Source organism: Leuciscus leuciscus (genome assembly GCF_965113295.1).
Source record: "Leuciscus leuciscus genome assembly, chromosome: 5".
Classification (NCBI taxonomy): Eukaryota; Metazoa; Chordata; class Actinopteri; order Cypriniformes; family Leuciscidae; genus Leuciscus; species Leuciscus leuciscus.
Window position 1 is genome coordinate 40915436 of NC_138729.1, and position 576716 is coordinate 41492151.

At 37.9% G+C, this 576716-nt stretch overlaps 33 protein-coding genes and 5 long non-coding RNA genes across 62 annotated transcripts; 15 read left to right on the plus strand and 23 right to left on the minus strand.

The window, feature by feature from the left end:
* Window positions 1-2062: 2062 nt before the first annotated feature.
* Window positions 2063-48692, plus strand: wscd2 (WSC domain containing 2). 5 transcript variants are annotated; one of them, XM_082170316.1, is made up of 11 exons: window positions 2063-2819; window positions 10804-10896; window positions 26765-26879; window positions 28291-29171; window positions 36870-36984; window positions 41343-41527; window positions 42748-42869; window positions 42964-43138; window positions 44819-44983; window positions 45077-45277; window positions 47548-48692. In XM_082170316.1, the coding sequence occupies exons 4-11, from the start codon at window positions 28745-28747 to the stop codon at window positions 47898-47900; spliced, it is 1743 nt and encodes a 580-aa protein (XP_082026442.1). In that variant the 5' UTR covers window positions 2063-2819; window positions 10804-10896; window positions 26765-26879; window positions 28291-28744; the 3' UTR covers window positions 47901-48692. The 5 variants fall into 5 exon arrangements, with proteins under 5 accessions (XP_082026442.1, XP_082026444.1, XP_082026443.1 ...); XM_082170318.1 differs by having other exon boundaries at window positions 26765-26860; XM_082170317.1 differs by lacking the exon at window positions 10804-10896.
* A 2134-nt stretch (window positions 48693-50826) lies between these two features.
* On the minus strand, window positions 50827-53282 carry LOC309499202 (chemerin-like receptor 1). Its single transcript, XM_082170372.1, has 2 exons — window positions 53066-53282; window positions 50827-52320 (listed from the first exon to the last, which is right to left on the minus strand). The coding sequence occupies exon 2, from the start codon at window positions 52283-52285 to the stop codon at window positions 51296-51298; it is 990 nt and encodes a 329-aa protein (XP_082026498.1). The 5' UTR covers window positions 52286-52320; window positions 53066-53282; the 3' UTR covers window positions 50827-51295.
* An 8149-nt stretch (window positions 53283-61431) lies between these two features.
* LOC309499199 (chemerin-like receptor 1) lies at window positions 61432-63969 on the minus strand. The gene is made up of 2 exons (XM_082170369.1): window positions 63764-63969; window positions 61432-62789 (listed from the first exon to the last, which is right to left on the minus strand). The coding sequence occupies exon 2, from the start codon at window positions 62753-62755 to the stop codon at window positions 61715-61717; it is 1041 nt and encodes a 346-aa protein (XP_082026495.1). The 5' UTR covers window positions 62756-62789; window positions 63764-63969; the 3' UTR covers window positions 61432-61714.
* Window positions 63970-64124: 155 nt separating this feature from the next.
* Window positions 64125-68117, minus strand: cmklr1 (chemokine-like receptor 1). 2 transcript variants are annotated; one of them, XM_082170365.1, is made up of 2 exons: window positions 67995-68117; window positions 64125-67581 (listed from the first exon to the last, which is right to left on the minus strand). In XM_082170365.1, the coding sequence occupies exon 2, from the start codon at window positions 67560-67562 to the stop codon at window positions 66510-66512; it is 1053 nt and encodes a 350-aa protein (XP_082026491.1). In that variant the 5' UTR covers window positions 67563-67581; window positions 67995-68117; the 3' UTR covers window positions 64125-66509. The 2 variants fall into 2 exon arrangements, with proteins under 2 accessions (XP_082026491.1, XP_082026492.1); XM_082170366.1 differs by having other exon boundaries at window positions 67905-68050.
* LOC309499272 lies at window positions 67588-70165 on the plus strand. Its single transcript, XR_014206193.1, has 2 exons — window positions 67588-67758; window positions 68319-70165. It is a non-coding gene; the product is annotated as an uncharacterized lncRNA (long non-coding RNA).
* Window positions 70166-74135: 3970 nt separating this feature from the next.
* LOC309499203 (uncharacterized protein) lies at window positions 74136-89247 on the minus strand. The gene is made up of 2 exons (XM_082170373.1): window positions 87052-89247; window positions 74136-74395 (listed from the first exon to the last, which is right to left on the minus strand). The coding sequence occupies exon 1, from the start codon at window positions 88853-88855 to the stop codon at window positions 87872-87874; it is 984 nt and encodes a 327-aa protein (XP_082026499.1). The 5' UTR covers window positions 88856-89247; the 3' UTR covers window positions 74136-74395; window positions 87052-87871.
* On the minus strand, window positions 80220-83512 carry LOC309499201 (chemerin-like receptor 1). Its single transcript, XM_082170371.1, has 3 exons — window positions 83366-83512; window positions 82837-82896; window positions 80220-82207 (listed from the first exon to the last, which is right to left on the minus strand). The coding sequence occupies exon 3, from the start codon at window positions 82195-82197 to the stop codon at window positions 81199-81201; it is 999 nt and encodes a 332-aa protein (XP_082026497.1). The 5' UTR covers window positions 82198-82207; window positions 82837-82896; window positions 83366-83512; the 3' UTR covers window positions 80220-81198.
* Window positions 89248-108773: 19526 nt separating the features above from the next.
* On the plus strand, window positions 108774-116426 carry LOC309499249. The gene is made up of 6 exons (XR_014206170.1): window positions 108774-109828; window positions 111217-113794; window positions 113912-114012; window positions 114178-114304; window positions 114625-114726; window positions 116373-116426. It is a non-coding gene; the product is annotated as an uncharacterized lncRNA (long non-coding RNA).
* An 8911-nt stretch (window positions 116427-125337) lies between these two features.
* On the plus strand, window positions 125338-137322 carry LOC309499129 (uncharacterized protein). 2 transcript variants are annotated; one of them, XM_082170179.1, is made up of 20 exons: window positions 125338-125556; window positions 126968-127133; window positions 127285-128934; window positions 129024-129163; window positions 129429-129633; window positions 129722-129826; window positions 129966-130159; window positions 130267-130408; window positions 130491-131243; window positions 131348-131448; window positions 132741-132860; window positions 132947-132994; window positions 133092-133175; window positions 133259-133324; window positions 135445-135502; window positions 135760-135810; window positions 135886-135930; window positions 136190-136254; window positions 136350-136427; window positions 136506-137322. In XM_082170179.1, exons 1-15 carry the CDS (start codon window positions 125551-125553, stop codon window positions 135445-135447), a joined length of 3783 nt encoding a protein of 1260 aa, XP_082026305.1. In that variant the 5' UTR covers window positions 125338-125550; the 3' UTR covers window positions 135448-135502; window positions 135760-135810; window positions 135886-135930; window positions 136190-136254; window positions 136350-136427; window positions 136506-137322. The 2 variants fall into 2 exon arrangements, with proteins under 2 accessions (XP_082026305.1, XP_082026304.1); XM_082170178.1 differs by lacking the exons at window positions 135445-135502; window positions 135760-135810; window positions 135886-135930; ... (1 more) ...; window positions 136350-136427; window positions 136506-137322 and having other exon boundaries at window positions 133259-133619.
* Window positions 137323-147295: 9973 nt separating this feature from the next.
* Window positions 147296-153063, minus strand: LOC309499200 (chemerin-like receptor 1). The gene is made up of 2 exons (XM_082170370.1): window positions 151954-153063; window positions 147296-150102 (listed from the first exon to the last, which is right to left on the minus strand). Exon 2 carries the CDS (start codon window positions 150090-150092, stop codon window positions 149073-149075), a length of 1020 nt encoding a protein of 339 aa, XP_082026496.1. The 5' UTR covers window positions 150093-150102; window positions 151954-153063; the 3' UTR covers window positions 147296-149072.
* A 15591-nt stretch (window positions 153064-168654) lies between these two features.
* On the plus strand, window positions 168655-173004 carry ficd (FIC domain protein adenylyltransferase). Its single transcript, XM_082170352.1, has 3 exons — window positions 168655-168770; window positions 169346-169694; window positions 171047-173004. The coding sequence occupies exons 2-3, from the start codon at window positions 169424-169426 to the stop codon at window positions 172123-172125; spliced, it is 1350 nt and encodes a 449-aa protein (XP_082026478.1). The 5' UTR covers window positions 168655-168770; window positions 169346-169423; the 3' UTR covers window positions 172126-173004.
* A 573-nt stretch (window positions 173005-173577) lies between these two features.
* Window positions 173578-190742, minus strand: sart3 (spliceosome associated factor 3, U4/U6 recycling protein). The gene is made up of 19 exons (XM_082170218.1): window positions 190509-190742; window positions 187630-187756; window positions 187044-187148; window positions 186607-186791; window positions 186302-186407; window positions 185412-185536; window positions 184209-184364; window positions 182249-182387; window positions 181881-181988; window positions 181664-181741; window positions 181522-181580; window positions 181324-181433; window positions 178954-179066; window positions 178730-178806; window positions 178348-178516; window positions 177729-178195; window positions 177433-177585; window positions 177072-177259; window positions 173578-175136 (listed from the first exon to the last, which is right to left on the minus strand). Exons 1-19 carry the CDS (start codon window positions 190704-190706, stop codon window positions 174926-174928), a joined length of 2874 nt encoding a protein of 957 aa, XP_082026344.1. The 5' UTR covers window positions 190707-190742; the 3' UTR covers window positions 173578-174925.
* An 882-nt stretch (window positions 190743-191624) lies between these two features.
* On the plus strand, window positions 191625-193613 carry iscua (iron-sulfur cluster assembly enzyme a). The gene is made up of 5 exons (XM_082170405.1): window positions 191625-191777; window positions 192334-192447; window positions 192583-192693; window positions 192814-192892; window positions 193004-193613. Exons 1-5 carry the CDS (start codon window positions 191676-191678, stop codon window positions 193093-193095), a joined length of 498 nt encoding a protein of 165 aa, XP_082026531.1. The 5' UTR covers window positions 191625-191675; the 3' UTR covers window positions 193096-193613.
* Window positions 193614-196845: 3232 nt separating this feature from the next.
* On the minus strand, window positions 196846-201090 carry tmem119a (transmembrane protein 119a). Its single transcript, XM_082170386.1, has 2 exons — window positions 200575-201090; window positions 196846-198451 (listed from the first exon to the last, which is right to left on the minus strand). The coding sequence occupies exon 2, from the start codon at window positions 198434-198436 to the stop codon at window positions 197762-197764; it is 675 nt and encodes a 224-aa protein (XP_082026512.1). The 5' UTR covers window positions 198437-198451; window positions 200575-201090; the 3' UTR covers window positions 196846-197761.
* On the plus strand, window positions 198552-199948 carry LOC309499273. The gene is made up of 2 exons (XR_014206194.1): window positions 198552-198599; window positions 198632-199948. It is a non-coding gene; the product is annotated as an uncharacterized lncRNA (long non-coding RNA).
* A 149-nt stretch (window positions 201091-201239) lies between the features above and the next one.
* selplg (selectin P ligand) lies at window positions 201240-203829 on the minus strand. The gene is made up of 2 exons (XM_082170378.1): window positions 203667-203829; window positions 201240-203156 (listed from the first exon to the last, which is right to left on the minus strand). Exon 2 carries the CDS (start codon window positions 203154-203156, stop codon window positions 202242-202244), a length of 915 nt encoding a protein of 304 aa, XP_082026504.1. The 5' UTR covers window positions 203667-203829; the 3' UTR covers window positions 201240-202241.
* A 136-nt stretch (window positions 203830-203965) lies between these two features.
* Window positions 203966-256140, minus strand: coro1ca (coronin, actin binding protein, 1Ca). Of its 4 annotated transcripts, none has more exons than XM_082170174.1 (12): window positions 256019-256140; window positions 250549-253136; window positions 230728-230927; window positions 219014-219136; window positions 215946-216075; window positions 214626-214807; window positions 214287-214406; window positions 213612-213716; window positions 212119-212264; window positions 210559-210616; window positions 209048-209290; window positions 203966-206269 (listed from the first exon to the last, which is right to left on the minus strand). In XM_082170174.1, the coding sequence occupies exons 1-12, from the start codon at window positions 256123-256125 to the stop codon at window positions 206150-206152; spliced, it is 4122 nt and encodes a 1373-aa protein (XP_082026300.1). In that variant the 5' UTR covers window positions 256126-256140; the 3' UTR covers window positions 203966-206149. The 4 variants fall into 4 exon arrangements, with proteins under 4 accessions (XP_082026300.1, XP_082026301.1, XP_082026303.1 ...); XM_082170175.1 differs by lacking the exons at window positions 250549-253136; window positions 256019-256140 and adding exons at window positions 248598-248634; window positions 249739-249859; XM_082170177.1 differs by lacking the exons at window positions 250549-253136; window positions 256019-256140 and adding an exon at window positions 249739-249880.
* LOC309499269 lies at window positions 219280-230682 on the minus strand. The gene is made up of 2 exons (XR_014206190.1): window positions 220483-230682; window positions 219280-220353 (listed from the first exon to the last, which is right to left on the minus strand). It is a non-coding gene; the product is annotated as an uncharacterized lncRNA (long non-coding RNA).
* Window positions 256141-259679: 3539 nt separating the features above from the next.
* On the minus strand, window positions 259680-304189 carry ssh1a (slingshot protein phosphatase 1a). Of its 3 annotated transcripts, XM_082170203.1 has the most exons (15): window positions 303828-304189; window positions 295295-295332; window positions 275218-275318; window positions 270375-270439; window positions 269453-269574; window positions 269293-269361; window positions 268992-269057; window positions 267693-267887; window positions 267070-267163; window positions 266681-266809; window positions 266227-266273; window positions 265748-265894; window positions 265454-265654; window positions 264324-265017; window positions 259680-264223 (listed from the first exon to the last, which is right to left on the minus strand). In XM_082170203.1, the coding sequence occupies exons 1-15, from the start codon at window positions 303906-303908 to the stop codon at window positions 263141-263143; spliced, it is 3132 nt and encodes a 1043-aa protein (XP_082026329.1). In that variant the 5' UTR covers window positions 303909-304189; the 3' UTR covers window positions 259680-263140. The 3 variants fall into 3 exon arrangements, with proteins under 3 accessions (XP_082026329.1, XP_082026330.1, XP_082026331.1); XM_082170204.1 differs by lacking the exons at window positions 295295-295332; window positions 303828-304189 and adding an exon at window positions 280903-281149; XM_082170205.1 differs by lacking the exons at window positions 275218-275318; window positions 295295-295332; window positions 303828-304189 and adding an exon at window positions 280903-281085.
* Window positions 304190-305094: 905 nt separating this feature from the next.
* On the plus strand, window positions 305095-315587 carry dao.3 (D-amino-acid oxidase, tandem duplicate 3). 2 transcript variants are annotated; one of them, XM_082170367.1, is made up of 11 exons: window positions 305095-305284; window positions 306259-306454; window positions 306575-306689; window positions 312075-312151; window positions 312393-312458; window positions 312571-312625; window positions 313143-313247; window positions 313333-313412; window positions 313570-313687; window positions 313763-313861; window positions 313945-315586. In XM_082170367.1, the coding sequence occupies exons 2-11, from the start codon at window positions 306261-306263 to the stop codon at window positions 314074-314076; spliced, it is 1041 nt and encodes a 346-aa protein (XP_082026493.1). In that variant the 5' UTR covers window positions 305095-305284; window positions 306259-306260; the 3' UTR covers window positions 314077-315586. The 2 variants fall into 2 exon arrangements, with proteins under 2 accessions (XP_082026493.1, XP_082026494.1); XM_082170368.1 differs by lacking the exon at window positions 305095-305284 and having other exon boundaries at window positions 313945-315587.
* A 17-nt stretch (window positions 315588-315604) lies between these two features.
* Window positions 315605-320068, plus strand: LOC309499194 (D-amino-acid oxidase-like). Of its 2 annotated transcripts, none has more exons than XM_082170361.1 (11): window positions 315605-315734; window positions 316400-316595; window positions 316691-316805; window positions 317205-317281; window positions 317439-317504; window positions 317972-318026; window positions 318481-318585; window positions 318668-318750; window positions 318937-319054; window positions 319137-319235; window positions 319802-320068. In XM_082170361.1, the coding sequence occupies exons 2-11, from the start codon at window positions 316402-316404 to the stop codon at window positions 319931-319933; spliced, it is 1044 nt and encodes a 347-aa protein (XP_082026487.1). In that variant the 5' UTR covers window positions 315605-315734; window positions 316400-316401; the 3' UTR covers window positions 319934-320068. The 2 variants fall into 2 exon arrangements, with proteins under 2 accessions (XP_082026487.1, XP_082026486.1); XM_082170360.1 differs by having other exon boundaries at window positions 315608-315868; window positions 319802-320066.
* A 188-nt stretch (window positions 320069-320256) lies between these two features.
* svopa (SV2 related protein a) lies at window positions 320257-340076 on the minus strand. The gene is made up of 16 exons (XM_082170336.1): window positions 339760-340076; window positions 335767-335927; window positions 334847-334932; window positions 333364-333462; window positions 333118-333189; window positions 332898-333022; window positions 325538-325601; window positions 325209-325334; window positions 324947-325075; window positions 324138-324211; window positions 323832-323908; window positions 323510-323614; window positions 323298-323409; window positions 323041-323122; window positions 322280-322369; window positions 320257-321532 (listed from the first exon to the last, which is right to left on the minus strand). The coding sequence occupies exons 1-16, from the start codon at window positions 339792-339794 to the stop codon at window positions 321320-321322; spliced, it is 1650 nt and encodes a 549-aa protein (XP_082026462.1). The 5' UTR covers window positions 339795-340076; the 3' UTR covers window positions 320257-321319.
* A 1237-nt stretch (window positions 340077-341313) lies between these two features.
* usp30 (ubiquitin specific peptidase 30) lies at window positions 341314-350970 on the plus strand. The gene is made up of 13 exons (XM_082170344.1): window positions 341314-341451; window positions 342129-342238; window positions 343301-343483; window positions 343575-343678; window positions 346368-346466; window positions 346564-346609; window positions 346723-346817; window positions 346945-347004; window positions 347149-347235; window positions 347318-347398; window positions 347856-348078; window positions 349565-349667; window positions 349779-350970. The coding sequence occupies exons 1-13, from the start codon at window positions 341381-341383 to the stop codon at window positions 350023-350025; spliced, it is 1509 nt and encodes a 502-aa protein (XP_082026470.1). The 5' UTR covers window positions 341314-341380; the 3' UTR covers window positions 350026-350970.
* Window positions 350971-351335: 365 nt separating this feature from the next.
* pxmp2 (peroxisomal membrane protein 2) lies at window positions 351336-360403 on the plus strand. The gene is made up of 5 exons (XM_082170392.1): window positions 351336-351573; window positions 352373-352495; window positions 352652-352814; window positions 359782-359901; window positions 359991-360403. The coding sequence occupies exons 1-5, from the start codon at window positions 351464-351466 to the stop codon at window positions 360057-360059; spliced, it is 585 nt and encodes a 194-aa protein (XP_082026518.1). The 5' UTR covers window positions 351336-351463; the 3' UTR covers window positions 360060-360403.
* A 1494-nt stretch (window positions 360404-361897) lies between these two features.
* LOC309499232 (uncharacterized protein) lies at window positions 361898-369319 on the minus strand. 2 transcript variants are annotated; one of them, XM_082170409.1, is made up of 2 exons: window positions 369158-369319; window positions 361898-362621 (listed from the first exon to the last, which is right to left on the minus strand). In XM_082170409.1, exon 2 carries the CDS (start codon window positions 362616-362618, stop codon window positions 362148-362150), a length of 471 nt encoding a protein of 156 aa, XP_082026535.1. In that variant the 5' UTR covers window positions 362619-362621; window positions 369158-369319; the 3' UTR covers window positions 361898-362147. The 2 variants fall into 2 exon arrangements, with proteins under 2 accessions (XP_082026535.1, XP_082026536.1); XM_082170410.1 differs by lacking the exon at window positions 369158-369319 and adding an exon at window positions 362810-362900.
* On the minus strand, window positions 365013-369388 carry LOC309499234 (uncharacterized protein). 2 transcript variants are annotated; one of them, XM_082170413.1, is made up of 3 exons: window positions 369319-369388; window positions 369158-369223; window positions 365013-365844 (listed from the first exon to the last, which is right to left on the minus strand). In XM_082170413.1, the coding sequence occupies exon 3, from the start codon at window positions 365839-365841 to the stop codon at window positions 365371-365373; it is 471 nt and encodes a 156-aa protein (XP_082026539.1). In that variant the 5' UTR covers window positions 365842-365844; window positions 369158-369223; window positions 369319-369388; the 3' UTR covers window positions 365013-365370. The 2 variants fall into 2 exon arrangements, with proteins under 2 accessions (XP_082026539.1, XP_082026538.1); XM_082170412.1 differs by lacking the exons at window positions 369158-369223; window positions 369319-369388 and adding an exon at window positions 366033-366281.
* Window positions 368205-369217, minus strand: LOC309499233 (uncharacterized protein). The gene is made up of 2 exons (XM_082170411.1): window positions 369158-369217; window positions 368205-369028 (listed from the first exon to the last, which is right to left on the minus strand). Exon 2 carries the CDS (start codon window positions 369023-369025, stop codon window positions 368555-368557), a length of 471 nt encoding a protein of 156 aa, XP_082026537.1. The 5' UTR covers window positions 369026-369028; window positions 369158-369217; the 3' UTR covers window positions 368205-368554.
* Window positions 369389-369875: 487 nt separating the features above from the next.
* Window positions 369876-381005, minus strand: gatc (glutamyl-tRNA amidotransferase subunit C). 3 transcript variants are annotated; one of them, XM_082170395.1, is made up of 5 exons: window positions 380671-381005; window positions 380473-380523; window positions 370539-370708; window positions 370173-370276; window positions 369876-369983 (listed from the first exon to the last, which is right to left on the minus strand). In XM_082170395.1, the coding sequence occupies exons 1-5, from the start codon at window positions 380836-380838 to the stop codon at window positions 369931-369933; spliced, it is 546 nt and encodes a 181-aa protein (XP_082026521.1). In that variant the 5' UTR covers window positions 380839-381005; the 3' UTR covers window positions 369876-369930. The 3 variants fall into 3 exon arrangements, with proteins under 3 accessions (XP_082026521.1, XP_082026519.1, XP_082026520.1); XM_082170394.1 differs by lacking the exons at window positions 369876-369983; window positions 370173-370276; window positions 370539-370708 and adding exons at window positions 376708-378402; window positions 378597-378700; window positions 378963-379132 and having other exon boundaries at window positions 380671-381001; XM_082170393.1 differs by having other exon boundaries at window positions 369876-370276.
* On the minus strand, window positions 373838-374993 carry LOC309499231 (uncharacterized protein). The gene is made up of 2 exons (XM_082170408.1): window positions 374835-374993; window positions 373838-374646 (listed from the first exon to the last, which is right to left on the minus strand). Exon 2 carries the CDS (start codon window positions 374641-374643, stop codon window positions 374173-374175), a length of 471 nt encoding a protein of 156 aa, XP_082026534.1. The 5' UTR covers window positions 374644-374646; window positions 374835-374993; the 3' UTR covers window positions 373838-374172.
* LOC309499226 (ubiquitin-like protein ISG15) lies at window positions 376708-377896 on the minus strand. Its single transcript, XM_082170403.1, has 3 exons — window positions 377760-377896; window positions 377606-377671; window positions 376708-377482 (listed from the first exon to the last, which is right to left on the minus strand). Exons 1-3 carry the CDS (start codon window positions 377778-377780, stop codon window positions 377018-377020), a joined length of 552 nt encoding a protein of 183 aa, XP_082026529.1. The 5' UTR covers window positions 377781-377896; the 3' UTR covers window positions 376708-377017.
* A 1151-nt stretch (window positions 381006-382156) lies between the features above and the next one.
* sgsm1a (small G protein signaling modulator 1a) lies at window positions 382157-428894 on the minus strand. 4 transcript variants are annotated; one of them, XM_082170164.1, is made up of 27 exons: window positions 428763-428894; window positions 428603-428646; window positions 416164-416239; window positions 401660-401822; window positions 401207-401359; window positions 401019-401086; window positions 398144-398289; window positions 396447-396584; window positions 396096-396220; window positions 395619-395686; window positions 394779-394942; window positions 394132-394261; window positions 393733-393897; window positions 393135-393261; window positions 392512-392576; window positions 392242-392387; window positions 391697-391825; window positions 390421-390603; window positions 390202-390273; window positions 389377-390009; window positions 388585-389232; window positions 388372-388496; window positions 387053-387135; window positions 386814-386923; window positions 386600-386696; window positions 385988-386155; window positions 382157-384944 (listed from the first exon to the last, which is right to left on the minus strand). In XM_082170164.1, the coding sequence occupies exons 1-27, from the start codon at window positions 428779-428781 to the stop codon at window positions 384856-384858; spliced, it is 4134 nt and encodes a 1377-aa protein (XP_082026290.1). In that variant the 5' UTR covers window positions 428782-428894; the 3' UTR covers window positions 382157-384855. The 4 variants fall into 4 exon arrangements, with proteins under 4 accessions (XP_082026290.1, XP_082026289.1, XP_082026291.1 ...); XM_082170163.1 differs by having other exon boundaries at window positions 388585-390009; XM_082170165.1 differs by lacking the exon at window positions 393733-393897 and having other exon boundaries at window positions 388585-390009; window positions 428763-428887.
* Window positions 428895-452524: 23630 nt separating this feature from the next.
* slc6a4b (solute carrier family 6 member 4b) lies at window positions 452525-465971 on the plus strand. 2 transcript variants are annotated; one of them, XM_082170313.1, is made up of 14 exons: window positions 452525-452536; window positions 454351-454607; window positions 455691-455825; window positions 455990-456209; window positions 457614-457752; window positions 457832-457966; window positions 458724-458827; window positions 460412-460539; window positions 460681-460793; window positions 461816-461947; window positions 462232-462331; window positions 463034-463134; window positions 464722-464889; window positions 465009-465971. In XM_082170313.1, the coding sequence occupies exons 2-14, from the start codon at window positions 454388-454390 to the stop codon at window positions 465087-465089; spliced, it is 1776 nt and encodes a 591-aa protein (XP_082026439.1). In that variant the 5' UTR covers window positions 452525-452536; window positions 454351-454387; the 3' UTR covers window positions 465090-465971. The 2 variants fall into 2 exon arrangements, with proteins under 2 accessions (XP_082026439.1, XP_082026438.1); XM_082170312.1 differs by lacking the exon at window positions 452525-452536 and having other exon boundaries at window positions 454177-454607.
* Window positions 465972-473176: 7205 nt separating this feature from the next.
* Window positions 473177-486426, minus strand: ankrd13a (ankyrin repeat domain 13A). 2 transcript variants are annotated; one of them, XM_082170307.1, is made up of 15 exons: window positions 485841-486426; window positions 484355-484490; window positions 483879-484003; window positions 482013-482058; window positions 481756-481899; window positions 481358-481547; window positions 480594-480660; window positions 480322-480403; window positions 479612-479673; window positions 478618-478748; window positions 477580-477737; window positions 477038-477178; window positions 476373-476548; window positions 476226-476287; window positions 473177-475071 (listed from the first exon to the last, which is right to left on the minus strand). In XM_082170307.1, exons 1-15 carry the CDS (start codon window positions 485946-485948, stop codon window positions 474876-474878), a joined length of 1824 nt encoding a protein of 607 aa, XP_082026433.1. In that variant the 5' UTR covers window positions 485949-486426; the 3' UTR covers window positions 473177-474875. The 2 variants fall into 2 exon arrangements, with proteins under 2 accessions (XP_082026433.1, XP_082026432.1); XM_082170306.1 differs by having other exon boundaries at window positions 476373-476560; window positions 485841-486425.
* Window positions 486427-486601: 175 nt separating this feature from the next.
* Window positions 486602-511842, plus strand: git2a (G protein-coupled receptor kinase interacting ArfGAP 2a). 2 transcript variants are annotated; one of them, XM_082170420.1, is made up of 20 exons: window positions 486602-487325; window positions 490692-490825; window positions 492414-492526; window positions 493137-493242; window positions 493425-493511; window positions 493597-493727; window positions 494679-494773; window positions 495025-495070; window positions 495459-495510; window positions 496315-496387; window positions 496490-496587; window positions 498040-498151; window positions 498239-498381; window positions 498827-498976; window positions 501226-501498; window positions 506354-506436; window positions 506637-506828; window positions 508226-508381; window positions 509153-509216; window positions 510337-511842. In XM_082170420.1, exons 1-20 carry the CDS (start codon window positions 487244-487246, stop codon window positions 510547-510549), a joined length of 2403 nt encoding a protein of 800 aa, XP_082026546.1. In that variant the 5' UTR covers window positions 486602-487243; the 3' UTR covers window positions 510550-511842. The 2 variants fall into 2 exon arrangements, with proteins under 2 accessions (XP_082026546.1, XP_082026547.1); XM_082170421.1 differs by lacking the exon at window positions 508226-508381 and having other exon boundaries at window positions 486612-487325.
* A 480-nt stretch (window positions 511843-512322) lies between these two features.
* Window positions 512323-522900, minus strand: tchp (trichoplein, keratin filament binding). Its single transcript, XM_082170346.1, has 12 exons — window positions 522479-522900; window positions 520289-520499; window positions 520142-520198; window positions 519131-519199; window positions 518768-518941; window positions 517475-517587; window positions 514674-514740; window positions 514402-514574; window positions 514228-514309; window positions 513002-513187; window positions 512777-512920; window positions 512323-512688 (listed from the first exon to the last, which is right to left on the minus strand). Exons 1-12 carry the CDS (start codon window positions 522667-522669, stop codon window positions 512656-512658), a joined length of 1500 nt encoding a protein of 499 aa, XP_082026472.1. The 5' UTR covers window positions 522670-522900; the 3' UTR covers window positions 512323-512655.
* A 2071-nt stretch (window positions 522901-524971) lies between these two features.
* Window positions 524972-537150, plus strand: gltpa (glycolipid transfer protein a). The gene is made up of 5 exons (XM_082170391.1): window positions 524972-525242; window positions 534372-534430; window positions 534525-534658; window positions 535528-535678; window positions 535864-537150. Exons 1-5 carry the CDS (start codon window positions 525140-525142, stop codon window positions 536044-536046), a joined length of 630 nt encoding a protein of 209 aa, XP_082026517.1. The 5' UTR covers window positions 524972-525139; the 3' UTR covers window positions 536047-537150.
* On the minus strand, window positions 536479-540017 carry LOC309499256. The gene is made up of 2 exons (XR_014206177.1): window positions 539629-540017; window positions 536479-538237 (listed from the first exon to the last, which is right to left on the minus strand). It is a non-coding gene; the product is annotated as an uncharacterized lncRNA (long non-coding RNA).
* A 4384-nt stretch (window positions 540018-544401) lies between these two features.
* On the plus strand, window positions 544402-568610 carry trpv4 (transient receptor potential cation channel, subfamily V, member 4). 2 transcript variants are annotated; one of them, XM_082170230.1, is made up of 17 exons: window positions 544402-544590; window positions 548085-548190; window positions 549920-550359; window positions 551692-551867; window positions 553969-554121; window positions 555970-556110; window positions 559818-560116; window positions 560216-560395; window positions 560695-560853; window positions 561864-561956; window positions 562186-562259; window positions 562755-562920; window positions 563926-563992; window positions 564084-564388; window positions 566175-566302; window positions 566400-566512; window positions 566793-568610. In XM_082170230.1, the coding sequence occupies exons 2-17, from the start codon at window positions 548182-548184 to the stop codon at window positions 566903-566905; spliced, it is 2616 nt and encodes an 871-aa protein (XP_082026356.1). In that variant the 5' UTR covers window positions 544402-544590; window positions 548085-548181; the 3' UTR covers window positions 566906-568610. The 2 variants fall into 2 exon arrangements, with proteins under 2 accessions (XP_082026356.1, XP_082026357.1); XM_082170231.1 differs by having other exon boundaries at window positions 549923-550359.
* The last annotated feature ends 8106 nt before the right edge of the window (window positions 568611-576716 follow it).

Here is a 576716-nt window from a genome sequence, read left to right on the forward strand (position 1 = left end):
AAGGTTTTTTTTCCTCCATTCTGTCACGTAATGCAGTTTGGGTTCCTTGCCACTGTTGCCTCTTGGCTTGTTTGGTTTGAGACACTTAATATTCAACAATATTACTCATTTGACTGCACTGACTCTATTTGATGAAAACTTAACTGAGCTGGGCGATGTCGTCGCTGTTTTCTGCAGAGCTGCTTTATTGCTGAATTGAACTAATTTAATAATTGATGGTCTCACAACGGAACTGAATCAGCAAAACTGAACTGACTTCAGCTGAACGATGACACTTTTTTCTTTTTAGAGATGCTTTACTGCCAAAATTAACTGTACGTACATTGATCTGTAAAGCTGCTTTGAAACAATAGGCCCATTGTATAAAGCGCTATAAAAACTAAAAGGTGACTATTAAGAAAAAATGTATGGATAAAAGTAGAAGGTACATGGTAACATGTCGTCCCATCATTTAAATGTTTGGTTCACTCCAAGGACTATCAGCTGACTTACTGGTTATCAACTCATGACACATCAAAAGGTTCTCAGTTCTGGAGGAGCAATCCTGTTAAAATAATAAGGATTATCATAAACAGGCCTAATTCCACATATTCACGCAATAATAAATAGGCCTAGGCCTATATAAATAATTGTGTGTATAAACAAATAAACAAACTGTTCAGTGACACTGGGAGTAGATGATGCCTGCCACATTTATTCATTGATTTGTAAAAGCATCTGATAAATTAATAAACTTAATTGAGTTGCGGTTTAATGAGTTCCGCTGGAACCGACTCAGATTTTGGCGGAATTTCAAACTGGTTCAAGTGATTCAGCAGTGATACCTTGAAAAGATTCAACTACGAATCTGACATCACAAGGCCGTGCAAGCCTCGTTCACCGCCAGCTCAAACCGTCTGTGCTCATTCATTTTCAATGAACTGGCGACATGAGCGACAGCCACGCTCAGCAAGAACACCTGTGTGTTCAGCAAGTCGACGAAGCTGAGAAAAGTTGAACTTTATGTAAAAGCGGATCGACTTGATGTTTCAGTACCAATGGGAGTGAAGACAGTGGCGAGCACGTACACTATGTGTCAGATCAGCTAATGCTAATGTAGGCTAATGTTTAACGGACTTAATGGTGTTGATGATATTTTTTTCTGATTCTCTTTGTATTTTCATCAATATGGTACTAGATTCTACTATTCAATTGAATATAATAAACAAATTAGGTATGATAATTTTTCTCATTCTCTTTGTATTTTCATCAATATGGTAGGCTACTAGATTCTATTCAATTGAATATTATAAACAAATTAGGTATGATAATTTTTCTCATTCTCTTTGTATTTTCATCAATATGGTACTAGATTCTACTATTCAATTGAATATTATAAACAAATTAGGTATGACAATTTTTCTCATTCTCCTTGTATTTTCATCAATATGGTACTAGATTCTAGCCTACTATTCAATTGAATATAATAAACAAATTAGGTATGACAATTTTTCTCATTCTCCTTGTATTTTCATCAATATGGTACTAGATTCTAGCCTACTATTCAATTGAATATAATAAACAAATTAGGTATGATAATTTTTCTCATTCTCTTTGTATTTTCATCAATATGGTACTAGATTCTATTCAATTGAATATTATAAACAAATTAGGTATGATATTTTTTCTCATTCTCTTTGTATTTTCATCAATATGGTACTAGATTCTACTATTCAATTGAATATTATAAACAAATTAGGCCACAAGTAGCCTAATCTAAAAGTAGCTAATCAAAAAGTAGTCATATTATATTGCCTAAAAGGTGTAATGCTAATAGATTACATAGGCCTATCTAATACAATTTGTATCAGGTTAATTATTTGTATTCAGAAATGGACAACAATAAGTAATCTACTCAGAACTGGCCATATGCACAAAACTACAGCTGGGATAAAGTAGCTATTTTAGAAGATTTCCATATAGGCTACTTTGCATTTGGCTATTATGTTTTTCGCATATATATTATATATAGGCCTATATATACGTATGAAAAACATAATAGCCTAATAAAAATTTTAAGTAAATTTAACATTAAGTTTATAAATCAGTTACTAAAATGATTGCTTCTTCGAGTTCACATAGACTACTGCCATGTGAATTGAATCAGTCAAAAGTAGGCTTTTTTGATTTCCTGTCACAGTGTTTTTACAAAAGAGCAGAATGTCCTGTTCGAGCAGTCGCGTTTTATTCATATCATCTCGATGTATTATTTAATAATGTGTGTCATGCTGTGTCTGTGTGAGAACTCTAGGCAGTGCTGTCGGGCGGCGCGGAGCACAAGCTGACGCGCGGCTGCCGCTGTTGCTGTGAACCGCAGGGATGTGAGAAACGCGCCGTGTTCGAGAGAAGAGACAGACAGGTCTCCTGACAACATCAAAAGGACAGGACTCCTCTCTGACCTGGTTCAGTGAAAAACAGGAGGCGAGAGCAGGTACTATGTGGCCGCGTTGTGGGTGCTTGCGTGCGGCTCTGAGCGCGCGACGATGTAAAAGGCAGCGCGTACGGATTCTGCGGCAGTTGTGATCGGGAATAACTGGGATTGGAAAACTCAGCGGGGCATGGAAAACCACGCTGATCACTGAGCAAATAATCAACCAGACAATCATTTGCAGACGTATTCATTGTGTGCGCCTCCAGGCGCCCCGTTCTTCGATCGATCACTACAGTGGAACAGACACAGTGTATTTGAATGCGAATTTATACTCAAGGGGTTCGGTGCAAGTGATTCCATAGTTTCTACCCTGCTCAATTCAAAGCGGCTGGAAAGACCTTACAGTCAGGTAAGCAGTCAATATACAAGTTTATCAAGCCGCCAGACGACAAGAGTGTAAGGTACTGATTGAGAGTGACGTTTTAGGAGCAAAGTGAATTGGAGTCCGCATCTACAGAGTTCATATGCCAGCTATGTTGCACCGTCAACTTAGTCTTCTGTTTTTTGATTAGTGGAGAAAATCTTAATTATCTTCATTTTAACAGCCCTTTAGGGATATGAAATCTGTATGCACAGAGTGATACAACAATATTAGAAAACGTTGTATAAAATAGTTTTAGATGAATTAGATAAAAGTCACACTGCAGGACACCTCTCTGACTGGCTGACAGATGTGTTATATTCATCTAACATGTTAGACTTTTAGTGCTTGTGATTATTTTAATTTTTTTTACAACGCTAATGGTATGAAATAGCCTATTCCATATAGAAACTTTTTCTAACAGATGCATTAAATACGTACAGTGCATTAAAATAATATTTTTTGTAAAGCATTGTCAAGCCATTAAAACATTTTTGCTGTAAATTAAGTGATTTTTTTTTAGCTGTAGTTCCAAAGAATCGAAATATATAAGGGCATTGCCAAAACATCTGAAAATAATCGCTAAAAGCCCCAGTAGGCTATTACATGATATTATACAAAAAAAATAGTTTGATGATGTAAAAACAGGGTCCCAGTAGATCTAGCATATCAGATTATTTAACTTTAAAATATGGCATATTTGGGTTAATTCCGACCATTTTCACCTTCTATCAGCATATATTGGAGCTTAAACATAGATTTCAGTTGCTTGTATGTTAACTATGTTTCAAAGGACATTTTTTACACATCCTTTGAACTGACACTCTTTATGCAGATGCACCATTGTAGTGACATAAATGTGTTCATTCATAATGATATCATTCATTAATCTTTATAACAGGATCAGTTTTGATATCAGTGCTGATTTGAATGATGCTTGGTGCTTATGTTGAAGAAATGGCTTTATCATCAGGTACTCTAAAGCTGTGGAATGTTCAAAAGGAGTTGATCTCTTTGTGTCTTGTGAACCTAATATTGGTGTTAAATATTCTCAAGAGCCAGTTTTGCACATCAAACAGAACTTCCAAACGAAATACATATCATAGAGAGTTCTCAACAACAAAAGCAAGTGGGCCCTTTCACATTTACAAGCGTCTGGATGTCTTGCGTGTGTCTGTAACTCATTTGGGAGCGGTTGTGTAGAGCTTGACTTGTAACAAGGTTTAATAACTCACTACTGTTTGAAATAATGCTCTGCAAATTAGCAGCACAGTGTGTGTTTTATGATTCTGTTCATTCTTAGTCACTGAGATGCAGTTGCTATAGTGAGTTGCCCTCTTCATAGTCTCTAATCATCCACATATTCCCACAATCTGCTAGAACATTGAGTTTTTTATTTATTTATTTTTCAAATCTTTTACTGAAATGTAAGATGGTTCTCCTCTCTTTCAGCCTCTCTGCCTACCTTCTTACCCTTTGAGTGCTAAACCACATCTATAATTTAATCAATCTCTCCCTGTTAATGTCATTTCTGAAAAGCATTTTCTATTCAGAATATTGTTTAAGATAACTTGTTCATGCTCTAAAGGAGTGCCAAACCAAACCAGCAAAGATAAAACGAAGAGAAGTAATGAAGCCGACATGACCCTTCAAACAGCTGGGGGGTATTTTAGTTTGCATAAGAGAACAAACACGTTGGTGGCGCTTTACATGAGCTTGTTTCCTGTGCATTTCAATACCAATGCTATTCTGGAATTTTAGAATTTCCTTATTAGATAAGTAGATTACAATTTAGTATATGTTTTTTTTAAATAATTTTTTATTTATTTTTTTACATAACTGGCCAGCTGCAAGGCTGCGTCGTGTTAATCGGTTGTGTTCATCATACATTCAGTGCTCTGGGCTGTTATTTTTTATGCGTTCAGTGGTGTGTGAGATTAATTAGTCTGTATATATCTGAGAGTTATGAAACTCCTCTGATCAGAGGCTGGGTTCCATGTGACTTGCTATCGGACACAAAGCGCCAGATTTACCAGAGTCTTTAGGACATATTTGATGCCATGTCAATCACCAGATCAGTGAGACTGTAAAACCTTCTGTCATAAACTGGGTGCTCTATTTTCAAAGTAGAGCACTACGTTTTTATCTAAGATTCCTTGCATTCAGAAACTGCACATTTAAAAGAATGCAAAACAGTTAAAAAATTATCAATACTTCAAACTTTGTTTTTTTCTCTCTCAGGATTTCAGAATTGTATTCCAACATCTAAAGATTTGTCTGTTATCTTTACTTCATACATGGACGTTTAGTTGGTAAAATAGTACATAGAGACATGCAATCTCATGTAATGTTTTAATATTTCAGGTTTTGTCCCAGCATCAGGTACTCTTAATTAATCAAGGGCGCTTAATTAATTTTAAAGCAGTCAATTAATTACTTTAATCACCAGTCATGATGTTAAATATGACACTGCAACATTTTATTTAAATTTTTGATCAACTGCTGTTGCTCGTATAGCAGTTCTTTGCCTAATCAGAACTGAACTGCTATTCAGAAATTTTTTTTTCAGTTCTGCTTTATTACTCGGAAATCAACCGGTAAATCTGTCCTGAAAGTGTCAAATCTCTGCTGTTGCTCAGTTAGATAGGGAACTAAACTAGAATTTAGCAATCCAGTGGAGGAAATCAATCTACTTTTTCCTGGGGGGTTGTAATTGCTGAGTGCACATTGAATGTCATATTGAACTTCATCCATGTGTCTGAACCCAAATGTGGAAAAGACAGGTCTATACCAGCATGATGTGTCTCTGCAAGATTTGAGAGAAACCGAATTTATTTTACATTGTTTACCAACTGGACAGATTATAATAAATATTTTACAGGTAGACATGTCACATCTGAGTTTTCAGTGTTTCGTCTAACATTGGAATTTCAACTAGTTGCCATCCATTAAAAAAAAGTAATTCAAATAATAAATCTTCAGGACTGACAAAGAGTTTTGGAGGCTGTTTACACCTGTAATTTAGTGCTGACCACTAGCTAATCGTGCCATTCGAGACTGATGTTAATAGCAGATATTAACAAGGGCTACACTGCCATTCAGTTCCTAACAGATTTTTTTCCCCCAACAACAGCAAGTCTCTGGACAAAATTAGAAAAGTAATAAAATATCATATACTGTATCTCGTTTTTAACAATTGTCCCCGGAACTCTGTGATTCTTCCAAGTGTTTCTCCTTGATTTATCCTTTATGGCTTTGGTTGTACTGTATTCATCACTTTACTCTTAATTTCCTGTTATCCTGTGTGCTGAGAGTGTACTGTATGAGTTGAAGACTTACTGTCTATCGCTGAACTCTCTTCTTGACCTTGGCAGAGTTGAAGTTGATTGCATTGCTGCAGATGTGTGTCTTGGCCTGCATACAAATGTGCATGTCTTAAAGATGTTTCATCATGAGATTATTGCTTAAGATGGAAAAACAAATGCCCTGCGTCCAAATATGCATACTTCCATATAATAGGTGGAAAAACAGGATCCGAGTATTATGTCAGAATTCACAGTATTAATTAAATAGTAGGTGAAAATTATCGGGTGACCTACTACATCTGGCAAGATTCTGAAGTGTGCTTTCAATGGACACTTTACTATTCCATGAGGCCATAGGAGAGGATTTGTGAAAGGCAGTGAAGTGACACAACTGACGGCGTAGGCCACATGACAATGACAACATGTCGGATATAGTGTGTCATGCTATATGGAACATACTTTTTTAACGGTCGTGAAGCAAGTTTCAATCCAAATGTAGTACATACCTGTACTATACAGTATGCGGTTTCGGACGCAGTGATGGGCTGTTCCAAAACGTTTTGGAAAGTTCAGACTTTTTGGTATTGAATTTGATAGTTTTGGTATTTATTTAATTGTAAGTATATTTACTATATAATTGACAATTCACTAAGCTTGTTGCAATGCATTTTAGAACTGTCTTTACCCATGAAGAAAACTGCCTCAGAATTTGGCCAAAATTTAGATATCTTAGGTGGCACCAACAGCCTTCACTTCAGGATTGTGCATATGATGCTCACTGTGTTTTGGAACAGAGCTTGAATTGTTGGCTACATGGATATTAACTTCAGATATTGCATTTATTGTATCATCAAAGTTCAAGAGAGGGGCGGTGGATGCGTTTAAGTCCTTTTCTTTTCTTTTTTTTTTTTTTGTTGAATGAAAGGTTGTGTGTATTATCTTTCTTTAATCATCCCTGTCCTCTGCTTGACCAATCGCTGAGGCACAGCATCATCCTGAGGAAGATCACTCTAAGCTCTTTGAGTTGAACTCTTGAGTCGCAGTAAGTGATGTTTGCATTTAAGATGCCTGAGCTGTCAGAGGATGTGCAGTCATGCCAGCATAAACATAAATCTGTTGTTAATGCATGGCTCAGAAAACGGTTTCATTTAAAATTCAACAGCTTTAACTTACTGGCACTTTTAGCACTGATTGAGTTTACTGGCCATTCAGAAACTCAAGAAAGTGTTATTTTTCAGATGGTAAAATACTTTTTCCTATTCCAGCTTAATATGCAGAGACAAATCTAAGTAAACCATTAGTGTACACACTGGCTTGCTTTGTTTGTTTGAGAATCCCGACCATCCCAGCATAGCAAAATCGACTCAGCAAATTGTTTGAGTTTGGGGCAGTGCAACGGTTTGCTCATACAGTAGTAGGACAGCAGGAGTTTTTTGGGAAACCTGTTTGAAAACAATCACTTTTTTTGCAGTTGATGCTAGGGATATGAATATGGCTCACTTCACTATTAACAATAGATGTTATTCACCACACTAAACATGCTGTACTCACTCATTTCTGACAGCATTATCAACAAACAATTAGGGCTCAAAATAAGACTTTATGATGGTGTTTCCTCTATTTCTCTTCATCAATGGAGAAAAGATAAACTACTGAGCTTTTTGATCTGTTACAAGGAAAGCCTGAAGAATGGGTTGAGTGCAGAGCAGCCGTATACATCTCATCCAGATTTTAAGATTAGTCCCGGATTATCAGCAACACTGAGCTTTTTCAGTAAATAATACTCAAGTAAATTCTGTTTGGACATGTGGTGGGATACGACGGAACAGAGCAATATTTTCTTTTTTTTTCTTTTTGTTGTGAAGCCCTGATTTTTTTCCTTTCTTTTTTTCTTTTTGGATGTTGGTTTCCTATGCAGCTTTGTAAATTTATAATAATTAATTAAATTAATATATAATTGACAGTTGTCCCTGCTAACCAATTTCTTGCATGGAAATCTTTTATCTTTCATATCTCTCATAGGGCTCATTGGCCACATATTAAATTAAATTATTTTTTGCAATAATGATGGGCTTGACTGTTTGTTACATGTATGTTATGAATGTTATAGCTTACATAATTTACAAATACCTCATGCAAAACGTTTTATGAATCAATCAGTTGGCAGTCTGGCAGGTTGGTCTAATGATTTGCTTCTTAATTAGCTTCTGTTTCAAAAAATGAAATGTAAAAAATGAAAAAGTCTGGCCAGATGTTTTAAATCCTCTGTGACTGATATATACTGTAAGAACTTTCACATGCCCACTGGAATGAGCTGGATGCAGTCTGGAGAGGTTTGTGTGAGTTATTATGAAGGTGTGAGCAGGGGGTGTATGAAAGCTGGCCTCCAGATGCTACTGTTTTGTCAACCTTTTACAGCTCTAAGCCATGACTAATTTATTTACTGCATGGATGATGGACCTTAGGTCGATTTGATTAATGACCATGTTAAAGCAAGAATCTTGCCGTTTTAGATCAAAATAGAGAATGGATTGTCGCACTGGAGGTAGTAGTTTAGAAGTGAGACTAAAAGTAGAAATGCCATATAAAGATATAGGGAATGCATGATACCATATGAGTAAAGTATCTAATCCTTAGTCATTTTTATATAAATCTAAGAGGTGTATCACCATATAGCCTAGTAGGGACTTGCAGAAGACAAAATGAGCTATGTGGTTCATAAAGTTAGAATTAATGGTACCCTGTAAATATCTATCAGTGTGACCAAAACATCCCATTCTCAGTCATTTTATGTTAACGTAATGGTAACATCACAATATAGTTAATATAAGGAATTGCAGAAGTCAAAACAAGCTGTGCATAGTGGTTCATAAAGGTCAAAGGGGAATTAATGGGAACATGGCCAGGCTAATTATAGGCTTTTTGACTTTATCGCACATAACCAAGATAAAGAGGCTGGCTGCTGACAGTTAGAGATTTATAATGGTGAAGTAATGGAGACATTATTCAAGGTCAGTCTGTTGGTCTGCTTTTCATGATGGAGACCTGACTAAGGCAGCTTCCACAGGGGCCTGGCTTGAACATTTGGTAATGATCTTGAATGGTTCATGTGGTTTAGCAAGTGGAGGAGAAAGTGTGATTTTTCCAGCAAAGAGTTTCAAGGACTGTAGGAGAAGGAAATAAAGTACTTATCCAAAGAGACAGTTATAAAGAAGTCTATATGAAGATAGAGGCATTCTGTTTTGTTTGAGAAACTAGTGGCTGATATTAATCAATAACTGAATCATTGTGAATTAATGAATTTGATGAATTGAAATCTGTAGATTCATTAACTAATTCAAACCATTGTTTAATTTCATCAGATATGCTTCACAGCAGTAAGGCAGCCATCTCAGTCTCTTTATTGAAGGGTAGACTGGTTACTGAATGTGACCCGGGATAATGAAGAACTGATTGTGTGTGCGAGAGAGACACAGAGGACCCTGAGAAAGACGCTCCTGAAAGGGAGAGAAAACGAGAATAATAGGGACTTAAAAGTGGTCTTGAGATAACATTCACCTTGTCAGTAGGCTTGCAGCAAGCAATAATTACCCACTGAGAATGGCAGACCTGTGCTTGTTCAACAGTGAACTCTTCAGTCGGCTCAAAGGACGGCCTTTGTGGGTGTGTGTGAACCTGAGAGGGTGGCCGTACACAGGGCCACCACACTCTGGGGTCCTGCCAATGTTCACTCCCACTTTCAATCCAATCAGGATGTTGGATGAAATTACCAACCACAATGGTGGCAATGTGAGATCAACTTTCACCAATGGAATGGAATAGAACATAATGAAAATGAATGGAAGTAAATGGCTAGGAATGGCACTCTGTATAATGGAATGAAATAGAATAGTGTGGAACACATTATGTGTAACAATAGAATGCAATGGATGGAATAGAAGGAAATAAAAGAGACAGGAAGGACTGTGAGATCCGCTTGCTCTGTAATGCACACACAGCTCTCCCGATCCATGGAATTTAGCCATTTATGCTTAATTCCTCGAAATTAATTCCTATTCTGGAGTAATTAATGCACTCTGATGGAGATGATCAGTGAGAGTGAACGGGAAAGAGAAACAGACTGCTGCTGTTTTAGGCTTTCCTCTGTCTTTTTTTCTGTGTTTGTTTTATTAATGCAGTCATTATACACCTGGTAATTACATGCTAATGGTGCAGGATCAAATCCGAACCAAAACAACCAAAAACACTGAAAATAATTAACCCTGTTAACTGAATGTAATTTAGACTGAGAGTAAGAGCATTATTGTGAGGTTGTGGGTCGCTTTAAATGGGGGGCCGGGCAGCACAAAACATTGAGTGATTTGGATAATGTAAACTGTCTTTAAGGGCATTTTTGCTTTTACAAATGTTACAGTAATTTGTATACATAAGCAAGAATGCTTTGACTTGTTTTGTTGACTTGACACAAATAATGCTTTTGTACTGATTCACTTTTGTTTTGAAATAGTGTCAAAAATAGGTTGCAAGACCCTATTTAGTTGGTTTATCATTCATCTCAGCCCTAAAGATCTGTGATTATGTGATCTCTCTGCAGGTTTACTGAAAGCAGTGGCTGTAAGTCATTAATAAACTTTAAAGTTTGTAACAAGCTTTTTCTTTCCCTTTAGTCATTGAAGGAGTCCAATGCACACCTAGCTGTCCCAGACGAGTGCTCCACATCTCTCATGCGAACGCTCTCCAATCCCTTGAAATCAAACAAGGTTTGTGTGCGATTTAGAATAGCTGAAATTGAATTGAGGTTACAGATTTGCAGATAAAATGTACAGATTAAAATTCTTCCTGTCTTTCAAATTCTACTTCCTGTGGATTGTGGCCAATTCAGTTAAAAATGTAACTCATGAATTGAAAGGGAACTAATTCTTAAGGTCTGAATTTTGCCAACCCTGGCAACCAAATACACCACAGTTAATGAGACCATACTGACACCTGTCATTTGATTGGTTTATTTAAAAAGTTGTGCTTCTCACACTTAAGTCAAGTTTGGGGTCGGTAAGATTTTTTTTTAATGTTTTTGAAATATCACAGATGCTGCATTTATTTAATCAAAATACAGTAAAAACTGTAATATTGTGAAATATTATTTCTGTTTAAAATAATGATTACTTAATTTATTACTATGATGACTGCTACATTTTTTACCAGACATTACTTCAGTCTTCTGTGTCACATGATCCTGCAAAAATCATTCTAATATGCTGATTTGGTGCTCAAGTAACAATTCTTTGGACGCTTTGAATAGTTCAAAAGAGAGTTTAAAAGAACAACATTTAATTGACGTTTTGTAAAATGTAAAATGTCTTAACTGTTACTTTTTTGCAACTTTTTTGCAATGTCTTAAGTTTTCACAATTTAATATATCCTTGTTGAATAAAAGTATTAATACAAAATAAAATTTTTTTTTTTTTACTTACTGACCCTACACTTTTGAATGGTACTTGCAATAGTTGTGGGCTTAAAGGGATAGTATTTCTTTCATTAATTACTCCCTAATGTTGTTCCAAATCCGTAAGACTTTTGTTCATCTTTGGAACACAAATGAAGATCTTTTTTATGAAATCATAAACACCTACGCAACTGACAGTTTGACGCTTCAAAACTTTCATTAAACTAATCCGTATGAATTTAGTCTTTTATTCACATATAAACATTGATCAGCAAACATAAACAGAAGCTCAACCTAACATACTTGACACGCCAGAACAAACCTCACTGGTTCTTGCAGAAGCTCAAACGTGCTGCGTAACACATGAGAATGAACCACTGGTTCTCACATGTCAACAAACATGCTTGAGCTTCTGTTTACCAGATCTGATGTGTGAGTTGATGAATGTTAATATGTGAATAAAAGCCTAAATTCAATCTGTTCATCATATAAAGCGATTGTGTCTCTTTAGAAAATTTGGACTAAACCCGCTCAATTCATATCGTTTTATGATCTCTTTTTGTCAAAGTTGCGTAGAACTTTATAAAAAAAAAGATCTTCATTTGTGTTCCAAAGATGAAAGAAAGTCTTACAGGTTTGGAACGACACAAGGATGAGTAAATAATGACAGAATTTTCATTTTTGGGTGAACTATCCCTTTAAGCCCCCCAAATTTGCCCTTGCCATTATCAGTCCTTATTCATAAAGAAAGGCTACGTTAAGATTGAGGGAAAATATTAAACTCATCCTGCACAGCTCATCCTTCAGTCGGGACTGCTTTCATCCCTTGTCACCATGTACAAATAACAGTCAGTAGCACTCTGTTTAACAGCATTAACACAGTGTTTTATAAACAGGATTTTAGATTTACTCTATTGAGACTACAAAAAAAGTAAACCTCTGTGGTGGCAGTGGTGTCTGTGGTCTAATGAGTCAGTCTTCACTTACACTGGCATGAGGCATTTCTCATATCTCTGTAGAATGTGTTTACTTTGGACAAATCATCAAACACTTTGCTCCTGCCAAAGAGGAGAGCTTAAACAATGCTGTCAGGCACATTAGGAATGTCAACATCTATTCCTGCATATCATGGTGGTGGTGGGGGGTCTGACTTTTAGTGACGTAATGGGTACGAACAATTGTGATGTGCAGTTATTCTGTCAACAGAGGAATCTTATCGTTTCACCATTGTTGAATAAACCTGCTGAATAAACACAGCTCAGGATAGAGGCCGTGTAATCAGTCAAAATGGCCAAAGTCTGCTTCACACAGGTCGGATCTGACAACCGGACTTCATGATGATGGAGGTTTTCTTCGCCCCAGCTAATGTATTAATATATTTCTGCAGCAGATTATTATAAACACGCAGTCTTTTCTTTCTCATGCAGGCACCTTTCTTCTTGTTCGCCCCTCCCGTTTGTGTTCTTCCGTTCATCTCGTAGTTCACCCTACTTCTGCAATTTATCTTCCGCCCACCCTCTCAAGACTCGCCAGCTCTTTGTCTTGCTCTCGCTCTCTTTCGTAGTCTCTTTTCCTCTTGCACTCTCAGCTCATTTTTTATTCATATTCAGAATGGTTTCTGAAAGGAAGAACGGAAACTTCAGTGCTGCATGCGGGCGCTCGGCAACAAGGACATTTGCAGCACACACCCACTCACAGGCGCTGACAGGCGTCTTTTTGTGTGCATGTACGCAAGCCACGTGTAGCCTTCCAGCACTGATTTTTTTCCTGTTTTTTTTGTCCCTGACTCTTCATCAATTAAAGGAATAATTGACAAAAGAATTGTATCACCCTCATGTCATTTCAAATCTGTTTGATGCCCTTTTTTCTGTGGAATACAAAAATGGATATTCTAAAGAATGTGCTGGTCCCTCTTTCCCATGCAGTTCAAATGAATTGGGTGCTTTCAAGTTTCAAAATAGGTTGCAATAGCATCATAAAAGTACCATAGAAGTGGATTCTATGTATTCAAATACTTCAAAATGTATATTGTAGTTAATTGATAATCTTGCCCACTGAGACCTCGGACCGTATGTACAAAGCCACTCAGAGTAAAATTTTAGTCTTCAGTCTGTCAAAATTCTAAGAATTACATAATTTTACTCTTATTCATAAGGAGTTGATCATCAAGGTATTTATCTGACAAAATTATTTCAAGTCAAGTCACTTTTTACAATACAGATTGTTTCAAACCAGATTTCCATTGAGTACAGCAACTTTAGAAGAAAATAGTGTCATTGTCCAGCTTGGAATATTTTGCTATGAAATGACGCTATGCCCTGGTAAAATATTGCTGAAAAATCCTGTAAAAAATAATTTTCTCTGATAATATTTAAACAATTATCAGCTTTTTAGAACTAATGATGCCAGATTGTGAATGAATCAAGCTTTTGATCTAATCTGTCAAACGGTTTTAAGGTAAAAAAAATGTTTTTTTGCGATTCAGATTGATTCATCGTTTAGAGCGGTTTCTCACACCATAATAGTAACAGGATGTTTTATAATACAGAAAACAAAAAGAGCACTCAAGGTGGATATTTGTAGAAAAAAGACCGGGCAAATGTCTTCTATCGTTTGTCAGCGATGAAGCAGCTCTTTATTACATGTGCAGCTTGAGAATGACTCAGACACTCAGTAAGTACTGATGAAAGGCTAGAAATGGCTTGTTCAGTCTGATTTGTGAACAAGCCATTTGTGAATCAGACTCAAAGAACAATCAGATCACTCAAAAGAATAATTTGTCCATGAATTGGAAATGGCTACTTCTCTCAATGGTCAAGAAGAGGTAGAGCAATGTCATCTGATTTTCGGTGAACAGTGACACACAAAAATCATATGGTTTTCATATAGACCACTTTTATGATATATTTATAGTGCTTTTGTGTCCTTTTGAAGTTTGACAGCTTCAGTTTCTGTTCATTGTAACTGCATGGAAAAAGACCAGTACAGAATTTATCCTTTTGTATTGCACAAAAGAAAAAGTCATACAGGTTTGGAAAGACATGAAAGTGAGTGAATGATGACATTTTTGGGTGAACTTTCCCCTTAACATGGAAAGACTCAGTAAAACCTTCTTTATTGGTTTCTTGGTTCTCTGTCTCTCTCTCTCCTAGTCTCTCAACTCAGGAAGGATTTGAAAGACAGTGCTCTCCTGACACACATCAAGAGCCGAATTATGTGTTCCTCCTGCTGTTCCATTGCTCTAATGAGACTAACCCAACTAGAGCTCTAGCTGAAATGAACGGTATTGCACTTAAATACTAGCAAGCCAATCCTCTCTTCTCTTCTCTTCTCTTCTCTTCTCTTCTCTTCTCTTCTCTTCTCTTCTCTTCTCTTCTCTTCTCTTCTCTTCTCTTCTCTTCTCTTCTCTTCTCTTCTCTTCTCTTCTCTTCTCTTCTCTTCTCTTCTCTTCTCTTTTCAATGGGCAAGGAAATCATTTGGGTGGGAGGTGAGAAAATAATGACTAATATTGCAAGTTTTTGTGTGAAAATTCAGCTGCATACCTGAAATCAGCAATTGGTGTACCAATGTATTTCCGCCCCTACAATTGTAATGAAATCTTAGAATTTTTATAAGAAAACACTTTGCTATCTTCATCATTTGCTTGAGGGGGAGATTTGGTTATTTATCAGGGTTGAGTCTGGTTTTCTCTCACCTTTTGAGAGGAGTCAGTCTAGACTAAGAGGCTTTAGGAGCAAAAGACAGACAGGATTATAGTGTCTCACAGTCAGTTTACTGTAAAGTTTAGATGTCACATTTTACTTCTTTGTGTCTTAGGCTTATTTACAGTACCATTTAAATAATTAGTTTTTTTTTTGATTAACCAATTACATAATGTAAACATTATTTACATGCTTAGTTGTTATCAGACCTAATGTCTCAACTTTATTTCGTTTTTACTAATGTTAATTTAGTAATTTTTGTATATTATCTATTTATAATATTTTTATATAATTTTAAATAATAATTTATAGATATTTATTATATGCATAGAAAATACTTTTTTATCGGAATCATGTTGACAGCTGTTTTTTTTCTGTTTTTTTTTTTCTGTATTAAATTATGCAGCAGGTATGTGTGGGACATATTGAATATTTTTTTAAAAAAGTATGTAAAAATATAAGTTTGTTTTTGAAGTAATTTAGAACTTAGTTGATCTGAGTTGAATTTGACTTGGGATTTGTTCATTGATTTGTTTTTGTTTAGCAGAAGATTGCACTGGCGTTATGCTGTGAATTGATCTGTATCAAGGCAGAAGGTTCTTGGCTCTGATCTGGTGGTCTGTGTGGGTGGGTGTTTGACTGACATTAGTCAGATAACAAAATCCATCCTGGCCAGGCTCAAAAATATTTTTATATTACTGGCCTGTTGATCCCTCTCCCTCTCCCTCTTTTGCTCAGATATGCTTAGGTCAGCGTGTGGCAGATTGAAGTAGATGGGCAGGCTTGTGTGTTTGTATTTGGTGCTTTGATTTTGTGATATTACTGTGTCCCAAGGGTTTATGATCCCTATATAAGAATATGAGGTCCAAATTACACCCAAGTGAGCTTTTGTTAACCCATTAAAAAAAGAATACAGTCATTTTGTATGTGATGTGTTGTAAATAAAGCGGGAAATCGCCGGGGGTTGGGAACAGCGTCCAGGAAGGGAGAGCCACACTCCTGAGGAAAGATCTGTGAAGCGTTTTTCCGGCTTGGCTATAGTGTGGAAAAACAGACTGTTCCTCTAAGTTAATTAATGATGCTGTTGACCAAAGGTGACACAGGAAACACAGCCATAGTGAACTCTGCTGTGAGTGTGTGCATGTGACTGTTACTGCTTGAGTTGCCTTATTCAGCTTATCTCTTGATGTTTTTCCTGTACATCGAATCAGCTTGCATCAGTCTCTGTAATAAAAACAATGTTTGTTCTAGGAGCTAAATGTGTTGTTTGACTGATATGAATTGCAGTAATAAATATGGTAAAAAAAACAGTCCACGGGCAGTCGTTATAAAATGTTTAAGGCGGCAATACTTTACAATAATGTTTCATTTTGTTAAAATTAGTTAACTACATTAGTTAATGAATTAACAATGAAATTTACAGTATTTAAGAATCTTTGTTAATTTTAATTTCAACATTTAATAATACATTGTGAACACTTTACAATAAGGTCTCATTCGTTAACTGTGAATGAATTAACTAACATCAACTAACACTGAGCAACATTCTTACAGCATTTATTAACCTTTGTTATTACACGGCTCTGTGGAATGCTTGATTCTGATTGGTCAATCGCGCCATGCAGTGGTATGTTATTCCTCGATAACAACCGCTGAAAACAGATAACACAGGCTCATCCGGGTTACTGAAGTCAGCAGCGCTGGCTAGGAACGTTTTTCCTTCGTGGAAGTTTTGCTTTTTGTGAGCTAATAGCATTAAAACTCGAATCAATATTTTGTGTACAGTTATTTAATTATGCCATCCAGTATCATGACCTCGCTCTCTCTTGTATCATAACAAACAGGTGCGATTTTAAAACAGTTTAATCTGAAATCAGTATCTCTTATGCCCATAATTATTTATGTGGCTAAATTCTGAGTAATAAGTGGTATGACTGTATACCGTATCCCTTAAATGTCCGTCTAGTTTAAACTTGGCGCGCTAGCAACTGCTCTCTCTGCGGAAGTTTTGCAAATATTTAGACTTCAATCAGGCTGATGCAAGACCCCTCCGTTTCTCGTCGGGTTCCTCATCACCCTGTCGGGGGTTTATTCTGAGATAACAACCGGCTGGATGTACATTATCCCTTACTTAATGTTAATATTCATGTTCATGTTAATTCACAGTGCATTAACTATTGTTAACAGATACAAGGTTTGATCCTCAACATTAGTATATGTTGAGATGAACAATAACTAAGATTAATAAATGCTGTAGATTTGTTTGTTTGTTAATTAATGTAGTTAACTAACTAATGTTACCAACTGAGACCTGATTGTAATGTGTTACCTTTAAGGCCAGTCCATGCTTATGTGAGGCGTCATTGAATATATGGGGTTTAATGAGAATAACAGCAAAACATCGAATCAGTTCAATGCTCATTATCTTGATTGGAATAGCTTGAAAGTTTCAGGTCAGTAATTTTTGAATTACTTGGATGCATAGCAATCATGCAATGAGTCAGATATTTCTAGATTTATTTGCTTATTTTTCTGCCTGCAGACGTCTAAGAAATAAAAAGCATTAAAAGCTCTATTTGCTAGGCCTTTTAGATAGATTGACAAAGTTCACCTTGTCAAGAGTTCTGTTCTGTTTTGGTCATGTTTCTTTGTGTTTTGGTTCTGTCTTCCTTGTCTGCCTGTTTGACCCAGTTTCTCAGCTTTGATTATTATTCTGGGGTGTGTTTCTCGAAGCCAACTATGGTCGCAAGTTCTGTCGTTACCAACACAATTCAATTAAACTTGCGACCATAGTTGGCTAACAATGCTTTAAGGAAACGCACCCCTGATCAGCTGTTGTTAATTAACTTGTTTGTCCTTGTGTATTTACACCCTGTGTTCGTTCTGTTCTTTGTTCTGTCTACGTCAATGTTGTGGTATTGTTTGTGGTATTATAAGTTCGTTTCCATGAGTGCTTTTGAATTAAATACCTTATTTATTCGTATTTGTGCGCTTACTGGTGTACAACAACTCGCGACAGCATGACGCAGACAGTTTCATACCAATTTTTTTAAGAGAAGTCTCCTATGCTTACCAAGGCTGCATTTGTCTGCTCAAATACGGTAAAAACAGTAATATCGTGAAATATTATTACAATTTAAAATAACTGTTTTTATTTATTTGATCATATTATATGAAAGAAATGTATTCCTGTGATGACAAAGCTCAATTTTCAGCAGCCATTACTCCAGTCTTCAGTGTCATATGATCCTTCAGAAATCATTCTGATATGATGATTTGGTGATCAAGAAACATTAATCAAGAAACATCAATTAAGAAACATAAGGAACATTCTTATTATTAGCAACATTAAAAACAGTTATACTCTTAAATATTTATTTGGAAATTGTGATACATTTTCTTTCAGGATGGATTTTTTTTGTAACATTATAAATGTCTTTTAATGCATCCTTTCTGAATAAAAACAAACATTTGAAAGCTATATGTAGCACAAAAAAAATTAAGCTACAAATGTGATTACATTGTTGATTGTGAAATAATAAACTGATGCAGGTGCAGTAAGTACCTTTTTCATCTGTAAGTATAACCTTAGGTTTACAATTATATATAGCTTTTCACAATGGACATTGTCGCAAACATTTCAGAACAATATTGCAATAAAAATGTCTCAGATTCTTAAAGTCCTCTTCTAGCAGTTCAAAGAAATTGTCTTTTTTTTTTTTTTTTACATAATGCTAGCCAAATGTAGTTACTTTAGCACATTGGCTTGTTCAGTGTATCTTTTTTGTAGATGTGGCTAAACTCTTTTTGTTATTCTTTAGTGCTCAAACTATAGAAATGTGAATCCTTTAAAAAAAGAAGAAAAAAAGCTGTACAGCCTCCCAACAGTTGATGAACTCTACACACGTTTTAATACAAGATGCAGGACTCATAAAGTGAGTGGATCTGAGGAAAAACAAGCATTGCCAAATGCACATACAGTATGGAATATCATGAGCAAGATCAGTGCTATTGTACAGCACATATGTGATGGGATTACTGTTCTTTCAACCTATTTTTGTTGGCTCCGTTTCACTCTGTCCATACCTCCTTCTGTTTCCCCAGATGAATAAAAGCATGAGGATTGAGGGTAATGGACTATGTAATATTATAAAGATTACAATGAGGCACTTCTCTCCAATCCCTCAGTTTAAGCTTCACTGTAAAACCCAATGCTCTTATTGTGCTGGCCATAGAAGCATTACAGTCACTATTAGCTGATGTTAGACATTTTGATTGAAATAGCTTCTCAGTGTCAGCACAATGGAGATACAATTAGACTTAGATATTCCCTTACGTTTGCGGTCTAATACATTATAATATATATTTCCTCTTTTTGTCTAGATGCCTATTTTTAGGGTTAAATCAGCTATATCTCATTTCCTACCATGCAGTTTTAATGCCATGTTTTCATGACATGTACAGTATTTCACTGTTATTTTTAGGTTTTGTTTTGAGCTTTATGTATTTTCAGAAGGCTAAGTGCAATAGAAAAACTGTTTAGATAATTAAAACATTTATAATTTTTTAGTTTTGGTGGAGACCTGACCCAGCAAGCAATAGCCGTCATTTCACCGCCTAGGTTAACTGTTAAAGGTACTGTAACTTTTTCACTCGCATACAAACTTTTTCCAAAGCATACAAATACCATAATATGTTTGCAGATATCTAGGAAACATGCTGAGTTCACATACTCGTTTCTCTGTAAAACACTTCTACAGCCAGTTATTTTACTTTGAAATGTGCGTTCCGTGTTGGAATGTCTGTTTATGTTTTTGTCTGTGTGATCTCGCCCACTGCTAGTTCACCCAATAGTATTTCGACACCCCGGGATGCCAGCTGGCAGGAAACACAGCTTATTGTAGCCAGCAAACAAACTGGGTCAGAGATTGCAGATTCTACCCAACCTTAAAAGCCTCGGTATCCATCTAAAAATCTCTATGAACGAGAGCATATTAAAACGCGAATAAATCAACTCATCAACTTGTTAGTCTCCTCGGCTTTCATTGTCAATTGTGCTCGTTCCTGTTGTGTGTCCTCAAACTGGCAACCCGCGTGAGCGTCGTGTCTGAAGTGGAGGGGGAGAGGGAAACAACGATCTCCAATATTTTGAATTTGGCCTGCAGTACCGATTTCGACCACTAGCTATCATTCTTACGGACTACACCTTTAACTATAGACCCGATATTGTCCGGCTATTAGTAACCCAATTCTAGCCAAAATAACCTTGAATTTGGATACATGTAATTTTTGGCCAAAAATAACTTGCGAGATGTATGATATTCCATCATGTAAGCAAAGTCAACAGTGATTACAAGGTGTTTGGTTTCATTTCTTTGACATATTCTATGCGTAGCCTGTGTGTCTATTCTTGAGCTATGGTTAGACGTCTATTCAATTTTCACTGACAGCCCAAATTTTGCCTTGTTTTAGCCTAGGCCAGTGGTTCTCAAACTTTTTTCATCGCTCCCCCCTTAAACCTTTAAAAAAATCTTTAATAAAAACGGAAAGATAAAAAAAAATGCAATGAAAAATACCTGCAATAGTTTCACTTCATTATTTCATATAACAATAAGAGAGAATAATAATACAGAACTTAACTTTTAATTTAAATAAACAATACAGCGCAAATGTATGACTGCTTTTGACAGCGCCTCACGTCACAAGCTCAGCTTCTTGTTCGTCTTTTCACTGGAACACGCAGAGCAGCGGAGTGGCGAGTTCACAATAGCAGCTTGAGTTTCGGTCCGCTGAAGAGGTTTTGAGAACCACTGGCCTAGACGTCTGGGCTGTGTTTGGACGGCAATTAGACGTCTTTTAAATGCAAAATTGCTTGTTGGGGAGTCTGACATCAGAGTATGAAACCATTTTCTGAACTCAAGTGCACACAAGGAGTTCGTATACGGTATTGGGAAAAGACACACTTGTCAAGATCTCAAAGAGGTTGTCTTGAGCGCTCAGATAACCCACTTCTCTCACCTGCTACACCCAGGAAAATGGCCTTAAGTGGCATGTAAACCCTAGTAGCAGGATCAAACGGAGGAGTGGAAATCCCTGCAGATTCTCACTGAGAAATTGTTTTGTGGCTGCCAGGTCGTTTGAGCAGGCACACCAGTAATTAATTGCAGTTGGGCATAGAGCCAGTAACAGGCACATGCTAAGAGATCAGACATCCCTCTAATTAAAATGACTGGCATGAAAACAGCAGGGTGAGGCTGCCTTTGTGTGCCTAAAACAGGCTTTAGCCATGTAACTTATCCAGTCAAGAGATATGATGTCAAGTGCAGCTCATGGGTGTAGGTTGGGGTCATGTTCCTAACAAAGTAAAGAGACTAGTTAAGTCCTTTCCATTAAAATAAATGTATTTTTAATTAATGAATTAACAGTAACCAGGGAAGCCGTCTTGCACACTACTGCCTCAATGTTTTATATGTGGCATATTCTGCTCGCACCGAGACGCTGCACTCATTTTCTGTGCACTGTTTTCTGTAACCTATGGACACAGTGCAGGGAAAATATCAGCTGAAACAACGAGATAAAAGTAGTTTGCCAAACTTTACTGTTTGCCCTAGTTTTAGTTCTTTGTCCTATTGATAAAATTTACATTTTAAACTATTAATTGTTGAACATATGCATAAAGTAAACTCCTTAAGCCAATATCTAGCCTTATGACTGGAAATGACTTTCACATTTTAAATTACTTGGTGAAATCACTTTATACTATAAATGTATTTATTGTTATGCTGTATAAAATAAACAAGCTGCTCAAGATCCTGGATTCATTTTTATAAAATCATGTTTTATTGTTTGGATGTTTTTATTCTGTGCACAAAATACACGCTATATAAACACTCTTTCTGCTGATGAGCTGACAATTTCACCTGTGTAGGCGAAGGCATGGCGCATCTGTGGTATATCAAATAAAATGACATATAGTAACTTAAATATGGTCTGATATGTTGAAATGTGATAGTAAATACACAAAGGCAATATTAAGTAGATCACTTGGGCATTCATTGCAAATGTAAGTGCTTGTCAAAGTTTGAAAAATGCTGGTCTGTGGCAAGATCTTGCGGCCTGTAGATTCTATTGTAAACATCATTACGGTAGCTGTGGAATTCAGCCTTTAATCTGAAGTGAAAGCCATAGCTGCTGAACAAAGAAAACACGAGGAGGCAGAGTGAGAGAGAGACAGAGAGAAGGGCCCCTGTGGTTCTGGGGTCATGGCACTTTAATGGGGAAATGCTGATGCTGTCATTTTTAACACACTACATGAGGTCCCGCTCTGAACTATTGCCAGGGATTGGGGAATGTCTGCTTTTTACTCAACTAAAGATAGTTTCATGTGTGCTCAGAATAATGTTAATCTCTACTACAAAATAAATCCTAAATAAATACATTTCCCTTCTGTCAGTCAGAAGAATCAGCTTATGTAGTGTGTCATGATGGTTATTTCAGCAATCACAATTTCCTGTTGTCATTTAAAGGTTTAATGGCGAAAATATAATGATTTTAAAATGAATAAAAACGGCTACAACATAAAACTAAATGATGTTTTCTAGTGAATGTAAGTGGTGCATTGCAAAAATCTCATCCATGAGTCTAGTGTTGACTTGATAAGATGTAGTGGACAAATGATATATTGCCAAGGCAGATATATCAGCCGATATATGGCATTTGGCACTAGCCGATACGTTTTTCAGTTTGGCCAATGTGTTGGAAAGGGGACTTTTATTTTGACAGCACTGAGAACACCAGCGCCTTAACTCACAGCACTCCCATTCTCCATCTTCATTAGTTCACCATTTCTGTTTAACAGTTCTGTCTAATACGTTATTAAACAAAGAAAGTAAATGGCATTAAAACAAAAGTATTATAGCATTTGCTTCTATATTGTTAGTAATAGAAAGTCAAACACTATACTTTTTCATTTACTATTAGCATTCAGCAAATACACATTGGTCCTGTCCCAAATGGCACACTGCACTTTCGGTCTTGTGAACTTACATTGGCTGCTGTGTGCATGTGTCCGTTAAGTCCATGAGACCATAGGGTTGTCCCATTTGTCATTTTAGGTTAAAGGAAGGGTGCTCGCGAGTGGTCGATATGCGCCCTTGATGTGCACTTTTGCAGAGTCCGCACTGATGCGAGCTACGCAGCAGACTTCTTCCCGATAGTCAAAGGGACATTACTTCACGAAAGTGCGTATTCGTATGAAGACGCGAGTGCTTAGAGTACCATTTGGGACAGGACCAATTATGTCATTTAAGGGTAGGGTAGGCAATTTTTTTTATAAAAACTTTTTGTTATAATGGTTGAAACTCTTCACTTCCTGATAGCGATCAATAATAGAAGTGGTCTAAATATAAAAAAAATTTACATATATTTTCTGTGAGAGTCTCAGGACCAAACAATGTTCGTCCAATCATTGCATTCTTATGCTGCATTCATGCTATGTCGTAACTGTAATTACGAGATGGAAACCTGTGACGTTCTGCCCGGAGCTGTTCACATCCTTGGACTTGGATTTATGCGTTTCTATGTCAACACTATCAACACCGAAATTAATCTGCAGCAGTCATGTGGTACAAGTAAGAGCTCTGTAAGTTGTTAACGTTCATTATTATTGTAATGTTATGTGGTTTGAGACATGAGGTAATTTAAAGACATCTCTCGTGACGCTTTGCAGAATCTGCTGTGCGCGTCATGTGTTTTGAAGGAGGCGTGGGTTTGGAGACACTCTGAAGGGAGGGTTGGATCGTATGCTTTCGAAGCTAACTTGCTATTGCTAGCCCCTCCGAAATTGCCTACCCTATCTTTAAAGGGGTCATCGGATGCCCATTTTCCACAAGTTGGTATGATTCTTTAGGGTCTTCATGTAAAGTTTGTAACATACTTTGCTTAAAATTCCTCAATGGTTGTGTAAAACAGCATCCTTTCACCTCTTCAAAAACAGCTCTGTTCACAGCGACCCGTTTCGGTGCATGTCTCTTTAAATGATAATGAGCAACTGCTCACCCCACCCCTCTCTTCTGTGGGGGGTGTCGACACTAGATACGTAAAGTGCTGCCTTGGCAACCTACCTGGTGGACAGTATACAAATGGCTGAGGGCGGAAATATGCTAATACGGGACAGTCCATCAGTGGTCGTGGGCGGAGCATGAGCAATATGACATCATATTGCTCAGAAAATCCAAACGGCTTGATTACTGAGAGTGTTTAGGCTTTTTGAGGATAAAAAAAAAAGGAGTGAATGGATTTTTTTCATTGAATGGTGGTTGTGTCCACACACTACAAAGACACATTTATATGCAAACACCATATAAAAGTACATTTTTCCTTCCGATGACGGTCCCTTTAAACAAATATTTGAATATCCAATTAACATTTAATTTCACAAACCTTGCAGACTTCGTGGAATTCAGCTGTGAGATCTTCTGAAGTGTGCATTTATAGTCTGCGTGAACGCTTGTTACTTTGTGTGTGACGGTCGGTCCATGCAAATTTAATGCGGACAGGAGACGCACAATCGACAAACTTTTTAAACTTTTGATTTCAAACTCTGTTGCACAATATCCAGTTGGAAAATCTGTCATATTCATTTTTCTCTGTGCTGTCCCCCCCCCCCTTTATATCGGCCATAGACCACCCTTGACCACCCATCAACAATAAAAAAACCAATATCGGTCGACCACTAATAAGGTGTTTTTGGTGGTTGCTAGATGGTGACTTATTGGTCCAAGTCAAAAGAGTCCACTTAGGCAAGTTTTATTTTCCACCCATTCACCAGGCAAAAACTAAGTCCAGTAATCAGTACATGTGTCCATTAATGTCCACGTAGTATTAAAATTCAGAATATGCAAACCAAAATGTGCCCCACCCACTCTCCTGTAACACTGGTAGATAACCACATCTCTTGACAACTTGCTGACATCCATCTGTATTCTTTACAGAACCTGCCAAACCACAATCACACGTGGAGAGAGTCACTTACATCAATTATGATAGGAAACATTTGTTGTTGCTTTATCAAAAATGTGTTTTCCTCAAGGAAATGTTTCTTTAATTTACTGTAAATGTTGTGATTTTGGGGTAGTTTTTTTATTTTTGACATTTTTTAATTTTCTGACAGTTTAGCATGTGAAAACAAAACCCAAAATACAATTCCTCATTGTGTGAACTGCTTGGGTGCATGGAGAGTGTGAAAACACATCCATGGACTTTCCCCACCTGACCCCAGAGACTTTATTACTTCTATTGCGCAATCAGTCAAATAGGAAAACAAAGAGTTTTGCACTTGTTTAAAGACTTAAGTTAAGCTGAAGGTTTACAGTCTGTATGCGACAGTGACAGCGTGGGTGGTCCCACAGGAGCAGTGGTATTTTTTTATTTACAGTTGGGCATGTGCAGGAAGGGCCTGTAATGGCACTGTGGCGCTCTGTGTGCTGATGCGCAGTGGCTTGCCTCCTCTAGCAGTAATGGAGTGGGTATTTATGGAAAAGCCTGTGGACTGAAACCTGAGGTCATAGCCCTTAACTCAAGCAAGCCAAGATTCATTCTGACATGGTCTGGCCACGAGTCTCTCCTACTGAACCTTTTTCAGCTTATTTGGTGTGAATGTGAAAAATATCCATCAAAGAACGCCAATCCGGTCAAACTTCAAAGAATAGGCCAAACCACTTTTTTCCATTTTTAAATATCCTACTACCCTGAGAAGGTCCTCCAAGTTAATAATGATGTGTGTAGATATCAGTGTTAAGGTTAAATATAAAGAATGAACTATGAACATGTTCCATTAATGTTTAACAGTGAGAAAATCTAATATTTTTGTCTTCATTTTTTATTAGTCTATCTGTTTTGTAATTTACTGTAAAACCTAACAAATTTATTTTTGTGAAATGTTTTGCTTGAAAAGTGTGCCTGCTCTGAATTACAGTATCTTGCTTTAAAATAAAATAAATGGCATTTGTTTTGATATTTTGTTATTGAATGCGATAACATTCATATATTTTAACTGTGACTTTTGTGGGCCAGTGTACTTTATATCGGGGGCCTCAATGCTTTTGATTGTAGATCTAATAATTTATTATTAGTGTCTTTATTTTAATTGATCTGCGCTCTTTACTATGTCACACTAACAGACGCCCATATGTCTCCAAGAAGTCATGAGTTTTACCACAAGAAAACACACACACACACACACACACACACACACACACACACACACACACACACACACACACACACACACACACACACACACACACACACACACACACACACACACATTTACAAGCACTTTTAAAGGACTGGGTCTACAAAGTAAAAAAACATGTGCTTAAGGCAAATAAAAAAAAGAGCTTACACTAAGTGAAATCCTTGACACCCTGGTGTGCAACATGAATTTAAATGAATTTTCCCTCTCTTTCCCTCCCCTCTCTGTAGGAACTGAGCTATATCTACGCTGAATGAAGTCTGTGTGCTGCTGGTTTAGAATGTTGTCACGATAACATCAGCCTGACTCCGCTCTGACTGCAGCAGGTGGGAGCCCAAGGGTCAGGTAACGGTGACATTGGGTCATTGTGTGCCCAAACACACACACACACTCACATGCACATTCACGCAAAGTCTGTAGCGAGATGTTAGCTACGGAAATTTCCGTTACCCTCGGAATGAGGCTGATTATGACTGCTTGTTTAAACACTCTGTCTGAATGTTTTTGCCCACTGTGGACACTGGGGTCTTTGAGAGAACTGGAATGGACTACTTCCATCCTGTTTTGCTCTACAAGTTATTCACTAAAATTATTATTATTATTATTTTATTTTTTTATAGTAAAAAAATCTAAACTAGTTCATTTACTAATGAAGAAAAATTGTGTCAGATAATAAGACTTGTTTTTAGTTAGCAGTTACCTCACTGTGTTTTGACTACATTCAGATTTATGGTACAAAAAATGTCCAAATGGATTTCTAAATACAAAGTCTTTATACCAGTTTTGTTTCTCGAGTACATTTTCAATAAATATCTAAAAATCCTTTAAACAAGATACTGTAGATATTTTATAAAATTCACAAATGTACACAGGAAGTCTTGTTTTTAAATCTAACAGTTTTTGTGAGGTTTATGGTTAAAACAAAATGCCAATTCATTTTCCCTTCATACATTTGGTCAATTTCTCAAAAAAAATTGCCTTTCATTGTTTTAAAAAATGCTTTTAATGTAAATGTTTTCAGGTTTTCTAATGGGTATGAAAAATAGACTTGACTTATTAAAATCTGAATACGCACCATTTGCATTTTTTCTCTTATTAGAAAAATTTGAAAAATATTATTTGGAAAATTGCAGTGTTCGGGAAGCTACTTATTACTTAATATTGTGCTAAGAAACTAGATTGTGACATCATTGTGACACATAATTATTTTCCTCTGTGTGAAACACATTTTTGGTTGTTTCATTCTGTGAAGCAAATTAATGAGTTTTTGGCACTGTGTATCTCTGAGTGATGTGATGTAGTTTTATTACGAGAAAAGAAGAGATCAACAGAAGAACAAATGCATTTTAAACGACTCTTTTAATGTCCTAAAGATGTTCTTTAAATCACAAGATGAACATTTTAATTCTAAATATCAGCCTTGTCGTCTGGAAATATCTGTAAAAAGACAAACATCCTCAAGCCAAACAGCTTTTGGACATAATTAAGACATGACCCGTCTCTGTCTTTTTCAGTGTAGCTGTTGCGTAAATGTGTACAGGCTCTTGTTGGCACATTTCTGCTCACTGCAGAGCCTGGCACTTAAAAGTGTCTCGCTTCTGTGTTTGATGGTTTGGGTGTTCATGAATCTGCTGCATTGTGTTATTGAATTCTAGCTCTATGCCCTTAATCGCTTTCAGATATAGTGCTTTTCTTTGCTCAGAGACCTCATCAGTATTTACTTCTTTTTCAGTATCTGTCATGTTATGTTTTTCAGTCTGTGAGTGAGGACTGAGTCACGAATGAATCAGCGCTGCTTTTGATTGACGGACAGCTTGGTGAGAAACAAGGCCTCTGGAGAGCGAGAGTCCGATAACAGGAGTGAAAGCGTCGCCACGGCAATATCATCTTTCAGTCTTCACCGCCACTCGTCTTTCACAACATGGCCCCTGCTGTAGCACCGTTCTCTTCTATCGCTGTCTCTTTGAGGACATAGAAAGACACCGGACACACGGCATTCCTGGATACTGCCGCAGAGGAAAGCTGGGGAAGTGTCTTCAGGTCCGTAACAGATGGACAAACTGTGTTAAACATCAGTACCGTCACCTTTACAACTACTGTTTCCGAGTTAGGTAATCGTTTTAGTGGTTCAAAGGGACTCGCAGTACAATGAACGTTTTAGGAAGGTGCTGTCTCTGATTTTATATGTTTCTGTGCAACTTCAAAGGCCAATGCGTGTGGCTCGAGAGCCCATCATGGCCAGAACGCTGCTGAAGATCCACCGCTATTTCCGGCGTAAACCGGTACGCTTTTTCACCTTCATCCTCCTCTACCTCACTGCTGGCAGCCTTGTTTTTCTCCACTCCGGCTTCTCCAGCGATACTTCCACCACTAGCGCCTCTGGAAGCGGCCGTGACCCACTTATATCCGAAGGTGGGGGCGGCACAGGTGGTGGGAGCTCTACCTCTGATGGTCTGGTGCTCCTGAGGAGGGTGTTTAAGGAAACACAGAGAGCCCCCCGGAGATTTGGACCACCATGGATGAAGGAAAATAGAGCACAGGATGCACCGGAGTGGGCCGGAAGAGGAGTCGATCATACCAGCAGTTGGAGCCATGGAGCCAAAGGAAGAACCACCAAAGAGATGGATGATGGGAGAGGTAGGAACATTTCCCTCACTATGGCACCAAAAATGTAACATCTGTTTTAACTTCTGAAATAGACAGACCATCCTGACCAGTTTGGTTGACCTGATGTTAACCAAAACTTAGAGAACAATGTATAGAAAGACTTTTGGACAAACCAGTAGCAATGTATTTCTATACTAGTTCAACCTGATTAATTCTACACTACAAAAAAAATAAATTTCACTATCGATATCTTTGTCTTGTTTTCAGTAAAAATATTTCAACATCCTTAATCTTTTGTATACCTAATATAAAAAGGTCTTTGTACCATTAAAACATCCTGCAAGTTTCATAGCTTATAACATCTTCCTTATTTTAAACAAAGTGTTTATTTAATCAAGCTCCAAAAACGGCAAATTTTTATATCTGTGATGTCACACGGGTAAATACATTTGTGTATGACTGCCCCCAGAGCAAGACATTGATGAATAGTTATACATCATCGCACTCTAGGCCCCGCCCAATGTCTGACGTGCCTACACTGGATGTGAGCGTTGTGTCACGTCGCGACAAAAGCTAACAGAGCCCATTATAAACACTGACGCTGTCAAGACTGGATACATTATACAGAAGCGCGTTCACTTTCTGACATACTCCACACGCTTAAGTCTGTCGACAGGAAAAATGGAAGAGTGAAAGAACGTTCGCTTTGACATGTCCAGTTTAAAAAGCTAATTTGCATCTTGTACAGACTTCAGAAGGATCTCGGCGTGAGAAACAAGTTCATGACTCATTTTAATGGTGTCCTGTATCACGTCAGAGGATTATATGTTTGTTCGGAGCATTTTGTTTTGTAAACGAGGCACAGTGTAATGGAGAGTTCGGAAAGAAACTTTTGTAGAAGGATGAAGCAGTCAGCTGTATTGGATCTGACAACATTACATCACAATGTTCATGATCAGACGTACGGCTGTGTCAGTGTCCTTATTAGCACATATATTTCATTTGAAGAAGACTTACTCATACACTGTGCTGCTTCATGTTTAGAGCACTAGAGTATGAAATATGTCCATAAACTTGAAACACTCTTGCTCCGGTCCGTATATGAACTATATTATCCGCGTTGTGGCGTTGTTAAACTCATTGTGGCGTTCCGCGCAGATAACGCTCTCGGCGCTCCGCGAGTTGTTTCAATTCTCCGTTAAAAAGCTCTTTCTCATGAATAAATGCAGAGAAGCGCTCAGGACCGGCTGACATAGAATCGTGCCCTCAGCCAATCATACACTCCGAAAGCACGCTTCTACCTCAGATTCCGTGACGTTGCTTTGACTTTTCTTTTCAACCCAGAAGAACGAAATTGCTCAGAAAAACGCAAAAATAACCATTTTCTACTTGATGATACAATTTATGAGTACTTTTAGTGTTCTCAGTGACGTGTAGCCTGTACATATCATATCTCAAAAAATGTGTTTTTAAGATTCATGACCCTTTAAAAACAGATCATTTCAGACAGAGGGGCAGAACGGGGATTGAAAATAATCCTTTTAACCTCAAGGAACATATTCAAATAATAAACAAAATACATGTCATGACTCCTTTAAAACAAGATACATTTATTTGAGAAGGAAAATTATGTATTGTTTTTAGATTTTACCAAAGCAGTAAAACAAATGGACATTTCTGTTTAAACAAGACTTTATATCTTATATCTATTTTGTAAAAACCTGTAATTAAACATCTGGAAAAAAGTAAATGTATCTTTTTGCTTAAAGGATGTTCAGATATTTATACTTTAAAACAAGACAAAAACACTGATTAATATATATATATATATATATATATATATATATATATTTATTTATTTATTTATTTTTGTGCGCCACCATAGCCAAGACACTCACCTGCCAATGTAGCCAAATGTCTTTCTGCTTAAGCATTTTACACACTGCTGTCAATGCTGGTTTTCTCATACACAGGATTGCTTTATTTAACAGAATACCTTACACGTTCTCACACAGACATGACACATTTGGTGATTAATGTTGCACTTCTGTCGTGACGCAAACCACAAAGCACAGTTCTCATTGCAATGATAGCAACCTCAAACACTCTCAGTGGAGAAATAATTAATTCAGTGTCTTAAAGGAGAAAATGTGTAATATAAAAACACTGAGTACGTTTAAATTGCCCAATGTTGCCCTGCAAAATGACTTTACAGGGAAATCCGCTCATCCTAGGTGAAATTTCTTGTATATCACGTTTAATTTGAAAGGGCACTGCGAATAGCATAGGGAACAGGTGTATATGCCGATATCACTTCACTGGAAATGGAGAGTGAAATTTACCCATCATTTATTGCACACCACCTCAGAACTTCATGAAGAAGTTCAAAAATATGATACATTTTTTTTATTAAGCTAAATTCACCTCAGGTATGCTTTCAGTTTCTATGCTTCTGTTTGCAGTTATAAAGCACAGTGTGATTAATTAAATGTACTTAAATATATTGTAAATTATTTCTTGTATTATAGTATAGTAAATAATTGTATTAATTATTATTTTACACGCTCACACACATACACTTAATGTATATAAAATATGAATTATGATTTATAATTATTTACATGCATATATTATATCATCGTACTAATCTGTGTGACTCAAGTGCTACAGTACATGGCATTTCAGATTAGTTTATTTTTGTCAGATGAAGTGCTCGGGGTGTAGTGAACACTGTGTGCCCTGTGAAGCAGAACGCAGCTATTGATTAGAACGAGCTGATTGGCCCTTCAAGATGCGTGTCACTGGTCAGTTGTCACAGACAGTCATGGAATGAAGGCCATGGTTTAAGCTCAGTGGAGTATGGTAAACCGCCTGTGTCTTTAAAATGCTAAGCTGGAGGAATGAGATGCCCTTTTGGTGACTGTTGAAGTAAATAATGAATGCGTGTGTGTGTTTTTTCTAACGCTAGAGTAACACATTTGAGAGCTGTTGTTAGTTCATAGCCTTTGGCAGATGCTTCATCTCTCCTAAAAATCCTTTTTGCTTAACAGTAGGCACAAGTCTTAAAATCAGAGAGTGTATGATATAATTTCTTCTTCTTTTTTTTTTACTAATGGAATAAGCAGAAATATATATTTTTATAATAAAGACAAAAAAAATTATACATTTAATAAAATCTCATTTGAGTGATCCCAATGAAAGCCTTTATGGTTATCCTAATGAAGTTTAACACTATTCTCATTTATGGGTTAGCCATGTGCAACTGGGAAAGCTCTGACTTTCTCAAGTCCCCAATATTCCTGTAAATAATTGTCAAGTCAGTTCATTAATCTTTGAAATAAAAGCTTCTTCTTTGAGGTGATGTGATTAAATATACATGATGTGACCTCCATCATGGTTTAGTTGGAAAGTGTGTTTGATGGTGTTTGCTGAAGGTCTTAGATGTAGAAAGCTGAAACATGCCAGCTATGTATACATCGCTATGTTTTTTTTTGGTTTTTTTTGACTGCTTGTCAAACAGCTGACTAACAGACTCCAAGTATCACTTTTAAATCAACATTTGATATTATCATTCCTACATGTCCGTTCACATCAAGGACGAAAACTATAACAATAACTATTATGACAACTACACTACTATTCTAAACAAGTTTGGTGTTGGAAACATTTTTTTTTTTTAATGTTTTTGAAAGAAGCCTGAGTAACCCTAGTGAAAAAAAATCTATACCAAAATGTATTTAAAATACATTTATTTCATACTAAGTATACTACAAACCATTAACATATTTACTGACATCGCATGAGAATTGCTGAAATAAATATTATAATTCAACTTTATTTAGAGCACTTCTTTATTGCACAATACACATTTATTAATATTAAGCCTAAATGTATTTTAATATCACTATTAGTAAGGATAGTATGATCTCTGTATAATATCAGTCTTTAAATGCAAGATATTTAAAGTGTACCTAAAGTATAGGCTACTTGCAGTAGTTCCACTTAAGCACAATCAAATATACTTATAAGTATATAAGTATATCTTTAGTTGAACTTCAGCACTGTTTCCGGATAACTAAAGTGCAATAAGTACAAAATAACTAATTTCCAATTTCCAATTTAGCAGACTTTAAGTATATCAATTTAGTATACCAGAAGTGCAAGTGCAGGGTATGTATACTAAGTACATAAGTATGTAAATGTATTTGTAGTATATAATTATAAATTATATAAATAAATGTATTTCAAATACATTTTAATATATTTATTTTTCACTAGGGAAGGCTGAATTAAAATACAATACAAATACAGTAAAAACAATAATATTGGAAAATATTATTACAAATTTAAATAACTATTTTTCTATTTTAGTATATTTTAAAATGAAATGTATTCCTGTGATGGCAAAGCTGAATTTTCAGCAGCCATTACTCAAGCCTTCAGTGACACATGATCCTTCAGAAATCATTATAATATGCTGATTTGGTGCTTAAGAAACATTTCTTATTATCAGTGTTGAAAACATTTGTGCTGCTTAATATTTGTGTGAAACCGTGATACATTGTTTTAAATATTCTTTGATGAATAGAAAAAAACCTGCATATTTTTGAAACAACTTAATGTATCCTTGCTGAATATAAGTATTAATTTCTTTAAAAAAAATCTCAATCTTTTAAATGGTAGCGTATATTAGTGTCCACACCAATGCACAATTAATTCATGTTTATTTTTAATGTTGGGCTTTATGTTCTGTGATCATAATTGCTCTTTGTGCTATATAGTAGGAAGGATTTTGATTGGCTGTCAATTTGTTAAATGTTCATCAGCAGCTGGAAAAATTGCTTTGAAAATGATTCCAACAATTTTGTTCCTTTGTAGCCTTACTGTTATAGTTGTTGCATGGAAATAGCTATTATCTTGAAAATTAAAATGTTATGGTTATAGTTATAGTTCATGCATGGTGTGCTGTGCAGTCCATAGTAAAATCTGAAAGACTTTAGTCATAATTGGTTAAGTTTACAGGATGCATTTAGCAAGTTACTTAAATCATAGTGAACATTACACCAAGAAACAGCTTGACTGAATAGCCAATGTGGGACTCTTTCAAATTAAACCATTTTTCTCTTTGAAATAGTCACCTGTGCTAACTCACTCACACAGAACCCCACAAAAAGGCAAAAGAAAGCCAATTAGTGGATTGTGCAAGTCTCGGGTCATTACCTTTATCCATGCTGAGGTTTGAACAGATGGTTCTCAAGTGGGCCTGTAGTAAAAATGGTAACCCTCTAGTAAAACACTGCACGTTTCACTTTTGACAGTCATATGTGCATGACTTTAGCAATCAACCTCTGATAAGTAAGCCACTTTATTATAATTGTGGAGATTGTGTCTTTGTGGTTGTAAAGGCACACATCCAATTAATTAATCTCAAAGGATGTCAAGGACAGAAACATGAGCTCAGGCCCCCAGCATCCTTCACTGTACTCTACGTCTATGACATCTGTGATATCGGCACCAGATGGGGTGACAGTACAGAACAGAGGAGGAAATGCAAATGTCTTATATCAGCTCAGTTAGTACATCAGTGATCTTGTGGTCTGAACTATATCAGACACTTGCATCATTTTAAAAAGTGAAGTAAATCAACAATTGATTTCCTCTTCTCCTAAGTCTTACAGAGTCACTTTTCCACAAAATGAGAAAAATAAAGGGAAAGGAAGAGTGAGGTTTCCACCAAGTAGTGTTTTTAAAACATGTAACACACGTGGAAGTTAACCTTTACAACCCATTTTACTTTTTGGGTGAAACAGAACTTGATTTAAAGGAACTAGTGATGTAAAAATGTCAGTTATATCTGTTTAATATATAATATATTTATGTAATGTAGTCATTATATTTAGATTTTTTTTATTCACATTCACTGTTGAATCATTGAGACCAGAGACATGTATTATTAAAGCGGAGGGGGGCAATTTTGGTGTCATGTTTCATTTTACTCTTCCATGTGTTGTCCCTGTCTCTACTCTGCCTCCTTCAGGACACTTTTACACTGTTTGTGACTGAAATAAGCTTTCATAATAATAATAATAATAATAATAGAGGAAACTAGGGCAACATTTTAATCCAGTAAATATTTTGACAGCACTAGCACTGGTTTTCTCTTCACAATTAATAATAATTATAATCTAAATTCAAAGATCACTTGTATTAGTAGCTCAAAGCTGTACAAATAAAAAGTTACATTTATACAATAATAATGTCTAATTAATTAGATATTATTAATAATAGACAAATACCAGAGACGCAAAAGCAAAGAAAAAGGCATGTCCTTTCTACATTAAATAGAAAATATTAACGTTTTTAAAATACAGAAGCAAGTACAAGAGTTTAGAAGTGTAAAAACAGAAAACAGTTTTAATTTTATAGGCTATGATATTGAGGTTTATTCAAATATATTGAAGTGAAACTATTATAACTCATCCCCGTTCCCCTCTTCATTATTCTTCATATATCCAGAGCAAACGCTTCATGCAGAGAACTCATCATGTGAGTACAGCAGAGCATCATTAACTCTGTAGTCGTGCTGCTAGTGAGAGTTTCATCCAAGCACTTAGTTGCTTCACAGAATGGCAATACAGTGTTGAGTGAATGGAGCTTAACTTGTAGATAAAGCAGATTACCGAGCTTGCCCTCTGTGCCTGCCAATACGATTAACTCACCATCATGCTCGCTGCTTTTTAGACAATTGCAATTACTATAATGTTGCACTGGTTCGTATGTGTATATGTCAGAACCCCCCTTCGCCAGCTCATATCTGCTATTAGAAAATACATTCAATCCTAATGGGGAGAGATGAGATACAGAGAAAGAACGGATGTCATGCAACAGGGCATTTTCGGTCGTGCGTGTGTGTGTGTGTGTGTGTGTGTGTGTGTGTGTGTGTGTGTGTGTCACAAATGATGAGATTGATGGAGCAGATGATGCATCTGTGCATCAGACTGTAAATGTTTTCAGAACAAAACGTCCACAACAATGTGGCCATATCCAACGTGTAGATGTGTTTTAATGTTTTGTGTCACAAGCTGTTAATATATGGAATGGCATTTTCTATATGGTTGCTAATCACAATATGTGATGGCAGACTGTTAGCACTTGTTAAAATTTATTTTTACATTCAATTTCAGAGGATTTATAATTTAATCTTTTACGCAAATTAAGTCTTTAATCTTTTTAAAAGAATGTTGATTATCCCACTTTGACTTGTCAAAATACACACAAATTAAAGCTACTTAATTATCACAGACTTAAATATTATGCATGTGTTAACTAGTGTGAATAATAAACCATTTAATAACTTATTCACAAAATCTTAATTAATAGGCCTACTAAAGTTTATATTAAGAAACTTATCCAAAATTATTCTCATTTATAAAAATGTGTAATACGATTTCAGCATGTATGAAAATGCCTTGAATTAATATTCAAAATTCCCTAATCCAAAACAGTCATACAGATATGGCTGTGATTTTACTATTTGGCCACTAGATGGTGCTGCGTTTCAACTTTAGTAATTATGAAATGTGCTTTACAACCTTGAATGTTTCTTGAATTCATTTTATGAAGCAACAGGATTTACTGATCAAGAGGATTCAAATCAGCACTATTGTTTTTTATTTTTTTTATTCTTGGTACTGGAATTAATGATGTTTTCAATATATTTCTCTTTAGCAAAGTACACCGGCTGCTATGTTGATGACACACAGAAACGGGCTCTTAGAGGGGTGTCCTTTTTTGACTACAAAAAAATGACCGTCTTCCGTTGCCAGGACAACTGCGCTGAGAGGTACAGTATGCCGACTGAAACTTTGTATCTCCATGTATAAAAGTATGCGCACACATTTGCATCACAATGACACATTTCTTTTGACTTCTACAGTTTTCTCAGGTAATTACATTTTCTGTGCTTTGACCTCAAAATACCATGACAGAATCCTTTCATTAAGACATTATATAGTATGTTTATTAAGCAGTTTTCTTGATGGCCATTAGCAGATATCTGTCCCTCATAATGCAAGTGATTTCAAGTTTTACTATTCTTTTAAGATAAAATTTCCACACCTGCACAGTACACTCCAAACAAAACCCACACAAACAATCATGTTATCATGTACAAGTACACATACATACACATTATGAGTTATCATAAACATGTAATTGCTCTTAGTTAATGCCCCTTCACTGACAAACATGACTCATTTAATACACATTACACTAATCTAATTATCTTGTTACCTTGACTTATAATTAACTAAAGATGAGAGAGAGTTATCAGATATGCTGTTTCCTCTGATGATCCTCTGATAGTCACAAAGATTTGTGTTTTTAACATGTACTCTCATTCATTTTCAGGATGTGTGCTCACCAGTAATTAACATTCACCCTGATATTAACTTTCACCCTAAAATGAAAATAGTCATCATTCACTCATCCAGATATCTTTCCAAACCTGAATTATAATATTTTTCTTTGGAACACAAAAGGGGAAATACTGAAGAACTTTGCCAACCGCTCTATTCTGTGGAAATACAGTGAATCAACAGTGATTCAAAAATAATGAAAAACATCATGAGAGTAAATGTGGTCAGTATGACTCATGCACTTTATTCCAGTTTTTCAGTAGCCATGATAGCTTTATTAGAGGAACAGGTTGAATTTTAAGTCATTATTCACTTACAAATCTGATCTTTTAAATTAATCAATTGATCAGTGGTTCTCAACCTTGACCCCAAGTCCCCCCCACCCCCCACCCCTATCGTCCAGAACAATATTCGAAAGCCCCTAGACCTAGTTTTGCTTTCAAAGCATATTTTAATCTGTGAACACTCCTAGTTCCTGTAAATTAAAAAAAGAACTTAACTCATTATAATTATATCTCATGACTCAAGAAGTTATGAGAGCCGAATGTTTGCAGGGATCCCACTCTTTTTTTAACCCATGCGTTTATTTTATTCAATTTCAGTCGTTTTGTTATACTGGATTTTAAATAATATTTTTTTCTAACAATCTACCTGATAAAATATTTTAGATCTGGCAGAAAAATGTATATTTATATTAAAAATGCCCTTGGCACTTTAATATTGTATTAATTTACATGATTTTTCCAAGTCTAGAAATCTTACTTTTAAAATTAGACTTACTCATATATCCAGGTTTTGTGGAGAGAGAGAAAAAGCAAATTGATTCAAAATTCCTCCAGTTTTGACACAGATTTGGAACAACATTAGGGTGAGCCCATACAGAAAAGAAATATATTTGAAATTGGCCCAATAAATATATTTTAGTTAAATATATGTAAATATATTTTTAATTTTTTGGAAAATATATTTTAGTTAAATATGTGAATATATTGATATGTCAATATATTCACTAACAACATATATGTTCATATATGTTTTAACTTTTGCAAATTGTTTCATTTGAAATATATTTTGAATATATCTATCTATTGTTTAAGTGTACTTCACTGTTGGAGTGTCACTGTTATACTTGCATCATAAATATTGTGCATATTTTCAATATTTAAATGACTTCAGAAAAGATGTCAATAAAACACAACAATAAATCTAATAATTGCACTTAGTGTTAGGTACGTGCCACCTGATATGGCCTAATAGTCCTAGGAAAGCAACTATCTGTCATTTTACATTGCAGTCATTTAAATGTAAGTACAGTATTTATTGTAGCTGTGTGTCATAATACAGTAGTGAAATATGGTAGCCTACTGTTGTGTATAGGGGAAAAGGTAGAGGAATTACTATGATCAAAATACATTTTCGACCCTTCTTTAGCAAGCTAAACATTTTATGACCATATATTTTGTCATATATTTTACATTACATGTTATAAATGTAAATATATTTCACATTTAACATCATATATTTTTGTTATATTTCAGAATATATTTCAAAATGATAAATATAAGTGAACAACAATGCAAATGTATTTCAATTTATTTGGAATGTATGCCACATATATTTTTGACACTTTAAATATATATTTCAATATTTTTTTTTCTGTATGGGAGTAAAAGATGATTAAATTAAATTAATTTTCATTTTTGGTTGAACTGGTAATGTTGCTTTTTTTTTTTTACTTTCCATCTTGTTAGCACTCTTGCTTCCTTCCTCTTTCCTCGGTTCCTCTACTCAGCCTGCTTCCCAATGTTTCTTAAAACTGCATACCCATTAATATCACATCAGTCTGTGCCTTGGAAAGCCACAGAAAGAGAGAAAGGGAGAAAAAAGGCTAAGGAATTTTGGCATCAGGACTGCTTTACAGGAAGGAGTGAGAGTCAGCATAAACAGCACGTGGTCTCAATGCTCCAGACTCTGGAGAAAGACGATCCTTTATTTTATCTCCTCAGATCAAAATAGGGGCTATAAAACTGACATCATGCACAAACATCACCCTCAAAAGAGCAAATGAATGGATGGACTTTGTTTTTAAGTTTATTAAGCCAGTTTTGCATGTATTTTTGTTGGAAATAAATTTCAAGAGAAGCTTTAACATTGATGAAAGTGATTGTTGATTGATCACGAGTCAAGAGAAAGTTTACTGCTGTCTCGTGGACTGAAGTTTTACCATTGTTTAAAAGGAAGGGCTCTGTTGACAATGATTCTTTTATGTTTTTAAACTGGGGGCTCAGCTTAGGGTAGTTCTTACATTTTTTTTAAATCATTTTTGAAAGAACAGCTGCATAGAGGAGGGGTCTGAAGGGTGTAGAGCACATTAAAGCGATTGTTCAAATAAAAGAGCTTTTGAACCCCAGAATTTCATGTTCACAATCAATGCTTCTGTTCAGCTTGCTTTTTATCTCAGCCTTTTGATAAAGTTCTCCACTCCACACAGTGCATCAGCTGTATCGAAACCTATTACTTTTGCAAAACAGTATGATCTGAATTTAAGGGAGGGGAACATTGCTGGGAGTTGGTCAAAGTGTCAGAACAATAGACCACATTCTTTCTGTTGTTTTCAAAAGCTACATGTACATGCATGCCCGTGTGCATCACTGAATGTATCAGTATAAAGGAAACTGTGGTGCACGTCTTACACTTCCCCTTGAAAAGCCTGTTTTTAAGTGAACTGCTCAAAGGCACAAATGTGATTCTGTAGTTCATGAAACAACCACCCCTTTTTGAACTTTTCAGTTAACTCCTGAGATATTTATCTACTAAACGACATCATAAAGCAGTGAAGATATATGCAGCATTTGTACAGAGTGTATTGTTTACGGTGAAATAATAAAACAATTCTCTGTTTTAAGTGTTAAAAGTCAGCATAAAATTAATATTCATTAAAAATTCATTTTCTAAATACTTTTTATAGATCTTATTTTAAACAATTCATCCGTGCATAGGGTTTAATTTAATATTAAATTTTTTGACCTATTATTAAATATTATTATGATTAAAGGTATAGCGGAGGATGTTTTACTTCCTGGTGGGTAACCTATACTATTGGTCTTCCTAATTGTCAATCATTCTGGTGAATCAATCAAACTTTTCTAAAAGTGGAGAGGGCGGGTCTTATCTAAAATTTGGAAAGATCCTCCGCTATACCTTTAAATATGATGAAATATGATGTAATATTTAATCACAATCTCATAATTGGATCTTCTGGAGAAAAACAACAGACTTCTCTCTGGTGACATATGCAGTACTTCTCCGATTATTTAGTCATTTAAACCCGGCCCTCAAGTTCATGTTCATCTGCCTCCAGATTTGAGTTCAACAGCCACATCTCAAAATCCAGTAAACAACCGATGCATAAGTCAATAAAATGTTAACACAATAGTACATATTTGACCATTACTTTTTAGACATTATAGGGGAAGCCGAGCTTCCCTTGCAGTCTTAAAGAAATCCCCACTGATATATATATATATATATGTGTGTATGTGTGTATATATATATATATATATATATATATATATATATATATATATATATATATGCATATATATGTAACAACAGCAATAATCAATAGCAGCAGCAGCAATAATCTACAACAACAGCAATAATATACAGCAGCCGCAGCAATAATCTACAACAACAGCAATAATATACAGCAGCCGCAGCAATAATGCATAATAGCAACTAAATACATAATAAAGATGTTTTTTTCTTCATCCTGTGTTATTAGGGGTTATCTCTATGCGGGTCTGGAGTTTGGAGCTGAGTGCTACTGTGGCCATAAGATCCAGGCGCCCAACGTGTCAGAGAGTGAATGTAATATGGAGTGTAAAGGGGAGAAGAGTAACCTCTGTGGAGGACCTAATCGACTGTCCATATACAGACTGGAGCTGAGCCAGGAGTCGGCCCGCCGATGTGAGCACTCTGACACATGAATACTTTTACACATGTGCATCAGCAAGCTTACATTCACACATTTGGACAGGCGCACAGATGTGACAGATATGGCTCGACACGCACACATAACAGCTTTTATTGATAAGACCAACTAAATCTTTGCAAAAATGTTTCATTTGTTAACATTCATTTACTACATTAGTTGACATGAAGTAACAATGAACGATACCTTACTGTATTTATTCACCTTAATATTAATTTCAACACTTACTAATGCATTTTTAAAATCAAGTTGTTAACATTGGTTATTGCCGAGTGAATTATAAACAATCATTGAAGAATTTTATTTTTAATAAATACAAGTAACATTAACAAAGGTTAATAAATGCTGTCAAAATATATGGCTCTAATGTTAGCAAATGATACCTTACTGTCCTGGACATTGTCTGTATTGTTAATCTTCAAGCTGTTTTAATAATGAGAGCAGGTTAGCACAGGGCAAATGACTCCCCACCATTGCTGTCTCAGTGGACTGATTTTCGTAAATTATTTCTACTCTTTGTCCTTCAGGGATCGAGGAAAGATTATATCTCTCTGGTGTATATTTGAGGTTTTCCCATTCTCATTCATTTGCATGTGTGTTTATTACAGCTTTGAAAACTAGGCTTTTCCCAGTATTGTTTAGCTGTTTCTCATGGCATTCAAATTAATTTCATATCTATTTTCAGATCTCTATGGCATGATCCCCTCCCTTTCCTTTATGCATCATGTTTCATAAAAAAATAACACTGGCAGAAACTTGTGACATTCCATCCTGTGTGTCCTGATTAAGCACTTTTCTCATGTGACAGGATGTGTGTGCGTAGGGGAGGTTATGTGATAAACAAATACAATGGTTGTGCAGGAACTTTGATCTATTAAGTTAAGAATTTCTTGGGACCACAGTGGTTTAATTAAAGGCAAAGACTATTTCTAGTGCAAATAGTGTTAGATGGTATTTATACTATAATGGCAGAAAGTATTTGTTCCTCGTTGTATTAAAGTGCATTGCTATAAAACCTCATCAACAACCACATAGCATTGCTCTAAAAATCACCCAGAACACCCTAGCATCTTGCAGGGGTGAGATTTTCTCGAACAAGCGACACTCATATTTCCTTGAGAAAATATTAAAATGTTGTTGTTTTTGTTGTTTTTACATAAAAAAAAATTTATTTACTTGTTTATTTTGCTCTTAGATGGAAGTGCCATCTTCAAGGGATGTTTCAAGAGGCCAGATAACGTGACCCTGGCGCTTCCTGCTAGTGCTGTTATTCAAAACATGTCAGTGGACAAGTGCGTTGACTTGTGCACAGAGAAAGTGAGTATGTATGTATGATGTGCATCTGGTGTCTCTCATACTACTGTGTTTATGCGAGTCTATCTTAAATGATCGCTTCCTTTGTCTGGTATAGGAATTCTCTCTGGCTGCCCTGGGGGGCGAAAAATGTTACTGTGGGTTTCCCACTCCTCTCTTCACTCTGCATGAGCGTGAGGATGAGGAACTGTGTCTCCAGCGATGTGTAGGGGAAGACTTTGAGAGCTGCGGGAACAATGACTTCTTTGTAGTGTACCAGACCCAAGTGCAAGGTAACATGACCTAGTTTGGACTAAAACAGTGGGCTCAAGTCAATGCACAGGGTTCACATAAAGTAATCACATAAAGATTTGATAACCATACAGGTTTGACTGTTTAGGACAAGAACAAACATGTCAGGTCACAGAAGCACAAACATTACCCTTCCTGTACTGCTTTTGAGGCTGCTTATCTCTTATAAAGAAGCTGACCCTCATGTTTGCAAAATTCACACTTCTTTTTCACTTCCCCCAAGTTCGCTGTCACAGTGAGCACAACAAATTTGACTCCTTTATTACAGTTTGCTTTTTTTTCAAGAGTGGTCAAAGATGACGATCCCACATGTAAATATGACATTAAATAGATTGCAGATATCTCTGAATGCATGATATATATATATATATATATATATATATATATATATATATATATATATATATATATATATATATATATATATATATATATATATATATATATATATGGAATATCTAATATTACAAGGACCATATTTCTTGACATTTTGCCTTCATGGTTATAAACTTACACAGATAAAGTTTATCAACATCATGTTCCAAATGCTTAACTTGTATTGAACCAGGAACATCTCATTAAAAACTGGCATTTCCCCTCCCTCAAAGTCAACTTTGACAAAGCGTGTGTGTTTTGTTTTTTTTTGGCCGAGTGCATGTTTGTGTTTCGGTAGAAGGCTCTGCTTGCCAGTTTTTAAAGAGATGTTCCTGGTTCAATAAAAGTTAAGCATTTGGAGCATAATGTTGATCAACTTTATCTGTGTAAGTTTATAACCACGAAGGCAAAATGGCAACAAATATTTTCCTTGTAATATTAGATATTCCATAACTTTACACAGATAAGGTTAGTAACTTATATTATCACACTAAAATCATGTTACCACACATAATGTTTGCATTTTGTAGCTATACTTTTGAAACTGTATTTTGACATTTATAGACTGGCCCTTTTCTATAAATATTTTCTAAAAATTACTATAAATATTTTCCTTCTGTAAACATAATGCAAATGATATGAAGTTTTAAACTACATTTTAAATATTATATAATATTATTTATAATGTTAAAGGAACACAAGCACATTATTTTAGTATGAGGGATTTGGCTTAAAATACATTAAATACTAAATTAAATACTACAATCATTTTGGGCCCCTAGAATCATTCCCACCTTTCACCCCATTATCTCTGTCCCTGCTTACCACTCAAAGTAAAACTCATCTCATTTCCTCCTCAGTCTGACTGTCATCTGCTCTGTGGTTCAAACTCTGAATGGTCATCACGAACTGGTCCAAACCGAAATTGAAATCTAAGCAAGAAAACATTTGAAAAGACTGAATCAGATTGTTTTCTAGAGCAGTATCTAAGATCAACTTGTCTCACTTCATCAGAATAACAGCATATATGTTTATGGTGATGTGTGCATTATAAGCCCACTGTTTATCAAACCACTCAAACCTGATTGAGACATTTTTACCTGTCTTTTACAGAATGATTCTGTGATTAAAGACAATATTTTTTGTGGTTCTAATCCATATATGTTAGTTTTAAGACCATATATATGCTAATATACTTGCTTGTCGAGCAATTTTAAGGAAACTTTAATGAGATTAAGTATATTTCTCACTACAATATCTCATGTTTGGTTTCTTTATCTCTACAGATAATCGCTGTATGGACCGGCGCTTTTTACCCACTCGTTCCAAGCACCTAATTGCACTAGCTAGTTTCCCAGGAGCGGGGAATACCTGGGCCCGTCACCTTATTGAACTGGCCACGGGACACTACACAGGGAGCTACTACTTTGATGGCTCACTGTACAACAAAGGTTAATTTATCTTTTAGTTCTCCATAAAGCCATTTTATTTCTCTCTTGCTTGCTCATGGTCTTTCTCTCTTGTTGAACTCTTTGAATATGCAGGATTCAAAGGGGAGAGAGATCACTGGCGCAGCGGTAGAACCATATGTATCAAGACCCATGAGAGTGGCAGGAAGGAGATTGACACCTTTGACGCTAGCATCCTTATGATCCGGAACCCTTATAAAGCGCTCATGGCTGAATTTAACCGAAAGTATGGCGGCCATATTGGATTTGCCTCTCAAGCTCACTGGAGGGGGAAAGGTGAGACATGAAAGCTAGTGATAGCTCTATTTAGTGCGCAACACAGACATCGCTACTCACATGAAGCACATAACCATGTTAACTGGCGTTATTAACTTTCTTTCCTTCTGCCGCCATATTGATAATTTTCCCATTTACAGTATGTCCATGTCCTCTGTGGTTTGACGTAAACATATTTGTGCGAATGGTGCAAATCTCTGAAAAGCATACAAAATACACCACATTCACAAATATTAGGTAAAATAGAACATCTTAATTAGATGGAACTGTTTTATAGATATTTTTCCACACTGAATGAAACTACAAACATATTTTAGTCAACATTTCTCTCAAATTATCGCTGAGCTCATTACTATATGATGTTTTATTAACAAAGTTCGGGAGGAGCACGTCCAGATAATTAACCTAATTAACAAAAGAGGAGCAAATTCAGTAATCAGTTGACCTATCGGTAAGCCCCTCCCCTCGAACGCAGATGAGCCAATGGCAGTTGAGTATCAGTTGCACGGGAACCGGAACTCTAAGGATTCAACCCCAATCCAAATGGGGTTTTCTGGTTGTCATACTCTCATTAAGTTACAATTAAAGTTAGTGAGTCCATGCTAATGTACAAACCTAAATAGCTAACTGTTGTCACGTCATGAACAGTAGGTCAAAAACACCCGAGGGCTCAAAAACAGCCATCTGCGATCGTGACGACCGTAACATGAGGCTTCTCCCGCTTGCATTGCGATCTGTAAACCCTCGCTTCCAAATGAATCTTTTTACCTATCATATTTATTTTCAAATATTTTATATATCCTCCATGGCATATTTAAGTCCCACTTGAATTATCCTCGACGAGAGGTGGTCCTTCTGTGTCCAAAATTGATCAAAAACATCTTGGGACAAGGTTTTCATACTGACAGCTGTCATTGTAAGACAGTTAGCAACTCTGTTTGTTTGTTTGAGATAGCAACAGTAACTAAGGGGGGCGGGGCTTAGCGATTGGTCAATTCAATGAACAAGATAAGAGTTATATACACAGCAGACTTACTTCTGTTCCTTGACAGTTTTCCAGCATCCCTCCACCACCCATCTCCTCACTTCTATCTATTCCTATCCCAACCTGGGATGGGGGAGCACTCTGGGTTCGGTTGAATTCCGAGCTTGGAGCCCTCCCCTTAAGACAGCACGTCAAATACGCATAACCTTTACTCTATTTATTATATGTAAGTGTGAACCCGTGAAATGATCTGTGTCTCAGTTTAGTTTGGAAGATTATCATAGGGGTAAATGACCAAAATAACTTCTATCTTTGTTCTTGTCAGAAGCATGCACTCATCAGACACAAAAGGCCATAACTGAGTTGAGAATCTTTTCTGAAAACTGATGCTTATTTTTAGGTACATGAGTCTTTTACTAGGCACCAAATACATTACTGGTGTTTACTTTTTTAATGGTTAATCGTTATAACTATTTAACCAAGAAGACACATTTTTCTTGCATTAAAATTATTTTACAAAAAGGATGTTGCATTTGTTTGTGAACAGTGGTACAGTGAATAGATTGTGCAAAGTTTCCTTTACCCGATCAAAGTCCATTTTTAAGCAACGTTTGCTTCTTGTTCTGCTTCTTTACAATATTTTTTTTTTCCCAGGAGAGAAGCTTGTGACATTTTGGTGTCTTGTTTTTTCGAAATGTGGACTTTGTCATTCTGTTTTTGTTTCATTTTTGAAATTTTAATGACAGGTGTTTTTTTTAACTCCTTAGTGTTCCTCAGTTGTTGTTTCACTGTTCTTGTTGACGTGCCTTTCTGATGCGTCACACTAACCGAAACGCAGAAGCATAAAAAAAAAAAAAAAGTGCATTTTTTTCCTTCCTTCCTTTTTGTTTTATATCCTCTCTCCTCATGATTATGATCATTTTAGTCACTTTGTGAAAAAAAGACATTAGCTATTGCTTCTCTTTCTCTCCACTGAAGATAATCAGCAGAAAATGACTATTACTTGAAAACGAATAAGTTCAGAGTATGATTGACTTTTGCTTAATGTTTCAGAAAAGTGCTATCAGTGATTAAAACTATAATTATGCCGCTCCACTATTCCAGCCATCACAAAACCATCAAGTTGGGTTTGTTGATGTCTGTTACATTTGTGTGGTGCTGTCACTTGTCTACAAATGTATGAAGGTATTCTAATGCACAAAATCTAGGCGCCATGGGACAACAACATGTTACTGTAAGATGTTATATTTCAAGAAGTTAAACTCTCCCTCTCTCTCTCTATCAGAGTGGCCAGAGTTTGTGAAGAACTACGCTCCATGGTGGGCATCCCACACACTAGACTGGCTGAAACATGGGAAGAAAGTTCAAGTAGTGCACTTTGAGGATTTAAAACGGGACCTTTTCTCTCACTTAAAAGCCATGGTCATCTTTCTTGGCCTGGAAGTGTCAGAGGACCGCCTGCTGTGTGTGGAAGGACAGAAAGATGGGAACTTTAAACGCTCTGGGCTCAGAAAGCTGGATTATGACCCTTACACGCCTGAAATGCGTGCCACCATTGACGGGCTTATTAAGACTGTGGACACGGCACTCAGAAAGAGAAACCTGTCTGGTGTACCTGAGGAGTACATGCCCAGATGATACTCATCTTTTTTTCACGCACATTTTTTCCTTTTTTTCCAGCTATACACTTTTTTTCCCTAGAATATAAAATTGTTTATTGTCATCCTCCATTCAGTTTGCACAAAAGTACTGCTGAAAAACTGTTCGTCCTATCATGAAGAATCTAAAGATACACTAGTAAGACATGGGCTTGTGCAACAATTTGGCTCCAGTTAACTTGGCTTGAAGTTTAACCACCATGGATCTATCTTCTTTAGTCCAATTTAAGTGTGCCGCAACCACACATTCAGTCATCACGGGAAATGACTTTTCATGCTTTTGATGAAAGTGTCTGTTGCCACCAAGACATCCGGGTCAACCATTTAGATGGACACTTCACATCTGTGTTTCATTGAATTTGATTTTCCTGCCACTACTGGACTATGATACATTAAGCACTCCAGTCTCATTGGGAATATATGGACAGCAATTTAATGTTTAACATCGGAAGCCCTGCTCCCTGTTCCCAAAAATATGTGGACATTGCCTTCAGATTATGATGCTTCTTAAAACCGATCAGTAGAATTGATATATGGACAACAAAAATCCTCAAGCTATACCACGTGTATTAGATAAATGCATGGACAACTCAAAAAACATGTTGTCTGGTACCTGCCTTCAGTGATTTGCAGGCAAATTGCAGATATAGTCATTTATAGGGCTTTTGAATTAGATCCAAGCAACCAAGTTCTTCTGTTTCTGCTGTGTGTTTAGAGCACTTTTATGTTGAGATCATTTCTTCAAATGAAATGATTTACCTTTCGATTTTCACAGAGGTTTTAAAATATATTTGCAGTGGGATATCAAAAAAAAACAATTCATCTTGTGGTCACAAAGTAAAAGAAATGGTGTCTTCTTGTAAATTGCTTAAAATAACACATTGACTGACCCTTTACTCCTTTTCTCCAACACAATTATAGTAATCTATTAAAGGGATGCTGTTGTTCAACCAAAGATGAAAATTCTGTTATTTTTTTGACAGACATTGTCACTGTGGACACAGCTCTTATATGAGAAGAGTTGTGTATTGATTCTTAAAACATTTGAAACAACATGAAGGAGAGTAAATGAAGACAAATTTTTCATTTTTGGATGATCTATCCCTTTAAGCAAAACCCCTTTCTTCACCAGTTTATGTTCCGGTTTAGACTATGAGTATAGTTGCAGTACAGTATGTACCGTGCATTGAATAGCTTCCCATTTTCTTTGACACACCTGAGAAGACTCAAAAACCAAATAATTCCCAAATTAAGGACGGTTTTGGATGCAATTGTAAACTTGTTCCCTGTAGAAATGTTCAGAATTGTTCTTTGTTTTCAGTGTTTTAATTGCAGCAGTTTTTTTAATTCAAAACAGAAAATCAACATTATAATCTATAAAATAATCTAGAATTCAGGGGTGAAAGCGAGTATGAAGCGATGTGCTAAAAAGAGATAAAGAGCCCTAACAAATAACATTCAATATATGTAAATACACATATATATTTTTGTAATGCTCACATGGAGAATTACTTTAAAAGACAGAAAAGTATCACCTCTATTTTTGAAAAGGCTTTTAAATTTGAGCATTACATACTTTTCATTTAAAAAAGGAACAAACCTGAAGTGTCTTTCTGAATGTATTTTGTATGGAATGAATGTAAGGAATGTCTACCAAATAAGAAAACCGAGGGTGATTGCCAGCAGTGCAAAGGAAATGAACGATTTTATTATAATTGTAAGTTGAGAGAACTGTTGAAATGAGGAAAGACTTTGCTCTTGTTTAGTGCTTGATGCATATGTCCTGGTCAATAAATTGTAAAGCCCCAAATTCTCAGAAGCCCAACATTCATTTATAGATTTATTTAGTTCATATAAATTGTATGGAACTTCTGGAAAACGAACCCCAAAACATACTTTTTGGAATTCTGTTGGTTGCTAATGGTGCAAAAATTGCGTGCTTCACCTTTAAATATCTCTTTGCAGCTCAGTTTACATAATATTTTAAATGCTGGTTGTTTTGCAACTTCATAGAGTTAGCATTCACTCTTTCAGGAAATTGCAAAAAAAAAAAAGTTTCCTTAGTCACTTTCAAACTTAATTTATGAAAAAAAATGCATTTCATCTGTATCTTTCATCAATGTACCACAAATCTGTCAGGAGATCTTCTACTTATCTCGTGTTTACAGGGGAAGTGTGATATGAACAGCACTTGATTGGTCAATGCTCAAAGCTCATTCAGTGGTAAACTGTGTCTTTGTGATAAGGTTACTGCGGTCTTTACAACTGAGATCTGACACAGCATACAGTATGACTCACTAACATACATGTACTGTCTCATATGTGGTAGGATTTCATTTCTAGACACTAGTCATATATTTGTACTCAGCACTTGTAACCGCTGCTATACTAAATGATCAGAAGTGCAGGGCTGAGGACTGCAACTAAATGACTGAGTGATCTGAACCAAGCTCAACACTCAACAGTGAATTTTTTTTAATCGTTTTGTCTGGTCATTTTGAATAATGATGATGAATCAGAATATGGACCCCATGACAGCTTGATTTTTAATTAGTGTCATAAATTTGTATATTTTGTTACATTATGGTAATTTGAGTTGCAGTCAGCAGCCCTGTCTAATTTAGTGTTAGGAAAAGTGCTTTTGAATGAAAACTGCAAATCAGCTCTATAATACAAAATGTAACAATAATAAGGGTAAATGTAGCAACATGTTAAAGATTTTCCAAAAAAAACATTTTACATGCATTTTTGTAAAGCTTATAAGCAGGAAGTATTAAAAGTATTGAAAGTATCACACATACTTACCATATAAAAATGGAATAAAGCTAAAGTGTCTTTCTGAATTTATTGAGTATGTATTACTTAGGACTCTCATATAATTAAGAAAATTACAAACACTCAAGGGAAATTGTTAGAACAAGATTTTTATTGTAAATTTTAAGTATATTTTAGCAAAACAGAGAGAGAGAAAGACATGTGGAGCATGACAAGATTTGTTAAATGATGCTCAATGCATTCAATCATCAATAAATTTGATTTTTTTTATGCCCCACTCCATATATGAATGTATATGTGTTGATTAGTAACATGCACAAATAAGAAGATAACAAAGATTTAATAGTAATCATATAATTCTGCAAAATCATTAAGCAAAATGGCATTTTATTGTACAAAACTTTTGTAGAAAGTTGCCTTTATTGAACCTGTTTGCATTCATTTATTCTTGACTTTTCAGACTTTTTGCATTACTGCATTTCTGAACTCCAACATGCAACAGACTAACAACTGTAAAACGTGTTAATGTTCAGTCTTTTCTATAGGCCAGCAACATTCAACATTGTTTTTATTTTATTTCAGATAGCAGTGGAAAGTCTGTTATCCACTAGCGCTTCGGGTCTCCTCATCAATGGCGCTCTCGATCTTTGACAGAAAGGAATAGCATTTCTTCACATCCTTGGCCATGAATGCATAGAGGAATGGGTTTATAAAGCTGTTTGCAGTGGCAAGACTAGCAGATAATTGTTGGGCCGTGTGAAAGATGGGATCGTGTGGAGAATCTTTAGATTTTCCCAACTCTATAATAGAAACAATGTGAAATGGCAACCAACAGAAAAAAAAAGTTGTAATCAGTAATGTCATGATCTTGTAATGCTTGGTGAATTTAGAAACTTGGTTTGCTCTAAGTTTACAGATCAGGATGGAGTAACAGGTGGAAATGGTCAGGAACGGAATTAAAACCCCCAAAGTAAAGCGCGTGAACATGACGGCTCTGTGGTGATGCTCATAGTTGCTATAACATTTGACTGTTGATGATTCATTTGCAATATCTCTGAATTTGGCAGATGGAATGCTAAGCAAAGCAGACACGAACCAAGCCATCACAACAACTAAAGAAGCTTTCTTTGCAGTGCGTTGATTCTGGGCCCAGACAGGAAACTTGACTGTGATGCAGCGATCCACACTAATGATGACCAGGATGAAAATGCTGCTGTACATATTGAGGGTCATAACAAAAGAGGTGAACTTGCACATGAAGAGCCCAAAAATCCAGTTGGCATTAGCGATATATACAATGAGGAAAGGGAGAGTAGTGCAGAAAATGAAGTCAGACAAAGCCAGGCTCAGGTACCAGGTGGTGTTCACAGACTTCTTCATCTTAAAACCAGCAATCCAGATCACAGCACCATTTCCAGTGATGCCAAGCAGGAATATGATCACATTAAAAATAACTGTGATTACACATGCGGCTTCCCTGCAGTATCCAGCATGTAAATCCACACCCCTTTCTTTTGAGTGATTTTTCAAATCTTCTAAAAATCCACTGGTGTCATAGTCAGGGTAATCTGTTCCTGAATTTGAAGTCATTATGTCTCCTTAGATCTAAAATAGGAAGTTTAGTTCTGTAATGAAAACAATAGGCAATTTATTGAAATATATTTAAAGTAAAGCCATTTTGAATATTTCAAAAAATGAATGCAGTTGCTGAGCAAAAACATCACGACACTAGTACCACACAAGGGACGCAGAAGTCTAATATCAAAAACAAAATAATGTGCAATTAACTACAACTGCCTTTCCCATCATTTCATCAGGTTACTCTGAAAATGAGATAAAATTCGTTTTAACTGGCTTATTTTTTTAGCACATTGCTGAGATTACTTCTGTCAAGTCCTTTTCTGACAGGCAGAACTGGAAGGCCCATATAAAGCACAACACTACCATAATTCTCCCATCTCTTCCCTTATTTTTTCAATATAAACTTTTCGCTCTTTTCTGATTATTATCCTTGTTACTATTTCTTATTTCAGTGTTTAACCCACGCAGAACCAACATTTGTGACTTTCTATTCGCGTTTGAATTTTAAAAGCAACTCACTTTGAAACTTCGACATGAAAACATTATAGCCTATTAAGTGAAGATTATGTAAAGTTTCTTATTTTGCGATATTTCCTATATCTACAGTAAAGGTTACAATGCTAATTTTATACATAGAACTGCAACATAGAATTGTTAATCGCATGCATCTTAATTCCTTTAGCCTACATACTCTCTGTTTTTAAAATGGTAGTCTACAGAAAACAAATGTTCACAGCGTAATCTGATCTGATGCACTGGCTCTGAAGACTTCTTATTAGAATAACTTACCTCACAAAGTAAGCCTCAATGCCGTTTCCCAAAGTATACTTTTTTTACGTCTTTTACGCGTACGCACAAGCGGTTCTCAAGTTTGGGGAGCGTCCGCTAGGAAAAAAAGAGAAAAAAAAGAGAAAAAAACAGGTTGGCTCTCTGACAGTGCCTCCATAAAGCGAGATCATTTTTCTCCAGACCTTTTTAATTCGCACCATCGGAACAAGCCCGACATAAATTCATCACCAAAATGCACCTATTCAGCGGACGGCTTCACAATCCGGTCGAAAGAGCTCACTGTTGATAACCTATATTGTTCATACAAAGCAGGATCACTGAAATATTTTTTTTTATAATGTAGGCTGAATTAAATGTTATGTTCTGATCTGATCTATTATTCTCTCTTATTTTGGGGTAAAAAATAAATAAAGTGCCTTTGGTGTCCTCATCAGAAGCTATGTTTCCATCAACACGTTTTTATCCGAATTACGTGATATCGAATGAAAAATGCCTTATGGAAACAGTAAAATTCGATTGAATTTCTTGAATATCGACTAAAATGAAATACGGTCGGGCTCATCGGATTTTATCTTGATCGATGTACGGTTTATGCGATAAACGCTGATGGAAACGTTATTTGCCGAATAAATAATGGATTGCGATTAAGTTTTAGGTCATTTTATGGGTAGGTACAACCCGCCACAAAAGAAGAAGTTTTAGTTAATTTCCGCCCAGTTTGTACCCATTATATACTGTCTGGTTTGCACACATGGCCGGTGTCAACAAAGTGGACAAACGAGGAGACGAGATAGGCTACTTTTTGAATTTAATTTAACAGAAAAATAAAACGGCTATTATAGCAAAAATCGAAGAAATGCCATAATAGTCAAATAATGTCGCTATCAGCTGTCACATAAGCACCTAGAGTCCTGCAATGGGTTGGGTACCCGCATAAAAGTGGCTAAGACGGGTGGATTGTTTGTGACATTCCTAAACTTGCGGGCGGATAATGAACTCCTTGCGGGCGGGTAGCGGATGAAAAATATGTGCAATATATTTGTATGTCTAAATTGCCATTACACACTCGCAAATATGTGTTTTGGGCATCCTTAAAAATATTCTTGTTTGCCGTTACCCGACCGATCCTGTCAATTTAGGACCGACCCAATTATTTTTTTCCCCCTTTTAGTCCGACCGACTGGCCGGTTGTAAACTTGCGTTAAGATCGACCGAATTATTTTTATTTTTTTTACTCTTCAAACAACTAATACAAATGCAATCAAATAATATTAATTATATTTTAGTAGGCCTAAGTATTGTGTAGGCTACGCTCTTTCTTTTAAATAAAAACCCGTCAATCAAGCAAAATAATATTCAATGATTGTAGGGCAGGCTAATAAGCCTATGTGTTGTAGCCCAGTCATTAAAAAACGATTTAGTTTCATATTCATGTTTAAATAAAATAATATATATATATATATATATATATATATTTGTTTAAAATTTCATGTTGCTTATATGAAAAGTGAAAAAAGCATGAATAAGATAAGATGATCCCGAATATCGGGAGACAAATGGAGTGGGCAGACATGATTTTGACCACTTTATTAAGTTTGTTTTTGTAGAAAGACTTTCTTTAAAGTGAATTTCGTTTTGTATTAATTGTATCTTAATTTTAACCAATGTTTAATCAACCATTTTCCTGGATTTAATAAATAAGAGCTTAATATAGCAGGCAATAATCAGGACACGGAGAGGCGCCCGCGCGTGAACTGGAGGTAGCCTAGGCTACTTGAATGGCCCAAAACAAAGCGCACTTTAGCGCTCACTAGTCCATTCATGAGGCTATTGTGATGTTGAGAGAGGTGCGAGATAAAAAATAAAGCACTTTAAATGGAATGATTTTAGCTTGTGTGCGATTTATCGCGGGTCAGATCTGGGCCGGGTTTCCCGATAACGATGTATCTTAGCTCTTAAGAGCGCTTTCTACGTGCAAGGTTACGAACGCTCGCAGCAATTCCACGAGCGTTTCCCAAAAATGCACTTAACATGAACGCGCGAGAATGCGCTCTACGTGCTACTTAAGAGTCGCTGTCCATTCGTGAAGTGCTGAAACATAACCTTATATGGAACGTTTAACCTAATAATTGTCATCTGTTGTGGATTAGCAATCAAGACAAGTCTATATAAAGCACCTACAGGCGGAGGCACTGACAAAATAGCTAAAAAAATAAATAAAAAAAGATTCCTTTCAAAAAGATGAAATTAATGTCCTTTTAGAGGAGATAGAGTGAAACAAAGATGTAATTTTTAACAGATTAAAAGGATTTCTTTTATTTATTTTTTGTTCTTTCATTTAATTTTGATTAAAATTATTAGATTAAATTATTTCTATTTTTTGTTTTGTTTTCTGACCTTTTTAATTATTTAATTTATACATTAATTTAACCAACAACAAAAAAAGAACAATAAAGTACAATCAAACCTTATATTATAATCACATTGCATTTGAATAAAGTTAAAGGTTTAATCTGCCGGTTGTCCTGCAGGTGTCCTCATAAATCTGTCTTCTTACGATGAACTTGGTGATGTACGATTACTCCAGAGCACTCGTAGATCTACGAAGATTTTCAAGTGCTACTTAAGCTACGATGCTTTTGGGAAACAGACCGTAATATTAAGATCAGTCGTACGATCGTTTTTACGATCAACTTAGGCTTACGATGCTTTTGGGAAACGCAGCCCTGGTGCTGAACTTACGGGCGGGGGCGGGTCTCCAAAAATGGACCCGTGCAGGACTCTGCACTATTACAACTTGTGCAATATTGAACATTTGTTGGTAGATGGCGCGATCCATTTTGTCTAGCAAAACTTTGTTCGCAAATGTTTGCTTGAATGTTATGCGATTCAGTGCGAAAATGAATGGAAACACCTTAAAATGTCTCAAATCAATTCGATATACCAATTTGATCGCAAAACAGCATGTGACGTCATTACGCACAGGTTTTCATTCGTTTTAAAGCCGTTTGATGGAAACACACTTTCACCAGCTTTATTCGCATGATTTTTTTTTACCGAACTTCAGATAATTCGATTGACAAGTTGATGGAAACATAGCTAGAATAGAATCACTCATAATGATCATAAAGAACATTATGCAAAATAATGAAATTCTGAGGTTTTCTGATAAATAACCAAACACTTAAACACATTGTGGTAGATTTTTCCCTAAACCTAACTAACTGGGTCGTCTCCAATCGACGTTCCCTTTCTATTCCAAGTCTACCTGGGTCGTCTCCAATCGACGTTCCCTGGGTTGTCTCCAATCGACGTTCCCTATAGTCTACCTGGGTCATCTCCAATCGACGTTCCCTTTCTATTAAGTCTACCTGGGTCGTCTCCAATCGACGTTCCCTGGGTCGTCTCCAATCGACGTTCCCTAACGTCTCCAAACGACGTTAAATATATAGTCTACCCAGTGGCGTAACTTTGTTTTAAAAAGTGGGTGGGAGATGTGGGGTGGGGGTTGCTAATAAAATGCTAAATCAGATATATGTACAATAATATGATGTCCAGCAATCGATTTAAATAGTAGGCTACATGGGGTTTAATTTGTCGTTTAATGAGATGTAGCCTAATATATGTTGTCAGTGCCGAGAATCTTCGTGTGAATAAATACATAGAGCCGCCTATTTGAACAACGTGAATCTTAATGGTCCAGTGGTAGAACTTACGCCAACCGTGTCAGAGGTTCTTGGTTCTAATCTGCTCTCGTATCGTTTTTTACTCTTATCAAAACCGATTATGTTCAGCGATAGATCGTCTCTTATTTCAAAAACGAACGAAATGAATGCTCTGCCAGTTAACTGGAGATGTTTTATTTATTTGTAGAATTGATACATTCGTGCCGCGAGATGTTTTAAAAAGTGGTGGGGACAATATCGACCCTGGCAAAAAGTGGGGGGAACATGTCCCACCCGTCCCACCTGCAAATTATGCCTATGAGTCTACCTAACTAACTTGCTTCCCTAACTAGCTTTCTTCCTGCGCATGAATAATCGACAAACAGACTTTAGCAAATGTCCTTTAAATGCTTTAATCACGAACGGACAGTTCTCAGAGAATCTCCCCCAAGAAGAAGCAAGGCCGGAGGATCTCAGACAAATTCCATTGAGAATCCCACCAGCTAACTCGAATACAACAGTTTTTATAGAATAGAGATGTATGGCAAAATGATATGATTTTGATTGGTTCTTCATATGCAAACCCTTCTGTTACTAGGTAAAGCAAACTTTGTTTTAATGATTACTTCATTGTTAATCACAAGGTTCAAATTTAGTCACCTGTCTAGTTTAATTTCCCAAATGTGTTATTTTTACACTCACACAACCAAAGTAAAAGAGGTATGGCAACACAACATACAACATACAACATACAAACACAGGACAGAACGTTTGTATTATCATGTTATCATTTTGATTTCATGGGGACTTTAAGCAGGAGCCTATACCTTGAAACCGGTTTAGCTGAATAGCCAGGTATGTTTCAGTGTAATTTGCGCCAACCCCAGGTTTTAGGCACCATGACAGTGGCTCAGCTTTTAGCGGTGGTTATCGCCATAGTAACTTACACTCAACGGCTAACCTGCTCTGGGGCAGGTTATGTTCTAGGTAAGAGATTTCAAACCGAAATTGGACCAAAGTGACATAATGTCTGACACAAAAAAAGCTCCCCAATTTCTCTTGCTGCAAATTAAAAGTCATTCATACTTCTGATGTAATATACAAAAATGCAAAGGTCTCTGGAAAGAGGTTTGGTAAAGTGATATTTACGTTTCACGTGGTTTAGTGAGCAGTCCGATGGGGGTGACATCTTCTACTGGTTGTGCTGGGTAACAATGCAGTGGGGAAGGAGCCTAAATCTGTTTAAACAGCCTTGAATACGAAGCTCTGTGGGATGCTGATTTCCTGGAGCACCAAAAGGGTCCTAAAATGTGGAACACTCAGATGAGGCCCTGAAGTAGGTGCAGAAGACCCTAACAATCTGGAACATGTAGACGAAGGTACCTTGAAATGAAGCTTTGCTCTCCTGAGCTTAACCTTGTTGCAAATGTGTCTGTAGGCTATGTCTTCAGCCTCTAGGCCAGGCACTCAGAACTTGATCAATCCGTTTTTGTCACTCTGGCATGGAGATTCGGGACGTGTTGTAATTGTCTCACTGGACGAAGACTCTGAAAGTAGTGTTTGTTAATGTCTCTTTCCTCATTTCCTCTGGCATCAGAGGGGGCACACAGTGTGGCCCACCCTTCTTTCTCCTGTGGAACTCATTTGCACATTCTAAAGCGCTAATACAGTGCATTTAAAGTTGAATCAACCCTTATGAAAAATAAGTGAAGACTTCAGATGCAAAAGCCTCTAAGTGCCATCTGAAATTTTCTTCTAAAATGAGCATTTTTATCAAGCTCGTACATTTAGGTTCAGTAATTTCATTTTCATGACAATTATTAGGTAATTTGTATTGCAATTAAAGTGAAATAACTGAACATAAACATACAAGCTTGATAAAAATGATCATTCTAGAAGAAAATTTCAGATGGCACTTAGAGGCTTTTGCATCTGAAGTCTTCAAGTATACTTTCAAAGTTCAAGTGTATTTTTAAGTATTATGTAGTAGCCTTTTTACATTGTAGAGGGCTTTACCTGGGATGCGTCTTGGGACGCATAACTGGGATGTCATCCTTACCGCCCCTTTTTGCGGGAGTTCGTCATTTATGAATGGAATAGTTTGGTGTGCTGTTTCCGCGTCATGCTGCTGTGTGCAGGCTTCCCCAAGTTTCAGTTTGTTGCCGAACAACTAGCTGCACGTTATAGTCAGCGACCACGCATGTACCGTGCTGTGAACATCTCCTGGTTGATTGCATGACCAAGGGGTTCTTCGCCGTGTTACGGGGTGGAACGCACGTCTAGTGATGTAACGCAATGCTGCCTTGCCTGGGTCTCATTTCCGTCAAATTCGTTTTGTTTTTAACTTTGGAGTGGGGGTTCAATCATCAGCTGGCTGGCAGGAGCCGCCACTGGCATGTCACGTGACCTGTCAGTGGCTGGCTGGCAGCTGCCAGTCGTGATCACGGCCATTTGATGAGTTTAATTGGGATAACCGGTCCCAAAACATCAATCATACAAAATAATAGATGCACAAGATTATATTCATAATAAGAAAACGATTTATTTCCTTACAGCGAGAGTGTCAGGCAACGTGTTATACTCGCAGTTCAGCCGCGGCTGACTGGATTGAGCGTCCAGCAAAGCGTCAGTAAGCTGCCAGTCTGATCACGGCCATTTGACTGCTTTAATTGGGATAAAATTCTCTAAAACGCCAATCATGCAAAAGAACATAATCATTTCAACAGATGCATAATAAATGAGCTAGAGAGGGAGGAACACAAAACACAAAAACTGCCAAAAATCAATGGTTTCTGAAACTTGCCAAAGGCAGACAGCCAGACAACTAGCCAGCCACTGACAGGTCACGTGACATGCCAGTGGCGGCTCCTGCCAGCCAGCTGAATATTGAACCCCTACTGGAGTTTTGTGTTACTTTGTTCGCCGAGAAGTGTGAAAACAAGTGTTAAGCGAGGCCATTCTTTGGCCGTCTGTTCCTCCAGCATGTGGCGATTTGTGGCCTTGTGTTAATTTTCCTTGGTTTGTTCTTTGTTTGTCTTTGATTTGTAATCATTATTGAATAAGTTTGCTTCTCAGTTTGTGTGTTTTATGTATTGAATGTAATGTAATTTATTTTTGGGTTAAATGTGTTTTGTTTTTAAGTTACAACGTGTGACTGTTTCGATTATTTTTCTTTGTTTTGGAAATTGTTGATTTATTTGAGGCTGGTTGGTACCGTACCAGCTAACTAATTATGTACAGCTGGTTAGTATCAGCAAACTGATTACTTGAGGCTGGTTAGAGCAGCTAATTTTTGCTGTTGTTTGTTTTCTACTTTGTATCTAGAGGAGTGGGGGAAACAGGGGAGGAGTGGGCCAGTGGGTGAAACAGGGGAGGAGTGGGGGAAACAGGGGAAGAGTTTGGCTGCTGTCATTTAATGGTGTCCAGATTGTGTGCTCATAGGTTGGACTGATTCTCACCTGTGTGTGTGATTTAAGTGTGGGGTGGCAGTTGAGGACTACAACAGTCTATCTCTCTCTTTTAAACTTTCTTTTGTATTTACATATTTTTGTATATTGTAGTTTAAGGTTCTTTTCTTTTTTCTTGTTACATGTGAATATTGAGTCCTGGCAATATTAATGTATTGATAGTTTTTAACCTTTTGTATGGTTTAATAAAGTTGCCCCACACTCCCTTGTCTATGTCTCTCTACTCACCCACACCTTGGTAACAAACCTGTGTAGGGCTGATATTTCCCGGTGTATTCTCGGTGGTGCGTTACCTGACCACTCTTGCCACATAACAATAATAAGGGTATGTATAGCAACATGTTAAAGAGTTTCCAAGAAAATCATCTTATTAGATACATGCAAATACATTTTTGTATAAGCAGGAAGTATTAAAAGACAGGAAGTATCCCATAGTGCTTACCATAATTTTTTTTTATAAAGCTGGTGTCTTTCTGAATGTGTTGCGTATGTATTGAATTACTTATCGGGCTATCATATCATCTAGAAATTTACCAGCACTTAAATTAAACAGAATGGTTAGAACAGGATTTTTATGTAGGCCTATATTTTAGCAAAAAATAGAGTGAGATGCAGGTCATGAAAAGATTTGTTGATTTTGCCCAAATGATGCTCAATGCTCAATCATCAATAAATTCAAAACAAGAACTCTATATGTAGCCTATTTATGTGCATTGATCAGTAACATGCTGTTACATTTGTTTTGTTTCATTGTGTTTTGGTTCCTTTTTGACTGTCCTAGCTGGCATTGTAAGCTGAGCTAGTTTTAGTGTGTGTCAGTTTGTTCCCTTATTTAGGGGCTGTGAACACAACACCCTTTTCAACTAAATGGGTTTTTTAATGTGTTTTGGCCATTCATTTAACAGCGTTTTGGGAGCCTGAAAACGCAAACTTTTGAAAAATGGTTTCAAAGTGCAAGCTTTTGATAACGATACAGTTGTTCTCTGTGTAAATAACAAAAACATGAATTTGTGAAGACGGTGACGTCATGTGCATGCTTATTACATGTTCAGTCTATAGGCACATAGTGTTTCGCAAACTACTGGCCTGGCAGCAGAATTGTTGTTAATATATGGTTTGGTTTGCGTTTATCCTGTGTGTTCATGTGATCTTCTGAGTCTTCTAGATAGTTAATAAAGCCTTTTATTTAAATTTTCGTGAGTGCTACCTGCATACGTGACACATGCACAAATAATAAGATAAAAACAGTAAAGATTTAATAGTTATCATGAATTCTGCAAAATCATTAAGCAAAATGGCATTTTAATATACAAAACTTTTATAGAACCCATTTGCAGTCATTTATTTTTTACTTTTCAGCTGCGTTACTTATACATTTCTGAACTCCAATATGCAACGGACAAACAATAGTACAACTTGTTAATGTTCAGTCTTTTCTATTGGCCAGCATTTAACAGTCAGACTTGGAAGAGAATAAAGAGAAATATCTTTTGTCCAGTAATTTTTTTCTTTACATTTCAGACAGCAGTGGAAAGTCTGTGATCCACAGAATTGGTAATGGAAGTTCTTTGGAAAGTGCTTCGGGTCTCCTCATCAATGGCGCTCTCGATCTTTGACAGAAAGGAATAGCATTTCTTCTTCAAATCCTTGGCCATGAATGCATAGAGGAATGGGTTTATAAAGCTGTTTGCAGTGGCAAGACTAGCAGATAATTGTTGGGCCGTGTGAAAGATGGGATCGTGTGGAGAATCTTTAGATTTGCCCAACTCTATAATAGAAACAATGTGAAATGGCAACCAACAGAAAAAAAAAGTTGTAATCAGTAATGTCATGATCTTGAATGGCTTGCTGGATTTGGACATATGGTTTGCTCTAAGTTTACAGATCAGGATGGAGTAACAGGTGGAAATGGTCAGGAACGGAATTAAAAACCCAAAAGTAAAGCGCGTGAACATGACGGCTCTGTGGTGATGCTCATAGTTGCTATAACATTTGACTGTTGATGATTCATTTGCAATATCTCTGAATTTGGCAGATGGAATGCTAAGCAAAGCAGACACGAACCAAGCCATCACAACAACTAAAGAAGCTTTCTTTGCAGTGCGTTGATTCTGGGCCCAGACAGGAAACTTGACTGTGATGCAGCGATCCACACTAATGATGACCAGGATGAAAATGCTGCTGTACATATTGAGGGTCATAACAAAAGAGGTGAACTTGCACATGAAGAACCCAAAAATCCAGTTGGCATTAGCGATATATACAATGAGGAAAGGGAGAGTAGTGCAGAAAATGAAGTCAGACAAAGCCAGGCTCAGGTACCAGGTGGTGTTCACAGACTTCTTCATCTTAAAACCAGCAATCCAGATCACAGCACCATTTCCAGTGATGCCAAGCAGGAATATGATCACATTAAAAATAACTGTGATTACACATGCGGCTTCCCTGCAGTATCCAGCATGTAAATCCACACCCCTTTCTTTTGAGTGATTTTTCAAATCTTCTAAAAATCCACTGGTGTCATAGTCAGGGTAATCTGTTCCTGAATTTGAAGTCATTATGTCTCCTTAGATCTGAATAGGAAGTTTAGTTCTGTAATGAAAACAATAAGCAATTTGTTCAAATATATTTAAAGTAAAACCATTTTGAATATTTCTAAAAATTAATGCAGTTGCTGAGCAAAAACTGCAGTGTCACTTTTTTTTTTGTTGCAATTAACTGCCTTTCCCATAATTTCCATCAGGTTACTTGGTGGTTATTACAGAGACTGGTTTATTTTTGATCAGACCTTTTCTGACAGGCAAAACTGGCGAGCCAATAATAAGCACACACTGTAAAAAAAAAATTACATCCCCAAGTCAAAAATTTCTAGTGACTGATAACATAAAAAAATTTCAATTAGTCTGACGTATTATTTCTCATTGAGCCAATGTTAACAGACTATTGCAACAAGAATTGCACTTGGGCCAATTAAAAAATTTAGATGTGACCAGTCACTAGAATATTTTGACTTGGAGAGGTTAGACATTTTTTACAGTGCAGTGCCTCCAGAATTCTACTATCACTTCCCATATTTTTTTTTTCATGTAAACTTATCCTTGTGACTTTAAATTACCTCTGAAGGGTTTTTTGAATGAAGGAAATTGCCTAATTTGTTACTTAAAAAGCTTGTTCTGCGTTTAAACCACATAGAACTAATTTATTCAACAGGCATGCTATTTGCATTTGAATTTTAAATGCAACTGACTCACTTTGAAAATTCAACATGTAAAAAGTATGACTGACAAGTAACTTTGTTAAGTGAGGAGAATGTAATGTTTTTTTTTTTTTTTTTTGTATCATATCTGATATCAACCTGTAAAGGTGTTTTCAATCCTGCATTTTTAAAGTAGCCCATCTTAGTTGATTCTGCTGCAGAATTAGTCACATACATCTTTATTCCTTTACGGCTCTCTGTCTTCAGAATGGTACAGAAAACAAGTGTTCATCGCATTATCAAATACAGATAGGGAAGTGTATCTTATTTATCTTTTATGCACTGGCTCATATGACAAAGAATAACTTACCTCACAAAGAATGCCTCAAAATGCCGTTTGCAATGCTTTAGATATGTACTTCTGCTGCTGGGTTGTTTTCTCATCTGATAAGTGCAGACTGAGCTTCTGGCCAAATATCTTAACACCTAGTTCCTCTGTAAGATGCAAAAAAATTTCTGAGAACTGAGACTGTTGACGGTCACACCAGTACCCTATTCGAAGCGACTCTGTTCATCTGATAGTTATAGAGATAGGCTGGTTTGAGGTTAAAACCCGGAATCTTACACCATTTCAGTGAACAGGCCAACACGAGACAAACTCTGCCGCCTTTAACATTGTGGGAGGATGCTGAAGTGGGGTATGTTGTGAAGCTCACATGCAGCACAATAACTGAGGTCAAACAAGGGTGTTTATTAGTCACAGAAAAGTTCAGTTAAGTCATTATACAAGTGGTTATAAAGATTAAAGAATACTTGTTTACATCAGGAATCCATTTGCATTCTGCATGATGATGGTTTGATTTACTATAATTCTCTGAAAATTAGGACTGTAAATCACTTAAAAAATTAACTGCAAAGCCTCAAATGAAGCTAATTCAAAGACATTACATTATTGTAGAAAACATGTAAATCATTGAATATATATATATATAAATATATATATATGAAGAGTTCAGATGCAAAAGCCTCTAAGTACCATCTGAAATTTTCTTCTAGAATGATCATTTTTATCAAGCTCGTATATTTAAGTTCAGTAATTTCACTTAAATGACAATTAATAGGTAATTTTCATTCCCATTTAAGTGAAATTACTGAACTTAAATATACGAGCTTGATAAAAATGATCATTCTAGAAGAAAATTTCAGATGGCACTTAGAGGCTTTTGCATCTGAACTCTTCATATATATATATATATATATATATATATATATAAGTGGTGTCAGAAGTCAGTATATTGTTTATTTCCATGTAATGTACAATAGGCATATGACTGGCCTAAAATCATGTTGGTCTGTCCTTATGCTTCTTCACATAGGAAGGGTTATTACTTTCCGTCTATACACATGAGTTTGGTCAGATATTTTTTGTTGTTGCAGCACATTATAAGATGAAGTGTCAAGTTAAAAGCAGTTGGTAAAAACGCATCTTGAAATCCTTGTGTACTGTTTCATTTCCCATGGTGATTTTTCACAGATGTTTTAGCTGTATTCAAAATTGCATTATGTTTTGTTTTTAGGGTTAAACCAACTCTTAAGGTGATGATACACAGGGCAACTTTTTTAGCAATGTTGCTGGGCAATCTTGCCGAGCGATTGTTGCTTGGGCACTTTCCCATTGAAAATGGGCAATCAATTTATATCTGGATAATTTAGATCAGTTGTGGGCCCTGTGTCTCATCTGGTTCCCGGTTGATGGCAACATTGCCCGGCAACATTGCCCAGCAACATTGCTCAAAAAGTTGCCCTGTGTATCATCACCTTCAGGGCCTGAAGTGTGACAATCACATAGACTCCATAGTGAGAAAAAAAAGAAGCCCAGTAGAGGTTGTACTTGCCAGCTCAGGAAGTTCAACTTGCCCACAGGCACTGCTGATGCAGTTCTACTCAGCTGTTATTGTGTCTGTCCTCTTCACTTCATTAACTGTCTGGTTTAGCTCAGCTACAAAATCCAACATAAGAAGACAACAGAGGACGGTTCGGACTGCTGAGAGGATTATTGGTGCTCCCCTGCCCACCCTCCAAAAACTGTATACATGCAGAGTGATGAAAAGGGTCAGAAAATCACCCTGGATCCCTCACATCCAAGCCACATTCTCTTTGAACCTTTGCCTTCTGGCCAGCGCTACAGAGCACCGAGCACCAGAACAACCAGGCAAGAGAAAAGTTTTTTCCCCCAGGGAAGAAAAGTTTCTTCTACCTCATGGACAGTTAAATGTTCTCCTCACTGTGCAATGATAACTATGTGCAATATCGCTTATATCTATTTCTTATTCCAAGTATTTACATCTTCTTATTCCATTCCCTGTTAATTCTATTACATTTGTATATAGCACATACAAATATCTTTATTTTTTATTTTACTATCTGTATATCTATATGTTGTTGTCTCTGTTTACTGGAAGCTTCTTCTGTCACCAAAACAAAGTCCTTGTGTGTGCAAACATACTTGGCAACAAAGCTCTTTCTGATTCTGATTAAAGGAAATATCCATAAACTTAACGGATAATGTCATGGCAGAAAATTACGATAAATTTTTTTGTACAGTGCACAACTAAATACAGTATATATTTGACCAGATTTTCTAAACATGGTAAATTAGCATGAAACTGGCAATTTTTGCAAATTGACTACCACAAACCTTAGTAAATCATGTTGCATTATTCATTCAAAAAACTCTCCTTCCATAAATTTTGCATCTGAAGGGGAAATTCCTACAAATGCATATGCAATAAGGTCAGCAGCAAAAATAACTGTGTCCATGCCTTTTCAACGCTAAAGTAGTTAAGCTGTTAGAAAATCTGGCCCTTCGTTTTCTTTTTGTTTTGTTTTTACAATTAATCAAACTAAACAAATGCATTAAATCAAATGTGTCAAGCTCCAAAACACCTGACTAAAAGTTTCTAGTAATCCTAAAGACCATGATTAGTTGGTTCAGGTGTGTTTAATTATGGTTGGAACTAAACTCTGCATGACAGTGGCCCTCCAGGAACTAAGTTTGACACCCCTGCATTAAATTTACATCCCTAATGCAAAATAATGTACTTCCCGTTTATTCTTTAAATATGAGTAGATGCCCTGGCATCCACTGAGCTAGAGCGAGACAGGTAGCGACTGATCGTTCGGCCATCTTCTCCAATAGCATTCTCGATCTTTGATAAGATGGAGCTCCTGAACTTCTTCCTGAAGTCATTGCCCATGAAGACGTACAAAACAGGGTTTAGGAAGCTGTTAGCGGCAGCAACAGTGGTGCCAATGTTCAGTCCGAGAGCAATGACTTCAGTGTTGAAGGTTTCGTTTTGTTCAATTAGCACAAACGTGTGGTATGGCAGCCAGCACAGGAAGAAGGTCAGAATGAGAGCCGTCATAATCTTAAACGGTTTGTTGGACTTAGCCATCTGGGTGGCTCTCAGTCTCAGGATGATGACAGTATAACAAACGATAATGAGGATGAATGGCATCACGAATCCAAAAACAAAGCGGCTTGTTGCAATGATTTTGTGGCTATACTGGCTGGACGTGTAGTTGTTCATGCATCGGTTTGTGCCTAGGTGATTCTGGACATCACGGAATACAATAGATGGGATACTTAAAGCTGCAGAGATGATCCATGCGAGTACAATTAATACAGATGCTTTTCTGACAGTGCGATGATTCTGTGCCCAAACAGGAAACATGACGGCGATGCAGCGATCCATGCTGATGATGACGAGGAGGAAGATGCTGCTGAACATGTTGAGGAACATGACAAAGGACGTGAACTTGCACATGAAGAGGCCAAAAATCCAGTCCGCGGTGACACTGTAGGCAATGTTAAAAGGCAAACAGGCACAGAATATGAAGTCAGATAGAGCCAGGCTCAAGTACCAGGTAGTATTGACTGACTTCTTCATGCCAAACCCTGCAATCCAGATAACCACTGCATTTCCTCCAAGGCCCAGCAAACAGATGATCACATTGATCACCAGCAACACCAGGCAAAGAACTTGAGTGAAACATTTGGTGTGGACTGTCATGTGGGAAGAAACTCCATCGTAAGTTATATTACTGGAGTTATAATCAATGTAATTTTCATAATCATCATAGCTAAATTGAAAATCTGTTGAATCCATTGTAATTTACGTTGATTCCCTGAAAGCAGACAACAAAAAGACCTTTAATTAGTTAAATTGTTCTTCAAGTATTAATATCAGTAATATCACAGTCACTGTTCCCATATTACTATTGATCAGCAATGCCATTTCAACCTAAAAGTTCAATGTAATTTAATGAAAATTCATTTTGTGAACTTTAAAAAAATGAATATAAGTTAGATTAGCAACAAATAATTCGAGAGAAAATTATAACTAAATAAATAAAGTAAAATATTAGTTTTTTTGAAAAGCTTGTCATTATGTAAATCAAAATAGATTCAATATTACATAATATATAAATATTATAATAATTATAAGTACCGTTGTGGACAGAAACGTTCAAAGGTAAACACTTCAGTGTGGTTTGGAGTAAATGTTCACAAGTCTTATAAATAACCAGCAGTCTCTCACCTTAGCCAAGTAACAGTGTCTCCAGCATCACCTCACCAGCACCCACTCGACATCTGACAAATGTGTCGCTTTTGCATTTATAAAGTCCTATCCTTCTCTTGAGCAATATTGTGCATGACTGCACATGCTGTACTTCCACAAAACACTTCCCAAACTGTTTTTGTTTACCTCATCAACAAGATCCCCTACTTTCACTTCTTGATTTTCTTCTTCTAGTTTTGGAGAAACAGATTCATAAAATAAAATAAAATAAAAACTCAAAGCTTTGGCCATCTACAGTGATCTGACGTAATTCAGTGATGAGATCAGCCTGGGTAAGATAAGGTCACAGCCCGTAAATACATAAATAATCATTTAATTTAAATAGCCTCATGCCTCCATTGCCATAATAGAAGTTTTCTTTTATCTCAATAAAATAATCATTTTCAAGGATCATTTAAAGTAATTTACATAGAAAAATTCCAGGTTTTTCACTTTAATTTTTCAAATCATTCTTGTTTTCTTTTGAGTATTGTTTAATAGGCAATTATTTTATAGGGTTTTCTTGAATTCAATATCACTTATAAAATGTAAAGCTTAATTTTTTTTTAATAAAAACTTAACTATCGATTAACTATTTAACTATTAACTATTTAACTATTTAAAAGCGAATTCCTCAGTGGAATTTGACCATCCTCCAGGAAGTGGCATCATTTTGGTGGGAAAACAACAGCACATATTGGAATCAGTAAGAATGGATTTAATGAATTCTGTGATGCTTTGTGTATAGGTTGATTGATTTGTCTTATTAATTTCACCATGTACAACTATCAGAAAATGATAGGAACTGTATTACAAAAATCCAAGTTCAAAGATGTTTAAAATGGCCAAAGATTCCTGTTGACACCATCATGTAAGATACCTTTCAATCTCTCCCTGAGGATTGGCTAACTTTAGCTCTTTAATTACATCATGTTAGGCTTCAACTTGTTTGGCATCCTGTTCATTTACATGCCTACATGTTTCTGAGCTTAACCAGAGCATATTTATGACCATTCTTTATAGATATCCTTCCATAAATTATGGCAAAACCATACTATTCAATATTCCTTGTTGTTGTTTTTTTATATTTTTTTTTATGTATTCAGTTCATGCAATATCTTGCTCTGAATATGCAAAACAGGTCTAAGGAGCCATTTCTCTGACCACAAACTCAGATACATACCTTCAAATTTATAAAAACTCAATTTGTAAATTTCTCCAAAAACACAGAATACTAAAATGTAAATTATTTGACAAACCTAGTCATTAGACAATTTACACAAGAGGCATGCTATTCGCATTTGAATTTTAAATGCAACTGACTCACTTTGAAAATTCAACATGTAAAAAGTATGACTGACAAGTATCTTTGTTAAGTTTGTAATGAATTTTATTTTTTATTTTATTTTTTATCATATCTGATATCTACAACCTGTAAAGGTGTTTGCAATCCTGCATTTTTAAAGTAGCCTATCTTAGTTGATTCTGCTGCAGAATTAGTCACATGCATCTTTATTCCTTTACGGCTCTCTGTCTTCAGAATGGTACAGAAAACAAGTGTTCATCGCATTATCAAATACAGATAGGGAAGTGTATCTTATTTATCTTTTATGCAGAGCCGATCCGCCCTATACGCACACTACGCAAGCTGCGTAGGGCCCCGCAAATTACTCAAGGCCCCGCCTCCCCCTCGTGTCAAAGCGCGTCAATCAAAGATTACAACATCGTTGAGACGTGAGAAAATGAAGCGGAACTATCCTTCTGGTCACGAAGAAAGAGGAAAAAACACTATGCGAGTGAATTGTGGGAACAGCAATCAGGTAGACTGAGTTTGCTTGTTTATAAACTGCAGCTGGGAAAAGATAACCGCGTCGCACGTTAACATGCGTTCATATGCGCGTGCACGAAATGAAACGCGCACTTTCCAAAATAAACTACAATAGCGGGATGACAATCCTCATTGTAGGCGTAGGCACACATACTTTTAAAACAAGACAATGATCATCTACTCTCCAAGTCAAGGTTAAGTTACAACTCTGCCATGCCAGATGGAAAACAATGTATTGGCTTTATAGTCTATATTGCAATTAAGATGCTGATTGACTGGACATACTGGTCAATATGGATGCACATCCCTCAGTAAATAATAACCTTCAAGTATTAAGTATTGCTGTTATCATTTAAAACACAGTGACATGCTGTGGCAATTTTAGCTACTTTTATTCATTCACAGCACAGGATGCATTTGTGATTTCAAGAATTCAATTTGTTCTATTTGAAGTGTGAATACTTAATATTTTACTAGTAACACTGTCTATTTCTGATATCAGGAATTACCTTTATTATATTACCTTTATAATATTATTACTCAGCAAGTAAACAAAAGCGTAAATATCTACGTAATAAAATACAAATTCTGATATTGGGGTTCCAATCATGCACTGAACCTTGATTAATTAACAAGGTTAATTCTTCACTGTTTTCCAGCTGTATTTACAGTTTTATCTTTGCTTTTGTTGTCAGGATTAGTAACTTGCCATTTTGTGACATTTGGAGTTAATTTTCTATCAAATGTTATTGGCATTGTGTATTGTCTACAAGTATTGAGGTCTCTGCATTCACATTATGCTTAACATCTGACATGTAGATATGGTGTCTCGCAAAAATATCTGTAGTATAAAGTACATGGATTTCCCAAGTAAAGCACATACCATAAATGTGTGGTATAATTTAATATTATATTGTTTGAGTGAAATGTAATGCAAAGGAAATTTCAACTAAATTGATACTACCCAACCTTTTACTAGCCAAGTTAAAATACTTTCACCTAACTTAGTTAAGTAACGTATACTTAATTCCATATGTGAAATTAACTTAAAAAATATGCGTGTGAAATAAAAAAAAAGAAGTAAATTTTACTTATTGTTTATTTAGTGTGAGTCAGGTAGGAGGGCCCCTTAATTTTTTTTTGCTTAGGGCCCCAGGGAGGTCAGGATCGGCTCTGCTTTTATGCACTGGCTCATATGACAAAGTCATACCAGATGCTTCCATATGTCATAGATCCTCTTCTTAATATCATTAATTCGTCTTTGTCTCTAGGATACGTACCAAAAACCTTTCAGCTGTCTATGATTAAACCGCTTGTTAAAAAAACGCAACTTGATCATACAAAATTAGTCAATTACAGGCCGATCTCGAATCTGCCTTTTCTGTCAAAGATACTAGAAAAGGCAGTATCCTCACAACTGTGTTCCTTTCTAGAAAGAAATGATATCTGCGAGGATTTTCAGTCCGGATTTAGATCGTACCATAGTACCGAGACAGCTCTCATTAGAGTCACAAATGATTTGCTCTTATCATCCGATCGTGGATGTATCTCTCTATTGGTGTTACTCGATCTTAGTGCTGCATTTGACACTATTGACCACAACATTCTTTTAAATAGACTCGAACATTATGTTGGCATTAGTGGAATTGCACTAGTATGGTTTAAATCATACTTATCTGACCGTTATCAATTTGTAGCAGTAAATTAAGAAATGTCTTATTGATCAGAAGTTCAGTATGGCGTACCACAAGGCTCAGTACTAGGACCACTGCTGTTCACTCTGTACATGCTACCATTAGGAGATATCATTAGGAAACATGGAATTAGCTTTCACTGTTATGCCGACGATACTCAGCTGTATATTTCTTCAAAACCTAACGAACCCTACCAATTCACAAAATTAACGGAATGCATAGCTGATATAAAAAACTGGATGACTAGTAATTTCCTACTACTAAATTCAGAAAAAACAGAGATTCTAATTATTGGACAAAAAACGTCCACATGTAATAACCTAGAATACTGTCTAACACTTGATGGCTGCTCTGTTAAGTCTTCGTCGTCAGTTAGGAACCTGGGTGTGATCTTTGATACCAATCTTTCATTTGAAAGTCACATGTCTAGCATCTGTAAATCCAAATTTTTCCATCTTAAAAATATATCTAAATTACGTCATATGCTCTCATTGACAAATGCGGAACAATTAGTTCATGCGTTCATGACCTCAAGGCTAGATTATTGTAATGCTCTACTGGGTGGTTGCCCTGCACGCTTAATAAACAAACTACAGCTGGTTCAAAACGCAGCAGCTAGAGTTCTTACCAGAACCAGGAAGTATGACTATATTAGCCCTGTTCTGTCAACACTGCATTGGCTCTCTATTAAACATCGTATACATTTTAAAATATTGCTGATTACTTACAAAGCACTAAATGGTTTAGCTCCGCAGTACTTGAGCGAGCTCTTAACGCATTATAGTCCTTCACGTCTATTGCGATCTCAAAATTCCGGCCAGTTAATAAAATATCAAAATCGACTGCTGGCGGTAGATCCTTTTTCTATTTAGCACCAAAACTTTGTAACAGTCTTCCTACCATTCCTACCGACAACGCAGTGCTGAAGTGCCAACTAGTCTCTCCCCTGTGAAGGATCCCTTTCCCACTCTACAGATAAAGCGTTGTCGGGATAATTTCGGTTTCGCGTATCTACCCCGAAGTGATACAATTCTGTATCAAAATGTTAAGGCCAGACAAGTAGTTTAAGGCTTGGTTTGTGGGGAATTACAAACCTGTGCACATATATTCAAATACGTATAACTATAGAATTAATTCTTGATGTGCATGCGCGCGCCATCAGTGTTTCTCAGAGGTTCGCGTTTAAAGTCTGTGTAGAGAGAACGATGTCGTCTCAGCAGCCTCTAATTTAATAACTAATGATCCTTGCGACGGAAGTGAATCAATCAAAACTAACTTTAGCTGGAAAATATCTTTATTCAAGAACCGCTATAAAGCCAAAACAATCTCTGTTACCTTAAATTTTCCGTTTGTTACTGTAAAGCCACTTTGAAACAATCTACATTGTTAAAAGTGCTATATAAATGAAGATGACATGATTTGACTTGACAAAGAATAACTTACCTCACAAAGAAAGCCTCACAATGCCATTTGCAATGCTTTAGATATGTACTTCTGCTGCTGGGTTGTTTTCTTATCTGGTAAGTGCAGACTGAGCTACTGGCCAAATATTTTAACACCTAGTTCCTCTGTAATGATGTTAGATGCAAAAAAAAATTCTGAGAACTGCGGCCACACCAATACCCTATTTGAAGCGGCTCTGTTCATCTGGTAGTGGCTGGTTTTAGGTTAAAACCAGGAATCTATTTCAGTGAACAGGCCATCTATTTCAGTGAACTATTTCAGTTTACTGGCCAACACGAGACAAACTCTGCCGCCTTTAACATTTTGGGAGGATGCTGAAGTGGGGTATGTTGTGAAGCTCACATGCGGCACAATAACTAAGAGATAATGTAAAGCGAGGCGGTTATTATAGCGAATACAACCCCGACAGGCTGATGAGGAATCAGGAGTCTTGAATCAGCCTGAAGGGGTTTTATTCGTTATAACAACTGCCTCACTCTAAATTATCCCGCTTATTACATGGCTACCTACCAAATAAATCAATAATTTGACCCCAAATATTGATTTAAAAAGGAGTTTATTGATTTAAAAACGATTGTATTGCTTCCGCTAAAGAAAAAAGTCCGTTCCGTCTCTGCGGTTAGAATCCTGCGTGTCCATGGCAACGCTCTGCATTGCATGGCAACCGTGTGTTATACTTAGCAGCGGTCTGTTATCAAGAAATAACAGACCGCATTCTACATTAGAATTCAACCAAGCCATGTAATAATTGCAGTCAAACAAGGGTGTTTATTAGTCACAGAAAAGTTCAGTTAAGTCATTATACAAGTGGTTATAAAGATTAAAGAATACTTGTTTGCATCAGGAATCCATTTGCATTGTGCATGATGATGGTTTGATTTACAATTAATACAGATGCTTTTCTGACAGTGCGATGATTCTGTGCCCAAACAGGAAACATGACGGCGATGCAGCGATCCATGCTGATGATGACGAGGAGGAAGATGCTGCTGAACATGTTGAGGAACATGACAAAGGACGTGAACTTGCACATGAAGAGGCCAAAAATCCAGTCCGCGGTGACACTGTAGGCAATGTTAAAAGGCAAACAGGCACAGAATATGAAGTCAGATAGAGCCAGGCTCAAGTACCAGGTAGTATTGACTGACTTCTTCATGCCAAACCCAGCAATCCAGATAACCACTGCATTTCCTCCAAGGCCCAGCAAACAGATGATCACATTGATCACCAGCAACACCAGGCAAAGAACTTGAGTGAAACATTTGGTGTGGACTGTCATGTGGGAAGAAACTTCTATATTAATTATATAGAAACTACAATCAATGTAATTTTCATAATCAATATCATAGTTAAATTGAAAATCTGTTGAATCCATTGTAATTTACGTTGATTCCCTGAAATAAATTTGAGCAAGTACATAACCAGCCAGTGTTCAAAACTATCTGATTGCCTTAGCTCGATTCAAAATGGTAAGCTTGTAATAATATTTTTAATTCTAGTGGTACTGGTGGATTTCCGTGGGAAATTCGAGCATGTCTTTGCGTCATTACGTCACATCTGTACACATAAAGAAGGTGTCTCGGCTAGTAGGCTATGTTGCGTGTGAGGATGTTGGAGTTGGAGATTTATAGCCTTTTCTCGCAGCACTTGATATAATTAAACTGATCAAGGTTAAAACGACAATCACCGGTGACAACTGGAGATTCACCAGTTGTAAAACTCGAAAGACATAAAAAAAAGAGACTGCAACCGGCCCATGCGAATACAAGGAGAAATATAGGAAGGGCATTAAATTTAGTCACCCAATGCTGATGTTGTTAACATTAACAATTTGAGAACAAAGTATAATTTGCACAATTTGACGTGATATAAGTGATCGTTAGATTTAATCAGCGCAATTTACTACAATGCTTTTTTCCCCTTAGTTGGTCAGAACAAAAGTGGATGTTACTTACTTGTTCAGATTATATTTTCCGGTGAAAATTCTTATGTTGGTCATACTTCCAAAAAGTATAATCTGTGATTGCGAATGACAGTATCCACACCGGCGTTGTGATTGACAGCCGCACATTCTCCTCAAAACATTGGATTCATCTGCGCTGTGCCATGCCGAGGCACAACGCACGTAAAGTTGATAATTCCGCGAATAACTGCAATTGCAGATTTCGAACAGAGATGGTGACAAAGAGGAAAAACTGCAGACTGCAGCTTTAAAGTAATTTACATAGAAAAATTACAGGTGTTTCACTTTTATTTTTCAAATCATTCTTGTTTTCTTTTGATTATTGTTTAATAGGCAATTCTTTTATAGGGTTTTCTTGAATTCAATATCACTTATAAAATGTAAAGCTTAACATTTTTATAAAAACTTAACTATCCCCTTAAATTTCACTAAAAGCGAATTCCTCAGTGACATCATCCTCCAGGAAGTGGCATCATTTTGGTGGGAAAACAACAGCACATATTGGAATCAGTAAGAATGGATTTAATGAATTCTGTGATGCTTTGTGTATAGGTTGATTGATTTGTCTTATTCATTTCATCATGTACAACTATCAGAAAATTATAGGAACTGTATTACAAAAATCCAATTTTTGATTGGCGTGATTGATGATGAGCACCACCTGCGCGCTTCACCGGTCTCGTATGACAGTGAAGGACAAGAGACGACCAGGCCTGGACATTATGTTGTTTTGTTTGTGTGTACGGCAGTCATCTGTGGAGCTGCCACTTTTACTTTCCTTTTTATGTTTATTTATTAAAGTTTGTGAAACGCTCACTGGTTCCTGCCTCCTTCTTCTCACAAATAACTTCGTTACACAGACCAGTCAGCATTTATTTGCACCTTGCATTTGCAGAGTTTAGTTCCAACCCTGCTCCAGCACACATACCTGTAGTTTTCAAATAATATGAAAGGACTTGGTTAGCTTGATTGCGTGCATTTAATTGTTGCAGCGAAACTCTGCAGGGCTGTGCCCCTCCCGGAACTGAGTTTTGCACCCCTGGTCTATGTTCTGTGGAATCTTTCATAACTTTTGAGACTTTTTTGGGCACTCTAAAGTCTGGTTACACTCACGATGTGGAAGAATTGATGAGACTCAGGCAATTGAAGACAATTTTTGCCACACATAAACTCTTACAAACCAAAAACAAAATCAACACGTGCAACGTTGACATAATGACACTTTTAAACCCAGAACACAAAAAGCTCAAAATTAACCAGTTTTCTCTTTTCTCTAATAAAATGAATTTATGCTAAGATAGCCTAGTTTTCTGTTAAAATCTCTGAAATTATAGTTTAGCATTTCATGACCCTTTAAGAGTAATTTGTTCATATCAGACTACACAGGTCATGCTGTATGTTTGTTTTGGGGTTAAGTAAGTGAGGAACACCAAAAAGCGCTGCTGGAAACACTGCTGTCTGCTTCATGTAAGGAATATGTAAATACATGTAAGGTGTTTTTGTTTATGGTTGGTGCTAAACTGGATTTGATGGATTTCTCTTCACACGTGAGTGACCACATGCTGAATATATATGCAGCTATACTCACCTATGTTCCTCTACAGCTTTCTGCATTCCTCCGCCACCCCGACTCCTCACTCTTGGCTGTTTACCAGCCAGAGGGACTGGGGAAGTACTCTGGGTTGGGACCAAAACACAGAGCTCGGTGCCCTCTCATCGGACAGCACGTCAAATACGCATACTTTTTACGCTGTCCGATTACTTAGTGTAAACTTGTGAAATTCAGTTTTATTTTACATAACATTCCAAAGCAGAGAAATTGTGTTTTAATGCTTTCTGTAAACCAGCCAAATGCAACCCCACTTAAAAAAATCAGAAGCAGGAAGAAAGCTTGGGTGGAACTAAAATCCCATCCTCCTCAGACTGTTCTGTAAATAACCCTATTTCCCTTAGGAAATATTTTCCTTATTGTGACGTATTTATGAGCATGTCAAACAATAAATAGATGGGGATAGTTGTATTGATGTTTCATTAAACCCTAAAACAGGCAAGAGTGAAAAATGATCAGCAAAAAATAAAAGAAAAAAAGAATTTCATTTCACTTGAAGTCATCTGGACTTAAATAAAACAAATCCAAATTTTTTTTTGATATATTTAATATAGTTTGGATTTTATGAGTTGTAGGTACACTGTAAAAAAAGATTTTTTGGTGAAGTAAATACTACTGAAAAAAAACAATGTAATTTACATGAAAAAGTTAGTCCAGGCAAGAATTTAAAAAACTAAGTAAATTCCATATCAGTACTTATTTCAAGCGAGTAGAAATGAAAGCGTAAATATCAACTCAATAAAATTAAGTAAAAATTACTCAACTTTTCTGATACTGGGGTTCCCATCATGCACTGGACCTTGAATAATTAATGAGGTTCATTTTTCACTGTTTTCCAGCTGTATTTACACTGTTTTATCATTGCTTTTGTTGTCAGGATTAGTAACTTGCCATTTTGTGACATTTTGAGTAAATTTTCTGCTCAAAATGACACATTCAAACACAAAAATGATCCATCAAATGTTACCGTCATTGTGTATTGTCTACGAAGTATTGAGGTACTGTATTTGCATTCACATGAGACTTAACATCTGACATGATGTCTTATAAATTACTTAGATAATCTAAGTAAAGCACATACTATAAATGATTGGTATAATTCAATATAATTGTTTGAGTGAAATGTAATGCAAAGGAATATTCAACTAAATCGATATCAATCAACCTTTTACTAGCCAAGTTAAAATTACTTATTATCTTTGTTACTTTCACTTAACTAGGTTAAGTAAAGTTTACTTAATTCCATATTCCAAGTAAATTTAACTTAAAGATTTCTAATTAAAGCTACTAATAAATGTTTAGGTTTTTACTTGGCAAACTTTGTAAATTTACTAGCATTTTCAGAGTGAAAAAAATTAGCAAGCTTTTTTCAAGTAAATCCTACTCCAAATTTTTTACAGTGTAATCTCCCAGTATACGTTACCCTATTAGCATTTTATAACATGTTGTTAACGAGAATTAGCATGTTGCTAGCATGATTTAGCATGTTGCTAGCATGATTTAGCATTTTATCACGCTGCTAGCATCAATTTGCATGTTGTTAGTATGTTTCAACACATTTCTAGAACAAATTAGCATGTTGCTATCATGAATTAACATGTTTCTAGCATGTTTTAACATGAATTAGCATGTTGCTAGCGTTATTTTACATTTTGCTGGCATGAATTAACATTTTGCTAACATGACTTAACATGTTACTAACATGTTCTAGCATGAATTAGCATGTTTAACATGTTTTGACACATTGCTAACATGATTTAGCATGTTGCTAGCATGTTTTAACATTTTGTTAGCATTAATTAACATGTCGCTAGCATGATTTAATGTTTTGACACATTGCTAACATGAATTAACATGTTGCTTGCATGAATTAACAGGTTTTAGCATGTTGCTAGCATGTTTAACATGTTATTAGTATAAATTAGCATATTGCTAGCATTATGTAGCATGTTTGTAGTGTGAATTAGCATGTTGCTAACATGTTCTAAACTAGTTTCTAAGCTTTGCCAGTGATAGATATGTAGTGGATGGAGCTAAAATACTCTATTAGAGTTATTGTATTAAAGTTTTGACCCCCTCAATGTAAGTCTATGGGCTTTTTATCTTTTATCTTCATTTTTAGGAAAACCATAAGTCGGATCAGTTTGAAGAGACATAGCACACAGAGTCAGAACAGTCTGAAGTTCTGACTGAGTTTGGTGGTTGTAGCTTTAATATATCTTAAATTATACCCTTTGATGCGTACGATCACACCCATCACATACAGCACTACTGTGGCTGCGGTGTGAAGCATGATGCGTCACTATGGAAATGATTTTGTCTAGCCAACATAAATATCCTGGCTCTTCCAAGCTTATAATAGGAGTGAATGGTATCATAGATTTTGTAGCCCAAAAAGTGCATCCATCCATCATAAAAGTAATCCATATGGGTCCAAGCTAAATTTCCATATTTTTAACTTTATAAACTATATTCACTGGCTTCCGGCAATGGCCGTACGCAATTCTAGTTCCGGCAGAAGAGTGACCTCTGACCCGACGCATGACGACGAACGCGGAAGCGCAGAGGATAGAGCAAAACAAAACTCGGTCACAAAGTCCAAAATGAGAATTTTTAAAGAGAATTTTCGGAGGATTTCGATATAAGAGAGGAGTTGTTAAGCTTGAGTTTGTTGCCCAGCCCTATTTGTTTAAACCGTGAGAGGTGTCTACTCTCATGGTCTTAGCTAAGCTAACGCTGCTCCTACATTCTACATCATACGTCGGATCAGAGGTCACTATTCCGCCGGAACCAGACTTGCATATGGCCGTTACCGTATATAAAATTATAAATATGGATATTTTTACAAAACGCATTGCTTTGCTTCAGAAGGCCTTTATTAACCCCCATGAACTGAATGGATTACTTTTATGATGGATGGATGCGGTTTTTTGGGCTTCAAAATCTATGGTAAAATTCACTCCCATTATAAAGCTTGGAAGAGCCAGGATATTGTTTTTAATAAAACTCTGATTGTGTTTGGCTGATCAGAGAAAGTCAGAGTAAATTCTGGAATAATTTTCATTCTTGGGTGAACTAACCCTTTAAAATACAAATTCAGCTTTGTATTCTACACTTTGCACAAACCACAAGCTAATAATAGCAGTGAAAAAGTTCAGCCTTGACAGGAAATTTTGTGCTCACCACAGAACACATGCATGGTGAAGGTGAAATGCACTTTTTGCAATTACTTTACTCATATGCAATTATTCAGCATATTCAATGTTATTTAATGCCAGCTATAATGTAAATGTTACATAATAGATTTGTAATAAATATATATTTTAAAGAATCTAGCACTCTGAAGTGCTCTGATGATTGACAGATGAATTGTCACCATCTATTGAATGCTTTGAAATACTTTTTCCATGCATGTTTAGAGCTACTGAATGGTGGCAGTTGCTCTGTCTGCATCTTGCATCATGGACCTCATTCATGTAATGCTTGCAGAATGAAATCCTCTGTAAATAATATTTAAATCTACTCTTACATAAAATCAGTCTGCACATGTTTCATAAATAAGGCCCAATGCACACAGACATATTCTCATTATTACTTTGGATCACCGTATATTCTTTCTGTCTAATTTGAAAAAACAAACAAACATATAATATTTTCATTTGTATTATATTCATTACACCATAAAACAGGTTTATACAATGGTTAAATTTATACTGTATTTATAAGATACATTAAAGGGGTGGTATAATGCCCTTTTCACAAGAAGTAAAATAAGTCTCTGATGTCCCCAGAGTGTGTATGGGAAGTTTTAGCTCAAAATACCCCACAGATATTTTTATATAGCATGTTAAAATTGTCACTTTTTGAGGGTGAGCAAAAGCGCACCGTTTTTTGTCTGTTCCTTTAAATGCAAATGAGCTGCTGCTCTCAGCACAGAGGGCGGAGCTTCAAGAGCTTGTGTCCTTTTACCTCACACAGACATGCACTGGAAATGTAAATGTTTATGTTTACCGGAGTCAGACAATGATGGAGAGACTCAAGAAGTGACAACATGTAGAAGCAACAGGACATTTCTGAATGGTTAGTTGATGAATTTATGTAGCTTATGTGTAGTTATCTTCTAGTCATTGATTAGCATATTCTGTCATGATAATCTAGAAATCTCATTCCTGGGGGCGGGTTTATGTAAATTATTGGGTTAGTGATGTCACTAACCCGGGAGGAATGTTGTGTAGTCTCTACCAGCCGTTTGTTGTAGTCCTTAAAAAGCGATTTCTTTAAAAGCAAATATCTCCCTTTGCTTTGAACTTTGAGCGTTGTAACTTTGCAGATGTTGTTTATGCTCAAACAGCAACATTACACACTAACTAAAGTTAGAAAAGTGAAATCATAATCAACCACCCCTTTAAAGTATTATGACAATGACAACACAGCAACAATATTATAATACAGCACCAATATAAGAAAAACAATGGCAAAAAGGTTGCTATATAAACTTGTTTCATATATACAATAGGAAATATATATTGGGTTAATAGCAATTCTTATTGCATGAATGAGACCAGTAAGAGAATGGTTATGTAATAGAGAATCTTGGTTTTGATTTAATTTTCTACTGCCGAAAATTATCTAAGGGGAACCATATTCCTGTCATCAATGTAATTATCATAGTGATCTTGGTCATGCACCATCCACTTCATTTTAAAACTGCGTCCCAGTAACAAATAGATGAGTGGGCTGGTAAAGAGGTGGGTTGCGGCCAGTGCGGTAGCAGCTGGAAGTCCATATTTTGGCACATTTTCACCCAGGCTGCCGCTTACGGTGGCCTGAAGCATAGTTAAGATGATTTGAGGGCCCCAGCACACAAAGTAGGCAATCTTTATAGCACAGATGATTTGTGCCTGTTTCCTGCAAGATTTACGTTTTTTGTGAGATGATGTCACACAGCAGCTGAGAAACATTACCAAAGCTGGCACCACTAACCCGAGGAGAAATCGCATGACAACGACAGTCTTCAGCCTTGCAGTGCCGTCTGGAGTTGTTTTGGATTTGTCCAAGTCATAGTCATCAATGCACTGAAAATATTGGACCTCTCTGGAAAACAGCGAAGGACATGCCAAGACTGCTGCAATAGTCCAGGAGAATGAGATCAGAATGATGTTACAATTCTTTATCTTTTTTATGCACATGCTCTTTAAAAGAGTAGATTTAATGCTCCAGAGACTCAGCATGGTTGCCGTGAAGAACATACTGCCATAGGTGATATAGGATGACAGCTTGCAGCTTGCATTTCCGTAATTCCATTCAAAGTTATTGTAAGCATACAGGAGCTGAAACACCACAGATGTACAGGAGACTAAATGTGTTACAGCCAACGCCATAATCCAAATGGCAACCTCCTGAAAACTCTTGTATTTCCGGCAGCTGATGACAATGACGGTGAAGTTGAGGATGACACCAAGGATGAGAACAATACAATATGTAATGAAGTAGGTCATCCTGATCTCATGTTGATGCTGCTTACTGCTTGTATTTTCTATGCTTCGAAATAGCGAGATAATTTTAAGTTCACTAATTATTTCATCATAATCTAGATTGGTCAGGTTACTGTGATTTGCAGACATCTTGTAAATCCTGAAACAAAATGAAATGGATTATTTCACTGTGTGAAAACAAAAACACGGTTTCTGTTTGTGTTTTGTTGTGATCTTAAAAGAATAGTGCAGACAAAAAATCTTTACAGAAGTGGTGACTATGAACTGACAGAAGTTTTAATTTTGAGTGAACTGTTCCTTTAAGGAGAAGTAAAACATGTTTCTCTGTCCAAATGACACCAATGAAAGCATGGAATGCTCTTCTGTTCATACTATCTTCAAGGATAAAATATCATCTAATATTATTTAATTACAGTATCTTATGTCATAGCAATGACACTGAAATCCTTACACTTTGATCAGTGATGAACACATTTAAATGCCTTATATTGTAATCAGGGAAAAGACATTAGATACTTCTTAGTAAGTGAACAGAAAAACTGTAAAACCGTAGTAATTCAAATATCACACACACACAAAAAATGCAAAATGTAACATTATGAATAAAAACATTTACGAAGCAAAACATCTTATTGTGCATTATTGCAAACCACTTTTGAAATCAAATTACATCTGCATGTAATTTATAATTTTTTAAATATATATATATATAATTTATTTGGTTTGAATGCATTGCTTTCTGCATACTTTTCTGGAAAATATTCTTACCTTTGGCAGCAATAGTGCAGAATGAAGAAAATCAGAAGAGTGTATCCATCTGAGAGAACTCTGAAAATGAGAGTGCAAAAACAGCGCACTGAATATTTAAGTTTCTTTTTGACTGCTGCAGCACACGCTTGTTTTCGTCAGCTGCAATTTGAGCTGCAGGAATTCTCTGGTTTTTGGACAAAGTCCAGAAATCCAAACAAGTCAGTTCTTGTTGGAATCATGTTATTACACAACCACATAAGAAGTTTTATTCTTCCTAAATGTAATCATATTTAAAATGTCATGCCATTTATGTTAAAAGTTGACATCTGAGTTTGTGGTTCTAAGTTTAAAAGAGAGACTTGCACTTTACACATAACAAGTTGCCACATGTTGTTTACAGCAACAGCACCACCAGATTACATGTTGAAAAAAAATCATTTGTTAAACCTTTCTAGTAACTTCACTCAGTTACATTTTCAAGAGCACTTTACCAAAGGCTGAAGTCTTAAAAGTCCAGCTCAAAGATAATGAATTAAAAGCAACCTACCTTTATGTTTTGCTCTGTCCCCTTCCAGTTCACGTGAGAACTACTGTACTGCCTGGGGTCTTGTCAAAAAAACTAAATAGTTTAGGTTTTGTGGGAGCTGCTTAAGAATGAAGGATGTACAAATATGACACTGAGTTAACTGGTGTGCAGTTAATGACTAACTGTTTGTTTTGTACAAATTACTTCATCACCTTGGGAACTATTCTATGCTGGTGGTCCTATGCGTGGGAAATGGCTTTATTGGTTTCATAAATAGTTAACTCTTTCCCTGCCATTATTTTTAAAAAGGTTGCCAGCCACCACCAGCATTTTTGTTCATTTTCACAAAATGACCCCCAGCATATTTTATTGTATGAATATCAGAACATGCAATATAGGCCCATAAAAAAAAATAAAAAAGAACTGAGCCTCTTCAATTAAACAAAACCTGTTTTATTCTAGCTTCATGCCTTTTTTATCAACACTTGAATGTGTCAACACTTGAAGGTTCATAAAAAAGGCATAAAACAAACATTGCGTTTAAAAAAGAAAAAGAAAAAGACTACAACGTGAATAAGCAATGCTTTTATCGCTTGTTTCTGCTTCTTCTTCTCTTTTTTTTTTTTTTTTTTTTTTTTTTTTTTGCCTGGGTTTTGATCCGGAGATTCACTCTTTCAGAAGATGCGTAATAGCGCCTCCTACATATAACAGTGAAATCATGCAAAGCCGTAAAATCAATGGCAGAGAACGAGATAAAATAAGACAAAAATTTTAACTAAAATTAAGCATCATGATAATATTCACAAACTAACATCTTAATGCTGTATACCCTGAACAGTCTTGATGTAGTGTAATGATTTGATAGAGGTATTGCAAAACTTTGCTCCTAATAAAGCCTACACTGAAGAGGGTGCAGTAAACCAGCGTCATTTATTATGCATATATTAACCCTTTCACGCTTAATTTTATTTATACATTTTATACCATTTTATAAAATATTCTAACTGACTCCCCAGAGTGAGTTTTTTCAAGGTGACTGTTATATTAGGACATTCCCCCTTAACGTTTCCATGGCAACGCGTCATATTTGTCACGTGACACACCGCAGCTACAATAACACTGTATGACAGATCGCTTTTATTTCCTTTTTTATTTCAAAATATTCACAAACTTGCTTACCATGTCATCTACTATCTGATATCCCGATTCTCAAAAATGTGTAAGTGAGTGTGTGGTCGTTCAAAAACCTTTATACATAATCTTGATCGATAACGTGAGATGGGCGCCACCATGTTTCTTTGCGTCGCAGTTTAGAGAGTCCTGTCTGTCTGTCATCAGTTTCTCCCGAAATACATGCAAGAAAGTGGCCGGTGAACTCCGAGAAGAATAGAGTAAACTCTATAGTTACTTCCACTATGTTTGTCTGATTTGAATAACACACGTCGGCAAATTATATTTGAATGGATTGTTATTGCTGCTTCCAAAGACATCAGTGTGTATTTTACAAACTCCAAATGTATTGTTTTACTAGTGCTTATGTGTATTTAAATGTCTGAAACCTAAAATAAACATTATTAGGTTGAAAACACTGCGTAGTTGTGATATATGACAGCGCTGAGCTCGTCCGTCTCTGGCTCAGCGCCAACCAACGCGCGAAAGCACAGTTTGAAATATACATCTACCAATCAGTAGCTACTTTGAATGAGGGATAGAGAGCGCTCACTCAGACCATTTTTCTTGAAATATTTTTTAAATTTGGGATCTTTGCATGCCATCACGTTTGGGGGGGCAGTCACGGCATTTGGGGGGGCATTGCCCCTCCTTGCCCATGCCTATATCCGGCCCTGTCCACAATGCTAAATTATTTTGCTCACAACACGCGTACACACACACACATATAGAGGAATACATTTTTGAGACTATAAAAACTGTTCTCTTATCATTTGTCAAATAAAATCATCCAAAATGCAGTACCACCACAAAAATAAATTGGTGACACTGACACATTGAAAATGTGCACACACACACACGCACACGCACACACACACACACACACACACATGCACACACAGGAACATTTGTAGGGCTATAATTTGTCAAAATTATGGGATGGGGGGGGGTTCAGTACAAAAAAATGCTAAACTTTGACAAAAATATTTTATTTTTGTTATAATTGTGATTTTATAATATTTAGATATGAATCCAACTGAATCCAACTTGTGAAAAGATATCTTTCAGGTAGTCAAATAGCAAATAGCATATAGTGGAGCTCTATGGCCATCTAGTGGTTAAAGTGATTTTTTTTTTTTTTTTTAAACTGCATTTTCCAAAAAATGGGCATAAATGTTACATTAAACCATTTAAAATGATCCATGTTATCCCCATGAATGAAAGTTAGAAATCTGGGTCTTTTATAAAGTGAATTTTACATCAAATGCTGTTTTTTTGTAAAAAGCTTATTTAAATAAATATTTATTTATTTATTTATAGAAATTTAAAAGATATCATAAATTCTCCAAAAACTGCACAAATGTTGAGTAAAAACATTAACAAACAGAATAAAATTACATTTGTAAAAAAAAACTATTATATGTTACAAAATTAAATGTTATTGTCTGGGGTCTCTGGAGACCCCAAAAAACACGAGTGTAGACATAAATAAAGACCATCAGAGGGTTAAAAGACTTTTCAGTTTCTTCAATTCTTGAAAACATTTCTCAATATTATCTTCAAGGCAACATGTTGTATTACTCACCGTTTGAGTCATGCTGAGTCTTGTACAGTAAACTCGGTCTCAAGTGTCAGAAGAAAAGTTTGATGATAAGTTTAATAGGCCCTTTTGTCAGCAGGAATAAAATGGTTCACTTCACCTTAACAAATATCTTTATCATAGACATAAAATATTTTTAAAATCATTTATGCCTCAGAGTACAAATAAAATGCCATTTGTGTGCAACTTTTAATAGAATCATTATGGAATGAATAATATTTAGGCCTACATATCGATAGATATACAGTTGATTGAACAAAATAAGGACACAGAACCATCCCTTTTGTTACTTTGTTATTTTGATTATCGTGGTTATGCACTGGCTTTGCTATTTCCTTTGTTTTCCTTAGGGATGCTGTCCTATTTAAGTGCGTGTGGGTAATTCTGTCCAGTTTGTAGGAATGTTTGCATGAGAGCCATTATCCATTGTCAGACTAATAAGGTCTGACGTTGTTTGGGTAGAGTGAACTTTGTCTATGAACTTGAATCCCTTTTCCCTCTATATAGTTCATTGGCTTGGTTAAATAATATTATATTTTCACTCTTTATATAGTTAATATTGGCCTGGTTTTGCAGACAGTCCTTAGATTAAGCCATGATTATTAGTCCTTGTAGTTCAATTAGGACATTTAAGCAGCATTTTTTTAAACGTGCCTTAGAAAAAACATTACTGATGTGCATATTGAGACAAAACAATGACACTGACATATTTTAAGATAGGTCAGTGCAAATTGCTTTCAATTAAGACAGCTCAAACATGCATTTTAGTCTGGGACTAGGCTTAATTTTTTTTATCAAACACTTTTTGCTTGTCAATCATTATGCATCAATGTCAGACTGAATAAATGCTTCAGGGCAAATTAACAGACGGCATAGTTCAATCACACGAAGAAGATAAAATTTCAATAATTAATCTTTAATAAATCAAAACACTTACACTAAATGCAATCAGGCCGAAAAACAGAAAATGTCTCAGGTTACAACTGTAACCTGTTGGAAACTTTATTCCTTCATCAAAGCAAGACCAGGAGGCTTGGGTTGTATCTTTTAAGCAGAAGAGATTTATTCTTCCAAGTCTGTAGTTCATCAAGTCTAATCTAAAGTAACTTTACATGGTATCTTATAGGCATTTTAGGAGGAGGGACTTTTGGGGGTGGAGACCTTCCCTTTACAAAGTATGCAAATACAATATAGGCGTCAGCTCGTTACCAGAATTTCCGCCGCTCTGATCTCATCAGCATAACAGTGATCCAATCAGCCTGACTAGATCGTCCATACATTAACATTATCATAGAGACAAAAGCACAGCTGTACATTGAGCTTAATGGTCAGGGAATGCATAAAGACAAAGGGTGAGGGTGAGAGTCTCAGCAATTGACTAATTTAGAGAACAGGACTGTCAGGAATCTCTTGATATAATCATCATAACAGCTGCTAAACTTTCTCAGTTTATATTGGAATCTAAATTAAAACCTCAAATGCTAAAATCAGTATTCTTCACCGTGATGTTTATGTAAGGAAGCATATCTGAAATAGATTCTTAAATTTGTAATCCTTCAAACCCTAGTTCCCTGAGTAGGGAACGAGACGATGCGTCGATGACGCCAGTTTGCAGAGTGGACACGAACGCAGAGCTCCCTGACGATTTATGTAAGAGACCACCGATGTGTTGTCTGTACGGACAAGCACATGATGGCCCCTCAGATCTGGGAGGAAATGTTTCAACGCATTGAAGACTGCCATCATCTCCAGGCAGTTTATGTGCCAAGAAAGATAATGACTCCTCCACAGCCTGTGAGGGAAGCATCTGTCGAGATCACAACTCGATGGCAAAGAGCTCCCAACACCGGACCTTGGGATAGGAACCAGTTTTTCCTCCATATAACCAAGGTGCGGAGACACCGCTGCGTAATCTTGATTGTACGAAGTGGGTTTCCCCTCAGGGAAAATCCTCTGGTTCTGAGCCACCACTGCAAGGGTCTCATGTACAGTAGGCCAAAGGGTATCACATTGGACGCTGCTGCCATGACCAACAGTTTCTCGAACTGTTTCACAGTGCGTGCCTGGCCTAGCTTCAACTCTTTTGTGGCTGTGAGGATAGCAGCTGGCCTAGCTTCGACTCTTTTGTGGCTGTGAGGATAGCAGCTACACGAACGGGCAATAGTGTGGCTCGCATCGTGACTGAAACCCATACCACACCAAGGAAAGTGGTTCTCTGTAGTGGAGAAAGCACACTTTTCTTGGCATTGAGTCTTAACCCCAATTTCTTCATGTGAGCGAGGACGACATCTCGATGCCGAACCGGTAACTGCAGAATCAGCCAGTCGTCGATGTAGTTCAGAATGCGTATGCCCTGCAGCCTGAGCGGGGCCAGAGCTGCATCTACACACTTCTAGACCGTATGGAAGCACCTGAAATTGGTATTCTTTGCCCCCAAAAGAAAACCTCAGGAACTTTCTGTGTTGAGGAAGGATGGAAACATGAAAGTAAGCGTCTTTCAAATCTATCGTGACAAACCAGTCCTCAGATCTGATTTGGGTCACAATCTGTTTGAGTGTGAGCATCTTGACCTTGAGTTTCATGACTGCACAATTCAACAGACGAAGATCTAAAATGGGACGCAACCCCCCATCCTTTTTTGGAACAATAAAGTAGCGGCTGTAAAACCCTGATTCTCTGTCGGGCGAGTACACCTGCTCTATAGCCCCCTTCACTAATAGAGACTCTATTTCTTGCTCCATTATCAGAGCCTGCTCGGGATGAACTATCGTGAGTAACACTCCGTTGTAGCGAGGAGGAGGAGAACCAAACTGGATTCAGTAACCATTCTCTATTATCTGCAGGACCCATGGAGATATATTCGGCAGATTCTTCCACTCTGTCAGAAAATCTACCAAGGGTACCAGTCTCTCGAGACTGGCCTCTGGTGTTATTTTAACAGCCTTCTCGGTGACCTGAAGCATCTTGGCAGGAAACAACCGAGCTAACTGTATTTGAACCCCCCCTCAGAGGGCGCGAGTCTGACGCAACGTCGAGTTGATGCTGAGCCAAAAAATCACTGGAGACCGCTGCACCCCGAGGCACCAAGGGTGGCGGGGTTGGCAGAACGGTCCCCTGAGGACCCTGAAGTGGAATGGGCACCGTATACTGAGGTGAACACCGCTTCACCCTGGCTGGGGCTGTACTCAGTGGTCTGACGCACGTGGCGTCAGGAGATCTTTTGAGCTCACTCCCTCAGTCCTATCCAAATCCCCCAACAGATCTGCCTGATAGGCTTGAAGCACTGCCATGGTATGCAAATAGGCTCCAGCTTGACCTTCTGCCGTATAAGCTTTGCCCACTAAATTAGAAGTTGTTTTTAGAGGTTTAGTGAGCAACACGGGAGCATTCAAGGACGATGCTGACCCTGGGGACAGATAGCTGGCTAGCGTCTGTTCCGCCGGGGGCATCGATCCATAACCATATTCCTTCAGTCCTCTTATATCAGAATATGTGTGCACTTGAGGACTGAAGAGACATGACGAATATGGTTTATTCTACAATCTACACAGCTCACTATGTAGTTCGGGAAAAAATGGTAGGGCCCGTGATGGAGATGATAAACTGGAAGTTAAAAAGCGCTCGTCTAGCTTGCTTTTAGGACGAGCACCTTTTCTCTCTGCTGGCCAATCAATTTTTAATTTATCTACAGCTCGTGTTATCACCTCCACAAGCTCCTCATGTGCGGGGGAAAGAGATGGTGAATCCTCTTCCCTATTTATGTTTGTGTCACTGTCAACAATACTCAATACATCTAACTCCTCAGAGCTAGAGCACTGAAGCATTGGGCTCTCTCCCCGGGCGGAAGAAGCCTCAGGGCGGGCTTCCGACACCGGGAAGAGAGCACTGGATCCCTCAGTTAAGGGAGGAGATAAGGAAGAGCCCGTTTCCAACCCTGCCGAGAGATCCATTTGCGGACCCCAGGAATGCATTCCCCGAGCTGCCTCGGCAGCCACGGGTCCTGCACCCCGAGGTTCACGAACCTGACCACTCTGATCAAACATGGTGTTGGAAACTTTTATTCCTTCATCGAAGCAGAAAACAGGAGACTTGAGATGGATTTTATAAGTAGAAGAGATTTATTCTTCCATGTCTGTAGTTCATCAAGTCTGTAGTTCATCATCATCAAGTCTGTAGTTCATTATCATCAAGTCTAACTCATAATACAGTACTCATTGTAATTATACTCTCAAAGAGGGGAGGGATTACATAGAGGTGGAGACTCTGAATAAAGCATGTAAATGAGTATACAGGTTAAGGAACCCGCCCCAGACTCCAGCGTGTTACCAGTCTCAATCCAATCAGCATAACCATTCAAACGCATATGTGCTAATCCAATTAGCCTAACGATTCAACGTCTGGACTGTGGCTTTGGCTCCAAGAGCCATTAAAGACAATAGGTTAGCGTCTCCATGATCTGACTCATTTAACTTACAAAGGAAAAACAAGTCTGGCAGGAATATCTTGCTGTAAACTCAATAATCACTTTCTCAGTTTATATACTATTGTAGTGGAAACCTAAATTAAACATTTAATACATTTGTAATACAACAATGGACAGGCGGGAGCGGAGTATGCGGAGCGGGAGACGCTCACAATGCTGACAGTCAGTCCCCTAGAAGGCTTACATAGCATGCTCCACTCCCAAACAAACTACACAAAGATTGTGTGTATCCCTACCCGTAAGGGAACAAGGGCAGGGAGGAACACACTTCTTGATAATTATATATAAGGAATGTGACAGACAAACAATAAATATAACAGACAGTTTGAAACAGAGCGCTTTGCTGAGGCACAAAAGCTAGCGAACGGTTGCACCGGATGTGCTTTTATCCTTTCCTGGTTATGACGTCACCCGCCCGTGACGCTCATTCTTTCCATTGGACTAGTTGACATACGTGCTTCAGACGTAATCACACGGAGGCGTTCCCAAAGCGTCATCGACGCATCGCGAGTTCCCTCGAAAGGGAACCATACTTGTCGTTTACATGACATCGTTCTCAACTAAAAACTTTTAACTTTTTATGTGTGTTGGCCATATATTTACATGACAATGGCGTTTTGGTAGCCTGAAAACGTCTCTGGTTACTTACGTAACCTATGTTCTCTGAATAGGGAACGAGACGCTGCGGATAGCGCAGTGGGATATTCTCTGAATGTGCCGATTGTCTGAAGCCCTATAGAATCACGCCAATTCATTGGCTGATGGCGCCCGCGCAGTCTGGCTCCACCCCGACGCTCTTACGTCGCATCATTACATATTCACGCGCGCGCCATCTGCTCCTCAGATTTCTCTGCCGAAAAGAAAACTGTCAGCAGCGCGAGGAGCTTGGCAGCTAACGCAACGTCTCGTTCCCTATTCAGAGAACATAGGTTACGTAAGTAACCAGAGACGTTCTCTTTCATAGGTTCACTCAACGCTGCGGAACGGACTACCAAACTCGCCAAGCTAGAGCGCTTTCCATGACTGGTACATAAATGAGACAACGACCAAGATGAGTTCAAACAGAAAGAACCTGGGAACCCGGGGTCATGTCAAGATCCAAATTATAGAACCTTACAAAAGTGTCCGGAGAGGACCAGCCTGCCGCAACACAAATGTCCTCCAAAAGTGCTCCTCTAAAAAGAGCTTGAGAAGATGCCACACTTCTGGTGGAATGTGCTCTAATGCTAAGAGGTGAAGGCAAGCCACGCACCTCGTAAGCCAACGAGATAGCTTCTGTGACCCAGTGAGAAATCCTCTGCTTTGATGCAGCAAGCCCACGGCAGCCAGCACCGAAGCAAACCAGAAGCTGGTTAGATTTCCTCCAACCGCCTGAGCGGTCTACATATATCTTAAGAGAACGAACTGGGCAGAGCAAGTTAAGCTTCCTATCTTCCTCAGAAGAAAATGGAGGAGGGTGGAAAGCGTTAAGGTTAACCACCTGCGAGCGGAAAGTTGTGGAAAGAACTTTGGGGACATACCCTGGTCTCGGCCTCAAGGAAACCTTGACCAAGCCAGGAGCAAAGTCCAAGCAAGACTCGCTAACAGAAAGAGCTTGTAAGTCTCCTACCCGCTTTAATGAGGACAAGGCCAACAAAAGAGAAACCTTGAGAGTCAGAATCCGCTCCGGAACTGACTCCAAGGGCTCAAAGGGGGCCTTCGTCAAACCCTCTAGGACAATAGAAAGGTCCCATGAGGGAACTCTAGGGGAGCGAGCCGGTTTCAGGCGCTTAACCCCACGCATGAAGGCCGAAACTAACCTTAGTTTCCCCAGGGGAATCTCGTCCGATTCCCTATGTGCTGCAATAGCTGCGACATAAACTCTGAGAGTGGTAGCAGCTGCTCCAGAAGCAATCTTCTCCTGCAGGAATTCCAGTACTGAACCAACAGGGCAGTTAACCGGGCTCCTATCATGTGCTAAGCACCATGTCTCAAAAACCTTCCATTTGGAAGAATATAGACTCCTTGTAGAAGGGGCTCTAGCACTCGCAATGGTCTCCTGAACGTCAGTTGGGAGATCAGAACCTAATGCTAACGGCCTCTGATCGGCCAAACATACAGCTTCCATATGTCTGGGCGAGGATGCCATATCCTGCCCTGCAGTTGGGACAGCAGGTCTTCCCTGACCGGGATCTTCCAGGGGGAAGATTCCAGCAGAGGAATTAGCTCCGAAAACCATGGCTGAGACGGCCAGAACGGAGCTACCAGGAGGAGGCGGACTCCGCTCTCTCTCACTCTGGCCAAGACCGCCTGGATCAGTTTGATGGGCGGAAGGCATAGAGTTTCTGCGTTGGCCAAGGGTGAGCAAACGCATCTATCCCTAATGGAGCCGGGGGACTCAGGGAGAACCAAAGCGGGCATTGGGACGACTCTTGACATGCAAAGAGGTCCACTTCCGCTTCTCCGAAAACCTCCCATATCAGGGCCACCGTCTGGCGGTTCAACATCCATTCTCCCAATCTGAGTTTCTGCCTCGACAGAAAATCTGCTGCGAGGTTCAGAACCCCTGGGACATGAACTGCTCTCAGAGATAGGAATCTGCTCTGAGACCACAGGAGAAGGTGACGCGCATGCCTGTCTAGGGTGCGCGACCGAGAACCCCCCTGCCGGTTCACATGAGACACCACTGCCATGTTGTCTGTTCTGACAATTACATGGTGTCCTTCCAGAAGAGGGAGAAAATGATGCAGAGCCAGAAAAACGGCTCTTAACTCCAGGCAGTTTATGTGCCAAGAGAGAGTCTCGCCAGTCCAGACCCCACACGCTGGTCTGCCCTCGAAAACTGCTCCCCAGCCGGTGAGAGAGGCATCCGTCGTAATCATTTGGCTACGAAATACCGTACCCATGCTGACCCCTTTCCGAAGAAAAAGAGGGTCCCGCCAAACTGACAGGGCTCGAAAGCAACTGCGCGATACCTTCAGTAGGCGAAGGGTTGGCCCGGAGGGCCGAACCCCTGAGAGCTTCATCCACCACATGAAGGGTCTCATGTGGAGCAGGCCCAGCGGTAGCACGGAGGAGGCCGCGGCCATTAGGCCCAGCATCCTGCGGCAAGTGCCCACAGACACATGATGGCCTAGCGAAAAACGGGCCAAGCATGTCGTCAGACTGGAAATCCGTGCAGGAGCCAAGTGGGCCTGCATGAGAACGGAATCCATGTTCACCCCCAAGAAAACGGTGCTTTGAGCCGGAGCAAGAACACTCTCCTCCGAGTTCAACCTCAAACCGAGAGACTGGATATGACTCAGGACGATGTCTCTGTGGTGGGTCACCAGTTCCCTGGACTGGGCTAAAATAAAAAATATCTTAGATTTATTTCTCATTCAAATAGATATGCACCCTCGGCACCCCTTTATAATAAATTTAAAGTTCTCCCTATTGATAAGGTAAATATTTATCAAACATGTTTACTTATCCATAAGTTTATATATAGGAAACAAGATCTATCAGACTCTTTTCAGAGTTTTTTTATCCTTACCTCAAATGTACATTCATTTCAAACTAGACATAGTAATAATACTTTACTCTTACCATACACACGAACTTCAAGACATCAATTTAATATTTCTTTTAGAGGTCCTAAGCTCTGGAGTGATTTAAGTCCAACGTTGCAATCAATGTCCTCTTATTCTGCTTTTAAAAAGCATTTGAAGAGACTACTATTGTTAGCTTGACGCCTTTATGTAGTCCTTTCTAGGTATTGCTTGCTTTTTCTGCATTCTTTCTAGATTGATAATTTTTTATGTTAGTGAATTGTTGTTTTGTATTGTTTTTTTTAAGTTCTTCTGCTTATGCTCTTGCTTTGTTTCGTTTGTTGTTTGTGTTTTTTTGTGTGTTTTTTGTTTTTTTGAGTGTTTAGTCTGCATGTCATACAGTATGAGTTAATATGAGCAGGAGTGGAGCTCTGTACAAGCCTAGAGTGGCTTCGTTCCCTCCTTGCATAGTTTTGTACTTGTACTAAACGTGCTAAACAAATAAACCTAAACCTAAACCTAAAATGAGCCAATCGTCCAGGTAATTTAAAATACGGATGCCCTGGAGCCGCAATGGGGCCAGAGCTGCATCCATACACTTCGTGAATGTCCTCGGGGCCAGAGCGAGGCCGAAGGGAAGGACCCTGTACTGGAACGCTCTTTCTCCAAAGGCGAACCTGAGGAACTGCCTGTGTCGCCGTACAACCTGGATGTGAAAGTAAGCATCCTTTAGGTCTACTGTCACGAACCAATCCCCTGGCCGAATCTGAGATATGATAGCTTTCAGCGTCAACATCTTGAATTTCCCTTTGTAAAGGGCGAAGTTCAGTCGGCGGAGGTCCAGTATGGGACGAAAACCGCCGCCCTTCTTCGGGACCAGGAAATAACGGCTGTAAAAGCCCCGTTCGGTTTTCCCTGAAGGAACCTCCTCTATTGCTCCTTTGAGAAGGAGGGATGAAATTTCCTGCTGAAGTACAGAAGCCTGAGTGGCGCTGTCCACTACAGTAGGAAAGACCCCGTTGAAACAGGGGGGATTGCGGCAAAACTGAAGAGTGTAGCCGAACCGAACTGTGCGAAGAACCCAAGACGATACCCCTGGTAAGCGCTCCCATTCTTGAAAGAAATGTGAAAGAGGAAGAGGGATGTTGTAATGCAGACGACATACCTGAGTGAGGGTGCCGTGTTGACGTTCGTGGGGTAGAGAAGTTGACTGTGCAGGAGAGCCCTTGGCGTCCTGGCACGTGATGGGAGGTATCGATGCTGGGGTCATGGTGACCAGGTCTGCCTGCTCCGGAGGAAAACGAAAAGTGCCTCCGAGGATGCGACCAGCAGTTATAGAGAGTGTCGGGGGTGAGGGGAGAAAGCAAAAAGCGTCTCCTTCCTCCCGCACCGGGCTGAGTAGAGATGGTGAAAAATGGCCTGCACTTCGAGACACTCTGAGTGGCGAAGGTGACAGGGCAAGGAAAGGAGAGCTGGGAGGTGGGCAGAAACGCTTGCGCGGTCTGTCCCAACCTTGAGGAAGCAGAGGAGCTCTCCTTTTTCCGACCGGAGGGTCAGGAACGGCTCTGGGCCGCCGGAGCGGTCGGTTTGTCAGACCGCTTCAACTCGAGGCGCTTGTGAGGCCGTTGACGGGGAAATGGGCGACCGCGGGCTCCCCAAACCTGTGTAGGTGGGGGATGCACCGGTTCGCTCCTCCTGGAAGAGAACTCCAGTCTATGAGAGGGACGTTCCCTGGGTCGAACAGGGGAGGGAGCAGAAGGTTCCCTAACCCTCCTGGGCATGAACTGTCTGAACGCGGCCGATTGGGATTTGGAGGAGCGGAATTTCTCAACCACTGTGTTGACCGCCTCACCAAACAACCCCATTTGAGAAATGGGGGCGTCCAAGAGGAAAATCTCCGTGAGATTAAGCCACAAGTGGTGTTCCACCGCAACGGAACCAGCCATAGAGTTTTCGACCTATGGCACGTGCGGTATGTTTGGTGGCTCTTAAGGCTAAATCCGTAGCCTTACGAAGCTCCTTGACCGCTTCAGGGGTCACGCCGTCACCCTCGTCCATTTCCTTCAGGACGTCCGCTTGGTAGGCCTGAAGAATGGCCATAGTGTGCAGGGTCATGCCTGCCTGCCCAGCCGCCATGTAGGATTTCCCAATGAGAGAGGAAGTAGTCCTACATGCTTTAGAGGGGAGGAGGGGGCGCGACTTCCAGGACGGCGCAGACGACGGAGCAAGATGGTCGGCTAAAGTCTCCTCAATCACCGGAATGGCGGAATAGCCCTGTTCCACAGAACCTACTAGGTTGGTGAAATTAGCAGCTGCCGCATTAGTGAGGCGCGCAGAGAAAGGCTGCTTCCAGGATCTGGAAATCTCGTGATGCAGATCACTGAAAAATGGCAGCTTTCTCCGTTGAGGCCTAGAATTAGGGCCACTGAGAAGTCTCTCATCGAGTTTCGACGACTGAGATTCGCGGGGCTCGTCGGGCCAATCAATAGCGAGCTTCTCCGTAGCGCGCGAAAGTACGTCAACGAGCTCCGCGTAGGCCGCAGTAGGCCGCGCTTCCTGGCCGCTCGGCGGGATAACCTCGTCGGTGAGAGAAGGCCCGAAATCCTCGGAGTCGGAAGCCTCTGTAAAAAGTACATCCTCCAGCCCGAAAGAAACCGTGTTGCGTGCTCCCGGGCTGGGGCGCAAATAATCGAGCGAAAATTCGACTGGCATGCTTCGCGCGTGCCGAGCGGAGGGAGAGAAAGAGCGGGGCTCGTCTGCTCGAACTCCACATCCTCAAGCTCTACATCCGAACCCCAAGTCGCGGATCCTCGAGCGGCCTCGGGAGCGCGACAGGGGGAGACGAATGATTCCCTCTCAAAAACCGCGAGCCGCGATTTTAGGGTTCTGAGCAACAAATTTTCACAGAATTTGCATTTAGACGATCCTATGACTGCCTCGCGCTCATGTGAAAAGCCCAAACATTTAACTCACTTACTGTGTGGGTCGTCGTTAGCGATGTAACGAGCACATGGCGGAGTACAGCGTCGGTATTCCATGGCAACTTCACCGTAAGGAGAAACAGAGTTCCGCTTGAACAGTCGCAGAAGCGCCGAGAATAATCCAGAAGTATTTTTTGAGCTCAGAAAAATCACGAGCGAAGGGCAAACGTGACCGCTTCGTTCTGAAGGCAGAGAAATCTGAGGAGCAGATGGCGCGCGCGCGAATATGTAATGATGCGACGTAAGAGCGTCGGGGCGATGAATTGGCGTGATTCTATAGGGCTTCAGACAATCGGCACATTCAGAGAATATGAGAGTGAACCTATGAAAGAGAACACAAGCTTTTGAAAACGGGTTTCAAAGTGCAAGTTTTTGAAAACAATACCATAATCGTCTCCATGTAAACAGCAAAATGCGAATTTGTGAAAACGGTGACGTCATGTACATTCGTATTACGTGTTCAAACTAAAGGCGCATAATGTTTCTTTACAAAGTGACATCATCAACTACTGGCCTGGCATGAATAATACAGCATTTTTAATCGTTTAAGGATCCGTGTGAACGTGGATCGTTCTGACAACGTTGTCGTGTCGCTGCTGTTTTTAGTACATTGTTGTCGTGTAAACGTACCCTTAATGTTAACAAGAGCTGACAAGAGACTGAACTAAACAGGAGGTATATATACAGTACACAGGAGTAAATGAGTTAGTTAACAATGGGTGGGTTGACACAATAGGTTACTATGGTAACCAGGGCTTAATTTGAGCCGGAACATGTTCCGTCACCTCCGACGTTGGATCCGGAACCTTTTTTATTGGATCCGGCACCTCCTGGAAACCAGGAGGCACCATTATGGAAAATGAATTGCCTAAATGAAAAAAAATAAAATACTGTTTGTGTAGTGTTCAATGTTGTTATTTGTCTGGTTAGTCTTTATTCCCCATTGAAGTTCTACAAAAATCTTGTGTTTGCATTTTCAATGCGTTTTGAGGTGAATTTTCAGGGTAAGACAGAGGGGGGAGACACTAAGTGACACATGACTTGCGCGCTTGTTGTGCTAGTTGAGATTGCTGTTAGCCTCGATCGTTTCACTCAGGGGAAAAATGTCAAAAAGACAGCAAAGTTTGCTTAACTTTTTCAAATACGCTGGCCAGTCAGATCCCAACTGAGCCGGGGGCTCTATCAATGCTGTATGGGCCGTTTTGGACAAATAGGCTAATGTCAATGACGGTAGAAAGAAATCACAATTATTCCATGCTGTGTTTGTGTAATATATAGATGGTTTAATTTCTATATTTACTTCCCACAAGTAGCCTGTTGCTGTTTATGTGGTCACATGATGGAGTGTTTGTCTCATCCAGTGTTTTTTTTTTTTTGGTTAATTTAATAGTCCGATGGATAATTGCTGCTTGTGAAAACTATTGTTGCAGTGTATTTTTTTATTTATTTTTTATTTCGCACCCATGCAGTGCATGTTCTGAAATTAAAATAAACATTGCCCTGATGTAAACACAGCGTTGTTTAGTTGTTTTTTGTCAGAGTGAGAGAAGCTACGTAGGCAGTGTAATATATATATTTTTTTTTTCACAAACGCCAAAAATTGTGTCGATATGCACTATGTAAACAGTCATTAAAGCTGGAGACCGTAGTTTTTCTTCTTTGTCGTCATCTCAAATCTGTAATTGCAGTTATTCACGGAATTATCAACTTTACGTGGGTTGTGCCTCGGCACGGCACAGCGCGGATGAATCCAATGTTTTGAGGAGAATGTGCGACTGTCAGTCACCGCGCTGGTGTGGATACTGTCATTCAGAATCACAGATTCTACTTTTGGAAGTATGACCAGCATAAGAATTTTCACTGGAAAATGTAATTTGAACAGGTAACATCCACTTTTGTTCTGACCAACTTAGGAGGGAAAAGCATTGCAGTAAATCGTGATGATTAAATCTAACGATCGCTAATATCACATCAGACAATGCAAATTATACTTTGTTCTCAAATTGTTAATGTTAACAACACTAGCATTGTGTGACTACATTTAATGCCCTTCCGATATTTATCCTTGTTTTCGCATGGGCCCGGTTGCAGTTTCTTTTTTTCTGTAGCCAGTCCGAAGTCCGAAGTCTTTTGCATTTTACAACGGATGAATCTCCAGTTGTCAACTGTGATTGTCGTTTGAACCTTTCTGGATCCGCTATCAAATTGATAAGTTTATATCAAGTGCTGTGAGAAAAGGCTATAAATCTCCACCTCCAACATCCTCACACGCAACATCGCCTACTAGCCGGGACACCTTCTTTATGTGTGCAGATGTGATGTAATGACGCAATGACATGCTCGAATTTCCCGCGGAAATCCACCAGTATTACTGGAATTGAAAACAAGCAATTACAAGCTTACCTTTTGAATCGAGCTAATAATTTTTAACCCAAAAAAGTTACGGACTGCAGCTTTAAACAAAAGAAGAAGAAAGAAGCAGTAGCCTATGGCACGCTTTTTCTTAGCGTCCATTTTCATGGTGACTCGTTGAGTCCTCGCTCTGTTTTGAATGTCTTGTGTGTTAACTGTGAACATACTCTGGATTGGCTGATTTTACTCCCGGACATGTTTTTGGAACCAGCGAGTAAGCAAGGTTTGGGTTTATCAACCAAGAGTTCAGTGTGTGTTTGACAGTAAGATAACCAAGCTTTCTGGAATACCTCACTGGGCTGGGCTTGCTTGTTTGTTTTTTTAATAACAAAAACACAGCAAAAAAAAAATAATGAAACACAAATATGATATCTAAAAGTAATTTTTCTTATCCGTACGGTTGAATTGGATCATCTAAGGACAGCAGCAAAGACATTGGTTAATAAAATGAGATTAAATGCATAAAGTAGCCTATATATGTGTTATTTAGCATATTTGCATAATATTCTGAGTTTGCATTCCACTGTTTTTCTATTTTTATTTCTTTTGAGGCATATTGAATCTGTTTTAGTGCCAGCGAGATGAGTAAAAGTTCACATTAGTCCAGATCTACAATAAGCATCATGTTCACACAGCACTCTGCACTTACTCCCGATTTCTCTCAACATGAGGACACGAGAGCTGTCAATAAATAAGAAAACAAACGCAAATAAAAACTTTTTTGAAAAAGTAACTCAAAAATGTTGTTGTACATTTAAAAGTTACTTGTAATGTGATATCCCCACATCGACACTGATCAAAACACTAGTTGCTGAGATACATCCGTTGTGACAACTTCCCCATGTGACTCCCCTATATACACTTCCTTAAACATTTTGTAAAACCTTTGGTATACTAGTTTTGTTTTAAAGGGATACTCCACTTCTTTTGGAAATAGGCTCATTTTACAACTCCCCCAGAGTCCCCGTAATAATCAAGAAACTTTGCTGCTGTACCATGGGTCCAGCAGGCGTAATGATATGACGCAGCGCCTGAAAATAGTCCCCAGCTCGGTAGTCTATAGGGTCGACTATTTTCAGGCGCCATATCATTACTCCTGCTGGACCCGTGGTACGGCAGCAAAGTTTCTTGATTATTACGCAGTAATGAGAGTATATTTCCTAGCCATATCAGCCTAGAAAATCGCAACTTTTCATTTTCCGTCGGTCTTAGTACACGATGTAACTACAGAAGAGTCAAGTTTTAAATAGGGAAAATATCGAAAATATTTGGTCATTTTTTTGAGAGAGATGCTAATGGTCTTGTCCGATTCAATGATCTATGCTAAGCTATGCTAAAAGTGGTACTGCCAGACCCGGAGATCGGCTGAATGGATTCGAAAACGGTAAAACTCAACTGTTTAACTCTGGGGGAGTTGTAAAATGAGCCTATTTCCAAAAAAAGTGGAGTATCCTTTTAAAGTGTATTTTCTAGACAAAACAGACTATAACCCAACACTCCCTGCAAAGATACAGATACATCTTTGTTTGATGCATCTGAAAACACTTAAAGGGATAGTTCACTTTGAAATTACATTTTGGTATGTTTTAGCTTACCTCAAGGGCATCCAAGATGTAGGTGTCTTTTAGGTGTCCAAGTGATCTGAGAGCGCGGGCGGGTATAGATATATACACTAGATGTTGCCTTGGCTACTGCAGTTCATTGGAAACCGTACACTGTTAGAAAAAACTGTAGAAATTACAGTATTACTGGCAGCTACTTGCCAGTAACTTACTGTAGATTTAAATTGATGTTATTTACTGGCAACAATTTGTTCAAAATTAAATGAACATTAAACATTAACAAGTCTTTATCTTTACATAATAAAACTAAAATAACAGCCTCATGCAAAGCATTCTGGGAACCAAAACCTGAAGGAAAAAAACAGAAAAAGGTTGATGAAGATTTCTGGTTCCCAGAATGCTTTGCATTAGATTGTTATTTTATAATTTTATTCTGTAAAGACAAAGACTTGTTAATGTTTAATGTTCATTTAACTTTGAACAAACTGTTGCCAGTAAATAACATAAATTTAAATCTACAGTAAGTTACTGGCAAGCAGCTGCATAACTACAGCAAATTTTTTACAGTGTAGCCAAGGCGACATCTAGTGTATATATCTATACCCGCCCGCGCTCTCAGATCACTTGGACGTGGCTGTGTTCAAGAGGTAAAAACGATATAAATACTGTTCGTTTTCTCACACAAACCGCTCGTTTCATGTCTTAGGCCATCAATGTGTACTTACGATGGGGAATTGTTTTAATTTGGACTCTGTGCATGCTCTTTCAGATGGTGACCACAGACCTGCATAATATGACTGACAGACAAGAATGGTTTGACCTAAAAATATCAAAATTGACACTACTGCGGAAAAAAATACACCTACATCTTGGATGCCCTTGAGGTAAGCTAAAACATACCAAAATTTAATTTCAAAGTGAACTATCCCTTTCAGTAGGTCTTTGTTATTGTGTGTGGTCTCAGATGAACGGCAACATTCCAACTCCAGCCGCTCCTGCTTCTACCCTTTCATTGAGCACAGATTGAGAATTAAAACTCTAGATTAGATTAGATTGGGTGGATGGCCCCCTTAGTCTATCATATGTGCAAAGAAGGGAAAAACAGACACGTTCCAGGTCACAACTGGCAAAAAAACAACAACAAAAAAACAGGCAATTTATGATTTAACCATTTAGCAATGGTTTAAAGTTTTAAAATCTTGTTCACACATTGTTTTGCTTCAGACGCCATTGAGTCATCCACTGGGGTCATCTGAATTACAGTTGTGTTCGCTTCGTGTTAAAGAGAAGGATTTTTTTCTGATAATCTTTGTTTGTGTTCAACTGAAGAAAGAAAGTCATACATCTGGGACAGCATGCGGGTGAGGGCAAGGAATGATGCTTCAACTTTAAGAGTTACAGTTTACATTCCTGTTCTGAATACTGAAAAATGTTATCAGGAGCGTTATGTTATCTAAAGATATGGTTATGCCTGTGCCAAAACTCACAATCATAATATACCTCACAACACTGGTTTTTCAGCACCTGTTTGAGACAAAAGGAAAGGCATGGACGTTCAACACTCTTCTAATAATATGTTTCATTACCACATTGATCAAATTACAGTTTTTTTATTCGTTATGGTATATTTTCACAAGTAAAGTGTACATTTTCAAAACTCTCACATAAATCCAAACTGATCACACTTGTAACACAGCTAGTTCTTCTTTCAAAACCTTCTCATTCTTTCATTACAGTTATACAAATTTTCAGTCAGCATAAACATTGTTTCAAAACACAAGATTAATGTAATATGTAAGGAGAACATTTGGTTCACAGAAATCATAGCATTATAGGTTCTACAAAGACTCTAATGCCACGTAATTCATTCATAACTATTAGGTCTGGTCAATCACTTGACACACTTAGAGTATATAAGTATTGAACTTTCTCTTTTACGTTCACAGTTGATGATGCTGATGTTCCCTTCCCAGTCTGGGAAATAGCTTTCTTATAATAAATTAACTATATATTTTTATTTAAAATTAAGCTTCTGTGAACATGTGTAAACTATGTCCCTTTCGCGATGCACGCTATATTATTGTGATTATGTAATTAACACAGGAAATGTTAGCAGTAATTTGATTGTCCTACTTTAGTGTAAAAATGTTAATAATTTTAACAATGAAAAACGTAAAATGCTACAGCGGTGATTTTAAGTCCATGTCAGCCTATCATTCCGTCGTGTTAAAGACCCACTGAAGTGCCTTGAAACGTGCAGCATTATTCAGTGTATTGAAGAAATTTCCACTGATTCAGGAAAACAGGGCGGGACATATCGATCAGCTCCTCCCCTTTTTTTTAAATAGCCAATAGCATTTTGTTTATATCACAGCTCGGCCAGAGCTGCTGATCTCGGTAAAGCTGCAGTTTCCTCCTAATCTCTAACCGTTTCTCCTCATCTCCTCCATATCGCTTTAAAATATAGCATTCTGTGCAGAGTTTTTGTGTTATGCATTAGTGTCTCTGGACTGGAGCAGACTGTGTGCGCGCTGCGGCAGTTCGCATGACACTTACGTGAAACAAGACTTCATTCGCCCCAATTGAAATCATATTTACACTGTCTGAATCATTCCCTGTCCCCTATAGTGCACTATGAGCCATTCACCATATAGAAAATAGTAAAATAGTATGTGTGATTTACCCGCAGCATCAGTGTCTATTTATAATGTATGGGGCGGGATGCTTTAGATTCTAGAGAGCATTTGATTGGACATAAATCTGAGTGCAGAGTGATGTCATCAAAATCAGTGATCCAAATTGGCGGAAGTGAGAGATTTTAAGTTTTGAATGCTTATATCTTCTAAACGTGAATTTTGTCATTGTTTTGGAGCACACTATAACAATAATGCTAACATATTCATATAGGCCTACTAAAAACTAAAATGCTAAAAAATAGCCTTTAACTAGCCTACTCTCTTTTAATCATCAGATGCGAGTTTATTTTATTTATATTCTGCAACAGTGAATTAGAGAATTCCTAGAATGCCATAGGTTTTATGACTTGAGTCTCAATTATGTACTTTCTGCGCGATGGCGCCCTCTGGCTATGATTATGAATGAAACAGGTGTACTCTTGCTAATGCTCACAACACCACATTTTGGGTATATATATATATATATAGTTTTTTTTTTTGTATATACTCTAAAGAACTTTGAAGTAAACATATGCTAATCCAAACATTTCTCTGGTTCAAGTAATATACTAGGCTGCAGTTTTATTTTTTTCTTGCAGTGGGTGCGTAAGATTCTTGACTAAAATTACAAAATCATCACAGATTTTATCATAATAATTCAATGTTGAATAATTAAACTTTAGACCTTTCCTGTGATCTTAGGATAATGAAGTATTTTCAAGTGCTCAACCAAAACAGATCAGAGTCCTGAAGGGGTCCTGTTTGGTAAACACGCCTCTGCCCCTGCTACCCGTTATCCGACAGAAGCACTAATTTAATTCCATACTCGAGCCAAACCAGTTTAACAAAGACTGCACCCTGAACTGCACCCAAAATTGCCGCTAGAAAACATAACATTTATTCAAATTGTGAATGGATACAGAAAGCGAGCAAAGTGCACCCTTACGGAACAAAAATATATGGGAAAATAATTCATGTGGAGGGCGTTCCCTTAGATATCATATAATAAAGGCTAGATGTCTCGTGCGCGCTGCTTGCCAATGGAGGTCGACGTCCGCACACGGCGGCCATCTTACCACAGGGAGCTCGCTCACTCGTAACATGTTGCATGTACTTTTAAATAACCATAACTTGCTCAATTTTCTACCGATTTTCAAATGGTTTGGTTTGTTATAAACGTCAGACTCGTAGTTATGACACTGCATACATATGAATAATTATAACAATGGACTTCCATATGAAATAATTATAGCCACGTTAATAACGTTTGTAAGAAACCAAACCGTTTGTAAATCCGTCAAGATTTTAGCGAGATAAGAGGATTTGTGTGCGTGCTGATCACTCACCTTAATTCCCAGCTTCCCTGTGGTAAGATGGCCGCCGGTGATGCCGGAAGTGACTCCGTCGTAAGACATCTAGCCTTTATTATATGATATCTATGGGCGTTCCCCCATAGCGTCATCTACGCAGTGCGAGTTCCCTTTTGAAGGGGAACATCTGTTATTGTTTAACCTAACTGCACTGCACCATGAATCTCTTACATGTTCTACACTTTGTTGGTTATAATGAGTGGAGTGGTTATAACAAGCGGCGAACCATTTTGATCTTGATTAAGTGGACTGCACTTACTTAAATACCTCCGACTGGCCATTGCATTCATGCACTCAACAGACATGTCTGTGATTGGCTATGCTCAACACTGCGAAACTGCGTTGTAAATGCAAACATTTGACGCTCTTTAGAGTGTAAACACAAATATGCAGGGGAGCATTTGAAAGCAACTGCCTATCAGCAGTACCGAATATAGCATTGGCTATTTGACCTGCAGTCCACCAGTGCTTATTGATTACAGACCCGCACCACAAATGACAAGGTAAATATTTTCCACCCATTTCATTAAATATTAGCGGCCCACTCATTGGGTACTTGTCCACGTGCAGGACTCTAAGATGTTATTTGAATTGCGATTAGTTATTTTGGGCTATGTAAACGAACATATTGACAATGTTATGCTGGGTACACACTAAAAGATTTTTATAATCTTAAAATAAAAAAAGTGAGAGACCACAAACATAAGGAGAAAAAATCCTAGATTTACCTGTTTTGCTCCTATAACATGGTGCCATGATGCCATTATGTGACATAGACAGCACACCACACACAAACAAATTTTCAACTAGAGTCATCTTGTAAAAAAAATAAAAAATTAACTACAGTATTTCTTTGGTCATACAAATCTTCAATATGCATATAATAAACCCATGGTTAATTTTCGGTCTCTCTCTCTCTCGGTCACACACATACACATACTAGTACACCTATCCTTATGTGGACATCCCATATTAGGCGTAATGGTTTTTATACTGAGCTAATTAAATTTTCTAGCTCCTTTCCCTAACCTGCCCAACACAAAAAACTTTCTGCATTTTTACATTTGAATAAATATGGGTCATCATAATGTAGGTCAAACAAGATACATACACACACACACACACACACACACACACACACACACACACACACACACACACACACAAATCTATTCTGTTGCTATTTGGTAAGCTCTTCTCCTTGTAAAGTCTATTGTGGTATGTTTTTCTTATAACAAGTTGTATAAACACTCATACTGTTGCCACAAATCGACCAGCTGATCCTTAATCTCTGCTGTCCAAATCCATTTAACTTTATGCTGCGCCGTTTGTTATGCTTCTGTCTTCTCTCAGTTTGCTCTCTGATTGGATATTGTTTCGTTTCACATAATAATCTCCAGAGCGTGCGCGTGTTTGTCCTCTGGGTTCCCCCCACACATCAGGATTTCTGATCGTAAATATTCAACATGTTGATTTGTGATCGGGGCGGCTCCGATGTTCTTCCGAGCAGATTCAGTCACTCTTAACACACCTCACACCAAGGGAAAATCTGATAAGATAATCTGTAGAACCATCAAGATAATCGGGACATTACCTAGGATTGTCGGAAGGGGAGAAATCGGCCCAAAATCAGCCCGATTATCTTGTGGTGTGTACCCAGCATTAAGCAAGAGGTGTTATGTTCCTGCAGTCTGCCATATTGGCACATAAAGGAAATGTTTGTCTGAAAACATTTCTTGTTAAAATTTAGATTTTGTGTTCTGTCGTAGAAATTTTAGACTGTATATTAAACTAACCATGTTTCTAACATCTAACCTTATTTGAACAGGATATAGGCTACTGTACGAAATCAATGGAAAACTTGTGACTTTGACTGTGTGCGTATGTATGTATGTAAAAATAACATAGTTTGGGAAATGAAACTAGACAGTCTGTTAGAATCTTGTGATTAACAAATTAAGTCATCATTAAAACAGTTTGCTTGTGCCAGTGACAGAGGAAAAAGGTTGGGGCTTTTGAACCAGTTGAACCAATCATATTAAAGGTGACATGTTAGTCTTATTTGTTTTCTCGATTCTATAAAAACTGTTGTATCTGTGTTTTACGGGGGGATTTCTCAGTGGAATTTGTCTGAGATCCTCCGGCCTTGCTTCTTGGGAGAGATTCCCTGAGAACTGCTCGGGAAGATCTCCTGGCCGTTAATAAAGGCATTTGAGGGACATTTGCTGAAGTCTGTGTGTTATTACTGCTGCGCAGCAGGTCAGTTTAGGGAAACAAGCAAGTTAGTTAGAAACTCGGCCAGTTGTCGACTGAAGACGCAAGAGCTAGAGTATAAAGGTTATTTCATGAGTTCACATCAGTGCCGGCCCGAGCCTTTTGGGGGCCCTAAGCAGAATTTGATTTGGGGGCCCCCTCCCACCACGTAGAGTCACCTGTGCTTGACGATTATTGACACAATGTCACGCTATAATGTTACATTATAAATTAATACCTTGTCTATCTGGGAATTTAGTCCTTGTTTCGTTCTTTTTATTTGTGTTTTTATCTGTTTTATTTTATTTGTATTTTTTTGTATGCCCCCTTTCTTCATTGTCCTCAATGTTGTTAGTCCATGTACTGTTACTCATCTTCCATCTTAAGGACCACAATGGAAACAAGCCTTTGGACTTTTTTGTGTTTTTATCCTTTTCAACACTTCGTGTTGATTGTTGTTGTTCAATAAAGTTTTCAATCAATCAATCAATACAATGAGGTTATGTATTAATACAAAATAAATACTTAATAAAAAATAGCTACTTAAAAAAGTTTTAACTTTTTCTTTACTCTTTTACTAACTCTTGGAAACTTCTGAAAACAAACTGTCACAAAACATATTAAAACAATTATTTGCAAAATATCCTCCAACGTTTTGCAACACTTTGCAGTTTGAATGATGTCTTGTATGAACATGACGGAGTATGTTTTTGTTTCCACTGTTCGATCGCCCCCGCGACTCACACACACACACACACACACACAACATGTTCCAGCTTTGTAATCTTCCACTGTGATGTTTCCAAGCACATTTTTGCGCGTGTGAAGAGGATGATTTTTTCCGTCGATATTGGATCGTGAGTGAAGTACAAAGCCTATGATAAAGAATAGTTTACCATCCAAATCCATCGCGAATGTTGAAACATTTTGATTCTAATGAGAGAGATACGTGAGCCCAACGCCGCTTACTTTCGCTTTCGCTCTAAATTATTTCGTTTTGGCTTGTTTACAGTTATTTCTATAGTTTATAGATTTTTTTATTCTTGTTCTGTTCTGAATATCATTACATTTAAAGGATAAATCATTGATCAAATCAAATTTTTGTGACATGGCTTAACATTATCGTGACTTTGCGCACAAATTGTCTATGCACGCGAGGTTATGCGCATGACTCAAACACTGGCAGACACAACAGCAGTTGTAGGCAGGTATATTGATCATGAAATCAGAATTTTCTTGTCTTGAATTATTAATCCTTTCATTCATTTATGTCACTTGTTTAAGTTAATTAATATGTAAAAAAAATATAATAATAATAATAAATAAAAAAAACTCGATTGGGGGCCCCCTGGTGGCGAGGGGGCCCCAAGCAGCCGCTTAGTTCGCTTATGCCTCGGGCCGGCCCTGGTTCACATCTACATATAATTAGTACAATAGTTTATGCGTATTTGGCGTGCTGTCCGGGGGGAGGGCTCCGAGCTCGGAGTTAGGCCCGAACCCAGAGTACTCCCCCCAGTTGGTAAGTGTAGATGGAACTGGAAGTGAGGAGATGGGGTGGAGGAGGGATGCTGACAAACTTTCAATGAACAGAGATAGGTCTGCTGTGAATTTATACTCTGTCATTGAGTTGATTACTGATTAATCTCCAGCTGTGCATAATTTGGTTAATTATCTGAACCTGCTCCTCCCGAACTTTGTTAATAAAACATCATTAAGTGTCAATTTGTAGACGCTCTGTGTCGATCAGTAGACGCAACAGTTTTATTTATTAAGTGTCGATTTGTAGACACTAGATAGTCGGGTTTAGGGGAAAAATCCACAACAGTACGAAGCCTCTGTGAAAACCACCATGATAAAAACAGTCTTGTTATCATTATTAACTTATCGAAGTTCAAAACAAGAAGGCTATAGCCTCATGAAAAAAGAAAACACGCAAATATCTTGGTTGCTGCGGTTACTTGCATTCCTCTGCGGTTGGCATGTCAGTAGCGCGGTACTACAATATTGCGGTTATTGCAACAGCCCTACTGGAAGCAAGTACACGGGAGGACACTGGCTCCACTCGGAGATTGTAGAATCTCGCGAATGTGTTAGGTGTCGCCCAGCCTGCAGCTCTAGATGTCTGTTAGCGAGGCAGGCCTTGAACCTGGTATGCCAAGACAATAGCGTCCACTATCTAGTGAGACAACCTCTGCTTGGGGAGAGCCTTTCCCTTCTTCTGCCCGCCGTAACAGACTGTTACGAACTCCTATGAGGTAACATTGAGGTTGTGATAAAATTTGATGTGATTAGGGTGGCAAGAGACAACACAACAAATTAGTGCGAAAGAAAAATTATTTATTATACAGAAGTGAAATTATAATACAACAAATAGTAATAATAATAATGGTGAATATAAGCAAGGAAAAAAATAAGCAAATATTTACAGATCAAGAAAAATATCTGATAAAAGGGATGCAATTAGCAGTGGTGGACAGTAACAAAGTACATTTACTTGAGTAATGTACTTAAGTACACTTTTTGAGTATCTGCACTTTACTTGAGTATTATCTTTTCTGGAAACTTTTTACTTTAACTTCACTACATTTGAAAGACAAATATCATACTTTTACTCCACTACATTTCTGTCAAGGTCCTTGAGTAGAAAGTAGTAACATCAGTCAGGGGATGATTTTGGTTTGGAAATGAAAGTCGGGTTGACGTCAAAGCCAAAAAACTAAGCCAAGGGCACTATGTGAGGGAACAGCCATTTGGGTGTCCGAAACCATTGTAGATGTTATTGAGTGCACTTATTCAATCTCATATTCAATCCCACTACTGGAACTGTGTTCTAGAAATAAATGTGATATTGATATGAGGGTAGGCATAGATTCAGAGGCATAAGGTAATATAAAACAATGCATTGACATTTACTTTTTACTTTTGAATCAGAATTAGAATCAGAATCAGAGAGAGCTTTATTGCCAAGTATGCTTGCGCATACGAGGAATTTGTCTTGGTGACAGTAGCTTCCAGTACACATACAATATAAAGTGACAAGACAAGTGACAAGTAACATAGGTATAAATAAAAAAATTGAAAAAAAAATTAAAAGATTATAAATTATAAATATATATAGAGTTATAAGGTGCTATAATGAAATGTCTGAGGGAAGTATTGCACATGTTTGTTCCACAGTAGGGGAACATTTAAGTGTTCCTGAGGTAGATGGCCTGGGGAAAGAAACTTTTCCTGTGTCTGGTTGTTTTTGTGCTCGGTGCTCTGTAGCGTCGACCAGACGGTAACAGTTCAAACAGAAAGTGTGCTGGGTGTGACGGGTCCAGAGTGATTTTGCGAGCCCTTTTACTCACTCTGGATGAGTGCAGTACTTTGAGTGTGGGAAGGGTAGTGCCAGTGATTCGCTCAGCAGTCCGAACTATCCGCTGTAGTCTACGGAGGTCGGTTTTGGTAGCAGAGCCGAACCAGACGGTGATGGAAGTGCAGAGGATGGACTGGATGACAGCTGAGTAGAACTGTACGAGCAGCTCCTGTGGCAGGTTGAATTTCCTCAGCTGACGCAGGAAGTACAGTCTCTGTTGGGCTTTCTTCACAATAGAGTCTATGTGAGTGTCCCACTTCAGATCCTGAGAGATGGTGGTGCCCAGGAACCTGAATGACTCTACTGCAGTCACAGTGCTGTCCATGATGGTTTTGATACTTAAGTACTTTTAAAAACGAGTACTTCTGTACTTTTACTTAAGTAAGAATTGGTCTTTACAACTTTTACTTGTAACGGAGTAATATTTGACCAGTAGTATCTGTACTTTCACTCAAGTAAGGAAGTTGTGTACTTTGTCCACCTCTGGCAATTAGTGAAGCCAAAGAAAAGAAAAGAACAAAACAAAACTCATTCTAACTTGTAATTAAATCTCTATTCTAACTAATAAAAGAAAGAAAAGAAAAGACATCAACTCTTTAGCGTCAGCGTTTTGCTACGACAGTAACAAAAAGAATAAGCGTACAAAGCAAAAAAAAAAAAGTTGCTTCCTCGCGTTCCGCGTCTCTTATTGCTGCTGGCGGGAAACTTGATTGGCCGCAGGGGAAGTGATGTCACGTGATTTGATAAAAACTGACATCTCCCCAAGCCAACAGCATACCAGAGGTGGAGCGAACCTAAGAATATATCAGAGAGAGAGATAGAGAGAGATAGAGAGATACAGCCACGCACAAGCACAGGGACGTAACACAGACAAAGAGCTGGTCTGAGGTCCTGAAACACTGCGTTCTGCCTACGTAAGCGCGAAGGGCGCGTACTGGACAGAGCAGTGCCAAGGCTGGGTCTGCCTCCTCCAGGGGCAGCGCTTGCAGGTTCACCACCTGATCTCTAAAAGGAGTGGTGGGAACCTTGGGCACATATCCAGGCCGGGGTCTCAAGATCACGTGAGGGTGAGGTCCCCTACCTTCTTGATGGAGGCCAAAGCAACCAGGAGCGCCACCTTCATAGAAAGGTACTTAAGCTCTACTGATTTACAATGGCTCGAAGGGAGCTCTCTGCAGCGCAGATAGTACCACTGCGAGGCCCCAAGAGGGCATGAGTAGGGGGCAAGGAGGATTTAACCTCCTCGCCCCGTCCTTCGGATGAGATGTAAAACCGAGGTCCTGACTCTCTGTGGTCATTCAAAATCCCAGGATGTCTTTCGAAAGAGTAGGGGTGTAACCCCGGCATCCTGGCCAAATTTGCCCAGTGGCCCTTCATGGCCCATCATGGCCTTCTAATCATCCCCATATACTGATTGGCTTCATCACTGTCTCCTCTCCACCAGTTAGCTGGTGTGTGGTGGGTGTTCTGGCGCAATATGGCTGCCGTCGCATCATCCAAGTGGATGCTGCACATTGGTGGTGGTTGAGGAGATTCCCCCTTTCTATGTAAAGCGCTTTGAGTGCCGAGAAAAGCGCTATATAAATGTAATGAATTATTATTATTATTATTATTATAAGGAACCTGACGACCAGGTTATGCTGTCCTACCATTTTTGACTCCACAAGGTTGTGGTGTGCACAGATAGCAGCCACATAAACCTTAAGGGTGGAAGGAGACAGCCTTCGTTCCAGCCCTTCCTGGAGGAAGGAGAGCACAGACCCGATCAGGCATTTTCTGGGATCTTCTCGGCGAAAAGAACACCAGGTGACGAAGAGGTTCCACATCAGAGCGTAGGCGTGTCTCGTGGACAAGGGTCTAGCTGAAGTGATGGTAGCCACCACCTGAGGTGGTAGGGTACTCAAACCTTCCGCGTCCCGTCCAGAACCCACACATGCAGGTTCCACAGATCGGGACATATCTACCTGTGCGTTGCCGAACTGTTCCCAAATCAGCTGAACCGTCTGGGGATGGAGTCTCCACTCCCCGGGACATGAGCGTTGTCGTGAGAGCTCATCAGCTACACGATTGAGCTCGCCCGGAATGTAAATGGCACGAAGCGACCTCAGACACTTGTGACTCCATAACAAGAGATGGCGGGCGAGTTGCGACATACGGCGCACCCTGATGGTTGATGTACGCTACTGTCGCCGTGTTGTCTGAACGGACTAGTACGTGCTTACCCTTTAGCAACGTCCTAAAATGGCTAAGCGTACTGCCAGCAACTCGAGGCAATTGACATGCCAAAGGCGCTGGGGTCCTGTCCAGGAGCCCACGGCAGCATGTCCATTGCACATGGCACCCCAAACCGTGGCTAAGGCATCTGTTGATACAACAACATGCCTGGGCACTCGTTCTAAGGGCACTCCTGTGCTCTGTTGCCATGCCCATCCCAGGACTCGATCGCGAAGCCAGTGCTGAAGCGGGTCTCATATGAAGCAGTCCGAGCGGCGTGACTGCCGCTGCTGATGCCATATGCCCCAGGAGCCTCTGAAATAACTTAAGTGGGACCGCACTCTTGCCCTCAAATTGACTCAGGCAATTCAGCAGTGACTGCACGCGCTCGCTCATGCCCGTCTGCCCGTCAATGACAGAACATTTTCGGTTAATTTTCGCACCTCTGCAAAGGACACAGCCGTGATGTTTTGTGCTAAAAGAGTATGCTGCCAATTGGTGGTTTGCAGTCACGTGATTGTGATGACGCGCAAAATTCAGATGGAGGGCAGGAAGTGAAGAGCGGAATGGACGAGATGGAGGAAAGTCCATACTGTACTACTTTAGAAGCTATTACAAGAGAAAGATATAAACAAAAAATCAAAACATATGTTGGACGTGATCCTTACGTTATGAAGAGGAGCAATTTTTCAACTGAATTGAAAGATTTGCCTGCCTACCTTGTCCTACAGACATCCTTCTACTCAAGACAACAAATGAAAGCATACAAAAGTATGGAGGCATACAACTTTTTTGTAAATGGTTGGGTCCACGATCTCGGTACCACGATGCTCCACAATGAGTGTCGTTTGGTTTTCGCCCGGGTGAGTGACATTTCTTGTTTGTCCTGTGGATTAATCCGTAATGTTAACCCTAACAACCATTCAACGCTGCGGCGCTTCTCGACGTTACTTTTACGGCTGTTTACTTTACGTTATTAGGTTAACCACTCTCAAAGGTCCGCCGAAACACCAGTAAAGACGTGGATCATTGCGAAAGAAAGCGGAGAAGTCATTACAGCTCATTGCAATTGCATGGCAGGGTAAGTTATTTTCGCCTGTATTTTGTATAACTGTTAGCTGTTAGTCTTGCTTGTTCTATTTATTGTTTTAAACATATCGCCAGTGCACACCCATAGATTAACCATGCAAAATACAATGTTCAATTTGTGGTTAATTAAGAAATGTCTATTCTATTCTTTTCTCAGATTGTCAGAGTCCTGTTCACATGTAGGGGCAGTTATTTTTTCCATTGAAGCTGGTGTTAAGATACGAGATACAGCCTCCTGCACAATGGAAAAGTGCAAATGGCTGATGCCATCACATGTAAAAAAGGTATTCAAATGTACTGTACATAACATTACTTTTGTTTTGTACCCTACTTTACTAAGGGAAATGACAGCGACTGTCAATTCCTAAAACACGCTTGTGCAGGTAACACAGGGAAAGTATGATCTAACACTGCAACCAAAATTCATATGGTTTGACTTAGATTAATACAAACAACACAAATTGCAGTTGCAATGTCATATTTTAAATCTTAATCTTCGATGTTATGGACCACAGAAGTCTGTGTTAAAAATTGTCAGTTATTTTTTGTCATTTCCAGTAATAGGGCAGTACTTTATGTTCTTCATGCTTTTAAATTTTTCCAGATTCCTGCTTCTCCTGTAGCTCTTATAGACTTCTCCTCAGCAAAATCCAAAAAACAAAAACTGGATGATGCCATCGCTGGGAAATCAACTGAACAACCTAAGGTTGTGAACCCACTTCAATGTCCAAGAGTGAAGAAAGGGTCAGAAACATATGCTAGGTTTTTTGAGTCCTTAAGCAGAAACTGTCCAAGGAGTGCTGCACTGATGGCTAGGGAGAATTACCATAAAGAATTTGTCCCCATCTTATTTGCTGCCTAAAACTGTTCTTGAATACAGAACACCAGAGACTCTGCAGCTACCCCCCAAAGAGCTTGGAGAGCTATGCCAGGATTTCCAGCTAGAAGAGTTAACCCCCTCTTAGGTCCATGCTGTAGAGAAGGCAACTCAAAGCCAGGGTTCATCCAGGATCTGGTTTCGACAAAGAGCTGGACGCATAACTGCCTCTAAGCTGAACAAGTTCTTAAAACTAACCCTCTGAATCCATCCAAGAGCTTGATTAAGGCCATATGCTACCCAGAGGCACACAAATTCACCACAGTTGCGACAAGGTATTTAGGAATTGAATTAGGATAAGACGAAGGTGAGATTTTGGGTAAGACTACCAGAGTCCTGCAACGGGTACCCGCATAAAAGTGGCTAAAACGGGTGGATTGTGACATTCCTAAAATTCACGGGCGGGGACGCGGGCGGATAATGAACTCCTTGAGGGCGGGTAGCGGATGAAAAATATGTGCAATATTTGTATGTCTAAATTACCAGCATTACACATACGCAAATATGTGTTTTAGTCAGGCCATCCTTAAAAATATTCTTGTTTGCCGTAACCCGAACGACCCTGTCAATTTAGGACCGACCCAATTTTATTTTTTTCTCCCCTTTTAGTCCGACCAAGTTGCGACATTAAATGTCTCTGTACTGTAGGCTAATAGGCCTATGTGTTGTAGCCCAGTCATTAAAAAACGATTTAGTTTCATATTCATGTTTAAATAAAATAATATAATTTGTTTTATATATTTCATGTTGATTATAAATGGAGTGGGCAGACATGATTTTGACCACTTCATTAAGTTTGTTCAGCCTTTCTTTAAAGTGAATTTCGTTTTGTATTAATTGTATCTTAATTTTAATCAATGTTTCATCTACCAAATTCCTGGATTTAATAAATAAGAAGTAGGCTAAATATAGCAGGCAGGCAATATAATCAGGACACGGCCAGGCACCCGCGTGTGAACTGATGAACTTAAATGAACCGAAACTTAACGTATAAGCTACTTGCCTCACAGACCTGAGAAATAGAAAGCATGAAATGTGTACTTTTAAACAAAACAATTCAAAACGAAAGAAAACAGACTGTTCTCTGCTTATAATCCGTATGAAATGTGCATTTCTCTCTGGCGCGTTCACTACTGCGAAGATCGCGAGTCAGCATCATCATCTTTGACACAGAAAACACTTGCTTATTAATAAACAATTGAAATGTCTCATTGATATATTTGACATAGGCCTATTAATAATCATTACTTTTCCAAGTTCTTTGTGACAGCTTTTAGGTGCGTTATTGGCAGCGCACCCTTACATGTTGTTACATGAACGCGTCACCTGTGTGGTTTATCGCGGGCACGGGTCGGGTAACGGGCCAAATATTAACGGGTCTGGGCGGGTGCGGATTTAATTTTGATATTATCACGGATATTATCACATTATTACCATTTCATTTTTGGCTGATTGTTTTTGTGTACTGTTTACAGGTACGGATGTAAACATGAGGCACAAGCCAGAGGAGAGTATGAGAGGCTGATGGGCAGTGTTGGGCAAGTTACTTAAAAAAAGTAATTAGTTATAGTTACTAGTTACTTCTCACAAAAAGTAACTGCGTTAGTAACTGAATTACATCATTACAAAAGTAACTAATTACCAGGGAAAGTAACTATTGCGTTACTTAATTTTTTTTTTTTAAAGTTTAAATATAAGAAATTTCTTGGATACCCCCAATATGAAATGTTAAATGAATGAAATTGACACTAAATAGAACATCTTATTATTATAAAACATTGTACACTAATCTACACTATTTTAATGTTGCTGTGGGACAATGTGAGAGACACCTATTAATTTAAATATTAAAATAGTATCATTACTATAGTGCAACAATAAAACAATAGATGGTTTAGAACTTTTAATATTTATTGCACAGACCACAACTGGCCAACAAATAAGTCTAAAAATAAATTATGCTTCTTAAGAAATGTACCAAAAATAAATAAATAGTAGCCTAATAAAAATATACATACACATACACTAGTGCATATAATTAAAATGATAAAACTCACACACCTTTACAACTGGTAGACATTCTGTATAGCCTACTTGAAGTATTTTCTTCCTCACAATAGTAAGTTTAACAAAAAGAGCTTTCAATATAATACTGAACAATGTATCAACATAAATAATAATAATACAATATAATCTTTTGGGGGTTTATTTTTATAACCTACAGAGAACGTCATTATCAGAGGTTATTTTAGCCAAATTCTAGTCGTGTTTGCCGCACGTGCTCACAACCTTCAAACAAATAGGCCTATGTTTGAACGTTCCCTGCAGGTTATTTTGGAGTTTATGTTATATAAACTAATTAAAGCATTGCATATGATACCAATATGCTACAGAGATTATTCAAATGCTGATATGTGTAATTTATTTATAAATAAAGTATTTATGCTCGGACACATTCGGTCTCTGTCGCGCACTGTCGAGCGCGTTCTCGGACACACTCGGTCTCTCTCGCGCACTGTCGAGCGCGTTCTCGGACACACTCGGTCTCTCTCGTGCACTGTCGAGCACGCTCGCGGCATTCGCCTCGCTTTTGTCGAGTCCCGCGCCTCATAAACACTCACACACCAGAGAAAAAACTTTGCAGCTCCCATGGCTGAGAGAGAGCCTACTCGGATGAAAACCGCTTCAGTGAGCTCAATTAAAGTAACGCCGCATTTTTATTGACAGTAACGGTAACGGCGTTGTAATGGAGGAAGCAGTAATTAGTTAGATTACTCGTTACTGAAAAAAATAACGCCGTTAGTAACGCCGTTTATTTATAACGCCGTTATTCCCATCACTGCTGATGGGTCTGGAGCAGGAGGGCTTCTCCTGTATGGAAAGTGGTATCTGGCTGAATTCCAAGTGGCCATACATGGGAGCCTCGCCTGATGGGACTGTCACATGCGACTGTCATGGAACTGGGATTTGTGAGATAAAAGTAATATGGCGATTCATTAAAAACGTGCTAAAAAGATGTTTGACATGTTAAATCATAATTTCACTTAACTATTCTCACAGCCTGACTCAATACTAAGTGACAAGATCGGGAAACCACACAGTCTGCAAATAATATTCAATGTTTTAATTAGTGAAATAAGCAAAAATATTAAAAAAATTACATGTTGTTTTCACTGTGAATTTTAGTGCCCACACTGCAAGGAAGATGAAGGAAATTTACGCCTGTGTGCTGGAGACAAGGGATTCTGCCTCATTAAAGACGGGGATGATGTTACACTGGACAGGAGCCATGCTTACTACTTCCAAGTCCAGGCACAGCTTCACATAGTGGATGCTGAGTATTGTGACTTTGTGGTGTGGAACTCTAATGACATTTTTATTGAAAGAATTGTACCTGATATGGACTTTTGGGATGATGTGATTCCCAAAGCTGAGAATTTTTTTCAGAAACTGTATCCTTCCAGAAGTGTTGGGACAGCAAGTTACAAAATAACTAATAGCTAACTAAGTAATAAAAATAACTAAGTAATAAAATCTAACCCTAGCCAACACAGTTCAGGTCCTTCATTCAGTCTTTTTGCCAATGAAAAACACTGATTAGCATGAATGTGTATTTTTTTGACAATCAGATGTTTATTGACAATTATTATTAACAATGAAAAGATTAAGATTAAATTATACAACGAAAGGTATTACTGGTGTTATTTACAAGACCTAAAACAGTGTACACTTTTTTAAAAAATTTATTAAATGTCATTAAAATCTGAACTTTGAAGTTCCAAATTCAAACAAAGCTACTGCAGCTAATCTTGTATTTATTTCTACATGGGAATATTTGCAGGACTCCACGGTACTTTTAGATTGGATTGAACTCCTAGGTTACACAAAAAATTCACTAAAAACACAATGTATTGTTATGCTGCTATTCTGTTAGTATACCAACATTTAATATATAATTTATCATTAACGTCCAAAGTTTTCATTTAAACAGTTGTCAATTCATTTATAAATATCATAGGAAAAAATGTCAAACGCTCAGCTGAGCATGTTTTGCTAGAAAGAAAAAGTAATATCATTGCTAATGATCAGAAGTTTACTTCATAGTTTGTCAATTATTGCATTAGTGTGCACTACTACTACTGGCTTTGTTCCTTTTTACACTGAAATGACAAATTAACCACAGGTATTACTTTTACCAACCATGACCCATTTATATGCCATGCATGTTCTGGTAGTTTTTGTAATTTTTTACTCCAGTGGGACCACAGACTATTTGACAAGGCACAGCAAATAACTCCAGTCTTATCAATCAATGTCAGTGACTCGCCTGGTTTTGTTGCCATGTGTTCGATGGGCATTGCCCTACTTTGCTAAATCTGATATTTCCTTCTAACCAATCCAATAACCCTTTCCACATGAATACGCACATTAGCTATTTTTCTAGTTTCTTCCACCTTGTATGCTGACAGCTGTCTTTTCCTCTTTGTGAATGCAGGTGTAAGGACCACCCATTGGCCCAATGATGGAGTCCAACGGCCTGGGCGAAGGAATAATGCGTGTATGTCTTTTCAGCGCTCCAGTGAAGTTCACTTAATTTATTGGAATTTAGTTTAAATATTACTTTAGCCTTATGCTTAATCTGACTCCAATTTCAAATGATAATCAAATTTAGATTGTGTTTCTTATTAGAAAAGATACATAAATATTGATTATTAATTAATTTAGATCTTTGATTATTCTGAGTATCCCATACTTTCAATTATTCATTCATTAAGGGACCCGATGTCGCACAGAGTCACACGCCCCGGGTTTACGTGGATTTCACGGACACAGCCTCACCAGTCTGATCTTGGTCAGAGGGTGCAGGGTTTGCTAATACCTCTTAAGTCAGTTGCCTACTGCTCACTCATTCAAAAAAGTGTAGTTTATTTAGCCACTTCCTTACAACTTGCCAAGTCAGTGATAGACAGAAATCAAAATGTCTTCAGATGACGTGCCTACTGCTCCATTCATATGCGCCTTTAGTTTGACCTATCCTGGACACAGAGCTGTGGTAGCACCAGCTAAATAATCTACTAAACATAGACATATTTTAGACATAATCTACTAAAATAATGATTTCAGAAAACTTCAGAATAAATCAAGATGTAACATTTATTTGTTAGGTAAAAATGTACCATGCCAATTACACAAGTAAATGATTAAAAGCCAATTCTGAAATAATAAATACATAACATCAGTTACTCAAAGATGACTCTAAAAGTAAGCAATGCATTCCTGACAGAGAAACACAGTGGTGTGTGAGTGTTTTCCAACAGGAAAACACTGAAACAGCACTGTATGGGGGATGTTCTTGGTTAAAGGGTCCCAAAGACTGCTCTGTCACCTACCCTCAAATACCCAGACCAGAACAAAAGGGTTGTACCAATATTTGGGTTGTACCCCGCCGTGCAGGGTTTTTGTCTGCCCGACCCCGCCGTGCAGAACTAGCATATGGATTTGGGCCGTCAGAATAGGCTCCACTCACCTCGCTGAGCTACTGCTCGAGCATCGGGCTGTAGTCGGTTGGCTTAAAAGTCAGCCCCACTCCCCTAGGCTGGGTGCAGATAAAATTATGTCACCTCTAGAGCCACTGGCGGGCCCGCACCCTGTTAAATCTCAGGGTTAGGTGGTAGTATTCCCCTGTGATACTGGGTAGGTCTGAGTACTTCACTCTCAGTTCTGTATTATCCTACCTCGCACCATTATGGCTCGGGTCGAGCGGAAAGTTCTAACCTTCACTTCTTTTTGGTTTTCGAAGTACATTCCCGTGAAGCCAGACCATTGCCATGAGCTGACGCCCATGCATACAGATGGTAGGCCCCTGACTCTGGGGCCTCCGTTGAGGCAAAGTGGTGTATGTTGTACTCCCCTTGCTTAAATGGTGCTGTGTTTTTTGCTGAGTACACTGCCATGGGCAATATGATTAGGGACCAGGATGCTGTAGGCGCTGTGTAAACAGCCTATCTGCCAACGAAGGCTGCGCTGTTAGGTAGTGGGCCTCAGCAGGCCTCCTTGACTGGGCAGCCCCAGAGGGTGCTGTAGGCCAGCTTACCTCAGGTGGTTGGCCGTAGTAATTCAGGCAGTAGACTCACTTTTGGGTAGTAGGCCTTAAACAGGCCTCCTCAGAAGGGAGTCCTAACGTTGTGGGACATACATTATAGCTGCGACCAGGTAGCTAGCCTTACTAGGCCTCCTGTGGGTGGCCTCAATATTTGTGTTGGTGTAGTATGTTTCCCAACGGTATTTGTTTGTAGCAGAATAGACTGGCTATCAGCTAGTAGGCCCAACCAGGCCTCCCTGATGGCGAGACCCCGGCAGTATGAATTTGGCTGACAGCACTGACTTGCTTCAGGCCTAGTAGGCCTTTCAAATCTTCTAAGTGAGTCTTGAGTGACGGGGTACACAAACAGTGGTGTTGATGGTTAGGCGTTGACCATAGCAAGGCCTCCCTGACCCTGAGCCCCATCATGGGGTGCTCGACTGTTAATTTACTGTCCAATCACGCAATTGGCTTCAGTGGGCCTGCCCCGATTATGATCAGCCAAATTGGATTGACCACTGTCAGGTGGTTGGCCTTATCAGGCCACCATGGCCATGGCAGTCATTTTCTTACCTAAATAAAACTTTCAGACGACTGGCTTTACAGGCCGCTCTGAGACTGAGCCCCAAGACTGGCAGGCCTTAGCAGGCCACCCTGGGACTGACACCCAGAATCAGGGTTCATAGCAATAACCAGTTTTTAGCTAGCTATCAGGTAGTAGGCCTCTCCAGGCCTCCCTGAAGGCAGGTAGTAGGCCTCATCAAGCCTGTCTGAAGGTGAAGTCCCAAGGATGGGCAGCTGCACAGCTAGCTTTACTGAGGAGGTAGTAGGCCTCACTAGTCCTCCCTAAAGACATGTTCCCAAATACAAGCCTCCTTGTTAGTGGTCTTCCAGCGACGCTGGGTTCTGGCAGCTAGTGGCCGCTTGCTATCAGTTCAGCTGGCCTTAGCAGGCAGCTTCTGAAGGCGAGCTTGCGCCTTAGCATGACTAAATAGTCATTTTTCATTTTATCTAGCCTACAGCCTGGTTTGCCTACCAGGCAGACCAAATAGACAAAATAGTTTTGTTGAGGTCATTTTTAAAAGGGATACAATGAAATAAGTAAATTAATTTGGGCAATATATTAATTTTCATTGTATTGAATTCGCCAATTAATGACAGCGACAAGTCCATCCATTGGTTATGATCCATTTTAATTTGGTTCAAAAGCTTCACATAGTTTTCCTGGTTGACTTTATCAATGGAGCCACCAATACTGATACCCAAATACTTAAAACCACTGGGACACCATTTTAAGGATCCAGAAATAGTTCTAATATCATTGTGTAATGTAGGGGTTTCCGACAGGTCAATTTAGCTCAAAAGGAATTATTAATACATTTATAGGGAATTCGAAAGAATCACTTATTACGGCCATGCAAATTACTTGTCCAGCGTTCATTTGAACTCGGCCGTAACTATCAGCTCTGCAGCGGATATAAATATCCAAACTATAGTGAAACACTATTTATTAGCAAGGTAACTTAGATCAGCAGTTTAAGACATTAAATTCGTAAGCACATAACACAAGTAACACTTCTCTTTAAAATACAAACAAGATTTTATTGACAATTCTAACACATAAAACTAATATCTAACACAAACACACGCACACATACGAGTTGCAGAAAGAATGAGTTTTAAGAGTGAGATGATGAAATCCCAAGTTTCTATATGCACTTATAAGGCATGACCTGAACGAACCATCAATCATTAATTTAACCCTTCTATCGTTTCTTAGGTGGGTTATTAAATCTATATCAATGCACCAGTTCAGCTTAAGAGTCTGGAGGCTACTTGCCTTTGTCGGTGTAAAAGGGGTTTCCCGGGTTCATTGGCTGGCGTCTCCTCGTGCCTGGATAGATGTCTGGGGCGGCCAATCACGTGGTGTGCTGGCGGATGGATGGAAAGTCTTTGAAGTTGGAAGCGGGCTTTGCAGTCGAATCGTGGACCGAAACTTTGCCACAAAACTTAACTTAGAACCGAGACTTACAACGGAAAAGAAAAGAAAACTAAGAAAAAAAAGAAAATTGAGACGAGAGTTGTTAGACGGCTTGAATGAAGCTGTTTAACCCATGTTCTTCTGATCTTGATTTGGGTTCTTTCGTCTGCTCGTCTACATGGTTACTCGTCTGTCTGGTTACTCCGTCATGGCTTCTCCATGATCGTTTTTGAATCGACTCTTCTCCAAGCTTTGTTCGGGTCCTAAGATTTTAAACTCAAATGTTTGTCCAGCCTCCTGGATGAGTTCTGACCAATTAGGCACTGTCTTTATTTGAGAGGTGGCATTTTCTTCACTTCTCATTGTAAATCATGCGTTATCTGTGATCTCTTTACTCTCCAGCTCTAGCAGAGAGTACAGAGGCCACAGTTTAGACATCATTACTATTATAAAAATACGAAACATTTTACACAGATTTCAATCAAGCCATCTTTTGAATTAAGAAAATACGATCGTACTGATAGGAAACGAGACACACTTTCATAACAATTACTTTTACTTTTTTTAACAATTACATGACTTATATGGGATCTAAGCATATTAGACACACATATAGGTTGTAGACACAATATAGAATTATGTAGTTGCACGATGTTTGATTATAAGTCCATCGAGAATTGTTTTGGGATGATTGTATGTATTTTTATAGGTAAAGTCTCAGTCTCTGTGGTTTGAGGTCTGTTTTGTATATCTGTCGTGGGATCAAGCAACCTCTGCCGTTATCTTGGTCGGGCCCTGAGCTTTGCCATCTTTGAACCAATCAGTCTTTTCCAAACTATCTAACATTGACAAAGTTCTTCCTTTAGTTGGATTCATCTCTTTGAAGCTTGCATGGCTATAAAGTTCTTAGCTGGGGGTTTTGTTGGTTAGCGTAGACTGGCTGGAGCCTGGATTTTATGGTTCTGGATTGGTGATTTGGGGTCTGGAGTGTTGAGTTCTGTGTGGAATTATGTTTGAACGAATCACCTGTAAGATTCATTTTTGTTTGGTTCGCCCTCAAACCCTACAATTGTCTAATTCACTGACTGGAAAGGCTTCACTTTTTGAGTAATTTAACTTCAGTGGCATACCGTGGGGTTTCAGCCAGGGCCTTCAGTAACGATAACGAATTCTGGACATTGTAATGTTATTTTTTTCCGAAAATTGTTATTGTACACATGTATTGTATCTGATTTAGCATTGTACTGTATAGCAACCTCCTCTCCCCAATGTTGAGGACATCAGCGCGGGCAAGCGTCGACACATCGCTGGCCCCCTGGGGCATTCTGTCACTACGCATCAAAATTTGATTGGCTGATAACACGTCAGTCAAAGTTATGATCAAATGGAAAATGGCTGCTTAAACGGAAGGCTAGCTATACTACTAGTGCTGGTCCACGGAGCTGCGTTTAGATGACATATGGAAAATCCAGCTCAGCCTCACAAAAAATAACCATATTCTTTATGCAAATATAATCGTAACGTACTGAAATAGACAGTACGAATTTAGACAAGTGCTTTTAACCCGATACTGCATTGTATTCATTGAGACATAGAGGGGGAAAATAATTAGCTGGATTAGTTGGAAATAATGAGAGATCATCTGCATACAGAGATAGTCTGTGCTCATCCTTGCCAAATGTTATGCCAGTAATTGATGGGTTTGAACGAATGGCAATAGCCGGTGGCTCTATGGCAATAGAAAATAATACAGGTGAGCTTGGGCATCCCTGCCTACATCCCCCGAAGAGCGAGAGGTCATCAGACAAAACACTGGTAAACATTAGTAAAAATCTGAGCCTAAGGTATATTAAAGAGCGTTTTGATGCATTGAATAAATGTATCCCCAAAGTTCATAGCTCTTAGGGGATATAAAAGAAAACTTGGCTCCATTCTGTCGAATGCCTTCTCAGCATCCATTGATACAACTGCCATGGGATGCTCTCGTTTCTGTGCGGCATTTATTATGGGAAACAAATGCACCGCGGTATAGAATTCGGGGCCCTTGGGGCCCTTCTGAAAAAAGAAGGCTTTTGGCTTTTTTGCCTTTTATTATTACAGTCAAATATATAGACAGGAAGCAAAGTGTCAGAGAGAGAGGATGACGGAATCAGCAAAAGCCTATGAGTCGGGACTCTAACTCAGGTCCCCGGAGTGCATTGGGACTATATGTCGGTGCACTGCCCACCATGCTATCAGGACAAGATAATTCAAATCCGTTTTTTAAATATTAGAACCTCATTGTGTAAGAATCATGGGGGGAACAGAATCCGACGGCAAACAATCCAGCTATAGGAATCCGTTCCACCACCCCCATGATGAGAGATGTTGATGTAGTGGCTTAAAAGACGAGGAGGGTCCAGCTGCGGCTTGGGCGTTCCCGTAATGACACAAGAATGCCCTTCGGGCGTTCCTGGTAGCGTTTCATCGACCAATCGCGAAGCGTTTCGCAAGGCACACTGGGTATGATGTCATTTCCCCTTCCATATTTGCAATTTTACCTCGTAAGTTTCGCGGGAGAAGAAGTCAAGCGGTCATTCGATGAGAGATTATGTCAGTAAGTAGGCTATTGTTTATTTCTACAACATTGACTGGGACGTATTCTCTTTTATATCAGTGATATAGCTGTCGTGTCTTCTTAATCTTGTATGGTATCCGAATCCGATATTAATAATCGCGGCAAGCATGGTTCGGTAGCCGCTAATGTCATGCTATCTCATTTTAGCCATAGCTAATAGCCAGAAAAAAGCAATGTATAAGAATGTTTGTTGCTAGAAGCTAGAGTTTGTAGCGAAGACTAAGTTAACATAACGTTACATTGTTAAGTTGGATGTTAACGTGTTAGCTAGATGGTAAGAGGCAATAAGTAGCGGCCAAGCTGCTTCGATATGGTGACACAGATAACTTTGGTGGGCGCGTTGCCTCGTTTTGGTGGTAACTTAGTAAATTTGTCTAAAATAGTCTTCTACAGAATTTGGTTTGACGTTGGAAGTTTCACATGTCAGAGATTCAGCTCCGAAACACTTAAATACATCAGTACGATTTGGCATAAGAATGAAAAACAGGTTGTGTTCGAACTGTTTTAAAATATAGACGATAACAGTGTTTGTTTTAATCGCCTTTACTGTATCGCAACCTATACATTTTGTAATGTAAAACAGCAGATAGGGATCGTCTACAAAGTAAAAAACGAAGAGGAAAAATCTCAATCTCACCCGGCTAAACACCATTTATTTTCGATCCCAAAATTCAAATAGTGTGTTATATTGTTAAAATAACTAAATAACTGCTTTGTTTAAGTGTCAAAAGTGATGCAAAAACAATGCTGATTCAGATGTGCAAATACATTTGTGTAAAAACTTTTTTTTTCTGAATATTGAGTTGCATGGACCTAAAAGATTTCCACGTAGGTATTTTTCTCATTTGTAATCCAGGATAAAGGCTAATTAATTAAATTCAAACCTGATAATAAATTTATTTAAAAATCATAGTTTGTCATCTCAACTTCAAAGGGTGTGTGTTACTGGATTCTAGAATATATTTTATCTGGATATTGGTTTTAGTAACAGAATATATATATATATATATATTCAGATGCAAAAGCCTTTAAGTGCCATCATAATTTATTTTCTAGAATTATCATTTTTATCAAGCTTGAATTTAATATTGTTAACGTGTTAGCAAAGAGGCATGATGTAGCGTCCACGCTGATTCTTTATGGTGACAGATAACATTGGTGGGCGCATTGCTTTTTGGGAGAATTTTGGTGGTGGTAGGTAACTTTGTGTAACAGTCTTCTACAGGTACAGGTACTAACTTCATTTTCACGTAGTTAGTTTTTTAACAGAGTTTTAGCTTTCTCACCTGAAGATTCCTTGGATTCAACTCAGCACTAGTAGCTAGTGCTAGGAGGGGGAGAAAAGTAAGTTGAGCTTGGTTAATGTGCTCCATATATCTCTTATCTACAGCTACATCTGTCAATTTTGCCGAGCGGTCACAAGCCCCAGCCCACAAGATGTTTTGAGCAAGGATGCCAATTTCTCCACTGCCCCTTTTGCCCACTTTATAAGGGTGACTACTCAAAAGTGGAAACACATTTACAGTCCCATCTGAAAACAGTGGTACAGCATGGAGGTATGTTTAAGGATTCTTTGGCTGATTCATTGGTTTAGATTAATAACCTTTGTGTTGATATGAATAAGTTGAGGACACTAGCCGTGGTCAAGAAGGCACTTGTGTTTGGACCAGTTATTAAAGCCTGCTTTGTTTTTTACCTTCCTTTCAGAGGTTGTGATGTATACCTGCAAATGGGGCTGCAGAAAGGAGTCCCACTACCACTGCTGTGCTTGTATTCTAATGTTTCAAAGAAAAAAACAACTGCTTCGACACCTCAGCACATGCCACCGTCAGCCAGCAGAAGGCCAACCCCACCCTCAGCCAGCAGAAGGCCAACCCCACCCTCAGCCAGCAGAAGGCCAACCCCACCCTCAGCCAGCAGAAGGCCAACCCCACCCTCAGCCAGCAGAAGGCCAACCCCACCCTCAGCCGGCAGAAGGCCAACCCCACCGCCAGCCGGCAGAAGGCCAACCCCACCCTCAGCCAGCAGAAGGTCAACCCCACCCTCAGCCGGCAGAAGGTCAACCCCACCCTCAGCCGGCAGAAGGCCAACCCCACCGCCAGCCGGCAGAAGGCCAACCCCACCGCCAGCCGGCAGAAGGCCAACCCCACCGCCAGCCGGCAGAAGGCCAACCCCACCCTCAGCCGGCAGAAGGCCAACCCCACCCTCAGCCAGCAGAAGGCCCACTGCACTCTTTTTCACCTCAAGCCTTAGAAGGCCCACTAAACCCTATGGAGGCCATGGTAGAAGCCCGGCTACACCCTGTGGAGGCTATGGTAGAGCTTCATCAACCAAAAAAAACTGTTGGCTTACGTTCGAGGGTCAGAAAGGTTAAGTGCACAAAGTGTGAATTAGTGCTAAATAAAAAAAATGTAAAGCAGCATATGAGACGACGCCACTCAACTGTCAAGGAGGACATTACAGCCGACCATCATCTGGCATGTCAGCCAATAGAGATTGAAAGGGGAATATTTGCTGTTGTAAAGTCCTTCAGCAGCAATAGCGCACCCATCCATGTACAGAAGCGGACATCGGGGCCAAGCCATCAAATTCGTTGTGAGCAGGATGCCTGTGTGCGCAACACTGAGGTGATGCATAGGAGTGGGTTTATATCCTTTGATTGTGCCCATCTGCAGTCCCTGCAATACTGCCCACCACCCCTCAGCCCTCAGATTGAACTAAGGGAGGATGTTCTGAGGGACATTGTCAGTAGCAGGTGGTTCAGCGAGGAGCGGAAGAGGGCATGTCTTCTGAAAAAAACGGCGGCAAACGCTGAAGGGATCCCCTTCAGTGTTGATGTTGTGGTGGGAAGCTCTTCCTCAAGAAGATATGTTTCCATTTATGAGGCAAATCTGTCTTATTATAACAAGTTTGGCAGAGTGATGGTCATGTTTGACACAGCAAATAACACGTGGCATTGCCATTGTGTTAAAGCCAAACAGGCCTGTGTCCACAAGGCCATTGCAAAATGGCACTTTTTCCAGACAAGAAAGGAGCTCTTCACGGGAGATGAGAGCGAGGATACTCAAGATAGTCAGGGCTCTGAAGACAAGGTGGAAACTGTCACCTCAAGTGATTTTCAGTATCCCCCTCGAGGTCAGGATTTGGGGAGAATTGTTAGGTACATTCACAACAAGAAAAGGCTTCCTGCAGACTTGCCAGCAAAGGTGTATGGGTTGACAAGTGAGACAGAAGTGCCTAAACATCTGATGCCCAAAGAGTGTGTTTGTCCTGAGTGTCCTGGTGATCTTCCCGTTGGTGAACCCCTGATCATCAGCAAATCAGCAAAAATCATTACTGTCAAGGGAATCATCGAGGGTCTGTATCATGTTTAAACTAAAATTGACAGTTATTCTTCCTTTTCCAAGTTGTATATACCACTAAATGCTCCAATGATCTCATTTCAGGTGTGACAACTTATGGGAAAAAATGCAGTAGATGTGGAATGATGGTGCGATACCAGGAATGGGAGGATGGCTTACATAACTTTAATGACAAAGTCATTCTAACCCTCCATTTTTGCCTGTATCTTCGGAACTGCCTCCAGGTCAAATGTTCAAAAATTCAATACGTGTGATTTTTGTGATTTATGAATATGATGTGACCATACTGCATGTTAAATGCGTAAATCTCATATTCCATATCTTTATGCAAAGTAGGCCATTAATTAAGTAATTAGAACTAAGGTGCAGGATGAGGCTTCTTAGCTGACAGTCATGACATTAGGCCATTAAATACATAATTGGAACTTTCCCAGTTGCACACTTTTATGGAATTACATTTTCTAATTTATTATTGATGTTTTATTCCAGACTCACACAGCTCTGGGTCGAGCCATCGAGACATGGGAGCTGACGTCGGGACAGCAGTACCCAAACAAAAATAGCCTAATACATGGATACCTACATTTTGAAGCATTGACAGACCATGATTATAACTTCTCCTGTGTCCGCTGTGGACATCACCCTCCTGTGGTGGTCATGGATCTCCACAAGAGCTGTGTCTTCAGCTTGGCAGGTACAATACAGGTTTTATTTGTATGGTGAACCCCTCCACCCCTCCAGGTGGTCTAACTACAGTATATTGATATTTCTTTTTATTTTAGTCAGTGAACTAGAGGATCCACCAGATGGATTTGATGGGGAGGTGGATATTGATGAGTTCTGGGACTCTCTATGTTTAGAGAGGATTGCACGTGGTTTTGTTCCAAGTAAGTGACTTTTTAAATATAATGTTTCCCAGAGATATATAATTCCTTTGTTACCTTTTTTCCCCCCTGTCTTTCTCACTCCACTTTAAGAATTACAAAGTTAATTTCGAGCCATCAATGCAGACTATTTTTCTTTCAGGTGATAAACAAAATCCTTTTGCCGTTAAACCTACGTACCACCACTGGGCCCCGTGGATTGGACCTTACACCCGCAAATCCAACAAGGTGCTCAATACAGAGCATGAAAAGGTCCACACAACAAGGCACCCAAAAGAACAGACAGAGACTGACGTAACAGAGGACAGGCTATTGGATGAAGTATCCAATTTGAAGGTAAACAGGTCTATGTGTTTTTTTTGTTGTTGTTTATTCTATATAATCAATATAGCTAGTATAAATGTGTTTACAGTGTACACCTTTATTTTGGTAATCTATTACAGGTCCATGCCATCCGAAAGCTCTGCAGGGAGTGCGGAATTGATTCCCAAGGTTCCAAAATGGAATTAGTTCTAAGGCTGAGAGAAGAAATGAAAACCCGAAGCAAATTTGATAAAATTTTTCAAAAGGTTTGGGGAGCATCTGGTAAGTAAAAAAAATGTCCCATTTCTCATTTGGCTACTGCTGGTAATTTAGTTTGACTTCCTTGAACACTTGTTCTCCTCAGGTGGCTGGGCTGTTGTTATGTGCCCCTGTGGGCAGGTTGTCTCGCTGAAATTTAACATTAGGGCAGAAAGTCCAAGGGACTTCACTGATTTATTGTTATCTTGGAAACACATGCCCAACATATGCATATATGATTTTGCAAGAGGTCTGGCAGTGCATGCTAACCTTAGAGAGCCCGAGACGATGCCTTTCAGCCCTCATGAGGGTAGGCTGTTGGACCCCAGCCACGAAAACTTGCAGTACGCATCCAATGGTGGTATGGTCAATTTACCATGGCTTAACACTAAGAAAACTGTGCCGGACCCGGGTGGCCATCCATTGACTGGGTCAGCAGACCACTATTGTCTCTACGACAGATTCCATGAGGGAAACACTAAAGACCCGAAAGATATCCTCCGGAGGATAAAGATGGTGCCTGAACTGGCAGGGAGAATTAACAGCCAGGTTGCAGAACAACTCTTCTCAACCATGAAAAAAAACAATTATTACATGAACATGCTCTCGCCATCTGCTCATGTTTTCATGATGCGTAATGTTATTCACAATTACAATCAGCGGAAGAACAAGAAGATCAAGGAGGAATTAAAGAAGCTTGTGACTCCTGAAATTCAGCTGTGTCTCAATGAGCATGGTCAGGCAGAATTCTGTGCCTCTCAGCCAACAGGACTTAGCCCAGACCCAGTTGTTGCCGCCTCCTCTCAGCCAGCAGAAACGGGGTTCAGCTCAGACCCAGATCTTTCACCACCCTCTAAACGTAAGGAAATCTTCTATATTTTATGCATTGTATTAGTGATTGTGTATATTTATTCAATAACACATTTCCTCTCATTTTTGTCTCATCTTTTTATTTTGAATTAGGTTCAAGGTTACAGTCGCTCTCCTCAGCTGTTGACCGTACTAATCCCAACTTTACAGTTGCTGATTGGAAACAAGAACCAAACGCAAGACTCTGTGAATTAGTAAGTTTGAGATTAGTTTTTGTGAATTAGACATTTTAAATATACATGCATTTAGGGCTGGGCGATATGGCCAAAAAAAATATCACAATATTTTTTTTTATATCAGTCGATATCGATAATTATCGATAAATGTCAAATCTTTATTTATTTCAAGTTTAAAGACAGATTTTTACTCCTAAGTGAAAGCTGTAGAAACCAGAGCGTTGGGTTTTTAAACTACTCTTTATTGTCAGAACATATGACAAACACAAATCCGAGGTAGAACATTCAAACATTTGTCATTTTTCCTTAACAAAATAAATATCTTTATTTCAGTAGTATTAGCTTGAGTTAGGATGCAGATTTAACTAGGCTATATACAATTTATGTTCATTAACAAAAACAGTAACATCTGTTAAAAAAAAGTAACAACATTATTTTTATTTGGTAAAATGTAATATTCTTTAGTTTTATTTAAATTAACCATTGGTCATCCAGCGTCATGCATTTAGATCATGATAACCACAGATAAAATGTAAGTTTATGGTTTCTATGGCATTTATGAAACCCAGTAGCCTAAATACATTATTAAAAACTGTAATTATATTCCATTAGTCCTTTAATACATTGTCTACATTAATAATATTATACAATTCAATAACTTATATATATATATATATATATATATATATATATATGTGATTCTATTATATATTGAATTATATATATATTATTATATATTGAATGCAGTGATAAGTTATATATATATATATATATATATATATATATATATATATATATATATATATATATATATATATATATCCCACGCACATTTCATGGTGGAGTTAATATTACTAGGCTAACGTTACAGTAACGTTAAATCCGTGGTAAATGATGGGAATGTGCAGACGGAGAAGCTTCTGACTATCGTTGCGCACAGTGTTTCTCCTGTTTGTTAGCGCTGTTTCATCTGCCTTTAAACTGGTTTAAATCACTGAGACATTTGTGTTCTTCGCTGAATTCAAGCGCTTCTCACTGGATCGTGACTGAGACCGATCAGAGTAAACGCGTCTGCTCTAGTGAACTCGCGCTGCGCTGCCGTTTGGACTTTGAGCCGAGCGGATAAACGGTCCGTGTGGCGCGCGCGGTTCAAATGAGATTCGTTCCGCTTTTGGCGCAAAAACATTATCGAACATTTATCGAACTCTTGATATCGTTTTATCGAGAAAAATTATATCGCGATAATTATCGTTATCGTTTTATCGCCCAGCCCTACATGCATTCATAATGTTCTGTATATTTCCCGATAGCTGGACTATGTACTGGATAGTAAGGGTGACCCTAAGGAGGAAATTGTTCAAGCCAACAACTCGATCCTCACAAGGTCTGACTTTTGGACTCTGGGCCTAGAACGAGATGTTGAAGCAACGGTAAATCTGATCCAAGTGTTTAACTGTATTTCCTATGGTGTGAGATTTATTAATTGTCTTACTAATTAATCATTGTTTTTTTTTAGATTGCAAATTGTTGTTTCAACATTATCGTCAAGACTGCAATTGCACATGTAAGTTACATTTAACATAATCTGTGCATTCAAGTTTCCTGACTGTATACTTTTGTTGCCTACACAAAGTGTGTTATGCGTCTGTTTTTAAATAAAGGGCATTGCAACCGCGACTGTGGATGCCTATGTGGTGGTCACCTGGCTTCCTCCATATGAGGCTTCTCCCATTGCTAAAATGATTGTGAGTAGTAATGTAACAGAACTTGTACCTCAGCTTTAACCTCATGGTCAAGTTCCTCTTTGAACTCTTTTTATTTTCCTCAGTGTGACTTTGCATCCAAAGACGTGGTGCTTCTCCCTGCCTGGCAGCCTGGGCACTGGACATTGTGTGTGAGTAAACCCACTTTGAAGTGGCTTTTTTATCTGAAATACTGTGCTGTTATTATTGAATCATCATTCATGCTTTGTTGGTACATTTCATGCAGTACATAATAGGGCTGCACGATATTGGAAAAAAATTACATTGCAATATTTTTTCCCCAACGATATATATTGCGATATTGAGAGCCATAACTCCAGGCTAAAGACAATAATTACCATTCCATGATATTAATAATTTCACTAATAAGCAAGCTTCATTACAAGTGACAAAAAGGTCACTTAATTTTTTATTCCAAAATTAGAACATTTCTGTAAACACTAAAGCAGAACACAATTTTAAATAAAACAGCAGCTTTACACCAACCCCCTGATTGGTTTACAACAATATAACTTAAAATAAATATATTTTTTATAAATTTTGGTTCACAATCTTTTAAGTCAACTTTTCTTAGCCAAAGTGCCGAAGTAAAACAGTGTTGGTGTTGGTCTTCGTAATCATATGAAATAAACAAAATGATATAAAACTTTAATATATTTTGTATTAAATCTTCTAAACAGATTAGAGAACATGTTTCTGTAAACAGAAAAGCCGAACACATTTAAACAGCAGCTTTTTAAACCTCTGTCAGCGTCGCCGCTCCCACCATGCGCATCAAGAGCTGAGGGAGCACCAAAAAAATAGCCTAATGAAAAATCAATAATTCTAATGCCGATATTATTATAGATACAGACATCCCAAGTTCCGGGAGTCTCCCGCATATTGATAGCGGCTCACTGATGCCCGCGAATTAGTTAAAATTTCCGGAATCTAGAGCGAGCGTGCCCGCGAGACAGAGACTGTGCTCCAAACCGCGCAGCGCGTGCACGGCAGAGAGGGAGAGCGAGCAAGAGACCAGGGCGTTTATTTATTGTCTATGAAGAGACCGCGCGCGTGCCTCATGAAGCGCGTAATATCTCCCGCTGGTGCTACTGTGCTACTACCCTTCACATCGCATGTTCCGGCGATGTGACTATCGCTCACTCGCACATCGCGATGTTAAAATCGAATATCGTTCAGCCCTAGTACATAACATTTTTGATATGCATAACGATTTCAGGTCTAAGAATCTAACCCGACCTTTTCTGGATCAATTCCAACTTCTCTATGCCCCCTATTTTGGATTGTGTGTTGAAGACTCTTACCATACACTCCCACCTCCCAATGAAATTAACGTTTTTGGCCATGCTGAACATAAATTTGAATGATATTTTGTTTCAGCCTCAAAGAATGGATGAATGAGAGCAATCACTTGTAAAGCACTTTGTATAAAATTATATTCATTTAATTTATATATATAAATATATATATATATATATATATATATATATATATATATATATATATATACACACATATACATATACGGTACATACATATATGCACTATTTACTATAACTGTAATTTTGTTTGAAGTAAGATTTGGGTCTTTAACCAACCCTTATCTTGCCATTCCATGAAATAAAACTCTTAACAGGTTCTCAAACCAAGACAGAGGATTATGCAGTATTTTGATTCAAGACACCCTAGTGGCTTTGGAGATGGCCGCTACCTAGAAATCTTCAGGTTTTTCATAGAAAGCTGAATACTGGTTCCCTATGTTCATATCTAACTCTGGGTCTTGCAGCAGTAACTATATTTTTCTATTCAAAGCAATTTCCATGTTTACACCCCAAAGTAGTTATTCATTGGTTCACTAGAAACCTCATCTGCATCTTGACTTTAATTGTTTTTTATTTAGACCACCCAAATACTGCTTTGAGAACCCAAAAACTTAGATATGATCATGTTTTATGTTTTTTTGGAAGTATGGTAGTTCTGTTTTGGACTATACTTCCTTTTTGTTTAGTTCTCCATTTATGGTTTTGGTTCATATGTTCCATACGTTCTAAGTCCCTACTAGGAATTGCTGCTACTCCCAGGTCACTTTTTAGCATGGGAAGGTGTAGTTCAACCCCATTTTTAAACCATGCTCTTAGGGCTCAAGGTGGGTATGTGTAGTCATGGTAGAGATTCAGCAATTCCTAAAGGGGTTCAATGTTAAATTTGAAAGGCATGAATTGCAATTAACACGTCTTTCAAACCTTTTCAGTAACCTGGCACATGCGGTGTCCAATGGACCATGGAAGTCATTTTACTTGGCTGATGAGGTAAAACGTGTGGCTGTAGCACGATTCATTGCATTTAGTGGAGTACCGCACATAGGCAGGTCTCTTGATTTTTATTTATTTATTATGATTTGATAAAGTGACGCTGATGGACCCTAGTTGCTGCTAAATGCAAGTTCAAAGCACATTGTGTTGCACTTTTTGTATGATTTAAGGCTACAAAATGAGTGTGGATATCAGTAGGCATCATATAATAAGAATCATTGATAATAAATCACACACCCCTTTTACCACCACAGGGCGCATCTCCCCAGCATCAGAGCAACAGCTGTGGTGTGTTTATGCTGATGGTGAGATGCAATAATTTACTAGTTACTAAATTACTAGTTTGCAGAACAACTAACACGTTTGTATGTTTATTTCAGTATGCAATGTATTCTACCCTCCAAAAGCCATATGATTTCAGTGAGGTGAGTTCGTTCAAATCTCAATCAGATTTGTAGTGTGAAATATAAGGCTTTTAATCATTTTGTCCTATCTGGAGGCTACAGTTAACATGCACCAATAGACCTTACACTTAACCTTGTCTGCAGGTACTGTACTTGCTGAAGGAGATGGCAACATCTGTAAAAATTTACACTGCCATAGTTCCCATCAATGAGTAAACGGTACTGTAACATGGATTTGTATCAGGCTATGAAGACATTTAAAGCATAACTTTATTTTCAGGTGGACATGCCCTCTATCAGGAGGTGGTGGTGTGGGCAGCTGCTGGAGACCTTTACGTTAGAAAGGTGTTACATGCTGCGTCCATATTTTGCTATTTAATTATATTTGGTGTTCATGAAGATGGAAGCCAATATACTGATATCTCTCTCTCTCGCTCTAGCCCTGCAGGACTAGCTGGCACACCCATCTCACCCTCTCCCCATCTCAGCCACACCTTACAATCTCCAAGCAGTGAAAGGTATTATATACTGTGTTCATATATTGCTATTTACTTATATTGGTAGCCAATATACTGATCTCTCTTTTCTTTCTCTAGCCCTGCAGGACTAGCTGACACACCCATCTCACCTTCTCCATCTCCCCATCTCAGCCACACCTTCCAATCTCGAAGCTGTCCATCAGGCACACCCATTACAACAGAGGACAGTCCATTCTTACCACCTGTAGTCCTTCAGTGTATTATTGAAGAGACACTGAGTATGGACATGGCTATGCTTGGCGTGTTCAACAGAGTTTCGAAAACTTTCCAGGAACTCGCAAAGCCATTCCACCCCTCTGTTTATATTAATGATAGTTTGGCAAGGGACCTCAAACTTAAGAAAGACAGTCTGATGCATATAACTGTTAGACAAATTTATAAGACTGCAGGCCGTGGCAGTGGCCTTGCACTACGCCTCAAAGGCTTTTCCAAAAGAAGGAATTGGCCGAGCGCACGCCTGGGGCTGAGGCACATGGCTTATGGCAGGTATCTGATTGAAGATGTCTGCCTACCATAGTGTTGTTCTCTGAGTCTGTGTGGTTAGAACAACGTCAACTCTTTTATTTGTGACATGTTTTATTTTGTCATCCCTTTCATTTTTGCATGCCAATAAATCTGTTTGTTTTATACTGTATGTACTACAATGTTCAAAAGTAAATTGTTCAAGAGAAATTACTGTATTTTGTGTCTTTATTGAAAACATCAAAAGTGCCTGTGGGAAGAGTAAGTGAATCCTTGGAGTCAAATATCCTACTGTTTGAGCCTTCATTAAGTGCATCTGGTAACTGGACTGCAACAGCAGTCCCAAGTGTTAATTTAATCTATTTATTATCCAATTCAGACATTTTAAGACGACTGTATTGGTTTCGGACTGGATCTCAAAGGGTTCCTTTATTTGAAGCCATGACATGCGGAGTCCCTCAAGGCTCAATTCTTGCGCCACTCCTGTTCAACCTGTATATGCTCCCAATGAGCCAAATAATGAGAAATAACCAAATTGCTTACCACAGCTATGCAGACGACACACAGCTGTACTTAGCCCTATCGCCTAACGATTACAGCCCCATTGACTCCCTGTGCCGATGCATTGACGAAGTCAACAGTTGGATGTGTCAAAACTTTCTTCAATTAAACAAAGACAAAACTGAAGTTATTGCGTTTGGAAACAAAGATGAAGTTCTCAAAGTGAACGCATACCTTCACTCTAGGGGTAAAACAACTAAACATCAAGTCAGGAATCTTGGTGTGACACTAGAGTCAGACCTTAGTTTCAGTAGTCATGTCAAAGCAATAACTAAATCAGCATACTATCATCTGAAAAATATTGCAAGAATTAGATGCTTTGTTTCCAGACAAGACTTAGAGAAACTTGTGCATGCTTTCATCACCAGCAGGGTGGATTATTGTAATGGACTCCTCACTGGCCTTCCCAAAAAGACCATAAGACAGTTGCAGCTCATACAGAACGCTGCCGCCAGGATTCTGAGCAGAACCAGAAAATATGAACATATCACACCAGTCCTCAGGTCTTTACACTGGCTCCCAGTTAGATTTAGGATTGATTTCAAAGTATTATTACTGGTATATAAATCATTCAATGGCCTAGGACCTCAATACATTGCAGATATGCTCACTGAATATAAACCCAACAGATCACTCAGATCATTAGGATCATATCAGCTAGAAATACCAAGGGTTCACTCTAAGCATGGTGAGTCTGCTTTTAGCTATTATGCCAGCCACAGCTGGAACCAGCTTCCAGAAGAGATCAGATGTGCTCCTACAGTGGTCACATTCAAATCCAGACTCAAAACACTTCTGTTTAGCTGTGCATTTACTGAATGAGCACTGTGCCGCTGTTCGTCCGACTGTTTGTACTGTACTGTATTTTACTCTATTTTTCTAAACTGTTTTAATTATTCTTATTTCTTTTAATTATTTTAATTTCTCCTATGTCAGCAGGGCATTTAGCCCGAAACTGTAAATGCCCACTCAGAAGGTGATAATGTGAAAGTGATTAATGTGGGTTTGAAAGTAGAACAGTATTTAAATGACGATATTAAAGTTTTCGTCTGAGAAAGAATGTGAACGCAGTGCTAAAGTGCTAAAGAAAGTGAAAAGAACGTGTGAGTAAATGAGGGAGAAAAGAAAGTTAAAGGAAAGTTGATAGATGGAAGTCGTAAGAAGATTGAAGGTTAAAAGAAGGTTGAAAGATTTAAGTCTTAAGGGAATCCTTTGAAAGAAAGATCTATAATAAATATTCTTTTTTATTTTTTAAAAGTACTGTATTTTATTTTATTTTTCTAAACTGTTTTAATTATTCTTATTTCTTTTCATTATTTTAATTTCTTCTATGTAAAGCACTTTGAATTGCCATTGTGTATGAAATGTGCTATATAAATAAACTTGCCTTGCCTTGCCTTGAAGCAACTAACTTATATCTAGGGCAGGGCCATAGAGAGAGCTGTGTCCTCAACTCGTAGAATATAATGAACGTAACGTTACTGCACAACCACAACATTCTCATTATATTTAGCTACCATGGAGCCTCCCTAAAATGATTGTGTTGTAATATCAGTAAATTAAACCTAATCAAGCCGCTCGAAAGCTGGCTTAGTCATCTAGTTCGATGCTAGCTGACGTCTTCCTATGCTTAAAGATAGGACTGAGGTAACTTGTCCTACACGTAAATGTAATTTTATTAAGATGTAATTGGACTAACGTTAACGTTCTGTAGATGGCTTAGCTTGCTAACGTTAGTTTTATGCTAACCGTAACGTTACAGACTACTGATCTTATTTTGAAACTTCTGTTTGAGAAAAACTAACTAGCGAATGTTGTTATATTAACCCGGATGTTGACAGTTAGCAGTTCAGCAGAAGAGGCGAAGAAGATGAGGCCGGATGTTGACAGTCACGGGGCGTTTCAGTCTGCGAAAACGGGAACCCCCACCAGCACGAGAACACCCATTTGTGGCTGCAGTTGGATGATATTGTAAAAGACGCTGATTCTATTCTGTGTGTGAATTGAGTTAACCAGCATCAGTTTAAAGATTTTTTTTTTGCCGGTTTTACCTTTTATTATTACAGTCGAGTATTTAGACAGGAATAAATACTCGAAAAATAAAACTTAAAATACTTTTAAGTTTTAAGCCCAATTTATACTTCTGCGTCGAACTCACGCCGTAGCTACGTCGTAGGCTGTGTGTAGCGCGCGTACCCTTCGGCGTACCCTGACGTGCACCTCTCCAAAAATGTAACAACGCGGCAACTCTACGCGGACGCAAGCGCTGTGATTGGTCTGCTAGGACCGCTCCCTCGGGTTTCACATGCTCCCTCTGCAAGTGTAATTGCGCGTCAACGCGGACAACGACGCAGAAGTATAAATGAAAACCAACGCGTTGCCTACAGCGTAGAGGCTCCGGCGTAGGTCCGACGCAGAAGTATAAATCAGCCTTTAGAGTGTGAGAATGAGAGGGGGACGCGATAAGCAAAAGCGTATCAGTCGGGACTCAAACTCAGGCCGCAAAACGCAATGTTATAATATATAAACGACTATATATCTGTGCGCTGCCCACCTAGCCTGACAAGCCAGACCCACATCAAGATGTTCGGTCTGGGAACACACCATTGGCAGGGCTCAATCAGAGGGGTGGGATAAACGGTTGTCTTTCAAATAGGATAGCGCTACAACCAACTAGAGTGTTTTCCCACCAGTGGATCTAGTATATAGATTAAACCCAGTGGATCTAGTATATAGATTAAACTTTTGCCGTATCCGGTCGGCATTATTAGGGTATAGGATTAGACTCAGCCGACATCAATGTGTAGACGTACTAGAGTATAGGATTAGCACCCAGCCGACGTCGATGTGTAGATGCGCTAGAGTATAGGATTAGACTTAGCCGACGTTGATGTGTAGACGCGCTAGTATAGGATTAGCAGCACCCAGCTGACGTCGATGTGTAGACGTGCTATACTCAGCCTAGAGTATAAATATTATACTGCCATGCAAAGGCAAAAGACCGTAACTTCGTTTTTGGTCGAAAATGAGTTATTTCTATTTTTGGCACATTCAAGACCTCCTTTATCATGTGGATGTGTATCTTGAATCAGTTCCGTTGTTTTTTCGAGAAAAAAATTAGTTGTCTTAACAGTTACTTCCAAAAGCCCATGAGAAACCAAGGCAGAACACCATAACCCCAGTTACCGCTCTTTGGCATGTTTTGGAACGCTCAAATTGAGTTACGGTACTCTGCCTTTGTTTAGCCGCGCGTCAATATGAAGTTACTGTGCCGGTGTTCTATCAAATAATGCTACCTATCAGATTGTACGGTTATCTGCCTTTGTTTTACTGTTCATTAAAATTAAAATTACGCTGTAGCCTGTGTACTTTGTACAGCTGCCATTAGTCCCTGTAACTTCTGATGTCCTCAGAGCTTTGTCCTGCACAAATGCGGTCGGAAAATTCAGTATGGTCTGAAACCGCTCCATCGACAAACGTGCGATATCGATCGTGAAGGATTATGCAGAGTTGACAGAAAAATGTTACACATGCCATAGCAGATTAATACAACAAAGAACTAAAGCCCCGCCTCACCCAGTTCGGGTACCGGACCTGGTTGAAACACTCATGCATCTAGTTGGCAGAGTGCCAAAACTTCACCGGCGCCTTCAGCACCGCCCTAAACACGGTCGAACCAGCGCTGGACTAATATATCTATGGAGGTATTTTGTCATGTCAAATGTATTAATAATGCCATCAGAATGTAACCAAAGCACAGGATAGCAATACGAATATGGCTATAAATAATTGTAAATCATACAAAATAAATGCCATGATCACTAGATTTTATACAGGTGTTACTATGATTTTGTTAATGGTGATCAGCAACCAAATATTGATAATGTGGAAGTTACTGCCTTTTGCCTTAGCATGACTTCTCACTTTTTGCTGACAATACAAAGGCAGAGTACAGTAACTTTAAAATAGTGGTCAAAAGTCAAGTTTGAGCTCAAGATTTTTTTATGTATATAATTTTCATTACTAAAACATCTATTTGCCAGATTTCCAGTGTCCTAGGTTAGATGAGATAGGACTTAGTTAGGTTTAGGGAAAAATCTACCACAACCCTTATACTACTTTAGAATAGGGATTCCATTCGAGCACAGAGGTCCACATAATGAAGATCAGATGTTGCCAGAACAAAGAAATCCTTTTCTATGATATACTGCATACAAGAATTTCTAACGGACGCCAAACAATCCATCTGTCGGGATCCGTTCCCCCACCCACATGATGAGAGATATTGATGTGATATCAGATGCTTGTTCTATTCTGTGTGTGGATCGAGCTTATACCAACATCCTTTTAAAGATTTATTTTTTGGGCATTTTGCCTTTTATTATGATAGGACAGTACGTATATACAATATATAGGGTATGATTTTTACCCTAAAATTCAACATATGTGACCTGATCCAGCTAAATGAGTCACAGTGACCCAAATTTCAAAATTGAGAATTTGGAAAGAGGAGACCATAAGCTTTCAAATTATATCCTAGTCAAAAGTCTGTAGGAAGGAATGGTTGTAAAGATATACACATTTGAATTATGGTCGTCTGCCCTCTTTTTCAAATTGAAAACCTGAGAAAATCGTGTGTGTGTGTGTGTGTGTGTGTGTGTGTGTGTGTGTGTGTGTGTGTGTGTGAGAGAGAGAGAGAGAGAGAGAGAGAGAGAGAGAGAAAGTGAGAGAGGCAGAGATACAAGGAAACAGAGAACAAATAATGTTAGCCTATGCAATCATATCTTTGTGTAGGCTAGTTGACAATAACAGTGTAACAAATTCATAACGGAGATAACAGTTAAATATTGGGTTAAAATAAATCAAACACATTGTAATGGATTCTCCTTGCAGATAAATACACTCACACAATAATTGCACTCACTCACATCCATAAACAAAGAATTCCACAGGGCTTGTCGTGCCAAGGTACTTACCCCTGAAAGGAAATGTATCCCCGGTCGCGGGAGCGCGCACGCATTTAGCAGTAAAGGTAAATGAAACTATAACACGTGAATTGTTTAAGTTATCGTTTTACTAATGTTGTTTTATCAACGAGGTTCAGCAAAGACAGCTATCACGTGGCACATCTATCAAAATAAATGCTTTTATTCTTCTATAGGCTAAAGATCGAACTTCATTGCACTGAATTGAGAATATCTAAAGTTACTGAAAAACTAAGACGACCATACCGTTTCGCAGCCTTTGGATATTAAATTGTACTGAATCCCCCCTCCTCCTTCCACGGTGAATTATTATCAAAATCATTTAATAATGCAATTTAAGAAATGTCATACACAAAAAGCGATTGTACAGATGATGGCCTATCATCAAGCGTTGTGTGAATACTGTAGCCTACTACATCATGTCTAATAACAGCAGTGAATATGGACACGTTTCTTGTTTCCTTACAAAAGTTATTGTGGGATACAGATTTTTTCAGACCGTATTTTCGAACCTGCCAAAATACGCGGCATTAACCCTGAAAACCAATACTGCGACTCAGACTTTTTGCCACTCAGTGGGCGTAACCGCAGTACTCAGACCACCTGCGACGTCACATGCATCCCCTCTATATGGAGAAGACATAATTGGTAAACGTATGAGGATTTTTATTATTAATATGGGGGTAATTCGACAAATACACACTGCTGTGATTGTTCTGTCATTTCTTAATTGCTTGCTCAGTTGGTAAATAAGTTCTTAATAAAAGGTGCTGTATGTAACTTTTTCACTCTACTAAAGCATAAAAATACCATGTATTGAGGAAACATGCTAAGTTTACATACTCGTTTCTCTGAAAAACACTTCTACAGCCAGTTATTTTACTTTGAAGTGTGCGTTTCCAGGCTGGAATGTTTGTTATTGTTTTGGTCTGTGATACTGCACATTGCCAATTTTCATTGTCCATTTTGCGTGTGCTCAAACTGGCAACCCGTGTGAGCACTGTCCAGTCTGAGGAGCAGGAGAAACAGTGATCTCCGATATTTTTAATTAGACTGCAGTACCTATTTCGACCACTAGTTGTCATTCTTACATACTGCACCTTTAAAGGGGTCATATAATGGTACATGCACTTTTACAAGTTGATTGTACTGAAATGTGTGTTGGCAGTGCCTGTACACAACCATCATAAAATGATAAAAATCCATCCAGTGTTTTTTTTTTAATCTTCTTATATGTTTTCTCCCATCTCGAATCAAGCCGTCACAAAATCGACGCCCCTCCCATGATTGTTGATTGACAGCAGCGTTTCAACACTGACCCGCCCTCGCTCGTGAGCGAGCTGTCAATCATGCGCCGCGGTCATTGTTGAAACGTTGGAGCACTGTCTATGAGCAGAATGACGTCTAGCGATTGTGGTGTTCTGTTCTTGGGTGTCATAACGAAATCAGCAGTAATTTTGATGTTTCTAAATCCGAACCGCTGAAGACGCAGTGGCTGAGTTTGTTTTCGGAGGGAATATTCCCCACGATCAACAGCAATGCTTTCATGTTTGCGCGAATCATTTCACCAGACTGCTTTATAAATGAGGGTCAGTAACGTTATAAAGCTGGTTTTGCTAAGAAGCTTCTCCTGAAAAAAGGATCGGTACCAACTATTCGTGTTCCTGCTGCACCTCCAGAATAACTGAAGTGAGTGTACCGTTTTATTAACCTTTATATTAATATTTATATTAATCTTTGCAGATCGCTTACACGCTTCATGATGAATGCGGCTAAGGTTTACACTCAGGGTACATTACGGCATGTTTTCTATGTACGACATTCTCAATATAATTCATAATCCCACGTTTATAATGAACAACGTATTATGGTTATTGTGTTATTAAAACGGTGTCCGCACAGAACAGAGGGCCGGGGTGAGCAAAGCTCATTATCATTTAAAGACACATGCACTTAAACGGCGTGCTGAAAACAGAGCTGTTTTTGACCAGGTAAAATGAATGTTTTCTTACAATACTAATGAGAATTTTTAATTAAAGTATATTACAAACTTTTAATTTAGACCCTAAAGAATCATAATAGCTTGTACAAAAATGGCATTATATGACCCCTTTAAATCTTTATAATTTATTTATTAAGAGTCTTTATTAAACCCTAAAGTGGTGTTATTATTTTCATATTATCGGGAAACATTCCCAATCCTTTTCCCCAAAAAACATTTCTATTCTACAAGCTTTCCATAACAAGCTAAATGTTTACATATAATGACATTTATTTAGCGGCTAATATAATTGACCATGTAGTAATTTACATATTTACTGTAAATATCAAAGATAAAAGTAAATCATGAGAGTAGTTTCATTTTGAATAAAAGCAACTGATTCTGTGTAAGTTTGATTCACAAATGAGAAGTCATGACATGACATATGAGCAAAAACACTTTTATTTAAACACACACATTAACACACTTTACACAGGGTCTTGGGATCCCAGACAAATGAAAGTTTCGTCTGCTTATGCAATCCCAGTGATACCAGCCTTTGATAAAATATAATAAAATGATATTTACAAGAAATTATTAGGGCCCGAGCACCGATGGTGTGAGGACCCTCTTGGAATTGCTCTGTTTATTATTATTATTATTCTCCGCATTTAATCGCATTTTTGAGGGCCTAAACATGCTCGAAAACTCACGAAACTTTGCAGACGTGTCAGAACTGGCGAAAATTTACATCTGATATAGGTTTCAGAATTGGGCGGGGCAAAATGGCTCGATAGCGCCACCTATAAAAGTTCAACGGAGTGCGCCTCCCGCTATGTTCCACGTACGTTTACGAAATTCGGTACATACATGTAAGGACCTAATACCTACAAAAAAGTCTCTTGGAGCGTAGCCCTAAACACAACAGGAAGTCAGCCATTTTCAACTTCCTCTCAGATTTTTGTGCAGTTTTTGCCATTTTCATGCCTCGTACTTTAACGAACTCCTCCTACAGTTTTAATCTGATCATCTTCAAATTTGGTGAGTGTAATCTTAAAGGGATAGTTCACTTTGAAATTAAATTTTGGTATGTTTTAGCTTACCTCAAGGGCATCCAAGATGTAGGTGTCTTTTTTTCCGCAGTAGTTTCAATTTTGATATTTTTAGGTCAAACCGTTCTTGTCTGTCAGTCATATAATGCAGGTCGATGGTCACTTGTCTCAAACAGCATGCACAGAGTCCAAATTAAAACAATTCCCCGTCGTCCAAATTAAACAATTCCCCATCGTAAGTACACATTGATGGCCTAAGACACGAAACGAGCGGTTTGTGTGAGAAAACGAACAGTTTTTATATCGTTTTTACCTCTTGAACTGCATGCAAGTTCGGGGTATAGATATATACAATAGATGTCGCCTTGGCTACGGTTTCGCAGTAGCCAAGGCGACATCTAGTGTATATATCTATACCCGCCCGCGCTCTCAGATCACTTGCATGCTGTTTGAGACAAGTGACCATCGACCTGCATTATATGACTGACAGACAAGAACGGTTTGACCTAAAAATATCAAAATTGAAACTACTGCGGAAAAAAAGACACCTACATCTTGGATGCCCTTGAGGTAAGCTAAAACATACCAAAATTTAATTTCAAAGTGAACTATCCCTTTAAGGCCTTTGCGACGTTAAATTGCGAAGATCTTGAGTTTTCGTCGAAGGGCGGATCCTCGGCGGCCTGACAAATTTCGATGTTTCGCCATGAAAGAGGAAGTTGCTGAAACTCAGGCATGGAATGTCCAATCTGCCCCAAACTTCACACGTTTGATAAGCGTTCTGTCCTGAACACATGACCATGCTCATATTCAGTTACAGTCATAGCGCCACCTGCTGGCAACAGGAAGTGACATGTTTAACACTGTTGTGAACTCCTGATAACATATAAAAAAGTGCCAGCAAGTGCTAAGCATGCTAACAACATACTAGACACATGCTAAAACATGCTAGCAAACACTTAGCTAATTGCTAAAGCATGCTATTACTGCAATTAAATAGGAATTTGCTGTAACTCAGGCACGGAATGTCCAGTCTGCCCCAAACGTCACACGTTTGATAAGAGTCATGGCCTGAACACATCTACATGAGAATATTCAGTTATAGTAATAGCGCCACCTACTGGTAACAGGAAGTGTCATGTTTAACACGTTGATGCCGTTCTAGCAACATGTTAAAAATGCCATTGACTTCTAAACATGCTAGAAACATGTTAAAACATGCTAGCAAAACTTAGCTAAGTGCTAAAGCATGTTAATTCAATGAAACAGGATGTTGTTGTTACTCAAGAAGGCAATGTCCAATCTGCGCCAAACTTCACACTTTTGATAAGCGTTCTGTCCTGAACACATGACCATGCTCATATTCAGTTACAGTCATAGCGCCACCTGCTGGCAACAGGAAGTGACATGTTAAACACTGTTGTGGACTCCTAATAACATATAAAAAAGTTCCAGCATGTGCTAAACATGCTAACAACATACTAGAAACATGTTAAAACATGCTAGCAAACACTTAGCTTAGTGCTAAAGCATGCTAATACTGCAATTAAATAGGAATTTGCTGTAACACAGGCACGGAATGTCCAGTCTGCCCCAAACTTCACACGTTTGATAAGAGTCATGGCCTGAACACATCTACATGAGAATATTCAGTTATAGTAATAGCGCCACCTACTGGTAACAGGAAGTGTCATGTTTAACACGTTGATGCCGTTCTAGCAACATGTTAAAAATACCATTGACTTCTAAACATGCTAGAAACATGTTAAAACATGCTAGCAATACTAAGCTAAGTGCTAAAGCATGCTAATATAATGAAACAGGATGTTGTTGTTACTCAAGAAGGCAATGTCCAATCTGCGCCAAACTTCACACTTTTGATAAGCGTTCTGTCTTGAACACATGACAATGCTCATATTCAGTTACAGTCAAAGCGCCACCTGCTGGCAACAGGAAGTGACATGTTAAACACTGTTGTGGACTCCTAATAACATATAAAAATGCCAGTTGGTGCTTAACATCCTACCAACATACTAGAAACATGCTAAAACATACTAGTAAACACTATAAGTACTAAACCATACTATTACTACAATTAAATATGGGGTGGTGGTGGCGCAATGGATAAGACACATGCCTTTGGTGTGAGAGACCCGGGTTCGAATCCACTGTGAGACACCAATGTGTCCCTGAGCAAGACACTTAACCCCTAGTTGCTCCAGAGGCGTGCGACCTCTGACATATATAGCAATTGTAAGTCGCTTTGTATAAAAGCGTCAGCTAAATGAATAAATGTAAAATGTAAATGTAAATATGAATTTGCTGTAACTCAGGCATGCAATGTCCAATCTACCCCCAAATTAATATGTAATATGCTAGAAACATCATAAAACATGCTAGAAATGCTAAAGGAAGTTGTTGTAACTCAAACATACAACATCCAATCTGCCCCAAACTTCACATACTTGATAAAAGTCCTGCACTGAACACATCTACAAAGCAATATTCAGATATATAACCCCACCTACTGCCAACAGAAACTGAACTGGTTAACACAGTAATGCAGTACTAACCACATACCTATTGTGTACTAAGCATGCTAAAAACATACTAAACATGCTAGCAACTACTATATACTGTATACCTCCTTAAATGCACATTGCCCAACCATGCTCTGTCTTCCTAAAGCCAACGAATGACGATGGCACGGGTGCGAGGGCCCTTTCATCGCTGCTTGCAGCTTTAATTAAAAATGTTATTATTAAAATTTGTTCAAATCAAAGTGAAAAATAAATGTGCCTGCTTTGTCTTATGTACAGGGAAATTTATTGGCAAAATGAATCTTCTTTGGAAAATAATCAAGGTTGTATTAGCTATTTACATTATATTGGTATATATTTATCACATACATAATTCATCATGGTCTATTTAGATAATAATAAAAAATATTTTTAAAGTTCGTTAACATGTTTTCATGCATTTGTGCAATTTAAAAACATATATAACTAACACAAGAAATTATTAATAGTTTATTAATAGTTTATTAATAATACAGATTAATAGTGCTTCTGCAAACTAGGAAAGTTTACTGCTGCCTTCACCACAGGAGTTTATAATTCATATTATTATGCTACCATACATTTCGTAGGAAAAATTGGCTACTGAAATGCTATTGGATCGTTTAGCAATCCTAACGACACCTCTGGCAAATCATTGGCTGTAATCATATCAAACGTAGCTAACACATGACACGACATAACACACAGGGCCCTATCATACACCCGACGCAATTCGGCAAGTGTTTTTTGCTAGTTTCAGCCTGACGCAGTTATCATTTTTACGTCCTGCGCCACGTTGCGTAAATAGCAAATGCATTTGCACCCATTGGCGTGCTGGCCCGTTGCTATTTTGTGGCAGCTGAAATACACTGTGCCTTTGACCAACAAAAACCTGGTCTAAAGTCAAGGGTAGGTTTACACAACAATGATGTACTAAATAACAATAACGGTATCGTTTTCAAAAACTTGCACTTTGAAACCTGTTTTCAAAAGCTTAGTTAAAAATGGTGTTGTGTAAACAGCCCCTAAAACGTATTACTAGCGATTTCTACCAAGGGAGTCCCCCTTCCCTCTGAACTGCGATCATGACACATCCTCTTATCATTGTGATCTGGGTCATGCCCCATCCACCTCATTTTAAAACTGCATCCCAGTAACCAATAGATGAGTGGGCTGGTAAAGAGGTGGGTTGCGGCCAGTGCGGTAGCAGCTGGAAGTCCATATTTTGACATTTTTTCACCCAGGCTGCCGCTTACGGTGGCCTGAAGCATAGTTACGATGATTTGAGGGCCCCAGCACACAAAGTAGGCAATCTTTATAGCACAGATGATTTGTGCCTGCTTCCTACATAATTTACATAATTTATGAGATGATGTCACACAGCAGCTGAGAAACATTACCAAAGCTGGCACCACTAACCCGAGGAGAAATCGCATGACAACGACAGTCTTCAGCCTTGCAGTGCCGTCTGGAGTTGTTTTGGATTTGTCCAAGTCATAGTCATCAATGCACTGAAAATATCTGATCTCTCTGGAAAACAGGGAAGGACATGCCAAGACTGCTGCAATAGCCCAGGAGAATGAGATCAGAATGATGTTACAATCCTTTATCTTTTTTGTGCACACGCTCTTTAAAAGAGTAGATTTAATGCTCCAGAGACTCAGCATGGTTGCCGTGAAGAACATACTGCCATAGGTGATATAGGATGACAGCTTGCAGCTTGCATTTCCGTAATTCCATTCAAATTCATTGTAAGCATACAGGAGCTGAAACACCACAGATGTACAGGAGACTAAATGTGTTACAGCCAACGCCATAATCCAAATGGCAACCTCCTGAAAACTCTTGTATTTCCGGCAGCTGATGACAATGACGGTGAAGTTGAGGATGACACCAAGGATGAGAACAATACAATATGTAATGAAGTAGGTCATCCTGATCTCATTTTTGTACTGATTACTGCTTGTATTTGTTTCTACTTTTTTAAGTTCTTCAATGGTAGAATCATAGTCAGTATTGGTCCAGTTACTGTGATCTGCAGACATCTTGGAAATCCTGTAAAAATAAATTAATTAAAAAAATAATTATATATATATATATAAATAAATATATATATGAAGAGTTCAGATGCAAAAGCCTCTAAGTGCCATCTGAAATTTTCTTCTAGAATGATCATTTTTATCAAGCTCGTATATTTAAGTTCAGTAATTTCACTTAAATGACAATTAATAGGTAATTTTCATTGCCATTTAAGTGAAATTACTGAACTTAAATATACGAGCTTGATAAAAATTATCATTCTAGAAGAAAATTTGGTAACACTTTAGAATAATGGTCCATAGTTAACAAGTAGCTATGCAGGAAGTAATAGGTAGTACTGCATTAACACCGAACTTATACTATTAACTAATATGGAAGCAATATTAACTAAGCAGTAAGTAATAGCTAATTTAGTACAAAGGTAGTTCCTTGGTAGGTATTTGATTATTAATAAAGAAATATATCCTCATTGAGAACTACTTGTGAACTAAGAAAGAATAACCAATTAATTACTAATCACAAAAGTAACATGTCTAAAAAGTGAACAATTGTGGGGTTTTTTTTTACTCTTAACATGGTCATAACATTTCAGAAGCTTGTGCCTCAAATGGGTTCTTTGTGGAAACCAGTTTATGAATGTTATATTCCCCCAAATACATTAGCTACAGGTTGAGATTGTGACTACTACTCTTGCCAAAGGATGGCTGTATGTTCTCTGTTTATTTCAAACTTAAACATAGAATAATGATAATAATGATAATTTGTTTAAAATTTTAAATAATTAGGAAGTGATGCCGACACTCATGATTGGATTAGTTCACTATTATGAGCTCTATTGAGTGTCAGTTCAATATGTCTCAGACTCAAAAGACCTACCTTTATGTTACACTAGCCGCCTGAGGAGGACTTCTCTTTAGGATTTCTCTTTAGGAAAAAACTTTTTAGACATGTTACTTTTGTGATTAGTAATTAATTGGTTATTCTTTCTTAGTGAGGATATATTTCTTTAGTAATAATCAAATACCTACCAAGGAACTACCTTTGTACTAAATTAGCTATTACTTACTGCTTAGTTAATATTGCTTCCATATTAGTTAATAGTATTAAGTTCGGTGTTAATGCAGTACTACCTATTACTTCCTGCATAGCTACTTGTTAACTACGGACCATTATTCTAAAGTGTTACCGAAGATTTCAGATGGCACTTAGAGGCTTTTGCATCTGAACTCTTCATATATAAAATATATAACCACAATGGTTCTGTTCATGTTTTGTTGTGTTCATAAAAGAATAGTGAAGACAAAAAGCTTTACAGAAGTGGTGACTATGAACTGTTTTTATGGAAAAGAGCTGTGTAATTATTTTATTTTCATGTCCAACAGAAATATTAACATCATACAGGTTCATGGCTGAGCAATGAAGAAATGTTATTTTTTAGTAAACTGTTCCTTTAAGGAGAAGTAAAAAAAAATTCTCTTTCCAAATGACCCACCAATGAAAGCATGGAATGCTCTTCTGTTCATACTATCTTCAATGATAAAATCTCATCTTATATTTTAGAAATATCTTATGTTATAGTCAGTGACACTGAAATTTGATTTCAGTGATGAATGCATTTAAATATCAAAGACAAAAAAAACTGCATAATTTAATATATTATGAATGAAAGCATAGCATCTCCATTACAAAAAGAAAACGATTAGAGTGCAAAAACAGCAATTTCTGCACACATACACACAAAAAAACAAAACAATGCATGCATGTTAAATCTTATTTTTCATATCATATGTATGTAGCCAGCCTATATGTATATTTATTTGGTTTTAATGCTTTGCTTCCTGCATACTTTCTGCAAAATATTCTTACCTTTGTCAGCAACAGTGCAGAATGAAGAAAATCAGAAGAGTGTATCCATCTGAGAGAATTTTGAAAATGAGAGTAAAAACAGTGCACTGAATATTTAGGTTTCTTTTTGACTGCTGCAGCCCCCGCTTGTTTTCGTCGGCTGCAATTTGAGCTGCAGGATTTCTCTGGTTTTTGGACAAAGTAAATGCAGATGTAGGTTATGCAACGTTTTCGCATACTACAAAATGTTACGTATGACACTGAAGCTTCAATGTGCTTATCACACATGCGACACAATTTCTAGTAAAGCCCCGTATCGGGGTGTGTATTGGTCACGTGATTGACGACAAATGGAGCCTCACTTTCTGTCCAATCACGTGCGCGTTTCGCTTTGGGTGTCAGAAGGCTCGAACCCCAGATCTTATCGATAGACCCCTTTTCAGTTAGTAAACATGGTGACGTTTTTTGTGGGCGGGGCTTAGGTGGAGGCAGAACGATCCCTCTTGCCGCTTCACTAACGTTAGTTTGCCAGTTTTGTTAGCTTGTTTTTTTTTTAACAATGACTGGAGATTTTATCTTAATGTTCAAGGTCACTCACTGTCCAGGACCGCGATTGTTATTTACAAAAGTTCATTTTAACGGACGGAACCAGATTGGCTGACCCGTACACGCTCGTCGCTCAGTCAATGGATGAACGATCTGACAGGATTAACGTTAACGCTATCTCCGGTTGAGTAGCCTGACTTACACACCTAAGTTACCCGATAGAGAAACTGAGCGTAAAGAAAAACTGAGGGCATAACGTTATAGCAGCTAAATCTTTAGATGATAACTATGTGCTGAATGGTCACGTACAAGACTTGTGTTGTACGATCCGCAGTTCTGCCTAGCCAGCACCAAGAAGACGACAATGTAAAGAGCGACATATTACGGTGCAATTTTAATGATGTGCATTACAAAACATTAAGCGATACAATTTCAAATTGGAGCCTGTACTCCGTCGATTCTTGCACCCAACAACACAACAATGTTGCGAAACTGTAACTCACACTAACTGTGCGTCACATAATAAGGAGCTTAAATTATTATTATTATTAGTCAGGCTACTCAACCGGAGATAGCGTTAACGTTGTCAGATCGTTCATCCATTGACTGAGCGACGAGCGTGTACGGGTCAGCCAATCTGGTTCTGTCCGTTAAAATGAACTTTTGTAAATAACAATCGCGGTCCTGGACAGTGAGTGACCTTGGCTTGAACATTAAGATAAAATCTCCAGTCATTGTTAAAAAAACAAAAAACAAGCTAACAAAACTGGCAAACTAACGTTAGTGAAGCGGCCAGAGGGATCGTTCTGCCTCCACCTAAGCCCCGCCCACAAAAAAAAAAAAACGTCACCATGTTTACTAACTGAAAAGGGGTCTATTTAACGAGTCAATGTTGGCTCAGTTTGGTTGATGGGTTTGTGAGGAGAGAAAATACATTTATTTAATGAACAAATAAAACACAAACATGTAAAGCTTTTATTTGTACACATAACATTGAAACTATGGAGTGTGGTTGCTTCATCTGCCAGAGCTTCTAACACAGGCTTCTGGCTGCTTTGTTTTAAATAAGCACCAGATGGCGCTGTTCTCGACACTCTGGAAGCTTTGAATCTATGGAGTCAATATAGGGCCATATATATCTGCAAAATAAAACAATGTTTTGCAAAAAAAAAAATGTTTTGCAAAAAAAAAAATGTTTTGCAAATAAAAATAAGAGTATTGAGAATTTTTTTTGCTTTTTTGCAAGTAAAAAAAAAATTATTGCAAAAGAAAAGTTAACCACTGAGAGAAAAAATAAAGTTTAGCAAAGTAAAACTTCAGCAGCATTGACTTTGCAACACATATTTCCCTTTGCGCCGCTCCTTTAAATCCGCGTTTCAGTCATCCGTGCCTCTGCGGCGCAAGCTTTCCTTTGCGCTTCATTTTTCTTTGCGCCTCGCTTTGTGTCCCTGATTTGACGTGGGGGGAGGGGTCAAGAGGTTGGGGTGTGTACAAGGGACGAAGGCGCGTCCCTCTCGTAACGTCATCAGCGCGAGCCCCAGACTATTATTGTCAATAATACATACCTGTGATCCATCACCCGGGCTGCGTTCCAGTCCAAAATTGTCATGCCCTTCACTCGCTAACTTCCCTCCGTCTCGTTCACTCGGATGTACGTCATTGCGAGTGCTCACTACTGGCGGAAACTGCAATGGGCTGAATTGGAACTTCCTAAGCCCTTGATCACTTGGAATCAGCTGTGGAGTTGATTTATTATTTAAATTTTTTTTCCCTTTAAGAATTTGTTTAATGCAGCATCCAAATGTTTATAGGTGTGTTTGGGTTGTTTTAAATTAAAAATATATATTATTAATATATCATAGAGTTGTCTGTTGTGGTGGTGATTAGATGAGATATGTGGTGACGTCACAATCGTACTGCATTGTGGGACATATAGGTGCCTGAAGTATACATTTGAAGCAGACTCGCTCCCTCGGTCAAAATCGAGGGAACGAGGGTCTGTCCATATAAACTTCCCTCGTCCACTTCACGAAGTGGAACGCACTTCAAAATGGCGGCAGGGATTCCCCCAAGGGGAAGTGCTTAGGGAAGTTCGCAAGTGCGTGTCTAAAAGTGGACTGGAACGCAGCCCCAGTCGGTCTGGGGCTCGCGCTGATGACGTTACGAGAGGGACGCGCCTTCGTCCCTTATACACACCCCAACCTCTTGACCCCTCCCCCCACGTCAAATCAGGGACACAAAGCGAGGCGCAAATAAAAATGAAGCGCAAAGGAAAGCTTGCGCCGCAGAGGCACAGATGACTGAAACGAGGATTTAAAGGAGCGGCGCAAAGGGAAAAATGTGTTGCAAAGTCAATGCTGCTGAAGTTTTACTTTGCTAAACTTTATTTTTTCTCTCAGTGGTTAACTTTTCTTTTGCAATAATTTTTTTTTTACTTGCAAAAAAGCAAAAAAAAATTCTCAATACTCTTATTTTTATTTGCAAAAAAATTTTTTTTTTGCAAAACATATTTTTTGTTTGCAAAACATTGTTTTATTTTGCAGATATATATGGCCCTTTATTGACTCCATATGAATCTTTTCCCGGAACAGTCAGTGATTCATGAGGCTTCATTTCCCCATCCCTACCATAGACATGTATAGAAAGGCTAGATGGCTCAAGGCGGAGTCAGCTGTGTCGTCACTTGGCGGCCATCTTAGGTCAGGAGACTGCGCTGCTGCTCCCTGCTGCTGTGGACGGAAGGTGAGTGACATACGCCAACTAAAATGCTCGTAACTTGCTGAATTCTTGACGGATTTACAAACGGTTTGGTTTATTACAAACCTTATTAACGTGGCTATGATTTGTGCTGATGCCGTTTGTGGCTATAATTTTTCACAAGTATGCAGTTAAATAGCCGCATCCCTGACGTTTATGACACACCAAGCCGTTTGAAAATCGGTTGAAAATTGAGCAAAATATAGTTATTTCAGCACTACATGCACAATAGACTTTAATGTTATAACTGGACGAGCGGTCCTGTCCTAAGATGGCCGCCGTGTGACGTCGTCGGGTCCCATTGGCTCTCAGCGCCGGTAAGCTATCTAGCCTTTCTATACATGTCTATGATCCCTACCACCTAGGTCGGGAAGTTCGGTCTGGACTTGATCCGTTGCTCGAACCATAGCTGTTCGGACCAATCAAATGATCAGGGTGGACTTTATACGGTGATGGACAGATGATTAACAGTAACGTCAGAGCCAAGCGGCTGAATTCGTTTCTGAATCTGTAGCAACAGTAACTAAGGAGGGCGAGGCATTTTCTTTTTCTGGTTCGGTTGCCCCTTAATCACAGCCCAATGGAGCAGTATCAGACTCATATTCTGACTAGAATCTGAGTATGACGACGTCAGGCTAGTAAAGTTAATAGTAGGCCTATACATGATAGTATAGTACACAGAAGTACAGCCTACATGAAAACCAACGCGTAGTCTATAGGTAGAGGCTCCGGCGTAGGTCCAACGTATAAGTATAAATAAGCCTTTAAGTTGATGTGCATCTCTCTCTAGTCTCTCTTTCTAGCCTTGCTGGGCAGTGCATCTTTTGGTCTTTCTGTGTCTTGCTTGCTAATGCCGGCCACTTCCAGGGCTGTGTTCTGTGACTTTGTGCCAAAAAAAATAAAAATAATTGAGAGTGAAATACAACTATTTAGTAGGTTTGATAGACGACAAAGGGCAAAGGTGTTTGTTTTTAAACTGCAGCTCTGAAAAGATAACCTCTGGGTTCGGCCAAATACCGAGCCCGGATCCCTCTCCCCGGACAGCACGCCAAATACGCATTTATTCTATCTGACTTATTTGTAAGTGTGAACTCGTGAATTATAGGCTTAAAATGTGAATTCTTGATATTAAAGGATTAGTTCCCTTTAAAATAAAAAGTGAGCCCAGAAAAATACGGGCCCAGGGCCACTCAGTGTAAACTTTTTGTCTTAAGTATGTCAAAATCCTAAGAATGACATCATTTTACTCTTATTCCTAAACTTAAGAATAAGAGTGATTCATAAAGGTTCCTAAGTGTTAAGACTAACTCCTAAATTATCCTACATTATTTAAGAGTGCTGAGAGGTATCCTAACCTAGTTAGGAATAACAAGATGGCAGCAGAGAGGAAAACACACACTTTCCAATGAACAAGTAGCCTAATGTATTGAGTTGATCAAACAATAAAAGTTTGGTCATTAAGGTATTCTTTTTGAAACTGATATTTTAATAGCTTCTCCCACTCTACAAATCAAAACTCTAAATGCAGAAATGAAAGTAATAATTACATTTTTGGCGACTGGAAAAAATGCAGCTGTGCACCAGTGATGAGCTCATCAGTCCCATAGCACTATGGCACTAACCACACCAAACATACAGTAGTGGAGGAACGAATGCGCACCGCTCTGAAGGGAAGGAAGTTGCGCAAGATGGAAAGCGGCTAGTTTTTAATAGTTTTACCTCATATCTTCTCTTTATAATCATTGGAAGCCAAAATCGAAATTAAAAATAAATTTAGATTAATATCACAGCCCTGAAGTGTAACCAGACGAAATTTTTGTTTAGTTCTCTCAGCCATCGTCACTCATTAAGCGGGGCCTTTCATGTTGTGCACACTGTTGTTCTGTGAGAGAGATTTGTCTCTTTTGGATTACGAATAGCAAAAATGCATCGCAGACAAATGGTTTAATATTATAGCAGAAATGGCTGGCAAGATAGAATTTGCAAGATAACGTCTATATAGCAATAATAAATAGTTAAGTGCATTTTCTTAATTTCTCCAGCACCAACAGCAGAACCGATAGCGTCGAAGGTCTTTCATAATTTAGCACCGGGGCTCATTTAATACCGGGTTTCGGTAAGTAAGTATATAGTCGGGTGGTGGTGGCGCAATGGATAAGACACATGCCTTTGGTGTGAGAGACCCGGGTTCGAATCCACTGTGAGACACCAATGTGTCCCTGAGCAAGACACTTAACCCCTAGTTGCTCCAGAGGCGTGCGACCTCTGACATATATAGCAATTGTAAGTCGCTTTGTATAAAAGCGTCAGCTAAAATGAATAAATGTAAAAATGTAAATGTAGTCGCACATCAGTAAATTTATGGCTCCATTTTTTAAAAACTCTACACACAAAACGACAAAACACGCACACAAGATGCAAAACATCAGACATCTCTTGCAAAAGCAAACGCTTAATTCAAACTATTTTACGTAACATCCTAGTAGAGGGGATATGGAGACACTTGCAGGCTATGATCGAGAGTAAGAAATGTGTGATGTCAGCCATTTTCTTGTCAGTTCCAGCCAAACTGTCGAATGGCAAGTAAAATTTCTCTCTGGTCATATGGTCATAGAATGTTGGTAGATATAACTTTATTTCCCTTTAAAGTTAAACATATCTCTCTAGAAATGTGTTTAAGACTCTTTTATTTCATATTGGAGTGATAAAGAATATAACAAGTGATGATAAAATTGGATTTCAGGTGTTCTACAAGTGGCAGAGCACATTACATGTATATGGAATCTGCTGTATTTCTTTTCTTTCTGTATATTCGTTTTGATTGTTCTTATATGTATTTTCAACAGTTTTGTGACAGTATGACCAACAATTCATGTCCTTTTTGGTGTTTTCTCATTTATTTCCAGGTATGATGTATTATTGTTTGTATTATGTTATGTTTTTGTCTTCACGAAAGCATATTTAAAAAAAGACATAGTTCATAATCATGTGAAGTCTTTTAGAGTTCCTGTCAAGGTAAATGGCAGTTTTGTGACCGGATGACCAACAATCCGATGTCTGTTTGGTGTTTTCTCATGTATTTCCAGTAAATGCGCTGCATGAGTGAGCTCAGCATTCTGTCTTCGTGTGGTCTTTTCTGGGGGAATCGAGTGAAAGAATCAGAGGGGTTACATTAGCAATTATTGTTAACACTGTAATATCAATGTAATATCAATGTTTCACAAGCAGACACTCAACTGAGACTGCTCTGCTCTCGGTAATTGAAGCTCTGAAACTGGCAAGAGCAGCTTCCAAATTCTCAATTCTCATCCTGCTGGATCTGTCTGCTACCTTTGACACACTTGACCACCAGATTCAATTTTAAAGATGAAGGGCATCTCGGGAACCGCACTACAATGGTTCACGTCTTCTCAGGTAGGTCCTTCAGGACGTTGTGGAGGGGTGAGGTGTCCAAGACCCAACATCTAGCTACTGGGGTGCCTCAGGGCTCAGTGCTTGGACCACTTCTCTTCTACATCTACATGACATCACTAGGAGCTGTGATTCAGAAACATGTCTTTTCCTATCACTTCTACGCTGATGACACACAGTTCTACCTCTCATTCCAGCCTAATGATCCGACAGTTACTGCTCGCATCTCAGCCTGCCTGACAGACATTTCTGGATGGATGAAGGACCACCACCTTCAACTAAACCTTGAGAAGACAGAGTTGCTTGTGGTCCCGGTCAACACAACACTACACCACAACTTCTCCATTCAGCTAGGTTCGTCATCCATAACTTCATCAAGGTCAGCCAGGAACCTTGGAGTTGTGATTGATGATCAATTGAACTTTACAGACCACATTGCTAGAACTACCCGGCCCTGCAGATTTGCCTTATACAACATTAGGAGAATCAGGCCCTTCCTATCAGAGCAGGCTACACAACTCCTTGTCCAAGCACTTATTCTATCCAGACTGGACTAATGTAATGCTCTCCTAGCAGCTTGCACTGTCAAACCTCTGCAACTGATCCAAAATGCAGCAGCTAGAGTGGACTTTAACGAGCCGAAGAGAGCACACGTCACTCCTCTCCTCACAAAATTGCACTGGTTGCCAGTTTTACATGCCATCCAGAAACGTGCACTCTGCAAGTGAACGCTGTCTTGTGGTGCCATCTCAAAGAGGCACAAAATCTCTTTTTCTGATCTTTTTCTGGTCTGTTCCATGCTGGTGGCCATTTTCAAGAAACGGCTGAAGATGCATCTTTTTCGGCAACACTTGATCCATTAATACTAACACTTTATCTTCTATTCTGTATCTATATAATCTAAAAAAAACGTACTGCATTAGATTAAACTGGGAAGGGTCATAGCACTTTGCACATAGCATAGCATAGCATAGCACACAGCACATGGAATATTGTTGTCCTATTGTTAGTTTAACTGCTTCTATTGTTTTCATTTGTAAGTTGCTTTGGATAAAAGCGTCTGCTAAATGAATAAATGTAAATGTACTAGATTAGGGTGACCATACGTCCTGTTTAACCAGGACATGTCTGGCCAGGATTTCGAGATCGCCCAAAATGCCCGGGATTCGGCTTTTGCTTTCTACAGTCACCATTCATTATGTTTACATTATTACATTATTTGACACTGACGCATACGTGCCAGCTTTGCAGGTCATGGATTCTGCTTCACACGGATCCCGATCGAGACGAAAACACAGGAATTTTCTTAGCAATGCTAAAACGCACAACCGATCACTTGTTTAGCGTTCATGTAAACACTACATTCAGATTCACCAATCAGAATTAATTCAGTCCTACTGAATCAAAAGGTGTGCATGTAAACAAAATGAATGGCGACGAGAAAGCAAAAGCCGTATCCCGGATATTTTGGGCGATCTCGAAATCCCGGCCGGACATGTCCTGGAATATGGTCACCCTATACTAGATGTAAAGCCTACTTGTAAGTGTACTGTTTCAATTCTACTTGGGACTAAATTGGCCCACTTTTAGTGTGTAAAAGTATACTTTTAAGTATACTTTATGTGTAACAGTACACTTTGAGTACACAACTACTATACAACTAAGTTTTTGTACTGCAACTATAAGTGAACTTATAGTTCCCTTTCAAGGGAACTCCCGTTGCGTCGAAACTGACGCTATGGGAACGCTTTGTGTGATGACGTCTTGAAGCACATGTAAAATCAGTCCAATGGTGTGGCGGAACGTCAGAGGCGGGTGACGTCACGTACCAGGAAGCTATAAAAGCCGGCCCGAAACAGAAAACGAAAGCTTTCTGAGTCTTCAGTTGCGCTCTGTGTTGAATCTGTCCTTGTTATTTGGTGTTGTCTGTCTATATTATATATATATATATTCAGTATGGCGAGCAAGCAGCAGTTTAGAGTGTGTGTCCATCCCTGCCCGCGTTATTTAACGGGAGGTGATACTCACACTCTTTGTGTTGTTTGTTTGGGTGAGGAGCATGCCCAGTCAGCACTCGAGGGTGGTGACTGTGTGCATTGCGAGGCGCTTCCATTGCGTACGCTCCGATCCCGCTTGGCTCGGTTCAATCCCGATCACGTTCCCCAGGGCTTGGGTCCCGCCGCTGCGGAGGCACGGCGTCGATCTCAGACCTGGGGTTCACAAATGGATTTATCAGTGGATGTTGAGACGGGCTCTGCCTTATCTCAACATCCTTCTGATAGATCCAGTGCCTCTCATCAGGGTGTGGAAGCACGCGCTGCGATTTCTTCCCCCCCGATGGAGGCACCAATACTGCAATTGTCCAGCTCTGAGGAGTTGGACGTTGTTAGTATTGAAGCTGAGTCTGAGGATTCGCCACCTCAGTCTCACGCTTTTGAGGAATTGCTCGATGTTGTCACGAGAGCAGTTCACAGATTATCTATTGAGTGGCCAGAGGATAGGCAGGACGTTCGTTCGAAAAGTAAGCTCGACGAACGCTTCCTGCCATCTCGTACACAGCCTCAGCGAAGAAGCCTTCCGTTTTTCCCCGATCTCCACACCGAGGTGTCGAAATCGTGGGGAAAACCGGTTTCATACAGAGTGTATGCACCACAAACATCCCACTATTCTTCCATTCACAAATATAAAGAATATGGTTATGGGGAGATGCCGAAGGTGGAGGAGACGCTTGCGAGCTATCTCTCTCCAGCAACGGCATCTTCCCTGAAAGCTCCTTCACTTCCCTCTAAGCCAGTAAAATTCACATCATCTCTGGTTCATAAATCGTATGCAGCCGCTGGTCAAGCTGCAGCGTGTCTGCATACGATGTCTATTATGCAAGCCTATCAGGCAGAATTATTGGGGGATTTAGAGGAGGGCGGGGGAATTGGTCCTGACACAGTGGCTGAACTACGCAGAGCCACAGATCTGTCTCTCAGGGCCACCAAGGAGACCGCTAAATCAATCGGGCGGTCTATGGCAGCCCTGGTGGCCACTGAGAGGCATCTGTGGCTCAATTTGAGCGATATAAAAGAGAAAGAAAAGCACGTTCTCTTAGATGCTCCGGTTTCCACTGTTGGTTTATTTGGTGATGCAGTAAACAGTGCGGTAGCTAAATCTCAGGAAGCTGCTAAACAGGCAGCTGCATTACAAAAACTTCTCCCCCGCCGTTCTTTCATTGAGGCTGCTGAGCAGGAGCAGCCTCACTCCTCTAAAAAGAGCGCTGAACATCGTGCCACTCAAAAACAGAGTGTGTCCTCTCGTGCTCCTCCACAAAAATCTCGGGGACACGGAGGGCGCTCTCAAACCCAGCAGTCTTCGAGGGGTAAAACGGATCTGCGGACCGTTATTACCGCCAAGAAGGCTGCTGGGAAAAAGTCCTGATGTCTGAGGGCTCAGGACAAATGAGGGTAGTCCCCCCGAAGCAGAGCGGTTAACACCTCTTTTCACGGTACCCGTCTCTCTTCGGTGCCCTCAGGGGACCGTTCTGCCAACCCTGCCACCTCTGGTGTTACAGGGCGCAGCGGTCTCCGGCGAGCACATATCTCAAGGTCCACCCGGAAACGTAGTGGCCTCGGGATGCCCGCCCCCTCTGAGGAGGGTGCTAGAGCAGTCTGTTTGGTCGTTCCCTGCCGGTGCGCCGCTACAGGGCGACGAACCGACTACTCAACAGCAGGAGAAAAATACGGTGCCGTCTCTCTTCGGTGCCCTCAGGGGACCGTTCTGCCAACCCTGCCGCCTCCGGTGTTACAGGGCGCAGCGGTCTCCGGCGAGCACATATCTCAAGGTCCACCCGGAAACGTAGTGGCCTCGGGATGCCCGCCCCCTCTGAGGAGGGTGCTGGAGCAGTCTGTTTGGTCGTTCCCTGCCGGTGCGCCGTTACAGGGCGACGAACCGACTACTCAACAGCAACAAAATCCAGAAACCAGTCTCGAGAGACTGGTACCTCTAGTAGAATCTTTGACAGCGTGGAAGCTACTGTCAAATGTTTCTCGTTGGGTCCTGCAGACCGTGGAAAAAGGGTATTAGATACAATTCTATTAACGCCCACCGCGGTTTATGGGGGTCCTGCCCACAGTGGTGGGCCCCGAGCAGGTTCTGGTTATGGAACAGGAAGTAAACACTCTGTTAGAGAAAGGGGCCATAGAATATGTACCCCCCTCCAACAGGGAAACCGGGTTTTACAGCCGGTACTTCATAGTTCCAAAAAAGGACGGGGGATTGCGTCCCATTTTAGATCTTCGAGTTCTGTACGAGTCAGCCATGCAGCTCAAGTTCAAAATGTTAACCTTGAGACAAATCGTGCCACAGATCAGGTCCGAGGACTGGTTTGTCACGATAGACCTCAAGGACGCATATTTCCATCCGTCCGCGTCATTGGAAGTTCCTGAGGTTTGCTTTCGGGGGCAAAGCATACCAATATCGAGTTCTTCCATTCGGCCTGGCTCTATCACCCCGCACTTTCACCAAATGCGTGGATGCAGCTCTGGCGCCTCTGCGCCTCCGGGGTATTCGCATCACGAACTACATCGACGATTGGTTGATTTTAGCTCAGTCGCATTAGATGGCGGTTCAACATCGAGATGTTGTTCTCGCCCATATGAAAGAGTTGGGGTTACGGCTGAACGCCAAGAAGAGTGTGCTTTCTCCATTTTAGAGGACCACTTTTTTAGGCGTGGTTTGGGATTCAGTGTCGATGCAGGCGCGCCTGTCATCGCCACGCTTCGATTCCATCCTGGCAGCTGTGAGAAGTGTAAAGCTAGGCCAGCTACTCACTGTCAAACAGTTCCAGAGACTGTTGGGTCTCATGGCAGCAGCTTCCAACGGGATACCTTTTGGACTGCTGCACATGAGGCCCCTGCAGTGGTGGCTCAGGACCAGAGGGTTTTTCCCCGAGGGGCAACCCATTTCGCACAATCAAGGTCACGCGGTGATGCCTACGTGCCTTGGTTATGTGGAAGAAACCTTGGTTCCTGTCCCAGGGCCCAGTGCTGGGAGCTCCTTGTCGTCGCAAACTGCTAACGACGGATGCTTCCCTCACGGGTTGGGGAGCGATCCTGAGGGTCGCTCATCTCAAGGTCTGTGGGAAGACCATCATCGTTCCTGGCATTCTATAGCCTAGAGATGTTAGCTGTCTTCCGGGCTCTGAGGAGCTTTATCACAGGTCTCAGGGGACACCATGTGTAGTACATACGGACAACACGTCGGTAGTCGCCTATATCAAGGGGGTTTGCGCTGGCATGCCATATCCTCTTGTGGTCCCAGGGGAAGTTGCTGTCACTCAAGGCAGCCTACATCCCCGGGGTCCAGAATATAGGAGCAGACACTCTGTCGAGACAGGGGCCGAGGCCCGGGGAATGGTGGCTCCACCCCCGAGGTGGTGGAGCTGATATGGAAATTATAAGTGGATCTGTTTGCGTCTCGAGAGACGTCTCACTGTCCACTTTGGTTCTCCTTCACGCATCCAGCTCCTCTGGGACTGGATGCTATGGTACAGACGTGGCTATATTGTGGAAATGTAACTATATTTCTGAGAAGTACATAAAGTATATTTCTGAGAAGTACATAAAGAAGTAGACTGAAAGTATACTTTCTTATTTTTTGTTTAAAAGAAGTATACAAATGGCACACTTTAATAAACTTATTTTTCATAAGAGTACCCATAATGAACTAATAATTCCATAACTTAACCGATTTATTTCTCTCTTGGACAAATAATTCCATATCTCAACCAATTTATTTCTCTCTTGGTTCTCTCACACACCCAACACAAACTATGCTCATACTCCCTTTCTACTGTTTTCTCTGAACTTGCAGGGAAGCACTCCAATTTTGTCAGAGTGGAACATCCAAAGTCTATATATATCCTGTTAGACATTGTTTTATTTATATTTAATGGATCCTTCTGAATAATAAGAATAACAATTATTAAAAATAATATTCTTATAAACCAGAGTGAAAAAATTCCCATGCAAAACATCCAGAGCATTTAGTAAAATCAGTGTCATATTTTCCTCTGAACAGTTAAGAAATGAATAAGTCTCCATGCATCTGTACAGACACAAAAACATGATTTATTCTTTGTTTGTTTCATAGAAGGTATGTTGGTGAATTATTAAAGGAGGAATTTTCTTTCCTCTCTGGCTCTCTGTCAACTCTCTAGACATACAGTATTTTCCCAACCTCTGCATTTCCATGGTAACCCCTCGCCTCATCTATCACTAAAAGCTTTGATTATGCGCTCTTATGAACTGCACAAAACACAAAGCAAGCTGATCACACACACATAAACCAATTTCTGTATAATTATAAAGGGGGAAATAACGGGAGAGGCTTGGGTAAGGTTTTTAATATTATCAATTAACTACAATATGTATTAGAGATTTCCCATTGCTCCCTTGATGCTTATGGTTTTATAGAGGAATGAGGCACATTGCTCTCATTATGCTGTGATTCATATACTTAATTTCTGCTGGTGGCCTGAGCCGCCCCATGAACATCTGGTGTGAAATCATGATTGAGATCATTCCAAATGCAATTTTAGTGAAAACATCATTATAGAGTCTCTAGATGTCACGTTTTTCAGGTTCTCGTTCTCTCTCTCTCTCTCTCTCTCTCTCTCTCTCTCTCTCTCTCTCTCTCTCTCTCTCTCTCTCTCTCTCTCTGTGCTCGTGAGTGCTGATTCATTGAGTCATCTGTATCACCTGGTCCTCATTAGCACGACTCTACTTATCCTGTGCCTTTTCTATTCTGTGTTGTCAGGAGTTTGGTGTTTCTTGTGTTCCAGCTCTCGGTCGTTCCTCTTACAAGTTAGGATCGTGTTTATGTTAGGTTAAGTTAGGATTCTGTTTGCGGCTCTGATTGTTGCCTGGATACCCACGACTCTCCTTACCAGTGTTTAACTGGCTTTGCCTGCTGTTCCCAGTTGTGTTTGGCTAATAAATTCACCTTACTGCATGATTGGGAAATTGCATCTGTCTCGTTCATCCCTGACACTAGATGCCTCTCTACAGGTTTTTTTTATGCAGATATGCATCAAAGTCTATAAAGAACACATTTATTGGGTTTAGTGACTCAGTGAAGGGTCTGGTGAGATATGTTTAACACATATGGAGTCTGTCTCTCTCCTCTTGGTGTGTATGAAATTGTGTGTGTGTATTTAGTATCAGCATCTGGCTAGCTTTAGGGCTGAAATCGAGTCATAAATCACTGCACAGTTATTGTCTCCTTGGCAACATGTCAAATGTAGGCTATATTCTATTCCCTTACACTAACCCTTACCCATCACAGAAAACTTTCTGCTTTTTTAGATTTTCAAAAAAATATAATTATGTATGATTTATAAAATTGTTTCCTCGTGGGAACCAAAACAAATGTCCCCACAAAGACGAAGTCAAAAAAAAAAAAGTCATTAACTAGAAGTAATTTATTTTTTAAATGAGCATATGTTTAAAAGTGCTAACTTAACAGTAGTTTTTGTCCCCACAGCAATCTCTGAATGAAGTTTAATAGGCAGCAGATTAGATGATTTTGCTGTACGATTTAAGAAGGCCTTGGACTTTCTATCACTTATTGATATCTGGGGGCTCGCAGCAATAGATGAGAGAGCTTGGTTCCGGACACCATTTCTTGCCCGATCTCACGAAAGTGAGTATCTATAGCACGAATTGTATTTATCGTCCAATTTATACGCAAAAAAGAGTTACGCACGTACTCCACACCACAAATTCTACGCAATGAGTTTACAGTGCGTATATGCACGTAAAAACTCTTTTTTTGCATATAAATTGCACGATAAATACAATTCGTGCTATAGAAACACATTTTCATGAGATCGTGTTGCCATTTCCTCCATTTTCTCTGAGAAGCACAGAAGTGGAAATGCTGGAGAGAGGGATATAGTGTTTGGTGAGAGGGGCTGTGACACTGGTGTAATCCCTCAATTTTTTCCAGGTGGCCGTCCTTGGTTGCCAAATATTGGAGTAGATCCAGTTTGTCACAGTATCTCTCTTTGTGGGAACTGAAGGGCTCAGCTCTTCTCTGTGAGCAGTGGTTGTTGTGGCTGCTTGGGGTTATCATGGTCCTTGTGGGATATGTCAACCACATTCCCATTCAGGTGCTGATGAGAAGTCTTCTGGTAATTCAGACACTCACCAGGTGTGTGTGTGTGTGTGTGTGTGTGTGTGTGTGTGTGTGTGTGTGTGTGTGTGTGTGTGCACCATTTTGGTTGAGTGCAGTGGCACACATTACTGAAGGATGATTGAGGGTGAAGTGGATATTGTCCTTTAGCACTCATGCACTAAGTTTGTTTGGGTGGAGGCCATCTGATTTAAACAGTTGTCTTTGACTCTAGAAAAGATTGAAGTTGTCAATAAAGTTCAGTCCTTTCATGTTGCATGTTTTGCAGCAGCCATGTAGGCCTATTTACACCTTGAACACATATTAGTTCCTTTTGTTGGGAGTGGTCCGCTGATGAGTGTTTCAAAGAGTTCACTGAAATCCTCCTTAAAGGGATAGTTCCCCCAAAACTGAAAATTCCTATGTTGTTATAAACACATATGAGTTTTAAAAAAAAAAAAAATTTTTACTCAAAAGAAGCTACTTTGAAGAATGTTGGTAACCAGACAGCTGATGGTAGCCTCTGACCTCCTAGTGAGAGAAACAATTACTATGGAAGTCAATGGCTACCGTCAACTGTCTGGTTACCAACATTCTTCAAAGTAGCTTCTTTTGTGTTCAACAGAAGAAAGACACCCATAAATGTTTGGAATAACATAAAGGTGAGTAAATGATGACAGAATTTGGGGATTTTTGGGTGAACTCTCCCTTTAAGGAGTTCTGACTGCTCTTTCTGTTATGTCAGGATAAAGCTTTCCTGTGTGCTCTGGCAGGACTGCAAGTAACTTTGCTCAAGAACTGCAATCAGAAGCATGTGGTAGTTTGTGGAGCAAGTAAATTCTGAACCAGATGGAGGCATTTTCGTCTAAATAAAGGGAGCTGTGTTGTTCCATCTCAGGAATGGAAACTGCTGGTATAGAGGGAAGGATGGTTGGATAAAAATTCCTGTCCCGAAAGTTTCTAATATAGGTTTGGCACCAAGCTTTATGGTTTGAGCACTGTGCTGATTTGCTGAAGTTAGGAGATAAAATACAAGAGTGAGAGAGCAAAGCACAGAGCAGTAAGCAAGTAAAACAATAACTAGGCTATAATAACTTTTTTAGATGTATTGATATGCCAGCACAAGTTAGACCAGAATAAATCATTTTGAAGTTATTGTATGAATGTATACATGGCATCTGCACTGAAGTAATTTAATTCTGAAAGAAGAAATTGATTAATGTACAGGAGCTAACAACATCCACATCATTTTAGACGATAATATGTTGTATGGATTAGCCTACTAAGGTATTGGATTTCTGAAAACACAGAACTTATTTGTGAGATAAGAGCCGTGTCTTTCTTTCTGCAACGTAATCATATCCTAACGCAAAAACAAGGAATAAATAATAAAAAAGAGCTGTCATTTATTTTCTTTGTGATTTAGGCAATACTGACCTCTAGTGTTTACACTGTCAGGCAGAAGCCAGGATAGTAGGATAAATATTTGAAATAAAAGAAATTAGCAATACCTTTTTTTTTTCTTTTTTTTTTTACATTGTATAACTTACATTTGATTTACAACAACGACAATAAAATCTTTCCTAAAAAAAATAAAATAATAATTTCCTCATAGTGTATCATTAATTTAACTAATATAATATACTTAAATACATATCTTTGTTTAAATAATATTGTAACTGGCAAAAAATGCTTATTAGATTAACAGTAAATAACATTACATACCAACCGATCCATCTTGTCCAATCATGTAGTTTCACGATCTGAAAAATGTGTTGCTGCACGAGGGTGTGTGGCAAATATCTGACCAATCACTGAACGCATACTTGGTAAAACCAACCAATCAATTTTAACTTTACAAGCATGCGATACTCTTTTCGCGGAAGTTGACGTTGCTAACAGCAGGGCAAACATTTCTGATCATATCCATGATTTATATTGACGATGACACGTCTATAACCAAGAAGGTATGTCTGAACATTTGCGTCTTGTTTTACATTTTATAAAGGACGTAACTAGCCGCTGCTTTTAGGTTTGGGATAAAGTCTTTCTTTAGAAATTAAATGCATGAATGATGTAATGACTTGTCATGAACTGCTAATAGTCATGGACTGTTTATTTTAATGTGTCTACCATCGGGTGATCTTTCAGGTGTCAGATGTGGAAATATCTTGTTCTACAATATTATAAGTAACGTTATTTAACTATCGTGTTATTTAAAAAGAAAAAACGCCAGTGTGTTTAAAACAGCATACAAGACGGGTGTACATTTCAATTACTGGTTAGGTGGTTTAAAATATGTAAATTACTGTATTTGTGGCCACTCCTGACCATAAGTACATTTTCCTCTGATCATCGGACTACCAAAGAGCATGATTGTAAGTGTGGTAAAAAAAAATCACTGAACATAAGAAGGAAGCATTCAGACTATTTCATAAACTGTCAGAATTCCCAAGATCCACCAGACTCACATTTGACTGTAAGGGGATTTTCTTTAAATCTTGATTTAACATCTTTTGTCTTAACCTTCTCTCTCTCCCAGGTTTTCTATTCTCCCAGGTTTTCAGTTTCATGCTAGAATGTCGGACATGTGGCCTGGGGAATCTGGATTCCTCGACTGATGGCAGCTCTGGCAGTATTTCGCCATGCCAGCAGCAGTCCTCTGCTCTGGAGTTGGGGGCCCGTTCTGTTTGCCCTCCTGGGATCAGTATGTGTTCTGTGGCTGCCTTTAGTGGGCATAGAGGAGCAATGCTGTGCCACACTGAAGGGTATTGCTCTTTTGCGCTGCCAGCTGTGGGGGGGTGTCCAGCGGCCTGTAGTCCACACAACCAGCCTGACGGTCCCCTTCACAGCGCTGGACCTCCTGCCACAAAAACTCAAGCCCAGCAAAGGTACAGTTGAAGATTCTGCTGACTCTATTTACGTTCTTAATGCACGTCCCTGGACTTATTGTGCATAATGTATTGATTAATTATTTATGTTATTCCAAATAAAAAATCTTAATAATCTTAAATAGGTTTTTCCTCTGAAATTAGTCCTTCTGCTTGTCTCTAAATACATTATTAATCATTTAAATTATATATATTTCAGATGCCCTGGTTCAGTGTCTTATAATTGCAATGTCTTTTTCCAGTCTGAAACTCTGAAACTGTAAAAAAAAAAATATATATATACACACACACACACACACACACACACACACACACACACACTGCCATTCAAAAGTTTCGGATTGGTAAGATTTTTTTATGTTTTTAAAAGAAGTTTATTATGCTCACCAAGGCTGCATTTATTTGATAAAAAAAAAAAAAATTGTGAAATATTATTACAATTTAAAATAACCGTTTTCTATTTAAATATATTTTAAAATGTAACTTATTCCTGTGATGCAAAGCTGAATCTTCAGATTCACATGATTCTTCAGAATTCATTCTAATGTGCTGATTTGATGCTCAAGAAACGTTTAGTAGTAGTAGTAGTAGTAGTATCAACGTTGAAAAAAGTTATGTACACTTTTTTTTTTTTGGATTCTTTGATGAATAGAAAGTTCAAAAGAACAGCATAAATGGAAAGCTTTTGTAACATTATACACTGCCGTTCAAAAGTAAATTGTCCACAACTGTTTTCAACATTGATAATAATAATTAATGTTTTTTTGAGCATCCAATTAGCATTTTAGAATGATTTCTGAAGAATCATGTGACAGGAATACATTATATTTTAAAATATATTCAAATAGAAATATTTTAAATTGTCATAATATTTCACAGTATTACTGTTTTCTTTGTATTTTTAATCAAAAAAAATATATATATATAATAAATGGTTTTACTAATTTTATTATGCTTTTTATTTGTTTGTTTTTTATCAGTATTTTAGTTTATATGTTTTAAATTTGTTAGTTTTAGTTAACAATAACACTGTTCTGGTAACACCCACTTTTTCATGACTTTTTTTTCTTGTTGAATTTCCAATTTCTTAGATATTACGTAAAAAGGTTTGTTTGTGAATGACATTTTATTTTTTGACAGTTTCTTATTCTAACGTGCTTTTGTCTCATCTAGCTTTTGAATGTTTGTCAGGTTTAAAAGCAATTAACTGTGTAATAAAATCAGATCAAGTATATACGACAAAAAAAAAAAAAAAAAAACGTACTTTCAATATAAGTGATAGTGCCTTTTGATTATGCGTCTCTCAGCTGGAATGTCATATTGTGTAACGCTCACCATCTGCTTGTTTACAGAGACTCGGTTGGAGGCAAAGGCGGCTCTCCAGCAGGCTTTGGAGATGAAGAAAAATGGAAAAAGAGAGAAAGCTCATAAACTGCTTGTCCACGCACTCAACATGAACCCTGAGTTTGTGGATGCGCTCACTGAACTGGGAACCATTCTGGAGGAGGAAAAAGATGTTGTCCAAGCTGACCACCTCTACACCAAGGCCCTCGCCATCTCGCCCTGTAACGAGAAGGCTCTGGTAAGCAGGGATCGCACTCTCCCTTTAGTAGAGGAAATAGATCAACGCCACTTTGGAATCATCGATGGAAAGGTGCGACGTCTCATGTCCATCCCCAAGGGCAACTCTGCCTTGCGTCGGGTCATGGAGGAGACCTACTACCATCATATTTACCACACCGTTGCTATCGAAGGCAACACGCTCACTCTATCGGAGATTCGCCATATTATTGAGACCAGATATGCTGTACCAGGTAAGAGTCTTCAAGAACAGAATGAGGCAATTGGTGTAGATGTAGCCATGAAGTACATCAACACCACCTTGCTGTCCCGTGCTGGAGCGATCACTGTAAATGACATCCTAGAGATCCACCGGCGGGTTCTAGGCTACGCCGATCCCGTGGAAGCCGGGCGATTCCGAGCTAGCCAGGTGTTCGTGGGACATCACATCCCACCGCACCCGCAGGACTTAGACAGGCACATGCAGGAGCTGGTGCAGTGGTTGAACTCTGAGGAAACGCTGCATCTACACCCGGTGGAGTTTGCAGCTCTCGCGCACTATAAACTGGTTTACGTGCATCCGTTTGTGGACGGGAACGGACGGACGTCCCGCCTGCTCATGAATTTAATTCTAATGCAAGCTAGTTATCCACCGATCACCATTCGGAAAGAGCAGAGGGTAGAGTATTACAACGCCCTGGATACAGCCAACGAGGGTGACGTTAGGCCCTTTATTCGGTTTATTGCGAAATGCACAGAAATTACACTTGACACGCTACTGATAGCCACAACCGAGCATGCAGTTGGGCTGCCTGGGTCAAGTAATCACGCCTGTCCTGACTGTAAACGCACCATACCTGTGCATAGCTGAAAGATGTGTTGGTAGATGGGAAAAGATTGCACATGCATGTAAATTGAAGTGCCATATGGTCCATATCAGCCTCTGAAATAAATCATTGTCCAACCTTTACTGCTAGCTTGGGTCCTACAGTACGTGGACAAATTGTGGATCCAATTTGAGTTTTTTTTGTTGTTGTTGTGCATTTAATGTGTAGCTATATTCGTTACAAATCCTATGTTTATTTGTTTTTTGACCATTTAAAATGTCCATATTTTACCCCTACAACTTTGTAGCCAGTTTTAAATTAGAAATGAAGGAAAAGCTTTTCTTTTCTTGGAAAGAGAACAGGTCTGTGAAATGCTGAAAGATTTAATGTGGTTTATGATTTTCAGATGCTTTCCCAGCTGAAGTACATTTATTGTGAACTCTACAACTTGTTTTCTATAACACATTTCTCTCTTTGCATAAGACTAGCAGAAATGTCATGTTCAAAAATGAAACCTTTGCCATTACCTAGAGCATAATCCCTGAATTAGTTTTACATCACAAGTTTCTTAAGGTTTATTTTAAAAGGTCATTCATTTTTAAATGTAACTGAAGTACATTTTCTTCTTTTGCAATATGAAAATGATTATTCAGTGATGTATGATGCAAGGGATATTATAATTGATTACAGCTGTTCAAAATGTTATTTCGGAAGATTATTGATTACAGGAATATTGTTGAAATGTTTTATTCACAATGTGAACTTTTTTTAATAAGTATCTTAAAAGATAACTTGATTATTTTGGGGTTTGCCACTATTTTCAAGCACTTTAGTTTGATCTATTTAAACAGGTTTAATTTATATTACTACTTATAAAAAGCTATTTTATTATTGTGTGTAATAAATTATTTTGCAACTTCTCATTTCTTTTTAGCATTTAGTGGATTTATGTCTTAATTTCCTTTTGACTTTTCATATACAGGTTAATAATATCCACTGTAGTGAAATATGACCTGCTGATAAACAGAAACATGTCAGATGTACCCTTGACAAAAGATCAAACCGGTCCACTTATGAATTTGTTTTTAAACAAGGCTAAAAATCAATGTGAGCATAAATATCACACAAGTCATATGTTTGACAACCACATACATTTAATTGCTTCATTAAACAATGTAGGCCTTAAAACAAAAAGGATCAAATTAAATGAAACCATATGACTACATACAACTTGAGCAACACAGAAAATACAAGAAGAGCATTATTAGAAATTATTGAGTGCCTAAAGATGACACTGACCTGGTAAATAAAAATGACCAATCTATAATCAAATAATTGAGTTTTAACCAAATCAAGAAAGTGCACAATTTATTACATGTATTCTATGTTTTTATTATTTTTAGTGTGGAACAAGACATTGCAACAGCACTTTTTTTTTTTTTCTCAATCACTACTTTAGGCCACTGTGGTGATCAAACGCAAATATATAGAGCTACTTTTTTTTATTCTTTTTTTTTTTACTTCGTTCAAAATATACAAATGTTTTACAAAACTATGGCCAACCATTGAGGGGTTGAACAAGAATCAAACACAATCAAAAGAACAATGCAGGAGGGAACTGTCTAGTGTAGAACACTGCAGTTTAAAGAAATACATCAGCTTAACGTTTAATAGTGGATGAAATACACAAGTCCATCATTTTCATCAAAACCAGTAAATAATACTAATATCCAGGACATTTTAGATGATATATATGTTGTGTATATATATACAATACAGTATATGATGGGTTCACAATCAGGTGAACTCGTAGTGGAAGGTTCTAGCGATATACAGCTGCATAGATTCAACTTCAGGAAAGGTCCAAATAGGTTGTAAAACTATCGTGCTCAGCCAGCCTTTTGAATATGACCACGTACGCATGTGAAATCTAAGATTCTACACTGAATGTTGACTTGAATCTGGCTGTGGAGCGCAAGCTTTAACCTTCAGACCATTATTGAGTACACAAGGTAAGGCAGGTTTACAAGCCGTGTCAGCAGTTAAACAAGATTCTAGGGCAGCGCTTGGAGAAAATACAAAAATGCGTGATAAAACTCGGCAAATAGAATCTACTAATTTCCAGGACAGGACACAGCTTTTAAATCAAGCGCTGCAGAGTCTAATAAACACCAAAGTTGAACCTCTTGGACACAAATGTGTTGTTGGCAAGGTGCTGGATTTTATTTGCTGACAAGATCATCTATTACCCTATTAAATCTTCATTTAGAGCTTTTATGAAGACATTACAGAAGTATGTTGTAAATCTACACATGCAAAATAGTTGTTTCAAATGGTCGTGGTACTGCAAATAAATTATTTATACAACATGCAGTTCAGATATTATATAAAATAAAGGTTTTGATCTTTATATTTTTGTTTGCTTTGACAAGGCAGAGGGGTGCAGGACGCATCTACAGATCAGCTGCCCCAAAGGGACCTATTGAGAAATTAAGCTGTGTTGAAACTTATGATGCATCATGTATTTTCATATTAAATGTTCTTGCATATACCTTTTTAAACAATGGTTCACATCATCCATTTTAACATCCTGTTAAAAAAATACTTGCTGACAAAATCTGAAATCTGCCCCCTTTCTTTATTACTAAGAATTTAAAGAAAACAATACAGCTCACATCTCCATTGATTAGGTGTTAAAATAGTTTAATTATATATCTAGGGTGGTCACGTATTTACAGAAAGTTGGCTAAATTAAAACGCTGTTTCTCCGCCGGACTTGGTAAGGACACAGCATGGCTTTCTGTCAGAAGGCAGGTATTCCTCTTGTGTTATCTGCATACAATTTCACTTTTTGAGCAGCATCCTGGCAAAGTCCTCATTGGACAGAGACTTGGTTTGCGTGTCCAGGCTTGTGGTTCCAGGTCCTCCGTGCACTCCATCTGTCACTGTGGCATGTGGTACAGAAACGGTCCCGTTCTCCGCTTTGGCATCTGGAGCACTCTGTCGGTACAGAGAGCGTGGCAGCAGAGAGATCTGAGTGCGTCCTTTTCCCCTTCTGAAAAGAAATGATAATGTTTAAAGTAGGGATGTCAATTTTCATAAATTCCCATGATCGATCGTCGTTTAAATTAACAATCAATTAATCGATTAATCGTTAGCCTTAATACTGTGATATGCGTCTACTGCAGTGGCTATGACAGCATGACAGGGTCAGCAAATGCTGCTCAAAACGCTATATGTTCCTCACCAAATCAATTAGAATGGTTTTAAATATAAATAAAGGGCTAGTAGGATTGTAAAATGTTTCGATGTGATTGATAATTAAATTAATATAACTACTAATACAACGTGTCACCAACGCCGCCTCATATGCGCTTAGAATGTGTGACTGTTGTGGACGCGCTCTTCCTGAACAACTGCACGCGCTGAATGAATCTGCTACCGTTAAACTGGAGCACTTTGCTAGCACGTTATTTATCTAAAAGAAACGCGTCCTATATGAGATTAATCAGATATATTCAAAATAAACATAATATTACAAATTATATCTGCACAAAATGACGCAAATTCATGCACAAGTGAACTTGAACTAAGTTGTGTGCCATTCATTCAGAACTACTCATGTTGTGGACGCGGTCTTCCTGGAGCAACGTGATACGGCAACTAAACCCAAATAATTCACAATGTTTTATTACAATATTGTTCTCTTTATAATGTTATGTGATATTACAGTCCCAATAGTCATTATTAGTCGTGCACTGCCGTTTGAGCTGTGCGCGCTGAAGCTGATCTTAACCAAATGCATCCAATATGAGATCAATCAGATATAGATAGGCCTACAGAAAATAAACAGTATTACAACTTACATTTGCACAAAACAAAAGGCTGCGAATGCACACGCAAACTTATAGTCATGATGAAGGTGTAAAATGGTCCCAAACATAACTCCGGCGCGCTCGCTTTACATGTTTCGCGGTTGAGCAGCGCGCACGCGCATGAAGACCTGCTTAATCGATGATCGATAAGTTGTATCGATTAAATGTATTATCGACAATTAATCGATCGTCGATTAATCGTTGACATCCCTAGTTTAAAGAGAAAGAAATGATGTTTTCAGTAAATCAGGACTGTGAAAAGAAAATTGGAAAACTGTAGGATGTTAAACACAGAGACTTTGTCACATGATGTTTGGGCTGAACAATTTGGGAGGGGAAAATTGAATTGTGGGTTTTCTGATTAAAAACAAAAAAGTGATTAAGATTTAAATTTGATTAAAAAAACAACAACAACACAACACTTGCTGTGCTATTTTGTGAGTCTGAAAAATCTGCCCAATTTTTTAAATATATACATTTAATAAATAATAATAATTTTTATTTTTATTATGATCAATATAATGATTAAATACAAATATATTAAACAAAATAAATATGTATTGTAATATTTCACTGTAACAGAGTATTTAAGAACATTTTATTTTAGGGGGAGCTTACAGCAACAGGTTTATAAGCGCTTCTCTTTACAAATCTGGTAAAATGGTTGGCATATGTTGTTCCTAAATGCATGTTATAAGCGACCCAAACTCAGAGCAACTCAGTTCGCAGTAAATGTTGCTCCACATAAATTCATCTCTGCAAGCGCTGTGAGAAAACGAAAATGCCACTTCACTCTGAAACACACAGCGCATACATTTATTTAATTAAATTGCATCCTTTGTGATTTGATAATCACTATGTCATATCACAATTTTGTTTTAATGTGATTATTCGCTCAGCCCTACAAGATAGTTACAGTTTATAGTTAAACAGGCAGCTGAAACCTCTTTTTCTTTCCCAGATCAAATATTACAAAACAACAACAACAACAACAACAACAACAGTATTCTGGAGACATGGGGCTTTGTGAATGTTAGTAATTATGTTGAGAAAAACTGTGGTCTTGGCTACAAGCAGAAATCCAACACATGTGACCAGCCGCATCAAGTACTTACGCTCCCTGAGGTTGCCTTTGCATTGTTGCCCCCAGGATTCGACTAGGTGCTGCTTTCTCCTCCATATTCCTTCTTGGGGGGTTGCTAATAGCAACAGAGAGTGTGAAGTTCTCCAACATGGTGCCGTCCATCTTCAGCACAGCCTGTGAAGCCTGTGCCTCATTCTCATATTCCACATATGCCAAACCCTACAGAGCACACACATAAATTACTGTGGAGAGAAAACAACCTATTCCTGTAAGTTTTAGTAACTTTTGGACATGAGTAATATATTCTGGTAACATCAGCTTGGAGATTCTTCTTTCAGGTATACTGGGACAGTCGTGTTTTGTATTCATGTTGATGACAGAGACCTACACACCTTGGGTTTGCCTGAACGGTTGGTGACAAGCCGGATGGCTTTGATTGTGCCGTGTTCTTTAAAGAGGTCCTCCAGTGTCTCTTTAGTGCAGGTGTAGGGCAGGCCCGAGATAAAGATCTTGTGCTTCTCCATTGACGTGTTGTACTTAAAAACCTGCCGGGAAGACATTGTTATAAAAATTATTAACATTTTAAAAAAGCCAACCAATACTCGCCAAAGGGAATGTACTAATTGTTTACTTGAACATAGGGATGACATGGAAACACCAAAAATTCAGAAGTATACAGTCTACATACCTTGAAATCAGGATTCTTGTTCTTGTCCACACAAGGAGACACATACATGGGCCGCCCATCCACCTCCTGCCTGTCTAGTTTCAGTGCCTCAGGTACAGCTAGCCGGTCCTCAAATTGCACGTAGCAATAGCCTCTAAACACACCTTTTGGTGTATACACGAGCCGCACCTGCTCTACTGTCCCACAACCCTTAAACAATGTTCGCAGCTTGCCCTCGGGGTCTTCCAGATTAAAGGCCAAGTTACTGACAAACACACTATTTTCATCTTTGCGCTGCTCCTTTGACACGTCCTGGGGTTCTCGCTGTGCTTCGGACGCTCTCTGCTGGTTCTTACGGAAACCAGGAGGCTCAGTTTTACGTGGTGGTGGAGCTCGTCGGCCGAAAAGCCCGCTTTCTGTCTCCATGAGCTCCTCTGTGGCCGTGCTGCCAAAGTCCTCCTCCCCTCTGAGCCTCTTGGATGGCAGCTCTGCACATATTTGATATGTCACTACAGCTAAAGTCTGAACCACACTGTTACCTTTTACAAATGGAAATAACCTCAAATTTCTCTGAAAACTGATTTTTTTATTTTTTTATATACTTAACAGAATTATAGAACCTAAAGCTCTCCATCCATACCTGCTTCCTCTCCCCATTCCTCCTCGCCATCGTCTTCAGCTTTCCGTTTATCCCCCGTTCTGTTTGCTTTCTGGTTCTTCTTTTGGCCTTTTTTATCTGCCTTGGCTTTCCTCCTTTGCTCAGCTTTCTCCTCCTCTTGTCTGGCTAGGTTAGCCTCTTTTATAGCCACCTGCAGAAACAGCATATAGATGGCTCATTTCTAAACAATAAAAATTACATTTCTACATGGTGAGCTTCCTGCCAGATGCCTCAAACATGATGCATGCATATATCTGAATGCTTAAATATTTCTGTTATTTTTAACAGGAAAAAGGGCATAAATGAAATTGAAATGTATGCCAAGTTTGGAGAAAATTCCAAAAAGGCTAGTTATAGGACTGACTCTTGCTCTCTGCTCATTGACTCTGTTGAGTTTGGTCCCTGTTTTTTGGACTGCAGCATCCCAGTCTTCCAGAGAGCCTGTGAGAGACAAAACCCACATAAACACTCAAAGCTGGACACCCACATTAACAGCAGTATATATATATATATATATATATATATATATATATATATATATATATATATATATATATATATATATATATATGCATGAATTAAACTCACCCTCCACTCTTTCAAAGTTGAGCAGGACATCACACACATGCTCAGGGTAGTCTGATGTACACTGTACAGCTCTGTGAAGAGCCTTCCTGCAGTGAAGAGTATCTCCATAGGACCTGATCAACAAGCACACAAGCAATTAAAATAAATTAAAATAACCTCAACAACTTATTAGCTAGGGCTAAGTCAGGGGCAGCCCTGTTAGCACTAGTGTTGTCAAAAGACCCGGTACTTCGGTACTAATTTTTTTTTAACGTCACGGTACCAGGTTTTCTCAAACCCGGTACTTGATGCGCGTGCATGCCCGAAGCGCGTGCAGTTGCGTCCTCTTCATAAAAGCGCTGATGGCGATCGGCGGTGCTGCTGCTGATGTGGTGCTGATGTTTTTGCGCGTGCAGATACGTTATTTCTTATACTGTCTATGGTTATTTCAAATGGCGCGCGGCAAGCGCGCTCATAATAGAAGCGGCGCGCTTTTCCATGTGCGTTCATGGATGAATAGCAACGACAGACGCCACGGGAGTACAAACGCTTGTGCGAACTGCGCTCTCCATGACGACGAGGAAGTGTGACATAGGCCTATTAATTGATTTCTAGCCCTTGCATTAGCTTTACTACTAGATATATTTATGGAGATGAGAAATAAAAAGCCGTCATTAATATCAGTCCGTCAGAAAAGCAGTTCTAGTCTTATTCTTGGCTGGATAACTCTTAGCAGGTTTAAAAAGCCCTTTTAAAGTTAAATATGAATACAGTTTTGGATTAAATAAAAGTATAGTCAAGTCAAATAAAACATATTTTATCTCCTGTATAGTTTGGTAATGCTACAATAAGATACCATTCATTAACATCACTTAATGCGTTATCTAACATAACACATTGAGTGAACAATATATTTTTACAACATTAATTAACGTTTGTGAATGTTATTTAATACAAAACACTTGATTGGTCATGTTTGTTCACTTCATTCATTGTGCATTAATTAATGTTAACAGAAATAATGTTAACTTTTGATTTAAAAAATGTATTTTTAAATTAACCCCTAAAGGAGAATAATTGCGACAGTATATAACTATTGTTTTTTTTTGTTAGGTCATTTTATCTACTGTTATCTAACAAATGGAATCTTATTGTAAAGTGTTTTTAATACTACAGTTTCCATCTTTGTGATATACACTTTAATATAATTATGTAAATTTAATCTAAATTAAGCTTTGGTACCGAAATTGGTACCGAGAACCGTGGATTTTCACTGGTATCGGTACCGAATACTGAAATTTTGGTACCGTGACAACACTAGTTAGCACACGATAAAACAAACAAATGTTTGTTTTCATAAAATGTAATCAAGTCATGTAGTCCGTGAGGGACAGATCCTGAACATCGGTTATTTGTGGTAACTACAGTATGCCAGGCCGGAAATCCAAAACGTTCATCCCTATTATCCATCGACCTCAAATATGACTTATTTGAAACATTAAAGGGATAGTTCACCCAAAAATGAAAATTAGCCCATGATTTAGTCACCCTCAAGTCATCCTAGGTGTATATAACACCGGGCCTCATCCACTCAAGTGTTTGAGTGGAGTATGGAAGCTAAACAATAGCTAAATACATAATCGAAACTCTACTTTTATTTTTGTAAACTCACAATAACAAGAACACATTGGGTGCCTTTGTAAAATAAAGAAAACTAACAGGATGCGCTTTATGCCATCTCGGTCTCCGTGAACTGAAGCGCGTCACAAAAATGAACAAAAACTCTGCTTGAGCGTGGAATAGGTTATATTCCTATAATAGCCTATAGCTATATATTAAACGCTCATGGTTTAGTATTCTCCTCAGTAAATATTTAAGTAATTCAGTTAATATAAACGTGATTAATAGAGTCGAATAGAAAAAGATTTTATCTATTAGCACACATTATTCTGATAGAGCAAATGTTTGTTTGCATAAAATGTAATAACTTGCTCAATCTTTAAAACTGAACTGATTTTTCTGTTGATATAACCAAGGTCACACAGCCAGTGAAAAATGATATTAACCAATAATATTATTGCACACCCCACTTGGAAGTTTGCCAAGACCCTGGGTAAAAACCACTACTTTAACAGCTTCCAGAAATACTGTGGGGTCCAAAAGTCTAGACTGTACACATTTTTTCCCCTCAAATGAACGTGAATTTCAGAATATTTTAGTATTTGGGTTGACACCCTTTTGCCACAACAAGCTGCATAAACTCCACAAGTTTGTGTAAAACCTGCTGATCACATTATCCAGCATGATTTGAGAATTATTCAAAGAGAATCTTGTTCTTCAACAGAAGCAAAAACATATGACTTTTTGCACAAACGGATGAAAATGACTGACCTTTCCAGGTTGTAATATTCCAACCACATGTTGGCATATTTTGCATTCCCTTTTGTCATTATGCTGTCCCACAGTTCACGGGCCTTCTGCATGTTCTTACAGTGTAAGGCCTGTTTGGAACAAACAGACACAAGCAGTCAGCAGAATGACATTACTTAATGGAGGATGGACAGATGCAATGGTATAGTGTTTCCTCACCTCTATCTTTGCCCAGATCTGCATTATTGTGCAGGACAGATCTCCACTTTCACTGAACCCTGAGAAGAAGTGAGACAGTAGTTAAATATTTCTTTCTACTAAGTCTGCTCTCATACCTCATAAAATCAGACACGATACTTACTCTCTTCTACATCCTGTTTCAGGTAATCAAGGGAGCGTGCAAAAGCTGCCCGCAGCTCATCCAACTCCCTGCTCCACTCTGCAATGATCAACAAATCCATCAATAGTAAAATCACCGGATTCACTCATCTGATATCAGCTGTGACTGTGGACCAAAACTTGAGAATGTAAGAATACATCAGAAAAAAAGGGCAGAAAAGAAAAGCATATGGTCTTGCCTTTGCTGAAATCAACACGTCTCCTCAAGTAGTCCAAATAAGATTGCCAGATTTCTACATAATCAGTCGCCTGGATGAATCCTGCATTCAGGGCCTTTTCAAACACATCTAAGAACATATAAAAATGTTAAAAATTGTTCTATTCCTGCAAAAGGTTTTTGTCATTCATAAATGGATTCAACATTACAGTGTTCCCACACCTTTTGTCATTATTTAATAGAGATTGCACACAAATATATATAATTTTATATTTAGAACTGAGCATAATCTAAGAAAGTTAAATTCACTATATAGATTTTTTCCATGACAATAGGAACCCTGTTCTAAATCACAACATTTGATGACACAGAAATGACTGAAACGAGTACCTGTCACTGTCTGATGGTCTGTCCCATGCCGCTCTAAAGCCAAAAGATAGCTCTTCCACAGGCTCATGGTCCAGGGACAGTTCCTGACGGCTCGCTCATGAGCAGATAACACTACATCTTTTATTTTCAACTGATGATCCTGAGGTAGAACAAAAAAAACAAAAACAATTATGAGCAAATGAATCTTTTTCTTTTTTTTGCAGTAGGTGTAGAGAGTAGGTGTGAGTGACCAAGCAACATCCACCAAGAGCAGCTATTTGACTCACACACAAAAAGGATAGTTTATCACCTAAACCTTTTGCCTGTGAATTTAGAAAATTTTCCAACTGAACATTTTAAAAATTATATATCCAAAGGGAAAGTTCAAAATCCTGTTTCAAAGCTGTCCTATTTATTAACATATCATGGATGTAACGGGTAAAAATACCAGAAATGAGGCTTGTTTCAAACAAATGCAGAGGAAATGAGAAAAACTATACTTTTGTTCTACAAACATGACTGCAACTTTAGGTTGTGTCTGATTTTTCCAACTTAACAGAATTGCAGAGACTGAAACAAATATACATCAGGATGAATGACCTGAATATTCTGTTTCACTCAGAAACATGTTACACAACTGAAGTCAAAATACAACCAAAATTCAGATTTATAGATATGTAAAATCAAGATATTAATACAGCATTGCTTGTTTAAATGTACAGAAAAGGTCTTCAGCCTTTTTGTCTTCCACACCAAAGCCACTGAACATGCTTCAGGAAGAGCAGGTGGTGTGTGTGATGAGCAGTCTGTAATGACCATAATTCCCCGTCCAATCCAGCACTGCTGTTTTCCTGCCAACCCATTTACAAGCACGTCTGCTGCACAAAAATTACATGTAGCATCAGGCTAAAGGAGACATTCAGCAGGGAATCACTCCTCCATTGTAAAAGAGGTTTAATCTACAGCCAAGACAAATCAGTCTGTGGGAAATTGCCTTACATCAATAACCATTCAGTAAAATGCAATAATGGCTTTACAAACGGGAGAGATGAATAAAATCCCTGCTTTGCACACCCTACGCCAACTCAACATCTGCTCACTGCTCTTCTGTTTTTGTTTCATCAAAGACTGAATGGGGATATCTGTTGAAGTATCAATCATGGTAGCAACGTTCTTTGAAGCATACAAGACTACTCCACAGATAAAACTATAGCCGAATACTCTGAATAGATGGCGCATGGATATTAGTAAGAAAGAAATGAAGATTCCATTTCACTATGGAAACGGATCTAACACTCGTTCCTGAAGTGGTGCAGGTCATTGGTTACGTAGAAGGCTTTAGATACAATACAGCACTTTGTAAAACCAAGTAATAACCCCCTATATCCATTAGGCAAAGCAGCTCTGTGACTCACAGTGTGGGGTGCATATAATTTAGTTAAATAGCATCTCAATTTAATCACCTAAGAGAGTACAAGTATGGAGGCTTGATTTAATTACTTCACACATCCATAGCTGCCAGGAATTCAACCGCCTGAATGAGTTCCACTAACACACTCCAGCCCATAGCCCTTAATGCAGAAGTTCATTAATTTCAGTCGTTGAATCAGAAAGCCCAAATGGATAGAAGCTTTGGCTGCTAATATGGGGAGGTGTCATTCTCTCCCCTTCTCTGTCTTCTTTTTCTCCCCCTACGTGCCTTCCACCATCTCTCATTCTATCTCGTTAACTCACTGTTTTCCCCCTCTCCCTCCCTCCATCTGGTGAGGTGCTGGCTCTCTAATGTGTTCTCAGCTGCAACTGCGCTGTTACGCGTTTGTGGCTTGTGCATCTCATTACCATCCCATTAAAGCAATTAATATGTTCCTGAATAAACGGAGGGAGGTGTGGGGCAGGCACACGTGCAGATGCACATTCATTTTGTGAGCTGTGCGAAGGGCTGCTGGGTAAAGGGGGACGTGTGCTTATGCAAGTCACTCACCAGATACGTGTTGTATTTGATCCACAGGTCTGGCACAAGGCAGTTCTCCGCCAGTGCTCGCTCAAATATAATCTGGACACGGGCCGGATCCCCTTCCTTCATCTCAAAATCTATGTACGCTTGATATTCCGCCAGCTTTGGAGTTTCAGAGACCAGCTAGAACATCAAAAAGAACAGCATTAGAAAGCACAAAAGAGAAACAACAGTTTGAATTTAACAGAAAAAAGAGCCATACTGGGAAATTACATCTGTTCTAATTAAAAGAGTGCAAGAGCACTGAACTGATTATTGTAGAGTTTAATTATAATTAGTGACTGGGTGCTTTAATTTAAAATAAGTGCAGTGCAATTCTGTTCACTATTAAAAATTACTTATACTTTCTGGGAGCATGGCACATTCTCCACTTTCTATGGCAACAGCCCAAGTTAGGTTGAATTTGTTTTCTGATTTCAGTTCCTCTTGTGACTTGAGTGAATTATTTTTTGAATATGAAAATCTGCATAGTATAAATAATAGCATCTACATGTTAATGCTGCACTGCTACACAAATAGGGTCACTGATTAGTTTATGTATTTGTCAGGTTGAGGTCTACAAGCTTTAAAGTCAGCCTAAGCTACCCATAGCCATTTTCTTTCTCTAATGTGCTAAATGTCCAAGAAAAACTGGATATTCAAAGTAGGAAAAAAAAGGTAGAGCATGACTTGATTGTGTCCTCTGGGAATCAATTAAATAGTGAAAAGTGTTCAGGTTTTGCAGTCAATTATGGAGGACTGCCGCCAATACCAATTTGGTTAAGCAGCCTTAGTGATGTCAGCCAAAAAGGAAGTTGTTTCAGGGATGGTTTAAGCCTTTAATGTTTGATGAAAGACTAGGAATAAAAAGAAGAAAAAAAGACAAAAAAGACCAGAAATGTGCAATAAAGTAAATAATAAGATTAAATTGAGATTTCATGTTGACTTCTCCTGAATGGGTGAAAGTATAGTGTTGATTAGCATACGTTTGTGGACAAAGAGCTTTCATAACCACAGATGGTTTATTCATTCAGAATCTCTAATTGACACTTGTGAAGACTGATTTTGGCTGTAAGCAGGTTACTACTATAAAAGATTTTAAAATCATAACCAATCATTTTGCATAAAATTATGATGGAAAAATCTGAAAACCAAAGGGTCTCCACAGCAATAAGACAAGGGCATAGTTACCAAAGCCTCCTCGTAAGGTTTGCATTTCTCCATCTGTTTCAGGGCACGTCTGTACTGGTGTGTGACCGTCTCAGGTACGCCATCATCAGCCCAGTCAGAGTACTCCGCATACGTTCCCTCCATATCTACACAACACAATGTTAACACATAAACAAAGCATCCAGATATTTCAGCTTTCAAAACCTTTTCACTGTTACTGGAACACCGTGTCTGTTCTGTTTCAAAGATGCTTTGAAATAGTCTTTCTGTTACTATTGCATTTCTCACCTATGTCACCACTACAAGGCAATTTTATGACACAGAAATAGGGCAATAGAAACATGAGCCGTGCTGTACGAAAGCCCAATCTGTAATCTGGCTCTCTTAGCTGAGTGGGATGTGATCATCCCTTTCTCCACCGCATCTCCGGTGCCAAAAGCAGCCGGCAAGAAAAAAAAAAAAAAACCTGCTCACAAAACCAGACCATCTGGCTATCTGCAGGCTGCTCCTGGCTCTCCTGTCTCTAGCCTGTGTTACAGTGTCTGGCAGCACTGGTGTCTTCTTGACAGAACCTATACTACTTGGCAGAACCTAAACGTACATGAAAGGAAACCACATGCAATGGTCAATTTTATTTGTAACTCAAGTCTTAATCAATACCATCTGACCAGATTTCACTTCAGTCTAGACATGTTGTTCTCAGTTTATTTTATTTCTGCCAAATTGCGCAATCTTATATTCATAGTCTAAATTCTTTCAGCATCCGTTCTCCCGAACCTTTCGCCTGTGGATACGTTTTTCCGATAATTCATTCCAACACTGGAAAGAGAAAGAGACAAGGAAAGAGACAAGAAAGAATGGGAAAGTGGAGGACTGAAGGAGTGAGAGGAGAGAAACAGAGCAGCTCTCACCCATCAGAGGTACAGCTAGCTGCCGCCTGAAGAGTGTGTGTATGCGGTCAAGCTGGGCGTTCAACAGCTCCTGCTGCTCCTGTGATGGAACGCTGCCAGGAGGAGGCTGATCAAGAAAGAAAGGGTTAAAACACCAATACAATACAAAACACTGCAATCGTTTAAGATATTTATACAAATTCATACTTCTCATTACTATTCACGTGATATTTAATAACAAGCCTTTCAGTTTGGCTATTTTGACAGCCACTTAATGCCACGCTGATATTCTGTAATAAATCCAAGTAGGAACCCCGAGTACATACCTGTACTGTTGAGAGAATAACAATCTCAAACTCCCTGTAGGCCTCCCAGATTGAAGCTCCTTTAGTCACGTGTACACCCACTGCAGTCAGTGCCCTCTCAAAGATGGACCGAACACGCTCAATCCCTCCCTGAGCTCCCATTCCCCCGATGGAGTACTGCACATATTCCAACCAGATCTCTGGACCTGTGAATGGGTTCAACTTTAACAGCAGCTTTTTTAAATCCCCCAGCACAGGTTTATCTCAAAACAATCCATCTTACAATTCAGAAATAATTACATGTTCTTTATCAGATTATTGGTGGTAACTGAATGTGTTTTACAGTCAGCTCAAACACTTCAACAAAAATATTACACTTAGAAAACACTACAAAATTTGACCAAATTAAACCCGTTTCTAAGAACTGAAGATTATGAACATAATTAAGCCACACTTACACACATAATCGTTGACAGCCCTCTCAAACAGCTCGTAGACTTTCTCGCGTTCCGATTCGTCTTCTGTTAGGCGAATTTCATCCTTAAGCCAGTCCAGCCAAATCTCTGTTCCACCAAACATATTCAGTCAAACATAGCACGCAATAGCCATATCATCACTTGTTTGTAATACATACACATGTATTTACAGACTGTAAATGCATACACATGTTTAGACTTCATATTTTGGTCAAAATATTCCTTATATACACCATCTCATTTTCTAACTGCACTTTCAAAGGTTTCCCCCCTTTTCTCCCATATTGCTGCCCAGCGCTTTTAACACACTCTCATTATCATGTTCATTAAATCAATATGAATCACTATCACAATTCAAATGAATTGATATCTTGCAAGGTTGCTCAGTCCTGTTTCTGGAAAGCAACTTTCCTGGAGAGTGATGTGTTTTCAAACCTCAAGAACAAATTCACAAAAAAGCCAGGACTATAAAAGCACTAGTTGTCCTTTCACTAAAACTCTGGCTACCGTACAAGACACACAAAGAGAACAAAAAACAGAAGAGGGAAACAAAAGAAGGATGTCCAACCTTCAGTGAGAGGAAAGAGTTCACTCATCTTCTGCCTGGCCTTGCGCAGTCTGTGAAGCTTCCCTTCTTGCCGCAGAAGTTTGATCAGGTCCACATGGCAGTTGTAATCAAATGCGTTGATTGACAGCTGTAGAAATGGGACACAGGTTGTTGACTTTTGCTTTCTGAAATTCACATGGCATTTACAAAATATTATACAACTGCAATCTTGATTCACAAAAGGAGCTTTCGCACCAGGTGAACATTTTCATTGTTTCTATAACTACTGGCAGAAGTACTCGCTTTTTGGTGCGTTTGCACCGCAGGAACTGCCAATGATTTTAGCTATAGAAACGCCTTTTGGGGGGACTGAATTAGCTCCAACTTCAGACCCCAGCACAATGGGAACTACCAGTGACGTAAGTGAATATCGATTGGACAAACAAATGCAAAACAATGGCAGCCGGCATTTTTTTTTAAATCCATGCAAAGAGTTTACATCAGCGGTTTGGTTCTCAATTTTTATTGGTCACACTCGCCCCCTTTAAAAAATATGCCACCCCCACCACCAACTTTGAATACCAAATAATTTCACAAAAAATATATATAAAAACAGTAAAAAAAAAATTTTACTGAACAACTTGCAATGAAAAACACCTGCAAAAGATTTCACTTTGTAACACCTTTGGCCTATTGAAAAATATAACAGTAAGTTAGAATAATAGATCAGAACATAACTTTTAATTTAAATAAAAAAATGTCAATTTTAAGTGATGCTTTTTATGAACAATATATAATCAGTGGCTGCAATGAGCTCTTTTGACGGCGCCTCACAAGCTTATACGTCTTTTTGCCGGAACACGGCAGCACAGCTTGTGACGCCGTCCGTTGAAGAGGTGCTTTTCTATGGCGAGGAACATATAAGACGGGCTTGTTCAGACGGTGCAAAGTCAACAGTCTGAAGAGAGAAAGATACAGTGGAATTGGGGTTCATGTTGCTTTAAAAAGGCAGAGCACCAATCGCTATTCACACACTTGAATGACGTTTTTTTCTTCTGCTGAGCAGGAAAACGGCCCTAAGGGAAAATTTTGTTCTGGGGGACCACTCTGGTGGCTAGTTCTTATAACTACCCGGTGCAAAAGCCCCTAAAAAGTATCCTGTAGAAGTTGACCTACAAAAGTTTAATATCAGTAAACATGTTAAAATCCTTCAGAATAAATGCTTGAATATGAAATTGCATTGCTCAAAGAAAATGCTTAAATGGGAAGCATATACACAAAATATCACATGATTGCAACGCTTAAAGGAGTATGCAAGGTATGATGAACTAAATAATGTCTTCTAAACTGCATTGCTTCATCAGCACAGATTCTTGCTTGATTTTTTCCAAACATTTAACCAATACATTTGGTTGGGTGGGATGGCTAAAGATTCATCTGGACAAGGCAGGCATTCACTGTAGTCTATCACGCAAGAGTGGGAGACACTGGAACAGTTCCACTTCCCACGGAGAGCAAATATCTGTAGGACTTAAAAACATAAATCAGATAATGTGACTGATTTTTGATCCACTATATTTTGCAGGGAACAAGCTAAACTTTGATCTCGGCTTTCTTATGCATTATAACAAAACAGAAACTGGCTGATTGGTGTGGAGATCAGAAACACTTGGCAAATTTGGCATTACAGCTGTTGCATGGTTGTTGTTGAACAAGGACTTGACTACTGTTCCATGCAAATCACTGTCTTTCATCCATTTATGATGGTCAGAAATGAATTCAGAATGGGACAATTCAATGCAAGGCCATCGCGACTCAACCAAACCTGTGCATTTATCATGGAAACAAAGGTAAACCAAATCTAACAGAATCACACAGAAAGCTGACACTCATGCTGAAAGAAAACCCATCTTAAACGAGTCTAAGCTATTTTTCTGATCTTCTAGCCTGGTCAGTCGGAATATTTTAGAGGGCATTTGATACTTTCTAGATGGAAAACCAGCTGAATACCAGTTTATATAAATTTTATGCAATTGGCATAACATGCATTTTGAAGATGCTTTTATAAGCGACTTGCACTGCATCAAAGGTATACATTTGATCAGGTCATACTTTCCCTGGAAATAAAACCCATGACCTTGCTAGACAGTTTGCTAGAAAGCCCCTCTATTGTGCCACACTGGTGTTTTCATCTGCTGTACACAGTTCATCAAATCAGAATCATCATCCACTCCAAAACAGAAGTCAAACCCCCAAGAGACCAGAGCAACACAAAGAATCTCAAAGCAAACACGTGGACATGAAAACTGTGCAACATTATCTTCACCCCCTGAAAGCCTCCTGCTACAGCATGTGGTCTGCAACCCTAAACTAATGTGTAATAATCATGATTCAAGTCTAAAATCACCACAGCATCTTATAGGCGTCTCTCTTGACAACTCCGTTGCATACAGCTCCCTCTATATGAGCTCTATGGCGCGTGTTTGAACTCCGTGTCGTCATCAAAACACTCCAACAGTAAACTTTATTCTTATAAATTGTACATAAAGTCTTTAGACATGCAAGGACACAAAGCTCCATAGACACATTTGGTACTGCATATGGGTGGAAAACAAGTAAAGAGGCGAAATGAAGGGGCAGTTTGGAGGGATTAAATATCATGGCACAAGTGTTCGCTAGCTCACTAAAGCCTTTGCTAGCCACATTCCTCTGGAACAGTTAAGCATTTCTGTATTTTTATTACTCCTGGCCATGTATTTGGTATGTTAAGCATGTATGACCTCTCTAATAAACGGGTTCTGGTAAATATATGTACAGAAACTCCCCAGGAGAGTCGTTCGTGCCGTGTTCTGAGAGCTGCGTATGTGAGGAGAGTCGTTAGCCTCATTCATTCCTCTCACCTGCTCCTCCAGCCGCTGAATCTCTGCTTCATTCTCCCGCTCGTCCTCAGACGTGTTCTCTTCATCTTCCTCCTCGGAATGCTCAACTCCCATCCCTTCTTCTTCTTCCTCCTCCGACTCCATCTCTCGCTCCATGCCCTCAGCCTCCTCTTCGATATCTGGCAACAACGTCTGTTCTTCGTTACCCGTCGCCGCCATGTTGAGTCTTATCTGCCTGGAAACAGGCAGGGCTCGCGCGAAAAACAAGGGGGCTCGTTCAACCAGAAGGCGGGGCTCGAGGGAAAAAACAGGGGGGCGTGTCCCGACTACAGGCATTGCTGTCAGTTTGGCGTTTGTTACTGTAGTTCCAACTTTCCAACTAAATTCTTTGTGGTGGATTGAGAAACGCTCTTCGTTTGTCAACATTAAATGTTTTTCACGCCTTTGCCCAATGCAGAATAACACATGCACATTGACATTCCTAAATATTCACATTTGATATGCATGCTAAATGTCAAATATTTAATATTACTACTCATTTAAACATGCTAAACATTATATTTATAAATTCTATGATTAAGTGCAGGGTGAAATCGCTCCCCCTGCTGGTTGAGTTCCGTGATAGCTCCAACTGTCGGAGACTCGGAGCTCCACCTTTCTAGACCTCATGGGTTGAGCTTGACCTAGTCCAGCTCCTCCTCTCTGGATTTAATGGGTGTGGTTGGACCTTCTAGCTCCACGTATTATGCCCAAATTACATCCAGAGAGGGGGAGTTGGGATCTGTTTTTGAGCAAAACAGTAGTAACATGAAATCTAGTATGTAGAAAATAACTGCATACAATATAAAGGTGGGTTGTATATTACTTATAATAAAAGATAATTACAATATGAGCAATGCAGTGAACTATGGTTGTTGTGCTGTGCAAAACAACAGTGAAGTTAATTAAAAGGCATATACAATATATAATATTATATACACAATATTTTATAAAGGCGAAATGTATAATATATCGAGATTTAGCCTCATAGCATAATTGCCTACGTCCTATTTAAAATACATGACTTATAGGCAATTATGCTATGAGGCTGTTATGTAACATATCTCACAATTGTATAATGAGTTGTTCGGTAAAGCGCGCCCCCTGCCAGTTGAGCCCGTGTGCAGCATCAGTAATCAGTCAGTCATCATGGCGTTAGCAGCGGCAGCAAAGCGCTCTGCAACCTCTGCACTTTTCTCTAGATCATTGTCATTACCAGAGCTCAAATCCGCCTACTCTTATCATAAAAAGGTAAGTATCACTTCTTGTCTTACGGCTGACCATCCATTGATACTTGAACTAGGATTTATTCAGTTATGTTTTAGGATAACAACTTTGTTTCAGCGTGGTTGCTAGCTAGGCTAACGTCAGATAACTGCGCATGTAAACAAACCAGCTGAACATTGAATGTTAAAGGTATTCGGCAGTATGCTTGAGTATAAGAGTCATGTCATTAGCTGGTTTATGTATTTTTGACTGAGTTAAAATGACATTCATCCATATTTATTTACAGTTAAGTTAGTTTCATAATCCACTTGTATAACGTTAACTCTCCTACAAACTAATCGGTGGTGTCTTTCAGTATCTTAACTGTGCCACAGTTGAATACGCCTTATTCGTTTTCTAAGTACACAAAATAATTACCAATAAATATCAATCATCTGTAATGTTATGTTGTGAAGGTCACTGTCATTATCTGCCAAGGGGACTTTTTCATTTGGTGTACATTTTCATTCTCACCAGTCCTCCGATGAATTGTCTTTGATTGTTAAATATGACCAGGATGTGGTCATGTATTTTTCTGAAGGTGGTGGACCACTATGAAAACCCTAGAAATGTTGGTTCCCTGGACAAGAATGCCAAGAACGTGGGCACTGGTTTGGTAGGCGCTCCTGCATGTGGGGATGTAATGAAACTACAGGTAAGACCTTTTTTTTTCATTTTTTTTTTTTTTTTTCATATTTAATATAACTTAATTTAATTCAATAATACAAAAATATTGAATTATATAAATATATATAATTTACATCATTGACTTGACTCTTTTGTTTTACAGGTTCAGGTGGATGAGAATGGAAAGATAACGGATGCCAGATTCAAAACATTTGGCTGTGGCTCAGCCATTGCTTCTAGCTCACTGGCGACAGAGTGGATGAAGGGGAAATCGGTGAGTCATTGTGACTCAGACCATCACGTGCATTCACAGTGTGATCAGATTATCTCATTGTGCTCCATATTTGTTTTCTCAAATGTTCCTACAATTGTAATGACCACTTTCCTTGTACAGATTGATGAAGCCCTGAAAATCAAAAACACGGAGATTGCCAAAGAACTTTGTCTACCACCAGTCAAACTACATTGCTCCAGTAAGTGTATTTAAATGGTTGTTTCAGATTGCAAACACATTAATGTTATCAAAATAAAGACATGGACTCAAATGCTGTTTTAATAATTTCATTATTTTTATTTTCTGGCAGTGCTTGCAGAAGATGCTATTAAGGCTGCATTAGCAGACTACAGGCTCAAACAGAAGGACAACAAGGAGACGTTGGCAGAGGCTCGAAATTAATGTCCTAATTCACCAATAAGTCACTGTTACCCACTCTTGTCGTGACTTAGAAAAATGGTGCAGTTTATTTCCTGACTGAGGTTGTAATGAACATAATAGCCAGTGTCTATCATTACTACTATATGTGCGCTGCCTTAGCATTTCTGGTTTGAAGTGGTTTGCGTTGACAGATTTTGGGGATCTCTGGATTAAAGTTTGTTTTCTGTATCTATCTGAATCACGCACATTTGCAATAAACTTTATTTCCGGAAGATCGCATACTCTGACATGAAATGCCCTCAATATTATATGTATACTACTAAAATGCTTGTAAATGTATTCTCATACACTTTATAAAAAGTGTATGTATGGGTTTGGAAAAAAAATTACATTTCTTAAAATTTGCAGGAGGGTCATTATAGTTTTGGCAGTGATTTGTAAGCAAAAAAAAAAGTGACACCAAAAACCAAAAGATACCTGGGCTTTGATGCTGTATTATTTCTTGTAAAAACTTAATAAAGCTCTAGATGTTAATGTTGCATCATCCATTGTTTTGTATTATTCTCTACATATTTTTCTACACAAAAAAAGTTGTCTGTAATACGGGTTATCAATTTGTGCGAATGTCTTCTTGAACCTGTGGAAACGGTGCAACTCTCAAGTTTCGGAGCAGGATGTTCTTCAGTACCAAAAGCACTGTGAGCATCAGCAGTCCTGTAAGCACACAAAGAACAGCCAGGACCGCAATAAGCGCTGGGTCACTGGACTGTAGTATTGTCCGAGGAGTGAATTCGATGTCTCTAGTTGTGGTCATTGAACCAATAGTTGTAGATGCTCCTGATTGCTGACCTGTCGAATTCTCCACACACCCAGGTTCTATTTCTGTGGCTGGACTGTTGGGTATTTGGGTGTGCTGAGGTATAAAATATGTCAAATTTAGCAAAAGGCAGTCTTCGTAGCTCAGTCTCTCTATAGTGGGCTGGTCTGACCCAAAGAAGGACCTTGGTATTGTGCTCTCAGGTAGTTGTAAAGATTTTTGACATCTAAATGAACTTGTGTTGCATGCAATATCAGATCTAACCAACATCAGTACACTTGAGGTCTGATCTATATGACTTTCAACCACCTTTCCAGATTCTGTGGTTGTATTCACAGATGACATTCTCTCAACTGGCTTAAAAAGTTTTGGACAGATGGCCATGACCGACAGAGTTAATAGCAACTTGTGTGCAAGGTGCAAAGGAGCTGTACATACTAGATCTGATGCCATCCGTAACCTGTCCATCAGAAGCCACCTATAAAGATACATGATGTCACACTCACAAACCCACAGGTTATTGGCTAGTTCCACTGACCGGAGACGGGACAATCCATCAAAAGCCTGCTCGGGTATAGAGCGTAAACAGTTACTGTTAATCTTTAACACTTGTAAGTTCACCAATGCACCCAACGAGGACAGATCTAAGGTAGATATGCAGTTCGCCGACACGTCGAGGTGTGTCAGCGAAGAAGGTAAGTTAAGTGGCAGACGAGACAATCTGTTCCCCTTAAGAGTCAACGTCCTCAGTTTGGTCAGACCTAGCAGCGCCCCTGGCTGAATCGCTCGTATCCGGTTATCCTTTAGGTCCAGGCGTGTGAGGTTCCCAAGCTGCCTTAGGGATCCAGCAGTGATGTAGGTGATCTGATTCTCTTGAAGCTGAAGGGTCTCAAGACTTGACGGCAGCCCCCGAGGGAAACGGACCAGTTGGTTGTGGCTGAGGCTCAGTTCCTGTAGGCCCAAGTACGGCTGGAACACGTTATCCACATTGCAGAGCTGATTCCGGGCTACAGAGAGGACGGCGGTGCTTAGGGGGACAGAGCGAGGCAGAGTACGTAGACCAAGAGACTCACACAGAACCAGAGCACCAGAATGGGGACAGCAGCAGCCGTTGGGACAGGGTGACACAACCAGGCCGGCAAAGAGAGATGAACAGAGATACAACAAGAGACAGTAGAGAAGACTAGGATGCATGGCTCACTTGAGGGAAGAAGATTAAGAGGGATGGATAAGGGAAAAAGAAAGGAGAAGTTAGTAACTGCTATTCTTTTACCGCAAATGAATCTGTTGAACAAACTTAATTACCATGATGGACTCTGCGACTCCTCCAGGTTGTATTTCCTTTCATGTGCGTCTTGAGCTTGATTCCAAACGCATTATCAAATGTGTTACTTAGACATGGGGATGTGGTACTCACCATTATTGCCCTGTTTCAGCTGACCCCTCGCTTTCACTTTATCTGCTTCACGTCCTTAACCTCTTTCCTCTTTCCTCTTGTCCCTTCCAGAGAACGGTCCGTGCTCACCCTGAAAATTCTGGGTAGCGGCCCATCAAACTTTAATGGCAGCCTTAAGGTTTTGAGTTACCGGTTTTGTATCTTCTTCACAATGTAAATTAACTGGGCACTCCAGTTGCTTTTCCCATGACACAGCTGCACTGGGTTAGTAGAGTAGGTTTCTCTTAGGAAACACGTTTAATAACCATTCTGTGCACGTAATATGTTATTTGATCGTCTGAAGAACAAAACTAGTTTAATCACATGTAAATTGTATTTACTTGTGTTAACCATGGCTGGCCAAAATCATATTTAAGTTTCAATTAAATCATTCAGGAGTGATGAGAGCACATATCACTAAAGTGAGAGAAGTGTGTATTTCAGAATTATTTAGCACCTCGTGGACAAAAAAGTGGAGAAATTGACCTTGAGCTACGGCTCTTTTTCGTGGCTCAAGTTTCTGGCTCGTTAAGGCTTCACTCATATCTTTGGTGACAACACGCTACTAACACTTGGCCTTGCGCCATGGCAATGGGGTTTTAATTTCAGGTATGTGGCTAATTTGCATTTAGATGGCTACTAATCAATGATAGGCTGATAGCATCACTGTAACAAAATCTGCATATATTTTAAGAGGTGTGAGCATTGTTTTTACTGAAAAATAACTTGCATGGAGGAATTCAACTGTTATTCAGCTTGGATAATCTATATTGGGTAAATCTTGGGATTTATGCATCCGGTTTCACAGCTCAAGCTTAAGCCTAGTCTTAGAATAAAATGCATGTTTGAGCTGTTTTAACTGAAAGCAACTTGCACTGACATATCTTAGAATACTTAAATGTCCGAATTGAACATAGGCTTAATCCTGGCTTAATCAAAGCCCTGTCTGTGAAACCAGGATATGGAGTTATCCTCAAAAAGTTTAATACAGCATAATATAAAAATGATTGTCTGCTTCTGTCACAACCAGTATATTTCCATTAAGGCCAGATATTTCCAGATCTGTCTGACAAGCCTATTGGAATAAGCTTCTGAAATATTGATTGGATGTTGTATGGATGTGACAAAAGCTCTGTAGCTGCCGCCGTTATGCTCTGCTGGGCTCTGTTGCTGAGGTTCTTGAGTTTCATATGCTTCAGCCAAGCCAACACAATTCTTTTGACAAACCACACCATTCAAGACCAACAGACAGGACAGGATAAGGCTGTTTGTTTGATATATCTAATAATCTATTAAAATCAAATTAATTAAATTTTATTAAATTATATATATATATATATATATATATATATATATATATACCTCTGGCCTCTCTATTGAACTAGTAAGAACTGTTTTTGTTTGTTTGTTTGTTTGTTTGTTTGTTTGTTTGTTTTGAAAGAAATTAATACTTTTATTCAGCAAGGACACAAAAGTCACAGTAAAGACATTTATAATGTTTAAAAAAAATTATCACCGTTTCCACAAAACTATTAAGCAGCACAACGGTTTTCAACATTGATAAAAATAAATGTTTCTTGAGCACCAAATCATAATATTAGAATGATTTCTGAAGGATCATGTGACTGTGACCAATAAGACCAACTCCAATAAGACTGGAGTAATGATGCTAAAAATGTAGCTTTGCCATCACAGAAAAAACAACCAAATATATAAAAATTTAGTTGTTTTAGTTGTTTTAAATTGTAATAATATTTCATAATATTATTATTTTTTACTGTATTTGTGCTCAAATAAATGCAGCTTTGGTGAGCATAATGGATTTTTCAAAAACATTAAAAAAATCTTACTGACCCCAAACATTTGAACAATATTGTATCTGTATCAGAAACTATTTATTTATTTGGAGCAGAGCAGAAGAGTACGTGTTTGGATAGTTTATTTTCCTTATGAAAAAAACATTTAAACATATACCTGAAAAAAATCTAAGTACTTAAATTCAATACTGAGGAACTGAGGAAAGTTTAGATAAAATTACAGTCATGTACAAAACCTGACAACATCTTCAGAAAATACAGCATAAATTATGAGTTACCATGCATATAGATATTTCATTTGTAAAATATAAATCAAAATGAAAAAGAAAAAAGGTTTGAAAAGACATTTTCTCGAGTCTCTCAAAACTAGTGATTCACAAAATAATTTCAAGTTTGTTTTTCATATGAATAGTAAAACTGTTAATTAGTTTTTAAGCAAAATCATTTTTAAAGAAACAAAATAAGTTGAACAAACATTTCTTTTCCACTCTTCCTCTGATGGTACATACAGAGAACATACAAACCAAACAGAATGAGGGCATCATATATACCAAAAGATTCATAACAGTAAAAAAAGTTTGAAATAAAGGTCATTCCTGCCCATTAAAGAAAAAGCTCTCACGCTGGGGTGTGATTGGCCTTTCTGAGGTGGCACGTACAGACCATTGGCTGACTGGAAGTGGCGTTTGAGGTGGTTGGCTGAGGTTCCTCTTTCTTCTTTGGCTCATCTTTCTGCATCTCCACCTCTTCAACATCCTCCACCTTTTGGACCTCTTTCGGCTTGGGCCGGGGGTCTTTTCCTTCCTTCTCCCCCACCAATGCTTTAGTAGGTTCTCGTAGGTTCTTCGCAGTGGTCGTCTTGCCATCCTGGATCTGATTATGAGGTTTCTCCATTGCTTTACTAGGTTGGCTCATGTATTTCCTGGGTAAGTAAGTCTTCGGAGGATAGTAGGCCTCGAGCTTGCGTTTGTGGCTCATCGCTGAAGCACAGCAGACAATGAAAATGATAACTACCAACAGAGAGGTCACAACAATGATGAGAAGCAAGTTCTCCTTCAGGAAGTCCACCACCTGGTTGAAGATAAAGTCTTTGATGCGAATGAAAGTGGCTGTTATGTTGGGAGATGGCGAAGGAGATGGGGGTACGTGGGTGGTACGAGCAATGGGGAAGATGAGTTCGGGTTCGTCCCCACTGCCCTCCATGGAAACGTTGAACGGGGCAGGCTTGGCGAAGCAAACGTTTCCCCAGAGAGCAGTCAGGAGCAGACAGACAAAGCGCAAAGAGAGTGACATGCTTCCTCTAAAGACCTGTAAGAAAATGGACACAAATGTGGCCTTAGTTATTCCCCATAGAAAAAGGATCTGAGCATTTTTATGTTTCATCAAGGTGGTTACAGCAGTTATACAAAGTTAAACTTTGCAAAAACATTTTAGTAAAAACAAAAATATTAAAATAGTTTAAAGTAAACATTTTAAGTATCCAAAAAGCACTACAGTATAGTGCATATATATATATATATATATATATATGGTATTACCATGGTATTTTTTTTAAATACCTTGTATCATGTAAATATTAATATTCAGTACCATGGTAGATACCATAAGTATTATTGTTATTTTATTACATCACAGTACACAATGGTGTATTTTTGTCACATTTTTATGTAGCCTACAATCTGCACTCTATAAAAAATAATGGTTCTTCATTGGCATCTTGATAACCTTTAACATCCAAAGAACTTGCATTCCACAAAAGGTTCTTTATAGTGGAAAAGTTTCTTTAGATTTAAAAAAAAAGTTTTTCACACAAATGAATTTTTTTTTTTTTTTTTTTTTTTTTTTTACAAACGTTCACTGAAAAGTTCATTAAGGAGCCAAAAGTGGTTCTCCTTAAGGCAGACATCGCTGCAAAAACTCCCTTTGGAACCTTTTTCTAAAGAGTGTAATGAACATTTTTCCACCTTCAGTAAATGTAAAGAGACATCTAGATGGTCAGCAGTCTAGTTCACAGAGAGCTACTATCGGTATTATCTTTATACTGGGTTTTCTCTGAGTCACAGGAAGGAAGCTGCATGTATCAATGTTGTACAATCACTACACAGAGCACATTTTCGTGTTTCTGTTGCCTCGCAGGAGAGGAGCTATTCCTGTTACATCCAGTCATTACTTATTTGGGGTGGAGGCAGAGGGAGTCCAGGCCTAGTTTGTAATTTCCCTGCCTGGCTGATGCCACCCACTCACCACAGAAAAGCAAAAGCAAGGCCAGATATACATTTGTGAGGGTGCAGCAAGGCGTGGGAGAGCCGCAGTTCACAGGCCTGTATTTACAGCCCAGCTGCAATGAGACAGGCCAGAGACCAGTGAGACTATTTCTGCTCTGCGCAAGAACATATAATGTTCATACATGCATTAGGTTTCAAAAACACTGCATTATGGGCAGACTTTATTAAATTGTTCATGCTAGTATTAGTTTGTCAGAAAGAAGATGAGCCATTTTAACCATTACACTCTTAACTTGCTCTTCGCTGAAAAGGGAATAGGGAAATTCCCAAATGAACACCTCCAGAAATGGCAGTGAAAAAACACATATTGAGTACTATCCAATAGTCATCTATTCAGAAGTTTTTACTTCTTTAAAACTTAAAATAAAAACATTTCCTCCTCAGTGCCGACCGCACCGACTAACTCTCTGACCACATTTTTTGTTCTGCAATAAGAAGGTATTACACACTTTGTGTATTAGTAATCTGCGAGATAAGGTAATAATCTCAGCAATGTGTTAAAATAATGTTATTGTAAGAAGACCACAGCAAAAATAAAAGAAAAAATCAATATAAGAATGATAAAAATAAAATAAAATAAAAAGATTATTTCAGATTTAAAAAAATCTGTATTGATTTTTAGGCGTATACAATTAACTATCCTGAAAATCTGATTGTTTAAATAGTTTGGCCTTTGCTATAGCACAGCATTAGACCACATAATAAACTTTATTTTATGTAAAGGCAAGAATGAAGGTCAATAGAAAATATAACAAAGAGGTAGAAAAGTAAACACTCAAGCCACATTTAAAATGAATATCACAACAAAACAAAACAAATCATCAAACCATGGGTTTTTAAATGTACAGTATATATAGTTAATGTGATGAATTAAGTTAGTTAAAACAGCACTGGGTTAGAATTAGCAAAAAGCTGGTTCTAATAAAAGGTCTTGCATCATTTTCTTGCAGATTTTATATTTTGTACCAAAGACATATGCATTCTTAAACACTTTTTGATGCTACGATATTAGGAAAATATTAAGCTCATAATGAAACTGCATTTTTGAATGACACTGACGTTGTATAACGTGCCAACGAATGAATTATGAATAATGTGCAAGTGAAACATATATCCTCTCAATGAAGGAAATATAAAAATACTCACTGCTCGTCTTACTTCCGTTCTCTGGTGCACTTTTACAGCGACTTGAAGTTAGGCACTTCAAGGTAGGCAAAATAAATAAAGGCAACAGTTGTAAAGGAAAATAGCTTTCTCTGTGCTGTCCTCAAAGGCTTATGGAAGCTCCTGGCCATGTGGGTTTTCCTAAAAAATCTGGATAATTGCACAAGGACATTCCCCTCCTCTCTTCTCCATCTCCTCCCTTTTTCTGTCCTTCTCTTTCTCTCCTCTTGAACACATGGATGCATAGGACACGGAAAATCCAATATTAACCAAACAAGAAAGCAGTAAGAGGTTACAAAATAATATATTAGGCTGCAAAAACCTCTTAAAATTCAATAACTGTATTCTGTCACAGTTTTCTTTTTTCCACTGCAGACTGAACAGCCTTTGATTGGTCATGTTTTCCAAAATATTATAATTTTTTAAATTTAAAGTTGTCTCAACTTATTATTATTTAGTAACTAGTTCCACAGAAATTAAAAAAAAAAAAGTATTGGATAATGTTAACCTGGTATTGGTCTGGCTCAAATCTGGTATGTATAGTAATGCCCACTTTTCACGGCCCAATCTATTCCCAATGGATAAAATCAAGAAATTACTGTATATCACATTGTGGAAGTAAAATGGGTTGGACACAACAACTTACATTGACTTTAAAGTTGATTGAACATTTATTAAATTAATTGGGTATAACACTGCACAATGACTTTCATGTAATTTTGCACAACATTCATCAGTGCTTTAACGCATTCATACTAGAGTCGACAAACGCATAGAATGTACATAGAAAATATAATTATACAGCATAAAATTAAATATATACAAAAGTACTACAATATAAACCCAAAGAAACTAAATGTGAAAAACAGAAAAAACAAACTAACTGTTGCTTTTCTCAGTGCTAATCTTGTTGACTGGACATTTTTTAATTCATACAATGGAAAGTGTGTAACTTCGGCACAAAAGCAAAACATTTTTGGGAACTTGTGAAAGCATATATTTTATGTAAATTTGCAATGATAACATGTTATATTCAGACTGTGATAATCTCCAACATCACTCTGTTCGAGTAAATTATACAGCGCTGGTTGAACCACAGGCAGGAATAGAACACATTCAGCAATATGTTCTGCCAAACCTCACTAATGCCTGAGCTCCTCGGAGAAAGTAGTATAGTATTTCAACACTGGAATGATTACATTAAAAGATTAAAACATGCAAAAACAATTAAAATATAAATGTTCCACTGATTAAATAAAAGATTACTTTAGATATGCATTCATTTATATAGACCCATAGAATTTAAAACATTCCCTTTTTTAAAATCCATACAAATACAGTATGAAAGACGGCTATAGTTAATCCCAGAATATAAAAAAAGAACAACCAATCCAGATCAATAACATGCTTTATATATACTAAAATGGTTGTTTTTGAAAGGCACAAAGCCAGTGAAGACAGTGAGACACTGGCAACCCTGTAGCACAGATATGCTGTGAATTGTACCTTTTGATTTTTTGACAGTGCAAACCATTCTAGAGCTGGGTGTCTGTCAAACCCGAGCACTGACTTAAAAAAATAAACCCACAGTGTTAAGAGTAAACATTTCCGTGCATACATTGCACACAGCAGGTGAAAGGCTTAAACTTCTAAAGAGGGCCCTCGGTATCAGGAAGAAAGCTGTTTAGAGTAAGATTATCTCCGTCAGGATCTCCATCCTCAGTATTTGGGATCAGTGCTCCATTACTTTTAGGGTGTCGTCTTGGCTTTGGAACAGGGTGATCGGTATCATTCATAAGGGCAGAAATGCAGACCATCTCAGTCTCCTGGAGAAGATGCGCCTTGTGCCTGTATCTGTATCCCGAAAGTTTTGTAGCCAGACAGATGGTGCTAACGATAAAGACGGTCGTCAACGCAGCCATCGAGGCAATGGCGATGAGGCAGCGCCTCACAAGCCTGTCATTTTGGGAAGAGGCGGTGGAACATGAGTGGGTTGTTCCCGTGGTTGATTTTCTAGAGGCCGTTGAGATTACTGCTGTGGTACGTCTATCCGTATCTGTGGATATTCTCGTAGTCGGTGCTGTCGTTTGCTTCTCTGTTACCTTGCCGGGCGCAAACGATGCAGGAAATGTGGGGGTAGAACTTCCTGCTTGTGAAATGTGTCCAGTACCATTACTTATTGTGGGAAGTTGGGTGTGCAAAGTACTCTCATTATCTGTTGGCTGGTGGACTGTCAGGTTCTCAGTTCCTGCAGAGTATTTCTGTTGGGTGTGGTTCAAATCTGGAGAACCAGGGTAATCTGTAGTTGCACTGACATTTAAAGCCGGTGTTATCTCTGTCGTCTGTAATGCACCTGAAGCTTTTAAAGTTTCCAGAGTCGTGCTACTTGTATTCTCAGCTTCAGCTACACCTGTTGTACTGTGTGTGTCGCTGCTGTTTACCGATGTTGTGTTGTGATCAATTTCCCTTTTCATCCTAAGATATCTTGAAGTAACCAAACTACTCAAAGTCAGCAGCAAAACAAGAACTGGTAAACACCCAAGTCTGTTAGTCACCATCGTCATCTGCACAAAAAAGACAGAATGTTGCAATAATTCTTTGGACACAAAATATCACCAATAAAACAATTCACAAGCATATTCATATACTGTCTGGTTATTCCTCTTCAGATTTTAAGCATATTCAGTGGAGAGGAACCTTCAGACAATGAGAGCAAAACAATAAATGGGAGAGCAAACACGTTTTCGTAACATTTAAACGTGTTGCTCATACTTTTGCAAGCTCATGTGGCTGTTTGTGACTACAGCATGTGGTTGGACCATTTGGGTGAAATACTTCCTTTTAACTGAAAAAGTGTCATTGTTGTACTGTTAACAACACTTCACTACTCAACTTTAAATATTTTACAATTACTGTCATGGTAAAACTTATGAAATTCAGATCTTTAACAATTTTCTTGCAGATATTCAACCACGTACTCTCCACAGTTGAAGGATTTCAACAACAAAAAAAATTCACAGATTCAGTAGCATCTTATTTTAAAGACAATTCAAATTGACAACAAAACTACGTACCGTCGGTTTCTACCACCGAAAGGATCTTGATCTGGAGGTCGATTGAAAAATTAGTTCCCCTCACACACTCCCAACGCAAGGTCTCAAACCTACTCAATGCACAAATACAGGAAGTCAAACCTCATGAAGCGTTAGGCTAAAGCTGAGGTTCACAAACTCTGACGCAAACACGAATGAGCAAGAGATACTTAAATATCACATCTTAGTTCCTCTAAAACAGTGAGCTAGAACTTTTAACCAACCAACCTTGCTTCCACAAAGAGAGGTTTTATAATTAGAGAAAAAAAAAGAGAGACAAATGCCAAAATTTCTGTTTATTTTTTATTTTTTTCCTGGTAATCAGTAAGACTCTTTATACTTGAAGCAGATGAATGAACAAAAATGTAAGAGTTATGCACAGAATTGAATTTCTAGATATCCTTCCTTTCGATTTTTATCATTGGACACATAAAAGGCTCACAGTGTGCATAAGGATGGGGGAAAATAGGGAATTTCCTTAAAATCATCAAACTCCAAATGATGGACGAACACCCTCCTATAGCCAAAGAAAAAAAGGAAAAGGAAAACTAAAAACATCTATTTACAAAGCATTGAAATCAATCACTACCATCCAGCCTTCTTCCTGCATTCTATTTTTTTTTCAACCTACCTAAATCCCTTTTCACTTTATTCATTCACTCTTTAGAAACCACACACTCGAGGGTGCATCACAGATGCCTCCTGAGGCCACTTAAACGCTCAATATGGATCCATCACACATCCTGAAGTTGATCAAGCTTGGCACATCTGTACCCACACAGTCCCTACGTTTTCAAACCCTTCACTTTAAAACCTCACCCAAAAGAGAGAGCAAAAGCAAATGCAAATGACAGAGGTATTGAGTTGTTGCTGTGAGATCTGAAGACTCGTTTGAAATGAAGTACTTGTAGGTCGGGTTGGTTCTGAGGAGAGGTGGAAGCTATTTTAAACTAAAAAGCATGTGGAGGAGAAAAGGTGCTTTTCAGAACCTATGAAAGAGGCACTAGGCAGTGATGCAAACAGAAATGAGATATATGTCGAAGTGTCAAGATGAAAACCACAAGAAAACATTCTGATGTAGGATGTAGCCGAAGCAGTCTGATAAACAGAATCACAGTTTCCTCTCTTGGCATGAAAAAATACATAACCAAACTGGGGGGAAAAAAATCCAGTTGTCATCACCTCAAGCTTGTGGCACACGCAATTCAGCCGTAAAAGGACAATCTAGACGTGAACCCTTGAGAGAATTGGTTCTGCTTGGCTAGGAGAGCACTGTAGACACAGCGTGTCGCAAGATGACATATTAGGAAAAGGAAGTCAGTCATGACGCATTATTTTGCTGGTAGTCACGGTCTACAATGCACAGCAAAAACATGTACAGACGAAGCTGTTGAATTGAAAGTTTGGTTTCTGAGATGGTATGGACGACACAACTCAAGATGAGATTTGAAGGAATTAATTAGAAAGCAAAGCAAACCTAACAGTGTTTCTTAGACCTGAACAATGTCTGACTGGAACAAAGTCAGAGTAAAAGCTATCAAGCTGGAAAAGCAATGAACAAGTTTTGCTGCTAAAGCGAATGCTGTTCTGAGCTTATATCCTCATGTTTTGCGTTGCATTTACCATTATGATGAGCAACTGCTGCCATCAAGAAAGTGTTTGGAGTTGTGAGAGGAGTACACATTAACTGTGTTCATAGCAACCACCAGAACCAGAATTATTTTCCTAATTACTATCTTAATACATACATGGGTACCTGAATAACAAAGAAACATCTTTAGTGGAATATTTTAGAGCACCTGTATTGTTTTCCAGTAATGTTTTGTAAACTTTTTCAACTTTACATGTTTGCCAGGTTGATTAAAATCTTTATTTTTTATTCTTTAGAAAGACACCTATAACATTGACAAATGGTTCCAATGATTTCCCCTCCTTGCATTACTAGCATATTGCTTTGTCCCTTATAAGTACAAAATGAAAAGCTAGTCAAATACTGTCAGGGAGGTGAATAACTCCTCTATAAATTTGGCAACTCAGAAGGGCGAGAGTGGAACTGCAATACTGATGGCTACTTCTAACTTTGAGCTCATCAAGTTTATGTAACTGCTTCATAATGCAATTTTCTTGGTCATAATTTTTAATAAGAAAAACAAAACAAAAACGTAAGACCATTCAAGAACACCAGATAAAACACAGCCATTGCAGAAAGAATTGGAGTGAGATTTGGAGTAAAAGCTAAACGGGTCAAATTTTGAAATAACGTTTGTAGTTTTCCAAATGGCTATGAGGTGTAAACAGGTTTTTGGGAATGCAAAAGGAATAATTGATCATCTTGGAATGTTGGTTGGAGTCTTTTCAAGGCAGGCTTCAGACGGAACACTGTCATGATGATTGGCAGTGACGGGTCCCGCCCACCTGGCCAATGGGATATCCTGAATAGAAGGGGAGGGGATTACAGGGTCCCTTTAGATGTCCATCTTAGACAACTGCTCCTCAAGTTTGGCAATTCTTTTTTCCTGACTGCTGACAAGCTCTCTGAGAGATTTCATTTCTTTCAAAACCTCGTCCAGCTTAGCTTCACTTTTCTGTTGAGGAAGAAAAAAAGTGAAAGACAAAATGTTAAGAACAATTGTCTCAGTAATTTCAACAAAAAAAAAAAATTTCAAATAATAATAAAACCATATTGTTTTGTGCCAATATACACTGCCCTGTCCACTATATTCATTTTAGAGCTACACAATGTTGCTGAACCTAGGCCTGACCAGGTGAAGCAACCCCAGATCATAACACTGCCTCCACAAGCTTGAACAGTAGGGACTAAGCATGATGGGTGCATCACTTCATTCGCCCATCTTCTTACCCTGATGCGCCCATCACTATGGAACAGGGTAAATCTGGACTCAGACCACATGACCTTTTTCCATTGCTCCAGAGTCCAATATTTATTCTTTCTAGCAAACTGAAGACTTTTCCCCCCCGATTAGCCTTACTAACAAGTGGCTTTCTTGAGGCCACACAGCTGTTCAATCTCAATCTCTAAAGGTTCTCATTGCATAGTGCATGTAGAATGCTCTTACCTTCACAATTAAACATAGCTGTGAGTTCTACTGTCTTTTTTTTATGATTTGACTTCAAACGTTTAAGTGAACACGGCCATTCAAGATTGTTTTCTGACCACATTTTTCCGCTGTGATGGTTCACCACTATCCTTCCAGGTTTTAATAACGCACTGGACATTTCTCAGTCCAATTTGAGTAATTTCAGAAATCTCCCTAGTTGTTTAATTTGCTTGGTGCAGGCCAATCATTTGACACTTCTGAAACGTTGTGAAATGTTGCCAGCTGAAACATGAATTATCCAATCAAAGGCTCTAACCCATTTGCTCATTTAAAATCCAGGAGGAAACTTTTTTTGGCAGGGCAGTGTTTATGAGTTATGACTTTAATAACAAATGGGTAACACAATGACAACCACCCAAGTTTTCCAATTCTGGTATCTAAAATAAGTTCTTATTAAAATCCTTTAAGCTTGAACTCAGCTGCCATATAAACTTATTTTGTATTCACCATCAGTTTTCATTAAAAAATAAATCTAAAAAATAACAAAAAATTGCAGTAGCTGAATACGGTTTAGTTGTTCACTGTTTTTCATAAATCATTGGAATATCACTTAAATTAAAACAAATCAATGGCCTATATGCCGTTCCCACACAACTTCAAAATTCAAGGATCTTTCAAGGACTTTCCAGGTCCAATTTCCTCAAATTCAAGGACTTAATGTGGGGACACATTTATTGTGTTCAACAACAAACGTTGAGGTACCACTGTAGTAGTTTTGTGCGCGCGTGAACGTCATGGCAACGTACAACACAAAAGTACCTCACGCGGGAAACACTCAACATAACGCGTAAATGCACGTAACTAACGTAAATCAAGCAAACTAGTGTGCATAGGCCACGAAGTGTTTGCGAAATAACACATTAGCGGACTGGGGGGGATAATATGGATTTTTTTTCCAGAAAACTTGTTGCACAAAATAAATTCAAGCACTTTCAAGGACCTGTATGTTTATTTTCAAAAACTTTCCAGGGCCTTGATTTTTTTTCTTCAGATTCACAAACTTTCAAGGATTTCAAGGACCCGTGGGAACCCTGTGTTATTTTCGTATGATTTATTTACCATTATAGGATATATCCAAGGGGTCATATTCATTATTTTGATTCTTGGCTGAAAGGGAATAGATTAACATGCTTTAATGCTAAAAAAAAAAACATTATTTTTTTACATACTGTAAATTATTGCAGTTTCTCTATTCCCAGTCTGACTGAAATGCACTGATTTCTGCATAGCCCCTTCTTTCGGAAAAGCTCAAGAGCGCTCTAATCAGCCAGCTGACCCAGTGCGTTGTGATTGGCCAGATACCTCAAGCGGGTTGGAAATGTAATGCATCTTACCATAATCGCAAGCTTCAGCTTCCAAAGCTTCGAAAGCATTTATATAAACAGTTAATAATATTCTCGTCGGTTTTACCATATCAGTTTGAGCCCAATATCGGAACTTCGTACGAGGCGTTTTAGGCAGGTCTGGATCAGTGTTCTCCAGTAGATAAAATAAATGCCTTCGTGGGAGACTATGTAACTCTGTTTATGCTTGTATAAGATCTGCAGATACATTACACACTAAAGGAAAAGGAAAACATTATAAATCATCTTATGACCCCTTTAATATTTTGAATTAGCATTTAATTAGATATTTTCCTCTTGTCGTTTTAATTTTAGTATTTTTTGTAATTTTGTTATGTGATTGTCATTTTTATAAAAAAAATTATATTTCTATTCAGCTTTATTTCAATTAACAAATACTATTTTTAATAGTTAACAATATCAACGCTGCCATAAGCAAATAATTAAAACGCATATGTAGTCATATTGTAGGATAATCATTAGGTGTGATGAATAGCAGCTAACATTGGTGAGTTTGAAGGGCAGCGCACTGGCTCCTATGATTACAGCCCTGAGCACAGAGAGCTGGGTTTACAGGGCAGGACACACATGTGGTGATGCTGTCATGTGGTTAAACAGGCATTTGGTTGGGGGTTGGTTCTGCTGTAGAACATCCTTAAAACTATAAAAACACTATATGCAAGCCAAAAAGAGAAGTTGGCCTTGAACAATACAATAATTTAGCTGCATGTAGGTCACAACTGCAGCATAGTGCAAATTACAGTCCAACTAAAGAAATTGTGTTTATTATATATTTTTCAATGAATTCAGTGCAGAGAATGAGAACTGTGTGTAAGATAAAAATGCTGGTGGATGATAAACTGAACAGGAATAAGTAAATCAGTAAATGAGTCCCACTCACGATAGACGGCGTGGAGGTGGCAGTCTTGATGGCAGGGGCGGTATTCTCTGTATTCTTGCTCATCTTGTTGTCTAAGATGTTCTTCTTGACCACTTTGAGATCGCGGTTCTTGCCTGGCACGTATCCATGTTTCAGGGATATCGGGATAGGGTCTCCATTCTTCCCTTCAAACCAATCCTCGGCCTCCAGGGCGGCCTCTGGACCTGCCGTGTCAGGGTATAGGTCATCCTGGAACAAGTCCGACTGATGGAAGGAAGAGTGTTATTAGATGTTAGGATATGCAGGATATGAATCATGCAAACTATTGGGATATAAACAACTGGGATGCAGATACAGAGTTCAGTTGCTTGGTTGGTGAAGAAAGCTGTTTTCTGAATTTATGGCTCTTGATCAATCAACACTGAAAATGTTGGCCATGTATTTTTTAGATTTTTTTGAGAAAACACTTTATGCAATATATAGACCACCATTCAAAAGTTTAGGGTCAGTAAGAATTTTATTTGTGTGTTTCTATTTATAAAAGGATTAATGGCTGCTGAAAATTCAGCTTTTCCATCACCGGAATAAATTATATTGTAAAATATTAAAATGGAAACCGTCATATATTTTTTCTTTTTACACAATGTAAATCATAAAAATTATTTCCAGTGAATATTAAAATACATTGCTAAAAGATTTATTGTATGAAAACACTGGTCCAAAACTCATGTTGGCCCAGCGGGTCATTCTTATTGTTGAATCCTTATTAAAAGCAAAGGGACTCAACCATCAACAAAAAAGTTGAAGTGAAAAACACTTTCTATTTTTGACCCTGACTCCTCCAACATTGTTGCCTAGGTGCAGTGGTAAACAGCTGTCATCATAACTCATGAGCTGTGTTCGAAATTGCCCCCTATACCCTCATTCACTATTTCCTACATTAGTCCACTAATATAGTCCAGTTGAAGGAGTGAATGAAAACAAATGAGTGAATTTGGACAGAGTGCGCCAATGTCCTATATAATATTACGCTGTACCCACATTGGACCAGCGGTTTGGAAAATGGATGGATGGATTCAGCTACGGGCGCCATCTTCTGGCGAGACGCAGGAATTCATTCAGCACAACCCTCACAGTGCAAATGGGTATACCCTGGGTATTCTCTAGCCGTTGAGTGTACATTCATTGTACACTCGTTATTGTGATGTATTATGGGATTGAATGAGTGCACTCGATAACGTCCACTATGGTTTCGGACACCACTGCAAATGTCCCTTCAGATTGTCCCCTATTTAAGGGTAAAGGAGGCGATTTTGGACACAGCCAAGGTAGTACATGTAGATGGTGCAAACATACTGCGGTTTAAAGCTAAATAATAACATGCAAAGGAAGACTTACAGTGGTGGAGTGCTACTAAATAAATCAAACCCAGTGTGAAAACGGGTGTTGATACAGGAGGAAGTTGTAGTTTAGCACTAGCAGTGTTGCTGTACTCTTAAAAACAAAATAGTAAAACAAATCAAAAGGCTCACTTTTCTTGGCACGGTCATGATGATAGGCTCACACTTTCTCTCATGCAGTTTGTAAAACCTGAGAACACACAAGCACACAAGTCTGTTATAACATGTTCAGAAGGGTAGCAGATGTTAGTGCATGACTCGTTTGGCAAGTCAAAACAGAGATAAAAGAGTGAGACAAAAATAACACACCATTCAATTAAGAGCATTAGATACCACCAAACCTGTACCTCTATTCATTAATCACTCCCCCTAAATCTTAATCTGAAGGATCCAGCAGGCTTTTGTTAACCAGGTCTAGTGCTGCCCTCTTTTGGGTGGATTGGGTCAGCAGTTTATGAAAAACTAGTAAAACCTTGTCCTAGACTAAATAAACAACATAAATCCAAAAAGATGTAATAAATAAAAATCTAATAAGGATCTAATAAAGAAACATTCAGGTCCTATTTCACCATAAAACAAAAAGGAATTCAAGATATATATGAATATATACCAGTTTTCTTTGTCCATTTTGCATCACATCAAGACATTATGACATTTAAAGGGATACTCCACTTTAAAATGAAAATTCTGTCATCATATACTCACCCTCATGTTGTTTCAAACCTGTATGAATTTCTTTCTTCTGCTGAACAGAAAGGAAGATATTTAGAAGAATGTCAGAAACCAGACAGTTTCTGGTCCCATTGACTTCCATAGTAGGAAAAAAAAAATACTATGGAAGTCAATGAGACCAGAAACTGTCTGGTTTCTGACATTCTTCTAAATATCTTCCTTTCTGTTCAGCAGAAGAAAGAAATTCATACAGGTTTGAAACAACATGAGGGTGATGACAGAATTTTCATTTTAAAGTGGAGTATACCTTTAAGCCGATTTTCCTCTCAATTTGTCATTACCACTATTAATAATCAAAGTGCCCCTATTATGCTATTTTAAATGTTCATAATTTTGTTTTGGAGGTCTCCTACAACAGGTTTACATGCACCCAAGGTCAATAAACACTTTAATTTTCTCATAACACACATTACACACCACCTAATTTCTCAAAGAGTCTGAAAGCAGTTTGTTCAAAGATTCAATCTGATTGGTCAGATGTCCCAGTCTGTTGTGATTGGTCTACCGCTAATAGCGCATGTCTGAAACAAAACGCCTATTATCTGAATTTCAGTCTGGCATTATGCACATTTGTTACATTGTTACGCAAGTTTGTAACAGGAAGTGAGACTGGAATTATCGATGACTCTTTCAGCAGTTCAGAATCGATTCTTTCTCTTAGGAGACAACCTTTTTTGTTGTGCAGTTTGATCTTCAAAACTTTGCAAAACTTTTACTTTTACAAAAAGGTATATTACAGACGGCATGAAAAGTATAATGGGGCACTTTATTTATTTATCAGTAAAACAAATGCAATGTGGAAATCTTATATGGTTATAAAATTAGGATAAAATACAAATATATTTTATTCCTTTAAGTTTTCATTTTGGGGTGAAATATGACATGGCCATATTCCTGACGTGTTTCATGTGATTTCCCATATACTTCCATTAGCTTGTGTGATAATTGTTGTTGCTATACCTTGCGATCTCACACTTGTTGACGTCCAGCCCTCTCTTGGGCATGTATCCCATACCCCTCTGAGGCTCCTTAGTGGTAAAGGTGCTGAGGTAATGGACAAAGGGAGCTTCATCCGTGATCTCAAAGTAACGGATACTGCTGTCACCCTATTAGAAACAAATCCTCAGTCAGACACTAAAAACTAGGGATGCACCAAAATCAAAATTCTGGGCTGAAACCAAAAATTCTTGATGCACTTAGCTGAAAACCAAAACTGACTTTTAAAAAAAAGAATTATTTATTTTTTGGGGGCGGGGATAATTGTATTAATATTAGGCTTTTTTGAATAATATAAATAATTGTATTGAATCTGAATTTAAAAAATGCAAGCCAATAAAATTAAATAACCACACTTTTATTGAAATTAACACCAAAATTGGACAGAAAATATATTAAAATAACATTACATTAAAGCCACACTAAGTAGAAATTGTGTTTTTGTCAAACAGCGACCCCTAGAGTCGCTGTGGGATACTTGCACTGTGGTAAATTATATTATAACATTTTTACATGATTGCAGCTAAATCACAAGTAAATAGTCTATAGTCTAGGCCTACTGTATAATTTAATTTGTGTTGTTTTTATTGGAATGTAAACATTACAAAATGCCAGATAACATCAATTATGTACGTCGCATTATTTCATAACATTGGCCGTTATGATGTCACTAGACATGATTATTGCAATTTATCATAATAGTTTGCAAATTGTGCTCGTTTACACTATTTACAACCTCTACGTTAGGCTTATTTATGATAATTATGTGAGATATTGAAAGCTGTTCTCATGATAATCGGAATCAACGTGATAAATACACCTCATAACACCTGAGTTCAGCTGGCAAACTAATTCGTGAGGCATAGCTATCTGATTTATCAAAACGATTCCATTTACACCTGGTCACATAAATGTATTTTTGCGAAACGGATTTAAATTCGATCTTCAATTCTCGCGCAATATGCAGATTTAATGGAGTGCACGTCACCGAGATATGAGCTGCATTTTATAGATCATCAGCTAAAATTTCAAAATCAAAGACCGCAATAAGAGAGAGCAGTAACAGCCCTGGTAAGATCATTTCGTTTCTTTACTTTTAATGATGAAGATTGTGTGATAAGCGTCTGCGACTTACTTTCACTTTGATTTGCGATAGTTTGCACGTTGGCTTTATGCAGTTGCTCATCTGCGGTGATGAGCGATACAGACCCTGTCAGGCTATGGCAGACGTGTCATTCAACCTATTGTAAGTCGATGTACCATCACAAGGATCTTGGAAATATATTATGAAGGTTGAAAAGTTACATAGTGTCGCTTTAACTTGTAAAATTATAAATATCTATGTTGTCACTTTTGATCAATTTAATGCATCCTTGCTGAACAAAAGTATTTCTTTTGAAAAATAAAAATAGTACATTCCCCAAACTTTTAAACTGTACTGTATGTGCTGCGTTTACCTTTCCACACAGGTAGACCACATTAGTATCGGGATCATAGAAGGGCAGGAGGACTCCGTTACTGGTGTCCATCTCATGGACAGAGATCGGCTCCTCAATATTGTCCTGAAAGAGAAACAGAGACAATTTATAGTCTATAATTACATTAAAAAGGAACAGTATATGTCACTTGTGTCAGGAACTGCAACTAAAATAAATTTTCTTTGTTCGGAAAGCATAATCGGAATAAGTTAAGGCTGGAATACACTGGAATAGACTTTTGCAGAGATTGCTGCCCTGATTTACAGTCTGGACAAGTTGTAGCCGCAAGTCAGAGCCAGTCTGCAGATTTGAGTTGACAGATGTCACAGAAAATCCTGTAGTGTATGATGATCACAGACTCTGAATTTTTTTAAGCTTCAAAGTTTGATATTTTGAACACACTGTTTTAATGGGTCACACGTCTTCTAGCAAAAAGGCACGCGTTTCTGTGTGAGTTTGTTTAGTTTGTGATGACTTGAAAGTCTGGTGGTGTGTGATCCTCAGTCGCTTAGTGTACGATGCCCAGTTTTTATCAGTAACCATTTACAAAGTCGGCAAGCGTATGATGCCTGTTTAGATGGTAAAAGTTGTGTAGTGTATTCCAGCCAGCCATAGTTAGATTGAAATTTGTCTGCGGTTTCCATGGCAACTTACCGGATCCCAGAGGGCGAGCTGTCTCTCGCTCATGCGGCTAAAACCAGTGGTGAACACTTTTCCGTCAGATAGGAAAATAGCTCTCATGGGCCTGGCACCCTCATGGGCCTTGTCCTTCTCCTGTCAGCGAAACACACCATAATACATCACAACACTGCTCACATTCTTTCAAACCTGAGCAGCCAAATACTTTTTGGATCAAGTAAACGCATGAATATGCAGCTCTTCAACTGAGAAAAACTGCCGCCAGAGAAACCTTTCAGTCCTTTAATTCAAAAACTTTTATACCCACAAACTTTTATCTGCCTATTCACTTCAGAAAAGTGAATAGCCACTTACCGCAATGATCTCCTCCTTGCGCGGGTCGATGACACGGATTTTCTTGTCCTTGCAGGCAGTGCAGATGAGACTGCCATTGCGGTTCCAGCAGGCGCTGAAGATGATGTCAGGGTGCATATCCTCCAGGGTGATCATGGACTCTCCCGTGCCCACATTCCAGATGAAAATCACATTATCACAGCCTGCAGACAAACACGGGAGAAAAATCATGCGATGGGGGAAAGAACCATGTTTGAATGCAGAAGAATCTATTTATTAGAAAGCAGCTGGATTGTTTTTTTCCATTTAAAGGCAGGGTAGGTGATTTGTTTTTGTTATGCTGGTTGAAAGTCTCTTCACATCCTGCAAATCACTAAGTTAAGTGATCTAAATGTTAGGGGTGTTGAAATTAATTGTTTCTACAATGCATTCTGCATCGATGCAGTAGTAGACCATAATCGATTATAGCCGTTATAGCCTACAGATGTTTCTCTGATGTCATTCGTCGCATATGCGCTCGTCTCGCTAGCGTAAAATGACGGGGGCTATTTTCACCATATCTGACTGCTTGTATTCACTGACGAAAATGTAGCCATGTGCAGTAATATTGCAATGCATCGTTATATCGAATCGTTGAAATGATAATCGTAATCGAATTAAATAGTGAGACCAGTGACAATTCACACCCCTGTTAAACTTATTTATATGCATGTATGTATATCATCTGTGGAAGGTGTAGAACCATAAAATGTTCGTCCAATCATTGCATTCGGTCCGAGCTTATAATGCGTAACACAATAACTACTGTAATTTGGAAGAGATGGAAACCTGTGACATTATACTCGGAACAGTTCGTGACTCAAATGTATGCGTTTCAATGACAACACTATCAACGCCAAAATGAATCTGCAGCAGTCAAGTGATACAGGTCAGTGCTCTTTAAGTTGTTCATGTTCATTATCACTGTAATGTTATGTGCTTTGAGACATGAGGTTAACACCATCTCTCATGATGCTTTTGTTTGCTCCCTGCTGTGCGCGTTCATGCGTTTTGAAGGAGGCGTGGCTTTGAAGACGCTTTGAAGGGAGGGTGGGATCTTATGCTTTCAAAGTTAGTTTGCTTTTGCTAGCCTCTCCTAAAATTGCCTACCCGACCTTTAAGTGTTTTGATACTGAACTGTATACAGTACATTAGTGTATACATACAGTACATTAAAAAGATAAACATGAGGGGCATAACTTCCTAAACCACTCTTCTCCCCCATTATTCCCTGTCTCCTCTGTTACAGTTTCTAATCGATAGAGTTTGCTTTTCCTTGCTGGATCAGGTGACGCTTCTCACCTGCGCTGAGGAGGATGTTGCGAGCGGTTGGATGCCAGGTAATGATTCCCACTCTTTTAGAATGACCCTCCAGCACCACCACTGGCTCGGACATGGAGGTCACCAAACCATTCTCTGGGATCTGCCACACCTGAGAATAAAAAAAGAAAGAAAAATATTCTCACAAATGCAAAGATACTTGACAGTGAAGTAAATCAAACCAGTTATCGTTAACTAAAACTATTACAAAAATCGCTTTTGGTTATTGAAATAAAAAATAAAAAAAATCAATAAATAGTAGACGATAAATTGAAATGAAAATTAGAAATACTGCCTTGGCAACTAACTGATATAAAAAAAAAGGTTTAAGTTGAAGTACTAAATTGCTAAAACAAAAATAACTGAACAGAAATATATAAAAAATAAATAGAAACTGAAATTCAAAATATTCATTAACACCAAATAGTATAAAAATAACTCTAAAATAACACCAAATCAAACATAGCTGTTAAAATGAATTCCATTATGATCCAAAATTTGATTAAGCCATTTTGTATAACTTCTACAATTACATTCATTTGTCTGAAGATGGCAGCAGAGGGCAAATAAAGGAGTCCAGCAGAGTTTTATCAATTTAAACAAGGATTAAAAGTATAATGACCTAACTTTATTATGACAGAAATAGTAATATGTGATTTTGATTTTTATCTCCCTCTACATATTGCTTATTCTCAGCATTTATTAAACAGCTATCTTTTTTTTTTTTTTTGATGATTAGAAAAAAAACTGCAACATTTTACAGTTAAATATTTCTGTGTATCGACCTCTTAACTGTGTAATAATAGACTGGATGTATTATTACACTGGATGCAGTATACATTATTCCTTTACATAGACATGAGACACTGCTAAGGAAACAGGTCAATGTCATTATCATCAACATTGTCGTCCCCTAAAAACATAGTCACTAATAAAATACCCATCCAGCATGTCTATACCTAAATATTAGGGCTGGGTAAAAAAATATATGCATATTGATTTCTCGATTTTAATCGATTCTCATTTTGAAGAACCGATATAACTAATTAGAATCACAAGAATTGATCTTTCAGTTTATGCTGTTCTCAATTGAATGAACAAAACGCATGTCCAACAAATCTCAATAAGCTTTGTGCCTCGTTACTTCTGATATGAAAAAGTCTCACCTTTCAGATTCTGTCAGTTTTAGTATGAAATACAAACAATAAATACTGTTTTTGCGCTCTTTAATGTGGGGTGACAGACTGCTGTTGCCGTTCAATAGAAAGAGCAGCGCGAAGCGCACGTGAACCAATCATCTCTTCTGATACTAGTTAAGCACGGAATAAACATGAATGAACATCAAATGGTATGTTAAAAGATACATTACTATTAACAGAAATCCGTATCATGTCTCATGTAATGGCTCAATCAGTGTTTCAACCGCGGAACGACGTCAATAAAAAGCTTGTAAACTGTCACATTTACCTTAGAAAAGCCAGTCAATGTCCAAAAACTCGTTAGTCAGCTAGATAAATAAACTATATTGCATATTCGTTGTATTTTTACTTAACTTATTTTGTTTGAATAAATCCTTCATGTTTTTTTATGGCAGCCACCATTTAAATGTTTAAATATATTTTGTTAAAATGTGTAAAAACTAACTCATGTAATTGAAAATGTATATAAAAACTGAATGTGTAATTTAAATGCAAGTAGCCTACAAACCTTTAATATTATGATGTACCAACTGGGGTTCCCTGTATGGTTTACAACATTGAGAGAGATTTTTTTCCTTAAGGAAATTTGCCATGTACTGATAGGCCACAATCAATCGATATCGAATCGAAAGCTTGTGAATCGAATCATGAAATTCGTGTCAATGCCCAGCCGTAATCAATATATTTCCGATGTTATGGATCTAGGAAGATAGGACAGAGCAAAACAGCAGGAATCATCAACTTCCCGGCCTCAGTATTCCCCAAGAGAGCGGACGAGAGACAGTGTCCAAATAAACGTAACACTTGCACACTCATTACATGTACACGAGCACTGGAGTTGCGTTTTTTTCCTCACACTGGCCAAATAAGGGCTAGTAGAGTGATAAATAGACCCAGAGCCAGCCAGACTGACCTCAGAACTATAAAATGGTAGCTGCTGATTCAATGACTTCAGGCTGGGCTTAAACTAATCTAAAACAGTCCAGAGAAGCAAGCCTTCAGTTATGCTATGATCCGATCTACTGCAGTTCGCATGAGTCATGGGGCAAACTTTGCCAGCCACACATGGACTCAATGGGTGGGGTGAGATGTGATGCTGGCTATTTATGGAAATGTATCTAGAAATGGTCAAATCCACCCATCAATAAACAAGCTTTAAAATGACTGCAGCGGTTTACTTTGAGTTGAATTCTGTAATCAATGCAATGTGATCTGTTAATTGTCAGAATGATACATATCAATGCATTGATTATAGAATTAAATTTAGATTTATCCATACAATACCATTCAAAAGCTTGTGATCAGTTTTTTTTATTTTTCAGAAATTATTTTTTATTTATTTAGTAAAGCCCTATTCGGACGGTACTAGTTTTCCAGGGGGACGTTCGAGAAATTCGTGTTTCACCTACATACTTTACGATTTCAATCCCATACAAATCTCCCATGTCTGTTTTTTTCTCTCATTCAACCTCAGTAAAAATTCCGGGGCAAATTTCCTAGTGTTTTCCGGCAAACTCAGCGGCCCTCTGAGGAATCTAATCTCATCCAAATGCGAATGTCTGTGATTGTCTATATTTTATTATACAAACGCTTCACATCATGTGTGTTTTTACCTACCTGAGCTTGAACTACTGTTTGCGCAACAATTTTCAACATACTTTCATTTAATAATTTTTTTTATATACAAACACACCCTCTCATTACATATGCAAATGTATTACACATTTCTCACCTAGCGTCTGTGTTAGTTAGCATCAAGTCTGACACGATGTTAAAATGCCATCAGTTTTCTAAGGCCGTTTAAATGATGACAGTGGATGTGTGGAAGTGAAGAGAGAAAGGGTGACATACCATCACGGTGCAGTCTTCAGATCCACTAGCGATGACCTGGTCATTGTGAGGGCACCAATCAATGTCCAGAACAGGGCCAGTGTGGCCACATACTGTAGGGTAGGCCTTATCTATACGGCCCGACTGCAGAGAGAAAACAGACACAAAGACAAAAATTAGATTATGAAAGCATTTGGCCCATTGGGTAAATGAAATGAGCTCTGACAGCCAAGCTCTACGTAACACCAAAACAAACACTTGAGGCCTGGTCTGCATTCATGAAATGGGGGGGGGGGTTGAGAAGAAGCCATTCTTCTCCAAATTGTCAAACAATAGCTCATCCGGTCATTCAAGCGAACAGCAGAAACATTTACACACGACAGCTGATATGTAATAAAACAGATTGCGAGGCTTTTGTTCTTGCAGCTCTGTTTCAAAATGCAGATAGAAATACGTGTGCAACAGGCCATTGACCCTTGGAGTGAAAGGTCACACGGAGGTTTGGGTAGTGTGAGAAAGCTAAAATGAGATGATTTTACCCAGTCAAAAAAAACATCTATGATAGTGAAAATTATAAACCACAACAGTTAAATATTGAGTAAAAAATAAATACTAATTATATTTTGCTGAAAATATACATTTAAACAATATTGGGAATAGAAACAATGACTATTGCACATTTTTTTGGTAAATAATAGGCCTAATTATTTTAAATCACTCATTTCAAATGGTCTGTTTAAATGAATCATTTCAGAGATTTGAGAGTCAAAATAATAAATTATAATTTTTTTAATGTGGGTAAATAATGCTGCTTATTACTATCTATTAGTGCATTTAAAGAAACAACAAGCCTTACTTTTGTTTTGTACTTATAATTTTCCAAAACATATTAAAATGTTATATTTAAAGATATGTACAGGTCTGCAAAAGTCCAATTCGATTGTTTGTATATGAAAAACAGTATTATTCTTCATTCTAAGCACCTTATGTAATATCATTATACAATGCACAGGCCTGAAGACTAGAGAGAAAATTCAACAGAAGATTTCCCTCCTCTCCCTTGTACACAGCAAACAAAGAAGCCAAATAAAGGCACGGCTGCGGTCCCATGCCCAGTCAGCTGACTTCCTGATGTCATCAGTGCCCTCTGCTCAAAGGTCATGACCTTTGATCTCTCGCGAGAGCACAATCTCTACACAGGGCTGTGTGATCAGGTGTCATCTGATCACATTGTTCAGTGTAGAGAGATGTCCACACCCGCTCTTTTGTTCATGCTGGTGCTTTGCCTATGGTGCGATGACATCACAGCAGAGAGCCCAGCCCGATAGACCACAACAGCTTGGACTATTTTCAAGCCCAGCCTGTACAAAAAAAAAAAAAAAAAAAGAGACACTACCCACCTGTGCAGAAAACCACTCGGTGTACACATTCCTTCTCAAGTCTGGGCATGGTTAGAACACGGCCTTACGTAAGAGAAAGAGAAACCATACCTTTTCGTAGCTATTTGTGAGCTAACCGCCCCTCGTGTTTCTTGTGCGTGTGGATGGTTTCAAATGAGAGCAGTGGAAAAAAATGTCAAGACGACAAAACCAGTTCACAAGAAATGTTCAAAGGTAACTGGAAAGAAAAGGAGAAACTGAGAAAATAATCCAAGACTCACACAGAACACAAAGAAATGCCGCCCTATTATCAGAAATACAGATTACCAATCAGTCCATGAACAGCTAAACAATGATACACACACACTGATACGGCTGCTTGCCAAAAAAAACTAAATTCCTAATTCAAAGTCCAGCTGTGGGCAGCGGTCTGTCAACCATCACATGCACCATAAGATAACAAGCTACGAATCACTTACTGATATTGTCTGTGTAAAGTTATGACGAATCTGTAAAGCTGGTAAAGACAATACATGCAAAAAGCGATATGACGCCACTACCCGTATAGCTCTGTTGACAAGAAACTTTACCTAAAGAAAACAAACATCACCTAACCAGAAGATAATACACCTAGCAAACTATTAATACATTTAAAAAAATGTACAGCTCCGATACGGTTTAACTTGTATTGAACCCAGAACATTACTTAAAGGGTTAGTTCACCCCAAACAATTTTTATTTCTGTCATTAATAACTCATGTCGTTCCAAACCTGTAAGACCTTCGTTCATCTTCGGAACACAAATTAAGATCTTTTTGATGAAATCCGAGAGCTTTTTCAAATATCAATGAATAAATCAGTAACACTTTATTTCGATAGTCCACTTTATTTGGATAGTCCAACGGTCATTAGAGGATTAGTAGACTGTCTGCTTAATATCGGCTAACGCTTTCTTTTGTTGGTCCTCCAGACAGACATTCAACTAACTAGAAGTAACTTTGCAGCTACATGTCAACTAACTGTCATTAGAGGATTAGTAGACGGTCTGCTTAATATCTGCTAACTCTTTAATTTTGTTGGTCCCCCAACAGACATTCTACTGACAATAAGTAACTTGGCAACTACAAGTCAACTTATTCTACTAACCCGAACCCTAATACCTAACCATAACCTAACAGTCTACTGACAGTCTACTACAGCCTACTAATACTCTAATGAGAGTTAGTTGACTTGTAGTTGAAAAGTTACTTATCGTAGAATTTCTAAAGTGGATGATCAAAATAAAGTGGAACCAATAAAGTAATGTTACTTTACTCGTTACATCAAAAAAGTAATCCGATTACATAATGCACTTTACCTGTAATGCATAACACCAACACTTTTGGTTATCCTATGATCATTTGCACTTGTTTAGTCGTAGACATGAGGAAGGAGGCGATGGCGGAAAAAAGGGGGAAGTTGATAAAAGGGCACAAGTTCTCTCAAGAGAACCTTCCAGTGAAAACCCGTAACTCAAAGCCTCTAACCGATGAGGATCAGGATGATGCACTAGCATTAGCCGCTATATTTATTTACTGACATTATTGCCAGTTGGATTTTATGGATCACTGACATTTGAGAAGAAGGTTAGCAGCAATCATCTGCCTATGGATTGGTTTGCTTTATCAGTTAACACACTCAGAGACAGTATATAAAGCTTGCCTATATGTGTGCTTATGCAAGCTTGTGATCATCACAAGACATTTTTTAGGGGATGAGCAAATTTTGAAAGCAAAAGTCAAAGAAAGAAGCTTAAAGAAACAAAAATGCAGATATCAACTGATTACCAGGATTTCAAATGATCCATCATGTCATGATCACTGATAGCATATTACTGAATATTACTTCAGCACCAAAATTAGCATATTAGAATGATTTCTGAAGGATCATGTGACACCTGTAATGCCTGTTGAAAAATCAGCTGTCATCACATTAATAAAAAAAAAAATATATATAGAATAGCTACTTTAAATTGTAATAAATAATATTTCACAATATTACTGTGAATTATCATTAAATTAAGCATGCAATGTGGTAAATAAAACTTACAGGGAAGCTCTGCTAAACTTACATCATGAATATTTATGTAACTTAATTATAGCTTACTAAAACCAGAGCTGTCCAAAACCATCATTGCAGTGCAGCGAGTCTAACCTGTTGCATAGCAACAGCACTACTGCAGATCCCTCACCTCAACTAACACGGGTTTCAACCCATTCAATCAATAAACCATATTTAAATAAGGATTCCTCGCCTCAACAAAACCACGCCAGAGAGCAAGAGAGAGATGCCAGTGAAGAGAGACATGAAAACCATGGAAAAAAGGAAATGAGCGCGACAGAAAGACTGGACACACTGTGGAAGAGGCCAGCAGAAAGTATTACAGAGCCACAGATGCTTCCTGCAGTAGCTGAAGCATGTCTGTCTTATCTAGTCAGCATGGAAATTTCCATTTCCTCTGCGAGTTCACGAGGACCCAGAGGCAGCAGACTACAGCCGACCTGACTGAAGCACCCCAGCTGCTGTCCAACCACAATTCATGATCCACGTAAACAGCTAATCAGGGCAGAGGGGGCGGTGCCAAGGGTGTGTCAGAATGAGAGCAGGTGTACACTACGCAGTTGGCTAATGCATATGACCTGAAAGAGGAGGAGGGGGGAAGAATAGGGTAAAGATATGAGGAAGAAAGATCACTAGATAAGAGAGATCCTGAGGTTTGACACTCAAATATTTTTAAAAAACACAAATACATTTATTATTCCAAATACAAAAATGTAATTAAATAAAATTATATATTTATAATTATTATAGTTATGATATTGCATTTATCATATTATTTAATTATTCAGATAATTAAATTCATGCAAGAAATGACGGTGAGTTATGTACTGTAGTGACATCCCATCTGGATTTAATTTATGGATAAATGACAAAATTGACAAAAAATGTCAAATTCTGTAAATCCTTTAAAATAACTTCTGGATGATTAACTTAAAAAAAATTACAAAGTCAAATGAAATGTTATACATTTATAATAATAATAATAGTATATAAATATTATAAATAATAACAATTAAAAAAAACATAATAAATGGCCACAATGGACTTTACACACTAACCAAAAAATTCCCTTCACACTGCCCGCTTTTCTTCTATGTGTCTATCAAAGACTCTATTGGGCGCAAGCACTGTGCTTCAGCCAATGGAGAGGAAAGAGGAAATGGGTCTGGAAGGTTGACAGGCGGGGAGCTGAGGATGACCATATAAGGTAAAATCTGCAGTCAGTAGCTGCCAGAGCTCAGTCAGTGCAGCAGGAACAGTAGGGGGCTCCTGGAATACAGACTGGGAATCAGAATGACACATCAATGGCCACACACACAATTTAAGTTACATCTGTCCATGTGGCTGCACAGAATATATGGAGGTGGACTTTGAAGTATAGCCACTGAACTCTCACTTCCCTTGTGTGTGCCCCCTTTTTCCTGTTTCTCTCTTTCCTCATCTTTGGTGCTCTCATTCTCCTGCTTTTCCTCTTTTCTGGGAAGTGACGCATGCGCATGGGCCCAGTTCAGAGGCAGGAATCCCAGCAAATGTGTCCAACATATGGCTGGATCAATACGAAACATTTTGGCTTCAACATGATACAAAATCAATACCTTAAGTAACAAATAAACAGCATCGGGTGACTGATGATATAAAACTATTGCAGTATAGATTCAATATTACCCTCTTGGTGAGTATACTAGTAAACATATTCGTTAAGTGAACGTAAACAGTCGAGAAATAAAACACGTGTACAGAATCAGTGTATTGGACCCGTGAATTATATCTTAAAGTGACAGCAGGAATATTATTCCTGCAGCTGTTTTTAATATTAGTGTTAATCAAACAACAGACTTACTTATTAAAGTTACAAAGTTATTCAGTCAAGACAATTGAGTGATTTTTATAAGGATTCATCTATACTTGTGCAGTGAATACTATGCAGTGTTATTTCACATTTGATTACTTTAGTTAGATACAGATTAGATAGATTATGTACAGAAAGTGAATACTGTTAGATCTACCTGAAACCCTGAAAAGCTATGTTCATTTCAGTTGCATCTTTGTTCTGTTGTTTATTTGTGCTACTGCTTCTAGTTTGATCATTTGTTCTCATTTTATTACAGACTGTTTAATTGATTTTAATAGTGCTTGAAATGTATATTTTATATTTATGTAGTTTTTTTATATTTGCAATGTTCTTGCATTCCATGTAAAATTCTGGCGAGTAAAATAAAATTAAAAACGTACTGGCCAATGGCGACTCAAGCTTCAGTGTCCATAGAGGGTTGCCATTGGTCATTTTATTAAATTAAAAAAACTCCACAAACGCTGAACTCGAAACATTTCTACAAGCAGAAATGACAGAAGACTCAAATGACCAGGTATTAAGTTTCAAAGTGAAAACTAGTCACTAAATACACCCTATAAAAGTCTGCTTCCTTGTCACTTCAGGATTTGAGCTCTAAAGGGAAATTGTTGCTAATATCATGAAGGCTGGCGGCATAAGGGTAAACGGCAGTTTCCTGCAGGATGGTTCATATTTCGTGCTATAAACTATTAGAGGTGGTCAGAGAGAAGGGATGAATGGAAAGTAGGAATGCAAGGCCTGCAGAAGGCCACAGCCATCCGTTTCCTAGCACTTCCTTCATATGTTAATGAGAGTATACAGCTGAGTGAAGGGGGAGGGTGCTGAGAGAGAGACAGACAGCATGTGAGTAGTTAGACACCTGATGGTCTCTTGAAGGGGAAGACAATAAGAGTCTGAGTCATGCTGCTCTGCCTCCCACACAAAGAATCTAGCCACAACCCAGCTGAAACTCCCCTAGACTCAAAAGACATTACTACAGAACATCACTTCTCCTTACGGCAAAACGTACTCGAACACACACAAATGCCTTCACTTAGGAGCAGGGCATCTAGTCATGACATGCCACGTTCAGGTAAATATAGAAGGCAGCTCAGCCTCAAGGAGTAAATCAAAAAGGAGTATCTGAGCACAGAGCAGGCAAGCAATGTCTAAGATTAAACGAACACTTAAAAATGTACTTATTAAAATTAACAAAGTTACAATATATTAGTAAACAAATACAAAAATCCACAATTAAAAATTATAAATAAATAAATACATTTTCTTTTTGGTTAGAAAATAACAAATGGCCAGTATTAAAATTAATCATTTTTATTACTTTAAGTGAATTAAGGTATCACAACATCATAATGTAAAGTATGAAAATTTTATTTACTAAAGGTTATGAAATGATTAGTGTTTTAAAGGTTACATTTAAATGAGTGTCAGATGACGGCAAAGATAATCTAAATGTTAAGAGGAGAGACATGACCAATATCGAGCGTTACCAATATAAAAAAACAAATCTAATATTGAGGAGGACGACAGGAATACGGTTTAATGTTCCCTGATGAAAGCAGGCCAACTCAATAAGTCAGCCCACCCTCATTTTGTCACGGGACCTGCTGATATACAAGTCTATCACTACCCTTATCGTCACTCACCCTTCCTGTCTTCCCAAACCTGTATTACTTGAAAACACTGAGACATTTCTCAAAATATCTTCTTTTATGTTCCTCAGAAGGAGGAAGAAAGTCATTCAGGTTTGTAAAGACATGAGGCGGAGTAAATGATCAATTTAGATAAGCATACTGAAACTCCATCAGCCTTGCCACTTACACATCAAGAGCTTCGAACACTCAACCAAACAGCTACCATTGCTCCTTACTGGGAAACAGAAGAATAGTTCTGAGGATTTTAGGGAATCAAGTGAGGATGAAGAGTTCCCATACAGATTTTTTTGGGAAACAAAGAGCTGTGCAGGACCTGGCATACACACAAGAACAATAGCTCCCCCAGAGCCAGCTGTCTGATTGCAAGGGGCTGCTGGGAAAGGGGTGTCCCGGGAAGACGGACCATAGACAGATGCAGTGCTGAATCCCAGTGGATACTTAGGGAGGGGTGCAAAGCAGAAGGACAGCAGGCAGAACACAACACAGATACAAAAAAATGCACACAAACTGAAGTGAGAAATTTTTTTGGAGGCTAAATGTATATTTAAAACAAAAAACGTACAAAAAGTACGTTATTACAAGCCGCACTCACTCACAAAACCCACTGATGCCACATACTGCAAGTTTGGCAGTCTGAACTTGTCTAAAAATACTTTGCTGACAATATCTAAGCAAAACTATGTAAACATTTAGACTATAAAAGCACTGACATTCAGATTCCTTCACAAAAACCTTAAAGTTTCAGCAAAAATGTTTGATCCCAGCTCATTTGAGTCCTATGTCAAAGAAACAGACAGATGGATCAAGCAATCTGCTCAGAGAAAACACACAACAGTGAGAATATATATATTTTTCCACAGATTAATACATTTCCCACACACTTGCATTGTGAGTCTGACTCTGAACATTATGGTCGGAATGACAAAGGATTTATACTGGTGTAATCCATCACTTTTTAAGCTGACCTGAAACCTGGGCTTTATAAAGGCTCCAGGAAAGCAGCCTGCAGGAACCGACAGTGAAACTAATGATGTAAATAACACAAGATAATTATAAGAGTTGGTTGTAACTGAGCTCGTCTGGCCAGGCAGCCGAGCGCTTGAGTGTGACATCATTTACGAGCGGGCGCGAGTGTTCGTGTGTGACGCTGATGACAGACGAGAGCCCGAAGAGGTTTGGATGTCACAGTCGTGTCTGAGCGCTCTCTAATTACAGAACGCTGTTCCGCTTGTCAACACCACTGCTCTGGGATGTCGTGTTAATCTTGCCAGTATTACCACAGTAATCTGAGATGTGGCAAATTACACCATCAGTTATACAAATACAACACTTTCTACAGATGGCTATCTACAAAATACAAAACTAATAATGAAGTCTGAAAGGATTCAACCAAAAATGATTTTTTTAAATTTTTTATTACACATCTGCCTTATGTGGAACATAAAAATATTGTTTTTTTGAAATGGCAGTCAATGGTAAAAAACAAAAAACTGTTTGGTTACAAAGTTTTTAAAATATCTTCTTCTGTGAAATATTTCTGTGAAAAATTCCATTATAGAAGCAAGATTTTCTTTGTGTACAGAAAAATTAACTAAATGATTGTAGAGAAAACAACTTATCATATTACAATAAAAACAATAACAATAATAATAATCATTATTGTTAATATTATTATTCATATCATTATATTTTGCTTATTGTTTTCACAATCTAAATGGCCATCAAATGTATCTTTGTTTTGGTCTGTCTAAAAATGCAGCTTTACATTTCTCACTTGAAAATGAATGGCTATGTTGAGTAAAAATCAAAACAATATATAAAATAAGTTACATTAACTGTACTATTGTTGGGTATCGTTCTTTGGAGACCCACCACCTGGTGCCATTATCAGTAGACCCGATAAAAAGGTTGAACCATTTGTTTGTCTTTCTCTACATAGAACTGAAAACCAGTACAAAAAGAAAGAAATGGGGAAATGAAGGCCACTCCTTCAAACTATCTGGAAAAATCTGAGTCAACCACACACTTCAACATGCACAAACATGCAGACGCACTACTAAACCCACAAATGCTAAACCACTAAACCAAGAACATAACAGACTAGGTGACAAGCTTCATCTCAAGCAAAATCTCTGGCTTTGTAACACAAGCAGACCTTGTTAGAAGGTTAGAGAGGATAGTGCATTAAGTTCAGAGGTAACAAAATCCCTACAGGCCCAAGATTTTCATCACACATATCAAATGACAGACGGCTGCAGATTCAGCTCACAAATTCGACTTTTCTCATCACATTTGAACTCAGAAAGCCATTAGAAAAGAAGATATCTTACCATCATTGGGTAGCAAATACCTTTGAGGGCAACGGTAAAATCTTAGTTGCAATTATCAATACTGTTGCAGCAATGTTGGCACTTTTTGTGTTATTGATGAAAATGACAACAAAAGAAACGATAAAAGTGTGCCATTTAGGTTTTTTATCATTAGCACAGTAAAGTGGGGGAACAGCTTTATGTGGTCTAGATAATTTGTGATTTTAAACATCTAAAGTGTTGTTGCAAGTACGTAAAACAAGTACGTTTCAGAATAACATGGGCAGAACATGCTCACCAACAGCTTAAAGTATGGAATCTCATAACTAACTGGTTAACCATTAACCGACAGTAAGAATTTTTTACCGAATAATCGGTTAAAGGTGGGGTATGTGATTCTCTTTTTTGTCCATTTTTTCTAAATCACTTGAAATCCTATTCCTAACCCACTTACAGCTACTGAGTTAGAAACACTGAAATGAAAATTAAGCAATTTAATCATCTGTGGAACGGGCAGGACTCGAAAAACTCCAGCCAATCATTTCCAAGACCACCTAGAATCATTGGACAGTAAGTTCGTCAATCAAACGGTCGTACCATACCCCCCCTCCCCACATCCCCCTCGTGCATGATTGCGCGTCCATGTTCTTCGAATGGGTGGAGTCAGGGCCAGCGTTGGAGGAAAGAAGGTAGGACCATTTGAGTTGTGTATTTGGCGGCCGGCCATTTTGCAAATCCCATACCCTACCTTTAAACGATTTTTTTTCGTAACTAAAGACGTCAAGCCAAAATTAATTCATTTAAAGCGAAACTGAAACAGAAACAAGCGTTGGGCTCACATAGACAGCCTCTGTAGAGGTAAAGACAACAACTTTAGTTTCCACTAAATCACGGCATCATCAAGCTACGCCTTTGTTTTGAATAAGCGACCTCTAGCGGCGAAAATTACATATTGTGCCTTTAATCTGTTAATTATTTAAATTAAACATTTATTTCATATTATATATATATATATATATATATATATATATATATATAATTTAATTCTAATTTAACAATCTTGTCGGTTAAGGGTTAATGATCGGTTAACAAGGTTGGTTGTCGTTTAGGGAAAACCCTCGAAATTATCATCCCCATCTCAAAGACATCCAGCAGAGTATCCTCCACTCCTAACAGCTCTGACTGAAACAGAACAAGGCAGATGTCTAATGAATCATACTTTTCATAATCGTATCCGTTTGTAGAGACGCAAGGTTGTAATTAAGTGTGTGTACATTCAAACATGGACAAAGACCATGAGCGTGACACAGCTGTAGTTCAAGCAGGCTTAAGTGGAGGGAGCAACTCCACACTCTCACCTTAGATCAAATTTTCAGACCGCAAAACCATTTTGTCACTTGGCTCTTTCTCCATAGTTAGGACATAATCTCCTCAGCTTCTTATAGGTCTAAGACTTCTCTGATGATTCAATGTTCTTCTCAAACTTTAAAGAAATAGTTCACCTGAAATATTTACTTGTCTTCATGTAGTTTCAAATCTGGATGCTGCTTTTAATCCCTTAATACAAATAAAGAAGAAATTGATGAATCTTCTCACAAATTTTTTCCATAAAACAACAATTCAAAGTGAGTATAAAAGAACCATAAAAGTGTATCGTTCTGTGAGAAACAGAACGATAAACAGAATTTTAGTTATTATTATTCGCTGGTAACCTCTTTCAAGTGAAAACCAAATCAGTCAGATTTGTGAACAAATCAGTATGAATTTTAGACTGAATCAAATGGTTCACTGAAAATTACAGACTCACAAGATGTGTTCACAATCCGATACTCAAGTTTTTGCCTTTTTTGTGTCCTTTTTGGAGCTTGACAAGCTTCTTGATCATTATGAACTATCATTATATGGAAGAGAGAAGTCTAAAGTGTAAAGTAAAGCACAGTGACAAAACATATCAGCATTCAGGTTTGGAATGGCATGAGTAAATAGTAAATATTTTGAATACAACAAGTTAAACTATCCCTTTAAAAAGCTTCAGATGTAGAAGTCAAAATCTAATATCTCCATACAGAATCTGAACTCCATACAGATCAAAGCAACACATTAAAATGTACAGATTTGGTCATTAAATATTCAAACTAAACTAAACATCCTTCCTGGGATACTTCCAATAACCAACTTTTCCTATAAACCATTCAAGGCTTACACAAAATATGTCACGTACATTTTGTGTCCTCACAAAATGCAAACTAAAAACATCACAGCCAAACAGAAAATATTTGATGATTATAATACAGCTATGTAGAGTGAGATATCACAGCAGTGGTGTGGAAATTGAAAATGTACACTACAGTTCAAAAGTTGTGGGTCAGTAAGATTTTTGAAAGAAATGGATATAGAATCAAGAATTCCATTTAAGCACAGTGTAGTTTTACAGATCTCTCACCTTATGAAGAGGCAAGACCATAAATGCACCACCTCCGCTGGCTTCCACGATTATGGCAACAAATTTGGGGTTAACCGCGCAGAAGGCGCTGTCCCACGTGACCCGGGACACCCTGATGTCATCGTAGCACTGGTCATTCTTCACCGCCTGGCCGAACACATGCCGGAACTTACTCTGTCGTACAACCCGTCTGAACATATCTGCAGAGAAGAACATGACAAGAATGATGAATAAAGCAATCACATGACCTGAACGCTTCCGTGCTTTCACTGAACAGATATGAGCCACGTACTAACATTTGTTAATGACAAGTAGTTGTCAGTGTAAATGTCAGTCTTACACTGTTTAAAGAGTCTCAAATCCACTGGCTAGTTTAAATATAATCCTAAAACATGACAAGCGCTGCAGCGTTTGCACTAAAAGTTAATAATTACCTGAGCAGAACAGTGGCACTCCAAAATGACATAGCTAAAACTGCCATATTAAAATGATTTAAAAGTGTTTGGCATAAAGAATAATGATGAAATCCATCTCAACAATTGCTGCTGAAAAATCAAAGCGAGTTTAAAGTGGGACAAGCTCGATTTGACATCACACATGCCAGATGGGTTCACTATCCCGAATGTGGAAAAAGCTAGGATAAATCCCCACTCAGAGTACATTACTCACCCTATTTCTCAGGGAAACTCCACATAAGCGTCAACACATCACGTTGGTTTCTATACTATGTTTCGGCTTGTCTTGCTTTAATTCTCAAACAAACCTGAATAACAAGAACATTCTGTCTTCATGCCATTTCCCAACAAAAACAAAAGAGGCCCAACTAAAACAGGAGAAACACTAGGGCTGGATTGAGACAAACTGTCAATGAAAAAGATAAGGAAAAAAGCTAAATACAAACCTCATTGCTCAGGGGATCAATAACAATGTGATTAAGTCTGTAATGTAGTTCACACCCAAATAAGCACATTTAGACCTACATTTTAAATAAATAGCTTCATAATCTCGGTGCAAAAGGTTTTGGCAGGAGTTAAGACTGTGCTTGATTCTAGTAGCATCTTACATGGTAGACTTAATTTATTTCTAAAATCATGTTATAGATCTTTGATAGATTATGAACAGTTCATCCAGGCATACATTTCCCTTTTAAAAATATGTTTTGACCTTGTAATGTTTAATCAATTTTTAGATCCGAACTTTCATCTAAAAACAGCACTTCTCTCTGGACTTGAGTTCAACGGTCACATCTCAAAATCCAATCCTTATGTATAGAAGCATAAGTGTAGTTCCAGTAGCAGTCAATCGTGAAGTGTGGAGGACGAGGTGCCCTGAGGCTGGTGTAACAGCAGTGGGGAATGAGGTCAGGAAGCAGTTCATGTTGGTGGGTGTGGATGTTTGACTAAAGAAGAAATTTGAACTGTGTTGCATGATAGAGCGTAAAGCATAAAAGGTTTTACACTAATGACGTGCTACAAATTCTCTCTCTCAACACCCCTCACCTAACACCAGTATCTTAAGACACAAATGGCCAAACCCGATTGAAATTTCTTTCGGATTGTAAGGGGTGGTTTAAACCTTTTCTAATCCATTCGAAAGGACATGTAAATACTTGATCGGATTGAAAACCGAAAAAGGAAATTTCTGTACATGTACCGGATGACGCACAGAACAAGCTGTTGTTGTTGAAGTGTCATAAATGACTGTCGTGTCATTCTAAAATTCTCGTTCCACTTATCGCCTGTAAAGTGCTGCAGGACAGTGTCATCCCAGCAGTCCTTGCTTCGGACTCTCATCCACAGATGCCTAGTTTTGGGAGCGGAAGGGGGGGGTTTTACTGCTTGATAAATATAACCTGCACGGCGCATTTTCATGTGCTCGTTGTGACCTGATCAGGGCCTGATAAATATTAAAGGGATAGTTTACCAATTTTTTTTAAGTCTATCATCATTTACAAGTTGTTCCAAATCCATATAAATTTCTTTGTTCTGCTGAACACAAAGGAAGAGATTTTGTAGAATATAGGTAACCAAACTGTTGATGGACCCCATTGACTTCCATCCAATTTTCTTTCCATACTATGGAAATCAATGGGACCCCACAACTGTTTGGTTACCCATATTCTTTAAAATATCTTCCTTTGTGTTCAACAGACCAGAGACATTTATACGGGTTTGGATGGAACAACCTTAGGGCGAGTAAATGATGACAGAATTAAGAAAATTTGGGTGAATTACCCCTTCAAGTTTGCTTTTTAAAACCAAGAAAAGAAACGATGGCAGGATGATGGCTAGTATATTCGTGCAGTGCACGTCAAAAGATCAAATCCGATTTTAAGGACATCTTTTCCCCTGCTAATGTGTTTACCAGCACAAGGGCGGGACAACCTAAATCAAGTCTCGCCTTATATTTTTTCTTATTTGAGAAGCGGTTTCACTCATGCGTCAGGATAAGGAACAAAAGACTATCACAACTTCCATTTCAAGCCAACTTTAACTTCCTTACAGCATTGCTAATATATGTTAATATATAAATATTCTTATTCCTTATCTGATAGAGCCACTGTTCGAATAACTGACATTAATCTGCTGCACTGCATGTCAAAACTTTACCACAGCTTCCTAAAAACATGCTATCAATCACTAGAGGAAAAAAGACGCATCATGACTTTCTTGTTATAACCACATAGACCAGTAAGAATGAATCCAATGTAAAAGGACACAGAAGATGCCGTTTCAAAGTCATGAAATGGAAGTATCGAGAGATCTTTTTTGTGACGTACATCCGAGTGCATTATGGAAAAAGAAAAAATGACTTGCACTGAAAAGTGGAGGCAGACGAACATGAGCTTGAGGGGTTTAAGCAGACTAAATGATTAGAGTCCAGCATTTATTATTGGATTTTAAAAAAAAATACATGTGGATGGATAAATCGTTCGCAATAAGATAAATAACATGTATTTCAAAAATAGATCGGGTTAATTTTTTTTTTTGTCAACTCCACCTGTAACCAACCATTCTTAATGCTTGAACATATTCATTTAAAAAAAGAAGAAAAATATACACCCCATTTCTACATAATTTTTTAACTTTGTGCAATTTTTTTTATACACTGGGACAGTGAGAGATGAGACAGGAAATGATAAGACAAGGGGGTTGGGATCAGGAAATGACACGAGCCAAGCTCGAACTCAGGTGACCCGTATGTATGCGGCCATGCTTGCAATACCAGAAAATGTTTCCTAAACCGCTTTAGAAGAACAAACACATTAGTCAGAGACTACCTTATATCAGTAATCATGATGCTACATCTCACACCACAGAAGGCCTCACACAGGGCACTGCAGCAGGTTCATTCGGCTGGAGGACTCGAAATACCACACTTACACCAAACAAACTCAACTGCTGCCGTTTCCTCATTCCCACCCCTTTCATTGCCTCATTTCCCATGAGCTGCCAAGGTCGCTCGTCCACCAGACATAAGTTGTCTGCAATGTCTCAAGGAGCAAAAGTGGAACTGAAAAGGTTTGTTTGGGCAGGAGAGATGGCTCTTCACATCAAACTTCTCTAAAAGCAGCTTTAGATTCAACAAACTGTCTTTTGTGCAAATAAGGATGTACAGAAACAATCTGAGAAACAGAAAGTCACGGTTAGATCACTTCTCTTCTTGGTTACTGCTTAGTTGATTAAAGCAGCTAATGAAATGAATCATCAGAGAGCTACAAGAAAACAAACCACAAATCACCAAGAACAAGCTTTATCTTGTAACTTGTATTGTAGGGTTGTGTGGACAGACGAGAGTATCGATGGCTGATGCCTTTGACAATAGTTTTTGCCAGTTTTCCCATTAATGCATTAAATTATTAATAATAATAATATTATTATAAAACAGAATACAAAACTACATCCCACATCAAAACTGAATTGCAAGGTGATCTATTCACAAATTGTCAAGAGTACTTGTTATATAAATATCTTCAAATATTATTTAAATATTTTTAATATTATTTAAAAATATTAAGCCAATAAATTAGATACCGTTATCAGCACTGAGGTAGATTCCACTCTCGTTGTGAGAGATTTAATGTGCTGTGTAGCGTCAGATGCCAAAAGCTTCACCTTCAGGGAATAATTGACTGTGGTCTGAGACTCCTTTACCTGCGTAACTCTCGTGCAAAGTTTGCAAATTGCATGATATCCACGGGATCGCCTCTAGGGTGAAATCTAACTCTGTCACCAACTCCACCATGCTCGCAAAATAATACAAAAAGATTCTCATTTCCCGCGATAATAAAACCAAGTAAATAATTAAATAAATGAGTAAATAAACAAGTAAATAAGTAATGATCAAATCTCAATAGATCAAATACTCATGTTGTTCCAACCCTGTAAGGCTTTCGTTCATCTTCGGAACACAAATTAAGATATTTTTGATGAAATCTGAGAGCTGGCAAGTTTCGATCCCATAGAAGCCTATGGGGGAGTGAGCCAGCTCTCAGATTTAATCAAAAATATCTTAATTTGGGTTCCGAAGATGAACGAAAGTCTTACGGGGTTGGAACAACATGAGGGTGAGTAATTACTGATAGAATTTTCATTTTTGGCTGAATTATCCCTTTAAAGAAGGGGGGGTATCATGCATGCCTCATCTGGCTCAGTACACTTTTCATTTTCAAGCCTCTGCAAAGGATCAGTCAAACATTAGGCTTTCTTGAGCATTCAGAGGCACTGCTTGCATTCTCTTGTCTGTTTTAATCAATCACTACATCGGATATAAAACAATCCCAATATACAATCCAAACAGAAAGGTATAATTCAGAGCATATGTAATGCAATACCTCACCATTGTGAAATTCATAAATCACCACACCTTAAAATCCAGATAAAATCAAAGCTTACACAAACGTGAATCACAGTTTTACACTCAATCTATACCAGAAGCAAGTGGCAAAAATGACAATCGCTGCCATTATAAATCATTTCAAGCATCCAACATTGCTATGCTTGCAGTGTAGATCGTGTGTGAGGAGAGAAGTGCTTGTATATTCATAGTCATATACTCTGCCCCATAAAGTGATAATCAGATGGTCTTACCGTGCCAGAAGGACAACCTCGCACAAACAGCTCCGGAAAAGATCTTGTCTATAATGGTGTTCTCAAACGATTAAAACACAGTAAAGACTGGAGTGAACTTAAAGTGAACCTTTGTAAAGTGCATTCAAATTCTAAAGACCCATGGGCTTTTTACAGTGACCCAAACCGATCATGTTCAACACGGCTAACTCAGTGGGTAATGAGATGAGATTCTCTCAGTTAGAACAGCAAGGTGTTCAACCATTAAATCCAATCTAATCGGACAATGTAGCCTGGCTCAATGCCACCTTTAACCGATTCATTTGGTAATGTACTTGCTTATGCAAACAAACAGTATGTAATACAATAGGGTAAATCCAGAAACAGTTAAAGATAGGGATGAACTGATATTAAAATTCTGGTCGATACAAGCTGATTGTTATTTTCACGTTATGGCTGATAACTGGCCATTATGTCTAAATAAATTAAATTAAACATTCACCAATGCACACATCAGATATGGTAAACGGAAGCTCAAGCATGTTTGCTTGACCTGCGAGAACCAATGAGGTTCATTCTCGTGTTAAGCAGCACGTTTGAGCTTCCGCAAGAACCAATGAGGTTTGCTCCATAAATTAGCAGAGCTGCACTTGATTTGACATCTGCACCGCTCTGAAGACCCAACGTGGCATGTGGCCGTGAATCCAGATGAAACGCACTGACCTTGTGCTCAATCTGCTCACCAATATCCTGTAGCTGGTGTTTAGTCTCTACAACACACTGGCACAACGGAATGTCACAAGACAACTCTTCCGTGAACGCAATACACAGATACTCCGCCTCACATTTGCATCTGCTGTGTGAGAGGTTAGCATGGGGTCACAACTGTGGCTCTCTTGGCAGGCATGCTGCAAGCCAGGTGGAGCAAGAGAAAAAACGAGTAGTAGCATGAGGGAAAAAGAGAGAGGGGCGTTGCACTTTGCGTAGATTTGAATCAGCAGGTTCATGTAGTCGAACTGCGGTTGGCTGTCTGAAGGCAGAGTCTTGCTGTTGTCAGAGTAGAGCAAAGTACTGCCAAGTAACACATGGTGAAATCCAGCCTGTACTATTTACAAACACTCATGAATCGCCTAGCAACACCAGCAAAATACCACACCAGGAAAGAATGGAAAAAAAGGTAGAACCAAGTAGAGAAGTAAATTTGGCCTTTTAAGTACAAAACGTACCCAGTTGACTCGGAGACTCTCAAAGCAGAGCTCTCTGATGTGTAACTGAATCACATTGAGATAATTTTCAGCCAAAAAAGGCTATAATACAAGGGTCTATTTTAGCAGACAGGCCCACCAATATCACTCCGAGGCAAGCCATAGAATAAGTCAAATAACCTGCCAAATGATTAATAATTTGAGGGTTTTAGTTTACTTTAACCAAGAACACACACACTACAAAACTGAAGCTCACCACCATTAGATGTATTAAAGGGAGGATAGTTCAACTTCGTGTCATTTTAAAACTTTGAGACTTTGGTTTATTTCATCTGAAGAAAATATATTTTGAGAAAGTTTTTTTTTTTTTGTATATACAATAGAAGTCACCCAAACTGTATTTTTAACAACATTCTTGAAAATTTCTTCTTTTGTGTTCCAAAGAAGAAAGTCATGCAGGTTTCGAGCAACCAGACATAAATGAACCCGAAAGTAAAAAAAAAAAAAAAAAAAAAAAAAAGATATTAAATTTGCAGCTTGCACACTATACTTAGGCCTATACTAACGTGTTGTTTGTTGACATGGTAGGAAATTTAAGATTGTAACTACAGTGAATGGTTGTGACTGATCAAAGTGCAACATGACAGACAACAATAAATGGAGTATATTAAATGCACACAGGGCTTTAGTCTTTTAGTGTAAGCTTGGCATCGGACGTATATTAACTCCAAATCTCCAAGATGTGATCGGTTTCACAAAGGAAAGGCTAACAAACAATGACTTCACTCAACGGCCCATGTTCCTCCGACTAGCACAAAACACGACATGCTGCATCACTCCAGCACACAATAGCTGTCTTGACACTTCCATGAGTCATAAAAAAAAAAAAAATTCCACATAGACCATCCAAGACAGTTACATAATGACATAAAACATCCATTTATACAAATAAAAGTCCCCTGTATAATTTCACCACATAATCTGGCCATAATCACCAGCTGAAAGGTTCAACATTGTTGTCAGCACATATGTTGAAGAATCTTATTCAGTAAGACACTGACTGGAATGAAAATGTCCCCTAAAAAGGAAACAATGGGAGTCTCAGAGCGCTGGAGAAAGGGAAAGTATAATTGTGTGAATTCATTGCCAAGCAACACAATATCAATTTACAGCAGGATGATAGAACTCCATTCTGAACTGAATCTCAAAATATAATGCGTGAGAAATGTTCCAGGGGACAAAGCGAGGGATAAAAGAATTAGTACGAAAACAGATCCGTGATTATCTGACCTTTAGTCCGCTGAACATGGATTTGTTGGGAAAACAAACAGCAAATGTTTCAAACATACAGTTAGAGTAAAAAGTGACCGTTTCTGCAAAGTTCATCCAACATTTTTTTTAGCTGAATGCACGATTTTTCAAAAAAAAATAAAAAAAATAACATTTTAAACATTTCATAATGATGCTCTAATCGCAGGGCGCAAAAATAAGATGGAAACACTGACAGAAAACTCTGCAAAATGTCAAGCACAGTTCAAGTAAAGTGTCATAACGGTCTCATAGGTTCATAACTGTCTTAACTGCAAAATGAGTGTCATTTATCAATTCAATTTGGTCCGATGTCAAAGAATCAGCCTTGTTAAACCTCTCCAGCCTCCCCTGCACAAACCACACTGCATTTGCTAAGGGAACTGACATTGATGCAGCCTGTGAAAACACACTTACACAATACAGCACAATTCCAACAAACAAACAAACCAAGACGCAGCTGTGATTTCTTTGAAGGGCACTAGAAAAAGTCGATGTTTACCTCAGTTTGTGCTTTTGTCAGCAAAATAAGAAAAGACCTTTACGAAAGTTACAGGACGTTCTAATAAACACTGTTCTTAAACATTTCACAAATCGGATGAAAAACATTGACAGATCATATTCTTAATGTCTACAATATTATATTTTATAGGCTATTATAGACATGGAGTATACTATTAATCAACAATACAAAATGAAAAATGTTAATGGCCCTTTATGGTGAAAAAAATTGTATATGGTTGGTTTTTGAAAGAACAAACTATGAATCGCCATATAATTAATGGTGGAAAAACAGTAAAGGGACATTGCAAGAAGTCCTATTCTTATTTTTGTTATCTGTGATGTACATAGGATGTTTTGTGTTACATTTAGTTTTGGTGGATATCATTACATTTTAATTCAGGTAAAAATCTGATTTTTGGTAGTGCAAGTAGATTGCTATATTAACATTATAGCACTATGAAATAAGTTGTAAAATATACAGTCACCAATTATGCCATCCTGTAATACTGAAAACATTGTTGGGGTATAATTTACAGTAAATGTCTAGAACCAGAGCTGCAATTTTTTTACTATAAATATAACAGTTTTACAGAGTAGAACAAACCTATAACCAAAAGTAATAAATATAAATGGATAACACATTCTGCTCCATTTGTGGTGCAATGGATATAAGACACATGATTTGAGGTATAATTTAGTGTCTGAAGAGTTGTGCTATCACTTTAAGCAATAAAGCGATCAGACTCAACAAATCCAATTACTCATTATTTCCTGGCAGGTTAATAAGGATTGCAAGCCAACTTACTGCCAAATCAATACAGACCATAAACTGATCTTTGTGTCCATGTACATTCCAAGTGCATCCAGCAATGCTTTTCCTCAACTGTGTGCAACTGCATCCTTGTGTGGGTCACCATTAGCACGGGAATGCAAAAAAGATCTATCAGAAGTAGCCAAGCAACCCTGGCAAAGACACTGAGAATTTATAGCAAAGTGAACACAAAATGCAGATAACATCTAATAAACATACTGGCATAGAGTAAAAGAAGTGCAAAACTACTTCACTTTGCCATGCTTGTGTTCTGGGTTATACGGTTTAAGGCTGGGAATTTTACCCTGGGCACTAAAGCATAAAACTCCAGATAATGTCCAGAAAGATGCTGGACAGTTTTCCAAGGAATGTGGAACAATGAGAACAATAAGGCAGGGAGGCATGCTCTCACACTCCTCACCCATTAAAATCTGCACAAATAATACCACAAAGAACCGAGGATGGAATTTACACGGTCACACCAGCCATGTTAGTAGGCTGCCTACATGAACAAAAGTGGTTACAGATGGCCAGAATTGTTGTCATCCAAAACAAGCTGCGGTAAAAAACAAGTTTGTTGGTCTAGGATTCTCAGCCACACAGTATTAAGAAAACAAGGGTCCGTCAGACGAAAATGTTTGATCGTAACCTTCTTCAAGATGGATCCAGGTTTGCAAGGTGGATTACTGCTTATGAGGAGTGAGACAAAATAATTACTTTGTCAAAATCCTGACCTGGATACCAACTAAGTACCGTGAGCAAGACACTTAATGATGCACAGATCCCTGACCACAAACTCAATCCAGCTACCGTCTCCCTGTGAACAGATGCTGAGACGCTTGAATGAAAACGAATCCATGTTATGCTGCTATTATATCGCCTAAAGATGATCTTGATCACACTTTCATTAAACCATCAAGAGGAAGAGCTAACATCTCTCTTTTTTTATTGAGGCTGACTCTCACTTCACAATGAGTTCTGGGCAATGAATCAGAGTGATACCGCCTCCACAACCATCTGAGGCGATTCCTTCACTTCCTGAACTCGGCAGTGGACAAAGAAAGCCTTGTAACGCAGCACTGTGGCATCACTGGTCTACCGGATTCATGGTGAAACCAAGAGCGTAAAGGCTGGGGAAGCCTTATCCAAAAGCTGATCAGAGAATACACGTGCCCTTCCTTTTACATAGAAAAGTATGATCTTGATCGGTATGAAATGGGGATGTTAATTTACATAAACTCCCATAATCGATGGTTGTTTAAATTAACGATCAAATGCTTAGAAGCTTAACTTTACAGTGAATATAGGGAATATGGCCATCACTTAAGTGCTTTTAAATTTGCTGACATAGAAGTGCTCCATTTTCGTAGTTGTGAATATGTGAAAAAAAGAACTGCTTTAAATGAAAATGTGATCTGTAAAATCCTCACAGATAGACTTATGTAGTATTCCAAGGATCCTTCAAATAGAGACAGACTTCAGCTGTGCTTGATGACGTGGAAGCCGGGATATGCAGCCTTACTAGGACACAGCCTTCCATCTGAGTGTTGATCACAGAGTGACATGACATGCTGCTTGGCTAAAGCTATAGGACCTCCGGGATCCGATCACGTTGCAATCACGACGCAGTGTTTTCCAACGTCATTTGAAAGTTCAACCACTGAAAACTGGATCTCAGGTGTGGTGGGTGGGTATAGTGGGTAGGAACAATGTGTTGAGAGACCAATCGGACACTGTTTTATGCCTGGAGCAAACTTGGATCGGTTTAAAATTACATTTTAAAATATAATAGCTATTATATATAGTTACATTTGTAATAATATTATACAATATTACTATTTTAACTGTATCTTGAGATCATATAAATGCATCCTTAGAGAGTTCTTTTGAAAAAGATTTATATTTATATATATATATATAATATATATATATATATATATATATATATATATATATATATATATATATAAAATTATAATAATAATAATAAATATAAATATATATTCCAGACCACAAACTTTTATACAGTTTGTGTTTGAGGAAATATAAATAATAATAATAATAAATAAATAGTGTTATCAATCATATATAATTTTATATAAAAAGTGGAAAATTGATGCACAAACAATTTTACCTATATAGACCCATCCCTACTGCATATAACTCTTTTTTTATTTATTTTTTTATAAAATCAGACACATTTCTGGACTCCGACACAGAACGCTGTGGCAGAAAAAAGGCAAAAGACAGAGCGTGTGACAGCTCCAAATGAAGGAGTGTAAGAAAGTGCGTTCAAGATAAGGAGAGTGTTTTTGCATGTAGTCAGACAGAGCCATTTTACACCATACATGGCTCTGTTTAAAAAATGTATTTAAATATTCTCAACACAAGCACACCCTTCCCTCCTGCCAGCCACAGCCCTGTATATCTAGAATTCATTTGACACTTCTGGGTTCATTATGGCACCCAGATGTATACGACTACAAGGATAAAAGAATATTGTTAAGGACGTTCAGTGTTGCCATATCCTGTTTGTCTCTGGCATGAAGACTAAACCCAGAGGGAAGGTTAACAATATCAAAAGTCAACATAAGTATTAGGTGGCACCAACCCAATCTGCCCTGATGTCATCACAGGAGAGGTTGACATGATGTTTCTAATCCAGATCAATGCGCTCTCTAACTAGAAAGGCATTTGAATACATTGAGATGATTTATCTGCAGGCCTGAACTTCACTGAACTTGAAAAGCCCATCATTCATAAAATTTGACACATCCCTTGGCCTTGTGAGACTATAAAATATTCTGGCTATTTTAATCATGCTTTCAAAACTCAGAGCAATATTTATAATTTTGCCTGAATTTATTTCACCAAAATCACTTTGACTATATACTCAGCTATATCGAGCAGCCCCGTAAGGGTCTATACACTAGCATTGAAAATGTTGGGGTCTGTTCAGCTTTTTTTGGTGAAAAATGTATACTATACTATACTATACTATACTATACTATACTATACTAAAATAATACAGTTCTATTTCAGATAGATACTGTTCTTTTGAAAGTTAAGAATCCTGGGGAAAAAAATAGTTTTTCACAAAACAAAAAACAGTAAGAAATGTTTTGAGCAGCAATTCAGCATATTAGATTATTTCAGAAGGACCATATGACACTGAAGACTGGAGTAACTGTTAAAAATATAGCTGACAGGATTAAATGACATTTTAAAATATATTAAAATAGAAAAGTTATTTCACTTCATTTTAATAATATTTGACCATTTTATTGTATTTCAGATCTCAATAAATGCAACCTTGGTGAGCCAAAGAGACTTCTTTCAAAAACATTAAAAAAAAATCTTACAAACCCCAAACTTTTGATTGGCAGAGTACCTGTGTTATTAAAAGCGCTTTCATGCTCTGATTTGTGATGAATTGTACATTCTCACTCCTTAAGCCATAAGTCAATTACACAAATTATGAATGTATTCTCCTTGTGGAAGTTTAGCTAGTTTCACAAAAACTTGACTGAATTGACAGACTTGTCTGAGGTTTATTAGCTTGTACTGAACGATCTTACGCTGACAGATAATTCTGCTTCCTTCCTCGTCAGACAGGGTGTGGTTCATCGCATGGTAAAACGGGTGACAGCAAGTTTCTGTTCCCTTAGGCAAGAGTTAATTTTGCAGTCCTCTTGAGTCTTGGAATGCTTTGGGTAGCCGTGCCTGGCTGTAATATAAATCCCACACCTTTCTGACAACTCATTTAAATCAGTTTTTTTCCATATTGCATTCGCCAATCAGTGGTTCAGATATAAAAATAGAAGGCAAAGCATCAGCCATGCAAATTAGTCAGTACAAATGAATGGGGAAGAAGATTTCAAGTTTTTAAAAAAGACACAGAAGCACAATTCAAATGCAATAAAGGTGGAGATTATATTATAATTATACTGAGAATATAGAATTAGTCTTTTTGGGCCACTTTTATGATACTTTCATGTTGTTTTGTGTCTTTTTACAGGCTTGAAAATATCGGTGAACATTGATTGCAATTGTATGAAAACATTCGTCAAAAATGTGTGTTGTTCAGTGGTAGAAAAAGTCTACGGGTTTTGGTCAACATTAGAGCAAGTAAATGATGAATGCATTCTAACAGCCTGATGAGTCACGAGCCACTCTGAATGATCCTGCCATTTGCCATTGGGAATACAGAAGGGGGTTGACACCTCCTAAATCCTATTCCTGCTCCCGGGCAAATGTAATGGAATTTCAGCTAAGATACTGCTGCCTTTCACAAGCTCAAGCTATTTGAATCTCTGCCACTGCGATCATCTACATTGTTTAAACAACAGCCAACTATTCAACTAGTAATTCAACTAACATTAGAGAAAGCGTTTCACCATGTCCTAACTACCCTCGACGTGACACGCGATATCTTTTCCATGTTGATCAGAGTTTTTGTCCTAACCAGCCGCGACGACGACGATTCTATTTTAGAAAAGGTTTCTTTTTTTCTGCGACGTCGCGCTGGAACAACAAACACAAAGTGTGGCAATGATAATCTCAGGTACTGTTTATGTGCTTTATTTAATGTTAAAAGCATGCAATGTGACTTTGAATACCATTCAGTGCTCCCAGCTTTGTAACGTTAGCTGTAAAAGCAACAATGGATAATTCACCTCAGATCTTGAAATTAAACAAATGGAAACAAGAACGTTCTTCAAACTGTGAACAAACAAGTGTATTATTTGACAAAGATTGTTTTAGTAACTCAGTAGCCTATGTATTTGAATAATATTTAAATGGTGTAATATTTGTGAATTTGATTATGTAGCCTATTTATCCATTTTCTTGCGATTGCCATCAAGATTTCTCTCTGGTGCTGTGCGCTTGCCACGAGACTCCGCCCACACGCTGTTCTGATTGGCTGTGGGTTTTGATTGATTTTTACGCATCTCACAGTCGCGTCACGTCCATAGACTGTAAAAAATATGGACAAAGCGTCTGTGACGTCACCCATAGACTTTCTGAAGAACGGGTTTGAAGCCGTTTATGGGGGGTATGGGCGGCGCCATCTTGGAAAATCTTGGGAAACCCTAACCCCGCCCACCTTCTGACGCAGCGCGCGTCACTCAGCTCGCTCTGCTACTCCGGTTATCTCTGTGTATATTTTAGGCAACGAAATATGTTATAAAACACCATACTAACTCTTTTCGTTTTCATTTAAAGAAATCTTAAACATTATAGCCACACAAATGTGGTTCAGGCAACGCGTATTGATTATATTCACTGCACATAACGTTTGCCTATTTATAACAAAACGAAATATAAAACACAAACCTGCCTCTTTTCGTTTTAAATATAATATAAAAATATTAAACATTTTAATATGGTCCAGGCAATATGTGCATTTGTACTAAACAACAGATGTTGCAGTAAACAACATTACAGATCATCTTCGTTGTATTAAAATTTAAAATGACAAAACTCAACCCAGTCTCTTTTTGTTAAATTTCAGTTTTATCAATATTAGCTATTATAAAAGTATAAGTAAAAGGTAAAGTTACAAGAAGCTATACAAATAAAGCAAACAATTCAGTCAAACATAAAAAGTCATGCGCTCGATCTAGTCTAACCATACAACGGTACAAGTTAAATATAGCTTATAAAGTTATGAAACTTCCCCTCAGCCAAAACGATTGCCCAGGGAACAAATTATAGATTCACGAGACCAAAAATCGCCCGTTAGATATAGACAAGACGAATTATATCTCATGTTTAACCACTACAGAGACGCCAGAGTCCGCGGCAAACCTCAAAACGTCTAGCCGATGAAAGGCTGCTCCAGGCGGGGTACATCGCGCCGAGCGCCCGGTCATCACTGGATCTCACAACTGGATACAATTTTCATAAATCTTTATAAATAAACCACAGATTTGAGCTTAAAACAACTACATTCTCGCCTGAAAAACTCTTAAAACTACGTTTCATGATACAGAAACAGTAGTATTATATGTCAACTGTATTAAAAAATGGCGCTTCTTATGTTGTCATTCTCCGTGGCGCTGCCTTTCAGCTGTCAATCAAGCTGTCAATCAAAGTTAACCACGCCCTTATTGTCATACATTTTATATCTAAATACTATCTAAACTAACGAGTTAGAAAAAAAATTCACTATACCCTCGCCGTTGTCAGGCACTCGGAACCTATCGAAAAATCCAATAAAAGTCCATGGGACCAACCTGTAAAAACATGATTTTATGCTGTGAAAACGGACATGTTAACATGGGGGCTATGGACATTTGCTCCCTTTTGGGACCTTCCCCTAGCGGATTTTCGATGTATTGCAGTTTTTCGCACTTCCGGGTAGGCTTCATTTTTCAGATCAGAATGTTGCCCCTTGGTCACGTCTAGTGTGGACAGACAAATTATCTGTCGCTGGAATCTTATCGAATCGCATCTGGTTAGGACAAGGTTTTAGGTGTTTTCGACTTGAAGCGGTGCTGCGCAGACGGTTCCATGCCTTCGAATTTTACTAAAGCGCAAGAAACTTTAAATATGACTATTTAAATTTGAAATATGCATGTTCTACCTGACTGAGTGAGTGTCGATTAACTGTTAGCATCCCTAATAAGTACATCAAATCAAATTCATAAATATAACACAATTTTAACATTAAAACTACAAGAGAGTTTAGAAAAACAATCTAGAGAGACGGAAACAATCTTTGTCATAGAATGCACTTGTTTGTTCACACTGAGTTGACAGTTTGAAAGTTCTTGTTTCCTTTAATTTCTTTACAAGATCTGAAGTGAATTATCCATTGTCACTTTCAATAATACAGCTATATAGGTCATGCAAAGCTCATGCAAAGCCATAAATAAAACACAAACATTACCTGAGATACTTTGCGTGTTGCTGTTATGAGCTTAAATGCATAAATAATAAGCTTCTACACATGAAACTCACAACTCGGATGACCAACACCAGCTTAAAGTTTATAACAAATAAAGTACCATGAAAGGTAGCATGAAAGGTAGCATTCAGAATAGAGCTAGATCTGTTGTTTAGCCACTGAAGATCCATAGTCGCATAATCAACCAAAAAAAGTACGTCTTGTTGACACGATCACTTTTGAACGTGCTTTCACGGCTTGTAAAAGGTGACATTTGACTTACTATGCAGCTAATTGCTATGCAGGAAACAATGAACAGAAGTGAATAAAAAAAAGGTTGAGATGTCAAAACCTCCATAGCAACTCTTCTAACCCGTTAATTGCCGTAAAAAAAAATGTATCAATGTGACATAGGGCAAATCTTCCTCAACAGAAATTAAATGAGTGCAAAGAAAATGCTTTATAACGACAGCTGAAGCACGTCTTGAAAAAGGGTTGAATTTTACCCTGCATACCTGCTGATGATGAGATATCCATCGCAAAGCTCAACTCTGACGCATGCAGCCTAAAGGACGTGCACCAAACACAAAAACCTTATCTGGTAAATGTGAAATGCAACCTGAAACTGTCTGTATTTAGAGGAAACAAGACTTCCTTAAAAGTCTCAACAGATTCCCTCTGCCTATACATGTCCAGTTGTTCTTCTCTATCTCTCTTACACACACACGCTGCCGAAGCTGCATCCTCTCCAGCCTTGCGGCAACTTCCTGCATCTCCTGACTAATTTTACCCAGCATCCTGACCCATTTCCCAAGGAGCACAAGGAAACAGGCACAGAGTAGCCGATGCAATGACGTCCACACGCATAAACAGCCTGATGCATTCTGACGGCCAGCCCAAACATTACCATGTCAAGATTTCAGCGTGGCCTCAAGCTATCATGCACCAGCAATGGCTAAGCAAGAACAAAGACTGGTCTAAAGGGCTATAACTAAACCAGAATGTACTTTTATCCATGTACAATGTACTTTTATCCTCCTCATTCTATAAAAAAATTATTTGATATTTGAAATCCATGAAATGGAATTGTAAACGCAGTCAAAACAACCAGTATATAAATACTGAAAACAGACAGCATCAATCCAAATATATCTGGTATTTCTTAGAAGTCTCAACAAACTTTTTTTTATGCCTTAAAATATGTCACAGTTTTTGTGGTTTCATTATTTTTATATTCTTTCCTGCTGCCCTGGCAAGTTAGTGAGTCAAACTGAAACAAGCCAGACAATATTACAGTGTGGTCGACACATGGGTAACCACAGAAAACCCTGCACGCTACATAATATTCACTAAAACACTAACCGGGTGTAGCAGCCCAAACACTTGTTCTCCGCCTCTGAGATGACTGAAGGTTAATTCGAGAAGTAAAAAGTACAGTAAAATTATTACAGGGACAGAGAGTAACCTGAGGTTGAGTCATGCTGAATGGAACAATATTAACCAAACAACTAAAGGCTATTGTATTTCTAACTGAAATTAAAGAAACATTTTGCCATTTCAACATTCTTGCAATCATAGAAAAAAGAAAGTGCTTCTAAAGAAAATGGAAGGCTATAAAATTTCTTAAAAAAATAAAAAACTTTAACCTGAAACCACATAGCATGAAAGGCACACTCAGCAAATTTCTGCTCACTTTTATCTTGTTTTTATTCAGATTTTTAAAAAAATGCCCCACTTCTATTCTCAATCTCAGCTCCGTTTTACGTTAAACGCATTATTATTAGAGACTCTGTCACGACAAGACCAATCGTGTGATGTCAACATGGCAGCACCTATAAAGGGGCGACCTACTCCATGTAGAATAAAACTGCTTTTTCTAGAAGACTGATATTGACTTGAGTCTTCATACCACGTGTATCATCATACCAGTGACATTTCTTAATAGTTCTGTTCATTTCTTTATGTAAAACTTTAAAAAGTTAAATTACTGAGTGCACCTTTAAGAAACCCTCCACACAGACATCACATTGTATTAAGGGTTAGTTCACCCAAAAATGAAAATTCTGTCATCATTTACTCACCCTCTTGTCGTTCCGAGCCCGTAAGACTTTCACTCATCTTTGGAAAACAAATGAAGATCTTTTTGTTGAAATCTGAGAGCTTTCTGTCCCTCCATTGACAGCTACGCAACTACCACTTTGACGGTTCAAAAAGTTCATAAAGAGGTCGTAAAACTAATCCATATGAATTGAGCGGTTTAGTCCAAATTTTCTGAAGAGACCTGATCGCTTTATTTGATGAATAGATCTAATTTAGGCTTTTATCTTATCTTTGGGTGAACTATCCCTTTAAATTTCAAAAATAGTTTATAATGCATCCGCCCTCTCAGATATGACAAGATAATCCAAACCTACAAGATAATAAACCAACTGATTTAAACAAGTCCTGGCCACTGACATAAGTTACCTTATATTTCTCTACATTTCCCTCTGCATACTCACTGATTTATTAAAATAATTTGATGACTCTGCATATCTGCTGGAGATCACTTGTCCCTAGGCTTGACACTTCAGTGATACTGACATAAACTTTCATTATTGCTCTGAGCAGTGAATACAGGACAAACCAGACTAGACTGACAGTTCCAACAACTTAACCAAGATAGGCGTTGCCAAAAAATTAAGCTATATCACATTGGCTTGTGTGGCAAATTAAAGTGGCTAAACTTTTGCTTTATTTGTTTAGTGATCACTCGCTCTCTGTTCCTCTAATGTAATCAGCAAACAAATATTCGAACATTTCACACTTAGTGATTTCAAATCAAAGACTATAACATTATACACTAACAAATTAAAAACAGAAAAGTTAAGGTTCCAACATTCTATATTATTATTACCATTATTATTAATTCAAATATTCTAAACTTATAAAAGAGAGAGCCAGATGCAGCAGCGGTTTGCTTCCCACAAACACAGAGGCAAATGGTTTATTTAATTCATCCACACAAATCAAAGCATTACATGTCAGTTCAGTTCAGATATGAAACATAAATTTGTTAAAGCAATCCCCCGTTTTGAGCATTGCAGATCAGCCCATCTGGCCTGATCCACGCTGCCATGATCCCTTTCGCATGGACAGATTCTTAAACTTACGCACACCAATACATTATTTGCCTCATGTTATAAAAATTACGTGACAGATTGAGTTTGCGCCTATTCTTACCTTCTCAGCTGTCGTAGAAAAAAATATTTCCAAGCCCGACTTTAATTTTGCTTTCTACAGCAGCACTCCCTGATCGCGCGAATGTTCCCTATGCCTCTGCCTCACTCAACTTGTCCGAGACTCGCCGGAAGCCACGCCCTGTTTTGTTTTCTCCGCCCCACAAAGAACGTGATTAGATAAATGGCCAATGAGTGGCGTCAAAGATCACCAATCACAGAACATTCTCATCTTAGCCCTGCCCACACAGAGCGTAAACAGGTATGAACTTGAGTGTGTGGAGTCAGTGGACGACAGTGTCGACGTGACTGCGTTTACTAGTAGAACCAGTTTAGTGTTGAGGACGTCATACATTTAGTCAAGTCAGTGAACACTGAAGTAAGTTACATCGATTGGTAAGTTGATAGCATTATAGTGATAACACAATGAGCTCTAAACACAATTCATTTTGGATAGTTATTTGGCTTTTTCCCCCCAACTGTTATACAACCTATATGTTGAGGTTGATTTTTCCTGTACTGAAATTGCCACAAGATGGCACCATTAAGCTGAAATTAACTATTTCATTATTTCCTGCATAACGATAGATAGATAGATAGATAGATAGATAGATAGATAGATAGATAGATAGATAGATAGATAGATAGATAGATAGATAGATAGATAGATAGATAGATACTGCAAGCATATCAGATAGGTCTGGTTTAATATGAAACACATTGCAACTCAGGGAGTTTCTGCTCCATCTCTCTATCTGCCAAGCAAGGGGTCCTTGCATTACATAAACAACTTCCTTCTGAGAAATGTTCCTACCTTTTCTCACTGAAGGTTTTCTCTCTAGTGCTTTGTCAGGTGATTTCTTTGGTTGATCAAATGCTGCTTTCATCTGTGATACTTTCACAGACTGTGTTGGATCTAAGGTCAGATCAACCCGGGCATCAGCTGGCTTGGTCCATTCCTTCATCTTCTTCTGCAACTCAATAGTCTCCTTTATCATATCTAAAACATGTCTTTTCTGTGCACCCTGCGGTGGTTCCATGATGGTGGTCAGGCCGCTTTCCATTGCGTGCTTGATGTCAAGCTGGCTTAAATGTTTCTCCTCTAACACATGAAAATGTGCATGTGTCGACAGCTTGTTCTGCTCTTTATCTTGTTTCTCGTTAGCTTGCATACTTATTAGGTTGCACATGGAGGAGGAATGTTGCACATCTTGTGCAGCAGATGTGTTTGCTGCACTGTCTGCTAATGCAGATCCTGCAATGCAACCATCCTGGACCTGATCGGAAATATCTGTCTGGCTTACAATGGAAGAGGTTGATGCATTTGTTAAAATATTCAAAAAACAATGCTCTTGTTGAGAAGAACCAGACAGAGTGACTTCTGTTTTGTTGTCCATGCCCAGCCTGTCATCTATGGGATTTGAAGCTGTCTCAGGACCAGCAATGAGCTCAGAGATGAAAGTATTTGCAGATGTTTCCTTACGCACGTCCGTTTTTGAGCTGATGGTATTCTGATTAGACTTGCTGACCTTGTCTCTCTCTGATGTTGTCATGTCACCCGAGTTAGCGTTAGCATCTCTCTCTAATCTCTGCTGTTTAGTAGCATCTTCTACATCAATCACTGCACTTAAAGAAGAGGTATTTTCTGGATCCATCCTATGTTTAGTATCCTTCACTGTCTCTGGAAGGGTTCGTATCACTGTATGTGGACTCATTTCTGCCAGAAACCACTCTAGACTTATCTCTGTGTGTACTTTGGCCTTTGCTGAAAGAGGGGAATCCTCTTTTTCATCTTTTTGCATAACTTGAACATCAGATTTAGAAGGGGGGTATGAATCCGTAATGGCTTCAGAGAATGTAATACATTTCTCATCTTCATAGCTTTGTAGCCAGGGTTTGTTTTCACCCAGCATACTTACACTGGCAATATTAGATGTCACAAAACAACCCTCTTCCGTTTCTGTTCCACGCAGAGAAAGATCTTTTATCTCGGATTTCTTTGCATGGGAACGATGGAGACCCTTTGAAGCAGATTCCAGATTTTCTCTTTCTTCAGTCTCTCTTATGCCATCTTTATTTTTATGACCTCCAGCGGGTGATCTCTCAAGTGAAGGTTCCTTTGTCCTAGGGCTCTCCAAGTCTGACACATTAAATTGCCTTTCTTTCTGAAGCTCATCCTGTGTGAATTCGCCTGCAGATATTTGTCGATGGCTCTCAGCGCGACCCTGAGGTGACTTGGATGCCACTTCTAAGGGGCTGAGGTCCTCTGGGCTCTGTGCTCGTTCTAGGCTCACAGCTTTGTTTTGTAAATCCACACCTGCCAGTGATGAACTAGTAAATCTGGTCTTCATGACATCATCTGTTGGCTGACACCAAGTAACGTTTTCTCTGGCTCCGCAGACATCCTTCATAGACCGCCCCTGGGTTTCGACGTTCTTCGGGGAAGAATGTTCGGCTTTTGGGGTTTCTGTTACAACCTTATCTGGATTCTCTGGCGACTTCTCCCGTATTCCTTCTTTGACTTGCTGAATTGCCTCAGTAATGTCCTTTGATGTCTCCATTTGTGAGTTCATCACGAGGTTTGATGTGCTGGGCTTGTTAAACGGCCTCTTGTTTTGTGATTCAGTCATGCTGGTCTTCAACTCTACATTTTCGGTAATGACCAAAGCTTTGTCTTGAACCGGAACGTTGGTGTTGGCGTCCCCACCACATGGTTTTGAAATGTCCTTCCATTCCAGAATCTCCCAAGTAGGCCCTGCATTTGTCACCACAGCATCAGAATCAAGTTTTCTGTCCCCTTCCTGGCACGTTAGCTTGTCGTCATCTCCACAAACAGATTCCATTTCGTCCTTTACATAGGAAGCACACTTCTTACTCCTGTTTTCTCCTTCGTGAGTACTTTCAGCTTTGTCTTTACCAGGAAAGTCACACCCAAGGTTTTCCTGATGTTCTAGATAGTCTTCCAGCATACTCTCTGAGTCTTTTCTCTCGTGATCAGGTTCACCAGCCTTCCATGTGCCTTGCAGGCAGCTGTCAGACTGTGTGATTCCATTCAGCTGCTGTGGAGCCAGCGGTTCAGCCCTGCCTTCCTCACTACTCTTTCTTCCTCCCACTTTCTCACCATCCCCTCCCTCCACAACCCCCGCATCCGTGGGAGCACACACCTTATCATGAGAATCCAAACTGTGCTCTGGTGTAGGTGATGGTGACTCCCTGCCTGGGCCTCCATCCAACCTTCCAGCGGCTGCTTTCTCCTCATCTGTCCCGACATCGTGAGTCTCAATGGTTGGATTTCCTTCCTCTGTTGCCCCCCCAGGGTCTGGGCTTGGTCCCTTTTCCTCTGGTCCTGCAGAGCTGTTGTCCTGCACTGGCTCCCCCTCCTTGCCCTGGTTTTGTCCCATTCTGTGGAAAATAGAGAGAGAGAGATGTTATTGGCAGTGTGGCGGACCACAAGATGTTGATGATGGCATGACTCTGGCATGCAGGTTATGCCAGTGTTTATCTGAAATTCTCCCACACTTTCACTCCCCTGTACACAGTTGTACCCTCACTAACTATCTCTTTCACCTTTCTTGACTACTGACAATCACAGGCAAACATGACTTGTTCTGTTTGTTTTAACTGATTTTTTTTTTTTTTGGCAATGAAAGACTCTTTGTCTCAGGTATTAAATGCTCATTCCCTGTGGAAATAGTGCCAGTAAAAGTAAAAGCACACCTTTTAAATTTTCACTTGAGTAGAAGTACAAGTCCCACTTGGAGCGGTTCGAGTAAGACCGGTTACACATACAAATTCATAATTATTAGATACAAAATCTAAAAATGATATAATTGACTTAATATGACATAAAAAGATCATAATTTATTACCTTTTTTTCAGAATTATGATTTACCAAAGCACTGAGCTTAAGTAGATTAGAGCTCAGTATGGCATTGTTATGAATTATGAGGGGTCAGCACACTCAAGCTTTGAGGATCTTTTTTTTTCATGATGTTAACTTGTTTTTTATTGCTTTGAGAGAAAGGGGTCATATGTTCTTTGCTGATTTTGAATGAGACCACACCAATTCGGTTGCTTGTTAACGAGACTTGCTCCAACCAGATCACTGAATCAGTGATTTGTTAATTGCTGCAATCGGATCAGTTGAATTCACAACAGAATCGTTAAGTGCAATTTGTGAATCGCATCAAAAAGAAGCGTCTCAAAAGAATGATTCATTCACAAATTGGATATCATGTCTTTCTTTATTTTTCTTTTCTTTTTTCTTTTCTTTTTTTCACTTCAAAATAAAAGTTTCCAAACATTAAAATGTTTTTTTTTTTTAAAACAATGAAACACTTTGGCATAGTAACTGAGTAAAATGATCATTTCTATTCACCATTGTGCAAAACTAACCAAATGAAATAGCTGAGTGTATTTTACTTGAACCTTGACTTTGGTGGGAACAGTGTTTCTTTCCTCAGTGTCTTGTGACTACAGCATATCTGAGCAGCCATTGACTGTTCATGCTTGTCTCGTTACATGAACTGTACTGTCAGCAGGAACACCAATTAGAGTCACAAGACTTTGTAGGAGCTCTCCTGTAAAACACTGTCAATCACAGTCCTCTTAGAAAGTACTGTACATTTTCACACCTAGACATTACATCAATTAATCAAACAATCAATCAGCCAACCTATCCGTCCATTCTGAAAGTATTTGGGGATAAATATGATGCTATGTCCAGTATAAACATTTAAAGCAGTATACTGTAGAGTTAAAAGGGATCTGAAAGTTTTCACAAAAATAGGCATTTGGCTTCTCGCTGCTGACAGCAATGTTGAGGAAGATGAGTGCGACAGGCAATTCAATCCCGAGACACATTGGTTCATAAGCCTGCGCTCTGTCACACATCATTTAAAGGGCTTACAGGCTCATGAAAGCCACTGATGAAATCTTACTTTGGGTCACAGTTCCTATCTATTTCCTGTCTGCACATCTCCCAAAAAAAATCTCTGATTCCTCTTCTCATTTGTCAATGCCTCCTCTCTCCCTGGCCCAAAAGCAGCGTGAACATAATAGAGAATTCTTTTTTAATTTGTTCAGCAAGGACACAATAATATTCGCATTCATATATTTTCTGTTCATCAATGAATCCTGAAAAAAATGCATGGCTCTATGCAGCACAACTGTTTAAAAAAATAACTGTTTTAAAAAACTTTAACATAAAATCAGTTATTTTAAAGTGTAAGAATAGTTCACAGCTATTGCTGTTTTTACTGTATTTTGATCAAATAAATGCAGCCTTGGTGAGCAGAAGAGACTTCTTTCAAAAACATTACAAAAAATCTTACAAACCTTACAAACCAAAACTTTTGAACAGTAGTGTATGTTTTAGGGCTGAAGTTCAGTGAAGGTATTATTTAAAAAATTGGTCTTGCATTTCATATCAGACAGTTAATTCTATCAAATAATATGACTAACTTATGCATCCATTTTAATATTCATTAAGACACACACGGCACACAAATGCAACAATTTTTTTGAGAATTATCTACTTAAATTTTAAGTGCATAGAATTTTTCTACATTTGTGAATGTAGAAAACGTACAAAATAAAGGAGTCACTACAGTGACAATGTGTTTCGTGTTCATCTGCTTCACTCTCCAGTTCTTGAGAGCCCTCAACAAACACATTTACAGGAACTCACACGCAGAACTAGAGGCGTTCTTGTCATAGCAAAGTTGAAACGTGGCTACACAGTGATGTTTTCAATTCTATCCTGCAGACTAGAATAGACAATTGATTTGCTCACAAAGCCATTGCATTGTCTCATTGCTCAATATTAAAAGCTCTTTATAACTTCTTCGAAGTTTTATCTTTGTTAGACCTTTGGTTTATAAATCAGAGAGTTATTGTTTAATGATAAGCATTAATCATTTATCAAACTTTTACCAGTCCATTTTCCTCATTTACTTCTCTGTAAAGCGCTTGCGGTCACCGACAGGATTCCCTAGAAGGCCATCTCCACAACTGCTCCTTTGTGCTGCATCCGCCACCCTGACACTTAAGGCAAGTCACTTGATTTCCTTGTGGCTCGCTGCCTCTCCCATGCATGCAGAATCGAAAAGGACTGAACAACAACTATATGAAACATCTCTTCACTGTCTTAGAAAGTTTTATTGTCTCACTAAACAAGTGTTTAAATCAAAATCCAAGCTACTTGTCCAACCCAATGGACGGCACACTACGGAATCAACTTCTATGGTAACAATTTTATCTCAAGTATAGAAGTGGATACTCACCGATACTCCCGTGACTGCACCGTAACTCCAGGACAAGACCACTCTTTGTTGGATGGATGGATGTTCTGGCTGAGTTCTGCTGGCAAATGGGCTTTTATTACTCTCATGATGTCACAGATACATTTGCCTAATGCAGTAAGTCAGTCCTGTCCAAGTGTAGAAGCACAACAACTTTCAGATTCAGGAAGATATTCAAAGAACAGTTCGCCCAAAAATTACATTTTTGTCATCATTTACTTACCCTGTATGATCTCCTTTCTACTGTGCAACACAAAAGGAGATGTTTAGCAGAATGTTCACACTGCTATTTTCCATACCATGAAAATGGATGGAGACCAGGGAGGCGAAAAATTAGGAAAAGCACCATAAGACATGACTTGAAAATAAGAAATGAGAGTCATTCCAACACTGTAAGAAATTCTTTTTCGAAGATGTAAATAAAACAGATACTAGTTTTTCTACTTCGAAATTTCTTTGTAATTGTGAAATTTGTAATTTGGCAATGTGACTTTACTTTACTTTTCATTTATTACTTATAGCCCACTTTAAGTTCTTTGATACCACAGAAAAAAATTCTTGCTTTTAATAATTAAACATTATTAAAATCAAGTGAACAGTCAGTAATAACATAATAACAAATACACAAATTACAAGCATAGATAAATACAACATAAAGTTACAAAAAGGTCTAACAGTAGTAATCAGGTACAGAAATGTAAGATATAAAATAACTCTTAAGTGTTCACTGTATAAATTAAATATAGATTAGTCTTTGTTAAATATGTTTTGTTGTTTGATTAACATTAATGACAGCAGCAGATATTTATAGGCTGCTGTCACTTTAAGATCTAAAGAACGGATCCAATAAAATGATATACATCCGATTTCTTTCTCAGTTGTTTACGTTCACTTAAGACATTATCGACTGTGTTTACGTGAATACTTGCCGAGATGACTATTTATTTTAACATAATTTTGTGTGTTGGAGGAGACGCAAACGAGGGATCAATTCGGTGTTCGTGTGCTATCTGAAACGCGCCTCTGTGTTTGCGCGTGCTTCGGGACGTGCGGCTGTACTCTCAGATAACAGTGCACGAATTTAGTTCTCTTTCGCCTCTTTTTGCGCTTGAATGGTTTAAAATCGCTTGAATGTGTAAACTGCCAAGAAAAAAACATGTGCAAATGATAAACTTTCACTCTATGATGGTTAAACTAATTAAGCATTTAAACATAGGCTACTTAAGCAATTAATCTGCGAATCACATGCGTGCTGAACCCAACCTGGTCCATATCATCATGCGATCCGTTACACTCCTAGTTTGAAATGACATGAGGGTGAGTAAATTATGACAGAATTTTAAGTTTTAGGTAAACTGTGCCTTTAAAGAAATGCATAACTTATTATTACTATTTTTAACAACAGATCTGCCACCGTCCTAAGGGCTTCATTTTATTTTTTCTCAAAGCAAAGGCCTTTATTCCGCACCAAAACATGACATCACCATACTCCTCTTTTATCCCACAGCAGGTTAACTGAGCTGTTATCTGTACAGTTTATATCCTTTAACAGTTAATGTGTCAACTTCATAGGAATTCTCAGTTTTATGTCTTTAAGAATCGCTCCCTCTGTGTTTAATTTAGTTCTTTGTATTTACAGATTAAATCGTTCAGGGAGCTTTTTTAAGCTACGCTCCTTTGATCAAAACCTACACACATTCCACCAAGGGTGCAATGATACAAAGTAATAGTGTGACTGTCTAGCGGCTCTGTGCTTTTCTCAAAATAGCAGTAAACGTAAAGACAACTACACTGGACCTCTAGTGTAAACTGAGACACTGATAGTCATGGTAACAGAGATACAGGACGTGAGGAGAGCATGGTATCAGTATGGTACCACTTTATCAGTATTACTGCCGTGTACCAGTCTCCATGGCCAAAGTTTAGAAGTTTCCTGATATAATTCACAGAAGGGGAGTAGAAACTGTGATCGCATAGAGAGATACACGAAAAGAAGCTGCAAATACAAGGGAACAAAGCCTTATAAATCTTCCTGTTATGCGACTGGTCACTATGGCAATGATCATAACAGGATGCTCTCGTTTTCTCTTAGATAATAAAGGAGAAATGACTTCAGCACACAGTTCACCAGACATTGAGACTGAAGAGAGAAAACAGGCCACACAGAGGTGGAATCGGAGGCTTCTGTGGAAGAACTTGGTGACTCCTTCTGAAAGACCATCAGGAGGACATATTTATTTCACAGGTCCCAAAAAATATTTGGGCATTTCAGCCACACTTATAAATGTATGATGTCACTCAGGGCCGTACGCAGAGTTTTATAAATACTGAGTTTTTTTTCTTTTTCTTTCTTTACTCTTTATATTGTTTCCTTTGTTATGAATGTAATAGATAATAATACACTGTGATACTCTGTATGTGTATGTTGTATATTGTTCTTGTTATGCAATAAATAAATAAAATAAATAAATAAATACAGAAGTCAAATGTGATCTTGCTAGGGAGGTTTCGGGGGTTCAAAACATTTGATTTTCCTGATCTACACATATGCATTTTAAGGTGTTTGAAGGCCAATAAAATGGATAACAGTAGCTTCAAAAGTATGTCAGTGGCCTGATCACAAAAATATAGAGCACCAAATCAGCATAATTATAATGATTTCTGAAGGATATGTGACACTGAAGACTGGAGTAATGATGCTGAAAATTCAGCTTTGCCAACACAAAGTACATTTTAAAATATATTCAAATAGAAAACATTTAAATTTGCAATAATATTTTACAATATTACTTTAAAAAAATTAAAAAATTTAACCAAAACAACTTATTTTAATTTACAATATTACTATATATATATATATATATATATATATATATATATATATATATATATATATATATATATATGTATGTATGTATGTATGTATGTATATATATTTTTATTTATTTATTTATTTTACTGTATTTTTGGTCAAATAAATGCAGCCTTGGTGAGCACAAGCAAACATTTGAATCAAAATAGGTTTTGTTACTGTAGGTTTTAAAAGATAAAAAAACACATACATTATTGTTGGATATTTTCTGTGTCATCAGACATTTTTTAATTGTGAAAAAAGTGTCCATGTACTTGTTAGGGACACTTACTTACCTTATCAATAACTAAAGCATCAATACAAAATAAAATCATGATCATTTATCTCCATCCTTTGATCATAAAGGACAATGATCATGCATTTTCTGCTTCGTCACTGATATGTCCACTAGCATAACTTTATTTCTTTACAAAAGACCAGTAATAAAGTACCAGCTGCATTTCACCCCTATATAAGCAAGAAAATGAAATTCACAGACCGATCATATGCACTTATTCTGAGAAGACTTGAAGGCCATTAACAACTTACAACCTCAAAGCCTGCCATAAAACCTCTGACGTCATGCGAGCAAGGAGGTCTAGCCTGTAGTTGCATAAGCTGGCTGACCTAACTGCACAACCATGCCAGAATATACCGAGCACAGATGGCACACTATGATGTAATAATACTATACTAGAGTGCGTTAACCAATCAAAAAAGAGTCTAAAATGGCCTAGATTAAAGTATTTTGCCAGTAAATGTAGCAAACATGACAAGAAAAACAAACAAAGATTGCATGAAAAAGTTTATTCCCATAATAAACACATACAGTACATCAACAAAATGTACAAAGTGCAATATGCATTGAAACTACAGCAAATCTGCAGTACAAAAAAGAAGAAAAAATTACTGCATACTTAATAATGAAAACAATGGTGACCTGGTGAGGAGAAGCGAGCGCTCCTATTTTGTGAGCATCGCAATTAATCAGCATCGCTAATTCACAAAATGACGCTCAATATCCAACTAGAGGAAAGTCTATGGATGATTTGGGAACAGAACCAATGTAACATTCTCAACAACAAAAAAAGCCACTGTCTCTCCCATGCAAATAGCTTGAATCTATGGTGGTTCCATAAGCAACAGCATCAACAAATGTGGCATTTTATATTGATTCTCAACACAAAACTTTGGTTATCACTTCATACTTGAAAAGCATAAAATCCTTCCTTGCTCCTTTGGAAAGGAAAACCTCCCCAAACTTGACAACTCTAACAGCTTTCATGAGTTTGCAGTGTCTTCATCTTTAATTAAAATGAAATAATGCCAAATGTCAATGATCTGTTTCTATTTTCTCTTATACAACAATACAAGTTAGGAGTGTATAGTAGGAAAATGTCTGCCAGCTTTAAAATGTGCCCATGTAACCCATTGGCCTCTGCCTTAACTGGCAACATTATCAAATGGGAGTCAACACAGAACAATGCCTCTAGTGCTTCTGGGTAAGGCACTTGATGTTGATGACACAAGACAATGCAGGCAACCAATAACATTTAATCTGTAATCTCTGACTTACATTTGACCTCAATATGGCATCAGACACAAAATGGCAAAGACTCCGGCGAGAAGAGGAGGGTTCAGGGCACATTCAAGAAGGATGCATGTAACGGTTCATGACAGAAAACTGCTTTCTAGCTTATTTTTCCTTTTAGATTTTATATTCAGGCCCCAGAAGGAATATTAAGTAGTGTTGATACTTGTCCAATCAAACAAAAATCATTCAGGCAACCATCTACAGGATAGAGGAACTGATTCAAGTTGACTTTCAGATGGAAGTACCATGAGCAATTCTGTTATATGACCAACATACATATTTACATACAGTGTACTGCTGTGTATATGTGAGGAAGCGGAGATGTGTGTATGTACTATGAGCCTGCTCATGTTTTTAACATTAAAATACACACATTCTCTGAAAGGGTTTTGTGTTCATAAATAGTTCACAGTAATGGTGTAGCCGCTGTTCAAGGCACCGCTCACACGCACACACTCGCAAACTTCACATTTGTGTTGCTCAAACTCAATGTGATAGCATAGATACATGTACAAAATCAGTTTAAAAAATATTGGAAAAGTATGCTGCATAATAATGAACCTCAAGTACTTTAACTCGAGCTGTAATCAGCCGACTGATTGGTAAATAAAGGGCTGTTGACACCAGGATATGAACAAACAGTTGGATTGATGCATTGGTGGGTTTGTTATCAAAGCTTGTGTGATCACAACAGCTGGTATGGCAAGTGTCCTCAGACACAGAGGTGGGTTATTCACTGTCAAAAACATGTCTGGTACTTTTATTTTTTCACCCCAAATATCACATAAAATCTATAAAATCAAAAACAAGGAATTATATTTTGCTTGAATGCTTCAAATGAATCCTATTTTTTAAATTACCTTTACTGTAATGCTTAAAATAAATATATATTTACATATATTTTGTTACTTTATTGCAAAGCAATATATTCTTGATGTATTATTTAGATTTTAAAGTATTTATAAATCATTGTAATATTGGTTGCATGTATTTTTATTTATTTTTTGGCCAATTCAAGAAGTAGTAGTAGTATAAGCAGTATTTTTATTACACTGCATTAGTATGAATTTAAAGGGAATTTCCATTGAGAGCACTGAGAATAAAAAAAGACAAGTCTTCATATATATGTTCATAGTCATAAAAATGGGGTTCAGTTCCTAAAGGCTAAATATAATTGAATATAGTTTAAAATGTATTTTTTCTCTTCTAATTTTTTGGGGCGAAATGTGACCTGGACATGCTTTTGTGAGATTCACCCACACAGACACACACTCACAGTTTAACAGTTATTGAAACCATGCCACACCTTTGCCTTGTAATTGTTGTCTGATCTTGTTTCAGAGCGACCATCTTCAGTTCTACCTCTGTATAGATCTGGTTCAAAAGGCCAATCTACCTTACTTTGATTTCATAATGGAAAACTGACAGCGAGTATACAAACAGGAAAAAGAGTAAGAACAGTAAAGCCATAACATGGTGGGAATCAACAGCAAACTCCAAAAGCTTCAGTTCAGGTTGGCATAAACAAGCCACTGCCTCAGGAACAAGTCCTTAAAAATAACAGTCACTCTTTACATGGGTAAATGATTAATTTGTATCACATTTGGAAACATGGAGCAGCTCTTCTGCTAGAGAAACTACTATGGAGGAGTTTGCAATGATATAAAATCTCTACAAGAACAAGTATGTGCTATTAGAGACTGTAACAGTAATAGTGACCCAAACATTTCCCCAAAACCCTACCGCTATTTTGACAGCAACATGGACAGTCACATTCGTAAGAAGAGAAACTGCATCTATGAGCGTTTCAGTGGATTGAAAACAGCAGCTTGAAGTTGCCTCCGATTTTCTGATTGTCTTTCAACACCATCATCAAGTATTAAAAAGATGGAAGAATCCCAAACAAATCTCCTTTTGGTGGTCCTCCATCAGCTTTCCCAATGAGCCTTCACACACACTGCGATGTGTGTGAACACTGAAGTGTTTACGAACAGTACTGTACTGGAATGAGGTACTACTTTGAAACCTGTGAGTGAATCATCAGTGCTCTGTGAATGATAAAAAGAGTCCATCAACATACAAAAAAAAAAAAAAAAAACTTTCCTAATCACGGCAAAAAGTCCATTTCCTTTCACCATCCAGCCAGGAAGCATGAGCACAGCAGGGTGTTCGATTTTTTTAAAACCCTTTTCAAATGTGTGACCATGTCCGAAGGAATCTGTGACTCATACCGGGCGACAATTAAGTGATTTATGGTGCGATAAATGGGTGGGCTGATGGAAACATTACACAATAGTCTATTTTGACGCTTTCAAGTAATGGCCTCTGGGATGGCGAGTGCTTATTTTGCTTCAGAACAGCAGAGAGGAAGAGCAGTGAAAACCTCATGAACTGTTCGTCACTCAGTGCAATACACATCTATTGAGCCTGTCCAGAAGGTTTTGGATTCATTGAATATTATTTTTATATTCATAACAGAAAGCAATTCTTTTGTAGAAGACACTGTTTACCCAACTTGTTAGATCTGTTCACCTCAAGAACTTCTGTGAATGGCCAATTTTCCCCATGTGGCTGAAATGTTTAAAAAATATATAAATATAAATATCTCAGTAACATCGCTGCAGAACTGGTACTGTTGCTCTAAAACTGTTGCCCGCTGTCAGCTCTTGGACTCTTCAGGTCCAGCTTCGCCTTGGTTGAAGACCTCCATGTTGGTGGAGGACGAGGAAGAGGGCCACGGTCTGGCCCACTCTGGGCTGAGTGAGTGCTCAGGTTCTGGGGACAATGATAGCATGAGAAGGGTCCCTGCATCAGAGGAGCATGCGGAGCACAAGTCCTCAGATGAGAAGGTGAGGCTGCCTAGTTTGGCGAGAGAGTTGGAACGCTTTAGTCGAGAAGGTACAGTAAGTCCTGCAAGTCGCATTCGGGCTTCAATTTCTTGGGTACGTTGACGCACAAGGCCTGGTTTGCCGCGTACGCTGCGGAGGCTGTCGCTGCTGGAGCTGCGGGTGAGCGTGGAACCATGCGGGGAGGAGACCGGTGTCTGGCCACCTGACCCGAGGACCGCCAACAACACTTCATTCGTCAGTGGCACTTCTGCTTCGGTAGCGAACTCTGCCCGTGTTCCAAAAGGCCTGTGGAAAGGGTCGGTTGGATCACTGGAATTGTTTGTTGCATCCTCGGTTTTGCTTGAACCTGCTCCCCGTTGCTCATTTGCACGTGCACGCTCCTGGAAGAGACCGGAGAGTTTTTCCAAGCGCTCTTTTCGGCGACGAACAAGGCCAGAGCGTTGCAGCTGCATCAGAGTCTCTTGTTGTTGTGGAGAACAAGCGGCCTCCGCCTTCTCCAAGCCCTTCATCTCTCTCTCGTTCCTGGGTAGAGCAGAGGAACCTTGTGCATCAGTCTCTTTCTGTCTGAAATCTCCTTCCCCTTTGGCCTCAAGCATCGGAGTCCGGTTCTCAGTTTCTTTGTCAAGAGATTTGCCATCTGGCTTATCTTTATGCCCCGAGGGCATTGCATTGGCATCAAGGCACAGATCTGAGGAAAGCTTACCACACTTGGCTGTCATGGGCAAGTTGGCACAGGGTGGCGTCTGAATAGAGATATTGGGCACACTATTGAGGGGTAAAGGAGCAAGGCCTTGTCTGTTAGTCTCCAACAGAGCACTCTGGGTGGGCTTGGAAGCGAACAACAAACCAGGAGCAAGCCTCGGCTTAGCATGCTGCTTCAGATGGGCACTTTCCTGAACAAGAAAAGACAAGAAAAAACGATGTAAAGCAAATAATATGAGATGCAAATGGTGCAAGGTGCTAATACTTGGTGCGATCATGCGATAAACTTACAGTGAGCTTTTGTTGTGTTCTGAGGTGGTTATTGTTGTTGGAGTTCTCATTGCACAGATGATTTAGGCTTGCAAGATCAATCCCCTTTTCATTTGACAACTCCTCACTATCCTTCCTTCCTCCCTCATTTCCATCTCCTCTCTTCGCTCCTTCTGCTAATGCCTCCATTTCTGCTTGCTCTTTCTGAGCCTCCTCTTCATCCTCCTCCTCAACCGTGCTGAACTCCAAACGTAGACGTAGTTCCTCCAAAGGCTCCGCCCCTCGAGAACAGGTTCGAGCGGTCGTACCCTCTTCTGGGACACCGAAATGGGGTAAATGAAGGCCGTCGCGCCCCTCGATGGTTTCATCATCAAGAAGCGCATCTTTCTCCACATCGGCAACCTCGATGAAGACACGATCTACATCCACCAGAGGCGGTGCATGGACAGGCGTGGAAGGGTTGCTGTCGAGGGCTGAGTCAGACAGGCGGCGGAAGTAGTAGTGGTAGTTTTGTGGGTGGCCGGGGTCAAGATCTAGGCTAATTGGAGAGGAGTGGGCGGTAGGCTCACAGCATACGGTGACCCTGGGGTTTGTGGGGTCAGGGGTGACGTGATCCACAGTCTCAGCATCCACACAGCAAGGGGAAGCAGCTTGCTCACAGTCAGGGTGATCGCAATCTGAATCAGGACGCCACAGGCGGTTATGACGCTGCTTACTGAAAGGAAAAAAGACAAAGCTTTAAAACCTGTCGTTTCAAACCTGTGTGACTTACTTTATTCTCCAAAACTGAAAAAAGAATATAGTTTCAGGAATGAATGTTTCTTTGATTAATCGATTCGATTTTTTTGGGATAAATTATATAATTAATATAATTAATTAATATAATATAATATAATATAATATATGTAATAATATAATATAATTATTCTTTCTTTATAATTTATGTTTCTTGTCTATACAATGAAAGTCAATGTGGTCCAAAAGCAACACTGGGCCCTAACTTATATTGTAAAAAAACAACAGACCAGACATCTTTAATATCTGGTACACACACAGAAGAAAGAAATGTGTACAAAAAAATATTTTTTGGGGGGTGAACCATTAACAAGAAATACATCAGATTACAATAAAAAAGGAAATTTCTCTTGTACCTGGCATCCAGTATGCCCTCATACTCCGCCAGCTGTCTCATGAAGCTGGCATTGGGACGGGTGATACTGCGCTTCTGTTTGACGAAGTTATATGCTTTCTCCAGAGTCCAGCCGTTCTCTTTCATTGCATATGCTATTACAGTAGAGGCCGAGCGGCTTACACCCATCTTACAGTGAACCAAGCATTTTGATTGATTCTTTCTGTAGAGTACAGAACAAAACAGCAAGGAGGGTGTGAAAACTCATAAGGAATGAGAAAAGTATGTTGCTTATTTTTTAAGATAAGTGGCTTACTTTGCTTTGACAATAAAGTTGTAGGTTTCGTTCCAATGAGCCAGTAAGTCTGTGGCCTCGTCGTCGTACACTCGGATGTTGTGGTAGCAGAATGTTCCTGGGAAAAAGTTGTCTATTTCCCTTGTAACATTTAAGATGTAGCCCACCCTAAAAATAGCAATGAATTTAAATGAGGAGATGCCATAAATTACATCTGGACAACAATAGAAATCCATATTGCATGCAAGTTTATTCTTGTTCCTTACATAAGGTACTAAAAATACACCCTGCTTCTTGCTGTGCAAGAAACAGCTTTGATGGCTTTACTCTGAACTTTAGCTGAAACGGGAGAAAATGTTGCCCTTTAAGAGGTGATATGATACATACTCACCTTAAACTTTCACATTTACCAAACATTAACCCATTTACAGAAGAAGTCTCTTGAAAAAACAGTATGGGAGGAAAACAAACTGTGGATGCCAGTAAAAGGTAAAACTCACCCAGTTTCCTGAAGTTCCTCTAGATTAGAAGCATTCCATTCAGAACCCTGAAAAATGAACGATGCAAATCACTGGATTTTTAGGGAAATTGGCATCTAGTGCCCCATATATGACAAATATCATCTACTCTTCTACAGAACTAACAAGCTTTACATGAATAAATTAATACTAACTTCCGTGTCAAACTTCTTATCAAACAAGTGCTTCAAAATCTCAGCTTTTATTTGCATTTTATTTTGTATGTATTTAACCAATTGGTTATTTGATTTAATTTGTTATCATTTTTATATTTTGGATAATTAATTACCTTATTTTTAAGGATTATTTTAAATTTTGGGGTACGGTCTGCTGGGGGTGATGCGATTTGCTCATCATTATATGATAAAACCAAAAAAAGAGGGGGAAACGGTGGTGGTAGGGTTATTAGTCGCTTTCTGATAAAAGCAGCACTAACCAGATAAAGGTGATCAAAGATAAGAGTGGCTTTATCCATCTGCCCGAGGATAAGCAGCATCTCATTGTCTATGAACTCTTTGTACTCTTTCAGGTTGCGGTTCATCTGTTGTTCCAGCTCACTACGAATCTAAGGAAAAACACACATCATTGTTGACTTGCAGACTCAACAATTCTTATGTCATAGATCCTATTTACAACTGTAGTTAAGATCAGTCTCCTGAAATCTGATCACAGGAGTTCAGCCGAGACACATTGCTGGATCCTGGTGGCAACGTGTCTCAAATGTTTCTCCTGTGACCACTTATGATTTTGAGTCTGTCGTGAAATATATCACTCAGTATGTCAGTGTGTAGCTGCGTTTTTATGCACTCTGCATTTCCCGCTGACCTCTTTGGATGTGACATTTTCAAAGTCCTGGTACATCATGATACTCCTGAGTCTGGATTTGATTAAACATTCTGTCCTCTCCCTCTCTGTTGGCCTGAGAAACAGAAACAGAACACAATGTAGATCAAGGGTTCAAGAAAGAGCATCATTTCAAGGTGAAGATCGTTGTTTTATTTGTTTTATTTTTTTAATTCATATTATTACTATTACTGTTTGGGAAAATTCATCATCTAAAAAATTCTAAACGAAAATATATAAAAAGCATATACAAGAAAACATACAAAAAACTACCCACACAATATATTTGTAATTTTACAAAGAAATTAAGTATAATTTTTTTTGATGTTCACATGTTTGTTTGACCATCATGATTAGCTCAACACAGCAACACTAGCTCAACCAATTGCATTACACCCTTCTCTTTTAAAACTTTACTTAAAGTGCATCTCCTCAGTTCCTACAGATACATTAAATTGTGACAACGCTCAACAAACATGTCTGGTTTTGCTCATGGTCTCAGTTGGTCACAAAAGGACAATGCTCCGTCACTTCCAAAAAACAAATCAAAATGTAGAATTAAATCTGCCTGTGGTTTCCACAAGTGCCAAGGACTCTGCACTCACTTGTCCACAAAGACTGCAGGAGAGTCTGGTCGCAGTGTTTCCAGGTCCTGCATGGCATTCCACTCGTTGATGCAGCTCTGTTCAGAGCCGATACAGCTCTCATAGTACCCAGTCCACGTGAGCGCCATGCCGCCGGGGAAGTAGTTGTACCTTCGTGACACCTCACATGCCTTGTGTAAAATCTGCAGTGCAGACCTGAAGGAAGAGCAGGTTAAAGGTGAGCAAGATGGAGAGACCTGTGCAAATGATCACGATGAGAGTTTCTCTTTTTGGGGACTTTTTGGTAATATGCTATGGCTCCACAATAAAAGAAAGTATAATCTTAAAAAGGATCAAACGGTGTCTCAAATTGAGTTCAAAATGACACTGGTGAAACAAAACACTAATCTCAGTTGATTAAGGGCATTTTCCAGGGCATTTTCCCACCAGGCTCATTTGTTTCGGGACCTTGTGAGTTTTCTCCCTTAGATTCAGTTTGCTTAGGGATATATGAACAGCAATTGCGCTCAGATCTGCACCAAAATAATTGCAACATTGTATTCCCAGCTTCAGAACAAGCAAAAGATCTACAGGTCTAAATGCTATAAAATTGCATTGGAATCTGCACTCATAACTTCTGTTCACTAAAAAGTACCATGGTATTACTGTGTTTTTTTGGACAGTATGTTGGAGATCCATGCAGTGCGTGGTGGATATGGTAATAGTTCAGTAATCATTGTTATAGTTTAATTTATTGGTATATCAAGGTGTCATGTTAAACATGGCTTATCTGATGATCTGATATTCACTACCATGGTACTACTACCACAGTACTTGTTTGAAAGAGTCACCAGATGGCAGTGTGGCGCTCTATTATATATTATATATATTTAAAGATGTCAAACTCCCAAAGCGCCTGTGGTCCATTTGAAAAACAGTCCACTCATGTCATCTTCAACCCCCTGAGGAGCTGTTTTTCTACCCCAGTAACAAACAAGTGCATAAATTCACCCAGCAAACTAGGTGAAAAAAACTATTTAACTTCACCTGATTAAGAGTTGATTGTAAGATAAATAATAACATGAAAGATTGGAAATAACAATTTTGAATGATTTTTTATTTTTATTTTATGAGTGCTTTAGGGTGAATGAAGCACTCAAATGACCTCTTACAGTTTTAAGTCAAACTGGTAAAAAGAGACCCATTGTTGAACATGACCACAAAATCCTTCTAATAAGTCAGCATGTACTACAGACTGAAATTTCTAAAATGTGAATTTAAATTGCTCTAGTACATTAATTATTGACTTTATTTTCTCACCACATGGCCTGGACTGACACCGGCTTGAAGATGTGCGTGCGCCCGACTGTAGTCATACTGAAGCCTCTGGAGACAGAAGAAGAGAGGTTAACTAAGGCCATCACACATCATAAAAGAACTACAACATTTCTAAATAACAATGTAAATAATGAATGCTTGTTAATATTGTCATAGTCATCATTTTCAGTGGGCAAATCAAATCAAAATTGTTTTTAATTAATGCCATCTAGATCTGTGCATTAAATGCTGAAGTGGCTAGCAGCAGCATTTCCTCTCCATTCCCAGAGGGGGCAGTACTCACCCATCACCATCTAAATGAATCTTAGTGTCACTCCACAGTGGCAGCACCATCCCAATAGAGCAGTTCTTACTGTGAATGAAAGAAAAACACCCTTATTTTATGTCCTGTAATGCCCCTGCAGGAGGAAACAAAACTCCTAAACGGGTCTGATTGAAGTCACCTGTCTTTGTTGCTAAAGTCCATCCCCAGCAAGATGTTTTCCTCAGTGTCTTGACGGCCATTTGTGTAGACTACCACCATGTACCGCACGCGGTCTGACCACGCACTCTCTAACCGCACCGCCTGCACATTACAGTTGACATAAGTTTTGTTTAGTGCAAAAACAGAGCCCACAAACACAATATATTAAAATATATTAAACATCTTAACGAACTGAATTGTCTTACAAAAATAGATCACCTGAAAATGAAAACTCAGTCTTTATTCACTCAACCTCATGTCTTTCCAAACCCGTATGGTTTTATTTCTCTGAGTAACACACCTTGTGAAGAATCTTCACGCAGCTTTTTTCCCCATACGACTGTCAAGCTCGTAAAGAGCTATAAAACTATATTTAATTCTTCTAAAGCAGTGGTTCTCAACCTTTTTAATGACGTACAGACTGTAAAAATGACATAATTTGACACCAAACGCCATAGGTTTTTGTGATCAAAATCATTGAAGGGAAAATGTTCAATATAGAATTATGATATAACTGTCACGCAAAGCTATTTTATGGTTTCAGAAAACTTCTTGAACCATTTTTATGGTGCCACCACAGATCGCAGATATTTGAAAATGATTCTTTTGTGTTGGGTTTGGAATGTCATGAGGTTTAGTTAACAATGACAGAACTTTCATTTTAAAGACAAATGCAGATGCATGCACAGAAATCGACATGTCACACTTGATTGACACTTGTATTAGTATATTTCACCATTGAACCCTCAGTAACAGCTAGTAAGACATTTAAACGTGCCTTTATACACACAGCAAAAGAAAACAAGCTTCAGGCAACCCGTTGACAATAAAACCCATTCAGCCTGACTGCACGTAGCTCACTGCCAAAGTGTTAGTCATTGACAGCGTGTGTGTTCTCTCACCAGTTTGATGCGGTCTTCAGATCGAAGAATGTTGATCATCACCTGTAGATGTTGAGGTAAGTCACCTGTTGAGTGAAACCATCGTTACAATCCAAACAAAACCATGATGACTATTTTGTTCACATTGACAGTTGACACCAGTGGCGTCTCAAACCCATATCGGAAATCTATTGAAGAAAAACAACCATAACAGTAAACGAGTTGACTTAAAAGTGATGTCATGAAAGTTAGAAGTGAACTAAGGTTTATAAGAGCAAGCGTGCCAAGAAGAACGCCTGCTGAGTGATGCGAATCAGTCTTTAAGCGTTGGGTGGGAAGACAACGGTATGCTTTTGATTAACGTTCTTATAGCGCTGCTGATTTGACGAGAATCCAGAGTTCAAGTGTCCAAATGCACAAAGGTAATGCGGAGAAAATGTGCTTTGTAATAAGAAAAATGTGTTGCTTCTTGCGTTTACATGTCTCATATAATCCTATTTCATTAAACGATAAACTTTGACATGAATAAGCAACTTTCGGCTGCATTGTGACCAGGTATGTGTAAATAAGTTCCACCCTATGTGCCAAAGGTATCAATAATTATAAATCTGACAACCTGAAAGTCATCTTATTCTAGCCCCGCCCCTTTTGATGCAAGTCAATAAGAGATTCCAAGTCTTGAATACACACGATCTGTTTACATTTCATTCTCCTCAACACAGACAGACTAACTCCTCTGACCTCTGACTGTGGTGTGTTCCTACCCAAACAAACCTCCTCCTACTCTTGTAGGCTTTGGCAGAATCAATGAAGCTATGATGTAACTGCTGTGGGACATGTGGGAGGCCAATCAAAGTGTACGAGGAGGTTAAGAACAAAGCCAGAAATGTGAAAACCAAATAAACTCAGATGAAAAGACAAATCTTGTCATAACAAAACAGATGATGTTCTCTATGGTTTATTGGCTGCTTTGCATTTGGGACATGTATGAAAAGAAGGGGTATGTTTTCTCCTCCAACCGAACAAGCCTCTTGGTCTTCTGGGTCTCTGTGACAATAATTTACATAACTTTACATATCAGTTTTTATCAGATAAGCATGTAAAGGAATCACTAAGGCAGAACAGGATCCCAGGGCACAGCTTTGATAAAGAAGCATGCAAGACTGAGAATCATCGTTAAAGGAATAGTTTACTCAAAAAATTATATTTCATCATCTTTTACTCACATTCATGTCGTTACAAACATGTTTGAGTTCCAAGAAACACAAAACAAGAAATTCTGTAGAATGTACAGGTCTTTTCCCCTCCATGCAATTATAATGAATAGGGATTTAAGCTTCAAAAGTACCATAAAGGTCATATTAAAATTATCCATATGATGTGTGTGTTATAATGAAAGTCTTCTGAAATCATATGCAGCACAAACAGAGGGATATCTTCCCCACCAGCACACTGTTAACTGAACAATCATTGTGATCAAATCATTGAGTCAGGATTCAAGAGCCAGATCAGTCCAAATCATGAACAAACAGACTGCTTTTGTGAAGCAACTCAAGTTTGATTCATTAACAAATTGTTGACATTGCAAGTCATATTGATCACTTTTGTTGCATTCTTTTTCAAGCTTAAAAAGTCCAGTCCCAATTCACATTACATGCACGGAAAAAAGCGACCAGTACATAATTTACAAAAAGAATCGCTTCTTTTTCTTTACTGAAGAAAGTCGTGCAGGTTTGGAGCAACATTATGATGAGTAAATCTGGACAGAATTTGCATTTCTGCATGAGCCATTAGTTAAATAATTATTCTGACTGATTGAGCACAGTTTGACACACAGCTTTCTCCAACAGTTATGATTTTGACAGTGATTCATCGTTTTAATTTCACGTTTTTTGTCATGATCTGTCAATATGACCGAAACTGAAAAAGGATGTGTTTGAAATGAAAGTAGCCAAGACCTTATACTAAAACCAATCTGCTCACAACAATGACTTAAACAAGAGGCCAAACAGACACAACACTTATATCTTTGTTTAATAATGCACAGTCATTTTAAACAGTATAAACTCTTGGTAAAAGGGGTTTGAGTACTGAAATTTATAGTATACACTACCATTCAAAATTTGAAGTCATGAAGATTTTAAAAAAGAAGAAATTACTACTTTTTTTCAGCAAGGATGCTTTAAATTGATCAAAAGTGACAATAAAGACTTTGATACAAAATGTTCTATTTCAAATAAATGCTGTTCATTTGAGCTTTCTATTCACCAAAGAATCCTGAAAAAGAATGTATCTTGGTTTACTCAAACATATTAGCAGCACAACTGTTTTCAACACTGATAATAATAAGAAATATTGGTAACACTTTAGTATGGGGAACACATATTCACTATTAACCACGACTTTTGCCTCAATAAACTCCTAATTTATTGCTTTTTAATAGTTAGTAAGCTAGATTTTGTAGCATTTAAGTTTACGTATTGGGTAGGATTAAGAGATGTAGAATAAGGTCATGCAGAATAAGGCATTAATATAAGTACTAATAAACAGCCAATGTATAAAATGTTTCTTAAGCACCAAATCAGCATATTAGAATGATCATGACCCCAACCTTTTGAACAGTAGTGTCTTTAAGCACATTGAACTATTTCATCTCAAAATATTAGGAGAAATCTAATTCCTCATAATATGACCCCTTTAAATTTGCCTTTGTGCTTTACTTGGACCTCTAAAGAACCTTTCCTTTATCTCATTATTTCACTCTGCATTTATGGCACAGTTGCAAATATTTATGGTGTATCTTGCTTTAGGAAGTTGGACAGTGTTTAATACATCACAACTGATACTATTTTAGACTGTCTGTCTCCTGGCACCATGAGAATGCAAATAGAGGTGACTGATGACGTCAAATAAAATAAAAAACCTGACAGGACCTAACATCTAAAAGCAAGGATATTTAAAGAGAAGATATTTTAGAGCTTAATTTACCTTCAGAATGAGTACCAAGGATTTGCCTCATGAATAAATGATAAACTGTGACAAGGTCTTACTGAGAAAAAAGCAGAGCTATTCTTACTGTCAGAGAACATTTTGTACCCAGACTGCAACAGAGGAAAAGAAACCATGCATCGTCTAGTCTAACACAGACATCCGCTGTTTCTCAATGGAGACAGCTGACTTCTCTACCTTTGAGTGCTGTGATGCAATTGTATTTTTTCAAATGATCTAATTTCTTGTAATCTAATTCCAGATCTTCTAGACTGTCTGCATAAGTGACTTTATAGGAAGTGTTTGTCATGTTCATCTTGTGATTGATGGGCAGTTAATTATTCGTGCATTTCACAAAAAGCTCATGACTCAAGCGAAGCTCAAACCCTACGTGCCCCGAGACAATGTAAAAACAAAACCACTCGTCAAACCTGTGTTAGCGCACCTGTGGATTAGCACTATACTGTACCTGACACATCAAATCGAAACCTCACATCCCAACAAGACGACAGCATAATAGTAGCCAACTGACAAAACAGATGCTTGATAATATCAGATGATATGAGGGGCCATTAAAAAAAATCAGTCTAAACCTGCTGTGATATGAAAAGCTGTCTGAAAGCGCGGCGAGATAGTCAGCGCATAAAGCCTGGGGTTTTTTGTGTCTGCATGGTGTTTAGTTTCTCTCATAACAGATTCAATTCACCCGAAGCAACACCCTTCTGTTTAGCAGTAAACATGTTTAATAAATTCAACGTGTCACACGTGTTAGAAGGTGCTGGACGGATGGCGGCTGGGACATCTGTTGTCATAAATTTGTGTCGGTGTTGTTGCTGAGGAGATACAGTCTTTAATCGACTGATTAAATGTGTCAGATGAACTGCACAAATGCTTGTTTTTCTACCAGTGGTTTTGTATTGTAGTTTTAAACTACTGTAAATAAAAAAGTTTGTGAGTTCTGTCTTCCAAAATAAAATCCCAAATATCATTAGATTTTTTATAACTGTATTTACTGTTTGTTGACATTTACCCACAATGGGTTGTTTAACAGGCAGATTGTGACTTACCACCATAGATAATGAGAAAACAAGCTCCACTTTTGGTATGCATATCTAAAATATTTAATGTAAATTTTTATTTATGTGCCTATACAGACAGCCTCTCTACAAATGCGTTCCTTTCTGGTGTCAACTGTCCCATAAATTAGATTAAGTGTATGAACATACATTTATGCAGAGTTAACAGTTAACTGTGCATCATAAACCACATAAAACAGAGATGCCCCATTCTGTGTGCCCTGTCAATAAGAAGTGATGTTCTCACAGTCCCAACTGCTAATCTGGCTAATCCACATACAAACAAACACACTTGTCTGGGACACGCTTAGCCAGACAGCATCTGCTGCAGAATTTCGGAATTTCTCTCTCAGGACAGACTTCGTCAAAGGTTTAAAAGACATAGCCGAATCGTTGTCATTTAGGAATAAGAGTGTGTGGGTTTTTGAATCGAGAACTTTTAACGATTAATCGTGCCGCTTTAAAAGTCACCCTTACAAAAATTACTACAGTAACCATTATTTCCACCAAAACATCATAATTCAAACTGTTATTGTCTGTAATGTAAAATGACATAAACTTCCTATCTTAATTATTGACTTAAGATTCATTCCTAAGTGAAATTACCACAGTAATACAGGCCGTAAAGTACAGTTAATACAGGATGGTTAATACACTGTTGACTCAAATAACAGTGAGGATTCAAAAACTGTACTTTGGCTGCTTATATAAATTGAGGAACACACTGACGTGTGATGCAAGGGAGGAGACAGATTGTATACAAACCCCTCAATCCCATTCAAGTGCATGCATGGACTGACCTGCATGCTTGTGGTGAGGATGACCTCTCGGACCCTGTGGACAACTGCCCTGCTGCAAAAACAGAGCGGCCCCCTTGACCATGAAGAAGCTCTCACTTAAACTGTAAAAGATGGAGGGAAAGAAAGGGTAGAGAGGAGACCATGTGAGAAACGACAGCAACAATTGACCAAAACATGCCTCCACGACAGTTTAGACAACAAAACCCCAGGAACTAAAAGTTGTGGAGTTGGATTTAGCGCAAGCATGTAGGTTTTTCTTTCTCCACTCATATTCTTCTTGTTTTTTTAATATATATATATATTTTTTTTTTAAACAAAAAAACATTGAGTCCTGTTCACTGGTTCATATATTCATATACTCTCATTCAGCTCTTTGCTGAAGAGAAGGTTGAAAAGAATAGCATTTAAATGAAATAGAAATATTATGTAACATTATAAATGTCTTTACTGTCACTTTTGATCAATTTAATGCATCCTTGCTGGATAAAAGTATTAATTTATTTTAAATAAATCTCACTGACTCCAAACTTTTCAACGGTGGTCTACAAATATACATACATTTCATTATGCGTGCATAAATGTAGGATGATGTCAATAATCTAAGAAGTTGTCAGTGGGTTTATGATAAATACATATGGCCGTGTGTCCATTCTTTCCATATGAAAACAAAAAACTTTGTGAATGACCTATGACGGTCCATCTTTAATCCTCTGGGATTGAATTTTGCATGTTATACTACCCATCTCACCATCAGTCACCCGACCCGTATGCTCACGACATGTGCTTTAGGTCTGTGATTTTAGGTGGGGCTAGAATTAGCCTTACATGCAGTTAAACACACTTATAGAAATGTGAACCACCTGAGGCTTATTATTATTCTAATGCACTGTGGCAAAAGTAAGTCTTAAATGGAAACTCAGTGCTGGGAAAACCAGGACTATAGCTGGTAAGGTGAGAAATGTGCTCAATATCTTGCAGAGAAGCCACTGAGCTGTAATGAAAACACTCTCGTCTGTTATCCTACTGTCATAACAGGGTAAGGATGGTTCACATGAATTAGTCTGAACATGGTGTTGTACATGACTTTGGTTGACAGTTTAATGAACTGTGTGTGTGTGTTTGTGTTTGTGTTTGTGTGCTCTTGTTTATGTGATTTGTGAGGACACATTTGTATAATGACATGGGTATTACACTGGTATTACAACTTGAACGTGATTTATGAGGACATTTCCTGAGTCCTCGTATTTCAAATGGCTTTAAAAACATACTAAGCAGTGTTTTATTAAAAATGTAAAAATGCAGAATGTTTCCTGTGATGGGTAGGTTTAGGGATGGGGTATAGATAAGGGGATAGAATATACAGTTTGTCCAGTATAAAAACCATTACGCCTATGGAATGTCCTCACAAATCACATAAACAAAGCTCTGTGTGTGTGTGTGTGAGAGAGAGAGAGAGAGAGAGAGAGAGAGAGAGAGAGAGAGAATGGCCTCTTCCTTGCCTGTGGATTTATTATGTCTATATATACTTACAAACAATACATCAGAGACAGAAAGAGTGAGCAAAAAACATTTTGTGACGAATGCAATACTCGTATACTACTATATTGTAAACTACTGTACAACTGGGCACTTGAAAGCAGTTGTAGAAACTACTACTAACAAAAATAACTAACCCATAGAACCAGTTTAAATAACACCAAGGCTGCAATTATTTGATAAATAATACAGTAAAACAGTAATTTTGTGAAAGATTATTTCAATTTAAAATAACTTTTCTATTTTAATATATTTTAAAATGTAATTTATTACTAATTTTCAGTCTTCAGAGTCACATGATCATTCAAAAATCATTCTAACATGGTGATTTGGTGCTCAAGATACATTTTTCTTTAACTGTTGAAGACAGTTCTGCTGATTAATAGTTTTTGTGGAAACTGTGAGATCTTTTTCATGATTCTTTGATGATTAAAAAGTTTAAATAGAATTGTAACATTATAAATGCCTTTACAGAATCATTTTAAAGCGCACTTGCTGAATAAAATCATTATTTTTCTTTAAAAAAAATTGCATTTCATAACCTGAGATTGATGAGCGTAACATTAGTGCTTGACAAGAACAACGAGAACAAGAACAAGAACACATATGCATGATGTCATACGACTTGTCAGGCAACTAGTTGTTGACTGTGGCTTCATTCATGCAGCACACTTCATCTAAACATAGGCCTACTCTCTAAATCACTCTCACTGTCTTGAAAATGAGAACATTACAGAATGAGGTTGTCAATCTCTTGTATAAGTGAACTGTTTGTGAACAGAACTGTAATCAACTGACAACTGTATTCTGCTTTTGTGTGAATACAGCCCAATTACATTGCAGTATGTAGGCCACTGGCCATTGTTCTCTCTAGTTACCATTATTGAACCTTTAAAAAGATATCAGTGGACCACTACGGAGAACACAGAATTCATGTTAAATAGGCAATAAGACCATCATTTTTCTGAGCTTCCTTAAGACTAACTAGTTGACTAATGCAGACAACCCAAAGGGTTTGACAATTTTGAAAATATGTAGTTGTTCACAACTCTACACTAATCTGTAATCTCATTTCAATTAAATGGTTCATGCTAAAAAAACAAAAACTGTGTCAAACTTAATAAAAGTAAAGTAAAATAATCCCTTTCTCAAACCCACAGATGCAACACAAAGTATGAAATGCACAGCATAGACTGGCTATTTAGGAGAGGCTCCTCAAAAAAAACATCATGCTCTAGTCAGGAAAAATATTTCGGGGTCAGATTGTTTTCTTGCCCTGCTATGGCTGTGACCCTCTGCTGACTCATCCCTCTCATTTTCCCTGACTGGACTTCCAGTGTCTCAGCATTCAGAGAAACAACCATCACATGATTAGCAACCAGCAACAAAACTCGCATTGTGCCCCCACCCAACCCTTCTCTTTATTTCTCTCCTACTTCCTCCTCCTCCCTTTCTCTTATTCCCCTCTTCAACTTTCGCACCCTCCCTTCCAAAGGCCTCGAGGGTGTCAGCGGATCACAGCGCCTTTTGTTTCCATCCTCCTCTCTTTTGTTTCTCCTCTCCCTGCTGCGCTCTCTCTCTGTCCGCCCCTCTGAGCGATTTATGTGAAGGCTGGAAGCAGCTCAGCACCGTTGGGCTGATGGATTGAGTCATGACAGTGAGACAGACAGCTGAAAATGACGATACACAAGCCCTGAGCAGAATACGCTCATCTCCAAGGGTGTAATTATGATGTGAGTAAGAGTTTTGAGAAGAAACCGCTCTAAAACGTCTCTGTCCACGTTTCAATTGTATGTTTAGAGTCGGCCCCAGATGGATACTTGGCACCTGGTGTTGGATGAACAGCCCTTTGGTAGAAATTCTGGAACCAAAACTACAGCAAAAATATAAACTTGTCAACTTATTTTCCTGATGAATGTCACAGAAATTAACTTAGGTATACACTTTTCTGTAAAAAATTATATATATTTTTTAACAGAAAAAGAGTAAAAACCTGTTAATTGGTTAGCTATAAAAGTTACATGGTTTAATATTGCATTGCATGCCATTTGCATTTCTGTAAAATAATGGATGGATAATGGATTTTGGAAGTAAAAACTTAATTTACAGTGAAAAACGGTAAAAGGACATTCCCAGAATTGCCTGCATGGCACAATATATGATTATATTTACATCTTTAATGAACATGTTGCATTTTATGTTATTTAGTTAATGTTCATTGCATCATTTAGTGTCATGGACACTTAATTAATAAACATAAAGAGAGCACGCAACATATGTTTGGCAAAGACTGAATAAATCACAACTGAATAATATAGCCAAAAAGAGACAGCAAAAACTAATATTTTTTCAGCTTTCTGATATTCAAGATACATCCAGTATAAATCAATCAATATGTATGCATTTGCTCTTAATAGCTTATTTCCAATAAGAGGATCAATCACTTCGACCAAAAAAACTTGCAGTAAAGTACATTCAAATTGTACAAAAGCAAGAAGTAGGCTAAACATTTAAAAAGTGAAAAAAATTAAAAGGGGAAGAAAAAAAAAAATCAAGAAATGTATTGCATTGTTTTTAACAATTTTGCAATGCTATATAAAAAATATGAGGTAATAACAGGCAATACGTGAGAGATGATGCTAAAAATATAATATATGAATTGAATTCGAATGATTCTTGGATTCAAAGAGACGGTTTGAACTGAATAATACAATTAAATTAATTTATTGACTCTAATACCGTTTTAAAGTTTAAACTATACATTTTAATGCTCACATACTCCTGAGTCAGAAGACAAGGAATGATCTACAAATTAGTATACCAATAATGGCAATTGTGACCAAATAAAGTGCATTTAAAAGTTGCAATATATGCCCACCCTATAGAGGGACAACTTTTGAATAAACTCTTACTTATTTTCTCCAAAAATACTTTTCATATCACAGCAAAGCACAGTATCAACCACACAGGCCGAACAACTCCACATGACAGTCAGTAAATTCATCTGAAGGTCATAATTCATTTGGCACAGCATCATCTCCATCTGATAGTATTTTGATAATGGCCATCTGCAGGAGTGGTATGTCCACACTTATATAATGCACAAAACCTAAGGCAAATACAAAACACAAAATTGGACAACCGCATGCCTTTCATTCAAATATGCAAACATCACTACCTCTCAGGTAACACTAAGAGCAATAATAAAAAAAGTTTCTGATGTGGCAAGACCAGATTTTACAGGTCAAAGCAAATCTACAGTATGTGACCAACATAAAGAGCAAACACACACATGTAAGCTGAAAACTGCACTCATCTTCAGGCCTCAGATAATTATGAGGCATGAATGTTGCCAGTAGCTATAACTGGGTCAAACATCACCTGTAGTCCAGTGTATCATGAAAAGAAAATGTGTATCATTGTTTCCACAAGCAGTACAACTGGTTTCAACAATTATAACAATAAGAAATGTTTCTTGGGCACCAAATCTGCACAATGATTTCTGAAGGATCATGTGACACTGATGTAATGATGCTGAAAATTCAGCCTTGCCATCACAGGAATACATTACATTTTAAAATGCATTAAAAAAACTGCATGTTTATACTGTATATTTGATCACAGACCCCAAACTGTATATTATTAGCAACAATGTGAGTGAAAAGTTAAACTGGAAAACTGACCATTTTCAGATTAATTAGCAATTAACAATGCCTTAGTAGTTGGTTTGTCTCCTTTTTTACTTTAATGACAGCAACACACAAGATGTAAATTCAATTTACACAATGAATCCCATTAGTTTGTGTAAAATCTGATGATCATGTTTTCCAGATCGGTTTAAGAATGACCCATGTGACCTGGACCATGTGTCTGTCCAAAGAATTGATTATCAAAGTCACAAATATGCTTAATTATTGACTAGAAACAGTACAGAAAATTAAATATTTCATATTCACTTCACATCAAAACCCTAAAATAATCTGTTCATTTCCAGACCGCAAACTAGAATCGCAACCTGTGATTTTCAGACTTCTGGATCTTACTGTACAAGCCATGCGTCACAATCAATCAAAGATATAAACGGCACTGCAATCCACATCAGCTCTGATTTGACTTAAGACTCCTGCACCAATTCATTGGTTCACTCACATGTGGTAGATCTGGCTCTGCGTGACGAAGGCATTATCCACAAAGTACGGTAGCATCTTCAGCACAACTTCCTGACAGGAGTCTAAGACCAGATGCATCCTGCTGCTGGCTACAGGGAGCTCTCCCTCGCCCGGTCTGCAGGACGCTTCGGGCAGATCGGGAGAAAAACAGCATGCAGAGGAGAGGAGGAGAGTCTGCAGCCCCTACCTCAGTCTGACGCTGTCCGCGAGTGTGTGAGCGAGTTCCTACTGACGCACTCCCTCCCTCTCTGTGTGTGTGTGTGTGTGTGTGTGTGTGTGTGGGTAAATAGAAAGAGGAGGAAAAACCTGTTCCCTTCTCTTGCAGTTACAGGGAGGGACGAGGCGCTCTGTGTGTGCGCATGATGAGATCTCGCCTCAGAAATTACACTGAAAAAAGCTTATTGGAGTACGTTTCACAAGAAAATACTATTTCAGTTTTTCTACTAAATTCACTTTTAATTCATTGTGTTACTTGCTGTTTCTTTGTAATTGTTTTTGAATGTACTTGCAATTAAAAATGTAGTGCACTCCAAACTGCTATGACACTGCAAAAAGCCCGGCAGGCCAGAGATCCTGGTGGCTCTCTTGGAGAAACAAAAGCGCTTTACACCAGCAAATCTGACAGAAAAAAATAGAAAGGATTCCAGCAGTAAAAAGAGAATCTTGTTCTGGTTCAGTACTACAAAAACTACTGGCTACTAACAGCTGGAACAAATGTGTTGATCTTAGTTGGGGATCCTGAATGCTTGCCACACCCTAAAATGATCTGTCCCAGAATCCTCTATGTGCCATCCTCACATCACTGTCCGACGAATCAGGGAAGCTTCTATAAAATCTCATTATATATGGGGGATGAGTAGAATGCAGTAAGCGTAGGGACTGGATGACCGTCTGTTGCCTGTCAACACCTTGACTGAGGAGGGCCGACTCTTTCAGTCTAAAAGCTGATAAAACAGGACAAAGAGAAAACTGAGACACCAAGGAACAGAAATAGCTGGGGGGAATCTGCAAAAAAGGGGGAGGGGGAGATATTTAAGAAGGAAGGAAGGATGAACAGAAAGGGAGATGAAGAGAGCCGTCTTAAATAGCTAAAGAAGCCAAGTGAACGGGACTTACTAAAGGGCATTTGGAATTTTTACTTTCTGGATTAGCGAGACCCATGGAAAAACAAAAACAGGAAACAAACAAAATGCTGCCAGGTTACACTCTTTAAAGGAATTTTCTGGGTTCAATACAAATGGAATGCTGTCAATTACCACTAAAATAACTTTGACTTGTCCCTCAGTTCATACAAATAAGCAGAAACCATGTCTACAGTAATGAACTTACAATGGAAGCAATATATGGGACAAGGAATTGCAGAGGGTTTCCTCAGAAATGAGAGCAGAAGAATATTTTTGTTTATTATTATTAAAACTATAAGCTATACTGCAAATCATATTGGTGGGACAATTGTACAAGGCAGATAAACATATTAAAAAATATATTTTACTAGTACATATTTTTCTCCTGTTTTTCAGTAAAATTATCTAAACATCTCTAAATAGTTTGGGACTTGTTTTCGGAGAACATCTCTTGAATTAAGTTTAAAAAAAATTAAAAATGTTGAAGCATAAATCAAATACATTTGATTGAGGTTTAGGTTTAAAACGGGTTAAAAAAAAAACCACCATGGGGTGGTAAAAAAAATTAATTGAAGACATACACTATCGTTCAAAAGTTTGGGGTGAGTAAGATTTATTAAAGAAATTAATACTTTTTTTTAGAGAGAATTCATTAAATTGATCAAAAGGGACAGTCAAGACTTGAGCTGCTGAAAATTCTGCTTTGCCATAAAGGGATAAATACAATTTTAAAATATATTAAAGAACAGTTATTTTAAATTGTAATAATATTGCAATATTACGGTTTTACTGTTTTTTGATTTTATGTTGATGAACATAAGTTTCTAAATCTTACCTCAAACATTAGTGTTATTGTACAGTATTCTTTGAAACAAGTCCCAAGCAACAATTTACTTTGTGAGTAAATTTAACTTGTTATAAGTATTTTTAAAGGTGCAGTGTGTGATTTTTCACGGCATCTATTGGTGAGGTTACGTATTGCAACTAACAGAAGTTACGGTGGCCGACAGGAAAAGATGTCGTCGTCTGAGACATCAGAGAGTGGCCAGTTAAACAATGAGGTTTCTTTACAAAGATAAATTAAGAAATGATGTTTACTTAATTATTCAGTAAAAACGATATGTTATTGCGAATATTATTGTTACTTGTTCATCATTGTGTCAGTGTTTTATTCGCTGACTTTAGCTAGCTTCTTTGAACGAAAAACAACATAGTGACAAAACGCGCTCTGTAGTAGTTTGTCCGTTCAGGGCTGCTGTAGAAACATGGCGGCGCAAAGTGGCTATTTCGAAGTAAGTGGACCAGCGGTGTATGTAGATAATAAAAACATAACGGTTCATTATGTAAGGTCTTTATACACCACTGAAAACATAGTTATGTATATGATATTGCATTTCTGTCAACAGATCCTCCTAAATATTACACACTGCACCTTTAATTGGAAAAATTGATTGAGGAAAAAAAACTGATTAAGGAAATTATTTTTGATGTCTAGTAATGCATTGCCAACAGAATTCCTGTGGGAACTTCAAGGGTTTAATTTGTTTGTTCTTACAAATTGAGGGAAAAGTAAAAAACCAGCATGTCACAGACATTGAACCTGAGGCATTCCTCAACTATTCATTGGTTCGATCAAATGATCTTCTCACAGATCTTTCTCAATCTGGAACAATTTACCATAAAACATTAAATTGAATGCTAATGACTTCCTTTGAAAAAAATCAAACAGTTTTTCAGAAGATCACTCTTGCTTTTTTTCTTATCACAAATGTACATAATCCTTTAAAGTTTACTGAACAGCAGTTCTGTTAAGCAAAAATATCCCCTAATTCTTTACAAAATCCTCTTGTAGATCACCACAGATGGGCCTGTGCTACTCAAACAGACCTCCTTTCTTGGGCATATGTGCTACTGCAATATATATATGACAGGTGTGTGAACATTTAAACGCATTCATGATGTATATCCTAGACAGATCAGCCTTACGTGCACACGCTTTGAGAAGCCAAGTCATGGAGCACATTACTACACTTACAGAGCTTCCCATGTGACTCAGCATAACCATGGCAATGCTATCAGGCAACCTCCAGAACACCTGACAGGTGTCCCGATTCAGGACGCCTGCATGTGGAGCTCTAAGCAGATCAGGCGTGTGTGTGTGTGTGTGTGTGTAATGTAAGGCGTGCGTTTACTGGATTATTCCAGTGTGCTGAGACTGCACTGGTACACAATAGTGTTACGGTTGTTTTTTGCACGCACAGGCACAAAAAGATTAAAAGCTTCTTTTCTGGGAGCAAATGTTACATAACATTTCCATTATATCTTCGCCGAGCAACGAAGGAAAAAAGAGGGACAAAAGGAGGGAGGGGGGCAAACAGCGCACCAATCTTTTCTCGGGTGTCGAGGCGAGAATGATGAATCGCAGATTACATCAGTGTTCTTCAATCTATTGGCCACATGCCTGTATTTGCTCCGCCTCTCTATTAATCATATGAATTGCCACATGTACCGGTCTTGGTCGGAATGATGTTGAACGTACTCTCAAGAATACATACATGTTCATGCATCTTGTGCACTTGTAATAGAACTTGTGATTCTAAGAAAAGAGTTATTGTTATCCAAACTAAAACAGACAGCAAAAGACTTGAGAATGGTTGTTTTGTGACAGGTGAAATGAAATTAAAGGCACACTATGCAAGATTTGTACCTTAATATAACAGCTTCGAAATCATTTTGATGGTAAAGGAACTCATAGTAGGGCGAATTATCCCGATAGCAAAGCGGGGGGTGGGGGTGGGAATGGGGGGGCGCCGCTGGCAAAACCAGCAATACAAGTTTGAGAGGTGGCGCCCCGACAAATTTCGTGAGAATCAAGACTTGCTTTACAGGCACAACGCTACATACATCAACAACATATGAAGCAGCCTCTATGGAAGACACTAGCACGCATTTCAGACGTGAATCATGGCAGAGTCGACAAAGACTCTGCGTGAGTGGTATTTACGACAGTAACGTTAAATACAAGCACTCCACAGCGACTCTAGGGGTCGCTGTTTGAGAAAGACGGAAACTGCGTAGTGTGCCTTTAAAAAGTCAGCAGCCATATCACCCTTTAGCCCAAGACTGGTTGTCCACTGAAGCTAAGCAGGGTTGAGCCTGGTCAGTACCTGGATGGGAGACCTCCTGAGAAAACTAGGTTCCTGCTGGAAGAGGTGTTAGTGAGGCCAGCAGGGGGCGCTCACCCTGTGGTCTGTGTGGGTCCTAATGGGGACACTATACGGTCAAAGAGCACCGTCCTTTGGATAAGACGTTAAACCGAGGTCCTGACTCTCTGTGGTCATATAAATGGCACTTCTCGTAAAGAGTAGGGGTGTAACCCCGGTGTCCTGGCCAAATTCCCTCCATTGGCCCTTGCCAATCATTGCCTCCTAATAATCCCCTTCCACTGAATTGGCTCTATTGTGATATCTGTGATATCTATGAAAAGTTTCAGTCTGGATTCAGACCGCATCATAGCACTGAAACTGCGCTCGTTAAAATCACAAATGATTTACTTTTAGCTTCTGACCAAGGCTGTATGTCAATACTAGTTTTACTTGATCTTAATGCTGCGTTCGATACTATAGATCACACAATACTCTTAGATCAACTACAAAATTATACTGGTGTTCAAGGACAAGCACTAAGCTGGTTCAAATCATACCTATCTGACCGCTACCATTTTGTCTATTTAAATGGAGAAAAATCGATCATAACTCCAGTAAACTATGGAGTGCCGCAGGGATCTGTGTTAGGCCCTCTGTTATTTTCAATATATATGATGCCACTTGGAAATATTATAAGGAAACATGGAATTAGTTTCCATTGTTATGCTGATGACACTCAAATATATATTTCATCAAGGCCGGATGAAAACGCTAAATTTTCCAAATTGACAGAGTGTGTTAAAGATATAAAAGACTGGATGACGCGTAATTTTCTTTTATTAAATCCAGACAAGACAGAGGTAATACTTATCGGTTCAAAAAACCGCCCACAAAACCTCGCACAATACAACATCATAGGATGTCCTGTTACTTTATCCGCTACAGTAAAAGACCTGGGTGTTATACTCGATTGCAACCTGTCTTTTGAAAATCATATTTCATATGTTACAAAAACAGCCTTTTTCCACCTTAGAAACATTGCTAAGCTACGTAATATGCTATCAGTTTCTGATGCAGAAAAGTTAGTTCATGCATTCATGACCTCGAGACTGGATTACTGTAATGCCTTATTAGCTGGTTGTCCTGCATCCTCAATAAACAAGCTACAGTTAGTCCAAAATGCCGCCGCTAGAGTTCTTACGAGATCAAGAAAATATGATCATATAACACCGATTTTATCATCACTGCATTGGTTACCTATAAAGTTCCGTATTAATTACAAGGTATTGTTACTGACTTATAAAGCCCTAAACGGCTTAGCTCCAGTCTATTTAACGGATCTTCTATCGCCCTATAATCCATCGCGCTCTTTAAGATCACTAAATTCAAGGCTTTTGGTCATACCAAGGATATTCAGAACCACCAAAGGAGGGAGAGCATTTTCACATTTGGCTCCAAAACTCTGGAATAGTCTTCCTGATACTGTTCGTTGCTCAGACTCGCTCTCCCAGTTTAAAACTAGATTAAAGTCGCATCTCTTCAGCCAGGTATTCATATAATCCCACAGTTCAAACTACAATCCGGCCTCTAGCTCATAAATGCCAGAGGAGAACTGGCCCCCGACTGAGCCTGGGTTCTCCCAAGGTTTTTTTTTTCTCCATTAGGTCACCTGATGGAGTTTTAGGACACCATTAGGTCACTTGATGGAGTTTTTCGGTTCCTTGCCACTGTTGCCTTTGGCTTGCTCAGTTGGGGATATTTTGGGGATATTTAATTTTATTTTATCAATCAATAAATTCCTCTTGAAACAAACTTTGTTGTATTATTTAAATTTAATACTGTGAAGCTGCTTTGATACAATCTGTATTGTGAAAAGCGCTATACAAATAAACTTGACTTGACTTGACTCTATCACTCTCTCTCCTCTCTCCACCTTCAAAAAGAATTTGGTTCTAAATCTCAGGTGAAAATTGGTATTTTGACACCCCTCCACTATCTAATGGATACATTTTTTGGGGGGCTTTAATCACTATTAATGTTTGTCTTTCTTCAGAATAAAATATTAACGAAATCAAAAAATGTATCCAAGGAAGTTTCCAAATTTTGGTTGATTTGATACGGAATGACCCGCATGATCATTTCATCTTTGCTCAATTATGCAGATGCAACTGGAAATATGATGTAGTATCAAGTTCTTCCTGCTAAAAAACAGCCTAAGCTGGTTTGCTGGTTTCAAGTCAACATGAAATAAACATTCACTCTATTTTCTAAATGCATGTTAGAGATCTTGTTGTGACAAATCATCCATGCATAGGTTTTAAAAACGTTTGACCTCATAATTTTTCATCAAAATAATGTCATAAAAGGACCTTCTGGTGAAAATGACTTCTCTCTGTCTGGTGACGAATGCAGGACTTCTCCAATCATTTAATCCACTACAAGACAATTTTATTCTTTTTTTGTTACACTCGAATATACGTCACAATACAGAAAGATCTGCTGCTACTTCCGTTTCATTGCAACTTTAAAGAATGTCTTCCGGACTGACCTGCTAAAAAGTGTCCAAAACCAGAAATGTTTCTTTCAGCAGGGTTGGTAGTCAGTTATAAACCTTATCGTTGGCTGAAAGAACACTTGAATATATTTTATGTGATCCATCCCTTTAAACTTTATGTTTAAACTAAAGCACCAATATAGACTAAATTATGCTTTTTTATTCAGGACAATATTGCATAATTTTAACTTGTGTGTTCTCTAACGGATCCGAGATGTTCACACACACCCAAATACTCAACCCTGATATGCACTACCACTACAGCTAAACATAAACACAGATTGCTGTGCTTGGCTGCTCCTGCCTCTGTTTCTATTTGGTGAAACCACCAACTGGCTCACCGCTGTGCCACCTGGTTGATTTCACGGGGAAACATTTTGGCCGGTTTAGCAGGCATTCCAGAGTGCATCTCGAAAAAGGCTAAGATTATGGTTACAGTTATTAGAGGGGTCCTGTCATGTCTATGATAAGGCAACAATTTGCGGGGTTAAAACTCCTCTAAACTAGCGTGTTTATTCCTGCAGATTGCACAAATGGCATTCTTATCCAGCTATGCGTGTTTCAAAATTCTTAAAGAGATAGTTCACAGTAGGGCTGCACAATTTGGGGGGGGGGGGGGGGGGGGGGGGGGGATCTAATTGTGATTTTTCTTATAAAATTGTGGTTGTGAATTCAAATTTGAGGTAAAAGAAAAAAAAGAAAAAAGAAGAAAAGGTGCAGCAAGGTTTGCTGTGCTTGTTTGTATAAAGGCACAATTTGGCCAACTATTTTGTGATTATATTTCAATGTGACTAAATAATAATATTGTCATGGCCTAGAGGTTAGGGAGTTGAACTGGTAACCCGAAGGTTGCTGGTTCGATTCCAGAACCGGTGGGAAATGACTGAGGTGCCCTTGAGCAAGGCACCTAACCCCTAATCGCTCCCCGGGCGCCACACAAAGGCTGCCCGCTGCTCTGGGTGTGTGTATCCACGTTTGCAGTGTGTGTGTGTTAACTACTCACTACTCTGCTCCTAATGTGTGTGCATTAACTTGGATGGGTTAAATGCAGAGGTCAAATTCCAAGTATGGGTTACCATACTTGGCCGTCACGTGTCACACACTCACTTTATAATAAAAATGTAAAAAGAACAATTACTATTGTAATATTTCATTCAAAAAAATTATAATAACAATTCTAATATTTCACAGTAAAACTACAACAATACTAATATTTATTAAAGGAACACTCCACCGTTTTTTGAAATAGGGCTTATTCACCTTCTTTCCTACATTTAGATAGGTGGGCAAATGCATTTTTGTCTCAGTGCATGCATTGTTTTAGTTTGACAGGGTTGGCGCTAGCTTAGCTTAGCATAATGAATGGAATCCTTTGTTGCCAGCTAGCATGTCCTGAGTAAAAGTGATATAAAAAATAAAAAAAAACCACCTACTTACTTCTTGTGGCCTGCGTATTCACAACAAGTACAAATAGCGATGCAGATTAACACTAGGCGATTTCCTATGCAGATTTTGACTTGGGACTATATTAGGGGGAAGCACAGGCGAAGCACTGCTACTTGGGCGCAGAGATATCACGCCCAAGTAGCAGTGCTTCGCCTGTGCTTCCCCCTAATATAGTCCTTAATATATAAGTCAATATCTGCCTAGGAAATCGCCTAGTATTAATCTGCATCGCTATTTGTGCTTGTTGTGAATACGCAGGCCACAAGAAGTAATTAGGTAGGGTTTTTTTTAATTTTTATATCACTTTTATTCAGGACATGCTAGCTGGCAACAAAGGATTCCATTCATTATGCTAAGCTAAGCTCACGCCGACCCTGTCAAACTAAAACAATGCATGCACTGAGACAAAAATGCATTTGCCCACCTATCTAAATGTGGGAAAGAAGGTGAAAAAGCCCTATTTCAAAAAACGGTGGAGTGTTCCTTTAAATATATATCCAATTTCAACAAATATTGTAAAATATTTTTTTTTATCTAACAATGGACACTAATTCATGTGATATGCATCCCTAAAAGTAAAAAAATACTTTCATGTACAAACTGGGCTATTTAAGTTAAACAAGCCTGAGTAACAGTTTGAATATAAAATCGCAATAAATACAAAGAAACTGTACTCTCTTTTGTATGAACATGCTATAAACTTACAAATCAAACAAAAACATTCAACATTCATAAAACATTCAAAGCTATGGCATTCATTAGCACTTTCCACACAAAACCAAGACCTGCACGTAACAGTACTGCAGATTCTGCAATAGCACATATTTCAACATGATTTCAGGAAAATGCATGACAACAAGTCAGCCTTAGGTAAGAGAAAAGGAATCTGTCAGGTTCAAACAGTTTCTAGCAACAGGTGTTACTTCACGAATCAATGAGCTCAGGCAAAAGGACAGGTCTTTACATGGGTGCATAAACAAATTACATCAAATACTGGGAGTCTAAACATGACATATCACATTCTGATAATTGCACAACGACAGACAGAACAAGCTGGAATGCTCAGTCCAGGATTTCTTTAACAACTAGTAGTTCATATCTTTAAAACAGTAGCTAGCTTAGATGATCCCACTTTATCTAAGGAGTCTTAACTACTATGTCCTAACATTAAAATTAATCGTTTGATACAATGTTTTTATATTGTGATTATATTTTTAAAAATACCTGCATGTAATTACAGCCGTAATTAATTTTTGTAAATACATCTAAAATTACACTGTTGACCTTCCCTTCCCTTTTATTCCACCCTTACACATAACCATACCAGCAAACCTGTCCCTAACCTGACCCGTATCCCACCAAGTGTTTTGCAATACAATATGAACACAATAAGTACATACCCATTTTTTTATGCAAGTACATAGTAGTTAAGGAGACCTATAAAGTGTGGCCGCTTAGACTCTTAACTTACCTACTCCAAAAACTACAAGTGTTTTGGTTCATTCTCTCTTTCACCCTCGTCTAAAATGTCTGTTTGTGAGGAAGTAGTATTCTGTTTCGCTGATGTTGCTGTTCTGATTGTGTTTAGCTCCGTGCATCTATTGCACTAGTGACTTTATCCTAACCTTGTTTTTCCTCATTAAAAGAGGATTTGTTTCACATGAGCCTCTAGGACATCCTGTTCCCAACACACACAACTTTTCTGTCAGTTTTCTGCAGTCAGTCTTTAGAATAAGGGTCAAACATAACATGTACATTCAATTGTAATTGCTGACTTGTAGGATACAGTGGCCTCAAGATGTATTTGGGCAATTAAGCAACATAAAAATGTTTGAATGTCATTGAATTAGATCAGGGATTCCTCAACTTTTTTTGTCAGCTGAACCCCTTTGACATAATAATTTAACAAGATATTTACATGTTGGTTATGGTCACATGACATGCAGGTAAACAAGTAAAATAGTTCATCTTTTTTAGTACACATTTATTTTGTTTTGTTTTTATGATTTAATTCATTATTAGAACCCACAGCAGTTCCCTTGCAAACATCCAGGGGTTTTCAAATCCCAGTTTGGGAGATCCTGCATTAGATAAAATGATCAAACCAAGCATGCATTTTTCAGAACAAACTTTTCTCAGTAACTTTTGCAATAACTTTTAACCAACTGATCTCCTTTTTAAGTGTGGCTGAAGTGCACAAATACTTTTTGGGGCCACTGTATGTTCTTTCTAATTGGTATTTGAAGGAAACTGTTTGGTGCTGAGGGACAAGAATCTTATCTATGAGTCACAGGAAGATACAAAAATCAGACACAGCCTCCATTGTGTTTGCAATCGCTGAAGCTGGAATCTCAGACTCCTTTTCTCATATCCTGTTTTTACAGAAACACTGAGCACTGCCTTCTGAAGCGATCACAGGGACAGCAGAGCGGGATAGAGACGGAGATGGACAGAAAATACTAAAAGCACTTTAAATGAGCTGAGGGAACAACCGCTCTTTCCCTTATCAGATGACCTTATGTAGGTCACACACGCCACATGTGCTTACATCCAGCAGAAAACAGACAGACGGCCTTATTGGGTTCATTCGGGTAACTGGAACAGTAGTTCTTCCACACCCTATTCTAAGCTTGATCTGAAAAAAATAAACAACCCGTTTCCTTTTACTCTTTAACAAAGTACTCATTATCGCGGCGTTCACACGTTCTAGGGATTAGTTTGTTTGAATGTGCTTATTGGAAGCCATTCATTTGGAGATACTTTTACCAAAAGCCCAAAACAAACACTTCATTATAATAATCTACTGTCATTTAGAGAGAAAATTCTAAATTAAAACATAAAATGCTGTTGATTCAACTTGTGTTGAGTTATAGTCAACACAAGAGCGATTTCCTGAGAAATGTGACCTTTGAGGATGTCATGTGACCTTTGCGATGACAAATATTCCTCTGTACACATCCCCTTCCTTTAGCTCCTCAATCTGTAGCGTACATAATATTTCCGACTGTCCTCACGAGTTGTTATTCGACCATGTTTGGCCATTACCTAGATGGCAACACTGAAATACACAGCAAAAGTTTGAATCAGCGAACAACTTGTCTCTTAAGAACTTTTATTTTGCTCTTACTGGTGACCTAGATTCAAAGTTTGAAAAGGACTGGGACATGAGTCCAATCCCAGTAGACACAAGCCCTAGTTTGATACGTCCTCTAAAAGACTGAATGAAAAAGTGCTGAATCTAAAAACAGTCTGGACAAATGTCCTCTCTACTTGAAAAGCATTTGGCCTTACTAGTAAATACTAGGGCTGGGTATCGATTCAGATGTTACAATTCGATTCGATTTCGATTCGCAAGCTCTAATTCGATTCGATTTCGATTCTCGATTCGATTTTCGATTTCGATTCTCGATTCGATTTTTCCAATTTCGATTCTAAATTAATTTCGATTCGACTCACTCAATGAATATTAAATACAAATCCTATATTTATTAAAAAAAGAAAAAGAAAAGAAAAAAAAGTGAACAAGTTTTCAAGTGTTTCATTAATAAAAAGAAATTAAGAGCTACAAACCTGTATATTAAACTCTTTTTATTTTAGGTACACTTGGGTACATTAAAACAGAACCCAACTCTATATTTCAAATGCATACAATGAATAGACAGGATTTTGATGCAAGATGAAAAATTTATGCTGAAAATTGGACAAGTCAGAACAGTCGCATGTCTTGATCAAACAGGTTAACAATCCTCACATAAACCCACATATAAAAACGTTGCATATAATATAATATAATATGTGCCCTTCCTGTCTAACAGCTAGGCCATACAGAAATTGAATAAAATTATCAAACAGTCTGTGTTGCATTAATTATAAATTATATATTGACTAATCAAAGTTACAAAAGTTCTTTATTCAAGAGCAGTGAGTGTTTTTCTCTGTTCTCTTTGTTCTTTGATTAACTTAAATGACAGAGATAATTTGTGGCTACAGTGTACTGTCCCTTTAAGACCAGCCGCTGTTGACAGAGACGCGGATCTCACACGCGGACTCATTCTCTCACGAGGCACAACTCTTCACGTTCGTCATAAGACTGCTCTTATGTTATAAAGATACTCGACAAAAATACATTTTGGCATAATTGTGTGTGTTCTTCGTTCAAGCGCGAAAGATAATTCTATTCTGTGCTGTCTTGTGCGCACGCATGATATCATCGCAAGTTTTTCTGTCACAGTCACGACAGCATTTTGGCAGCATTTTGGTCATATAGCCTAATTGCGTATAGGCTTGTCATAGCGATTGCGATATGATTAAACGTGCAGCACTAATTGAGGTTATTTGATGATTTAGATAAAACTACCATAAAATCTCACAGCATTAGCTATAAAATTGAGTTTGCAAGCCTATGAACAGTGGAGGAAAACTAATACATAAAGATGGAAAAAAATCGATTCTTGGCGTTTGAGAATCGATTTTGAATCGACCACATTTTAAAAAACGATTAATCGAAAAATCGATTTTTTTGCCCAGCCCTAGTAAATACTAAGGCTTACTGATTGATGAAGGTACAATTATATATATATACAGATGGTAACACTTTAGTTTAGGGCCCAATTCTCACTATTAACTAGTTGTGTATTAGCATGCATATTACTATGATATTGGGTGTTTATTAGTACTTATAAAGCAAATATTAATGCCTTATTCTGCACGACTTTAGTCTACATCGTTTAACTCTACCCAATACCTAAATTTAACAACTACCTTACTAAGTATTTTTAAGCAGTAATTAGGAGTTCATTGAGGCAAAAGTCATAGTTAATAGTGAGAATTGGACCCTAATCTAAAGTATGACCATATACATTGATATTGCATTGATACTTTAAATACTTGCATCAATACATTTAGTGGTCAATTATAGCTGAAGTGTGTCATTTCTCCAGAGATTTAAAACGATTTCCTCTCTTTTATGTGTTTGCTGCAGTTTTAGTCATGATCCAAGTATGATATCCTGATGAATCACAAAGTACTGAATCGACATGATTCATGTCATAACATATCAGGGCTTCAGAGTGTGAGTGAAATGGTTGCAAATGCGGAAAAAAAGAAGAAAAAAAAATTGGCAAAAAATCTAGTCGCCATTAATGACAGACAGGATTCACAAACAAATGAACCGGTTGTCAGTCAAAAAGATTCACAAAGCATCCACATACTTCCTTGCAATTTCACAAACAAGGTTGACAACATTTCTGCAAAAATGGTATTGCGTTGCTTCTTGCATGTGTTCAGTTTTATCTGAAACTACCACCTGAACTAAGCCCTACCCTAAACCTAATCGATAGCGTTAACAAAAGTAAAGTGAGATGACAATGCATTTGCTGATTTAACTTTGCCATTTTAGCTTACATACAAGTCTTTGAGCTCTGTTTGTTATAGTCAAAGTGTCTTACTTTTCAAATAATACACTATGCTAAAAGCGTTTTGAGGTCACAGCATTGTGCAAGGAACCATGTGAAAATAAATCAATCTGGCAATGTAATCATAATTTGTGGGAAAAAGAATAAAAGTTGTTGGTGTTTTACTGCCACTAATGTTCATTTCAGTTGGAAATTACAGTGAATTGTATGTATAGGTAAGCTTTACAAATATGTAGGTAGAGGCACATAAGATAGCTCTACTAAACACCACTTCATCCATCTGTCTTCTAGAATCTACATTCATTGAATTACAAGGAACCAGATAACGCTAATAAGAATATTCATTAGGAGCGATACAGTGTCCAATAGGTGAAAGCCAGCGAGATGTTTGCATCAAATGAAACCCACTTGACCTCACTTCAGTCGAGGAGGAACTGGAACTGTAATAAAAAGCCACTCTGGTGTTAAAGCTGCCGTGAAGGTAGTGATCAGACGCCTGGCCTCAGATTATATGTGTTAGAACAGTGGAGAAGAACCATCTCTCTCAAACTACAGGGTGCGATGAAGACTCCTCCCATCATGGAACTGACACACTCTTCATCATCTGCTTCTGACAGATTGGACCTTGAGAACACACTCACACACACCAACAATATGCAAAAACTTGCATTCAAAAGCCAGTTGTTACCTCTGATTTAGCCGGCGCTCATCGTCACTTCCAAAGTCCTGGGAAAATAAAAAGAAATGAAACAGAAGTTAGTTACCTAAAACAAAAGAGCACTAAGACATGTCCACACTATTCTATTTTAAATTGTATTGCTTTGAGTCTTAAGATAAAGAACAGAGCAGGGTGCATCTTTTCTGATGTGATAAATCAAATTACATCTTCACACATCTTCTACCAAACCAAATTATAAGTTATAAATTCAGCATCTGTTTGAAAAAGTCAGCACAATACCGGAATAAATAACGGAGAGGCCAAAATCCCTCAGGCCTCGGAACTTTTCCAAATTCCACAACCTCACCCGACTCAAACCCGGCGCAACGCACAACAATCTGGCCTAAACATGTTTCTTTTTTCCCTCCACATGATCTCTCGCTCTCTCTTTCTCTGCTTAATGTGTAACATTTAAATACAATACAATACCTATGTGTCCTAAATAACAAAAAAAGCTTTGATATTTCACTATTCACAGCAGCGTAATATGACAAAGGAGAAATGTTCTCTCAAAGCTGAAACGTGAACAACGGGGCCTCTCCTTGAGATAATGTTTCATCATAACAAAGAGTGTTTTTTAAATAGTTCCTCACTGTATGTGAAAGTGACGGCCCTGGTTATTAGGTTACTGATAGTGGTATGTAGCACTTAATGGAGGCAGGGCAGTGTGCCATGGTCAGATGTGACAGATGCCTGCAGGGGAAGAAACCGTGACAGGGGAATTGGTTGTGCAAGGGTTTCAGTCACGTACCAAACTCTGTCCCTTCATGCAGAAGCTGGGCTTGTAAAACTTTATAAGCAGGGCAGAATGAGGAGAGGAAATACTGGGATTTGTGAACAGAAACAGACTTTATGGAGGCATGAGGGTTTTCTGTGATTTACTAAGTGGAAGAACAGACAGCGTGGGGCGAACGGTGAAAAATAAGAAGGTAGAAATCAATATTGTGCTCCTGAAGATTCGCAAACCCATTTTAATTCTGTAATTTCGGAGTGAAATTCAAATCAAATATGCACAATAAGAACGTGAATTAAAGGACTAGTTCGAATGTTGTTCCAAATCTGTAAGAGTTTAAGAAGTTCGTGGTCTTTCCAATATACTGAAAGTAAATGAAGACTGGGGCAGTCAAACTTCACCTAAAGCCCCATAAAATATAGGGGTGTAACTAAAGATCTAATTATGACTAATGATGTGATGTATTGAGAGAGCGTTTAAAAAAATGAATAATTCAATATACCTTTTTAAGATGCACCTACATTTTGACACACTTATGTAAGCCACATCTGCATTGTCACTGAGCTCAATATTTGATGAGTTTTAACAACTTTGTTTCGTAACATTTCTTTTTTGTATATATTTTTCTGTATAAACTTTTTTCCACAACTGGAATACCAAATTTTTTGGTGCATGTCCCAATGTGGATACTGGATTTGCACATTTTAGAGAGCACAGAAGACTATTTTCTTGACTGTTGTCATTGTTTAAGCCAATTCACAATGTTCAGAGAGTTCAAATTAATGTTCATGTAGTACTATGTACATAATTTATTATGCTTGCATTTGCTAATTAGTTAATACAAATGTAATTAGTTGCAAGGGTGTAGAATTTAGTAGGGACGCTAGGGGCATGCCCCTACCAATAACCAGCGAATACTGAATTTTTACTAGCAATATTTTTAACCAATTAAAATATATTAATATAACTCTTGTTGTTGTAATTATCTGAAATGGGTCACACCATTGCCATTACTCGAGAGTTCAAATTAAATACAACTACGCTCTTTCAAGGATGTGCATTTGGTGCATTTGTGCACAGCTCTGTTGAATGATAAAGTTTACCCTTTTTGTTTTTAACTTAATGTTTTTAAACTGAATGTACGAAGGAAACTGAATTATCCACAGAATTAAAAAACAACACTGAAACAAGTGTGTGCGACGGTTTCTGCGGCATCAGAAGACTGCAACAATACCATCACAATACTTAGGTTCCGATACGATATGTATTGTGATTTTTAATAATTACGATTCTACAAGTATTGTGATTTTTGTTTGCTTTTTTAACTCTACACCATGGGGAAAATTTGAATGATACACTTATACATGATGGTAGTGGTACAGTGCAGGTCACATACTGTATATCCGTAGATGTCTCTCCGTCCGGCCCTTTTCACTTTTTTATTACAGAAAATATACAAAATGTATACAAACATAAACAACTCACAACAAATATGGAAACAAATATACATACATGATGAGTGTATAATAAGGGCAAAACAATTTATGCCAGGGGTAAAATATTACAAGAAGTTAAAGTGTTGAAATGCTTTATAAGTCTTTTTTGCTTTTAATATTATCTAATATTAAAGTAGTGTTGTTTAATTTCTTTTATAAAATGTTCACAATTTGGCTTAGCTTTATCCCATTTCTTCACATGAATGTGATATTTTCCAAGTAAAATAAAAAATTGTATGCGAAAAGAGATTGTTCTTTCGGAATCATTGGTATCCTGTACAAAAAAAAAAAAAAGAATATAAAATCATACAGATCCATTTGTATTAATGTTCCAAACAGCCTAGAAATGACGTTAGAGACATCCAACCAAAACATTCTTGAATATACACATTCAAAGAAAAGATGGATCACCGATTCTTTGACAACACCACAAAATTCACACGGGTCTTCTATGGAAGTAAAATAATGTCAAATGTTTTTGAAATAAAAAGCCTGTTGAATTGCACTACTTGAAAAAAATAGGCATTGCATTAACCATGCTTGCATTTTAATGCATTGTATTTTTAGGGCTTGCATTTTTATGGGCTGAAATTCAACATGGTTGAATATTTAAGCTGTGAATATTTCAATTAAAAACATTTCAAACACCTTTTCATTATTAAAAATTCAATAATCCATATTCACCTTTCATATTTCACTTCCAAAATATTCAAACTTTTTAAAAATACAACCAATAATATTCAATAGGCAATTTTCGGTCCATTTTATTTCGCTTTGCAAATTCGCTTCCACAAATTCAGTGGTTCAAATTCGACAGTAAATTCAACATTGACGTCCAGGAACTGCAGGAAAAGCAGTAGATTGCCGAGCATACTCTCCATCTGCTGTTAGTCGACCTCACCAGCAGGGGGTGCAAAAGCGCGTGTTGTTGACGAAGACCAGCAAAATTAGAGCAAGTCATTCATTCATAAAACTCATTTACAGCAATGTAAGTGTATTTGTGATTATTATGACGGCTGTTTTATGTTAAATTCTGTGCCTTCACGGTTACTTTTCCTGTGTAGCCTAACTTACATGCATCTTTCTCTACCGTGAACGAGATTATAATGTTATTCCCCGATGCGGATATACAGATCCAATGTTACATTTTTGAGGTTGACATATATTTCTCTTGGTTGTTTAGTTGCCTTAACTTTATATTGTGGCGATGTGCTGCATGCAGGCTATTAGGGTTTCCCTCAATACTTCAGGATTCCCCTGCTGGACATATACAACGCTTAACGTAACTTAATGGACTACAGTGATGTAAAAGACTAAACTCGCAGGCAAGCAGATGGACTCAGAATAACGCGCAAAGCTTAATGCTGAGCGTTTCCCAGTGATAGACTGGCATACAGATGGCTTGATGTTGGACATTCGCACATTTAGGGACCGTCTCTAAAGTGTATACGACTTTGATATACACGTTTCTAACTCCGATAGCATTTGAATAGAACGACTTACAGTCATAAAACCAACTGTAAAGTGTTCATGTAGTGTCAGGCATAATGCGCACCCTTTGGATTTTTCAATATATGTTTGCTATTGAAGTTAGAAACATGTATATGCCAATGTTGTATGCAACTTTAGAGACGGTCCCTAAATGTGTGAATGTCCAACGTCAAGCCAAATTTACATTTAGTAATTTAGCAGACGCTTTTATCCAAAGCGATTTACAGTTAAACTAACAATAGGACAACAATATGCAAGTGGAAGTGCTATGACAGTTAAAGCTAATGCAATACACGTAGGCATACTATATATGGGGTTAAATATATATATATATATATATATATATATATATATATATATATATATATATATAGAGAGAGAGAGAGAGAGAGAGAGAGAGAGAGAGAGAGAGAGAGAATAGAATAGAATAGAAAGTGTTAGTATTAATTGATCAAGTGTTGATTTTATGCCAGTAGCCTATATCACGAAACGTTCAGCATGAAACTTTGCGCGTTAAGTTCATATTCTGAGTCCATCTTCTTGCCTGTAGCCTATATAGTAGCCTACAGCCTACTTCCCTAATAAGGTGCAAGATTGGTCTTTCATATCACTGTATTAGTCCATTAAGCTACGTTAAGCGTTTTGTCCCGACGGAAGGGGAATCCTTGAGTATGAGGTTTTGAGGGAAACCGATTATAATCCTGTTCATGGTAGAGAAAGCTGATGACATGTAGGCTACACAGGAAAAGTAACAATTAAGTTATTGAATGAAACATAAACACAGCTTTTGTGTGTTTATCATCTTTTCCGCATATACTGTCACAGATAATCATTTTCATTTTATGAATGAATGACTTGCTCTAATTTTGCTGGTCTTCTTCAACAACAAGCGCTTTTGCACCCCCTGCTGGTGAGGTCGACTAACAGCAGATGGAGAGTATGCTCGGCAATCTACTGCTTTTCCTGCAGTTCCTGGACGTCAATGTTGAATTTACTGTCGAATTTGAACCACTGAATTTGTGGAAGCGAATTTGCAAAGCGAAATAAAATGGAACGAAAATTGCCTGTTGAATATTATTGGTTGTATTTTTAAACAGTTTGAATATTTTGGAAGTGAAATATGAAAGGTGAATATGGATTATTGAATTTTTAATAATGAAAAGGTGTTTGAAATGTTTTTAATTGAAATATTCACAGCTTAAATATTCAACCATGCTGAATTTCAGCCCATAAAAATGCAAGCCCTAAAAATACAATGCATTAAAATGCAAGCATGGTTAATGCAATGCCTATTTTTTTTTCAAGTAGTGCAATTCAACAGGCTTTTTATTTCAAAAACATTTGACATTATTTTACTTCCATAGTCTTCCATGTTCAAATTGAAACGTTCAAGTAACTCCTCAACAGGGTAAATTCTGTGTAGAATTTTAAAGGATACGTTTTTTGTACAAGATATCTCTATTATTCCATACCGATGTGGTGAAAAGTTATGTTTATAGATTAATTGTCAAGCCAGCAGTGGTCTGCTTATGGAAATTTGCCAGTTTATTTGGGATTTCTTCAATATAGCCAAATTAAATTTTTAAAAGAACATTGATGCCATCCCCATTTTTCACTTTCTCTTGCCAACTAGTAAGAGACATGACGTCATTACCGATACAACACATATCACCCTGCTGAAATAAAAGAGGTAACTTTCCTCCACCTTGACTATAAGCAAGGACTAAAATAAAGCAAATTAATATGAATTAATAGATTCTGGAATAAAATGAGATATATTTTTTAATCTTTTTTTTTTTTTATCATGAGTTAGGTGAATCGATTTCCCCCTCTCCCCAGCCCAAGTAGACTAGTTTTCTTTTAGAATCATCATTAGTTCAGTTCATTTTTGCTATTAAAATAAAGTAATGTACAGCGTCATCAAGAGCACTCTAAACCACCCAAAACCCTGTGTAATTTTCAGTAAGTTTCAGAAAATCATTCGCTGCCCCTGACTGAATAACTTTTGCAACTTTAATTGTAAGCATTAATGTGTTTGCAATGAGAACTACCCGGTGTTATTTAACATTTGATTACTTTCATTTCTGTAGTATTTGTTACCTGAAAACTACTGACCCGCCTAAAAGAATTAAAGCCATGTTTATTTCATGTTTATTGTCTCTTTGTTCTATTGTATTTTTTTCTTAAAAATTCATCAGAAATTTGCCTTAAGTGTTTTCGTGAAAAAAGAAGCTCATACAGGTCTGGACTCTGGAACGACATAAAGAATGTTTTGATTTCATGTTGCTGAATACCACACAAAGCTTGCACAGATTTTTACCCTTGGAACGTTAAAACCAAACTAACATCACCGTAATTATTCCTCAAAAAATGTGTTCTCTACACCTTCTTTCTATCAGCCCATCTATCTATCTATCTATCTATCTATCTATCTCTCTCTCTCTCTCTCTCTATCTATCTCTCTCTCTCTCTCTCTCTCTCTCTATCTGCATGAGATGACATCACTGCAGCTGCATGTTCCCAGTCCTCATGTTTGAGGTTGTGCTGTGAATTCTAAATAGTGTGAGTCCTCATAGCGTAGCGCATTATGCAATCATTCTTAGATTTAAGTACTATATATATCTAAAGATTAAAGATAGGAACAATCGGGGGGGGGGAAACGAAGGTCTGGTCCAACTAAGAAGAAAAAGACCACATTTCCTAAGAGGTTCAAGAATGTTGTTAATCTGACCCTGGTACTGCGACAGAAACCGAATTAAAGTGTGATTTATGCCCTGAACTGTGTGTATATAATAAAAATAGTACAGAATTATCTATAATTCATAAAGCAAGAGTTAGTACTCTCATAATACAGTATCTGATGGACGTGTTTTGTGCTCTATCATTCAAATGTGTACAGTTAGCGCCTCCTACTGGTTGTAACTAGTACAATGGTTTTCTAAGACAACTGTGATGTCAGAGAAACTATTACATTTATGAAGGTGGGGTGCTCATGTAGGAAAGACCATTTAAAACCTACAAGACCATTCCTAAAAAAAGCAGGGTTTTCCTGACACTTTTCAGAACCACCTCCTGAAAAGCACTAACTAATAAAGGCCATTCAGCTCTCCTAGTGAGACCGGCTAAAAGGGTCCCGCTCCTAATGAAAAGGTAAAAACAGGAGGCCTTTCATTGCATGAGAGGAGCTTAGCTGTGCCACGACACAATGACTTAGATTTCAATTTCTGTTGAGAAGAAATGCAGTCATCGGGGAGGGGAGACCTTTAACTTTCACACAAAGAACAGCAGCTCATGAAGGGCTAGTGTAACAAAAATTGACCGCCTGCAGATTTGCACCACACAGATACGGTAGCAAACTATAACAATAATTTGTGGAAGCACAAATTAGGAACTATGGGGAACAGGGAAGGCAGTGTTCAGTATTTCTGTTGTTGGACAGTTTCATTGTATGAAGGAGAGACCATGACCAAAAAGCTCCCCCCTTTTTGACAGTTCCCCTGTTAAAATGGCTTGACCAAATGAATGGAAGCACACGGTCCAACACAATACCATGAGATAAAACAAACTCCTCCATTTACTACTACATACAATGACAAGAGCAACAAGGCATTATATTTTCAATAAAAATATAACCACAGAATGCAGTGGCATAATCTGTGTGCTTATTTTTGTATCTTGCCATTTAACGGTGCACTAAGTTTTTGTTTAGTTTTAGCTGGTCCCTAATCTGTCCCATTAATACCAACTGTTATGACATGTCTGTATATAGTGTGTTTTGTTAAGATGTGCTGATTTTATTAAGATGTGCACAAAAAGCAACACCATCTGGAACATGGTACATGAAATATCTCATCATAGCCCAAAATTAAAAAGACATACATTTTTAATTAGGAAGTATAATCAAAGAACATAGCTTATAGGCTATTACTTTTATGTTTACGTTGCAAAGCACTTTGCACGCTGACTCACTCAATAGCATGACAAGGCCGGTCATGTGATGTCAACAGCGGCACCCATAAAGTGACGACCCGCTTCATAACAGCTTTTTATAGGATGATATGTCTGAAATCTACATATTTTGTGGGTGTACATAGTTTCAATTATTTATTCCCAAAAGTGTCATTCATTTGTATAAAGTTGTAGTAAAACATACTGCGTGCACCTTTAAGACTTGGCATGGTCTCCAAGATTAATCCTTAGTTAAACCAGTCTGTACCAAACAAAACACAGTGTTTTGTGGTTCGTTTACTAAAATTAGACGTATTCTTTCACAATCGTTGAACAACAAATCGCAGGACAGCCTGGAAACAAGCCATTAGCTCAATAACGTACAACAGCCCTGTCAAACTCTCTCTCCTGGTGACAGAATTGATCAGGATCCAGATCAAGAGCATCACACCTCATCTAACCACAACCATAACACCAGCAGAGATTAAGCAAAACCACAAAACACACACGATGAGGTGATTGATCAAGAACAACTCAACAACTTAGGCCAAAAATTATATGTATGTATGTATGTATGTGTGACTAGTTTATGTATATAAATACATAAGTATGTAGGCTATAGTGCATAAAAAGCCCAAGGCGAATCGTGTCATCTCACAACAGAGTGACACAGCGTTCAATCCTCCATCAACCCTGATGGCATCCTGCTAGTTAGCTCTACAGCCTGAGCTGTATTAGCATTGGGCCTAACTGACGTGACTAAATTATATGCGTCCCTTTATGGATTTTATAAAACATTACATCATCTCTTCTCAGCGTGTTTATTTCCGCTTACCTCCCCCGCGTTGGTGGTGGCGGTGCTGGAAGTGGACGCCGCGCTGGGAGTGGGCGAGCGCTGCAGGGTTACCAGAGCCATGGATGGAAATCTCCCAGCACAACGGCCAGTCTAACTGTCACAAGCTAAACCGACTAGCGGATTTTCCCCTAGCAGCAGCAGCGCCAGATACACGGGGACTGTGCTGCAACTCCACGCGCTCGGTGGGGCCACTGACTGTTAAAAGGCCATATGGCTGAGCCGCTGATCGGCGTTGTTTGTGTCGCTGAATCCGCTTTGACATGAGCTGGATGATGTTTGGTGCCTGCCTCTCTCTCTCTCTCTCTCTCTCTCTCTCTATTACTCACTGCCGCATGTGGCTGAAACACGGACTACTACTGCTGCTGCCTGTAGTGGAGTGTGCTTGCGATTCAATGTTTTTGAATGAATCTTTTATGTGAACGAATCGTTCTCGTTCACCAAATCTATCTCCCTTCAAAGACTGACTTCAACATGGACCAATAGCATTCGAGTATGGGCTGAGTGTGGAGCATATCATTGGTTGGACTTTATATCATTGGTTGGACTGAACGAACACGCCCTTTAATGAACGAGTCAGTGTTTTGAATCTGAATCTCTTTGGATATATTGAATTATCTGGGTGCACCTCTTGTTTGTGGGAATGTAAGGGCAAGGAGGAGGTTACTGAAACTCAGTTTATTTAGGCGATCTTTGTTTTGTGTTTTGCTTGATAAAAGCCATGCCAGATAAAAGCCATGCCAGAAGGACAGATAGGCATAATCTATCGGCCCAACCCTAATGCACTGTTTCATGTATGTAAAGGAGTGTTGCAGTCGTAAATCACTCGTCCAATTACAAATCGGTTGAATGGGTGATTCAATGACGTTTTGTTACCCTGGCAACTTATTTGTGTGTGTGTATCTTTTTGTCTTTTTTCCCCATTTTTTTTTTTTTTTTCATGTTTATCTGTATTGCTTTAATGCTTTGTAATGTTTAATAAAAAGTAAAAGATTCAAAATATTGGAGCCCCTGAACTGAATTAAAACACTCACTATTAAGCATAAAATCCACTCAAGCCAAACATCCGGGTGGTATGGGGGAGGAAATAAATTTTTGTTTACAATAATATGTTGTATATGTTTGGTATATGTGCATCATACCAAGTTTTACCAAAGTTGACCTATGAATTGAATTAATTTTAAAAAAATTATTTGCTCAAGTGTAATAATTAACAGACATCAAGAGGTGGCCACTAGAGGCTGGTTCTTATAACCAAGTGGACTTTACCCCGTCATCCAAGATTTGTGCAAAGTCTTAACGAATTAATGCAGTTAAAATTCTGGTTTCAGTGTAAATCGATCTGTCATAAGGCAGTGCATGTGAGAGAGAGGCAATAAGAGCATTTGGGACTTTTCCTTATAGTTTTTTTGAGAAAACTTCTGGCCAACTTAATTCAGGTGAGTGAAACTTTGTTTCTGTGCAATGGATTCTTACATAAGGTGACCAATAAGCAAAAGAGTTTGCATACATTTGCATGTGCAGATTTCTTCAAGATTAGTCACATGGCAGAATTGGTGATTGGTGATAATGTTTCAAATGGAAAGGTATGTATTTTATGTGCACATAAGATACAAAGATAAAGCAGAAATGAATTGTAGAAATAATAAGAACTGTTGTACAAAGAACTTTCCAACATTTGTAATCGAAATTATTCAACCCCCATTGCAAATCAGGTTTATCTGCAAAATGTATAGACTTTCAGCTGTTTGCAATATACAAATCAAACAAAAGTAATTTAAATAGCTTAACACAACAAATGGTTCATCAAGTGGTTTCCAAAATTTCAACTGAAATGCAACTTTTAAAGGTGTCCGCAGTCTCAAAATTATTCAACCCACTAAATGGAATCCCTCACAACTGCACAAATCTGCAAAATAAGTGTTGTCTCTAGCACACCTGATGCAACTAATCAAGGTCTTCATTAGTTGCACCAAGTGTGCTTGAGCTAGAACACATGAAAAATCTAAACTGGCTAGGTTTGTTGAGTGTCACGTTTGACTGTATGTTAGAAATATGGCAAATAAGTCAAAAGAATGGTCCAAAAAGTTAAGAGAAGATATTATCACCCTTCACAAACAAGGAACAAGATGCAAAAAGCTAGCGAAGGCACTAAATGTTCCTAGAGAAACTGCTGGAAGCATAGTTCGTAATTTCAAAGTTAAAGGAACAGTGGTTACACTGCCTGGACGGGGCAGAAAAAGGAAGCTATCAATGGCTGCAACCAGATTTCTGAGAAGGCAGGATAAATAAATAAAAACGAGTGACTGCAAAAGACCTGCAGCAAGAAAAAAAGAAAAGAATTAAGTGTTCAAAGCAGCACTAAGAGTTACAAAAGAGGTATTCGCCTGTTACAGCATTTTTTTTTCTGCAGACATGAAGGTGTGCATCATTGGAGCGGGGGTCATCGGCCTCTCCACGGCTCAGAGCATCTACCAGCACTTCCACGGCCGGGTCACCCCCCTCACCATAGAGGTGTATGCTGATGTCTTCACTCCACTCACCACCAGTGACGGGGCTGCTGGACTCTGGCAGCCGTATCTATATGACAAGGGGAACGTGCAAGAAACGTGAGGTTTCATTTGAGTGAATCCAAAAGTGCATATGAAACAGTTGAAGCACACCCTCATGTTTTCAGAGATGCTGTATAATCTAGTAGAGAATAAAATGTTATTATTTTATTTTCACAGTAAATGGAACAAAGAGACATTTGATTATCTACAAAGTTTCCTCAGCTCTCCCGATTCAGTGAAAATGGGAATCTTCCTCCAGTCTGGCTACGAACTGTGCACTGAAACTTTACCAGTGAGAAGCTGCTCATTTCCCTCCTTAAAATGCTTTATATATAAAATGTGTGATGCAGAGTCAGAGACGTTCGGATCCATTTGCAGTATTTATTAAGGATAGTCACAACAGGCAGTGGTCAGAGTACAGCGTAAACAATAGCGAAGGTAATCCAAGAACATAAACAATACCAGGCAGAGGTCGGGGCAGGCGGCAGTAAACAGAGTAAACGGTAACAGGCAGAAGATCAGGACAGGCAGCAGGCAAGGAATCGGGAGTCGAAGAACAGTCACAAATCAGTACACGGGGAATCAATAACAGAGAGTAAATGCTTGGAAATGTTAGCCGGGGCAAAACAAGACTTCGCAATGTGTGAGAGTCAGAATGCAGTTTATATGGAGAGGAGAATTGGGAACACCTGTGTGGGTGATTAGTCCTAGGTACGGGGTTTATGGGAAATGAAGTTCAATACTCTGGTGAAGGTGTTCTTTGATGAATGGAGAGAGCCACAGAGGCGCGATCTATGACAGAGCCCCCCCCCCTGCGAGCGGCTCCTGAAGCGAGGGCCAGTGCGACGCCGAGGTCTTCCACGGGGTCTGGGGGCAGGTCTCGTAGGGTGGTTCTGATGAAACTCAGTGGTAAGCGCGGGATCCAGTATGTCCTGTGATCTCACCCAGGATATTTCCTCTGGACCATACCCCTCCCAGTCGATCAGGTATTGTAACTCCCTGCCTCGGCGTCTGGAGTCGAGAATCTCCTTTACTCGGTAAGCCTCCTCGCCCTCGATGATGATTGGAGGGGAGCCCTCCTCCGCAGCCTCGTCCTGGTCCCTCTCTCCACTCGGAACACCGGCAGGTTTGAGCAGTGAAACATGAAAAGTGGGAGATATGCGATAAGTAGGAGGTAAGGCTAGACGGTATGACACTGGTGTTATTTGTCTAATAATCTTAAAGGGACCCACGTACCTAGGACTTAGTTTCTTGCTGGGAAGTCGAAGACGGAGGTCTCGGGATGACAGCCACACCCACTGTCCTGGAACGTATTCAGGTCCCCCTCTCCGGTGACGATCCGCCTGTTCTCGGACTCTGCGGACCGCTCTTTGCAGGTGCACGTGAGCATTATTCCAGGTCTCCTCACTTCTTTGAAGCCAAGTGTTAACAGCTGGAAGATCGGTGGGCTCCCCGGACCAGGGAAACAGAGGAGGTTGATACCCAAGCACACATTGGAAGGGAGTGAGGCCAGTAGATGGTTTGCGCAGCGAATTCTGGGCGTACTCGGCCCACATGAGAAAACGGCTCCAGTCCTGCTGGTTCTGATGGCAATAAGTGCGTAGAAAGCGTGTGAGTTCTTGATTCAGCCTCTCTACCTGCCCGTTGGACTGTGGATGATAGCCAGACGTCAAACTGACGTTGATGTTAAGCTGACCACATAATGCCTGCCACACACGAGAGGTGAATTGAGGACCCCGATCGGAGACTATATCCTCAGGTAATCCGTACAGTCTGAAAACTTGTTGCACCAAAGCCTCTGCTGTTTGTAATGCTGTGGGTAGTTTGGTCAGGGGAATGAATCTGCAAGCCTTCGAGAAGCGATCCACCACGGTCAGAATGGTTGTGTAGGTCTGGGAGGGAGGTAGATCGGTTACAAAGTCAATAGCAATGTGAGACCAAGGACGTTGTGGTATAGGTAGTGGCTGGAGTAAACCGGCCGGTCTCTGATGGGATGATTTGACAATGTTGCAAGTTCTGCACTGATGCACAAAGGTGATCACATCGGCTTGAAGCGTAGGCCACCAGAAACGATTCGTAGTTAAATGGGTAGTGGCTGTGATCCCGGGATGTCCAGCACTGGGGTTATTGTGAATCCACTGTAACACTCGTGTGCGGAGACAGGTAGGCACGTAGGTAAGATCTGGAGGGCATTCAGGCGGTGATTGTTCCTCCCCTTGTGCTGAAGAGATCTCAGTCATTATGTCCCACTGGACAGGGGCGAGAATCAGCGTTGCGGGAAGTATGGGATCAGATGTGGGAGGACTGGAGGAGCTATCAAACTGACGTGACAGTGCATCGGCCTTGACGTTCTTAGAGCCTGGGCGATATGTTACCTTGAAGTTGAATCTGGTGAAGAAGAGGGACCACCTTGCCTGTCTGGGGTTCAGTCTCTTGGCAGCCTGGATGTACTCCAAATTACGGTGGTCAGTAAGCACCGTAAAAGGCAGATGAGCTCCCTCCAACCAATGCCGCCATTCCTCGAATGCTGTCTTCATCGCCAAGAGTTCTCTGTCACCCACGTCGTAGTTTCGCTCTGCTGGGGTAAGTTTGCGGGAATAGTAGGCACATGGGAATAACTTTGCTGGATTACCTTGTCGTTGTGACAGTATAGCCCCGACTCCTGTATTGGACGCATCCACCTCCACAATAAACTCCCGCTCGGGATCTGGATGGTGTAAAATGGGAGCTGTGGTGAACCTCTCCCTGAGTCGTTGAAATGCTGTGATACACTCAGATGACCATTTTAACTGCCGACCTCCGCCCTGAAGTAGAGAGGTGAGGGGTGCTGCCGTGATGCTGAAGTTTCTGATGAATCGACGATAGAAGTTGGCGAAACCCAGGAAACGTTGTAACTCCTTCACAGTGGTAGGCTGAGGCCAATTTACAACTGCCCGTACCTTGCCGTTATCCATGGTCACCCCCTCAGCACTGATGATGTAACCCAAGAAAGCGACCTGCGTTTGATGAAACTCACATTTCTGTATTTTGGCATACAACTGGTTCTCAATGAGACGTTGCAGAACTGCTCTGACATCTTTCACGTGCTTCTCGAAAGTCTCTGAATAAATGAGGATATCATCAATGTAGACAATAACGTTCTGATTGAGCATGTCTCGGAAGACCTCGTTGACAAAGGATTGGAATACCGAAGGACTGTTGGCGAGCCCGAACGGCATAACGTGATATTCATAGTGCCCGGTTGTGGTTGAGAAAGCTGTTTTCCACTCATCTCCCTCTCTGATTCGAATGAGATTGTAGGCGTTTCGTAAATCCAACTTAGTGAAGTACCTCGCGGTACGGAGCTGTTCGAGGGCTGCTGGAACTAAAGGTAGTGGATAGCGAAACTTAACTGTGATCTCGTTGAGACTGCGGTAATCGATACAAGGACGCAGCCCTCCATCCTTTTTCTTCACGAAGAAGAATCCAGCTGAAGCAGGGGAAGTGGATGGCTTTATGAATCCCCTAGAGAGCTGTTCCTCAATGTAAGCTTTCATGGCTTCGGATTCCGGTTGGGAGAGAGGAAAAATTCTTCCTCGTGTGGGCATGGTTCCTGGAATGAGATCAATGGCACAGTCCCCAGACCGATGAGGAGGGAGTTGATTGGCGCGGTTCTCACTGAATGCCAGAGAGAGATCGTGATATTGAACCGGAATCTTCTGAAGATCAGAATTCTCAGAGGGGATGGTGATGGGAGTAAACTTGGTTAGTGTGTGCAAACAGTTCTCTTGACAGGCTGTGGACCACTGGGTTATCTGCCTCTCGGACCATGAAATCGTGGGATTGTGCTTCTCCAACCAAGGTAAACCGAGAATGATGGGATGTCGTGGAGAATCAATGGTGAACAGTTGAATGAGTTCAGAATGAAGAGTGCTTGTACATAAGGTGATTTCTTGAGAGATGTAATGAATCTTGCCGGTACCCAAAGGGCGTCCGTCTAATGCTGCCACTGCCATCCGAGATTCACATGGAAGAAGAGAAAGGCAATGAGTCTTAGCAAAAGTCAGATCAATGAAATTTCCAGCGGCTCCAGAGTCTATTAAAGCGGTGGTATTAACTATTTCTTTGTTAAAACGCAGAGTAACCGCTAGTTCAAAGGGCTTAGAAGAGCAGAGATGAGAACTCACCGCAGCAGAATCTCGGGGAATTGGGCGGTTAGGACAGGTCGCCCTCATGTGGCCGGATTGTCCACAGTACAAGCAGAGATGATTGCGCATTCTTCTCTCTCTCTCCGCTGGCGTAAGACGAGTGTAGCCCACCTGCATGGGTTCAGATTCCTGGTTGGTGGATAGCTGTTCGTGAAATCGAGGCATTTGTGGCACTCGCCGAGCTCGCATCAGATTGTCAAGACGAATGGCCAGATCCATGAGCTGACTAAGTGATTTCCCCTCATCCCGACATGCCAGTTCCCCCTGCAGGTTAGAATTGAGACCCTTGCGATACAGTAACTTCAGCGGGTCATCCTTCCATCCAGTTTGTGCGGCTAGGGTGCGGAACGAGAGGGTGTAATCGGCGGCCGATGATCCGCCCTGACGCAGGGACAGTAGGAGTTCACCCGGATCTTCTCCTCCAGCGGGATGCTCGAATACCTCTCTAAACTGTTGAAGGAAACTGTCATACGAAGGGAATGACAGTTGACCACCCTGCCAAAGCGCCGTCGCCCACTCAAGAGCCCTTCCGGTCAGCAAAGAACAGATAAACGAAACTCGACTGTCATCAGTCTGATAAAACTGTGGTTGCTGATTGATGAATAACGAGCATTGCAACAGAAATCCCTTACATAGCGCAGGAGAGCCATCAAACTTATCAGGAAGGGACAATCGAGGATTACTGGATGGGGTACTCACAGACTGGGGTGGCTGAGCAGGAGCGGCCGCTGCCGGGGCTGATGCGGCGGCTTGTGTGGTGAGTGTTTGCATGGATCTGACCAGCTGTTCTGTAAGTGCGGTTAGCTTGACAAGTTGTTGCTGATGGGCAGCCAGCATGGATGCTTGAGATGTTACCTCTGTGGTCAGACGATACATAGCTGCTGGATCCTGTGTTGGCGAAGTCTTCTGTGATGCAGAGTCAGAGACGTTCGGATCCATTTGCAGTATTTATTAAGGATAGTCACAACAGGCAGTGGTCAGAGTACAGCGTAAACAATAGCGAAGGTAATCCAAGAACATAAACAATACCAGGCAGAGGTCGGGGCAGGCGGCAGTAAACAGAGTAAACGGTAACAGGCAGAAGATCAGGACAGGCAGCAGGCAAGGAATCGGGAGTCGAAGAACAGTCACAAATCAGTACACGGGGAATCAATAACAGAGAGTAAATGCTTGGAAATGTTAGCCGGGGCAAAACAAGACTTCGCAATGTGTGAGAGTCAGAATGCAGTTTATATGGAGAGGAGAATTGGGAACACCTGTGTGGGTGATTAGTCCTAGGTACGGGGTTTATGGGAAATGAAGTTCAATACTCTGGTGAAGGTGTTCTTTGATGAATGGAGAGAGCCACAGAGGCGCGATCTATGACAAAATGTATAGTAGTGTGAAATTTAATGTAGCTCATGAAGCATGCAGATGGCATGTCATTGAACGGAAACAATGCTAAATTTTCAGGTTTATTTTGTAGCTGTCTCTCTGCTCCTCTCAAACAGAACCCCTCATATAAAGACGCTGTGTTGGGCTTTCGCCAGCTAAATAAACGTGAACTTGATATGTTCCCGGGATACAGGTATATATCACCTGCATCTAATCACAAGTTTAATAACTGATATTGCTGACATTGTTTTAAGTGTCAAAGTCTCGTACAAGACATGGAGTAATATTCAGCTTAATTGGACATTCAAATTGAGTCAGGGCAGACCTACTGTATATACATTTTTAAGTGCTGATGTTTTAATTGGTTTGATTGATTTAAGTTCAGTTCATCTGAAATGTAATTGATCTCACTGTCGTGTATGTCCATTTCCTAGCTATGGATGGTTCAACACCACCATCATGATTGAAGGAAAGACATACCTGCCATGGCTTATGGATTGGTGAGAGATCTTAACAGTAACCTGAAGTTGGATGAAGTTGCATACTGTATGCATATACATTATAGATGTCTAACATATACATTTTAATAATTTTCTGGTGTTCTCTATACAGGTTAAAACAAAGAAATGTCAAGTTTCATCAGAGAAAGATTGGTTCATTTAAAGAGGTTTGCGCATGTTTTTTGACTACTTTCAATCATTTCAATTAATTGAAAAGCTTTAATATAGATGTTCAATTCAAGAAATTATAAATCAGTATTAAATCCACAAAAAAAGCAAAATTTTATTTATTTTAAATAAATCATATTATACTACTGGGCTGTTGAATGCTTGAATCTGATTGGTTGACGAATTGTTCTAAGGTGTGCAATCATTTTAATGGAAACACACGGCTAAAGTAGTTCCAGGCAAGTCTTAACCGCATTACCACCTCGGGTGTGCATTATTTTCTAATAATTCAACGGCCCGTTGTCAATTATTCCTTACTTAAACAGTTATAATCATAATGTGTAGCTCTGTAGTTTTCTGTATCATTCATACTTATACTAGATGCAGTGGAACTTCATAGTTTAGTAAGACAAGTATAGCAACCAGTTTTTGAGCTACTTATTTCTGAGAACCTCATCCTGTTGTAAAGTGATTGTGCTCAATGTTTGCAATTACCCCCCAAAACATGGTCTCCAGTTGGCAGATAGTGGTGCTGATGTTATCATCAACTGCTCTGGTGTCCGATCAGGAGACCTACAGCCTGATCCTGAGCTCAAACCAGGAAGAGGACAGATCATTAAGGTGAGGTTTAGTGGATAAAATTCAATCAGGGTTTGAGTTTTAGACAAAACAGTGTCATCTCAGATTCTGTGCTATCTGCCAACAGGTAGATGCTCCCTGGATAAAACACTGGATCTGCACACATAATTTCTCATCTGGAGGTAATGCGTCGTACATCATACCTGGGTGAGTTTCTTTATGGTCACAGTCAATGTATATTTGTATTAAGACATACATAGATAAAGGCAAACGTGTTTGTTTACCTAATCTCTGAGTTATTTTTATTATGAAATGCAAAATGTAGTCTTGTCCTAGGTCCGATTCACTCAGTTTGTTTCTGCAGGAGTCGTTTAGTCACTGTGGGTGGAGTTTTCCAAGTAGGAAACTGGAATCTGCAGAACAGTTCTGTTGACCATAAAAGAATCTGGGAAGATGCCTGCAAGCTTGACCCCAGTCTACAGGTAGGAGAGTTGTCTAGATTTGTTATCTAAAGAGTGTTTTTTTTTATACAGATCTGCTAAATATTTTCTCTCTAGCATGCCCGGATAGTAGATGACTGGACTGGTCTCAGGCCCGCACGCAGTAAAGTTAGACTGGAGACAGAGACCATGCGATCTGGACCACGCACATTTGAGGTGAGCTTGTAGTGAAGAGAGCACTATTTTATTGGCTTAACTCTTCCTCTTTTCACACACCATGCTGTTTTCATTCACCTCAGGTCATCCATAACTACGGACATGGAGGTTTTGGACTGACCATCCATCGTGGATGTGCTGAGGAAGCTGCTCGGCTCTTTGGACAGATCCTGGAGCAGAAAGGCTTGCTAGCACACTCTAAATCACGCCTGTAATAGATCTGGGCTTCTGGACAGTGTAATCCATAATCTCATCAGACATCAGCAAAGCTATTCTTAATCTCAACTTTGTCATACTGATTCCAAAAAGTTTAAGAATCATAAACTACAGTGAAATAAATGTTCATATATAAAAAAAAAATATTTTTTATAAAAAAAAAATTTGATTGTTTTAAAAATATGACACATCATAACAGAAGCGAATTGTCAAAAAATGCATCAATATGTTTCGCGGATAGTTCACCCACAAATAAAAATTACTGTGTGTGAAAAAATTCAAGTTTTCAGAGTTTTAGTGTCAGTCCTACAAGAAACTGCTATATATAATGTTGAATATAATGTACAATAATGCAATGGGGGAATATTTGTGGGTCCTGATGATGCCAAATGACAACATTGTTTTGTTATACATCTAGTCAGACAAAATGATTTAGACAACATTATTTATACATCTAGTCAGTGACAGAGTGCAAGAATATTTGTCTAAAATGATTCTGTTTTTTCAGCTTTAGAATCATGAATATTTTTATTCTTGTGTCACTATTGGGTTTCCAGCACCAAGTCCAAGCATATTCATTTACACCCACAATGTCAAACCAAATGTAACATTTTGATCAACAGTACATTTTTTGTTAACCTTTTACCATGTCTTGGAGTATAGCAATAATATTGTATTGTGAGTTCAGTATTGTGATATGTATCGAATCATGACGTGGGAATCGTTACTCCCCTACTGCTAATGTATAACAAAGAATCAGATGCAAGCATGATTTATTTAAGGCTTTTATTTGAATGCTTTTTCAAATTTATTTGAAGCATTATTGTTTACATATTTAAATTACCTGTAGTGGCAAGGGCTCTCAGGGTTCCCACTTTGAACATACTTTTTTTTTGCTCAAAAGAAATCTGCACAACATTTGAATCAACTACCTATGAATGAATTTAAATGTGTGCTCACACCTTTTTAATTAGTCAAATAAATTAGCAGTTTTATAAATTCATAAATATTACACAAAGGCATGAAAGGAGATACATGCATGTACAACCTGTGGGCAAGACTGATTCAATATAATGTATTAATTTTTTAAAAGCATGGTTTCTTTCCTGTGGATTAGCATTTAAGGATATAGAATTTAGCCATCAAAATAAAAAGTTAATCAAATATGATAAATAAAGATGCCAGTAAAAAAGTAAAGTAAATAATAATAATAGGCTAAGACAGTAAAAAAGTTATTTTATTTTTTTCACCAACAATATCATAGCTACCTCCAGACAACTGCTCACTTTACAACTAACTAAGCAGAGCTGGTATCTGTGTGAAAGTGTCGTGTTTTGATAATAGTTTTATTTTTTTAATTTAATTTTTCACCACAATTACTTACAGTACTTAATGCAATGCAAACCAGAAACTTTATGTTTCAGCGTACTCGGAGTGAATCAGTAGACTTGTCGCCATCTAATGGAGTAACGATCGAGGTCTGAACAAATCATTGAACGAATATGAACAAATCTTTTTACTCAGCAGAACTATGGCTGACTTGGCAAAAGCATGATACTATTTCTTCCATGTAAGACTATTTCAAATGCAGCCCATACTGAGCATTTCCTGAAGGCGAACACTAATAGCGCCAGCTCAACGTGACTGTTGACGTTAGGTAATGTGAGATAAAGTTAATTTTTAAATTTTGCGGCATGTCATTACGTTGCTTAAGACTTGTGCATACAAGAAAGAAGATAAGGACCTGTTTAGAACAACGTCGACTTCTTTTTGGAAGTAACAATAAGTTTGGTGAGTGAAGCTGTTCTTTTTATAAAATAAACGAATAAAGTGCAGTATAGGCCTATACCGCGAATGCAATGTAAATCCGTCTTCCAAATGCACATGTAAATGTAGCTATTTCCAGCTTGACATTACATGCAATGCATTACTTTTTTAAGCTATAGAAAGCCCACAAGAAAGCAACCAATAAGAACAACTCAAGCTCTCTAACTGTGTTAGTTACAGTAGTTGTCGTTGTCCATGTTTAATCTTGTCTTTGCTCCTTGTGTCCATATGGGTTTTTATAGACATACAGTAAGACTTAATAATCAAATAAAAGAAGCCCTTCACATTACACTATAAACATATGGCAGCATTGGACACATGTTTGCATTGAAATTGTTTTCAAATCAAATTGCAACATTTTATGAAACCGTGCATACACTTGAATTTAGAGGGGTTTTTTTTTTTGCATAGAACATACAGACATCAAATAGCTTAAGAGCATACAGCATATCATTATTAAAATAGAAAAAAAGTTATTTATGCATTTTTCTGCAGACATGAAGGTGTGCATCATTGGAGCGGGGGTCATCGGCCTCTCCACGGCTCAGAGCATCTACCAGCACTTCCACGGCCGGGTCACCCCCCTCACCATAGAGGTGTATGCTGATGTCTTAACTCCACTCACCACCAGTGACGGGGCTGCTGGACTCTGGCAGCCGTATCTATATGACAAGGGGAACGTGCAAGAAACGTGAGGTTTCATTTGTTTCGATTCAATTCTGTGGCATAAAAATGGGAACTATATATATCAGTTGAAGCACATCTTTGTTCTTTATTCATTCACAGTAAATGGAACAAAGAAACATTTGACTATCTACTAAGCTTCCTCAGCTCTCCAGATTCAGTTCAAATGGGAATATTTCTTCAATCTGGCTACAACCTGTGCACTGAACCTATGGCGGTGAGAAAATTATCTTTCGATTGAATATAATGGGTTTTTTTTTTTTTAGTGTACAGAATGTTATATAAACTGCAAGTATTAATAGATTGAACATACTGTATTATATTGTCAGGTAATTGATTTCACATTTAGGTCTCTGCCTGTGGGCCCATAACTACTGCAGGGCATGATCAAAATGGCAGAACAGAACATAATGAACATTATTGTATAGCTGTACAAAAGAAGAAGTGGTCAGAATCAAATAACCTTAAACATCCACTTGATCCAACTGCTGAGCCCCCTCTCTCTGGCATGGGTTAAAACCAGCATGAAATTAGAGTGAAAATAACTAACAGATCTCACTTATCCATGAGAGATCATTTTGAAAATTACTGCAATCTCTCTGCCCCCCTCAAACAGGACCCCTCATTTAAAGACGCTGTGTTGGGCTTTCGCCAGCTGACTAAACGTGAACTAGATATGTTCCCGGGATATAGGTACAGTACTTGTTAGCTGTATCTAATCATAAGTTATTTCTATAATTTGATGCTGCTGACTTGTTTTCAAAATCAGTTTGGTTGTTCTACCCCTTAAATTGGATTTGTGAATGTAGTGTGTTGTGTCGCCTTTCCTTTTTTCCACAATCCTTTTCAGTTTTGGGTGGTTCAACACTGCTCTCATGATTGAAGGAAAGACATACCTGCCCTGGCTTATGGACTGGTGAGAGACTCCTGTTATCTTATCAGGAACCCAAATTAGAATGGGAATGAAATGGAATAAAGTAGGGTTCAAAAGTCCACAATAAAATATGAGATTCAAATTCAAGTTTAACTCAGAAATAAATGCAAACAGTTTTTGCATTTTGAAACATTTAAAACAAATAAACATTATGACGTAAAATGAATAATTAGTATTTCAGATTTCTAGATTTTCTCTGTAAGTTAGAGTTGTATAAGTTAGAGTATATTTTGTATCTACACATCTAATACATGCATATGTGTGTGTTTAATTTTTATATGAATGTACTTTTTCTTCTATTTTATATGCATCAGAATAACTGTTATGCATTTATATAATTATGTAAAATCTGTAGTGGATGTGTTACTCATTTACAGCATAAACTTTTTCAGGTCTAACAATGATTAACAGACTTTGGCAAGTTGGTCATGTTTCTTTGTTTTACACAGGTTAGGACAAAGAAAGGTTCAATTTTATCAGAGGAAGATTGGTTCATTTCAAGAGGTTTGAAAAATTCCATTATCATTCTCACACTTTATAAATGAAAATCTCAAGATCTTAAAATGTACACTACCAAATAATAAAAAGAAAAAAAGAAATTAATACTTTTAGTCAGAAATTATGCATTAAATTGATCAAAAGTGACAGTAAAACAGTTTCCACAAAAATACTAAACAGCACAGTATTTTTAACATTGATAATATAAAGACATTTCTTGAGCAGCAAATCAGCATATCAGAATGATTTCTGAAGGATCATGTGACACTGAAGACTGGAGTAATGATGCTGAAAATTCAGCTTTGACATCACAGGAATAAATTAGATTTTAAAATATGTGAAAACAGAAAACCCTAATTTTCCTGCTAAATTCATGCTGAGAGTCTGTCTCTGTACTGTTGCAAAATGGTTTCGGTCATAGAATGTGTGCATTTGCAATGACCTCAAAATTGTCCTCCAGTTGGCAGATAGTGGTGCTGATGTTATCATCAACTGCTCTGGTGTCCGATCAGGAGACCTACAGCCTGATCCTGAGCTCAAACCAGGAAGAGGACAGATCATTAAGGTGAGGTTTAGTGGATAAAAGTCAATCATACTTAGAGTTTTTGCATAGAACTATGTTGATCTCATGCCTTTTATATCAACAGGTAGACGCTCCATGGTTAAAGCACTGGATCCTCACACATGATTCCTCATCAGGAGTCTACAACTCACCATACATCATTCCTGGGTAAGACTCACTGAAATAAAAGTTGAAGTACAAAAACTTAAACTGAAGTAAAAATTAATTAATAATATAATAATTAATAATAATAAAAATGACAAACCTAAAAAGAGTCTAAATGACTTCATGACTAAAATGAAGTCTTGTCTTAGCAGTTGCACATGACCTCAGGTCCTCTGTTTGTTTCTGCAGGAGTCGTTTAGTCACTGTGGGTGGAGTTTTCCAATTAGGAAACTGGAATCTGCATAACAGTTCTGTTGACCATAGAGAAATTTGGGAAGCCGCTTGCAAGCTTGAGCCCAGTCTACAGGTAGCTTTCAGGCATTCTAGCCTTGCTAAATTATTGTTTGCTTGACTTGCATGAGGGGATTGAATCTTATTTTTCTCTCTAGCATGCCCGGATAGTAGAGGACTGGACTGGTCTCAGGCCCGCACGCAGTAAAGTTAGACTGGAGAGAGAGACCTTGCGATCTGGACCACGCGCATTTGAGGTGAGCTCGTAGTGATCCTTAAACTGAAGATCTTATGGCATCTTCCAATGAAGAGGGGTCGCTATAAACAGCTAGATGATGTATGAGTTCATGCGGAGCCCCTAATGGGACATGGTAATAGAAAAAAAAGTTATATGAGATGGGAGAAAAAAATTATATTGCAATGCTTTTTGTGTTTCCCCAAGAACCATTGCATTCGCTTGCAAAACATTTTCTCACAAAACTGGTGATGGAAATAATATGAAATAGGAGGGAAAACTATTTTTATGCTTTTGCTAGTTTCTTGGGAGAACAGAATGCAAAAGTTTTGCAAGCGAATGCAAAGTTTCTTAGAGCAACGCAAAAGTTTGCAAGTGAACACAAAAGATTTCTAAGCACACCGTAAAGTCTCGCATTAGAACGCAAAAGATTTCTAAGCACACGGTAAAGTTTCGCAAAAGTTTTATGCAAAAGAAACTGCTAATGTTTTGCGAGTGTTTTCTTCCGATCTTATATATTTTTTCCATCACCCTTTAGGGGTCTGTAGATTCTCCTCTTTTCACACATGCTGTTTTCATTCACCTCAGGTCATCCATAACTACGGACATGGAGGTTTTGGACTGACCATCCATCGTGGATGTGCTGAGGAAGCTGCTCGGCTCTTTGGACAGATCCTGGAGCAGAAAGGCTTGCTGGCACACTCTAAATCACGCCTGTAATAATAGATTTGGGCTTCTGGACAGTGTTATCCATCTCTTAAATTGTCGCTAATCTAATAACCATTGTCAAATTGAGATGCATTATACATTTGACTACATTTATCTGCACTAATCTACAATAAAGACATACTATTTTTCTTTTTTTGAATCATAATTTATTGTTATCATACATGTACATCCAGTGCAGTGGCAAGAGATCTGTGCACAGAGACACAAAACGCGGCACTAAATCGCAAAAGGCAGGCATAGGAGACAACTCTCTGGATTCACAGGAACAACTGCACACTTCCCATCATGCCACACACATACCCACTGTACGGTTGAAAAGGCATAAATACAAATGACCGAATATATAATTGAGAAGTCGAGCTGAAGAAACAAAGACAGTATGACAGTAATAAAAAATATACTTGATCTACAGACCTTTTTTTAGATGAAAGCCACTTGCTATTGTTTTATTGTTACTGAGCTGTATCTTAGGATTCAGTAACCTTTGATATGCCAGATTATAAGGGAACAACTGGAGTTTTGTACATGAATGAGAATTTTACATGAGTGATTGCAGTTGGCAGCCAGTGAGAGGACAAAGAGAGGTGCTGAGTGGTACGAAATGAAGACTTTGATGCCCACTAGATAACGTCACTGGGTGTCAGCGAAAGTCTAACACTATCAATGGCTAACATTTAACCAACTTAAAGTATGGTAAATGGTCCTTTGAGAGAAACAAAAACAAGATAACAGAGATCACAAACTGGTGCAATGTCTGATTTATAGCAGCATCCGGTCTCTGCTTCGATGAATAGATAAAAGTTGTCATGACCGCCCCAATGGAATGCTGGGAGTGGAGTGTAAGGCCCTCTTAAAGAAATAAAAAATTAAATAAATATTTCTACTCGCTCTCATACTAAACCTGTCACAAACACACAAACCCTTGTGCTATCTTTCAACTACAAGACTTCAGGACTTTGAAAGTTCAAATATTTCGTTCTTCTCCTAAACACCCCCAAATGCTCTTCAAATCCTTTGAACATATGAGAGCGATGATGGTTTTCATGTGTTAAACTGCATAATGCAATTATAGATATATTTTCAACCCATTTACTGTTGTATTACCTGAAAATGAGGCAAACGGGGAGTATTATGTGATGGAAATCTATTCCCCTTTATTTTTCTGGTCTGGAGGTTCATAAAGAGAAACCTTGCAACCTTTGGTGGGGGAACGTGTCATTAATGGACTGATTTAAATAAAAACCAAGCAGTCCTTAAAACAATTAAAACTGCGATTCCTTTGTGGACACACATTTTATTTTACAGATAATATTCCCATCTTCCATCTAAGACCAATTTCTTCTACAAAGTCTTTCCAAACCCCTCCGCGGTGTTCCCTCAGTCCTGTGATCCAGAGCTTGAATGTGGAATCCCTCCCGGGCTGTGGTCTGAGGCCCGTCCCATCATCTCCTGACCCCACTCTCTGTGACTGGACTCCTGGAGGCCCCGTCCTGTGGTCTCTATGGGCAGTGCACAGGAAGCAATAGCAGCCAGCAAACAGCAGCAACAGTACACTGACAGAGTCAGATACACTGATGATTCCAGCATCACCTTCAGGAAGGAAGCAGAGATGGATAGAATATGTCAAAGAATCTCACATTCACATTGGGGTTAGTAAGATTTTTTTTACTGTTTTGAAGGACGTTTCTTATGCTCACCAAGCCTGCATTTACTTGATACAGTGTAAAAACAGTAATACTGAAATATTATTACAATTAAAAATTCCTGTGATGGCAAAGCTGGTGTCACATGATCCTTCAGAAATCATTATAATAAGCTGATTTGCTGCTCAAGAAACATTTTTTATTATTATCGCAGTATTTTGTGGAAACTACTTTTCTCTTTTTTTCAGGATTCCTTGATGAATAGAAAGTTTAAAAAAGATAACAGTATCTAATAGTTCTGTATAGACAAAAATGTGAACTAAAACTTGTGGTTTAAGTTGGCTATAGTTTTCTTCATTCACTTAATAATATTAAGTAAACATTTACACACATACTGTATGCACACTTAGGGAATGAGACTCATTGTTTTTTCTTCTCTCTTTTTTTAAGTCAAATTTCTGGTGAGAATCTCTTTGAACTGTTGTTGTTCGTAGAGTTAGTTTTTGCTAGTTGGACTCCTAATCATGTTGCCCACATGAGCAGCACAGATCAACATATCAGAGCAGGTGCCCTAACTGATTTCAAATAAATTAAGACAAAGTAAAGAAAGTAAGTATATTGGATCTCCAACATTAGGGTTAGTGTATTCTGTATTTTTAAGTCTTTTATCATTTTCTAGATAGTGTTTCCACACCTGTGCCACAAATGGTGTGATGAGAGCTCCAACTCGGGCCATCCCACTACTGGTGCCTAAACCCAGTGCCCTCGTCGCTGTGGGATACACCTGTAAAAGACACAAAGAGAGATAACCATTATCTTCCCATTTAAAATTTAACTATTACTTAACCACTGAGTGAATGGACTTACATGATCTATATGGATTCATTATTTCCCTAAAGTTTCTTCAGCATGATTTTATGCTATAAACACTTTCAAACCCAGTTAAATATCCCAGACATACTGTAGATTAATGTAGTTAAGAAAAATGCCTCTCTCCTTTAGGTAATATACAGTCAAGTTACTATGTAACTACGCAATAAAATGACCTCAATGACAGTAATGTCAAAGTCAACATACAGACACTGTGTGTAATATTCAACCATCCAATCATTTATCTGGAGATGAACTCCAGTAGTTTATGAAAAAACGTAGGATGACAAAGTGGCCTGTTTTATTTCAGGTGAGTTGTTGCAATTGCTGCCAAGTGGTGGGAGTGAGACAGGAATTGGACGTTTCCCAAGGTCAAAATCCTTCTCTAGCGCAGCTGTTGCCTTGAGAGAAACATTTAACACCACATTGACAGTCTACAGGCTTTACTCTCCTTACAATTTAAGTGTCACATTTTGCTGTGTTTCTATTTCACATTCTTTTGACATGGCAAAGAAGGATAGAGCTTTGCCTTTGAAGCCTCAGTTCTTCCAAGAAATAGAAATGATATATTAACTGAGTTCTCACCTCAGGAGTATACACATATGCAGCCTGGAAACCTCCAGCGATGAAGGCCCTCGCAATGAATATAAATACTGTCAAAGAAGTCCTGCAATAAAGGGAATAGTTAGGCTATATGGCATAATGTATCAAAGATGTCACATTAGAAAGAAATACTAGTCTGATTTTCCATGACATGTAGATTGTAGATGTATGTTCACATTTGAGATTAACACAGGCTCGAGTGCTCTAAAAAAATGTCCATAATGGATATGCTTTCTGACCTTCCCACACAGCCGTAGAGCGGCACAATGCAGAGGGAGAAGACAAAGAAACACAGTGCCATAGTCTTCCTCCTTCCTAAGCGATCAATTGCCCAGAGGGTCACCAGCAGGCCTGTGATGCATCAATCAATACGTTCATCACATTTTCTTTTTTGCCTGCCATACGTTACTTAAAAATGAGATGTTAATGGTGTTATAATTCAAAGATGTACCTGGAAACTCAGAAAGTGTGGTCCACAGAAGGTCTTTGTAATCATCTGAATTCAGATATTTGCACTCCAAACTACATCCTGGGTCCCTTTTTCTGCCCTTCCCCCCTAGGGAGTGATACAGGACCAATATATGCATACAGAATACATTGGTTGTATTGAGTTAGTTTTCTACCACACTATAGTTTGAAATGTATTACACATACTGATTTATACTGATATAGTATATACAGTATATTAAATATGGTATTCTATTCCATACTTGGCCTTTACATTCTCACTATGCTGCTCCAGTCTGTTTTTAAACACAATATCTGTCACTCACCACCACAGGCGCCTCCCTCCTGGAAAAGCTCGGTGGTCAGCAAAACCACACCATAATATGAGAATGCGTTAGAGAACCTGCAACAGGAAGCGCATAATAATGTAATAAAATAAACAGAATATGAATGCAAGCAGCAAGAACTAAACATTGTGAAATATTTGAGTAAAATTGTGAAATAAAAGAGTGAGATCAGACAAATCTCAAGGAACAAAAAGTCCTTTTAAGGATTAGTGGACATCTACATTCGTGATTTAATGGCTGTTTACACAGTAATTTATAGGAATCAGTATTGTAGGACTCTTTTACCATATGAACCAGAGCAGAACAGTAGTCCAGCGCAAGGGTGGAGAGAAAAGATCCCGAAGTTTTCCCCTGTCCTCCTAAACACAGAAAACAACAATTATACTCAAAATAAGGAGAGATGACATATAAATAACAATATTTATCACTATAAATTGTGTAAACATTTTTTGTATAGATTTTTTAAATGTAACTTATTTCTGTGATGGCAATGCTGAATTTTTAGCATCATTATTCCAGTCTTCAGTGTCATATGATACTTGATTTGCTGCTCAAGAAAAATTTCTTATAATTATCATTTTTGAAAATAGTTAATATTTTTGTGGAAACAATGATGCGTTTTTTTTTTTTTCAGGATTCTTTGAAGTATAGATAGTGGTAAATATATATAAAATAGTTCTGTATAGACAAAAACATGAACACGTGTGGTTTAAGGTGGCTCTAGTTTATTTATTTAATTTTTTTTATTTTATGTACAAACATGTTAATGAATCATAATTTATGCATGAAAACATTTAAACACATATGCAGTTGTCTATTCCTTCTCTTTTTTTTATCATATTTTTGGTAGGAAATTATTGTTTTATTATTGTCAATTATTGTTGTTTGTAGAGATAGTTTTTGCGAGCTGGACTCAAAATCATATTGCCCACCTGAGCACATGGGCAATCATATCATAGCAGTAGCTCCCAACTGCTACAGATTCAACAGCATTGTATTATAGGAAGTGTTTAACTGTTTTCCATTAAAGAAAGCCATATTGATATACATAAAGTAATATACAAATATATAAGTATATTTAACTAGTACCTTACCTGTCTGGCCACTATGAGTTTTCCCAGTGGCATTGGGACATTATTCTCTGTAGCAATGCGTTTGAGTGTGTTCAAAGCCTTCTCCTGATTTCCTGTCAGGACGTCGTAACGAGCACTTTCTGGCAGCCACTGATGATGTGCATTTGACATTTAGTTTACACTATTGTTCAGACAATATATTGCTCACACCACAAACAAATGTACTTTTCATATCTAGCTCTAAGAGAGAGAACTAACTGATATTTGAGAACTTCATACTTACAAAGCAAAAAAAAGCAAAAATGAAGAGTGGAATAGTGGAGAGGGCCAGCAGCCAGCGCCAGCCCAAAGTTGGCATCACCAAAATAGCCAGCAGCACTTCAAATACTGTACCCAAAGCCCAGAATATCTACAGCGGATCAGAGGGAAAGAGATTTTTAGACTAAATCCACAAGTTATCCTGGTTATGATGACTTCATGTTTTGGTTCAACTTATAACTGAAACGTTTAATATAATATAATAGATTAGAATAGAATAGAATAGAATAGAATAGAATAGAATAGAATAGAATAGAATAGAATAGAATAGAATAGAATAGAATAGAATATTACCTCTATCAACAGAATGCAAGTGGCTCGGGACCGCATAGGGAGAAACTCAGCATACAATGTTACTCTTAGAGGAGAGAGCAAAGGTTTAAGTCTCTAAATATTTAATGATGTTGTTAGATGAAAGTGGCACATTCAGATTAATCACAGTAAAAAAAAAAAAAAAAAAATCACAGTTTTTCTTGATTGCTTAAACACTATAACCAGGCTTTTGAACTAAAATATCGAAACCATAACGCCATTTATCAAAAAGCACACCCATTTCACTAAACTATAAACACTATTTCCCAGTTTTGACACATGAGTCATGTGAGTCATCCCATTTTCAATGGGAAAGTGCCCAAGCAACAATCGCTCGGCAAGATTGTGCAGCAACATTACTCAAAAAGTTGCCCTGTGTATCATCACCTTAAGAGTCAAAATTGATCACACACCAATCAGAACCTTCAATAGATGGATAAAAGGGCCAGAGTCAGTTCATTCAGTTTTGGAACAATGGATCCAGAAAGACATGAAGGAAGAGGTCGAGAACACTGGAGTGGAGGAGGTGGAGGAGGAGGAGGAGGGCAAGGGCAAGGGCAAGGGCAAAGAGACAAGTCTCGGATGAAATTCGTGCCACTCTAGTTGCCCATGTCTTTGTCCATGGTATGACTATGAGTCGAGGCTGGGCTACGAGGAAGTTGAAGTTGAAATTTGAGTCTCTTCGCCTCGATCATAAGAACCTTCAGGGAGAAAAACAGCTAGCTTTACTTCAGACTGCTCTATACTGTAACTTTAGAGAGCTGTACTATGTGCTGTTACAACACATACATGTACTGTAGCTGTTGCACTATACTACTGTAATAAAAAGAAATGCATCCAATTGCCTCACATACAGATAGAGTTTTCTGAATGCTTCCATTTTGTAAAAAGGATGTGTTACAGTTACAGTAATCAGTACTTAAATTTTTCTAGGACACGAGACGATGAAATGGAAGAAGCCTGCCAAATATTTCAGTTGATGCGTGCCAGCGGGGAACAGGCCTGCAAGAGGATTTTACCCCCTCTGCCTGGCTAGGGCCAATATAGCCTGTGATGTGGACGAGATTCTCTGGCTGACCCAGACCAAAGACGGGATGCTGAGGCGGAATCATTTTTGGTTTTTTTTGTGTGTGTTGTACTGTGTAGTACATGAATGAATAAAAATGTTCCAGTGTATCCATTGGTTGTGTCTTTTGTGTTCATCATGTGAAAAGGTTTGTGAGTGGGGGAACCACAAGCAACATAACTTCCAGTTTTGGAAATGTTGTTGAATTTATTGCACCAGTGTGTAAGACTATGTTGTAGTGTGTTTGTTTGTGAGGGCTTGTGTGTGATGTCTGAGGGCAAAGGTTGTTTTTTTTTAACAAAAAAAATAAGGGAACTGGGTGAGACGTTATGGGTTTGTGTTTACTGTTTTGAGAATAAGAAGCATACTTTCAAGAAATGTGTTTAAGCAATCGAGAAAAACTGTAAATGAAGCTTAAATGTTAGGTTAACATCTTGCAAATCTCCTTATCATAATTCACTAAATGTTTGTACACTACCATTTAAAAGTTTGGGGTCAGTAGAATTGATAGAATGTAGATAGAAATGTATACTTTTTAGTAATGAAGCATTAAATTAATCAAAAGTGAAAGTAAAGACTGTGGTTCTTTCTATTCATCAAAAAAATCCTTAAAGAAAACGTATCATGGTTTCCACAGAAATATTAAGCAGTTAAAACAGTTTTTAATATTGATAATAATAATAAATGCTTCTTGAGCATCAAATCTGCATATTAGAATGATTTCTGAAGGATCATGTGACACTGAAGACTGGAGTAATGATGCTGAAAATCAGCTTTGCCATCACAGGAATACATTTTAAATACATATAAATAGAAAACAGTTATTTTAAATTGTAATAATATTTCACAATATTACTGTTTTTGTAAGATACTGGAGACAATAAAGACAGCGAGTGTGACTGCACGATAACTGCTTTACTGAAGAACACGGAACCTTGACCTGTTGCTGGTGTCCACACAAAGGAACTGGCCCAGCCAACGTAACAGCGCGCTCTAGCGGCAAAACAATACATTACATCTTCCCTTCTTCAGCTTATTTATGGGGATACCATAGATAGCAGACTAAATAACTGAAGGTTTCTTAAGCAAATTTAAAGGTGCTCTAAGCGATGTCACATGTTTTTTAGGCCAATTTTTTTTTTGTCACATCCAGCAAACATCTCCTCACTATCCGCTAGCTGCCTGTCCCCTGAACACACTGTAAAAAAAACACGGTCTCTGTAGACAGCCCAGGCTCCACAAACGGCAAGAAAAACAAATTGGCCCAGCCTTGGCCACAAAACATAACAAACAGTGTTTAAGCCAATAACCAACAAGAATGATTTGGGGGTGGGGGTTGGGGGGTTAGTGCGCGTGCACATGAAGGGGGGTGTGTGGGGAGTGGAGGAGAGAGAAGCATGAAGAGGGAAGTTAGCTAGAGGAGAGATGTCCTAACAACGACTAACGTTAAAATTGTATATTCTTGAGAATTTTTATATGGCCGACACACGACCAAAGAGACGACGTTCCGATGAACAAATAACAAAGAATAGGGAAAAGGAGAAGGAACGCAAAGTCCCGAATTTACATCGGAAAAGCTTTCAAAAGGTGGCGAGAACTCCGCCGACAGAAGGGCTTCCAATCCGACATTCAGGTGGCTCTGTTTTTGCTGGACAGGTGGGTAAATCCAGTTTGTTTTTTCGAAATGGTTCATGACTGTTTCAGGAATCACGGAAGGGAGGGGGAGGGGACGGGATGAGGAGGAAGGAGGGTCGAGCTAGCCTCTGTTTTGTTTGACAATACTTCGAACGTCAACAAGAAGTGATGTCACCCAACATCGCTTAGCCTTAGAGCACCTTTAAAGGCAAAAATAAACAATCCTCAAGGTACCTTCCAACTTATTAATGACATTATACAAAGGCACCATACTTGACAAATTTCTTTAACTATTCAGGAACAACTTGAGATCATTACCAACTATTGAAAGCTATCAACAAACAGTTAGGCCAACTGGACTGTTTCACTACTGGACTCATCTGACTCCTGACAGGTAGCAACTACAAATTCAGTCTTTCAGGGGGTTTAACCACTCTGCCATGCTTAGTGGTGTAGGGCAGAGAGGGCTGTGGTTGATCCACATTCAGGGGTTCCTTGGCAGGTGAAGCTGAAGTCCCAACTAGGGGAAGAATCAGTTCCTCTTGTTCTGGAAGGACATCAGGCAACTCCTCCCAAGGCTCATCTTGCAGGAGGTGACGGGACTGATTCGCTCTTGCAGTGCTTTTGCGAAGGTGCTAACAGTTCCGGCAGAACTCCATGCCACCAGAGTTGACGATGTAAGACCTGGATGTGCTGCTATGTTGCTGGATGACAACAGTTGGAGACAACTTGGAGTGGCCGGGGTAGGATTGCATTCTGACTTCTTCACCTGGCACCAGCGCAGGGCGAGTGTGCATTGCCCTGCCTTTGTCGTAGTAGTACTTCTGGGAAGCTTTGATCCTATTGAGCAGGTGTCTGTCTTTCAAAGAGTTGTAGGCCTTTTGGACAAGCAGTTGTTGAGCTGCAGGGAGTTTGTTTCTGGGTCTTCTGCCCATGAGCAGCTGCGCTGGGGACAACTCTACTGTCTCTAGCGGGGTTGTTCTGTAGTCCAGCAATGCCAAATGTCTGTCTGGAGCTTTGTTCCAAAGTCTTTTCACTTTTTGTACTACATGCTCGGCCTCTCCATTTGAGTGAGGTGATGATGTGAGATGTGATATGCCATAGCTCTCACAAAAGTCTCAGAACTCCTCTGACGCATACTGGGGCCCATTGTCTGTTCATAGGACAGTAGGAATCCCATGACGACTGAACTGTGATTTCAGTATTTCAATGGCAGTACGGCTTCGCTGATCTTTAAGCTCGTCCACTTCAATGTATTTTGAAAAGTAATCCACGAGAAGAATGAAGTGCTTGCAATCAAATTCAAAGATATCAGAGGCCACTTGCTCAAATGGCAGTTCTGGGGTTTCAGTTGGCTTTAGAGGCAATCTTGGTAGTTTGTTTAGGAACTTGGCACATTTGCTGCAATTCTTCACTACCTCTATCTCTGCACTCATGCCCGGCCAATAGAGCACTTCACGCGCTCTCTGCTTGCTTTTCACAATTCCTAAATGAGACCGGTGTATGAGTTTTAACATGTGCTGTTTCATAGTGGGTGGTATTACTATACGCAGCCCTTTGTACACAACTCCATCACATATGGCCAGTTGACTTTTTGAGTCCCAATATGGCTGAACAGTAGTTGGGGCATCTCTCCTGTGCTCCGGCCAACCTTGCTGGATGATGTGTTGTAAGGAACTCAGTTCTTTTTTTGTGCATTCCTGTAGCTCAGCGTACTTCTCTTCACTTACAGCCACATAGTTCAGCATGGATACACATTCCAAATGTTCCAATTCTGAGGTATTGTGTGACAGTTGCGCCCTGGATAGTGTGTCAGGCACCTCCATATCCTTTCCTTTCCTGTACCTGACAGTCAAATCATACCATTGGATGCGCAGGCGCATTCACTGTATGTGCATGGGGGTGGAAAGCAGTGATTTCTTAAAAATGTCCTCCAGTGGTTTGTGGTCATTATACACAGTGACTGACTTTCCAAAGATATAGTGATGACATTTTGTGCATGCATGGACGATAGAAAGCACCTCCTTTTCTATCTGAGCATAGCGGGTCTCAGCGTCGGTCAGAGACCTGGAGGAGAACGCAACAGGGTGATTGTCCTGCAAGAGCACAGCACCTAATCCACTGCTGCTTGCATCACAGAAAATTTCAACTGGCTCTGATGGGTCGTAGTACTTCAGTACAGGGGGGTGTGAACACAGTTCTTTGAGCCTTGCAAAGGCTCTTTTCTGAGCCGGTTGACACACAAACTCCACATTGCTTTTCAGGAGCTGACGCAGCATTGCATCTTCCTCGCTGAGATTCGGTATGAATTTTTACAAATAAGTCACAAACCCCCAAAAACGGCGAACTCCAGGTTCCGGCATGCCCCTGACTGCTTGGACCTTGGCTGGGTCAGGCTTCAGGCCGTCTGCAGTCAGTAAATGGCCAATATATGGGACTTGGCTCTGCTGAATGTGACACTTATTGAAATTAAGCTTTAAGTTGTAGCTTGTTGGTCTCTCGATGACTTTGTGTAGGATTTCATCGTGCATCTTTCACAGTAGGGGCCGCAATCAAGATGTCATCCATAATGGCCACTGCAGCATACCATCCATGATCCGCTGATAGATCTCGGGGGCACATTTTATTCCAAACGGTAGCCTCAACCACCTAAACCTACCAATGGGTGTGTTGAAGGTTGTAAGGAATGATGATTCTTCATCTAACTCAATCTGGAGGAATCCCGACTTGGCATTGGGGACTGAGAATATTTGTGCTCGAGGCATAGATGACACGACTTCTTCAACGGTGCGCATGGGGTAATGTTTTCTCTTGATTACTTTATTTAAATCGCTGGGGTCTAGACAAATTCTTAACTTGTCTCCCCAAGAGACCGCCACCATTGAACTGACCCACTCAGTGGGCTGCTCGACCTTTTTTACATAGCCATTTTCCTCCATTTCATGCAGTTTCTGGACAATCTGTCCCTTTTGTGCAGCTGGCTGTCTGCGCACGGGGTGGACAACACCTTTAGCATTGGGCTATTTTGATTGTGTACCAACCTGGTAGAGTCCCTGTGGTGCGTATTAGCTCAGGAAAGTCACAAAGGCCTTGAGGAACAATGTCTTGTTCGAGAATGCTCTCCACAGGCGAGTCAGCCTCAGCTTCAGCAGCATTTTGTACGGAGTTCAGCCTTGCAATCAAACCTAAAGCTTCAGCCGTGGCTCCGCTTAGCACACTTTCCAGTGCAATATCCACAATTTCAAACTCTGCATCGGTGGCACACTGTTTGTAGTGCACTGATAAATCTACGGCAGCGACTGGTTTGAGCTTATGATTAGAGTAGGAGCGCAACAGCTTGTTAGAACGCTTCAATTCACCAGTGTGCACGAGTTGCTGGTAGCTGTCAAGAGTCAAAGTGTTACACTTGGCACCAGTATCTATCTTGAACTGGACTCTCTGCGAAAGTATCATCAAATGCACAGACCATTTGTTCACAGTTAATGCATCTGCTGGAAGCACAACGTCTGTTAGGCTAATGTTCAGTATTTCATCATCAGTCTCCTCCAGAGCCTCTACATTCAGTGTGTGGACAGCACGTTTATGGCACACTGCCATCCAGTGGTTGGGTCAGTGGCAGTAAGAGTACGTTGAGCCCTTGACTGGGCACTTGCCCTCATTCCATTTGTGATCGGAATGTTTACCGCAGCTAGCACAGAAAGCTGGGGGCTTTGACTGAGTGAACTTGCGATCTGGATAGCGAGTTTTCCTGCTTTGGCCAGAAGGCTTAGGTTGAACACTTGCTGCTACAGTGGACACCTGAGAGCATGTAACATCATCTCGGACTATTTTCAATTGTTTCTGAGACATCTCATATTGCTGAGGGATTTCAATGGCCTTGGCTAGCGTTAATTCCTCTCCTTTGTCTAGTAGTCTTTCTTGCACTCGTTTTTCACGCACGTCCACGATAATTGCGTCAATCAACATGTCTTCACGGTCGGCATATGCGCAATCCATTAACAGTATCCGTAAATCTTTAACGAAATGGTCAAAGCTCTCACTTACGTCTTGTTTCCTCTGCTTGAAACGATGGCGAGCTATCCTCTTGTTCTTCCTTGGTCTGATATATTTCTCAAACTTTTCTAGCACTTTTTCAGGATCCTCTTTCTCACCTTCAGCCCAGGTGAGCGTTTTGTACATTTATCTGCCTTGACTGCCTATCCACGTACCCAGCCAGCCGGCTTGCTGCTTTGCAGTTAGTTCAGATAGTGGTCCATCAAAAACGAACGTAACGTGGCTCAGAAAACGGTCGAATTCCTGATATAAATCCGCAGCCTCCCAGTCAATCTTCGGGTGCTCAAACTGCGGGGTAGCCATGCTACACTTCTGACACCATGTAAGATACTGGAGACAATAAAGACAGCGAGTGTGACTGCACGATAACTGCTTTACTGAAGAACATGGAACCTCGACCTGTTGCTGGTGTCCACACAAAGGAACTGGCCCAGCCAACGTAACAGCGCGCTCTAGCGGCAACACAATACATTACAGTTTTTCAAAATAAATGCAGCCTTGGTGAGCATAAATGGCTTTCAAAAACTTTAAAAAGTATTTCTGACTTTTGAACAGTTGTGTATGTATTTAAATTTGTGTCACACTTACGATTGCGGAGCCCCTCCAATACCGAAGCCCACCAGAGCTCTGAGGAACAGGATCCATCCATATATAGGTGCAAATGCACTGAGGAGGCCATAGAACAGGGTCCACAATACACTCATCTTCAAACCCTACCACAAACACACACAGGGTTATATAATTAACATTTGTCCAGCTATATCGTTGAACATGCACATACTGCTCTTTCATTTATGAACAAACTCACTGTTTTTCTCCCGTATTTATCAGATATGTTCCCCCATAATGAAGAACTGATCATCATTCCAATAAATACAACCTGTTTCAGAGAAGGGGAGAAACACAGTTATTCATAACAATGTGGTTAATCAAGAAAACACATTCAGGAGCAGCTGATGCAAAGCCTAACAGAATAAGAAAACCAGTCCTACTGCCAAACTATCTAAAAAGCAAGAGAGGATTCATTATTGACTAAAGGAGTAGTGTACAGTACCGAAGTTAGCAGTGCCACCTGCCAGCTGGGCAGTGCCCACTCACAGTGCAGTTGAGGGGCCAATATACTGAGAATCATCATCTCCATGGCGTCGGCCATCTGCACATAAATAAAATCATCGGAAATAAGGAAATAAATATAGCAACAACTAATTCTGACAACACAATTGGTAGGTAAGCTGAAAATGTACAGCTCATAAAAATGACACAGTCTTTCTAGAATCCAAGGTCAATAGAGTGCAACAGTCAGGTTCCGGAAGTAAAAACTCCATTCATTTTCTCCATAGTGAAATAGATTTTTAACAATAACTTACAAACCTTTAAAGGCAGACCTACTGTTGACTACAAAGTTGTTAACCCAAGGTATTTGCTTCTGCTGTAGCCGCCAGCCAGCATTATTTCAACTTATTCTTTAAACAAACGCGTTTAACAGCAGAATTTGTGGTGAAAACTACCTTACCTGTGAAGCTGTACAGAAAATTACACCATTCTGAGAGTAGCCAAATTCAAACCGCACCAAAATAGCTCTTTAGCTCCGCCTACTCCCATGAAGCACTGCGAATGACCTAATCGAGTCGATCTCCCTATGCTCACAAAATACTTGAATATTTATATATATGTGCATATATTGCAATAAACTTAAAATATATTGTTTTTATATATATAATTAACATTTGTTAATAAGTAGTTTTATATTTCTCCATTGTTTTTAATCCAATTAGTGTTCGCAATGCCTCATGGGATTGTAGTTCTTTCAGTCACTAAAGCAGTTAAGTACACAGTCTTTTGCCTTTGTATTTTTGTCTGATTTTCAATTGTTTGCTTCAAATCAAAGTTTGTTGTTGATTAGCTTGGTTCATGGTAGTCTCGCGTAGCCAGACCTTCAACGGACGGCAGGAGGACCCCCCAAGAGGATGTTTGACAATATAATGTCGATGTCCATACAATAACAGACCAGCTGTATCTAATAAATTATTCATTCATGGACGTTGAGCAAGTTTACTGCAACAATGGACCTGCGAACTTCATGTACTTTTGAAAATCCAGCGTTTAGTTGATCCTGGTAAGCGCTCATTGTCACAGTATTAAACACAACGGCTTTCTTCTTCCACAAGGGGTTTTGGCGTCACGGCATTTGTTTCCAGGCGGACCGATAAAGAACGCGACACACGCGTCTCCCGGCCGGATATCCTGTAGAATTCAACCAATCAGATTGCGACTTCGAAACTCCTGAAGTGTTTCCAGAAAAGTGTGCCATATGCATCAGACGTTCAGACAACGGTTCGTAGACGTGACGTCTGAGGCTGAGATTAGGTTCATGGCTATTACGCTTTAACAAAAACTTCAAAAAAATCTTAAATGGAAAAAATACTTCCGGAACCAGTGCCTCTGAAGAATTGGACGAGCCCTGTTGCACTATATTATACAGTGTTGTGAGGGTACAACAGTTATTCCCTCTCTACATTTCGTTTAAGTATTGTTACCCATGAAAGTCCAGTCAGGATGGACAGTTTCCACTGAAATGTCCCAAAGCCAATGGCTTCCACTGCATCCTCAACCATGAAGGTATCTGTTGAAAGAGTAACATATGGAGAGTAGTTTAGCCTTAAAGATGTTCAGTGAGCTGTCTGATAATGCAAATCCACTATGCTTTGTAGGAGGCATTAACATGCTCACAACAGTGTTATTTCAGTATTATTTATTATTAATATTGTGAATCGACTTTTATTTTTGTATATAAAATATTAATTTAGTTTTAGCATTTCCTATGTGCATTTGTCATTTATTAGTTTAGTTTTCTATTTAGATTTAGTTTATTTTTATTTCAGTTTTAATCATTTTAGTACTTCAATTTAAACTTATTTTTATTTCAGATCAAGGAAAACATCTTGGAGCGCTGCTTGCTGGAAGGACCTTTGTTAAGTAGTCTCAGAAGGTGCTCTTTCTTTAGTTGGGGGTTCAAACTTGTATTTATAGAAAAAGAGATCCAAGGCACTTCTTCTGGTTCAAAAAAAGTTTAAAAGCCTTTATTCAAATCATGGCTCACTCTAGAAACATTAAAAATAACTAAAACACTGCACACTGATGCATTTCGGCCATTCAGCCTTCTTCAGAGTGTTTCCATTTTTGTTTATTTCAGTTAGTTGCCAAGGCAATGTTTCTCATTTACATTTAAACTTTTTCATCTAATATTAATATTTCATTTCAGCTTTATTTCATTGACAAAAACGATTTTTAATAGTTTTAATTTACAATAACAAACCCAGATCAAAATCTCCAATAAATATATATATAAAAAATTTAAAAACATATTTAGAAAGAAAAGATGTGCTTTTTCTTACAAAAATGTTACAAAAAAAACATAGCTAGTGATCAAAAAGCTGTATTAATTGGCTAATCATACCATCAGTGGGGTTGGCAAATTCCCGAGGCACCGGAGCACCATCGGCCAAGGAAACAGACTCCATATCCGTCCGTCCTCCCTCCACCTGCAAAGCCTCTTCCCTGCTGCCATACTCATCCTCTGAGCGAGCGCTTTCACCTGTACGCCGAAATTTCACCACTCTGTCAGAGAGACGAACAGGCAAGCAGAAAATCAGGTACAGTATCAATCAGGAAATTCTGTAGTATTTGCATTCAGCTGCGACTAAAACAACCGGTAAGGGGAGGATTGATATATGAAATATTTATATAATAAAATATCCTTTATATTTTTGCAGTGGCTGTTTTCAAAAAATATGAAGAAAGATCACATAATGATGCCTGGCATCTTAATCACAGGTCTAGCGATGCCTATGCATGATATAGCAGCAGCCCACACACCATGCAGCATATATACGCTATTTATTGTAAAGTGGCCGGGCAAAATAAATCATTTGACAGAACAAGCATCTTTATATGGAATACAGATGCAATGTGTAGGACAGAATGATGCACATAACAAGAGACTGTTGCCAAGGAACTTCCTGCTTGTGCAATCCCTCTTCTGGTGTTCTAGAAAAAAAAGCTTGAGAAAAAGCCAGCATGATGTGTGAAGAGACAGTGGAGTGATGTTTGAAACTGTGACTCACAACCGTCAGCCTTTATAGGGCACCTGGATGACAGGCATTTTCTCACTGAATGAAAACTGCTGTTTAAAAACAAGAGTGACAGACACTCTAGCGACAGTCGGGGGATTTTACTTTACAAATATCTCCGCGGTTAGACAGATTGGACCAGGGAACAGTAAGTAAGAGGAGCACACAGATATCCCATGGTCTGATAACTGTAATTGCAGGGCTCACAGCGACACTATGAGCAATAAAGCCTTCATGAGCAGACAGGCAGTGTAATTAAACAGACGACCTCTCCATGCTCAGCAGAGATAAAAAGTACATCGAGACTCGAGAGCATTCAAAAAACACAAAACTAGGATGAAGATATAAATCATCAATGACAGAACAGACCTGAGCTCCATTAATGACTGCAAGCATAAAGAAAATGCTAAGAATGAAGGATGATTGTTACGATTATTTCCATAAAGCATGGAAAAAGCCAAGCTGAAACAAGCTCTATATCAGCAATTAAGAGCGCTGCCATCATGATTCCTGCACACCATCAGATGGCGACCGGGCCTACAGCCAAGCATCAGAAGCACAGGAATAACATCAGCTTTAGCAGGCAGAATATTCAAAACTCTTATGAATCAGTGGAGAGATATTTACTGCAACACAGATGAATGAAAGAATGAATGACATTGGCATTTATATAGTGCTTTACTATGTGCTACTGTACACCCAAAGCACTTTACAATCATATCAGGGGGTCTCCCCTCAACCACCACCAGTGTGCAGCGTCCACATGGATGAAGCGACGGCAGCCACAGAGCAACGGCTCACCACACGCCAGCTAAAGGTGGAGAGGAGAGAGAGTGGTAGAGCCAGTTCAAAGGATGGGGATTATAGGAGGCTGTGATTGATAAAGAGGGAATTTAATTTGGCCAGGACACCGGGGTTCCACCCCTACTCTTTACGAGAAGTGCCATGGGATTTTTAATGACCACAGAGAGTCAGGATCCAGGTTTAACGTCTCATCCGAAGGATGATCATAAAAAGGTTAAAGCCCAATGACACACAAGGGCAAATTTCTATTTATTTGTAACGTGTACTGTCTTGTTAAGATGCCACTGATGCATTGGGTGATCATCAAGACCAAGATATGTTGTTGTTCAGGATTGACCTCATTCCATTTCAAAACAGTCATAGACTTTATGCTATGCTGTATATGTTTTGAAAATTCAACAGAAAAATTTTACAATAAAAAAACTGATTACATAAAATATGAAAATTAGATTAGATTTAACACTCCTAGGAGTTGTTAGGACATTTTAGACAGATTTTTTTTTTAAATCACTACTTCATCTGAATGGTATGAAAAAAATGGGGACTCCATTCAAATTCTATGGTGATAAAAAAAAAAAAAATCACACTTGTGTTGTTCGCAGTCAGAGATTACCACCATAGGAAATTAATGGGAAATACAAAAAAATATTAAAAAAGAGAGCAATTTTTTAGGGGAGGGTACAATCTACAAATCAGCCACATTGCAGAAAAAAGCATACATCAGTTAGGGGGTGACACTAAAATATCAAGACTTAAAAATAGGCACACTCCACCAAAACCCCACCCTCAAACATAATATGAACTGGTTTGACTGCAACACAATACAAGTATTGGAAAAACTGACACTTCAAATCAACATATCAAACAGAAAAGATCTAAACCTCGACAAAAAGCAGTCTTTGAGAATGTCTAAATATATATCCAAATCCACAGCCTAATAAAAGTAAGTTTTTATGTCTAAAAACAACTATAGAATATATAAGCCTCTTTATATAGAGCTAAATAGGAATCTAGTGGTTACACCATGGCATTAAAGATGTTTTCCTTATTTTACTCCCATCAGATGGCACTAATCTGCCTTCAAAAATTGGATTTTAAATGCCTTGTCTCTATTTTAACATAAAATTCAGCTTTAATTTAAGGGTTTTCTGTTAGAACTGTGTTCTGTAAGCGGCCCCTAAGTTAATAACTAATGATCTTTGCAACGGAAGTGAATCAATCAAAACTAACTTTAGCTGGACAATAACTTTATTCTAGAGCTGCTGTAAAGCCAAAACAATCTCTATTATTTTAATTTCCTATTATCACTGTAAAGCTGCTTTGAAACAATCTATATTGTTAAAAGCGCTATATAAATGAAGGTGACTTGAATTGACTTGACTTGACTTTAATTGAAAAATAAATAAATAAATAGATTTTTTTTCAAATGGAAAATGATCATAATTATTGCATTAATATTAATTTGTAACATAAAATTCTCTCAAAATACACAATAAAAAATATTATTGAACAAAAATATATTACATTGATTTTACTGAAAATAAAAAAAGTTACATTTTAGGTGTTCGGTCACTTTTGACTGAAACAACACAAGTGTGACTCCCAAATAAACAATACCAGAGGGTTTACAGACAATAAATGTAATTTTAGTGTAAATACTGTAATACAAAATACAAAAAATAAATACAAAAAAAGATGGGGTTTGGAAGGAAAAAGAATGTATTACCATATATGTAATTTATAATAAAAAAATTAAATAGGATGAAAATAACATTACATTTAACAGGACAATACAGTATAGTTAAAATATTAATAATGTATTTTATAATACCTTTTCATATATTTTTATTGTAAAATTAAGAAGGGTTTTTCTTCAGTGTATACTTAACCTTGGGTTAAGATGTTTTTTTTAACCCTGCCACATTTGTAAAGGGCTAAGCACTGTATTTAACCCTGGGTTAAGACGCCCTGTCCCAGAAATGATTTAAATCTGAAAAGTCGCAGACAGGATTTTCATTTTCTAAAAAGCCAATCAAATTAATCTGAATAGCTCTCAAAGTGATATTGGCATAAATTGAGATCTGTGAGCAGAATGAGTGTATATATCAATAAAACACATGTATACACAAATAACCATTGTGTTATTCAATGGAAGGAGTCATGACATGTAAAAATGCAAATGAACCAAAAGACGAGGAAAATGGTCTTTGCAACACAAGGTTACTGCTTTAACATGCACAAATAAGCTGTTTAATCTACTTGAGCTGTTTACCGAACATGCACCTCTGCCAATTCATAAATCCCAAATGTGCGTATCCATATTCTACATCAAACAGCATTATGTAAGCATTGATTTTTTTTTTTTTTTTTAAGTTGCATAAATATCAATGTCACGTTGTTTACGGCAGATTCTAGTCGCTGTAGGTCACTAAAAGGGCTTAAATGAACGGAAGAGTGTTTGCATGATGGCTCAGGTCGCGTGCGGATGAAAGAAAAAGGATGAAAAGAACACTCACGGGAGCTGCCTTAACTGAAACAAATCATCGTCCATTATCGGTCTGTTCGTCGGGCTGACGGAGTCTTTGTCTCGTCGCCGTTACATTGCTGTCGAGTCGAGTCGAGTCTGATTTCAGCACCACAGGCGTGAGGACCGTGAAGAGCTCAGAGAGGGGCGGTGTTGTGCGGAGCTGCCATGATTCCTGCGCCTGTCGTGTCGCTCCTGCTGGATCTCTGCAAAGGCTGGAACGCCAGTGTCATACCAAAGCACCAGCAGGGAACTGTGAATATGTTCTGGAGATGATGAATCAATACACTTTGCCATCCATGTATATCATTGATCATAATAGCCTATCATTCCCCCCATTCATGTTCTTTTTTATTTTATTATTATTTATATAGATTATTACACTGGCCTACATGTTTCCAAAATGTGAAGTAAATTCTATTCATATTTTAAATATTCAATGAGACAAAAATGTCTGTAGGCTAATGGTTAACAAATTGCATTGAAGCATTTAAAACTATATAAATACAATTTTAGGCTTGCTAGTGCACAAGGTCATGGCACTGTTTGAAAGATAAATGAAAGCTGATAATTACTCACATATCCAGTTTTCCATAATTAGCTGTACAACATTAAGGTAACAGATTTGATTACTGAAGAACTACTGACAAATCGAACAAAATATTAGATAAAGTGACAAAAGGTACTCACTTGTCCTTGAAAGGATGATGTAATTTTAACAAGGGATATGATGGTAAGACTTGATGCATAACAAAGATTAGATTTAACAGACAATAAATGTAATTTTGCTGTAAATACTGTAATAAAAAAAGGGGGGAAAATGAATAAAGAGATGGGTTTTGGAAGCAAAAATAATAATAATTAAAAAATAAAATATTATGATGAAAATAATATTACTATTATTATTTTCATGATTTATCCATTTTTTTTCTTTTGTCAAATCAACTAAGATAATTTATGTGGTTCAGATAAAACTATTTTGAGTTTCTGTTGATTAAACAAACCTTCATTGTATCAACTAAATGTTTTAATTAACCTAAAATTGTAAGGCAACCAGGTTACTTATTTTTTAAGTTAAACCAACAATATTTTTTACACTGAGGACAATACATATAGTTTTACAGTATAGTCAAAATATTAAGATTGTATATTTATAATAGCTTTTTATATATTTTATTGTAAAATTAAGAGTCTTCAGTGAAGTTAACAGATTTGAATATTGAAGAACTATCGACAAATCTAAATAAATCTCAGATAAAGTGATCAAAATGTACTCTTTTCTTCTAATAAAGCCTTTATATCTGTTTTTAAATCTCGAGTCTCTTCTGTCAGTTTATTACCTGATTTCACTCATTAAGACCATCATTTGGGAATTCTATCCAGCTAATTTGTTAACCCAAGAAGTGCATTTTGGCAAACAGTAAAGGTGGATATTGAACACTGAATGTTTTTTTCAATGGATTTTTGTACTTTACAAACAAACTCTCATTATAAATACAGCTATCCCAGCCTTCCATCATTTCCGCTTACGGCAGGCTCGGTCCTACTTCGCGGAAGGTCCGTCGAACAACAATGCGCAATGTTTAGTTCCGCACATGCGGGCGCAGTGAAATATGCCTTGGTGCAAACAGGGAGCTACAGACAAGCTTGTTCGAGAGTTTTTACGCACTGGATCTGCTGCAAGGTTTGAGTTTGTATGGAAACGTGTGATATGACGGCTAAATAGTGAATCTGTGTAGCTCAACTAGACGCAGGAAAGGACAGTAAAGTTGGTCCCAGCTGTTGCACTGGAGGCCAGCAGACATTCGCTTTTATTACTGTGTTTGTATTTCATTGATCATCACAGATGAATAAACATGCGAATCTGTCTTTATTTTGCTTTTTGCTGGTCTAGACCCAGTAAACATAAGTGCTGTAATGAACGTGTTCGGATGGTTCTCTTCCTAGCTTGATAGCCAGCAGTAGCTTATTCAAATTACTCCATCTGTCTTAACAATAGATGTGAAATGAACACTTATAGGTATTTAATGATTCAGAAAGCTTTAATTCAGTATGCAGCATGAATCTGAGCACGAAGTATGGCTTTAAATGTTTTACTTTCCCCCAAAAAAGTATGTTGTACGACGTACTGATGGCTTATGGGATTTTGCTAGAGAGCCAGACTTAATGCAAACACAGCTGTCAAGGTCAGAGGTAGTCTGCTGTCTGCCACAGGTGTCCCTCTGACATGTTTGTTTGTGATCAGTCTACATGAAAGGATCTGTAAATCTGCTCTTTAACTTTGTCACTTCATTTCAATCCAGTTGTCTGTGCTGGATGCAACCAAATTTGAAAACACTTATTTTTTTCTTTATGTTTTAGGAACAAGATGATGAAAAACTGGGGTGTGATTGGTGGGATAGCTGCTGCCATGGCCGCTGGAGTTTATGTACTATGGGGGCCAATTTCAGACAGGAAGAAGAAGAGAAAAGGTTTGTTTTGTCTTGGTAGTTAAAAGTCTTCAAGGAAGTTAAAGTCACTCTGAATTGAAAATTGACAATTTTTATGGAATATTGCTGTGTTTATTACAAATGATTTATCCATGCAAATCATATTTGTACATTCATGTGCTTTAATAAATAAAAAATAAAAAAACATTAACTTCAAACAACATCTCTTCACTGATGACGTGTACACAACCTTCCACTCACATGAGATTACAGCAAACAGCAAAAGACATGATCCAATCAATTCCTGATGGACAAAATTATGTCCCGTCCTAAATATTGGTTCTTGTTTATGTAGCTGTTTCACAGCAATAGCAAACCACAACAATCCAATCTAATCCCATTGGATAAAATCAAGTCTCGCCCTTGCGTCTTGAACAAGAAAAAAATGTAGGGCGGGACTTGATTTTTATTCAATGGGATTTGATTGGATTGTTGCGATTTGCTATTGCTGTGATCTCATGTGAGTGACAGGTTGTCCCGCCCTCGCACCAGTGAACATGTCATCAGAGAAGAGATGTCTCTGCAAGAGGGATGGGAAATTATTTTGATTAAAAATTACGAGGGCACATGAATTCAATAAAAAAATTATTTATACCATACAGCAATATTTCTTAAAAAAAACAAACAAGAATTGATTTCATGGTCACTTTAACCTTTATTATATAATAGACCGTTCTGCTGCTGGATGTGTAGGGCAATACAGTGCCTCAAAAAAAGGCAAACTAGTACATTTAAGCCGGGACTATATCTTGCAGCATAAGGATGCCACTTCATGAATTTGCTTTTCACAAATGAAAATGTTTAGAAGTATAAAACATAAAGTAGTAACCATTTTATGAAAGCAATGAGGCTCTAGGCTCTGTTATATTATGAATATATTAATAGCTATAAGGGTTGCAGGCACTGCAGTGTGTTGTGACTGTATGCACTGCTTAAATGAATCATGTCTCTCACAGGAATGGTTCTTTGCTTATTTAATTAAAATAAGAATAAGATGTATTTTTATTAATATTATTGTTATGAAATGTATAATTTCTCTTACAGGTATGGTTCCTGGTCTGCTTAATCTGGGGAACACATGCTTTATGAACTCACTTCTCCAGGGCCTGGCCGCGTGTCCTTCCTTCATCAGATGGCTTGAAGACTTTACAAGTGAAAGCAGTGTCCATCCAGAGAGAACAGAGAGAGAGACTCAGCTGTCCAGATCTCTGATGCAGTTACTTAAAGGTTCTTTACCATTCACTTCAGCGCACACAAATGCACAAAATGTTAATGCACACTAAAAGGGTGCTCTCTCCATTTTCCTTCCTTTATAAAGCCCTTTCAAGTCATGATCCTGGAGAAGATAATGTTTTAGATGCGGGAAGCCTTTTAGAAGCTCTCAGACTTTACAGATGGCACATCAGCTCCTTTGAGGAACAGGTAGGATGTTCTCAAAGAAAATGCTGTTGCATATTTTACAGGAATAGTTCCCCTAAAAATGGAGGAATTCATTAAAGACCCCCTGTGGTGAAAATCAAGTCTTTAATGTGTATATGTGGAAATTCATCAGTCAACACCATTGCTGAGTATTTTCTCCTTAAAAATGCAGTGTACAAAAGACAGTCTCAAAAACATGGTTTGAAACCGCCCCTGTTTCCTACCGTCACAAACATGTAACTTCGGCTGCGTCCAAAATTGCATACTCTTTTGAGTAATTACTTCACGACCGCTAAAAAAGTATGTTCTATATAATATGAGTGTGTGTAGGATAAATGTAATCTGGGATGTGCTACATTTGACATGCTGTCGTTATCATGTGACCTACGGTGTCAGTTGCGTCGCTTCACTGCCATTCACAAATTCTCTCCCGTGGCCTCATAGGATAGTAAAATCTCCTTCGTATGCACACTTCAGAATCTCGCCGGAAGAAGTAGGTAATCCGGGTACTTATTGGCTACTCTTTTATGAGTACTGTGAATTCGGACATACTTTTGTCACTCACTGTTTTCGCCTACTATGTACAGTGCCCTCCACAATTATTGAACCCCCTGGTAAATATGATCAAAATTGGCTGTAAAAAATAAATCTGCATCGATTATCCTTGTGATCTTTCATTCAAAAAATGTGCAAAATTCTAACCTTTCATTGAAGTAAAAGAATTGAAAGTGGGGGGAAAATCACATTATGAAATAAATGTTTTTCTCCAAAACATGTTGGCCACAATTATTGAAACCCCTAGAATTTTTTACGAGTAAAATATCTCTGAAGTATATTCCCATTAATATTTACCTTTTTTAGTACACCAGGGTGACTAGGAACATGAAACTGTCCAGCTATGACTTCGTGTTTCACAGGAGTTTAAATATGAGGAAACACAAAGGCCAAATCCCCTTAATCATCCATCACAATGAGTAAAACCACAGAATACAGTTCTGATGCGTAGCAAAAGATTGTTGAGCATCACAAACTAGAAAGTGGCTGTAAGACAATAGCTAAAGAATTGAAAATCCCCATTTTGACCATCAGGGCAATAATTAAGAAGTTATAACCAACTAAAGATGTTATGAATCTGCCAGGAAAAGGACGTGTGTCTATACTGTCTTAATGCACGGCGAGTATGAAAGTTTGAGTGGCCAAAGACTCTCCAAGGATCACAGATGGAGAATTGCAGAGATTAGTTGAGTCTTAGGGTCAGAAAGCCTAAAAAAAAAATTATCAAACAACCCCTACATCCCCACATGTTGTTTGGGAGGCTTTAAAAAAAAAACCTCCTCGCTCATCCAAAAACAAATTCCAGCAAATTTAATTGTCAGACACGACTGGATCTTCAAACAACACAGGGTTCTGTGGTCAGATGAGACTAAAACAGAGCTTTTTGGCAGCAAACACACTAGATGGGTTTTGTGAACACAAGGATAAAAAGTACCCCATGTGTACAATTTAATATACCATTGGATCTTTAATGTTGTGGGCATATTTTTCTGCTGGAGGTCCTGGACTTCTTGTTCAGATACATGGCATTGTGGATTCTATCAAATATCAACAGATAAAAAATCAAAACCTGACGCCTTCTGCTAGAAATCTTATAATGGGCCGTGGTTGGATCTTCCATCAGGACAACGATCCAAAACAAACATCAAAATCAAAACAAAAATTTGTTGTGGAGCACAAAATGAAGCTTCTGCCATGACCGTCTCAGTCCCCTGACCTGATGAGTGGGCTGAACTGAAGAGAAGAAGCACCAACATGGATCTGGGAATCTGAAGGATCTGGAGAGATTCTGTGTGGAGGAATGGTCTCTGATCTCTTGTCAGTTATTCTCCAAACTCATCAGGCATTATAGGAGAAGACTCAGAGCTGTTATCTTGGCAAAAGGAGATTGCAAAAAGTATTTAATAAAAGGGTTTCAATAATTGTGGCCAACGTGTTTTGGAGAAAAACATTTATTTCATAATGTGATTTTCCCCCCACTTTCAATTCTTTTACTTCAATGAAAGGTTAGAATTTTGCAAATTTTTTGAATGAAAGATCACAAGGATAATCGATGCAGATTTATTTTTTACAGCCCATTTTGATCATATTTACCAGGGGGTTCAATAATTGTGGAGGGCACTGTACTAGGGAAGTATGCGATACCAATGTCAACGAATGGGGCGGGGCTTTTCTCCACTGTCTTTCTATGCTTTTCAAAGTGTTCAGATGCTGATTTTTAGAAAGCACCTGTCTGACTCTGTTCTGGCGAACAGGAACATGGTTTGTGTAACATTAGCAACACATTATAAGCTGATAACATAATCAAACCAAAGGCTAATCATTTTAAGACATTGTGTAGTGTTTACAACAGTAAAGTTGACAGAGTGGATCAGGTAGTCCGAGCTTGTGCGATTGAGTGGAGGCGGGGGCTAATTTGCATATTCATGGTTCCGCGTATACTAAATGAAGCAAGGGCGTAGAGTTACATTTCAAGCTATTTTAAGGCTTGAAGAATTTTTTTTCAGAGGACCAAAAGTTTAAATATGCCATTTTGATTATCAAAGATAAGTTTTGAGGGAAATTTTTTTTAGACTGCAGTGGAACTTTAACTTAAAAATGACAATATAAATGAGCATTTCTTGCCTGATCTCCACAGGATGCTCATGAGCTGTTTCATGTTCTCACATCATCATTAGAGGAGGAACGGGAACGCCAACCCAGAGTTGCTCACCTGTTCGACATGCAAACACTGGAGGTAAACAAGAGCAGTCACCATTATTGCAATATTAGGACTCAAAAATAAATAGATATTCCATAGACATTTCTTACCACCCTACTGTTAATGCTTTCAGAAATCTGTGGAGTCCAAAGAAAAAAACATCAGCTGCAGAAGTGGAGGTAAATGAAGACTTTCTTCTTTAAACATTTAGACTTTCTTTTTTATTGCCTGAAATATATATATATATATATATATTTTTTAGCATTTAGTAATTTATCTTTTTCATCTCCAGGCCCATTACATCCGATTCCAAGTTTATGGAGGACTCGGCACCCTTTTCATGGGCGGTTAACAAGTTATATGGCTTGCAAGCGCTGTGAGCAGCAGGTGATCTTTTTCAGACTTTTTTTTTGTATTCAATTTTAAATACATTTTTTAGATTTAAAAAATATTTATGTCTACGCCATCTTATTGAAGCAATGGAATTGTTAACCCTCTCTATTTTTGTTTTCAGAGTCCTGTGCACTATGATTCTTTCGATAGCTTGTCTCTTTCAATCCCTTCAGTACAGTGGGTAATGCAAACTTATTCAGTATTTCACAATTACATGTGCAGAATAGCTTCCTCAAAAATTTTGTCATCACTATGACAGTTGAATTTGTATTACTCTGCAAACATCTTACAGACAAAAAGTATAGCCGGTGTATCATTCTTTCAGGGCCGACCTGTTACTTTGGACCAGTGTCTAAAGCATTTCATCTCCTCTGAAACCATCAAAGAAGTGGAGTGTGAAAACTGTACCAAGGTATCATATATGTTCAATTTAGCAATTTACCATTGTACCTCATCATTAATTTGCTGAACTGATTATCTCTGTTTCTTTGTAGCAACAGGCTGGAGAGCTTGTAAATGGAGAAGTCCTTGAGAGTCAGAGGACGACATTTGTCAAACAGCTGAAACTTGGGAAGGTACACAGTACATGTTTGAAATTCTCACATTTAGACCAACAGCCTTTCCTGAACTCTGACAGTTGGCTTATAAAAGATTAAAGGCCCGTTCACGCCAAAAATGATAAATATAACGATAATGTCCACACTGACTCACAATATCATTCTGTTTATTCTAAGTGCACACTAGAGTTTTGTCGTTTGCCACTTTAAATGCTTGATGAATGGATTCTGATTGGCTGTCAATGTTTTTATCGTTCATCTGCTGAAAAAATATTGCTGTGAAAGTGATTCCAACTATATCGTTCCTCTGTGCTGTTATTGCTGTGGTGTGGATTCTGCTATTCTTTTAAGTTCAGAACCATTTTAAAAATGATATATTTATCATTATAGTTACTGTCCTTGGTGTGAACAGGCCTTAACAGCGCTCTTAAGTAATACCCTGTTGGTTTGTGTGTGTATTTCTTTTCACGTTTAGTTGCCTCAGTGCCTCTGCATCCACTTGCAGAGACTGACGTGGTCTAAAGAGGGCACTCCCATAAAGAGGCAAGAGCATGTTCAGTTTACTGAGTATTTGTCTCTGGATCGATACAAACATTGCACTGCTGGTCAAAACCTGCAGAGGACCAGCAGAACAAACAAACCCATATCTGTCAAAGCTGCCGGAGAACAAAAAGACAAAACCATTGCCAATGGTGTTGGTAAGAGATGTGAACTTTTCCGTTGGTTATCAACGTGATGTGATGCTGTCGTTTAGATCTGTAAATATGGGTTTACTCCAGATAAAGGTTTATTTATCTGTGAAACCAATTAAATCTCATTGCAATCCTTTTGCTATTTATAATAATAATAATAACTATTATTATTGCATTATTATTATTATTATTAATACTACTAATACTATTATTATTATTCTATAGAATGTATACAAAATAAAATGTCTTAAGATGAATTTTAAAGTTCTCTTTAGATTTGTCAATATGGATTTACTAATATAGATAGATATATTAAAGCCATTTTGCTTTTTTTATAATAACAAATAATGATGATAATTATTCTTATTATTTATATTTTGTATTATTAATACTAATACTATTCTATAGTATGTATACAAAATCTTTAGTGTCTTAACCCTCTGATGGTTTACGGGGTCTTTTTGACCCCAAATGACAAAAAAAAATGTTCCCTTTGTCCAAATGGTATGAAACCTTCTACGGCTCTCCACACTTTCTAGATCTACAAAAAAAAAAATTTATTGGAATGATATCTGTTTTTATGTTAGCGTGACAAAAATTGTGACACTCGTGGTCTTCAATCAAAATAGACAAAATTCATCATCAAAATCAGAAACAACGCAGAACACATCGACAGAAATGGCACAAATAAAGTGGCACACTTCCACCAATGCAAAAAAAGTACAAAAAAATGCTAAACTTTGACAAAAATATTTTATTTTTGTTATAATTGTGATTTTATAATATTTAGATCTGAATCCAACTTGTGAAAAGATATCTTTCAGGTAGTCAAATAGAAAAATAGCATATAGTGGAGCTCTATGGCCATCTAGTGGTTAAAGTGATTTTATTTTTATTTTAAAACTGCATTTTCCAAATAATGGGCATAAATGTTACATTAAACCATTTAAAATGATCCATGTTATCCCCATGAATGAAAGTTAGAAATCTGGGTCTTTTATAAAGTGAATTTTACATCAAATGCAGTTTTTTTGTAAAAAGCTTATTTAAATAAATATTTATTTATTTATAGAAATTTAAAAGATATCATAAATTCTCCAAAAACTGCACAAATGTTGAGTAAAAACATTAACAAACAGAGTAAAATTACATTTGTAAAAAAAACAACTATTATCTTGTTACAAAATTAAATGTTATTGTCTGGGGTCTCTGGAGACCCCAAAAAACACGAGTGTAGACATAAATAAAGACCATCAGAGGGTTAAGATTAATTTCAATGCTGATGTTGTCATTTAGATCAGTGAATATGGATTTACTCTAGATAAAAAGCAATCAAATATCCGTGCAATTTCTTTGCTATTTTTATAATAATAATAGTTGTTGTTACTATTATTATGAATTGTTATTATATATTTTTCCTATAGAATACATATATAAATATATTTTTGAGTGTCTTCATTAAGATTAATTTCAATTTCTTTTGCTGATTCAGAACATTGCAACAACAATAAGCCACTGTCCAATGGAACCTTTCCCTCTGTCTTTCTACACTCACCAGGACTGAGCTCACAACTCAACCTCACTTACGACTACAGGTAGATGCATGCATGCTATTATAAAGAGAACTAGAAAATACTGTATACTTAGATTTTTTTTAAACTGCTTCTAAGCTGAACTTTTCATACTACCTTAACTTTTTTCCCCAGCCCCTCAGAGTACCTCTTCCGCTTAACAGCTGTGCTGGTTCACCATGGTGACATGCACTCGGGACATTTTATCACTTACCGCCGCTGTCCTGCTGCTCCCCGTGGAACTTCTCCTTTTAGCTCCCAGTGGCTCTGGGTTTCTGATGATTCTGTGAGGAAAGCCAGCCTTCAGGAGGCGCTCTCCTCCAGCGCATACCTGCTGTTTTACGAACGAGTGCGAAGGCACAGTCTGAGGGTAGAAGAGTAACATGTCAGCTGACCCGGGTTACTTATTCTTAGTTTAAATCTAGAATGTTAACCCTTGTTCCTCTCCATTTCAGGCCTTGCTACTCTGGCCAAGTGCAATCGTGCATCTCTGTGCATGCAGTTTGCATGCATGTTGTTTCTGATCTCTCTTTGTGAGAAAGAGAGAGTGAAGACAAGGGTTCTGTATATCATAGTTTCCACGTTAATCTTGCTCAGTGTCAACGGCGGTTGTTTTTTTTAGTAAACTCTTAATTCTTTATCTGAGCATAGGAATGATGCCAGTCATGATTATTAGTTGCCACTGAAATGGGATTCACATTGAGACTTGAACAGGAAAACTCATGATAATGTTTTGTTGCAAATTGACCCAGAATTGTTGCCTTCCTCATTAAGCTAATGATTTGTTAGACAGAAAATATTTTTACATGGTTTCTCATGCAGTTTTTTTTATGTAATTAGCGATAATTTGTCTTTGTCAATGAATTACCCATTGTTAATAATGTGTTTATGCAATTCACATATAACGGTCTTTTGTAACATGTAAACCCCAAGCAGTTTTTGTTTCACATTTTGGAGTTAAAGAACACAAAACCATAGGATAGATCCTCATCAGGTGTTGTGTCTACATGTAGATCAGTTTTTCTATAAATCCAAATTTTTTGGTTTGTTGTACGATTAACATATGCTATCATTTCAACTTTAGTGAATGCATAGAAGGAAAATTTAGCAGGAATATTCCAGATCCTGAGTATTTAATACCACAGATTTTCAGAAGACATTAATATTAGTCTACGTCCATTTCCAGTGTTATGTAAGCTCCTTGTTATATGTTGATTGTAAATTATGCTATTTGCACAAACAATTGTATATTTTTATGGTATTGGTGTGTATGATTGTGTGGGTGAACTTTTTTCACATATAAATTAAATTAATTCCGCAACAGTAATATATTTCCTTTAACCGTTTTCCACTTCTTCACAAAGTTTTTTTGGTCTTGAAATTGTCTCCGAATCTTTGCAAATGAAAGCTATGCTAGAGGGGAAGACTTGGGATGTGGTGCACAAGTCATTTAAAAAATTGTTTTGCTTTGTGTTTTTTTTTTACAGCCCCTGTCATCATTCATATTCATTATTTAAAAATGTAATTAATATTCTGCCTAATATCTTCGCTTGTGAGAACAATAGTCATGCAGGTTTGACCGCATGTTCTATCCCTTTAAAAAGAATTGATGTATCTCAGCACGTGGACTTTAGGGCGTGGTCATGTGGAAGTAAACGAATAGGATTTGCACAGAGCCGTTCTGTTCTATGACGTACACGAACACGTCCACGCACGTTCGACCCTCCTCAGTCCTCGTCAAGGATTTGCACTTTGTTAAGAAAACGTTGGTCCCTGATGACCCAAGTGCACACACGTTGTACTAGTAAAGTAAACTGACGATGCCAACGCAAAGTGTACTTGTCCGAGATCCCTCTTTTCCGGCGAGGGTACTGCAGCAATACCTGAGTTTGTTAAAGCAATATCCAATCATCACCAAATCGGTTACGAGGTCAGTTTACATCTTTGTTAAAGCTAGTTGGCTAGCTGTATTTCGGGGACTAGTTACTAATATTACGTTACCATGCTGACAGCCAAGTTTGCATTATCGTTTCGTTATCTTAGTTAAACCACTAACAAATCACTATGCATTCAAACATTACACACTGATCATATAATATCAATACTCGATCTAACATTGACGAATTCTGCTTGCAGTGACAAGTACAATTTATTTATTTATTTTACTATTTTGCTCAAAACAGTACAACATATAGGCCTATTACCAGTCGTTTACTTTTTGTTATTTCACAAAAATCGCGGAATTTCTTTTAAGTATTGATAATGATAGTCACTGTAACTGTTAGTTACAATTTCTTCTGGTTGGTAAATTCACACCTGTATGAAGATGAAATGTCCCTATACGATAATGATACTTAATAATTTATAATTTTTTTTATAGTTATTATTAATATAACAACAGGGAAATGTGAGGTCAGTTTTATTTTATATAAAATATTTTTAAAACAAGTTAATCACTAAAAATGATAAATAAATAAAAACTTAATAAAATAAAATAAAGCGTTATAGCAAAATATCTGTTTACTTTATCCATTACTTTTTTTTTATGTAAGCTTAAGCCATGAGGGACTTTGCAATAAGTCTTTTTTCATTGGTTGTTTGCACTTTGGAGGGTGGGGCAATCAAGTCCTATCAAAAGTAACCAAACACAAAAAGACAAGTGTCTTCTTCATTAGATGCAAGACCATTTGGGTACAGTGACACAATGGTTGTTTTGTCCTTTCTTACAGTGGCATTCTATCTGCTTTGGGGAATCTTCTGTCTCAAGCATTGGAGTACAGGAAGCACAGCAAAGAAAATAGCCCAAAAAAGAAAATCAACGTTCTGGGACCTGTACACTTTGCAATTTATGGGTAGAATGATTTGTTGAATGAGTTAAATAATTCAATTTGATTGCATATACATTGCAGGACACATTAAGTCGTTTTACAAAAGGATTAAATATTTAATATCAGAACTGTTATACGATGAGTTATAAATGTTTAAAATGTCTCTTTGATTTTTTTCAGACTTTTTATCACAGGTCCACTCAGTCATTACTTCTACCAGCTCCTGGAGGTGCTTTTGCCAACCACTGTCCCATACTGCCTGATCAAGCGCCTTCTGCTGGAACGGCTCATATTCGCCCCGGCTTTCCTCTTGCTCTTCTATGTGGTTATGAATGCTTTGGAGGTAATGTTTCATAACTGAACTTCTTTGTGACATTAATCAAAGTTACTACTTAATTGGACTGAAAATATGTTTTCTTAGAGTGCTTTTTCTGATATTACCTTTCATGTAGTGTGTAATATAGCTGTTTGTGAATGTAAAAGGTCTGCAAAGTTCAAAGTCCAAAGTGCATGACAAATGGAGTTATTGTCTCTGAAAAGAAAGACCCGATTCTGGACTGCCTATATGTAGTTTTGTAACAAATTTGCCTAATTCCAGCCTCGGTCTTCATCGGCTCTGCAAACAACGTCTACTTTGACCCTCAAACACTGTAGTTGTAGCTGAGGCCTGGAAGAGTTTGGTTTGTGTTGTCGAGAAGACGCTGTTTTCTGCGCTGCGGAAGCAAATCCACTTTGCGTGCACTTCCAAAGGATGAGGATGTGAAGAGTCAGTAAAACCAACAACATTGTTACTGTTTGCTTCACTATAAGTGCTGAGGAAGCCTCCAAAGTAGAGCTGTAATCGGGCCTTAAAAGTTCGGCCCGAAAAGGCCCGAGCCCGACAGAGTTTGGCCCGAGCCCGACAAGTACATTTTGATTGACAGCTTTTTAAAAGCCGAACCCGTTTACAGCCCGACTGTCCAAAAGGCCGTCTATCAGCAGTGATAAGAGTGTCGGAGAATAGCGCGGACACGCGCTTCACACCGCGAGCCGGCACACGCACCACTCGGCGGAAAAGGGAGAGAAAGGAAAAAAGAGACTGCGCCGCACGCACACAGCTTTGTCTTTCGTAAAAAAAAGGAGTAATTTATACATTTTTTAACATCATTTATTCATGACTAACGGAGGCTAGAGGCCACTTGGAAGTTGGAACAAAGAAATAAAATAAGTCCTCCAGAGACCAGCCTCCATTTCACCTCCTCAAGATCCATTTTCACGCTAATCTAAACACATCACCTGACCGCTCATTTACCACGCAACCCGAAGCGCGAGCCCGAGCCCGGCCCGAGCCCGTGTAAAATAATAGAAATTAAGACCGAACCCGACCAAACCCGTCGGGTCCCGTCGGGTCCCGTCGGGTTCGGGCAAAGATCTTCAGCTCTACTCCAAAGATGTAATGTTAATGAAAGTTTAGTTTCTGACACACACTCTAAGCGGTGGACCTATCACAACAGACTGGGCCATCTGACCAATCAGAGCAGAGTAGGCTTTCTGAAAGGAGGGGTTTAGAGAGATCGAATCTTTTATGAACCATTTCAGAAAAAAGTTTTTGACCTTGAATGCATGTTAAACTATTGTAGCATAATAGGGGCACTTTAAATACAGCACAACAATGCGTTTTAGGACATATTTCTGCATTTGTTTACACTTACTTCATTTTCTGGACATACCTCTATATGCAACTTTGTTGTTGTTACTGTTGTTGACACATTGTTTTACCATTTAATGAGAAGTTGGTAGTAATTGTGGTGGAGGATGGATGAAGCAAGCATGTGATTTTCGTAATCTTGTGGAGTGTAAGGCAACAGGACTGGTTGTCACTCATAGATCACGCAGCAATCATTTCATTAAAAGCAGATCTTATGTGAGCCATCCTTCATGATACTCAACTTTGACCAGAATATAGAGTATAGCTGCTGGTCAATGAACTTCATCTGTTTGCTGATCCAGTGTTCAGTCTCAGCTCACGAGGTGGTTCTGATTAGTGTTGTTGACAGAGGCTTTGATTTCTCTGTGAATCTACATACTGTAAGGCCAAAAGTCAACAAAGTACAACATTGATTCAGTTTTTTTTCTTTTTAGTTTAAAGGGATTTAATTTTTCGAAAGAGCTGCCAGTGTCACACCACCTGATATGTCTGCCCTAATTACAAATGACATCTAACTAATATTGTAACTGTAACAGGGCGAACAAGACGTGAGGCGTGCGGATCCATGTGCAAGCTTTTATTTATAAACATGGTAAACAGGCAAGGGTCAGACAACGGTAAACAGGTATGGTACGGGCAAGACACAAGAGAGATCCTAGGGCAAGCGTGGGTCTACGATCGGTGAACAATATCCAACAGGGCAAGGCAGAGAGATAATCCAGGTACACAAGCAATGATCCAAACGAGGGGCAAACAGAGTCCGAAGGGCAAGGCAAAGGGTTAATCCAGGAAACACAGGCAGATATCAAAACAGGCAAGGCAAGATTTAAAACAACTGAGTGGGCTTCGTAGAGTAGCTGTCGCTAGGATATGCGCTATACAATACTCGACGATCACAGAGAGAATGTCCAAGGCTTATAAAGAGTGTGTGATTGGGTGATAGTGATTGTGAGATAGTTCTCAGCTGGGAGCGTGATTAGTGTAATCAGCTGTGTGTGTTGTCCGTGTAATGGATGATGGGAAATGCAGTCCAGTGTGCTGTGTGGTGTGAGATTCAATATGATGGAGAAGCGACCTCTGGTGGCTATCGGGCGGAAGGCCACAGACCAGATTCGTGACAGCGCCCCCCCCACAAGGAGCGGCTTCCAGACGCTCCAATACAATCCAGGAGGGCGGTGGAGCGGAGGCGGACCCGGGGGCGGGCTGGAGATGGCCACCGCCGAGCCCTCTGAGTGGAGCAGAAGAGGGCCTGGAGATTGCGACAGGATGGCAGGCCAGGACGGAGCAGGCTGTGAAGGCGACCAGGGAGGAGACGACCCTTCAGGCGGCCAGGGAGGAGCAGACGGTTCAGGAGGCCAGGGAGGAGACGACGGTCCATCGGGTGACCAGGGCGAAGCAGACTTTCCAGGAGGTCGTGCAGGTGGCCAGGGCTGAAACGACAGTCCATCGGGCGGCCAGGGCGGAGACTTTCCCTCGGGCGACCAGGGTGGAGACGACCCCTCGGGCGGCCATGGCACAGGAACAGACACCGGCTCAGGAACTGGAACAGACACCACCGGCACAGGAACTGGAACAGACACCACCGGCTCAGGAACCGACAACACCGGCTCGGCGGTGGCCATCTTGTCCGAAGACACAGGCTCGGCAGGCGTGACGTGAACAGGCTCGGCGGCAGCCATCTTGTCCGAAGACCCAGGCTCGGCAGGCGTGACGTGAACAGGCTCGGCGGCAACCATCTTGTCCACAGACACTGGATCCGGCACGGCAGCGGCCATCTTGTCCGAAGACACAGGCGTGGAGTCGGCCATCATGTCCGAAGACACAGGTGTGGAGTCGGCCATCTTGTCCGAAGACACTGGCGTGGAAGACGTGGCGTACACAGTATCTGGCTCTGGCTGGACAGGACTGACGTGAAGCTCTGGCTCGGCAGGACTGACGTGAAGCTCTGGCTCTGGCTCGGCAGGACTGACGTGAAGCTCTGGCTCTGGATCAGCGCGCTCTGAGCTTGACGGGACCAGCGGCGGCGAGGGCTTTGAGCTGGGTAGGGCCAGTGGCGAAGAGGACTCTGAGCTGGTTAGGACCAGCGATGACGAGGGCTCTGAACTGGACGGAACCAGCGGCGAAGAGGGCTCTGAGCTGGGCAGGACCAGCGGCGAAGAGGGCTCTGAGCTGGACGGAACCAGCGATGAAGAAGGCTCTGTGCTGGGCGGAACCAGCGGTGAAGAGGGCTCTGAGCTGGGCGGAACCAGCAGCGAAGAGGGCTCTGAGTTGGGCGGAACCAGCGGCGAGGAGGGCTCTGAGCTGGGCGGAACCAGCGGCGAGGGTTTTGTGCTGGACGGGACCAGCGACAAAGGCTTTGAAAACTCTGGCTCGGGGAGGACGGCGCTCACAGGCGACTGGCTCTGGCTCTGGCGGGCAGACGACTGGCTCTGGTTCGGCAGGGACTTCGACGGAAAGAGACTCTGGAACGGTGGTTTTGGCAGGATGAGACCCCATTCGGCCGATCTTCTTGGCCCTCCGTGCTGACATGAGCGGTGGGTCCATCACGCTGGACATTAATCTAGGACGTCCAGAGACCAATCCGGTGATGGGCCTGATGGGTGGCATGACGTGATCCTCATCCGCGACACACACAGTGAATAGTGAGCCAACAGTCAAAGCAAAATCAAAAAAAGCACTCAGTGATGAACGTGGACCCTCATGTCTAAAATGAGATTGCAATGGTTGATTAATGCCATCACAAAAAAATCTCAATCAAGATAATGTCCGGTAAATCAGAATAATGAGCGAAGGCTAAAAACTCTCTAATATGGTTCTCTAGTGATCGTGAGCCTTGTTTGAGGGCAAACAATAGTCTTGTAGTGTCCATACCTGACAAATGTCCATCTGAAAAGTTGCTGGATCCTTGTGTGGTCGAGTATTCTGTAACAGGGCGAACAAGACGTGAGGCGTGCGGATCCATGTGCAAGCTTTTATTTATAAACATGGTAAACAGGCAAGGGTCAGACAACGGTAAACAGGTATGGTACGGGCAAGACACAAGAGAGATCCTAGGGCAAGAGTGGGTCTACGATCGGTGAACAATATCCAACAGGGCAAGGCAGAGAGATAATCCAGGTACACAAGCAATGATCCAAACGAGGGGCAAACAGAGTCCGAAGGGCAAGGCAAAGGGTTAATCCAGGAAACACAGGCAGATATCAAAACAGGCAAGGCAAGATTTAAAACAACTGAGTGGGCTTCGTAGAGTAGCTGTCGCTAGGATATGCGCTATACAATACTCGACGATCACAGAGAGAATGTCCAAGGCTTATAAAGAGTGTGTGATTGGGTGATAGTGATTGTGAGATAGTTCTCAGCTGGGAGCGTGATTAGTGTAATCAGCTGTGTGTGTTGTCCGTGTAATGGATGATGGGAAATGCAGTCCAGTGTGCTGCAGGGCTGGACTGGGACAGAAAATCGGCCCTGGCATTTTGGCCCAGACTGGCCCACTACATATGATCATAAACACCACCCATCTTTGCATGCCCTTGAATATGTTTTTGTTCAACTCCTATTCATTAAAACCACTAATGCCATGTAATGAGTGAGTATAAACGAGTGAGAGTTAACAGATGAAATAAGTACAACATTTTAATTTATTAATACAATTGAACTATACTCCACAGTGATGCATCCAAAAAACAAGCTATAAGCTGCATTGGCATAGCAATACCAGTGTTTCTCACAGGATTTTTGGTAAAACTGTGGTGGGTGGACCTCAGTCCTTCTAGGGGGGTTTGGGGGCAGGCTCCCCCTAAGAAAATTTTGTGAATTTTAATGTTATATTCATCAATCTGGTGCAGTTTGAGGGTTCGAAATTAAAAGCTCCAACCCATATTCAGTGTGCAAATTAAACAAAGAAAAAATCAAACTTCTATATTACACTACTACATAATAATAATTATAATATGAATCTCATGACAGTAGCCTAATAGCCATATATTGTAAAACAAATGCACTGAAAACTAAAGAAAACTTTCATAATTAGTTTTGTACTAATTTCTAAACTTGAAAGAGATAAGCACATGATCTTTTATTTTGACGGAAACTGCATCAAGCTTTTATTTTGGCGGAAAACATGGATAAAAACGCGTCTCTTTAAACTTCTAGTAAATTTCTGTAATCGTCAACTATGCAGATGTGGAAATAATGCGTAACTGGGTAATGGGTTCCTACACTCATAGCCAAAGTGTTTTGAACGTAGTTCTGCTTACCGCAGACTCTACCCTTTCTCATCTCTCTCCTGATCCTCCTCACGATCCTCCTCATCAGCCACTGGAGCTGATGAAGGTCCTGCTTCTGCAGAAAACATATATTTTGACACATTTTACAGCGTCTGCTTGAAGTATCTATTTTTCACGCTATTTCTCTGCACATTCCTTGCGTTTCTTCTCCATGTCTCAGACTATTTTGACAGATACACACTGACATTGCACGCTCACTCAAAGCCCAAAGGGGGAGGTGTTTAAAGATGTGATTGGGCCAGCCCAGTGTCAATCAAGAAAACAACCAATGGGCCGCTGATCTACGCGTTTCATTGGCCGGTCTGTCAGTGGAAAAAAAACTAACGCTTACTTTTTTTTGACCAATGCATTACACCGGCACTAACCCAGCGCCGTCAATTAAACAAAACAAAACGAATGGGCCACCAATGTATGAGTTTTATGGGCCGTAAAAAAAAAAAAAAAGTATGAGATGTATCGGCCCAAAAAGCACGTCGGCCCACCGGGCATTTTCCCGGTATGCCAGATTACCAGTCCAGCCCTGGTGTGCTGTGTGGTGTGAGATTCAATATGATGGAGAAGCGACCTCTGGTGGCTATCGGGCGGAAGGCCACAGACCAGATTCGTGACAGTAATACTGAACTTTTTTCCCTGTTTCACCTTGTGCTTGGAGACACACACACACACACACACACACACACACACACACACACACACACACACACACACACATCCGGAGACATGCACAAGGAAGAGAACACAGAGAACAGAAGTTATTATAAAGCATATGCAGATAAACACAAGTTAAAATAAATCTAAAAGTTAGGGTTAGGGTGATTACGTTTACTACGGAAGCTTGTTTCCGCCACAGAATAAAAAATATAATAAGTAATTGTGACTTTTTATCTCACAATTCTGACTTTTTTTCTTGTAGTTGGGAGTTTATATCTTACCATTCTAATAAAAAAGTCAGAATTGAGATATAAATTTGCAATTCTGACTTTTTTCCTGTAATCGCAAGTTTATATCTTGCAGTTCTGATGTTATTTCTCACAATTTTGAGTTTATATCTTGTAATTCTGAGTTTAAAAAAGTCAGAATTGCGAGTTTATATCTAAAAAAAAAAAAGCTTTTCTCAGAATTGCGAGATATAAATATTTTTATATCTCTGAGAAAGAATTGTGAGATAAAAAGTGTTTGTTTTTTTTATTCTGTGGCGGAAACAAGCTTTCGTTTTACAGCTACTATAATGTGCACTAAACTTATTTTATCTTATATTTCTAATTCATGAGATATTCTGTTTATGGTGGCACAACATCCTTGTGATCCTGAAAATAATGAAAATGAGATCTTTGCAGGGCAAGACAATCACAGATGTTCAAAAGAAAATAAAAGCAAGTTACTGGCCTGCAATGAAGATGAACTGGAAGGTTTGGACCCCGTTTCAGTTTATCAACATCAACTATATACCTGTACAGGTAAGCACAAGAGCATGACACCATTTCCTCTCCTTCATATTGATCTCTGATTCATTATCTCACTTTCGTTTCCTTTAATCTTTTCACAGTTTCGAGTGCTGTTTGCCAACCTGGTTGCCCTGTTCTGGTATGCCTATCTAGCCTCTGTTAGGAAATGAAACCACAAAACCAGTTAAAGTGAGCCTAGGTTGGTTTAAGATGAGTCCAGTTTGTGCCTTTAAAGGACTAATGTGTAGCACTGTTTTTAATATCTTCCAGAACAACTGACAGGGAATATTGGTCGTCTTCTGTAAAATAACTGTAATGTAGATCAATATTGAGATTTTACTGCTACTTCCATTGACTGTTATTGAATTATTACCCTGAATTGAATATTTTTAGAAAAGATCTGTCGTGAGATTTATTATGCTCATACTGTGTCTTTCTGCTTGTGGAGGCACTGACAATGATGTCAGCATTTTGATTGTGTTGTATTTGATTAATAAAAATAAAATAAAAACAATTTACTAATACTATTATTATCTTTACTCTTTAACAGAGTTTATTCTAAGATTTACATAAATAGCAGTGACCTTGCTAATATGTTTTGTATACTTGTATAGCCCTGCAAACAAAGTTGCCTCACTCTCAAACACACTATCAGTTTGTGATTGTTTTGAAACTCGCCCCCACACCGAGTTTCCTTTTCAGTTATTATTCAGCGACTTTCTGTTTCCATACTTCAGAAAACCTGTGAGCATGACAGGCCATAAACATGACGTAGGGCACAAACATCTGGGTGTGTTCAAGGCTTTATAAACATGCACGAGAATTACGTCATAGTGGAATTTTTGTAGATTGAACCAATTTCAAATAGTGTACAGTATGGACAGATCTTTGTTCCTTAATGCTTTTATTATTATATAACATTTGTGTAATATGCATTAGCCTAACTATGCAATTATACGATGTAATTTCCTTGATCAAATAATGCTCATGTTGACTTTGTTTGTTGCCACAAAGTGCTATAAAGTGCAGCAGTTTACTTGTGGATATTCAACATCACGAAAATGTGTTTCGTTGACAGCTATTTACACAACCTTAATTTTCCATTCTGCTCATTATGAGTGATTCATTGGAAAGATATGGTATTTCCCATTGTCATGTGACGAGGGAAACCCAGGTGAGCCGAAACATGCCATATAAAGCAACCCCGCCCAGTCCCAATGTGCACAACAGCGTGCCGATCTGTTTTAATCACTTTCCATTCATCATTTATCTTATAATTGTTATGTATGGTTTCTGGAGAAATGTGATCAGTTTGTATTAAAAAGAAAGGCAATGATATGACAAAGAAAAATATACTTTAACTGTTCAGATGTAACTTTGTTCTTTTATGCAATTCCAAGAATGTCTTCCTTAATATTCTACATTCTTGGGCCAGAGAGTAAACATCTTATGATGTGCCTGGCATTGTAATCTAGGTGCAGGATTTGTTTTTTTATATAGGGTTATTTAAGTGCACTCAGCCGGGGGCTCAGCAAACTTACAATGTAGCCTCAAGATGACTTCTAATCATTTAAAATAAAGAACAAGAATTATTAAAACTGGCTAAATATCAGTATATTTCTTATTTTAGTTCACCCCCTCAGCATTAGATTTTCTTTTCTTTGAGGAACGAGGGCTCCGATCTTGGAAAACCTGGATAGGTCGCCTACCCTAATTGTAAAAGCGTGCTTTTAGACCTGGAAAAGTCCTGTAAAATAATAAAACTTTAAAACTTATCAGACATTTAAAAAATAAAATAAAGAATAGGCTATAGTCCACATTTTTGTAGCTGTGCCAATCTTTAAAATATTTTATTGGGTAATTTTTTTTTTTTTTTTTTTACTTTTCCAGTAAACCACAAACTTATTGGGGATGGGGGACTATGAATGATGATGTGGACAATGAGAAGCCTTTGGAGTGAAAGAGTTAGAAAACCAATAAGTCGATAAAAACTGAAACTCTGATTGGAAATGTTTAGAGCACTTATTATTTTACTTACGATTCAAAATACAATGAAATATCATTCATTCTACAAAATATACAGTAATAATGCAGATAAACACTCTGGAATTACATGAGTTCTTAAGACATAGTGACGTTTATCACACAATCAAAGTTGCATCGTCAATTAGGCGATGTCGTATTTACAGCATTTAAATAATTTAACACATAATGACAACGGCGCTGTTTTTGTTCCTTTTTGCACACATTCTAACCGATTAACCTCCTCGGAGACGGAGAGTCATGTGAATGGTGCTTCCAGATGTGATGTCATAGTCTTGCAACTTCATGGCAGCCTCCAGTTGTCTGCCGTTGTAAATCAGTCGCTGCTGATCCTTGGGGACACTGTCTTTGCGATAGATCTTAGTCTGGAGCTGATCTACGGTCTCATTAACATCAACTTCATAGGTTTTGGTCTGGCCCTTCTCGTTCTTGACGAACACTTGGAAAGGTGCAGGGTTCGTGATGAGCAGATTCACCACTGAGCCTGAGTGTAACCCGTAACTGCTGAGGGTTCTGGAATCATCCTCAAGGTTGATACGGTGACCGTTGACGATAGAAAGCTTCTGTTTGTGAGGAGGTTCATTGAAGTTTTGAGAAATGAGCTTCTTGAGTTCACCAACTGTGGTATCACCGTTCACCACCAGCCGCTTCACATCTCCGTTCAACAGTTTTACTGTCAGTTCCATTATCTGCCAGGATGAGATCAAATATAAAAGCATTAGAACTAGCCTACTACAACATCATAATAGCACTTATTTAAAAATTCGTTTACAATTTTAATAAATAGTTAAATAGTAGCCTAACATTAAAATATATATATTTTAAAGATTAGCGTTAAAATGAATGTGCAATATTTGTAGGCAATAATGCGACTTACCGAGGTGGGTTCTGCAAATAGGCTGCTACGGCTTTCGCTGAATTTTTTTTCCTGAATAAGTATTGTAAGTCACACTCAAACTATGTGTCTCTGGTCACAGTGAGCAGAGGCATGAATATTTATACAAAGCGTCAACTCATGCTCCGCCTCCGCCTCAATGTTTCGTTTCCGAAAACTTGCTCAGTCACTTTCTGTTTCCATTCACCACTAATCGCTGACGTAATAAGTCCTGAGAAAACATTGATCAACACGATGTTCAGTGCTAATAAACAATAGGCTACATACATATATATATATATATTAAAACATGTATTCCGTTAAATTAAAAAATAACGATTTGGCTATAAAAAATATATATATATAAAAAAAATCGCGTTTGCTTTAGTCTATCTAACATTGTTTGGATCTTAGAAGAACTTTCTGGAAAGGTAATGTTTATGTTATAAAAATAAAACCTCTATAGCCTAGCCTAATTATTAGAGAACGTTCTGTGTATGCTAAAGGTTCTTTTTAGGTTATTACAAAAACGTATGCAACCTCAGCATTTAGACCTATGGAAACGGTAGGGGAACGTTCTGTAGGCTATTTGCTGCATGGGAATAGCAGGACTATTTGTTTAATGTGATCTACATAAACAAGAGTGCATTGTTTATCAACATAGATGTTTCATAAACATAAAATATATATAAAAAAATATATCAACATAAAAAAAGTCACCCTTTTGAGTTTCATTTAGACATAACAGGAAAACTGTTCATTGGAATGAGATGGCATTCCTCATGATCACGTGATTGGGGGAAATCCAGGTAAGTAGAGCATACAGCATGCGAAACACCTGTGGTGCACAATAGGCCCACCTAAGAATTTAAGTTGTACTTAAATACAATTTCAACGTCTGCAAATAAGAAAGCTATAAAACAATCTAGAATTTGTACCATGTTTAATATTCTTTCATAATATGCTTTTCTTTTTTTGAGCCCCCACTTTTCTCTTTTCTTTTTTTTCTTTTCTTTCTCTTGGCAAATAATTTTCAATAGATAAATCAGGCTTTTCCATATTATTTTTCTTGTTGACTATTGAACTATAACTTGTTATTGTCTTAAAGTTTGTCTGTCTTTGTATCTTACATTTGTTAAAATTTGCACAAAAAATAAATAAAAATAAAATTAGGCCCACCTGATAGGTAACAATCTTGTTTATGTGCTTAACAGTCTATTTATAGTGCAGTTTTGTGTTTATTTCCTGGGATAAGCTTTTCTCTAAATGTTCTTAAGATGCTTTTGATTTCAAAACAGGTACATGCTACAAAACTGAAGTATTAAAGTTTATTTATAAATTATTTTGGTTGGATTATTCAATTTGTATGTGCAGTACATTCAAATTTCCTGATTTTAGAAGTGTTTTCATTAGGCGAATTGTTCCAGAAACTATTTTTGTTATGCTGGTTGGAAGTCTCTTCACATCCTGAAAGCAATCACTAAGTTACGTGATCTAAATTTATATGTAGGCTATATCGTCTGTGGAAGGTGTAGGACCATAAAATGTTCATCCAGTCATTGCATTCGGTCCGAATGCAATGGTACGATGTCCTACCTGCCTGTCAGTGTATATATGTATTTCCATTCCTCCACACACTCGCGCAGACATGACACGTCATCAGCGTGATCCATGTTATGCAGAGTTAGACAGACGTCAGTCACAGAGGGCCGTAAACAAACAGCAGCCTCCTTTTACAGTTCCTTCTGAACCAAACAACAAGCTGATGCTGCGTTCTCACCATAACTACTGTAATTTGGAAGAGATGGAAACCTGTGACATTACTCAGAGCCAATTGTGACTCAAATGTATGCGTGTCAATGGCAACACTATCAACACCAAATAAAACACCAAAGCTAATGCTATTTTTCTTACATTTAAAATAGGTTTTACTCTATATGAAGTGTTGAGTGGTCTGAGGACAGATGGTTTTATGGGAAGCAAATGATAATCTAGTCATAATTTTTATCAAATAAAAAGAAAATGAATGTACATTTGTGATCAACTCCTATTCATTTCAAAATGTAAATACATAGACAACTGTATTAATACAATATATTTCACATCCAGTGATCCATAATATGAAAAATATTATTAGTAGGCCTACTGCTGTTCTGTGTTTACCAGTTACTCCATAAGTCGATAAAACATGCACAATGCACAGGACTGGTATTAACATTTTATTTACAACATAAAAATATAATGCATATCGTTCATAACAACAAGGGTAGCCTATAGGCCAGCACATATGGCCTTAAACTGACACTGAATAAATAAAATATGGAATAAGAATAATCCTCTCATATACAATCACATGAATAGGTTACTTTAAATCACAATTTAAACTAATTATTCTAATATCAGTCATGTTAGGCATATGTACATTTATAGGCTACAGATAGGCTAATCTTATCTAGAGGATAATTAAAAATGTCTTTCAGTAGGATTTTTATATTTTGGCATGTTTAATCTAGTCAATAAAACGTTGGATCAGTAATGAATCCTGGTCGCGCGGATCTTCTTCATTAACCTCCTCGGAGACGGAGAGTCATGTGAATGGTGCTTCCAGATGTGATGTCATAGTCTTGCAACTTCATGGCAGCCTCCAGTTGTCTGCCGTTGTAAATCAGTCGCTGCTGATCATTGGGGACACTGTCTTTGTGATAGATCTTAGTCTGGAGCTGATCTACGGTCTCATTAACATCAACTTCATAGGTTTTGGTCTGGCCCTTCTCGTTCTTGACGAACACTTGGAAAGGTGCAGGGTTCGTGATGAGCAGATTCACCACTGAGCCTGAGTGTAACCCGTAACTGCTGAGGGTTCTGGAATCATCCTCAAGGTTGATACGGTGACCGTTGACGATAGAAAGCTTCTGTTTGTGAGGAGGTTCATTGAAGTTTTGAGAAATGAGCTTCTTGAGTTCACCAACTGTGGTATCACCGTTCACCACCAGTCGCTTCACATCTCCGTTCAACAGTTTTACTGTCAGTTCCATTATCTGCCAGGATGAGATCAAATATAAAAGCATTAGAACTAGCCTACTACAACATCATAATAGCACTTATTTAAAAATTCGTTTACAATTTTAATAAATAGTTAAATAGTAGCCTAACATTAATATATATATTTTTTAAAGATTAGCGTTAAAATTAATGTGCAATATTTGTAGGCAATAATGCGACTTACCGAGTTGGGTTCTGCAAATAGGCTGCTACGGCTTTCGCTGAATTGCTTTCTTGAATAAGTATTGTAAGTCACACTCAAACTATGTGTCTCTGGTCACAGTGAGCAGAGGCATCAATATTTATACAAAGCGTCAACTCATGCTCCGCCTCAATGTTTTGTTTCCGAAAACCTGTAGTCACTTTCTGTTTCCATTCTCACTTAATCGCTGACGTGCCACAATAGTACGATAGGCATAAAACACATATAAAAAAAAATCGCGTTTGCTTCAGGCTATTCAACATTGTTTGGATCCTAGAAGAACTTTCTGGAAAGGAAATGTTTGTGGTTATAAAAATAAAACATAATTATTAAAGAACGTTCTGTGCATGCTATAGGCTCTTTTTAGGTTATTACAAAAATGTATGCAACGTTCTGTAGGCTATTTGCAGCATATAGCAGGACTATTTGTTTAATGTGATCTACATTAACAAGTGGATTTTTTATCAACATAGATGTTTCATAAACATATATTTTTTTTAATTTAATTTTTCTATTTTTTATATCAACATAAAAACAGCCGTCTGCTTGAGTTTCATTTAGGCATTAGGGAAAACAGATCACTGGAATGAGAAGGCATTCCACATGATCACGTGATTGGGGGAAATCCAGGTAAGTGGAGCACGTCATACATGCTGTATGACGTGCTCCACAGGCTAAACACCTGTGGTGCACAATAGGCCCAGGTGACAATCTTGTTTATTTGCTTAACAGTCTATTTATAGTGCAGTTTTGTGTTTATTTCCTGGGATAAGCTTTTCTCTAAATGTTCTTAAGAGGCGTTTGATGTCAAAAAAGCTACATGCTACAAAACTGAAGTATTAAAGTTTATTTATTTATAAATTATTTTGGTTGGATTATTCAATTTGTAGAGGTAGCCATGACATTGAAATCTCCTGATTTCAGAAGTGTTTTCATTAGGCGATTTGTTCCAGAATTATTATATTTTTTTTGTTATGCTGGTTGGAAGTCTCTTCACATCCTGATAGCAATCACTAAGTTAAGTGATCTAAATTCATATGTATATATATATATATATATATATATATATATATATATATATATATATATATATATATATATATATATATATATATATATATATATATATATATATATATCGTCTGTGGAAGGTGTAGGACCATAAAATGTTCGTCTAATCGTTGCATTTGGTCCGAACGCAATGGTACGATGTCCTACCTGCATGTCGTCAACGTATGTTTTTTCATACCTCCACACACCCTACATCACACGTCATCAGCGTGTTTCATGAGCCTGAAGAGTTAGACAGACGTCCGAGGCCGAGCACCGCAACCGAAACAGCAGCCACCTTTTACAGTTCCTCCTGAACCAAAACAACCAGCTTATGCTGCGTTCACGCCATAACTATTGCAATATGAAAGAAATATAGCCTACTCGGAGCGCTTTGTGACTCTTATTTATGATTTAGCAGCAACACTATCAATGTCGAAATGAATCTGCAGCAGTCAGGTGAGACAGGTCAGTGCTCTTTAAGTTGTCTGTTCATTATTATTGTAATGTTATGTGCTTTGAGACATAAGGTAGTTTAACGCCATCTTTCATCTCGTGGCACTTTGCAAACTTTGTTGTGCGTGATCGTGTGTTTCGAAGTGTGGCTTTGGAGAGTTCTGAAGGGAAGGGACTTGCTATTGCTAGCCGCTCCGAAAATTGCCTATACCCTACCTTTAATACCTGACACAGAAGGGACACACCTGTGACACCCCATAAAAACAATCTTTTTGTTTTTAACTACATCTTTCTGTCATGACAAAGTAGTGATACTTTAAACTATAATTATGTATAATGCTGTTTTTCTTACATTTAAAATAGGTTTTACTCTATATGAAGTACAGAGTTATGGTCTAAGGACAGGAAGTGATAATCTAGTCATATTTTTGTTTATATAAAAAGAAAATGAATGAACATACATTTGTGATCAGCTCCTATTCATTTCAAAATGGAAATACATAGACTACTGTATTAATACAATTATTATATTTTACATCCATAATATGAAAATGTTTGTTTGAAATTATTAGAAGTAGCCTACTGCTGTTCTGTGTTTACCAGTTACTCCATACTAAGTCAATAAAACATGCATAATGCACAGGACTTGTATTTACATTTTATTTACAACATAGAAATATAATGCATAACATTCATATAACAACAAAGGGTAGGCCAGCACATATGGCCTTAAACTAAAACTGTATGAGAAAGGATTATTCTTATTCCATATTTTAGCAATTTATTCAATCACATAAATACTTTAAATATTAATTTAAACTAAATATTCTAATATCAGACATGTGAGGCCTATACATTTATAAGCTATATATAATCTTATAGAGAGTGACTAAAAAGTGTCTTTCAGTAGTTTTTTTTATTTATATTTTGCCATGTTTAATCTATAGTCAATAAAACGTTGGATCAGTAATGAATCCTGGTCGCGCGGATCTCCTTCATTAACCTCCTCGGAGACGGAGAGTCATGTGAATGGTGCTTTCAGATGTGATGTCATAGTCTTGCAGCCTCTTTCCAGCCTCCAGTTGTCTGCCGTTGTAAATCAGTCGCTGCTGATCCTTGGGGACACTGTCTTTGCGATAGATCTTAGTCTGGAGCTGATCTACGGTCTCATTAACATCAACATCATAGGTTTTGGTCTGGTCCTTCTCGTTCTTGACGAACACTTGGAAAGGTCGAGGTTTCGTGATGATAAGTCTCACCACTGAGCCTGAGTGTAACCCGTAACTGCTGAGGGTTCTGGAATCATCCTCAAGGTTGATACGGTGACCGTTGTCGATAGAAAGCTTCTGTTTGTGAGGAGGTTCATTGAAGTTCTGAGAAATGAGATTCTTGAGTTCACCAACTGTGGTATCACCGTTCACCACCAGCCGCTTCTCCTCTCCGCCCATCAGTTGTATTATGAGTTCCATTACCTGTCAACATGAGATAAAATATAAAAGGATTAGAACTACTACAACATCGTATACTTATTCAAAGCGGGAGATTAGCGTTAATATAAATGTGCAGTACATTTCATAAGTAGGCTAGGCTATGCAACTTACCGAGCTGGGTTGTTGAATACGGCTTTTCGCTGAATAGTCAGGTAAATTACACCGAATAATGTGTCTCTGGTCACAGTGAGCAGAGGCATGTCATGAACAGCCTATATATTGCATCAACTCAAGCCCCGCCTCAAAATAATGTTTTGTTTCCAAAAACTTACTCAGTCACTTTCTGTTTCCATTCTCAACTAATCGCTGAAGTATCGACAGGACGTTCAGCGCAGCTTTCTGAATGATCAACAATACATTCTTGTTCAGAAACATCAAATCAAATCCTGAAAATTTCATCACATATTTTTCATATATGTATGTAAAAAAATCCCTTTGTCATTTATAGGCTATATTAGGCAAACAATAAAAGTAGTTCAACATCAGGGATCATTGGAATGAAGGAATTCCCCACGAACACGTGATGTAAAGGCAAATAAAGCAAACCAAACTCAACATTCTCTGTTCTGTCTTCTAGTTTTATTGCATTGACATTTTTGTTATGTAAATTTATTATTTTAGTAAATTATGATTATTTTATTATCTCTGTAATATGACATTGTTGTTGGTATCTTAGTTAGTTTATATAAACAATTTATATTTGTATTTGATTTTTAATTTGTTTTTGTTTTGTTCTGTCTCTATAAAGGGAATGTTAATAAATTCAATAAAAAAAAAAAAAATAAAATAAAAAAAAGTGGAACATTACCACTCTCTAGACACAGCACAATTGATATATTAAATAAATATTTATTATAACGCAAAGTCAGAGCCAGTGTTACATTTCAGTGTTTAAGCATAGCAGATCTCTCTTCTCTCTTTGGTAGTGGGATGTTTCCTACATTAAAAAAGAAAGATTTATTATTCATGAGTGTTACACAGATTCGGTTACTTAGAAAAAAAAAGTACAGCGCAATAAAGTTAACCAAAACACCTTTGGTTTAATCAGATGGACAAACAGTTAGAAAATTAAACGATGAATATAAGTGTCTTCCATCTCTGGTTAATTCTTTTTTTCTTTTTTTACCTGGAGGTGCAACAAAGTACTCCTCTACTGTGTTTTTGGCCAGCTGGAGCAGCTCCTCCGCACATTCACCCTCTGTTACAGTATCAGCTCTCAAATACAAGTCTCTGTACACAACATGGAGTTCAAGGAAAAGTTTAGCTTCTATAAAATGGTGACATGTTGACACTGTACTATGAGCAAACATACTTGGAGTGGTTGGGCAGATCAGGGCTGTAACCATCATTTTGCATTGACAATATTATCAGAAAACCAAAGAAAACACCATCAAAAAAAGTCTTGAGTAATTTCCCCCGTCTAAACTGACTGGAAGTCGTATCGGGAACAACTAGTAAACTGTTATGAATTGATCTGAGCTTCGTTGAATACCTGTCCTCTAGAACTGAATCCATTGGATCTACACCTTCAGTATTGATGACATGAAGTTGATCAGCAAATCGAATGGCTTTCTCCAGACAGTCCACCCCTTCTTTACTGCCGAAGTCAACAAGGGCTAATCTCTCCAACTTGTCCACAAGGTCTGGTGAGACTCTTGTTGCCTGCAAAGAAAAGTTAAACATGGTTACTAATTTTGGGAAAAGAAACTAAATTCTCAACAAATAAAGAAAATCCTTCAAATGCAATGGAGGATTATTTTTATTACTAATAAGGCAAAATTGTGTCACACTATGAATGCTCTCATAATTAAGAAATAATATTCTTACTATATTAATACGTTTTTGTTTTGCCTATTTTGGCTAAGTACATTTACCATTTAATATTAAATGGACTCAACATTATTTTCTAGTAATTGTAGCAAAATCATTCACATAAAAAAACAGGCAAAATGCATACATTTGGATTTAAATAAATGTATAACACAGCTACAAATTATAAATTACATTTTACTCCATTTAGAATATACTTTGCACATGAAGAAATCAACAAGATGCAACTGATTAACACCTGCTCGTATCATATCAGATAAAGTATGGACATTAAATGCTAATTATCAATAGATAAATCAGGCTTTTTCATATTATTTTTCTTGTTAAAGCCACACTAAGTAGAAATTGTGTTTTTGTCAAACAGTGACCCCTAGAGTCGCTGTGGGATACTTGCACTGTCGTAAATTATATTATAACATTTTTACATGATTGCAGCTAAATCACAAGTAAATAGTCTATAGTCTAGGCCTACTGTATAATTTAATTTGTGTTGTTTTTATTGGAATGTAAACATTACAAAATGCCAGATAACATCAATTAAGTATGTACGTCGCATTATTTCATAACATTGGCCGTTATGATGTCACTAGACATGATTATTGCAATTTATCATAATAGTTTGCAAATTGTGCTCGTTTACACTATTTACAACCTCTACGTTAGGCTTATTTATGATAATTATGTGAGATATTGAAAGCTGTTCTCATGATAATCGGAATCAACGTGATAAATACACCTCACAACACCTGAGTTCAGCTGGCAAACTAATTCGTGAGGCATAGCTATCTGATTTATCAAAACGATTCCATTTACACCTGGTCACATAAATGTATTTTTGCGAAACGGATTTAAATTCGATCTTCAATTCTCGCGCTATATGCAGATTTAATGGAGTGCACGTCACCGAGATATGAGCTGCATTTTATAGATCATCAGCTAAAATTTCAAAATCAAAGACCGCAATAAGAGAGAGCAGTAACAGCCCTGGTAAGATCATTTCGTTTCTTTACTTTTAATGATGAAGATTGTGTGATAAGCGTCTGCGACTTACTTTCACTTTGATTTGCGATAGTTTGCACGTTGGCTTTATGCAGTTGCTCATCTGCGGTGATGCGTGTTCCAGCGCGTCGTCATATCTGGATATAACATAATAGCCTGTATCGCTCTCACACGTTTTTTTTTTAGTTTTTTTTTTTAGCATTTTTGGGAGGAGTACAATTTACATATGTGGTTCAACAACCATATGCATTTACACTTGTCCAGTTTCGTCTGGAATGCGTCTCAGATCTCCTCCTGAAGTGATTTGAGGGATCGGATTCAAATCCGTCTCAAATGCGTTTCGGAGGGCATTTAAACCTGGACTTTTCACGATCGGATAGCTATCCGATCTGAGAAAATGCATGAAGTGGCCAGGTGTAAACAACCCCCATGACAAAAACATACGCACGAAAGCCGAAAACAAACGCTGGTTGGCCTCTCACGTCCAAATTTGACGAAGTGGTGGGGGAAGTGACGTATGCCGTAAAGCAGTCGAATTTTGTAGTTCTTTTTGTGCTCTTGTTACTACCCGAACACCGAAGTTACATAGTGCCAGTAAAAGCGATACACAGGCTATGGCAGACGTGTCATTCAACCTATTGTAAGTCGATGTACCATCACAAGGATCTTGGAAATATATTATGAAGGTTGAAAAGTTACATAGTGTCGCTTTAACTATTGAACTAACTTGTTTATTGTCTGAAAGTTTGTCTGTCTTTGTATCTTACATTTGTTAAAATTTGCACACACACACACACACACACACACACACACACACACACACACACACACACACACACACACACACACACACACACACACACACACACACACACACACACACGCACACAAATAAAATTTCACTAGTTCACACTTACAAATAAGTTAGATAGAATAAATGCGTATTTGGCGTGCTGTCCGAGGAGAGGGCTCCGGGCTCGGTATTCGGCCCGAACCCAGAGTACTCCCCCCGTATTCCTGGCTGTAAAAGATTAAGCCAAGAGTGAGGAGTCGGGGTGGTGGAGGGATGCTGGAAAACTGTCAAGGAATATTAGGTGAGTTGACAGTGTGGATATATATACTTCTTGTCATGCTGATTAGGGTAGACATAATTGTTTGATGACGAGTAGATTGGATTGATTATTTGAACGTGCTCCTCCCGAACTTTGTTTATAAAACATCATAAAAAGTAGGCCCACCTGATAGGTGACAATCTTGTTTATGTGCTTAACAGTCTACTTATAGTGCAATAAAATGGTATTGCACCATCGGTACAATCGGTACAAATGCAATGGTACGATGTCCTACCTGCCTGTCAGTGTATATATGTATTTCCATTCCTCCACACACTCGCGCAGACATGACACGTCATCAGCGTATTCCATGTTATGCAGAGTTAGACAGACGTCAGTCACAGAGGGCCGTAAACAAACAGCAGCCTCCTTTTACAGTTCCTTCTGAACCAAACAACAAGCTTATGCTGCGTTCTCACCATAACTACTGTAATTTGGAAGAGATGGAAACCTGTGACATTACTCAGAGCCAATTGTGACTCAAATGTATGCGTGTCAATGGCAACACTATCAACACCAAATTAAACACCAAAGCTAATGCTATTTTTCTTACATTTAAAATAGGTTTTACTCTATATGAAGTGTTGAGTTATGGTCTGAGGACAGATGGTTTTATGGGAAGCAAATGATAATCTAGTCATAATTTTGATCAAATAAAAAGAAAATGAATGTACATTTGTGATCAACTCCTATTCATTTCAAAATGTAAATACATAGACAACTGTATTAATACAATATATTTTACATCCAGTGATCCATAATATGAAAATGATTATTAGTAGGCCTACTGCTGTTCTGTGTTTACCAGTTACTCCATAAGTTGATAAAACATGCACAATGCACAGGACTTGTATTAACATTTTATTTACAACATAAAAATATAATGCATATCATTCATAACAACAAATGGTATAGGCCAGCACATATGGCCTTAAACTGACACTGAATAAATAAAATATGGAATAAGAATAATCCTCTCATATACAATCACATGAATAGGGTACTTTAAATCACAATTTAAACTAATTATTCTAATATCAGACATGTTAGGCATATACATGTATAGACTATAGATAGAGGATGATTAAAAGTGTCTTTCAGTAGGATTTTTATATTTTGGCATGTTTAATCTAGTCAATAAAACGTTGGATCAGTAATGAATCCTGGTCGCGCGGATCTCCTTCATTAACCTCCTCGGAGACGGAGAGTCATGTGAATGGTGCTTCCAGATGTGATGTCATAGTCTTGCAGCCTCTTTCCAGCCTCCAGTTGTCTGCCGTTGTAAATCAGTCGCTGCTGATCATTGGGGACACTGTCTTTGCGATAGATCTTAGTCTGGAGCTGATCTACGGTCTCATCAACATCAACTTCATAGGTTTTGGTCTGGCCCTTCTCGTTCTTGACGAACACTTGGAAAGGTGCAGGGTTCGTGATGAGCAGATTCACCACTGAGCCTGAGTGTAACCCGTAACTGCTGAGGGTTCTGGAATCATCCTCAAGGTTGATACGGTGACCGTTGACGATAGAAAGCTTCTGTTTGTGAGGAGGTTCATTGAAGTTTTGAGAAATGAGCTTCTTGAGTTCACCAACTGTGGTATCACCGTTCACCACCAGCCGCTTCACATCTCCGTTCAACAGTTTTACTGTCAGTTCCATTATCTGCCAGGATGAGATCAAATATAAAAGCATTAGAACTAGCCTACTACAACACCATATAGCACTTATTAAAAAAATTCGTTTACAATTTTAATAAATAGTTAAATAGTAGCCTAACATTAAAATATATATTTTTTAAAGATTAGCGTTAAAATTAATGTGCAATATTTGTAGCCAATAATGCGACTTACCGAGTTGGGTTCTGCAAATAGGCTGCTACGGCTTTCGCTGAATTGCTTTCTTGAATAAGTATTGTAAGTCACACTCAAACTATGTGTCTCTGGTCACAGTGAGCAGAGGCATCAATATTTATACAAAGCGTCAACTCATGCTCCGCCTCAATGTTTTGTTTCCGAAAACCTGTAGTCACTTTCTGTTTCCATTCTCACTTAATCGCTGACGTATAAGTCCTGAGAAATAATTGACCAACACGATGTTCAGTGCCAATAAACAATATTAGCCCACTATAGGTCTATATAAAACACATTTATTCTGTTAAATTTAAAAATAACTTTATTTATTAGTCTATTAAAAAAAATCGCGTTTGCTTTAGGCTATCCAACATTGTTTGGATCCTAGAAGAACTTTCTAAGGAAATGTATATGGTTATAAAAATAAAATCTATGATTATTAAAGAACGTTCTGTATGCTATAGGTTATTTTTAGGTCATTACAAAAACGTATGCAACCCCAGCATTTAGACATAGCCTATGGAAACGGTAGGGGAACGTTCTGTAGACTCTTTGCTGCATGTTTAATGTGATCTACATCAACAAGTGCATTGTTTATCAACATAGATGTTTCATAAACTTATATATATTTAAATATATCAACATAAAAACAGTCGTCTGCTTGAGTTTCATTTAGACATAACATGAAAACAGATCATTGGAATAAGAAGGCCTTCCACATGATCACGTGATTGGGGGAAATCCAGGAAAGTGGAGCACGTCATACAGCATGCGAAACACCTGTGGTGCACAATAGGCCCAGCTGATAGGTGACAATCATGTGCTTAACAGTCTATTTATAGTGCAGTTTTGTGTTTATTTCCTGGGATAAGCTTTTCTCTAAATGTTCTTATGCTTTTGATGTCAAAATAGCTTGACAAAACAAAAGTGTTAAAGTTTATTTATAAATTATTTTGGTTGGATTATTCAATTTGTAGAGGTTTGACATTGAAATTTCCTGATTTTAGAAGGGTTTTTAAAGGCAGTGTAGGCAGTTTGTCCCAGAAACATTTTTTGTTTTGCTGGTTGAAAGTCTCTTCGCATCCTGATAGCAATCGCTAAGTTCAGTGGTCTAAATGTATATGTATATCGTCTGTGGAAGGTGTGGGACCATAAAATGTTCATCCAGTCATTGCAGTCTGAACCTGCCTGTCAACATATGTATTTTCATACCTCCACACACCTTACACTGATAAAAAATATTTTGTGGTGAAGTACATAAAAAACAATGTAACTTCTACATGAAAAAGTTAGTTCAAGCAAGAATAAAAAAAAACTAAATTCTATATTAGTACTCAATTCAAGCGTGTAGAAACTAAAGCGTAAATATCAACGTTATAAAATTAAGTAAAATTACTCAACTTTTCTGATACTGGTGTTCCCATCATGCACTGGGCCTTGATTAATTAATGAGGTTGATTTTTCACTGTTTTATCATTGCTTTTGTTGTTTTGATTAGTAACTTGCCATTTTGTGACATGAGTTCATTTTCTACACAAAATGACACATTGAAACACAAAAACTATCCCTCAAATGTTACCGTCATTGTGTATTGTCTACCAAGTATTGAGTTCTCTGCATTCACATGATGCCCTTTTGATATATAGATATGGTGTCTCACACAATGTCTATTGTATTGATTATTTAAATGTTTCTAAAGCATATACTTTTAAAGTGTGGTTTAATTCAATGTTATATTATTTGAGTGAAATCACCTTTATATATAGCCCTTTTTACAATACAGATTGTTTCAAAACAGCTTTACAGTGATAACAGGAAAATAATGCAACAAAAGTCGATATCGTAAGTCGATAAAACATGTACACTGCAGGACTGGTATTAACATTTTATTTACAACATAAAAATATAATGCATAACATTCATAACAACAAAGGCCAGCACCTTAAACTGGAACAGTGAGAAAGGATTATTCTTATTCCACATTTTATCAATTAGGCTACATTAATAAATTAAATCACAATTTAAACTAAATAATATTCTAATATCAGACATGTTAGGCATTGGTACATTTATAGGCTGTAGATAATCTTATCTAGAGAGCGACTAAAAAGTGTCTTTCAGTAAGACTTCTATGTTTTGGCAGTCTTTAGTCATTAATAAATAGGTCGCGCGGATCTCCTTCATTAACCTCCTCGGAGACGGAGAGTCATGTAAACAGTGCTTCCAGGTTTGATTTTGTAGTCTTGCAGCATCTTTCCAGCCTCCAGTGTTGTGCCATTGTAAATCAGTCGCTGCTGATCATTGGGGACTCTCGCTTTGCGGAAGATCTTATTCTGGAGCTGATCAACGGTCTCATTGACATCAACTTCATAATTATGAATCTGGCCATCGTCGTTCTTGACGAGCACCTCATCAGGTGTGATGAGCAGCATCACCACTGTGTCTGAGTGCAACCCGTAACTGCTGAGGCTTCTGGAATCATCCTCAAGGTTGATACGGTGACCGTTATTTATAGAAAGCTTCTGTTTGTGAGGAGGTTCATTGAAGTTTTGAGAAATGAGCTTCTTGAGTTCACCAACTGTGGTATCACCGTTCACCTCCAGCCGCTTCAAATCTCCGTTCAACAGTTTTACTGTCAGTTCCATTATCTGCCAGGATGAGATCAAATATAAAAGCATTAGAACTACTACAACATCATATACTTATTTAAACCTGGAGATTAGCGTTAATATGAATGTGCAATATTTTCATAAATAAGCTATGCAACTTACCGAGCTGGGTTGTTGAATACGGCTTTTCGCTGAATAGTCAGGTAAATTACGCCGAATAATGTGTCTCTGGTCACAGTGAGCAGAGGCATGTCATGAATATATATAAAGCATCAACTCAAGCCCCGCCTCAAAATAATGTTTTGTTTCCAAAAACATAGTCACTTTCTGTTTCCATTCTCAACTAATCGCTGAAGTATCGACAGGACGTTCAGCACAGATTTCTGAATCATCAACAATACATTCCTGTTCAGAAACATCAAATCAAATCCTGAAAATTTCATTAGGCTACATATTTTTAATATATTTACCTTAAAAAGGTACCTTTGTAATTTATATAGGCTCTAGAGTAGACAAACATTAAAAGTAGCTTCTCAACATCAGGGATCATTGGAGTGACGGAATTCCCCACGATCACGTGATGCAAAGGTAAATAAAGCAAACTAAACTCAACATTCTCTGTTCTGTCTTATAGTTTTATTGCATTGACATTTTTGTTAATCAAATTATGATCATTTCTGTAATATGCCCTTCTTGTTGGTGCCATAGTTTATTTAAATAATTTCTATTTGTGTTTGATTTGAAATTTGTTTTTGTTTTGTTTTATCTCCATAAAGGGAATGTTAATCATTTCCATAAAACTTGTTTGGAACATTACCACACTCTAGATACAGCACAATTGATATACTAAATAAATATTTATTATAACGTAAAGTCAGAGCCAGTGTTACATTTCAGTCAGAATTCAGAGTGTTTAAGCATAGCAGATCTCTCTTCTCTCTTTGGTAGTGGGATGTTTCCTACATTAAAAAAGAAAGATTGATTATTCATGAGTGTTACACAGATTCGGTTACTTCAAAAAAAAAAAGTACAGCGCAATAAAGTTAACCAAAACACCTTTGGTCTAATCAGATGGACAAACAGTTAGAAAATTAAACGATGAATATAAGTGTCTTCCATCTCTGGTTAATTCCTTTTTTCTTTTTCTTTTTACCTGGAGGTGCAACAAAGTACTCCTCTACTGTGTTTTTGGCCAGCTGGAGCAGCTCCTCCGCACATTCACCCTCTGTTACAGTATCAGCTCTCAAATACAAGTCTCTGTACACAACATGGAGTTCAAGGAAAAGTTTAGCTTCTATAAAATGGTGACATGTTGACACTGTACTATGAGCAAACATACTTGGAGTGGTTGGGCAGATCAGGGCTGTAACCATCATTTTGCATTGACAATATTATCAGAAAACCAAAGAAAACACCATCAAAAAAAGTATTGCGTAATTTCCCCCGTTTAAACTGACTGGAAGTCGTATCGGGAACAACTAGTAAACTGTTATGAATTGATCTGAGCTTCGTTGAATACCTGTCCTCTAGAACTGAATCCATTGGATCTACACCTTCAGTATTGATGACATGAAGTTGATCAGCAAATCGAATGGCTTTCTCCAGACAGTCCACCCCTTCTTCACTGCCGAAGTCAACAAGGGCTAATCTCTCCAACTTGTCCACAAGGTCTGGTGAGACTCTTGTTGCCTGCAAAGAAAAGTTAAACATGGTTACTAATTTTGGGAAAAGAAACTAAATTCTCAACAAATAAAGAAAATCCTTCAAATGCAATGGAGGATTATTTTTATTACTAACAAGGCAAAATTGTTACTGTAAATGCTCTCATAATTAAGAAATAATATTCCTACTATATTAATACATTTTTGTTTTGCCTATTTTGGATAAGTACATTTACCATTTAATATATCATTAGAACTGAACATTATTTTCTAGTAATTGTAGCAAAACATTCACATAAAAAAACAGACAAAATGCATACATTTGGATTTAAATAAATGTATAACACAGCTACAAATGATAAATTACTTTTTACTCCTTTTAGAATATATTTTGCACATGAAGAAATCAACAAGATGCAACTGATTAACACCTGCTCGTATCATATCAGATAAAGTATGGACATTAAATGCTAATTCATAGTCGTAGTAGTCTTGAATACACTCTTGTATTTGATTTGCCTTAATATTCTTGCCTAAATTGTCATTTTTAGCCATATGTTACAGATCATATATGTGAAATATTGTAATGTACCTGATCAACCCCAGGTTTCAGACCCCCAGGCCTGGTTTCACAGACAGGTCTTAGATTAAGCCAGGATTAGGCCATAGTTCAACTAGGACATTTAAAAAGCTTTTATATATGTGCCTTAGGAAAAAAACATTACTGATGTGCATTTTGAGACAAAACAATGGCACTGACAGTGTCAATGCAAATGTCAGTGCAAATTGCTTTCAGTTAAAACAGCTTAAACATGAATTTTAGTCTGGGACTATGCTTAAGCCTTGTCTGTGAAACCGGGGGATAGAGTGCCTTGCATATGACTTTGACTTTAAAAAAAATCAATGTTGGCACAAGGAATCTACTTTTTAATTACAGTTTGTTCATATGGTTTGAAACTGGGGGCCAATGAGCTGGTTTGATATAGGATTAATATTTCACTGTTACAACATGTAACATACAACATGTTACTAGGTGAGAACAATAACAAGCAAATTTTTTTCTTTTTTTCTCTTTATATTAAAATGTTGATTTAAATGTGACGTTGAGTGCTGCTCGGATTCTGAACAGGTATTCTGCTGCCCTCTACTGTGAAGTTCAAAGAACGTTGTACAGAATACGTCAAAGTAAAGCTAGATAATAGATTTATTTCTCCTGCGCCAGTCGTGCTACATTTTTGTTAAGTTTGTAGGATAAATATTTGGCCATGATGAGGCAAAAATTGTCGAGGTTGCACATCTTCTTTCCACACTGCCCGCTCGCCTACTGTAAGTGTACAGAAAAAACGTGTGTGCAAAAAGAGGCATTACCGGTGGAAGTTGATTTTCATCTATGGGCTCCCATGAGGGTTTCTGAGGAACCTGAAGATTGGAACACGGTGCAAAATGTTTATAAGCATTGCTTAATATGTTAAAAAGCAAATATTTGTTAACGTATCGATGGGTTCATTTATTTCTTAAACATTTATTCATCCCAACACAACAGTCTGCAAATAAATCACGTTTTACCTTGGAATCACAGGCAGAGTTACTTGATTCCCGTTTTAATGTCAATCGGGACCAGGACGTTCTGCTGGCCGATACAGTGGCGCTTAGAGCGGACAGCTTCAATACTCCACACCGAGGATGCGCAGGCCGCAGCGCCCTTGAAGCTCGTGCCGCACATTTACAGAACATGTTTAAATCACGTTCCTAAAACCGTCACGTTGCTGTGTGAAGTCAGTTAAAACGCGATTATATGGATATTAGTACTGCTAAGGACCCCTAACTACAGACGTCCTCCCCCTAACAACCACAAAAACTACATTTCTATAGTCATTTCCGGAAGTTGTAGTTTTCAAAGTTCATGACGTATATGTTTTGACAGGAGATGTGTTTGCACGTATGCAAGAGCCCGGATAGCTCAGTCGGTAGAGCATCAGACTTTTAATCTGAGGGTCCAGGGTTCAAGTCCCTGTTCGGGCGAATGATTTTTAATTTGCCATTTTTGAAAAGCAAGAACACACAATTCAAGATGTTTATGAATGGATGACTATTGTATTATATTTGTCGAGAATATGGGAACTTGTTTCCACCACAAAAAAGAAAAAGAAAAAAGGTAGCCTAACAGTTCAGACTTTTTTCCCCTTGCAATTGCTAGTTTATATCTCGCAATTCTGACTTTATGTATCGCAATTGTGACAAAAAGTCAGAATTGTGCGATAAAAAAAAATCACATTTATCTTTTAAATTGTTTTATTTCATGGTCATAATCATTTTAAACTTAATCATTTAAAAAAAACAACCCATTATAACACATAATAAATAATATATATATATATATTTATATTAAAATAAATTAAATTCTAATAACATTTTTATTAACATAAAATAGCACACACACACACACACGTCTGGTTCATTATCTTTGTGGGGACTCTCCATAGACGTAAAGGTTTTTATTCTGTACCATCTGTATATTCTAAACCCTTATACTAACCCTAAAACCTACCCATCACAGAAAAATTTCAGCATTTTTACATTTTCAAAAAAACACACACACACACACAGAGGCAGAAATACGACGATTAGATTTGTTGGAAAAATAAGAACAATTCCATTTTATTTCATTTTTTAAACAAGTACATTTACCATTTAATATATATGTAGAATGTAACACTTTGTAGTAATTGACCACAGTGTAGCAAGAACATTCACATAAAAAACAGACAAAATGCATACATTCAGATTTAAATCAATGGATAACAACAAATTATATATTACTTTTTACTCCTTTTAGAATATATTTTGCACATGAAGAAATCAACAATATGCAATGCAGGACAATGATTAACACCTGCTCATATTAGATCACAAATTATGTAGAGTAGATGCTAATTCATAGTGTTCAAGTAATCTGAAATACACTTTTGATTCTGATTTGCTTCTTGCCTAAATAGTAATTTTTAGCGTGATCACATTATATTCAGATCATATAAGTGAAAAATAGCCTATATACTTGTGATTTGATACACATTGTGATTGCACCTCATTGTGGATATACCCGATTAACCACAGCTTTCAGACCCGTAGCTGTACTGGTTTGATCACAGAATCAATACTTCATTGTGATTACAAGATTTTATAAGGTACTGAGATATACGAGCTATAACAGAGGATAGTGTGTTTGGAGGATGAAGAAGCAACAAATGTACATTTTATACAACAATCAATTCCAAAAATGCAAAAATAAATAAGAGCACTGATGATATTCATTTCTTTGTGTGGATATTAGTGTCCATTCTGAAAACCATGTAGCCAACGACACCAAAGTTAATAATATAGATTTTCTCTATATAATAAATATAGCATGTATTTGTCTGTACAGTCCACAAATAACAAGAATACATAAAGCAGACAAGGCCTTGCGGTAGTGATTGTGAGTTGTCCTGGTCCACACACACACACACACACACACACACACACACACACACACACAAAATGGAAGCCCATTTCTGCCACGTAAGAAAATTAAAATCATGCTTTTGAAAATCATAATTATGACAAAGTCATGAAATTGACATACTAAATCGAGATTATGACATGTAAAGTCTTAATTATGATGTTGAATCACATAATTATGACTATGTAATAACTATGACTTTTAATGTCGTAAGTATGATTTTTTTTTTTCTTAGGTGGTGGAAATGGGCTTCCACAGACAAACATCAAATCTGAAAAATAAATCCTAATGTCAGATTTTCATAAGGTGACTGACAGCAACGCACTGAAACACAAGACTGACTCGAACATTACATAAACCGAATGAAAAACACAAATCATTAATCAGTTCCATAACACAAAGAGAAGGAATACACTAACTATTAACGAACATGTTTTTTTTTTTTTTCTGTACTAAATCTAATACCTAGAGGCATTCCTTGGTATTGTCCAATAATATACTGTGTGATACAATAACCTGATCTGATTTAGTGAAACAACTCACAGTAAAGACACTGACTTGGAAATAAGCAGGTTACAGAAACACATGCGAAAGGTCAGCCGACTGAAAGCACAGCGCCCCCTACTGCTACATTTGTACACAGGAAAATCTGGATAACCTTTTCAAAGTGGCACATCAGAATACAGAACAATAATTAAGTGTGCAGGTCATACAGGAGCATTAAGAGGGCGGTCACACTGGATTTTAAGCATGCGGAATGATCCTGAATTATTTCAGATGCCACAACAAATATCTGAATATATAACTCTTTAGGTCTTCTGTGTTTAATAAATAATACATAACATTTAAATATACCATCTACTCTATAAATATCTATTACAGTTTCCCACGGCATTACAAACAAAGCAGCTTATCTTTTTCATTTCAGCGCAGGATGGAATTTTTATGAATGTACACTACCGTTCAAATTTTGGAGCAGGTACGATTTTTTTTCAAGAAATAAATTATTTTATTCAGCAAGGACGCATTAAACTGATCAAATGTGACAGAAATCTTTTGTAACGTTTTTTAAATGTCGTTACTATTTCAAATAAATGCTGTTCTTTTGAACTTTCTGTTCATCAAAGAATCCTGAAAAAAAAAACATCACGTTTTACACAAAAATATCAAGCAAAATCTGCATATTAGAATGATTTCCGAAGGATCATGTGACACTGAAGACTGGAATCATGGCTCCTAAAAATTCAGCTTTGCCATCACAGGATTAAATTACATTTTTAAATATAATTAAATAGAAAATTATTTTATTTCACAATATTATGGTTTCTACTGTATTTTTGATCAAATAAATGCAGCTTTGGTAAGCATGAGTCTTCTTTTAAAAAAATAAATTAATTCAGAGAGACTCCAAACCTTTGAACGATAGTTTGTGTGCATCCGCTCTGTCACCTTCGTATGCGCAAAAAAGGAAGTGAATGGATGACGGCATCTAGTGTGACCGCCTCTTAGCAGTAAAACGCACCCGACCTGAACTTCTATTGCTCCGTTTCCAAACCTAGTGAGCTGCCTACATAGGCAGCATTTTAAGGCATCATAGGCACATCTCTGCAACATTATGCTGCCTTCTAAGATACGTTCTATTGGTCAAATTCTAAGGCAGCATCGCATGCATGGAGAAGGCAATCCCAGAATGCACTGCAACAATACAGTAAAAAGAAAACGGTGGACAATACATGTGGACAATTATGAATACTTATTTTCTCTTAAAAGTATCAATAAAAAGTAAAATATGATTAAAACTGACTATTTTACCCAGTATTTTTGTGCGCTATGTGATGTTAGCTTAGCATCATACAACACCAACATTTTTTGGAATCAAGTCACTTATGAGATTGAATTTCAGTTTATGTAGGCAGTAGAGAGCAAGGCAGCACACTAGGTTGTGGAATAGAGCTCACGAGTCACCAGTGACTGGTAATCCTGTCATACAGTGAATGACCACTCATTAGCAGCATCTACTTATGAAATTTGATGTACTATGATGTTCAGTAAAACCTGATTAAAGAGCCAGATGACTCCAATTAAAAAATTGCACACTGACTGATTTCAGGTAGATCAAGATGTTTGGCATTAGAAATGTTATGCTAAACTTGAAGCTCATTAAGCTTTGGCCAATGTTCTCTGTTGTTTAGTAGCAAGGGCTGATGGGATACTTTGTGAACATGAGATGGTTTCCTCGAGAGGTTTCAGAATTACTTGTTTTCTATGAGTGTCTGCACTTTGCACACCAGGTCTCTAGCTAGAGTCAGAATCTGCTTGATATTGTGGTGCTCAGCCATTTCTAAAAAAAAAAAAAAGAAAAAAAAGAGACAACATTAAGGGATATGAGGGTGCAATAATTCAAATTATTTTATAACATCTATATTATTCAGTTTGTTATATGTGTATGTATCCTGACCGGTTACTCTTTTCCTTTGTAATGATTTGTCTGCCCTCTAGAGGTCAGAAATGTTTGTTACCTGTGCCTTATTATGAGCAGATTCCCTACACCTCTGGACCGTACCAGCGTGGATATAAGAAGCCTCGTTGCAACATCTGGGCGGCGGGATATTTGCGGTGGTCCAGTTGCGCTCCCCTTAGTTTTTTTTCTTCTTCATTTTCTCCCACATTTTATGATTATTGTCCTAGTATAAATTCCCCTAATGGGCTGAGCCTTTTGTGTTGACCCTCTTTATCTTATGGCTGTGACCTTAACACAGTTGCCTATTCAACTGAATAATATCGATGTCATAAAATAATCAAAGAAATAACCATTATGCAATTTCTCCAATTGTGTGTTTATCCAAAAGTAGCTAAAAATAAAACTAAATATAAATAAATTACTTTATAATTGAGAAATAAATATTAGATTTAGAAAAACATTTATTTTATTTAATGTTTAAAAATGTAGTTACGTGTAACAATAGATTCATACATCATTTTGAATACAACTGGAAATAAAGAAAGCCAATTTGTACATTATCAAAATGCAATTTAAATGTGGTATTTAAAATGATTGATAAATGTATTATATGATTTCTACATTTAACATGAATAAAATTGTTTAAAATTAATTTAAATGTCAATTTACTTGTCAGTTTGAGATATATATATATATATGTATATGTGTATATATATATATATATATATATATATATGTATATGTATATGTATATATATGTATATGTATATATATATATATATATATATATACATATATATACACACACATACATACACACACACACACACACACACACACACACACACACACACACACACACACACACACACACACACACACACACACACACACATATATGTAAAAAATGAATACATATTTACCATTGAAAAACTTGATGATGTCTGTAAAGTCCATATTGTTCTCTAGGATGATGTCTCTGTAGATCTCCACCAATGCAAGAGCAATGAAGAGCACAAAATGGCTGGAGGAAACACACTTAGCAGCCCAGATGGCCTCCCAAACAGCAAACACATCATCATACACCAACTCTGAGGATTTGAAACACATATGTTATGCAGTACCTGTAGTATTTAATAGGCATATTACTCATGTTTCAGTATAACTTAAACAGTCTCCATGGACAGCAGGGGGAGCTGTCATTTCTGAATTGGTTTAAACCTTAGCCCTGAGCAGAATCTCATATTCTAGTTTTTAATATAACGGGGCTTTAATACAATTAAATGTTTCTTACATAAAGCACATGGTAATGTGAGTAGAGCCGTGTGCTTAGTAATTTAAAACATATTACAGTAATATTAGGCTGAGTCACAGTCAACAAGATGGCATTGCAATTGCTTATTAGGAGCAAAAAATGGCTTCATCTCACTGCAGATGAGAACTAATAGAAGAGATTTCGACTTTTACTTTTATATTCATTGTATGCAAGTTTTCAAAGACGTTTCTTTTCTCTTTTATGTGAAAGACATCATTACCTCTTTTGAAGTCAAGAAGAAACCAGCGATAACAGAAGTAGAAGTGGGTGTAATCTCCATTCTGATGCATTAGCTCAAACAGCTCTGCGTCTAGAATCTAATTACACACAGTGAGGAAAAGAGCATAGAAATTTTAAATAAAATAAAAATCACATCCACATTTTACATTTAAAGGCATGTTGTTGAACAAACGGGTCTTTAGCAGATGTTTGACCTGGATCAGAGATCTCATGTTGGCAAAGTGGGTGTCCATCGCACCTCCATGAGGAAAATTTTGATTCATCCTTTTCATTAGTTCGGTGAAACAACTGAAAGCCATGGCCTCTGAAAGATTCAGAGAAAACGAATATGAGAAAAGCAAAACACTTGTTAATCATTTGTTCTTTTTAACCAGTGGCATGAACTCAAAAACACATGGATAACTAGGAGCAGGTTTCACAAAGACAGACTCACCATCATCTAGAATAACTAGCAAGGGAGCGAGCAGGTCACACATGCCCTGGACATATCCGATTTCAAGGTGCTGCCAGATATAACTGCAGAAACAGTCAATACAGGGATATTTGAGCTACATCACAACACCAGATGTTCTGAGTGCTTTGCCATGCAGTTGCTGAGGTCTTTTGGGTGGTTACTAGGGAGTTCCCTAGATGGTTTCTAGGGTCTTCTGGGTGGCTGCTCAATGGCCAAAGTCAAACAGCCCATCTTCAAGTGTCTATAATATTCTGGCCCCTAGATATGACTTAATTTAAGTCTGTCTGTGTTTTTACATCGCATTTTTTACCATCCGCCAGGTAAAAATGATGAGTCCGATTACAAAAAAGAAGCACTGATATAAAAAAATCTGGCCAATACGATAAACTAAAATTTGATTCTTTTCAGAAGTCCTATTTTATCTACATTAAAAATATGTGAACTGCAAGTGGATATTATGATATTCAGTACGAAAATGGATATTCATTTTGAGAAATGCTAAGGATCACATTTAATTATTTATTAAATTATTATTGTTATTAAAGATTAACCTAAATTGAGCATTAGGTGACTGCAAAGGCTATCTAATTTAAAAAAATTAATGGAAATTAGCATGTACAATTAAATATCCACCATCGGCCAATACACTAACCCTGAAGACTGAGGTCAGTAAGATTTTTTTGTACAAAAAAATATAAATAAAAAACCTATACTTTTATTCACCAAGGATGCATTAAATTGATCAAATTCGTATATTTTGTTCTTTTGAACTTTCTATTCATAAAAGAATCATGAAAAAAATTCAGCATATTAGCATATTACGCCCGTTTCACACATGATCCGTTTGTAGTACATATGTCTGTATGCGGTACATATTTTTTTTAGTGCCATGTTAACAGGTTAGAGCATTCACACTGCACATAGATGCAGTCTGGCAAGAATTACAAGAATAAATTACATCTTAAAATATGTTTAAAACAGTCATTTTAAATTGTAATATTTCACAATATTACGATATTTTTGATCAAATCCTTGGTAAGAAGAGACTTCTTTCAAAAGCATTAAAAACTCTTACTGACCCCAAATTTTGAACAGTAGCATATTCTATATTCAATGATATTGATCAACTGAAAACATTTTTTTTTTTATAAAAAAATAATAATATTGGCCAACAACTATTACTGTACTGATATATTGTGCATCACTTCTTAGAAAAGTAATAGCAGACACATGATTTGAGGTATCATTCATGTCCAGAGCACAAGCAGTGAAGGCCAATGAAGTAATGGTTTTGTTACCTGCACATGATGTTGCGCAGTTTCTCCAAGTTAGCAGGTGTGAAGAACCAGTAATTTCGGTCACAGCGCTGAACGTCTTTATCTATGCGATGCAGATTTAAAGTGTACATGTCCAAGAGCTCTTGCTGCAATTACAAAGGTGAACTGATTTAGATCATCATGAGTGTCTCAATTCACCTTATAAAATATAAAAACTCTCTAAAACATGCTTACAGAATAAGTGGTCCCTATAGAAGACACTGGAGAGGCAGCTTCATTCTTCTCAGTGTTCACAGCCAGTGAATCAAGCTGTGGGCAGAGACTCTCCATCTCTGGCTCTTCAGAGTCCTTTCCTTCAGAGCTGGGCTTTCCATGAGCTTCCTCAAGCCTGAGCTCTAACACAGGTAAAGATGCCTGCTCACTTATCTTGCTTTTGGGTGAACTCTTCCTTTCCCAAACCAATGACACTTTAGCTATAGGAATTTCTTCCATTTCAATGGCAGAGGGAGACTCGTCTGACTCCGTTTCATCTTGGGCCTCGCTCATCTTTCTTGTGCTAAAAGCTTCATGCACCAACGGCACCACCATCTCTTCAACTACTGGAGCATTCCTCTTATGCATGGTCTTCTTTGTGACAACTTTCCCTTCTGTTTGCTCTGCGCCAATGGATATTGGGAGATCTGAAGCTGTTTTCCTCTTTCCTGTTGTTTCAGCTTCATTGGGTAAATCATTGGTCTTCATAGTCTTCTTTTCATTCTCATTATCTGATCTTAACACTCTTTGTGTGGCACTTACATTGTTGGCATCATCCATCCATGTCTCAGAGTCTTTATCTTTGCTTGTTTCATTGGTTTTCACTGTTTCTTTCTCTGTACCATCATCCTTTGAAACAGACACCACCATGTCAGCGACAATCATCTGCTCAAGTGCATCTGATTCCTTGTGATCTTTTGTTACCAAAGGTTCCTTTTGAATTACTCTAATATCTTTAATTCCCACTTGGGACCTTTCAATGTCCACTCTTACCTGATTCTCGTTCATCTTTGGCTCTGGAGGAGTCGATTCCATGACCTCTGTTGCTTTGGGAATATCTGGCTCAGTTCGCAGTGTCAGTGCTTCATTTTCCGATGTCAAAGTTTTCTCTGGAGATTCACCCACTTCCATTTTGGTCATGTGGCTGTGAGCTACTTCAGGAGTCTCAAAGGCATCTCGAGCTGTTTTTAACCCCTCTGTCTTAACCACTGCCCTTTCATCAGAGCTCTCCGTGGCCTTCTTGCTTCCCTCTGATAATGTCACCACTGCACCCAAAGACTCTCTGTTAACCTCAATTTTGTTATCTTCACACTGTTTCTCCACCTCTTTGGTCTCACCTTCCTCCATCAGCTTTCGTTCCTCTCCAGATGAATTCGCAACTCTTTCCTTTGATACTACTAGCTGTGGTTGGGCTTTGAGGTTTGGCTCATGTATCCCACTGTCCTCTGTACTCAAGGAGTCCGACTGACCAGAAGTAACAGAGAAATTTCTGGAAGAGGGGTGACCAGAGTCTGGAGAACTGGTGCCAATTTGTGGTGTTCCATTTGAGATTTTGGAAAGATGTTTGACGTCGTCACTCTTGAGCTCAGACTCAATCTGGTCGACCTCTTCAATGGATTCAAACACCTGGAAAAACAAACCAAAGGGAAGTAGGCAACTCCAGAGGAAGGGGTTTTGGGAAGTGAAGAACTTCCAGGAAAGAGTGTGAGGGTGAGGAAGATCAGTCAAGTCGGGCACCATTTGTACTCACATTTTGTAGGAAAATGTCAATTTATTCAACTTTTCATGAACTGGCAGCAACATTAGTCTGAGGTTTACCTGAGTGCTGCTGCTGGAGTCACTCTGCAGCCTGGAATCTCTTTGCCTGCCTGAACTACAGCTCTGCGACGACTGAAAGACAAACACAACACATCCTTAAGTAAATATTGCATCAAATCAAAAGCAAACCTTTCAGTGTGGACCAAAAAAAGTCTCCAATGCCTGCCAAAGAAGCATTTAGGTCTAAGAAAGTCTTGTGTTTTATGGATCTGCGCTCACCTCATTGCTGATGGTGGAGTCACGGTGCATAATTCTCTGCGTGGTGCTGTCCATACTCGTCCCAGACGAACACTTGGCTAATGCCACTGCATGCTGTTCTTTCTCTCTCTGCCTAACAATGGCCTCACACCCCAGCCATTCGCTCATGTTCTGTTCGTAGCACGCTCGCATCTGCTCATCTACCTGCAGAGTTCAGAGTTTCAAAGATGGCAAATATGAGATGATCTTAAAACGAAAGTCCCTCGATAACAATGGAACAAGTGCTTTAATTCACAAACCATCTGAAATCCAATTAACCTAGGTTTGGAAAGAAGCTGACTAAAAAAATTATATCTTTTGTCAGAGGAAAAGCAACTGGGGGATGCCATGTTTCCCATATTCAAGGACATTCACTGGAAATCTTACAGAGAACAAATACTAAATTTGCGTTCACATTAGCATAATTTTTAGCAAAAGTTTGCTGCCAAAAAAAAGTCCACGGCCAATAGCATAGTGATGCACAGAGCACCAAAGTAATTCTCCTATAAAAGTAATTTGTGTTGTTGTTGGCCAATGCATGAAAAACTTAACTCAAAACTTGAATGCAAAATCTGCATGGGAAAGTGTTTCGCCCTTACGTGAAATTCCCAATCGTGCCAATTCCTATTGAAATGACTGGATTTTCCGCAGTGTAAGAAAAAAAAAAAATGTATGTGGACGTCGAAGATCTCAAAAATGAAGTTTATTATGGCATAGCAGTGGCAAAATACACAAAGCACCTTGGGTTCATCGGCGTCAGAATGAACGCCGAATAATCTCTGCTTAAACATTTTATACTGTAATACATCCGTCTTCCCTTTCAGCATGTAAATGAAGCTTAAATGTAAATTGATAACAATGAAAGTAATAGCCTTCTGTTCCCACATCTTCGATATTCTTTCAAATAAGAACAGCCAAATGTTAAGGAGATAAGAGTGTTTGAAATCCCTGTATTCAGGATGGTTCTTGATTGCCCTATATAGATGGTTCTATAGCGATCCCACGCTATAAGTGATAACATATCACTCCGGTGATACCATTTACATATTACTGAGATCGGAAGGAATTGTCTCTATGATAAATAATCTCTTTTTAGGGACAGAGCATATTTAAATGTATATATTGGAGTGGAAGTTGGATCGGAGCAGACTATAATTCCTTACAGCAGAGTTAATCTCACAGAGCAATGATAAATGTGACAGCACCTTAAAACTGTTTGGGAGGACAGTTTTAACCAAAAAACAAAACAAACACCAACCTCTTTTCTCTCAGCCTCAGACATCCCAAATCGGTAATGACCCAGCAGGAAGGGCCAGACCTCCTTGCGCAAAGAGGGCTCAACTCCACCAAAATAAACTAGTCGCAATAACTCATTTTCTTCATAGGCCTGCAAGAGAGCAGGCACACACTGAAAGCAGATAAACTGACTTCAAAGAAAAAGAAAGGTATTTGAATGTGCTATTCAATTTTTTCCCCATTATTTTACTATGTTAACCAGTCAAATCAACATCCAATATACACTGGTTTGCCTGTTTAGAGCATAAAATAGTCTGCCAGTATAAGCACACTAACGATCACAGCCACAAGGGTACTTCTGTATGGATTTATCATTGATTTTCACCCTTTAGTGCCACCACTCTGGCACTCGGGCTCTCAGCATTAGTCATCCAAACATATTGTTTGTGTGATAAGAATGAGAGAACTGCGATTAGGGACAAATGAATATTAATGAGTGTCTGGTAAAGACGCTCATTTGAATGTGGCTGCTTTGGACTCCAGGCAGGGTTGAGTATGTGCACTTACGCTACAGTCTTGAAGAAACTTCTGCCACACTTCTGTCGTGAGGCCAACATACGCATCACCAGGCACATCTGGTTCCACAATAGTATGATTAACAAGGCCAGACAGGTGAGTGCGTACTGTGGACAGGTGACGGCAGTACGCCAACCCTGAGGGAGCAAAATATGTGTGTGGTTGAATAAATAAGAGAGACATTTGAGTATGTAAAGGTCACATTTGATGAAAAAAGATGGTGTTGTGAGACTATAAAATGGATGAGTAATGAATACGAACATCCGTAGAAAGCCCGGGAGATGATTTGGTTCTTCATATTGTCACATAGTAACTTCAGAGGGGCCCTGCCAATGAGATTATGGTATTTCCTTAAATATATTTTTAACATTTTCTCATTTACATTTGTTATTATTAACATTTATTATTTGATTCATTTAAAAGTTATACATTTATACTTTAGTACAGAATATGTATAGGTTTTGCAAATAAGGTATGCAAAGAGTGGTCACTTGGGTAAAAAACAACAACCTATTGGTGCTTTTGGGTAAGGGATGTTCAATTGAATGCTGAAATAGCAGTCCAAGGTACTCAAAGTACATTTGGTGATGAATGTAGCTTTAAATCTCTAGGAGTTAAAGTCAAAAATTTTTAGAAAGCCAACATAATAATAATAATAATAATAATAATATTTACATTTGTACTCAAATTTAGAATATTAATTAGATTAAAATTTATAAATAATAATTAATTAAAAAAGTAAAAAATGTATTCTACTTTGAGTGCCTTTGACCACTAATCGTGTTTAAATGTAGGTTTACTTTTCAATTTCTGATTAAAATAAATCACTTCTATTTTTCCATTTACTTCTATAACTTGGACAATATTATATTCTGTCATTGTACCTTTCATGGTTGCATCCATTGGGAGGTGCTCCATCAGAGAAACTACTCTGTGAGCAGGAAGAGCAAGATGATTTCCTTGGTGTTGGGTGCCACATGTTTGCTCCCTGATCAATCAATTCCGGAGCCACTACCACACAAACACACACAGAGAAATCTGATTATGCATTGAACATCTGGTTACAAAAAGGAGCTTATGCAAGCAGAGCAACAAGAACCCACAATTACACCCAACCTTAAAAAAAGAAGAAAAAAATACCAGTCTGCATGGATTTAACAAAGTAATACTGGCTGCTGTGACTCTAAATTAACAGGATCATATTGCGGGTCAGATTTAAAAGCCACTATTACGATTACAAACACTTATGATCATTATATAGTATACATACATTTCAAGGCTCCCTGAAAACAACCATTAGCCCACAATTAACCAAGGGTCAAGAAATTTCACAGGAGAATGACTCCTGAACAAAACAGAAGACTCACACTGGCGACTACGTGATTGCTTGCAGACGCAGAGGCCATAAAAGCAATAAACCAGAAAGTTGGCGCATCAGACAGATACATGAACACATAAATGAGACGTGACAGGGAGAATTACAGCCGGGCTCAGGGGAGGATGGGGGCTCTCCCCGGCAGCTGCAGTGGCGCATTGGCATCAACAGGGTCTGGCGTTTAGGAGGCCATAGCCCCCTCGAGTTCAGGGACAGAGATCGGGCCAGGAAGACAGTACCCAGGGAGAGATGGGAGGTGTGGGTAACAGTCACTGTAATGAGTCAAAACAGCTCAGTAAAACCAAAAGAATGTTTATGATGGATGGTACACATAAACAGAAGAAAAAAAAAGAAGAAAAAAAGTGACATAAAATACCTTGATGGATACGAGAGGGACTATTTTCTATTATCCCTTTCTAAAAGCTGACATCTATAATAGCTGTACCATGATGGGAAAACATTTATTGGCTCAAGACCTTGTCTGACACTATTATTCAGTCTCTTACCAAATTCTGATTGTCTGTTCGGGAAAATAATGCGGAAGACATAATCTGTTGCTTCTTCCTCTTCTTTGTCTGAGACAGAACCTGAGGATCCCTGTGAACATCTATTTTTTAGCTTAGGAAATACTTTACCCTGAAAAAGAAAATTGAAGCATCAGTTCAGGATACAATGACCGCGACAGACAAGACAAGCACAGCCTCGAAATCAAGACATACAAATTACAGCACAGCGAGAGATAAAGCAGTTGTGCTGCTTTATATTTTTGTGAAAGAAAAAACTAAAAAACTAAAAAAAAACATTGTATAAAGAATGTAAACAAATTGATCTAAGGCTAATATCAAACAGAGTTATCTTAGACTAAAACAAGGGAAACGTTTTGTGTATTACTGTCTGACCTTTGTATACATTTGATGAAGGACTATAGCAGGGGTTTCCAATTCTGTTCTTGGAGGGCCAATATCCATGAGAGTTTAGCTCTAGCCCAAGTTAAACACCTGAATCAGCTAATCAGGGTATATAGTTAGGATCACTAGAAACTTCCAGGAAGGTGTGTTGGAGTTAAAGTCTGTAGGAGTGTAGCCCTCCATGAGTAGGATTGGACACCCCTAGTCTATACTAACATTACATATTGTACAGAACAATTCCTTACCTTTCCTCTCTGGGACCAAAGTGGTGGGTCTAACTGGCCGTGAGGCAGAAGACCATTTTCCAGACAGGAAAGGAACTGAAGGAGGTGACCACCACGGGGAAAACGAATCGGAGGCCTCTGAATCCCATCCTGACTAACCAGAACCACTGTTCCACCGCAGTCCACTGCAGACAAAAATATATACACAATTAAATTATTATTATTAAATAATGTGATCCATATATGTTCATTGACTATTAAATGAATGTCTTGCCATCACATATTACTAGGTTAAATACTTAATGTTTTGTACATATGTACAGTTAAAAGAGGAAATGTTTTGAGTAGTGCAGAGGAGTTAGCTAAGATCTAAACTGTTTTGATAGTCTTAATATTGAAACCATGACACAGCCTGTACAATAAGGAATTATTCATTGCCATTATTAGCAGAATTACATTGCTTTATAATCGTACAGCCTCACTTTAAATTCTCATCTCTCTCTAGAAGCAATTATGTTCTGATTGATTCTACTTTCTCTATTCGGTTCACTGATCTTGTGCATGGATGAATATGAAAAGGGCAAGTACAACTGAGGATATGGGCTGAAATTTGAGTATTCCCAAGTGGATTTACTTCATCAAAAGAGACTAGATACTGATTAATGTTAATGTTAGATATGCTTTTAACCTTTAGCAACTCAGTAGAATTTACTACTTACATTATTAAGGTCATATTATGTGTGTATGACTTATTCATACTGATCTGTCAAAATGATGGACAAATAAGATATATCAGGATGTGTGTCATTCCAGTTGTGGGTTCCAGTTGACTGTTTCTCAAACTGGCACAATGTCACCTACCCTGCTGATGACAGTGCAAGTACACAATCTCCTCCAGGCGGATTGTCATGGCGTAGTCCCAGTAAACACTGCAGGAAAACAGGTTAGATTAAGTGGCTTATGACCAACATAACTGAATAATATAAACCAATAAAGAATAGAAATGCTGCAGTTTAAATAAACATTTTGAAACATTCACAAGACCTTAAAGCTTCTCTTTTGTTGCCACCAGATTTATAAACGATTCTCATTTGAAATTTAGGAAGATTCAAAACAGCGATTAAAAATGGGGAAATGAACAATCCTGTAATATTACATCTTATCATATCAAGTTAAAACTCCCATTCAAAGAGATAATTCAAAATACTACATATATAATTAAAAATTCAACCATATTGTCATTGGTTTAGACATCTTTTTAATAAAATATGAACCAACCTTCTTTCCTTTTTAAAAAGTGTTTATTCTGTTTATCTTATAAACTGAACAGAGTCCCACCTCTTCTCATAGTCAAGATCCCCCATGGAGCCGTTCATTAGCTGATTTGGCGTCCATTTCAGAGTCATGCAGTAAGCCGTCTGGTGCAGAGAGAGGTATCCTGGGATTGCTTCCATATCATCCCTCTGAAATTACCACAACAGAAGCCCATGTTACAAAGCAAATCTTTAATCAATAATAAATTCTGTTCATATTGGTTTCGGCGACTAGGTTTGTTTTGCACTTTTTATTTATTATCCATTTAAATCACAATAAAAAAAAGTAATTTAATGTTTACATAAAATAAGCAATTTACAGAAAGAACCCCCTAAAGATCTGTGATAATCCATAGCCGTGTCATGTATTATTTACCGGCTGCACCAGTACGTTGTTCTTGCCGAACAGGAGGGTCGCTCTGGAATTCTGATGAAGAGACTCTACGTAGTCTCTGGCAGAGGGGGAAGGAGATGGCCTTTCATCCATACTACTACTGGAGTGCCTTTTCTGAATCTGAACACACACGCAAAATATGACATCAGCAACCTAGCAAACAAAGAGTTATGGTAACTATTCATCTTGTTTTCCTAATATTATGCCTCCACATCTATCCGTTCAAGGTGGAAAAATGTTTGCCCGCAGGCGAGTCATTAGATGAATACTTAAGTCTCCTCTTTCATATATCAAAAAGCCACTCCGGAGCAAAAACCGGGCTTTTACATCTCTCTAGCAGATATTTGTTATACATCAGAAAACAAGCCTGAAGTGTAATGTACTCAGATCTATCGGAGACGAAAAACAAGCACTGTGTGTCCTGCTGTTGTGTGGGTGTTGGCTATGGCCAGAGAGGGTGATCAGTCAGGAATCTGACGGCTGGGTTGGTAATGGAGCTGGGTAATGATGTGAAGCATTTCTCTTGAGTAGAGGTTCATATTCTCCTCAGAAACAGCAGTCACACTCAAATACACTGACCACAGCATGACTCTTATGGACCACAACCCGCTTCACAGGTCTTTGATGGAGGAACCACACTGATTTCAAAGGCTAAAACATCACTGAACACATCCACAACTAAACTGGCTTGCTCTGAAATGTTGAGATTTTGTTTCTTTTGATTTTGCTTTATCATAAAAAAATGAGTTTAGATGTAGAAAATACCCTTACTGACACTGACAAACAATACTGAACAATTAAACAAAAGATCATTACCATTAAATGGATCTTACGAGTCCAGCATCCTAAAGCTCAATTGTTGTGCATTCAAAACTGCTAACCAACATACACAGTGTTGAAAGTACTGTAGCATAATACTGAAAAACAAGCCTTATTGGTTGTCACTATGTATTATGACTTTAATGTGACATGCAAGTGACTGACTATAAACTGCTCTTGACTCCTGACATTTTCTGGGGGCACGGTTTGAAACGTCAGGTGAATTTTAAATGGCCTGAACGGCATGTCCACCTTGTTCAAATGCACAAGAGCTTTAAAGGGTTGATTTACCCAAAAATGTCGTTCCAAACCCGTAAGACCTCCGTTCATCTTCTAACACAAATTAAGATATTTTTTATTAAATCCGAAAGCTTTCTGACATCCCCCATAGACAGCAACGTAACGGTCACTTTCAAGGCCCAGAAAGGTAGTAAAGACATTGTTAAAATAGTCAATGTACTACAGTGGTTCAACCAACCACTTGAGGGTGAGTTATTAATGACAGAAGTGTCCTTTTTGGGTGAACTAACCCTTTAACTCTTGCATATTTTTATAAGTGCAAACAGACAGAAAATATCAATATTTGTATAAGTTACAAGATTAGCTTTAATTCTTGACCCTTTTTAAGAACATACCATTTTAAATATTGCAGCATTTATGAATTATTGGTGTCCAACACCATAACCCAGAACGCTAAGATCAATTTCTCATCCTGCACATAATCATTTTAAAGGTGATGCGTGTAATTTCTGCACCAATAACAGCATCAAACAGAACTGCACATTTACTCAGTCGTCTCGTTAAAGTATTTGAACACACAAAAAAATTCCACACAATTCATTTAGTCACAGGTTACTCACGCAGAGGGCAGGTCTCTTTGTAGGTGAGTCTTGTCGACAGTGTCCACTGTGAATACGATGCCTTTGCACCAACTCATCAGCTGAAGGATCCGTCCAGAAATGATCTGCTGTCTTCATTTTTGTGTACTCTAATGCACAGGGGCCCACTAAATAAGAAATAAAGTTGAAAACAGATTATCTGCACAATACCAACCACATAAAGGAAAGAAAAAGACAAATATCTCTGTTCCAAAACCTAGTGAAGTGCCTCCCTAAATAGGAAGCTGATTTGAAAAGTTCCATATACTGTAGGCAGCAACTCCATGTGCTACTCAATTAGCACTCTAAATGGGAAACTCAAAACTGACTTCAATATAATTCAGTGTTATATTGTTGCTAAGCTAATGGCCTGATACTCATAAGCATAAATTATGTAGCTTAAACAAATATTGTGTAAAATAATAAACTTAACTAGTGGATAATACATTCAAATTAGATAACTTTATCAACTTTTTTATGCTATACTTTTCAGTATGAAATATTTCTCTCATCCACCAGCTTCTTGGATTTATGTTTTCCATTGAGCTTGTGAAAAAAAATGATCCGATTACCGACCTCACTAGGATTTAAAACAGAGTAAATGCCATTATGTCACCAGATGACCTGTGGCCTTAAAGTGCCCCTATTATGCTTTTTCTGATATTACATTTGTGTAATATAGCTGTTTGTGAATGTTAAAGTTCTGCAGTTTCAAAGATCAATGTGCATGATAAATTGAGTTATTGTCTCCCAAAAGAAAGAACAGATTCTGAACTTTTCTGCACAGGAAAGCAAATCCACTTTGCATGAACTTCAAAAGGATGAGGAGTTGGGCTCAAATTGATACGTTGAAACCAATGCCATTGTTACTGTTTGTATCACTGTATGTAGAAGTGTTGAGAAAGCCTCTGGAGCTGAAATTCAGATATTTTAAAGGTATAGTGGAGGATTTTCTTTTTCCGGGTGGATCATCAAGACTATTGGTCCTCCTAATTGTCAATCATTCTGGTGATATGTTTACGTAAGGCCGTCGTACGTGCTCGTCCTTTCTGCGCATGCGCACTTTCAGGTGTATATGTGTGGTGAGCTATGGTTTCAGCATTGAAGCTCGCCGTTCTCACCGGGTTTTTTCAAAATGTCTGAGGGTCGCAAGAGAAAAGTGTCTACGAATTGTATGACAAGAAGAGAAAGGCCTCTGAAGAAAGAAACAAACAAGACCAGAGTGTTTTTGGGAGAATATTTCACACGCTGGCGTGCGCTAAAAGCACAGGTTGGGCTTCCCACTGATGCCTCAGTCGCGAAGTTTCTACTTGACAGGTAAAGTTTGGCATGCTATTTGGAGAAATCCATTTAAAATCACTGCTAGTAAAAGTTAATGTAAGCTACAGTATGATTAGCGATGCTAGCGTTTAAAGGACAATTCCGGTATTTAACACTTTGAGTCTATTTTGTAGTTTGTTTTGGATGAACAAGAGTGGTGGACAAAGAAATTTTGACAATGGTTCCTGTCTCGACTTTTTGACTATTTTAGATTTGCCCATGACCGCTTTAGAATGGGAGTCTATGGCCATACACAAACATGCCCTTAAAACAACCCTTAAAGGACAAGTTCGGTATTTTACACTTAAAGCCCTGTTTACAGATCGTATCTGATGAAATAGAACGGTTAAGATTAAAATTTGCTCCTGTCCCGAGAATTTGAGGTTTATTTCGCTTTTGTGGACCTATTTTGCCAAACGCGTCACACCCGTGATTCTTCCGTTGAGAGCTTGAATAATAGACACTCCAGCCCAGTTGGTGGCGATAATGCACCTTTGCCAATTGCAAGCAAACCACGGGCATTTCATTGAATACACAGAAGAAGCAGAAGAAGAAGCGGCGGAGTAATACCGTAAAGGTGCTGCGGTCTCACAGCGCGTCCTATACAAGTCAATGGAGTTGGACAAAAACTACGATAAAACCTGTTGGAATGCATCTTTTTCAGCGATTTTTGATGGAACATATCAGTGAACACCCCCTGACCACTCGGTGAGTTTCACGTCTTTGTAAACTAAAGTTTAATGTGTTTTTAGGACGGAATCTTCCAGTGCATATAGACAACCATTGTGGGGGTGGTGGGGGGGAAGCGAAATAAACCTAAAATTCTCGGGACAGCAGCATGTGTCCAAATTTTAATCTTAACCGTTCTATTTCATCAGATACGATCTGTAAACAGGGCTTTAAGTGTAAAATACCGAACTTGTCCTTTAAGGGTTGTTTTAAGGGCATGTTTGTGCATGGCCATAGACTCCCATTCTAAAGCGGTCATGGGCAAATCTAAAATAGTCAAAAAGTCGAGACAGGAACCATTGTCAAAATTTCTTTGTCCACCACTCTTGTTCATTCAAAACAAACTTCAAAATAGACTCAAAGTGTTAAATACCGGAATTGTCCTTTAATAGGCGTTCCCTCTCGGGAGCAGGTAGAGTGTTGCGCATGTGCATTTTTTCAAAAAGTGGAGAGGGCGGTTCTTTTCTAAAATTCGGGAAAATCCTCCGCTATACCTTTAATGGAAGAATAATTTGTGACACATGTGGTAAATGGTGGACCAATCACAACAGACTGGGCCATCTGACCAATCAGAGCAGAGTAGGCTCTTGGAAAGGAGGGGTTTAGAGAGAACGAATACTTTATCGAACCATTTCTGACACAGTAAGAAAAGAGGTGATGCTGCAATGTATATTATGAGAAAATGAAAGTGTTTTTTTTTATCTTGGAAGCATGTAAACCTACTGTAGTAGACCTCCAAAAAAGGAACCTTTAAAATAGCATAATATGAGCACTTTAAGAATAAGAAAGATTTAAAAAGCAGGTCTACCTAACAAAGAGGCGAGGATAGGGCCATCCACCGGGTCCATTAGGATAGCCTCTTTCTCATAAAACTTACTGAAACAACATTAAAAGCAACTTTAATTTAACATAATGCAATGTGGAAAATTTTGTTGTACCTGAAAGAAAACTGGTCAAGCTTGGTTTCTCTTAATATCTCTATCCCACCTCTCTCACCTGCTGTTTTCCACCAGGTACAGCACGATCTTGTCCAGCACTTTCTCAATGAGTGCGGTGTGGATCCACACGTGTCTGACGGCCTGAGGCGAGAAGTTTGGGACCTTGGGCATCTTACGGGTGCTCTCGCTGTATGAGAGAGACTGACTTCGTCTGAAGAAAAAAAAACAGTCAAAGTCAGCAAAAGTCAAAATCTAATTCTATGTAGATACTTGTGCATTGAAAGGAGCTTTTGTTAACAAGGTGGTAACTATAGCATATCATAAACGCTTTCCCAGAATGATATTTACTGGTACTTTGCCTGTAGTGGACGCATGTGTGCGATGCAGAAATCTAAAAACATGCTAAAGAAAGCAAATACATTGCAGGTTTTAGGTTCCGTACACAATTTATGTATTGTATATATTTTGAGTTGTGTGTTGTATTGGAGGAGATCACAAAGTCTTGTCTCACTTGCTCTCAAAGACCATCTCCAGCTCCTGGGCTTTTCTGCACAGCTCTTCAGCTGGAGGGAAGCTTTTGCCCACTTTGGTGAAGAGCGCAGCTATTTTGTTGCTTCGTAGGAAACCGGCAGCTCTCCGCTTCAACCCATGAAGCACACAGGCTTCAACAGCAGCTACACACACACACCCACACCCACAGAGAGAGAGAAAATGGACAATAGCACATTAATGGATCCCAATCCATGAAAGGCTTTTTCCGTATCTGAGCAACAAGAAAATAGGGCAATAATACTTTTGTGTACTCTTTCAAATTATTTTTTTTTAAATATAATACTTTTATTCAGCAAGGATGCATTAAATTGATCAAAAGTGACAGTGAATACTTTTATAAATGTTACAAAAGATTACTATTTCAAACAAATTCTGTTCTTATGAACGTTCTATTCAAAGAATCCTTAAAAAAAAAAGGTAATAATAATGTACATTTCCTGAAGAAAATGTGAAGTGGTGCTTGCAGTGGCAAAACTCGCCACTGGGCAGATGCTAATACAATTAAAATGTTGTGATACCATGATATACCACGTTTTAGCATTATTTACCACGATTTACCATGTTTCTAAGACGATTTACTACGATTTACCACATTCCAGTATGATTTACTATGATTAACATGTTGTTTGAATGATGCTAGCATGATTAGCATGTTGGTAGCATGATGCTAGCATAATTAGCATGTTGGTAGAATGCTTTTAACAATATGCTAACATGATTAGCATTTTGCTAGCATGTTTTTAGCTAGACGCTAACATGATTACACGTGGTGGTGGTAGCGCAATGGATAAGACACATGCCTTTGGTGTGAGAGACCCGGGTTCGAATCCACTGTGAGACACCAATGTGTCCCTGAGCAAGACACTTAACCCCTAGTTGCTCCAGAGGCGTGCGACCTCTGACATATATAGCAATTGTAAGTCGCTTTGTATAAAAGCGTCAGCTAAATGAATAAATGTAAATGTAAATGATTAGCATGTTGCTAGCATGATGCTAGCTTGAGTAGCATGTTGCTAGCATGTTTTTAGCAAGACGTTGTTGCTAGGTGGTTGCTAGGGTGTTCTGGGTGGTTGCTATGGTGTTAGGCAGTTCTGGGTGGTTTCTATGCGGTTGCTCGGGTGTTGCTAGGCGGTTGCTAAGGTATTCTGGGTGGTTGCTAGGGCGTTGCTAGGCAGTTGCTAGGGTGTTTTGGGTGGTTGCTAGGCGGTTGCTAGGGTGTTCTGGGTGGTTTCTAGGTGGTTGCTAGGCAGTTGCTAAGGTGTTCTGGGTGGTTGCTAGGCGGTTGCTAGGGTATTCTAGGTGGTTGCTAGGGTGTTCTGGGTGGTTGCTATGGTGTTGCTAGGCAGTTGCTATGGTATTCTGGGTGGATGCTAGGGCGTTGCTAGGCAGTTGCTAGGGTGTTCTGGGTGGTTGCTAGGCAGTTGCTAAGTGTTCTGGGTGGTTGCTAGGCAGTTGCTAGGGTGTTCTAGATGTTGCTGTGGTGTTCAGGGTGGTTGCTAAGGTATTTTTGTTAGTTGCTATGGTGTTACTAGGTGGTTGGTAGTTGTCAAAGATGATTACTATGGAGTTTTTATTGAGTTCTTAAAATCTTTAATAACGAGTGCCTTCAGTACGGCACTCGTCCTGCGGCATCGTGCCTATGGCCGAATAAGCACAAGCATGGAGCAATATCACAAGGCTACGAGTGTGATATTGCTTTAAAAATCCCCAAAATTTTTTATAACATTATTTATTGGTTTAAGGTGGTTGCTAGGGAGCTCTTAGTGGTTGCTAGGGTGCTGTAACTGGTTGTCAGGGTGCTGTAACTGGTTGCTAGGGTGTGGCTATGAAGATTTTAGGCCATTACTTATTGGTTGCTTGATAATATAAATCCTCTGAGGGAGAGAGAGAGGGAGAGATGCAGGGGTGTCAGTGCCCGGTTGCATAAAGCACCTTAAGTTTTTCCCTTAAGTGTGATACTTAAGGGGCGATTTCCCCTTACCTAAGAGAATAACTTAAGGGTGTTGCATATAATCTCTTAAACGGTTCTCTTAGGTAAGGGAAACATTTAAGTGTTTCACGACAGCGATCCTGGATTCACGTTATAAAAGTCTGTTGTTGCCATAGATACGCAAAACACTAACACTACACTTTCGCAGTTTCATCAAATAAAGTAGGCTAGGATATCGGAATGGATAAAGAAAACAAAAAAGAAAGAAAAATTGGACAGAGGAGGAGAAATGCATTCTTCAAGACGAATATGGTAAAAGAAAAACTATTTTTGACCGTTGCGTTTAAATGACGGGAAAGAGCCCCCGCAATTTTTCATCGCTAAGATGGTCCAAAGGGTTCTCCCTATCCATAAAAATGATTCTTGGCATATAATGATCTTCAGCTGGTTCCATAAATTCAGCCATGTCGTCTTATTTTTGTCCGCGTTACTCTTAAGGTTATGATTTCCAAACCTTAAGTTATACTTAGGGAAATGACCGTTAAGGGGTTTTATGCAACACTTAACGCTTTTTAAGGGATTACTTAAGTGAAAAAACAGCGTTTAAGGGAAATTCTAAGAATTTATGACGTTTCACTTAAAGAAACCCTTAAATAACACTTAAGGGTTTTTTTCTGCAACACCCTTAGGTTTAAGGGAAACATAAGGGAGAACTTAAGGGAAAATTACACTTGAGGTGCTTTATGCAACCGGGCACAGGCCCTTTGGAGTCTGTGTGTGTGAAAACGTCGGTTTGGATTTGAATTTTTTAGAATGCCCAATGTTAAGTCAATGGGACTTTTTTGGCCGATTTTTCGCCCGCTGTGCGGACATCGTACACCCGATCGCTTAGAAAAGTCATAGCACACCTCTCCTCAATGAGCCGGTCGATTTGACACCTCACTCAGGGGTCTGAGACAAACGGTGCGGGGCGAGTTACACGCCAAACTTTGTGTGGAATAATAAGTATGAGCAATAACAATAGTGTTGCTTTGAAAAGCACCACTAATTAAATAAAAATGTAGCACGGTTTCAACAAAGATATTAGGCAGTATTTTTTTCAACATTGATAATAATAAGAAATGCTCCTTGAGCACCAAATCAGCATATTAGAATGATTTCTGAAGGATCATGTGACACTGAAGACTGGAGCAATGATGCTAAAAATTCAGCCTTGCCATCACAGGAATAAATTACATAAAAAAATATATAAAATAATTAAAAAAATATTTTAATTTGTAATAATATTTCAAAATATGACTGCATTTTTATTAAATAAGTGCAGCTTTGGTGAGCATAGGAGACTACTTTCTAAGAATTTTTTTAAAAATCTACTGAACATACTGTATTAGTAAATGATAATGTACAGTCAGCTGGTAATTATCGCAAAACAATCCCTGAGACCCAGATGCAAAACGGAGGGATTCTGTAGAACCCCAAACGGGTTTATTTTGCGATAAAGACTGGCTGACTGTACATTATAGCTCTTATACGTCCAAATAAATAAATAAAAATACATTAAAAAATCAAGTAATTATTTCATGTATGAAGAGCTATACCACAGAATGATTCTGACCAATCAAAACAGGAAAAACAGACGGTTTTGAAATAGTTTGTGAAAACATGTAAATATGTAATTGAAAATGTGAATATGTTATCAAACTAAAACACCCAGACAGAGAGGGACAATGAGATGGAATACAAATATGTGGACAGAGATGCACAGGCGAGACACACTGCACTACGTGGCAGTGCCTGCAGACCTGATACGGAGGCTCTCTCAGGACTAATCTTGTGGATCTGCTCGGATGGGGTCGGGGGAAAGCCTGCGTAGCCATGGAAACCCTCACTGATGGAGCACTTGTGCTCAGTGAGAACTGGGCATGGCTCAGAAACAACATCAGCTGTTTTATCTCTCTGCCTCTTTCCTCATCCAGTCATTTTCTGTCTTTTCTTGTCTCCAATGTGTCACTTTTTGTTCTCTGTGACGTCTCGATATTTGGTCTTACTCATCTGACTCCAGCACTTTATGACATTCCCCTGTTTATAATCTCTACAATCTCCTTCTCTGCTTGCATCAGAGTGCCACTTGTTTATCTCGTTCTCTTAACCATTATTCGTCTCCTAGTATCTGGTGTGGCAGACTGAAATGCATGAGAGATAAACGTGATAAAAAACAGGTCTAAAGATCTCTTAACAATTCAGAAGGATGCACATCGATACAAACACAGTAGCTGCTTTCATCTGATGCTGTATTCATCGCTTCTCTTTGACCACCCTAAATGGATTCATGCCGAAGAGAGAAGGACAGATAAAAATGAGCAGATGAAATGAATGAGCAGTGGACGCACGGACCATCAAACAGGTTCAAAGGTCCCAAATGATGCTACAGACACACTGTCTAAAGGCAGGATCTTTAGTTGAATCACAATAGCTGAATATTCAGTTTACTTCCCATCATGCCATTCAGAACTATATGACTGTTTCTAGTAAAATAAGTTGTTTAGATTCCTTAATTTACCAAAAAGGACAAAAAGCTCCATTAAAGCCACAATACAATAGGTTTGTGTATGTAACAAACTAAAATGTAAAGTAAATCACTGAAAATCGTGCCCTCAGATCTCTTATGTCTTATGACTGACTGCATCAAAAACTAATCATTCAAATGTTGGGGTTGGTAAAAAAAAATATTATGCAAACCAAAACTGTATCTACTTGATATAAAAAATAAAGTAAAAACAGTAATACTGTAAAATATTACCACAATTTAAAATAACTGTTTTCTGTTTTAAAATGTAGTTTATTCCTGCGATGGAAAAGTTGAATTTTCAGCATCATTACTCCGGTTTTCAGTGTCACATGATCCTTCAGAAATTATTCTAATATGCTGATTTGGTGCTCAAGAAACATTTATTATCATCATCAATGTTGAAAACAGTTGTGCAGCTTAATTTTGTCTGGAAATCTTGATACAATTCTTTACAGGATCCTCTGATGGAGAGAAAATAGAAAAAGAACAACATTTATTTGAAATACAATTAGTTTGTAACAACGTAAATGTCTTTACTGACACTTTTGATCCATTTAATGCATTCTTGCTGAATAAAAGTATTAATTTTCCAAATAAATATTCAATCTTACCGACCCCAATGCAAAATATATGACAAATAATGATATTTTAAAATAAGACATAGCCTTCAGGTGAATATAAACTTAAATGACATTCAATTTCACTCATAAAGTTGTACAATCTACTTATAAAAACAAAAAGAGCAAGCTGAAAAATCAGCTTTTTTGTTTTGCGTTCCTTCCCATCAATGAAAGAAATATGGGTTTGGAAAGACATGAGCGTGAGTGAATGACAGAATATTCATTTTTAGCTGAACCATTCCTTTACACTTGCTTTCATTTCACTCTAGATGCATGACGGCCTGGATGCAAAGTAGGCCTAAATTCTTTTTATTACGACTGATTCTCAATTCAGTCGTTTTACTGTGAGAGTGAAATGACAAAGCAAGGAAATGAAAGAAGCTTTATCCCAAAGTAAAATGAAAGGGAACATGGAGAGGGAGAGGGGGAGAGGGAGAGAGAGAGAGAGAGAGAGAGAGAGAGAGAGAGAGAGAGAGAGAGAGAGAGAGAGAGAGAGAGATTGGACGAGGAAGAAAATTATTTCCAGTCAAATAAGTTTCCAAAGCAATATTCAAGCAACAATAAAGCAGCACAACTCATTCTGTGTCATAGGAAATGGCACAGGAAGCAGGCAGCCACCCCGACACTGATCTCAAATGCTCATTAAAAATATAATCATACCGCCTGCGCTAATGGTTTCTAATCACACTGTCACCGTGTGAACGGAGTGAAACCTGGATATATATATGATCCCCTCCACTCACACTGACCAGCAATTTACACTGCAACATAATGATGTAAAAGCACCTGAGTGACTAAGAGCCTGCTTTTAAAGCCACACGTAGATTAGAGATAAAATTAAGAGATGTCTTACAGAATCAATGTGCACGTTTGATAATTGTATCCTATATCTGTGATGATGAGAAATGTCATGTTTCCACCCAAAGTTGCAAATTTAACGTATGCGCAAAATTGAAATATCGCATAAAACATTTGTGAATAAAGCACCGTTTCCATCCAGTTAGCCAAAAAATAAAATAAAATAAAAAGTCACCTCCTGATAAACTGCCACTACACATCAAGTAGGAGAAGAATCATTTTGTATATAATAAATTACTTTTGTATATAATAAATTACTGCTGTTTGGGAACACAGTCGTGTAAGACAGTTCAGGGAGGAAATTTCAGAACAACCAAAACAGCATTTCAGATGCTGTGCAATGAGATTGGTCCGCTGGTTAGTCCAGTTATGCCGCCCCATCACAAAGTCACATGACTTTGATGCGCATCGAGGAATTTATTCAGTGAATGGGTTTCCATCGCAGTTTATGCACATGTTTTCTTATCGGATAAAAAGTTTATCCGACTCATTTGAGCACATATGTTTTTTTTATGTGCATTTTGCCATTTCCATTCAGCGCTTTTATGCTATATCCCAAAATACTCATAAAAATAGGAGGATGGAAACATGTTGACATTTCCATCTGCAGTGTGTAAACATCACTATAATCATGATGGCTAATTACTCCCCCATGGGCAGCCAGCAAAATCTGGCTACCCTCCATCCATCTCCTATTATCTGCCAGTACCACACTAGAAGAAGCAGCAATATTACATCATTACAGTAATAGCATACACACTTGTAATGGAATTCATCCATTATGGCATAATGATTAGACAATCTTTCCTTTCTCTTCTAGTATTTCATATTTTTTTTCTGATTCTGTTCAAAAGTGCCCAGAGGAAAATTTGCTCAGAGGTTGCCCTTTCTTAGACCAGGGCATTTATTGAAGTTCATGAAGATTATTTTCATAATTTACTCATCCTCATGTTGTTTCTAAGCTTGCTTTCTTCTGTACAGAATACAATTTAAAAAAAAGAATATTTTCAAGAATATTTGAACTGTTCTGGTCTATATAATGAAAGTCAATAGGACCCAAACAACATTGGACCATATTAACTTTCATGGACAAAATCCAAAGAAGTGAAATGACAGAATTAAAATTGTGTCAACTATTCCTTAATCAATTCTGTCTCAGATTCCTTAGAAGAAATATAAAGACACAAATTAGACAATTGTTGATCCACCAACAGATTTCTTTTTTTTTTTTGCTTGAGGAATTTTATGAGAAATGTTTGAGTTTATATTGAAATCGTGCATACGTTGGTACCTTGGCACATCTGAGGACAGTCTGAGACGTTGTTGAGACCTCATCTAAAACTCTGGATGATACACATGTGAAACTACTGGAGTATTTTGGAGTCAGCAAAGAGCTATCAATTTAATCTCATTGCTGTTGCAATATTAAAAAAGATCTCATTTGGGATGTTTTTCCTATACTTGCCTTCAATGACCTCTAGTATTTCAAGCAGCAGAGGTTCAGTGATGTGGCAGGAGACAGTTGAGTGGACTTGAGATGGAGACAGAGCAGGGCAGAAAAAAGTCACGATGAATCAGAACTCAGTGAATTACAGGAACAACCGGCTGAAACCAGAAACCAGCAATGCGCACGTGCCCTATAATCACCTACCGAATCCCACTGCCACTACACAGGCACGTAATAAAACGAGTTAGAGGCCATTTATCAAAAGGCATTTTTAAAGCTACTTTGATTGGTGTTATTCAGAAACAAAAAGTGCTGTTTCTGTGAGCTTTAACTGCAAGGTTTTGTTGTATTTCTACCCCAACAAGACACTTTTGAGAACAATAATTGCATGGATGCAGAGAGAGAAAAACAGTGTAATTTACAAACATTTCAAACCTGCCAACAGCATTTGACCCCTCACAGAGTTGTGCTGATTAAATTCCACGGAAAGTAATATTGCTGTCAGCAGGGCAGTGCGCAGACATATTTAGGGGCAGTGGCCCAAATCAAGAGAAAAGGGCACTAATAACAATACATCATAACTGTACATATACACACTAGTCCTCTAAAATTCTTATATACTTGAGGGTGTCAAGGAAGTAACTGGATGATGATCTTGTTATTTCCTGTTACAAATATTTAATAAAAGAAGACTGCACATTCTTACAGTCTACACTTTATTCTAGATAACGTTATGATAAACACCATTTAAACATCAAGATATTCAATTTGTAAAAAATGTGTCATATAATTGAAATATGTAATTCTTAAAAACAGACTGATTTTCTTGTAAACCGCAGAATATAAATGGCTTACGCTTTCAGATAGAGTCAACTATACTGTATAGATACTGTTTGTGTACCCGTACTGCTTGTTTAATCTGCATCAAGCCTAATAGACATCTAAGCAGTGTGTGATTATTTCACTTCAGTATTTTGAGCTGCAAAAGATCCGGTTGATAAAGGGGTTTAGCACATTTTTGCATCGCAGTCTGCTGAGTTCAGCTCGGGCCGTGCGGCAAAAATTACCGTTGCCCGAGTTTAGACAAATCATGAATTGAACCGAAGACAACTATTTAAAGGTGAAAAGAAGAAATCGTGACTGGGCTGTGACGGTGGCAGTTTTTACCACCGCGGTGGTAATGGACCAACTACCGGCGGTGGTGCGGTGGTTGGGCGGTTGTTTTGGAAAAAATAAAAGGAAAAAAAGATTAGTGTTTATTTGAGCAAAAAAGTGTTTATTTGAGCAATTCTGTCAAAGAAACAACTGTAAAGCATTTAAATAAATATCAGTAAATAATGGTAACTTAAATAATATAATTAAGTTAAATCTATAAAAAAAAAAAAAACACTTTCGTTTTATATTTCCACACAAAGACGCGTCATATAGCCTATTGCTCTGCGCTCTGAGAGGGATGTGGGACACGAGCAGGAAAGAGACCTTTCTAATTTCTAGGCCTAATTAAAAGCGAACCAAGGGAGAAACGTTTATAATCCCTTTCGAAAATGGCAAATAAGACAATAATAGGCTACCATATAATAATTAGTTTTTGCCTCCAATGGAAATTTTTGAAGTAAGCTACTGTTATATTGCACAGATTTACAGCAGTAATTTTTTTTAAATAGTTAGGCTACAGCTGTATCCGAGTGTTAATATTTGAAACTGTTTATCACGTAAACGCAGATTATAACATGAACACACAATGCGGGGGAGGATAAATCCAAAATGTGGAACTCTCTCCCCCGTTTAATCTGTTCTGTTAACACTATCTCTGAATTCAAATCCATGCTCAAAACTCACCTTTTTTCTGAATGTTATAATTCGTAATTATTTTTTATTATTATTATTATTTTTATTTTTATTTTTCAAAGTTATATTTGTTTGTTTTCTGCTGGTTGCCGCCCCATCTACCTATTCTCATTTACCGTACTTGCACTCTCAACTGCCTACTGTTGTTCTGTCTGCTGTCTTTGTCAACTGCATTTATTGTTGTTTGTTTATTGTAAAGTGTCCTTGAGCTCTGGAAAGGCGCTATATAAATAAAACGTATTATTATAAATAAATAACTAGATTTTAGATTTTAGTCACAGTCACAGATAGTCGTAGCCGGCCTACATGTTAACCGACTGACAGCCTATAAGAAAACAGGAACCTTTAAAAACTATAACATAGGCCTATACAGAGCCAATATAGGCCCTGGCTGGCCTATATTTTATTAAAAGGTAAACAAGGAAAATTAGTTTGCCATTAAACATTTTATTTACACTTTGTGCCAAAAAATGCAAGCATTGGAGAACAAATCTCGTTAAAAAAACAACAACAAAAAACGGTTGTGCTTTAAAATTTTAAATCAGCTGCTTGCGTTCGGGTTTGTCCGATGTCTTCATTTAATACAGTGAATTATCATAATTTGCGTAAAATTCAGAGTTTGAGCTGATCCACCAATCCTGATGGAAATATGAAAAAGCCAAGTGAATGACGCGCTAGTGTAAAACAGCTCTATTAGCCTGAAGTACACTGAGGTGCTGTCACCAAGCGTTCGTTTTTTTAAACAATAGCTTCATCTATTCTGTGTCAAGTACAATAAAACATTAGCCAATAGATCTCAACAAAAATTACCATTGTAAACCGATAACAAGATACGATTAGAGTTAACAGTTCTTTAATACGGCAAAATCATTCACAAAATAGTACATAAAGGAATGCGCATGCTCCTTTATCGTCTAGGCCAATAAGATTGCTGTAAAATAAACCAATTAATGTGTCACCCCACCCCAATGTGTCGCCCTGCCTAGAGCCTGCCCTGCCCCAATGTGTCGCCCCACCCCATCGTCCAGACTGCACTCAGGGGTACTACGGACCACCGCCGGTGCTACTCAGCCACCGCGGTGGCGCTTTACAACCGCGGTGGTGCGGTTGCCAAGTTTACCGGCACAGCAGGTCACTCTGCTATTCAAGTTCAATAATCAGCAGAAAAGGATTAAAACACTACCAACAAAACAAAACCAGCGGAGTTTACTGGAATGTAAAATGAAATTTGACACGCTAGAATTACGGGAGAGCACGGATTCACTAGATGCCTGGTGAGAGTGAGAAATTGAAACCCCGGGGTGGATCTGGAGCAGCAGAATAATTACAAAATGTTTCAGCACGGACTCAGCACGGCATCGTTGTCCGCCAGCGAACATTTGGTTGTGTTTCCATAACACATTAACAAAACATTTTAATGACACTAATAACAATACAATTACAAATTATCATTATTAATAACATTATAATATAGGCCTAATAACAGTCTTAAGGTCCGAACACAGCACAATAATACACATCGATGAAAGTCAAATGCAGCTTTAAATAGGCCTAAATCTTTTTTTAACATTTAACAAGAAACATTCTTCTAATTTTTTTCACTGTCATTACTGTATGGTCCACAAAAGAAATATTAAGCTAATAAATTAAGATAGCCTAATTGATATAGCTACAGTTATCAGCACTGAGGTAGATTCCGCTCTCGTTGTCTATGAAATAAATAATGCGTCGTGCAGCGTCAAATGCCAAAAGCTCGTCAGTTTTTGCTTTCACCTTCAGGGAATAACTGACTGTGGTTTGAGACTCCTTTACCTGTGTAACTCTTGTGCAAAGTTTGCAATTGCATGCCTGTTATCGACGGGAAAATCGCATTTTGGGTGAAATATTTCTATGCAACGTGACATTTTTCTTCATCACTGGAGTTGGTGATGTTTGCTCGCAAAATGATAGAAAAAGTGCGCCACCTCCCTGCGCACGGGAAATAAAAGCTGTTTAGAAAATGTAAAATGCAAATGTGAATATAAAGCTGGACAGGACAATAAAGCCTTCACCCAACACGGTGAATATGACCAGAAACTGCATTATTAATGACTACTCATTTATTTTGTTTACGCACTGCTCGATCATTAAACATCATGTTATGGTACCTTGATGTGAATTTGCAGAGCAACGGAGAAGGTGTGTGTCAGTGTGTGTGGAAGAGTGATAACTTTATTATTTGGACAGATTTATTGCTCACAAACAGTGGGTAGCACTTACTGCAGCATGCTCGATCACACATTCACTTATGCTGGAATTATCACTCTATGTTAATCTACACTCAATAAACATAACACTTCTCCTTTTACTCCCACTCTGACATTAATGCACTTTGGCGCTTTCCACGGCCAGTTAAATGTCGAATGTTCTACCTGGGAATTAGCCAAACCATCATGCTGCCCATCATTTGGCGAGTACTGAAACACTACTGATCCCCAGAGTCTCCCATGAAAATAAAAAATTACATCTCTTTAAAGTGTTCATGAACATCATTTTGTTATCACTTATAATATTAGTATGATTTGATCATAAAAATGGTCATAATTTAGAAATAAAAGGCCATTTTCTACCCTGATTTTAGTCTTCTGATTTGAATGCTGTGTTAGACGTGTCTGCTGTGAGAATGGAAACGCCCACTGGTTTGATGGCTAATATCTTTGCATATGAAATATGTATTACATGTGGAACTCTCTTGAAGTCTTTTACTATTGGAGTAAAACTATACTATACTACTATACTTAAGTTTTTACTATTACAGCTGTCAAAATTAACTAATCATGAAAAGTGTTGATTGTAGCACTATATTTAGTATTTACATTTACTCCCGTTGCATGAAATCAGTGACAAGCATTGTAGCCGATGATAGACATGTCTGTTGTGCGCACGAATACAGTGATCTCGTCATTGCAACTCGATTTCTGCACTCTCACGAACGCTTCCATCATAACTGAAAACACAATGCAAATAAAAGATTCATTGTGTAGTGTAGACAAAGTCATTGATTATAACGGGAGTTTTGGTGAGAGTCCAGAACTCAGTCACTGATAAACTTGAGCTGTGTGATTGACAGCTCCAGCGATTATAAACGGAGCCTTTGATTGCTTTCTGTATATAATTGAATCAATTTAAATAACAGATTATTTTCATGCTACTAAGAGAAACAATGTGAAGTTGATCGTTTAGTCACTGGCTTAATTTACTGACACATAAACTGCAATAAACAATTATGAGACAAAGAACGTATGACTTCATTAATCATTACATATCAGAATCACTGAACACAGATTCTGCATTAGAATGAACACCTTTACTTACATGTTGTGGGATTACTGTACGGTTCATATCTTACAGTAAGAAAGAAAGGCTGCGCTGAAATTGTGGCTGATTTGCCAAAGAATTCACAGTGAAATGTACCGAATAAACAAATAATGCTCTACTGAGACATTCACATAGTTGAAAATAAATAAACACTTTCCTAGCGGGAAATTAGGATCATTTGATCAAAATCCGATATACGAGTTATTTTCAGAGCTTGGATTAAATAAAAGCTGTTGTTGGACTAACAAGCAAGATTTGAGTTCTGAAACTAATAGGACGTTTTTATAGTACCTCTTACATGTCAAAAGATCAAGGAAAAGTTTATTTCTCAATTCATGACATGACCCCTTTAACATCTCAACTGTTTCTCCTTGAAATGATTAAACACGTAAGATTAAATGGAGAGTAAATGAATAGACATTTTTGGAGAAAACCCCAATAATCTAACATGCATCTTAGTCTCATAAAACATCTCAACAATGTTACAAACTTCTCAGATTTGTAAAGACACCAGAGTCTGCAAACACACAGAAAAACTGATATTTCACAGGTTCACAGACAAAAAAAAACAAAATGAAATGAAATAATAAAATTCAGCCATTCTTTCATTTAGCAAGGATCAAATTTATCAAAAGTGACAGTAAAACATTTATAATGTTACAAACCAATTCTATTTCAAATAAATGATTTTATTTTGAACTTTCAAGGCAATAATAAATGTTTCCTAAGCACCAAATCAGCATATTAGTAGGATTTCTGAAGGATCATGTGACACTGAAGACTGGAAAATTCAGCTTTTTCCATCACAGGAATAAATTGCATTTTAAAATAGAAAACAGTTATTTGAAATTGTAATAATCTTTCACAATATTAATGTCTTTATTGTATTTTTTTTTATTCCATAAATGCAGCCTTCTTTAAAAAACACAAAAGAAAGTTTTCAACTGTAGAGTAATTCAATGAACTCAAACATTACTTATCAAGTTTTTCAAGGACCAAATTATCTTATGCTATCCACATTAATATTATAGCTCTATTAATGGAGGTAAAGAATATAGATTTCTTTTTTTTTTTAGACCAAGTTGACATGTAAATTGACCATAACTAAGAACTGCATTACGTTTTCTAATAACCAAGAACCAGTAACTAAAGCATAGTTTATACTTTCACTTAGTACTGTCAACCCTATGTTTGAAAACATATAGGTTTATAAAAATATGGAGAAAAAAACTGATTTTGTGGTCAAAAAGTAACATTTTTGACCAAGACTATATTTTGTGTAATATCTGTACTATAACAGATAAAACTGTATGACTTATATTAGATTAAACAGTAGTTTCTTAGGCAATATGTGATGCATTTCCCCCCTGCTAATTTCAAACCACTATGCTAATACAGCTAGCTAAACATTGGCTGACAGGGGTGGGAAGGGTTGTAACACTTATTTTAAAAGTGTTACAACCATCCCCTTACTAAGAATATAACTAAGAATTTTCTTGATTTTAATGTTTTTAAAGAATAACTAGGGCATGGAAAAAAAGAAAGACTAACAGAGGTGTCTCTGCCAGTGTTTTATATAAAGTGGTTTGCATGTAGGTTTGCCAACTATCCAGAATTAGCCAGGACGTTCCATATTTTGGGTCTAATTTATTTGTCCCGTACGCGTACGGGACCTCCCTTGTCTCGATTAAATAGACTGCTACGCTGATCTAACCACTGACTGTAACAACAGCAACACGACACTTTAGTGATCACAAGACCCCATCATCCACAGCCCACACTCACGCGCATCAGACCATACGAATGCTAAATGGTTCAATGATATTTGACTTACCACAGAATGAGACAATATGGCTGCTATCTTCATGAACAAACTTCCTTGTGACTGCTTCCTCCATGATCTGCTTGACCTGTGTTGGACATGGAGACACAGCAGAGACTGACTGAGTCAGCTGAATGGATACAGCATGAGGAATTATTGCAAACATTGTACAGCTTATTTAACACATTGTGGATGTTCCCATTATTGGTGAATCTGTGTATTTTTACGGGCTTGCATTTTTATGGGCTGAAATTCAACATGGTCGTATATTTAAGCTGTGAATATTTCAATAAAAAAAAAGTCACACATATTTTCATTATAAAATATTCTGAGGTAATTTTCGGTCAATTTTATTTCACTTTACAAATTCGAGCAACAACGTTTTTAAATCCAAACAGTTAATGCAATGGATATTTTTTTCAATTAATGCAATTCAATAAGCTTTGAAAAATTCTCTTCCATAGCTTATGAATATATTTTCTCTAACAAGTATCCTCATTAGTGCCATCAAACACTCAAAGCTAAAAAAAAATAATAAAAAAAACCTCTGCAATAAATGACAGGAAGGAGAGAGTGTATACGTGGTGAGTAGGAAGAATGCATGACTCATCTCCCCTGACTATAAAGAGGAAAAGGAGAAATTGAGAGTCGGCATACGTGATTTATGTATAAAGCACTTTCTCATCGTGACTGTGGATGGTGCTTTAACAGTAGAAATCATTCAAATAAAATGTCAGTTTTTATAATGTCCTGGATAGACTGCACACACACACACACACACACGTATATACAAAGAAACACACATTCAATAGATGATCACGTCAGATTTTGTGGGTGTTTAAGTAACTTTAAGAGAAGGTAAACTGCATTTGCGTGCGTTCAGAATGTATTATTGGCCTAGTTTCCATGAGAGATAAAATGACACTAAAACACACGTGTGCTTTTCTGAACATTGTCCAGTATGGAAGGGTCTGGCTGAAAGAAATTAGCCTGCTGATTGGCTTCAGGAAGTGGCTAATGGAAATTTCCTGTTGTGGGTTTCTTCCGTTGATACATTGGACATGACATGAAAGTGCGGGCAGGAGATGTGAAAGTAACCCTGGGTTAAGCAATGTTTTACACTTGTAATTTTGAAAGGGGTTAAGTTCCCTCCTGTTTCACCTCAAGGCTTGCCTCATGAAATATTTATACGCTTCTCACAGTTGTAGAAACTGTGATGCACTTTTCAGTGTTAACATCTGAAAGAAAGAGTCAAAAGGGCCAAAATGCCAGATTCTACCAGATAACAACCAGGATGGCTTTACGTGGTAACATTTCAAGCCCAAAGGAAAAATGTATTCCTCAAAAGGATATCCTTTCTTAGATCAGGAGACTTCAATTGATTTCTCAGTTACATTTCAGCTTTTTCTCAGATTCTTCTACTGAAATCCCTTGCATATTGCGGTGTATGGCTGACACCGCCGTCGGTGTATGAATGAGTGAGTGAATGGGTGAATGTGAGGCTATATGTAAAGCGCTTTGGTGGCCATAGGTCTGTGAAAGCGCTATATAAATGCAGTCCATTTACCATATTATAGAAACTACCATTCAAAGGTTTGGGGTCAGTTTGATTTTTTTTTTTTTTTTTTTTAAGAAATTAAATATTTTATTCAAAAAAGAAACAAAATTGATATATAAAAACTTTATTTCAAGTAAATGCTCTTATTTTGAACTTTCTATTCATGAAAAACATGGTTTTCACAAAAATATTACGCAGCAAATCAGCATATTAGAATGATTTTAGAAGCATAATGTGATGACGATGAAATTCAGCTTAGCCATCACAGGAATAAATTAGCCTACATTTTAAAATATATTAAAAAAGAACAGTTATTTTACAGTGTAATAATATTTCAGAGTATTATTGTTTTTCCTATATTTTTAATCAAATAAATGCAGCCTTGGTGAGCTAAAGAGGCAAAAAAAAAAAAATCAGCCTGAAAATTAAGGAAAAGTCGCCATTTGCATTGCAGTCTAATCTAGATATAAAAGAGATCCAATTTTTCCTTGGAACAGCTATTAAAATTGATCACATTTTGTTTGTCAAATGCTGCGCTTGTGAAATCAAATTAACTTAACTTGTAAGTATGCAAATCAGAACAATAACCTAAGGTTTACAAATATGCAGTTTGAAAACTTAAAACCTGATGACCCAGAATCAATTACTATTGTAAGGTCTAAAGCATTAACAGCGTTAAAACGAGCGAGAAAATCCCATTACTGTGCTCATATATTACATTTAGTCATTTAGCAGACGCCTTTGTCCAAAGCAACTTACAAATGAGGACTAAATTAAGAGAGTCATCGCGAAGAGGCAAAAACAACGCAAGAAGTGCTCAAAATACAAAGTTCAGGCATTGCTCAGAGTAGCATAAGCCAGACAAGGGAGGATTCTTGTCATAGCATCCTGCTTCAGCATTCAGTCTGTGGGTGTACTCCGATTCTGATATTTACTCCCTGACCTTCTCTTCCATTTCCCCATAACTAATGCAGCAGGACAACACAAGCTCTTCAGAGCAAAACTTGTTGATTTGGTGTGACCCCACTGTCCTGAGAACGAGTCATGGTCTTTCTGGCATTTTATTTCCCAAAATCTGGCATTTAAAAATCCCAGATCAAACTATAAAAAACCTAAAAAATATATTTCTAACAAACTACTTAATCTCAAACCACCTGTCAAAACAAGAGATTAACGTTGACTATTCTGACTACGATTTTTGAAAGTGCTTTACTTATTGAAAAAGACTTCCTACATCCACATGCTTGACACCGATGGTGAAATCTAATTTCATTTATTCACACGTTCCATTTCATTTTCAAAACATAGCAGCTTAACTCTGTTCCAATCAACTTAACCTCAAGAGTTTAAACACCATGTATGACTCACCTGAGCGCTATACATAACACTGGAGGTAAATGTTTCTCCTCTTCCATACTATTGAATCACACCTATCCATACCTCCAGAGAGGGAGAAAAAAGTATGCAAAGGAAACACTTTTGCTGAGAGACCAAATGACTTGCACTCAACAGATCACGACAGTGTGATTCACAAAGGTGCAGATCAGAAGCACAACCACAGAACAAAAGCCTGTTATTTTTAGAAACAGGCATACGTTTTGTGACACCAAGAAGATTATGATGCTGCCAAAGCACAAATTCTACTGAAAAGTTTAAGGCTGGTTTGAAATTTTAACATCTGTGTCCGATGCACTGACTAGTTTTTTCTCTCCCTTGTAAGACACGAAAATACTGTAAAGCAACATCTGAAAGACAATTTAAGAGAGAAATTTCAAAATGTGCAGCTTCAGTGGAGGTGGAAGAATGGTATAGGGTACCCTCATGCTTCATGCATATTTAACCAATACAGCCAATTGGGAGTCTGCATACACTAGAAAGAGGAGAGAGAGGAAAAATTTGCTGGACTGATGAGTTGAGCTGGAGGACAGCATGCCAGGCAGTCTTGTTGATGAACCCTTCAGTGCATCTTTCAGGAGGTTAGAAGTTCATGAAAGCTCTTACTCTGTGGCTGACTCGATACAAAGATAAACAAATGAGAAGTTTAGCTCTCCATTACAGGGATACACAAATCCGATACCTGGACTGATACGAGCACCAAAACTGACCTTTTTTAATGGATCTAGTGACTCTAATGTAACCAATTCAAAATAGTATGTCAGTCATAAAAACCATTAAATCGGATACAACTTGCACACTATTCCACGTTTTCTTTTCCATTAAAGGGATACTTCACCTCTGGAAAGATGAATGTGTATTTAAAATAGGTCATTTATGTAGAAGAAATGTGAAATTATTTTTGAATTTGGAGCTTTCTAGACTGAGAAAAGCCAGAAAATGTATGTTTGGCTTATGTGGATGAAAGACAACAACTCCCAGAATGCACTTGCTTCGCTGCCCTAGGAGGCCACGCCTACCGGTTAGAGAGCGCAGTTGAAAACAAGAAGGCTAGGCTACTAGTGAGACTCCGTGACGAGTTTGCCCGGTATTTCGAGATCGCCCAAAATGTCCGGGATTCGGCTTTTGCGTTCTACAGTCGCCATTCATCATGTTTACTGTGGCGAGCAGGACGAGGCTGAGGGGCGCGGGAGAACGGCGCGAGGCCGGTGCCGTGATTACTGAGACGCACTAGTCTCGTATCTCTCACGGAGGAGCGGGAATTTTCTTAGCAATGTTAAAACGCACATCAACCGATCACTTGTTTAGCGTTCATGTAAACACTACATTCAGATTCACCAATCGGAATGAATTCAGTTAGATTGAAACAAAAGGTGTGCATGTAAACAATAAATGGCGACTGCAGAAAGCAAAAGCAGAATCCCAGACATTTTGGACGATCTCGACGGCCGGACATGTCCGGGAAAAAGAGGATTGTAACCCCTGCTACTCAGCTTTCTCCTACTACTCAGCTTTCTCCACAGAACAAGAGCCTGCTAACTTAGCTTCCAAAGAAAGACGGCTGATACTATGTGTACATTCTGTGAGTGAGATCCCACCCTCTATGGGCGGGTTGAACACATGCGGATCTAGCTCCTCCTACTGGCTGTAGTCTTTAGCCTCTGGCCAAAAAATCCTCCAATGACGCAAAATGATGATTTTTGCGTCATCGGAGGATTTTTTCCAGACAAAAAATACATAAAATCTCTCGTCTCAGGGGGATATGAGTGTAGAAAGCACGGTAATTCGAAAATACTACAGGTTTTCTACTAATACAAAGCTTAATGCTAAATCCTGATGTATCCCTTTAAATCAAAGAATAACTTTTTTTTTTTTTTGTCACCAAATCAGCATATTATGATTTCAGAAGGATCATGTGACACTGACGACTGGAGTTATGATGCTGAAAATTCAGCTTAGCCATCACAGGAATAATAAAAAATACAAAAAAAAAAATATATATATATATATATATATATATATATATTTTTTTTTTTTTTAACAATTTTTTACAATACTATTAAATGCAGTCTTGGTAAGCACAAAAGACTTCTTTCAAAAACAATAATTCTTACCACGCCCAAACTATAAATAAACAGATCTATAAATATTCTAAATTTATCAAGAAAAAAAAATCTGTTCTGATATCAGATTTGTACTTGACTAGAGTCACTAGGCTGATACTCGGACTTCTGTTACCAGAGATGGACAGTAACAAAGTACATTTACTTGAGTACTGTACTTAAGTACACTTTTTGAGTATCTGTACTTTACTTGAGTATTATTTTTTCTGGAAACTTTTTACTTTAACTTCACTACATTTGAAAGACAAATATCGTACTTTTTACTCCACTACAATTCTGTCAAGGTCCTTGAGTAGAAAGTAACATCAGTCAGTGGATGATTTTGGTTGCAGGGGTTGCATTTTGGTTGGAAATGAAAGTCGGGTTTACGTCAGAACCCTGCATCTGATTGACATCAGAACCCGACGTCAGATTGACGTTGGATATTGATTGAAAATAAAAGTAGGGTTGACGTCAGAACCCGACTGATGTTGGTTTCTGACGTCAACCCGATTTTCATTTTCAACCACAATACAACGTCTGTCCAATGTTGGAGATCAACGTCAATCTGACATTGGATTCTGACATAAACCTGATTTTCATTTTCAACGTTGGGTTTGGTTTTCTAAATGCGAATTTTGTCACTTTTTTGCACACTAGCTTATAGATAACAGTAAGTCTAACATATTCATACTAAAAGCCCAAAAACTTTAAATAGGGAACTATTTGAGGGAACAGCCATTTGGGTGTCCGAAACCATTGTGGACATTATTGAGTGCACTTATTCAATCTCACATTCAATCCCACTACTGGAACTGTGTTCTAGAAATAAATTTGATATTGATATGAGGGCAGGCATGTAGGCATAGATTCAGAGGCATACGGTACTTTAAGTATTACATACAACAATGCAACAATAATAAAACAATGCATTGACCTTTACTTTTTACTTTTGATACTTAAGTATTTTTAAAAACGAGTACTTCTGTACTTTTACTTAAGTAAAAATAGGTCTTTACAACTTTTACTTGTAACGGAGTAATATTTGACCAGTAGTATCTGTACTTTCACTCAAGTAAGGAAGTTGTGTACTTCGTCCACCTCTGTCTGTTACCGCAATCAGTATAAGAAAATAAATTATTGTTTGGACCATCCCTACTCTCTTGGGCCTTTTGATAATGTATTCAACAGAGATAATATTTTAAGGATACCAAAAAACTAAAAGACAACAACATTCATACATCAGTGAGTGCATTGCCATGGCTGAATTAAAGATCACTGATGCGATAAGAGCAAATAAATTCAGCAATAAATGTTTACTAATGGTGTCTAAACTCTTATCAATCAGTGTGCATTGTAGAGACTCTGTCATGCTGTGTGTGTGTGTGTGTGTGTGTGTGTGTGTGTGTGTGTGTGTGTGTGTGTGTGTGTGTGTGTGTGTGTGTGTGTGTGTGTGTGTGTGTGTGTGTGTGTGTGTGTGTGTGTGTGTGTGTGTGTGTGTGTGTGTGTGTGTGAGAGAGACTGTAGGGGTCTATTTGGAGCTCAGCTGTCCCTGATGTCTCAGCAGCATGACAAAGGTTTCCATGGAGATAGCATGGAAAGTCTCACAGCTTGGGTTGCCAAGTTACTTCCCAAATGTGTTGGCACCACATTAAACTGTTGCTTAAACTCTACGCAGACCCCGATGAACAATTCCGACTATGAATAGGAATGGCATTTGCCACTATTTATTCCACCAGCACAAAAATGATTTGCCACATATTACCATGCTTCATCACCCTGAGAGAGCGAATGTGTGAATTGAAAGGCTAAGAGGTTGAGTGGATTATTACACTACTCCGTAAGAACAGGCAAATTCATACAATGAAAGCAATTACAGTCCCAATCATACTTCAAAGCTGTCAATGGACAACAAATCCACAGGACTCTCATTTGGTGTTATGTAATATTAGCATTATCTGACATTTACTGCTGCCACGGTTTATAAAACACAAAAATGTAATACTTTAGAACCGAAAGCCATCCTTTAAAAGGGATAGTTAAATGAAAATTAGCCCACGAGTACAATCAGAGTTATTTAAAAAAAAATAATAATCCTGGCTCTTCCCAGCTTTATAATGGCATCGAAGGCCTGTTTCTGTTTTTAAGTCCATAATAGTGCATCTATCCATCATCAAAGTGCTCCACACGGCTCAGGAGGGTTAATAAAGGCCTTCTGAAGCGAAGCAATGCGTTTGTGTAAGAAAAATATTCATATTTAACAAGTTACAAAGTAAAATTCTAGCTTCCGGCCAAACGCAGTCTACTTGCGTCTAAAGCACAAATGATACAACTTGTGACGCCAGAAGTAGCGTAGTGTGTCATGGCATAGTGTAAATATCAGCAGTACGTCACTTTACTCGCATAAGTTACGCTTTAGACTTGTTCGTTTGGCCGGAAGCTAGTTATTTTACTTTATAAAGTTTTAAATATGGATATTTTTCTTACACAAACGCATTGCGTCGCTTCAGAATGCCTTTATTAACCCCCCGAAGCCATGTGGAGAGCTTTTATGATGGATAGTTTCACTTTTATGGACTTCAAAACAGAAACAGCCATTCACTGCCATTATAAAGCTTGGAAGAGCAAGGACATTTTTTAATATAACTTTGATTGTATTCGTCTGAAAGAAGAATGTCATATACACCTAGGATGACTTGAGGCTGAGTAAATCATTGGCTAATTAAAAATTTTGGGTGAACTATCCCTTTAAGGCCTGTTCACACCAAGGACAACAAAGATAACTATAACGAGAACTACATTAGCGTCCAGACCAGCTGACCATATCTTTCTGTTTATTCTAAGCGCACTGCAGTTCTGTCGACTGTCGCTTTAAATGCTCGAGCTCTTTAAAAAAGGATGGATTCTGATTGGATGTCAATGTTGGTGGTATTCATCAGCTGAAAAAAATACAAAAAGTGATTCCAATGATATTCTTTCTCTGTGCCGTTATTGTTATAGTTGTGGTGTAGACTCTGCTATTCTTTTACATCACAATTTTTATATATAACGATTTTTAGAACTTTATCTTTATTGTTATAGTTATATACCTGGTCACTTGGTGTGAACATGCCAATGTGCTTGATGCTACAAACTGCTACTTCACCCTCAGCCTGACCTAGAAAGACTCCCAGCGCTCTGGAAAGCATCCTCCCCGGTGCCAGTACCCAAACCTCCTTTTTTATTGATATTATATTTATCATCATGTGCCATCTAGGTCTAGATGCTGTACACCACAACAACCTCCTGGGAGCAATAAAATATCATTAAAAAAAAATGCCACATGCTGCGTTATTAAATCATATTAAGCGTGCAAATCAATTGTGTACATAGCAAAATGCATTATACAGTATCACATAGCTGCTAATTATTTAGTAATGCTGAAGAGAGACCAAAACATTGAAATGACGCCAAAGTGAGCTTTGAAAAAAGAAATGCACAATGAAAAGTTAGCATTTGCATGGTATATATAAAATATATAGTTGAAGTTTCACACCATTAGAGATGCTCTGTGGGTGGTGTTGATCTAAATCAGTCCACGATCCATATGGCTCTACAGGAAAAGGTTTCATGTTTCTTGGAGAAACATTTCCCATGACACATACATGCATGGTGTTAATGCACAGCAGGACCAATCACAAATATCTTGAAGCAATGTCTAAAATTGGAGTACTTTACTACTACAAGGGGATACATGTATATTTTAGATCTGATTATTGATGGAACTGTTCCATCACTAAACATTAAATGCTGTTCTCTACTGATCTATTTGTTTATCTGCTACACTAAAAACAGCTTTTCCCTTGTAATGCCTTATTATACGGCTCTGATTACTCATTTGTGACATACTGCAGCCAAATATATATTTGCATAACAACCACAAAACCGTATAATTGACTGTTGTCCAAGGCAACCCGATTTCCTTTGCAGCTTTGCTAGTATCATTTCTCTTGTTGCACTCTGCGGTTCACTTCTTCTTACAAATAAATTCAACTCACCCCATCGTTATCTTTGTGGGTTAAATTAGCAGAAAAGCAGTTAATCAGTTATTACCCCTTACCAAAATTCCCTCCTTTCCTTTCTCCGTAAACAAAAAAAATAAATGTTTTCGATCCTGGTCCTGAATGGGCTTCTCAGCACTGAAAATTGTGTATGTCTTTCTTATCTGACACACTGGGCTCAGTTAATAGACCTCTCTCCTAATGGGCCGATGATCTGGATCAGGTGCAGAGCTTTGCTCTGAATTTTCCTTTATTGCCCCCTGTGTTTTAAGAAAAAAGCAAGTCATTTGCTGCATCCGAATATGCCCACTTTCACACTTGAAACTTTTGTTGTGTTGAGCCATTTCAATTACTTTTGATTGATTTGTATATTTCAAACAGCTGAAAGTCTGTAAAGTTTGCCAATAAACCTGATTTGCAATGGGGGTTGAATAACTTTGATTGCAACTGTAAATTAATAGAATCTGAAACAAAACATTGCATATCTATTTGTAAACCAATGTTTGATTCAACTGGAGTTGGTATTCAGAGATGCTAGACCTGTCCAAATACAGCACATTTATTAATAGTTCTTCTCAACCACATCAGCAATAAGGCTTTTGTTTAATCACTTACATATTCATTAGGTATAATGATTCCCAGTGTCTCAACACTTTAAGCTTTTTTGGTTTGCTGATATTTGGCATGAGGTTTAAGTGTTTCTTGCACACACTGAAATAACATCTTGCGGAGTTGTTTTGTAACAACATCTCTGCTCACAGAGATTAATTGGCTGATGGACTCTAACAGATGTTTGTTTGTTTTTGTTTTTTTTCATAGAAATATATAACCAGGAGGAAAAGCAGTATGATTTGATCTTCTTTGCTATGTTTTACCGAAAAACTGTCTGTTTTGGTTCCTGAAAACAATGAGGCATGTTCCTTTTTTTAATTAAGGCTGAATATTTTGTGACCCCTTAAAAATTACACTATCTGTTTAATCTTGGATTGTGAAAATCTCTAGAATCACTTAAGAAATATTATTTAGACTCCGACTCTGGCTATTCAATCTATTGTTTAATAAATGCTAATCAAGCACAAAAACAATATTGACACGATGTAGGGTTTCAGTGCTGCCATGAACATTGAGAAAGTCTTAGAAACGCTTATCAAACACAATTTTTTTTTACTTTACTGTAGAACCTGTCATTTTCAACACATTTACCATCTGTCCAATACATACATCCCACAGAATTCCTCAAACCAGTGCATAAAATACAAAAAAGGTTGCAGATATCATGTTATGTCTGCACAAAGTGATCTATCAAAGCTCACGATTTGCCACAACATCTAGTCTTCACTACTGTATATCTAAAGTCTATCTATACAGTCTAAGTCTAAAGTCTAAAGTCTTTCAACACCAGATTTCATAGTATTAAAATAACTTGGCATAAAAATAAAGTAGAAAAAATAGCTATAATTCAGTTCAAGATGGATAAAGAGGTTCTTTGAGGATACTGATAAGCAATGGATTAAACTAGCATTGTTAAAGGAAGCTGAGAGAGAAAGGTAAACAAATGGTGGGCTGCTGGGTAGTGTGGAAAGGCTTTCTGCACATGACCCTCTGCTTGTGTCAACACAGGTGTGAGAGAGAGAGAGAGAGAGAGAGAGAGAGAGAGAGAGAGAGAGAGAGAGAGAGAGAGAGAGAGAGAGAACAGACAGATAGTGACAAGACACAGGATGAGCCTTTTTGTTGCTTTGCCTATGCTCATCATATCAGCAATGTAATATCTGTAATAATGGTCTGCCGTAATTTTAGTTAACAGCTGCAAAAGGGTAAACACGCACTGCAAATGCCAAGCGACTCTCGAAGTGGCAGGTTTCAGGAAGCTTTGCTGTAAACACAGTGTGGTGGATCAAGAAAACATTTTCATTATGAGCACCATACGGCGCAGGGTGAGGGTTCACCTCCCTCCACTCTTCTTGATTGGCTGTTTCAGTCATCATAATAATGTGTTTCAAGAGCCAAAATGTCATTTTATGCATCTACTGGGATACACTGAGACACAATGCAATGACAGATATGGACCAGGCTCTGACTGCCAAGAACCTCATGTTGAGATGCCCAACCTTTGCAAAAAAAGCCACCACAGATGTAAAATTCACATTGATAGACGGACAGCAAATGCTCAGTCTTGTAACTGGATTTTTTTCTCATAACTACATTATAGTTTCACATCGTTTGGGCATCACATGATGAGAACAAGGCTGGTGCATGGATAGATCATAATCTGTCATTTGGCACAAAGATAAGAGTTTTACATTTAAAAACAGAAATTTACCACAGTATCAGTGAGTGAGTCGCTGCCACACAGGACTGATAAGTACACCAGTGACTGCAATCACAACATAATAATTAACCATAAATCAAATTAGAATCCGTACAGGGCATGTGCAAATACTAGGAAATCATCTACAAATTCACACCCAAATTCATATACAAAACCTCATCCATTGAGCAAATGCTTAACCATAGACTTACATACATGCTGCATGAATGCCTGCTTAACCCAAAAGGATTATTGAAACCTATTAATCAAGTGAAAGGACTGAAAGGCAAAGACAATACAATGCAATTTGTGGACTGGCCTAAAATCAATAGCACAAATCAATCAAAAGATGCCGTGAGCCTTAAGCTGAATTTTACATTTCCAAAAGAAGATAATCTATGAACAAACTCAGCTATTTTTCAGTCAGTCTGAGGAGTAGAAAGTGCTTATCGAATGTTTGTTAAATGGAGATGTGGACGATAATAAATAGTAGCTACACCTGAACTGTAATAATAGCTGTATGTCTGTTTATTAAAGGCACATTAAGCCATTACGAAATGTGTTATTTAAAAACAAGATATAAATATAATAATGTAGCCTAGCCTAATTATTGCAAATCTACTCATCCTCACTATTTTATGAAAACAGACATGAGTATGCTTTGCAAAGAAATACATAGTATGATAAAAGCTGGTATTAAGTTTGACAGGTGCTTGATGGGAAAAAAAAATAAACAGCTGTAGCATATTCATGAAAAAATAGACATGTAAAAACAAATAAATAATTCACTATAGGCTATAGGCTACTCTAGACTGGGGAGCGCCGATTTTTGTACAGTACAACAACAACTATACAAACAATTAAATCGAATAAAGATAACGTTATGCTTATTTTGCTTTCGCAGGTTCCTTTTAGATATAAGGTTACTCCGGTGTTTGATTAACTATCACACATTTTGTAGACATGTCTGAAATATGAGTCACATTTTAAAAGGGCGTTTCAGCCTAATGTTCGCTTGGCTTTATTTGTTTTTACTATCACTTCTTACCTCCTTCTTCACGTTTCGCAGCAATCTCTGACGGGTTTCGACTTCTAAACGGAACAGAAGAATGGTAGAAAATTAATTATTAAATGTGAATAAGTAAAGAAAACGTGTGATATTGTGGTTTACAAGTGTTTGGGGGAAAATGAAAGCAGAATATTCTCACCTGCTGTTGCGGTTGCCATGATTCTGGTGTTGAGCTCTCACGCGCTTCACTCCCCTGACGCTCGACACTCGACTGGATGAAGGCAAAGCTGTTCAATCTTTCTGACTGGCGGTGAGCGCTTCTGCGAGATCACGTGACCTGCCAGAGATGTTCCATAGAGGTGGAGATGACGAACTCGTTGAATCAAAGATTTATAATAAACCTAGAGTGAGTTATACGTTCGAATTCATATTCATCTGCTCGAATCAAGTGTGTAAAGTGTTTCGTTTGTAAACGAATCGGTGTTTTAAACAAAAATTACAGGAATAACGGGACCTTATTGTAAAGAATTACTATAAAATAGGTGTCAACAGAAATCCAAACTATCCAACCACGTCTTGACCAGAACATTTCTAGCCAATCAGAGAAGCAGGATTTCAGGTTTACAGACATGTCTCCAAAGAGCAACGTTCTGAAGAAGGGATGAGAAACAAACTAGGAATAAATGGCAGATCAAAACGGCTAAAGCACCATAAATGTAAACTGTAAAGATATTAAATGGTGAATTGTGTAGCCTATGCAATGTAAGTCTAAACCAGTTTTTATGGTGAGGTTCCAATCTCCTATTGACATGCTACTGACATTATTAACAAGAGCAGCAAGCTATTGACATTGGTCTATACTGCATAAATGATGGAAAAACAAAAGGAGTGTTTGCAATTTAAATCCCCATTGAAAGTGCATCCTGCTCCCTAGTATTAGTCTGTTTTCTCTGTCTCTCCTAAGACAATATGTTCTCACTTCGGAATGAAATTGAACTGAGAAACAGTTAATTGAAAAAATTGGAAAAAGCTTCCAGGACCAAACCTTCATCAGCTACATGTGTTGCTAAGCAACACTGTAGGGCACCATTAAAAGCGCTACCTTAAATTGACCGTTCGCAAAGACCCGCCCCCTTTAGTTACTGTTGCTATGTCCGACAAGCCATGCCGCCCTACACCATCCCTGCGTCCCAATGTGCATACTATCCGCCCTATCTGCCCTAAATAGTATTGACAATTACTAATGTCACATACTATTTAGGATGGATAGTATGCACATTGGGACGCAGGCCATGTTCTCACACAGTGAAAAACACATCACGTTGGCGGAGCAAGGAGGACACTGACAACACGCTGACAGACAGGACAGACCAGGTTACCTTTGGGTAACTTTTGATAGGAAACAAAGTCTCAACTTTCAAATTTGGTCATTTTTTTAAAGAAATGTAAACAATAAATACCGTTTTGTGGCTCTTTAATGCTCTTTAATGTGTCGTGACCATATCGCTGTGGCGCCTCACTTAAAGGAGCTGTATGTAAGAAATGTATTTCAATTAATCATAAAATGGCCCTGATATGTCACTAGACATTAAGAAATCATGTTCATTGCAAATACTTATATCACTGACAACAGTAGTCCGGCCAGGATATTGTCATTTAAAAAGTGAAGTTGCAGCCCTCAACTGATGTTGATGTTGTCATCTTGTGTTTTGGCCTGAAGCTCCACCCGCCACCTATCTACCAATCACGAAGTCAGTAGTGTTTCGGCATCGGGGTTGCCAGCTCTGCTCTAGTTACCACAGCTACGTAGCAGCCTACGTTCCTGCTGGATCCTGCAGCCTATCTGGCAACCTCGAGTCAGGGGTGAGGGGGAGGGGATACACCGCTCTACAGTAATTTGAAAGTGATTGCAGTACCAGTTTTGGCCACAATCTTACATACGGCTCCTTTAAAGCTTCTCGTTCTCGTGAACCGATCATCTCTTCCTTCTAGTTAATTTATAGCATCAAATAAACATGAATGAACATAAGAAGGAATGTTGTTTTAGCCGCAGAAAGACGTCTGTGCACTGCACTCCGTTTTTCAAGTTCAAATCCTCTAACCTTAATCTAACTCTCCTGAGTCCTGACTGATTTGTCGGACAAAAATGGCGGATTATGATTGGTCAGATCCAGGTCAGATCGCCTATCAATCAAACTCCTGCGGAAAAAGTTAAATCTGGGGAAACTGTGTGATCTTGTCACCATGTCACCTCGGGAAATGCCACCTCATTGTTTGTATAATTACATTTTATTGACACAACCAAGTTACAGTTAAAGGGTAAAAATAGAGAAGATGGTGTGAAAACAGTTTCACACTAAATTCACAAGAGCTTCATTTAAATATCGGTGCTCAATTTAGAGTTCTGGGAATATTACATTTTGATTAGCCTATATAGAGACTGTAGTATAAAACAAATAAAAAAGTGAGGTAAAAAGTGGCACCAAACGTAGGCTTACCTACATTAAGTTTCTCAGTTAACCCTTATCCTTCCCTCGCACTTTGTAACATATCTTTCCCTCGCGGGTCAAAATGACCTGAAGACATAAAATTATACTTTTTTTCCAGAAAGCTTATTTTATTTCCTTTTGATAATATTTTTTTTTGTCATTTTTTATTTTATTTACCTTTAAATTACTAGATTTGATCAATAAATAATAAATAAATAATTTAAGCACATTCCTCACATTCTTTCAACTTAAATTCGAAATAACTCACAATTTAATGCATAACCCTTTTAATTTAGCTCAAATATCTTAAACTGGGTGTCTTTGCCCACCTTTATGGTGGATGGAACACAATCCAGTGCTAAAACACACACACACACACACACACACACACACACACACACACACACACACACACACACACACGCACGCACGCACGCACGCACACACTCCTACAGCCAATTTGGCATGTCCAATCCACTTCACCTGCATGTCTTAGTTTGGACTGTGTGGGGGAAACCGGAGCATCCGTAGGAAACCGCACACTGACACAGGGAGAACATGCAAACTCCACACAGAAAGGACTCCTGGATCAAACTGTGGACCTTCTTGCTGTGAGGCGACAGTGATACCCAGTGTTCATGTTCGAGACACGAATTAGCAACAGGCCTGTTATTAGTCATCATTCAAATACTGAGTCCTTGAATGCCTAATTAATTAATTCAAGGCTCTTGTGCTTGACAGCACTTAAGCTAATTGTGTGGGCTTTTTGAGGGAAGCCTTTTTTTTTTTTTTTTTACTTTGCTCTACTAGGGAATGGAAACCATTTTAATAGCAGTGAGTAAACAAATACCGGTCCCCAGCTTCTATATGATGAATAGCCTAACATGACTCTCAGGTAGTGTCTTGGCAAATATGAAATTGAATATGTCAGTTGAGTTATTCTACACTTGTTAGCTTGTGGTGAGATGGGAAAATTAGGGGTACTTCACTGCTGGCGAAATAGGTTTTCAGTAAAACTTTACTGTAAAAAGGCGATTTTTTTTTGATTTTTTTTAATCAGTGCTACCTGAAAAAAACTGTTGTCTTCCCTTTTGCCAAATAGCTAGGAAAACGTCTCAAGTTACAACAGTAACCATGGTTCCCTGAGAAGGGAATAAGACGCTGCATCTGATGACGATGCTATGGGGAACACCTCAGTATGATTGCGTCTGAAGCATGTGTGCAACTAATCCAAACTGGGTGGATACTGAGATGTGAGTTCTCTGGAATTTGCTGCGCCCTGAAAGGCCAGTGGCTGTTGTGTTACCTTGTGAGTCTTGAAGCTGACTTCTGCTGATGAAACTGCAAACTATCTTCAGTACAAAATGTCTTCAATTTATTATAATCCTGACTCTTGTCTTAAATTGACTGCACTTCTGACTCCAGGTCTTCATTCATCATATCTGGTTCTGGGTCTTTGACTGTAAATCCCCTTGTAGTAGCGTAGTTGGAGATTGGGAGGCTGGAGATACAAGAGGCGAACGGCTTATTCCAGGACCCTTGACACCTTGGTACAGAGGTCCGGAAAGAATGGTAGGCCCAGACGTGGAGGTTGTGTTTTACGGCAGGAAGTGCTCATCTAGCTTGCTTTTACGACGTGCCTCCTTTTTCTCGGCCGGCCAATACAATTGAATTGTAAATTGTAAATTGAATCTCTATTTACTATCTACAGTATCTACTACTATATAACTTACTCATCAACATATATTAGATATAGTCTAATATTACCTATCATTCTCCTGTTATTGTCACTTGCACTTTGTGTGACATGTATAGCATAGCCTTCTCTGTCAGCACAGAGGGCTTTTCATGTGATAAATGCAGGGAGATAGTTAGGTTGACGGAGAAGATTTCAGAACTAGAGACACGCATCCAAACTTGAATCAAGGATAGTAAGAATGCAAGGGCTTTAGATACTGCTTTGGGTGCGACTAGCTTTGTGAAATCTGTACATTGTTCGGTTCCAGCTGTAGAGCCCATGCAGCAGGGCAACTGGGTGACGGTGAGACGCTGTAAGTCGCGGGACAAAACACAGCTCTTCCGTTCCGATTACCATAACAAATAGATTCTCCCCACTCAGTGAAACACCCACTGAGAATCCTGTTGAAAGTGCCCTAGTTATTGGCGATTCTATTACACGTAACGGGAAAATAGAGACACCAGCCACCATAGTCACATGTTTGCCGGGAGCCAGAGCGCCTGACATCAAAGCAAATGTAAAAGTGCTAATTCGGACTAATGCTAATCATAAATTCTCTAAGATTATTATTATTCACGTCGGCACTAATGATGTTCGACTTCGCCAGTTGGAGGTCACTAAAATTAACGTTAAAGGGGTGTGTGAACTCGCAAGTACGATGTCAGGCACTGTAATTTGCTCTGGCCCCTTTCCTATTCGCAGGAGTGATGAGATACTTAGTAGATTGTCCTCACTCAATGGCTGGCTGTCTAAGTGGTGTCCGAAAAATAATATAGAATTCATAGACAATTGGAAAAGTTTTTGGTGCAGACCTGACCTGTTGAAAAGAGATGGTATTCATCCCGCCTGGGATGGTGATGCTCTTCTCTCTAGTAATATGGCACATAGTCGTAGAGCTCAAACATGAATTGGGGCTCAGGTCAGGAAGCAGACAGACTGGCTAAACCGACCGTTCAACAAATAAAAAACAGATATAATACAAATGAACAAATGATAAAGCTTGGGTTGCTGAATATTCGATCCCTTACTTCAAAAGCACTTATTGTTAATGATATGATCACAGCTTACAACCTAGATGTGCTGTGTTTGACAGAAACCTGGCTAAAACCAGACGATTACATTACTTTGCAGTGTTTCCCACACATAGACTAATTGTGGCGGTGCACCACAGAATCAACACCGGCCGCCACATAATGTGTTTCGTTATTCATTCTTTTTTTTTAACACTATTTAAAACACGCAGCCTATTCATTCAGCTGCATTTCCTTTCCATGCTCTCCCTCCGTCTCTCTGTCACTCACGCGTCTCTCTTACATACACACACACACACAGCCCCTCCCCTCCGTGCACACCGCGTCTGTCTCTATGAAAACGAGATCATCCGAGATCAAAAAATATTTTATATTCTGAATACAATGTTAATGTTGGAGTACCGACCCGACCCGACCCTAAGCAAACAATCGATTGCGCCTTCTTTAGTAAGTTAACTAACATGAGTCGCAAGTTTGCGGTAAAATGCAGTTGAGTTGTCGAGGTCAGAACACTATATAAGCTGTGAATTAAATAAACTTATTATAAATAATATTATGTCATTTTTAGGGTGTTAAATGTGTTTTGGGTTGGGTGTGTGGATTTTGTGAAGCATTTTTGATTAATATTTAATATAATAAAGTTCTGTGTAGCGAATTATTAACGAAGGAATTATTTTGAACCACAACTGGCTACTGTATACAGGCCACCAGGGCACCATATAGACTTTATCAAAGAATTTTCAAATTTTCTATCAGAGTTAGTACTGGCTGCAGTCCTAATTGTTGGTGATTTTAATATACATGTAGATAACGAAAAAGAGGCATTGGGATTGGCATTTAAAGACATTGGAGTTAGACAACACGTGTCAAGACCTACTCATTGTCGTAAAGAGAGCTGACCGCGCATGCTCCACTTCCATGCAGCTCACACACGATCTGAACCGCTTATTTGCCATATCTAAAGTATATAAGGCCCTACAGGTCAAACAAACACCAAATAGGATGAACAGTAACACAGAGTGCTTGCTGAGGACACAGAAGCTATGCTTTGGGTATCCTTTTTAGCTTCCGCGGTACACCGTCACATGTCACTGGGTGACGTTGCGGCATTCAGGATTGGAATAGCTGCACATGTGCTTCAGACTAGGGATGTCCCGATACCACTTTTTCACTTCCGATACCGATACCGATGCCGCAGCTTTGGCTATTTGCAGATACCGATATCAATCCGATATTTTTATTTTATTCTTGAACTAATACTACTAATATATGGAAAATATATGGAAGCACTTTGCACAATTAGCCACATAAAAACATCTCACTCAAATGGAGAACAAATACTTCTCCATATAGTCCACAACAACAGTTGATAATGAAAGACTGCCACCCTTTATTCAAAAGACCTTGAGATAGGTTTGGTAACCTGAATGAATTTAAAATTAATTTGCTATATTTCAGATCAATATATTTGTTTCCTTAAAATTTTAATTAACTTTAACTTTATTCTCATCTGAATTATAAATAATTTATTTCTGTATAAAATAATACTACCATTAAAAACATTATTTGATTTTCTGTTTTATTCAATGTAGAATGTGTAACTTAAAAATAAACAGATTTGTGCTGTTTTAGGACAAGAAATGAAAACCAATGCAATATGATGAATGTCCAAAAGATGAGATCATTTTTGCTTTTAAACTGTGTGTGTGTGTGTGTGTGTGTGTGTGTGTGTGTGTGTGTGTGTGTGTGTGTGTGTGTGTGTGTGTGTGTGTGTGTGATTTTGGGTGACAGTCAGTTTGACAAGAGTTTACAGTTTGACAAAAGCACAATGTTGTGTTTTACACAAATATAAGTAGGCTAAACACTTTTTGCAGTTTTAATGATGTCCTGTATGAAAATGACGGAGTATGTTTTTATGTTTCCACTGTTCGATCGCGCCCGTGCCTCTCTCTCTCTGACACACACACACACACACACACACACACACACACCAGCATTGCAATCTTGACATCGCAGCCTGTTCATTTTGCTGCGTTCACACCAAACGCGAATAGAACGTCAAATTCGTGTCTATCGCGTCTAGTTCGATGCTTGAACAGTTTGAATCCATTCGCGCGTCCAAAGCGAATAGGACGCGCCGCGCGCGCATAATGATAAAGTGAACGTTTGAAGCGATATATAGACGCGCGTTCAGAGCTAAGGCGGGGCTACAGATTAGGTGTCCCTATAAGAAACCGCATATGCGCGTATCTAACAGTTAGTTCCGTATTACATTAATTAATGTGCACGCGAGTTTTATTTATTTTTATACCGTGTATTCTCTGTGTAAATCCATGCACCGAACGTACGTTCAGTACGAATACGTACCGTTCCACCCCTAATGGGTATCGGATCATAGGTATCGGATAATTTTTTTTTCTCCCCTCCGATATCCGATCTAGCGTTTTGGGCCAGTATCGGCACGATACCGATGCCGTGGATCGGATCGGGACATCCCTACTTCAGACACAATCACGCTGAGGCATTCCCATAGTGTCGTCATCAGACGCAGCGTGAAGTTCCCTCGAAAGAGAACTTCAACACCTATAATGCACTAGGCATATTGACATCCAAGGCCACTCCCACCAGTCTGCTATGGATACACTTGTCAGAATCAAATACTGCCTTGCTTTAGAAGGAAATGGTTCTAAGTAGCGGTGTAACAATATATCGTGTCACAATATATCGCAATACAAAAATCCGACAATATGTATCATGGATAGTCACAATCTGTATTGTGTAAAGTTCACCCAAAATGAAAATTACTGAGTGAGAAAAATTCAGGTTTACAGTTTTAGTGTCAGAACTACATTAAACCACTATATCAATGTTGAATATAATATATAATAATGCAATGGGGGAATATTTGTGGGTCCTGATAATGCCAAATGTCTTTTGTTACCAGTAAAAATTATATTTAAAAGTACATTATTTTAAATATATCTAGTCAGTGACTGAGCAAACATATTTGTCTAAAATAATTCTGTATTTTCAGCTTCAGAATCATGAATATTTTTATTCTGGTGTCACCATTGTCCTGTGCATTGCGTTTAAGTCCAATAAGTCCAAGCCTATTCGTTTCCACCCCCAATACATTTTAGCATTTTAATCAACAGTACGTTTTTTTGTTAACCTTTTACCATATGTCTTGGAGTATCGCAATAATATCGTATCTATTTCAGTATTGTGATATGTATCGAATCATGACATGAGGGTATCGTTAAATCCCTACTTCTTAAACTTTTAGTCAACTTATTGTTACCGGGTGCAAGAATTCAAAGAGTAAACATTTAACGGGAGTGGGTTACTTTTGGTTTGCCAGTGAAGGATCCAGCGCGTTGTAGGCAGTGGCTAAAGGCTGCAAAGTATCGTAAATATGAAGAGAACACCGTGACGATTAGTCTGAAAAACCTCAGTGTTTGTAGTCAACATTTCAAACTGGGTGACCACGAAAAAAGTATTTTAGGCCAAAAGGAGGGGAAAACTGAAAGGAACTGCCATTCTTGTCAGTTTCGTCCAATCCCTTGAAGCAAAACGTCGTTGCCATCACGTACAGGTAAGAAAGCTGTTGCAAAAGTATTAAATTTTTACAATAATGCTGTTTAAAGAGTCGACATAGGCCTAGTCAGGGCTGGACTGGGACAGAAAATCGGCCCTGGCATTTTGGCCCAGACTGGCCCACTACATATGATCATAAACACCACCCATCTTTGCATGCCCTTGAATATGTTTTTGTTCAACTCCTATTCATTAAAACCACTAATGCCATGTAATGAGTGAGTATAAACGAGTGAGAGTTAACAGATGAAATAAGTACAACATTTTAATTTATTAATACAATTGAACTATACTCCACAGTGATGCATCCAAAAAACAAGCTATAAGCTGCATTGGCATAGCAATACCAGTGTTTCTCACAGGATTTTTGGTAAAACTGTGGTGGGTGGACCTCAGTCCTTCTAGGGGGGTTTGGGGGCAGGCTCCCCCTAAGAAAATTTTGTGAATTTTAATGTTATATTCATCAATCTGGTGCAGTTTGAGGGTTCGAAATTAAAAGCTCCAACCCATATTCTGTGTGCAAATTAAACAAAGAAAAAATCAAACTTCTATATTACACTACTACATAATAATAATTATAATATGAATCTCATGACAGTAGCCTAATAGCCATATATTGTAAAACAAATGCACTGAAAACTAAAGAAAACTTTCATAATTAGTTTTGTACTAATTTCTAAACTTGAAAGAGATAAGCACATGATCTTTTATTTTGACGGAAACTGCATCAAGCTTTTATTTTGGCGGAAAACATGGATAAAAACGCGTCTCTTTAAACTTCTAGTAAATTTCTGTAATCGTCAACTATGCAGATGTGGAAATAATGCGTAACTGGGTAATGGGTTCCTACACTCATAGCCAAAGTGTTTTGAACGTAGTTCTGCTTACCGCAGACTCTACCCTTTCTCATCTCTCTCCTGATCCTCCTCACGATCCTCCTCATCAGCCACTGGAGCTGATGAAGGTCCTGCTTCTGCAGAAAACATATATTTTGACACATTTTACAGCGTCTGCTTGAAGTATCTATTTTTCACGCTATTTCTCTGCACATTCCTTGCGTTTCTTCTCCATGTCTCAGACTATTTTGACAGATACACACTGACATTGCACGCTCACTCAAAGCCCAAAGGGGGAGGTGTTTAAAGATGTGATTGGGCCAGCCCAGTGTCAATCAAGAAAACAACCAATGGGCCGCTGATCTACGCGTTTCATTGGCCGGTCTGTCAGTGGAAAAAAAACTAACGCTTACTTTTTTTTGACCAATGCATTACACCGGCACCAGAGTCATAGAGAGAGAGAGTTGCGACACTCCCATAGACCTCCGTTGTAAATAATGGCGGCGCTTTTAACCGCCTACTTCCGGGATATGAAGATCGGAATAGTTCCAAACACTGTCATTTGGGCGTTGGACACCATTCACTTACATTGCTGCGCGTCGAGTTGTTCCAGAGTTAAGTTGCCGAAATATCGACCTCTTTTGAATTGTCAACTGTCTATATTGTATCAGAGGCCCTTTGCGATGCTTATACTGGTCTTCATTTGTACATGCACAGCGTAATTATTTATATTTTATGTTGGTTGTTTCAACCAATTTTCAAGCACTGCCTGCTAGCTAACGTTAGTTAGCTAGCGCGACTTCGTCAGCTAAGAGTTCGGTAATGAATCGCTACCACCTTTATAGCAACTTTTATTTAATTTAATTTTTTGGGATATACTAACTTTTCATTATGTTATTATTGTCTTGAGTGAAGCGGCTTGTGAGAACAATGCTGGACCTTTAGGATTGTTATGGCCATCACCAGTCCTGTCTGTTTCATGGATCACCTGCCCCTGGTTTTTGTTTTTCTTGTTCACACACACAAGCACACATTTTTGTTGTCTGTCATTGTTTAATAAAAAATATTTTATTTGAAAACCTTCATTTGTATCAGCCATGCTTAAATTCGTTTTTAATCTGTTATAGTTTTGATAATGTGTATGGCTTAATCTTAAAATAATATTCTTAATCTTAACATGATCATGTTTCACGTTGTGGTCCTGGGGGTGGCCACTTTCATCAGATGAAGTGAGCTAGCTTCTAAGCGAATTCTGAACGGACCGCCACGGCAGACCTCTTTGCGTGATCACGAAGGTAGGCTAATGGCTGAATCAAAATTTATAAGCAAAATCACGGGAATCAATAGCCTAATACAGCCCAGTTGTGCTAAAATAAATATCATGAGACGTCCATCATCAGATGAATGATATGGAAAAGTTAAGTTAGAGCCGCTAAAGCCAGTGCTACTACCCATGCGAACATGAACACTAAGCTTTTCCCTCCAAAAATATAGCTTAAAACTTATCTCCAAATGCAAAACTGACATTAACAAAATGCAATAATGCAATAACAGCTGAAAAAGTACTTGGGTGTGTGTTTTATTTTATATTTACCGTTCAATAATGCAATCGCTGCTGTCTGTCCCATAGAAGAACATGACAGCCAGCGTACGTTTTGGAACTATTGGGGCTTACATGAACCACGTGACAGCCATAGCGGCGACATCAAAGAGTGTCGCAACTCTCTCTCTCTATGGCTCTGACCGGCACTAACCCAGCGCCGTCAATTAAACAAAACAAAACGAATGGGCCACCGATGTATGAGTTTTATGGGCCGTAAAAAAAAAAAAGTATGAGATGTATCGGCCCAAAAAGCACGTCGGCCCACCGGGCATTTTCCCGGTATGCCAGATTACCAGTCCAGCCCTGGGCCTGATAAACATACCCTTACAATAACTGTTCTGTTAATAATAACCCTCTGTCGATCCGACTGTCTGTGGTCGGGGATATGAATGCTTTCCATGAAGGCAATGGAGAATTCAAAAGTCTGCCGGATGATGTGTTTTGCATAATCCATGGACTTTTGGTGACAAATAAATGTGAATTTCTTGGTCCAGGTAGCATGGAGAATGAGCAAACATTGTTCATTTACATATATACCGACATTGTAACAATATAAAGGGGCCCAGATAACATTTGTACATGGGGCCCATATGGGTATGAAATGGGCTGAAAAATGGGCCCCATGTAGGATTGTCCGCGGGTTCCATAATGGCTCCATGTTAATTGCCCAGATGGATTTCATGTAGGATTGCTCTTGGTACTAGGTGGGACTAGAGGTGGGCGATATATCGTTTAGACGATAATATCCAAATTGTTGTCTGGACGATATGCAAAATTGGGATATCGAATATTTCATAATTTGTACAATCCGACCCCCAAAACATGAAAAGAGCTGAAAGAAGTTAAAGAGAAAACAAATAGCGCACACTATAACCGTCTAAACAATTATATGTAGCGATTTTAAATACTAGGGCAGTACTATTCCCGGAAGCACCCTCCGAGTGGCCTGGCGCGGGACGTCAAAAACGCACATTCATAGGCTACGTAAATTCGAAATAGTGCGCGCAGAAGCACATGCGCAAAACCGTTTTGTTAAATGATATATTAATTATTTTTATTTTTATCATATGTCATTTTACAAAAGGACATTTTACAGACCTAGCTACGTTTTGCGCATGTGTTCCTGCACGCACTTTTTCAGTCACAAGTTCACAACACAGCAATCAGAGGAGGACGCGTTGAAAACTCTAATGCTCTTCCTTCATAACTCGTACTGAGAAGGTTTGAGTTGCAGAGGAATTTGTGATTCTTTCACCTGTTCAACCACATAAAAGTTTCGTAATTAGTAAGTCAGCGCTTTTTCTCTTGTTGTTCTTATGTGCTGAAGGGTGAAACGGTGTTTGTAGCCACGTGAAGAGCTCTTTTCCAAAACGCCAAAAACCTAAAAAGCTGCCTCAAAGAACCAGCAAAAGTAATGATTATGAATATGTAAAATATTGCAATAAGACATTTTAATTGTTTATTAATTTGTGTGTCGGCTGCAAAGATGATGTTGACGATAGGCTATTGACTCGCGATCTTCGCAGTAAGCTAGCTAGTGAACGCAGGAGAAATGCACATTTATTAGGCTACATAGTTTTATTATGTTTTGGATGGTTTTGTTTAGAACCAGCTTTCTGTAAATATATTTCACATTTTTTAGGCCTGTGAGGCGATCGTAGGCCACGGTTCGGTTCATGCTGATATAATCTCCAGTTCAAGCACCTTATGTTGTGCTAGCCTCCTGTATTTACTTTTTATGTATTTATGTTTTAAATCCAGGAAATTGGTAAAATTAAGATACAATTAATACAAAACGAAATTCGTTTTAAAGAAAGGCTTTGTGCTTTCTGTTTTGAGGTCTCTGTGAAAGTTTGAAAGTCAGAGCGCTCGCGTCCATAATGGAGAACTGTCACGTAATATTGTTTTTTCCTCATAAATGCAAACACGAAAAATAAAAGACAAAATACTTTTTTTTTTAAAAAGACAAACTATCAATTTTTGGGGGGAAAATGATGGCTTTATAGCGTTTTGGGGAAAAAATGGATGGATTTATAGCGTTTTGAAAAGATTTTTTTTACTTTGAATTTATCATCAACAATATTGTTGTTTGATTTAATAATCACTGTTGCAAAAGGTGCCTAATTCCGTTTTTTTATTAATTTTTTTGTAAGTGGAAAAAGTAGGGGCTACCTCAGATTCTGTTCAGTTAGCTCCTTTATTGTTTTTTCTATAGCCTACAAAGGTCAAATGGTCAAATGCAGCAAGTCAAAAGTCCAACTTCTTTGCCAGTTTGCACACATTTCTTTGAAGGATGGCAAAAATATCGTCTGAATATCGATATCGAGATATTGGAAAAAAATATCGAGATATTCATTTTTGTCAATATCTCCCACCCCTAGGTGGGACTGAGTCGTGGGACCCAAGTGTAGGGATGTGTCGTTCGCGAACGAGCCGATTCTTTGTAGCGATTAGCGAACGAGAGAGCCGAATCTTCAGCCGCAAGCAGGGGCGGGAATTTATTTATTTATTTATTTATTTTTTAATGGGCACACCATGCGGCCAATCACATGGGTGGACAGACTAGGATCATACCATTATGTGAAAGAAGGAAGGGGGACACACACTCCGAAGATAGCGAGTGTAGTGGTACAGGCCAGGTACAGGTAGGCTACATAGAGCGACAGAGAGAGGTGGGGTGGGGGAGCTGGATTTAAATGCAAGCGCGTAGGGAGAAAGTGAAGAAATGAGCGAAAAACGAAAAAGAAGCAGCATCTGGCTGCATTTCAATGATATCGGAGACTTCTCAAAAACAGGACAAATAATCACAGAAAGGAGAAATCGCATCAGCCTATCCAAACTGAGGCTATTATTATTTTATTTTTTTCAGTTTTATTGAAATATTAAATAATAGTAGGCCTAACTGTATTTTTACTGTACGAAAAAAATCATAAAAATAAGGCTTTTATGAAAAATAAAAAATTGGTTACCAACACACAAATCATTCCCAATTGCTAAATTAGGCTAAAATAGAAGTCCGAGTGATACTAAATGAAGAGCCATTTGGGAGCCGTAAGAGCCGGCTCTTCTAAGGGAGCCGAGCCGAAAGAGCCGAATATTTGAAAAGAGCCGGACTTCCCAAAGTACCCAAGTGGGCAACATGCCCACTTGGCCCATCTCGGTCCCAGCTTGGGTTGAAAATCGACGAAGTTTGATAAGTCTGATAACCACACTGAAAATCAGTTGCATTCTGATCAGTCTGCATTTGTGTTTCAAAATTTAGGACTTTCCAAATGGTTTGGTAAAGAGTAATATACGACTTCAAATAGATTTTGACAGAGATAAATTGAAGAGATTAATGATGAAATCCTGTACTGCACACAAGCTTAAACAGACTTTACAGGTATCCAACAGGGATTACAGTTTTTCTCAGTCGCTTTGGTGCATTTCTCACATCACTATTTACAATTGCACAACAGTTAGTTCAACCTCCACAACATTTATTCATTTGTGCACATCATAGTAGCAGTTTCTCAAATTGCAAATGCTTTTGGACATGCATCAATTGCTTTCATACAACTCTCTGCTGTTTTATAACATTATCATTTGCTTATGTCATGTCAGTCAAAATTAACTATACTTGTGAATGCTGAATAGTCATTCCATATAAAACTAATAGTCCTCATTTCATTGCTTGAGTCATTACATACAAAAATGTTGAACTAGTTGTCAAAATCTGTCAAGCAAATTTTACAATTTTTTTAAAATCTTTTTTTCCCCTGAAAATGTCTCCTAAATTGAACAATTTCTCTCAGGTGAATCTCAGCTTTCACTGATGAGGAACGTCTGGATGTGCATGAATGATAACAGTACTATGTATGTTGTATGTTCAGTTCCAATATGTACTGCAATATTGTTTCCAGTTGTGCACAGCTCTACCCAAAGGGAGTTTATGTTTGTTGTAAATAAGGGTATATGTTTTTCTTTTGCACAATGCTGTGAACAAATTAGAATTGCAAAGAGCATATGCAGTAAAAATGTGAAACATACATATTCAGTGTCTTGTACTCAGTTACCTCACTAAATACAGTAATGTGTAACTTTACTGTATTTTTCAAATGGCTGTGCAAAATAAATAGTATATAGTGCTGTCTTGAGCATTTTCAGGTAGTGTCACCAAGATCTGACTTTTTTGCATTGGAAAACATTTACAGAGTAAACTGTCATAATGAAAACATGACAAAGCCATTTGACTATCTTGTTCATAAACAATGGTGTCAGGACTTTTCATCTTGATGACACTGACACTTTCATAGACATGAATACTTGCTTTTGAGGAATGAGCTATCCATTTTGAGCAAGTGACACGCTTTTGCAGGTTATAGGTTTTGCAGTTTGTACTAATTGTTTTGAGAACTGCATTAACTGTTGTGCAAATGTAAATAGTGATGTGAGAAATGCACCAAAGCGACAGAAAAACTGTAACATACATAATCCATATTCTTTTTACCCCTTTGAAAATCTTGCAATTAAAATGACAAAATCAGCAGAGATGGAAAGTGGAAATCACTTGTGCCACATACTGCAGTATATAATCATACATAATAGTATGATTCTAAAGAACATTGCATGTCAAGTGAATAATGCATAACGTTACATTTTACTACAGTTTTGTGTGTGTGTGTGTGTGTGTGTGTGTGTGTGTGTGTGTGTGTGTGTGTGTGTGTGTGTGTGTGTGTGTGTGTGTGTGTGTGTGTGTGTGTGTGTGTGTGTGTGTGTGTGTGTGTGTGTGTGAAAATAAAAAGCACAGTTAATTTACACAGTTATCATAATTCTATTTTTCCAACGGCAGGAAAATACATTTTGCTGGACTTTATAGCCTATATCACAGATGGTTAAACGGTTATGAGAACAGAACATTATTTGATCCTTTAAAAGAGTTATTTCAAACAGAAAAAACAAACACCCTAGCCAAATCCATGACGTATTTCAGAGGAATTCAATAAAATTAAAGTTAGAACAGAGGACATAAAACAATTTCATGAAAACTTGCAATATATGGTAGTGTCCACTAGGTGGAGACCTTAAAACACCAATGAGCAAATATAACAGTGTGTCTTATGCCTCAAAATATTAAAACTGCTGAATAAATCTAAGTAATCACAAAATAGACAAATAAATGAACATTTAAAAAAGAGAATATTACTCAATAATGTGAAAATATAAAAATAAAATAAAAAGATAAAACAGAGATCCATATTTCCCATGACAACACAATAAAAGATTCTAGAAAGAGCAGGAAGTTAGATCATGCTGCTGTGTTCCCACAGGCTGATATTGTATATCAGAAAGATTGATTGACACAGTGATGATGATCGTACAGGTGAGGGCAGACCTAAAGGAGAAAGCTGTCATGTAGATTGAGCTGGCAAGAGAAGATAGGGTCAATTTAGGTGGACAGGAGGCCAGACAAATCCAGTTTTCACCTCGGTGCACATGACTTATGGACTGGAAGAGCAAAATCAACAGGCAAAAAGTTGAATACATGCAAGATAGATAGATAGATAGATAGATAGACAGACAGACAGACAGACAGACAGACAGACAGATAGATAGATAGATAGATAGATAGATAGATGATAGATAGATAGATAGATAGATAGATAGATAGATAGATAGATAGATAGATAGATAGATAGATAGATAGATAGATAGATAGATATTAATAAAACATTATTAAATTAATTAAACAACACCTCTACACAAAAGATTCAAAAAGGATTTTACAGCCTTGATTTGATAGGAGAACCTTTTTAATTTCCTATGATGCTGAGAGCTCCATTAAGTTTCTCAAACTATAAAAATAACATTGTATCACACATTGATCCTTTGATTCAATACCTTAATAAGTATTCCAGGTTCGTTCAGTCAAGCTTAGGAGCCTCTTTACCATGCAAGTCTGAATGAAGACACCACACCTCACTTGGCAACCCAAGACTGTCGATATGTTCTGCCAGTAGTGTGTATTTCCTTCTCCAGGGGCCTTCACAGTCTCCTATTAAAAACATAATTGAATTGTCTGACAAATTCAACTGCAGAGAAGAGCTATACATATCCTAACTCTAATATCTCTTACATACAGTGAGGAAAATAAGTATTTGAACACCCTGCTATTTTGCAAGTTCTCCCACTTGGAAATCATGGAGGGGTCTGAAATTGTCATCGTAGGTGCATGTCCACTGTGAGAGACATAATCTAAAAAAAAAAATCCAGAAATCACAATATATGATTTTTTAACTATTTATTTGTATGATACAGCTGCAAATAAGTATTTGAACACCTGTCTATCAGCTAGAATTCTGACCCTCAAAGACCTGTTAGTCTGCCTTTAAAATGTCCACCTCCACTCCATTTATTATCCTAAATTAGATGCACCTGTTTGAGGTCGTTAGCTGCATAAAGACACCTGTCCACCCCATACAATCAGTAAGAATCCAACTACTAACATGGCCAAGACCAAAGAGCTGTCCAAAGACACTAGAGACAAAATTGTACACCTCCACAAGGCTGGAAAGGGCTACGGAGAAATTGCCAAGCAGCTTGGTGAAAAAAGGTCCACTGTTGGAGCAATCATTAGAAAATGGAAGAAGCTAAACATGACTGTCAATCTCCCTCGGACTGGGGCTCCATGCAAGATCTCACCTCGTGGGGTCTCAATGATCCTAAGAAAGGTGAGAAATCAGCCCAGAACTACACGGGAGGAGCTGGTCAATGACCTGAAAAGAGCTGGGACCACCGTTTCCAAGGTTACTGTTGGTAATACACTAAGACGTCATGGTTTGAAATCATGCATGGCACGGAAGGTTCCCCTGCTTAAACCAGCACATGTCAAGGCCCGTCTTAAGTTTGCCAATGACCATTTGGATGATCCAGAGGAGTCATGGGAGAAAGTCATGTGGTCAGATGAGACCAAAATAGAACTTTTTGGTCAAAATTCCACTAAACGTGTTTGGAGGAAGAAGAATGATGAGTACCATCCCAAGAACACCATCCCTACTGTGAAGCATGGGGGTGGTAGCATCATGCTTTGGGGGTGTTTTTCTGCACATGGGACTGCACTGTATTAAGGAGAGGATGACCGGGGCCATGTATTGCGAGATTTTGGGGAACAACCTCCTTCCCTCAGTTAGAGCATTGAAGATGGGTCGAGGCTGGGTCTTCCAACATGACAATGACCCGAAGCACACAGCCAGGATAACCAATGAGTTGCTCTGTAAGAAGCATATCAAGGTTCTGGCGTGGCCTAGCCAGTCTCCAGACCTAAACCTAATAGAGAATCTTTGGAGGGAGCTCAAACCTGACTGATCTAGAGAAGATCTGTGTGGAGGAGTGGGCCAAAATCCCTCCTGCAGTGTGTGCAAACCTGGTGAAAAACTACAGGAAACGTTTGACCTCTGTAATTGCAAACAAAGGCTACTGTACCAAATATTAACATTGATTTTCTCAGGTGTTCAAATACTTATTTGCAGCTGTATCATACAAATAAATAGTTAAAAAGTCATATATTGTGATTCCTGGATTTTTTTTTTTAGATTATGTCTCTCACAGTGGACATGCACCTACGATGACAATTTCAGACCCCTCCATGATTTCCAAGTGGGAGAACTTGCAAAATAGCAGGGTGTTCAAATACTTATTTTCCTCAATGTAACTCTTATACCTCTAAATAAAACCCTTCTGCCTAAAAATGACACATTATGATGTTATAGGCCTATAGGCTAGGCAAAACGGACTGCATTTTTTATAATTGTTTGTGGCTTTATTTTATAGAAGAGTGGAAAGTAAGGTTGAGAAAGAGACCAAGGGATCTATCGGGATATGACCCAGGTCAGACTCGAATATGGGTCCCCAGTAGTTTTTTTTCCTGCGCGTGAGCACTGCACCAAAGCTCTGATATGGACCTTGTTTCAAAAAGGACAATATTTCATAAGTCAAATAGCTTTTTACAGTATTCCAAGTAAATTGTGTTTTCTTATTGCGAAAGATGGCAATCAATTACACTAACATGCTAATTGTAAATGGCAATGCTACACTTACTGGCAACTTGGCTTTGTGTATGGACTAGTGTATTTTCCAAGCGAGTGCACTATATCACACACACACACACACACACACACACACACACACACACACACACACACACACACACACACACACACACACACACACACACACACACACACACACACACATCACTTATGTCAACAATTCTGAAATATACAATAATAAATCACAGTTATGTCTACTCTATCATACACACTACTCACGTTTCCATGACAAAAGGAGTTCATCAGGAAATGGCTTATTTCAGTAATGCTGAGCTGCTTCTTTGTTGGCTGATGAAAATATATCATGCTTTCCTTCTCTATATCCAATGTATAAATTAAAGGATCAACAGATGAGTCTTATAATTGTTTTACGCAAGTTAGTTAATTAATATCAATTTCATAAAAATGTGTTTACATGTGTTGACAATTATTTTATTTTTTTTGGAATATTGCAGTATTATAAATGATTTATCCATGCACATCATTTTTTAAAATATATGTGCCCTCATAATCTTTTTTATCTAAATAACTTCTCTGATGATGTGTTTACTGGTGTGAGTGCGGGACAATCTGTCACTCACATGACATCACAGCAATAGCAAACCACAACGATCCAATCAATTCCTGATGGAAATCAAATCCGGCCCTACATTTTTTTCTTGTTTGAGAAGCCATTTCACTTGGATATACTTCACACAATAGGGAAGAAAAGGCTATCACAACTTCCACTTTATGCCGACGTAAAGAATAATGGTTCTAAACAAGTAAGTTTGTAACAACAGAAGAACCAAATCCAAAAAGGATGCTGAATAGAATACTAAATTATAAGTTTACATGAAGAACCATGCTTTGAAAGTGCTAGACAGAACCTTAATGGTGTTATGAAGAACCTTTTTAAACACACACATCTAGAAATAGACAAGTTTACAGTTACATTTTGTCTGTTCCACTTATTTATGAAGGTAGCCATTGTGAATGGACAGTATGTGAGCTCTTCAAAATGGAAAAAGAAATGTCATGCATAGCTTTAATGTTTTTGTGACTGGACGTGTTTATGCATAAACCCAAGTAATAATTGAAAACTATAACAAAATGGATCGTAAATTTAATTTCTCTTTTACTTACTAAACGGAGAACTATCCTCAACTGACCAGAGCTGGTCCCAATGTTCTGTATAAAAACTAAAAAGAAAAAAAGGACAGTGTGATTAGGAAACCATGTTACAATTCCAAAGTTGAAATTTATAAACAATTTAAGAAGGATATCAAGTACGTGTTAAAAGTATGTTGACCGTCTGTGGATCATGGATGGTTGAGCTCCAGAAAATCAATAAAGAAGTGGCTTTGAATTTTTTTTTACACTTACAGATTTAAACAACAAAAAGGCGGGAATTAAGAACCCTAAACTCTAACACAAACCATTCTATCATAAAAGGGTTATTTAGTGTGATATTGTTCTAAATAGAACTAAAGGGAACCTTTAAAGAACCATCTTTTTCAATGTTGTTGTTCATTTTTATTTTTACTGAAGTAAAAAAAAAGAAATCTTATATTTGAGTTCCTGATACATTCACTTCAATTGCAGTTATGTCACATTATGGAGTCAGGCTTATTTTCTGAAGATAATGGGTCACATTATTTCAGAGGTGGCTGTGAACAATCCCCCTTGGGGCAGTGCACAAAATGCAGATGAAAAGCTTGATGAGAAGGTGAAAGGCCTGTGCTCTTTTGAATGTATTGAGTTATCAGCAGCTTCTCTGTGTGTAAGTGTGCTAAGAATGGATTGCTCTCTCACGAAGGGCTTAAAGCAGCGGGAGGACAGTGCTTCAGTATGATGATGCTTTTTTTCTGAGAGCAGTAAAGCTAATGACAAGATCCTGCCTGAATGACTTCACAAGGCTTACGGCATGACTTCCCAGACAGGCCTAGATCCACATGTACCAGATGTGGCCCGGATCTGGGCCGACACTATTGCTGTCTGGGTAAGCATCTCACGATCGCTTGCTTATTAAATGAGTGAGAGAAAGCCTTGTTACCTCATCAGGCGAATCCTCATTTGCTTTGAGCAGAGATTATTGGGAGAATTAAAGCATCAAAACTTGTTTGTTTATCAGGAAAATTATCATAAATCATATGATATGGCTAATAAAATGGATTTATTTACTTACACACGCATTTACCTAGCCATCTAAATGAGATAACAGAGATAACATATTGTTTTTAAATGAGATAACAGAGATAACATTGTTTTTAAATGAGATAACAGAGATAACATATTGTTTTTAAAAGAACTAATAACAATTAAGTTTTTAAAAACAATTCAATTAAAAATATATTCTTTAAATAAATAAAAAATATTGTTTCTCTTATTGTAGATGACCCCCCCCCCCCCCCCCCCCACACACACACACACAAACACAAACAAACAAAATGCTTGTGACATGCACACTGAAAGTTGCAAAAAAAAATAAAAAATAATTTTGTTTTGCAGCAATGCCACAAAAGAACAATTTTTGGTTCTCCAAAGAACCTTTCAGTGAAACATTTTTTTCTTAGAGTGAAGAACATTTACAAAATCTGAAGAACCTTTTCCCACTATGAAGAGTGTAGGTAAAAGGGAGAAAAAAGTACATACGAACAGTAAAAAATAAATAAAAAATGATATATTGATGGTTGTGAATGCCAATGATTTCCATAGTATCAAAAGTAAGAAAGATATGATGCTCATCATCATGCTAGTGCAAAAGACACGAACTAATGAATAACATGCTGCAACAACAAGCAACAGCTGGTTCTGGACTTCATCCTTGTGTTGACACGATAAAGCAGCTGTCAGTCTGCCGTTCAGAAGCACTCTGCTTACGGCCCTGTGTGATCCAAGTAGACATTCACTGATGGGCAGCAAGGCATGTTGAGGGAGTCCCTGTCAGCCTGATGTTCTTTTAACCGCACACATAAACTCCCCCTGACAGCAGCACCCAGCGAACTTGCCTAGGCTTCATCGTAGGGGGTCTGTTACGCTCCGGGACTGAGCTGCCCTTTTAACCTGATCTCAGCTCCCCGTTCTTACATTTTACCCTTAGTAATCACAGGAGAAACATCTAAACTATCCATGAAACATATGAAAGGTTGAGTGTTATGTCACATTTGACATCAAAGCATGTGTGAATATATTGTGAATATATCAGCTTATGCTTGGCAAGAATCAACCTTGACTGTAAGAAGTATCAGGGTCAGATCAGGTTCTGATGATCCATAATACTTTAAATCATTGCTTTGATGTTCCTCTAACACAACAGCAAGAGATCAATTCATATATTAAACTTGACTTCATTTGAATGACTCTGGAGTAAGTACTTATATATTGACTATGAATAAATCTTAGCAAACTGGCAAGCCACCCAAAGGTTCTGGTTTATTTTAGCTATGGGAGATGTAGTTTGCACTGTAAAAGCCTGTGTACAGTGCCAAAATAACTTCCTATTACATTGGCCTAATGCAGTTAGCTGCCTTTTAGCAGATACTTTTTATCCAAAGCAGCTTCAATCATGCAATCCATTACTAGAATGCAGCTTTCAGGTATTGTTTCATTTTGAACACGACCCAATAAGAACTCAAATTATCCATGCTTGGTTTATAAGTCATGTTTATCCATTACACAACTAGGCCAAGACCTACATGGCCAATGAATAAACTCAATTGGTTGAAAAATCTTGCATGTATAGGTTGCAGATATGTGCCTCGTGTAAATAATATATAAAAAGGGGTGGTCTTGGTTTAAGGAGGGGCATCAGTACCGGGCAATGACATATAAGGCTTTAAATAGCAAAGCAAGGTTGAAAATAATGTCATTGTCGGATTTTGTTACAGAACTGCAGACAAATAGGGTCTTTTTTTCCCAATGACAAGTTCAAGTTACGGTTAAATAACCTCTCAGGTGGGAGAAGATATTTAATTGTCAAAGATTACAGGAAATGGTTTCAAACTAGTTCCTGTAAGAATTATTCTCGAACTAAAAGCTGTAGTTAATTGTGAGTTTGCTTTCATATTAGGTGGTAATGGTGTCTTAATGTAAATTTAAATGATATAAATATAAAAATGGCTGGGTGATTGTATTTCATCCCTCTTATTTCACAGCTACTCGACATTTTAAAGCTTCCTCTAATAAAAAATTGTCTGTTAAAACAATCGGACTAGCAGCAAGATGAACACAGCTGCAGTATTACAGTAATATTACAGTAGTCGACATTTGAAGTGGATCAAAACCTTTCATCAAAGTTATACATGAATTTTGAACAATATCCGTTCTTGTCTTAGTACAACTTTGATGAACTTTTCTGATCCACTTCAGATGTTGACTACTGTATATTAATACTGAAGTCGTCTGAGGTCATTTTCACTACAAACTGAGACGCAAGATTAAAAACCTATACAGACATGATTATTTCTCCTGCAACTGTAAATTTTTTAAATCAAGCGATTCCCCCATATTTGCAGGATGGCTGCGTTATGGAGGCGAACCAAGGGGAATGCCGAACCACTTATATCCCAGAAATCAACATGTACCTACAATAATGCATCACTAAATTTAAAGTAGGTATTAATTATTTTCTGCTGTTACAACTTATGAAGCTGCAATTAACTGCAGTATATTTGCAATATATATGTTATATATTACCATTAATATCTGGTAATCAGAATGAATAGCAATAAATGTGCATATGTAGTCGCACTTGTCTTATGAATCTATGTGGACTTCAGTTATCTTTTTCACTTGGTCCAAGCCTCATGGAGGCTTCAATTCTGAGAGTCTAACTTTATTTGCTGCACTCTCTGGCCACTGGCCTACACTATTACTGCAGTCTCTATATTTAGTTAGGATTTTTTCGATTAGCCCATGCTAAAAGCTGTGGATTTGATTTCAAACTCTTTTTATTAGGTTTACCTAACGAGGACAGTTAGACCACAGAGCAGATACACTCTCCTGGATCTCCTGTAAATAATATTACATCTGCCTGCTCAGGAAGCCAGAGAAACTCAGAATGTTATTCACACTGCTCTGCTGTCAAAATAACATGGGTCTGAAGCATCACAATCCATTCTTCATCCAATACAGTGGCCTAATGCAAGGTATACAAGATAGGTGAAGACAATGAACAACTTGAGTAAACAAAAACAAACTCCAGTTTTTAACACTTAAAAACACCCTGAAATTTGAATATCATATATTTTTTTACTTTGCTTGTCAGGAACCTGATTTCGATTAAAGTAACAATCTACCAAGTATCTTGTTAGATAAAAAAAAAATATATAGGCTATATATTTTTACTTTAAACTGGAAAAAACTATCCGCTATGTAAAGGAGACTTATTTCCCAAATATTAATGTCTAATTCCCATACATAAATGTGGATTATTGATTGTACTGTGGGTGCTTTAATTACGCTTTTTTATTTTATTTGTTCCTAGCCCTTTTGGTTATTGTCATCTATATGTCGCAAGTCATTTTATTTTGTGACTATCTGATTCTGTAACCAAATCGTGACACAGGTTCTGTAAAAATGTATAAACAGAATGAAGGTTCTGTTGTAAAATTCTTTCCCACTTTGTTTAACTTTCTAATAATTTCTGTCAGTTCTACTTGATAAGTTATTATAGTTTTCTTCATCAGTAATTAAATTAAAACTTATCACTAAAGTTTAAAACTTTGACATCATCATGAATTATGCCTTAGACATTTTTAAGACAAAAATAAATGTTTAATGTGTTTATATGTAGGCTATTTACAGTGCATGCTAACTGGTTTCTGGCTAATATTGTAATCATTAACTGATGGGCACATCTACTATGATCATTTTTTATAATCTTAAGTGTGTACAGTAGGCTACCGGGTTTGTCACTAGTCAAGTTCTATCACCTTAAATTCCAGCAGGGGTCATTAAGAAAGTATTAGGCTAAATTAATAAATTTATAAAACATAAATGGTATTTCTGAAACAATAATATTTCCATTAAAATTACACACATTATTTCCTCGTCTTCATAATATTGTCATTATTACGTTGACAAATAGAGCAATTTTTGTCGAGGACTCAAGCGCGCTCTTGGAAAAGTCCACTTGAATGATATCAGTGCTGTGCGCGCGGGATGTCAGGGGTGAGTGATGGTGTCGCGCGCAGCTCGCGTGTGTAATCTCATTCGATCACAGCTCTCGCGCTCAGGTGGGGGACTCTTAGTTAATCCTGAAGCTCTTACTCCCACCAGGAGGGAAATCAACCACAGCAGCATGCTGCGGTCCCCCGCACACACTCTTTTGACCGCACGTCGAGCATAATAATAAAACAACTATTCTTACTACTTTTTACCTTTGGAAAAACTCGCAAAAGCCATTTCTTACTTAGTCTATTAGTACTTCTGCAGTTTGCCAAGTCACCGGACCACCGAAGATGCCGCACCAAGAGCAAGTGATCGCTCACGGGAACCTCTGCGCCCCGGGTCCTCCAAACAACGCCGGGTACAACAGCAACCCGGTGCCCGTTATCATTCAGACAGAATCCCGCGATAAATGGAGCAAAAAAATGGATTTTCTTTTATCGGTAATTGGGTTTGCGGTAGACCTCGGAAATGTTTGGAGATTTCCATATATCTGTTATCAAAACGGCGGAGGTAAGGTTTTTACTTTTATGAAAAGTTTGTATTTATACTTTAATTAAATGTCAGTTACATTATGCATTAGGCTACTAATCAGTCACAAAAATATTAAATTGTGTCTTATGACAAGTAAAACATTGATTAAGTGCAGGTGTCAGTCTTATTGGGTGGGTGAACTGTCCACGGTGCTGAAATTAATATTTTTTTTTTGTGTGTTCATTTTAAGCATTTTACAAAACCTCTTAGCTTCCAAATAAGCAACAGAAACTGTTTTCTGAACATTTCTTACACTAAACATTTTCAGCCTACTAAAATTGAAAAGTTAGGTGTCTAAAATTTAAGCAAAATTAAAGTTGTCAACGCCACAACCTGCAGCCCCCCACAAAAATTAAAATCGTGTAGAAATTAAATTTGTTAAAAGTGTTGTTTCCATCCATCATCATCATAACATTTATTTTACAGTGTAGGGGAAAACAAACCCAATATTTTTTATAAGCTATCTGAAAGCAAGTTAAGACATAATATTTTATATAATAGCCTTTATTTATAAAAAAATTATGTAACAAACTTATAGTAGAAAGTTACTCAAATCTGGGGGTTAAAATGTTGTTTTTTATTCACTTTCACACATGGTTTCCAAACCCTGTTTCTACCAGATATCCATTCATTCTATATGATACAGACTGACCAGATTCAATAAAGATGTTTTTTTAGTTTCTATTCTCAATATGCAGTGCTTATTATAATTCTGTTTATTTAAACTTCTAGTACACCTGTGAAGCAGATACTGCCAGCTGCAGTCATCAATCATGCAAAAGTTATTCATGATTTAATCTGTGCAGAAACTGAGATAAATAAATGTCAGACCATAAGTGTACCGGTATAAACATATATTTCCTCTACACATTTTTATTTTTAAAAGTAGCCTATTATATGAAATGGAACAGGCTTTATCAACATACAGAACAACATTTAGTTAAAGGAATGTTTTAAGTATACTTGTTTTTAATACGCTTATTTAAAGTCTGCAAATCCCCCCTTGTTGATCTCACGTATTGTTGTGAAGGAAAAAAGACCTGTTCTAATTCTGTTCTTCAGGTGCATTTCTCATTCCTTATGTCCTGATGGCTATATTCGGTGGGGTGCCACTTTTCTACATGGAGTTAGCTCTGGGACAGTTCCACAGAACAGGTGCCATATCCATATGGAAACATATTTGCCCTATTTTTAAAGGTAAGATAAATATAATCTAATTCTGTCTCATCTACGATATTGCAATTTTTTGCCAGTCTGGATGGATATGAAATTAAATGGCGAATGGAAAGAGGCAAAATGAGTATATTAGACTGAGAGATTTCATTAACAAAACACTGAGATAATTTCCCCTTCCTTTTCAGGTATTGGTTTCGCCATCTGCATCATTGCACTGTATGTGTCCTTCTACTATAACACCATCATCGCCTGGGCTCTGTTCTACTTCTACTCCTCCTTCAGCAGCACTCTGCCCTGGACCAGCTGTGATAATGAATGGAACACAGAAAACTGCACGAACTACTTTGGAAAAGACAATGTGACCTGGACAAACTATTCACGCTCACCTGCCGAGGAGTTTTACACGTAAGTGCACGTAAGTGTCTGCACTGAAAGGGAGCAAAAATGACAGAGAAAGAAAAACAGAAGCAGGAGAGGGAAAGAAAATGAGGGATAGATATAGCAAAAAGAAATGACAAAGGGGGGGAGGGGAGAAACAGCATTATAGATGAATATGTTGCAAATGTGGACTACTACATACAAATCATAGTGGAAAAGGTGGAACAGCATATATATATATATATATATATATATATATATATATATATATATATATATATATATATATATATATATGAATGAAGAGTTCAGATGCAAAAGCCTCTAAGTGCCATCTGAATTTTTCTTTTAGAATGATCATTTTTATAAAGCTCGTATATTTAGGTTCAGTAATTTCACGTAAACGGTAAATGGCAATGAAAATGACCTATGAATTGTCATTTAAGTGAAATTACTGAACTTAAATATACAAGCTTGATAAAAATGATCATTCTAGAAGAAAAATTCAGATGGCACTTAGAGGCTTTTGCATCTGAACTCTTCATATACACACACACACACACACACACAGTGCTGAGTAGATTACTTACAAATCGAAGCCCATTACTGAATACAAATTACATGATGAAAATGTAAGTTAGTAATGTAATCTACTACATTACACATTTTAGGTAATATAATCAGCCTTTGATTACTTTTAGATTACTTTCGGCCTTAACTTGTTTATTACATAGATTTTGATTGGATAATCTTGTACTATAGTGATATAAAATACAAAGAGAACAAAAAAGTATGTTGAACATTGTTATCAACAAAAGTGCATTAAACATTACATTATGTCAAGGGTTTGTGAAAGAACTGTAGGGGGGTTGCAAGTTGCTGAAAATGTAATTATTAATTAAACCATAAAAATGTAAACTTTAAAAATAATCAAAATAAAACACAAAAAGATTAAATATTTTATTTGTTATGCTGTGTGGACTCCCTGGATATACATCCAGATTACATATTATCAGTTACTACCCAGCACTGTCACCAGAGTGAATCTCAAGAGTTTTGCAACATTTTTTTCATCTTTTCCTCATTTGGTTTAACACGTCCGCTGCTCTGCAAACATAGATTTTTTTTTGAGTCGAGTGTATAAGGGTTGATTTAGCATAATGAACTCAATTAAATCTTTACAGTTTACGTGCCACAAAAAAACAAACCTACAAAATAATTGATAAACTATTCTATTTGTGGAGAACTGCTTTCATATTTTATATTGTGCCAACATTTCTTTCTTATATTTCAGAACCTTTTTTATAGTGCAGTGTATATTTGAGTAAACTGTACTGAAGTATTGAATGCGTCTGCTTTGTGGTCCAGGTCTCTGAGAGCATAATAATGAATATTTTCAGACTGCACCTTTGTAAATCCATCTTAAAACAGGAGGAATGTCCTGGCAGTTCATGAATCATCTGGGATTGGGAATGTGGGATACATTCGCTGGCAGCTCATGCTCTGCCTTTTCCTTATCTTCACCATTGTCTACTTCAGCCTGTGGAAAGGAGTGAAGACTTCAGGAAAGGTCCTTCCGGAGTCCTTAAAAACTAAATGAATCGTGTTTTATTGCAGATTCCACATCCTCTCATCCATGTCTCTCTCAGGTAGTATGGGTGACTGCCACCCTCCCGTATGTAGTGCTGTTGATTCTTATGATCCGTGGTGCCACTTTGCCCGGAGCGTGGAAAGGAGTGGTGTTCTACCTCAATCCCAAATGGGAGAAACTGCAGGAGACCAGTGTGAGTGCTTTCTCTCTTTTCCCTTTGTGTCTAACACTGATTTATTGTTATATTCGTGTGTGTTGTTTCTAGACATCCTTCACTTATATGTTCCCTTTTAAATCTGCTGCTATAATCTTTTGAAGGCAAAATGCATGTTTTTATGTAATGCAGTAATAAAAAAGGACCTCAGGCATTTGGTCATGAAACTCATGAATCACTAGTAGCTGAGCTGACTTCATAAAGGGCATATTTCTTCATAAATTTCATAAATAAAATAAATAAAATAAATGATAGATAAATGAATATTTTATATATACATAAAGTGTCAATGGAGGCAAAATGTAAACTGCATCTCCATATTTCTATCCCTGTGATGTTGCTGTATAAGCCCACTCTTTGCAAGGTGATGCAGCGCTGCAGAGAACCGTGATGAGAAGCAAAAATAAAGCACTAGGGGCTAATGAGATGCGTAATTGGTTTAGAATTTTTTTTCCATCATGAAAGGCTCTCATACTCATTGAGACACGTTCATGCACACACACACATTTCTCTTCACACAAATCTTCAGATGTGAACAAGCACCGCCTATTCCCTATATACTGTTATGTCAATGTCCTAAATTGCATCCTAAATTGAAACATAGGGAATTTTCTAAATTATTAGTATAAGATTATTAAAATTTTTACTCACATACTGTGATCCATTTATTGAGCTATTTTCCTATTTTTGTTTATACGGTAGCAACATCTGATTTACTGTGTCTAATGTTTTGTAGGTATGGGTGGATGCAGCTGCGCAGATCTTCTTCTCTCTTGGTCCTGGTTTTGGCGTGCTGCTTGCCCTGTCCAGCTACAATCCCTTCAACAATAACTGCTACAGGTACAGACAAAACCTTCATTCTCATTACGTTGATCTACTGGAATTTTCAACCTCTTCTATTCATCAGCATTTTCAACGAGTTCTTAATGTTTGTTTTCAAGATATTACGAATAATATCTACTCTTTGTTTGAGTTAATACGTGAATCGTGAATTAATTCTTTGTAATTCTTAAAACACACACTATCGTTCAAAAATGTGGGGTGGGTGAGATTTCTTTTATGTTTTTGAAAGAATGATGCTAATGCTCACCAAGACTGTTTATTTGATAAAAAAAAAAACTGTTTACAAAAGTGATTATTACATTTTAAATGAATTTTTGTTTCTATTTTAATATATTTTAAAATGTCATTTATTTCTGTGATGGCAAAGCTACATTTTCAGCATCATTACTCCAGTCTTCAGAGTCACATGATCCTTCAGAAATCATTCTAATATGCTGATTTGCTGCATTTCTTCTTATTATCAATGTTGAAAACAGTTGTGCAGCTTAAAATTTTGGGGAAACATTGATACAAACATTCAAAGTTATTTGATGAATAGAAAGTTCAAAAGAACAGCATTAATTTGAAATAGAAATCTTTTGTAACATTATAAATCTTTACTGTCACTTTTGATCAGTTAAATGCATCATTGCTGTATAAAAGTATTAATTTCTTTAAAAACATTGGTAGCCTGTCCTTGTTACACATTACATGTAGTTACTGTAGTAATAACTATAAATTATGCATAATTTCATGCAACTAACCCTAAACCAAACCCCAATCCTAACCCTATTGTAAGTGTAGTTAAATATTATTACACAGTACTTAAATGCATAATTACACTGTAACACAGACAAAAAAATCTTACTGACCCCAAACATTTGGTTCAGTGATACACTGTTGTGTATTAGTAACAAAACAGACCTGCCAATTCTGGCCAATGTGATTCCCGCTCACTCTTAATTCTGATTCTATCTATAGCTTAACCATTCATTTGCATTTGGCTCTGTGTCCACTAACTGAGGAGAAATGCCATCAAAATGAACTGGGTTCTGATGAATCACATGATGAACTGAAACAAATACCTTGCCTCATGGCTAAATGATATAAAAACAAGATTAGACCTGAGAATTAAGGCCAGTTTGAAAAGATGAATGTGCAGCATAGTTGAGTCAGGGGAAATTGAATTGTGTACTACTGTAAGACTGTGAGGAGGCAGGTGGGCAATCTAAAGGGCTCAAGTCATATAAGGACAAGAATATCACATTGGGCCAATAAGCAACCACCCAGAGCAACTGCATAGCAACTCCATAGAAACCACCCATAACAAGTTTTGCACAGTCATTTACATTTATTCATTTAGCTGACGCTTTTATCCAAAGCGACTTACAATTGCTATATATGTCAGAGGTCGCACGCATCTGGAGCAATTAGGGGTTAAGTGTCTTGCTCAGGGACACATTGGTGTCTCACAGTGGATTCGAACCCGGGTCTCTCACACCAAAGGCATGTGTCTTATCCATTGCGCCACTCCCACCCCAGTCAAGCAAGAAAATGTAAAAATCTAGTTTGTAAGTTACTTTTTGTATGTGTTTTGTACAGAGATGCTATTGTAACCAGTCTGGTGAACTGCCTGACAAGTTTTGTGTCAGGATTTGTTATTTTCACTGTCCTGGGATATATGGCTGAACAGAGAAATGTAAACGTTGAGGACGTAGCCAGGGACAAAGGTGAGCTTCCCCTTTTGCTTATCATATTACTGTAGTTAAATTATTGTGGCTTTCAAATTTGTAAGTGGCTTTCAGCCCTACAAATAAAGCTTCTCTAATTTTACTTCAAGTCTATCTCTCGACTTTCTCCACCTCCTCTAGGACCGAGTCTCCTCTTCATTACATATCCAGAAGCCATTGCGAACATGGTTGGGTCGACTTTCTTTGCCATCATCTTCTTTGTGATGATGATTACTCTTGGATTAGACAGCACTGTATGTATATACACCTATACCTGTAAATGTGCACAAAATATGCATGTGCAGTCAGCAGAAGTATATAATTGATAAATTATATAGATAAATATAGATATAAAAAAAAGAAAGACAGACAGAAATACCAGTGCTTCCGAGGTCGCAACAGAATAGCGTTAAAGTTTTAGGTAAAACGCTCAATTAAATATGCAATTACGACATTAGTCGCGTCCCTATTCAGAGGCTGCATCCTTCGAAGGCCGATTGCGTCACCGCGGCGCGAAGGCTCCTTCACACGCGGCCTCCAAATGCGGCCATCGTTTCCAATGAAATGAAGGATACAACAGATGGATCCTTTGCAGCCTTGCCTACACCAGAATTCACTGTGCGCTAGTGACCACAAGATTTTTTTTTAGAGAAATTCCCGAATTACACTTTTAAACATAAGTAGCGGGTTTCAACTTACTCAAATATCTAATGATACAAATGTAAAAATAAATAAAAAGCAGTTTAAATGTTGACTTTTATCTTACTAATATGCGATTATATATAGTTTATACTATTTATTATATACAGAAATGGACCATGGTGTTCATATTTAGACAGTTTGTGAACCCTGTCCAGTCCAGTACAAACGTTACTGTTCCTCATCAACGGCAGCTGTCACAGTTGACTAGAAGAACAGTCCTCTATTGGCTAGACCGTCCCATTTCACGACACCTGATCCGCCCTTCGAAGGCTGCAGCCTCTGAATTGGGACACAACTAGTGACATCATTGCTGATGTAAGCCAGTGTGAGACTTTCAATTTGTATAGTTTTTATAAAACAATAGTAAATGGCACATCAAAGTCTGAAATTATCTACAAAACTGTTTGAATGGTGTCTGTACAACAATTCCAGCTGAACTGAACATTGTGAAGAGGTAGAATAAAAATGAAAAAGGCATTTTAATACAGTTCTGCATTGTAAGCTGTAAACATAAATGTAAATATATTGTGTTGTTGTTTTTTCTTCTTCTGTCAATATGTGTATTTTACCTCAGTTTGGTGGGCTAGAGGCCATTATCACAGCTGTAATGGATGAGTACCCAGATGTCCTGTCCAATCGGAGAGAGCTGTTTGTTCTTGGACTGGTGGTTGTTTGCTTTCTGGGCTCTCTCAGCACCCTAACTAAAGTGAGTTTCAATGAACCTCTGGATTTCAGTTTGCCTACATTCAGTGAAGTTTACCAATACAATAAGAATATTTCAGCATCTTAACACAAAATGATAATAATAGATATAGAGTATAGAGTATAGAATATAGAATTTGATTACATATCTTGCAGGACAGTTGAGATATAATAAACATCTATATGTTTTAGCCCAAAAAAAAATTGTGATTTCTAATTGGGGTGTGCTGAGTTCGAATTAGCACTTTATTTATTCATTTATTATGTAACTTTTTTTTTTCTTGCAAGGGTGGTGCATATGTGGTAAAGTTACTGGAAGAATTTGGAGTTGGTTCTTCAATTATAGCTGTAGTTTTTCTAGAGGCCACGGCAGTATCCTGGTTTTATGGTAAGATTTGTTATTTTAAAAACTCTCTTTTAAATAAATGCTGTTCTTTTGAATTTTCTATTCATCAAAGAAAAGTATGTTAGTTTCCTAAAAAATATTACATCAAGCTGCTTTCAGACAAATTACATTTTAAAATATATTAACATAGAAAACACTATTTTAAAACTGTAATAATTTTTTACAATATGTATATATACCTAGCTAACAAAAAATATGTTCTGAGAAACTTTTGCTAACATTCCCATTCAGTTCTAAAAGTTCTCTTGACGTTCAAAACGTCCAGTTTTTTAAATGTTATAAAAATGTTTTTTCTTGGTTATGCGAATGTTAAGGCAACAATCTATTTTGGAAACATTATGGGAACATTCTGTAAAAATATTCTCTGAAAAAAGTAGTAACATTTAAAAAAATTAAAATGAACATCACACCAAAATGTTTCTGAGAAACTTGACATTGACATTGACATATAGATAATGTTTTTGGGCTAAAGTTTTAAGAACATTATTAAAGACCAGATAACTCTGAACGAACATCATATTAACATTACGTTTGTTCATAACTTTGAAAGAACCTCGCCAGAATGTTAGGAAAGTTCTGAGAATGTTTCATGTTAGCTGGATATATAAACATCATGTCTAAGTGTGCATGAACAAAATGTTCAATATATAAAATAAACAAACTCATTTATTTAATTTTCTCCAGGTATTAACAGATTCAGCAATGATATCAAGTCAATGTTGGGATATACTCCAGGATTGTTCTGGAAAGTATGTTGGGTTGCCATCAGCCCAGCATTTCTTGCTGTAAGTTTAAACAAAGATGTTCTGATTTATCATCCAGTACAGTATGTGCAAAGTGTCACCGCTGTTTAGAGTGCGACGACCGGTGAAATGTTAAAGTCATCGTTCATGCGCTCAAAACTATTTAAGCACCCACAACCTCCTTTCCACCCTTATTACCATTATAATCTCATTCTCTCACCTGTCCACACGCTCACAATTCCCAGTCTGCAAATGTCAAACTGCATGCACTCTTATAGCCTAGTATTCTTTAGATACTTCTGCATGCATTATAGCTAATCCCAACAGGCCTGAGCTGGCACACACAAATCATAGTTTTCCTGTTTTGCTTTTTTCATTCTTTAAAAAAAACATGATAAACGGCTGCCTGTCTCATCTTCTGAGACATTATTTGAAATGCTGGAGAGAAGACATTTGTCTCTGTTCCTTCAAGACACAAAGGCCACCACTCTACAATTTTCTAGTCTCCATAGACCACATAGGAACGTGTAAGGCCTACAGGATAATATGGACCTTTTGAAAATAAAATAATCAGATTAGAGCCTTCTCAAACATATCAATCCACCTGAACTCACACAGAGACTGCAGTGACCTATAGAGTATTCTAAACTGAATTCATTGTTAAAGACTCTTAAAATAACATATGACATATTTCGAAGAAACACTTTAAAATACTTTAAAGTCAGCGTGAAATAGAAGCAGCGATAGTCTTTTCTTCTCTATTGTGACCTAGAGTCAAACCAAAATTTATTCAGACACCTTCAACATTTCTCACATTATCACAGTTTATTCGCTATAGTTTAGAATATGGTAATAAAATAGGACAAGAACTCCGAGTTATCAAATCAGTTGGTATTTCACTGGTTTTGGCCATGCTTCTGTTAGACTGTCTATTTAATTAATTGGGTTGAATAGCTGTCAGCTGTTAAATTAAAGTACACAATTAGATAATAGCAATTTAGGTCAACCAATTACCAAGCAATGTTTAATTTTGTTCAGTCTGTGGTGTAAAAAGGTCGCATTAACAATGAAAGAAAAAAACACTTATGCAAAACTTGGTCAGGTCAAAGTGTCTGAATCATTTTTGGTCCCAAAGTTTTATACATTTTACTGGTAGTCCACTGTATGAAGATTGTTTGGGTATAAAATGTCACAGTTTACTTTATTTTGCCATCCTCACTTACATAAATGAACTATAGTGTCCTGCACCCACTAGTAAAAAAAATATAAAAAATTATATATGGTGTCTGAATCATTTTTGGTTTGACTCAGAGGGAAACAGCTTCACGGACAAGAAAAAATGTAGGGACTTGTTTTTTTCCCTCAGGAATTGATTGGATCGTTGTGGTTTGGTATTGATGTGATGTCATGTGAGTGACAGGTTGTCCAGCCCTCATGCCAGTAAACACATCATCAGAGAAGAGATGTTGCTGCAATAGGAAGAGGAAATTATTTTAATTCAATATTATGAGGGCAAAAACATAATGATGTGCATGGATAAATAATTTATAACAAATACTGCAATATTCCATAAAAATAAGAATTGTCCATTTTGATTTCATGGTGACTTTTTCCTGTTCATTTCTTCAGTACATTATTATCAGCTCACTGCTGAACCCTCAACCCCTCACGCTATTCGACTACAAGTTCCCAGACTGGAGCATCACGGTTGGTTTTGTCATCGGAGCTTCCTCCTTCATATGGATCCCCATATACATGGTGTACAAGCTCGTGTGGACCCCGGGCTCTCTTAAACAGGTGAGACATGCATTACACCCACTCCACTTGAAAAACATTCTTATAGATCTCAGGAGGAGTCTATTTAAATGACAAAATGGGTAAAAGTTGTTCACGTGTTGTTTTCAATCCGATTTCAGCGCCTTGCTGTATGTCTGCGACCGGAGAGAACCCTGCCAGATATCCACGCTGACAGTATGGGGTTGAGTCCGGTACGTTAGACCACTGAGAGAAAAACACAACTCGCATAAAAAGGCCTCATATATTGGGTGACGTGTCCACAGCAAACTAAGAATTTATTATAAGGGTAAAGAGCAACTTTTGCATAGTTTCAGGGATTTATCCATTTGAAATTACCATCAAAGATGATCTATTTGAAAGTGATGTACCATTCGATTTAATACGGAAAATGAAAACTGGCGTTCAATTTAAGTTATAGACCCTAATTTTAACATGCTGTGCAATTTACAAAGGTTAATGTTTTGTTTTTAATTTAAGGATTACCTATAAAATGAAGAGTTCAGTTTTTTTTCAGTTTTTTTTTCGTTGTAAGTCATACACGTAAGTTTTCTGAGATACATGCAAGTGAGATTACCTCATTGTGAGAAATTCAGCCAATGAGAAAATGAGAACAGAGAACTTCATACACATTTCTCTCTCATTTTTTTTTCCCCTCCAGAAATAACTGTTGTCAAGATTTAATCATTATGGTGTTTTCTGCCTTAACTCTGCCTAAATATTGTAGCTACTTTATGTCAAAACTTTGTTAAACCTGTATTGATATTGTGCCTCACCAAGAAAAGGAAAAATTACAAAAATAAGGGTTTCTTCTGTTCCTCATCTGGAACTAAGACTACATGACTGTTTGAAATTTTCATTCTCTAACAGAACTTGAGCCCAAATCCTAGCTATGTGTAACGTGTTCATTTTCTTCCCACGTTTTTTTCCAAATAAAGAACTGAGGATGTTACTGAACTCTGGATGTGACCAAATACTAAATTGCTATGAATGTCTTATTATGGATAGTTGAAAATGTGGTTCATATACTATGTCTGCACTGTAGGTTGTGGCAGAGAGTTTTGCTTATATGTCTGGAAAATTAATAAAGCTGTACTGAATATTCGTATCTATCCATCCATCCATCCAGTGCTATGGATTTGTATGTTATTCCCACCTTCGTTCTCTTAGTGTGAACAGCCTTGCACTGTTGCGCCTTAATTAACATGTTGATTTGCATTGAGCTGCAGTATCCAGCATCTGCAAACACACAAGGGGTAAGAGAACAGCATTGTGTCAGGCATTTAAATGAGATGTTTTATTAAAGACTAGATCTTCAATCGCCACCAATCGCAGCTCTGGGAAACGCGGCTCAGTTGTGCCAGTTTCAGGTATGGGGTGAGAGAATAGAGAAAAGATAATGCTATTCCACATTCAGGCACTTCTAGCAGAGGCCGCAGAATGGATCAAAGGCTTCAGTGCAGGCGACTGGAGTAGAGGTGGACCTCAGATTCAACTACAGAGGAACCTAACAAAAGGCCTGCAGGCTCTGTGCTCTTCTGTTAATTACCCAAATGAAAGACCAAGAGTTGCATGGAAAAGGCTAGTGAGTGACAAACTGTATGTGACCTGCAATAACAGTGTTTCATGAGGTGAAGTTGAGGTGAAATCTAAAGCAGGATTTATCAGAATAAAGTTCATGAACAGTTGTTGAAAAGGTACAAATAAATAAATAAATAAAATATAATGTATATAGGCCTACACTCACCGGCCACTTTATTAGGTACGCCTGTTCATCTGCTCTTTGACATTCGGCTCTTTGCAAATATCTAATCAGCCAATGCATTTAGGCATGTAGACATGATCAAGGCATGTGCTGAAGTTTAAACTGAGCATCAGAACGGGGAAGAAAGCTGATTTAAGTGACTTAAATCACTTAACCAAATGGGCTGGTCTGAGTATTTCAGAAACTGCTGATCTACTGGGATTTTCACACACAACCCTCTCTAGTGTTCACTGAGAATGGCCCAAAAAAGAGAAAATATCCAGTGAGGGCAGTTCTGTGGGAGAAAATATCGTGTTGGTGCCAGAGGTCAGAGGAGAATGGCCAGACTGGTTCGAGCTGATAGAAAGGCAACATAACTCAAATAACCACACATTACAACCGAGGTCAGCAGAAGATCATCTCTAAACATAGATGGGTTACAGCAGCAGAAGACACACCGGGTGCCACTCATGTCAGCTAAGAACAGAAAACTGAGGCTATAATTTGCGCGGGCTCATCAAAACTGGACAATAGAAGATTGGAAAAACATTGCCTGGTCTGATGAGTCTCGATTTCTGCTGCGACATTCAGATAGTAGGGGCAGAATTTGGCATAAACAACATGAAAACATGGATCCATCCAGTCAGGCTGCTGGTGGTGGTGTAATGGTGTGGAGAATATTTTATTGGGACACTTTGGGACCTTAGTACCATCTGAGCATCATTTAAACAATACAGCCTACCTGAGTATTGTTGCTGACCATGTCCATCCCTTCATGACCCGTCTTCTGATGGCTACTTCCAGCAGGAAAATATGCCATGTTACAAAGTGCAAATCATGGTTTCTTGAACATGACAATGAGTTGACTATTACTCAAATTACTTCCACAGTCACCAGGTCTCAACCCAACAGAGTTTGGGATGTGGTGGAATAGGAGATCTGCATCATGGATGTGCAGCCGACAAATCTACAGCAACTGCGAGATGCTATCATGTCAATATGGACCAAAATCTCTGAGGAATGTTTGCAGCACCTTGTTGAATCAATGCCATGAAGAATTAAGGCAGTTCTGAAGGCAAAAGGTCCAATCTAGTACAAGCAAGGTGTACCTAATAAAGTGGCCAGTGAGTGTGTGTACAGTATATAATGGAAATATTTTATATGTTTTTTCCCCAGCATGTTTGTGATTATTAACCGACATCAGATAACCGTGAAAATGCAAATACGTTATTAAATGATTTCAATATTTACTTAAAATTTCTAAAGGGGTACTTCAAATAAATAATTTAGGTCAAAAGGTTTTGGCTGACAAAAAAATTGGGGAATCTCTGTTCTAAAGCATGGAACATTTCACTATGGGTCTATCATTCAGAATTTATTTTATTATTTAACAAATATACAGATTTAACATGAATGCAATTCTAAAAGTAAACTATTTCTATGGTAAAAAATAACCATGTATACAATTTCTCATGCAAAACAATCTTTGCACACTTACAGCAAAAAAAGAAAAAGAAAAGGACTTTAGCATGTATGTTTGGACTTGGTTAAGGGATTAATTTTGTGATAATGACCTGGACACATGAACATGAAATATAGATTTTAGATGAAATTATTATCTAACTTGCAGATTAGTGTAAAAGTTCTAACTTATTAGTATAAAAAACAACTACATTACAACATATTAAACTATGAAACAAGACAAACTAAAAACGAATGCTTATGTCCTCCAAGGCCACACTCTTCGAAAATATACTGTATGAAAATAGAATGCAGAGTAATATGACAGACACAGTAGCACCAGCATGTTGCAACAAGGAAAGGTCAAATATCTTGCAATTGTATAAAAAATACTGACTAAACAGAATCAAGCATTGTAGAGTGACCTGCATTGAGTGCAAAAATTATTCTCCTGAGCATCATCATTCGGATTTATAGTAAAAATGTAAAAGGTCTGCCTCAAAAACATATATTATGGACAAGTTTTTTTAATGCATAATATCAGTTGAAACCAAAGGGCCTCCACTGGGATGTTGATGTTGGTTTTAAACTTTAAACCCGACGGCGTTAGGACCTTACAGCAGCGTCGAGCTGAGTGGATTGGGTTCGGTTGCATGATGCATCCTTCACACTGTTTCGCGATAATGTCAGCACGCCTGGTCTCTCTCATCGCTTGCTGCGTAACGTTTTTCCAATCTGGAAATGCTCAACTGGGAGAGTCTAAAGTAAATGACAGACCTTACGAAGTCCTGCTGAGGCAAAATTTGGGTAAGACATGAATACACACGCGACTGAACCTGTGTCAGGCCTTTCACATTCACAATGAGTGAACCTGTCAGTGTCATTATACATCATGACATCACAGTTTATCACTGATTCAGTTTAAAATGCTGACGTTTGTAACGTTACATTGCTAAATTGGACTCTCGGTTAAAAGCTTAAAATCATGTGGATTTCACCATAGTATTTTGCACTAGATATCAGCAGATTTATTTGATTTGTTTGTTTATTTTATCCTCTCCTGCAGTTCTTCTTTTAAGTGTTCTGTCCACACTGTTGGTGATCATGATTGGAATGGCAGTTTGTGTCTACAAACCTCTGCGACGCAGGTGACAATCCCTAAGGATGAAAGAGAAAGACGCCATGAACTGAACACTACTATGGCGAAGGCTTGCTTCTGAATATTAATTAGCCAATTCTTCGCCATTGGCCAAGAACACCGCAACGTCAGCACGAACGAACTATTTAATAGTCGGTTTTGAAGGTTACAAATCAACGTTACTATGACCAAATTAATTTTGATGAAACCTTTTGCGTCTTCCCTAAAAACTTTATGTCAGTGTAATCGAGGTTAAATCTCCATGTGGATTGTATAAGAAAAAAAATGTAGGTTGTTCAAATTGACAACCACATATGTTTTCCTCAATGTGCACAGTTTGTAAGCTGCTGAATTGTTTACTGTCTGGATTTATACGTATTTATTTTTTTATTTAATATTTATTTTGGTGTATTTATTGTAAGATGCATCATTTGACAGCTTTGGCATGTCAGACCTCTTGAATAGGCCTTCTGAAATAAATTTCAAAACCTGAATCTGTATGAATGTGTTCAAAATAAAAAACTGAATGCAACAATGCCTAATCAACTTGTTAAAATGTTATAGTGTAAATTATGTTTAACTATGTTTAACTACACTTAACTACAAGTTAATTAGCATTTAAAAGTACTATGGTTGTTTTTGGTATCAGATCGTAATACCATGGTACTGAATAATTAGCATATTTACATCACATTTGCTCTAAATATCAATATTTCTCTCTCTATCTTGTCTGCTTAAGTGTTGTCTCCTCAATCCCACCAGCCACTGTGTGAATTTCTTCTTCTCATTAGGGAATAGAGAGCTCATCCTCCTAATCCCGTCACATGCATCAAGATCATCTGATGCATTATCTCGGTTATCTCTCCCTCACGCAGGTTAAATGACAGATGGATTCTTATGTATATATTTGCATAATGGTTTTTCATCACATTTTTAGCAGGTGGTCCACAAGCCAAACACCTGCTGAGCTGAAGTCACGAAGAAAGTTGCTTCGGGTAATTTGCCAACATAGCACAAGACACTTGAGATGATTAAGTCAAACAATCCAAATGAGTGAAGAAAACAATTTCCTGTGAAAATAATTAAAGGCTTTTAAAGTAAAAAATGAATACAAGCTGTAGCATTCAGGATCCTTCTTTTGCATCATGTAGCACAAGATTTATCTATATAGTAAACAGGACTGATATGAATTCTGACTTGATACATAAACAATTAATTTGGCAGTTAGACTGAAATTGTTACAATAGGTTTGGGAAGTAAACAAGTCGATCAACTTGCACCTACACTGGAGGAGTGTAGCCTATAATTTATAATTTATTAGCCTATAATTTATATAAAATTACATGAATGCCAACCAAGCTGCTGGCCTACATTCACTTTGTACTAAATCAATCCCACTTTCCATATTTAAAGGGATAGTTCACCCAAAAATGAAAATTCTGTCTCACCCTCAATTTGTTCCAAACCTGTATGAGTTTCTTTCTTCTGCTGAACACAAAATAAGATATTTTGAAGAATATGGGTAACCAAACAGGCTTCCCTGTAAAAAAAGAAGTGAAGACTTCCAAAAAAAAAAAAAAAAAAAAAAACATACTATGGAAGTCAATGGGGCCCATCAATTCTTTATTTATATAGTGCTTTTTACAATACAGATTGTTTCAAAGCAGCTTTACAGCGATGAAAATAATGCAACAAAGTTTGTTCCGGCTGTACAGCAGATCTAGAAGAAAATAGTGTCATAGTCCAGCTTAAGAAAGTTCAGTGATGGTTCATTTCTATTGTAATTTTTTTCATTTTTTTTTTTCATTTATCTATACAGCTGCTCTGGAGAAAAAAACAGTGATGTCATTGTCCAGCTCAGTTCAGTTATCATATGTCAATGCAGGCAGATCAATAATATTGTTGAATATGAAGTGTCCCCAACTAAGAAAGCCAAAAACCAAAGGCAACAGTGGCAAGGAACCAAAACACCATCAGGTGACAGAATGAAGAAACAATCTCCATTATTCTCCATCCATATTACCCATATTCTTCTAAATATTTTCTTTTGTTTTCAGCAGATTCATACAGGTTTGGAACAATTTGAGGGTGAGTAAATGTTGACAGTCCTTTTAGAAAATATTTGCTGTGTCTAACTGTACAAAAAACGTTTATATATCAATATGTAAAACCCTATCATCTATCAGTAATCAGCCTTTATGTGAAGTAGGATGCATTTCACACTCCATAAAATTCCTCCAAGGCAGCTTCTTTAAAACGGTTTCCTTCACTTTCACATGTGATCTCAATGAAATCATGATTTCATTCCCAGAGACTGCACACTGCCTCAAACCACTGCTGACATACAGCTTTCCTCTGCCAACACATGGCACTCGAAGCTCTGTTGAGATGAGGTGCCAAGACAACCGTTCACATCTAACGCAGGGACCTAATCAGAAAATGTCACATTACACAATTTCTCACAAAACCTGAGTGATGTAGGGGAGAGCGGGGCACAACCTAACGCTTTTTGACTTTCTGTTTGTGTAAATCTACTTATTTTATCCCCACATTAATTTCACACGTCTACAATTATGTGGTTTTGTTTTATTAATACAGTGTATAATTTTTCCTTGATATTCCCCGAAAGAATGGAAGTGAAATGTGACAACATGCCCCATATGTGGGGCACATTGTAACATGACCATATGACAGCTTAAAATGTTATCTGATCTAATAAAAAAATATATAGAAGACAAACTAAAATATTTTCTCAATAAAATACAATTATTAACTTTTTCATATAAAATAATGGCATTTTTTTATAATTAAAAATGAAATAATTTTTTTGTTTGAAAAAGAACACACCGGAAAACACAGCTAACATAGTTCAAAACATAATAATAATTAATAATTTCTGAACATTGACTCTCAGTCTTTATTCCCCTTTTACTTATGTTTTCTCAATGGAATTAATAAAAGTATAGAATAGAATAGCTTTAGTTCTAATAGGGACACATTGTAACGCACTGTTACAACATGCCTCACCTGCACAACTGGGATTTACACTATGCTATTGTCTTCTGATAGTTAGCGAAGCATTGAATAACTATATCAACTGTTAAATAACATATTGGAGATTAAAATAATATCAGATTTGACTCATTTAAAATAAACACCAAACATAAAAATTAACATAGAAATGTACTTTTGCTATGGTTAAATACATGTTCAGTGATATCTTCCAAAGAATTTCTGAATTTTGGCGCATTTTTTCTCTCTATATAGTGTTGATATGGCAACTAGTAAATACACTAAGTTTCGTCATGCTAGCATGTGTGGAAATATTTAAAACATGGGTGTTACAACTAGCCCCGACTATCCGTACTACTCAAATAGAGCAAAGTCAATCATTTTGGTTGACTGTGCGAAGGAAAACAGAACCAGAAATACCATTAACACACTTTCCATTAAGAATATTCGTGATGGATACATTTTTCACAAAAGATATTAAAAAGCATTCAAGAAAAAAAAAAAAAGAAGACGACAGTTGGTACACACCAGAACAGTGCCATCTGTTGGTTTGTTTAATAAAATTCATGAGGCACAGGAGATGGATAGATTTTCCTGAAATAAAAGTTAAATAAATTGATAGATTTGAAATGATCATATTAAAAAAACAGAGCAGCATGAATCTTAAGACAAACGTGTAAATAACTAAAAATAAGTATAACAAATAACCATTTCATTAATATATGTTGCCATCAAAACTATACGTTCAAAGTTTCAGACATGTTTCACTCAGAACCAAAGTAAAAATTACTTAGTAAAAAATTAGTAAGTAAAAAAACACTTGGTTTTTATGAAAATGTATTAAAATGGATCTGATCAACTTAATAGCTTTTATGCCTTTATTATTTGATTTTCCATGTCCATGCAGCTGTCATAGTTAATGAAGCGCCATAAAGTCAATAAAGTGCTTTTATTAAAGTAAAAACAAATTTGTGTGTGTGTGTGTGTGTGTCAAACATACATCACAGTTTACAAATGCCTTCAGGATTTCTTCAACATGCTCAAACAGGATACTTTAAACTTGCATTTTGCAGCAATGACAATTAACCGAGAATCAACCCAACACTAACCCTGATCCGGTAAAGACCATTAAACATTTTGGCAATTAGTTAGTTAAGACTTATACCCAAATACCAAAAGTTAAATTAGGTTTTAAATAAAGAATGAAAATAACGATGTGTGGATAATTGCAGCCAGAACATTTGATTTATTCTAGGCTGTTATTAATTCAGAATAAGAATATAATCAGGAAACTAAAATCAATGTCTTGTTATTACAACATCCCTATTATAAATGCAAGATTGTGGCCTCAGATCCTTGTTTGCTAAAGGAAGAATAAAGCAATATAAATGTAAAAAAAAATGATGAGGTGACAGATATAGTTAAAATCAGTTCAAGCACACTGGTTCATACAAAAAGTAGTGAGAGAGATACTGCAAGCTGTAAGTCAATGTCTTTCGAGCCTCACAAGGCTTTAAAAACACTTACAGGAAGGAGTCAACAAAAGAACAATCAAGACAAAAAAAATAAAAAAAAATTCAACAAAATAAATAGCACTGTCAGCTACAAGAGGAAGGAACAGCATGAGATTCCCTAAAGATTCCCAAACAGAGCAGGGCAGGTTCTTCCACGTTTATCAGTTATCACCTTTCTCAGAACCTCAGTCAGCAAACAATGCTGTCCAACCGCACACATTTCCACGTCACCTTCCGAAACAATAACAGCTGGTTTTCTCGTCACACATTCCCCTAGTCCTTTAGTGTAGCATGAGGTTTGGTTGGTGCCAGAAAAAGTGACCCAGGACTGCCACATTCATGCTTTGCATTACAACATACTTTTGGCGATCCAAGCGGTTTTATTGTATCATTTTACAAATTAGGCAGACTAAAAGCTTGAGGCGTATTGGCTTACATCGGACAGCCCCTTTCGGGAATACTCCGGTCTGTATGAGTGCCTCTTACTCCAGCGAGGCACAATGGTGTGGATTTATTGCCTTTACAGTACAGATGCTTCAGTCAGAAGTGGTCTAATGACAAAAGCGCACGGGGGGTTAAGAATGGTACTGTCCTACTGCTTTGTGTAAAACATTCATTTCTTTCACTTTCCTTGGCTGTGTATAAAATGGTTTTAAAGAAACCAATGACTGGTGATCAGTTTAACCCTGAGATATAGTATTAATATAAACCTAAAGCTAATGTTAATGCAAAAAAAAACTTCCTTTCTATCAAAACAAACAAAAAATGTATCTAGTCATTACTGTCAAGATGTACAAACTCACATAGTTTCATGTTTGGACTGTCAAGGACATCACAACCTTTCTACCACATAATATTAAAAAAGCAGCACTGATTTCTTATAAAATACATCTTTAAACGAGGGAAAGAAAGCGGAAAGCATGAAAAAAATTTGCTTTTTTTTGGGATAAGGAAGCAGAACCTTACAGATGTCGGCTCCAAACTGAATAACTAAGTGTAGTCGTATGTCAGTGGCAACAGAGAGCTGCGTGAATCTGAAGAAAGGTATAAATAAAAAGGTTTTAATGGTTATGGCAATAACAGGAACTCCCTTTGTCTTTCCTTCCCTCATCTTACTCCGTCACTTTTCCATTAAGGAGAGTTGCAAAATCCTCTCTAATTCCTCCTCTTCTTCTTTCCTTCTCTTTTCTTCCTCCTCTTGTGCCCGGGCCGAAAGCTCCATGGCCAATCGCAGGTCAGTGTCGGGGCTGGAGGTGGAGACAGAGCTGGAGGTTGTGGTGTCACTGAGGTCTACTAACACTCCCTCAGACTCAGACCTGTGGTTATGTAACAGAACATAACAACACAATTTAAGAAAATGTACACAGGAATGAACAGAGCACTTAGAAAAATCACCCTACCTATACTTTTCTTCTGCTAACTAGACTACTGTTTACAATTTATTCCTGTGATGGCAAAGCTGAGTTTTCAGCATCATTACTCCAGTCTTCAGAGTCACATGATCATTTAGAATGCATTCTAATATGATGATTTGGTGCTCAAGAAACATGACTTATTATCAATGTTGAAAACAGTTGTGCCGCTTAATGTTTTTGTGAAAAAGTGTGACATGTTTCAGGATGTCAGAAATTATTTTTTTTTAGATAGAAAATATTTGTAACATCATAAAAGTATTGATTTATGTATTTCTTTAAAAAAAACCCCACCAACCTCAAAACTCTTGATCAGGGGTGCGTTTCCCGTACAACGACGTAACTCGCTGCTTGACTACCATAGTACAAAGCATCGTTGAAGAAATCAACTAGGTAGTCACAACTCACGACTGTTTCCCGAAACCGTATTGCCGTAAATTGGTCGTGCAACCACGTTGGTTTATGATGTCACGCGGGTGTTGGAGTTGAACTACTTTTAATGAATCTGTTTGATATCGAATTAATGCTAGATGTTTTGCTATAAATTACGGACATGGCATCTGAGGACTATTTATAATTTTTCTCAGTTATTTTGCTTTATTTCCAGATTCAATCATAGGCTCGTTCTTAAGTCCTAGTGCACATGCGCACTCTTCAAAAACGGTGCTTTAAATCTCTTGCCAAACTAAAAGAAAGCTAAATGACATTTGTATGTATTCTAAATTAAATAATAATAGATTGTACTGAATGTTAGCTTGCTTATTTTGCTCAAGATAAGGATTTATTCATGCAAACAAGAAACTATGCTTCTAACCTCAGGTCGAGAGCTGTCGTTCCAACCACACAACTTTGCAATGCTGTTTGCGAATGTTCGTTGGAACGATGGTTTCGAGAAACACAGACTCGTTGAACTATGCCGATAACGACAGAACTTGCGAACATAGTTGGCTAACGATGCTTTTGGGAAACGCACCCCTGTATGTGTAAATTACTGTGTAAATATGTGTTAACTCTATTTGCCCCAGAACAAAAGACTGGACATATAATGTAGAAATTACCCATCACTCAACCGGTTCATCATGGATTGTGTCGCCTGTCCATCAGAATCACTCAAAGTTTCCTGCAAAAAAGACCCACCAGACTGCATATTAGAGACAGACGACATCAAGAATTGTACAAAATACAGTCACAGGAAGCTTCCTGACCTGTGAATTAAGTGCACTGGACTCAAGCAGGCTCTGGTGAATGGCGTACTGGAGCAGCTCTTCATCATGGTGTACTGGGTTGTAATGGCGTGTGTTGGTGTGGCGGTAGCCTCCTCGGTGGTGATAGTGTGAAGGTGCCACGAACACAGACGGACACACCTCGAATTGAGCAGGTTCTGCAAGAGCAACTAAACAACATTTAGTGAAAAATACAACATGTTAGAACATTTCCCTGCTTGATCAATCCAGATAACTCATTCTTAATATGAGGTGAAGTGCTTGAAATGGTTTGTGATTGGTACAGTTTAAGGGATAGTTCACCCAAAAAATGTAAATTCCATCATCATTTACTCACCCTCAAGTTCTTGAAACCTGAATGAATTTTGTTCTTTTGTTGAACACAAAAGATGATAAGAATGTCAGTGACCAAACAGTTGATGAACCCCATTGACTTCCATAGTCAGTTTTTCATAGTCAATGGGGCCCATCAACTGTTAGGTTAAACATATTCTTCAAAATATCTTCTTTTGTGTTCAGCAGAAGAAAGAAATTCATATAGGTTTGGAACAACTTGAGGGTGAGTAAATGATGACAGAATGTTTGGTTGAACTATCCCTTTAAAAGTTATTCAAACAGACGAGGAATAAATCAATCTATTTCCAAACCTGAAGCCTGGTTGTCACACTTCTCTTCTGTAGGTGTGGGTGTAGAAGCTGATTGGTTGGTGTCCAGAGGCTCATCTGTACTGCACTTGTTGACGTTTCCAAACGTGATGCGGGCATTCAACACATGGAACAGTGGGATTTCTGTAGGAACACAACAGAAATAGAACCCATGATCTAGTTATATTGAAGCCATTCACACAAGCAATATACAAAATTTATATCTGTATTCTCTGTCTGACTACCAAAATTTAGGCAGAAATGTTTTACAAAGTTTTCTTTAAAGACAACCCCTACGTTCAGGCTTGAAACGTTAAAGCAGTCTTGAAAAATAGTTAGATTAGTTAATACTAAACCATCTTCCATACATAATTTGCAAACGTTTAGTTGACTTTTAAAAGTGTACTTGCAGTTTTGTTGCAGGTTAGATAAGTTAATATTCAAGCTGAAGCATAACATTACAAATGCAAATTTTATGCTGGACAGGGTTTAATTTCAGAACTGAGGAGTAGGGCTTTGTTCCTCTTTTTCATTCTTCCACTCACCGATCTTCACAGGAAAGCCAGGGGGAAACCTGAGGTTGATGAAGTCCTTGAGTCGGGCAAAGTGAGTGCTGGTGCGAGCCATCAGGTCAATGATGGGAGTGACCTGCTCCACCAGAGACAGAGGATGCTCCTCGCTCATCCACAGGGTGCCTTTAAACCTGAGAAAGGATCACAAAAACTCAAACCATTGCTTCAATTCAACACACACACACACACGAACTCAAAAGATTGAGGTCAGCAAGATTGTAATTTCACAATGTAACTTTTTCATCAAATAAATGCAGCCTTGGGTGAGCATTAGAGACTTTTTCTAAAATAAATTATACAGCAGAGTGTGCATATATAATTTATTTATTTTGTGTCAGCATATGTACTAAATAAATAAATATGCTTAAGAGTCAATAATTGGATCATAATTGCAGTGATTACCATGTTTCTAGCATGTTATATGTTTGGTAACAGTTCTTCTAACCCTGATTGATGGAGTGTACAGAGTGCTGGACTCTTGCACTGTCATTACAAGATCTTGACCAAAAATAGATGCACCTGGATCATTATTTCAGTGAGATATTATGATTCTAGCATGTTTTATGTTTGGCAACAGTTCTTCTAACCCTAATTGATGGTGTGTGTAGCTTTTCATTTCTTAAAGAGGTACATCGAATTTTGGTCAAGATCTTGTATTGACAATGCAAGAGTCCAGCACTCTGTAAAGACTCCTCCAGAACATCCCAAAGACTTTCAATGAAATTAAGGTCTGGATTGGTGCCAATTCATGTGTGAAAATGTCTTGTTTAAGAAATGAAAAGCTACACACACCATCAATTAGGGTCAGAAGAACTGTTGCCAAACATAAAATATGCTAGAATCATAATAATCACTGAAATAACGATCCAATCATTGACTCTTAAGCATTTGCCTATTTAAATCCAAACCGCAACCTTATATTTGGCTGGGCAGTGTATATGTATGTATATACATTTACATACACACACATTTTTTTTTTTTTTTTGAGGTTGAGTGAATGTCCTGTCTTACTTCTGTGTTCTGATGGTGAGCTCAAAGGGTCGACCAATATCTCTACCCTGCAGGTCGAAGTTGGGGTTAAAGTACTCCTCTGGAGTAATAGCTGTGGGGTTTGTGGCAGTGGCAAACTCCATAGTCATGTCCTGTAATCATACATGGAAACACAAAATACAGAATCCTTCCAGTTTTGTAAAATACAGTGGTCGCAAAAAACACTGGGAGACACTTAAAGTCACCATGAAATCAAAACTGACAATTCTTATTTCTTAATGAAATATTGCAGTATTTATTATCAATGTTTTCAAATGCACATCCTGTGTCCCCATCATCTTTAATCAAAATAACTCCTCTCTTGCAGCAATATCTCTTCTCTGATGATGTGTTTAATGTCGCGAGGGCGGGATAACCTGTCACTCACATGAGATCTTAGCAATAGCAAACCACAACCATCCAATCAATTTCCGATTGACAAAATCAAGTCTCGCTCTACATTTCGTCGTAACCATGTTGTTTACTCGGACATACATCACAATAGGGAAGAAAAGACTATCAGACCTTCTGTTTCACGTTGACTTTAAGCCACATGGAAATATAAATGTCACTGAATTAGATAAAGCATCAAACCAAGATATATTTTTTCAAAGAAAGATGGCACAAGCACACATTAAGCATAACAATCCACAAAAGGAAGTTTGTTAGGTTTCAAATTACAAATCAATAGATACTATTCAAAATATACACAAAGTATTTGGAACATGTTCATAGTTAATGTGATGAACTAGAGAAGAAAGGATTCATAGACCCACTAAAAATCACCTTGAGACCTGTTGATTAAAACTCATTTCTAAAATGTCTTAGAATTATTAAGTTATTTCGGAGAAAATGACACTTGGTTTGATATTTTGCATCCAATTTAATGACAGACATACATTCTTAAGTGTGGCTGAAGAGTCTAAACAGTTAAGAAGAAAATAAATTCAGTGTCTGCTTCGTGTGCTCGTCTTACCCCTTGAGCACCGATCTGTTGTTCTACGGTGCCGAGTAAAGATTCCAGAACATTCCTTTCACCTGTAGAGATCAAAAGCATCAGAAATTGATATTAATCAGTTAACATAACAGAGAACTGCAGGGAACAGCCTATTGACTCTTTACCACCGACAGGGTGCTGGATCCCAATGTGGAACAATTCCATGTGCTTTCATTGGCGGAAAAGCAATTACAGGCTTCAAACTGATCCCTACAACCTGAAACTGATAATGTCAGAGGCCAGGGGACTAGATCTAGATTAGACTGCTCCTCAAATCGGTTTACAGCGGAAACACAAATGCGGTGATAGTCGCGTGTTCAAATGACAGACATTTTGTTAAAATGTTTGTCACTCCGCACAGCTGCTCCACTTAATTTTCTCTGTCCGTCTATTCAATATGTGTAAATTGATTGTTATAACTTTAGCACATTCCATCAAAAGCAGCTTGTGATTGCATAAACACGCTGAATCAAAATACTTTACGTTACACTGGTTAAACAAAGACTGTGGTGTGCTAGATTGTTTGTGTGCTGGTTATGTACTCTAATAACATCAATTAAGTCACAGTTCATGTGGAAACATAGGTCGGTTTTGAGAGAGATTAGCAGTTTCCCGGTCGAGCATCAACACCATTTTGGTGGAAAAGGGGTATGATATATATAGTGTAAATCTTAAAGTGGGTTAATTACTTTTTATCCTGGCCTTCTCCTCGTCTGTGAGGTGCTCCGTCCTGGTGCGAATCACAACGTTCACATTGTTCACTGAAAAAACCTGCCAAAAGCAGCATCATCACCCACAGGACAAAGACTGCCTTATTCTATAACTCACTACTCTAAAAAGAGAGTCTGATGTTTCTGAAGATTAACACTTTGGAGTATCTGTAATTCTAAAAGAGCAAATTTTCTCCTTCCAATGATTCTTAATGGTATTATAGCTCATAAACGGCTGGTTGATGGCTCACCTTGGCTTCAAATCCATTTACTACTTCTGTTCTGTCTGACCTCCATCCCCAGATACCGGATTTAGACCTGAGCACAGAATTAATGTTTTAATAGCATCTTTGATTTAAACTTCAGCAACAAAAATGGTGTTAAGAGTTCAATTTCAATTAATTAAATCAGTTTGAGTCAATGTTCAAAAATATTCAATTATTCAATCCATATATTTTCATATACACTATTGTTAAAAAGTTTGGGGTCAGTAAGATTTTAATTGAATGAAATTAACACTTTTTTCCAGCAAGGATGCATTAAATTGCTTTTAAAAAAATTACAGTAAAGACACTAACAATGTTACAAAAACATTTCTTCTGAACATCTGATTCATCAAATAATCTTGAAAAACATGATGATTTGACCAAAAATATTAAGCAGCACAACTGTTTTCAACATTGATAATAATAAGAAATGTTTCCTGAGCACTAAATCAGCATATTAGATTGATTTCTGAAGGATCATGTGACACTAAAGACTGGAGTAATGATGTTGAAAATTCAGCTTTGCCATCACAGGAAAGTAGAAAACAGTTACATAAAAAAAAATAGAAAGCAGTTATTTTACAATGTAATAATATTTCACAATATTACGGTTTTTACTGTATTTCGAATAAATGCAGCATTGGTGAGCAGAAGAGACTTCTTTCAAAAACATTAAAAAGTCTAACTGACCCTAATCTTTTGAACAGCAGTACATTTATTAAAAGTTGATAGTATATACGTGGCCATACCTCTCAAACGCAATGTCCCTTGTGTCCAGATATGTGTTAACAATAGGTGTTGTCAGCCTCTTGGCAACTTCCTGTTCAGCGGGCTGCATGGAGTCCAGAGTGACATCCTCGATCTCGCGGGAGAGATCAAAGCGCTCCGTGTCCACCACCTCGTCCTCGTGATTAACTTCCATCAGCTCAGTGCAGTTGTCTGTGAGAACACACGTTACTGATCAATCACAAATAAACATCAGGCATATTATTCATCCTCATGCAAAGTTCACTGGTGAACATACAAATGTGAACTTCGTGTAGGCTTCAGAAGAATTCACAGCACATTTGCTAGAGCCCCACCACCAAATTAATGTGTAAACTACAGATGGGTGAACTAGACTAGACAGTCAGAGAGAATAACTAACTCTCTTCTCTGAAGATATAGCTTCTTCTTCCTCTGATCCAGGTCATGTTGTCAAAGCCCAGCAGGGTGGTGTCCACTCTCAGACAGGCCCCACTCTTCCAGATTCTGCACACGTCGCTGGGACACACGCGGGATACCAGAGGAACTGGAGTGAGAAAGAAGCACAAGATGAGGATCATTCAACGTCCTAGAAAAAAAGTCATAAGGATTCATGAGAGGAGAGAAAAAAAATAAAAAAAAATAGAAAAGAGCACTTACTCCAGCTAGTAAACTCCCACTTCATCTCCATGTAGAAATCTGGAGACTGGGATAAAAAGAGGTTCATTACACTTCAGGCCCTTTCACATGACTTACATCAGGGCTTTTTTAAACGTACTAAATTTAGGACTAAATTTAGGTAAGGCGGATTCTGGGTCTTAGCTCTAGTTTATGATAGACATTTTGTAAGATTTATATTCTAATTGCTGAACACATGCATAACACTCTTGGCAGAGGCGTTATTCAGCCTTAGGGTGGAGTTCTAATGTTGATTGACAAGCTTTAAGTACACATGACACACGTATAGAATGCTATCTTAGTATTGACTTAACGTATTATTTATTGCCTCGGAATGTTGGAAGTGGAGGAATTCCGGTGAGGAAAACAAAGTCATGTCTATTCTCAGAACAAACTTTAAACAAACACAGCAGAACTATATAAAGGCTATTTATATGAGCATGTTTAAACTACAGGATTTATACTTTCATTAATTTGACATGCTACTCCACATAGGACGAACAGAAAAGCCAACTAGTTACTGACCTGATGCAGACTAATATACATATAGCTAAAGCTGATTGATATCGTCTTAGTCTGGAGCGAGGTTACGTAAGGGCTCTCTATTAGAGCGCGCCACAGTTCCATTTTTCAGCACAGATTTACATTGGAAACTTGTTGGGCGCTGTAGAGCTGTGCAGAGGTCAGGCACTCTCTGCCCAGCTTAGTATCATAATACATTACTGCTGAAGCTATACGTTCAAATTTAATACATCCTGCTCACTTTATGACTAAAAATAGTCTAGAAAATCCCAAAAATATTTGTTGCAGATAATGCAGAATGCTTAACACATTTACAATTTATTATTGAGCTAGTTTCTATGTCCTTACAGACGAGCCACGGCTGGCTTCAACAAAAGCGTCATGTGTCACTGCCATATAAAAAGTGTTGCAAATAGCACCACAGAAGGGGAATTTTATGAGGTTGTTCGGTAGCATGAAAGCATATGCAGTGCACAGTGAAAAGTGAAAGCAAAAGTTACAATATTTGAGCTTAGAAAATGCCTGTGCCAAATGAAAAAAGTCTGATTGCTGAAAGAATAAAACAATATGCCTTTGATGTTAACACGCAGAAAGGGTTTTGTAATGGCCATGTAGCTAAACCAATGGCAAAAGCATAATATCATTTACACACTACCATTCAAAAACTTGGGGTCAGAGTCAGTAAGATTTGTTTTAGGAAATTGCATTAAATTGATAAAACTTGACCGCTTATATTAAAGGGATGGTTCGGAGTAAAATCAACCTAGGGTCCTTTGCACCATGACCTCGAGCCAAACACCCCCCAAGAAGCCTTTTTTCCCTTGGTCGAACATTATTAAAGTTAGAGCTTATTTAGAGATATCAATCGGATGGCTTATAGCAGGCGCTAATGAATCCTATGATGTATCTCGTAAATTACCCCACTAATAATGCCCAGAATTGTACCAAACTTCTACAGTAGTACAAATAGGTTCTGTACTCATAAAACGAGGCATTGGAAAGTTTGTGAGTACAGTTTTAAATAACACTTGCCTTACGGCTCATGCTACTGCTAACCCGGACGTCGACGTCACTTCAGTAATTTGGGAAAAGCACGTAAAAGTCCTGGCAGAAAGCGATGCATAAGGATATAGTGTAACGACGCCCAGTTCCAGGAATGCACTAATATTTTGTTGGTAGTACCAGTTTGCAACAATTATTAGTTAACACTAAGTTGTTAACACATCGGAAAAAATAATAATTTGGCGTTACACTACATCCTTATGCATCGCTTTCTAATCCATTAAATTCACAAAAATAATAAACAGGATCAAATGACAGACGCACCTCTCGGATCTTGCACAGTAGCTCTGGAACGCCACCCAGCGCAGTGGAGGCTTTGACAAAATCTCGCCGCTGGAGCACCAGCTGCACCATCTCAGGATCTCCTGTGCTAACCGCTTCCTGCAGCACTGTACAGACAACAAGATATATGACCTATTTATGCTTACCCAAGGATATATACTTCTAATGGAAAGGTAAACATACTAGTCTAGCACTACTATACAGTGCACTATAAATCACATATGACAAAAATGACTAATGACCAGTAAGGAAGTGATTATTAGAGTATATCTAATGCTTGCTGCATCTCGGAAAAGCTGAAACAGAGGTACTAAACACTTTCACTGGCTGGAAAACCCACTGATGACACAAGCCGAGGAAGTGGTGGTGGTAATAGTTCTAATGGCATTCTTGTGAGAGCCAATGCTGTTTACTTTGAAGACTGCTATGTCTTCAAACGGCTATGGCTTCATTCTCACCTGTCCAATGTTTGGCATTTTCTTTGGAAACATCCGCGCCGTGTCTGAGCAGCACTCTCACGGACTCCAAGTGCCCAAGTGAGACGGCCAGGTGCAGAGGGGTCCGGCCCCGGGGATCAACCTCTTCAATGTAACTCTGAAAGCAGTGTAAACACAGATGGTTCATATCTTATGGAGGAAACTGAAAAGGGTCAAAAATCATAAGCATTGCTGCATGGCTTATGGGTGGGGAGAACGCAACTGTAATTAACCAGAATATTAGACCCTCTTCCTGTGAAACGATGTCATGATGTCGGATTTATCTGTCACCTACAGCATGGGGTTTTCAATCTTTTAGATGCCACATACAGTGGGGAAAATATTTATTTGATCTCCTGCTGATTTTGTGCATTTGCCCACTTACAAAGAAATGAAGGGTCTATAATTTTTATGGTAGGTTTATTTTAACGGATAGAGACAGAATATCAAAAAAAAAATCCACAAAAAACACATTATATAAAGGTCTACAATCTGGTCCCTGACGTGTGACAGCTCTTTGGTCTTGCCCATGGTGGTGGAGGAGAGGTTGGAATTGAAGATACAGATTCTGTGGACAGGTGTCCACTGACATTAGGACATTAGGGGTACGTTCTTAAAGTGACACTGTGACAGGGCTAATCTGTGTTCCACATGGGCACATAACCAATCTGTGGGAGGCAGAATTCTTGCTGGTTGGTAGGGGACAAAATACTTATTTCACTCGATCAAATGCTAATCAATTTAATTACAACCTTTATATAATGTGTTTTTCTGGATTTTTTGGTTGATATTCTGTCTCTATCCATTAAAATAAACCTACAATAAAAATTATAGACCCTTCATTTCTTTGTAAGTGGGCAAACTTACAAAATCAGCAGGGGATCAAATATTGTTATTATTTTCCCCACTGTACCCACAAATATGATCATCCTCACGTGAGGGACCACCCATCATAAAATTTAAAATCCATCTATGTATTTAAATGTATAAAGACCCCATTTATACTGTGAAAAATGAATGTTATATGTAAAATATTATTTAGTTTCGTTAGTTTTTTCTACCAACTGCAGTACTCTTAGAGTTATTAATTATTATCAAATGTTTTATCTTATTTTTACATTGAATTTCTCTAAAGTTTTCCACGGAACTCAATTTAAAAAGCACAACTATAGCATGGTGCAGTACAATGAATCTCTACTGTTATTAAGATGAGCTCACCAGCTCTCCAGTGCAATGCAAAACAGCAGGGCTGTGGCTAACAAGTGGATTGCAAGCTGATGAAGCATTTTGCAGTAAGATCCAATAATGCACCAAGTCCAATTTCATTAGATTATTAAATACATGACAAGTATGTCATGACATCCACAGGAGGAAGAAATCTCTCAGCGGTCAAATCATTGATTCATTTGACCATTAGCTTCATAGAGTGTACAGACATCAGCAGTATTTGCGGATCTCTAACACATACCGTCTGTAGCTCTTTTTCCAGCTTCCTGTAATCATTCTCCCACACCAGGATATGCAGTGGAAACCTGAGGCTGAAATCCTCGACGCTGGCAGCGGTGGCGGATAACATTCTGGCTCGAACAAACTCTCCGTGCCTCAGCCTCCGAAATCAAGAGCCAGCCTTCGAGCTAGCTACTGTCATGAACCATCAAATCTCTTCATGCGTTTAATCCATTTAATCCATAAATATACAGAGACTCTGGCTATTAAACAGATGAAGACGCCTAAGCAAAGGAGACACCGAAAACGCAACCAACTTTTTTCAAAATAAACTTTTGAAAAACAAGGAAGTGGCAGGTTGAAACTATTTGGGTAGGGGTGTATCCAGTCATTTGAAAAACTGTTCCCCCAAACCTTTTTACATTTAGTTGTATTTATAAATAATGTTCTCAACATAAAATGGTCGATAAGAGCCTAATTAGCTATATATGCTCTGTCACAAAATCGTAAAGGATAAATTATTATTTTTTCTAAATAAAATTGACAAGCCCAACGCCAGACTAAACCATTCCATATGAAGGAGGGGTGGTCGTGTTATAAAATATGGCTAAATTCTGTTAAGTCAGCGAGTGAATTTTGCGTAATCTTAGTTCGATGAAATAAGGTAAAACAAAAATTTTTTCAAATGAAACATCAGTAAATAATTGTAATAATTAATCTCACTGGTGCCTGTGAGGGTAAGCGCGACGCCGCCTCTGTGTTTTAAATGATCTTTAGCTCATTAGGAGCGGCTCGCGACTGGAACCGCTCCTGCGCATGCGCGGGAACGAACGCAGTATGTTATGAAGATCGCGTCCTAGATGCCTTGCATTTCATTTTCCGACACTGTTTGGCTCATTTGAGTTTGTAGATATATTCCAAACATAAAGAGGATTTATTTGTTTTCAGACTTACTTATTCAATAAAATCGTCTCACGGCCTGTAAATAAATGGATAAATGAATAAAATATCTCACGCGTTGCAGTGACGCGTCTGTCCACTGTGTGTCAGGCCAGGCAGCGCTAGAAAGCTGATTTATCGTCGCTATAAACTCTTATGTGTGGTCTGGGAGGGCAGATGGCACTCTACTGCTTTCTGAAGCGTTACTGGCAATAAGCATTTCCGTAGTGTAGTTTTTAATGTATCATGACAGAGGCTCCACTGCCTGACTCGTCTGTCCTAATTTCAAGCTAGACAGTACGACATATTATTTCACATACAGCGTTCGCACCGATTCGCACACATCTATCTCCTCCGTATGCGCGTCCTCTTCTTCGGTTATGAGATCCTCTTTCAGTGATACAATACTTTTAAACGGATCCCGTCATTATGTCAAAGCGGTGCATGCTTTAAATTTATCCGTAGACGATTCTAAGGCGATAATAGATGGTAATACCCGCGTTACCGGAGACAAGGATGTCGAAACGGCTGCGAAATAGCGAAGTTTGTGCGGACTGCAGCAGTTCGGGTGAGTATATTCTGCTACTATAGAATTTTTAGTAAAAGACTCAACTTGCACTGGACAACCAGGTGATATTACCGAATTAAGTGACCGAATGAACATTTAGCTATACAAATATATGATTTAGATCATAAATCAACCTTCTATACAACCAGATTCAGATTTGGAAATGAATGGATGGTAAATGTGTGCTTTTTGGAGCATGATGATGTATTGTCATTGGCCGTGGCACAAAACCTAGTGAGGTGTCTACCTAGACAGCATTTTAGGCTTCATTTGCGCGTGCCCAAAGATTCTGCTCTTTTCCAGCTAGTGGGTTTTGTGACCGAGACATCGCATGCAGTGTTGACAAAATTTTACGGGTTTTTCTTCAGCTTCCTATGATGCTGTGAAGGCTTGTGATCAATCATTGTATTTCACTTCACTTCGCTTCACTGTCTGTGGAGAAATGGGTAAACATACTTGACCCTCAAGGGGAATTCCAAGTGAAAACATCTACAACATCCAAGTTTGCTCGATGTGGCCTTATTCATTACTAACAACTGACCCTAACCAACACATGCTGTGCCCTGACTTTTGAGAGAGAGAGAAAAAATACATAAAATATCACATAGCATTGTTGTCGTAACACCGTGTTCATGTGTAATGATTTGTCTTTGTGATTTTTGTTAAATTTGTCAAATGCATTGACCACGAATAACTACAATTCATAAGAGATCTGACCTCCTAAGACTATAAATGACATGAACAACGTTTATTTTATTTGATAAATGTGTAGAGAACAGTTTCATTGGCCTTCATTTATGTAGTGTATTGTATTTAGGATAGACCCATTTTAGTGTTAAAACTATAAAATATGAACTTTCTGTCCTGTGATTTGTTTGGTTCTGTTCTGTGGTTCTGTTTTCTCCTCATTCCCCATATTGATTCGTTACGCCTCAGACACCAGCTGGCCTGGGCTGCCCCAGCATGTCAGGAGGGATCATTGGGCAGTTGTTGTTAGGGTGCATATTTTTAGTCATTCAGCACTGGGTTTTATTTTAGCCGCTGCAGCACTTGATGGGGAAGAGATCAGCCCTTGGCTCGGAGAGGGAGGGAGAATGAGGGTGAGAGAGGAATGATGCTTGATTCTGGCCCTTGGCCTCTTTGCAGCTGTTGTTTGATATTTCCTGTGCATGAAGGGAAGTGACTTTTGCTCTTTGCTTATCAGTGGATCGTTTTTTGATTTAGATAACTCATGTTTCTATTAGACTGATGCAATTGGGGTATCATATATCCCATGGCTGTGAAACCCAAATTGGTCACTAACTTCATAAGTGTCAGAGACTTTAATGACCTGCTCCCTTGACGAAGTAAAAGCATGCGTTTTAGTCCAGATTTAGGCCCTAACACTCGTAATCCTCCGCGGTCAAAATAGACCTAAGACAATAAGCGTAATTTTATTTTTTATTTGATTAAAATGAATGTACTATATTTTGTTACAATAATATTTATTCCTTAACATTTTGTATTTTTAGGGTATTTCATGGTACTAGACAATATTCACCTCTAAATGAATGATGCACCATTTATTTCTATATAAAATAATACAAATAATTGAAAATAATACGGTATATATAGGAATGTTTATTCCTTATAAGTGTATTATCAGGCTTAAAAAATTGCTCTGTATTTTCACATTTTGTATTTCCCATTCATTTTCTTGTGCCAGTCGTTTTTCACCACAAAGTTCTAGTGTAACTATTATTTAAGACCATTTAGCCTTTTGTGTTGTTCATATAGCAGGTGTTACAAAAGTTACCTAGTTTTGTACCTTTGTAGTACCTTCATTTTAATAAAGTACAAAAATTGCAAAAGTTTGTAACGTATATTTGTTTCAGTCTAAAATGATTAAAGACCCCAACAGGGTTAAAAAAAAAATGGCTGGTGATTTATATATCCGTTCAAATTTGAATCTTCCGTATAAGAATGAAAAAAAAAAAAAAATTCTTTAATATTTGCAGAAATGAAAAGAAATGTTTGCTTGTTATCAGGCTGAAAATAAAATCCTCAAAACTCTGTTCTTGTGGGAATTCTGACACTCTCAAGCGTTGACTCAAATCGTTGTTTCTGAAGGAAGTGAAATCACAAGTTGGCCTGAATCTGTCATTGGGAAAAGTTGAGGGGGGTGGAGGGACTGCTCAGACACATTAGTCATGGGTCCAGTGTGATTGACCCCACTTTCACTTATTTGGCATCATGACTCAGTGAAGGAGGGAGACTATGTATGACATTCTATTAAAAACTGCCTTGGTATGTGACAAGTGTTGAGTGACAAGTGTTGATTCTGTCTCAGACTTGGTCGTTGAGTGTGTCTAGTGTTGTGGTGACTGAGTGATCTAGGTCTCAGCTGGTGGGTCGTGACCCAAAAATGGTTTAAAGGGTGGTATAATACTTTCCATATCTTCTGTTGCTAAATCACTCTTCTGCTGTTGGTTATGCATTTACAAATGCTACAAAAAATACTGTTCAGCCTATTATATTTTATGTAAAAAGTGTTGTATTTATGTCGTTAATTTGATTATTATTATTATTTTTTTACTATATGATTTTGAGACATCTGTTTACTTTTTTTTTTTGTAGGATAAACAAATTTGTTTGTGTATTCGGTTGCCACTTTATGCTCAGTGTCTGACTCTGAAGTGAAACCAGTTTAGAAACTCGCTGCAGTAGACGGCCCTTTTGAGAAGCCACAGTGTTTCCCAGTTCACCTGCTCATACCCTGGAAGTAAAGCTCAGCTGCTCAGCATTTGTTGTGGTTTGAGGCATGTGTATGTAAGAGGAAGTTAGCGCGTTTGCTGCCATACATGAAAGGATGACATTCACCCTTTGCTACTGTGGCCTTATAAGGAAGAACTGAGCACCACATTTAGTTGTCGTCATATATTACATCACATGCATATCAAAGCTACATTTTAGACATCTGTGCTACTAGTAATGGTTTATCAGACTTTTATAGTGGAACATAAGCAAATTAATACACATGATATGTATACACCAAATGCATTTTTAAAGTAAAATGTTTGTTTGTAGTGTAAATAATAAATGTTAAAGTCAAAATTAAATCAAAAAGTTTGCTTTCTTAATTCTCATTTGAGATGATACGATTCCTTTGTGCATATTAAGTTAATTTTCTTAAGTGCATTCTACTAAGAAGCATCTCTCATACATCAGCCTTTTAAAAGTGTTGTGTTTCTGTTTCCATTCTCACCCACCAACCAAAAAGCTCCATTAGCGTTGTGGTGTATTGATCAATGATCAACACACTGCTGACTCTGAGACACGCTGTTGTTTACTTCCTGTGAATCTGTTGATTTTCTTGGGGTCCCTTAGATCCTCGCTGGGCGTCTGTGAACAGAGGAGTTCTGATATGTGACGAGTGCTGCGGCGTTCACCGCAGCCTGGGCCGCCACAACTCACAAGTGCGGCATTTGTCAAACACCTCCTGGCCGCCCACCCAGCTACAGGTGAGCCCACTCAGACAAATAGCCACCCTATAGGGTTCCTTTTGATACTTCTTGTTTTTAACTGATCAACCTGCTTCATCTGAGACTTTTTGACATTATTGTTTAGTCTGAGGCATATTTAAAAGTAGCCTAGTGGTTGACTGAGATGGGTTTTTGTTTAATAGCCGATGTTGATATATAGATTTCTGAGTTTATGGTAAAATATTTGAAAGATGGAAATGTGAATAATCCACTCACAAGATTGTTGACAGATTCTAGATAAGCACTAACTTTGGTTAATCGGCTAATACAGATTATCTTAAAAATAAATGCTGATTGATCAACTTGTCAAATATATTTTATATATCAACTTGTCCTGTAAATGGTTGAATACTTGGTTGCTGCTGAGAGGCTCCATACGGTCAAAATTAAGGATACAGAGAGGTATTATTTTGTAGGGCTGGATAAAAAATATTGATTTCTCGATTTTAATCGATTCTCATTTTTACGAACCGATATCGATTAGCCTAGTCATCCTGTTTTCAGTTGATGAATGAATGGAACATTGTAGTGCACATCCCATCCAATAAATCGCAATAATCTTTGTGCTTTGTTACTATTGATATGAAACAAAGTCTCAAATTTCAAATTAAGTCCATTTTCTTACAAATTCAAAAACATAAATACCGTTTTGGCGCTGTGGCGTGAGATCGCTCTGGCACAGCTCCGCTCAAGAGAAGCATCAGTGCGGAACGCACATGATCTTCTCTTCCGCCTTATTAAATACCAGTTACAGCGTGAAATAAACATGAATGAGCATCTGAAAGTGTGTTAAAAGTTAGAGTACAACTTATTGAAATCTGTATCATGTCACATGGATAAAACAGCTTGTAAACAATGTCATGTAACGTCACATTTACCTCAGAAAAACCATATCCAGTGACCATAAACTCGTTATTCAGATATAATATAATTTTCAAAAATACATTTTGTGCAATGATTTGACATTTTTCATTATCACAAGGCAAGACATTGACAAGAAAAAATACATATACGAATATATTTGTAATGCTAATCCAATAGTAGTGACCGAATAAAAAAAAAAAAAAAAAAAAAAAAAAATTCTGAGTTAGCCTAATTACTTTCTCTTGTAATTTTTAACGTCAATCTCAATGTAAATTCCATAGAAAGAGATAACAATAGCCATTGTTTTAGTCTGTTGTTCTAAAACGACCCCGTCTTCTTTTAATTTGAACACGAGGAACAGTCACAGACTCATTAATGTGCTCTTCTTGTACAGCCTGCAGCGTCTTCTCTCTCAAGTTCCTGTTCTCTTCGACTGATTGCTTTGATCCCATAATGTTTCTTTTCATTTAATGTGTCCTTGTTGTGTAGTACATTTTTCCACATTCTTATTTACAGATCTGTGTTTTTTAATCCATCAAAAGAGTCTTTTGAATGGTTCTAAGAAAACAGTTTATTGGCGTGCGCCCTCACTGGAGGCCCTTCCAACAGAGACTGTGACTCACAAAGCATATTTAAAGAAGCATGTTGTCATAATGGATTTTTGTCTTGTGATGTATGCCCTCAATTTCTTTCTCATTCACAGATGGTTCAGACATTATACAACAATGGTGCTAATGCAATATGGGAGCACACTCTGCTGGACCCGTCATCCATCATGAGCGGGAAACGCAAAGCCAATCCTCAGGATAAAATCCAGTGAGTATTTTGTTTTGAAACATTTTCTAACATAGCAGAATGATGTATGTTTGCTATACACTATCATTCAAAAGTTTTGGATCAGTGAGATACATATTTTTTATTCAACAATGATGCATTAAATTGATTAAAAGGGACAGTAAAGCCATGTATAATGTTACAAACGATTTCTGTTTCAAACTAAAATTGAACTTTCTATTCATTAAAGAATCCCGGGGACAAAATTGCACAAAAATATTAAGCTGTTTTCAATGTTAATAATGATAATAATGTTTCTTGAGCACCAAATCAGCATATTAGAATGATTTATGAAGGAACATGTGACACTGAAGACAGTGAAGAATCACAGGAATAAATTAAATTAATAATAATATCATTTTTTAAATATGTTAAAATAGAAAACAGTTATTTTAAACATTTAATAATATTTTACAATGTTACTGTATTTTGGATCAAATAAATGCAGCCTTGGTGAGCATGAGACTTCTTTCAAAAACATTAAAACCTTACCAACCCCAAACTGTTTTATATAAAAAAGATAGTAGCTGAGATAAAGCAACTCCACCAACTGTTGACTCTAATACCTCCGTTGTTTCTCTCACCCAAAAAGCCCCAACAAGACAGAGTTTATAAAAGCAAAGTATCAAATGCTGGCTTACGTCCATCGTTTACCCTGTCGAGATGACGACAGTACAGCAGCCGCTGATCTAAGCAAGGTAAGGAAAGAGTTTTGAAATTCAAATATGTGATGCATCCATTATGAGAATTTTTTATTATTGTTGAATTATAAATTGAAATGGTTCCTTTAGCACATCTAAGGCGCATCAGGTTTTTGTCTGCGTGCTTATCAGGCTTCTTGAACTGTCTCTATTGATGCGCATTGTTTTTGATTCTTTAGCAACTTCACTCCAGCGTTAGAACCGGCAATCTTGAGACTTGTTTGCGGTTACTGTCACTTGGGGCTCAAGCCAACTACTTCCACCCGGTAAAAACCTCTGTTCTCGCCTTAATTTATCATATTCAGTTACATACAAAATGCATTTTTAACTTTTCTGCTCTGGTTTAAACAGGAGAAAGGGAACACTCCGCTGCACATAGCAGCTAAAGCGGGGCAAGTGTGTCAGGCTGAGCTTCTCTGTGTTTATGGGGCAGACCCTGGGGCTCCAGACTCCAATGGCAAAACGCCCATCAACTATGCAAGGTAATCAATAGCTACTGCATTGATGGCCCGCGCCACTGGGCATATAACTCTGCATTTATAGATTACACACTATATTTTATTTATCATTTGCCTTCACTAACAAATATCCATGTAGTGTTATTTTTGTATTATTTAGACACTATTATTTACAGATGCTTTTATCCAAAGTTACTTGCGTTGCATTTCAAGGTACACATTTACATTCTTATCAGTTCTTGCTTTCCCTGGGAATCGAACCCATGACCTTTGCGTTGCAAGCGCCAGCGTTCTACTGTTCGAGCTACAGGAAAGCTATTATAGTTAAACATTTTCTTATGTGCTTTTGTCATTTTTTTTATGTGATGAGGTGTCTTTTTTTTTTCTTCAGTAGAACAGTAAAGATTTTTAGCGGAAACCGTGGTCCTTGGTGATTCATATAATGCAAGTCAATAGTTACCGTCACTTTGAGAGTTAAAAAACATAAAATTTTCATTTTAGGGTGAACTATCCCTTTAAATCCACTTTCAAAGGTCTTACAAATGCAACCAAACTGAGACAGCAGTAGAGATATAGATTTTTTTTCACACGTTGCTTTTTGAAGTCATAAAATCGGTCTAATGCATTAAAACAGAAATATATTATTACAATTAGTTACCAAGGGAACATTTCTAAATTTAAGTTTTTCATCATGCTTTATTTCAGCTTTTTTGGTAATTGAAATAAAGCTGATGAAATAAATGTATGAATGATGTATAAAGAGACACAGCATGATGAAAAACTAATTAATAACAACACTGGTCCATGGGTGTGTATGCTGTCCCATTTGTCATTTTATGATTCAGAGGGCCTGCTGTGCGCCCTATTACTGGTGCAGATTTCATAGAAGGTCTGAGGGCAGCATTTGGCACAGGACCTAAAAGTTCAAAAATAAAAAGCCATGTGTCATAACGTCATTGTGTTGTTTGTATTCAGGCAGGCTGGCCATCAGGACCTGGCAGACAGACTGGTGGAAGTACAGTATGAGCTCACAGACAGGCTGGCCTTCTATCTCTGTGGGCGGAAGCCTGGTGAGTCAGTGTGTTATGTTTTCATATCCAGCTGTTTATGCTGATGAAGCCATTTTCCCGCATGCTTTTACTTTAGTCAGATCGGGTGATGGGTTATGGTCTTCAAAGCGCCAGATGCCTCAATAAAATACTACAGTGATGTTACACTGAGCTTGATGTGTTTATGCTTTAGTGTGCATCTTTGTCAGTGGATTGTCAGTTAGTTGTAAATGAATACTGTGAGTCAGTACTGTCATCATTCTGTGTTTCAGATCACAAGAGTGGACAGCATTTCATTATACCACAGATGGCGGACAGGTAGTAATAATCTGATATATTCTGATGTTCCCCCGTTAATGATACTGGTGCCACCCTTATAGAAGTTTCTTCTATAGTAGAGGAGTATTCGGGGATGTGCTTGGTCATGCTTTGAATCTTTTGATTGCATCCCAGAATACTTCCCTGAAAAGCTGAGATAGTGATCCGAGCAAGGTTTTAAAGTTGACTCTATTTTATGTTAATATCTTGCCATTTCTTTCTTTTTTTTTTTTTTGCTGTCTTTGATGAAAAAGAAATGTGTAAGTATTTTACATGGCAGTTATGTAAATATCACCTTAGCTTTTACCATCACAGATTTGATGATAAAGCTATTTTAATTTTAAGAAAACAACTAATATTTGTACTATTTAATTTTTTTTTTTTATAGCAGTCTGGAGTTATCAGAGTTTGCAAAAGCTGCAAAAAGAAAACTGCAGTCTGTGAGTCCTCTATTTTACTTTGTATTTTTTATTATTTTTTTACTTTAAGCAATGTATCAGCATAGCCTCCAAACAGAACAAGACTAAGAACTAATGTTGGGGAGTAACTAACTAAAAGTAAAATGCTGCTAATCTAACTACGGTACATATTTCAGTAGGATTACAGTAGTTCAATAGTGAATCAGAACGTTGGACAGTTAGTGTAAATCAACAAAACAATTTAATGGTTTGTTTTATTAAAACATTAACAGAAGTCCCTCCAAATTCTTTTTAAATCATGTTTTATAGCAAAATACTGAGCTAAATTCTGCTTTATGAATTTAAGTTGGTATATTAAGCGAAATATTCAATTAAAGGGTCATCACTGTTTTTTGACTAGTTTTATTTAGTATCAGTTTATCTGTTCAAATGATGGCAACCGTAATTGAATACAATCTACTAGCAAAACGCAAATCCATATTCTCATTGTTTTGTAATAGATAAATGCTACTGTGATTGCAGAGATACATTATACCATTTGTAGCTGCACCCTTTACATTTTGCTAGTAGACTGTAGCTTAACTGAAGTTTAACTACTGTAGCTTGTTACTTGGAAAGCGTAGCTTCCCCAACACTACCGAGCACAGAGTAAATCATTGGGCTTTTCTGAAGCAGATGGCCGTTAAGTCCCCCCCCCCCCCAAAAAAAAACCGTTATCTGCCAGTCATTGATCTATAAGACAGCATCTTTATTTGCTATTTAACCTGTCTCTAAACATGCTTTTATGACAAGCACAGATGACTTACGTAACTAATATAATTGCAGCTCAGCGATCATTTGTTTGAGGAATTAGCAATGGATGTGTACGATGAAGTGGATCGAAGAGAGACAGATGCAGGTGAGATAATCAGCAAGTGATGAACAATGGAAAGAAAAGGCTCATGAAATGTACATCATACAAGTGCAAAGCGTGACACGCGCTGTCTTTGTATTTGTGTAGTTTGGCTGGCCACTCAGAACCACAGCACTTTGGTAACAGAGACAACAGTTGTGCCTTTCCTTCCTGTAAACCCAGAGTACTCTTCAACACGAAACCAGGCAAGTACTGCACCGAAAGTTTTGCCACTTTTACTAAAGTCATCTTAGCAGGAAATAAAGATATTGCACTTTGACGAGTGAACTTTTTATTGCACCTTTTATGCAGTGTTTGCAGCTAAAAGTGCACCATACAGAAAGGTGCCAGACGAACATGCAAACAGAGATGCCACAAAATTAATGAAAAAGGAAATGGCATCAAAACTGCAATGCACCAACAGTTTGCTTAGACAACCCAAACCACAAAGATGCATTTTATGAGAAGTTGTGCTCATCCTTCCCTCTGGTCATTTTGACGCGAATTTTTTTTTCTTTTTTTTTTTTAAATTGAGTGTTCATCAGAGTAGTCCAAGACTTCAGAAGGAGAAAGAATGTCTTTTGTGGTTGAAATAAAAAAAAAAGTAACAAATCCTTCCATCAGGGGTCAATTTGACTCCCTTAGGAATGAATGGAATATCAAGAATGCTTCAGTATACATATAAAAACATAAAAAATACTCAAAATTAACACTAACTTTACCAAAAAATGTTTTTATAATGTCTACATGTGTGTGTGTATCTGAATCTGAATGCATTCGAGAACTGGCTTTAGGACCCAGCGGAACGGCTCATTTGCTCCATACAGAGTAGTGTTTCTCAGGGGCGTTCAGAGAACAACGGAGGGCATTGGAAGCAAGATTTTTGAAAGGGGGGTGTTCAAGTGTTCTTGGGGGCGTTCATGAGTTTACACCAAAGATCCAGGCAAGACAAGATTAAACATGTAAAACCTGCAAAAGAACTGCCTACAACATTCTGAAATCTGCCAGTTTAATGCGACACGTAAGCTATGTATCGTTTCTTTTTGCAACGACTCTATTATTTTTCCAGTCATAGACCGGCGCCCAAGCGCTGACTAAAATCCAGTGGTGGCTAGAATCAGCATTCACGTGCACAAAAATGTGTTTCGCGCTGACAACAATCCGGTGGTGTCTAGAATCCAGCGCTGAATAGAATCATGCAGCGGAGGAATGGAAAGTTGACAAGCCATTAAAAAAGTATTGACTTAAGAACCACTTTCAATAAATCATGTTCCCATTCACTCCGGTGACTAGTTTAAAATGAACAATTCATTTTGTGATTCTATAAATTATGTTCTGTATTGCAGAGTGGTATGTTCTTCAATAAAACAGTTTTTGAGGGGAAAATGAAAAGAAATATGATTTAATATGAAGCATTTTGATTTAAAGTTAGATTATGATAATATATTAATAATAATTTATTAATTTAAATACTTTTGTGTCATCCTGAGACCCCCTAGTTGGCCCTGGCCCCCTGGTTGAGCTGTTTTTAAATACAAGAATGTGTCCTGAAAAGAAGCACGCCTAATTGGGCTCTAATTATACAGGGCTTCCGTAAGACCAGCTGTTTGTTCAGATGGTGAATATGCAATAAAATCATGATTTAACTTCTTTTCCAGGGAAGACAAAAGCTGGCAAGGTTCAACGCTCATGAATTTGCCACACTTGTGATTGATATTCTAAGTGATGCAAAGCGACGCCAGCTGGGGAATTCAGTCTCAAGTCCTAAAGGTACAGCCTGCATTCAGACACACCAGTCTTTGATTTTCTTTTATAGATGTTGTTGATGTTTCATGGTTGTTGTCTACTTCTTCATAGACAATGTTGACGTGTTCTTCAAAAGTGTGGGTAGTCGTCATGGAAGTGAAAGTCAGGAAATCGACCAGCCAGACTATGACAGCGTGGCATCCGATGAGGACACAGACACTGATTTACGAATAGGCAAAGCAGACAGAGCGAAGGTGAACTAGCCCTTTTAAGAAGTGACAGTTTCAGGTTATAATAGAAGATGGTGATTAGTGTCCTTTTAAACATAATGGAAGGTTTATGTTTATGATCCAAAACTATGTCCTCTCATAAAATAATGTGTAACTAGTTTTGTTGTGTTTAAGTTCTTGCTTAAAATGCATTATGATTTGAAAGTGGTGAATTATTTGTATTTAAAATCCCACACAAAAGTTGTGTATTATGTTTTTCAGATACTTTTATAAATGTTCATGATTAGAATAATTAGACCACTGTGACATTTGTGTGATAAAACAGATACTGATTTACGAATAGGCAAAGCAGACAGAGCTAAGGTAAGCCGGTGGAGCTTTAGGAATTTTGTTTTGAGCCGTTCTTGCCATCCCAGCGTACACGTGTACATGTTGGCCATCTTTCCATCTTTCTTCTTTTTCCCCTCAGAGCCTGGACTCTGATCTGTCTGATGGACCGATTTCAGTGCAGGAGTTCCTGGAGGTGAAAAACGCACTTTCCGCTTCCGAGGCCAAAATTCAGGAACTGATGAAAGCCAACAGTAATCTGAGTGAAGAGCTGAGATTGATGCAGAAAAAGGTACCAGAGATTCAGCAGTGAGCGCTGAACGCCCTGGTCAGAGCAGCGTTTCTGCTCCTAAACAAAGCAAGACTGTCTAACCCCTTCACCTGCACCTCTTCTCGCACGTGAGGGGGCAAAATTGCAGGTGACCTAAAAGTCCCGTCTGACTGAACCATTACGATTCTTAAAATCCTCTGGAATGCTGATGTCAAAATAATCCTGTAATATCTGCCGTAGTGTTCAAATAACCAGCATGACCTTAACTTCTAAATCACTCGAAAAGATGCTCTATCAATGACATAAACCCAAAACATACTGACTTTTTGGCATTTGATTGCAGATGAGATAAGTTGGCATGCTATTGCTAACCTCCCTAACTGCAAACCTGATTCAGCAGTTGGCTCTTGCATCAGCATGACTCGTTTTAATTGTCTGTTTCTATATGTGTGTACATTAGACAAACGTTTCCAGAATATAAATCGGATACAATTATAGATTGAATATAAAAGAATAATTCTGAATTTAATTTGGAGCCTTTCAAGCCTTTACTGTCATTTCTATGTGAACATAGTTAGAAATATAGCCTATATTTTTTTTTCTCTTTCACATAGACATTGAAGCCCATTCAAGGAATATTCTCTAAAGAAGACAATAAATTATAAAGTTGTTATAGAGAGGAGAGAAGTGAATTTGCTCACACTCACTGAAGTGTGTTTAATATAGTCTTGAATAAATCAAACAGTATTTTTTTTAGTGATATTTTCTCAGTGATAAAATAAGAGCAGTCCCTCAACGGCCCAACGTTTAAAGGGATAGTTCACCTAAATATATGGAAAACAATACTATGGAAGTCAATGGCTATCGTCAACTGTTTGGTTACCCACATTCTTCAAAATATCTTCTTCTGTGTTCAGCAGAGGAAAGAAGTTCATACATGTTTGGAATGCTTTGAGGGTGAGAAAATTCTAACATAACTTTCATTTTTGGGTGAACTATCCCTTTAAGGAAGTTACCGTTTCAGCCTGTTTCCTGTGACACTTCTCAATTATTAAAATAGAATATGGTGATTAGTGTACTTAAAATGTAGGCCTAACAGAAAGTTTTCACTGTTTATGACCAAAACTACTCTGTCCTCTCGTAAAAGAACTTGTAACTTTTGTTGTGTTGCTAAAGGTCTGAGTTCTTGCTTAAAATGTATGATGATTTGAAAGTGGTTGTGAATGATGTATTTCCCGCACAAAAGTTGTGTATTATGTTTTTCAGATACTTTTATAACTGTAATGATTAGAATAATTATACCATTGTGACATTTGTGTGATAAAACTGTGTGGCTTTGCATTGGATGGAAATCTGAAAATAGAGATGGCCCAAATCATGTTATCATGAGTGAAGTCCTCAGGCTCTTTTGTTGCGCTCTGCATTTCCTTTCTGATCCTGGCCAATGCGTCTGGCTCCAGCTATTTGGCTTCTCTCTGAGCTGCAGAGTGAATCTGTAGAATCTTAAACACGCTTGTTCTGTGAACATGTCTAGACATTGCATATACCCGTGCCTGCATGCTAACTTGGATTTATTGAGCAACTCCATTTAACGCTTTTCTATCCCTTCTTTCCTTATTCATTCAAAGTTCCCCTAAGATTTTAACTTAATTTAAAATAAATTGTCCTCATAATTTATCTCAAATAATTACTACTGTTGGTTTTTTATAACATCTAAATATATTTCCTATTTTATAGAATGGCTTCATTTTGTTTTTTATGTAAAAAATTAAATAAATAAAAAACTCCTATCTATCTATCTATCTATCTATCTATCTATCTATCTATCTATCTATCTATCTATCTATCTATCTATCTATCTATCTGTTAAAATTAAAATTTGATAATTATTTTAATTTATCATTAGCTTAGAAATCCTCTAAAAAGTTGGATATAATTCTATTTAATATTCATAATATTGGCAATTTCAAATGCCAACTTTTAAAGCCATTTCAATTTCAACTAAATTGTAGAAAAAAGGATGTGATTTAAATTTTTGTAAAAATTTTTTTTTATTGGTAATTTTGTTTTGATACTAATTTCTGAGATGGAAAAGGCAAAGGGTTATTTTAATCCTTTTTGTTGGTAATGTAAAAATTCAGTAGGCCTGAAACGGGCAACACTGAACATTGTTATTCATCTATTGACTGACAGTTTTTCCTGTACGCTCAGCTTTGCTACAGTTTCTGCTTTTCTATGCGTTTCTCTCGCTTACTCGTGTTTCTCTTCAGCTGCAGTCTCTGCAAAGCGAGAACAGCTCTCTCAGGCGGCAGGTCTCCGCTCAACAACCCTATCAGGCCCCCGGCGGCCCTGACCACCCCAATCCCTCCAGTCCCTCCTCCTCTTCTTCCTCCTCCTCTGCCCTGAAACGCCAGCTGTCTGCACGGGCGAGCCGCCCCATGTCTATGTATGAAACCGGCTCTGGTCTGAAGCCCTTTCTCCCCAAGGGAGAAACCCCTTACCCCGAGGAGACCTTCCCCACCCTGCAACCCTTCCCAACCTATGTAAGTAAAGACCTGCCTCTCGCCTTCTTTTCCTTCTTCACCTTCCTTCTCTAATGTTGTGGCATGCTAGTATGGTATGTTTCCAATTCTCAGCGCTTCATGAGAGTTTCCAAAATAAACATTTGTGAACATTTTTGGTTCACTCAACGTATTGCTTCACTTTGTATCCTGTTGGCTCACATACTGTAGCAGCTATTTCATCATATTTCTGTTTCCTGTTTTAATTTCATGTCATTCGGGACTCACAAAGCATGTCTTTATTGCCAACTCAATGCACAAGTCACACAGTCATTGCTTTATATAACTGTACATATAATTTCAGATCACAGGTTTAGGTGCACCAAGCTATTTTTGTCTCGCTGGCTAATACGATGTTGTACCAGTGTTTAATAAGTAGAGTTTTCTTAGATAAATAAGTAGTATTTGGCTTTAAATGTGTAAATCTCAACATGACTGACATACTCAAGTCAGTGTACATCATTTTAAACCTTTTTTTTTCCTCAAAAGTATTAAGCAATTATTTAGGGGTACTACTTTTTCACAGTGGAAACATTTTTAAATGTTGATATTGTTTTAAAAAACATATTTTTTTGTACATGTCAGTTACTCTGGCTCACAAGTTTCAGTATCATCAATATCATCTTGATGTAAAATGCCCAGTATTTTATTTTCAGTTGTCTTTTATACAATGTAAGTTCCTGTTCCATTTCCTTTTTCATTATTTACTGACCTTTCGAGTGTCTATATTAAAAAAATGTTTTAACTCTATGGTTTTCCATCGCTTTTACTGCATATTAATGCTACTGATTATTTTCAAAAGCATGCAAATGTTATAGAGCTGTTCAAACTTCGTTCAAACCATTCATGAGTCGTTATTTAACACTTGTGCCGGGTTCTATCATTTTCTCAAGGTTATGTTTGCTGCAATTGTTAACAGCATTTATTAATCTAGGTTAATGTTCATTTCAAAATCTAATACTGTTCATTGTGAATTTGTTTGTTCGTAATACATTAACTAATATTCATTTATATAACTAACAACTTGAAATGTTAGGAATGTATTGGTATGCACTACCATTCAAAAGTTTGGGGTAAGTACAATTTTGTTTTCTTTGAAAGAAATTAATACTTTTAGAAAAAGTGCATTAAATTGATTAAAAACGACAGTATTCATGTTACAGATATTTATATTTCAAACAAACTGTTATTTTGAATGTTATATGTATCTAAGAATCCTGGAAACAAACGTATCATGGTTTCCACAATATATTACTGTTTTCAACATTGATAAATATTTCTTGAGCATCAAATCGGCATATTAGAATGATTTCTCAAGCGTCATGTGACACTGAAGATTCTTGATGATAATAAATTACATTTAAATAAATATATAATACAATTGGAATTATTATTTTATTTTTTTAATATTATTTCACAATATGGCCATTTTTCGGTATTTTTGATTTTGAGTCCCAAACTTTTAAACGGTAGTATTTTGTCAAAAGTTTCTATTGACAACATCATGCAGTTTTACAGAAGTCAAAGTTACTATATCAACTTGTTCTTTATTCCAAGCTCTTTATCGTCGGGGGAGGGTGGGTATATCTTTCATTCTGTCTTAAGTCTTATTTGCACCCCTTTTTTAGACCGGAAAGGGTGTGTTTGTGGCCTCCTCCTCATCTCTCCCCTCCTCCTCATCCTCCCCGTCCTGTTTGCTGTATGAGAGTGCACAAAGGGTTAAGCACATCCTGACAAGCTCCGTTCCTCGTGGGACCGGCCGAAAGCTCCCAGAACCCCTTACCTCCTCTCCACCATCCTTCACAAACTCATCTTCTGCCTCCTCTACTCCCATCCATCCCTTTTCCTCCTACTCCTGTTGTGCTCCACGCATCAGCATGCATGAGCGGTCCCTCCAACAACCCTCCAGGGGCTGCTGTTTTCAACTGATACGTATTTCTGCCTTCATCATCCCCATAAATAGCACATTTATTTCATGGCTTGTGTCTTCATTCCCAGGTCGCACTGCTCAGGGCTTGTCCTCTGCTGCTCACACATCTGTTCAGGATGCCTTGGAATGCTATACTGCTCATGCTCTGGGCTGCAATATGAAGATGAGCTGGATTAGCTTGTTTATTTTTGTTCGTGCAGATTACAGCCATATTTAGATCCATGTTTCTAATGTCACAGAGACTGTATTGTGGGTCTTGTTCATGGCTGTTTAGCACTTGGAAAGCAATGTTTTGGCTGTAAATATTTGGTCTGACAATTTTAATTTTAAAAGTATCGATCTGACAATAGAATTAAATTAATAAAAAATATACATTTTACCCCCCAAAAATGTTTAAATACACTAGCGTGCAAAAAAAAAATGTATGCTCACCAAGCATTTGATAAAAATAAATAAAAAAAATCTGTAAAAATGGTAATACAGTAAAAAACTGTTTTATATTTTAATATATTTTTTTTAAATAATAATATTATTAATTACATTTATTCCTGTGATGAGAGAGCTGAATTTTCAGCATCATTACTCTGGTCTTCAGTGTCACATGATCCTTCAGAAATCATTCTAATATTCTGATTAAGTGCTCAAGAGTTTCATATTTTTCTGAAAACTCCCCCCCCCCCCCCAGGTGATTTAATAAATAGAACGTTCAAAAGAACAGCATTTATTAAAAATATAAATCTTTTGTAGCATTATGAATGACTTTACTCTCACTTTTGAGCAATTTAATGCATCTTTTCCAAATAAAATAAAAATCTTTCCAAAAAAATCTTACTGAACCCTAACATTTGAATGCTGTCCTCGCTGGAAGTCGATTGAGGATCTGGATTTTTATGTTAACTGAGAATGTTAACAATTATGTTGTGTATAAGAATAAAATCTGCAATGTAATACATTGGGTATTATTAATCTAAACATAATTGATTATTAAACTCTGTATTGATTTTTTTTTAAATTGTCAGTTCAATGTATCGCAATGCATTGATGCATTTTACACCCCTATGTACAGTACAAGGAGATGTGTGTAGAGTAGAAGAGTAAAAAAGTGATTGTTTGTTCAACGGAACATTAGTTTGATTATTCAGACATCATGTGGCGGTTCTCCAAGCATCATGTTGCCCTGATACGGAATTGTTATAATATTCTGTTACACTAATTTAGTAATGTCCCAACTCGGAGTGCTGCTGGCGTCTGACCCCATTACCTCATATCCTTGAGCACAGTAAATCATGCTCCAGTGAGACTGTCAAACAGCTTTACTGTAAATGCTTTATGGCTTTGTGAAGGAAAACTCTAATCAGGACCATGAACTAGATTCAATTGTAACTCTGAGTTTTACCCTCGAGGACACACTAGTTGTTTCATAGATAGCTTTCGCATCCGCTGGTCTGCACTTGGACTTATAAGTGCATTCAAGATACTTTACCATTTAAATGTTTGGGGTTGGTAAGATTTAAAAAATATATATTAAAAGAAGTCTCAGTAATATTAACAGTATTTTTTTTTATTATTGTTAATTATTATTACAATTTAAAATAACATTTCTATTTTAATATATTTAAAATATAATTTATTCCTGTGATAGCAAGGCTGAATTTTCAGCATCATTACTCCAGTCTTCAGTGTCACATGATCCTTCAGAAATCATTCTAATATGCTGATTTAGTGCTCAAGAAACATTTCTTATTATTATCAATGTTGAAAACAGTTGTGCTGCTTAATATTTTTGTGGAAACCGTGATACTTTGACGAATGGAAACTTCGCCAAAGCATTTATTTGAAATGGAAATGTTTTTTAACAATGTAATAGTCTTTGCTGTCTGTCACATAAGATCAATTTAATGCATTCTTGCTAAACAAAACGTATGGAGACTGGCACTCAGTTAAATGTGGTAGATTTGAGCTTGGCTAGAAGTGCATTATTGATTAACATTATTGATCTTAGACTGCTCTAGTAACCACATTTAAAGGTCCCATATTGTACGCCTTTCTGAAGTTTTATTTTAGGTTTTGATGTCCTTAAGAATATATATTTGCGGTATAAGTACCAAAAACCATCTCAATATATTTTTACAGCTCCTTTCTCAGGAGCTCTGCCAAGAACAGGTCGATTTTGGCCTGTCTACTTAATATTCATGAGCCTTTCTTCTGATTGGCCTGTTGCTTTCTGAGTGATTGGTGGAGGCGGTGACTGAGTAGTTCTGACATCACATTTATACGGAAGTCACAACGGCTCGTGAAAAGGCACAGCTACTTTATGCAGGCTGTGTGCATTTGTCTGTGGATTGACTGTTTTGAAACTTATAAAGTTACATAGCCTCTAGACCTCTGTTATCATGAAAAAAGCCAATATGGGACCTTTAAGGATTCTACTAACACGTTTGCTCACCTCACACCTTGTAATGCTTTCCTACGGAGCCCCTAAAGGAACATGCCGGTAAAAAAAAAAAAAAAAAAGAGTGAAGGAAAACCAATTTTTTTTTTTTTTTTTTTTTGTGTGGAAAAAAATCCATAAATGTTTTGGGCAAAATTTTGGAAGCATAATCAAAAGCATTGCCAAATAATTTTTCCTTCCATCTCCTTTTTTTCTTCACCATGTCCCTTTAGGGGCTCCATACTTGTCAGAGTTTAGTGCTTGAAAGATCTAATGAATCTAATGCTAAACACTTGCTTCTACCCCTATTGGCCATTCCATTAATGCAGATAGTTGAATTTAATTATTTTTATTTCATATGAACTAGCAAACATGCTGAAGTTGCCAATTCCATCACTGCAGTTTCATTGCTTGCCACCTTTGGCATTTAGTGACGTCACATGTTTTTCTTGCCGTGTCCTTTCCTGTCTCTTTAGGCCTCCAAATTTGACAAGCAGAGCAGTGTGTCTGATGGTGACTATGATAACACAGTCAACGAGTCTGATCTGGACGACTCTGGGTATGTGTCCGCTTTCTTTCATATGATCTGAAAAAACAAAACCAGCCCTTTTTTCTCTGAAAATAAGAACGGCCTGTCCTAGACTTTTAGCTAAGCAAAGCGAGAAAACAAACGAATGATTCTGTAACCATGCATCAAGCAATACTCATCCCTGACTCCTCAGTTCCGTTCACTGTACATGACTTCCTCCGTCCCTGCAGCTTCGGCCGTAGATGTCGTCTGCGCAGCAGTGGCTGGATGGGAGAGAGCGGGTCGATACCCGAGCTGGATGATCACGAATCTGAGCCTGACCCCAGTCTGCCCAGCACAGAAGACGTCATCCGTAAAACTGAGCAGATCACCAAGAACATCCAGGAGCTGCTGAGGGCTGCACAGGAGAACAAGCATGAGAGGTGAGAGGACATCCAAAGTCAACATCTCTCTTCTCCGATTTCTTCCTTCATCATATATGGCAGCAAAAAAAATCTGAGGTCACTTCCTTTTGGAAACTTCTGCCACATATTAAAGAATTTCACATGTACATTTTTGGGGCTTGGGTACAAATAGTTTCCCCATGACTTAAGTTTAAGGGGTAGTTCACCCAAGTAATGAAAAGTGTGTCATTATTTACTCACCCTCACATCGTTACGAAACTGTGTGACTTTCTTTATGCAGAATATAAAGAAAAAAAAAATATTTTGAAGATTATTAGTGACCAAAAAGTTTTCTCTTTAAAGCATTAGAGACACAAATCAGTGTTTTTAGTTGTGAGAACTTTTAGATATTTCAGATGAAATATCACCTTAATTAATACACAAGCATGAAAAGTGGATTATTTAAATGTTTTGGCCTGTCCAACCTTTACCTTCTCAACGGTAACTAGAAATTAACATCGAACCACAATTACATCATTTTGACAATGTGTTGAATTAATATCTTATTCATTTTAGTAAAAAAAAAAGGTTTTTAAATAAAAATATTTACACATTTTCTACATCATGGAAGGAGGGATAAATAAATACTCATAGCATTATTAATTTGTTTTTTTACACATTTGCCTTAAGTTGAAAGAGATGCAAGAGCAAATGATCAAACAAATACATTAATTTATGGGAAATGTAAGCCACTATATTCAGCATTTAGTCTCAAACTGGGTAGTCTGTACTGAGTGATAGTTTAAATTAGTCTAAACTTGCCATCGTTAGTTATTTACAGATTTATAATAATTTATTATTTATGAATTCCTTGATGAATAAAAAGCATTTATTTGAAATAGAAATCTTTTGTTACATTACACATCTTTATTATCAATTTTGATCAATTTAATGTGTCCTTAATGAATACAAGTATTCATTTATAAAAAATAAAAAATAAACTTACTATACCCAAACTTTTGAATGATAGTGTATATATTTAATATTTATTTATTTAATATTTATAAAAAAATAAATAAAAAAAAATCACAAATCAAAGTAAAGTAACTGTTGCAAAAATGGCAAACTGCATTTAAAACTAATAGAAAATGAATTTAGTTTGACCTCCAGAGGTTGACATTGAACACTTTCTGAAGGTTAAGCGCTACCCTTTTTTTATATAGACCTTTTAAAAAATGAAAGAATGCATATTGTACCCCATTCATGGAAAGTGCCTGTTTTCGTAATTCACTTGTTTCCCAACCAATGAATCATTTTCTCCATTCATACCTTTTCCATTTTCCATCTGTTCTCAATTGTCTGTGTTCATCATTTGGGGTCTGTCCCATCGGGGGCCACGCTCTGTTTGGGTCCCGATCTGTCTCTTTCCCAACCAGTGGACCATGTGAGCAGAGGGAGAGTGTCCGCAGACTTAGACACAGTCTGGGTTGTTTCAGCACACTGGTGCCTTGGGCAGACAAGCCCCCGTCTCCCATGCAGTCCCTCGGCCTAAGAGCTCCCCACCCAGCCAACCCCAACAACCCTGCCTCCTGGTACTCTGGCCTCTGTCCCTGCCTCACAGGCACAGTGTCTACCTCTATCTCTCTCTTCAGAACTCACCCACTAATCTGAACATGAATGCAATACGCATGATTACTAGTATGTCTACGGTAATGCCAAAGGCCTGTATCAGTTTGCATTGTCTTCTAAACTTCCCCTTTATTTGCAGGAACTCATGTCAGTGCACTTCGTTCTCTTTTAGGAAAAGGCTTTGTACTGACATCCATCTAACTTTTGATCTTTCTGTTTTGCACTGGTTTGAATTTTATTGCAAAATAAGCTGTGTGATTTTTCTCAAGTTGCTGAAGAAAGCCAAACCCAGTTATTTGAAAGAGTAGTTAAAAAAAATAAAAAAAATTTGTAATGTAACTACATTACATTGAAAATGTCTGCATCTTGTCTGCTGCACAACTAAAAAAATGCATGATTTTCTTTTTGGTGGATTAATGCACAAATTTTGACTTGGAAATGCACTTATAAATAAATTAAAGCCAAATATATTCCATATATTTTCTAAATATATCTCTAAATAACTGTAATGTGTCAGTGATATTATTCAACAAAAGGTATTAAAAGACAAAAAAAAAAAAAAAAAAATCTGTAAACCACACAATATTTTGTATTTATCATGTCAGTATAAATGTCCAGCTTTAAAGCTTTATCCACCGATTGCTCTGTGGTTAGCTTTATTTTTCACTCTCCAACCTCTGATGGTTTTTATTTTGAGATTTTAATACAGTATCTATCATTTTCTCCTCCAATAGCTTTATACCCTGCGCAGAAAGAATACATGTGGCTGTGAATGAGATGGCTGCCCTCTTCCCCAAGGTGTGCAGTTTCTCCCCACACTTCACAAATGCAATACAAAAAGCTATAGACAGTCAAGTAAAAATGTATATGTACAGTATATAATATAGTTAATATAATTTTGTGACAATACAAGCAATCAAGAAGTTGAGATTTATAGTATATATCGCCCTATGCTAGTATACTGTATGTATGTGAATAAAGTTGGACATACTTTTAAAATACTTATGAATATATGTATACATACATATATTGAACTTTTATATAAAGAGCTGGGCAATAATATACTGTAGTTACAAAATAAAAATCATGCAGCCGAGATTTGCTATAGTACATATTACTTTACGTGAATATACTGTACGTATGTATGCAGGTAAAGTAGGATGTACTTTATATCTAGCTTTTAATATATTGTACATTTAGGATGTTAGATTTGTATTTGGATGTACAGTGGCCACAAAAAAGTATTTGGACACTTACTGTAGGTCACATTTTTGATAATGTTATTTATTTATTTATTTAAAAATGTATATTATGGTAACACTTTACTGGAAGGTCCCATTAGTTATTAAGTAATGCATTAACTAACATTAACAGTGAGCTCAAGTTCATAAAATAATATTAATAGATCTGATTTTAATAATATATTAGAAAATGTTGAAATTAAGATTAATAAATGCTAGTATTTTTCATTGTTAGTTCATGTTAACTATTGCAGTAAAATAATGTTAACAAATGGAAACTTATTGTGAAGTATTTCCAGTATTATTAATATTATGTAAATAATATGTCTATTTTACATATTATTCACTATAAAATATAATGCCTCGCACACCCAAATCTTAATGTGTGTGCGTCGGATAGACGTTCATTTCAACTAGAAAAATATTAGAAATCCCGCACACCGCTCAGACTTGCTTGATAACTAATTACTTTTTTATTTTATATTTTGCAGTTTTTCTCCCCAGTTATATATTATTCATTAAAATATTTGTATGCATTTAAATGTCTTAAGTGTCCAAATGCTTTCTTGAGGACATCTGGACATATATTTAGTAGTTAGCCAAGTCTTGAACCACTAAAAAATAGTCTGTATGTATTTTATGCGTATTTATTTCTGTATTTTGGCCTTTGTCCACAGAGACCACGCTCCGAGACAGCAAGGAGCTCTTTGCGCTTATTAACGTCCAGCGCAAACCGACTGCAGAACGAGTGTAAGAAAGCGTCTCCTCTGGACAGCAGCGCCGCAGTGGACATGCAGTTGGTCACCCAGCAGGTCATCCAGTGCGCTTATGACATCGCCAAGGCCGCCAAACAACTGGTAACCATAACCACCAAAGAGAACAACAACTGATCCTGCTTCCGCCTGTAATGCAACCCTGATGGTTTTCTCAGTGTTATTTTATTAGTCATTTTCAGGATTTTTTTTGTAATCTAAACTGTATTTGCATGTTTTTGTTTTCTATTTTAAAGTGTCTGTTTGGCTTGAAGCCATAAGATAAAGCCTGAAATGCTCTGAAGGGTTGTGTATGGACATACGTGTTAAACCGTGAAATTGTATTTGACTAGATGTTGTGAGCAGAAATGAGAAGCCAGTCACTAAATATTCAGTAAACGCCTGACTCTTTGCACTATACTGAAAACTTAAGTTTCTTTTACCTTTTTATAATCAAACATTTAGTCCATCATTTGTGGATGTCTTTGTTGTTTTTGAATTGTGTTCAAATTAAGCTTTTTTTTTTTTTTTAATGATAATCTCAGTGAAATCTATAATATATATATATATATATATATATATATATATATATATATATATATATATATATATATATATATATAAAAAAAAATATATTGTAGTAATCTATCAGTACAAAACATTCAGGTAGTGTGGTTAGGTAGGCCAAGTTTAGGTACAGATAACAATCAACTTGAAAGTGTAAAGATGTCATGTTAAAGATCAGATTGAATGGACTTTTTGGATACACCAGGTGGCTATAATTAAAACATATTTTCCATGACAGTATAAATGTCCAGCTTTAAAGCTCTATCCACCTATTGCCCTGTGGTTAGCTTTATTTTTCACCCTCCAAACTTTGATATACGCCAGGTAGCTATAACTCAGATTTATAGGGTGTATTGAAGAAAAATATATAATAAAAAGTTATTTAACCCTAGTTTAATCAGATTTCATCAACGATTTGGAGGTTACGGTACAGTGTTTAATTACAACTTATTGTTTGTCAGTGTATTCACAGCAGAGGAGTATATGAGGATAAAATAATATCCAGCAGATTGATGCTGTTTTTGTGGTTTTTTAGATGGTTATCCATATCATACATTCACTTCAGTGTTTAGGCAGCTCTTATCTTTGCAGATCTTTTTTATTTCCTCTCTACGAAGTATTTTGATCTAACCTGATCAGGTTAGACTTAGCAAACCGTTGTACAGTGGACTGGTTGCGCAGTGTTATTAGAGCTAAGAGTCAGTGACTGACAGCTCAGTGTTAAAGTCTCCTTGTTTGAGTGTTTGTAGTTATTCGGATTAACTGGTCTTCCACTCATTAATTAATATTATTATGCCTGTGGTTAAAAAGAAAAATGAGTTCTTTATTTTTTAAATAAACTTAATTTATAATTTTGAGCTTTAATTGTTGCTCCAGAGTTTTTGTTCATATCTGAAAGTGAGCCATATGAATCAAGGGGGCAGTCCTCGCCTATAGGCTATATGCCAAACCTCACATGAACAAATAAGAAAACAGGTCTCATTACATCTGCTTGTCAGAAAAATAATAATCTTGTTTTGTTTTTTGCCAAGTCAGAAATGAAAAGGAGGCAGCCTCACGCAATACAAAGTCAATGGAGACGGTTAGACGGTTGGATTGCCGGTTGGAAAAGTCTATTACTTTTCATAAAAAGTAATGCAATTAGTTCCTTTTTAAAGGAATGACCCAATATTGTAACATTTCTTTTAAACACTGATCCCCAACACTGATTATAATAGAAGCAATCTACTCATCATAACTATTTTTTGCAGTGATGACTGGGTGTTACTTTTTGTATATTTTAAAAATGACTTCTTGCACACATTTCTATCCAGTTAAAAGTCTTCAAAATATATGAATGCGGTAGACAATGGATAACATTTTCTTTATTGAAAACCTTGTCAGCATTGAAATTCATCTATACAAAATCTACATATAAAAACAGCCCTACATGCAAACCTCAGGACTAGTGCAATTGACATTTTAAATTGAGAACTTACCTAAATAACTATTGATGGAAGCCATAATCTAAATTATGAAAAATGTATGGGCCATATATTAAAATAATTTCTGAGGGGAAAGCTGGCTCTCATTAATGCACAAAGTGGCCGAGATCAGCATGGACATAGATCTCCCCGAAAATGCATCCTAGCATCTGATAGGGGATGTGGCACAAAAATTCTTCCAGTAAAATCGCTCTCATGTCCATGCTGACCGGGGTCTGCCGTGAATCTGCCATGATGAAAACATTTAATCAGTTAGTACATTTCAAAGCACTTGTCATATAAACACTGGGTGAAATACTTGAATCTTCACTCACTCTCTGCTGGTAGCCCTGTCTATTCATTCTCTCCGTCTCAAGACGAAGCTCCTCCTCCTGCAGCCTAAGCTCCTCCCTCTCTTGTACTTCTTCCTGTTCTTGTCTTTGCTGCTCCTCCCACTGTTCCTTGCGCCTCTGCGCCACCTGTTGGACGAACACATCTATTGAAGACATCTATAACTCATATACTAGAGTAAGTGTAGTGTAGTGCTACTATACACACACCTGTGCATTGATCTCCTGCATGCGAGATGTGCGGGATCCCTCCTTCTGCTCCTTCTCCTGGCGTAGAGTGAATCTCTCTTGCTCTAGCTGTTGGATGAGCTCCTCTCTCCTCTTCAGAGACTCCTCCCTGGCCAGCCTGTTCTCCTGCATTCGTTCATCCAACTGCTGCTGACGTCCTATCAGGACCTACCAAACATAGTTTAAAAATATATAACATCCAACACACACTAACTGTCAGCTATTTAACTACAGTTCTTAAAAATGAACTACATTATCATTATAAAACTGTATAATTCTACTTCAAAATACTTAATTCGAACAGACAGTGGCCCATAAAGTTGTGATTTCAAGAAAATAAATAAACAGACCATTCACCTTAAAAGTAGCAATCATACATTTCATAACATTTAAATGTATTAGAATATCAAACATGATTTTATTTCCCCCCCTAAGGTACACTTATAATAGTAATAATTAGTAATACTAACTTTTTAACGGTAGTATACAGCATATTAGTATATTAGAATGATTTCTGAAGGATCATGTGACACTGAAGACCAGAATAATGGTCATCACAGGAAAAAATTGCATTTTTTAAATATTAAAATAGAAAACAGTTATTTTAAATTGTAATAATATTTCACAATATTACAGTTTTTACTATATTTTGGATCAAATTAATGCAGCCTTGGTGAGCATGAGACATTAAAATCATAAAACATAAAATCTTACTGACTTTTGAAAGTAATATGTTTATTATTACTTTTTTCACCAAATTTGATGTTCCATGACTATGTTCCGCCCTCTCCAACTTTTAAAATTAAATAGGCTGTTTTTTTGCTGCTGTTCCTTCAAGATATCTATATAAACATCCTCTTTGCATATGAAATGAGATCCAACACTTTCTTATTACTAACTTAGGGTTTAAAAAGTCATATATTATTAATGCATTAATCTATATGATGTTGGCAAATTCAGAATGAGTCTGGAGAAGATGTTTCTCAATGTTACTATTTCTATACTTCTTTTACATCTAAAAAGATGGGAGGACTGTTTAATTCCTCATTATATGACCCATTTAGAAAACAAAAGTAAAAAAAAATTCACAAAATTATTCACATGAAGTATGTGAGCAAAGAGCACTGTTTAAGGGGGTTTCATAAAAGAAAACCAACGTTCGTTTGAGCATGTGACTGCTAATCTATTGGCCGTCAGCCTCGTCTCACCTCCCGCATCAGTCTCTCTCTGGCTCTCCTCTCTTTTTCCCACTCTGCCTCTCTCTTCTCCCAAACACGCTGAGCTTCCTCCCTGCAGGCAGCAAACAAAAACAGAGCATGAGTCTGACTTACAGGTACAAACGCATCTTTAAGTTGTTAAAAAAGCATCCTGCCAGTGCTTACCGATATAAAATATCAAACTCTGCCTCCCTCTCCCTCTCCAGCTGGAGCTGCTCCTCTATGACTCTCTTCATCCAGGCGGCGTCAGCGACAGCTCTCTCTTTCCTGGCTTTCTCCAGTCTCTGGTCCTCCACCTCTCCCTCCAGCAGTGCTGCCAGGATCTTGCGGTCTGCCTCCTGGTGGACAGGAAAGTTATTGCAGTTACCAGTCAGGACAAACTATGTTGAGTTCTGAGACAAAAAGTGGTAAAAACATCATTTTGTGCTGTAACATACCAGTTCCTCCTGCACCTGCTGTGCTCTCCTTTTCAGCTGAGCACGATACTGACGAGTCAGGAAATGCCTGTGGAAGCATAGAACTACTAATTTAGTATTATCTATATACTATAGAGTGCAACAATCGGGTTCCAGAAGTAAAAACTCCATTCATTTTATTCATAGGGAACAACTTTATAGCTTTAAAGGCAGACTCACTGTGAGCTACGAAGTTGTTAATGAATGCTACTTGTTTCTGCAGAAGCCATCAGCCCGCATTATTTCAGCTTTTTTTTTTTTTTTATAATCATGTTTAACAGTGGAATTCCTGTGGAATTTCCCTAGCCTGGGTTTCCCCATGCTGACCGCTGCTAGGCAGCCTGGACACCATGGACCAGATTTTCCCCTCAAAAAGGGAACCAATCACAGAACGGGGAGGGAGCAGCAAGACGATGACGACGTCTATGCGACACACCGAAAGCAGTTTGTTTATATCTATGGATCCAACATGACATCAGACACGAAGTTACCTTTCGATGCAGCCTTAGAAAGTGTTCCAAGTAGTTTAGAACGCAAGTTTATTTCGTCTTCTTCCTCGTCGAATTTCTGTCGCTCTACATACGTCATCTGGTATAATTGAAACGATTGGCTATGAGCTACGTACAGGCGCATTTGATAGACATTCGTAGCGCCCAATAAACGGCTCTGGGCATTCGTAAACCACGCCTCAAATACGAGAAAATTAACATGTGGTTCCCAGACCACGTCTCAATGAGACGAGGTCTGACGTTAGCCAGGCTAACATTTCCCATGATGCTGTACAGAAAATTACACCAATGAGAAAGTCGAAAAAAGCAACACATGCCATAATAGCTCTTTAGCTCCACCCACTCCTATGAAGCACTGCATATGACATAATCGAGTCGATCCCTCAACGTCTACGCTCTCAAAATACTTAAATGTTTGTATGTACAGTACATGCATGTTTTTGTAATTAACTTTAAATTATGTAATGTTGTGATTTACCTCATAGCTGATTGGCTTGGTTTATGGCTTAAGGCCCTTTCACACCGGATGCGTAACAAAAAAGCGAAACGAAAAAGCGAATAGTTCGTGTGCGAATAGTTCGCATCAAAACCATTCACATCAGCCGCGACGCGAATTTGCGACGTCTGTGACGTTCAGAGAGCTTCAACATTCCAAAACTTTCGCGCGAATCGCGCCGACAGCTGAGAAAACATGGACACTTCATCATCATCATCATCCAGTCATAGTCATAGCATCCAGTGAAGACGAGCTTTTCATTTTATTTAAAAGACAGAAAAGAAGGTTTTGGGTGCACCCAATCTTACAGAACAGAGAGTCTGAATGGGGAGTATGTGCACAGTTTTTTTTTTTTTTTTTTGCGACTTCAACTAAACACAGTGCGTTTTGTAATGTAACTACACATTACATGTAACACACGAAGTAAGTAAGTTAAAAATCATTCGACTAGAAACTGTAGATATCACACAAAGAATGTATAGTATACTAAAAGCAGCCCTAAATAGTCTCACTACATTTTGTTACGTGTTCAAAGTAAACACGGTCTCTGTCTCTATCTTTGACGATAATAGTGTTAGCTTTCTATCCCAAATGTAGTTTGGCCTGCTAGCCTACACAGCACAGGACTATATGACTAAAACTATCACACAACAAACTCACAGTCAAGATAACCGAGGTGGTTGGCAATGCTACGCCACACATTGTCTTTCAAATCGTTGTCCTTGTAGCATGTGATTGGCTGAAGCCTATTCTGTCGCCGCAAAAGTAAAAAAAAAATCGACATCGAAGCGAATAAAATAAAAGTCGTTTTTTCGCCGCTGCGCATTCGCGTTCGGTGTGGAAGCACTCATTACACAAACAGCTGATCGAAAAATAAAACCATCGCGCGAATGATTCGTGCGTCAAAATCGCGTCCAGTGTGAAAGGGCCTTTATACAGTAATTCTTTAAAATATACTTTTTTAAGTCCCCCTGTGGTGTAAATCAAGCTTTTAATGTTGTATATATGTCTATGTGGTGTTTTTAATATGCTTTAAGACAAACCATGTATAAATTCATAAGTCAACACCATTGAGTATTTTCTCAAAAACAAGGTTTGAAATCGCTGGTGTTTCTGACGTCACAAACTACCTTGTAACCAATCACGCCAACGAATGAATCTCTGAGCTGGTGTGAGTGAGTGGAGGCGGGGCTCATTTGCATATTCATTGATCCACGTACATTAAATGAAGCAAGGGTGTGAAGTTACATTCAAGCTATATTAAAGCATGAAGATTTTTTTTTTTTCAAGGAAAAGATGAGTTTTCAGGAATACAATTAATGACTACAGGAGGACTTTAAAACCCCAATGGGAAAAATAATTGGAAAAAATACTTCCAGAACCAACGGCGCTTAAAAAGTGAGTTGGCACTGTTGCATTCTATTACAGTTTTTATTAATATTTTGAATTAGCTTTTATATATTCATTTTTCATTTTAATTTTAGTTTTGAGCTAAAAGCTACCTTTGTATTTTTGTATTTATATATATATATATAAAAATTGGTTTTGGTTTTATTTCAGTTAGTAATTTTAGTGCTTCAACTTATTCAGTTAGTTGTTAAAGCAACATTACTCATTTTTGTTTGGTTAATCTTTTTTATCTAATATTTAATTATTTATTCATTTTATTTAATTTCATATTTATTTCATTTAACAAAAAATGGTTTTAATAGTTATATATTTAGTTTACAATAACAGCAGCTGCAGAAGAAATCCCTTAACATGTTTAAATATTTTACCCAAATTCAGTTTTCCTCCTGCTTTCCTCCATCCTCTTCCTCTCATCATCTAGCTTCTCAAGCTCCCAGCGTTGAGTCATCAGAGCTTCCTGTTCCTGCTTAAGACGCTCAGCCTGGAACAAATAAAAGAAATGGAATGTATAAAAACTCAAATACACTTTAGCGCCACTAACTAAACCTTAAATACATGCCATCTATCGGCTTTTATTCATTTAGGAAATGTTTTTTTTATTGAAAATGAAAAAAAAGTCAAATTTCTTAACATTAATTAACTACATTTGTTACCATGAACTAACAATGAAAAATACTTCTAAAATCCTGTTTACAGCTAAAGCGATAACACTTTATTTTACAGTCCTTTTCACATGAACATACTGTGTACAATAACTGGGTTATAACTATTAACCCTGAACCTACCCCTAAATGTAACTTTAACCCATGTAGTTACCTTATATTACCAGTAGTTTCTTGCATAAGTACACTGTAAGAACACTATAAGTACACATACTGTAAAATAAAGTGCAACCACGATAACTATATTAGCGTTCACACAAGCGTTTAGTCTGCCGCTTTAAATGCTCAAGCTCTTTAAAGCAGGATGGATTCTGATTGGCTGTCAATGTTGGTATCAATCATCAGCTGGAAAAAGAAATGCAAAAAGTGATTCCAATGATATCGTTTCTCTGTGCTGGTATCGTTATAGTTGTGGTGTGGACTCCTTTTATATTTAGAACTATTTTTAGAACAATATCTTTATCGTTATAGATATTGTCCTTGGTGTGAACAGGCCTTAAAGCATTTATTAATCTCAGTTAATGTTCATTTCAAAATTTGGCAATACATTTTTTAAATCAAAAGTTGTCTTCTAATGGATTTGTGATAACATGAACAGTTTTTAACATTAAAGGTATAGCGGAGGATCTTTCCAAATTTTAGATAAGACCCGCCCTCTCCACTTTTTGAAAAGTTTGATTGATTCACCAGAATGATTGACAATTAGGAGGACCAATAGTATAGGTTACCCACCAGGAAGTAAAACATCCTCCGCTATACCTTTAACAAAGATTAATAAACTTTGTAACAAATGTATTGCTCATTGTTAGTAAATGTTAGTTAATGTATTAAATAACTTTTAGTGATGGGACCTTATTGTAAACAAACAAATAATAATAAAAAAAAGAATATAATGAATTTACTTGATCTTTATGGCCTTTGTTTTATGTCACATGGTTGTTGTTGTTGTGACTTAACAATGCATTACACGTATCAGTCTATTCTACAGTAATTCCGTACTTCCTGGTCTCGTAGTTTGAGCTCCTCCATCTGTTTGCGGAGGTCTTCAGCTCGCTTCTTTTCCTCCCGTCTTCTCTTCTCCTCTTCTTCCTTCATTCTTTCCAGAGCCTCCCGTCTGGTTCTCTCATACTCGTTCTCAAAACGCTGTTTCTCCACCTGAGTTTTCTCATCAGCCTGAGTGTTACAGAACAGAGTTACATTTTAATGTTAAACCAAAAAAGTCATTTTCTTAGAACCATCAACTAGGACACAACTAAACACATATTCAAGATGGTTAATGTTACGTGATGCTCAACTGATCAGCACTCATGCATGAGCCGACATGGCAGCACTGGCATTTAACACTTCCTGTGAACGTCTAACCTGTTTTTTCTCCTGCTGTTGAAACTGCCACTGGCTCACAACGTGATCTTTGTGCAATCCTGACTCCACCTGTACGCACAAACATTTGAGACACGGAGATGTCTGATTAAATAATGCTCCAAAAGTGGTTGCGTGTGTTTGGATTCGGAATCAAATCCCGAGCTCAGAGTTAGAGATCAGTCATGGAAGAAACATATCACATGCCCTATTAACTTACAGTAATGTCTGGTTCTTGATGAGTTTAATTCCTGGCAGAAATGTTCATCGGCTCTACTGATGGCATAAATTTGATTCCACAGAAAAATTATTTGACTCATCTCTCAGCTTTTTAAAAAAGGAAGAATTTTATTAACAGTAAGGAACTTTCAGTGGATGTAAACAGCCAGATAATGTACTTTGAGTGTTTAAAAGCAGGAAAAAAAAATCTTTCAGCACTTTTCGAAAGTTTGGGGTCTGTAAGATTTTTTAATGGTTTTGAAAGAAGACTAATGTTCAGCAAGGCTGCCAAAAAAAATACATTCAAATGGTAATGCTTTGAAATATCATTACAATTAAAAATAACTGTTTTATATTTGAATATATTTCAAAATGTAATTTACTCCTGTATGGCAAAGCTGAATTTTCAGTAGTCATTACTCCAGTCTTCAGTGTCACATGATCCTTTAGAAATCATTTTAATATGCTGATTTGCTGCTCAAGAAACATTTCTCATTAATATCAATGTTGAAAACAGTTGTGCTGCTTAATATTTTGTGGTAACCTTTGATAAATATATAGTTCAAAAGAACAGCATTTATCAGAAATATAAATCTATAGCATTATAAATGTCTATACTGTCACTTCAATTTAATGCATCCTTGCTGATTAAAATTGTTTGATTTCTTTAAATGACCCCAAACTTACAGTAGTGTATATAAATTCTTACTTTAAAAAAAGTGATTCCTTACAAATGACCTCACAGTAATACCCATAACTAACTTTCTTCATATACATTACTGATATATGACTGACCTTCCGCAGATCTGAGTTGTTTTGCTTCCAGTGTTCCCTCAGCAGCTCCTGTGCGAGCTGAAGAAAATAAAAATCACCGAATCAGATCAGACACTTTTCAATCGTGTAACATACTTCATTTTATGACAAAACAATTGCCGTCCATACATTTTTCCTCCTCTCTTCCCTGGCGGACCGGAGTCCATCTGTTTTTTCCACTAGCTGTCTAGTCAGTGTGTCTCTGTCTGGCACAACATTTCTGAGCTCTGCCTCGAACTGATCTCTCTCTTGCTGGAGCATCGTCCTCAGTCGCTCCCTGCGTTCCTCTAGCTTCCGCTGCTTCTCCTCCTTCATGCGATCCCGCTGAAATGCTGACATACTAAAAGGCCAAGAAAAGAAGTTTGTAACGTTGCTATAGAAACATAAATCATTACTGTTGATGCAAAAGCCAGTTAATACATCTGGGATTTTTCATATTGTTCTATCATTCACTGGATAAGTGAAACCAGCCAAACACAGTAATATGAGAAATGTTCATCATAAAATAACAAATTAAAAGCAATTATAAAAGTTTTAAAAGGCAGTTTCACAATTAGGTCATGCTCATTCAATTATATTGTCTCCTGTATTACCCATATATTTACATGAATAACTTATTAGGTGTTACAAAGTTCTTACTCTTCAGGGGGGGGGGGGCGGGGGGGGGGGGGGGGTTTGTAAAAAAAAATAATTTTTACATACCAACATTGTAACAATTTAAAGGAATTATGTTATTGAGTGCATTAAAACTAAATATTTATACTTTAGAAAGTTTCTAAAAGCACACTAGTATGATTATTTTCTATTAAATAATGACAAAATTATCCACAAATACTGCTTTTCCAATAAAAAAACTGAGGTGCATAAGTTAAGATCAGTGAGGCCTATGATCAATCAGTTCCAAAAAGAAATACAAAACCTGTCCTAACGTAAAGAAAACAAGTTATCAAAAAGATTGAATCCAATATTTGTGATGATAACATAGCATGACAAGAGATTTGTAAGCTATTTTTTGTTGGCCGCTCATTTTTGATTGGTGTAACAAGGTGGGGAAAAAATCCCAAATAAGCACAAAAAATATTTTAAAACATTTGGGGGTAACCATTTTGGTGGGTCCTTTTGAACATTCTGTTGTCTAGGCCTATAAGTTACTTTGCAACTACATGTCAACTAACTGTCATTATTAGAGTATTAGTGGACTGTTTGCCTAATATCTGCTAACTCTTTATTGTGATGCTCCTTCAACAGACATTCTATTGACTATAAGTAACTTTGCAAGTACATGTCATCTCATTCTAACCCTAGAATAAGGTTTCTCCCTAGAATATTAGTCTACTAATACTCTACTAACACTCTTATGAGAGTTAGTAGACGTAGGTTGGTGCAACGTTACTTATAGTCAATAAAATGCGTTAAAGGGATCATCAAAATAAAGTGTAACCAAATTGCAAAGTAGTTATACCCTGTGTAAGCAAAGTCAGTAAGTTTTAGTCTAATGCAATAACATGAACATTTTCAGGAAAAAGAAAATCCTCTCCAGGTCAAAATGACTCGAACACAACATAAGGGTTAAAGCGGTTTCGCATAAGTCTGCAACATAACAAAATATATAAAAAAATTAAGGGGTACGAAAAGGCACTGTATAGTATTTTGAATTTGTACATTGTTCTATTATCTACTGCATATTTATGTATAATGTTATTGTATGGTACTTATATGATTATTATGTGTTCTTAGTCACACTTTATATTAGGTGTACCACTATGTACTTACATTAAAAAAAATAGGCTATAATCTGTACTTATTGTGTTCATGAATTTAAAAACACTTGTGCTGCTATTGAGGTGGGATACGGGTAAGGTTAGGGACAGGTTTGGTGGTATGGGTAGGTTTAAGGCTGGGTTAAGGGTTAAGGTGTAAGGGAAGGGGCAACAGTGAACTTACAAAAAAGAATTACATGTAGATATTTCTTAAATATAATAAGTACAATATAACAACATACTGTATGTACACAATGAGTGCATTGCATCAAATGGTTAATTTAAATGTTAGTACATTTACTAGTACTAGTAAATGTAAGTACTAGTAAATGTTAGTACTAGTACATAGTAATTAAAAATACTTAATATAAAGTGGAACCGTTTTCTTTGCTTTTGTTGTTGTTATTGAAGCCTCTGTTCAGTAATGACCGAAATCTTTGGGGGAATCCCAGAACGAACCATGATGTGTGCTGAAGTGTTTTCTCAAATAGAAACCTTACGCATACAAGCTAACGTTAAAGGAAGGCATAATGAAAGTAATAGCCTACACCATCAGTACCTGCGCTGGAAGGACTGCCGTGAGCTCCATTGCGACTGTTTGCTGCTTCGGACCTCCTGCTCTCTGAAGTACTGCGAGTGCACCTCCCACTGCTGCCTCCAGCGAGCCTCCTGCTCCCGCTGCCGCACCAGCTGCCTCTCCAGAGCCCGCACTCGACCCGGCCAGTGCGCGGAAAGCGTCGGTAAAGCCATGGATCATCTGATGCTCAACCGAGTTTCCTTCTCAAGCTTTATTTATAACCCGACCTTTATGATAGACCTTGACCTACAATCATTCTGGTGCTCTCCTAATTTAAACGAATTAACGTTAATATGAAAACAAAGATGTAGTAAAAAGGAAAGCCGTTAACGACAGCTGACGCGTAAACAAATATTCAGAGGGGAAGCGTTCTATGGTTACTGAGCTACTTCCTGGTTACCTACGGCAAGTAGCGAGGCACAAACCAGGTTGACAGAGCGAAGCGATTTTGTTGTGGATTTTTTATAGTACTTTAATTTATAGCAGATAGATATGGGAATATGATATCAAGTTTACAGTAACAGTAACTCTTTCATAATATAGTATAAATAAATAAAAAGTTCTTGATGAATCTGAAAAATAAGCTTAAAAGGAAATGCAGGCATGTTCACTCTTTTTACATGGTCTTTGCAGAAAAAGAATGTCAGTGTGATTAATTTACATAATTGTAAAATTGCTAATATAGCCCACTTACAATCTTATAAACAATTGTATCTCTGCTAGGCTGGTTTAATCCAAAATAGCTATTGAATGATATAATGTTTGTATCCTTACAATTTAATCACCCATTGGCCATTTTAAAATGCGTCAAAAAGAATACAAAATTATTAAAAGACTTATTGAGTGTGACAGTGCCCTCCCACTTTTTCAGCAGCGTTGGTTCTGGAAGTATTTTTTCCATTCATTCTCCCATATAAGGTCTTCGTTAACGTGTTATAAGCCATGAACCAAGTCATCCAGCTACGAGGTGAATCATAACATTACAAACTTTGATTTGAAGCAAAAAAAGTATTTAAAGATTGGACAAAAATACAAAGGGACAAGACTGTGTACTTAACGGCATAACAACATAAAAACGATGTAGAAATATAAAACTATATATAAAAATCTAGATTTTATATATACTGTATATATGTATACAATTTATTGCGAAATATGCATATATCATATTTGTATATATCGACTTTGTATAGGCCTATGGACTTGATTAGGTCATGTGCAGTGCTTCATGGGAGTGAGTGGGGCTAAAGAGACCTTTTGGTGCGTTTTGTTTGTTTCGACTCTCTGATTGGTGGATTCTCTGTACAGCATCACGGTAAATGTAGTTTTTCACCACCAATTCTGCTGTTAAACACGATTATTTTAAAACTAAGTTGAAATAATGCAGGCTGATGACTTCAACATCAGCAAATGCTATCGATTAACAACCTCACAGCTCACAGTAAGGCTGTCTTTAAACTGATTTATAAGTTATCGTTAATAATCAATTTCCCTATGGAGAAAATGAATGGATTTTTTACTTTTGGAACCTGACTGCTGCACTCTATATAAACCCTTTAATTCTATTCAGAAGTCTTATTTTATTTTATCTCCAGGGATATTTCAAGTGTGATCAAGACCTGCAGTGAAGGTGACAGCAGTGTCTTAATACTCTATAGAAGATTAAATATTGATTAAAAATGAGCAGTCAGCTGAGGTGTGAGATAAAGCTGCAAATTTGATGCCAGTATTAATAAAGAGACAATGACATGACTTTCTGGGTCATTGTAGGTTAGGCCTACTAGTGCATGAATTAAACATTGCATTGAATGTTTAATGGTGACCAGATAATCGTGTCTAATTGTCGTCAGAAAGACTCCCCGCTTAAACCTCTAATGTCAGCAACAGGGTAAAGGACATTTTAATTATTAACTATAGGAGGCCCCTAAACTCTCAGCAAAGATTCTAACCTGAGCTGCTCTTTGATTATTTTATATCCTATAAATAATCCACAAATAAGCAATAGTGAAATTAAGGTAGGCTACATTTAATTTTCTTTGAGGAGAAAAAAACTTTTAGATGATTTATGCCTGATCATTTGTGTATTAAATGGCCAGTCGAAACGGAATCTGCCTAAAGCTAAGCCTCAATAAGGGAAATAACATTTACAAAAAGCTTGGTGTTCAATTTTTTTACTTCTCTTTACAACTCTTATTATTTTGTTAACTGGTGTGAGTAAAAAAAAAAAAAAAAGTGTTATATATCACAATAACATCAGATAGAAGGAAAAGGGTGAACATTGAATATTACATATATCCGTAACAGAAAAATAAAATTTTCATGACTACATTGTAAAGTGTGGGCACTGTGGAGAATACTCTTTGACAGTTTTGGCCCCGCCCTCGTGATTTGATTGGTTCCTTCGCAGAGTCCCCGCCCACATGTTGAACGTTTCCGCGATGTGTCTACATATATTTGCATAAAGGGGCGGTGCAGGGGGGCCGGCCAGCTGTGCAGTGCAGCTCTAGCAGAAGAACTGGAATAGTAAAACGCTGTGTCTGTCTGTCCGGCGGTAGTTCCGGGTTCTGCCTTCATTTCTACTGTGTTGTCCTCGTCTTATGTTGTAGGCAAAAAAAAAGTCACTTTCGCCCACTTTAGGCAATCATGGCTCTTCTTATGGAGCACCAGTTCCGGCAACTTCCAGCCGACAAACAAGTGGAAACCCGGCCGTTTCTCGAGGCGGTGTCTCACCTTCCTCCTTTCTTCGGTAGGTTCTTCCGTCATCTCTCATTTGAGCTCAGATTTAAGCATGAACTCTGTGCTGTCATGAAACGGCCTGATGAGTTGGGTTTTTAAATTATATTTAGAACAATATTTTTTTATTTGAAAGTTTTCAGTTTTCTATGTAACTTGTTCAGGTCGTCAAAAAGTAATTTTAAAGTAGCTATTTCAATATATTACGCAAAAAATAGCTATTACAAAAATGCCTAATGTTTGTTTCGACTCAGTCATCGCTTCAGAGTGGAAACAAAGTAACAATTAAATGCATGCATTTTGCTATATAGTGTCTTTACAGAATGAGAGTTTTAAAAAATATTCTATTACATAATTATACACGTGTTGTTACAAAAATCAGTAGTCTGATGTCATCTGATTTTGTGGATATTCCAGATCCTTGATCAGGGGTGAGATTTTCCACTCCTGATCAAGATATGTGTTCTTCAGAAGTTGCTAGTAAAGTCAGACAAAGCCTAGCTGTCAAGCAGAAGCCATTGTTTGCTATTGAGGACTAATCTTTTTTTGGTTCAAATTTCTTTTCACAAAGAAGGCAACAAACCTATTGCATGCATAATTTAATCTGCTGCCCTCGATTTTGGAAGTTGAAAAAATTGATTAGAATGGTGTTGAGTTGCCCTGCTCTATTCATTGGTGGAACTGAACAGCAGAACAGCTTTGTTCAAAGCCTCATTTGGTATTGATATGAAAAATGCATTTGAAATGAATTTGCCACTTGAAACGCCAAGCCTGAAGTGTTCACATCAGTGCTCAATGTACTCTTCTATTTTTTTTAAGCCATCACTAAAAGGGTAATTTTCTTGATGTAGTTGTGAAAAGAACTGGGTATGACGGCAAGAGAATAAACTACAATTTCCAGTGACAGCAAAGAACTCCAAAAGTCTGATTTAAAATCTAATTTTAAATTTAAAATAAACTATTTTATGATAAAAATAAATAAATAAAATAAACATGTACATCTTTTCTAGGTCACTAATCAAATTCACCATGTGCAAAAAAAGAAGAACAAAAAAGTTAAGGTTTTGCACAAACTTGTGGTGTCCATTATGCTAAATGCCATATTTTATTTAAAACTCTTCCATTCAAATGATAATGATAATTTTTATTAAATTAGAGAATGCTAAATAGAAGTATTTTATATGTTTTATGTTTGTTCTTCAAGAAACTCCTGGTGGAGTCCACAGGTAAATTGATCTGTGAACTAAATGAAAGAATAATAAAGACACTTAACCTCAGTAGATGGGCTTTGTATAGCAGGCTGTGATTGGGGATCATATTTATGATCATGTGATGTCATAATGAGACACTGGTTGTTGTGATTGTCGCTAATTCCCACAGAAAGACAATTAAGCTTCCCAGCTCTTGTTTAGAGTTCACACTTTATCACAAAAAGCCCTGTGTGGAGTACAAACATAGAAAGATCAGGAGGGAGGGCTGGCATTGTTAGACGTGTGAGTGAATGTGTTTGTGTTTTTTCTCTGTAATTAGAAGGCAGTCATTCACAGTGAAAAAAAGCTGAAGTGCAAGCAATGTTTGAGCTTGTTTGTTGAGTTCTCTGTAACCAGAGATGCTCCTTTTGCTATCAGTACAAAATGCTGATGTTGTGACTCCGGACTTTCCAATGGGCTAAGTATGTTGATTTGAATCACTGTTGAACATATCACTACTATCTTGGGAGATACTATTCAGATGGTTCTCTCACTCAGGACCATAGCGGGGGTCTCCCGGGCCCCGGTGCATGTTGTTGCCGTGGATCCCCTTTAAATCGCGTTCTGTGGAATCCCTGTGAAATCCTCAGATGAAATCGTGTTCTGGGGCCAGGGAGAGGCTTATGGGGTGGGTCCCCCTCTGTTGAAATTGCGGGGCCATCCTAAGGCCGGGGCAAACACTTTTCACCCCGCTAGCGATGGCCTTGCTCTCACTTCAGGAACACATGCTGTATATCACTTTCTAAGGTTCTGGGATTTTGATTGTATTGGGCTTCGATCGTTGGCCTGTCATACATCTGTTTTCGTGATGGGGCACCAGTGGCAGTCCTGGCTTTCTTGATGCCATTTTTCATTTATCGCTATCGGTCAATATTGTAATATATATATTGACTTATATTAGATATTAATTTTGCATGCTCATTTCCACTATTTTTACATTTTGTTTACCTTTGTCGTCATTTAATTCTTACAAAAAGTTCATCTTTAAAAATTTGAATAATTTAATAACACTGTTAAGTGTAATCTTTAGCTGTAGTGTTTTCAGAGTTGTAATGTTGAACTGTCTAAATGCATTTTTAGCTTTTAAACTGACTGATTTTAGTTTTTGTGTTTTATTTTTAATTGTTTTAGGAAAAATAGTAAAGAATATTATATGTATATATTAGTACTGGTACTGTCAAATCAATTAATTGCGATTAATCACATCTAACATAAAAGTTTTTGTTTTTATAATTTATAATTTGTGTGTATTATGTATATTTAAATGTATATATACACACACACACACACACACACACACACACATATATATATATATATATATATATATATATATATATAGATATAGATATAGATATATATAATGATATATATATGCACATATATTATGTAAACAAAAACTTTTATGTTGTATGCGATTAATCGCAATTAATTTATTTGACAGCACTGACATTAATGGACTAATGGACTATATATAGCGCATTTATTGGTTATCAGCCATAACATGAATTACATGAAAATAATTATCAGCTTATCCAGTATCAGCCAAATTTTAATATCGATGCATCTAGTTGAAGACTAGTAGTTACCAGGTTTTTAATCCAATTCACCTAACTATCAAACTAAGTAACTATACAGTAACTCTACAACCTAACCTAACTATTGCTTTTTTTCCGGAAGTTGCATTCAAAATGTACTTTACTTTACCCTGTCTGCCGTGAGTGTTTTTGCTTCGGTGCTGTAAGCTCCGTCTTAGTCTCGTATTTCCTTGTTTTGAACCAGAATTTACTACAATTTCTAGTTGTTTATACTACTACTAAATACGGCTTGCCCAACATCGCTGGCTTCCGTTGCTACTAGCACAACACGGTAGTAATTCGCTAGCCTGCTAACGCGCCACCCGTGCGCTCAGCTATTTTTATTTATTTATTTGTCTCTCGCGCGCTCGCGCCTTTGAGTTCATAAAAGCTCAGGTGAGTAAGAATCACTCAACAAACACGGTGAGTAATGTCTTGTCCTGTTATTATCATGCGTCGCGTCTGAATGCGTTGTTGTTTTTGGAGCTCTATCGATTTGATTTATAATTCTTGATTTTTCTCGCTGCCTGCTGTGAGTGTGTTTGCTTCGGAGCTGTAAGCTCCGTCTTAGCCTCGTATTTCCTTGTTTTGAACCATCATTTACTACAATTTCTAGTTGTTTATATTACTACTAAATACAGCTTACCCAACCCTGACGCATAACACGCTAGTAATTCGCTAGCCTGTTAACGCGCCACCCTTGCGCTCAGCTATTTTTATTTATTTATTTTCTCTCGCGCCTTTGAGTTCATAAAAGCTCAGGTGAATAAGAAACACTCAACAAACACGGTGAATAATGTCTTGTCCTGTCATTATCATGCGTTGCGTCTGAATGCGTTGTTGTTTTTGGAGCTCTATCGATTTGATTTATAATTCTTGATTTTTCTCTTTAAACCCGCTTACAACGAACATTTTCTACTCTTCCTCACTGAGAAGCACTACTGCTCAAACCTCATTGTTACAACGCGGACTGTTGAGCAGACGCGTCTCAAGCCTATTAGTGATCCAACGCTGCATACTCTTAAAGGTTACGTCCGTGGATCACGGCTGAACGAGTCTTCTCCACACTCACTTATAAACAAACACTTTTTTTTCGCCTATCGTGCGTCTACTCTACACCCCTACCACTAAAAAACCTCATAGTTACAACGCGGACTGTTGAGCAGACGCGTCTCAAGCCTATTAGTGATCCAACGCTGCATACTCTTAAAGGTTACGTCCGTGGATCACGGCTGAACGCGTCTTCTCCACACTCATTTACAAACAAACTTATAATATAAATTAGTATTAATATTGATAGCATCACTGGTAGCTTCGTTGCTAACTCACTGTCCATCTGTTAAAATGGCGAATATATCAGATGTAAGTAGTCTACCGCTTGGTGCAGGTGAGGACACATTTGAGCTTCACGCACTGCAGTCTGAGCTGGAAGCTGTTGAGAAACAGATCCACAACCTTTTATTGAGACAGGCCGAGCTGAGAGACCGGTGTTTGGCTCTTGAAACATCACGCGCCGACGCACACAAATCAGTGTTTAACGTTACTAACCCGCTGACTCCGACCGCGTCTACTCCGTGCGTTCCTCAGCATCGGTCGCAATCAGCCATGGTCTCGTTCACTCCGGCTCCAACACGCCACCACGAAGCCTGGGTGGTTCCGCAGCGGAAGACGCGAGTCAGGTTTAGACCAAGACTTTCTCCGACCCTCCCGGTTTTCGAGTTATCGACACAAAACCGCTTCTCCCCTCTACGCGAAACAGAACGCGATGCTGTGATCATCGGCGATTCCATCGTTCGGCACGTACACGCTACGTTAGGTACAAGTAAGGTGCAAAGTCACTGCTTCCCTGGTGCTCGTGTTTCTGAAATCGCTGCTCGCGTTCCCGAGATCCTGAACGGTGACGAGCGCGTCGGAACTGTGGTCCTGCACGCGGGAGTGAACGACATCAGGCTGCGCCAGACGGAGATTCTGAAGAAAGACTTCAGGAATCTAATCGATACGGTACGCAGCACATCGCCTGAAACAACGATCATTGTGTCAGGACCGCTTCCCACGTACCGACTAGGGCATGAAAAATTCAGCAGATTATTTGCGCTAAATGAATGGTTAATGTCATGGTGCAATGAGCAGAAACTGCTCTTTGTAAATAATTGGAATCTGTTTTGGGAGCGTCCTAGGCTTTTCCGTGCTGATGGCTTACACCCAAGCAGATTCGGAGCGGATCTTCTGTCAGATAACATCTCCAAAATGTTAAATACCCTTTGACTAGTAACCAAAAGTCCAAATCATAGTCTCTGCTGCACCAATTCAACTGATATAAATACTAGTGTAGAACATTGCATAGAAACCGTGTCTATTCCTCGTTTAGTGAGATCAAATAATAAATCTAATGCAGGATCTAGGAAAAATCTAATTGTTATTAAAACAGAAAATGTTGCTATTAGTAAACAAAAACTATTTCTAAAGCTAGGTCTTCTAAACATTAGATCACTCACACCTAAGGCAGTTATTGTAAATGAAATAGTCACAGATAATAGCTTCGATGTACTTTGCCTTACTGAAACCTGGCTTAAACCAAATGATTATTTCGGTATTAATGAGTCTACTCCTCCTGGATACTGTTATAAGCATGAGCCCCGTCTGATTGGCCGTGGCGGAGGTGTTGCAACCATTTATAAAGATATTCTAAATGTTACTCAGAAAACGGGTTATAAGTTTATTTCATTTGAAGTACTTGTACTAAATGTTACGCTCTTAGATGTTAGAAAAACATCCCTATTATCTCTAGCCTTGGCTACCGTATATAGACCGCCAGGGCCTTACGCTGATTTCCTAAAAGAGTTTGCAGATTTTCTCTCAGACCTATTAGTCAATGTCGATAAAGCATTAATTGTTGGAGATTTTAACATACACGTAGATAATCCAAATGATGCGTTAGGAGCTGCGTTTACAGATTTATTAAATTCATTTGGGGTCAAGCAAAACGTCACCGGACCAACTCATCGTCTTAATCATACACTCGATTTAATTATATCACACGGAACCGATCCAACCGATATAGATATCATTCCACAAAGTGATGAAGTCACTGATCACTACATGGTAACTTGCATATTACGTACTGCTGTAATATGTCATGCGGCGTCGCGTTATCAACCAGGCAGAACAATCCTTCCATCCACCATAGATAATTTCTCAAATTGCTTATCTAATCTGTCTCAGCTGCTGCCTGAACCCAAACAAACAGATGAACTAGAAGAACTAACTAGCACTATGAGCACCATTCTCTCTAGAACATTGGATGTGGTTGCACCTATTAAATTAAAAAAGGTCAGAGAGAAAAATAAAGCACCATGGTATAACAATACTACGCATGTTTTAAAGAGAGAAACCCGTATTTTAGAGCGTAAATGGAAACAAACTAATTTAGAGGTCTTTAGAATCGCGTGGAAAGACAGTATGTCACGTTATAAAAAGGCCCTAAAAGCTGCCAGGGCTGAGCACCTCCGCAAACTAATAGAAAACAACCAAAACAATCCAAGGTTTCTATTTAACACCGTGGCTAGACTAACAAATAAACAGACGTCACCCGAACAAAATATCCCGTTACAGTTCAGTAGTAATGATTTCATGAACTACTTCACTGAGAAAATAGAAAGCATCAGAACCACAATTATAAACGTTCAATCTTCAATCGCGCCTTACAATTCAGCTTCAATTATCACCCCGAAAGAACAATTACAGTGCTTTACAACTATAGAACAAAAAGAGTTAAATAAACTTATCACTTCATCTAAAACAACAACATGTTTATTAGATCCTATACCAACTAAACTACTGAAAGAAGTGTTATCTGTAGTGGAAGAGCCTCTCCTCAATATTATTAACTCGTCTTTATCTTTAGGTCATGTTCCAAGAACATTTAAACTGGCAGTTATAAAACCTCTCATTAAGAAACCACAATTAGATCATAATAATCTAGCAAATTATAGACCCATTTCAAATCTTCCATTTATGTCTAAAATATTAGAAAAAGTGGTGTCCGCTCAACTGGGCTCTTTCTTGCAACAAAATGATATCTATGAAAAGTTTCAGTCTGGATTCAGACCGCATCATAGCACTGAAACTGCGCTCGTTAAAATCACAAATGATTTACTTTTAGCTTCTGACCAAGGCTGTATCTCAATACTAGTTTTACTTGATCTTAGTGCTGCGTTCGATACTATAGATCACACAATACTCTTAGATCGACTACAAAATTATACTGGTGTTCAAGGACAAGCACTAAGCTGGTTCAAATCATACCTATCTGACCGCTACCATTTTGTCTATTTAAATGGAGAAAAATCGATCATAACTCCAGTAAACTATGGAGTGCCGCAGGGATCTGTATTAGGCCCCCTGTTATTTTCAATATATATGATGCCACTTGGAAATATTATAAGGAAACATGGAATTAGTTTCCATTGTTATGCTGATGACACTCAAATATATATTTCATCACGGCCGGATGAAAACGCTACATTTTCCAAATTGACAGAGTGTGTTAAAGATATAAAAGATTGGATGACGCGTAATTTTCTTTTATTAAATCCAGACAAGACAGAGGTAATACTTATCGGTTCAAAAAACCGCCCACAAAACCTCGCACAATACAACTTTAACATCATAGGATGTCCTGTTACTTTATCCTCTACAGTAAAAGACCTGGGTGTTATACTCGATTGCAACCTGTCTTTTGAAAATCATATTTCTTATGTTACAAAAACAGCCTTTTTCCACCTTAGAAACATTGCTAAGCTACGTAATATGCTATCAGTTTCTGATGCAGAAAAGTTAGTTCATGCATTCATGACCTCGAGACTGGATTACTGTAATGCTTTATTAGCTGGTTGTCCTGCATCCTCAATAAACAAGCTACAGTTAGTCCAAAATGCCGCCGCTAGAGTTCTTACGAGATCAAGAAAATATGATCATATAACACCGATTTTATCATCACTGCATTGGTTACCTATAAAGTTCCGTATTAATTACAAGGTATTGCTACTGACTTATAAAGCCCTAAACGGCTTAGCTCCAGTCTATTTAACGGATCTTCTATCGCCCTATAATCCATCGCGCTCTTTGAGATCACTAAATTCAAGGCTTTTGGTCATACCTAGGATATCCAGAACCACCAAAGGAGGGAGAGCATTTTCACATTTGGCTCCAAAACTCTGGAATAGTCTTCCTGATACTGTTCGTTGCTCAGACTCGCTCTCCCAGTTTAAAACTAGATTAAAGTCGCATCTCTTCAGCCAGGCATTCATATAATCCTACAGTTCAAACTACAATCCGGCCTCTATCCAATGCCAGAGGAGAACTGGCCCCCGACTGAGCCTGGGTTCTCCCAAGGTTTTTTTTTTCTCCATTAAGGCACCTGATGGAGTTTTAGGACACCATTAGGTCACTTGATGGAGTTTTTCGGTTCCTTGCCACTGTTGCCTTTGGCTTGCTCAGTTGGGGATATTTTGGGGATATTTAATTTAATTTTATCAATCAATAAATTCCTCTTGAAACAAACTTTGTTGTATTATTTTAATTTAATACTGTGAAGCTGCTTTGATGCAATCTGTATTGTGAAAAGCGCTATACAAATAAACTTGACTTGACTTGACTTGAATAGGCATGACACTTTTGTTGGTTTGTGTAGCCGAGCTGAAGAGCTGTAAATTTGAGGGGTATTTAATGTTATGTTTGCAGAATTAAGCAGTGCATGCATGCAAACAACCCAGTAAATCATAATCAAGCATTCATTTTAAACAATACAACATTTATCTAATCAAATACAGTATTCATTGGTTGCAGTAATGGAAACATCAGTGATTCAGTGTGTTTCCATTTCCACAGGTATTTATTTCAATACCAGTCTCGCAAAGCATTTGGTCTCGACGTGATAATGGGTGGTACTGAAACTTTAATGAACCGCATGGGTGCTTTCAGAAATCTGTCATGCTCTCTAAGCACGGTTAATTATTCAGTGCTCTTTTTTTAAGGTGGTAATGTCAGAGTTCACTCTGAGTTCTTGGGATCAGAAGCGGCAATACTTTTTACTGTGCATCTGCCACTTTCCTGTAAAAACTCTAGTATGTAAAAAAAAATCTCACAGCTCTGTGAAAGAATGTTGCGTTCTCACATACATAAAACAATTCATGAAGGTTGCATGGCAACCCTTTCAGGAGACATTTCAAATACATGAAAATTGCCTAAGTGTTAATAAAGTTTGTACTGTATGTATGCAAATATTATTTGCCTGTTCTCTTTATCTTCTATTAGATTGCCTCGGCTCTGCTGTTTTTTCCCCCATCAAGGCTGATATTGCTGGTAATATCACTGTAAGTTTATCACGTGACACACACGGTTGATAAGCATTGAACAATATAACTTTCACAACCTGAACTCCACTCACCCCTCTGCTTTTTCTCACAGAAAATCAAGGCTGTGTATGACAGCAACCCCACCAAGTTTAAAACCCTGCAGCACATTTTGGAAGCAGAGAAAGAGATGCATGGATCCGAGTGGCCAAAAGTAGGAGCAACACTTGCCCTCATGTGGCTGAAAAGGCAAGTCTGGGCCTGAAACGCTTCTTTCGTTTTTTGATTTTAGAGAAGTGAATCTGAAAAACAGTTATCGATTTTGCATAATATAAAAAAAGGACTTTTAAACTTCCTATTTCTTCTTTTAAAGTCGGCATGAAACAGTAGTTGCGATAGTTGAACGAAGAAAATGGCTTTTCTATAGATAGATCTTCTCAAACAGGAAAAAAATGTAGGGTGGGACTTGAGTTTGTCCATGTTGAATTGATTGGATGGTTGTGGTTTGCTATTGCTGCTATCTAATGTGAGTGACAGGTTGTCTCACTCTCGTGCCAGTAAACACGTCATCTGAGAAGAGATGTAAGAGGGAGAGGAAGTCATTTTGATGAAAGATTAAAGGATTAAATGAATTTAAAATGTTACTTCCAAGGAAGTAACTAATGTTTCTTTCTCTTTACTTCCACCTGACTTTAATGATTGGCTTCTTTCTCAACCCAGAAGCTTAAGTTGGATTTGGTCATTGTGAAAGCACTGGGGTTGAGAACTGAAACTTGCTGCATCCACAAATCACACCATTTAATTCTGTTACACAGCCCTCCATCCCTAGACTAAAATGTGGACGTAACAATAATAAATACTGCAATATTCCATCATTTAATTATTTATTTATTTATTTATTTTTAAATCAATTTTATTTTATGGTGACTTTAAAGGTATTGTAAATCCCAAAATTTTAATTGTCATAATTTACTCGCCCTATAATGTTGTTCCAAGCTACTTTTATGATTTATGACATTTCTGGTGCTTGACAACGTTTGTCGCCATTCAGTTTCATTCTGTTAAAAAAAGAGCACCCAGAACGTTTTGTTAAACTTGTCCTTTTGTGTTCCACAAAGGGGGCTACGCTTTATCCAGGTTCTTCTCCAGAGTCTAGTGGATGGGGATAAGGATGAAAACAACCCCAATCTCATCAAAGTCAACATCACCAAAGCTTATGAGATGGCCCTGAAGAAGTATCATGGCTGGTTTGTCCAGAAGCTCTTCAAAGTAAGCTTCTTTAAAATGAAATAAACAAAGGACATATTTGGAAGTTGAATTTATGTAAATAAATAAATATATTAGATTTATATTATAGTAAAAATTGCTTTCCATTTTCGTGTAGACATTTCTGTTGTGATGCCTGTAAATGCTTAGACAAGCCGTTTGAGGTTATCCCGTCTTCCTTCTTTCAGGCAGCACTATATGCCGCTCCATACCGATCCGATTTTCTCAAAGCTCTTTCTAAAGGAAGAGAGGTCAAGGACGAAGAATGCTTGGACAAAGTGCGGCAGTTTCTAGTCAACTTCACAGTTACTATTGATGCCATCTATGAAATGTACACAAGGATGAATGCAGAGCTGGACTACACTGTGTGATCTCTCATTCACAAGCTTCAGACCTCATCTTCCTCCCTCCCAGTGGTTGACTGTTGCCTCCCATTAGACGTCTCCTCATTGGACCGTTCCTCTTTCCTGCCGGATCCCGCATCTCTGCAGTGTACGGTTTTGTTTTCTCTTGAGGGACAATTAGGGTCCAAGCTGCTGAAGACTCTGGCGGCTTCAGAAGGGAGGAGGTCTGCTATTGTTTGTTCTGCTCATGTTGACGGTTTAAATGCTTTGGCTTTTCTTTAGAAAAGTAGCATAAAAAAAAAAAAACGTGTTTTATAACTTTACTAATTATTTCTTCATACACTAAGTATGGAATGGTTAATTAAGCAAACAACAATAGATGGAAAATGAGGGTTTTAAATATACTTAATTATACCAAAACAAGAGTCATCAGACTCTTCAGATTTTTTTGACCTTGGATTCTGTTTGCTTAAAAAAATACTTGAATATGACATATAATTTAAAGAAACGACTTCTTCACAAGTGACTGTAAAGCCACTCTATTGAGCGGTTAAACGTATTCAGTAAATTTTAAAACGTCTATATTAATTTCTTAGATTCTTAAATTCTATTATGACATTCTATTATTATATGGATGACTGATCTTCGTAGTCTCAATTGGTCTGCTGTTTTATGTAATATAATGGATAAGTATTGTTGGTTTGTAGTTTTCAACTTCTCATTCCCAATCAGGTTGCTTTTTGAATTAAATGTTAATTTATTTAAATGATTTGCTTTTTATGCCAGTTGCCTTGTGATTTATTTTCTAACATTACAGACTTTCTTTCCACTTTGGCTTGGTCAAGCAAACTGATGTTACTTTAACCAATGGACCTTTTCTGTTCTTGTTGTCGTCAGCTGACTTGACGTCAATAAATGCTAATTTATTTAAAGCAAATTATTTTTGAAATAAATATCTCACTGGCATAGAGGACAGACAAAACTGAAGCACATCATGATGACCCAAATGTGATTGATGCATTCTGGTGCTGTTTTACTGTTCCACTGTAATTTATTATCTTAGTGTCTTACATCGATCATAGTTATGTATAGTCTCTTTAAAAATCTCATTAAAACCATGACCTTGCATAAGTTGTTTTGTGGTGTACTTTACTTTTGGCTACACTAAAAAAAGGACCTTGCTTTATATTTTGTTTTATTTTATTTATTCTAGTATAATCATGCATTTTGGTTGGAACCCGACGTCGGACAGATGTTGGATTTTGGTTGGAAATGAAAGTCGGGTTTGATGTCAGAACCTGACTGATGTTGGTTTCTGACATCAACCAAATGTTGTCATTGTTTTGGAGCACACTATCTTATAGATAACAGTAAGGCTAACAAATTCATACTAAAAGCCAAAAAACTTAAAATAGGGCACTATTTGAGGGAACAGCCATTTAGGTGGACATTATTGAGTGCACTTATTCAATCTCACACTACTGGAACTGTGTTAGAAATACATTTGATTTTGATATGAGGGTAGGCAGGCATAGATTCAGAGGCATAAGCAATACTGTAAGTATTGCATACAACAATGCAACAATAATAAAACAATTAATGCATTGACTTTTACTTTTGATACTTGCTTTTAAAAACTAGTAATTCTGTACTTTTACTTAAATAAAAATCGGTCTTTACAACTTTTGCTTGTCATGGAGTAATATTTGACCAGTAGTATCTGTACTTTCACTCAAGTAAGGAAGTTGTGTACTTTGTCCACCTCTGGTAAAATCATGTTAAATCATGATATATGTTTGGGCAGGAGCATTGTCTTGTTGAAAAATAACATCTGATCATTCCTCTTTAGATAACAACTTTTCATTTGTGGGAAGCAAGCCATTCTGCAATATTCTCCTGAACTCCAAAGCATTAAATGACTTTTCACAGTGAAGCATCATCAATGCCAGCAGCTAAAATGGGTCAACACAATAGCCCCTTTCACACAGAGATTCCGGAAAATACACGGATAAAGTGGTTTTGTTTCATTCACACTGCCAGTGATTAACAGGTGTTACAATATATTCGGTTCCCGAAATATTTGGTTCCAATGAGTGGAGCTACCATGAATATTCACGAGACCATATCGTGGGTGTGGCGACCAATACTACAGGCGAGTGGAACAGAAATGATGAGCGTGAGCGCCTCAGATCGCGTTTTGTCCTAAACCATGGCTGGACTGGTAATCTGGCATACCGGGCAAATGCCCGGTGGGCCGACGTGCTTTTGGGCCGATACATCTCATACTTTTTTTTTTTTTTTTTACGGCCCATAAAACTCGTACATCGGCGGCCCATTCGTTTTGTTTTGTTTAATTGACGGCGCTGGGTTAGTGCTGGTGTAATGCATTGGTCAAAAAAAAGTAAGCGTTAGTTTTTTTTCCACTGACAGACCGGCCCATGAAACGCGTAGATCAGCGGCCCATTTGTTGTTTTCTTGATTGACACTGGGCTGGCCCAATCACATCTTTAAACACCTCACCCTCTGGGCTTTGAGTGAGCGTGCAGTGTCAAGTGTGTATCTGTCAAAATAGTCTGAGAGATGGAGAAGAAACGCAAGGAATGTGTAGAGAAATAGCGTGAAAAATAGATACAGGCCCTTCAAGCAGACGCTGAAAAATGTGTCAGATATGTTTTCTGCAGCAGCAGGACCTTCATCAGCTCCAGTGGCTGATGATGAGGATAGTCAGGAGGATAAGGACAGAGATGAGAAAGTGTAGAGTCCGCGGTAAGCAGAACTACTTTCAAAACACTTTGGCTATGAGTGTAGGAACCCATAACCCAGTTACAGATGCATAGTTGACGATTACAGAAATTTACTGGAAGTTTAATGAGACGCGTTTTTATCCATGTTTTCCGCCAAAATAAAAGCTTGATGCAGTTTCCGTCAAAATAAAAGATCATGTGCTTATCTCTTTCAAGTATAGAAATTGGTACAACACTAATTATGAAAGTTTTCTTTATTTTTCAGTGCATTTGTTTTACAATATATGGCTATTAGGCTACTATCATGAGATGAATATTATAAATATTATTATGTAGTAGAGTAGTGTAATATAGACAGACACTGTTACTAAAAGAGGTTTGATTTTTTTCTTTGTTATATTTGCACACTGATTATGGTTTGGAGCTTTTAATTTTGAACCCTCAAACTGCACCAGATTGATGAATTTAACATTAAAATGCACAACATTTTCTTAGGGGGACCATGCCCCCCTAGAAGGACTGAGGTCCACCCACCACAGTTTTACCAAAATTCCTGTGAGAAACGCTTGTATTGCTATGCCAATGCAGCTTATAGCTTGTTTTTTGGATTCACCACTGTGGAGTATAGTTCAATTGTATTAATAAATTACAATTTTGTACTTATTTCATCTGTTAACTCTCACTCGTTTATACTCACTCATTACATGGCATTAGCGGTTTTAATGAATAGGAGTTGAACAAAAACATATTCAAAGGCGTGCAAAGATGGGTGGTGTTTATGATCATTTGTAGTGGGCCAGTCTGGGCCAAAATGCCAGGGCCGATTTTCTGTCCCAGTCCAGCCCTGTCCTAAACTACTCCTAACTGTTCGTTTCTCATGATGAATGACTGAGATTAAGCTTTTTAAATGTGTATTATTGCATGTTTAAATAAATATTTACAAATATATTCTTGTGTAGGCCTATTTATTCTGTCTCCCAAAGTTGTCTGTATATTATTAAAATAGCTTTTAAATTATAGGCTGATAGCTCAAGACAACATAAGAACTTGGAGTTGCATGCTGCATGCTTTGAATGTTGCTTTACACTCAACTGGAAATCTTTTTGATACACAACTGTACTTTATCATAAACGTTAAGCTTCAGTAGCTTTCACAGTTGTTTTCAGCAATGCTTTAGAACGTTGGTCAAATTAAGTGATAATTATTTCAAATTGTATTGATGTAGGCTATACAAAGCAAAGTCCAACTAAAGTAATATTGTAGCTACTTAGTTTGTGCAATTTGTAGTCTTGATAGTAGTTTATTGTTTGCCTTTCCGGCTGTAGTAATATTTCCCTTTTCTGATCTCAGTAGTCAGCCAAGTTTGGTGACACAATGGTTACTATATTACATAATGGGTTAGGATTTGCTCCATGAATGTAGCTCTAAATTCAAACTGAGCCTTATGTATTTTCCCATAGGCTATATAGGACGTTGTGGTTGAAAATGAAAATTAGAGATGTTCCTTGAAGGCATGCTCTGTGCATTGAACAATCGAAACAAAGAAGAGCCCACTTTTATGTTTTAGGTCATAAGGCACCCAGGGCAAATAAAAACCTCACTGTATAATATAATATAAGACCTCATCTAAAAGTGGTATGTTTTGATCATGAAGATACTATCAGAGAAATCACTAAGTGTTACTTAACTCACCTTTGATTGTGAAGTTCTGTGCCCTTCTAAGAAGGACATTTTTTTATATATATTTACTATATATATATACATATTGACAGCCAAAATGACAAATTCAATAAGTATGGGTAGGTTTATTTTTATGAATTGTGGTTGAGACTCGTTATTCTTTTAAAACATCACCATAGCCAATTGGATGTTGAATGCTCCACAAACCATATGTAATGAACCAATTATTTATTGGTCAGAGCTGTGTACAATAGTTCATTGCAGGTCAGAAAATAAGTTTCTCGGGTGTGGTGGGTCATGGACATATAGCCTAATTAAAAAGTATTATCGTTTAAAGAAGAGCATAGAAACCATGTTTATAATATAATAAAATGATCTACCTATCCTATCTAGACTGTTTAAATTTGAAAAACAAAAACATCTGCCTCAACATATTTCTGTGTAAAATGTATTGAGTTTTTTTTAAAGCATTCATTCATTAACTCGAAATTAGTGTCTTAAAATTAAATATTTTATTCATATTCATCATCTGTAAAAATGAGAATGTTAGACAATAGAAAAACATGGGATCAAGGACAAAATGACTACAGCAAGACCAATAAAATATTTACTATAATATTATTTTTCAAATATGAATTTATAACTATACCTTTCCTTCATTTTTAGTAGACCCATGACTACTTCACCAGTGTGTTTTTGTGTTTACTTGTTTACAAAAAAATTACATAAGAATGATAACATTAATAAACTGATAAGATGTAGGCCTAATTTTTATGATTAATGGTTAGTCATTATTTTCACTTAATTTGACCAATGTTCTAAAGCATTGCTAGAAAAAAACAACTGGTAATGCATCTGAAGCTTAACATTTATGATAAGCTTTGATAAAGCATGACGGTTGTGATTATAAAAAAAAAATTATAAAGTATGACGGTATCAAAAAGATTTCCAGTTGAGTGTTAAGCAACATTCAAAGCATGCAACATGCAACTCCAAGTTCTTATGTTGTCTTGAGCTATCAGCCTAAGGCTATTTTAAAAATATGGAGACAACTTTGGAAGACAGAATAAAAACACAATATAATTGTAAATATTTAAACATGCAAAATTAAAAAGCTTAATCTCAGTCATTCATGAGAAACGAACAGTTTTCGGTTACAGAACAGCTGAAATGAGTTAGTTCAATCAACTCTGAGTTGACTGACTCTGAGTTAAGCGCGTGCACCACAACTATAAAAAGCCATTATCAATGGAGCGCAGATATTATGAGTCACCATGGCGACAGCGCCAGACAAAAAGAGGTCTGCATATTTCTCACCAGCAGAACTGGATGTGCTTCTGCAAGCATATGGAGAGTATGAACACATATTATTACTATTTTTTAAATATCGGCTGCAGCAGCGAAGGACAGAGAGTTAGCTAGGGAGAAAATAGTTGCTCAAGTCAATGCTTAAGTTTACATTTTAATTACTATTATACAGTGATGGGTGTAATTAATTACCAAGTCTAAATACTGTAATTTAATTAAAGGGATTACTCTTAATTCTTCTGTAATTTAAAGTAAAATCTGATGTAATTGCATTAGACTATAGAACAATTCTGTGTATTTAACATACATTTTTAAAAGGTATATTTTTAATGTAGCCTAACCTTCTCCCTCTACACACTTTGGTCAATTCAAGAATAATCCATGCAATTGTATATTGTTTATTTGAAAGCACTAAAAGTGCAGTTTCTTGTCTCTCCTTGTATTGTTCAAGTGGTTAAGGTTGACATGGGATTTAGTCATTAGTAATAAGTAGACCAATAATTTCTAAAGATATAGTCATTATTACATTAATCTAATTACACTGTTGAAGATGTCATTTGTAGTTAGTAATACAAGTAACTTACCCAACTGTTATAATATCAGAGGTGAAACTGGAAGAACAGTATGTTATTCAATCTAATTTTAATGTTCATGTAGGTGCAATCCTGCAGGCATTAAAAGAACATGGCAGCAGCTGAAAATTAAATATAAAAACATAATTCAATCAAGTAAGGCTTGAGCATATCATGGGTGTATGCTACCTGACTTTACATTTGACATATTAAATAACTAAATAGCATCCAGTCAGTGTCTAGCAGTGCAGCAGCATTTTTGGCTTTCCAGCATTCCTGGAGGGACTTCAGAGCCAGTCATTCCCGAAGATCCAAGGGCCTCATAAAATGTAAGAGGTTTACATGTGTTATTTTTTATAGGCTATTTTTGATATTTCCATTTATTTTACTTTGGGTTGGGGTTTTTGTTGGTCCCAAGTTAGATTCTGATGGTTGGTAATATCTGTCTTTTGGAGCCTCCTGTCCCAACAGAACCCCAGGCAGTTGTAAGTCGCCTACTCAATACACCATTATGACAAATAGTGTTATGGGAACTCAACCAAATGCTCATCTTCACAGGACGATGGGGATAAAGAGTTTCTGCTGCCACAGAGAGGCCTACAGAGGTAATGTTAATATTATGTGTCTACACATCAAACAATCTACACATTCAGATTTTTTCACATTTTTATGTGGAGTAGCCTATAGAATCTAAGTTTAAATCTATAAACGGGTATTCTTAATACCCCCTTCATCTTATTAAAAGATAGAAATAAAACAGCAGTAAAAATAGCAATATTTTATTTATTAATAATAAATACCATGGTAACTGACTCTGAGTATAAGTTACCTCTCTTTCAGAAACGGGCTTGACTTACTCTGCTTTCTCAGGTTTAACATACCTCCCATTCTGAAACAGAAAACCCAGAGTTTCCCTCATTTCAGGGTTAACATACTCAGAGTTTTCACTTAACCTCTCTGAAACAGGCCCCTGCATCAATCCCGGGTCGTGTTTGCGTTCACACAGAGGGCGTTCTGGCAATTTCCCGGCAAATTGCCGGGATCATCGCGCTGTCTGAAAGGAGCGACACTCTTCCTCCATAGGCCTACTTCACGGTTGAGATCGGTTGAGATGCATTTATTATTATATTTCTCAGTTGCTTTCTTTGGAAGACACCGCTCGAGAGCATCACCAAGCAACTCGTGTTTCATTGTGATCATCACTCCACACACAACTTCCCATATTCTGCCAAAAACTTAATTCTGTGTTTGATGTTTTTCTGACACATTGCTTAAGTCTTGTGCATTTGCTTATAATTAGCTAATTTCCTGACCAATAATTCGTGGTTAAGAAAATTAAAAAGCTAAAAGTGTTTAGCTATTTTGGGTATGGCGGCGGCCCATTTATTTCTTTATTTTTGCCAGGAGTGTAATATATATTACAGTCTCATGTACGCTGTTGCTTTAGGAGAACACCAGAGGGCGCCGTTCCCAACATTTTACATGTAGACGCCCGACAACAAAAAGCTTACGGTGCCAACCAACCGGTCATACCAGTTTATGAAAGACCTTATTCTTCACAGTATCGTATGTGTTCTTTGCGGGTTTGCCGGAGTATATTTAAATAGTTTTAACATAATAAACTGTATGAGAGCACAACATTTCAATTATTCCTCCACTTTACAATTATGCACACGAACAGCTAAAAACAAACAGATAAAAAACACAATTAGACAACAGTTAGTCTGAATAGCAAAATATGCAAATTAGACTAATCTTTTGTTATAAGAGGAATGACCTATTTAGTATAGGCTATGCTTTCAAGGCTTTAAAATAATAATAAAAAAAACGTTCTGCTAATATTGAGGTTTATAATACTAGTTGTGAATCTGTTTACGGTGTTAGACGCCAGAAATAAGTTGTAATAATAATAACTTCTTAATATTTCCTCTACCTACGAGAAAATAGCTCGAGTTCATAAGTTAGACGGTGAATGTTTTGATTTAGCTTCAGAACTTAGTAAAAAATGATCCCAGTTTCTACGTCTGAATAAGAGGGTTCGTCCACACCCCTGACGCTCATTACAGGTTTGTATTCAGTGGGCGGTGGGGAATCAAAACACTACTTCTCCTGTCCGTTTGAAACACTTGTGCGGAATTCTAAAGTTTCCGACAAAGGGATACGGATTCCACCTGAGCAATGCATGTAGGAATCTGACCTCATAAACGGAATAACTACTGATTGTAAGAAGAAACGTCTAGCAGTAACGTTAGGCTACTTCTGTACGGGTGAGCAACTTTTTTCTTCTTCTATGACTTCTGGTCCAGTGTTGTACGAAGGGGTGAGAGATATTTCAGATCAATTTAGAACAAGTTAAAGCAATTGATAACCATTCAGATGAAAAAGTAACACTTAAAAATGTCCAGAACTTCCTCTCCCCACTGCCTGATTATCTCCAAATCACAGTGTTGTTAATATCCACATAGACGCTCTGTGTGTTTGACATGCACATCTGTTGATCAAGGTTATTATTTTGCTTTTATAAGTTAAAAGTTTTACAGTCATTTCATGCGCTCAACTATGTCAGCAAAACCAGCACTGGATGCTCTTTGAATCAAATTAATTTTTCCCACAACCTCATCTCTAGTTCGATCACAGCTGTTTGGCTCTTTGGAGACCTTGTGACACGGAAAAGGAAGTCTAGATCTTCCTCTGAGGCCATGGAGATGGATTTTGTCATTTCCAGCTGTTATCTAATGCTATGTTGATAGGGTTGACTTTTTCTCCATCTGTTGCGTTTCTTATTAGGTCTCCCAGTTACATGGTTTGATGCACCACCAGCGCTTCCTCCAATTCCCAAAACACAGTAAAATGACTTAGGCCATCATGCTCCCATGTTATCAGAGCTTATCAAAACCTTTCCACTGTTCTGCTTTCACTCTTTGTGGTGATAATGGACTGTATTGGACTCGGGTCAGAGTAGAGGTACTGCTGTAGACAGTATTTGGATAGCGCTTGCCAGGCCAGAGGCAGTAACTGTGGGGGTTTGTGTTAGATTTTCCATCATCCGCTTAAGCAAACATGAGGGGCAGATGAAAACTTAGCTTGGGGAACAGCTCGGTGGTGTACTACACTACACGACTTTTAAAATCTGAACAGATTGTAAAAGTTAAAACACTTGGCGACTGAGGATCACACTCTACCAGACTTTAAATTAATTCCAAACACAAACATGCAGCTTGTTGCGAAGAGACTCATGACAAATGAAAACCATGGCTGCGTCCGAAATCGCATACTCTCTTGAGTAGGTACTTATTTTAAATAATTACTTCGCAAACGCTAAAAAAGTACGTTTTATATAGTATGAATGTGTGTAGTATGAATATTATCTGGACGTACTACATTAGCCATATTGTCATTATCACGTGACCTAACAGTGGCAGGTGTGTTGCTTCACTGCAATTCACAAATCCTCTTCCGTGGCCTCATGGGATAGTAAAATGTCCATTGTATGCACACTTCAGAATCTCTCCAGAAATAGTAGGTCATACTTTATGCCTACTCTTTTATGAGTACTGTGAATTTAGACATACTTATTTTGTCACATACTGTTTTTTGCCTTCAGTATAGTAGGGAAGTTTCAGACAGGTAATGGCTGCGTCCGAAAACTGATAAATGCTGCCTTCGGAGGACACATTTCAAGGTTGGAGTATGCGTGTTCTTAAATCGGCTCGCAATATCATACATGTTTGATATCCTCCGACTGGGTGTAAGATTAAGCTAAAAAAAGTGTCCATCAAACACTCTGACTGCTCAAAATATGGGACTCTGACTGCTTAAAGTAATTGTTACATGTAGACTTTTGGAAGTACTCTTAAACGTCCTCAGACTGCCCTCTCAGAGCAGTTGTGGAGCGTCTCAGACATGCCTGAACAGGACCAGTGGTTGTTCTTGTGGTGATGAGCTCACAGACAATCAGAAAAACAGAAACCTGGAAGCTGACACTGTTTCAGATTGCCAAAATATGAGCTGTGGGCTTGTGTATAAAATATTATAAATAAAAAATCGTCGTCTCTGCCATAGCTCTTAAATCGTATTAATTCTTGGTCTTTACACTTGGTCACAGCGTTTAGTCATGGCCATCAAACTTGGAACAATGTGTCTTCATGAGTAAAAAAATTATTGCTTGACCATTTTTAATTTTCTTTAAATTATTGTAATAATTTAAAAATATTTTTGAGTGATTACCTTTATCTATCAGTATTGCAACACCACCAGTTTATTTTATTTTATTTATCTTCTTGGTTTAACCACGACGGTTGTCTTTTTGTCATGGTCCACAACAAATGTTGGTGCATGACAGCCCCTTGTTACTTTATATTTTAGTTGAATGGGAAAGAGCAGTTTGAATGTTCTGAAAAATTTCTTCTTTTGTATTCCAAGAAAGCAAGAAACTCAGTTTTGAAAAACTATGACTAAGAAAACGATGACAGACTTTTGGATGAACTGTTCTTTTAAACAGCACTGGAATTAAATGCAACGTCAGCAACGGTGGTTCTTTGATGAAGTCATCGTTCATTGCCTCAGGAGTTTGGACTTAATTCGATGCAATAGTAGACTTCCCTCTTGAACTGGGAAGAGAATAGGAGACAGAGGGAGTGTGAGTCACGCCTGTTCTGGGAAATGAGAGAATCAGTTTAGGACTGAGATGAATCCCACAATAGATTGTGACATGTGGACAAAGGTTTTGGAGTGGGAGTGGAGTGTGTGTATAGGCTTGTACAGGATATAAGGGATGAATAGGGGCATCATTTCCCCCAGCTGTGAGAAAGTGTCTTGGATCAAAACATTAAATGACAGCGGCACCAAAATATATCACATTTGTACCTAAATGTTAATATGAAATGTTAACTACCGTTCAAAAGCAAGTCAGTTAGATTCGTTTTTTAAAGAAATTAGTACTTTTATTCATCAAGGATACATAAAATTTGTTATGACAACAAAGACTTTTACTGCAAATTCTATTTTAAATAAATGCTGTTGCTTTTCAGCACAATAGTTTTAAATTTTGATAATAAGAAATGTTTCGTGAGCACCAAATCAACGTCATATTATTTAAAAAAAATATTCATTCATTTTTGCCACCAAAGAAATATATTACATTTTAAAATATATTTTATTATTTTAAATTGTAATAATATTCCACAATATTTTTCTGTATTTGTTATCCCTCTCTCTCTCTTTCTCTCTCTCTCTCTCTCTATATATATATATATTATAATATAATATAATAGCTGGCATTGGCATCAGTATGTACAGATGATAAAAAATAATTCATCATATGATATCAAATTACATCACGTATGTTGATTCAAGGTACTGAAGTAGGATAGAGAATAAAAACGAACACAATTCAAAGTACAATGTAAGTTCAAACCAATAGGACCAGACGATCAAAATCCCAGAGATCAAAGGCACTTCAGAACACATGCAACAAATCTAAAGCAAAATCCCAAACTACAAGAGGGTGGGGCAGAAAACCAAGAGGACAAAACCACAGTAGACAAATTAACTCCCAGAACTGGCAAGATTTCATAATGTGTATATGTGCTAACTGAGTATTTATACATAAACAGGAAATATGAGCCAGGTGTAAATGATGAGTGGTTTCAGAAGCTTTGGGAATATTGTGGGGATGTGGGACAGTAGACAGCAGCATGTTTCTTGTCGAGCTTCAGTTTGACTGTTGTGTTCTGACTTTTTATTTTATTTATTTTTTTAGCTTTGTTTGGGCCCCTGCAGACCCCCTGACACTTTCCAGCTCCCCCTAGGAGTACGGGGGACATTGACATTTGGGAAGTACACATAGTATACAAGCAATGACTGAAGTAAGTAGCATATGTATCTTTATGTATTTATGTCTATAGATTCAGAGTATTGAAGCTACTGGACACTTCCAATACCAGTGAGGTATTCTGTAGTACATTCATGTTGTTTTTCTTCTCAAAAGAATGGTATGATTGATATGTTAAAGAAACAAAGAATAGAATGTATAAATAAATGGTTTATAAAACAAGTCTGACTTAAAGCTTTATTTAAGCCATCTTTACACTGCAAAAGTGTCTTGCTAAATTGTTTAAGGCTTTCGTAAGAAATGCTTTTGATTAAGAGCCCAAAGTTACAGCAGATATTTGGTAAGAGATCTCAACACCGATGCCAACTCTTGCGTACAAAAACCGTAAGAAAGAAGAAAAAGAAAAAGCTATTTGGACTGTTTGCAATCAATGTCATGAAAACATCCTTGAGCTGATACATCCAGCAAGTTCTTCGCTGCAATTTAAAAGGGCGTCATAAACAAAAAAATATATTAAAGTGCCCCTATTATGCTATTTTAAAGGTTCATAATTTAGTTTTTGAGCTCTCCTACAATAGGTTTACATGCATCCAAGGTCAAAAAGTACTTTAATTTTCTCATAATATACATTTCATATCACTCATTTCTCAAAGAGTCTGAAAACGGTTCATTTGAAGATTCAGTCTCTCTAAACCCCTCCTTTCTACAAGCCTACTCTGCTCTGATTGGTCAGATGGCCCATTCTTTTGGGATTGGTCTACCATTTACAGCATGCCTGAAACAAAACACCTATTACTGAATTTCAGCTGCGGAGGCTTCCTCACCACTTGAACACAGAGTGATACGAACAGTAACGATGGTGTCGTTTATTCCATCTCAGTTTGTGCCTGAGATGGAGTCCTCATCCTTTTGAAGGGCACACAAAGTGGAAAAGTGAGCAGCCATGACTCAGTTAGAGAGGTGAACCTACCTGGGAGAGATCTCTTCAGAAACACAAGAAGCACACCTTGTTGAACTAATTAAATAATTACTTTCTCTGCTAACATCCCACACTGTTAGGAGAGAGAGGGAGGGAGGAAGGAAGGCCAGGCTCATAAGGTGTTCTGGTAGTACCAACAGGGTAAAATTATTCCAGGAGCCTTATTTCTGGAATGCATGTTCATATTTCTTGTGCATTCAGGAATAAAATATTTCCTTGATTTCACAGTCCAGTGCAGATTTATTCCAGGAATGTTTTTCTTTCTTTCTTGAATGCATCTCTCCTGCAATGTTTTCAGTATTGGGTTCTGTTCGTGCTGAAGTGGATTTGCTCAAGGTGAACTGAGAGACCTAAGCTGTATCCCATCTCCTTACGTTCAGAGTTCTCTAACACTGGTTATAACCAACATTTAATGGAAGCAGCAATGCCTTTTCCTACCATACATGCTGAATAATAAGATTTATAAGATTAAACCAGGACAATAAATGATCAAGTTTCAAGTAGATACTAATTGACCTGCAGTTGGTGAATTTGACCATTATAAGTAATAGTATAATTTTAGATTGTTTCCAAAGCCCTAGACAAGTTCCTTTAAGTAAGCAATTATTAAATTATGACATACTGGTTGAGACAGTTGAGTTGCCTAACAGCTATTTTAATTATTTTCCATTTAAATGATCAATTTACAGAGGTTCTGATGTAGAGAACATGCACTAGCACATGTTCCAGAGTAATTGCTTTGTCTTGTGTTTAAAGTCCACTCACTCCATTTTTGACTTTACAGCAGGGTTTCTCCGCTTCCACTCTACTAAAGCGCTATCGCCTGGCCATGACCGAATCAAACTCTGTCTCCTCACCGTCCGGGACTGCTGTTCAGGACTCGTCAGAGGGTAAGGACATTTTGGCGGACGGGGATCCCAACTTCCCTATGTCTTCACTGGCAGAACTACTGGACAATGATGATGGATCACAGCCAACCCAAGACTCGCCCCAGGATTCAACTCGACCTGGACAACAGACTGACAACAAGCAGAACACACGGATTAGGTTCCCAGGGGCCTTTAAAAAGGGAGTTCCTAAACCCATGGACCTTCTTGAGTCCACCATGTCTGAATATCCAGGGGCACCAGGGCCTAAGAAAGCACCTATGGACTCCCTGTTTGACTACGGCACATGTAGGGAGATCAACAACCACAAAAAACGCAGGAAGAAGCTTCCACGGGGGTGAGAGACAGGAGCTTTTACCTATTTTTGTTTTATTTTTGCCACTTTTATTGATACAATAATGCAAAGGGCACAGGAAATTATTGGTAGATAGGGGAAAAGAGATGAGAAAGATGTTGGAATCAATCTTTTATTAACTAAGCACATGCACTAACCACTAAACCACAGCGAAAATGCTTCTTGGATAATATACAATATCTTGCCCATTGAGATTTTTATCTTTTTAAATTTTAAATCACTCATTCACATATGTAAACTTCAGTCGTCTGTCTGTCCGATTAAGTTTGCAGCTTCTGCAGATCATTTGCATTCTACTCATTAAAAGTTGCTGTTTCCCTTACAATAAATGCAGGGTGGGCATCAGTTTAGTGTTTTTAAAACCAAATTAAAACCCAAATGACTATATAATATAATATAATATAATATAATATAATATAATATAATATAATATAATATAATTAATATAATATAATACAATAATATTTTACATTTATATAAATAACTAAATTGTGAAGTGAAGTGTTTATTCTTTGTACATGTACCTTGTGCGTGTGCAAGTGAGCAGGAATGCCACTGCCATAAACAGATGGACACATTGTTTACTGGGTGACAGAGTGCAGACTGAGGATTGAGTAGTGCTTAATATGAAATAACTCTTTGCAATGTGTTAAATCTTCAATTAAGAAAAGCCATAGAGGAATCATCTTCTTGCTTTGTAATTGAGGTGAGACGATGATCAGATCTGAATGGTTTACGGATTGTCTAGTGTCACTTTTGGACAGTCTACTCATGGTTTTACACTCTTGATCATGCACAGTGGGGCAACTGAATGTCTGTTGGTGTTTCCATTAATACTTATGGAGTAATGTTTATGTTGAGGTCAGTTAGGCAGTCAGTTTTTCCTGAGTACAGAGACTTATTTATGGAAGTTTTTTCTTAGTCCACTGTGACTTAAGAAGTATGAAGTTCAAGCCAGGTAGGGTGGTACTTCAAGTTTTTTTTAATGCCCATGTGCAATTTTATATTTGTAATATACATTGCATGTTTAAAAGTGCACCAAGTAATGTTTCTGCTAAAAAATCGTAATAATGCTTTTTACAGATGTGTAAAATGATCACACACTCGCTTCACAGATGAAGACTAGTCAGTTGCCTAAAAAAACAAGTCACCCCCTTATTAAGGAAGCCATATTACATCATGATCAGCCATGTCTTGCAATTCAATAAATGTCAGATTTACGGTTTAGGATACAAATTAGAGACTTAACATACTTTTGACTGGAGCACGTTTAACTGGAGTCATAATTTTAAAAGCGCTTATTTCCCCCTGCAGGAAGGCCGAGATTGAGATGTCATGTGACGAGGGATCCCCAGAGCCCCCTGTTTTTAAAGTCTTCAACCGCTGGCTGTTGTTTGAAGCTGTATCTCGAGCAGATCCAAGAGCTCTGGATGGTCTCCTGCAGTATCTTCAGTCAAGTGAAAAGAGGCTGACAGATGAGGAGTTCAAAGGTGCATTCTGGGAATGGATTAGTCTATAGCCCCTTTCACACAGAGCGTTGATCACAGAAAATTGTCATATAATTGTGTTAAATAATTATGAATCTTCTTTATTGAATCAAAGACACAGAGAGTGACACTGATCAGGGACCAAGAATGACGCAGACACAGAAGTGTAGTTCACTCAAGACAAATCTTTATTGAAGTCCTTCAGCTTATATACTATGTATGTGCATACAAGAAAAGGTGTAAATGAACCACAACCTTGATATAGATGAAGTGTGACAAAAACAATTATACAGAAAAGACTCCATATTTGGTATATTATGCGATGCACTCACGCACAGTGGAAAAACACAGAGTACAATAAGTGCAAACACTTTTTTTAACAATGGCCACTTTAAGTCATTTATGACTTACCAGGTGTTTGCATCACTTTTGCATTTTAATGCTAAGGCTCTTTTCTACAGTTGTAGGACCTGGACATATAATGCAAACAAATGTAATGTCAAACATTTGTAATGTCAAACATTTCATTCTAATTTACTGCTGTGTATCGTCTTGTTGCTCCCACGGTGGTCTTCACAGCCTGTTGGACTGCTGACATGATACATGGCCAAAGGCAAAGCAAAATGAATGCAAACAAAACAATAACTATTACCATGATCACGCAATGTTCTACTTTCGCAAACATTCCGGTCATCCCTTCCCACCAGCCTTCTTCACCTACTTCCCTACTTTCTAATCTCTTCATTATTCTCATGATATTGTAGGTGCAGGTGGTTCCAACTATTGTACAGACTCCTCCCTGTGCTGCAGTCAGTTGGTCCAATGCAAGTCTATTCTGCAAAGTAGTCAACTTAAGTCCTCAATGTTCTTCCTTGATTCCTTCAAAAGTTTGGCTTGTTGAATTCATGAAATTATGTAGTTCATACCTTGTTACTTCTACTTCCTCCATTACGTCTAATACACCTATGGGAGATAGTAAGGCTTCAAAGAATCTCTTTGCCCCCATAATTTGGATTTTTGAAGCTATTGGGTGTGCACAAATTATATATATTTATTATGAGGACCTAGTAACATTGCTGGGATCAGTCCTGGAACTTGCCCTGTGTGAACAAAAGGCAGGACCAATGCCATAAGGGTTGTGCCATAGATGTGTGTCGTCGCAATGACGTAGTTATCATGCGACTATTCGACCGGGGTTTTTAAATGAAGATCAACGTTAACGTTGCACATTAACAAAGATGAAAATTTGTGTTCAAGGAACAAAGGAAGGACAAAAAAAATTCTGCAAACATGTCACATCCTGATTCACACTGGCTGAACCAAAATCACACGATCCCGGGTCACATTATCAGTTTATTTTCCGAAATCTCTGTGTGAAAGGGGCTTATGAGTGAAGAGCAATGGGTGTATGTTTAGGTTTGCTGTCTAGAATACAAACTGGAAAATTATTAAACTACTGTACACTGTTCTTAACTGTTTTATGTGAGTAATAATCTATTATTAAGACTTGCTTTAATAATGATCTCACTTTTTTATTAAAAAGAAAAAGCCCTGATTTATTATACATGAGAAATCAGCGGGGTTGTGTCTCTAAATATCGAATGTTGTCGCAACCCCTTTCCCTCATGGTTCAATTGTTAGGCTATTATATAAGCTGATGTGAACCCTGCAAGGTGGGGTCCTCTGTTTACATCCTGCCTCAAAGTGTCAAGCAAACTCAACAGAGAGTAGTGAGAAATCACAGCAAACTGTCACAAATGGAATGAAGGATTCTGTTTGAGGGGATCAAAAAGACAACTCTGGCTAAATTTAAACTGACCCATGAGTAAAGCAAATCAGGTTTTGGAAACTAGAGGAAAATGTGATGCCTTGATGAAAGAAAGGAAAACATTGACATTACTTTCATGTCTTGGATTAGCAATTAGAACAAACCCCTAATGTTAATTATTAAACCCTGACGTGTAAATTGTCACCTACTTCGTACTTTTCTAAGGGACCACTCCTAAAATTTGCACTTTCTGGATGATACCTTAGGGACACTGAGCCAGAATTTCATACAGAATAAAATGTACAACTCTGGTGTTCTTCTCTCTACTTTCTTTAGAACCTTCTACAGGGAAGACGTGTCTACCAAAAGCACTTCTGAACCTGCACAATGGTCACAATGACACAATCCCTGTGTTGTTGGACATTGCTGAACAGACAGGAAGCCTCCGAGAGTTCATCAACACACCCTTTAGAGATGTGTATTATAGGGGTGAGTCCTCCAACCACTAAAAACTGACCAGATTCAACACTCATACAAATAAAAATCAGCCGTTAGGACCAGTTTCAGGCGTAATTTGTCTTAAAAGTTTCCAAAATCTTTAGTGTGGCATAAGCTAACATTTACTCTGAGCAGCTTCCAGCACCACCCTGAGCAGGTTAATGAAATATGAGCACAACGGTGGAGTTTCACATGCGCTTCTGACTGAGCTCAATGTTAGAGAAGTTACCCCAGAGTTGACGATGGGTTTCCTGCAGTCTCCACCCTGTTCAGTACAAAGAGTCCTCACAAACACTGCTGAATTTAACGTTGTTCCTCTGTTACCTCTCTAGGTTTAGGGCATTTGAATTTGCCAGTGCCACACCCGATACAGTACATAAACGTTCCTTTCCCTCTGATACAAAAAAGATTAATGTTTACATTTCCAGCACTATGGTCTAGCAGCTGAGATACATTGAACTTGTATTCATGCGGGTGACCGTCCAGTTCATGTCATTTTTTTCCCCTTCTATATCAATTAAAGTGATAAAAGGCCAGAATATAAAAAATATTTATATATTATACATTTATAGAAATTAATTATTTTATTCAGCAAGGACACATTAAATCGATTACAAGTGATTCAAATAGATTTAATGACTTTTACATTGTTACAAATGTATTTCTATTTCAAATAAAGTGCTGTTCTGTTAAACTTTCTGTTCATCAAAGAATCCTTAAAAAAAATGTATCATGGTTTCCACTAAAATTAAGGTGCGCAGCTGTTTTCAACATTGATGATGATCAATTTTTCTTGAGCAGCAAATTAGCATATTATAATGATTTCTGAAGGATCATGTGACACTGAAAATGTAATGATGCTACAAATTCAGCTTTGTCATCACAGGAATAAACTACATTTGAGAATAATATCAGTCATTTTAAATTGTAATACTATTTCACAATATTACTGGTTTTAGTGTATTTTGAGTGAGCAGAAGAGACTTCTTTTAAAACATAAAACATTTTCAACCTTTTGAATGCTAGTGCATTATAAATACTGTACATATTAAAATCATTTCATTTTTATTTATGTTCTGGCTGTAGACTTCTATTTAAACCTAATTTTCATTTTTATTTACTTTTAATCCTTCAAATGCTGTAAATGACAGGTTTGTGATGGCGGTATTATTAATACCGGGAAGTTCTCAAAATACACAATAATGTACTTAAAGCAGACCTTGTTTAGTCTGCCTCTAATTTCCTCAGGAAACAATCACTCACACATTGGTTCAGTTTGTTTGCCAGATTTAATTCCAGTCCTCGAGCCAGTGTCAGATAACCTAATTCTGTATGTCAACAGATTTTCTTTTGTAGACCCACTGCCAAAACCCATAGAGATGCACTGGACTACTAAAATCACATTATTTAAGGTTATTCCTTTCTTAGTTTAGCCAAGTGTATGATAAAATACTTCCTTAAACTTAGACTTTAAGTCAGGAAATCTTTATTAGTTGAGGACAATAAAAAATAAATATAGTTAACTCTAGTCTCCATTGGAAACTGTTTTTCTTATGTCATTTCACACGAACACTCAATGCAAAACTACAGGCTCTGCACATAACATAGGCTGTATTATCTTATTTTCATATTACAGTACTTCCTCTTGTGAAAAATAAGTTGACAGTGTCAGTATCTAATAATATCATGCTGCTTCCCGCTGCTCTGTCTGATAAGATGTATCATAGATATCAGTTTTCCTGTAATGTCACAGAGTGCTTTGGTTTTGATTTTATGGTCAATTCATTATCATATGATGAACTTCTGATTATTTACAATAAAAATGTGGCGTGTGTGTAGGTCAGATGGCGCTGCATATCGCCATAGAGCGACGATGCAAACAGTATGTGGAGCTTCTGGTGGAGAAGGGGGCTGATGTTCATGCCCAGGCCAGGGGCCGATTCTTCCAGCCCAGAGAGGAGGGTGGATACTTCTACTTTGGTGAGTTTGTTGATTCTGGTTTTGTTCTGTAGCTTTAAACCATCTTCAAGGGTTAGTTCACCCAAAAAGATGGAAATTCTGTCCTTAATTACTCACCCTTATGTAGTACTAAACCTGTTTAGAGCACAAATGAAGATCTTTTTGATGAAATCTGAGAGCTTCCTGTCCCACCGTTGACATTTACGGCTACGCAAATACCACTTTGATGCTCCAAAAAGTTAATAAAGAGATCATAAAACTAATCCACATGAATTGAGCGGTTTAGTCCAAATTTTCTGAAGAGACACAATCGCTTTATATGATGAACAGATTTAATTTAGGCTTTTATTCACAAATTTAATTTAGGCTTTTATTCCCATATAAACATTGATCAGCAAACATAAACAGAAGCTCAACCGAACCTGCTTGACGTGCGAGAACAAACCTCATTGGTTCTTGCGGACGCTCAAACGTGCTGCGGTAACACACGAGAATGAACCTCATTGGTTCTCGCACGTCAAGCGAACATGCTTGAGCTTCTGTTTACCACAACTGATGTGTGAGTTGATGAATGTTTATATGTGAATTAAAGCCTAAAGTCAATCTGTTCATCATATAAAGCGATTGTGTCTCTTCAGAAAATTTGGACTAAACCGCTCAATTCATGTGGATTAGTTTTACGACCTCTTTAGGAACTTCTTGAAGCGTCAAAGTGTAGTTGTGTAGATGTCAACGGAGGGACAGGAAGCTCTCAGATTTCATTAAAAAAATCTTCATTTGTGTTCTGAAGATGAACGAAAGTCTTATGGGTTTGGAACGACATGAGGGTGAGTAATTAATGACAGAATTTTCATTTTTGGGTGAACTAACCTTTTAAAAGTGAGTGATAAGGAATATAGTTTAATATTGTTAAATATATTTGCAATCTGAGTGTATTTTCAGAGTATTGTGCAGGATATATCAAGAACGTATCCAGACCACTCTGCTCTTTCATACTGTATATTACATGCTTTTAATGCTCTGTTCTGAAACATTTGGTCCAATGATAAACTACTAACCTCATTACAACATGCTGGAGCGTTTACTCCCAACGTTATGTGTGGGAGGCTCCATTTTCTGTTTTATCAGTCACTCGCTCACTAGTTACACTACTGTTCAAAAGAACTTATACTTACTCAAATTTAAAATGTATATTAAAATAGTAATTGCTGTTATAATATTTCACAATATTACTGTTTTTAATATATTTTTGATTAAATAAATTGAGCTTTGTTGAGTAAAAGGTACAGTATGTCCACATTTTTAAAGAAATTGAAGGGAGATTAAAGCGATTTCCTAGAGGTCTTGACCTGTAATTCTTCTTTATGAGACAGTTAGCATCAGCAGCCTAGCATTCATGACTTTGCCAATAAATAAACAATACATTTATAAACCCAATGGTTCCCATTGTAACATCAGGTGATTTTCTTTCCTTTTTCCTAAAATCCTCCCTTTTGTGCTATGTTTGGCAAATGTGAGGAGTATTACACAGTTTATGCATTCATTAATATATCTTAAGGCATATATTTGTTTGATGAGGCCTTTGCTACTTTGTAAGGGCCGTTAGGCTTTGATTTGATGTTTATATTAGTGTTATTAGTATTATTTTTTTCACTTTTATATTGTATTATTTCTTTCCTTGTATTTTACAGTGTTTTATCTAATCCTTTTGAAATTGTACAGCACTTTGGTACACAGTTTATTTATAAAGCACCTTAAAAAACACATTGATTTGATTTGAACTTTGATGAAATGTTTAGCTGTGGGTAAGACGGTTTCTGGAGCTTAGAAGAAAACCAACAAGACATTATGTCACAAATAAAACAAGTGCTGGATGTACTAAGGATGTAAGAGAGTGAAAGGAGCCTCTGTGTTTGCAATGGAAAATACAGTAAAAAGGTCTTATATTTAGGAGGCCTGATGATGTTCTGAAGTATATAAAAAAAATTGCCTGAACACATTCTGCCTCCTGTTGACCAGAGTGTGTTACTACAGGTCTGTCAAAATTGACCCTATTTACTTTAATTCATGTTCCTGATCTTATTGTGCTTGTCTTTGTAAACTTTGTAATGACTTCCTAAGGTATAAAATCCGATGTCCCGCCGTTTCTTTTGTCATGATAAATATTCTAATCTAAACTATTCTAGTTTATCCTCCCAGGACGTCAGTGGTTACAAAACTGGGATTTTGTAATAAAATCAAGCTGAGAATTTGAATTCCCTTTTCATGAACCTCATTTACATCTCGCAATTTTCAAACCACAAAACAAGACGTCTGCTTTGGAGCTGATTGAAAGGTGCAAAACTATTTTAAAATAATCCAAGGATGACAGAATAGGATTATCTTTTCTGGTGCCCTGCCAGGAGTCTCCATCTCTCTTTTATTCACCTGTAAATTATTTTCATTTGTATTAGACACGGCTGTCAGTGTTTAATCCCCCCTGATCTGAGCACGAAGGGAGTCATTCGCCGCGGAGCTTCCCGGTGACGTGAGCGCCAACCTGAGAGCACTGACAGCTAATGTGATTTAGCAGTCACACTAACCGCTCTCTGAGCGCGTGCAAATCAATGAGAGGGAAGCGTTTCTATAAGAAGTGACATGAAAATAATCTGTCACCCCTGGCAACAGCTCACTCTCAAGTCTCTCGGTTTGGTTTTCCTATTTGAGATGGTTCTCATGAGACGAGCACTAATTGAGCACTGGATACCAATGGTGACATTTAGATCAAAGCACATTTGTTATGTGAGCCCTGCAAAGGGCTGATTGACTTTAGAGGCTAATTGTATTTCTTCATCGGGGGGTTTAATAAAGGGAAATGATAAATGGAACATCTGGAAGTTGTAGTCTAATAGCTGGGCAGGCGGGAAATATCTCCATAGGACCAATTGGTCGACAGTGTTGGTATTCTGGTCCCCATCAGGCTTTTAACTTGCTTAACCAGCAAGACTTCCTTTTGCAACCAGATTTATCAGATCATAACGGTCAACGACCAGGATAACCCATAATTCTAGTCTAAACTGATCTTTTTTAGTTTTTCAGGGAAAATACTAAAATGATGCATTCGATAAGTATCTACTAAATACAGTAGCATTCAAAAATTAAAACATTTTTAATGTTTTAAAGTCTGTAATGCTCATCAAGGCTGCATTTATTTGATAAAGTAATATTGTGAAATATTATTACAATTAAAGATAACTGTTTTCTATATGAATATATTTTAAAATGTAATTTATTCTGTGATGCAAAGCTGAATTAATTAATGTTCAGTGTCACACGATCCTTCAGAAATCACTCTAATATGCTGATTTGGTGCTCAAAAAAACATTTCTTCTTATTATTATTATCAATGTTGAAAGCAGTTATGCTGCTTAATATTATTCTGGAAATCTTGAAGCCTTTTTTTCAGGGTTATTTGATGAATAGAAAGTTCAAAGGAACAGAATTTATTTCAAATATATAGTAAAAGTCCTTTAATCAATTTAATGTGTCCTTGTTGAAGAAAATGAATTAATTATTATAAAACGGCATTTATTTTTTCACTGTTGATAAATGTAATGTGTCCTTGCTGAAAGACAGTATTATAATCTTACTGACCCCAATTTTTGAAAGGTAGTATATGTAAAAATGAATTAGGATATAGAAAAATTGACAACTGAAAGTGTTTATGTTGTCTCTTTCTCATTGTACAGGTGAGCTGCCTCTCTCACTCGCAGCTTGTACCAACCAACCAGACATGGTGCGTTACCTGACCGAGAATAGCCACAAGAAGGCAGATATGCGGAGACAGGACTCGAAGGGAAACACAGTTCTGCACGCCCTGGTCCATATTGCTGACAACACTCGGGACAACACACGGTTTGTCACAAAGATGTACGACCTTTTGCTCATTAATTGTGCCAAACTCTACCCAGACTGCAACCTGGAGAATGTGCTCAACAATGACGGCATGTCGCCTCTCATGATGGCCGCCAAGCTGGGCAAAATTGGGGTAGGAGACTGCTTTATACCAGCAATGCAGCTTTACGGACTTGCATTGGGAATGCATGGTAGGAAATGGCAAAGCAAACCAAAAGTTTTTTCTCCACAGGTGTTCCAGCACATCATCCGGAGAGAGATAAAAGATGAGGAGGCTCGGCATTTCTCCCGTAAATTTAAGGACTGGGCTTATGGACCCGTTTACTCCAACCTGTATGATCTGTCTTCCCTGGATACCTGCGGCGAGGAAGTCTCTGTTCTGGAGATACTCGTCTATAACAGCAAGATTGAGGTGAATATGTGGATAGACAAAGGATGTGGAAGATAGACTGTGTGTGCACTGTATGGTGCTCCATATTTTGTGATGTTATCACGTGTGTGATTTAGAGGCCTTGCAGGAAAACAGTGGAAGTTGGATGATGAGACATAAACTTGTGCAAGTCATAATAAATGTATAGAATAGCATACATGTATAGCATTTATGGAAATTGTATAACAATATATACAAATAACAATCATTAAGAAACTCATGATGTTGGTGGCTATTTCTGTGTTTATCTTTCTGACATGCTTTATTGGTTGGACCCTCAGAATCGCCACGAGATGTTGGCGGTGGAACCGATAAATGAGCTGCTGAGGGCCAAGTGGCAGAAGTTTGCTGCTGTGACCTTCTACATCAGTGTGGTTTCCTACCTTGTCACCATGATCATCTTCACTCTTGTGGCCTATTATCGCCCATCAGTGGGAAAAGTGAGTACAGTCTAAGTCCCTTTAAGACAAGTCCGTTCACTCAGTCAGGGGCCATCATGGCCTTTGTCCCCTAATCTCCAGTCATATTAGTAGTTCTTCTGTTTGCTCAATTCGCCAGTCAAAACACAAAAACAATGGGATTATAAATTCAGCTTCGTTAGCTCAAAACCAGTGGCTATATTAATCTTTCTTCCATTTATTTTTCCATGAGTAGTCCATCTTCTCCATATATTATCTGTACAGGATGTACACCACTGTTCAAAAGTTGGGTGTTAGTTCGATTTTCTTTTCTTTTTTTTCTTAAATTTCTTTTTTTTTAATACTTTTATTCAGCAAGGATGCAATAAATTGATCAAAAGCGACAGTAAAGACATTTATAACGTTACAAAATAATTATATTTCAAATAAATGCTATTATTTTGTACTTTCTATCGATCAAAGAATCCTGGGAAAAAAACATGGTTTCCACAAAAAATATTAAGCAGCGCAATAATAATAATAAATGTGTTTGAGTACCAAATCAGCATATTTAAATGATTTCTGAAGGGTAAGGTTTATGTAACACTTTTTTTGGTTTCACTTTATTTTAAGGTGTCCGTGTTACAGTGTAATTATATATTTAAGTACTGAGTAATAATAAATACCTACATGTTCTTATTATAGGGTAAGAATTGGGGTGTGGTTAAGGTTAGTTGCATGAAATGATATTTATAGTAATTACTATAGTAACTGCATGTAATGTGTAACAAGGACACTGTAAAATATAGTGTTACCATTTTTTGATCAAATAAATGCAGCCTTGGTGACCATAAGAGACTTCTTTCAAAAACAGCGAATTTTTTGGGGAACGATAGTGTACGTGTGGATGTTCATGTTTTTGGTTTGAATAGAGACGAATTGCTTTTTTTACCACATGGGTCCTCCTGTGTGAAAGAGAGTCCAATGTGGTGGAGATGCATTCTGGGAATGAACAGGTCTGTAGTTGATTCCTAAATCTTATTCCTCCACAGCCCCCTTACGCCTACAACACCACTACAGACAAGGTGCGTTTGGCAGGGGAGATCATAACAGTGGCATCTGGAGTCTTTTTCTTCGTAACAAATGTAAGCTTTACATACGCAATAACATACTACTTGTAATACAGTTTTTTCATTTTTAAGATCCATCTCAGCTTGCTGAAAGAACACTGGTGTGTATGTTTCTTACAGTGTGTTGTGCTACCCAAATTCACTCTTAACGTTCTTTCTGTTTTCTTTTGGTTGCCGTATCTTTCCTCTTTAGCTAGCACTAAATATCTTGAGCAGCATTTCTTGGTTTTCTCTCCTGATTTAGATTAAGGACCTTTTCCTGAAGAAATGCCCGGGGGTGAATTCTTTATTTATTGATGGATCCTTTCAACTTCTCTAGTAAGACACTCGGTCCCGTTCTTTGTGTCTTCCTTTACTCTCAATGTCTTTCCTTAAGGCGATTTTCTCCCTCTTTTTAATTGAGCTGTCTAATTAATTCCAAAACCCCTTTCTTGGCATGTTTTAATAGTTAATCTCCTTGCATAAAAACAGCACAATCTCAGCAAAGATGACTGCAGTTCAACGATATGTTTATGTTAATTATAATTAATATGTGGCATTGCTAAACCAGTGAGGCATTTTACATTTGAAAAGCAAATCTTACATAATGAAACTCAGCAACAGAGGCAAATAAGGATTCAAAGACGTTCTCTAACCTTCAAAGTAACAAAATACGAAAGTAGCCAGAGGCCACAACATGTTTAGTTATCAGTTTTGAGCTGCCAATTTGTCGCCAGTAAACTCAAAGCAAATGGTAACCTTATTAGTTGAAGTATTTGATGACAAGTACTGTACATTCCTTGCTGACCAATCCTTTGTGTTTCCTTGTGTCAGCTTCATCTACTCCGTGCTGGTGCTGGTGAGCGCAGCGCTGTACCTGTCAGGGATTGAAGCCTACGTGTCTGTGATGGTGTTTGCTCTAGTTCTAGGTTGGATGAACACCCTCTATTTTACCAGAGGTCTTAAACTCACTGGAACTTACAGTATCATGATTCAGAAGGTATGAATTAAGCACTGTATACATTTAATTCAATGATTGTAAATTGTGAAATCAGTTTCTCTTCAAATATCTTTGTGAATTGTCAAGTCTTGAAACAAATCAGTTTATTTAGCATAAAACAAATGAAATCTCTTGTACTCATCAAGGCTGCATTTATTTAATCAAACATACAGTAAAACAGTAACATTGTGAAATATTAAGTTTAAAATAACTGTTTTCTATTTTAATATACCTTAAAATGTCATTAATCCTGTTATAACAAAGCTGTCCAGTCTTCAGTCACATGATCCTTCAGAAATCATTCTAATATTCTGATTTGGAGCTGATGAAACATTTCTTATTATTATCGATGTTGAAAACAGTTGTGCTGCTTAAAATTTTAGAGGAAACCATTGTACAGTATTCTTTAATGAGCAGAAAGATGAAAAGAACAACATTTATTTGAAATGGAATTTTTGTATGATTATAAATGTCTGTACAAAAATCACTTTTGATCAGTTTAATGCATGTTTGCTGAAAAAAAAATCTTAAAGAAATGAAATCTAAATCTGTCCCCAAGCTTGTATATACTGTGTGTGTATGTGTATGTATATATATTTATGAAAGAGAGAGAGAGAATTTTTAATTCTTAGTAAGGTCCAATGAAAATGTCAAAATGACACATGTAAATAAGTTACCAATAGTGTGCTATACTGATGAAACGTATTCATGTCTGTATATAGTGTTGTATTATCCCCCAACAATCACTTCTTTTTTTTTTAGGCTAAGATGTTATTTGTAAATCCTATCTTCTTGAATTAGACAACATTGGCCTGCTTGTTAAGTTCAGCAGCAAATCTCCATAGTTAAGCATATAAGCTGTTGTTTCCAGTAATGACTACATCACAGCTGGGAACCACATACAACCCTTGGAATAATTAGCATGCTTGCCGGTCTACTGTCCTCTCATATTGTTCGTGTAATTATGCTTACTCATCATGTCTTCAATTTTGATATTTTGTTCAGATTCTCATCAAAGATTTGTTCCGGTTCCTGCTGGTCTATGTGCTTTTCATGATTGGCTATGCATCAGGTATTCTAGTAATAACACTTAAATTATTGGTATTTTATGGTATATTCGCTGTGATTAGTGACTGACAATTTATTTTTGTATTCCGCACCAGCATTAGTCTCACTTCTGACCATCTGCCCTGATGAGGAGACATGCAAGGATGACTGCCTCAAATACCCAGAATGCCGAGATACGAACACCTTCAGCGAATTCCTATTGGACCTGTTTAAGCTGACCATAGGCATTGGAGAGCTGGACAACATGTTGAAAGGCGCACAGTATCCCGCGGTCTTCCTCATTCTCCTGGTCACCTACATTATTCTCACCTTCGTCCTGTTACTCAACATGTTAATCGCTTTGATGGGGGAGACAGTGGGACAGGTGTCCAAAGAGAGCAAGAAGATCTGGAAACTGCAGGTGAGAAACTGCGGCAGGCTGTTGTTTTGTGGTCATTTGACCCAAAATGGAAATCAATTCCTCACCTTTACGTCATTCCAATCCCATATTATTTTAATGCCTCTTTGGAACACAAGAAATTTAAGACAAAAAGTCTGAGATTTGAAATGGCAAAGCACATAAAAGTATCATAAAAGCTCCAAACGACTTTTGTATTTTGTATCCTTTTTGTCAATACGAGTCATCATACACTTCCATTACAAATCTCCTTTTGTTTTTTTCTTGGAAGGAAGAAAAAATGCTAGGTTGGAATGACATAGGAGATAGTGTAAATAATGATAGTTTTTGGTTGAACTATTCCTTCAAGTTGTTGTTGCCATGGTTTAATTTGATGCCCATCAGACAGGAAGTCACTTACATTTTTTGTTAAAGGGATATTTCACCGCTGGAAAGATGAATGTGTATTTAAATTTGGTCATTTATGTAGTAGAAATGTGAAATTATTTTAGAAGTTGGTGCTTTCTAGACTGAGAAAAGCCAGAAAATGTATTTTTGGCTCATGTGGATGAAAGACTCCCAGAATGCACTTGCTTCGCTGCCCTACGAAGCCACTCCCAAGCCACGCCTACCGGTTACAGAGGGCAGTATCGGAAGAAATTATACAACTAGGCTACTAGTTGACTCCCACCCCCTATGGGTCCTAGCTCCTCCTACTGACTGTAGTCTCTAGCCTCTGGCCAAAAAAGCCTCTGATGACGCAAAATGACGATTTTTGTGTCATCAGAGGTTTTTTTCCAGACACACAATACAGAAATCTCTCGTCTCAGGGGGACTTTAGGGAGGGAAGCACGGTCATACGAAAATACTACCGGGTTTCTACTGATACAAAGCTTAATGCTAATCGATGTGAGGTATCCCTTTAAAGGGATAGTTCACTTTGAAATACATTTTTGGTATGTTTTAGCTTACCTCAAGGGCATCCAAGATGTAGGTGTCTTTTTGTAGGTGTAGTTTCAATTTTGATATTTTTAGGTCAAACCGTTCTTGTCTGTCAGTCATATAATGCAGGTCTATGGTCATTATCTCAAAGAGCAAGCACAGAGTCCAAATTAAAACAATTCCCCGTCGTCCAAATTAAACAATTCCCCATCGTAAGTACACATTGATGGCCTAAGACACGAAACGAGCGGTTTGTGTGAGAAAACGAACAGTATTTATATCGTTTTTACCTCTTATACACAGCCATGTCGAAGTGATCTGATCTGACGTGTACGCAGACTGGTGCATAGATATATACACTAGATGTCGCCTTAAAGACATTCGTTCCAATGAACTGCCGTAGACAAGGCGACATCTAGTGTGTATATATCTATGCACCAGTCTGCGTACACGTCAGATCAGATCACTTCGACATGGCTGTGTATAAGTGGTAAAAACGATATAAATACTGTTCGTTTTCTCACACAAACCGCTCGTTTCGTGTCTTAGGCCATCAATGTGTACTTACGATGGGGAATTGTTTAATTTGGATGACGGGGAATTGTTTTAATTTGGACTCTGTGCATGCTCTTTGAGGTGGTGACCATAGACCTGCATTATATGACTGACAGACAAGAACGGTTTGACCTAAAAATATCAAAATTGAAACTACTGTGGAAAAAAAGACACCTACATCTTGGATGCCCTTGAGGTAAGCTAAAACATACCAAAAATGTATTTCAAAGTGAACTATCCCTTTAACTTCCTTTAACTTAAGTTATAAATGCCTTTCATCTCCAACATGTAATTTTCCTTCTGTTTGTGTCAGTGGGCCACTACTATCCTAGACATTGAGCGGTCCTTCCCAGTGTGTCTGCGGAGGTCTTTCCGGGTTGGAGAGATGGTTACTGTCGGCAAGGGCTTGGATGGAACGCCGGACAAACGCTGGTGCTTCAGGTACAACTACAAGATATCCACTACTCATTCATTCAATTACAGCATAACCCTTCAAGTCATTTACCAGAGTTATGGGCCTTCATTTTCCATGCTATAGGGTGGACGAGGTTAAGTGGTCCCATTGGAATCAAAATCTAGGGATCATAAATGAGGATCCGGGCCAGAAAGTCTATTACGAACAAACGCAGGGTGGACGGGGCCTTCGAAGAGGTCGGTAAATGAGCTGGCAGGATTTTTCACATCCACAATCACATCAACACGTTATGCTTCTTTAGAATTTTATTTTATGACTTCTGGGCACAATTTGTTCCCAAATTAGTAAAAAAAACAATAAAATAAACGCAATTTCTCTCCACTGCACCAACAGATCGCTGGTCCACGGTGACTTCTGGGCACAATTTTTTCCCAATTTGTTAGAGAGAAAAAAATACAGAGAAAATTGTTTCAAGAATCAACTAACAAACACAATTTCTCTCCACTGCACCAACAGATCGCTGGTCCACGGTCGTCCCGAGAGTGGTTGACCTGAACAGGAGCTCCAGAGATCACACCGTAGAGATGGAGCCTCTCACAGGCAGACACAGACATAAGTCTGAAAGCTAAAGCTGAACGCTAAAGGACTTCAAAGGGCGACAATCCATTGAAACTTTTTTTTTTTTACCGGCCAATTATGTATTTTATTAAAGCTGACAATAGTTCTATAGTATTTAATCACTATTGGGAGAACAGCTCTATATATTATGAGGTATGAAAATATCCTCTTTTTTTTGGATGATGATGGTATTTTACATGTATATGTGGACCCATGATACACTCAGGAACACTTTTGATTTGTAGGTCAATCCATATTGTTGCTAGAGAGATATGTTAGAAAATATAGTTGTTATTATAGTATTTTTCATGGTGTGTGCAATAGATTCTCTAAACAGATTTGATCATTTTTATTTTATAAACAAAAAGTGGATATATTGATCCAGAAAAAAACGAAAACACTCCACAGGGTCTTGGATGTCTCTGTTGATTTTTGCTGACATTTTTTTTTTTTTTTTTTTATTACATGGAAAAGGTTATATTTTAATCAATAAGATTACAACAGTGTTAAATGTGCCTTGTGATAAAGTATGGTCTTTTTAATGAAAAATCTTATTGTTATTCTTTTGTTATATTGCCCAACCATAATGGAAAGACAAAAAAATGCTGCTCTGTTTTGGCCTTTGGCTTTGTTTTGTAATAAAGGTCATGCAGAAAACAGATGTGGCACCCACACCAGGAGTGTGCACAATGCCAGACAGCAGCAGTATGCTATTTTCACCTCAGTATGCTGGCAATAGTGTGACTTCATTGGTGTGATACTGGTAATGACTGGTTCAGTTTCTTATTTCAATGGTAAACCCATGCCAAGAGACAAAATGGCACATTTTGTAGGGTAACTTCATTTTTCTGTTGGCACGTATTTTTAATATATTGTATATACTGTTTTTTTTTACAGAGAACAAAAGGCATTGTCCTATATGCTGTAGTTTATTGCACATGATTGATAAATAATGTCATTTTTTTTCTTTTTTAAGAAACTGACCATTTCAATGCTTTTAGGTCTTTTTGCATTATTTCTGAAGTCCATGAACTGGAATAGGATTCTGTGTGTTGATTTTGTTTAAAGGCCTGATTTCCACACTCTGGTCATTTTAAATATCCTTTATTTATACAGTAGACACTAAGTATAGATTAGGTATCAGAAGAATGTACAGAAATAGATGCTAATATATTCTTGATAGCCGGTATTATCTTGCGAGTATGTTAGATGTTTGATGCTGCTGTTCATGAACACATTATTTTATGTCCTAAATCGGATGTGCTAATAATTCCAACACTCAGAGATTTTTGTTCATCAGCAATAAAGAGATTTTGATTCGCCCACTCTTACTCTCTGCAAATAAGACAACGCTGCTCTTTCAGATGATTATTTTAATTTCTAGCCTACTTATTGTATATTTAAATAATTTAATTTGTTTCCTTAATTTTTTCTCTCTGTTTAAGACAAATTAATCTGACCTCAAATATGTAATGGAAAGAACTAAAATTCATTACTTCAGTCCCCTTTATAAGCACACCAGTCTTGTCTTAATCTGAAGAATCTGTAGCAATCCTACTTGGCTTGACATTAGAAAAACAATGTGTTCTAGTTCTGCTTTAGTGATGAGAAGTTCTTTCGATACAGACTATATTTGTAATGAAGTTTGTTTCAGCAGTTCTTTTGCATCATCTAGTAATAGCTCTAAAACGTTTTCAATAAACTCATGAAATATCATCAATGATATTCTTAATGTGTTTTAAATTGAATGTGTCCCAATTCAGCTTCAGCTCATAAAAACTGATTTAAAATCTAAATGTAATTTGCATTTACTGATTACTAACATTTATTTACAAGTCTTAAAGTTTTTCTCGAATAAATAGCAATTTTAACAGTTTTGTATATGTGTTCATAAAACTGCACACATAATCAAGTCATAAACATTTCTGACTTTCAGCCTTTTACACTTTTTTCACCATTAACAAGTCCAAATGAAATGTGGAAAACACACATTTAGAAAAACAAAAAAACGATTAAAATCCTAATCTTGTATTAAATTATTATTATTATTATTTGTTTGTTTTTTTGTTCTATGGTCAAAGTATGCAAAAGTCTTCAACTCAAGACTAGCTTCTTGTTTGGTAGTGTTTTTCTGTTGACCACTAGATGGCCATAGAGTGCCATATGTTTACTGCTGCTGTGCTAACACATCAATTGAAACACATTTTTCACCTGTGCACAGAATTTGTTTTTTGTTATGACTAGTAGTATCGGTCATGTTTGGGCTAAGGAAATTAAGCAAAGTTTGTCATATTTATTAACATGATACCCCATATAAATGTAGCATTATATGGTGTATCATGTTAACACATATTACAAATATTGGCAAAAAGTGTTACTTTTTTGTTCACATCTTCAGACCAGACCAATAATACAACCGAATTTATAACCTTCATGCACAAATATCCACTCATACATGAACAGCCACGACTGCTGAAGATGGTCCAGTGCACAGTCGTCCGCTACAAATCAAATCACTGCTGGAGTCACGATATGCAAGAACACCTGCTACACTCCCAATTGTCTTTGCCATCATTTTCCACCACCTTGGTGACAGGCGACATTTTGACCAATTTTTTTTTTTTTTTTTTTTGCATGCTCAGTATCAACCTGCAAATTCCCCCCTCTCCCCCTTCATCCTCCTCCTCCTCTGCCTCCACCGCTGAAGGACATGCTGGATCTATTGCCACCTCTCCGAGGAGGCTAATCCTCTTTAGCTCCAACTTTAACTAGGCCATTAATCCCACAGGAGTTTATCTAAGCACTGAGCACCTCGCACTGCTGACACTTTAGCCTACCCACCCTCCTTCTTTCCCTTCTCTCTCTCTCTCTCTCTCTCTCTCTCTGTAAGTAGGGCACGGTCTGGGCCGGCAAGTGTCACCGTCAGCACCTCTGTAACCACAGCAGAACCTAAGCGGCTCAGCACCCGAACGACAGCGAGAACGACAGACCACAGGTGAGAGCTGCAGGAAAGAGAAAATGCGATAAAAAGACGCAGGAAGGAAATGAATAAGAGAGATAAATGAGATGAAGAAGAAAGATGAATGTTTGGCCTTAGAATTATGAGGCAATAGCTGTGCGTTGTTTGCCAGCGCTGGACTAACGTTGATTTAACTCTGCCCCCCAGGCCCGAGCAGATGGCTTATTCGCCAGTGCACTGATACTGTGAATATAAGTGTGAGATTGTGCTCAGAACCTTTTTCAATAAACTGCAAAAAGATAAATCCTCTTTTTAACCAATATCTTTGTCTTGGTTTTCAGCAGGGGTTGACTGGGACTAAAAAGTGGCCCTGGACTTTCTGACACAGAGCGGCCCACGGTACCCAGTCTGCAAAACACCAAACATAACACAGCGACTTATTTAGACCACTCACTAACTTAAAAATATAACAATGAAGAAATATAAATGATATTTACAATTTTTAATGGAAATTATGTTTTGTGCTCATTAAAATTAATCAATGAATAATAAATAAATGCAATTAGAATAATAAGACAATATTTACCAATCAAATGAAGTGGCACAGAAGCTGCATCTAAAGTGGCATTTAGATGTATTTACACAGACTGTTTAGAAATGCATAAATAATGTAATAAGATTAATGTTTTAAATAAAAATGTATTGAATTTAGAAAAATTTAACTAGGCTATCCGATTGTTAAGTCTGACGTCACGCGTGACGTTTAGCCTTTTCCGGGTCCAAGCGCTCCTCTCGTCCAGAAATAACAATGGTGGAACCTGTAAATTTATTTACGATCACGTCCTTCTTAGTGAGGCACCCTTGGCGGTCAAAAAGGGTTTAAATTCCTTTAACACCAACAGAGTGGTTAGTGTAGCTCATCACTCAGGTGGCATAATTAAGGGTAGAGTACAGGCATCAATGAAAAAGAAGATTTACGAGGTTGAAGTGAGTTAGCTCGGGACACGGGACACAGCACTGCGGCATTGTAAAAAAACACTCAATAACAACCAAAACACTAGCGAAAGCGGTCGGTAGGTAGAGAGGACCTGGACTTTGGACCCGGAAAGAGTATTATCGGAGAGTGGTTACGTCACGACTTAACAACCGAATACTTTCAATGTGAAACTAAAACTGCCAGTAGGTGGCAACAAGTCACTGTATTAATGAGTCATTCACACACAACCTGTAAAAATCCCACAAAGACACGTGACATCGATGTGACTTGTAATGTCTCAGCAGCGTCCAAGTTTGCTTATGAGCTGCGATTTCTCTCTCGAGAAACCACGCTTGTGCATTTTTTTCTCTGATTCGATGATAAACTTGCGCATTACATACCGTTTCACAGCTGGCGAACGATCCTGGCTTCAGCGTCATCACTACGACACGGCATTATTACGGCTTTTGTTCACACACCGCGCGTTCCGGGACTGAACACGGCAATTACTAGGTCCCCAACCCGGAACCGATGCCGGCATCAATCCCGGGTCGTGTTTGCGTTCACACAGAAGGCGTTCTAAACTTCTGGCAATTTCCCGGCAATTTGCCAGGATCATCGCGCTGTGTGAAAGGGGAAATCGCGTGTTGAAATCACATTGTGTGAAATCGCATGCTTAGGCCTACTATATAGTAGTCAAAAAACAGTAGGCCTATGTGACAAAAGATGTATGACATACATGTAGGCTACTTCAGTAATATTACACTCATAAAAGAGTAAACAAAAAGTACCCGGATGACCCACTTCTTCCGGTGAGATACTGAAGTGTGCCAGAGAATGATTCATTAATTGATTCAACCAATAGGTTCAAAACGGCTGATTCATTCAGGAAGGAGCAAGTGACTGGCTGCGTCCGAAAACATATCAGGCAATGACTTTGCAGGATGCGTCTATGCACGAAGGTTCCTTGCGAAACGGATTCCAGACAGACTTCTGAGGCAGCGTAAGGGTTTAATGATCTACAGCAAATAGAGCGAGCTTTGGTGAAAACTAAGTGAATGACTACAATAGTAGGCTAATTTATCGCTAGAAATGACATCATAAGTGGAAAACGTTGATCAGAAATATACATTTACACACAAACTGACGCAGCCACTATCTTTATGAATGGGCCACTGGATCATTGACTCGGAGACTCAAACATTCTGCTGTGACTCTGTTTGGAACTATTTTAGAGCAAAAAAAATAAAATGTACGTGACGGGGGCGTCAGACAGGGGGTAATAGTGGAAATGAGTAACAGGGGCCCTTGGTGAAGGGGGGGCCCCACAAAGATATATTGATATATATTGGTGTTGTGAGGGGCCCACCCCTTGGTTCTGTGACCGGGGCCCAACATTTGGTGCTACGCCCCTGTGTACGTCACATACAGTACTATTAGCTTAAACTTAGCCAATGCTTTAATTTATTAACTATTAATTATAGCCTATATCATCTTAAACGAGGACAAATGAGCGTCCGGCTCAAGGCTGTGCCGGTACACCACCCTATTTAGCATTTTTATTTTGAACAGCCTTGTCATGTTCAACTCTTTACATCTTACCTCACATTAGCGTTAAAAAGCGCCGCACTGAATTACAGCTTGGACTCGACTTCTGTGAACAGTAAACACTGCCTTCTTTGATCTGATTGAAAAATACATAAATACATACATAAAAAGCATTTATATTCAACAAATTCTCAGAAAATTTCTAAACCATCATGTCCTGCTGAGTTTTACAGTTTTGGGTCTCTGATACGGCGCCCCCTAAAGGGACATGGTGATGGTAAAACATTTTTTAAATGGGAAGAAACTTTGTTTGCAAAACTCTTGAGATAGAAATAAGTTAAGGTGGGAGAAAAACTATATTTCAGTGCTTTTGTGAAAGAAAAAAAAGAAGAAAAAAAAAACCTCTGGGGAATGCAATAGTTTTGCGAAAGAATGCACATTTTCTTGGGGGAACACAATACTTTTGTGAGTGAACGCTAAAGCATTTAAGTATAATTTTTTCTCTCATATTATCATTTTTCCATCACCATGTCCCCTTAGGGGCCCCATGCTCAGAAACCCCAATTATATAAGTGAAAAAAATATATATTTATAGTCATTTCAAATTCGTATTCTTATTCAAGTTCCTTTGACTAATTTAAGTCCCAGTATAGACATATTATTGAAGCTTTAACGTTTTACCATGCACTTTTTTTGCACTGTAGAACACTGTAGAACAATGCAATAAAATAAATCAAAACTTGCCCCAGTGTGTAATTTTGCAGAGAATGAAAGGATCTGGAAATCCATTGCATTTAATCATGTTTTATAGCTCCAGACCATTGTAATGTTTTTTTTACTGGAGACACAAAGATACTGATTAAGAACAGAATAATCTTTTGCAGTGAATGTGTGTAATGCATTATAAAACATTGCACAATGAGATATTTTTCCATCAGAATGAACCATCCAGTGTCAGTCCTATTGAAACGTCAGATCTAACTGGGTGTATTATTGGATCCATGACTTATCTGAGCTCTCATTTGCTCCAACATATGGGCGAATGGCTGGGCTAATGCCTAACATCGGCTGGCTTTCGCCCTGCTGACCTAAAGGCGGCAGATAAAGAAGGCTCTGGTATTGACACCGTTTAACCCCTCTCTGTTCTTTATTGGTTCAGACATTCCCCTTCCTCCAAGTAAATGTGTCCTTTCTTTGAAGAAGGAGGACGGCATAGATTTCAGACACAGCAGTGAGATTTGTCGCCAAAGTGAGACATTTCTGAATGAATGAGATTTGCAATATGAGACAACAGAGATGGGGGAGAGGTGGGAGTTGCCTTGTTTGGAAACAGATTTTTGTGTTCTTACATCACCTCACTGAAAACTGTGATGCTTGAAGCCTTAATCTGCTTAATGTGGAAAAAAAAACCTTCATATTTATTGATACAAATTTAACACTGAAGTTCACAAATTTATTACTGTTATCATCGATTAGTTTAGTGCTGAGGTCCACCGAAATGTAACTATATATAATATATATATTACAATTTTCTACCTTTTTTAACCTCCAGATCCAAGATGACAACTGGATGCCATGTGGCAATCATAGTGAAGTCATGTGTCAGTACTCAGTATAGTAATTTTTAAAAAATAAATAGCTGGATGACCTACTGCCATCTGATGGACACTTTACTGTAACATGGCATAGTGATATTTGTAAATGGCAAGCAACAGCAACATGGCTGACGTCACTGGTAACATCAACATGGAGGATTAGTATGTCCAGATTGTATTTATACTAGTGCTGGGCAAAGATTAATCGCGATTAATCTTTGCCCAGCACTAATTTATTCTACGTTTTTTTGATGTTTACAATATGCACTTTATTGATGGTCAAGTTCTTCATCAAATGCAATACATACTCTAAAAGTATGTGATTTCAGGGCTGAATGTGGAAACTATTTATGCAATGTCTTTATATGTCAGAAGTAGTAAGTATGCTAGTATGCTATTCCAAATTAGCCATTACCTTTTTTTACTGAGGAGGAAGTTTTAAGTAATAAGAGTTACAAGTATGCTTTACAGTTTTTCTCAGTCGCTTTGGTACATTTCTCTGATCACAACTGTTACAGTCTTGTCTTTTTATTTATATCGCAATGACATAGTACTGTAATTTGTTGACAGACCAACAGTAAAAGTGTTACTGCGAATCCTGTCTGGTCTCTAGCAATCAATATCCCACATAATGTGTACGTTTTTACTGTATATATAATGCCATACACATAAAGTGCAGTCTTGTGTATTTTCAATCATTGACATCAAAATTGAAGCCATACAGTAGTTTACATCTGAAAATACTGACAGAGTACACTGTTATATTGACATCCCGACTAAGCATTTTGTCTATTTTGTTTGTGAACAATGACTCAAGGATTTGTCATTATGATGGCACTGATATGTTCACTGACATATACTTTTGAGAGGGATTTTGAGCAAGTTTTGACGGCAATCCATTGTGTGGAGCTGTTTGTATGATTTTTTTTGAGAAATGCACTTACTGGTTTGCAAGTCTTAAGGATGATTTGAGAAATGTACCAAAGCGACTGAGAAAAACTGTAATAGTACATTGGAAAAAAAAAATCCTCATGATGCCTTTAAAACAATTAATATGCTAACTACTAAATAAATCCGCCACAGGTGTGAAAAATTACTTCAAGTGGTAAATCTAGTCTAAACTTAGCAAATACAGAAAAATGTATTTAGTGTACCAGCCTAGACTTCATCTTGTAAATGTAGTTCAATTATTCATTTTTGACAGCCGTCGGTTTGCTAATTTGCTGCTGGCTAAAAGGCAGGAAGATGTGCAGGTGAGTGAGTCTGGCTGATAAAAGGCTTCCTGCTCACTGAATTTGTTCTTCTGACTGATTAAGTCAGAAATCATTGCAGAGTTAATCAAACACACTCATGTGCAGCTGCACCTTCGCTCGCGAGCCTTAATGAAGTCAGACACCGCTCGGCTTATGGGTGGAGTGCTGATGGCACAATTTTGGGTGCTTGAAGTTTGATTTGTGAGAAATTTCTGCACAGTTGAATTTTCACGCTGTTATTTTTCCACGTTCACGGTTATTTGCATTTCTCCCTCCAAACCACAAACACTCTCCTCCATCCCCCCCGAAAGCTTTCTCGCTCTCTCCCTTTTTTAATAGTCTTCTCGCACATGGAATCATAAACCATTTATTTGTTCACCCACCAGCATCGGGAAAGCTACTTTAAAATTGGAGCTTCTCTTTATTAGTATCGTTTTAAGTACATTGCTATCAGATATTTTTTTCTTTAGTATTTGAACTAGGGTTTACAGAGAATGGTCCAAAAAAGAAAATATCCAGTGAGCGGCAGTTCTGTGGGAGAAAATATGTTGATGATGCCAGAGGTCAGAGGAGAATAGCCAAACTGGTTCAAGCTGATAGAAAGGCAACAGTAACTCAAATAACCACTTGTTACAACTGAAGTATGGAAGAAATTGTTCATCTCTGAATGCAGATGGGTTACAGCAGCAGAAGACACACCGGGTGCCACTCATGTCAGCTAAGAACAGGAAACTGAGGCTGTAATTTGCACGGGCTCAGAAAAATTGGACAATAGAAGATTGGAAAAAGTTGCCTGGTCTGATAAATCTCGATTTCTGCAGCAACATTCAAGATGGTAGGGTCAGAATTTGGCATAAAAAACATGAAAGCATGGATCCATCCTGCCTTAACGGTTCAGGCTGTTGGAGGTGTAATGGTGTGGAGGATATTTTTTGGCACTTTGGGACATTAGTACCAACTGAGCATCGTTTAAACGCCATAGCCTATCTGAGTATTGTTGCTGACCATGTCCATCCCTTCATGACCAGTCTTCTGATGGCTACTTCCAGCAGGATAGCACGCCATGTCACAAAGCTCAAATCATCTCAAACTGGTTTCTTGAACATGAAAATGAGTCGAACATGACATACAGAGAGCTTGATAAAGGTAAAAGTGTGAAGAAAGCAAGGAAGAAAGCCTATTTCACCTTTATGAAAGTGATGTTGAATCAGATCTGATGTTGAAGCTCTTCTGTGTGGCTCTTTCCGTCCTCGTTTGACTATTACGCAGAGAAAACCAACTAAAAGCTTACAACGAATCATCCATAAGAACAATAAAACACTTGAGACACTCAAATGAAAACAATGACAGAAATATAACAGAAAAACACGGACATTTACAATTTATGCATTAGTCAGACGCTCTCTGAGGAGAGCAAGTTATCGGCATATCGTTCATGTCCTCTTTGTCTACATCTTTCAAAAAGTCAGATTAACAAGGTACATCTCTTTC

Bases quoted from the DNA above. Each gene is read 5' to 3' on its own strand.
- LOC309499231 (XM_082170408.1), bottom strand. From the start codon at position 374,643: ATGGAACTGACAGTAAAACTGTTGAACGGAGATGTGAAGCGGCTGGTG.
- gltpa (XM_082170391.1), top strand. From the start codon at position 525,140: ATGGCTCTTCTTATGGAGCACCAGTTCCGGCAACTTCCAGCCGACAAA. The intron at 534,431-534,524 runs GTAAGTTTATCA...TTTTTCTCACAG, and splicing joins ATATTGCTGGTAATATCACT to AAAATCAAGGCTGTGTATGA. The intron at 534,659-535,527 runs GCAAGTCTGGGC...TGTTCCACAAAG, and splicing joins GCCCTCATGTGGCTGAAAAG to GGGGCTACGCTTTATCCAGG.
- LOC309499203 (XM_082170373.1), bottom strand. From the start codon at position 88,855: ATGGAGCAAGAAATAGAGTCTCTATTAGTGAAGGGGGCTATAGAGCAG.
- LOC309499129 (XM_082170178.1), top strand. The intron at 129,164-129,428 runs GTCAAATGTTCA...GTTTTATTCCAG, and splicing joins ATCTTCGGAACTGCCTCCAG to ACTCACACAGCTCTGGGTCG. The intron at 132,861-132,946 runs GTAAATCTGATC...GTTTTTTTTTAG, and splicing joins AACGAGATGTTGAAGCAACG to ATTGCAAATTGTTGTTTCAA.
- ssh1a (XM_082170203.1), bottom strand. From the start codon at position 303,908: ATGGCTCTGGTAACCCTGCAGCGCTCGCCCACTCCCAGCGCGGCGTCC. The intron at 269,362-269,452 runs GTGACTTCAATC...TTTCATTCACAG, and splicing joins GACTTTAGCAACAAAGACAG to TAAGAACTGCTCTATTGGGA. The intron at 267,164-267,692 runs GTGAGTGCAGAG...TCTGTTTCTCAG, and splicing joins CCTGCAGTCTTTGTGGACAA to GCCAACAGAGAGGGAGAGGA.
- LOC309499202 (XM_082170372.1), bottom strand. From the start codon at position 52,285: ATGACTTCAAATTCAGGAACAGATTACCCTGACTATGACACCAGTGGA.
- ficd (XM_082170352.1), top strand. From the start codon at position 169,424: ATGGCAGCTCTGGCAGTATTTCGCCATGCCAGCAGCAGTCCTCTGCTC. The intron at 169,695-171,046 runs GTACAGTTGAAG...GCTTGTTTACAG, and splicing joins AAAACTCAAGCCCAGCAAAG to AGACTCGGTTGGAGGCAAAG.
- svopa (XM_082170336.1), bottom strand. From the start codon at position 339,794: ATGGACGATGATTTGTTTCAGTTAAGGCAGCTCCC. The intron at 323,615-323,831 runs GTGAGTGACAGA...ATCACTCCCTAG, and splicing joins GGAGGGAGGCGCCTGTGGTG to GGGGGAAGGGCAGAAAAAGG. The intron at 323,410-323,509 runs GTACATCTTTGA...GATGCATCACAG, and splicing joins CACACTTTCTGAGTTTCCAG to GCCTGCTGGTGACCCTCTGG.
- slc6a4b (XM_082170313.1), top strand. From the start codon at position 454,388: ATGCCGCACCAAGAGCAAGTGATCGCTCACGGGAACCTCTGCGCCCCG. The intron at 455,826-455,989 runs GTAAGATAAATA...CTTCCTTTTCAG, and splicing joins TATTTGCCCTATTTTTAAAG to GTATTGGTTTCGCCATCTGC. The intron at 463,135-464,721 runs GTAAGTTTAAAC...TCATTTCTTCAG, and splicing joins TCAGCCCAGCATTTCTTGCT to TACATTATTATCAGCTCACT.
- LOC309499194 (XM_082170360.1), top strand. From the start codon at position 315,772: ATGTCATTACGTTGCTTAAGACTTGTGCATACAAGAAAGAAGATAAGG. The intron at 316,596-316,690 runs GTGAGGTTTCAT...ATTCATTCACAG, and splicing joins AAGGGGAACGTGCAAGAAAC to TAAATGGAACAAAGAAACAT. The intron at 318,751-318,936 runs GTAAGACTCACT...TTGTTTCTGCAG, and splicing joins TCACCATACATCATTCCTGG to GAGTCGTTTAGTCACTGTGG.
- LOC309499234 (XM_082170413.1), bottom strand. From the start codon at position 365,841: ATGGAACTGACAGTAAAACTGTTGAACGGAGATGTGAAGCGACTGGTG.
- iscua (XM_082170405.1), top strand. From the start codon at position 191,676: ATGGCGTTAGCAGCGGCAGCAAAGCGCTCTGCAACCTCTGCACTTTTC. The intron at 192,448-192,582 runs GTAAGACCTTTT...TTTGTTTTACAG, and splicing joins GGGATGTAATGAAACTACAG to GTTCAGGTGGATGAGAATGG. The intron at 192,893-193,003 runs GTAAGTGTATTT...ATTTTCTGGCAG, and splicing joins AGTCAAACTACATTGCTCCA to TGCTTGCAGAAGATGCTATT.
- tmem119a (XM_082170386.1), bottom strand. From the start codon at position 198,436: ATGTCACTCTCTTTGCGCTTTGTCTGTCTGCTCCTGACTGCTCTCTGG.
- coro1ca (XM_082170174.1), bottom strand. From the start codon at position 256,125: ATGAGAGTAATAAAAGCCCATTTGCCAGCAGAACTCAGCCAGAACATC. The intron at 213,717-214,286 runs GTAAGTTGCCAT...TTTCTCTTTCAG, and splicing joins AGCTCGCCCTCTGGGATCCG to GACAATATTGAGGAGCCGAT. The intron at 206,270-209,047 runs GTGAGTGGGACT...CTTCCTCAACAG, and splicing joins CCACCTCCACGCCGTCTATC to AAAAGTGAAGCTAAGCTGGA.
- usp30 (XM_082170344.1), top strand. From the start codon at position 341,381: ATGCCTTGGTGCAAACAGGGAGCTACAGACAAGCTTGTTCGAGAGTTT. The intron at 343,484-343,574 runs GTTCTTTACCAT...TCCTTTATAAAG, and splicing joins TCTGATGCAGTTACTTAAAG to CCCTTTCAAGTCATGATCCT. The intron at 347,005-347,148 runs GTAATGCAAACT...TCATTCTTTCAG, and splicing joins CAATCCCTTCAGTACAGTGG to GGCCGACCTGTTACTTTGGA.
- selplg (XM_082170378.1), bottom strand. From the start codon at position 203,156: ATGACGATGGTGACTAACAGACTTGGGTGTTTACCAGTTCTTGTTTTG.
- LOC309499200 (XM_082170370.1), bottom strand. From the start codon at position 150,092: ATGTCTGCAGATCACAGTAACTGGACCAATACTGACTATGATTCTACC.
- gatc (XM_082170393.1), bottom strand. From the start codon at position 380,838: ATGTTCTGTAAATGTGCGGCACGAGCTTCAAGGGCGCTGCGGCCTGCG. The intron at 380,524-380,670 runs GTAAAACGTGAT...TCCAATCTTCAG, and splicing joins ACTCTGCCTGTGATTCCAAG to GTTCCTCAGAAACCCTCATG. The intron at 370,277-370,538 runs GTATTCAACGAA...TGTTGTGTACAG, and splicing joins GATTCAGTTCTAGAGGACAG to AGACTTGTATTTGAGAGCTG.
- trpv4 (XM_082170230.1), top strand. The intron at 556,111-559,817 runs GTGAGTTTGTTG...CTCATTGTACAG, and splicing joins GGGTGGATACTTCTACTTTG to GTGAGCTGCCTCTCTCACTC. The intron at 564,389-566,174 runs GTGAGAAACTGC...TGTTTGTGTCAG, and splicing joins AGAAGATCTGGAAACTGCAG to TGGGCCACTACTATCCTAGA.
- LOC309499199 (XM_082170369.1), bottom strand. From the start codon at position 62,755: ATGACTTCAAATTCAGGAACAGATTACCCTGACTATGACACCAGTGGA.
- dao.3 (XM_082170367.1), top strand. From the start codon at position 306,261: ATGAAGGTGTGCATCATTGGAGCGGGGGTCATCGGCCTCTCCACGGCT. The intron at 312,152-312,392 runs GTATATATCACC...TCCATTTCCTAG, and splicing joins GATATGTTCCCGGGATACAG to CTATGGATGGTTCAACACCA. The intron at 312,626-313,142 runs GTTTGCGCATGT...CATGGTCTCCAG, and splicing joins AGATTGGTTCATTTAAAGAG to TTGGCAGATAGTGGTGCTGA.
- git2a (XM_082170420.1), top strand. From the start codon at position 487,244: ATGGTAATACCCGCGTTACCGGAGACAAGGATGTCGAAACGGCTGCGA. The intron at 498,977-501,225 runs GTACCAGAGATT...GTTTCTCTTCAG, and splicing joins TGAGATTGATGCAGAAAAAG to CTGCAGTCTCTGCAAAGCGA. The intron at 508,382-509,152 runs GTACTCTGGCCT...CTCCTCCAATAG, and splicing joins CCCAACAACCCTGCCTCCTG to CTTTATACCCTGCGCAGAAA.
- tchp (XM_082170346.1), bottom strand. From the start codon at position 522,669: ATGGCTTTACCGACGCTTTCCGCGCACTGGCCGGGTCGAGTGCGGGCT. The intron at 520,500-522,478 runs GTACTGATGGTG...TTGGCCTTTTAG, and splicing joins CGGCAGTCCTTCCAGCGCAG to TATGTCAGCATTTCAGCGGG. The intron at 514,741-517,474 runs GTAAAATATTTA...ATGCTTCCACAG, and splicing joins AGGAGGAAAACTGAATTTGG to GCATTTCCTGACTCGTCAGT.
- sgsm1a (XM_082170163.1), bottom strand. The intron at 416,240-428,602 runs GTAAGAAGTGAT...TGTCCAACACAG, and splicing joins TGCGAAACGTGAAGAAGGAG to GTCAAGCAGATCATGGAGGA. The intron at 390,010-390,201 runs GTAAACCTCAGA...TTGTTTTTCCAG, and splicing joins ACTCCAGCAGCAGCACTCAG to GTGTTTGAATCCATTGAAGA.
- ankrd13a (XM_082170306.1), bottom strand. From the start codon at position 485,948: ATGTTATCCGCCACCGCTGCCAGCGTCGAGGATTTCAGCCTCAGGTTT. The intron at 477,179-477,579 runs GTGAGTGGAAGA...GTGTTCCTACAG, and splicing joins TGGCTTTCCTGTGAAGATCG to AAATCCCACTGTTCCATGTG. The intron at 476,561-477,037 runs GTTTGGAAATAG...AATGTTGTTTAG, and splicing joins GTGTGACAACCAGGCTTCAG to TTGCTCTTGCAGAACCTGCT.
- cmklr1 (XM_082170365.1), bottom strand. From the start codon at position 67,562: ATGGATTCAACAGATTTTCAATTTAGCTATGATGATTATGAAAATTAC.
- LOC309499201 (XM_082170371.1), bottom strand. From the start codon at position 82,197: ATGTCTGCAAATCACAGTAACCTGACCAATCTAGATTATGATGAAATA.
- LOC309499232 (XM_082170409.1), bottom strand. From the start codon at position 362,618: ATGGAACTGACAGTAAAACTGTTGAACGGAGATGTGAAGCGGCTGGTG.
- LOC309499233 (XM_082170411.1), bottom strand. From the start codon at position 369,025: ATGGAACTCATAATACAACTGATGGGCGGAGAGGAGAAGCGGCTGGTG.
- sart3 (XM_082170218.1), bottom strand. From the start codon at position 190,706: ATGGCGGCGACGGGTAACGAAGAACAGACGTTGTTGCCAGATATCGAA. The intron at 178,196-178,347 runs GTATGGATGGAG...AAATATGTGCAG, and splicing joins GGAATGGGGAGAGGAAGCAG to AGCTGCCATCCAAGAGGCTC. The intron at 175,137-177,071 runs GTAAGTACTTGA...ATTTCTTTTCAG, and splicing joins CAAAGGCAACCTCAGGGAGC to AAGGGGAAAAGGACGCACTC.
- pxmp2 (XM_082170392.1), top strand. From the start codon at position 351,464: ATGCCAACGCAAAGTGTACTTGTCCGAGATCCCTCTTTTCCGGCGAGG. The intron at 351,574-352,372 runs GTCAGTTTACAT...CCTTTCTTACAG, and splicing joins ATCACCAAATCGGTTACGAG to TGGCATTCTATCTGCTTTGG. The intron at 359,902-359,990 runs GTAAGCACAAGA...ATCTTTTCACAG, and splicing joins TCAACTATATACCTGTACAG to TTTCGAGTGCTGTTTGCCAA.
- wscd2 (XM_082170316.1), top strand. From the start codon at position 28,745: ATGCGTGTGGCTCGAGAGCCCATCATGGCCAGAACGCTGCTGAAGATC. The intron at 41,528-42,747 runs GTGAGCACTCTG...TTTTGCTCTTAG, and splicing joins CCAGGAGTCGGCCCGCCGAT to ATGGAAGTGCCATCTTCAAG. The intron at 43,139-44,818 runs GTAACATGACCT...TTATCTCTACAG, and splicing joins GTACCAGACCCAAGTGCAAG to ATAATCGCTGTATGGACCGG.
- LOC309499226 (XM_082170403.1), bottom strand. From the start codon at position 377,780: ATGGAAACAGAAAGTGACTAT. The intron at 377,672-377,759 runs GTTTTTGGAAAC...CACTGTGACCAG, and splicing joins TGGAAACAGAAAGTGACTAT to AGACACATTATTCGGCGTAA. The intron at 377,483-377,605 runs GTAAGTTGCATA...TCATCCTGGCAG, and splicing joins GTATTCAACAACCCAGCTCG to ATAATGGAACTGACAGTAAA.